Below are 576,716 nucleotides of genomic sequence, written 5' to 3' on the forward strand. Positions count from 1 at the left end.
CCAAACAGAGTGAAGATACTGCGTAGTGCCTTAATCACTGTGGCCGAGGTAATATCCGGACAGGGAATGGCAAAAGGGAACCGGGAGTATTCATCTCCTTTAGGAAATAAATATTCCTGTTCAACAAGGGAAGGGGGCCCTTGATAGCGACACTCAGCCTTCAAATGGGTGAGTGGCCTGAATGAGGTGTGCCTTGTCAGGTCTGTAGAACTGCAGCTTGCATTCTGCACAGACCCGACAGCATCTGGTCATGGACCTGACATCCTCGACGGAGTACAGGAGGTTCCGAGTTATGATAAAGTGGAACAGTCTTGTAACTCCAGGGTGGCAGAGGGAATCGTGTAGGGCTTGGAGACATCGAGATGCGCGCTGGCACATGTCCCCTGGTATAGAGCATCAGGTGGATCCTTGTGTTCACCTGGTTGGTACAGGATATCTCAATTATAGGTGGAGAGCTCAATTCTCCACCTGAGGATCTTGTCATTCCTGATTTTACCCTGCTACTGCATGTTGAACATGAAGGCAATGGCCCGTTGGTCCTTCAGCAGGATAAATAGTTTCCCAGCCAGGTAGTGGCATACCGCCTCAAAAATTGCCTGTGCCTCCTTCTTGACCGAGGAGTGCCGTGTCTCATGGCAGTGGAGGGTACGAGAAGGCTACTGGCCTGCCTGCCTGCCTGGTTTAGTGTGGCAGCCAGCGCGAAGTCGGAAGCATCGCTCTCCACCTGAAAAGGGATGGATTCGCCCACGACATACATCGTGGCCTTAGCGATGTCCTCTCAGATCTGTTGAAAAGCAGCCTGGGACTCCCAATAATGGGAACGTTGTGGATCTAATGAGGGAGTGGGCCTTATTGGCAGAGTTGGGCACCCATTGTGCATAATAGGAGAACAGCCCCAGGCACCTCTTCAGTGCTTTCAGGGTGTTTGGGACTGGGAGCTCCATTAGGGACCACATGCTGTCAGGGGTCTGGGGCAATGATACTATGTTTCATGATGTATCCTAGGAGAGACAGGCAATTGGTATTAAAGACACACTTGTGGCGGTGCACATCCTCATGGCGAACCGGCCCCGCTTGTATCACCACGTGGCAGGGCAGCCATGGGGAAATGGCGTTGTCAGAGGTTTCTCTCTGACTCCAGCATCCCTTCCAGTGCGCACCCTGGGCAGCGATTATGATGTCACAATGCACCAGATGACTGAGCTCCTGCTGCCCTTAAAGGGGAATGCTGAATTGGAATAAAAACAGTCGTTAATGATCTTCGGTGTGGCAGCAGTGATTTCCTTCAGCTCCTGGAAGCGCCGCAGTGGTGACCCCGACGGGCCCAGACGTCTATCTCGACCCAGTGAACGATGGATGCAGCCAAGGTGAATGCTGTAGCCCTCAAACTCCCCCACTTCTGGCCCCATCACCCACGGACATGGTTCGAGCAGGCGGAGGCACAATTCCACCCTGCAACATCTCAGCCGACAGCACAAAATTTTATCACGATGTGGACGTGCTGGACCAGGACACGGCGACGAGGGTGAACAACATTCACCGGCCACCAGCAGTGGGCAAGTATACCGCCCTCAAAAATCTACTCCTGGGGAAGTTTGGCCTCACTCCCCAGCAGCATGCTTCCAGGCTCTTACACCTGGATGGTTTGGGGGATTGTAGCCCCTTAGCCCTCATGGACGAAATACTGGCCCTGGCGGAGGATCATGAACCATGTTTCCTCTTCCGCCAGATATTCCTTGAACAGATGCCAAAAGATATCTGGCTCCATTTGTCCGAAGAGGACTTTTCCGACCCCCGCACAGCCGCAGCCCAAGCAGATGCCCTCTGGCGCGCAAAACAGGAGAACGAGGCAGCCCTCAGCCAAGTCTTCAAATCAGGGTCCCACCGTCCGCAGGATAACCCTAAGCACAAGTCGGAGGGAACCCAGTCAACATAGTGCCTTTATCACCAGCGCTGGGGAGTGAAAGCCTGAAAGTGCCACCAACCCTGTGACTTTCAGGGTTACGGCCAGGCAAACCGCCATTAATGGCTGCCACAGTTGGCCCCGTGAACAGCCTCCTTTACATCACTGACAAGTCCATGGGCCACCGGTTCCTGGTGGCCAAGCTGAGCGCCCTCCCCCCTACAGTGCTGAAAACACTAACCCGGACCAACACTGCGGGCTGCCAATGGGCAGCCTATGGCACCCGAAGGACACAGATACAGATCGGGGATGAAAAGTTCACTTGGAGATTCGTCCTGGTCTCGGTGGGCACCGCGCTGTTAAGGGCTGACTTCCTAAGGGCTCACGGTCTGCTGGTGGACGTGAGGGGCAGGAGGCTGCTCAACGCCCGCACCTTTCGCTCAGTGCGCCTGGGCACGGCGGACGACGACAGACCCAAAATTGCCACGGTAGCCACAGCCACAGATGAGTTCACCAAGATCCTCAGTGAGTTCCCTGCCATTCTGGAGCCACGCTTTGACATCACCTCCCCCCGCCATGGAGTTTTCCATCACATCTCCACAAAAGGCCCCCCGCTGCATGCCAGAGCTAGATGGCTTCCACCGGAGAAGCTAAAATAGGCAAAGGAGGAATTCTCCAGGCTCCAGGAATTGTGGATCGTTCGACGGTCAAACAGCGCTTGGGCGGTGCCACTGCACATGGTTCCGAAGCCATCATGGGGGTGGGGGGTATTGGAGGCCACAGATGGCTAAATGATGCCACGACTCCAGACAGGTACCTGATATCCCATATCCAGGACTTCGCAACCAACCTCCGTGGCGCGCGGTTCTTTTCAAAAGTTGATCTGGTGCACAGATACCATCAGATCCCAGTCCACCCTGATGACGTTGGAAAGACCGCCATTATCACCCCTTTCGGCTTGTCCGAATTCCTCCGGATGCCATTCAGGTTGAAGAATATGGTCCAGATGTTCCAGTGGGGATTTGGACTTTGTCTTTATCTACCTAGATGACATCCTGGTAGCCAGCCGCAGCCGTGAAGAGCACAAGGTCCACCTCCTTACCCTATTCGCTCGGGTGGCAGAATTTGGCCTCACGGTCAACAAGGCCAAGTACCAGTTTGGGAAACAGACATTGCAGTTCCTGGGGCATCTCAGTGTCTGGGGCAGCCCCGACACCGGAGAAAGTGGCAGCCATCCAGTGTTTTCCCAAACCCTCCTCCCTCAAGGGCCTGCAGGAATTCGAGGGAATGGTAAATTTTTACCATAGATTCATCCCCAACGCTGCCCGCATCATACGCCCTCTTTTCGCGCAGATCGCAATGAAAGAGAAGACCCTGGCCTGGTCGGAGGAGGCAGACGAGGCCTTCACTGCAACAAAACGCCCTCGCAGAGGTGACTTTGTTGGTGCACCTGTGCCCGGAAACACACATGGCACTCTTGGTTGACAATTCCACCACAGCGGTCAGGGGAGTACTGGAACAGTGGCTGGACGGGTAGTGGCGCCCACTGGCCATTTTCAGTAAGGAGTTGCAGCAACCGGTACTTAAAAACAGTGCGTTCGACCGGGAGCTCCCGACACTGTACTTGTCCATCTGCCACTTCTGATACTTCTTGGAGGGCAGAACTTTCACCATTTTTACTGATCACAAGCCCCTCACCCAAGCACTGGCTATGGTCAAGGACACTGGTCAGCCAGACAACAGCGCCACCTGTCCTACGTGTCCGAATTCACTACAGACATCTTGCACCAGGCGGGCAAGGACAATGTATTCACGGATGCGCTCTTCCGCTCGGCCATCAGCATGCTAGCTCCCGGCCTCGATTATGTGCAAATAGTGCAGGCTCAGCAGCACGATGCTGAAACTCAAGCTCTCCGGACCACCATCTCAGGTCTCCAGCTCGAGGATATCCAGCTTCCTGACTCCACCCAGCCACTGCTCTGCGACACCTCCACTGGATCACCATGCCTGGTAGTCCCACAGGAGTGGAGGGCTAGAGTCATCAGCTCTATCCACGATCTCGCCCATCTTCAGTAAAGACTACCATGCGGTGATTAATCTGGCATGGCCTCAAGAAGGAGGTGGCAGTGCTAACCCGCAACTGCATCAGGTGCCAGACGTCTAAGGTCCACAGGCACATGCAGGCCCCTGTTCAACATTTTGACCCGGCAACGCGGAGGTTCCAGCACATCCACGTGGATGTCGTGGGCCCCTTGCCGGTGTCTAGGGAGTAGTCGTACCTGTTTATCATAGTGGACAGAGAAACTAGGTGGCCAGAAGCCATCCCAGTCCATGAGGCGTCAGCGGAGAAATGTGCTAGAACCCTGGTCAGCCAGTGGATCGCTCGTTTTAGTGTGCCGGCGCACATCACGAGCGACAGAAGTGCCCCAATTTACCTCCGCACTATGGTCGCAGCTGGCAAGGCTTTTAGAGATAACACTGCACCACACCACGGCCTACCACCCACAGTCTAACGGATTGGTAGAGAGGTTCCACCAACACCTAAAGTGCGCTCTGATGGCAAGACTTTCCAGCCCCTGACTGGGTGGATGAGTTGCCCTGGGTTCTCCTTGGGATTAGGGCGGCGTCCAAGGAGGACCTGCAAGCCTCATCAGCAGAAATGGTTTATGGCACGCCACTCTCCCAGCCAGGCGAATGCTTTAGCCCGGAGGCCAAGATAACGCACGATGAAGGTGAGCGGCTCGCGGACCTCCGTAAATGACTAGGCAACCTAACCCCTGCCAACCTTCCCATCGACCAAAAGAACTGGATGTGGCACAATCGTGTTCAACTGAAGAGGACCACAGAGGGCCCCACTGCAGCGTCCATATGAAGGGCTATACAAGGTTCTCCAGCGGTTGGTTGGAACTTTCACTTTAGATGTTGGGGGCAGGGAAGAACGGTTTACTGTGGACCGCTTAAAAGCCACTCATTTGGACTTGTCACAGCTGGTGCAGATGGCCATGCCCAAGTGCCAGGGCTGGCCGCCAAAGCGACAGGATACATAGCCAGTTCTGGGGGGGATTGAGTGGCAGCGCACATCCTCATGGCGAGCCGGCCCTACTTGTATCGCCACGTGGCGAGGCAGCCATGGGGAAATGGTGTCATCAGAGGTTTCTCTCTGACTCCAGCATCCCTTCCAGCTCGTGCCCTGATTATGAAGTCATAATGCACCAGGTGACTGAGCTCCTGCTGCCCTTAAAGGGGCGTCTGAATTTGAATAAAAACAGTTGTTAATGACCTTGGGTGTGGTAGCATTTCCTTCAGCTCCTGCAAGCGCCACACACTTGTCTTTATTGCATGTAAGATTGAGGGACCTTGCAGTCTGTAGAAATTTAGTTAGGTTAGCGTTATGGTCCTGCTGATCATGGCTGCCGATGGTAACATTATCGAGGTAGGGAAAGGTTACTGCCAGATTGTGCTCCTCCACCATCCTGTCCATCACCTTCTGGAACATGGAGATGCCATTGGTGACCCCCAAAGGGAAACTGGAGAAAATGAAAAGGTTTCCCATCAGCCTCAAAACCTGTATAAATTCGGTCACTGGGGCAGAGGGGAACCATATAACCATATAACCACTTACAGCACAGAACAGGCCAGTTCAGCCCTACTAGTCCATGCCGTAGCAAATCCCCACCCTCCTAGTCCCACTGACCAGCACCCAGTCCATACCCCTCTAGTCCCCTCCCATCCATGTAACGATCCAGTCTTAAACCGACTTAAGGTCAATGGTCAAGAATATACGATACTGCGCGACCTTATTAACCATGTCAGGTATCTGGTGAAATGATTGATAGTTTGATTGTAGTCAATGACCATGCATGGCTTGCTCCCACCCATGACCACCAGAACCTGGGCTCTCCAGAGGCTGGTACTCAGGGTGATGATCCCCTCCGCCAGGAATGACTGAACCTCAGCCCGGATAAATAACATTTCCTCGGCGCTGAGGCACCTGCTCTTGGTAGCGATGAGTCAACAATCCAGGGTGAGGTTCATGAATAGCGATGGAAGGGATACCCGAAAGGTGGAGAGGCCGCAGGCCAGAGCGGAGTACTTAGGGCGGTGGGAGGGTATCGCGAGCTGTAGGTTGCTCACTGTGAGGGGTGGCTGGGGGCCTCTGAACGCCATCATCACACTCTTGAACAATCCAAGAGGATTGACGCACAGAGTTGAGGCATAACAAGTAGCGAGAAATTATCATAACGCTCATCCCCCACCATCAGAGATGTAACACAATACCCCCCCAATGTCAGTTTAGTGGTCTTTGGCTGCCAGCAATATCAAGCTGCTCATTGGCCAGACTGGGAGCGAGAGTTTGCGGGCAACATCCGGGTGAATAAAACTCTCCGTGCTGCCGCTATCAAATATGCAGTTCATTTTATGTCCATTCACCTCAATCTGCAACATTGAGTGGGCGATCAGATGAGGGCTGGACTGATTCAGCATTACAGATGCCAGGATCGGTGCGTCATCTTTGTCGTCAGCATGGAGGCCCAATGCACAAGATGGCGGCCTCCATGTTGACCACGCAGTCATGGCTGCCAAGGTCGAGGAAGGTGGCGGAAGTGGTGTTGGCAGAGCTGGCTGCACCTGCGCAGACCATGCAGAAGGCAGGAGCGGTGGCAGGTAAGATGGTGCCCCTCTCTGCAGGCACGTGACCTGTATCGGAACTAGGGTCGGCCATACACACCGCACTGCTTTGAGTAGAGGTCTTAGCTTGACATACCCACAGATAGTGTCCCCTCTTTCCACAGCCTGAGCAACTTGCGCCCCTCGCGGGATGTAATGGAAGATTTGTGTGTCTATTTTCTTTCGGTAGCTCAAACACTGGACAAAGTCGCCTGCCCGCAGAAAAAGTACTTTGTGTGTTTGGTTACCACTGCTGCTGTCATTGGGTCGCCGGTCCCAATGCCATCTCCCAAGATGGAGGCATTTTTGGCGTGCAAATGGAGGGCCCACTTTTGCCAGCAATCAATTCTGTGTTGCGTTGGTCCAAGTCTAGAGTACTGATAAACTGTATGGCTCACTTCAGTGGCAACAGATCTTCTTCGAGGAGGCGCTGCCGAATGTAATCGAACTTCAATCCCAACACACAGGCGTCCCGGACTAGGTCTTCGACGCACTGGGCCACCTATACAGGAGCCATTGCACTATCCCCAGAGTCTTTCCCCAGCAAGAACAGGGCACAATGAATTCTTTGGCCGACTCACCAGATTGTTGCTTCCGGGAAGCCAGGAGGTAACGTGAATAGATGTCTTTGATCCTCGGTTTATTGAGGGCCCGGAGCTCAGCCATCGTCTCTGCATAGGTGGCACAGCCGCTGATTGCCTGGAACGCTCGCTGGTTGACTCTTGCTTGCAGTACCTTGAACTTCTTTTTGTCAGAGTCCACCAGGTCGGCAGTGGCCTCGGTGAAATTACCAAAGCAGCTTATCCACTGCTCATAGATTCAGACGCTCCTGGGAATTGGGTGTCCACTTCCAGTCAATCGAGGCGCAGCAGTTTCTCCATTACCGGAGAGGTCATTTCTGTTTATTGTAACCACAGAGACAAGCTGAGGAAACGATAGGCTTTAATATACAGATGAACCTTGCTGGTCCGGATCCCAGGGTAGGAATGGCAGCAAGGGAAAGGTGGCTCAACCTTTATGGCCCAGAACCACAGGGGTGGAGTCAAAGAGTACGAGTCATCCATGGGCGGACCAGCTCCATATATACAACTGACAATGATAACTATCACCACAGGAATAGAAGTAGGGCATTCAGTCCATCGAGTCTTCTCTGCCTCTCTACCGTGAGCGAAACCAATCTCATATCTGCTTCATCTTTCATTCAAATGTGTGAGTTCTTAGACAACACATGGATGAAGGAAAAGGTTCTTTACTTTAAAGTTGATGTAAACAGCACATGAGGCTACAAGCCTCCATTACAGATCTTGTTTGCTGTGTGTCAGCCCCCTGCTGGCAGCCAAGTCTAATCAAACAGTAAGGCATTGCAACCATCATTATCTCATTGTAACTATCATTACATCTCCCTTTCTTAAAACAAAAGTAGCTTACTTTTAACTAACATGTTTTCTTTGTATAACTGCAATTTTAACTTTAACACCAAGAACTTACATTTTCATTATTATCAACATTGTTAACATTTTTTAAACTAGTTTTGTGTGTTCACATTTACATAAACTAAAACTTGAAGAGTGAATAAGATAGTACTACTTCATTCTATAACAGGAGTCTTTAAATTTGCTCAAGGAGTCTCTTGGGAGGATTCACGTGTCTTGACGATCTCCTGATTGATTGTCCTTGAATCTGAGTTGTTACCTCAGACGATGTCTTCTCAGATGCGCATTCAGGTTATTCAAATGTATCAGTCTTTCCATCTACTGTGGTTGGTCCCATTTGAAGATCTCGACAATTTCTTCACAGGACAGCACCTTCATCTGTCTGAAAGGTGTATGATCTTGGTTGAACTTCACTAAGGACAGTTCCCTTCTGAGTCCATAAGTTTGTTTTGTCTGTTAGCCTTACTTGGTCACCAGTGTAGGGTTCTGGTAGTTTTTTTGTTCCTCTTTCAAAGTGATACTTTTGCTTTTCTTTGTTGTTCTTTGAACTTCCTCACTTTCTCCCCCTCTTGTTTTTAGGAGGTTCTCCTGAATGGGTAGGTTTGATCTTGGCCTACATCCCATAAGGAATTGTGCTGGTGACATACCACACTCAAGCGGCATTGTCCTGTGTACTAGCATGCTCTGGTAGAAGTCTGTTCCACTGTCTTTTGCCTTGTACATCAGTCTTTTCATTGTCTGTCCCAATTTTTCCACTAGACCATTGGAGTATGAAAAATGAGGACTTGACATGGTGTGTACAAAGTCCCAGTCTTTGGCAAACTGTTGAAACTTTAAATTGCAAAACTGGGATCCCTTGTCTGTGAACACCTCGCTTGCTATGCCATGTCTGGAGAATATAGCTTTCATACCTGTTATTACAGGTACACGATCCTTTATCCGGAACCCTTGGGGGACAGTGTGTTCTGAATTTTGGATTTTTCAGGATTTTGGAAAGCCCACCCGAATTGTGCTGTCGTATCCACCTCCATCCCCTTCCAGTCGCCTGGCTGCCTCCCCCAAACACCGGTCCCTCAGTCTCCTGGCCACCTCCCCCGAGTGCCGGATGCCTCCCCCGAGTGCCGGTCCCTCAGCTGCCTTTCTCCCCACTTACTGGATTTTGGAACTTTCTGGGTTTTAGATGTCCGGATAAATGATCGTGTACCTGTACAGCATCTGCAATGGTGATGTTCAGTTTACACACCTCTGGATACAAGGAGTAATAGTCTGTGACTACAAGATAGTGTTACAAGATCAAACCAGCAACCACAAAGAAGGCATATCACACAGGAGTAAATATGAACAATTACTTTATTAACAAAAATTCACCTTCAAATTTTAATTCAAAATCCCCTCTTTTATAACAATGCCCACTGGTTACTATGCAAACTTCTATAACAGTGTAAAACTAATAAATTCCCCAGCCTAAATATAACATATGTAATTAAAGTCCAAATTATATTTCCAACCCGCCCACAGAAAAATTAGACACAAATAAAAACACAAAACACACAAGACTCACAAAATTTCGATCTCAACAGAAAGAAAGATCATAAAGAAAATTCAGTTTGTTTGGTAAACTGAAGCCAAAAGATCTTTGAGAGAGAGAGAGAGAGAGAGAGAGAGCACAAAATTCGAAGTTGTCTTCTTGTGTTGCTTTCAGAGAGAGGAACAATGGCTTGGTCCAGATCCTTCTGGCTGCCTTCAGAATGTTCATCCCTTTTAAAATACCCAACATTCGAAACCATCTTCCAGACAATGACTCTGCTTGGGCCTTCTTCCATCCAACAGCACCCCCAGTGGTGGTTTGTCTTCCAAGTCCAGAAATTTTTAGATCATTTTCTGCACATACCCAGTCTGTCTCCCACTCTCTCAGCAGTCCACCTTCACCTTGGTTCTTAAAGGCAAACTGTCACTTTCCAACACAAAACCACACAACACATAGGCCAATACACAACACAGAACTCTAACAATAGTCCTTCCCTTGATATTCGATTAGGACAGCACCTACCTTCTGGTAAGGTCTGTGTAGTGCTGAGTGTGGCTTTAGTGGTTCTGCAGGATTGCTTGCTTGTTATTTCTAGTCTATTGTACATTTTGACACTTCAATTGTTATAATCTTTTTTTAAATTCTTGGTCAGGGTCTAATCTAATCCTTTTTTCTTACACTTTTTAATTCTGAGATGTCCTCCATGGATCCCTTTTAGCATCTCTTTTCTCAGTCTCTTTGGGATAAGATTTGACTTTCTTTGTAGATAATGTCTTCAACCACTGATAGTTCTGCCCTGCATTTCCATACTTTGAAACATCAGGTGAGCAGTCCTCCTTCATGTTGGGCCATCCATCCAAGATGATTTTTTTTCTCAGTTGTCTCAATGTTTCATTTTGTTTGTCTCTGACTTTATGAGCTCCATTTTTGCATCTGATATGGGCAGTGCACTTGTGATCATGTCCACGAAGACATTCATGTCTTCATCCATTTTGGTGTTTGCGGGCTCTCTCATGTCAACAACTTTAGACAACATGTCTGCTGTGTGCATTAGCTTACCTTGAGTGTACGCCACATTCAGTGTGTTTAGCATTGCAGCCTAATCATCATTCTTTGTATTCGAAGTGGACATTCATTTAATGGCTTTTGGAACAATGCAGTCAAAGGCTTATGGTCAGTCTCTACACTGATTGATTGTCCTGACACAAACTGATGAAATCTTTCACTGGCGTATGTGATGCCGAGCAGCTCCTTTTCAATTTGAGTGGATCAGGTCTCCACATCTGTCATTGAGTGTGATGCATATGCATTGGGTTCCCAGTCATAATATTTTTGCAGAAGAACTGCACCGAGCCCACTATGTGATGCATCTGAAGATATCTACATCTTAAAAACCTCAGAACTGGTTCCTCTGTGAGCAGTTTCTTTAGTTTACTCCATGACTTTTCGTGCTCATGATTCCTCTCCCATTCAATGTTCTTTTCTGTTCGTCTTCTCAATGGAGCCAACATTTCTGAGAAGTTGGATACGAATTTACCCCTATAGTTGGCCATTCCATTGAACCTCTGTTCGTCCTTCTTGTATTGTGGCCTTGGCATGTTCCCAATGGCGGACACCTTCTGGGATCTGGTCTGATGTCCTCACTGCCAATAATATCTCCTACAAATGTTAGTTCTGTCACCCCGAGCTGGCATTTCTCTCTATTCAGCTTCAGGTTTGCTTTCCTTGTTGCTTCCAGTACTTTCCTTAGTCTCTCATCATGCTCCATTCTCGTGGTTCCTGTACTACAATGTCATCCATTGAGGTATTGACTCCATCCAGATGCTCATAGACCATGTGGATAGTTTTGAGATACACTTCAGGAGCTGAGGCAATTCCAAGTGGTCACCTTAGGAATCAGTATCTGCCAAATGGACTATCGAATGCGCACAGTCTTGAACTTAATTCATCCAATTTTAACTGCCAAAATCCTCATGATGCATCTAACTTGCTGAAAAACTTTGCATTCGCAAACTGTGACATGATTTCTTCACGCGTCGGAAGCTTAAAGTGTTCTCTCTCTATCGCTCTGTCTAGATCTCTTGGATTTGGGCAAATTCTAAGCTTTCCATTCTTTTTGTCCACGACAAGTGAACTCACCCACTCCATTGGCTCATCTATCTTCTGAATCACGTTCAGGCTTTCCATCCTGTCCTACTCTGCCTTTAGATGCTTCAGAAGCACAAATTGAACTTCTCTGCATGAATGTATTATGGGTGACACACATTTATCCATTCTGATCGTGTTCTCCTGGAAGGCAGCCTAGACCCTAAAATAGGTCATTGTACACTTTCATGAGTCCATCGTAGACTGTCTTTCCTTTGCTGTCCACAACGAGGCTCTTTTTACCAGGTTCAGTTTCTCACAGGCTGTTAAACCTAGTATGGCCTATACATCCTTTGGTACCACGATGAATGTTAGCATGTGCTCTTTGTCCTTGTGTTTCACTTTGACATGCATTCTCCTTGCACTGGTATATCAGTACCGGAATATCCTGTCACCTTCACTTTTGTTCCAAACGTCTTTGGTCTGGGTCTAATCCTCTTAAAATCACTATCTGATATTAGATTAATTCGTACTCCAGTATCCAATTTAACTGAAATGTATATGTCATTCACTTTTAATCCCAACATCCAGTCTCTGTTTTCTTTCTTGTTTTCAATCACATCTACATAGAATTCCTCTATCTCCCTTTCATCTGCTGCATGAACCTTGCTTTGTTGCACGTGATTCCTACAACAACGGGCATAATGGTTGCTTTTGTTGCACTGTATAGCATGTTTTACCATATGCTGGACCCTTTTTGGTAGGTGTGTACCACATCGACAACGGTTTTCGATTGTCTCTTTCATTTTTGTTCGCTGGCCACGCCTCTCCACTTTGGTGCACTTTTTGTTAAACGGTTTATGTCTGTTCTTGCTCACTGCATCCAGGTTGCAGCTGGATTGTTTCACTGAACAGCACTTTTGCCTAAAATTTTACAGTTTCTGTAACTCTACAGAGTGCTATGGCTTTTTCCAGGTCTAGATTTTGCTCTCTTAGCTGTCTTTCCCTTAGACTATTATCTGAAATACCACACACAAGTCTGTATTTTAACAGTGAGTCGGTAAGTCCACGTTTTGCTTCTGTTTCTCAATTCAGTCACATACTGATCACTACTTTCTTCCATTTTCTGTACACATGAAAAATCTATGCTTCTCAAACATCACATAATGTTTAGGCATGCAGTATGCCTTAAACTGTTCTATTATTTTTTCCAGTTTCATTTTGTCTCCTTTAGCACCAAATGTGAAGTTATTATACACCTCCAGGGCTTCATCGTCCACAACATGTAAGAAAACTGATGCTTTTCTCGTCAGCTCCGACTGCCACTAAATACAATCCAAAATGCTGTTTAAATCTGTTCCAATTTTCAGCCACGTTACCTGTCAGCTGAAGTTTCGGTGGTAATTTCTCTTTGTTTGCTTCTCTTCTCTGATCAGTTGCTGACTTTAGATTTTACCTTTTAAAGTATTTCCTTCATCTCACTTCTGACACCATGTTTAATCTTGTATTCGTATGTGTGAGTTCTTAGACAACACATGGATGAAGGAAATTGCTATTTACTTTAAAGTTGTTGTAAACAGCATGAGGCAGGCCATGAGACTGCAAGTCTCCATTACAGCTCTTGCATTCTGTGTGTCAACCCCCTGCTGGCAGCCAAGTCATATCAAACAGTAAGGCATTGCAACGCAACCATGATCTCTATCATTAAAATATCTAGTTTCAATTTCTGACCCTTTTTTCCATTATCCCTTGTTACTCTGACTAGATACCGATCAATCTCCTCTTTAAAACTCCCCCAATGATCAGGTCTCCACTGTTGTATGTTGCAACGAATTCCACAAATTCACGACCCTCTGGCTAAAGAAATTTCTCCTAATCTCTGTTTTAAACAGGTACCCTCCAATTCTAAGACGGTGCCCTCTTGTCCTGGATTCACCCACGAAGAGAAACCTCATTTCCATCTACTCTGTCCAATCCTTTCAGCATTTGAAATGTTTCAGAGATTCCCTCTTATTCTTCAATACTCCAATGAATAGAGGCCAAGAGCCAATAAATGTTCATCATGTTAGCCCTTGCATTCCAGGAATCATCCTCGTAAATCTCTAAACTCTCTCCAACATCAGTACATCACTTCTAAGATAAGGGGCCCAAAACTGCACACAGTCCTCCATGCAAGGTCTCACAATTCCCCAGAGAGCCTCATTACTCTGATACATTATTCCTTTTGAAATGAATGCCAATGTAGCATTTGTTTGCTTTACTGCCGATCCAACCTGGTGGTGTGAGAGATGGGAAAATTGATCTAAAATTATGAACATGGAAGAAACTAAAGTTCATCAGTAAAATGGCTGAAACCAGTTCAAACAGGATAAGTTTGGGGCTTAGGATGCAGGAAAGCAGAGTCAGCACGATTAACATAAGAATCTTCTATCCTTTGTGACAAGACCATAGGACTAAGATAAGGAATGGTAAGGTACAATAGAATGTAGGAAGTTGAGGTAGTCTGGATCAGATAAGGGTCTCCTAGCCCTGGACAGAAGTACCAAGTCATACATTTCTAATTAGCTAACCATACACAGATTTATACATATGAAATTAGCCAACCCTAGATAGAATGAGTCAACTCTGCATATTAAGAGACTGTAGCCCAGAGAATCAGGAAGGTGTGAATAAGGACAATGACATGATGGGGCACCCACAGGATACCCCCTGGTCCTCCAAGTGTACTGAAACTGCACGTAGGCAGGAAGAATTACCTATGCCAAACCCATCCAGGGGGCAGAAGAATGTAAGGGGGAGGGCATTCTGATACTGAAATTGACTGTATAAAAGTTGGGTGAGCCCCAGTATGTGTGTGTATTCCCAGGGTAAGGGGAAGCACCCAACTTTGCATTGTTGTAGTAATAAATGTTCTTTGTTCTCAATTTTTGTCTCGAGCAATTTCTTTAAAGGTACTTTAATTCCTAACAAATGGGGGCTCGTCCGGGATCACACTCCCTCCACTGACAGAGTGCCCCGACGACGAGAGTAGGTGCACCCCGGCTGATTCAGCTGGACTCACGGGCGACGGGTGGCTGGTCAGTGGAAGAAGCGAGTGATATCCGAGAAGAGGCATTGAGAACAAACGGCGGAAGGACGCGCGCTAGAGCAGTACTGCCAGAACTCGGTAAGAGTATTTTACTTGTTCCTAAGTATGGGAATAGCGGGCAGTAGAGATGAGAGTCCTGACACAGGACGTGACCACCAGATAGCTACGTACAGCCCGCTTGGGATGATGTTATCTGAGTGGGGCACAGGAAAGACCCGCGGTAAAGACAAACTGACGACGGTCAGGTATTGTTGTAATGAATGGGTGGGATACCCGGTTAAAGGGAGCTCCGTGTACTGGCCAAAATTCGGATCCGAGGATGAATGGATGTGTGAAGCTTTGAACTTATGGCTCTATCAAAACCAGAAAGACAATGTTGAGAGCAGGGAATATGCAGCCTGCTGGCTCAAGGGATCCATTGAACAGCTGGTTTTGAATGAGAAAGAATCCAGGGATAAGAGAGAGGAGGAACCTCTTGTCCCTGAATCACAGGGTTGGGATGTGTTACATTCCCTCCCTCCACCCTATGTTCCTCCTATGCCGGCTCCTATCTTTCCTTCCCCTCCTATGACCTACCCTTCTGCACCTTCCCCACCTCCCCCACCACTAGAGAAGAGAGAAGAGAGCAGGAGTGGTATGATAACTTGCTCACAAAGCACTCGATTACCACCTCTGTTGGCAGGAGAGAGAGGTAACTTTAATTCAGAACAGCGTGAGACTCTTCAGGAAGAAAGGGCAGAACCCTTTGATTCATTTCCCAGGGAGCAGGAACCCAGACCTAATAAGCCAGAAACCAATTGGATGAGACCACTGCGGGAAGTTCCCATGAGAGAGGGTCTCGGTTTCGTAAATGTGCCCCTGACCAGTACTGAAGTGTGTAACTTTAAGAAAGAACTGACCTCCCTGATAGAAGATCCCCAGGGATGTGCCGAACAGTTAGACCAATTTTTGGGACCAAATATATATACAATATGGGGGTCTCGACATAGAATCCCCAGCAGGGGAACAATTGGTACTAACAGGTTTTGTTACCAACTCAGCCCCAGACATTAAGAGAAAATTACAAAAGACAGAAAATTGGCATGAGCAGGGAATAACCCAGCTTCTACAGATCACACAAAAAGCATTTGTCCAGACATCTGAGGATAAGCAGAAAGCAAAGGCTAACATTTTGATGCAAGCAGTTAAAGGAATAGTAGATGAGTAACATGAAAAAAAAAGGCAGGGACTGTGTGCCAGCTCCTGAATGTTGGGAGAAGTGCAGGGAGTGGGAGAGTAGAGACCAGAGATAATTTCATAAATCACGACTTCCCACTTCAGTCACTGACCAATATTGATTAAAATTCATGCTAAAAATTAAATGTCATAAATGATCGTTTTTCAATACTGTAGAATTAGCGAATTTAACTACCAGTTAATTCCAATTTATGAAATAAATTGTATTTAAAAGTGATTTTGCACAGGGAGTACCTGAGAGTTGAGTGATGTTATAACATTTGCAGGGAGAAATGTTTGCGCAAATAGGGTGAGTTCTATACATCTTAACTTTAAGTGTATGTGAGATAAAGAAAGGATCTGATGTGTAAAGTGGCTGGATCAGCCAGTTGAAGGGGGAGTGTGCATGTCCCTTTAAGTGCACTGTGGCACTTGAAATTGAGGCTTCAGGCTCTTGTCTTGCAGTTAGAGGTATGGAGCCCTATCAACACATTTAATACATTTCTTCTACACATTCAGCAATCAAGGTCCGTGAGTTTAAAGATCACCCACCTCTGGAGAATAAAGATACCTCTGGGGATTCCTATGGGGATTCCTATAAGTTTAATCATTCATTTCTCTGGTGCATTTTCCTCTGGAGTGAAATTAATGCCTCAGCACAATTTCTCTGTATTGCCGCTGTTATTTAATTCATGATAACTTTCCCCCATTCATCAGGTTTATATTTAAATCCGGTAGTGCGGAAGTTACATTGTAAATAATCACGGAGGTAAATCCTGCGCAACTGGATTCAGCTTAATGGAGAAATAAACCTGCGAACTGGTCTATGGTGGTGTGTGAGTACTGCAATAGGTGGAATATGATTTAAATTGGTGGCATTGTTCAGAACAATTGGGTGCATAAGAATAATAATATCATTAAGAACTCACAGATCTTGTACCAGATGCTATTCAGTACATCTTGACTTAAGGACTGGAGAAATTGGCATGTTAGAATGAGATTGGCATGGTACCAATATTTCTTGATTCAATAATGACTCCACAAGCTCCAGGATTCATGCAGCAGAACTTTTAAGTGGAATATAATAGAAACTAGCCTGTACTTAAATTATTGTGTGTGCAATCTTCATAAGAACATCTTTTAACTTTTTTTTGGTGCCTGTTTTACAGACTGTTTTAAATAAGGCCAGCTCCTGTGAGCTGTGGCACAAGGCATTTTACTTAAGGCAGAACTAAAGGTTGAATATGTTTCAAGTTCTCTTGCAGGGGCTCTTGTGCTGCAATGTCTGTTATGTACTCACTCTAACAAATTGGAGGGTTGTACCCCATACAGACAAGCAGCTCCAACTGCATTTTAATAAGGTCTAACATATTCAAAACCCATGCAAATATGGTTTGTGTTTCATTTTACAATTTTTACACTAACACAAAGGAAAGTCAGATTGTTACAAAGTGCCGTAATTTAACATTTTTTTTCGTTTCTTTAATGGTTTATTCAGTTATTGTTGTATTTTACTTGTCTTTTGATTATTCAGTTATTGTTGTATTTTATTGCAGTTTTCAATGAGCTTGACATTTATTGTGGTTTTATTCAGTTCTTATTGTATTTTATTGCAGTTTTCAATGAGCTTTACATTTATTGTGTTTTATTCAGTTCTTATTGTATTTTATTGCAGTTTTCAATGAGCTTTACATTTATTGTGTTTTATTCAGTTCTTATTGTATTTTATTGCAGTTTTCAATGAGCTTTACATTTATTGTGCTTTATTCAGTTCTTATTGTATTTTAATGCTGTTTTTAATGAGCTTTACATGTATTGTTCATTGTTGTTTACTAATTTCTTTGGAATATTGTTCGTTAATGTTTTAAGTCCCCCTGGAATAGGGGCAGCAGAGGTTACAATTGTGCTCCTTTAGAATGTAGACAGGGCATAGATTTAATGTATAGTCATAATGGGATATAAGGGATCCCAATACGGACCAGGGGAATTAAACAGCTTTAGTGGAGTACATCTAATTTGTATCATAGCCTACACAGGTATTAAAGACAGGAGTTTTGAAGCGATAGCACAAAGGACATGGTGGGACAAAGACAGACAGAATGGTAGTCAGGATTGTACATGTAACAGAGAGAGAGAGTTAATACATATGCTAATGTACACAGACAGGCTGCAACTCACAAGTTCAATGATACATATGCTAATGTTAGCAGACAAGCTGCAACACACAGTTAAATCACAAGAAACAATCCCCCCCCAGCTTGGTCACTTTTCATCACCCCATGAAAGGGAGCACCAGTTTCCAACAACGTGAGCTGCTTGACACTTTAATATCAGGCTCCAAACAGCCTTCGGAGATCGGTGGCCCTAGGGTTCGGGGCTGAAGAGGACATCAGATACGAGCCACAATCAAACGGAACCGCCTGACTACTGCTACTCGTTCGCTGCTGAAGGCAGCGCTTCTCATAGACTGCTACTCGTTCGCTGCTGAAGGCAGCGCTTCTCATAGACTGCTACTTGTTCGCTGCTGAAGGCAGCGCCTCTCACAGACTTCGTCGGGACAACACTTACAAAGGTCGTGTGCTTCAAAGACACTGCTTCAATATTTCAACGTATGGGATGGACTAGACTCTTTACTGAGAACTGGAGCCTGATACTCCAAACCCTAATAAGCAGCTGGACTCACTCCCCTGACCTTCATGGTGCTCCCCTACCTAAAGACTTTACACAGACATTACAATTCGGTTATTGACCAGCTGGGTAAAACTACACCTTACACTTGAAAGATCAGTGTTACTGATCTAAAAGAAAAGTGAGGAGAGGGGGGTGGGGGGGGATCAGTCACACTGACACTAGTAACCAAAGATCAGTAACACTGATCATGGTGAAAGATCAGTATTACTGATCTAAAAGAAAAGTGAGGATTGTGAGAGATGGGAAAATTGATCTAAAATTATGAACATGGAAGAAACTAAAGTTCATCAGTAAAATGGCTGAAACCAGTTCAAACAGGATAAGTTTGGGGCTTAGGATGCAGGAAAGCAGAGTCAGCACGATTAACATAAGAATCTTCTATCCTTTGTGACAAGACCATAGGACTAAGATAAGGAATGGTAAGGTACAATAGAATGTAGGAAGTTGAGGTAGTCTGGATCAGATAAGGGTCTCCTAGCCCTGGACAGAAGTACCAAGTCATACATTTCTAATTAGCTAACCATACACAGATTTATACATATGAAATTAGCCAACCCTAGATAGAATGAGTCAACTCTGCATATTAAGAGACTGTAGCCCAGAGAATCAGGAAGGTGTGAATAAGGACAATGACATGATGGGGCACCCACAGGATACCCCCTGGTCCTCCAAGTGTACTGAAACTGCACGTAGGCAGGAAGAATTACCTATGCCAAACCCATCCAGGGGGCAGAAGAATGTAAGGGGGAGGGCATTCTGATACTGAAATTGACTGTATAAAAGTTGGGTGAGCCCCAGTATGTGTGTGTATTCCCAGGGTAAGGGGAAGCACCCAACTTTGCATTGTTGTAGTAATAAATGTTCTTTGTTCTCAATTTTTGTCTCGAGCAATTTCTTTAAAGGTACTTTAATTCCTAACAGTGGTTAACCTTTAGGATATCCTGCACAAGGACCCCCAAGTCTCTATGCACTTCCAAATTTTGAATTATCTCCCTATCCAAATAATAATCCATCTGTTTATTTCCTCTTCCAAAATGGACAACCATGCATTTCTCAACATTGTATCTCATCTGCCATTTCTTCGCCCACTCTCCTAAGCTGTCCCAAGTCCTTCTGCAACCTTTTGGTTTCAACACTTCCTGGTCCTCCACCTACCTTGGTGTCTGATGCACCACCAATAACTTCAAAGACTAAAAGTGGTAGAGAAACTGATAGGTTTTTATTCACATCCATGTCCATCCATGCTGCTCGACTGTCCTGGACTGAGTGGGTGGTGTGTGGGTGGGGGGGTGTCTTGGGTAAACTTATACCTCTCATTTTGTTCATTTTAGATTGGTCACAGTGTTTGAGCTACCGAAAGAAAATAGACACACACACCGAGAGCAGTTCAGTTTATACAAATGTTTATTACTAATTCAAAAGCTGATTTCACACTACAATATGCAAGCCCTTCCCAACTATACTTATCAACGCTTGGACTGGTCCCAACTGCCGAAGCGAGGCAACAACTGCACACTTGTAGTAGGTTGTCAGGGCGCTGGTAGCAGCTTCTCCACCTCCCCCGACCGGGACGTTGCTCGGACTCTGGCTGTTCTTCCTTCTTGACAAGGGGTGTTCCCACCCCTCGGAGAGTCTAAACTTCAGCAGCAGGACCACAGACTTTTATACCCCAAAAACAATTAATCATGCACCCACTCCCTCTAACATTTGTCAGTCAAAATCAAAGCTGAGCATACTATTCTACAATTTAGAAGATTAATTATTATGGAGCAGGATGCTATGATATCCTGGTTTATCTCGTAGATACAAGGACTCATTAAAACTTCTTGAGCAAGACAGGTTGTGACCAATACGTCAATTTCAGAGTGTCGTATTTGACAACTGCTTTCCCTGGGCCTCACGGTGGAATTCCATTTCAAAGTGTATCTTCAGATAAGTCCCCATGGCTGAGTTTAATTACATCTGCTAGTTCTGAAAGTAAGGTGACCTGTGTGTGGACCCAGTGTCGTCAGTTCCACATAAGCAAAAAGCATCTGAGTACATGGTTTTAATCCTCCATTACAGGGGGGGGGGGGGGGTGCTGTCACCTTTATTCAGGGGCCAGTGGGAAGAGTCTCTGGCACATTCAGCAAGGGGCGTGTCCTAGCACATCTAAACACATATACAGTGGTTTTACCACAGTATTATCTGCAAATTTAAACACAAAATAATTTAATCCATAATCTAAATCAAGGTAAACAGAAGCAGCCCCAACACTGACCCCTGCAGACCACCACTAGTAACAAGCAACCAACTAGAACACAATCCCTTTATTCCCACCTTCTGCTTCCTGCCTATCAGCCAATGCTCCAACCAATCTAATACCTTGCCTGTAAGTCCATGGGATCTCATTAAGCAGCCTCTTATCGAAGGCCTTTTGAAAATCCGAATACACAACATCCACAGCCTCTCCTACTTGAGATTAACCTCAAAAAATTCCAATTGGTTGGTCAGGCAGGATCTCCCCTTCATGAAACCTATCATGGAACTATCACGTCACGCACCTTGAGGATCGACTCTAATAACTCCTATCATGGAACTATCACGTCACGCATCTTGAGGATCGACTCTAATAACTCCTATCATGGAACTATCACGTCACGCTCCTTGAGGATCGACTCTAATAACTCTTATCCTGGAACTATCACGTCACGCACCTTGAGGATCGACTCTAATAACTTTCCAATTACTAATGACAGACTGATAGACCTGTAATTTTCTTTTTTCTGGCTCTCTCCTTTCTTAAACACCAGAACTATATTTGCAACCTTTCAATCCTCCTGAACCATGCCGTTAATTCCTGGAAAATCATTTCAAATGCCTCCACAATCTCTCAAGCCACCTCCTTCTGGGAGACTTATTTATCTTTAGTTCATTTAGCTTACCAAGCACTTTATAGTAATCTTGACTGTACTTAATTCTATTTCCTCAGACCGATGACTATCAGGTATATTGCTAATGCCTTCCACAGTGAAGACTGATGCAAAATACTCATTTAGTTCTCTGCCATCTCTTTGTTACCCATGATAATTTCCTGGAAATAAAACATGTCATTCAGCTTGCAAAAAGAGAAGGTTGAACTATTTTAGTCCTAAATGCCATGCAACCACTTTTAAAAATAGAAGGAAGATACAAAGGTGCATCATGATCAGATTGATCCACCCAAAGCACAAGGATAATCCAATGATGACCTCTTCAGGCACCTGCCTACATTTTGATAAAGGGCTCAAGCCCAAAACATTAGTTATGTATTAGTTATCTTTGCTATTGTTACGGGTTATATTATATAATCTATATATAAAAAATGTTTTAAAAAGAGATAGATTGTGGACAATGTAGGACACTTCACATCTCATTTAAAGTGCAAGAGCTTTGCTGAAGCCAGACATTCAGGCACCAGTGGCTTTGCAAAAGGCAATGGAACTGCTTTGAAAAGAACTTCAAAAGAAGGTGCAAATGGTTAATGTCCACGCTCAGAGGCTGATAAAGATCTTTCAAGGATTGGGTTTGGATCCTTGGGAGGTTAGTTTTTACAAGCAGAAAGAGATGAAAGGAAAAAAAGACAGGATTTCTCTTAGATGGAGAAACAATTCAGTTCTGCAGTAGCTTTTGAGGCTGCAACATGACAAACTGGCAGGTTTGTTGAAAACCATATTTTGAAGACGGGTTGAGTTCTGAGTTCAGCCTGTTAAAACCTATTGTAGTCCTTACAAGAGGAAATGACTGGCTAGAGTGTTTCTCCTGTAATAAGGGAAACAAGAGGAACTCTGTGGTGACCTGGAAGAAGAGTTTATCATTTGGAAAACCCATGATGGGGCAAGTTTCTTCAACAAAACACTGAAGTGACTGATCGGAGAAAATCAGTTTGTGTGTGTCCAATGAGCAACAAATCTCTCTCTGAAACCAACAAGATCCTTCCTGATCAGTAACCATTTACCTTTAAGCATCGGAGCCTGGTGAAGAATCATACATGTTAAATTCGGTGCACAGTATAAGAATTGCCTGATAAAATCAAAATCAAATTGATTTGATTTGATTTGATTTGATACATGTTAAATTCGGTGCACAGTATAAGAATTGCCTGATACTAGTGAACTTAGGGAAGTGAGGTGAATGATTGGACTATTAAAGCAAAGAACTTTCCTGAACACATACACATTACATACACGTGCGCATAGGATTAGAAGGGGGTTAAGATAATAGTAATAAGTTAAAGTTTGATCCTGTTTTTATGTTTAATGAAAATTAAAAGCAACTTTTGTTTAAGTAACCATTGATTTCGTGAATTTCTATTGCTGCTGTGTTTTGGGGTCCTCTGGACTCTTACTCTTTGACTTGCTGAGTTTCTCCAGCAGTATGTTCTAACTAACTTTGCATGGAGGTTAGTCAAGAAGGTTCCATCACTTGGCATCCAGGATGAGGGAGAAAATTGGATTGGACTTGGGCTTGGGCTTTGCGGGAGAAGCCAGAGTGTGGTGGAGTTCTGGCTCTCTGACTGGAGCCTGGGACTAGTGGTGTGGCTATGGGATCGGTGCTGGGTTGATTGTTGTTTGTTATTTGTATCAACAGTGTGGAATGATAACGTGGTAAACTTGTGGAAGTGAGGAAGGCTTTCAAAATTTGCAGCTGGATTTGGACCAAATGGAAAAATGGGCTGTAACATGTCAGACACCATTTAATGAGGACAAAATGAAATAGTGCAATTTGGAAGGACATACTTGCACGGTAAGCATTAGGACACTGCAAGTGCAGTAGAAAATCCTGGGAATAGAGAGATATAATTCTTTGAAAGAGTTATCATCAATAGATAGGATTTGAAAGAAAGCTTTTGGCACATAGGCCTTCATAAATCAAACTATTGAGTACAGGAGCTGGGATGTTATGTTGAAGTCATACAATACTCTGCTGAAGCCAAATTTGGAGTATAGTGCACAGCTTTGGTCATCTACTTGTAGGAAAGATATGAACAAGATTGAAAGGATATTGCCAGGAATTGAAGAGCTGAATTAGAGGGAAAGGTTGAATAGATTAGGACTTTATTTTCTAAGGCATTAGCAAATGAAAGAAGATTTGATTGTGTATAAAATTATGAGGGATAAAGGAGTAAAAGGCTTTTTCCACTGAGCTTGGATGAGCAAGAATGAGAAGACATGGGTTAAGTGTGCAAGGTGAAATATTTAAGGGGATTATTAGGGGGTACATCTTAAGTCAAAGGGTAATGAGAATGTGGAATGAATCATCAGCCGATGTGGTGAATGCAGGCTCAATTTTGACATTTAATGTTGGATAGTTGCTTCGATGGGATGTGTATAGACGTTGCTCGGACTCTGGCTGTTCTTCCTTCTTGACAAGGGGTGTTCCCACCCCTCGGAGAGTCTAAACTTCAGCAGCAGGACCACAGACTTTTATACCCCAAAAACAATTAATCATGCGCCTACTCCTTCTAATATTTGTCAGTCAAAATCAAAATTGAACATTATATTCTACAATTTAGAAGATTAATTATTATGGAGCAGGATGCTATGATATCCTGGTTTATCTCGTAGATACAAGGACTCATTAAAACTTCTTGAGCAAGACAGGTTGTGACCAATACGTCAATTTCAGAGTGTCGTATTTGACAGCTGCTTTCCCTGGGCCTCACGGTGGAATTCCATTTCAAAGTGTATCTTCAGATAAGTCCCCATGGCTGAGTTTAATTACATCTGCTAGTTCTGAAAGTTAGGTGACCTGCGTGTGGACCCAGTGTCGTCAGTTCCACATAAGCAAAAAGCATCTGAGTACATGGTTTTAATCCTCCATTACATTCCACCCCTTGGTCACAATCTGTCATTTGCGAGGCCTAACCAGTATTTGAGTACAGAGGGAGCGAAAAAAGAGAAATCAAAACAACAATTACAAAGATAAGCAATGACGCGAGCAACCAACGGAGGATAGTGTGGCCCACTCCCCCAAATGTAGCAGTTAGCCATGAGAAAGGATTCCAACCAAGGCTCAAATTATCCTTGTTGGCCACAATACCCAGATACTGGAGCTCACGAACAGATTTTGAAACATGCTGAACAATAACATATTTATATAAGCTGCACTTGAGGCTGGTGACCGAGGACTTCCTTGGTGTAATGCATCGGACCGTGTTTCCCACGGGGAACTCCCTTGGAACGTCCTCGACATTACAAATCCAATTGCTGGCATCAAAGCAGCTGTTAAGCCAGATCACCAGGAGTGTAAAATGGAGAACCTGGAACAAAGAAGCCTGACACATGTCACTCACGATACCATAAGCGTTCAGTGTTTAAACAGACTAAATCATCCTGTCCCTCAATAGCTACCCACCGAGTGTTACCCTGGGCAGGTGTCACTATTTCCCCTTTTACAGGAGGGCCACTACCTGGTGGTGCCACCCATACCTTTTGTCCAACATTCTCTAGTTCGGGGATGGGGGGCAATGACTGTTATTCCTCTGGAATAGGCTGTAATTCAGGAGCGTGAAGAAGTCGGTGGAAAGGTGTACCTCCTTTTAAAGGGCGATGATTCAAATTGTCGACTGCCTGCTGCAGCACATGGCACCATCCCTTCTGGGTCCCCAGTGATGTTAACAAATGAATTTGTTCCTTCAGTAAGCCGTTCATTTGTTCAACTAACCCGGCAGCCTGCGGGTAATAAGGAATATGGTGGACCCATAAAATACCGTTGTCATTTGCCCAATCACAGATTGCTTTCCCGGAGAAGTGCGAGCCATTATCAGAGTGAATCTCCTCTGGAACATCATAACGATAAATCAAATGGTTTTGTCCTTGGATAGTGCTAGCTTGGTCAGCCGTCTTGGTGGGAAAAGTAAAAACCAGGCCCGAAAAGGTGTCAACCATTACTAGGACGTAATATTTACCCATGCAGTCTAGCATGGGGCCTATGTAATCAATTTGCCAGACCGCAGCTGAGTGAGCACCCCGTTTTATTCGGCCATGCGGACCAGGTGGAACGGTATGGAACTTCACAAGCTGACATTCTGGGCATGTACATATGACCATGCGGACATCATCCTTATGGATGGATAAAGCATGTGTACGGGACCACATAGCTGATCCCTTCTCCCCCAAATTACCACTCTGTTCATGTGCCCATCGAGCCAGGGGGACGGTATCAGCACAGCTGATAGTGGCAAGCTGATCTGCTACTGCATTATGTTGAGCCATGTTAGTCGCCATATTGGTATGGGCATCAACGTGATAAACGGTTATCTCACGATGGTGGGAAGCATCCCACAACAGCTGCCACAACTCTTTGCCCCATACTGGGCGATCATGTATCATCCAGTTGTTCTTTTGCAAATCAGGCATCCATACCACAAGTCCATTAGCCAAAGCCCAGGAATCAGTAAACAGGCGAAGAGGGTGATCATGGGGATCTAGTGGTAAAGTGACTGCCTTCAACTCAGCATACTGACTGGAGCCACCATCCCCCTCCTCCGATAACTGAGTTCCTGACCTAGGATGGTAAGCCACCTGTTCGTGTATGTGGCCCACCCCTTCAGGCCCTCTGGTCGCACGACTCTGAATATACCACTTCCATTTAACAATAGAAGACTGCTGAGCCCGCCCGATCTTTAGATTAGCATCATTAGCCAGGACCCAATTCATTATAGGAAGTGCAGGTCGCAATTGAACATCTGCATCACCTGTCATTCTTTCAGTCTCTAGCAGGGCCCAGTAACAGGCTAGTAACTGTTGTTCAAAAACAGAATAACGAGTGGCAGCCTCAGGCATGGTACGTGACCAGAATCCTAGTGGGACTCGGCGACCCTCTTGTTTCTGCCAGAGGCTCCAGGAGGCCACATCATCAATATAATGGTGAATTGAGAGGGAAGGCGATACTGGAAGATGGGTGAAGGTATACTGGCGCCCCTTCCAGGTAAAGGCGAACTGATCCTGTGAGTCCTCAGCTATAAGAATACTGAAGAAGGCGTTAGCGAGATCAATAACAGCATACCATGTTCCTGAGTTCCCAGTAGCAATGTTTTCAGTAAGGGTGACAATGTCCGGAACTGCTGAAGCAAGTGGTGGGGCATGTTTGTTCAAAAAACGATAATCAACTGTCATTCTCCAGGAGCCGTCCGGCTTCTGGATAGGCCAAACAGGGCTATTGAAGGGCGACGTTGCAGGCCTCACTACCCCTTCTTCTTTCAAAGCATCAATGGTGGCGGAAATCTCCTCCTGCCCTCCAGGGAGGCGATATTGCGGAATGCATACAGGTTTTGAGGGGGGTGGCACCACCACGGGATCCCACTTGGCCTGACCCACCACTAATCTTTTTGTAATAGTCCGAATTCCGAATGCAAACCCCCCTTGGCTAGTATTAAGGGCTGTACCGGCCAACATATTAATACCCAGAATACACTCGTCAGTGGCAGCTACCAACGCATGTAACCATATGGGGGAAGGGCCATCACCCACCGTGGCACGGACTTTTATTTCCTTTGCCAGGGTGATTGCCCCTCCCATTCCTTCTATTCGAAATGTGGGTCCGTTCCAGAGGTCGGGGTTACCAGGAATCACCGAGTGCTCTGCACCGGTGTCAACCAAAGCCAAGTATTGGCGATCATTACCCCCACCCCAGTGAATTGTTAATGGTATGTAGGGCCGCGGATCCCCGTGTGTGCGCCGTGTCTCGATGGAATAGACACGGGAATCCTGCCCACACCTTCAGGCTTCAGAAGGGTTCGGGGGCTTCCAGGACCACATGCTATTGTTATCTTTAAGAGCCTGTTTAACCCATTGTTTTACCTCATCATGAGTAACTGGAGCAGGAGAAGCCAGCTCGATAGAAGCAGCAGTGGGAGCAGAAAGCACAGCTGGGCCAGGAGGACTCAGCAGCTGGGGATGATGTTCCCCTGCTTTTTGCCTAAATCGATCTCCAATGGCAGCCAGTTCTTTTACAGAGAAATCACGGATCATTGACTCCTTCCGACCCCTGTTCCCACTTTGGCTCACAGGGTCCTCCACCCAGTCTAGGGGAGGAGGTGGAGGCCATCCAACAGAGGGAGTAGGCCATAGAGCATAAGCAGGGGTTTGGGTATTTTCCCCTGGGTCCACATGGGAAACCGGGGTATCTATCCCTTCCATCTCTACCCTTACATCATCCCCCCTTCTGTCTGTTTGGGAAATCTGCTGCCTTATAGGGCGGGCATGAACAGCAGATGGAGAGGGTAGTATGTTAGACACATGCTGAGGAGTATCTGCATTATTACCATTGTCATTCCAGATATTCCCATCCCAATCCTCAATTACATCAGGATCGTCACCATTCCTTATCATGGCATGAATACGATATGGATCGGGTTCTACTCCATGCCTTTCCTTATCTGCACAGAGCTGCTGCCGGAGTTTAATATTACGGCAAATCATTTGGACATGCTTATCTTCCCATTCTTTGGCTCTGTCCTGACTGGTACGAACAATCTCGCTCATCATGGAACAGCATTGTCGCAGGACTTCCAGCTCCTCCTCTAATTGCTTTCTTTTGCACTGAGATTCTACTTCTCTTTGAATTAATTCTGCTTCACGCTGAACGGAGTGGCGTAATGCTGTGGCCAGCAACCAAAAACCATTCGTCAGCATTCCCTTTTTATCAGGAAATTTACTTTCTCGAAGGAGAGTGGCAACCCGCTCTCCCAGAGGTGCACTTGATGAGTCTAACTTCTCATCCCAACTAATGGGTGGTCCCAACAAAGACAGGGTATTGGCCAACATGCCAAACCCATCGTCTTTGGAAGTCCATCCAGGAATCAAGAACTGCTCAGGGCTCACCTCTTTCTTTCGGCGAAACATCCTGAGACCAATCCTGCTCGCAGCGCCAATTGTCTTGGGTAAACTTATACCTCTCATTTTGTTCATTTTAGATTGGTCACAGTGTTTTAGCTACCGAAAGAAAATAGACACACACACCGAGAGCAGTTCAGTTTATACAAATGTTTATTACTAATTCAAAAGCTGATTTCACACTACAATATGCAAGCCCTTCCCAACTATACTTATCAACGCTTGGACTGGTCCCAACTGCCGAAGCGAGGCAACAACTGCACACTTGTAGTAGGTTGTCAGGGCGCTGGTAGCAGCTTCTCCACCTCCCCCGACCGGGACGTTGCTCGGACTCTGGCTGTTCTTCCTTCTTGACAAGGGGTGTTCCCACCCCTCGGAGAGTCTAAACTTCAGCAGCAGGACCACAGACTTTTATACCCCAAAAACAATTAATCATGCACCCACTCCCTCTAACATTTGTCAGTCAAAATCAAAGCTGAGCATACTATTCTACAATTTAGAAGATTAATTATTATGGAGCAGGATGCTATGATATCCTGGTTTATCTCGTAGATACAAGGACTCATTAAAACTTCTTGAGCAAGACAGGTTGTGACCAATACGTCAATTTCAGAGTGTCGTATTTGACAGCTGCTTTCCCTGGGCCTCACGGTGGAATTCCATTTCAAAGTGTATCTTCAGATAAGTCCCCATGGCTGAGTTTAATTACATCTGCTAGTTCTGAAAGTTAGGTGACCTGCGTGTGGACCCAGTGTCGTCAGTTCCACATAAGCAAAAAGCATCTGAGTACATGGTTTTAATCCTCCATTACAGATGAGCAAGAATGAGAAGACATGGGTTAAGTGTGCAAGGTGAAATATTTAAGGGGATTATTAGGGGGTACATCTTAAGTCAAAGGGTAATGAGAATGTGGAATGAATCATCAGCCGATGTGGTGAATGCAGGCTCAATTTTGACATTTAATGTTGGATAGTTGCTTCGATGGGATGTGTATAGTTTGGTACAGAGCAGATGGGCCAAATGGTCTGTTTCAGCAGTGTTTTGTGGTTTGAGAGAGAATTCATGCTTGAATTTATTGAATTTTCCTGACATTGATAAATCACCTGGATTGGAGATGGTGGAATGCATTTGCCTCAATTTCATGAAACCATTTGACACTATGCCCTAATGAGATGGATGCATTCATGCATGCAAATAAATATACAGAACAAGTAATAACATTGAAAAAATACCAGTGGAACAAACTGCTTTGGGGGGTGAGGGGTAGCATATAAGACAGTTATGTGAAAGAGGCTTTTAGTCAGGCACATCAAACAGATAGGATTGGTTTATTTTGACATCATGGGCAGCGCAGACATAGTTACAGCACAGGAATTTGGTGCACAATTCTATGTTCTGTGGTGATCAACTTACCGGCAAGTGAACCGGCTCCCAAGATGGTGGACGTGCTGTGGAAAACGCAGGAAATTGACCTAAATAAAATAGGTTTGTATCTGAGCTGATGACATCACTTCCTGTCCATGTGCCTGGAGGTCTCAGTCTTGCACTAGACTCCACAGCATGTTCATCGACTTCCCCACATCTACATCATCTCTACATATACAGTGATTCCACAATGTGTTCTATCGAATACTTTGCTACAGTTCTATTTGGGTTGTTAATTAATTTAGTTGTTTCTGACATTGCTCAGATAAGCAATTGATTACATTTTCAATGATATTCTCAATTTCACAATTAGAACCCATTAGTGAGCAACGCTCAAATTGGCACTGAACCTGCAACAGTTAGATTGCTTGCGATTTAACTAAATCTGTCAGATACACTAACCCTTTATTGAAGCCTGCTCAACCACTATACTGTATAACGTAGAGTTTGGGGAAAAAATTCCAAATTTGCTCAGAAGCTTAAGGAACGGGAGCAGAAGTAGGCTAAATGTAAACATGAAACTCAGCTCGTTGATCAGCACAAGTGGGAGGAAAAATAATAGTTGAAGTAAAACACGAGACTGGAGAAACTCAGCAGGTCAAAGAGTGTCCTTTGTATAGCAAGGATAAAGATGCAGAACCAACATTTCTGGCTTGAGCCCTTCATCAAAGTTTGACAACATGTAGACAGGGGCCCTAACAAAATGGTGGAGGGAGGGACAGGGGAGGAGCACAGTCCCACAGACAGGAGGTAATAGGTGCATAAGGGAATCAGGGTATACCAGCAAGCAGGGGTAAGGGGATTTGCTCTGTGAATGGAAAGGGGGGTGTTGAGCTAGAGGAAAGACAGAGGGAATGGGAAGGGTGGGAGAACAATCGGAGAGGTCGATGTAAATGCCATCTGGTTGGAGAGTGCCCATATTGAAAATTAAGTCTTGTGCCCCCCTCCCCTTGAAATCATTCTTCTAAGCTGCAAAGAGAACAAGCCAAAACTGCCCAACCCATGGTTACATCAATCTTTTCATCCCACTAATTAAATCTGTTACGAGCCCAGAGGACCCCAAAACCCAACAGCAATAGATATTCACCAGGTCAATTGGTTACTTTTATTTATCTTTATACATGAAAATAGGATCAAACTTTATCTTATCACTATTAACTAACCAAACTTAACCCCCTTCTAATTCTTAGTAAACATGTATGTAATGTGTGTATAGGTTCAGAAAAGTTCTTTGATTCACATCCAAGCTCACTTCTCATTCCTCCAAGTTCACTAGGCTTTGGTGATTGAAAGATAAATGATTACTGCTCAGGAAGGTTCTTGTCCGTTTTCAGAGAGATTTGTTGTTCGCTGGACACCCACAACTGATTCCTTGTAACCAGCCACTTCAGTGTCTTGCCAAAGAAACTTGCCCCATCAGGGTTCTCCAGATGATAACCTCTTTCTTTCAGGTCACCAGAGTGCCTTTTTGTTTCTCTTATTTCAAGTGAAACATTAGACAGCCAGTCCTCTCCCTCTTGCATGAACCACAAGGGCATTGACCAGGCTGAACTAAGCAGTCACAACTCGTCTTCCAAAATGGAGGTTTTCCAGCTTGTCCTGTTCCAGTCCCATCTGCTGCTGCTGACTGTAACACTGCAGAGCTGAATTCCCTCTCTCCCTCTCACACACACAGAGTCTGTTTGACTCTCTCTGCTTGGAAAACCACATGATCCTCTTAGAACAGCAAGTTCCACTCCAGACAGCCTGCAGCTCCGACCAGTTCTTTCATCTGTTGCCTTTGTGTAAACAACAATCCATTAGTGGAGTCTCTTGGGCATTCTCCAAAGCTTTTGCAAAGGCTCTTGGTGCCGGCCTGTCTAGCCTGAGCAGAGCTCCAGTATTTTAAATAAGATCTGTTTTAAAGTGTTTGTATGTGACTGCACTAAAAAAACCTCCCCAATTAATTCCCCCAAAACAAATCTATATACAATACAAACACAACATAATCTATCACAAACTGAATGAACTGCAGGTGTGGTCCCACCAGCCCTCTCTCATGGCATCAAAATCAATCTGATAGGTTGAGCCACAATGAAGTAATGTGGCACTAAAGATCTACTAGGGATGAACCTTTTTTGTGTTGTGTGAAAGGCAGAACTATGGAACGTGCTCAGCAGGTCAGATTATAGAAACAAAAAGAGGAGAAAGTGTGGTTCAAAGGATGGTCAGGAAAAATGGCCAGAGAAAGAGTGAGTGAGAAAATGTTATCTAAACTTGGAGAATTTAATATTTCTTCCTGCAGGCTGTTTTATTCTGATCAAGGGTCTCAGACCTGAATTATTAGTGTTTCTTTCCACAGATGCTGACTTACCACTTACTGGCATTTAAAAAAAATTTTCACCAGATTTGCAACATTATTGCAATATTACATCTGTATAACAACATCTGCAATTTTTTGATTCATTAAAATAATCTTCCTTTTTGAACTAATTTTCCCACATTTTCTTTTGCTCAATGATTTGCTCATTCACTAAGCCAATCCACAACCATTCTCCAACTCCCTATACCTATCATTAAACCCGGTTACGTAACACTTAGTTTCTTCATCCATATTAATAATATCCTTAACTGAGACAAACCACTTGGAAACTAATTTTGTTGAATGAATCATCTGACTGACCTGAAGCCATGACATCTTTTTCCCTCAATGCTTATATCTAAAGGCTATGCTTTGGAGATGTCTGCTTTCAGGATAATCTTGCATGAGGGTCACACTTTGAATTGGGAACTTTCAAACAATTAAAAACATGTGATCAATAGCAAAGTTGGATCTGCAACACATTTAAACTATCAAATAAAACTTGATAATAACGTAATGAAATGAACAGTCATTACTTCATGGATCAATATTCAAATATGTTTAGAGAAGATACTTGAATTTTTCCATTCACCATATATAATTTATTTGCAGGAGAACTTTGCATTTCATGATGGTGGACATTATGAAGGAAATGTTCAAAAATTAGAAGAGGAAAATCCAAAATTTCAGAGTGAATAGAACTTTGTCTCAACATAATGTTGTATAGACAGGCAAATGGATGAAAAAAGAGTTGCGGGGTAGTAAGGGTTTCGTGGCTTTGATTTAAGGAATATATTGGTCGGCACAACATCAATGGCCAAAGGGCCTGTACTATGCTGTAGTGTTCTATGTTTTAAACAGAAAAAATACCTTAATTATCCTGCAGAGAAAATAAATTCTTTCTTCTCAATGATAGGAGTGGTGGAGTTGGGAAGAACTTTGTGAAGAGATGACCAAAGTTTGTACATCTTTAGGTTAAACTACATGTGCAGTTCGATCTTTTCCAAGGAAAGCCTTCTTTTGCAGGAGCACTTTAAGTCTTACATTTATTTGGAAAGAGTTGCATCAACCTTGAAGAATTATTTCTGCTTTAAAAGGAGGTAGGGTAAGGATGGGGGAGTACTGAAAAAGCCCAATGATTTTGCTCTTGATCCCAAAAGATTGTTTTGAAAAAGGGAAATGCCAAGGCAAATGGGGATAATACCACTGAACAGTCACTTTTTTTTAATGCTGGAGGCAGAGCAAGAAAGACCAGCATTCAATTCGATATGACTGTTTGAAAGAAAATGATCAGGTAAGTGCAGGCAAACACCATGGTGGCTTTGAAAACAAAGATATTAAGCAGATAAACGGAGGTCGAAACTAGAAATGGGATTTGATTCAATACTTGGCATATAAACTAACAGGGAAACATTGTTAAATACAATCCAAATTTGATAAACACCGACAATATTCTTGATTCTAAACTAATTAAACTAATCAAAACTGGTAGCATTGTATTAAACCAAGATTATTTCAAAAACTGCAGCACTAAATTTAGTTAAACCGAAGTGCTCAGAAAAAAAATCAATGAGCATAAGAATGTGTGAATTTCTTTGATCCGATACCATTTTTTGAGGCTTTTGGTTTTATGTTGGGCTTTCCATCAATATTGCATTAAATTGTTATAATTAAACCACAAAAAAGCAAGGTAATCTTTCATGAGAGCAAACAAAATCAATTTTACTCTTTGGATAAGTGAAATACATTTAACTTAATACAATAAAATCAGTGCAAAATATATCAACTCCAATGCAATGGTCTTAAAAACATTTCTGATTTTGGTTACAATCATAAAATTGACATCTTCTGAGGTATCATACATTACAACTGTAGTTACCAATGGTTGACCTCCTGAGTTCCTCTAGCAGAATGTTTAAAGTCCTGGGAATCAACATCTCGGAGGATCTTTCCTGTACCCGACACACTAAAGCAGGTAAATGCCTGTTCTTCCTCAGAAGTTTGCAGAGGTTTGGTATGATATCATAAAACCTGACAAATTTCCACAGATGTGTGGTGGAAAGTCTGCTGACCGGCTGCATCATGGTCTGATATGGGTCACCAATAACTCTGAGCATAAGGCCCTACAAAAGGTAATGATGTACAGGTAGTCCAGGACATCACAGGCAAAACCATCGAGAACATCTACAGGGAACTGTGCCTTTGGAGAGCAGTAGCAATCATCAAGGATCCACACCACCCAGCACATGCTCTGTTCTCGCTGTTACCATCAGGAAAGAGGTATTGGTGCCACAAAACCTGCACCACCAGGTTCAGGATCAGAGCCACGATCAGACTCCTCAACAACAAACTCAATCAGGGACTCATTTAAGGACTCTTACTTTTGCACTTTATTATTTTATTCTCTGTATTGCAAGTTTGTATACATTTCATTATCTGTTCACAGTTCTTTATTTGTTTATACGTGTAATGTTACGAGCCCAAAGGACTCAAAAACCAGTAGCAACAGAAATTCACCGTCAATGGCTATTTCAACAAAACTGGTTTTATTTTCTTCATACATAATAATACTTACCTTATTACAATTAACTTAAACCCCCCCCCCCTTCTAATTCTAAGCACACGTGTATGCAATGTTTGTGTGTTCAGAAAAGTTCTTTTTTACTTTCCAATCATTCACTTTTCACTTCTCCAAGTTCACTGGTATCAGGCAATCTTCCATACCATGCACAGAATTAAACAGTTAGTATATTCACCAGGCTCTGGTGCTTTAAGTTGTTACCAGTCGGGAAGGTTTTGGTTTCGGAGAGATGCTCGTTGAACACACAAACTAATCTTCAATGAGTAACTGGTGTCTTACCAAAGAAACTTGCCCTCTCTTAGGTTTTTCCAAAAGATAACCTCTTCTTCCAGGTTACCACAAGGAGTTATTTTTTCCCTATTTCAGGAGAAATACATTAATCAGCCACAATCTCTGCAATTGACTACAGAAATTTAGAATAGGCTGAACTCAGAACTTAAAACTAGTCTTGAAATGGGGTCGTGCAGTAGGTTTGCCAACTTGCTGCTTTCACCACAAACTGTTGCAGAGTACTTTGACAAACAATAGATGTTTTTTTCTGTTTGCAAAACCACATGACTCCTCCAAGGACAACACACTTCAACCAGAAATTTAAAACTCTTGCACCAGTCCAGCAGCAAAAGATTTCTCAATTCTTGAGCCTGGATGCTGTTCAAACATGCTGGTCCATTAACACCTACTTGTGAAACTCTCCCAAGTGCTCCCCATTGTCTCTGCAAAGCCAACTGCAGACATGAAGTCTACTCTTACATAGATCTTGCAAGGCAAATAACTAAACCTCACAATCTTACCCTTTTAAGATAATATTTTATCATCATTTTATTCACTTATCCCATAACAGTACATTGTGTACAGTTTTTTTTTTGCACTCTCAATAAGTAAGTGGTAATTCTGCCTTGCCTGTGGAGAAAAAGAATCTCAAGGTTGTATGTTATATCATGTACGTCCTCTGACAATAAATCTGAATCTGAACTTCTATCACCATATGCCGATTCACAAGTTACCACACTCCCTTTGAATAGGATCAAAGGTTAACAGGTTGTGAAATTAAAACTGGATTTGATGGGCCAAATGCCCTACTTCTGCTCCTATATCCTATTTTAACAATATAAAAAAACAAAGCAGCTCTAAAATGGTTAATTATGTCTATGAAGCTTTACATGTATATCTTTGCCAAAGCCTGGATATATTCCCAATCATTGTCTTCAAGATGGTGAGGCACAAAGGAATCACATGATGGAGTAATGGCCGGTAGGAGAATACCAGCCCTCTCCAGAAAACAAGGTAAAAAGTAAAGAAAAAGCAAAGCCACAGACACACAAACCACAACAAATAAAAAATAAAGGTGTGGAGGAAATGGCACCAAAGAAAGAAAAGCCAAAACAAATGGGAAGAAAAGAAGAAGGAAAGATGCTGGAAGAGAAAGGTGAAGGCCTTACCTGTACGAAGAAGCAGGGACCCACCGTGGAAAGAGGAGACCACTCCCTGAGGTCAGTGGAAACCCCGAAGGGTCGCGACCCACTGAACGCAGAACTACAAGGATGGCTCACGGAGCCAGAGGTGCGGAACCATGCATGATGCGCACGACAACGGGAGGAGGGACCAGCTGTGGAGTGGAACTCCACAGCTTGAACAGCTGAGAAAGACCTGACAGCAGGGCTCCCAGCGGGAAGATATAGAAAATAACAGGAACGGGAGGGAGGAGAATGAAAAAAGGAAATCAGAGACACAGCAGATGACAGCACAGCCCAGAGGAAGAGGACCAACATCAAGATACCATTAATTTAAAAAAAAACAGCAAACTGAGATAAATAGCCCAACAAAAAGTCAGAAGAGACACAGATACAAGGAAGAGAGGTAGAGGACACAGGCCCTGGAATGGACACAGGGGAAGAAGAGGGAGAACATCCAGCTCTGCACAAAGAAATAGAAGATAAAGGGAAAATTTTTGAAGAATATATGGAAGCAGTAAAAGAATGGCAGACACGAGAATTTAATGAAATAAAAAGAAGAATAAAAGGTACAGAAGAAAAAGTGAGTAATTAGAGATGGTCATGACAAAAATAGGGAAAAGAGTAGACAAGGTGGAAGAATGAGAAACAGCCATAGAAATGGAAGTGGACGAGTTAAAAAGGAAATTGGAAGAATCTGATAAAAAAGTTAAAGAAACACAGGAGTTGTTAGCTCAGAAGATGGATATAATGGAAAACTATAATAGGAGAAACAATATAAAGATAGTGGGCCTTAAGGAAGATGAAGAAGGCAAAGATATGAAATAATTTATAAAAGAATGGATCCCAAAAGTCCTGGGAATGCCAGAAATACAGGAAAGAATGGAAATAGAAAGGGCACACAGAACATTAGCCCCAAAACCACAGCCACAACAAAAACCAAGATCCATTCTAGTAAAATTCCTGAGATATACGACAAGAGAAAATATATTGGAGAAGGCAATGAAAAAAATGAGAGAAGACAAAAAGCCACTGGAATACAAAGGTCAAAAAAATTTTTCTACCCAGACATAAGTTTTGAGCTCCCGAAGAGGAGGAAGGAGTTTAACGCAGCAAAATCGATCCTATGGAAGAAAGGCTATAAATTTATGTTAAGATATCCAGCGGTGCTTAAAATAGTTATCCCAGGGCAGCAAAGCAGATGGTTTTCGGATCCGGAGAAAGCACGAGAATTTTCAGAATGCCCGCAAAACAGACAGAGAAATGAAGAGATGTAACAAGAACAAGAATGACGATAAACTTCATATAAAGAAGAAAAATAATGTATAAGTAAGAACTAAGAAGGAGAAGAAAGGGAAGAAAGGAAGCAAGGGGGGTATTAAGAGGGTGAGCTTTGTTATATGTGAAGATAAAAGTCTTTTCTGGAGGGGGCTGGGAGGGAGAGAATAACAGTCACTGCGAAATCAGTTAACGCTTGCGAGCAGGTTCGCAATCCAAATGGAGAGGGGAGATGTGGTTGCCCGGCAAGGGACAAGGGCAACTCAGAGAGAGGGGGGAACATTTGGGGTTAAGGGAATTTTAGATGTGGGAATGTAGAAGAAAGAAAAAATTGATATAGCATTCGTGCAGGAAACACAGCTAACTGAAGTGGAACATAATAAATTAAGGAGAGACTGGGTAGGGCACGTAACGGCAGCATCATATAATTCAAAAGCCAGAGGAGTAGCTATATTAATCAATAAAAATGTACCAATCAAAATAGAGGAGGAAATAATATATCCAGCAGGGAGGTATGTAATGATAAAGTGTCCGATATATTCAGAATTTTGGAATTTGCTCAATGTATATGCACCTAGTGAAGAGGATCAAAAATTTATGCAAGATGTCTTTTTGAAGATTGCAGATATGCAGGGGAATATACTGATAGGAGGGGACTTTAACCTTAATTTGGACTCAAAGATGGATAAAACTGGGAAAAAGACTAGCAGAAAGAACAAAGTCACCAAATTTATGGTTAAATCGATGTAGGAAATGCAACTTTTGGATATATGGAGGAGACAACACCCAAAGGAGAAGGAATACTCATATTATTCGGGTAGACATAAAACATACTCAAGGATATACCTGTTCCTGTTGTCAGCCCACATCCAAGGGAGAGTTAGGCAAACAGAATATAAAACTGGATTGTTATCGGATCACTCACCCGTTATTAGCAATAGAGCTGTTGGACATCCCACCGAGAAACAGATTAAACTCCATGCTGCTTAAAAGACAGGATTTTAGAGAATTCATTGAGCGACAAATTAAAATGTACTTTGAAATAAACACGGAATCAGTGAAAGATAAGTTTATACTATGGGATGCAATGAAAGCATTCATCAGAGGGCAGATCATAAGTTATGTAACTAAGATGAAGAAGGACTACAAATCGGGAAATAGAACACCTGGAAAGAGAAATAGCAAGTACAGAAAAAGAATTAGCAATAAGGGAAGATACAACAAAAAGAAGAGAATTGGCAGACAAAAAAATAAAATATGAAACACTACAAACATACAAAGTAGAGAAGAACATAATGAAGACAAAACAGAAGTATTATGAGCAAGGAGAAAAAGCACACAAAATACTAGCTTGGCAGCTTAAGACAGAACAAACTAAAAAAACAGTATTGGCATCAAGGAAAAAGGACAAACAAATTACATATAACCCAATGGAGATCAATGAAAACTTCAAGGAATTCTACGAGCAACTATATTGAACTGAGAATGAAGGGAAACAAGACAAAATAGATGAGTTTCTAGCTAAAATTGAACTACCGAAATTGCAAGGAGCAAAATAAATTAATAAAATCATTTGAAATAGAGGAAATACAGAATATATTAAAAAAACTACCGAACAATAAAACACCGGGAGAGGGTGGACTCCCAATAGAATTCTATAAAACATTTAAAGACATATTAATTCCTCCTCTCCTGGAAGTAATGAACCAGATTGAAGAAACACAAAACGTGCCAGATTCATGCAAAATAGCAATAATTACAGTAATACTAAAGATGGGGAAAGATCCACTAACACCATCGTCGTATAGACCAATATCTCTACTTAACACAGATTATAAGATAATAGCTAAAGTATTAGCAAACTGATTGGCCAACTGTGTACCAAAAATAGTAAAACTAGATCAAAATGGATTTATTAAGAAAAGACGAACAACGGACAATATCTGTAAGTTCATTAACTTAATCCATGCATTACAAGGAAACAAGACGCCAACAGTGGCGGTTGCCTTAGATGCAGAGAAAGCCTTTGATAGAGTAGAATGGAATTATTTATTCAAAGTACTACAGATGTTCAACCTACCAGAGAAATATATTAATTGGATTAAAGCATTATATAAGGGACCATTGGTGAAGGTTTAACAGCCTCCAAAACTTTGTTTATTTCTTTCTTTACATCTGACAGTAATTCAATATTACATATGTCTTTGACCTTAGTTTTAGTTCTACTTTTTATAGTTTTAGCTTCTTTTCACTTTACCTTTTCTTTCTGCTGCTGCTCTTTTTGGTCTTCATCCTCTTCTCTGCTAGATGCCTGTGAGCCCGTGTCTTCTTCCTCCAACGCCATCACTGAGGATCCCCTGCTTCTGACTAGTGGTAAGCCTCAAGTCTTCTCATCACGTTGGGCTCCAGGCAAGGCTGCAGCAGATTTCTTTTTGGAGACATGTTTAAAAGTGTTGCAGATGTATTTAAATGTATTTCAATAACTTTTAATTGGTCAAAACATGGCTTATCTTAACTTTTTTAGTTTTCCCAAGAGGATTAGGTTCCACAAGAAGTCCCCCTATTTACACAGGCCATCTTCACTACACTATCTTGATGTAGTCACAACCCAAAATGACCATCTCTTTGTCTCCAGATGTTGTTTGACACTCCAGTCATTTGTTTGATTTTTAAAAATTTAGACATACAGCATAGTAACAGGCCTTTTGACCCATGAGCCAATTAACCTACAACCCCTGGTGTGTTTTATTTTGAATGGTAGAAGGAAACCCACACAGACATGGGGAGAAGGTACAAACTCCTTACAGACAGCACAGGACTCAAACCCCAGTCCCAATCGTTGGCACTGTAACAGTGTTATACTAAATGCTACACTAACCGTGCTGCCCAGATTCTCCCTGCTCTTGCTCCAGATTTTGGCATCTATTGTCTCGTCTCTCCAACAAGATATTTGAAATCAAATGAATCATGGACATTTCAAAATAATCTTCATACATTTACTTCAGACAGTTCACATGGAAATAGCTCAGTGAATAATACAGCATTGAAGTAATTCATGTAGCAAAATAAAGCACAAAATGTAGTCAAATTAAGTGATTCAATTTTTTTAATAAACCACAAAAGGAACATAAAGAAGCTATATGCACTTTTGTAAAGTGGATTTACAAATTATTTTCATGTCAGTGGGACGCACAACAATTTTGACCAATTTAAGATTTCATATACAACAAACTGCCTTGCTTACAAACTAAAATTGTACAAAGTAAATAAGATTGTGAAGAGCATTCGTTGATCATAATTATTGTAGATTATGTTAGAAACCATCCAGTTATATACAAAATGTGGAATGTTGAACGAATGTAGCTCTTTTCAAACATCACAGACTTGCTCAAAATAAAGGCAATGGTTGAAAATGTTTCAGGAATACAGCATTACTATGGAAACCAAGTATCATGGCTACTTTTGGTTCATTTTATATTTGTTCTAATCAAGGATGTGTTCAACTATATACAAACTTTAGAAAAATCCAGCCCACAAGAAACCATCAGAATAAATAAATTACATAATAAATACATGGGAATGTTTAAGATTTTTCAATTTATTTGTGGTTTACTTATACTGCTCAATTACACCTTTCATGAGTCAGCCATCAACAGTGATTCAGCCAACTGGCCATGGCACAAAAAGTACTTTTCAACCACAACATGAAACAAAGTGAGTAAGAAAGAAACTGATCTCTTTGACATAAATATTCTCCACCACGCACCCACCCCCCCTCCCAAGTCAATGATATCGGAGGATATGGCTTATCAGAATATGCAATGCTTGATGTTTAAATGATTAAACAGTTCAAAATTGGTTTGAAAATTCTCCAGCTTATGCAAAAATCTGTCAAATCTAGATGCCTTATTTATATCTGAAAATTAAAGATGTGATATGGGCAAGATCTTTTCACACAAAATTTAATTTGAAAGTGCATCAATAATACAAAGCTCTTTAATGATCACCAGGTTCATGAAAGGCAATTCTAGCTTGAAAGAAAATGTATGAATAACTTCAATGCTTAGCAATAGGCTATTTCATTGAAATACAAATGTACACTTGTGTATATTCTGTTAAAATACTACCAAGCAGCTGAATGGTATTATTCCCGTCATGGAAAATCAATAAAACCTGTTTCTACACTTTTAAAAACCATGCCTGGGTTAAACAAAGAGACAATTAAAATAGAATTTTTATTCAGGAATCAATGCAGCTTGTGACCTTGCATCCAACAGTTCGAAAAACTTTGATGTTCTGAACATCCACAACAAACTTTGCATACAATTCATCTTAATGGGAATGCTACTGCAGGATGCCTGCCTTCAAGAACATGAAGCCATTAAGATTTGCTGCAACATACTGCAACTACCCAAGCAGGGGTTTGTTTTCAATTATGTATACAAGTGTTTATGCTGAACCCTTAGAGCTACTTTATTGGACTATTTGACTTCACAGGTGTGGTAAATACCCTTCAGAACGGGAGTAATCAAAGGGATCAGTCTTGATCACAGTTAAAATGGGCAAAGAGATAAATCAACATTCAATGCCTACAGATGCTGCTTGTCCCTCCAAGTTCCTCCAGCAGTTTTTTTTTTGCTCATTTAATGCTCGTATTTGAATAGAAATTTTACAGGTACTTCAGCTCTTTAAAAATCACATAACCAAATTTATATCAGATCTACACTCCTTCCACTAATAGACTTACAGTATTGCTTCTTAGCAGTTTTTAAGCTGCATTTAAAGATATTTCTTGATCTCATACGGCACTTTTACTGTGATACACAAAGCTGATCAATATGCATCAGTATTGTTAACAATATCCATTTTTTTTAGTAAAGATAGAAATGTTTTATTTAAAATGTTGGCCAAATGCTCTAGAAATGATAAGCGTAATAAAATAACTTCTCAGAGAAGAAGGCAACATAACCACAATCGCCTCTCATTGCAAAAGGTCCAAGAAACCCCTAGTATCTGTTCTTAAAGAATCTGATTTACAATTCAGAACATTCTTACACACAGGTTTAATTTGCTGTTTCCTTCCCTGGTCCAACTTTCAATAACTTCTCCATCATCAAACCATTCTTATGAAACGCTTACTTTGGTAACCTAGCCCCATATTCAGTTCTTTCAGATACGCCCAGCAAGGTCCCTTAATTGTATATGCTCCAACCCTACATCGACCCATTCGTCGAAACAATGTGCACACATCCATTTTACAGCTCCCGTACATCTTAACCAGTGGTTTCAGCGTTTAACAATTATATAAAGATGATTAAAAATAAAAGGCTTAAATCTATGGAACAGATAGCCCTGCCACCTGTTCCCGAGCTAAAATCAGGCTAACTACTTAAGCCTTGTACAGTTTCTTTAGTAATATACAAGATTATCCAAAAATAAAACCTAAAATCTGTACAGAAAAGCACACAGGTTTGTTCGTATCAAGAGTGATTTTGATGTTTACTAAGTTAATCCTGCAATATTTGCTTCTATTAACTATTTCAGTCCCTGCATCTGCACCCCTATCAATGTACAGTGGTTGTGTCCCTCATACCAAAGATCTACATTGCCAATACATTATGATACAGCCTAAATTAATTTTTATGTGAACCGTCCTTTGATCCTCCCTTGTCTCCAAGTCAAAAAGTGGTATCAGCTGCAATTTTTCTGCTACAGAATTACTTGTAAAAACTGATCACATTGTTTCGTTTCTTCGTATTGTTCATTAATTAGCCATTAGGATGCAACTTCCCTCAGAATAATTAAGTCCACTGCATTCTGGAAGGTCTTTAGTAGTGACACTGCTTGTCCATGTTCAATATTCACAAAATTGTACCCATTAGCCTGTAAAAGAGATACATTAATTAATTGTATTTTAAATACAGACAGACAATTGTATCAAAATAGGATTTGATGTATTAACATTCCATTCTAATGAACAGAAATTAAATGGCATCTTTGTAGATTGGTTTAAAAAAAAGTCAATTACAAGTGCTTGTATAAACTATTTGTCTTCATAGTTTCTTTACATGCGCTAGGTGAAGCCAGACGAGCATATTGGCAAACAAAACTAAGCCAGGCAGAGGAAGTAACAGAAAGACAAGTCAAAAGCACCTGCTGCAATAAGAAGTATCGGCACAGAATAGAAGGGCCTTTTTTCTGTGCAGTTCTATGGTCACTTGGGTGGCACGAGGCTGCTTGACCCTCTCCACATTTGACTGGAGCAATGGTCTCGCCGGATTCCCATCGGGAAGATGGTCATCTTTGATTTAAATTGGATTTGTCTGTCAGGTTAAAGTTAAATACTACCATTGTCAGATCCAAAATAACACCAAACACAGCAACTTTTGGCGAGCTGCTTGTAAGGCACTCAAAACTGAGCTGTTCACTGTACAGTATCTCCCTACACACAACAATGAATATTCAATAATACCAAAAGCGAGGCATTTTCTGTCGGCAGATACAATGGACAATGCTGCCGGAAAGGGAAAGGGAAATCAGGAAGAATTCCTCGCAGAATTGATGAGAATAAAGGACAAAACATGAAAAATAGGAATGACAGCAATGGTGGTTGAGAGGACATCGTGGGGAAGTGCAACCTACAAAGTGAGGGCGAACACTATATATATTAACCCAATGAGCTGAAAACAGTCTATGCCTGTTTTGAGAAGAACCAACCAGTGCCTACTAGAATCCATGAAAAGGCTGTGATATGTCTCTGAGGGAGAGGTCAGAACATCATTCAAGAGGGTGAACTCTCACAAGGCGTCAGTCCCTGATGGCGTACCTGGTAGCCAAGCGTTCACAGACATTTTCAACCTCTCATTGTTGCAGTCAAAGGTTCCCACCCGCTTCAAAAGGGCATCAAGCATCTCGGTATCCAGGAAGAGTAGTGTGAGCTGCCTCAATGACTATCACCTGATAGCACTAAATTCCACTGTGATTAAATGCTTTGAACCTGGTCTTGGCCAGAATTAACACGCACCTAAGCAAAGATCTGGACCCACAGCAATTTGCCCATCATCACAATTGTTCCACAGCAGCTGGCTCTCCACTCAACTCTGGATGACCTCAAACAGCAATTCATACATTCAGCTGCTCTTCATTGACTACAGCTTAGCCTTCAATACCATTATTCCCTCAGTTGTAGTCAAGAAGGCCTCTGTACTCCACTCCGCAACTGAATCCTTGACTTTCTCATCGGAAGACCACAGTCAGAACGAATTGGAAGTAACATCTCTTCCTCAATGTTTACCAATGTGTGGTTAGCCCACTGCTCGACTCATTATACAACCATGACTGTGGGGCCAGGCTCAATTCTAATACTATCTGAAGTTTTCCAATGACACCACAGTTGTCAGCAGAATTACAAATGGCAATGAGGAAGCGTACAGGAGGGAGATAGTTCAGCTCGTTGGATAGTGTAACGACAACAATCTTGCGCTCTATATCAGCAAAACTAAGGAGATGATTGTGGACTCCAGGAAGAAGTCAGGGAACACAACCCAGCCCTCATCAAGTGCTCAGTAGTGGAGAGGGTCAAGAACTTCAAATTCCTGGGTGTCAACATCTCTGTGGATCTGTCCGGGAGCCTCCACATTGACACAATCACAAAGAAGGCTTGCCAGTGGCTATACTATATGAGGTGTCTGAAGAGAATCGGCATGTCACTGAAGACTCCTATAAACTTCTGCAGGTGTACCATGAAGAGTATTCTGGCTGATTGCATCACTGCCTGGTGTGGAGGCACCAACTCTCAGGACAAGAAAAAACTCCAGAAGATTGTTAGCTCGACATGCGACATTACAGGCACCAGACTTCACTTCATTGAGGATATCTGTCTTAAAAAGAGCAGCCTCATCCTCAAAGACCCCCACCACCCAGGCTATGCCCTCTTCACTCTGCTACTCTCAGGAAAAAAGTACAGGAGCCTAAAGACAAGCACTCAGCGGCACAAGGACAGCTTCTTCCCCATTGCCATCAGATTCCTGAATAATTAATGAACCAAAGACATTGCCTTACTTTTTGTGCACTTATTTTTTTATATATATAGTAATGTTTTAAGATGGTTATAATAGGAACATTTGCTCTATGAAGCTGCCACAAAACACAGAATTTCATGACTTGTTCATGACAAATTCTAATTCTGAAAGCTTGGCAGCAGCGCTGAAGGAGAAAGCAAAGAAATAATATATATTAAAAAAGTTCTTTGATCCCAGATGGGTGGAAGAATGTCAGAATGTTCAATTTAGTTGTTGCCTAGAGGGTAAATTGATGGTGCTCTTTGAAGGTGACAGATATTAGTAGGCATTGGAATGGCTCATCAGAGGCTTAATCCAACCGGCTCGGGAGGTTCCGAGTGATGTCATGACATCACAATGCGATGAAGTTGTTTGGAACGCGTGGAGTTTTAAAAAGCTGCGTGTGACTGAGTAAACGACTTTTACCAAACTTTGACCTGTCTATGTCTGATCATTTTCTCATTCCTTCATTTCGCACTGCAACACAGTTGCTACAGCGCCAACATTCTCATATTTTAAGTTACAACAAGGCAGACCAAATCTGCCATTGGTACCAGACTATGATTTTGTCAAGAAATTTGAAGAATATTTTGCTCTTTCACCCCGATAGGCAGCTCCCATCAATCTCTCCAGAAGGGCCCAGGCCTGAATCACAGACAAAACTGTGTTTGCTATGGATGCTGTGACCTGCTGAGTCCCTCCAGCACCTTTGTGTACTGCAGCCCAGTTCAATGGGTGCCATACAAAGAGAAAAAAGCTGGACAAAGTCAGGTCAGGCAGCATCTGCAAAGTGAAAAATAAAGTTAATGCTTCAGGTTGATTGATCTTTTATCAGAATACTCAGTTTTTCTGGAAGAAATGGAAAGTCGGAATACAGAATCTGGCTGGGTGGTGCCAGAATCACCATCTTTTTCTCAACGTCACCAATACCAGGGACCAAGGGGAGTCCAATGAACCTTGCACCTGTCCGCATTGATGGGGTGGAGGAGGAGAGGTTTAGTATCTTCAAGTTCCTGGGAGGGTATATTTTAGAAGATAGCAACAGGAAAAGATGCACACCAGTGTGCCTATTTACTAAGGAGTATAAGGAAATGAGGTAGGTTGTTGAATGCTTTATTAATCTTCTACAGGTGCACTGTAAAAACTATACAGAATGGTTGCATCGCATCCTGCTTTGGGAATTCAAATGCCCAGGAATGCAGAGGCTCCAGATGTTACAATGTCCACCACAGGTTCTGACCTCCTAGCCTTTGAATAGATCTATATGTGTCTCGATTCCTCTCTTTTTCCCTTTCCATCTCCTTTCCTCCAGTTCTACATTCACAGAGCTGCCACCCCCCCCCCCCGCCCGATCAATTCCTACCTTTCTTCTCCTGTCCTCCCAGCCATGTCCAATTATGGCCTGTTGGCTTGTACTCCTCCCCCTGCCCTTTCTTTCCTCCTCCCTAACCTGCCTTTCTTTTTCCTCACATCTTGAAGGGCTCAGAGTCTAAACCTTTGTTATATATCTTTACCTCCTAAGGACTGCTGAGTTCCTCCAGCGTTTTAGGGTTTGATCGCGAATACCATAGCAGTTTTTTTTTAAAAAAATCATCTCTTTGGGTGCAGCAAGTACTTTGGTGCCAAGTACATTGTACAATATACAGATGCAATAAACTCATCATCATTTCAACAGGAGATTCATCAAGCAGGCTGAACTTTAAACATTTCTACAACTTTATTTCATGAGAACATCCTTCACTGTTCTGACAGATCTCCTGGCTAATAAATTTGAAGCCAGATGGTAATAATTTTCCTTGCCAATTGACTTCATCGTAGATGTTGAACAGAATGTATTGAAGCTCAGTATTGATCTATCAGAACAGAACAAATAAATGTTGTAGAAACACTGAAAGCTCAGCCTGCTTGATAAATCTGCTGAAATGATGACTACATTTTTTGCACATGAACATTATTCAATGTATTTGACGCTGAAATTCTTGCAGCCAAACAGATACTTCAATTGCCTTGAAAAATAAAATCTTTAGCTCAGCCATTCTGAACCTTTTTTGGCCATCCCCCAACCCTTAACCTTCCTTAGGGCTCTGCTCAAAGTTTATTGGCCCCCTTTGCCTGTGAAGCAGTCAAGTTTTGGTTTCTTCTGTATTTCTCTTCTATCAACAATATTAAAAAAAACCTCAAAAATATCTGTGTTACGTGAGGTTAAAAGAAGAATTTTACTTGAATGTGTTGTGGCCTCTGGGGGTGAGAGTGGGAGGTCTATAGCTCCTCCAGTGGTAGTAGCACATTATCTCATATGTTTCACTTCAATCCAGTGAGTGGCAAAACCAATGGCATTAAACTGTCTTTTCCTAAGTTGATGGAAGGAGAAGGAAAGAAAAGAATGGACTCAGTAGAATATCTGGTGTATTTTTGTTGAATGACAACATTGTCTGACTGGCTTAATGCAACCTAGATTGTATACCTAAAATGGATGAGAGGGGGGGGGGTGGGGGGGTGGCTTGGGAGGAGGGGGGGGGGGAGAAAAAGTCACTGTATATGTGTGAAAAAGAAATAGTGTATATCATGGCTAATGTGATTTATGGTGTGAAAAATAAAAAAATTTAAAAAAACCTGTCTTTTCCTTATTTTGTGAAAATCTTCATACATTCTTTGAAAATGTCTAAGTATATCATGTCCACAATCAGCCAATTTTGCTGTACATCAAATATATAGAGGTAAAAACGAAAGAGGATGCAATACTTGATCTCCTATTAGGGACCCAGGCAAGTCAAATGGCAGAAGTATGTGTAGATGAGCATTTTTAGTCCAGTGTAATGTTAATTATGGATAATGATAGGTCAGGTCCTCGAGTTCATGTTCTACATTGTAGAAAAGCCAATTTTGTGGAAATGAGAAAGGATCTCGGAAGAATCAATTGAATAAGCCATTTTCTGGCAAGGATGTGTCAGGCAAGTGGAAGGCATTCAAAGGTGAAATTTCGAGGGTGCAGAGTTTGCATGTTCCTAACAGGCAATAGGGAACCTTGGTTTTCAAGTGATATTGGTGATATGATTAAGAAGAGAGGTGTATAACCAGTATAGGCAACAAGGAGCAAATTAGGTATTTGCAGAGTATGAAAAATGTAAGAGAATAATAAAGAAGGAAATCAGGAAGGCAAAAAGAAGACATGAGGGTGCTTTGGCAGATGTGATGGTAAATCCAAAGGGGTTCTACAAGTATACTAAGAGTAAGAGGATAACAAGGGACAAAATTGGTCCCTTAGAGGATCAGAATGTGTGGAGCCTCACAAAATGGAGGAGATCTTAAACAGTTTTTCTGTATCAGTAATTACTCAGGAAACTGCCATAGTGCATGCAGATGGAAGGGAAACCAATAGAAGTGTTATGAAACATATGGAGATTAAGGAGGAGGAGATGATTGCTGCCTTACAGCGCATAAAGGTAGACAAATCCCCTGGACCGGATATGATATTTCCTCGGAACTTAAGGGAGACGTGTTGAAATTGCTGGGGACCTTAGCCATGGGAGAGGTGTCGAGAAGATTGGAGAGTAGCTCATGTCCTCCTGCTGTTTAAGAAAGGCTCCAAAAGTAAACCAGGTAACTAAAGGCCAGTGAGCCTGATGTCAGTACTAGGTAAATTATTGGAAGGAGTTCTGAGAGATACGATATATATGTATTTGGACAACCGTGGGCTTATTAAAGACAGTCAGCATGGCTTTGTGCATGTAGGTCATGTTTAACAAATCTTGTAGAATGTTTCGAGGGAGTTACTAAGAAAAGGCTGTGGATGTTGTCTACATGAACTTTAGTAAGGCCTTTGACAAGGTCCCGTATAGGAGGTTATTTCAGTCGGTTAAAGCATGAGATATACATAGAGGGGTTGTAAACTGGATTCAAAATTTGCTGTAAGAGAAATAAGAGTGGTAGAGGATGGTTGCTTCTCAGACTGGAGGCCTATGACAAGAGCTGTGCCTCAGGGATTTGTGTTTGGACCATTGTGGTTTGTTGCCTATATCAATAATCTGGATGATAATGTGGTAAAATGGACCAGTAAGTTTGCTGATGACACTAAGATTGGAGCCATTGTGGACAGCGAGGAAAATTTTCAAAGCTTGCAGAGGGATCTGGACCAACTGGGAGAATGGACCAATAAATGGATGATGGCGTTTAATATAGACAATGTGAGGTATTGCATTTTGGAAGAGCAAATCACAGAAGGATGTACACTGTAAATGGTAGAGCATTGAGGAGTGTGGAGGAGCAAAGAGACCTGGGGATACAAGTACATTGTCCCCTGAAGGTGGCGTCGGAGATAGACAGGGTTGTAAAGAAGGCTTTTGGCATCTATAAATCAAAGTACTGAGTATAGGAGTTGGGATGAAATGTTGAAGTTATCTAAATTTGGAATATTTTGTGCAGTTCTGGTTGCCTAGCTACAGGAAGGCTATCAATTAGATTGAAAGAATTCTGAGAAGATTTACTAGGATGTTGCTGGGTCTTCAGGAGCTGAGTTACAGGGAAAGATTAAACAAGTTAGGACTTTTTTTTCTGTGGAATAAGAGGAGATTTAATAGAGGGGTATAGGCAGAGTAAATGTCTATAAGAGAGATAAATATGAGAGGACATGGCATTAGGGTGAAAGGGAAAAAGTTTATGGGGAACATTAGAGGAATGTTTTCACTCAGAGTGGTGGGAGTTTGGAATGAGCTGCCATTTGATGTGATAGGTGCTGTATTGAGTTTTAAGAATAGATTGAATAGATTGAATAGATACATGGATGGAAGAGGCCTGAAGAGTTATGGAATGGGAACAGGTTGGGACAACAGTCAGCACAGACCAGAAGGGCTGAATGGTCTGTTTTCTGTGCTGTAGCATCTATGGTTCTACACAAGCAAAGCTTCTTGCATTTTCTTTCATTTCAATTATTCCTGTGTTGATTGTAATATTTAGCTGAGATCTGAAAGAATATCACCTCACTTGATCCAGGACTCTCTTCACGTTAACAGATTTTGATTACTGTATACAAATTTCAATTCCTCTTCTGTATACTGGACAAATATAGCCTATTTTTTCAATGTCAATTCTTTTCTTTCCCACACCAGGCTTTCAAGACATTGTGTTCAGTTTCGATCAGAATTACTGCAAAGAACTCATCAACTTCATTTAATACTTAAGATGACTCCAACGTCCATGTTCTCGGGTAGTAACTGTGACAGGGCATATTCAATATAACATTCTGTTCAGAAATCCTGTAGTCAACTTTATGTTCATACTGCAATATCTTCACATCCTTCCTACTGCCTTGATAGTCAATGCTAGTGGTGTCTTTTCTCCATTACTGGAATACACAAATTGTCTTGTTAAAGTGATGAATTTCTCAGCTCCAGGTATTTCACTGGCTTGTGCATTAGCGCACATGAACCTTGTGATGTGCAAGAACTGAAGGGACAGGTTTGTCTTGCCCATTAACCACCTCTGAAACTATTTACACCTACACACATTAACTAGGAACAGGTGTAGATAACTCCCCATATACCTTGTGCTTGCTCAGGTTGATTTGACTATATTCCTGTAATCCCATCTATCAACAGTAATCTTTCAATTACTTGTTTATCAATGGAAAGGGGATTTCAAAAAAACTGCAACCAGGATTTTAATCTAACCTCAGCTGCTCTGCAAAATGGAGTGCAAATTGTCTGTAAGATCCAGTCTAAACTCCAGGTTGCAGGGCACTTCATACCACCCCTCCCACACCTCTACTTGTCTATCCACTGCCACGATTACTACCTTGTATTCTACTTGGGTAGACTACAACCCAATGCTATTAACATGGAATTATCTAATCTTATGCCTTCTGCACTCCTTTTTCCACTCCCATCTATTAAAGCCAGGCTCTCTCTCAGCGGGTTCATCTTTTCAATTCCTGACCCCATCTGGTTCCTTTTGCTTCTCCCCATATATCCATCTCCCTTGGTTCACCTTTCCTATTCCCTCTGCCACCTAGTTCTATCTTCCTTTCATCACTCCCTTATCCAGTTATTTAAACCTTCTTCCTCATCTGTTTCCTCCAAAGGCATCAGGTTCAACACTCCTTTCACCCCCCCCCCCAACTTCGTCCTTATTGTTCATCTCTTCTAATTCCATCCATGTATCCACTCTATCACCACACCCTTTCACCTCTTTATACAGATTATCTTCCATCTGCACTATCTAAATATCCCTCTGCCTCCACAAATGCTGCTTGACCAGAGTTCCTCCAGCAATTTGATTTTTCCTTCAGATTCCAGTATCTGCAGTCTCTTGCCTCTCCAATCACCTGATCATTTTCACACGTCCTACAACTTGCAAGATTTTTTTCTTCTGTGGCATGGAGAATTCTAGATGAAAAATTTACTTCCCGCTCGAGTTTGCTGGGGAAGAGCATTGATCATTTTGTTGAATTTCAATCATATCTTCAATCTGCTAATTCAGTGAACATCTTCAATCTGCTAATTCAGTGAACATCTTCAATCTGCTAATTCAGTGTACATCTTCAATCTGCTAATTCAGTGAACATCTTCAATCTGCTAATTCAGTGTACATCTTCAATCTGCTAATTCAGTGTACATCTTCAATCTGCTAATTCAGTGTACATCTTCAATCTGCTAATTCAGTGTACATCTTCAATCTGCTAATTCAGTGAACATCTTCAATCTGCTAATTCAGTGTACATCTTCAATCTGCTAATTCAGTGTACATCTTCAATCTGCTAATTCAGTGTACATCTTCAATCTGCTAATTCATTGTACATCTTCAATCTGCTAATTCAGTGAACATCTTCAATCTGCTAATTCAGTGAACATCTTCAATCTGCTAATTCAGTGAACATCTTCAATCTGCTAATTCAGTGTACATCTTCAATCTGCTAATTCAGTGAACATCTTCAATCTGCTAATTCAGTGTACATCTTCAATCTGCTAATTCAGTGTACATCTTCAATCTGCTAATTCAGTGAACATCTTCAATCTGCTAATTCAGTGTACATCTTCAATCTGCTAATTCAGTGTACATCTTCAATCTGCTAATTCAGTGTACATCTTCAATCTGCTAATTCAGTGTTCATCTTCAATCTGCTAATTCAGTGTACATCTTCAATCTGCTAATTCAGTGTACATCTTCAATCTGCTAATTCAGTGTTCATCTTCAATCTGCTAATTCAGTGTACATCTTCAATCTGCTAATTCAGTGAACATCTTCAATCTGCTAATTCAGTGTTCATCTTCAATCTGCTAATTCAGTATACATTTTCAATCTGCTGATTCAGTGTATATTTCTTGAAAAGAGAACGGGCACAGTTCAACATCCAGATTTATTGTGATTTTTATCCTCTTCACATTTGCTCTTGGTTTTGTCTGGCTCATGGTTCAATCATTTGGTCAGTTTACATCAACCTTTGCAATTACTTTTCAACATGACTGAGCACAGGATGGCTCAGTGAGGTGATATTCTTTCACATCTCAGCTAAATATTACAATCAACACAGGAATAATTGAAATGAAAGAAATCTGGACATCTAAAATCTGGAAAGCTCCAAAATCTGGTAAGTGGGGAGAGAGGCGGCCAGTGCTTGGGGGAGGCGGCCGGCGCTTGGGGGAAGGGGCTGAGGGACTGGTGCTTGGGGGAGATGGCCAGGCAGCTGGAAGGGGTTGGGGGTGAATACGGCAGCACAATTTGGGTGGGCTTTCCGAAATCTGGAAAAATCCAAAATTCAGAACACACTGTCCCCCAAGGGTTCCGGATAAAGGATTGTGTACCTGTAATAGATCAGCTTCACATCTGTATTGTATCAGTTACTTACTGGTTATTTGGTAAGGCTATCTCCACATATATATCATATTTTAAACAATATATTAAGATTTGATTTTGACATGTCAATGCAAAAAATGACTCTAATCCAGAACAAGTTAATTCCATATTAAAGGAGGCCTGTTTCCAATTATGACAATGCAAGTAATTGTATTCTGTCATTTGTATTGTATCATGCACTCTAGTTGCTGTAATGTAAAACTTAACTAAAGCATACTTTTAGCAAGACAGTGTCTGACTGAATTTGCTACAGGCTCGATTCACATTGAATAAGAAGTGGTTGTTAAAACATCTTTCCTTGCTTTTACCACCATGTCACTGAATGCTGCAAAACAACTGCTCTTACTCGTCTGAATAAACTACCAAGTATGGTTATGGAGGCATTTGACAAATTAGATTTAGTGAAAAATCAGTTTTAGTGCTACAAACTCATGTGTAATTTCCCAACTAACATGAACAATCCAGAAGAAAATTGCCACCCTTATCAATAATTTGTAAATTCCTCACAAACATATCAAAAACTCATTCCTTATAAATTTTGCAAAACACCATGATTCATATATTGAGACAAGTTGCTGGTGCAAATGGACTGCAAATATTACATTGTAGTATAGCAGATATTCCACAACACTTTAATATGCATTCACGATCACAATATAAACATGATGAAAGAAATGAAGGTGCATGTTAAAGATACACCTCACTATGACTAAAGGTTATGGCAAAGGAGAGAAACATGCTGAAAGTTCACAGTTAAGAAATAGTGAGATATCGGGATAAACCTAGTTCCATTAGGTGGAGACAGCGTGGTTTCAGGAAGGGTAGTTCCTCTTTGACAAATTTACTGGAGTTCTTTGAGTATTATTTCCAGAAGGCATTTGACAAGGTGCTGCATAACATATTTATCCATAAATTAAGGATTCATGGAGTTGGCAGCAAAGTTTTTTTGATAATATTGACTTAAAAGTTTCTTCCTTTATTTGGATGAACAAAAATTCTAGAATAAGTAAATCTCATTCACCAAAATTGAAGAAAAGATGGAGGTATGGCCCTACCTAATTTTTGATTTTATTACTGGGCTGTTAATATTCATTATCTAGCTTTTTGGATTTTTTTTTCTGACAAATTGGATTGTCCATTATGGACAGATTTAGAATTCAAATCTATACAGTAGGATTCAGTGGCCTCTTTGTTAGGTTCCTCTCTTCCATATAGTTTTTCCAAGATCAATAAGAATACATCTAATCCAATACTCAAATATATATTGCAAATCTGGTCCCAATTTTTAAAAAAAATTTTAAAACCTGTTTTATCTAGTCTTGTCTCTCATAATTACTTTTTTCGACCATCAATAATTGATCAATCCTGCTCCATATGGAAAATTAAAGATATTATTTCTTTTGCATATTTATTTAAGGAAGGTTGTTTAATGTTTTTGAACAGCTGGCAGGTAAATATGACTTGCCAAATATTCAATTTTTAAAGATATTTACAGATTTGAAGTTTTTTAAATACCATATTACCAGACTTTCCACCAGATCTAGTTGATAATATTTTTCAATGGAATCCTTCTCAGAAAGGATTAATATGAATTATATATGATAGATTATTGAAATTACATCCAGTACTTCATGAGAAAATTAAAAAAGCTTGGGAATTGGAACATTCAAGACCCTTAACAGAGGATCTATGGGACAAGGATCTTAAACTGATTAATACATCTTCAATATGTGCCCAACATTCATTAATCTAATTCAAAATGGCTTGTATCTTCTCAAAAATAAACCCTACTTGTGATAGATGCAAATATGATATTTTGCTACATTGTCCATCCTTAGAAATCTATTGAAAGGAAATTTTTTAACATCTTTTCAATTGTATTTCAGGTAGAGCTACAATCCAATCCAATAACTGCTCTTTTTGGGTTATTGAACCAGACATAGGGAGTTTTTTTCTGTACCTGTTCAATGAGATGTGGCCTTCTCTACAATGTTGGCTTGAGGAGGCATCTTATTCAAATAGAAAGACTCTAGACCTCCAACAGTTTCAATGGTTTTCTCATATTATGTCCTGTTTACGTTTACAAATAAATTAGATATCATGTATTTAATTCATTGGTGAAATTTGAAGATACATGGCGACCTTTTATGTCACGAGAATGTTGACAGGATTTCAAGGTTTGAGTTACAGGGAAAGGTTGTGCAGACTAGGGCTTTTTTCTCTGGAGCGTAGAAGATTGAGGGGGGACTTGATAGAGGTGTTTAAGATTTTAAAAGGGACAGACAGAGTAAATGTGGATAGGCTTTTTCAATTAAGAGTGGGGGAGATTCAAACTAGAGGGCATGGTTTAAGACTGAAGGGGGAAAATTATAAGGGGAACATGAGGGGAAATTTCTTTACGCAAAGGGTGGTAGGGATGTGGAATGAGCTTCCGGCAGATGTGGTCGAGGCGGGATCATTGGTTACATTTAAGGAAAGACTGGATAGTTACATGGAGAGGAGAGGACTGGAGGGGTATGGACCGGGTGCTGGTCAGTGGGACTAGGAGGGTCGGGATTTGTTACGGCATGGACAGTGCTGTAAGTGGTTATATGGTCTTATTTTCATTTTATGTAAATGTTCTTAATATAATTAGATGTACTCACTCTTCCAGATGAGATGTAGTCTTACCTTGGTATGAATCAAAAGCTACAAAATATATGTAATTCTTAGGATAAACTGCTCAGATTTCTTTTTGTTAGAGTAGGTTAATTTTCACCCAGTGTAGTGGAGGGGAGGGGTAACTGAGTTTATTCTGTTTGAAGTTTTATCTTGAGAGAGAGAGAGAAAAAGAGAGATAAAACCAATAAAAAAAGATTGGTTAACCAATAAAAGGCAGAGTTGGGATAAATGGATGTTTATCTGTCTGGCAATCAGTGGTGAGAAGAGTGCTGCACGAGATGGTTCTGGGCCTATAAAATGGGATCAAGTGTAGCATTTTGAAATTTACTGATGACACTGAGTAGAAAAGCAAATTATTCAGGAGAATCTGTAGAGAAATATTAGATAGGTTAAATGAGTGTGCAAGGTCTGGCAGATGGAATATAATGTTTGGAAGGAAAATATAAAATCAGTTTATTGATTAAATAGTGAAAAATTGCAGCTTGCTATTACGCAGAAAGACTTGGGAGTGCTTCCGCATGAATTGCAAATGTTGGTTTGCAGATGCAACAGGTAATCAAGAAGGCTTATGGAATGTTAGCCTTCATTACTAGAGGGATTGAATTTAACAGCAGTGTGTAGCTGTGTAATGTATTGTTGAGGCCACACCTGGAGTACAGCATGCAGTTCTGGTTTCCTTGAGAAAAGATAGGCTTTGGAGAAAGTACAGAAGAGATTCACCAAGTTGATTCCTGAGCCGAGGAGAGGGGGGATAGCCTGTGAGGAATCACTTGGAACTGAGTCACTTGCTGGAATTCAGAAAAATTAGAGGGAATCTAACAGAAACAACAACATTAAAGGGGTAGATAAGATATCACAAGGAAGTTCTTTTTCTACTGGCAAGTGGGACGAGGGGGGACATAACTTCAAAACTCAGGATAGTAGACCAGACAGATGAGGAGGAACTGCTTTTCCAAGGGAGTAGTGAGTCTATGGAATTCTCTGCCCAAGGAAGCAGTAGAGGCTGCCTCATTAAATGGAAAAACAGAATTTTAATTCAATTTTAATTAAAGACAGATTTTTGCAATGGAGGGGAATTGAGAGTTGTGGAGAAAAGGCAGATAGGTGGAATTGCAAGATCAGGAATGATCTTATTGAACAGTGCAACAGACTTGACAGGCCAGGTGGATTATTCCTGCTCCTATTGACCATGTTATGCAGGAAACAGGAACGTATAACCAGGATAACACCATTACTTAAGGACAAACCCTTCACCTCTAGTTGAAACATAATTAAGGTCATTTTAATATTAAGGTCATTTTAGTTATCACAACTAATGTTAAATTTTGCAAAAGTACTTTTAAATGTGCATGACAAAACTAAGTTGAAGACAAAAGTAGCTATTTAAAGTAAGAAGTCGATCATGCATAAAAATGATTCTGTTTTAAGAAATGTTAATGGAAAAATAAATTAGTATATCAAGCGCATACATGAGAATGTTTACAGGTACTAAGTGGAGAAAGAAGATAATCTGTGAGGTTTTTTTTATTTTTAAAAAGAGGAACCACTGTAGGTTTATAATTACCTGAACTATTTTATCTCCAGGCTGAAGCAGTTTTGAAGCTGGACCTTCAGGCTGAACTCTAGTTACAAATATACCCTGAGTAAAGAATAAATATTTCATGCATTAACTTTACAATTTCATTTTCAATAATGTTTACATGACAAACTTACCTTAATTCTGTATCTTTAAGATATGAGCAATTTTCTTTTAAATTTCTAATCTATACAAAACCGAATTTTTGAAAATTTTTCATAATTACTTCAATTATGAGTTAACTGACATGCACCTCAAGATTCACACTGTTCCAAAATAGTTAAATTCTAGACCCATCTCCATTCCTCTTGTTTTCATTTGGTCACCTGTCTCCATTTGCGCACAGTTTGCAACATCATTGAGGACCCCTTCCACCCCACACACAGCATCTTTCCTGTCAGGGAAGAGATACAGGAGTATCCGAGCATGGCACCACCAGGCTGAGGAACAGCTTCTTCCATAGGCAGTGAGAATGTTGAACGAACAAAGCAACTGTTTCCACTCATCATCCAAGACTCACATTTACAAAACAATATTTATTTATTTGTATAAATACTTGCCCTGCATATGTATTGCTTGTCTGAATTGCATGTTACATCTGGTTGTGTGACTGTGTGTTTTGCATTGAGGACCAGAGAACACTTTTTTGTCAGGTGATACTGTGGAATTGGATGATCATAAACTTGATATGATTTGGTTTGTTTTGCTGCTGGATTATGGTCTGCAAGATTCTAAAGCGAGAGTTATTAACATTCCAGCCTTGATTAAAGTTTGCTTCTTTTAAAAAAAATCTCAATAGCTCAAACAGGAAGTGGCTCCAGCACTGAAATTGGTCCACCTCAGAGCATCCAAAGGGCCATTATCTGTTAGTCTTAAATTGGACTATTTAAAAGAAAATCCTGTCCTTTCCTGATGGAGACATATTGTGGTTTCAAATAGGTCTCAGGATACTTGAGATAAATGGCTAATGGAAAGGAGTACTGGTTATGCAGTAAAGGAGGCAGCCATGGGTAGGTAGAGTAAAAACAATGATGTTTATCTTTAAACATTACAAAAAATATCATTGTTTGGTTATATAATGTTAATAAAAAGGCAGGTTTCTTGCAAAAATCCAGCAGTCTGCCACAGAAATTGGTGCTGGGAGACTTGCTGTTAATTATGTAAATGAATGACTCAGATGAGTGGGCAAGAGTCTGGCAAATGGAGCAAGTACAATGTTGGTAAATATGAGGTTATTTACTTTTGAAGGAAAAATGAATGATGAGATTATTACTTTAAGGGTAAGCAATTATTAACACAGAGGACTTGGGAGTGCTTGTGCACGAGTTGCATGTTTGCAGGTGCAACAGGCAGTCAAGAAGGCAAATGCCCTTCATTACAAGAGGGAATTTAGGAGCAGGGAGGTTATGCTGCAACTGTACAGGGTAGTGAGGCTACATTTGGAGTACTGCGTGTAGTTCTGGTCTCCTTACTTGAGGAAGGATGTTCTGTGCAGAGGAATCTAGAGGGGGTTAGCTTATGAGGAGAGATTGAATTGTCTGGGACTGTACTTGCTGGAATTCTGAAGAATCAGAGTGGATCTTATGCAAAAGTATAAAATTCTGAAAGAATAGATAAAATAAAGGTAGGTACCATATATTTTGGTGTAAATATCAAGTCCTGAAATCCTCAAAAAATCAGGGGTCGGCCTATACGGCAGATACAAAAATGAGACCTTAAATTCAACTCAAAAAATACTGCTCCACATAGATTCGGTGTACAAGACAACCCCGGAAGCACTCCCTCACCACCGGCGTTGCCACTCCCCAACACCTCCCCACCATTGGACACCACTATAACCCACCTAGACATTTTACAATTGTAGGGCCTTAGGTCCCCTCTCCTGCCCAGGAGCCCAAGGTCCCTGGTTCTGCCTGGTATCTGACACATAGTCGTGGTTCCTGCACCAAGCACGCTTAGGCAGAGAAGCGATTTCTTTGATGCTGACGGCTCCGTACCCGATGTTGAGAATGGAGTTACCGACTCCAGTTGCAGCTGATGCTGAAGACTTGGACTGTTTGGCATCTTCCCGGCAATTGGGGTGTTGTAACAAAGTTTGGGTTGTTGCTGGGAGGCCCAGACACAGAAAATGGGGATGGGGGTCGACTTATACACCCGACATATGATAAAAACATAAAATTGTGGCTGAAAGTGGGGACCTAACTTATCTGAAGGTCGACTTATATGCCAAAATATTCAGTGTTTTTTTTCCCACTTTTAGGTGCAGAGCCTCATGATTCAGCATAGGAAATTTAGAACAGAGATGAGGAGTAACTGTGCTTCCCAGAGTGTATGGAATTCTCTGCCTATGGAAGAAGTGGAGGCTACATCAGTAAACATATTTAAGACAAGATTGGATAGATTTTTTTGCATAGTAGGGGAATTAAAAGATACGGGGAAAAGACAGGTAGCTGGAAATAAGCCTATCATCAGATCATTCATGATCTTATTGATTGGCAGAGCAGGCTTGAAGGGACGAACAGCCTACTCCTCACTGGCATGATGAGTATGTTTGCAGATGACAAGAAAATTGCTCATGTTGATACTGAGGAGGAAACCAAGGCTACAAAATGATACTGATCAGCTGATAAATTGGGCAGGCAATTTAATCTTGGTAAATACGGATTGATGAATTTTGCAGGTTGAAAAAGGATAGGACAATTAATGAAAGTAGTGCCAAGCACTGAGGAAAAAAAGGGACCTTGATGTTCAAGTCCAAAGACCCCTGAAGTGGAGTCACAGGTGGTAATAATGTATACACAATGCTTGCCTTTTTGAGCCAGGGCAGAGACTACAGGTGCAGGGAGGAAAGGAGCACTGGATATACAGTGAAGGGGACAGTCATGGATGGGAAAGGTAGAGTAAAAACAATGATGTTTGTCTTTAAACATTACAAAAATATTAGTTATATAATGTTAATAAAAATTTTCTTGAAAAAAATCAATCTGCCCTTCCTTGCAAAACTGACTGCAAGCCTGGAGAGAGTGCAATACTGTATCTCCTTTTATGGAACAGACAAGACAGGTGACAGAAGTATGTGTAGGGGAACATTTTGGGTCCAGTGGTCATAATGCCATTAGTTTTAAGTTAATTATTCAGGAGGATAGTCTGGTCCTCAGGTTGAGATTCTAAATCGGAGAAAGGCTAATTTTGAGGAAATGAGAAAGGATCTAGAATGAGTGGTTTGGGATAAGTTGTTTTCAGCCAAGGATGTTCAAGGTAAGTGGAGAAATGTCAAAGGTGAAATTTTGAGAGTACAGAGTTTGTATGTTCCTGTCAGGATTAACGGTAAGATTGACAGGCATAGGGAACCTTGGTTTTTGAGGAAATATTGGGGATCTGGTTTGGAGGAAGAGAGAGGTGTGTAACAGGTAAAGGCAATGTGGAGCAAATTAGGTACTTGAGGGGTTTAAAAATGCAAGAAAAAACTAAAAAAAAATAAACTAGGAAGGCAAAAAAAAAGACATTAGGTTGCTTTGGCAGACAACATGAAGAAAAATCCTAAGGGTTTCTAAAGGTGCATTAAGAGCAAAAGGATAGTAAGGGACAATATTGGTCCCCTTGAAGATCATAGTGGTCAGGTTTGTATGTTGCCAAAAGAGATGGGGGAAGATCTTAAACTTTATTTTTCCACTCAGGAAATAGGCCCAGAGTTGTGGGAAGTAGGGAGAACAAGCAGTGAGGACATTGAAACTATACAGATGAAAGAGGAGGAAATGCTTGCTGTCTTAAAGCAAATAAGGGTGGACAAATCCCCAGGGCCCAACAAGATATTCCCTTGGATCTTGATGGAGGCTCGTGTAGAAATTGCAGGGGCTCTGGTAGAAATATTTATAATGTCCTTAGCCATGGGTGTGGTATCAGAGAGTAACTCGCATTGTTCTGTTGTTTAAAATAGGCTCCAAAAGTAACTCTGGAAATAATAGGCCACCGAGCCTGATGTTAGTATTAGGTAAATTATTGGAATGTGTTTTAAGAGGTTGGATATACAATTATTTGGATAGCCATAAACGGATTAGGGATAGTCAACATGGCTTTGTGCACGGTAGGTCATGTTTAATCAATCTTATAGAGTTTTTCAAGGAGGTTACCAGGAAAGTTGACAAAGGAAAGGCTGTGGATGTTGTCCACATGGACTTAACTAAGGCCTTTAACAAGATCCCGCACTGGAAGTTAGTCAAAAAAATTCAGATGCTAGGTATTCATGATAAAGTAGTGATCTGTGTTCAACAATGGCTGGACGGGAGAGACCAGAGAGTAGTGGTGGACGATTGCTTCTCAAATTGGAGGCCTGCGACGAGTGGTGTGCTTCAGTGGAGAAAGTGTTCAAAGCTTGCAGATGGATATGGACAAGCAGGAAAAAAAGGGCTGAAAAATGGAAGATGCAATTTAATGCAGACAAATGTGAGGTGTTGCATTTTGGAAGGGCAAACCAAGAAAGGACATACATGGTGAATGTAAGGGCGCTGAGGAGTGTGGTGGAACAGAGGGACCTGGGAATACAGTTGCAAAATTCCCTGCAAGTGGTATCACAGGTAGATAGGGTTTTAAAGAGAGCTTTTGCCATATTGGCCTTCATAAAGTTGGGATGGCATAGTAAAGTTGTATAAGACATTGGTGAGGCCAAATTTGGAGTATTGTTTGCAGTTTTGGTCACATAACTACAAGAAATATATCAGTAAGATAGAAAGATTAACTAGGATGTTGCCTGGACTTCATGAACTGAGTTACAGGGAAAAATTAAACAGGTTAAGACTTTATTACCTGGAACATGGAAGAATGAGGGGAGATTTGATAGAGGTATTTAAAATTATGAGGGGGATCGACAGAGTAAATGTAGATAGGCTTTTCCCACTGAGGGTAGGTGAGATACAAACCAGCAGTCATGAGTTAAGAGTGGAAGTTTAGGGGGAATGACTTCACACAGAGAGTGGTGGGAGTATGGGACGAGCTTCCAGCTGAGGTGGTGAATGAGGGGTCAATTTTAATATTTAAGAAGATTTGGACATGTACATGGATGGGAGAGGTATGGAGGGCTTTGGACTGGGTGCAGGTCAGTGGGATCAGGCAAAAGGTGGTTTGGCACAGACTAGAAGGGCCGAAGGGGCCTGTTTCTATGCTGTTGTGTTCCACGGTTCTAGGTCTGCAACTTTGTATAATTTTGGTTATCTGAAAGCTGGAACATTCCATGCAGTTCTGATCATGGAAGGATGCAAATACATTGGAGAAAGTGCAGAAAAGAACCACAAGCACATTGCCTGTGCTACGATCTTTCTGTTATGAGGGGAGGCAGAATTTTTTCCTTGCTACCGAGATTGTAGGATGGGACCTGATTGAGACTGACAAAATTAAGAGTAGCATAGATAGATAGGGTAGATAGTTGGAAATATCTTCCCACAGTGGAGGTGGCTAACACAAGAGGGTTAAACAAGAAAATCTGCAGATTCTGGGGTCGAGTGCAATACACAAATGTGCTGGAGAAAATCAGCAGGTCACTCAACATCCATGGGAAGCAAAAGGTAACCAATGTTTTTGGCGACAAGAAGATACAGGTCAAGGAGAGGATCAAGAGGCTTAGAAGGAATCAGAGGAAAATCTCACACAATCCCCCCCCCCAAAAAAAAGGTGATTGGAATCTGGAAGATGGTCATGGGGAGCAAATGAAACTTAAGCAGCATCCAGATGAGCACTTGAATTGTCAAGGAACCGTAAGCTATAGACCACGTGAATAGTGGTGTTCTGCAGAAAACCCTATTCTTTACAATTTTTTAAAATAAATGTCTTGGATAATGAGGACAGTAAATCTGCAAATAACAGAAAGGTTGGAGATGCTGTGGATATTGTAGGAATTTGTCGTGGATTACAACAGGATATAGACAGGATGCAGAGTTGGATGGAAAAATCATAGATGAAGCTCGGTCCAAAAAAGAGCATGAAGTGATACATTTGGAAGATCGAGTTTGATGGCTGAATACAGTAAAATACATATTATCCAGCAACCAAACAACTCGCAAAAAAAATGGTGAAGTAAATAAACAATAATAGAAGTTTAAATAAAGCTTAAATTGTAAAAGTTCTCTGAAGCCACACACAACCCCTTGGGAGCAAACATTCAGCAAACAGAGCACCATGCCCTCGGCAGCTCTTTGAATAAAGTTATCTTTGAATATAACGGCGGTGCCCAGAATGAAGAGCCGGCCAATGGCACTCGCCGCTGGGGTAACTCACCCAAATTGTCTCCCTATCCCTGTCTGTTAAGAGTCTTAATCTTTATTAGCATTAGGTATATTAGAAAGGCTTTATCTATAAATTTAGGGGAGGGGCCTGTTACTGCGCCAGTGACCAGGGTTCGAATTTAAAGGAAGGTGCATCGGGAGTCTGACCGGGACACTTGCATGGAGGTGATCAGGTTGCCAGCGTGGGAGGAGGAGGTTAGCGTAGTGGCAAGCGAACACTGTTATAATGCCAGCAACCGGGCTTCGAATTTCAATTTTGAAAGTTATGGGAAATATCTGATTAATTACAAACTACAAGACTGAATTTTTTTCAAATTACATTTTTTCACTGTCTTTTAACCTGTGTGTTCTTAAATCAGGTGCATTAGTTAGGCATTTTAAGAGCGAGTCTCAGTCAACCAAAAAATTTGTATCAGCCATCCCCGTAGGTGCCGGATAACGGGGACTTTATTGTATCTGTTTAATTCTATAATGCTGAGCAGTATGGAGGAACAGAAGGATCTTGGGGTGGGGGCTCCATAGATCAGGGCCATAGCAGGTTTTATAGTTGGGGGGTGGGGGTGGTGAGCACACAAAAAAAATTGCCTCGACACATACCAGATGCTGAGTCAATGATGGAATGACTGGCCGCACTGATTTTTTCAGCGTCGTCAGAGCGTGCCGGAGGGAGTGGGAGGGGAACCGCGCCACTTTTCAAAAATGCGGTCACTCCCTACAGCGACGCCACTGCCACAGATCCTTCAAGGTTGCGGTGCAAGTTGTTAGGGTAGTTGAGAAGGTGTATGCTGTGCTGTCCTCCTTCAGGCAGGGGATTGAGTTCAAGAGCTACAATGTAATGTTGCAGCTTTATAAAATTCTAGTTTGACAACACGGAGTAAGGCATTCAGTTCTGGTTGCCTCATTATTGGAGAGTTGTGGAATCTTTAGAGATGGTGCAGGATCCTGCCTGGATTGGAGAACATGTCTTAAGAGGAGAGGTTTAGCAAACGGGCTTTTCTCTTTGGAGCAATGGAAGTACATCAGGCATCCAGCACATTTTTCTCAGGGCAGCAATAGCCAATACCAGAGGACATTGTTTTCTGGTTAGTGAAAGGTGGTTTATGGGAGATATCAGGGGTAAGATCTATTTATCAACAGAGTAGTGGAATGCATTGCTGGGTTGGAATAATAGGGACATTTAAAAGAGATAGGCAGTAGATGCAAGAAAAATGAAAAGTTAAGGACTGTGAGGAAAGAAGGGTTGGATTGATTTATATAGGTCGGTACAACACCGGGGGGCCGAAGAAGTGCCCACGCTGTATTGCACTGTGCTCCAGGTGCTGATGAACAAGTTTAGAATAGATGGTCAGCCTCAGAGCCCATTTCTGTGCTGTTTAATTGTATGACACTCAGCCACCAAACCATTATACAAGTGTAACAAACTATAAAAGACTCACAGTATCATCTGGTCTGAAGGGGTTCCCTCTGCCTCCAACACCTCCAGATATGCTGAAACCCAACTCGGGATTTTTATCAATTTTAATGTGCATCTGAAAAGAATGAAAAATTTCCTTTACTCAAATGGCAGCATAGTTAAAGTGGTTAATGTTACACTGTTCCAGAGCCAGTGACCTGGGTTCGAATCCGGCACTGTCTGTAAGGAGTTTGTACGTTCTTCCCTGTGTCTCCTTGAGTTTCCTCCCACCCTTCAAAGCGTACCGGGATTGTAGGTCAATTGGGTGTATTTAGGAGAAAGGGCCTGTTACTGTGCTGCATGTCTAAATTTAAAGAACAAAAACTTCCATCATTTTAACTTGACTAAACCAGTCTGTGCACAAGGGCAGATGGGGGCTGTAAATGGGTACGTGGGCAATGGACCGGCGGGGGGGGGGGGGGTGGGGTGGGGGGGGAAAGTCTAATTCTTCACTATTCAAGTTCGGTACAAATTTCATCGCATGTTAAGAAATAAAGTTTGCATTCAATGATTACATTGAACAAAAAGTATCTGCAACTACAGCAACATTACCCAATTATAATCAACAATTCAAATTATGCTTATTGTTCAAATTAACAGTCGAGTGTAAACTTTCTGCTCAACCTAAATGCTATCCCTATTTTACTCTTAAATTGGCAAGATATGGGCACAAGATTACAGAAAGAATATAGCAATGAACTTGGGGTGACAAATAACACAGTTTAACTCAAGGCCACTTGGGAGCTAGGTACTGAATGCCAGATTGCAAGGCATCCTGGGTAAACTAGCCAATTGCATACAGAATTAGTTTGATAGTAGGAGACAGAGGATGATGACACATTGGTTATAATATATGGTAAATATATGATTACAACAGGATCTGAGATAATGGGCCAAGGAATGTCTGTTGGAATTTAACTCAGTCAAGCGTGAAGTGTTGCATTTTGCCAAATTAAACCAGGCAGGACTTGCACAGTGAATCATAGCATTCTGGTTGTATTGTAGACATAGGGGTACAGGTACATTGATGCATGAAATTGGCATTGCAGGTAGAGAAGGGGTGATGAAGGCATTTGGCACACTTGCCTTCATTGGTCAGGGAATAAGTGCAGGAGCAGGAATGTCATGATACGACTGTACAAGACATTGGTTAGACCGGCCATTCTCAATGGGGCCATATGCCACCCCCTCCTCACTCAGGTGCTGCAGCACATTTATTTAGGGGCCTCAGACTGAAATCATAATTTTTTTTAATGTAGTTGGTTGGAGAGAAGTATGAAAGAAACCAACTAAACTTGATTTTGAGAAGAGGCCTAATGGGTTATCGGTTTTCATGCTGTAAAATTCTATGACTCAACAAGCTGAATAATTCGCCAATTTAGAAGAGACATTAAACCAAGGATCTTCTGTTGCTGGTAGTTCAGGTGAACTATATCCTAAGCACAAATATTTCCTGATTTCTGAAGCAAAATTTGTTATACAGTGCCCTCCATATTGTTCGGGACAAATACACTTTTTCTTTCCTTTATTTCCCTGTGCTCCATATTTTCAAAATTGTAATTAAAAAATTAGTATGTGATTCAAGTACACATTCCAGATATTATTAAAGGACATTTATGTACATTTTGGTTTGACCATGTTGAAATTACAACACTTTTTATACATAGTCCCCTCAATTCAGGGCACCATAATATTTCGGACACAGCAATGGTATGTGATTTAATGTAGTCATGTTTAGTACTTTGTTACATATCACTAACATGCAATGACTGCTTGAAGTCTGTGATTCATAGACAGCACCAGGTGCTGAGTATCTTCTCTGGTGAAGCTCTGGCAGGCCTCTACTTCAGTTATCTTCAGCTCCTGCTTATTTCGGGGGCTTGTCCCGTTAAGTTTCTCTTCAGCAAATGGAAGCCATATTCAATTGGATTTAGATCTAGTGACTGACTTGGCCATTCAAGAATTTTCTGGATCTTAGCTTTGAAAAACTTCTTTGTTGCTTAAGTAGTATGATTGGAATCATCGTCTAGCTGTAGGAAGAAGTGCCATCCAATGAGTTTGGAGGCATTTGCTCAAACTTGAGCAGATAAGATGTTTCTCTGCAACCCAGAATTTATTTTGCTACTGCCATCAGCAATTACATCATCAATGAAGATAAGTGTATCAGTACTTATGGCAGTCATACATGCACAGGACAAAACACCCCCACCACCACGCTTCACAGATTAGGTGGTTTGCTTTACGCCTCCACTCTTTGCTCTTGCTATCACTCTGACACTCTCATCTGTCTACAAGACATTTTCCAGTATTCTGCAGGCTCTTTTAAATATTTCTTGTTAAACTGTAATCTGGCCATCCTGCTTCTGTGGCTAACTACCAGTCTTCATTTTGCAGTGCAGCCTATGTATTTCCGTTCATGAAATCTTCTGTCCAATAGTGAAATAGGCCCAGAGGATCCCAAAATCCAGCAGCAATAGAAATTCATCAAGACAAATGGTTATTTAAACAAAAGTTGCTTTTAATTATCTTTAAACATGAAAACAGGATCACACTTTAAATTACTATCAACTTAACCCCCTTCTAATTCTAAGCGCACGTGTATGTAATATGCATATAAGTTTAGAAAAGTTCTTTGATTCACAATCCAATCTGACTTCTCACTCCTCCAAGTTCACTGGTATCAGGAAATTCTTATACTGTGCACAGAATTTAACATTTATGAATTTCACCAGGCTTTGGTGCTTGAAAGGTAAATGGTTACCACTCAGGAAGGTTCTTGTTGGTTTTCAGAGAGATATTTGTTGCTCGTTGGACACAAACTAATTCCTTCCGATCAGCCACTTCAGTGTCTTGCTGAAGAAACTTGCCCCATCAAGGTTTTCCAGATGATAACCTCTTTCTTTCAGGTCACCACAGAGTTCCTTTTTGTTTCCCTTATTTCAAGTGAAACATTATGCAGCCAGTCCTTTCCTCTTGTATGGACCACAAGGGCTTTGAACTAAGAACTCACAATCCATCTTCAAAATGGCGTTTTTCCACAAGTTTGCCAGCTTGTCACGTTCCAATCCCAGCTGTTGCTGCTAAACTGTAGAACTGAATCCTCTCTCTCTCTCTCTCTGAGAAAACCACATGACCCTCTTAGTAGAGCAAACTCAGACAGACCGCGGCACTGGAACCAATTTTCTGATTCCATTCATCTGTTGCTTTCCAAAACAATAATCCATTACTCCACAGCATGTCTAATTAACACCTGCTTGTGAAGTCCTTCAGCAAAGCAGTTTCCATTGTCTTTACAAAGGCACTGGGAGCCTGGACTGTCTGGCTTGAGCAGAGCTCTGGCATTTTAAATGAGATCTGTGTCGTGAAGCGTTTATGTTTGTTTGTGACCTACACTAAAAAACCCCACAATTTATCTCCCTTAAAACATATCTACATACAATAAAAAAAAATAATCTGTCACGATAGTCATCGACGCATCCACCTCTGCCTCCTGATGAGTGTCACTGATCTGTTGGACAGCCATTTGGAGATTTTTCTCAATTATGATGAGAATTCTTCTGTCATCAACAGTGGAGGTCTTCCTTGGCCCACCAGTCCCTTTGCAATTACTGAGCTCACCAGATCACTTCTTTTTAATGATGTTCCAAGCAGTTGATTTTGGACATCCTAAGGTTTGAGTGATGTCTCTTACTGTTTTATTCTTGTTTTTCAGCCTCTTAATGACCTCTATAGCCCCTTTCACACTTGCATCCCACTAAATGAGCTGTTCCATGTCCCGGGATAGGGATGGGGGTTTGGCTTTTCACATTTGACCATTCCTAACTGGGACAGTGAACACTTTCACACTTGCAAGGAGCCATCCCTGGGGTTAGGACTGTTCTACCTTCTACTAGTGATGTCATTACACATCGAGGGATGGTGGACCTGCCCTAAATCCTGATCAATGTATTATGATCTTATATTTGAACAAAATTAATCATGCCTAATTATGACATAATTAAGCATCATATCAGCACAGTATGAGCCCTTCAGCCCCCTGTTGTTGTGTCGACCTATATAAACCTTTATAAGGGACCATGGGAAAGTGCTAGTAATAAACAGCAATAGCAGACAATTTTTAAAGTTTATAGCGCTATAGCGCACAACTTATATAGCATGGGAAAGTTGGTAGCACTATCACGTACAATTTATAAATATTGGGGGAAAAGCAATGGCGGACATTCCCTCCCAGAATTCCATGTGGCAGAGAAAGGGCTGCATGCCCAGTTGCAGACACAGGACATTCATGGAGCATTTTCTCTGCTGCACTACATTTTGGGAAGTCCGCCATTGCTTTATCCCATGGTCTTTATAAATGATGCGCTATAGCGCTACTAATTTTCTCATGCTGTTTAAAAATTGTCTGCTATTGCTATTTCCTCTCTCTCGCTGTGACTTTCCAACGGCAAAGCTTATAACTTCATTTTTAATCTTTACATCCTTCACGTTCCTACAGTCATGCAAAAACTTGGGTCATTTCAATCCCACAATGCAATTACCCGTTTCACACTTGCCTGATTGCAATGCCAATGTCTGCAGATCCCGGGGATTGTACTCGGGGTCGAGCCCATCAATCCCCGGCATGAGATGATATTATCTGACACTGGCATTGAGCCGATTTTGCTTTCACTCTAGACACTTTAAAAACTGATTGGCAGTTAATACCTGCGATCACTTGCAAGTATGAAAGTGGCTTTTGACTTTCCTTGGCACAACTCTGATCCTTGTTGAAAAATGGCAGACTCCAAAGGTGATCAAAAGCTTAGAAGCAAGCGTAGCTCTCTTATACCTGCTCTAATGAATCAATTAAACATACCTGAGTAATCACAAGCACCTCTGAAGCCAAATGTCCTAAACATTTTGGTGCCCTGAAATGAGGGACTATGCATAAAAAGTGCTGTAATTTCTCAATGATCAAACCAAAATCTATACCATTTATCAAAATCTGGAACGTGCACTTTAATCACATGTGAATTTAAATCACATGTAAATGATTACATGGTATTAAACCTCCCCTCCCCCCTCTTACTTCCACTATAAAAAAATAGATATAAAATAGTTTTGAAAAAATACAAAAAAGAGCAGAAATGTAGAAAGAATATTATTATTCTGGATTACACAGAGGATTACCTCACATCTTACAATATTTATATGTATAGCGATTTTTAGGGAAGAAGGTCGGAAGTACATTTTTTAGATTTTTAGGGAAGAAGGTCGGAAGTACATTTTTTAGATTTTTAGGGAAGAAGGTCGGAAGTACATTTTTTAGATTTTTAGGGAAGAAGGTCGGAAGTACATTTTTTAGATTTTTAGGGAAGAAGGTCGGAAGTACATTTTTTAGATTTTTAGGGAAGAAGGTCGGAAGTACATTTTTTAGATTTTTAGGGAAGAAGGTCGGAAGTACATTTTTTAGATATTTATCCCTAACCTTTGCATATACAAGCTCCAAATATGTACAAAAAGTGGATATTTATTTAGAAGTGATTTTTTCCAAAAGGATACAGCTCTGAATTTCTGAATGCCATCATTCCATACCTAAATACATATCTGAATTCCATTGTCACTGTTATATACTTTCTTGCCACCACTAAGGTAAATTTAGTAAATTTCACTTGATGGAATAATAGCTTTAATTTAGGTCTTGTTCCTTCTATATTCCCCAACCAAAATAAATCTGGATTCTGTGTAAAAACAGTGCTAATAATCTGTCCCAGAAACTTTCCCAAATACTCCCAAAAAGTTCTAACTTTGGAATGTGACTAAGTCGAATGTAAGAAGGTTCCTATTTCATCACCACATCTAAAAAATTTATCTGATCAATCCAATTTCATTTTATGCAGAGTTTGAAGTTTTAAATATAATTAATGTAAATAATTATATTGAACTAATCTATAACTAACAATTATAATATGTAAAATGGTCATGACAAAGTTCTGCCCATCTTTTCTCATCAATCGTAATATTCAAGTTAACCTCCATTTCTGTCTTGGTTTATGAACTACCTTTTTTATAGTACCTGCTTGTAGTAAAAGATACATTGAAGAAATAAATTTCTTAGTATAATCTTTCCTAATAAGCATTCAAATTGTTTAATTACAAATTTAAAACTGTGGAGCACAGGGGCAAATAAAGAAAAAAGTGTGTTTGTCCCAAACATTATGGAGGGCACTTTATGTGATATCACAAACTAAGAATAAATGAACTAGTGTGAAATCATTCATTTTGCAAATTTCTGGTGTTTACACAATTGCCAGGTCTTTAAGCACTCAAAATAAATTATAATTACTCCAACTGAGATGCTATTGAGAAAAGATGAGATTGTTTGTGCAAAAAAGACCTGAATATCCTTCTGTTTCACTGATATTCACAATGAAATGAGCTCTAAATTTGGCTTATGTTGCATAGTCAGTGCAAGTAAGACAACATTTTGGATCAAACACCTTCTCAAATGAGCCAAACATATTTTCTTGAACCGTCTTTTCCTCATAATTGGTGAGAATTGATTCCTAAACTGTAACAATGAAGTAGTAAAGAAGGTCCTTCAATTTTATTCAATTATTAGATGATAAAACAGTACAGTTCATCAAGATCCCAATTCTGTTTTAATAGATTTCAGCACATGATACAGACAATCAGCCATAAAACACCTGGACAATCATTCAAGTCCAAGACTCCTAATGCTGTTAAATTGCTTAACTAAGCTGGAAATCTAACTCAACATCCAATGCTACATGACTTGGGTCCTAGAACCTGGGCAAAGTAAATCTTCTCGTAGCCCATGTAAAAATTGATGTTTGAACTATTTTTGGTTCTTACCTCTTGCTGTACAATATCACGACACTGTCTCATTAGATGATTTGTGGATGGACCTTGTGTTGGAGTATATGGCGTTTGATGAGATACTTTTAGCATTAGGTAATCGATCAGCTGCTCCCGAGAAGGATGCCTCCCAACAGTTCCCTGGGACATTGTGTGGTAGGACTGGTTGCAGTTCAATGCAACTCTTGAAGGTGGGTACATTTGGCCATTTGTCAAAGGCACCTAGGGATGAAAAATAATAATGAACTTCAACTTACATTTCATGAATTTGCCATGCACTCAAATTTCTGAAAGTATGAGAATTGCCCACGGTCTTAGACCAGGTGGAAAAGCAGATCCAATTGATTTTCAGGATTTTTTCCTCTCAATCCTGAATTTTTGTTTGTGGAGAACTGATCATACTTTCTATTAGTTATATACAGCATCATATGGACATTTTAAAGTTAACTGCCCAACAGAAGACGAGATTAAATATATTAAACTGGTGAGGTTGCACTTGGAATAGTGTGTGCAATTCTGGTTGCTACATTACAGGAAGGGTGTGGAGGTTTTGGAAAGGATGCAGAAGAGATTTACCAGGATGTTACCCATTTTAGAAGGCAAGAATAACAGGGAAGGATGGAGAAACTTGGGTGCTTTTGTTTTCTCTGGAGCACAGGAGGCTGAGAGATGACCTGATGGAAACCTACAAAATCAGAGTATTTTCCCCAGGATAAACATCACATACTAAAGGACATACGTTTACATTTGGGTTGGGTGTGGGGGTTGCAGTTTAAAGAAGAGGTGTGGACCAAATACATAGTTTTAAAAAAGTGTGGTGGGCCCTTGACATGGCCTGCCAGGAGAAGTGTTAGAAGCAATACAACAGTAGCCTTTGAGAGACTTACAAATAGACATGTGAATCTAAAGAAAATGGAAGGTGACTTTAACTTTGAAATGGACATCAGCTCAGCCGCCTTGGGCCAAATGACCTGTTCCTGCGCTGTTTTTCCCCCCATGTTCTATACAAAGCAACATGATTTTTGTGGAAATGCTGAACCAATTATTAGAATGATACCATGAAAGCCTCGAACTTTGCTGAAAAAAATTCCACCACCATTACTCTCATGAAGATAACGTAGCTAGTTAAAAACTCAAACAAAGTTGCAGGTTGTAGACATACATATCTGATTGGCAATGCACATGGGTACACATTAGATTAATTTGTCCCACAAAGAGTAATTAAATATTTTGATTGCTGAGCACTGTATTCTATTTCATGTTATCATAATTCCCCAAACCCAGAAATAAGATCATAGACATTTAATTTCAGCCTAGATCACACAAGTATATTTAATAATGGGTGCCAAACAGAATATTTTTTCTAGAATCACCCTCCACTATATGAATAATTCAAATACTGAATGAATTCCAAGAGCATACTTAAAAGAGAACAATGTGATTGAGCTGCCCAGACCAGGTGGTCAAAGGACCATGGCTCCATCTTCATTGGTGGAATGGCAATGTCGAGGGATTAGCATGTTCAAGTGCCAGGGCATCCATATATTTGAGGACTTCTCCTGGTGCGGCTTTCAAACATCTATATGTGCACCAATTATTCTGTGTGGTGGCTTCACACCCTGGCTTGGAAGCCCCCCCCAACGTCCAGGAATGCAGAACATTGTTGATTCTACTCGACATTACTTTTTCTCTAATTGATGTCACATAGATTCCTGGACCCTTTCAACCATGTCATCATTTGCAGAGTGCAGATGAGCTGCATTTTTAATCAGGATGCATAATGTTAAATAAAGTTTCAAATCTCTCATGAAACTTTGAAGATAAATAGTAATTAATGTCTTGCCTGAATCACAGCCTCGACAAAATATATGCAGTCTGAAATTAATTTTCAATAACTTTATTGAAATAGGAGGATTCATTTATTTTTTAAAGAAAGGAATTTTGATCAAGACTATTTTAAGAGATTTTTTTAGACATACAACACTGTAACAGGCCATTTTTTTCCCACAAGCCCATGCTGCCCAATTTACACCCAATTAACCTACACCACCCCCCCCCAGAGAAATCCCACACAGACATGGGGAGACCCCATGGGATTCAAACCCCCCATCATGATCACTGGCGCTGTAAAGACGTTGCACTAACCGCTATGCCAACCAGGCCGGCCAAGGAAGTTGGCTAAATTGCATGACTTGCTGAGTTTCTCCAGCAATTTTGTGTCTCTACAATCACAGCATCAGCTGATTTACTTGTTTGCCTTCAGAGGCCCTGCTGCACCATAACAATTATGGACAATCTTCTCCTTCTCGGCTCCATTTCTTTAGAACCTTATTTAATATCCAAAACCTTTTTTTTTAATATATATACTCCTCAAATGCCCATTGTTGCACAGTGGTGGAAATTCCAAAGATTTATAACTCAGTGTAAAAAATTTAATCTGTCTTTAACTGCTAATCTGCTACCATTTAAACCATGTTTTCTAGTTTCAAGGCAGAAGAAAAAATCCTGTGAATTCCTCTTGAATCTTTTGTCCGTCATTAAGATCACCCATAACTATGCTGAATTCCAGGGAGCTTCATTCACTCTTCATTGGACAACATGTTATGCCAATCTATGCTGTACTCTTTTCAAAAAGGATATCCAAGCTCCAGTGTAGCCTTCAAACTTCACCACGTACACCAGTTATTGCCTCACCACAATCTTGTACAATTGGAGAACATTTGTTCTCCAGTCCCCTTACAACCAAATCCATTAACCTGGATCAACAAAAAAATAAGCATTGCATCATTGTGGTTTTTGCCTTATGCTTTTCAATTTATTTAATATTGAAGCACATTTTCTCAATTTTGGCAAGGGGTGAAAAAAAATACCAGGCATAATAAAAACCTTAAAAAAAGGTTAGCAAATTACAATCGAAAAGCTTAATAACTCATTCTTTTGGCAAAATGACATGGAAAATACTTACTTTCCTTATATTGTCTGGAGGTACATCCTTCATACCAATTGTACATGGTGAATAATTCTGCTGCCCAATACTGAAGACATCATCTTGACTTGGGTCCCCGATACTATTCCCTTGTGATGGATACTACAAAGCGTGAAAACAATACCACACAAGAAGATATTTTTTAAAGAGCCAATAAAATAATTGGGCTTAAATTTTAAAAAGTCACAAAATCCTAAAATAATGATTGAATATTAAAAATAAAGAAAAAATTGAAACCAACTCCATTTCCCTTCACAGATGCTGTCTGACACGAGGTTTTAAAATGAGTAACTTGTTGTGTTGGGACCTTTTCCAATTTTCCTATTCCCTAGAATGATTTACCATTATGCACGTTAAATAAGAATGACTTCAGGTCCGTTGAAAGATCATGGCCATTGATTGAATCCCTCTCCACAGAAGTTGTCTGAACGGTTAAGGGTTTCCAGCATTCTGATTTAAATTTGGGTGTGCAGCATCTGCAACATTTTGCTTTAAAAGAAAAATAAAATCACTTTGTTGCAAGTTCTAGACACTTTGTGCCAATGTTTATAAATTTGGACTTGCACAAATTTCATTCGCCAAAGCTAATCATACAACAAAGGCTCAAGTTTTTTTTAAAATGCAATTTTGAGTGAACCATAGGATTCACAAGCATTTGATAAATAGGTCAGGAATATAATATAAAAAGCAAAATCATTACACAAAGTTTAGGTTATGATCTGATGAGAAAGAACCATAACTATTGCCAATAATGAACAATTTAATTAGCATAATACTTTAAGTTTAGAATATAAAAATCCATGTAAGTGTAGAGAAATCCAAGATGACATCATATTTCAGTTATTTTTTTGACAATTATTTAAACCAAGAACTTACCTAATTAATCTTGTATTACTTTAAGCATTTTGAAAAAATTGTTATATTTATGACTACACTGTAATAACTTACAAGATGTTCAAAATGTGTATTGCCAATGCAGTTAATACCCAACATTGAAGCCGTCATTAAAGATGAAATAGTGAAACTTTTGGAATGTAAGGGTTCAATCAGGCAGATGCAGCATGGTTTTAGAAAGGGAAGATCTTGTTTGACAAACTTGTTAGGATTCTTTGAGAATATAATCGGTGCGGTGGATAGAGGGCAACAGGTTGATGTTGTATATTTGGATTTCCAGAAAGCGTTTGATAAGGTGCCGCACAAGAGACTTATAAGTAAGTTACAGGAAAGTGGAGTCCGGTGAAGTATATTGGCCTGGATTGAAAATTGGTTGTCTGACAGGAGGCAGAGAGTCGGAATAAATGGGAGTTTTTCAGGTTGGCAGAGAGTGGTAAGTGGGGTGCCGCAGGGGTCAGTGTTAGGCCCACAAGTGTTCATCATTTACATTGATGACTTGGAGGAGGGGACAAAATGTGGTGTAGCCAAGTTTGCGGATGACACCAAATTGAGTGGAAGAGCAAATTGTAATGAGGATGTGGAGAGTCTGCAGAGGGATATAGTTAAGCTGGATGAGTGGGCAAAGGTCTGGCAGATGGAGTACAATGTTAGTAAGTGTGAGGTTATCCACTTTGGCAAGAAAAATAAAAGAGCTGAATATTATTTAAAGGGTGAAAAACTACAGCATGCTGTTGTGCAGAGGGACTTGGGAGTCCTTGTGCATGAATCACAAAACGTTAGGTTGCAGGTGCAGCAGGTTATTAAGAAGGCAAATGGAATGTTGGCCTTCATCGCTAGAGGAATTGAATTCAGGAGTAGGGAGGCAATGTTGCAACTGTATAAGGTACTGGTGAGACTGCACCTGGAGTACTGTGTCCACTTCTGGTCTCCATATTTGAGGAAAGATATACTGGCTTTGGAAACAGTCCAGAGGAGGTTTACTAGGTTGATCCCTGGGATGAAGGGGTTGACTTATGATGAAAGATTAAATTGTCGTATTCTCTCGAGTTCAGAAGAATGAGAGGAGATTTTATAGAAACATATAAGATTATGAAGGGTATGGATAGGATAGATGTAGGAAGGTTTTTTGAGCTGGCCCGGGAAACTAAAATGAGAGGACACAGTCTCAAGGTTCGGGGAGTAGATTTAGGACAGAGATGAGGAAAAATAGTTTTTCCCAGAGAGTAGTGAATGTTTGGAATTCTCTATCCAGGGAAGTGGTTGAGGCTGCCTCATTAAACATATTTAAAATTCGGTTAGATAAATTTTTACATGATAGAGGAATTAGGGGATATGGGGAGAAGGCAGGTAGGTGGAGTTAGGTCATAAATTAGATCAGACATGATTGTACTGAATGGCGGAGCAGGCTCGATGGGCCATTTTTGGCCTACTCCTGTTCCTACTTCCTATGTTCCTATGTAACAGCTAGTGTGTTAATACAAACTGTAACATAATATTACAATGACTATTGATGCGACTTTGCAAAGTACATTTGCAGAGGATTAATTCTGAAATGGGCATCTCATTGATTTGGTTAATTTAAATTTAATTTGGACATATAGCACAGTAACAGGCCCTTCCGCTCTACGAGACTGTGCCGCCCAAATACCTCCGGTATGTTTTGAAGGGTGGAAAGAGACCGGAGCACCCAGAGGAAACCTAGACAGACACTGGGAGAAGGTACAAACACCTTATAGACAGCATCGGATTCGAACCCGGGTAATAATATTCACTAATCACAATTCTAACTGTGCAGCCCGATACATAACTGTTTTTTTTTCAAAATGAAGCACAATTTTGTAGAATGCTGCAAGCAGTGGCTTAACTAAGTGGGGTGGGCGTGTGTGCAGGGGGTCGGTGAGCAGCGAGCGCCCACCGACCACCCTCTACAGAAGTGGCAGCTTTTTCAACTGTGTTTTCACTGTTCAGTCTTCTGTAATACCCTGGTGGTCCACCAGCACATCACATTCGCGGTGGAATTGATCTCTGCTCCGGGGCGTTCCATCAGTGGGAGACATTGGCATTACACATGCAGCCAGTTTGTCTGCGTTTCCTGGGGAAAGCACCCAGTCAAAAGCCAAAAACCTCGCCTCTTTTCAGCATTTTGCATTTTATTTGTGCAAAAAAAACTGCACTTGAAAAATGGAGCATGTGTAATATTCGCTGTTAAAAGTGCCTCATGCTCCTGCACTCACTAGAAAGCAACTTCATTTCTTAAAAGCTCCTTCCATTGCATTAATACAAGAACCATTGCTCACTGACCGTTCCCGACAGAAGACTGAGACCTGTTGGTCTTGAAATTTGTAGTAGCCTGCAATTACTTGGAAGCCGCATGGGCTGGACTGTATTGCAATGCTTTTCGTGTTGATTGATCGTGTGAGGTAGTTTCCAGTAAATGCTTTATTGTCTCCTGATCAGTCCATGGGCATAATTGTTTGCATCCTTCATTTTCCCCTACCCCTTAGCCACCCATGTAACCTGTTTGTAAAAAAGCTATCACTAACTCCAAGTAAACAAGAAAAAGCACATCTGTTGGGGTCTAGTGTAGTACACAAAAGTGTTGGAGAAACTCAGCGGGCCACTCAGCAATGATAAAAGTAAACCACTTGTGCAAATTTTTATCCTATGTGACAGATTATGTTATATTTTATGTTGTATATAGATAGGTTTTAAAGGCGATAAATGTGGCAGGTTTTTTTCAGTGTAGGGCACATACAAACACTTCAAAACAGATCTAATTTAAAATGCCAGAGCTCTGCACAAGCCAGACAGTCCAGGCGGTGGGGGCCTTTGCAAAAACTTTGAAGAATGCCTATAGAGACAAGTAGGTGTTAATTGGACATGTTGTGGAGTAATGGATTATTGTTTTGGAAAGCAACAGATGAACAAACTCAGAAGTTTAGGTCCGGAGCCACAGTCTGTTTGAGTGCCATTGGCTGTTCTAAGAGGGCCATGTGGTTTTCTCAGAGAGCGAGAGCAAGAGAGAATTCAGTTCTACATTTCAGCAGCTGGGTCTGGAACATGACAAGCTGGGAAGCTTGTGGAAAAACCCCATTTTGAAGATGGGTGTGAGTTCTTAGTTCAGCATAGTCAAAGCCCTTGTGGTCCAGACAAGAGGAGAGGATTGACTAATGTTTCACTTGAAATAAGGGAAATAAAAAGGAATTCTGTGGTGACCTGAAAGAAAGAGGTTGTCATCTGGAAAACCCTGGTGGGGCAAGTTTCTTCGGCAAGACAATGAAATGGCTGATCTGAAGGAATCAGTTGTGGGTGTCCAATGAGCAACAAATCTCTCTCTGAAAACCAACAAGAACCTTCCTGAGAAGTAACCATTTACCTTTCAAGCACCAAAGCCTGGTGAAATTCATAAATGTTAAATTCTGTGCACAGTTTAAGAATTGCCTGCAACCAGTGATCTTGGAGGAGTGAGGAGTGAGATTGGGCTGTGAATTAAAGAACTTCTCTGAACTTAAATACACATTACAAACATATGCACTTAGAATTAGAAGGGGATTAAGTTAGGTTAAGTTAATAGTAATAAGTTAAAGTTTGATCCTGTTTTCATGCTTAAATATAATTAAAAGTAATTTTTGTTTAGGTAGCCATGTCTTGGTGAAACTCTATTGCTGCTGGGTTTTGGGGTCCTCTAGGCTCATAACACCTGTAACAAAAGCATGTACACAGTGAATACTTGTGCAAATGTAAACTTGAATTTGTTTCAAGGTAATTTTGGCACAGCCTACCTCACATGGCTAATAAAACTGTATTGGTATGTTTTAATAGAATAATGAGATAACACATTCAGTTAAGATTTTATTCTTTGAACTACATTATTTAAGATAACTAATCTTGTGCACACATTCATTTCCTTTGTGCGCTGGTTGTAAAGCACGTGTGCACATGCACAGCTTTGAGGAAACCAAGGTCATGGCGCCATTTTTATGTGCTCGCTCGCCCTAATGTTAGAACTTGGCTATGCTCTGGTTGCCAGTGCACTCTGAGCTACAAAAATTACAGCCAGATATTTAGGTTCTTCGTTCTTGTTTTCAGTATTCAAACCTAAGTGACTGGACAATACTCTTTTCATGTATCTTGAAATTGTATTGAAAAATGTTTGAGGAGTTAAATATAATTGATGCAAAAAATTATGATTAACTTCGTAACACTATCAAGACACATATCAAACTACTCCTCTACGGATATAGGAATAGATAAATCCTTCTCCCATTTATCTTTTATTTTAAGTACATCCACCTTTTTCATCTTTTCCTGTAATAACACATTAAATTTTCCAAAAAAAGTTTGAGAAAAAAGTGATTCAAAATCAGATTTTAATGTATCATAAGAGTGGAACCTTTTGTTCAAAATTAAGCCATTGTTAGCTGTGATTTCAGATAATTACCTTATATTTCAGCGTACAAGTTGACAGGCAGGTAAGTCAAACCCACCCCCTTTTTCAGCCTCATTTTCAGGGTTTTATCATATATCGGGTGTACAAGTCTACCCCTCACAATTGCAATGACTGAGATGTTAGGTGTTTGTCTGCAAATAAGTTGACCCCCAAAAATCACAATGACTGAACTGTTGGATGTTGGCTGAAGGTGGTTGTTATCAAGAAGATTCCATCAAAACGACAAAAGTTTGAAGCGAGTTTTAAAAAAAGTGATAGAAATGGCCAAGAAAACCAGCAAACCGAACAGCTGCGAGAAAACTGATGTTTACAAGTTGTTGGTAAGAGACTGGAGGAAGAAAGAAGAGACTTTAAAAAAAAAACAAAAAAAGCAATGTTCAATGGGAAGAGGAATCACTTGTTGGCCAGAATTGGAAAATCACGTCGCAGAATGGGTATGTGAACAAAAGCAAGATTGCAACACAGTCACCTAAAATAAAATAAGAACATTTGCACTGCAGTGGGCAAAGTCACACCCAGACCTCAATAAAGATTTTGAGGCTACAGTAGACTGGAGCAACAGTTTCATAAACAGGAAAAATCTGGTATTTCAACAAAAAACAAAAATTGCTCAGATATTACCAAAAGATCTTGATCATAAAGTCAAAAGTTTTCACCAATTTATTATACATAACCGGCAGAAACACCAATTTGCATATTGGCAAATATTGGAAACATGGACAAAACCCCCATGAATTTCAACATGATAGGCAACAGGTGGAAAGGTGTGAAAACTGTGCCAACCAGAAGTACAAGCCATGAAAGGACCAGGTTTCCCGTGGTGTTATTGTGCATGGTCAACGGGACAAAGTTAAGACCCATGGTAATCTTCAAGTTTAAAATTAAACCTAAAATATAATTCCCTGCGGAATTTTATGAAAATTAATGAAAAATGATGGACGTATGAAAATGGGGTAAAACTATGAATGGACAACGTGTGGAACAGGCAGCCAGATGGTTTACGGAAGGAACGGAGTTTGTTGGTCTGGGATATTTTGTAGCCTCTTAACTGAGAAAACTAAAAGTAGATTTGCTCTAAATAATACTTACATGCTGGTTATCCCGGGTGATTTGACTTCTATATTGTAACATCTCAATGTTTGCTGAACAAGGCATTCAAAGACCACGTGCGTGAGGAATGGAATATGTGAATGTTGAGTGAGGGAAATGTGTGCTGCTTCACTAGATATGCTGTGTGACTTCATGCTCAAAGCATGGGACAAAGTGAAAGTAGAGGCCATATTAAAATCTTTTAAAAAGTGTGGTACCTCTTGTGCAATTGACGGCACGGAAGATGATTTATCATGGGACACTCAAGATGAAGCTCAAGCCACCTCATCAGATGCACACTAGAACCTAAATGTGGATTGTTTAAAAAGTGAATGTATGGATGTGTTTGCCACCATCTTTGCCTCAGACAATGACAGGGATAGTGATTTTGAAAGGTTATAAATGTGCTGTTTTCAAAGAAATTTCAATGAAAATCATTTTTGTTTCGGTTTTTCAAGGGTCAACATACACCGAATCGGCATGAAGTGGTTGTTGAGCTAATTTTAAGATTTCAAAAGTATATCTGGCGTACAAGTCGACGCCTCATTTTTGAGAGAATTTTTAGGTTTCTCAACTCGTCTTATACACTGAAATATATTGTATATCTGTCAACAGAGCAGCAAGGATCCAGCTTTTGGATGATTTGGAGGAGGAGATCCCCTCTCCTCCTGTCAGCACTTTTTCCTGATTGCCACTCAGGGATTCTCACAGAGAAATTGACTACATTTCAAATATGATTTTAGCACAGCCAAAGTTGTTCCACCCTAGTTAAAGGTCTCATCCTGCTTGATTCACCAAACAGAAGAATATGTAATTACATTGGAAAGTGGTGACAAATGGGTTTTTGAATTTTCTGCCAAGCAATTCTGAAACTTGCAGGTCTTAATGTGAAAATCAAGAAAGTATTGAAGTTTGAGTAACTCATTGAATACATGACATAATCAGAAGGGGGAGGAGGAAAAGAACTCAATCTTTTCTTTAAACCAGTGGATAGTCATCAAAAATTACTTTACGGATACTTCAATTACCTGCTACAATAGTCATTCATGCTAACTGGCCCAATGTTGGTACTCACACGGAATATGGGCACTCCGGAATTCCTTCTGTCTGCAACACTCAAGGCAAGGTTGCCCTGGCTGTCGTGCAGTTCCCTACAGCTTCCAGAGTGCATGCTGCTAAAAGCAGCATAATTGAAATTAAACGACCTAGACAGCATGCTCTGAATAAAGAGGAAGAAAATTCCACAGCTTTAACACAGAGATTAGTGCAGCATGCATTAATACAGGACAAATTGCGAGAGAGAAAAAATTCTCCAAGGGCTCACTGCATCATGCAAACTGAAATAGCATGCAAAACACAAAGCAGATACTCTGACCCAACAACTGGGTAATTTACTCATGCCCTTGTGGATTCAGTGCAGCCTTTTAGCCCAGCAAAGATGCAAGTGAAGTTCACCTAGCATTAAAAATTCTGAAAATGGTCAAAACAATTTTGAAAAATGGTGATTAGCCAAAATAGTTAACACACTCCCAGCTGTCCTCAACTGGATACACAACAGGCAGTTTAGGAAAAATCATTTCTGGCGATACTCAACAAGGAAACAAATATGGATTTCTCTTTGAAGAATAGAGAAATATTTAGGAGGAAAAATTGAAGCCTACATAGGCTTAATTTTTCAAATAAAGCAGCAATGCAACTTGACAGGGATAGCACCTAGATTCAGAGGAGCATCTAAATTAGGTGTCTTTCAGTTTTAATCATATTTGCTGAGAAGAAAATTTCTTGATGGCAAGCAGTTGAAGAATCTCAGTTCTGAGATTTTCATTGGGCTGTCACTTAAATGCATCAACTTCAAATTGACAACTTTTCTTCCAATCTTAATAATTAATGACAGGAATGAATACTACGCAATTACGGAAACTTGCTCAACAAGGTTCTCTCACTTTAACTTCAGCATTGAAGAAAGCAAGGAGACCTCATAACTGTGCTATCACCCCAACATTTTATAACACTGAAAGAAAGAAGTTAAGCCAAATATGAGTGCACATGCTAAAACAATGGAATTAGTCATGCAGTATTATGGAGAAAGATGCAATCAGTGATGTGATATTGAAATTGCAGTATACCTTTCCATAACCTGTTAAAAGTGGTGAAAGCAATACTACTGCTTGAACAATGGCTTGCCATTTTTAAAAATGTTGGCAGTTTGACAGATTTTTGTCCATTCCAAAAAAAAAAATCACACATGTCACATTGTCAATCTAGAAAGTCAGGAACAGGACCACTCTAACAGAGTTGATTAAACAAAAAATGGATTAATAAATAATTCCAAATACAATCCCATTTTTAAAACGGCACCAGAATACAAATGCTACAATGAATATTCTCCAATGAATATCAGCTTCATCAAGAGCCCATGGGACATTCCAACCCAGCCAATATATAGCAAAGAATTTTCCTTGTCAGTTTATAGCTGTGATTATGAATTATATGCACAGGATGGGAACAAGATACTGAATTCAGACAATTACTGAATATTCAATCTTGAAAATAGTCAAAAAATTACAATGATCAATTTGGCTTTGAACCAAGCAATGGTATTCAGTACACCTATTACTCCTTTAGCAGAGTTCAGTCCTATCCATTAAATGTTACATTAACAGGAACTGTTTCCAATAAGCACACTTAGAAATGCTATTCTGATTGAGCAGCACAGTGACAGGTCCATCAGCCCAGCTTGACCATGCCAAACAAACATGCCCTCCTGCTTTAGTCCAACCTCCCTGCATTTGGCCCATACCCATCCATTTCCCTCCCATTCCTGAATTTATTAAGGTGTTTCTTGAAGGAAGACAATATTCTTTGTCAGGCAGCTCAGTCCATATGCCCACCCTCCTTTGAAGAACTGTCCCCTCATGTCCCTTTCTAAATTCCAAACCCAACATCTTGTAGTTATTGCCGCTCATCTTAAGATCCTCTTACTCTAGAAAACAGACCGACACTATTCACTTTATCTATGCCCTCATGACCTCCTCTCAACTTTCTACTCTTTAAGGAAAGCAGAACATCGACTTCCCTAATCCTGGTAATAACTTTGAAACCCTCTTCTATACCTTTTCCAACTTTATAATATCCTTCCTAAACCAAGTGACCAAAATAGCACACAATATTCCAAGTGTAGCCTCACCAATATCTTGCATTCAACAACTTAACACTTGCCCAACCAAGAAAGACAAGCATCCAAAAAGCTCTCTTCCCTACTCTACCGATGCCACCTTCTTTAAAAAATTATGCACCTGCACCCCAAGATCCTTCTGTTCCATAACACTCTTTCTGACATTGCTGTTAATAAAGCACTAACCTAGCTTGATTTATCCAAATGCAACACCATGCTCCTCTCAGAGCTGAACTGCACCTGCCATTTCTTAGCCCAGTTTTCCATCTTGTTGCAAACCCTTGACCTTTTCCTCTGTTCACCATAATATGGTGTAATCAGCAAACTTATTTACATTGCCACAAACATTCTTGCCTAAATCACTTATGTATATTACAAAAAACAGTGATCCTAGTAACAAACCCTGAGACTTTCAACTGGTCACAGTCCATCAGTCTGGAAAACTGCCATCCCCCAACCACTATCAGACTCCTATTCCGAAGCAATTTTATTTATATTAAAAAAAAGAGTTGCTCCTAACCTGCATGTTCGAATCTTCCATACCAACCTACCATATGGAACTTTATCAAATTGTTTACTAAAATCCATACATATCAACAACTGTCTTGCCCATATCTACCCTCTTTGTCACCTCTTTAAAAAAAATTATATCAAGCTAAGCAAGCAAATCTATGCCGGCTCTAATTTTCCCCTGACCATCAAAATATTGATACATTTCATCTCTCTAAACCCTCTCCAGCAGTTTCCCTGTCACCAGGCTTACAGGTCTGTAGTTATTTGGATTTTATCCTTACAGCCTTTCTTTTTACATAGTAGATCCACATTTGCTATCCTCCAGTCACCAAACAGGTCCTGTCCTCAAACAGGAGATAAAAATGTCCACCAAGGCCCCCTTTTCCTTCCTGCCTTCCCACAATGTCATGGCTTGGACCTGGCCTGGATTCAGACATTTAGCCACTTTAATGCAATTTAAGACTGCCAACACCTCTCCCCTACTTATACACATGCCTAAGGCCATTTATTTCTCTATCTATTCACTTATTAAATAAAAAAATAGATCTTTAGTTGGCTATCTTTAGAAGTATCCCCCGTCCCTCAAAACATACATTTAAAATCTTCCCCATCACCTAGCTCTACACATAGATATTCCTGCTGATCCTAAACGAGATCTATTCTTTCCATTGTGAGTCTTTGTTCTTGATTCAATTATCTTCTTGGATTCTCCCTTATACTGTCTGCCAAAGTTATCTCAAAGCTTCTTTGAGCTCTCTTCATTTCCCTTTTCACTTTGCTCCTACATTCCTTATATTTCTCATGGGATCCCTTGACCATGTCTGCCTGTATCTGATCATATGGCCTCCTTTTTCTTTTTGGCCTGCATCTCCACATCTCTTGTTAACCAAGATTCCTTTCCCTAGCTATTCCTGCCTGGCCCACCTTTATCACACTTAGTCTCCTCTCATTTGGCAGTCATGTTAGTTTACTCTAACATTTCCATCCAGTCAACTATTGCTAATCATGCCGAAATTTTGCAATATCTGCAATTACAGAATGACGACGAGCCATTCCTGTAGGTTGCAAACAAATGAAGACACAACTTTATCCCAGCCCACAAAACTGAAAGAAAAAGTAATCAAAACGTCTTCAATTTTTGGAGCCCATGACAGACTCACCAATGTATAAATCATTTGTAACAGTAAATGGTCTTGTATCAAAGGTGATATTTTAGTAAAATGCCTTTACTGGAATAGAGTTGCATTATATACAATTGAGGCTGATACTGCCTTGAAGTGGGCATAAATTAACTAATGTATGCTATGGAAGACTGATTCATCCTTGTTTATTTCTACATTGAAGTTAGAATTGTTTTTTCCTCAAACAACACAGCTGTGATAATCGCTTTAAATATTATCACCACACTTCTTTATCTGCCCTCATAAACAGAAAGTTGTTCCAAAACTACTCATAAGCACGACAAATTATTTTGTCCCTATTCTGAATCCTCATTAAAAAATAGGGACAAGTATCTATCTACCCACATTAATTGTACACTGTGAGTGTTAAAACTGTCAGGATCACAATGAATTTGCAGCAAGAACAACATCCAATCAACAGACACTTGCTTTAAAGTACTTAAAAGGCAATTACATGCTGAAAATAGACTCACATGAAAAGGCATTCAATCTCAAAATGTTTATTAAGCTACAGAAAATAAGTCAACTTTCTTTTATAACCAAGTTTTACATAATTTTGCATTTTTATTTCAGCAAAATTTATACTTCAGTGTTGAATTAACATCATGACTTTTTTTTTTAAACAAAGCAAATGATGTGAATTGATGAACTCACGGCAACTAATGTAATTGCCTTGAAATTTTATTGGCCTGCACACTTCACCACATAATCAAGCCACAATCTGAACAAAGTCTTGCAAAATTTTGCAAGTGCAGACTAACAAAATACTGAGACAATTAATGACTTTGAGGGCTTATAATTTCAGACATTTTGTTCTGTATTACAAATCAACAGATGATTTGAAAAAGAACTCAAAAATAAACTTCAAGTTGGTCTATTTTAAAAGGAATATTGCAATTTCAAGAATGTTTTTGAAAATTTCAACTTAAATTGAATAAACTACTGATGATATTAAGCTGATATGAATCCATTTTTACGACCCAGTTCGCAAATATGACAAGATAGTAGAAAAAGATGGAAATGTAAAGGGCAATCTCAGATTGCCCGATGAGGATGGAAACACAGTTCTATGTTTCTCTAATTGTTTCAAAGTATAACATCTATTAGGCAATGATATTTACGATGTACTCACTAAATCTCCTAAGATTTTCACCTTCAGTAAAATAAAAAATAATTACATACCTTTTCTAACTTTTTGGCTTCAATGTGCCGCAACACCTGCTCCCTCCAATCAGGTGGAACCTTACTGGTCCCCTGCACATCCAAAAGTGAATGTTCAGATTTCACTCTCACATTTGGTCTTTTAGTCGGACTAGTCCGTGAATAATTGAAATCGCTGATGGACATTGTTCTCTCTGGAGCATCAGTTACGTGTTGCCGAGCACTCTGAGGCCTCGATGCAGCTGGACCATCAACACTGTAAGTCCTTGCAGACAATGGCCTTTGCAAACCCTGAGCTGGCTGAGGGCCTCTTCCAAGTGTATGTAAATCCCTGTAAGTCATGTAATCCGCCTCAGGAACTGGAACCCACCTGCAGTGAAGGGCTTCTGGAAGCATGGCAGAAGAATTGGATGAGACACTGCTCTGTCTCTGCAAAGTGGCCCTCTGACTGGCTTGAATCAACCTCTCATTTGGTGGACAACCCCACATCTCCATCTGTCGAGGTCCTATCCTCTGCTGCATGCTGTAAGACATGTTGGATTGGGAATTATTGCGATTGGAGAAGTTCATGTTTGCAGGATGCTTTATATAATTGGCATTGTCAAGTGTCTCTGATCTCAGGTGATGTTGGGAAGTTATATTAGATTGCTCTGTGTGAAATGCTGGTCTCTGTGGCCACATATTCTCTTTAGGTATTGCACTACTGCTGTACTGGATGTTGTACTGAGGTACTGAAGGCATCTGTGCAACTATAGGTCCTCTCTTTAAACTGATGCCTTGAGGGTTGAAGTTTTGATCAAATGTATACACTGCTTTTGTGCATGACATAATATCTGATGACGATGCAGAATTTCCGGTGAATGGTTGCAGTGACTGTTCACTCAGAAGACTGGCAGACTTACTGCGGGTTATATTTTGTCCCTGGCCTGCTCCAGATTGCACCTTTCCCATTAAACCTTGCTCATGCGGTCCATTGTCATTGATAATATCATAAATCTTTAACCCTCCTGATTCAATGTGCGTGATGCTATGAGATTTGACAACAGGCCCCCGTGGACATTCTCTCTGTGGGGACAACTCCTCTGTGCTCCGAGATATTGCTACATCAGCACTTGAATATAGGCCAGGTGAGTACTGTTTTCCTGCTTCAACATAGGGTTGGGGCTTTCTAATTTCTTCTGAGCAACCATTCATTTGAATTTGAGGGCAAGTAGTTGGAATCTCATTTCCATTCTTTAAGTGCTCTGTTATTTTTGTATAATCTTCCAAAGCATTTCCCGATGGCTCTGCAATAATCAGTCCATCAACGCTACTTTTAGCTTCATCTAAACCTGGAATCATATCCTCAGCAGCAAGCTCATTCATGCCAATCTTGAGCAAATTCTGGTATCGCCGTGTGCCATCATTCAGATCAATGCCCCTCTCCAGAAGAGCTACTTTCTCCTCAGTATCTAATTCAAATTCAGACAACTTAATGGCTTCCTTGTTCCCTGCAGGAGAATCAATCTCGTCATGGCTTTTTGTGCAGTTTTGAAATGATGAGCTTGACTTTGCTCCATTTTGTAGCAGTGATATTTCTGGAAGATCATATCGACTGTTCCTGCAAACAACATTAAAAGTTGGAAACAATATCCAAACACAAAAATTGGAAGTCACCAATTCAATCGTCCCTTTATTATGATACACACATCACAATGGCAATCAGCAAAAATAATTCATCTATCCGTGACCTTGTAATTAAAGAAGGCTCACTAGAGGAACAGAAGCCTGTGAGAATAAAAGTACCAATTTTTGATTTTAAGATTGCTTTATTGCCATGTAATAAATACACAAATATATAAACCAGCAAATCTCAGACTCGAGATGGCAAATTAAGGATATTATTGAAAAATGGCAATGGTTTGCCTATTGTGTAAAAATAGCTTCCATAAGCAACAAATTTCGGTGAGATGTGGGGTTTGGTGTGGGGATGGGGGTGGAGAAACTGCCAGTACGTCGACTCTTTCTGTTATTTTCATTTACTTCAAATTTAAATGTGTCCTCTCCATCGATTAGCTTCCCTGCTGATCATTTCCTGAGGTCTGCCTTTATGTCCACTCACATTTTATCCATCTTGAAATTGTACCTTTTGCAGAGAATTCACCATTCCTGAATCGTCACAAGTCATATGGAAGAGTAACAAGCCATTTGGTCTGATATGCGCGTCAATATCAATTCTACCTTTCAGCACTGGCCCATATCTTTCATTGCCAAGGTGATTCTGGTACTCATCTTAAAGTCAGCAATATAGTTTCTAACAATTTATTCCAGGTACTCGTCATCTTTGGCTGTAGAAAGATCCCCATCAGATCCACTCTAAACCTCTTGCCTGTTAATTTATATCCTCCAGACTTATCTATCTCTGATAAGGGGAAGAAAGATTACTGCAGTCACCATCTTACATCCCTCAATCATGTTCCCTTTCCACCACTTGCACAATGTTTTTCCAAGCAACATTTGGGTGAATTGCCTCTGCACCTTCTTTAGTGCTACACATCATTCCTAGTGTCAATCTGCATGGAAACAGGCTCTGCATCCAGACTCATCAAAGCCAACCAAGTTCACCTGACCTTGTACCATTTCCCGGAGTTCAGCCCACATCCTTCCAAAGCTTCCCAATCCATGTACCTGGTTGTAATCCACCACTGCATCTGGTAGCTCATCCCAGATACACATCACTTTGTGTGAGGAACAATTTGCCCCTCCGGGCCCTTTCAAATCCTTCCCCTTTCATGTCCCCCTATTTTAGGCTTCCGTACTCTGGGAAAATGATTGCAATTATTCACCATACCTCTCATGACTTTATACAGGTTATGGTCCGAGGAAAAAAAAGTTCCAGCCTATGCAGCCTCTCTTTATAATTCAATCCAGGAAGCAATGGTTCTAGAACAGCAGAGTACTCCAGTTGAAGTTTAACCTATGTTTTATAAAGATGTACCATTACCTGCCTGCTCTTGTACTCGGTCATTTTACAAAGTGAAGGCCTTCTGAACCACATTAATCAGCTGTGCTTGCACCCTCGAGGAATCTTTGGACTTGCATACCAAGGTCCCCTCATTACTCCCAGTTTTGGGTTGTTTCTACATGGTATGCACGCACACAATGAACTCACATCATAGCTCAAACTTCAGTTCTTCAATCTTTAACTTCTAAGTGCAAAATACATTTATCTTACAAGTTTGAGGGAGGGGAACTTACTGTTTGAGAGCTATATTGGTAATCTTAGCATCTCTGTCAGGCGTAGACTGCAAGGTCTCCTGGCTGCTTCCTGTGTTGAAAGAGACAGTATCTGATATCCTGGATGGTGTTGAACAATTACTGTTATTCTGATTACTATTTGGAATTATCTCTTCGAGGAAAGAATCAACATCATCTATAAAATAAAGCATTTGAATATATTTCAGAAAAATCTCTTTCATTCTCACCCACATAAATCCACTTCTGGACTTTACCCCAATACCAAATTGCTATTATAACTAAACAATAGCACCGTTTTTAGTACAAATTGGGCATCATGTTCAGTGCAGATGTGTTGGATGAAGGAAGGGCTTGTTCCTGTGCTGATCTATTTACCTTAAAAATTAATACCCACATTTCTCTAGAAAATAGCTTGAACTCTTCACCATGTTCAGTATGAAGACCATAAGACATTGGATCAGTTATGTTCGAGTCTGCCCTACCATTCAATCATGAGCGGATCCATTTCCCATTCATCCCCCTTACCCAGTTTTCTCCTCCTAACCTTCGTGGCCTTGCTAAACAAGAAGCAACCAATCTTTCCCTGAAATACACCCAATGACCCGGCCTCCACTGGCACCTGTGGCAACAAGGCCCACAGATTTACTACCCTCTGGCTGAAGAAATACCTCTGCATCTCTGTTCTTAACCAGATGTCCTTTAATCCTGAAGTTGTGCCCTCTTGTCCTAGACTCTCCCACTACGGGAAACAACTTTTCTACATCTACTCCATGCCTTTTAACATTTGAAATGTTTAGACACCCCCTGCAGCGCACCCCCAACAATTCTCCTAAATTCAAACAAATACAGGCGGCTGTCAAATGATCCTTGTATAACCCTTTCATTCCTGGAAATATCCTAGTGAACCTCCTGCTCACAATACTCCAAGTGAGGTTTCACCAGTGCCTTATAGAGCCTTAACATCACATCCCTTCTCTTACATTCCTCTTGAAATGAAGGCCAGCATTACATTTGCCTTCTTCACCGCCGTTTCAACCTGCAAGTTTACCTTCAGGCTATTCTGCACGAGGACTCCCAGGTCTCTTTGCCTCTGGGTGTTTTCAATTTTCTCCCCATTTAACGAATAGTCTGCTCAGTTATTTTTTCTACCAAAATGCATTACTGCACACTTTCTGACCTTTTATTCTATTTTTCACTTCTCTGCCCATTCTTCTAACCTGTCCAAGTCCTTCTGCAGCTTTCATGTTTCCTCTACGTGACCTGTTCCTCCACTTACCTTTGTATCATCTGCAAACTTGGCCACAAAGCCATTCATTCCATAATCTAAATCATTAATATACAACATGATAAAAGTAGTCCCAACACCAACTAGCAACTGGTATTCAGTTCAGTTCAGAATTGCAACACATTCTGTTATAATAATTTGGTATTTGGGGCATAAATTAATTGGCACAAGGATCCCTAAAAAAATCCATGAAAATAGAACATATGGCCAACCACCAATTTCACACCCCTTTGCCACACTGACATGTCAGTACATGGCCTTGTGCACTGGCAGGTTGAGGAGAAACAACACCTTGTATTCTATCTTGGCAGTCTCTAATCAAATGGCATCAATACTGACTTCCCTAATTTCCATCAACTCCCTCCCCTTCTCTAGCTTTCCCTCATCCCTCTGACTCCCTTCCTCTAGCTCCTAACCCCTTCCCTCTCCTATTAGAGAACAATCTTTCTTGGCTATCTGCCCCATTTCCCATAATTTTCATTCTCTTTTTCCTCCCTCCCACTTATATCCACCTATCACCAAACTCCTCCTCCAGAGTAGGTCCTTTGCAGTCGGAATCAGGGGAATATATAATGGGGAATAAGGAAATGGCAGACCAATTAAATTTTTACTTTAGTTCTGTTTTTACAAGAGAGGATACAAATAACCTCCCAAGGATGTTGAGAAACATAGAGACTAATGCAAGGGAGGAACTGAAAGAAATCAGTATCTCTAAGGACATGGTCTTGGGGAAATTGATGGGATTGAAGGCAGATAAATCCCAAGGGCCTGATAATCTACATCCTAGGGTACTCAAGGATGTGGCCATTCAGATAGCAGATGCTTTAAGAATTATTTTCCAGAACTCGATAGACTCAGGATCAGTACCCATGGATTGGAGGGTAGCTAATGTTACCCCACTATTTAAAAAGGGGGGTAGAGAAAAAGCGGGGAATTATAGGCTGGTGAGCCTGGAAGTGGGCAAAATGATGGAATCCATTATTAAGGATGTAATAGCGGAGCATATGACTAGCAGAGAAGGGATCGGACAGAGTCAACATAGATTTACAAAAGGTAAATCATGCTTGACAAATCTATTGGAATTCTTTGAGATGGTGGCAGGTAAAATAGATGGGGGAGAGCCAGTGGATGTGGTGTACCTAGACTTCCAAAAGGCCTTCAATAAGGTCCCGCATAAACGACTGGCTTCCAAAATCAAGGCTCATGGGATTGGGGGCAAAGTATTGATGTGGATTGAGAACTGGCTGGCAGGTAGAAGACAGAGAGTTGGGATAAATGGCTCGTTTTCTGAGTGGCAGGCGGTGACCAGTGGGGTGCCACAGGGATCTGTACTGGGACCCCAGCTGTTCACAATTTACATTTATGATCTGGATGAGGGGATTGGATGTAATATCTCCAAATTTGCAGATGACACTAAGCTAGGAGGGGTTGTGTGCACGGAAGAGGGGGTCAGGAAGCTCCAGTGTGATTGGATAAATTGAGGGACTGGGCAGATACATGGCAAATGCACTACAATGTGGATAAATGTGAGGTTATCCACTTTGGTAATACAAATCGGAGGGCAGATTACTATTTGAATGGCAATAGATTAAGAGATGGGGAAGTGCAGAGAGACCTAGGGATACTTGTACACCAGTCTCTGAAGGCGAGCATGCTGGAACAGCAGGCGGTTAAAAAGGCAAATGGTATGTTGGCCTTCATATCAAGAGGGTTTGAATATAGGAACAAGGATACCTTACTGCAGCTGTACAGGGCCTTGGTGAGACCACACCTGGAGTATTGTGTGCAGTTTTGGTCACCTTATCTAAGGAAGGATGTTCTTGCAATGGAGGGAGTGCAGAGGCGATTCACCAGGCTGATACCTGGAATGGCAGGAATGACTTATGAGGAAAGATTGCACAAATTGGGATTGTACTCGCTGGAGTTTAGAAGATTGAGAGGGGATCTCATAGAGACGTATAAAATTCTGGCAGGACTGGACAGAATGGATGCAGATGGGACGTTTCCAATGATGGGAAAATCCAGAACCCGGGGCCATGGTTTGAGGATAATAGGACCGAGATGAGGAGGAATTTCTTTACCCAGAGGGTGGTGAATCTGTGGAATTCATTGCCACAGAGGGCAGTAGAGGCAGGTTCATTAAATATATTTAAGAGGGAATTAGATCTATTTCTTCAGTATAAGGGTATTTAAGGTTACAGAGAGAAGGCGGGGACAGGGTACTGAACTTTAAGATCAGCCATGATCTCATTGAATGGCGGAGCAGGCTCGAAGGGTCGAATGACCTACTCCTGCTCCTATCTTCTATGTTCTATGTTGCTGATTAGAGTGTCTGCCTGATTTTCAGTGTATCTGAATAAAGGGCTCTGACACAAAACATTGTCTATCTCTTGCTTTCTGTGGAGTCAAGGACCTCAATAATAGAGTTTAGCTCAGAGGAGGGCATTTTAGGTGCACGTAGTAATCCCAAGGCAAATCAAAGCAGATCTGGGCACGAAAACAATTGAACTACATTTCAAAAGTACATTGGTAGAGTATTTTGTGATTCAATAAATTGGGAAAAGATGCTAAATACACACCAGATATTGGCATTCTGCAAAGTATGTATGCATGTCCACTTTCATTTGTTTCAATCTTCATTCTTTTGTGGCATAAGGATTGCTTTGTTGTTAGGATTCTCTCACAATTGTTTAAGATCTTTAGAACAAATCAAGTGGAGGCATGTGACCTTTTCTGTCAGCTCTGATATTCCATATTGTGGTTGATCGTTTACTCCACTTTCCTGTACTGATCCCATACCTCTTGTTTACCTTTACATTAAAAAAGACTTCTGCCTTGAATATACTCAAAATGAGCCTCCGTAGCTCCATTGGTTAATGAATTCCAAAAATTTACACTAGGTGAAATAATTTCTTACTCCCAAACTGAATGGCCAACAACTTACTTTGAGAGTACAGCCTCTGGCTCCACACACTCCAGCCATTCCTATGTTTATCCTGTTAATCCCTATTAGAATTTTGTGTTTCAATGAAATTATGTCTTTTTCTTCAAACATTCCAAAACTTCTGCCTTAAATGCCAAACTTATCATGGGAATCATCCTAATGAATCTTCACTGGATTATTTCCATTGCAAGTACAGTGAAATCCCCATTATCTGCAATTCAAGTAACTGGCAGCCTCAAGCAACAGTCAAAAAACAGTGGAAAATGAATAGGTTAAAAATATGAAAGTTTAAAATTGGTGCTCTCTAGTGTTTAGTTTGCCAATCCATGCAACACACAATCTCAAGCAACTGGAAAATTCATTGATCCAGCATCTACCAATCCCCATAGGTGCAGGTACTGGGGATTTTTACTACATATTGCTTACATTTTAAATTTTTTCACAGCATGGTTACAGGCCCTTTCAGCCACCCAATTACACCCAACTGGCCTACAACCCCCAGCACATTTTGAAGGGTGGGAGGAAGGAGGAGCACCTAGGGAAAACCCATGCAAACACGGGGAGAACATACAAACTCCTTACAGACAGCGTGGGATTCGAGCCCTGGTCCCAATCGCTGGAGCTATAATGACGTTGTGCTAACGGCTATGCTAATCTTGCCGTCCCCAAGAAGACTGTACCCATACTTAATATCCCAGGGAAAATATCACAATGGTCCCATATACAGTGAAACCTCGTTAGAACACGATTTGTTAATCCGCGGAGTCGCTTATAGTGCGGGTATCTGTGGACCCCAAACTGCTAAGGGGCAGACTAAGACAATCAGCCGGTGACCCAACTCCCCGCACCTGACAGCTAAGGCAGGAGCTGTGCAGAAAGGAAACCTGAATCACATCAGAACAAGGTCAAGATTTAAAAAGGAAAAACTCTGAGACACATTTCCAGCACTGGAAGTTTTTTGTTTGCTTTGCAGTTCCAAACGAGTTCCACACCACCCAGGCCACACCCTCTTCACTCCCCTACCATCAGGAAAAAGGTACAGGAGCCCTGAAGACAACCACTCAGCGGCACAAGAACAACTTCTTCCCCACTTCTGTCAGATTCCTGAATGATCAATGAACCAAAGACACTGCCTTACTTTGACTTTTCGTGCACTATTTTTAATTTATTTTTGAATGGTGGTTTATATGAATGTTTGCACTTTGATGCTGCCACAAAAAACAACAAATTTCATGACTTGCTCATGACAATAAATTCTGATTCAGATGCTGCCTGACGTGCTATGTCTCAGGATTCTAGCAGCTGCTGCGTCTGTAATAAAATGGTTTCTTGTGGCTTCCCTTTACCCATATCGTACCCACATAGAGTTTATAATTGCCATTAAAAATAACCCGTTGTCCACACTCACTCAACAACAGTAATTCATTTCCATTTCTCTCTATTGCTCCATAGTTTGCTGCCTGACCTGCTGAGTACTGCCAGTATTTTCTGCCATTTGCTTTTCAATTATTATGCAAGAATGTGTCTGAGAGCAGAAAGTTTTCTTTTGCAAGAAACATCATTTTCTAAGACATTTGTATTTCAGTACCTCAGAACAGAGCAGGGATACTGGGTAAAGCAGCACAATGGAGGAATATCTTGCTTTTAGAGAGAATGCATGAGGTAAACTAGTTTACAATTAATAGAGTTGATTGCTGTGAATGGAAGACCAAGGGAAAATGGCATGTGCTTGACAGTTTAAGTCCCACACTGATTCTGTTTATTCAGCTTAATAACTGTTGATACACTTCTGTTTATTAAATCACAAGCCACGATTTTCCCAAATTCTTTAAAAAACTGTTTGAAAACAATGCTCTGTCGATGAGGACAGAGAAATGGGCTCCTTCTAAATCAAATGAATACAACTATCGCTTCAACAACAGATTTTCCAGGTTCCTGTGTATGCAGGAAGCCTATGAAAGACTGATTAGCAGGTGCCAGTCACTGGTTATTAAATTAAATCATTAAATTTAGACATACAGCATGGTAACAGGCCATTTTGGCCTACAAGCCCATGTCGCCCAACTACACCCAATTAACCTACTTCCTTCGGCATATTTCGAACAATGGGAAGAAACCGGAGCACCTGGAGGAAACTCATGCAGACACGGGGAGAACATACAAACTCCTTACAGACAACGTGGGATTTGAACCTAGGTCCCAATCATGGGTGCTGTAACAGAGTTGCAATAATTCCTAAGCTAACCGTGCCATGCTTGAGTTTACATGATACATCTTGAAAGTGGGTACATGTATCACTTGCAGCAGGTGTCTTTCCAAAATATCAAGGCCAGTTTTGTCATGCCTGATGCACAATCTAGAGATTCGGCGAGTTCGTTAATACTTAATTGGGATCGTGAGTGCATCATAACCAACCTCTTTTCTCTTTACTCAGTGCAACTACTTTTGGTTGAGTAACTGGTATTTCAATCAGGGGTGGCCTTAGTTCTGCCATCTTCATCTCTTCATCAGAAGTGGTATTTTCAGAATCCTGAAAAGGGTGACCGAATGAGGCATAATTCATAATTATTTATAAGGTGCATACAATAAATTGCATTTTACAGTAGTTATAAAAACACTGAAAGTTTTCCTCTCAACTTTTGCTATGGATACAAACTAAACTGGGAAGTTAACCAACCCATACAAACGATAAATATGGTGCATTTTGCATTCTCAATGATATGGGAAAAGCTCATCTAAATATCAAATCACTGCAAAGTTGCTCCTGGCAAGCTTTCCTATTGAGTGGAAGATTTTTCAAAGTTATACAGAGCACAAACAGACGCCATAGCATTTCAAAGAGGGGAGGGGGGGAAAAAACCCAAAGTGCCCCAATGCATATCAAATGTTCCTTGAGAACATCAAACAGTATTGATGGGGCAACAGTTAACATTTCACATCAAGGACCTTTCATCAGATGGACTCAGTGGAATTTCTGGTGTATTTTTATTGAATGACAACATTGTCTGACTGGTTTAATGTATCCTAGATTTTATACCTTAAATGGATGGGAGGGGGGAGGTCGGGAAGGTGGGATGGGAGGAGGGAGGGGCGGGGAGAAAATGGCACTGTATATGTGTGAAAAGGAAAAAGTGTGTATCATGGTTAATGTGATTTATGGTGTGAAAAATAAAAAAATTTTAAAAAAAGAAAAAAAAAGGACCTTTCATCAGGAGCACATTCTACAGATATAGACTGTTCAGGTCATTTGCAGTAATTGATTTTTATTTAATATTTACAGCCTCTATTGTGTTTTTTTAAAAAGCCATAGCAAGATCATGACTTTATACCGACAGGAACAATTATTTTTGTTCAAAAGCACAGCAATAAATTCAAAGAAAAAAAAAGTAAAACTGAATCACAGCTAAAAAACAATTCAGGAAGGGACATTGCAACCAACAGAACACTGGTATTTGATACACAAAAGAAAAAAAAATCACTAAGTGCTCAGTAATGAACTGATACCAACTGAGTTTTAAAATTTATACATCCCATTTTAGTCAAAGGGCCAGAAAATAAATGATGCGCAACACTGTGAACATTTATTCCAATTACCAACATACCTCAAGGACATCATCATCAAGAGATTTATTCACATCCTCTGCATCATCCACAACAGTGTTTACTTGTGTATCTTCTACACTGCTACTCAGATCCTCTTCAGTGATTTCGTTTATGCAATTTTCCACCATATTCAGTTCCACATTTTCTGACGATTTGATGCATTCGCTAGCATTTTCCTTTACCTGATAATATAATCACCAATTTTAATTTGAGAAGATGCGCTTCCCTATTTTATACTGTTTCTTAAATTTAACATGCAGTGGAACTCCAATAATCCAGCACCCTCAGGACTTTGGACAACAGGAATATTACCCTCAATTATTTCATTGCAGGGTAACAAATTTTCTTCAGGATCCGAATGAATTTAAAGAGGAAAGAGCTCTGGCTATGCACCCAGTAACATGCAGTCACTTTAGAGTATCTGGATTTGTGATAAGAAAGTAGCCAGTGCCGAATAGTCAGGATTACAGAACAACTGGATACCTGATGACCAGAGTTTTACTGTTTCATGCAATGGAGCAAAGTAGTTTGATGGAACAATGGCAGCGACACAGGTACGAATCTAAGGAGTTTGTATGTACTCCGTGTCCTCTAATTGCTCAAAAAATGTACGGGGATTGTAGGTTCATTGGAGTACTTGTGTGTGTGTGTGTGTGTGTGTGTGTGTGTGTGTGTGTGTGGGTGGGGGGGTGTGTGTGTGGGGATGGGTGTGTGTGTGTGTGTGTGTGTGTGTGGGTGTGTGTGTGTGCGGGTGGGGGGGTGTGTGTGTGTGGGGGTGGGTGTGTGTGTGTGTGTGTGTGGGTGTGTGTGTGTGTGTGTGTGGGTGGGTGGGTGGGTGTGTGTGTGTGGGTGTGGGTGGGTGGGTGGGTGGGTGTGTGTGTGGGTGGGTGTGCGTGAGCGTGTGTGTGTGTGTGTGTGTGTGTGTGTGTGTGTGTGGATGGGTGGGGGGGGGTGGGAGAAGGGGGGCTTGTGCTCCAAAAGGGCCTGTTTCCATGCTGTATGACTAAATGTTAACAAATTTAAATATGCAGTCAGACTTGTATCTATTGCAGAGCTATATGAATTTGTGAAACATTAGTCACAATGACTGCTAAAAAAAATAATCCAGTTAGCAAAAATATTCTACATCTGCTCATTTTTTTCCCTGAAATTTGAAGGAAGCTATTAAATGCACATTCTCCTAAAAAAAATTGTGAATCTTTACGAGTCCAGGACCACGAGTGCAGACGAATCCAGGACCATGCCTGCATATTGCAGAAGAGTCCAGGACTATGCATGTATATTGCAGAAGAGATGTCCAAGTGCACCAAATGTTTGTTTATTTGTCATTCAATTGTACCAGTACAATCCGACAAAATAGCATTCTCCAGTCCACAGTGCAAATGCAGACATATATAACACACAAATAATGCATATACACAGTATATACATACATATATTAAAATAAACATTATTAATAGAGTCATGGAGAGTTGTTTTAGCAGTTCAACAGTCATTCAGTAATCTCACTGCCCGTGGGAAGAAGCTGTTCCTCAGCTTGATATTTCTGGCTCTATCTTTTTATTGACAGAAGTATCTTTGCGTGGCCATTTCCAAATATCCAAAATGGAAGGCATGCAGGCAAAGGTCCCTCGAAGCTGTGCGCATGCACACAAAGAAAATCATCCACGTACACGCACGTGCACACCTTCGAGGGACCAAAAACGTCCAAAAACTCTCTCAGTACGGGGGAGGGTGCTTATATCGCGAGCTTCCACTTGTGATGTTATTTTTAGGGCGGGGGGGGGGGGGGGGCAATGCCCGCTAATGCCTCCCCTTCTCGCCGGCACTGGTCATTGATTTCTATATCCATACACACACATATTCATTGATAGATAGATATTACACACACATAAACATACATACAGTGTTTCAAAAAAATTATAATTTTAAAATAAAATTTAAGCTCTATTGAGAAAACAAATTATCACCTTAGTTATTTAATTAAATAAAAATTCTAAAATTACTTTTTTTTGCCTATATAAATCCAGCCAACCTATCTCTCTTCTCTTTGGCTTGGCTTCGCGGACGAAGATTTATGGAGGGGTAATGTCCACGTCAGCTGCAGGCTCGTTTGTGGCTGATAAGTCCGATGCGGGACAGGCAGACACGGTTTCAGCGGTTGCAGGGGAAAATTGGTTGGTCGGGGTTGGGTGTTGGGTTTTTCCTCCTTTGCCTTTTGTCAGTGAGGTGGGCTCTGCGGTCTTCTTCAAAGGAGGTTGCTGCCCGCCGAACTGTGAGGCGCCAAGATGCACGGTTGGAGGCGAGATCAGCCCACTGGCGGTGGTCAATGTGGCAGGTACCGAGATTTATTTAGGCAGTCCTTGTACCTCTTCTTTGGTGCACCTCTGTCACGGTGGCCAGTGGAGAGCTCGCCCTATAACATGATCTTGGGAAGGCGATGGTCCTCCATTCTGGAGACGTGACCCACCCAGCGCAGCTGGATCTTCAACAGCGTGGACTCGATGCTGTCGGCCTCTGCCATCTCAAGTACTTTGACGTTAGGGAAGAAGTCGCTCCTATACTTCAACATAAATCAGCGATTATCTGCAAGAGCTCTTTTTCCCAGTCAATGATTTATCTTTCTGCATATTACATACAATGCATTTATACAGTAAAAAGCCAACCACTGGCTCCAACTCTCCACACTTCCACAACCATCAACAAAATAAACGGCGCCTCACTCATCCTCTTTCAAAGATCAAAGCCCACCACATGCCACTACTCCACTTGACATTGACTGAAGCGGTGCTACCCAAGATCGCCCCAGAACTACATTCCTGCCCCCTATGTTCCTGAATCTCCCGTCTGTGGGCCCACTATGCACGGGCCAACCAGCCTCAGTAACTACCCACCGAGCATGCGTCAGCTGGCCCCCGTACTCAAATCCATCACGCATGCGTGCAGGAAGGAACATGGCCATTGTTGCCTCATTTGATATGCAAGTTTCCCCCTCCTTTGCTTTTCATTTGGAGGTGTAGGGCCTATACCCCAAAGGGAGGACATATCAACGTGCGGCTCAAGGTGGCACTGGACAGAGGACAGAGTCCTCAGAAACCAGACTGTCCACCTAGAGTAGCTGGAAGATGCTGCATGTGGCTTGGTAAGGTTTCTCCCTCTTTACACAATGATTCCAGTAAATCACATTGACGAGAGGGAGATACCAGTGATTCTCTCTTCCACTTTTATGGTCCTGTGGATTGACCTCTGATCCCATGCTCCACGGTAATTGTAAATACTGTGATGTGGCTGGAAAAGAGCTCCTTTAGGACATTGAAAAATGGTAGCCAGTAGCCTTGCCTGCCTCAGCCTTAAAAGGAAGTGCAATCACCTTTGTGCCTTCCTGACGAGTGAAGAAGAGATGTTGTCTGTCCAGGATAGGTCACTTCTTAAGTGGACTTTGAAGAAGCTGATGCTCTCCACTACCTAATGATTAATGTGTAACGAAGGGTGGTCATCCCTAGCCCTCCTGAAATTCACAATCATCTCCTTTTTTTTGTCCACATTGAGACTCAGGTTCTCCTATCATTTTACTAGATGGTGCCACCTCCTCTCTGATTTATGACTCAATCCTCATGTCATTTCCAAACAATGACTCTGTTGGATCTGGCTTCGCAGTCGTGGATCAGTAGAGTGAACAGGCATGGACTGAGCAGACGGCCCTGAGGGACTCTAGAGCTTAGCATGACAGAGCTCGATGTTCTGCTGCCAACCCAGACAGACTGTGGTCCAGAAATCAGTTATGGAAAGGGATGTTGAATCCCAGCGAGAGCAGCTTCTCCAACAACCTCTGGGATATGATCGTATTAAATGCTGAGCTGAAGTAAATGAACAGCAGTCTTGTGTATGAGGCATTGTTCTTCAAGTGGGTCAGGATGGAGTGGAGGGACAAGGCTATAGAATCGTCAGTGAAATGGTTCCGTTGAAATGAAATGGGTTAATTGTCTCTGGCAACTGTGCTTTGATGCGTTCCATTAATAGACACTCAAGGTATGTCTTAATGGTGGAGGTCAGTGCCATGGGAGTTAGTCATTGAGGCATGTTACTGTCACCCACTTTGGTACTGGGATGATGGTGGCTGTTCTTCAGGGGGAGGCAGAGCTTTCTTTGGTCAAACCATGCGCAGAAGATGTTCAGTCTGTCTGGAAGGATGTCATTTACTCGTAAGGTTGTCTTGTGATTGGTTATTGTTTTGACACTTTGCCACATGCGCCTTGTGCTCTTGCCACCTTGCCCCATGCGCCTTGTGCTCTTGCCACCTTGCCCCATGCGCCTTGTGCTCTTGCCACCTTGCCCCATGCGCCTTGTGCTCTTGCCACCTTGCCCCATGCGCCTTGTGCTCTTGCCACCTTGCCCCATGCGCCTTGTGCTCTTGCCACCTTGCCCCATGCGCCTTGTGCTCTTGCCACCTTGCCCCATGCGCCTTGTGCTCTTGCCACCTTGCCCCATGCGCCTTGTGCTCTTGCCACCTTGCCCCATGCGCCTTGTGCTCTTGCCACCTTGCCCCATGCGCCTTGTGCTCTTGCCACCTTGCCCCATGCGCCTTGTGCTCTTGCCACCTTCGCCTTGTGCTCTTGCCACCTTCGCCTTGTGCTCTTGCCACCTTGCCCCATGCGCCTTGTGCTCTTGCCACCTTGCCCCATGCGCCTTGTGCTCTTGCCACCTTGCCCCATGCGCCTTGTGCTCTTGCCACCTTGCCCCATGCGCCTTGTGCTCTTGCCACCTTGCCCCATGCGCCTTGTGCTCTTGCCACCTTGCCCCATGCGCCTTGTGCTCTTGCCACCTTGCCCCATGCGCCTTGTGCTCTTGCCACCTTGCCCCATGCGCCTTGTGCTCTTGCCACCTTGCCCCATGCGCCTTGTGCTCTTGCCACCTTGCCCCATGCGCCTTGTGCTCTTGCCACCTTGCCCCATGCGCCTTGTGCTCTTGCCACCTTGCCCCATGCGCCTTGTGCTCTTGCCACCTTGCCCCATGCGCCTTGTGCTCTTGCCACCTTGCCCCATGCGCCTTGTGCTCTTGCCACCTTGCCCCATGCGCCTTGTGCTCTTGCCACCTTGCCCCATGCGCCTTGTGCTCTTGCCACCTTGCCCCATGCGCCTTGTGCTCTTGCCACCTTGCCCCATGCGCCTTGTGCTCTTGCCACCTTGCCCCATGCGCCTTGTGCTCTTGCCACCTTGCCCCATGCGCCTTGTGCTCTTGCCACCTTGCCCCATGCGCCTTGTGCTCTTGCCACCTTGCCCCATGCGCCTTGTGCTTTTGCCACCTTGCCCCATGCGCCTTGTGCTGTTGGTGTCACACAATTAACTATGGATCCTCTAAGTGTACCCAAGTTTTGCCTTCCAGATTGCTTGGGAGAGCTCAGCCCTGGCTGATCTTAATACCAATTTGACTTCTGCCCTCAAGGCTACATCTTGAGCTCTGATAAGTGCATGGACTTCTACATCCAATCATCCTCTTTAGCCCTGGTCATATAGCATTTGATCTCCATGACATCCTCAATGCACTTGCTATTGTAGCCAGTCACTGAGCTCTTGTACTTGTTAATGTTTACGTAGCCGTTGTAGGTGGCCTGAAGCAGCTCCAATCCAAGTTCTCAAAGCAGTCTCGTAGTGCAGCCGTGTCCCTCCCCCCCAATACCCAGGCACGTCTTGATCTCTCTGAACAGACAGTTTGTTTTATCATGGGTTAGCAGGATCCTGCTTTTTAGAAAAATGTTTCTGTCCTTGTAAATACTCAGCTAAATTGTGACACTTCTGCCCCAGGTTTCCAAAGATGTAGGATTATGTGTAGCTATTTTTAATCAAAATCATTCCTTTCAACTACCAAAAAAATGTATCCAATCTTTGAGAGGAAAGAATGCATTTTTCTAAGTGTAGCTCACCAGCTGATTATAATTGGCAAATAATTAACTTTTTCTAATTTATCTGTTTCAAGCAAAAATTGTACTTTCACTTGCCCATCTACTGATCATGGACTCAATAAGAAAGGCATCCCATGGCAATTATTAGTACTTTGCTGTATTAGCCCCATTCACACCGGTACTTTAACCCAGTAATTAACCGCAAATCTACCGGTTAACGTGCCAATTAGCACGCAGGCGTCAGATCGCCCTGGGGGTGAACCACCTAGGAGGGCGCATCATTACCGATTTGTTTTGAATCAGTGTACAGGTTAGCCCAGTGTGAAAGGGGCAGCGGGTATACAGGATGTCTTCGCTGGAGGATAGGTGACCCTTTGCTCTGGGATGCCGGGTGGTGAGTATGAAAGGGCGCAGAGAACTGGTTAACATTGGTACAGCGTGAACAGAAAAATCGCTATTTTGAGCCGGTTCACTGAACCGCCAACTTACCAGTTAGCCAATGTGAAAAGGACTAGTTGCTCACCTCTACATAATTTTTTGTCATCACTCGATCATCATTTTGCTTCATTTCATTTCCAGAGTCATTTGAATTCCCATCATCCTTTAATCTGTGGACCACACTCTGTGCAGTTTTAACCATGTTTTTGAGTTCATCAGGATATGGTGTTGGATACCTTTTCAAATTACCTTCCTACAGGTGAACAGATTTCAGTTAATTCATTACCTCTAACAGGAGTGGCAAATTGAATATTTATTTGCCCAGTTCAATACATTTCAACTGGAGGAAAATATAGTTGGAATAGTTGTACGCTACTTCTACATACTCAGTGAAATGTTAGTCAAATCTTGATCAAATTTCAGCTTAAATTTTCAGCCATTCTATACAACCCTGCAGCATTGGCAAATATATAGATAGAAGTCATCATAATCCAATACATCGAAATCTTGGAATATTTCATTTTAATTCCTAATGATTTTTATGCCATTGTGGATAATCAGATTAGAAGGTGCAATTAACTACAAGCTTTATTTAATGTCCTGATATATGAGTATTCACATGGACTCTCTGCCAGGATTTAATTGTACTAAACTTGTGTATTAAAATTAGTTTCAAATAGCGGGCACTTGTGTGAGGCCGTCACCTGGGTCTCCTACCATTTCATCGCAGAAAATAGAGACACTTAAAAATATTTTTTGCTGCTTTCCTAGCAGATTCATTCTAAGTTACAAGGGCATTGCCTTGGAGGCTTACCTAAAACATTCTGCTCCTCTTTGTAGATCTTGCAGCAATGTTACCCACAACAGAGATTTAGCTCAGGACATACAAAACTAGGATCTCTTCTCATCCTAGTCTGTACAACAAAGTACAAGAAATAGCTGCAGAATTGCTTGAAGAGAATGCTCTGGGATATTTTATTTTCCCTTACTGTGATTTTACTCAACTGAATCCTTACAGCAGTCTTAACTTTCTGTACAATGCTTCAAAAACCTTGCTGCAACAGTTCCAAGCAAAACCATTTGAATTAAACAACACTAGCCAGGTTATCTATTGTACTGTTCACTTCTTCCCCCGCTCTCTGCCAAACCATATTGCACCCCTGCAAAATAAACTGGAAACCACTTTGCTAGCATTGGCTCTTCCCACCCCCCACCCCCACAAAAAAACCTTTCAGCTGAAAGTCTATGTGACATCACAATTAGAGCTCCAGCAAATGTCATCCTATCAGTCAAAGCATTTAAAATATGTTGATGGTCGCACTTTTTTCAATGTACTTGGTACAGTGTTTGATGTTGCGAAACATGCTCCCATCTTCAATTTTTTTTGAAAAGATAGCAAGTCATTTTCCTTACCAGTAAATTGTAAACTAATTTAGTCTGTGTTTACTCAGTTACTGATAATTGCTTGGAGTGAAGTGCAAGCTTGCACATTATTCACACTGTATTTACAATCCACAATTCAGCTAAACTATTCTCACTTAAAGTGAACAGGATGAGATGGCCTCTGGAAATACTTCACGCAATTAATCATTTGTCAACGATGATATATTTAGATGGCTGCGGCAGAGATTTTGTATAACCCAGAAAGTAGGGGTGGGCCAGGTGATCTGCGGAGATTTCCCATTTTATGAACACGCTTCACTTAACATCATCACACCAATGTGGCAGAGATGAGCTGTTTTAACTTCTCATGCATGGCAACCTTTCGCCTCCTTGCGCTGCAATGGAATTTAGCGTACATATTCACACCTTGCTTCGTTCACAAGGGTGCAACCAATAATAGCCAATTAACCTTGGTTAAAACAAAATCTTTTAAAGGTGATGGAAAGCAGTGCAACTTAAGTGAATTAGATTGACTAGTTCCTTATCTCACCCGTGGCGGTGCCACTCTTTCATCCTCGTCTTCGTCACACTCAAAGGCTACTTGAGCCCGCTGCTTCCTCTGCTCCTCCCACAGCGAAGGATTGAAACTTTCATTATCTGAGATAAACAACACTGCAACAGTAAAAGAATATGACTTTCTGTTAGAAATCCCCTATAGAAAACAGGAACAAATAATCCATCGTCTTCAAGCTGAGCATACCTCAAAGGCTTCAACTAAAATATTACAAATTACAGCAGATATATACTTATCAAACTGAAGTTAAATTACATTTATTGGGGGCATTTGACACATACAATCTACAACAGAATTTTACAACAAGCGCTCAAAAGCAAGCAAAAAGAATAGTAGATTATTCAAGTGCACTGAAATCAAAACTAATAGGCTGCCATCCAAATTCTGCTGCAACAAATGATGTGATGGTTCCACGCCTCATTTATACAGCCTTCAAATTATTTTTTTGGAGGTACATACAGACAAATACAAGTCAAGTTCAAGTGGTTAGGAGGAGGCAGGGAAAGAAGTTCTATGCAATGCCATCCATTTTAAATGCAGTACACATTCCTTTCTGTAATGGTATTGGATGGTGCTGCTAGCAGATTTCCATGAAATAGGTTTCATCAACAGGGTTTTGTATTTAATGATTGAGGGCTCTTAGTGGCGCTTCTTTCTCACTAGGTGCTCTTGCCTCGTTTATTATTGTCATTCACCAGTTCCAGGGGACAGATGAATTTCAGAAACCGGCATTGTCATGGAGTGATACAGCACAGAAATGGGACCTTTAGCCCAGAATCTATACTGACCACTTATTTATCCTACTCTAACCCATTTTCTTCTTCCCATTCCATCCCTCAACTCTGTCCTAGTCTGAATAGCAAATCATATTGAAGAATTCTTGACAGCCGGAACGTAAAAACCAAAAATCTTTTTAAAGTGTTTCACAGAACACGAGACAAATGGAACAATAGAATAAATTTTTAAAATGAAGACAACCATCACTTAAAATTCAGGTAGTGTTTCATGAGGGATTTTCATCCCATTTCTTTGGTCCAAATTGGTGGACAACTCACCCTAAGCATCAAGTTTCACCATCCAAAGTGTCAATTTCAATTTGACTTAGAAACACTAAGTATATGGCATGACTAATGCAAACATCAAACCACTAGATTTATTCTTCTTCAGTCAAATCCAATTCTCGAAGACAAATTTTAGGATTCAAAAATATTATTAGTCCTAGTATGGGGGTTCTACTGAATTTAGGAGGGATGTGATTACTGATTTGAGTCTTCTATTCACAAATCCTGTAACTTTGACACTATGAATCGAGGTGTATGGTGGATCGTACAGGGAAGAAAATGTTATAACAGTGTATATGAGAGATAATTGCCATTACATTTATTTTTACCCTGTTGATCAAGTTATTAATTTAAGTGGATGAATAACAGTAAATCATTTGAAATTTCTCCTCAATCTCCACCAATTTACAAAGATCATTAAAGACAACTGAAATAGAGTTCTAGAAGGATGCATATTAACACCCCATACTTTAAGAATATCAACTCCACAGCATCCCTCTTCTGGTGTTGCGTTGCACGTAGAGAATGGAGAACCTGGAGTTAATCTATTCTATGCTGTGGAATGAAGCATTCAAAATCACAAATGGTTTTGGAAAATTTCTAATGACAAAGGGTTAATATTTAAAAGACAAAGATTTTAGTTGATTGGAAAAGGAACTGCCAGGTTCCTTTACCAGGTTAGGGACTGATTTAAGTGTGGATTTCAGTGGCAACTGATTTGGTCAAGTTTTTTTTTAAAAAAGGGCTCAATTATCAGCAAAGAGCATCTCATATACCAATACAAAGGAATATTATGCATGGACACAATCAATTTAATATTATAATCCTGCACTCCACCAAAACATGATACAAAGAAAGGCACTGACACAGGACAGACTTGTGTGTAATCCATTTCAACTCACTTTGAAAGAAAATATAACTGGATATTTTTGGACAAGCACTTGTGGAATCATATCTCATCTTAATGTTGTGCAGGGGAGAAAACTTGGTTCCAACTTTGTGAGATATCAGGACTCAAAGGAATTGAAAGAGTGAGATAGAAAAAGAATTGCTTTAAATTTGACTGAAACCTACCATCTTCTGTTCTGGGCTGCTGAGGGAACATATAGTTTGTTAGTACTTGCTTCTGTGTATCTGGATCCACCTCTTTCTGAAGGGGAATAAGTGGTTTGGACTGCAAAAGGAAAAGTTCATGTTACTGCTTTAAGGCAGATCCCAATATAACCATATAACATATAACAGTTTATGGCATGGAAACAGGCCATTTCGACCCTTCAAGTCCACGCCTTCTCTCAAACAACTCCGCTAGATCCCCCACCTATTCTCCGCCCATAACCCTCCAACCCCCTCCTATCCATGTATATATCCACCCTCCTCTTAAATGAAAGAATTGACTCTGCCTCAATTATTTCCTCTGGAAGATTATTCCATTCAGCCGCCACTCTCTGAGTGAAGAATCATCCTCTAATGTTTCTCCTAAAATTTTGCCCCCTTACCCTCAACTTGTGTCCTCTTGTTTCAACCTCCCCTGCTCCCCTACTTGCATCTATATCTATTCCCTTCATAATTTTAAACACTTCTATCATATCCCCTCTCACTCATCTATGTTCCAATGAATAAAGTCCTAACCTCTTCAATCTTCCTCTGTATGCATGTTTTTTTTTTGGAAAAACAATAATACACATGGAAACATTTCAGAGGTAACAGCTTTGCATTTGGCCAGTAAACTATAGGAATAATGTTGCATCTGGAACAAAACCAAATCTGCTGGAGGAACTCAGAGGGTGAAACAGCATCAGTGGGAGAAAAAGAATTGTCGACATTTCCAGTTGAAAACATATTCAGTCTTGATGAAAGGTTGTGAGCACATCTCGGCAGCTCATCCTTGAAACAGATCGTCGTAATTATACTCATATCTCTCCTGATTGCCGAGTACTTAATGCCAGAAGTGTAATCAGAAAAGAAAATGTTCGTGCAAAGCTTCTGCCACAAGCAATAACATACAAGGGCTCATGCACCAAAAGTGGTGCATTGGATGATTAGAAGTGGCACAGGTACGTGCCGCTTTAACGTCCATGATACGTTCTGTGAAATTGAGCCTTATGCGATGTGGATGTTGTGTAAACACCATATAATATACTTCGCAAAGCTATATGGAATACTGTAGTGTACCTGTAAACTTTCTATTTGTAAGAAGGGATCAGTGTGGGAACCAACAAGAGGCTGTGCGCAGAGAGCCGGGCAGCGTGATCAGTATGGGGCTGCGGGGACTGACATGGGGCTGTGGGGAGAGAGTGGGGCAGTCAGATCATTTTGGGTATACCATTTCCTATAGCTAGCGACCATGGATGTATCTGTGGTTGGACATGGCCCGAACAGACATTAAGTGGCCCATACCTATAATAGAAAGTAAGCCTATTCAAGCAAAAAGTATTAACCAAAAAGAGATATGTAGAAAAAAAATCTATAACAGGAATTCAAGCAGTTTAGAGCTAGAAATAGGTTTTACTAAGGATCTAAAACAGCAATTATTTTTAGCGAAATCAAGACTCAAAAGTCTCCTATTAAGTAATATTCATCTTGTATTTATATTAAATCAATATATCATGTAAAAATGCTAAATATGTCTATATTAACATATTTTTAGATGAATTGTTATATGGCACATCTGAACGCGTGAAAAAATTGACCCATGGCATGTAAAAGGTTAGCCATCCCGGGTCTAGACTTTTACAAGAACTCTCAACTGCTACCTTTTGAATACTCAGTGACCATTGATTTTGCTTATGAATACAACTTAGATCAAAAAGTTAAAAATGTAGCTGCTAAAAGTCTTAAATACAAACAGAAAATGATGAAAATGCTCAACAGGCCAGGCAACACCCAAGGAGAGATAAATACTTAAGTTCCCTTAAAGAGGCATCCAAGCAAAATTATTGAACTGGTTAAGAGATTGATTAGTGGAAGATTCAGACTACGGAGAATAAAACTGTTCTCAAATTGAACAGATGCAACTAGTTGGTGGTCTCCCACATGCTAGGGCTTCAACCCCTCACAACATTCATGACAACGGTAACACAAGAGGGAGCTATATCTTCAGGTTTGTTGCTGAAGCAGCTTGATGGTGCAAGTAGGCAGTGTAGATGGGATGATGAAACGACAAAAGAAGAGGACCTTCCCCCACCCCCAATGGATATGGGCACGATCACCATTTATTACCGAAACCCATCAGGTTAAAATGAGTAAAATTACACCAAGCAGGTTTTTTTTTTAATCTCAGCCCGTGTGCAGCTGCCCATGCCTGATCCAAAACAAACTACCATTCCCATCATAATGCAAATGATGAAAACCAAGTACCAAAGTGAAAAATGGACCACGTGCAAGGATCACTAAAATTTAATGATCAGCAACAAAAAAAAGAAATGAAGATCTAATGGAATTGTATGTTTTTTTAAAAAAAATCTAGAATGCAAAGTGGACAACATTCAGCTTCATTTTACAAAATGATTGCTACAGCATCTGGAGAATTGTGCATTGCATGAGGCGCAGCAATTTAGAAAGGATATATTTATCTAAAAGGGTATCACAGATGCATCGCATTACCAGCAGGCAAACAATTAAATAAGAAAAATTACAGAAACATAGATGCATTGGAAGACAGGGAAAGGAACTATTTGATTATTTTTAGAATTTGGCAAGCAGTTGTTAAAGAAGCATCTTTCTCAATTGAAAGAACCTACCTAGAACAAGGCCAAAATTTCTCAAGCACAAAATCAATTTATGACTGAAGAATTTCCAACTGTGACAAATCTCCATGCCCAATTCACCCAGCCTCACACTGATGCACCCGCCAAATTCACCCAGCCTCACACTGATGCACCCGCCCAATTCACCCAGCCTCACACTGATGCAACCAACATTTTGGTCAGTCTGCACAAAAACAGTTCAATACACAAAAGTGCTGGAGAAACAGCGGGTCATGCATAGAAAGCAAAGATATATAAACAACATTTCAGGCCAGAACTACCTTTACGAAGGGCTTAGGCCCAAAACATTAGTTAATCAGTAATTATATCTTTGCTTCCTATGGATGCTGTACGATCTCGAGTTTCTCCTGCATTTGTGTATTGAACTACAATGACTGCGGACTTCACTTAATGTCATGCATGGATTAGGCTAGCCTTCCCGACTCCTGCCAAAGGTCAGGAACTCTCAGTGCCAAAGCTGTAGAGCACATCACTTGGGCAAAATATATGGATCACAGGCATCAAGATGGAAAGGTTAGGACTTGGGGATGAGAAAAACTGACTAAAAAATCCTGCTGCTCTAGAAGTAAAAATAAAGATCAGTAATAAAAGTCAAGACTAATGAATTGATTTGAGAGGGAGGTTAAATAAGGAGTGAATGTGCACCTTATGGAACCATGCGCTGAAATCAAAGGGAATAGAACAGGGAAGGAACTTTAATGTGGAAAATTAGTCTCAAAAATTACAAATTTCACCTTTAACATAATGTTGGATTAAAATTAAAAATTATTGGAAAAAATCCTGAAGTTTTCAAATGAACATTAAAAAACACTTCTCCTGCCACTAGCAACATGCATTAGAAAATTAAAACCCAGCAAGGGAGCAAAACACAAAGAGAATAATAAAATTGCCTCATGGCAATTTAGAACAAATATTAATAATCAGTGCTGCCCTTTCATGTTCTGTTGCACTATTGACTAAAAGGAAACAAAAAAAAATCTGCAAAACTCCCAACATGAAGAGCAGCTCAAGTGCAGAGTTAAATCAAAGCTACAGTGGCATCATATTGCGGAGCACTAAGAAACAGATATAGAACACCTGTTATCTGGAATTCAAGCAACCGCCATAAAAACATCAAGGGAAATAAATAGGTAAAGATATGGGATTAAAATTGGCATACCTTGCTGCTAGTTCGCCAATCCATGCAACACGCAATCTCAAGCAACTGGACAATTCACTTATTCGGCATCTACCAATCCCCACAGATACCAGATACCAGATACCAGGGGTTTTACTGTCTAACCTTTTAGGTAAAATGTGTAAAGGGGATGCAAACAGGTTTTATTTTTTAAATAAGTGGTTAAAATCTGAAATTCACTGCCTGAGGGCTGGCATTAATAGGGAATTAAATTAGTATCTGAAAGAATAATATCCAGCGCTATGATGGGAAAATGTACAGTAAAATTCCTGTCATCCTGAATTCAAGCAACAGGCAACCTCAAGCAATGGGGGGAAAAAATTACGTAAACTAAATGGGTATAAAAATACAGAAGTTTAATGTTGTCACCCCTCGCCATTAGATCTCCATTCATGCAACATGGAGTCTCAAGCAAGTGGAAAACTCACTTGACCAGTATCTACCAATCCCCATAGGTGCCGGATACCAAGGGTTATACTGCACCTGAAAGCTGCTTTAACACAATGGACAAATGTTTGCTTCTGAGCTGTAACAGTTTTAAAATTAAGGTGTTGAACTGTGGGCAAACTGCAACATGACAGGTCAAGCTTTGTGCACAACGTCACATATACTTAGAGCAGAGGCAATGATACCAGCTTGCGTCACTCACTCACCTGATTTTCAGACAGCCACATTGCTGTTAGCTCGTGCAGTTTTGTGAAACTAAATGGGAGATTCTTTAATCTAAGGAAACACAATCAAAGTCCAAAAGTAAACAAGAAAACACCTAATGTACAATTAATATGCTAATTAGAATTTGAGAATCTACTACTCTGGATGTTCAAGGCATCAATGTTTAGGTATATGGCACATAAAACCAAGCAGCTATCAACAAGACAGTCATATAGCAGAGAACAAGTAACAGCAAAAAATCTTTCCATTGTAATTCAGACCTCTATATTCAGAATGTAAATAATTAACAGACAAATCATATTTGTGCATATGAAAAAGAGTTGAAGTTTGGGTAAATGACCTTTCAGCAAGACTGGGAGCGTAGTATAGAGTCAATGCAGCAGTTCTCACATCTTCGTTTCATTCCACCCCCCACAGAAATCTGAATATTCTTCCCTTTCCAATGTTTATCCACCTCCCTTTTGAACAATGCAATGGAACTGCCTCTACCACGATCTTGGGAAATGCTTTTCAAAACCCAACCACCAGACACACAAAACAATTCTTGTTAATTGTGGTACTTTTCCCCGATCATCTTCATTGAAACTCTTGAGATTTTATCCTCCTACCAATAGGAATAGACTCTCCACAACAACTCTATTCAGTCTCTTCATGATTTTAAATATTCTGTCTGATTCCCTCATCCTCTGTTCTAAAACCATTTCAATCCACTATCTGAAATCCCTCAGTACATCTCAAGACCCCGCCAAAACCTTCACATTATGGAGATGAACAAAAACAGAAAAAAGAAACAAAATGCCGAATAAGTTTCTTTTCTTCCTCCCCCCTCCTCAGCTTTTATTCATCTTCTATCTATATTACTCGGAGAGATTATCTGCAATTACCAAGCTTTTACCCATCATCTTGGGAGCTAACATCACCACCATTCATGCCATTCAGGTTCTCTTGATCGGAACCCTATCACAAACATTTGTTTGTTCTCTCTAATCTATCCCCCATCTCACTAGCTGATTCCCAAATTTCCTCAATTCTCGTGAAAGATCATGAACCCAAACCTCTAACTCAGCAAAAGGAACCTCCAAAAAAACAGCAGGACGGGTGATATCTGTGTTAAAAGAAACAGTTAATGTTTTCAATTTGAAGGCCCTTTTACCAAATTAGCAAAGAAAAAAATAATTTATCGTCTCCAAATGGATGATCTGTGCATCTTATCCCCAATGCAATCCTAACCAATAAGAGATATTTCCTTTATCTGCTCCTCATCACAGCGTGATATTACTTTTCTCCTCCCCAGCCCTAATGAAGGAGAAATGGTAATCTCTTTCTTTTCACATTTCCAGCATCTTGCTGTTCTTTTAATTTTCTTCCTCTGGAGATTTTCACTGACATGCTAATAACCTTTATCTTTCTCCATTTGAGAAGTAAAATTTGAATGGCATCCAAAGTTTAGAAATCCAACTGACATAAATATTATTGTAAGACTTACTTTCATCTCTGAAATTTTGTCCTTTAAGGTTGCAAACATGGCAGAGGACTCACAGAAGTAGTTTTCTCCCTCAATTTATGCCAAGATTCAATTATCTTAAAAATCCTTTAATACTTCCTTGACAAAAGAATTCTGAGCTTTGGGTGGAATTTGAGCTTACTATTTCCCCTCATGTCTCAACATTACTCCCAACTGCATTTTAATTCACACTTCCACGGGATTACTGAGAATCCAAGTAGCACGCATCATTCCTTGTCAAACTAACTTGCAAATTTCCTTCCAGTAACCCTTGCTCACGTGGATCATTTCTGCTATGCTTCATCTTTTTTTTAAAAAATAGCTTCTCAGATTTTGCCCCATTCGACTAACTTGTCTGTAAATTTTCGTGTTTCTTTTTTTTAAAAAGTCGGTAAATGTCTCTCCCAAGTTAACATTAGAAAGCTTTTCCATTTCAAATTCAGTATCATTCATTAATCTGATTGTTATTCATCAAATCCTCCGAAAATCTAGATAATGACATTTTAATAAAATACGGTAACCATCTGTATTTTGGTACAGTGCTCGATTCTGAAATACTAACCGGTTGTCACTGAGATTAATAACTTTCAGTTTTTGCATCTCTCCCATTTCCTCAGGCAGGCATTCCAATTTGTTGGAATGAAGAAACAGGACGGTCACATTCTTGCAATTTCCAATCTGAGTCAAAACAATTTGACACAAAGTTTATTTACAGTAAATCAGCGTAAACCAACACAGAAAAATTACATCACCACCGTAATACAGATTGGAATGAAATATCTTACAAGTCACAGTATATAAACCTTCTCAATTTGCGTAGCAGAGTATTACAGCAGCAAGGTTAAAAGATAAGAAGTGTTTCAAGGAAAGAAGTCATAGAGCAAGCTTATCTCTGGCAGCACAAAGCCAGAGCTCCATTTAGCATCACATAACACAGCACTGAGCTGTTTGGATAAGGGGGCAGGGGGTGGGGGGGGGGGGGGGGCGGTAGAATTAATTCCATATCACTGACTAAGCTTATCACATTTGTATTTATTTAATCTCCAAGAAATTAAATCTTGACCAACTTAGGGTACAGACCATCATCTTTCATTAGCTCTGATTAATCTGCTTTGATGAGATTTGCATTCTGGTACAAGGACAGGCTGCTCATATTTCCTTCAAGGCATGACAGCCCCATTATAACAAAAACCTTTCAAACACATTGAATTAGACTTCCACATTTTGACATTAAATAAAAAAAACTACTATCTGCCCTGATAAACTGAAAAGCCCAGCTCCATTTCACCCTTGAAATTCTTGAATTCCATTTGTCAAATAAATAGTTTTAGGATCAGCTTTGAAATTCTCTCTTGGAAATGCAAAAGCCTCAATAACAACTGCCATAAATTAATTCCAGGGAATCATAAACATATAACCTAACCAAGAAAAGAAGCAGAAGCTATTTTAGTTTGGGTCACAAGCAAATTTTGGACAGGAAGGGTTTATAGAAATCTATAAAATGAGAAACGAAGAGAAAGTAGCTAGCCTTTTTCTCATGGTGGAAATATTAGAGGGCATATGTCAGAGGAGTTAAGTTTAAAGGAGGGAATGTGTATCTATTTATATAAATTTTACACACACACACAGGTAGGTGACTGGAACACACTGACAGAGAAGGGAGAGCAGATACAAAAAAATGTTTAAACAGGCATTGTGACAGGCATGACCAGGCATGGAATGAATGGATACGGTCCATGTGCAGGCAGATGCAATTGCAGTAGCTAAGTTGGCTTTGTGGGTGGAATAGACGTCATGGCTCGAAAGGCCTGTCCTGTTCTCTACTTAAAAGCAATTAAGGATGTAAAGCAAACTAGGGTGCGACCTGACGCTGGGGCTGGGCTGATAAAAACAGTTCTCGTCTCCTCTTTGAACTTTTATTGCCCAGGTAACATACCAACACAAAATTTTTCGAACCAATCAATTTGCTTCCAATGCACAACAGATACTGGGCTGTGGTTTATGTTTCTAAACCTCAGTTTGCAATGACGTACATTAGTAGAGATAAAAATCGATTTACATACAGATGCCTGTTTAAAATGGTCTTGGGATTTTCTTACAAAAAAAAACTGAAGATAGTCTTGTTAAGAAGCCAAAGCAGTTAAACCCCTTTTAAACTTGCAAAGTAGAGAGGATTAAATAGCACAAATCTGAAGCTCAAACTTGTATTTCAAACAAAGGCATATTCTACAGAGCTAAAATTCAAGAATATGGAATGCAGTATCAAACTTGCATCAATTTTGGGCAACACTTGGAAGAAAGGCAACGTTCCAAGGGTACAGAATAAATATCCTCATTGTGCATCACTATGTGTGCCTGCTAGCAGTGACCATGCTGGGTGAGCCTCAAAGAATGCTGCTGCTAAACAGGAATTGGAGCAGGTAAAGGGTGTACAACACAAAGGATAAGCCACATGATCTCATCCCCACTAATCACCTTGTGGCAAATGCATTTGTTGATAATAACATTGCTATAACTACCAACTTGATAACCCTGCCCCCCCTCTCAAGGACTCTCCTTCAGTTTACTATGTGGCACTATATTCAAACTTCATGGGATAAATGTAAAAGTGATTTGGCAGTTCAAAACTAGACATCCAAGAGGCATGTGGACTGACACCATCAGCATTGTACATTATCACACTCTTCAACTGCACGGTTAGGCATATAGCTCATTCTGCCATTTATATCTGACTCTGAGATCAACTGTGGTTCAATGAGGAATGCAAAAGGGCATACTGGGAAAAGGCACACCTGATAACAATAGCCTCTTTTAAACTGCAGCACCTGGGTAGCCCTCCTGGGACCCAGGTACGATTACTGGGGCAAAGGCGCTGGAAGCACCATTTAAGTTGCAGGGGAATTTACCTATTAAATCACCAACCTGGCAATTTAAAGGGGATGCCGCCCCTGCAATGAAGCATCACTAACTCACCGGAAGTACTGCTGGATGTTTAGATGCTGGCTGCCCGGTGACAAATGCACACAAGCGCTAATGTCCTCCGGAATAAGTAGGTCAGCCACTTTTGTTTTCATATCGCCTGTGGGCGCGACCTAGCTAAGTTTAACTGGGTCCTCGGACTACTTCTGATGTATGTCTGGGACCCGGTTAGATTCCGACAGGGTTGACTGGGTCAGACCCTTTCTAAACTGCCACGTAACTGGGTAGCTAACCAGGTGAATTTCCCAGTTAACACCATTTTACACAGCAGTTTGAAAGGGCCTAATGAGATGCCTATCTCATGACACTACAACAGGGTTTCCTGAATACGTGACTGCAAACCAAAATGAACAGTGATCATATTCAGAGGTATGAATGGCAACGTGCATTTAAATAGCTAATGGGAGAAGGGTGCATTTGTAACTATGCCCAGCCAAACATTTCCTCCTGTAATCTCCACCGTCACAGAAATCGGTTTTCAATCAATTCATTTCACATGATACCAAGAAGTGCTGAGAGACTTTGGGACCAGACAAGGTCACAACATTTTCTCTGCAGCCGATCTCTTTAGGTATGTTACAACTCAAGAGATCCACTCTCATTACAAACCAGTATAGACAAGATTGATCCAATTTCTTCTCATGCACCAGTCCTGCTATCCAGAATTGCATTTTGTCTACAGCAAGAGCATTCTACAAGACTACAAAACACAAAAACAGAATTAGGCTATTCAGCCATTGATTCGTCACCACCATTTAATCATCAGCTGATCCATTTTCTGGACTCAGCCCCACTGGTTGGCCTTATGCCCATAACCTTTGATGTTCTGGCTAATAAAGAACCTATCAGTCTCTATCTAAAATACACCCACTGACCTGGTCTCCACATCATCTATGACAATAAATGCCACAGATTCATTACCCTCCAGCTAAAGAAATTCCCCGCATCTCTAAGAATACACTCAGAAAAGTCCGAGGCTCTGCACAGATGCAACAAAAGATCTTGCTTCTCTATTCACATCTTTAAGCATACTATTTGCTTGCCACTGGTCATCTTGTGGCTTGTCAAGGGAAATGATGCTGTGCGTGCTTTCAACGATGTGAAGACTGTGCTTACAAATGCCACTATGCAATGCCTTGCTCTCTCTTACCACAGATGTACATCAGTGCTGTGAGAAAGAGTTGGAACAAGTCCGTGGGCAAATTGGCTCAGGCAAAGTATAGTACATTTGGTTGAGAACTCTTGGCCATCCACCTCACAGAGAAACATTCTGGCTTTCTATTGGAAGCTCATATTTTCTCCATTTGTACAGACCACAGGCCTCTTACATATACTGCGAGTATAAGCACACATCTCTACTCGCCAAGATTCAGCATTTGGACCATCCTACAATTTTCATTTGACATATGGCACATCCGAGGAAAAGTGAATGTCGTGGCCGACACCCTGTCCAGGCGTGATAATGAAGCCCTACATACCATGTGCCATGACTTGCTCTGATAGCCGAATAAACTCTGGTCTCCATCTTCAAGATGTGACCCTGGATGAATCGGGTAAAAGGTTAATCTGCGATTTTTCCACAGGAAGGCCTAGGCCTTTTGTGCTGGCGGCTATGAGGTGGGAGATTTTTGAGTCTCTTCGTAATTTTTTGCATCCTGGTAGATGAGCATGAATCAAACTAGTTACAGAAAGTTTTACCTGGCCTCATGTTAAATGGATGCTAGATTATGGTCAAGGATCTACTTGCACTGTCAATGCTCTAACACACAAAATCCAAGCTGGAGGATTTTGTTATTCCAGATTCCTGTTTCCAGCACCTGGACTTGGTAGGCCCACTTCCACCATCTCAAGGGATATATTTATCTGCTCGCGTGTGAAGACCACACTATCTGGTGGCAGGAGGTTATTGGTTTCACTGACATCACTGCGGAGATGGTCTCTAGGGCTTTTGTGGATTGTTGGATTTCGGTCTTCCAGTCACTATTAATACAGATTGATCTTCTGGCACTACTTATATTCACACTACAGCTTACCATCTGCAGAACAACGACCTTGATGAGCGTTACCATCGACCATTGAAAGCAGCATTAACAGCAGGTGAGGATGCATCTATGTGGAGCGAATGTTTGCCCATGGAGTGCATAGTATTAAGGAAAATCTTGGATGTTCAGCGGCAGAGCTAGTGCATGGCACTACTTTAACCTTGCCAGGCAAGTTTGTGAATCCAAGTCCAAGCACAGCACTCTATGATCTGGCTAGTTATGGTGATTGTCTTCGGGTAAACATGAGAGTACTCCAACCTACTCTTACGTGTCAGGTAGCACCTGCAGTGTATATGCCGAATGATTTGCAACACTGTACTCATGTGCTCCTCTGGCATGATGCAGTCCACAAACCACTTCAGCCTGTTTACAATGGTCCTTTTCAGGTCTTGCAATGCCACAAGAAGACTTTTGTGATCAGCGGGAATGAAAAAGCTGACACAGTTTCCATCGACAGGTTGAAGATGGCATATGTTGTTGGTCCATGTTCTGCATCGGTGCCAAAGTCGGATCATTCGGACTACGCATCGCCTGTCTTATACTATTGTATGAAGTGGGGCGTGATAGTTCCCATCTTTTAAACATTTAGAATACAATTGGGGAAACCATGTTTAAATATATATAATAGTTATATTTATAGTCCTTTTTTTCTATTTTAATACTATATTTGGGCTCCAATGTCATCTCTAAGTGATATGTGATTTTTTTTCCATAGGAATATAGCTGTTCATTTCTGCAGTCCATCGTGCTACAAGTAAAGGGGATCAGACTTCCAAGTGATCGCAATACTTTTTTTTTTGCTACCGCCAGTACTATTTTTTATAAATGAGATTTGATATTTATTCAATTTGTTGCTTATTTCCATAAAATTACCTAATAGATATAGCTCCGGGTTACTCGTGAAGCCCACTCCTGTTATCCTGGTTAATTTTTCTGTGATATCTTGCACATATGACCACGTGGCATGTATAAAAAGTTCCTCTGAACCAGTTCATATCTTGCATTTATAATTGGTGTCATGCTGTCCTTACACCAATCTGACCAGCTTCTTTCTGAAAACACCACACCCTGTCTAACTCATCTTTTTTTTGACCTCTGTAACCCTCTGTAATGCACTTTTGCTCTGGAGAGAATAGTACATTTTTGTTATAAATTTGGGTATATTCCCCATCCAGACCATTCATTCAGTTTCATTAATTTCAGGTGGGGTCAACATTGGTCCCCATCTTTCTCTTAAGAGCGATCTAAGCTGGAGAAAACAGAAGGTAGTCCCATTGGCCACTTTGTGTTTTAGTTATTCGAAGAACATAAGAGTTCCTTCCATGTAGCAGTCTTCAATACGTCTTATACATTTGTCATACCACAAATTTAATATTCTATTGCCCATGTTTATAGGCAATAACACATTTTTAATAACACAATGGTGCTTTTATTGATATCCCAACTTTTTTTTCCTATACATTAATTTCTTGCCACGTTCTTATCATATGTATTAGAATGGGATTTATCTATCTTTTTTTCAGTGATTTGACACTCCATTTATAGATAAAATCCTTTGCTCCCCACTTTTCCATCGAGTACATTCCCATCTGAATCCAAGGGCGGGGGGGGGGGGTGAGTTTATCTTCAATGAAGAAGGCTGCGAGAAATTTAGCCTGTGCAACGAAGTAGTTTTTTTTTTAAATTCAGAAGTCTAAGCCCTCCCAGCCTGTAGTCTCCTGTCAGTTTTTCTTGGTACATTGTTTAGTAGTTTAAATAACGTTTTGGGTAACTGAATAGGTAGCGATTGAAAGCGATACTGGTATCACTTTCATTTTGAAGCAATTACTGTAACCCTTCCCACCTTCTCTCCATTTCTGCAAGTCCCTTTCTATCTTCCTAAGTAGAGAAACATAATTTAGTTTATACAGATTTTCTAAATTGTTGTCATTCACTATTCCAAGATATTTTATTCCATCCGTCTTCCATTTAAATTTACTTCCTTTTTGGTATCTTTCATATTTGAAGTTTGTTAATGGCATTATCTCGCTTTTGTCCATATTTTTCTAGTGTTCCTTGTAATTTTTCCAAAGATTTAGCTGGGTCTGATAGGTACAGTAGCACGTCGTCAGCAAATAGACTAATTTTATGTTCTACTTGTCCAACTTTAAAGTCCTTTATATCCAGATTCCCTCTTATTATCTCTGCTAGTGGTTTAATCGCTAAAATAAAAAGCACTGGGGAGAAGGGCCATCCTGGTCTACTCAATCCACTGAAGGGGTAGACTGCTGACATCTGATTATTGATTATAATTTTAGCTTATGGTTTATGCTATAATGTTTTTATCCAGTTTATAAATGTTCTGCTTATACCAATTTTTTTCCAGTGTTTTAAACAGAAGGGGCCAAACAGTCGAATACTTTTTCTGTGTCAAGGGAGACTATAATACTTGGATTCAGTTCAAATTTTGCCATGTGTATTAGATTAAATAATCTTCTTAGACCATTTGAGAACGTCTTCCTTTAACAATTCCTGCTTGATCTGTATGTATCAATTTTTGTAAATATTGTCTCAACCTATTAGCCAACACTTTTGCTAATATTTTGTAATCAGCATTTAACAGGGATATTGGTATATGTGAAGTTTATAGTGGGTCCTTTTTTTTGTAACACTAATAATCGCGGTTGAGGATGATTCCTGGAGGGTCTATGTTTCTACTGTTTGGTCCAGTACAACCATTAACAGGGGCATTAAATAGTTCGAATTGTTTATAAAACTCAGGTTAGAATCCATCTTCCCCCAGTGATTTATTAGCCTGTAGGGTACCCAGGACCTTTTCAATTTCTTCCCTTGTAGTGTCTAGTTCTATCCTTTCTCTCTCTTCTCATTTTGGAAGTTCAACATTTGACAAAAATTCTTCCATTTCATTCTCGTTTCCTAGTAATTCTTATTTGTATAATTTTGTGTAATATTGTTTAAAAATGTCATTGATTTTCTTTTGTTTATTATATGCTCGAGTGCCTGTTTCTGTTGCTATAGCATTTATCATTCTTGATGATTCCTCTGTTTTAATCTGCCAAGATAAAACTTTGTGTGCCCGTTCACCTAACTGTTGCATTGTTGTTTAGCTTTTAATGTTCTATATCTTTGTAATGCATCTCAACTTTTTATTCTCAAGTAATCTGTATTCTTCTTGTGGTCCTGTTTGTTGATTTTTTTTTTCTAATTCTATAATATCTTTCTCCAGACCATTTATTTCTGTCATATATTAAGATTCTTTATATAGGATCTAATTTGCCCCAAAATATGCTTTGAGCATGCCCCATATAAAAAAAAGCTATTGTTAGTAGACAGCTAATTTGTTTCACAAAATATTTCTATCTGTTTCTTTATAAATTCACATAAGTCTGTTCTTTTAAGTAGTGTGGTTATTAAGAACCCATCTGTATACATTTTCTTGCTTTTCCATTACTGCAATAGTTAATTTTAGTGGTGAATGGTGTGATGGAAGCCTTGCTAGGTATTCGGTTTTTCATCACTCTAATTTTTAACTGGGCAGACATTAAAAATAAATAAATCTTTCTTTGTAAATCATGCACCTCCATCTCCCTATCCTTTTAATTCAGGTTCCTGTCTGCTATTTATTCATACCTTGAAAAAGTACTCAGGCATGAAATGCTGGTTAGAACCAGAGTGCTACAGTACAGAAAACAGGCAATTTGGCCCCTCTAGTCTGTGCTGACCATCATCTCCCTAATCCCACTGACATGCTCCCATTCCATAACCCTCCATGTCTCTCCCATGCATGTACCAAGCCAATTAATTCTAAAACACACTATCTAACCTGTATTCACTACATCAGATGACAGCTCATTCCATACTCTCACCACACTCTCCCTGAACCTTTCCCCTTTCAGCTCATTCCATACTCTCACCACACTCTCCCTGAACCTTTCCCCTTTCAGCTCATTCCATACTCTCACCACACTCTCCCTGAACCTTTCCCCTTTCAGCTCATTCCATACTCTCACCACACTCTCCCTGAACCTTTCCCCTTTCAGCTCATTCCATACTCTCACCACACTCTCCCTGAACCTTTCCCCTTTCAGCTCATTCCATACTCTCACCACACTCTCCCTGAACCTTTCCCCTTTCAGCTCATTCCATACTCTCACCACACTCTCCCTGAACCTTTCCCCTTTCAGCTTAAAACTATGACCTCTCGTATTTATCTCCCCCAATCTAAGTGGAAAAAGCCTATTCACATCCACTCTGTCTATACCTCTCATAATCTTGAAAACCTCTATCAAGTCCCCCTTCATTCATCTTTGCTCCAAGAAAAAGCCCTAACCTATTTAATCTTTCCATGTAAGTCAACTCCTGAAGACCCAGCAACATTCAAGTAAATCTTCTCTGCACTCTTTCAATTTTTTGATATCCTTCCTGTAGTTAGGCGCACAGAACTGTACACAATATTCCAGTTTGGCCTCACTAATGTCTTAAACAACTTCAGCATAACATCCCAACTCCTAGACTCTGATTTATAAAGCCTAAGATACCAAAAGCTTTCTTTAAAACCCTGTGCACATGTGACTCCACTTTCAGGGAATTATGTATCTGTATTCCCACATCTCTCTGTTCCTCCACTCTCCTCAGTTCCCTATCATTTACTCTATATTCTCCTACCTTGGTTTGCCCTTCCAAAATGCATCACCTCACACTTGTCTGTATTAAACTCTATCTGCCATTTTTTTGGCCCGTTCTCCTAGCTGGTCAAGATCTCTCTGCAAGCTTTGAAATCTTCCTTGCTGTGTACAACGCCTCCAATCTTAGTGTCATCTGCAAACTTGCTGATCTAATTTACCACATTATTATCCAGATCATTGATATATACAACAAAGGCCCCAACACGGTTCCCTGAGGCCACACCACTAGTCACAGGACTCCAATCTGAGAAGCAACCATCCACTACCATCCTGTTTTCTCCCAATTTCAAATCCAATTTACAACCTCTCCTTGAATACCTAGTGTCATAACCTTCTGAACTAACCTCCCATGAGTGACCTTGTCAAAGGCTTTACTAAAGTCCATGTAGACAATATCCACAGCCTTTGTTTCATCCACCTTCTTGGTAACCTCTTCGAAAAATTCTACAAGGTTCGTTAAACATGACCTACCACCATTGCTGACTTTCCTTAATCTGCCAATGGCTGTCCAAATGCCCATTTAGCCCGTCTTTCAGAACTCCTTCCAATAACTTATCCACTACTGACAACAGGCCTATAATTACCCGATTTATTTTTGGAGCCTTTTTTAAACAACAGGACAACATGAGCTACTTTCCAATCCTCTGGTACCTCACCTGTGACTAAAGACATTTTGTATATATCTGCCAAGGCCCCTGCAATTTCTACACTAGTCTCTCTCAATGTCTAAGGGAATATCATATCTAGCCCAGGTGATTTATCTACCTTTATTCGCTGAAAGGCAGCAAGCACCTCCTCTTCCTTAATCTCCATCTGTTTCACGACTTTTCGTTACACATTATGCCAGTTTCCCGAGTAAATAAAGATGCAAAAAAAACTTTTTAAGATCACTCCCAATACTTGAGGCTCCTCACTTAATTGACTATTCTGATCACGCAAAGGTCTCACCACCTTCTCAGGGGTCGTTGGGGAAGAGCAACAATTGTTAGTTTGAAGATCCCAAAAAATTGAATTTAAAAGTGCAAGTTGGTGTAATAAACCACATATTGTTACACATAGAGGCTCCATTTCGAGAATTACTAGCGATGGTGACACAAGAAACGATTTCATTGCTCACGTCAACAATTCACAAGTACAAAACTAACTCCACATCGGAAATCTGAACCTAATACTTTTCTCAAGTGGGCTATTTCAGTTAACAATAGGCTCTAGCAAACACAAAATATTAAAATGTTGGCATTTCCCATTTCAGAATCCAATCTAAAAGGTTCACAGCAGAACAGTTGAGCAATGAACAGTGGACCTAATTATAAATCAATATTTTCAATAACAGAACATTTCAAAACAATTGCCCAAAGAACTATCCCTCAATTGGAAAGTGTCAAAAAAGATGACCACTCTTAAAAGATGACCAGTTACCTCTGAAGGAAGATCTGTAATGAAATTATGATCAGCTGCAAGTGTTCTTTGATTCTGTAACTGCCCAATTGTAGGAGGCAGAGCTTCAATTTCATTAAAACTGAAATCAAATTCTTCTAAGCACGAAAGCCTGTAAAGACAATAAATGGTTGTTTCTTATGCTAACAAAAATTTCGTAATTAACAAAAACGCAGAAAAGCTAAATACTGAAAAATATTCTTCTGGCCACAAGTTGACCACAAGTTTAAGGAGTTTGCAAATTCATTTTCCGATATAACAATTCAAATTTAGCATTTTCAAAGATCTATCCAAAATACTTACCCTCCAATTGAGTCTGGTAAGCTTATTAATTGATTTTCATCCACTTTAAGTGCAGTTAATTTTTTCAGAGAACCTGAAAATGGTAATGAACATGTAAAATCATGTCATTTATTGGTGCTCAAAAATACTACATCAATTGACAGAAGATCATAGAAAATCGACAGATTGACAGACCCTCAAATCCAACTTTCCAACTCAGCAAGGTAACATCGATATGATTCTGATAATGAGAAATTTACTGTCACGTACACAAGTACTGCACACAGATGTAATTAAATTCTTGGTTCAATTTAACATAAAAAATAGAAGGGGTAGACCATTTAGCCCATCAAGCTTGCCCTGCCATTCAACAAGATCGTGAATGAACTGGCCATGGACTTAGCTCCATCTACCTGCCTCCTCCCCGCCCCCACCCCACCTTTGCAAAAAAATTTGTTTTAAATATATTTAACAAAGCAGGCTCCACTTCATACTTGGAAAAACAACTCCATAGATTCACCACTTTCGAGGAAAAGCAGTTCCTCTTCACCTCTGCCCCAAACATATCCCTCAAATCCTATTTCTAGTCTCATCAAAAAGTGGAAACAAATTTTCTGCCTCTGTTTCATCTCTCCTTTTCACAATTTTATGTTTCTACAAGATCTCCTCTCATTCCAGCAGGTACAGTTCCAGGCGACATAGGCTCTCCTCACCCCTTTGCCGTCAGAATTAACCTCCTCTGCACCTCCAAAGCCCATCTCCTCTCAGGTAAGGAGACCAGGACTGAATGGAGTAATCCATAACAATTCAGTTGCAGCAGAACCACTCTGTTTTAAAATTCAATCCCTCCAACATTCCATTTGCCTTCCTGATTATCTATTGCATGTGTGTTTACAGTCTGCATAACAGCATGTTGCAATGTTTCACCATTAAGGCAATAAGCTGATCTTCTATTTTTCCTTCCAAAGTGGATGACCTTGCATTTTACAAACATTATGCCCCATCTGCCAGATTCTCATCTGCTCACTTAAATCTATATTTCTTCCTTATTTTCGTGTAATCAGCACTCGGTCACATTTTGCAATCCATCAATGTAAGTAGCGAATATCTCTGAGAAAAACATGGACTCCTGTGGCACTCTGCTCAGCATTGATCAGCAACCATAAAATAACCAAGTATCTCAACTCTTTGCATTCTGTCAGTTAACCAATCTTTCATCTATACTAATACATTACACACAAGTCAATGCAGCCTGACCTTATGGATTTTTTTTGTGCAGCACCTTATTGAACACTTGGAAATCCAAGTTTATAACATTAACTTGTTCCCCTCTAGCTGCTGCACTCTTCGTGTCCTCAAAAGAACTCGAGCAAGTTTGTCAAACATGATCTGCATTTTCTGAATCCATGCTGATGGAACCACGTCTATCCACATGTTCTACTATTTCTTCCTTGATGCGAGCTTTGAGCATTTTTACAAGTACAGAATGTTAAGCTAACCTGCATTTTGCTACTGACTACTTTTGTCCAATCTGCTGTGGCCTTCCCTGGGATCAGAGAATTTTGGAAGATTACCACCAACCCCTCTCCTTTAACTTCTCCCATTTCTTTTAGTACCCTGGGATGCATTCCATGAGGACCAGGGGACTTGTCTCTACCTTTAGGTGAACTAGTTTACTCAGCTCTACCTCTTCAGCAATAGCAATGATGTCGAGGCCCTCACCGCCAACATGTTTGGCATGTTAGATGCATTCTCCACCATGAAGACCAACACAAATTAGTCGTTGAATATTTCAGCGAATATCTCCACATTACCAATATTAATTCCCCTTCTCATTTTCCAAGGGACCTATGTTCACTCTGGCCACCCTTTTCCTTTTTATATGAATAGAAAAACTTACTAATTGTTTTTATATTTTGTGTTAGTTTACTTTCATTATCTGTCTTCCCTTTCTTTATTGCTTTCTTCAGGGGATTCTCTATTGCTTATTAAACTTTTGCCAATCTTCTAGTTTCCCACTAATTTGGTGACTTTGTACACATGAACTTTTAATTTAATGCATTCCCTTACTTCATTAGTTATCCAAGGCTGGCTGTCCCCTCCCTTACCATTTAACTTAACTGGAAGATACTTTTGTTGAGTAATGTGAAAAATCCCTTTGAAAATCTTCCACTGTCCCACCATATAGCCTGGGTTCCCAGTCTATCTGCACTCGCTAACTCCTCCCTCATCCTTTGTAGTCTCCCTTGTTTAGTCATAATACATTGGTTTTCAATTAAGCTAATTATCCCTTCATGTGCATGATAAATTCAATCATATTGTAATCATTCTTTCTGAGATGATCCCTAACTAGATGCTCAGTAATTTTACCAGTCACATGCTCAGGTCCACATCTAAGATGGCATGTTCCTTTGTAGGTCCAGTAGCATGCTCTTCCTCTTCAAAACTGCACCAGCCAACTTAATAACATAATAACATAACATAACAATTACAGCATGGAAACAGGCCATTAGGCCCTTCTAGTCCGCACCGAACCAAACACCCCTTTCTAGTCCCACCTCCCTGCACAATGCCCATAACCCTCCATCTTCTTTTCATCCATACACCTGTCCAACCTTTTCTTAAATAATACAATTGACTCCGCCGCCACTATTTCTCCCGGAAGATCATTCCACACAGCTACCACTCTCTGAGTAAAGAAGTTCCCCCTCATGTTACCTCTAAACCTCTGCCCCTTAATTCTTAACTCATGTCCTCTTGTTTTAAACTTTCCTCCTCTTAACGGAAATAGTCTATCCACATCCATTCTGTCTATCCCTTTCATAATCTTAAATACTTCTATCAAATGCCCTCTCAACCTTCTACGCTCCAAAGAATAAAGACCCAATCTGTCCAATCTCTCCCCATACTCCAGATGCTTAAACCCAGGCAACATTCTGGTAAACCTTCTCTGCACTCTCTCCACTCTGTTTATATCCTTCCTAAAATTAGGCGACCAGAACTGCACACAGAACTCCAAATTAGGCCGCACCAACGTCTTATACAATCTCAACATCACCTCCCAACTCCTATATTCCATGCAATGATTGATAAAGGCCAGCATACTAAAAGCCTTCTTCACCACCCTATTCACGTGAGTTTCTACCTTCAGGGAACGATGTACCGTTACTCCTAAATCTTTCTGCTCTTCTGTATTCCTCAATGCTCTCCCATTCACCACATATGTCCTATTCTGATTCTTCTTACCAAAATGAAGCACCTCACACTTATCAGCTTTAAATTCCATCTGCCATTTTTCAGCCCACTTTTCTAAGCAGCCCAAATCCCTCTGCAATCCTTGAAAACCTTCTTCATTATCCACTATTCCACCTATCTTAGTATCGTCTGCATATTTACTAATCCAATTCACCACCCCATCATCTAGATCATTAATGTATATAACGAACAACAATGGGCCCAATACAGATCCTTGAGGCACACCACTGGTCACCGGCCTCCAACCTGACAGACAATTATCCACTACCACTCTCTGGCCTCTCCCTTTCAGCCAATGTTCAATCCATTTGACTATCTCAAAATTTATACCTAAAGACTGCACCTTCCTAACTAACCTTCCATGTGATACCTTATCGAAGGCCTTACTGAAGTCCATATAGACAACATCCACTGCGCTACCCTCATCCACATTCCTAGTCACCTCTTCAAAAAATTCAATCAGATTGGTCAAACATGACCTTCCTCCCACAAATCCATGTTGAGTGCTCCTGATCAGACCCTGTCTATCCAGATGTTTATAAGTACTATCTCTAAGAATTTTCTCCATTAATTTACCTACCACAGACGTCAAACTTACAGGCCGATAGTTGCCAGGCTTCCTCCTTGAACCCTTTTTAAATAACGGAACCACATGCGCAATGCGCCAATCCTCCGGCACTATCCCCATATCTAATGACATTTGAAAAATTACCGCCAGAGCCTCTGCTATTTCCTCCTTCACTTCTCTCAATGTCCTGGGGAAGATCCCGTCTGGTCCCGGAGACTTATCCACCTTTATATTCTTCAAAAGCCTTAAAACTACACCTTTTGTAATCTCTATATTCCCCATATTTACCCAATTTGCTTTTTTTATCCCACATCTCCCAATATCCTTCTCCTTAGTGAATATGCCCAATTCACAGGCATGTTGAAGTTCCCATGACAACTACTATCCCATTCCTACATGCACACATATTTCTTGGTTTATTACCTGTGCCACTGCAATATTAGTTGGGGTCAGATAGATAACTCCCACTGATGATTCCCCCCACCCACTTTTGCTGTTCCTAATCGCTATCCAAATGGATTCAACATTCTGTTCCTTCTTGTCTGAACCTTATGATCCTCTTGTTCAAAAAATCTCTGATAGCTTTGAACATAGACAAAGATTCAGGTTCTATGTTCTCACGGGTCAAAAATTCTGTAGATCTGCAATCCACAGAAACAGATGATCTTTGATTCTGAAACTATTCCACTTAGACCTAGATTTCCCCACCAGGGCAAACATCCTCTCAGCCTTTCCTTTGTTACATTCCCTCAGAATCTCATGTTTCGTATGATCATTCCAAATTCTTCTGAACTCCAGGCTCAACATGTTCAATTGTTCCACAGAAAACAATACTTAATATAATTAGGGCAGTCCACGAAAATGTTGGAAAAACTCAGCAGGTCACGTAGCATCCACAGGAAGCCAAGGGATATAACTAACATTTTAGGTCCAAGCTCTTTGTTAATGTACGAGCAAAAAAAAAAACAGGCCTGCTGAACTTCTCCAGCACTTTCTCATTGTACTACAATCTGCAGACTTTCTTGTTTAACTTAATATAATTACTTGGCATTCCACTTTAATACAAATAGTTGACCGTAAAAATATAACATTTCGACTTTAAAACAATAGTAAATGATCAATATCAAAATACAAAGCAACTTTTATTTCATTCATAACTAGTTTTTAAGTTTGTAATTGACCAGATTTTATTATGATAAGGCTTTCAGTTCTTAACATTATGGCCAAAATTGAAGAGGAACATCTTTCATTTGCATATGTAAGATGGAAAGCAGAAATCACTGTTGTTTCCAGATTTGCCCTATTTCTCTGCAAGTTTCGGTACCTCATTTCTTTGCTGAGACGGGGAATTAAAAACAAGAAGAGCAGAAAGAAGTTGTGTACTAAGTGCATTACCCACTAATTCAACAAGCTGAAACTTGTTCATTCAGTTGAAAAAACATTGCTAAGTCAAAAATGCAATAACAAATCTCTTCAATGTTGAAATTGTTATGATTAGGTATCTGAATTTTCACCATTTACAAATTTTAATTAGATTTGAGAAAATATTTTTCAATAAAAAAGGAGGCACAAATAGGACAATGCGATTACAGCACCAGCTGTTAACTCTTTTCACCCCACTTATATTTCTTTATTCTGCTCTCTGCATACAAGTTTATATAGCATGAAATACTTTCTCTTGAGTTCCAGGTATCCTGTTGGTGAACCAGATAAATGTCTTTCAGGCAAAGGACTGCAAAAAAAGCTTTGGACTAGAACAAGCATAATTAATGTTGAGCAACATTTCACTCGCCACTTAAATTACTTTACTCCAACTCCAGATTTTTTTTTTGGATTCTGGTTAAATCACTTCTGCTGCATAATCAAAATGAACCCATTCTCCTGCCTATTAGCATCTTTACCTCAATATTCATTCTTCACTTATTCAATTTATAGTGCCTGTAATTTACACCACCTGCAAAGTCATCAATTACTTTAAGCTTTCAAGGGTTTCTTCAATCAGTCATGAAGGTTTAACTTCATACATTCATCTAGTGATTGGTCTTCCCTGCAGTCTTTAAGTGCTAAAGTCACTTGAAAAAAGTTACATCATGCAAAAGTGATGTGTGAATGAAGCAAAATATATTCTTCAATTTCCACACAATTTACACATTACTTCAGTATGTGACCACTGCAAAAAAAACACTTCTTACTATGGAGTTTATGGCTCAAGGCTGGAGCGACTTGAAAGTGAATGGAAATGAAATTAAAAGGCAAGGAGAGAGTCAAAATTTCAACGACTTCATTAACTATTTTGAAGGTTTTTCCATTTCTGTGATCAAATAATATTTTGCTTCACAAAGTTCTAATTGAGGGACTTTACATTCTAAAGTTTTTTACCTTGCAAATGAACAAGTTATTCAACCAAATTGGTGCAGTTCCCTCACTGAGTTTCTTTGCTGCCTTTTGCTTTCTCATCACATTTAGTGTTGCAAAAACCACCACCTCCCCCCCAACCAAAATCCGCACAGGAATGGCTGAATTCGTCTATTGCTCATTGTTGCCAAAAATGATAAAGCTCCCCCCTACAACGCTCCAGCTCAGCCAGAAAGCATCCAGAACAGCTGTGTCGCAAACAGTTGGTGGAGGAGCTCTGTAGATTTTGTAGGAAGAGTGTCTGAAATTGGCAATAGCAAATTAATAAAATACAGTATCCACAGGCCTCACAGAAGTCAGGTATGCAATGTCGGACTGAGACTCACTCTTACAATACCTAATACACCATTTAAAATGTAAAATACAGTGCAAAATGTAAAGTAATTGTAGTCTTTAATTATGTAATGTTCACTTTATTCAAGTAATTCCCGTAACCTACGAAATTTAAATTCAAACCCCAGTCACTGGCACTGTTACAGTGTTGTGCCAGCTGCTACGCTAACCTTGTTGCCATCATAATTACCACCTCTCCCAAATTTACAGATAAAGCCTTACTAATATACAATATTAATAAAGATCAAGACTCTTACCAGGCAGGGATAGGGAGACTCTTTGGGAGAGTTGCCCCAGCCACAATCGGCATCGACCGAATCTTCATCTTGGTGTCCTGGTTATACCCTCGGCGCAACCTGACTCATCCCCATGCAAGTATCCCAGTCAGACCCATGGCACAACCTAGCTCATCTCGACGCAAGCGTTCCGGTCAGGCCTCGCCATGACTTTCTCATACTGGCATCCCAGCTCACCTCCACACAAGTGTCCCAGTCAGGCCCTTGGCACACTTTCCCCATGATGGCAAACCGGCTTACCTCCACATAAGTGTTCCAGTCAGGCCCTATGTGCACCTTCCTCATGATGACAGCTGATTCACCTCCATGTAAGTGTCCCAGTCAGGTCTTCAGTGCAACTTCCTCGAGCTGACAACCCAACTCACCTCCACACAAGTGTCCTGGTCAGACCCTCGCCATACTTTCCTTGCACTGACAACCTGACTCACATCCACGCAAGTGTCCTGGACAGGCCCTTGGTGCATCTTCCTCACATTGCCAACCTGACTCACCTCCACACAAGTGTCCCGGTCAGGTCTTCGGCGCACCTTTCCCACTCTGACAACCTGACTCACCTCCACGCAAGTGGCGACATAGAAAAGGCCCATTCAGCAGTGCAAACCTGCACACACGCAACAAATTCTCAGCGCTTCCCCTGCCGGGACCATCCACCCAGTCTTATTCATCTGAAACTCTATCTATCTATTTATTTATTTATTTATTTCCTCTTGTTTTGCTGGTGGTTTGAGTTTCTGGTTGATTGAATGCTGGATAATGCGGATTTACTGTACTAAAAACCTGTCAGCAATTGGACTGACGTATTAGTACAAAGCAGTATTAGTCAGAATGTTGACAAAGCAAAGAGCAGAGAGAAAAAAAAAAATCACACAAGCCTTTATTTTTTTTTTTTTTTCTTTGGCTTGGCTTCGCGGACGAAGATTTATGGAGGGGGTAAAAAGTCCACGTCAGCTGCAGGCTCGTTTGTGGCTGACCAGTCCGATGCGGGACAGGCAGACACGATTGCAGCGGTTGCAAGGGAAAATTGGTTGGTTGGGGTTGGGTGTTGGGTTTTTCCTCCTTTGCCTTTTGTCAGTGAGGTGGGCTCTGCGGTCTTCTTCAAAGGAGGCTGCTGCCCGCCAAACTGTGAGGCGCCAAGATGCACGGTTTGAGGCGTTATCAGCCCACTGGCGGTGGTCAATGTGGCAGGCACCAAGAGATTTCTTTAGGCAGTCCTTGTACCTTTTCTTTGGTGCACCTCTGTCACGGTGGCCAGTGGAGAGCTCGCCATATAATACGATCTTGGGAAGGCGATGGTCCTCCATTCTGGAGACGTGACCCATCCAGCGCAGCTGGATCTTCAGCAGCGTGGACTCGATGCTGTCGACCTCTGCCATCTCGAGTACCTCGACGTTAGGGGTGTGAGCGCTCCAATGGATGTTGAGGATGGAGCGGAGACAACGCTGGTGGAAGCGTTCTAGGAGCCGTAGGTGGTGCCGGTAGAGGACCCATGATTCGGAGCCGAACAGGAGTGTGGGTATGACAACGGCTCTGTATACGCTTATCTTTATAAAAAGCCTTTATAAAACAGCTTGAAATAGCAAAGTGTTACTATAATTTACAGGTTGATACCACCATTTGAATGAAGAGGAGTTTATAATCTACATGAACGCTGCTATCAGAGAGCAGCAGTGATCATCAACAATCCACACCACCCAGTACAGCTACTGCCAACAGGAAAGAATAGGTGCCTCAAGACTCATACCACCAAGTTCAGGAACAGTTGCTATCCCTCCACCATCTGACTCCAAAACCACAAACTCAGAGATTCCTACTTTACACATTATTTATTTTTGAATATTTATTTTCTTCATTGCACAGTTTGTTTGCGCTTCCTTCTTGTTTACATTTTTTTCTTTTGTCTGTACATCTTTGAGTACAGATTTTTCTTTCACCACCGATAAGTAGAAATTCTGCCCGACCCGCAGGAAAAAAAAATCTGAGTTGTATGTGATGTCAAGACGTACTCCGACAACAAACTTGAACTTTGAAAATTAACTTTGCTATCGCTAAAATGTAGAGCATCACCACAAATATTCAAACATGTAGACGTAGAAACTAACATACCAATGGATTCAGGTAACTGTTGGAGCACATTGCTGGAGAGTAGGAGGTCCTGGAGATTTTCACACCCACATATGGCATCGTCAACCATTTCCACATTGTTCTTGGAAATATCCAAGTAGGTCAGCTGCTTTAATTTGCCAATGAACTACAAGGACAAAAGGAGAAATTAGTGTTGATATGTAATACTCAAGTTTCATCAATATAGGTTAAGGCCCTTCCTTGATGTTTGAGCAGAAGAGACAAACACATTTAAGGACATGAATTCGACAAACAATTAGTAATGAGCAGCCAAGTCAGCATGGTCTAATCAGGACAATAATACAGGACAAAAACTAACCTTAAATCCCCTAGGTTTGGGGTAATTGTAGTTTTGGGATGTGGGTGGGAGGTGGCGTGGGAAGAGGGAGTGCACTTTGAAAAATGCAATTAACTTTACAAATCAAATATAATGTATCTCTCAGTTGCGGCAGCCTCGAAAATTATTTGCATTCTGATACTTGACCTCAAAGCTAAAACACAAGTGTACTACAGGGCAAATGAGTGCAGAAAAATGGAATGAAAACAAGTTCAACAACAACCAAGACTCATCAAATTAGCAAAAGACCAAGGTTGCTGATGTGCCACATGACCTCAAACCCTAATTTCCAGGAGACCTTCTATCATTCCCTCATCCATTATCAGTTCCAAAAAATAATCCAAATGCATGGTTTTAAGTTGCTCATTTCTTAATTTCTTCCTTATTGGCAAGTCATTTTCAAAGCCTTTTAACAAGCACGGTTGGCATAGCCGTTAGCGCTACGTCTTTACAATGCCAGCAATCGGGGCCGGATTGGGGTTCAAATTCCGTGCTATCTGTAAGGAATTTGTACATTCTCCTCATGACTGCATGGGTTTTTTTTTTAAATGGAGCTCTGGTTTCCTCCCACTGTTCAAAATGTAATGAAAGAATATTACATATTACATAGGTTAATGAGATACAAATTGAGCAACATACCATGCTGTATGTCTAAATTAAAAAGTTAAAAGAAAATTAAGTACAAATTTCAACAGCGCTATTGAATAAAGAAATTCCTTAATGAATAACAGTTACAATGCAATTGCAATGAATTCCACCAGCTGATAAACAAGTCTTAGTTCACTTCAGACTTGATGTCATTTGACTGCATGGGACTTTGCTTTAAAAAAAACCTGCTGTTCAAAACGTTTGAGAATTGTGTGCAATTTTGGTTGGCATAGCTAACTAACACGCAGTAAATAACTTGAGTCTGAGACTTAGTCACTGATTTACAGGCTTTTATTTACAATGGACGGGAACCTCGTCCTGTGCCATGACCCGGGCTTTCTTGGGAAGGGTTAAGGTGTTAGAGGCTTTATACAAGGTCAAAGAGGGAGGAACCACAGGTACTGTCAGAGAATGGGGAAGAGCCAGGTAATGAGGAATACAGCGGTTCACCACGCTAAAAAAAGGTGCAGAAAAGATTCACAAGGACACTAATCAAAAGACAATCTGCTGGAGGAACTGAGTTGAGCAACATTAATGGGGAAAAAAGTTTGACATTTAACTTCAGAACCCTTTGTCAAATCTTGTATTTTAGTTGCCTGGCCTGGAGGACACAAGTTACAGGGAGAGGCTCCAGAGGAGAGGATAGAGGGTGACCTGATGGGAGGTTGAAAAATTCAGACAAGTACTTGTGTAGAGAGGGCAATGGTCTAAACCCAAGCAAATGAAATTAGTGTAGATAGACATCTTAGTCAGCATGGACAAGTTGTGCCAAAGATGCCTGTTCCCATGCTATACAACTTTACGAATGTATGAACCTGTGAATAAACAAGGGATGAACAAATATACAGAATACAGTATGGGTTTTAGACTGCAATGTTGGGAAAATCATGGGAAAAAAAAAATCGTGGATAAATCGCGGGGCAGGAGTTGACTTAAAATTCAACTGGCGAGTGAAGGTTTACATATGAATAACGAAAAGATTGCTGAATCATTTTAATATATATATATATAAAAAACCATATAACAATTACAGCACGGAAACAGGCCTATTTGGCCCTTCTCGTCTGCACTGATCCAAGTACCCTCATCTAATCCCACTTACCAGCACTCTGCCAATATCCTTCTATCCCCCTCCCATCCATATACTTATCCAACTCTTTCTTAAATGACAAAATTGAACCTGCCTTCACCACCTTTCCCAGAAGCCCATTCCACACAGTATCCACTCTCTGAGTAAAAAAGTTCCCCCTCATGTTACTCCTAAACCTTTGCCCGTCAACTCTCAACCCATGACCTTTTGTATCCATCTCTCCTACTCTCAATGGGAAAAGCCTTTCCACATCAACTCTATCTATCCCTCTCATTATTTTAAACACCTCTGTTCTAAAAGGGCATCCTTTATCTTGAGGTTGTACTCTCTTGTCCTAGACTTTCCCACAACTGAAAACATCTTCTCCGCATCCTCTACATCCTAAACACCTCTATCAAATCCCCTCTCAGCCTTCTACGTTCCAAGGAATAAAGACCTAATTTGCTCAATCTTTCCTTGTATTCCAGATGCTGAAACCCAGGCAACATTTTTGTAAATCTTCTCTGCACTCTCTCTATCTTGTTAATATCCTTCTCATAAATCGGTGACCAGAACTGCACACAGTACTCTAAATTTGGTCTCACCAATGCCTTGTACAGTTTCATCATTACTTCCCAACTCCTACATTATATGCACTGATTTATATAAGCAAGCATACTAAAGGCCTTCTCCACCACCCTATCCACATGCGTTCCTACCTTCAGGGAACAATACACCATTATTCCTAGATCCTTCTGCTCCAATGCATTCTTCAATGCCCTCCCATTTACCACATATGCCTTGCTTTGATTATTCTTTCCAAAATGAAGCACCTCACACTTATCAGCTTTAAACTCCATCTGCCATCTTTCTGCCCACTCCGCTAAGCAGTTTAAATCCCTCTGCAATCTTTGAAAACCCTCTTCATCATCCACAATTCCCCCTATTTTAGTATCATCTGCATATTTACTAATCCAATTTACTGCCCCTTCCTCCAGATCATTAACATATATATGACAAACATCAACAGTACCAATACTGAACCCTGAGATACACCGCTTGTCACCGGCCTCCATCCTGACAAACAATTATTTTCTACTGCTCTCTGGCATCTTCCTTCCAGCCACTGTTGAATCCATTTGACTGTCTATAAATTAATACCCAAGGACTTAGCCTTCCTAACTAACCTCCCATGCGGAACCTTATCGAAAGCCTTACTGAAGTCCTATATAGACAACATCCACTGCTCTACCCTCATCAACATTCCTAGTTACCTCTTCAAAAAATTCAACAAGATTGGTCAAACACGACCTTCCATGCACAAATCCGTGTTGAGTGTCCCTGATCAGACCCTGTCCCTCCATATACTTATATATACACCATCTCGAAGAACGCTTTCCATCAATTTACCTACCACAGATGTCAAACTTACAGGCCGATAATTGCTAGGCTTGCACCTCGAACCCTTTTTAAACAAAGGAACCAATGCACAACATGCCAATCCTCTGGCACTATACCCATCTCTAATGACATTTGAAAAATCACTGACAGAGCCTCCGCTATTTCCTCACTAACTTCTCTCAAGGTCCTGGGGAAAATCCTGTCAGGACCTGGAGACTTATATGTTTCAAAAGCTCCAGTACTACCTCTTTCTGAATCACTATACTCTCCATATATACCCCACTTTGTTTCCTTTACCCTGCACAGTTAGTTCAATATTCTTCTCCTCACTAAATACTGAGGAAAAGAAATTGTTCAAGATCTCCCCCATCTCTTTTGGCTTCACACACATTTGTCCTTTCTGATTCTCTATTGAACCAATTTTATCTCTCACTTTCCTTTTGCTATTTACATATTTGTAGAAACCCTTTGGATTTATTTTCACCCTGCTTGCTATAGCCACCTCATACCTTCTTTTAGCTTTTCTAATTTCTTTCTTAAGATTCTTTTTACATTCCGTATAGTACCCAAACATCTCCGTTTTCCCCTGTTTCTTATATTTATTGTAGTACTCCCTCTTTTTTCGAACCAAGTTTCCAATATCCCTTGAGAACCATGGCTCTCTCAAACTTTTGACCTGACCTTTCAACCTAACAGGTTTATAAAGATTTTATACTCTTAAAATCTCTCCTTTAAAAGACCCTCCATTTCTCTATTACATCCTTCCCAGAAAACAAAATGTCCCAATCCACCCCTTGTAAATCCTTTCGCATCTCCTCAAACCTAGCTTTTCCCCACTCAAAAACCTCAACTCTGGGCCCAGATCTATCCTTTTCCATAATTACCTTGAAGCTAATGGCACCATGATCACTGGACCCAAAGTGCTCCTCTCCACACATACCTCTGTCACCTGACCCATCTCATTCCCCAACAGTAAATCCAACACAGCTCCCTCTCTAGTTGGTACCTCCACATATTGATGTAAAAAGCTATCCTGCACACATTTTACAAACTCCAACACATCCAGCCCTTTCATGGAATGGGTTTCTGAATCAATATACGGAAAATTAAAATCCCCCACAATCACTACCCTGTACTTATCACAAATATCTGCTATCTCCCTACTAATTTGTTCCTCTAATTTGCGTTTCCCATTCCGTAGTCTATAATACACCCCTATAATTGTAACTTCCCCTTCCCCATTCCCCAATTCCACCCAAATAACCTCCCTGGACGAAATTAGAATCAGAATTAAGACTGGAAAAATTCTCATTGGAATTACTGCAACTAATGTGTTTCCTTCAGCTAGTTAATTTTAGTTCATTAATATGCAGCCAAAACCTAGAACACAAATCCTCAATCTCTACAACAATATAGCACTTTCTTAAAATACAGCTCTCTAAAGGCACTGTAACCTTCATCACCTGATTGTTAATAAACAGTTGAAAAATAACTAAGTATATCTTGTAACTGAGTAAATACTGTAATCCCAAAATATATGCATATTGTATATTATATATTTTTAAAAAATGATCTTTTTGCATATATTTTATGTGTCGTGTGCATATGCTTGCACGCACCATGGTCCAGAGAAATGTTATTTTGTTTCATTGCACATGTACAGTTATTTAACAAACTTAACTATACATCCCATTGAAGGACAAATGGCCCATCAGACTGGTGTTATGCATGTTGTTGTTCAGTGAATAATTTTCTTTGTATGGATTTCACTGTAGCCGTGCCCTGCTGCCATTTCTTGAGTGCAGACCAAAGTCAGAAATCAAGGGGGAAAGCATTTTTTCTCTTTCTACCGCACGCCCCCCCCCCCCACCCCCACCCCTCTGTACAATGCCTTGGGCTGCATTAAACGGCACGTCATTGTTGTTACTCTGTTCAGTCCCAGCAACACCACAGCACTGTAGCTCAAGAATTTTAACAAATACAAAAGCAGACAAGATTTATTCTTCAACTGCAATTAACAGAAATCTGGTTCCTTAAAATTTCTGAAAGAGAAAAATATCAATCTGTACTTAACCACTCATTAATTTTTACTCACTGCAGGAGAACCAAGTGTAGTTAAAGCATTATTCTTCAGAATGGATCAGATATTTGAGGTCCAAACCAAAATGCTTTAATGTGATGCCAAATGAAGCTTGTATAAATAGATTGATACATCTTAAACATTAAGTTGTTAGATTCATGTAAATCATTGAGTGCTACATACATACCCCAGGGAGCACTGCAAGTCTATTGCCATCCATCCACAACTCCTTTAGTCCAGTCAGTTGTTCTAACACTTCAGGCTTGAAGGAAACACATTAAAAGTGACATTTTAGAAAATTCCACATGCACACGCTGATTTATTTTTTTTTAAAAACAGTTCAATCTTTCTAAATGTTTAACCACAGAAACTAAATCTGCTTGCTTAGGGAAGATATTTTGATTTGAAAAATAGTTGGAGAATACCAAATGACAAATAAAATTAATCTATTTACACTAAACATAAAGCCAACTGTACACAGCAAAATATAATTTTATGCGCTAGCCTTTAAATTAAGGTAATTCAATTTAAAAATATACTCCTGCATAACTTTCAGGGGAATTTTCAAATTAGTTCAATGGAACAGAACGTTATCAACTGCACTCATCCCAAACAATTTGCCTGCCCAAGTGTATCTTTCTTAGTTTTGTAAATGCTTCTCATTTCCTTTTCCAAACAGCCAAATGCTCAACTTTCTTGTAAAAATACACAACCTTGATTACTTGATTAATTTTTCTACATCTCAAATGAATCTGGATGCAATGATTTGGAAACATTCCTCTGGATTACAAAATGCAAAAGCTCACTGATGTTCACACAGTTACATTAAAAAGAAAAGTGCACTGAGATTTCCTTTGAACTGCTTGATCATTTGAACTGCTTACCACATCTGTGAAGTCATTACTTCCCAAATCTAACCTCTCCAGCTGGGTCAGTCTGCTCATGGTTCTAGGAAGATCAACAAGATAATTAGAAATAATGTACCAGATGCAAAACAAATTATTGAACATTCATAAAGGGTCTTGAAAAAGGGTTTTTGCTCAAAACATTGACCATTCTTTTTTTTTCCTCTGACGTTGCTTGACCTGCTGAGATCCTTCCGCAGATGGTGTCACTTCAGATTTCAGCATCTGCAGTTTCCTGTGCCTCTTCTATTGATCATTGATCTTTCTTCTGGATACAGTAAAACCTTTGTAATCCAGAATTCAAGCAACCAACAAAAAAAATGTGGAAAATAAATAGGTAAAAAGTACGAAAGTTAAAATTAGTGCCCCTATCGGTTATTTCGCCAATCACGCAACACTCAATTTCAAGTAACCAGAAAACTGACTCATCTGGTATCTACGAATCCCCATGGGTGCCGGAGACTGGGCTGTATTTTTTTTTACTGTATTTAGATTCCAAGCTACTGTTTAAGTTCTCCATTCTGAAATTTAAAAAAAATTAAACTCCACCATATTGCAATTACAAACTTTCCCAAGACCTTGGACCAAAGGGAAATTCAGTTTTAAGTCCCAACCATCATACAAAATGTTATTATTGAAATATTTATTGATTTAAGAAGTTTGAAATTCAATGCCACTTCACATACCCAAACCAGACTGGCAGCATCTTCTTTTAATTCATCAGTGGTCATTTTACTCTGATGTTACCGTTAAGTTGATATTTGAAACAGATGGCAAGTTTCAACTATCACAGTAGCATTAAGCTACACTTTGGTAGCTTACACCAGGAATGAAATGCTTTCATGCACTATGGTGAAACCTGCTGAAAGGAGGTCACCAACATACTTGACTATCTAGATCAGTGGTTTTCAAATATTTTCTTTTCACTCACATACCACCCTAAGTAATCCCTATGCATAGGTGCTCCGTGATTAGAAAGGGATTGCTTAAGGTGGTATGTGGGTAGAAAGAAAATGTTTGAAAACCACTGTCTTAATTATACCTCATTGACTCTTTATGTGGATGGTTTCATAACTCCGAAGGAAATGGGCCAATGACAATTTTTCTCAAGCAAAATATTTCATGAACAATTGGGTCCAGGACAGTGGTTCTCAACCTTTTTTCCCCCACTCAAGTATTACCTAAAGTAATCTCTTAGCAATCACAGAGCACCTATGGCAGAGGCATGACTTAATGTGGTATGTGAGTGAAAACATTTGAAAAATCACAGATCTAGAGGGAAAGATTATTTCTTTTTCAAATCAACAACAGTGTTTATTAATTATGTCACAAGGTGTTTAAATTAAATCTTAAATTAGTATTAGCTGATTTATTAATAAAATAGGCTAGAATTCATTGCCAAAATGTAAGGCTAATGGTGCCCACCTTCAAGTGCAAACCATACCACAATGCCAGGCAAGAAAATGGTTACTCATTAAAAATTGTTCCCTATCTATCGTAAGCCTTCTGCTTTGCTGCTCCATACATCATGATGGGCAGTTCTGGCATTTGATTAAAACCCCTGGAATCCAGCACCTATGGGGATTTGCAGATGCTGGATAAGTGAAATTTCTCATTGCTAGAGAATGTATTCTGCGTGATGGCAAACCAACGGTGAGGCATGCCAATATTAAACTTGTCATTTTTACCTATTTATTTTTCACAAATTTTTTGTCGGTTGTTTGAATTCCAGATAACAGGTTTTTACAGTCGTTGCAAACTAAAGTCATGACAGAGAGGTAGAGCTCATCTATTTTGGTCGGTGTTTTTTTTTAAAAAATGTCCAGTAGGCCCGAGTTACTGTCAGCCACCCTTCCTGGCATTCAAAACTGACAGGTGTGTCAGCCACCCTTCCTGGCATTCAAAACTGACAGGTGTGTCAGCTCAATCCCACGAGTGCTACACATTTAGAAATTTGTTATTGGGCACTGAAACATTGTCAGATTAAGTGAACTAATCAAGAAAGAAAACAAAGGTATATTACTGCAGAACAGATTATACAGAAAAAAATCAGTACACATCTTACATTAGAGTTGTTCATTTGATTTTCATGAGTTTGTGCACAAGATGTTATAAATGGGAACCTGGCATTTGAAAGCAAGCAGCGGTGCATTAGACCAAAATAGATCATTTCACATCACAAAATTCGCCCTCTCCCTTATTTCAATACAATTTTTTATTCCTTTATTTCACTTTCAACTCATTATTTGACTCCAAATCTAAGCCTCCATCTGTTTGTTGCAGATTTTCCCAATTCAACCCTCAATTCTTTACTGAATGATCAAAGGACACAATTGAGAGAAACACGAGAGGGCTGCAGATGCTGTGATTGTAGTAAAATTACTGAAATACTGAAGGAACTCAGCTGGTCTATTCAGCATCTACAGGAGACGTAGATATATTGTCAGGAAAGGCAGAAGCATATATCAGAAAGTCTCAGAATTCAAACAATCATGGAGGAATCCAGACCAACAATAGGGTATTAATTGGATATAAGGGACTAGGTAGAATTTATCATGTCTGTGCAAAAAGAGACAGGGAATGGAGACAATGAGGGAAGCAAGGGGACGGATGTTTAACGAAAGCCAGAGAAGTCGATATTAATGCAATCTGGATGGAGGGTGCCCAGTAAGAAGATGAGGTGTTGTTCCTCCAATTAACTGAGGTCTCAGAGGTAGATCCGTAGGGGACAATTAGTAGGGATGGAGGAGTGAACAAGGAAGTCAAGGAGGGAGAGATCCCTGTGGAAGGTGGAGAGGGGAAATGTGTGTTTAGTGGTGGGATCATGTAGTAGGTGGCAGAAATGAATGTGTTGGATACAGAGCCTGGTAATACACAGTTGCCAGTCCACACCCCAGATGCTCCCTTACAACAATTTACAAAAGACACATGGCAGAAACACATCTGCTCCACTCTTCCTGGAGTTACTGACTACTGTTATGAGCCCAGAGGACCCCAAAACCCAGCAGCAACAGATATTCACCAAGACAAATGGTTACTTAAACAAAAGTTGCATTTAATTATTGTTAACTATGAAAATAGAATCAAATTTAAACCATTCACTAACTTAATTAACTCCCTTGTAATTCTAAGCACACGTGTATGTAATATATGTGTAAGTTTAGAAAAGTTCTTTGGTTCACAGTCCAATCTCATTTCTCATTCCTCCAAGTTCATTGGTTGCAGGCAATTCTTATACTGTGCAAAGAATTTAACATTTATAAAGTTCACTAAGCTTTGGTGCTTGAAAGGTAAATGGTTACCACTCGAAGGTTCTTGTCGGTTTTCAGAGAGAGGTTTATTTTGTTCCAGGACATCCACAACTGATTCTTTTTTAATCAGCCATTCCAGTGTCTTGCTGACAAAACATGCCCCCTCAGGGTTCTCCAGATGATAACCTCTTTCAGGTCACCACAGAGTTCCTTTTTGTTTCTCTTATTCCATTTGAAACATCAGACAGCCAGTCCTCTCCTCTTGCATGAACCACAAGGGCTTTGACCAGGCTGAACAAAGCACTTACAACCCCTTCTTCCAAAATGGGCACTTCCACAAGCTCGCCAGCTTGTCCGGTTCCAATCCCAGCTGCTGTTACTGTCTATAACTCTGTAGAAGATCTGTGTGTGTGTGTGTGTGTGTGTGTGTGTGTGTGTGTGTGTCTTTCTCTCACACAGAGAAAAAGCCTGTTTAACTTTCTCTATTTTCCAAACCACCTGACCCTTCTAGAACACCTCCAGACAAGCTCTTTCATCTGTTGCCTTTTTGTAAACAACAATCCATTTGTGAAGTCTCTTGGGCACTCTCCAAAGCTCGTGCAAAAGCTGTTGAGCGGATATGTCTAGCATTAGCAGAGCTCCAGTATTTTAAACAAGATCTGTTTAAAAGTGTTTGTATATGACCTACTCTAACAAACCTTTCCCAATTTATCTCCCAAAAACATATCTATATACTCTGTCACACTACCTTGCTCACTGGCTTTGCTCCATTCTCCTGCCAGATAGCTATAAACACTAAAATTTTCCCAGAAATACTTCTCAACTTTGGGGGGGTGGGGGGGGGAAGTTTGCGACAGACGTCACAATAATTATTAAGAGGAAGAAAATTGCTGGCTGGTTTTATTTTATGTTCAACTTCTCTCATTCATGCTTCAGTTCCCCAAGAACAACAATAATTTGACTTTATCTGTTCACTTTTATCAGTGTTAAATCTGGTTGCATCTCACAGATTGTTGAGAATCCAATCTTGCAAAATTGGAAGATTGACAAAGATGAACAAGGAAAGGATGCTGGCTATTTATAAGCAGAAGAAAAAAGTTGCTTTCAGGACATATCCACCAAAACTTCATGTACGTGCAGCCTGAAAAATTAAATCTCGATACTGCCTCTATTTAATCCAAATAGAAACAATTGTTCAACCACAGTGTCTACAGACTTTCATGTTTTACAAGAGGTCAATAACAAGGGGACATGGATTCAAACTAATTGGTGAAAAGATTAGTGAGGTTCTTTTATTGGATCAGTATGGGTTTGAAATTCTTTACCGCAAAGACAGTGGAGGCAGAAAATCGCATTATCTTTTGATAAGTATCATAATGAGCATTTAATGTCTCAATTGACTACAGTCCGAGTGAAAGGAAGTGAGAGGAACCAAAAAGATCCTTTTTTGGTTAATTTTCACCAAAGACTCTTCACCTTAAATTTTCTAGATTATTTCTCTGATCATCTTAAAACCTTGAAAACGAAATGGTGGTTAAACAGCATAATGCACCTTTTCTCATTCACATTCAGTATGAAGTAGCCACTCTACATTCATGGAATTTGCTTGAAACAGGTTTCAAAATCCATAAAAACTCATAGCTGAAGAAACTCAGCAGATCAAGCAGTGTCCATTATACAGCAAAGGTAAAAATACATAACCAACGTTTCAGGCTTCAGCCCTCTATCAAGGTATGTTAAAATGTAGGCAGGCAACCGGACCAAAGAGTTTGGAGGAAAAGGCAGGAGGTGATAAGTGGAAGAGGAAGGGAAGGGACAGCAGCGATCAAGGGGAGGAAGGATGGCTAGATGAAGGGAGGAGAAAGGGGAAGGGAAGGGGAAGAGGAAGCAGGTTAATAGAAATCAGAAAAGTCAATGTTAATGCCATCTGGCTGAAGAGTGCCCGGACAGAAAATCAGGTGTTGTTCCTCCCAAGTTAGTCTTGGTGGGACAGCGCATGAGGCCATGGATAGACATGTGAGTGTGAAGAAGAACTGAAATGGTTGGCTACTAGGAGGTCTCTATTACTGGTGCAGTTAGAGCGAAGGTGCTCAGCGAAGCGATCTCCCAATCTGCTCCTGGACTCTCCGACGTAGAGAAGGCCACCGGATGCAGTAATTCAGTCCTGCAGATGCACAAGTGAAATGTTTCTTCACTTGAAAGGTCTGGTTGAGGCCTGGGCCTGTGGCGAAGGAGGAGGTGTGGGCGCAAATGTGGCACCTCCTTTAGCCACGGAAAGCTGCGGGGGCAGGGGGTGATTGGTGGGGAGGGCACAAGGGATTCATGGAGGGAGCGGTCCCTAAGGAAGGCAGAGAGGGGAGAAGAGGAGAAGAAAGGTCTGGATCCTGTTGTAAGCACCCAAAATTCCGGAGGATAATATGCAACATATTATCCTCGGGAATTTTCAGCACTTAATAGGATTCCACTACCACACACATCTTCCCCTCTCTGCCTACTGTAGGAACTATTCCCTCTATGACTCCCTCGTGCACACATCCCTCCCCACCCAGTCACCTTCTTCAAAGGTTAAAATCTTGTTTTTACTTCTCAGTTAATTTTATGACTATCTCTTTAATAAAGTTTGTTGTTTGAGGTGTTACCTATGATGTCTCATGTGGGCATTGGGGAGCTTTCTTTCATTCTTCGAAGAACCATGGAGAAGGCGTTAAGCATTGAAACACTTTTCTTTGAATTCGTCTTATTTCATCTTAATTTATCTTAATCATTTATTAAATATAGCCGAATGTTTTGTTTATCCATCGTTATGAAAATCTCTATGCGAAGTTATGCAAAATATTTAATAGTTATCCACCAATTAAAGTTACTTACTGCTAAAAATACGATTTGGTTTATTTGGATAAATAAGATAGTAATTTGGAATATCGTTCGTCACTTTCGTTTCTGTGAAGATGACATGTTTTGAAATTGGGAAATACAAGAGATTGAAAAGTGTCATCTACACCTTCCCCTGAGTCCGAAAGAGGTGCCACACTTGACCCCATGCCTCTTTCCTCACTACAGTCCAGGGCCTCAAACGGGCCTTTCAAGTGAAGCAACACTTCACTTGTGTATCTGCAGGACTGATTTACTGCATCCAGTGGCCTTCTCTACACTGAGAGACTGGGTGCAGATTGGGAGCTTGCTTCACTTCGCACCTTCGCTCCATCCACACCAATGACAGAGACCTCCCAGGAGCCAACCATTTCAGTTCTGTGTCACACTTCCACATTTGCTCATGGTGTTATGTACTATCCCACCAAGACCGCCCTCAATTTGGAAGAACACCACCTGATTTTCCGTCTGGGCACTCTCCAGCCGGATGGCTTTAATGTCAACTTTTCTGCTAACCTTTTTTCCTTCCTCCCCTCTCCCTTCACCTAGTCATCCTTCCTCCCCTTGATCGCTGCTGCCCCTCCCTCCCTTCTCCACCTATCATTTCCTGTCTTGCAACCACACTTCCCCACCCCTATTCATTTTTTCATACCTTGATGAAGGGCTCAAACTTGAAACGTTGCTTATGTGTTTTTACCTTTGCTACATAAAGGGCACTGCTTTACCTGCTGAGTTTCTCCTGCATTTTGTGTTTTTTCTTCATTCCATCATAGTGTCTACAGACTTTTGTGTTTTATTTCAAATTATAAATTAACTTCGTCATAATTGTGATAAGAACTGGATTACAAATCACAGTCAGCATCAAGTCATTAGAATATTAAACAATGGCTTAATTACAAATCTTTGAAAGATGCACAATGAAGAAAAGTGATATATATGTATATATATATATATATATATATATATATATAGTGAGAGTTATACGAGAAGTAAATGTAAAGTAAATGCAAATAAGTTTTTTCCACTGAGGGTAGTGGAGGCAAGAATGAGAGGACATGGGTTAAGTGTGAAAGGTGAAATGTTAAAGGGAACATGAAGGGGAACTTCTTCATGTGAGAGTGTGAAACATGCTGTCAGCTGAAGTGGTGAATGCAGACTCGATATTGGCATTTAAGAAAAATTTATAAGGGGTATGTCTCAAATACAGGCCAGTGGGACAAAGCACAATATTCATTTGGCACAGGCTAGATGGGCCAAAGGGCCTGTTTCTGTGTTCTATATGCTCTTTGGTTCTAGTTACAAAACAGCAGTATTTGAATCTACTACATAACAACATTCAACCTCAGCACTTCCTTGCAATGAAATCTCCCAACTACTGATCAAGTGTTAATTTTGGGGGGAAATAAACCAGCAAATTCAGGAGTTGAAATGTTACCAGGGGCCATGGATTCAACTGAATTAAGGTTTCATTCATGTGAACATTATATGTTCAATTGCAAAATATTTACCCAAAGTTTCAAGTTTCTCAGGTCAAAGTCATCCTTCTGCTCACATATTCAAAAATCACATGGTGACCAGCACTTATTCCAAGTTTAAAAAAAAACACATCAAGGAGATCAGCACTTTCTGCGATCCTCATGGTAATAACAGAATTAGGGGTCAATCACAAGAGCACTGTGCTTATTGCTGTCAAATTTTCTGACTGAACCCATTAAAAAAAAATCAACCCTGTGCTCGTCTCATTGTTGTTTATTATCCACATTGATAATTTGAATAACAACGTAGTTTCACATGATTAGTAAGTTCATAGGTGATGCCAAAATTAGAGGGATGGTAAATAGTGAAAATTACAACAGAATCCAGATCAAATGAGCCAAGAAATGGCAGATGGGGTTTAACTCTGACAAGTGTGAGGTGTTGCATTTTGGTTGGTTAAACCAGGGAAAGACTGGCATCACGAGTCCTCGAAAGTGTTGTAGAACCTGGCATGGTGGCATAGGGGTTAGTGCAATGCCTTTACAACTCCAGCAACTGGGATCAGAGTTCGTATCCCGCGCTGACTATAAGGAGTTTGTACATTTTCCAAGTATTTATGTGGGTTTTTCTTTGTGGGCTCTGGTTTCCTCCCACCGTTCAAAATGTACCAAGGTGTAGGATAATTGGGTGTCAATTGGACAGCACTAACTCTTGGGCCAAAATGGCCTGTTACCATGCTGTAGGTCTAAATAAAAATAAAACATCTGGAACACAGAGACTAAAATACAATTTTCACACTTGTTTTCACGTCAACATTCAGCACTGACGGAGGAGTCACATGATGGAGTAGTGGCCGGACGGAGAACTCCAGCCCTCTCCAGAAAAGTCGGGAAAAACAAGAGAAAATACAAAGGCACAGAAATAAAAGTTAAAGAAAAGTGAGTATAAAGGTGGAAAGAAGATGGAGACAAAAGAAGAAAAATCAAAATCAACGGTAAGAAGAGAGGAAGAGAAGACAATGGAGGAAAAAGGTGAAGGCCTTACCTGTCCGAAGAGGCCCGCTGTGGAGAGAGGAGCCCGCTCCCTCAGGTCGGTAGAAAAAGAACTACAACAATGGCTCGCAGAGCCGAGTAAAAGTGCGCAACCGCGCATGCACGAGCGCGATGCGCATGAAAAAAAACACACCGACGGGAGGGGGGACCAGCTGGGGAGTCGATCTCCACAGCCGGCAACGACAGCTGCAGAATACCTGCAGCAAGAAGAGACCACAGAAGACAATAGAAACAAGAAAGAAGAGAAGGAAAGGGCAACAAAGAAACAACAGATGGCCAACCCAGAGGAAGAAGAAGAGGAAGAATACAGTGAAATAGATGAAGGGAAAGGCAAGGTAAAGGATATACTTTCTCTTGTTAGAGGATACATGGAGTCATTTAAAGAATGGCAAACACAGGAATTCAATGATTTAAGAAGAAGAATAAACAACACAGAAGAGAAAGTGAATAAAATAGATATGACCTTAACAGAAATGGGGAAAAAAATGGACAAGATGGAAGAACGGGCAGTAGCAGCAGAAATGGAGGTAGAAGACTTAAAAAAGAAATTGGAGGAATCTAATAAAAAAAACTAAAGAGACACAAGAACTACTAGCTCAAAAAATAGATATAATGGAAAATTATAACAGAAGAAATAACATAAAGATAGTGGGCCTTAAGGAAGATGAAGAAGGCAAGAATATAAGGGAGTTTATAAAAGAGTGGATCCCTAAGACCCTAGGATGTCCAGAACTACAGCAAGAAATGGAAATAGAAAGGGCACATAGAGCATTGGCCTCTAAACCACAACCACAACAAAAAGCAAGATCTATTGTAGTAAAATTCCTAAGATATACTACAAGAGAAAAGGTACTGGAGAAGACAATGGAAAAAGTAAGAGAGGGCAACAAACCACTGGTGTATAAAGGGCAAAAAATCTTCATTTATCCAGATATAAGTTTTGAACTCCTAAAGAAGAGAAAAGAGTTCAATACAGCAAAGGCGATTTTATGGAAGAAAGGGTATAAATTTATACTGAAGCATCCTGCGGTATTGAAAATATTTATTCCAGGACAACAAAACAGACTATTCTCGGATCCAGAAGAAGCACGAAAATTTGCAGAACAATTACAAAAATAGACTGAGGGATGAAGACGTGTAATGAGAATAAAAATGATCACGATTGATATGTATGTGGGTAAAGACAAAAATAGACTGAGGGATGAAGATGGGTAATGAGGGTAAAAATGACCACGATTGATATTTATGCGGGTAAAGAGGTATAAGAGTGAATAGAGACAATGTGCATACGTGAAAGTATCTGTAATTAGAGGAAAATATAGATAGTATAGACAAGAATTAATAAGGGAAGGTAATGGAATAGAGAGAATAAGGAGGGAATTAAAAGAGTGACCTTTGTGACATATGAAAAGTGAAATCTTTTCTGGGGGGGGCTGGGTGGGGGAAAAGAGCGGTCACTGCAAAATCAGTTGACGCTTGCGAGTGGATTCGCAAATCCAAATGGAGAGGGGAGATGTGGTTGTCCGACAAGGGATAAAGGACAACTCAGGAGGGGAAGGGGAGATTGGGGATAAAGAAGATAGAAATAGGAGAATAAGGAAAATGTTGGATGTTGTAGGAATGTTGTCTTGTAAAGAGTTGAAAATAAGAAAACAGAAATGGAAAAGGAGGAAAGGTAATGATGGAAAAACGGAAAGAGAAGATAAACAAAATATAAAATGGCTACGCTGAACTATATGACTTTAAATATTAATGGAATACATAACCAAATTAAAAGGAAGAAACTACAAAATTTACTGAAAAAGGAAAAAATAGATATAGCATTTGTCCAAGAAACACACTTAACTGAATTGGAGCACAAGAAATTAAAGAGAGATTGGGTAGGACATGTAACAGCAGCATCGTATAATTCAAAAGCAAGAGGAGTGGCTATATTAATTAGCAAAAATGTGCCATTTAAAATAGAAGAGGAAATAATAGATCCAGCAGGGAGATATGTTATGATAAAATGTCAGATATATTCGGAGCTTTGGAATCTACTTAATATATATTCACCTAACGAAGAAGATCAAAAGTTTATGCAAGATATCTTTTTGAAGGTAGCTAATACGCAAGGGAACATACTAATAGGAGGGGATTTCAATCTGAATTTGGATCCAAATATGGATAAAACGGGGAAAAAAATTAACAGGAAGAACAAAGTAACCAAATTTATAATTAAATCAATGCAAGAAATGAAACTTGTGGACATATGGAGGAAACAAAACCCAAAAGAAAAGGAATACTCATACTACTCGACTAGACATAAAACATACTCAAGAATAGACCTATTTTTGTTATCAGCTAGTATGCAGGATAGAGTAAGAAAAACAGAATATAAAGCGAGAATGCTATTGGACCATTCACCCTTAATACTGACAGTAAAGCTAGAGGACATCCCTCCAAGAATGTATAGATGGAGATTAAACCCCATGCTACTTAAAAGACAGGATTTTAGAGAATTTATTGAAAAACAATTAAAAATGTATTTTGAAGTAAATACGGAATCAGTGGAAGATAAGTTTATACTATGGGACGCAATGAAAGCATTCATTAGAGGGCAAATAATAAGTTATGTAACCAAGATGAAGAAGGACTATAATCAGGAAACAGAGCAGTTGGAAAGGGAAATAGTAAACATAGAAAAAAAATTAGCAATAAAGGAAGATACAACCAAAAGAAGAGAATTGGTGGATAAAAAAATAAAATATGAAACATTACAAACATATAAGGTGGAGAAGAATATAATGAAGACAAAACAGAAATATTATGAACTAGGTGAAAAAACACACAAAATCTTAGCATGGCAGCTTAAGACAGAGCAAACTAAGAAAATGGTATTGGCAACAAGGAAAAAAGACAAACAAATTACATATAATCCAAAAGAAATTAAGGAAAACTTCAGAGAATTCTATGAACAATTATACCGAACTGAAAACGAAGGGAAAGAAGGGAAAATAGATGAATTTTTGACTAAAATTGAACTACCAAAACTACAAATAGAGGAACAAAATAAATTAACAGAACCATTTGGAACAGTAGAAATACAAGAGATAATAAAAAAATTACCAAATAATAAGACACCAGGAGAGGATGGACTCCCAATAGAATTCTACAAAACATTTAAAGACCTATTAATACCGCCCCTCCTGGATGTAATCAACCAGATTGATGAGACACAAAACTTACCAGATTCATGTAAAACAGCAATAATTACAGTGATACTAAAACAAGGGAAAGATCCACTCTCACCAGCGTCATATAGACCAATATCTTTGCTAAACACAGATTATAAGATAATAGTTAAACTATTAGCAAACAGATTAGCAGAACAGGTACCGAAAATGGTAAATTTAGATCAAACTGGATTTATCAAAAAAAGACGCACAACAGACAATAATTGTAAATTTATTAACTTAATTCATGCAGTAGAAGGAAATAAAGCACCTGCAGTAGCAGTTGCTTTAGACGCAGAGAAGGCCTTCGACAGAGTAGAATGGAATTATTTGTTCAAAGTATTGCAAAAATTCAGTTTACCGGAGAAGTATATTAATTGGATTAAAGCATTATATAAGGGACCGTTAGCGAAAGTGACATTAAATGGACATGTATCAAAGCAATTTAACTTAAGCAGGTCAACGCGGCAGGGATGCCCACTATCACCATTATTGTTTGCGCTAGCTATAGAACCACTAGCAGAATCGATAAGAATAGATAATAATATAAAAGGAATAAAAATAAAAGACAGGGAATATAAAATCAGTCTATTTGCGGATGATGTGATAGTGTACTTAACAGAACCAGAACTATCAATAAAAGAACTATATAAGAAATTGAAGGAATATGGAGAAGTGTCGGGATACAAGATAAACGTAAATAAAAGTGAAGGAATGCCTATGAATAACGCGGATTTCTCAAAATTTAAGAAGGAATCCCCATTCAGATGGCAAATGCAGGCAATAAGATACCTAGGTGTACAAATAAACAAAAATCTAGGCCAATTATATAAACTCAATTACAATCCACTAATGAAAAAATTACAGGACGATTTAGAGCATTGGAAAGAGCTACCACTAACACTGATAGGAAGGATAAACTGTATTAAAATGAACATTTTTCCAAGGATACTATACTTATTTCAGGCATTGCCAATACAACTGACAGAAAAATTCTTCAAAGAGTTAAAGAAAATAATAAGGAAATTTTTATGGAGAGGGGGGAAACCGACGATAGCACTAGATAAATTAACAGAATGGTATAAACAAGGAGGCTTACAATTGCCAAACTTCAAAAATTATTATAGAGCCGCACGATTAAGGTACCTATCAGATTTTTATCAAACAAGGGAAAAACCAGACTGGACGAGATTAGAATTAGATAAAATAGGGGAAAAGATACCTGAACACATATTATATAAATGGGACGAAAAATTGGTACAACATAGAACTTCTCCAGTATTACACCATCTCCTCAATATATGGAAGAAGATTCATGTAGAAAGAAATAAAACAAATTATCAATTACCAAAACTAATATTGACGCAAAATAAGCTACTCCCTTTTACAATAGACAACCTTTCCTTTAGAAAATGGGAAAAAAAAGGGATTAAAAGAATAGAAAATTGTTTTTCAGGAAGTAGATTCTTATCCTTTGAACAAATGAGAGATAAGTACAATATAACTGGAGATACAGCGCTGGCATATTACCAACTGAGATCCTACTTGAAAGGTAAATTAGGAAGCAATTTGAGTTTACCAGAGGGAAGTAACCTTGAATATGTGATTACAGATACAATGTTAATCAAAAGATTTATAACAAATATGTATATTAAACTGCAAGAAAAGGAGAATGAGGAAACAAATGGTAAAACTAAACAAAAATGGGAACAAGATTTAAATATAAAGATAAAAAAGGAAACATGGGAGAAATTATGTTCTGGAACGATGAGAAATACAATAAATACGAGGCTGCGTATGATACAATATAATTGGTTACACAGACTATACATTACACCGCAAAAGTTAAATAAATGGGACCCAACAGTATCTGATAGATGTTTTCGATGTAAAAAAGAAAGGGGAACAACAATTCATGCAATCTGGACATGTGAGAGAGTAGAAAAATTTTGGGATGATCTCAATCAGATATTAAATAAAATAACAGAAAACAATATACCAAAGAATCCAGAGATCTTTCTCCTAAGTAACATAAAAAATAAAGAATTTTGAATTGACTTGGAAGATGCACAAAAAAGATTTGTTAAGATAGCCCTAGCCGTAGCAAAAAAATGTATTTTGTCAACCTGGAAATTGGAAGATAATTTGAAAATACAACAATGGTATATAGAAATGAATAAATGTATTCCATTAGAAAAAATAACATATAGTTTAAGAAATAATATTGAAATATTTGAACAAGTATGGGAGCCTTACATTAAATACAATAGCGAAAACCTACCGGGAACAAACATTACCTAAGTTGATGGAAGGAGAAGAAAAGAAAAGAATGGACTCAGTAGAATTTCTGGTGTATTTTTGTTGAATGACAACATTGTCTGACTGGCTTAATGCAACCTAGATTGTATACCTAAAATGGATGAGGGGGGGGGTGGGGGGGTGGCTTGGGAGGAGGGGGGGGGGGGAGAAAAAGTCACTGTATATGTGTGAAAAAGAAAAAGTGTATATCATGGCTAACGTGATTTATGGTGTGAAAAATAAAAAATTTAAAAAAAAGAAAAAAAAAACATTTAGCACTGACATCTTTAATTTTACCAGCATATATAGTTTATTCACTATGGGAGTGAATTTCCAAACTGATGTACTCATAACCTTGTATTAAGTCCTTATTTGCATTCTTACAATCACTAAATTGAAAGCAGCAACAAGAAAAAAATTGAGCACAGCAATATTCGTTCCAGATAAATATTCCACGAGTCCAGAGCGGGTGGCTCTGGGGATAGTTTTCCCCAAAGGAAAAGGAGAAAATTAGAAGATGCATTAATCTGTAAAATCTGAGCAGAGAGTAGCAATGGGATACTCTAGAACAGTTTGGAGAGGCATAAAAAAGACAGTAAAATTCTAAAAATCCAGATACCGGAAATCAAGGCCACCTGACTTCTCAAAAACTCTCAAACTTTTAAATTTACCAAGCTTTTGTGTGCGTGCATACAAAATCGCCACAGATGCTCAGATGTCACAGAAATGAACAAATAAATATGTTTTTTTGGTACTTTGTATTTTATATGAAAAACGCTTTGTTAATAAACTATCAAAATTTACCTGTTCATCTCTCCTTCATTTTTCCTTCAATTTGAAATTTAAAAGTACTGCCTGAGAATCCAGAAATCTGGACTGACCCAATTCCTGAACAGTCCAGATTTTAGGACTCTTATTGTAAACTAATAATAATCTGAACTACAAACAGAAAGTGATCAACACCCTGGAGCCTTTGTTCTTTTGGTATTTTATTTCCCTGATTAAATTTCATCTTAATCATTTCAGTAAGATAAACAGAAACTTGAAACATATCTTTGAAATAGGTAAATTAAGACATGGTATCTTTCGACTTCTAAGCACACCACCTGCAGAACCAGCTTCTATGGTGGTGAAAGACCAACAGCCACATGGGAATTTAATTGCCAAATATTCCCTCCCCCTCAGATGCCACGTCATCTTAGAAATACATCACAATTCCATCATTGTCAAGATGTTGTAAACATGGAAACTTCACACAGGACCCTCCTGAAGATTTTGTTCACCTCTACTCAGAAACTGGGAACATAGTTGTCGGGGACTGTGGGGGTTCATAAGGGTTCCTTTTCGAAACGAGCCAAGAAGGCATTGTGCTCACCTGTCCTCATCCTGAAAACCAGCATCTCTAGGTTCAAGAACAGTTAATTGCCAACAGCTATCAGGCTCTTGACCCTTCCTTTGTTACACTAATCATTCATTGCTCCAAAAGAACTAATGCATCATTGCAAAGTCACTTTATTTACACGAGGTTAAGTGTGAATATTTATTCATCATTTTTGTATTTATTGACTTTTAATCTGATGAAGTTTTTTTTTAATATATAGTTTTGTTTAAAGTACCTATTCTGCTACAAAAATTTCATTGTATAATATAAATGAAAATAAACTCAACGGTTCAAGGCATTAACCCACCATGTCCTCAAGAGCAATTAGAGTCAGGAAATGATAAAAACAGAATAGCTCATGGACTTGCAGCTCTGGGTCATACATGTGGATGTAACAGAAATGCAAACAATTCAATTGGGGCAAAAGGCAACTAATCACAATTTCTTTGTTGGTCAGAGACTTTCCTCTCACCACCAGTTATCATCCACTGCCCCTCTTCCTTATTTAAAATCTTTACCAGTTTTTATAACTGACACTCTCTCCAGGTTCTGTATGATTTCGAACTATTTGATGTTTAAATGCACTCAAGAAATGAAATACAAATCAAATCAAAATATTTATTGATTAACAAAACAACCAGTTGAATATCCTCATTTCAAAATGAGGATGGAGGGGGAAGGGGGTTACTTTCACAGAAATCAGTCCAGAACGCATAACCAACCCATGCCACCCACACAGAAATTTCACAAGAGTGAATGCTAATCTGTATATCAAAGTTTTGGGTAGTGATTTGTGAATTCTGCAAAGACAAACTTCTATAACCTGAACAGCTGTAATATTTGGGGGTGGGAGGGGGGGGGAGGGGGGGTGGTGCAGGGGCAGTACATGTTTTTGCTGTGTCACCACTTTTCTAAATGTGGTGTCAACGAAGTTCTTGGCATCACAGGTAATGCAAAAACTCAAGTTGCCACTCCAGTTCAAAAGCTCAGCAGCACAAGTTATTGCATACTGGAAAAATGTACAACTTCCCTCAACCACTCCTTGCACATTCCACTCAGCTGAGCTGTTTTGCCGTATCTCAATTTTCCCGCACAACTTCCTTCAGAAAATACACAGTAGGTTCCACACACTGATGTCATACTCTGATGCTGGGTGTCGAGTTGCTGCAGCTCTAATCCTCACCAACCTCACTGTTCTTGGAGGCCACAGTTTTTAATATCCAAGTGTCTATATTTGGGCCACTTGACTTCACTTAACTAGTACCTGATAGTGAAAGGATTTCCCAGTAGATATTGTGAACAGAATTCAAGTGGTGGTGGAGTTAGCAGTGGGAAAAGAAAGAAATCACAAAAACAAAATCAAATTTCAGGTTAAAACTTTGTGATGTGATCTGGAAGCACTGATGAGAAATCCAATTCTTTATAAATCAATGAAATTGATTGTTGGAAAAATGCTCATTTTGTTCATGCCTCTGGTTAACCACTAAAAGTAGATTTTTTGTTCTGTTTTTATGTAATACAAGGGAGAACACATTTGTAACTATTTAGAAGAGATACAGTAAGTTTCCATTTATTCAAAGTTCTGTTAACCTAAATGATCCATTAAATGAACTAATTGTGGAGCTGACATGACATCACAAGTTGAAAAAGATTTATCACCCGACTTGCCCTATGTGGGGCTCGGGCGCTCTGTTGGCACCATTTTGATAACAACGGAGATTTTGTGTACTGCACAAAGATACTGATGGTGAAATAGCCAAAATTGTTCTGCATCAAGGTGATTACGATGAAGGTGATTTAGTTAACGCTACAGATAAAGCGCGTATAGATGGAATGCAAAAATGTGTGATGGACTTATTGAACAACTAGAGCAGCGTGCATTCATAACAGAACAAGAAACCATGTCAGTTTATAAAATCAAAGAGATTTCTCATACAAAAAACATTGCTAATGAGGCAAATGACTTTGGAGGAAACATTTGAAAAAAGCCATCGAGGAGAATTTCTAGTGTTTGATGCTGCATTTATCTTATTTTATAAGCAGAGATCAAGTTGTTCTTTGGTACGTATTAAACATTATTTCATGCTCAAAAAGTCTCCTGTTGTTTATTTTTGTTGTTCTTTGACCACTGATACAAATATTCTGTTGATGCTACTGAGCTACTTAAAGCCATTGCTCCATTAACTGAAAAAAAACCCAATAACCAAAAACCTTCTTGTTCCAAGCTATTCAGATATGGGGAAACGTACTGTATTTAAATGGTTAACTGATTACTCAGACTTGCTATCCAAAGTACAAAACAGTTCATGCACTTTGTCTACACTTGCTATGCAACACTACAGCACAGAAGAAGGCCGTTCAGCCCATCTAGTCTCTGCTGAACTATTATTCTGCCTGCACCATAGACCTCCACATCCCTCCCATCCATGTTCCTATCCAAACCTATCTTAAATCTCAAAATTGACCCCACATTCACTTCAGCTGGCAGCTTGTTCCACATTCACATCACTATTTGAAGAAGTTTACCTTTAATGTTCCCTTTGGACATTTTCCTTTTCACCCTTAACCTATGGCCTCCAGGTTATTATATATTTTAATTGTATAGAAACTTAAGTAGGATATATTTATGTCTCTTATTATCTCTAAAGACCAAACGGTTTATGAAGGGTTGATCGTCACAATTTAATATCCATCATTTATTAAATACCCTTTACTCTTCCACTATTTCACATTCTGAATGTATTATTTCCTTAAATGCTGAGAAAGCTTTTGATAGTTCCATTCTGCTCTATTTATTTAATGCATTAGAGAATTTTAATTTTGGCCCTAAATTTAATAATTAGATTAAATTAATATATTTGGTAAAGGTTCTATTGTCATGTAATACTACATTTAGAATGCAACATACATGAAATTCTTTAACTTTTTTCTCCTTAAGGCAGAGAGTCGCCCCTCACAGAAACCTACACCACCTGGTCTTCTTAGGCAGACTCCCCTCCAAGTTCTGACCAGTCCAGTGCCTGCTTACCTTCTGAGATCAGACAATCCCAGGTGTATTCAAGTTATTTAGTGTTGTTGTCGCCAATGCTTCAATTTTTACCAACTCAATGAAATCCAAACCATTTAAACTCTATCATGGAACTAGACAAGGTTGTCCTTCAAGTCCATTATTGGTAAATTTAGTATTAGAAACATTAGTAATCTGATGACATTTCTGATATTACAAGGGGTGGAACTGTACACAAGGTCTCACTTTATTCAGATGTATATATATCTGACCCTGGTCGTTCAATTCCAACTATTTTATCACTCCTTCATCAATTTGGTCAATTTTCTGGATATAAATGAAATCTCCAAAAAAAATTATTGGTCTTAAACTCCTCTAGTGCTCTAGATTTTACCGTTCCTTTTAAAATTGTTAAGAATCGATTATTTAGGAGTTAGTATTACTAAGAATTTCAACTATTTATTTAAGGAGAACTTTCTTACTTAAAGAAATTCTTAGTTCAGTGTTCTCTTTCTAGCTCCCAAACTGGGTGTATTAATGGAATTTTATTTTTAAAATTTAGGTACAAGCCTAAACTATCTTTAGAAGGTATTAAAGGAATTCAATTTGGACACAAGATAATTTGTGCAAAGAAAAATATCACTGGGCAAATGATCATTGAACCTATTGATAAAAAAGTCCAATTACAGTAGCATGGGGAAATCAGATTTTGTGCTATAAGTATGAATCATTGCGTCAAATGGAGGTCCAAATGAGAATTGTATATTAGAACGTGATCTTTGAGATTAGAGGAATAAAAAGGATTGAAACGGCTAAAGCTTCAGATCATAGAAAATACACAATATGCTTTTACTTTATGAAAAAGCCAATAGCTGCTGTCCATAATTCTTCAATGACATCAATGCTCAAAGTAGGTGCACCAAGCTCCAGAGGGATGATCTGATCATTTTTAAATATACAATATGAATGAAGCACAATGAACAGCTGTTCTGAGCAAAATCATCCTCAAATAGATACATCAGTGGAGAAAATTAGACTTGGTTTTAAATAGATGGAGGGAGAAAACGCAAGTCGGCTTGGTGGGCAAATTCTTACACATTGATCTAAACAGCCAAGATATAGTCACTATAATAAAAGAAATGACGACACTGCTGGCCCGGAACTGTTGTCATGGCAGCTCTGCCATTGGTGCAGATCCACAGAGAGCAGGGAAAGGAGACACAGTACTCATCCGCAGGTTGTATTGCCCAGTCCGACTGCCAGCAGCTCCATACAGGCTTTAAACAGCCTATTGAAGGAGCCAACAATGTTTTACTCTAGAATCCTGTGACATGGAGTCTGGATGCCTGTGCTGGCTGAGGCCTCAAGGGGCTGTAGACTCTGGGGAAGCAGAGGACTGGGGCATGGCACCAGAACACAAGGAGAACACACCCCCCCCCCACCACTCCCCCCATTTGAGAAGGAGAAGCAGAGGCAATGACTCAATGGGATGATAACCACGATGGCGGAAAGTGAAGGACTCTGAGGCTGAAGAACACACAGGCAGCAGGCTGTTGGCGACTTGAAGAGAGGAACTCACATCAAGCTGCTGCACCGGCTCGAGACTTGCTAGGAGTACTAGGTATCAGAAACAGGATGCAAGAGGGTGCCATGGGTGAGAGGGACTCCCAAGGGGCCTTGGACACTGAAGGCTTCCTTATCCTGTCAGATGTTTGGATCTGGAGGTTGGATTGCTGATGGTTTGGTCGGGAGTCTGTGTGGCAGCAGAGCTGCGGGAGCACTGGAGCCAATCCACGGACTCTCAGTGAATCTGAAGGGAATGTCTTGCTTCTCTTTCCCCGACTCTGACTGTAAGGGGCCAGGGCAATTTCTGCCGATGGCTAATCTTTGCCTTATGGCAGACTAAATACAGTTTTATGTAATATTATATGTTTTATTACATGACAATAAAACAATCTTGAAATCAGAGTGAAAAGTGAAAGAATGGCTGCATAAATGCCAAGCAGCTTTGTGCCATAGTGTAGGTGGGAGGAGGGGGGATGCAGTGGTGGTGGCATTGGACATGTACCTTCTTCTCCACTCCATCAGTCCTTCACTCTATTAAAAGGTCGAAGCAAAATACAACATGGCGGCCACCAAGTTGTGGATTTGCCACATTTGTGCTTTACTGGCTGGGCCATCCTTTTTCCATGCTGAACAGTGATCAAGAATTTCCCATATTTATTGTGCCTTTAAGCCTCTGGAGATCATTTAACATATCAATCAGTGTCAAGCAATCATGACACCACTTTGCAGGTCAGGAGGGGGGCAGGGAAGAGATTGGACGGACACACCTTGGCAGTTCTTTCCACCCTAATCTTCTCTGTATTTTAGTAATCTTTCCAAAAGAGCCAATCACTCAGTAAAACACAAAAACAAATGAATGATAAACAATTGTAGGATAGTGCACAAAGACACAACCACCAAAAGGAAAATTAATGATAGGATGTCGAATGAGTTTTAATATGATCATTATTTGGAACTCAAAAAATTTGCACCCAAAATGTTAAAGGCTACGTACTTCCAACAATATATCCATTCATAAAAAGAAAACAGTAAACTCCAGGGGACCAACTGTTCGATATAAAGGTTACTGTCAAATATTACAAGTCTTCCACTTAGACTATCGACCCTTTCATGGAATTCTTGATCCCTCACAGACCCCAAGGCATGGAATCCTTGATCCCTCACAGACCCCAAGGCATGGAACCCTTGAGGTGGTGGTGACGCTGGGCAAGGTGGGGGGAAGGGGGATGCGGTGGTGGTGGCATTGGACATGTACCTTCTTCTCCTCTTCATCAGTCCTTCACTCTATTTATTAAGAGGTTGAAGCAAAATACACCAAGGCCAGCTCTCACAAGAAGTTGGCCACCCCTGCCATAGACGCTATCTCTGTAGAGATGCCCCTGATTTCAACCTCAAAAGTTCAATCCCCTTCCTTTCCTCTCCCCCCCCACCCGCCGCCATTTATCAACCTTCAGGGGTCAACATGGACTACTTTGGAGACTCTGACTTAGGGAAAGAAAGTATTTCCACCAATGCTTCTTCTAGAAGTAACCAAATCAATAGCAAGCTTTAGCTGGCCTTCAGAGTTCTGACCCAAAATCCACCACTTTCCAGTAGGGGTGATGAGAGACAAGTCCACAGGATAAAAGTTGCTGATTTTTAAAAAAAAAATTCAATTCAAGAGAGTGAAATCTTATTTTTGCCTTCCTGCTAAGATCAGCAGCCCTCAGACCCTATCTAATTTAGTTACACAGGGCTGCTTTCTGAGGGACTGCTGGCAACTGCGGCCACTTTCACACATTTCCACCAGTGGGACAGTATCACACAAGGAGACATAGCTGGGAAAAAAGGTCATTAAGTTAAAAACATGGTTTGCAGAATTTTTTTTTCTAAACCCAGTGAAACTCTGGTATTTTCTGCTACTGAAGTTGGTGTCGGCCAGATCATTGGAGATAATTATGAATTTAGTTCAAATTAAAAATGATCAGAAAATGCAGGCGATTGTCAGCAGGTCAAGAAGGCCTCTGTGGAGAGAGAATGTTTCAGGTTGACGAGTTTGTATCAGTGTTCAAGCAGTGAAAGCAATTTTTTTTGGTAAATGCTTTACCACAAACAAGGCTCACAGAAATAACAATGAACAAAGGAGAGGCAGAAATCCTGGTGCTGGATCATACCTGGAAGTGGAGTTAATGGACTGAATTCTGATGAAAAGTTTACTGACCCAAAAATATGAAATCAGTTTCTCCCACACAGATTCTTCCTAACTTACTCAATACTGAGCCTTCAGCTTCTATTTCAGATTCTGAGCATCTCCAGCCACATCTCAACAGCTTGTCCAAAACACCTCACTTTAAAACAGTGGTGTTTCATCATCAGGTGGAATTGAGGGCATGGCTTTCATAGCCTTCACGTCACTTGAGAAGTCTGACTCTGAATACTTTTCCAAAGCAGTAGAGTCCAGTCCTGTTCTCACAACTCACATCCTGAGGTAGCAACATGAAATTCTAATTACCCTCAGGCAAGTGTCAGATGTCACAATGCTGGAGCCCCAAATACCTGCTCCTGATGCATCAGGGGCAATGTAAATGGTGCAATGCTGGCCTTAAATTTGGATCAGCATCAGTGCTGAAGTGTTCATTCTCCAGGTGTTTCATGCTTTGGCTCATTTTCTGCCCTTGGCTGTCCTTTGAAATATACCAAACTGAAGATGCTGATCATATTTCTTTAAGAGAGCACTTAAAACATTCCTCATCTGATTCATATTTCCATGGCTACTTATCAAATGTTGAAAGAATGTGATCAGCATGTAAGAAGGCTGTTTGTGTGGTCTCCAGAGTGCGCTTAAGTCAATAGTGTTGGCCTTTGTTCAACAAGCAACCAAGCTTCACTGAGAGTTCAGAGAGGATGCAATGCAAGGACATGATATATGTGATGATGATGAACACATTGTTAAAGTTAACAAAAATGAGGTCAACAGAAGATTTGGCCAAGATCCTTGACATTTTTTCTGCAATCCATGCACAAATCTGATTTAGAAATAAAAGCCAAATCATCCAAAAGCTTAAAACAGTAACAACAGGGCGCGGGGTTTATTAACAGGAAAAGAACAACTTGTAAAAGAGCATGTTTCTGCAATTCCAAGTTGAAACATTGATCAAAGGTATATCCATTAACAACTGAATGAAACAAATATTTAATAAGCAGGATTGTTCATAAATTCAAACTTTTATAATAGTCTGTAAACATGTACAGTTTTGGTGTTATAAATTTCAGTCACAAAGTAATTTTAGCTGATTGTCTATCAGCTACTTTTTTTTAAAGTTTTTTATTTTCACACTATAAATCACATTAACCATGGTACACACTTTTTCCTTTTCACACATATACAGTGCCATTTTCTCCCCGCCCCCTCCCTCCTCCCATCCCACCCTCCCTACCTCCCGTCTATTTAAGGTATACAATCTAGGATACATTAAACCAGTCAGACAATGTTGTCATTCAATAAAAATACACCAGAAATTCTACTGAGTCCATTCTTTTCACTTCCTTTTCCTTCCGTTAACTTAGGTAATGATTGTCCCCGGTAGGTTTTCGCTATTGTATTTAATGTAAGGCTCCCTTACATTAAATATTTGTTTGAATATTTCAATATTATTTCTTAAACTATATGTTATTTTTTCTAATGGAATACATTTATTCATTTCTATATACCATTGTTGTATTTTCAAATTATCTTCCAATTTCCAGGTTGACATAATACATTTTTTTGCTACGGCTAGAGCTATCTTAACAAATCTTTTTTGTGCATCCTCCAAATCAATTCCAAATTCTTTGTTTTTTATGTTACTTAGGAGGAAGATCTCTGGATTCTTTGGTATATTGTTTTCTGTTATTTTATTTAATATCTGATTTAGATCTTCCCAAAATTTTTTTACTTTCTCACATGTCCAGATTGCATGAATTGTTGTTCCCATTTCTTTTTTACATCGAAAACATCTATCAGATACTGTTGGGTCCCATTTATTTAACTTTTAAGGTGTAATGTATAGCCTGTGTATCCAGTTATAATGTATCATACGTAACCTCGTATTTATTGTATTTTTGTCTATCAGCTACTTTACACATGAGCAAACTATAGCTTGCGGGCAGGCAAAAAGAAAACTTCCTTGATTGAGTATTGGTCCACGTTTTAAGGTTACAATGATGTTAACAATGTTAGCATTCCCTATCACAAAAAAAAACCCACACGGACCGCTGTCAAAGGACTCACACCAGGCTGTGGACTGTTGGGAGACTGGCTGAAGGGATACCAAGTATCAGGACCAGAGTGCTGAAGGCTTCCTGATTGCATCGGAGGTTCGAATCTGGAGCTCGGACTGCTGATAGTTTGGACTGAAGGCTGAGCATCTGTGAGAATGATGGAGGCGAATCTACAAACAATAAATCTTGGGGGGGAGGGGGGGGTGGGGAGACACTCTTTTTTCTTCTCTTTCTCTGACTATAAGAGGCACCCGGCAAATTCTGATAGCGAATTGGTCTGAGCAGACAAATGCAAATTTCATGTGACATTAAACCCACTTTATAACATGATCTTGAATCCTTAGAGTGAAACTGATAAGGATCCTAGGACATCTATATATTCAAAATTTGATCATTATCCTGTTGTTCTTCAGAGGTTGTGCTCTTTTATGTTCTTCCACAGAGTAAAATTCCTCAAAAGTCAGTTAACTTCATGTGGCTTGCTAAGAATTCTTCAATGTGATTGATTGATATTATGGCTATTAGAGGGACTGGAATCCACCAAAAATAACACCTGACAGCAATAAATACCCAGAGACTATGGGATTTGTGAGTGAACTTCATTAACAATCCGCAGCAGATTGTGCCCGTGGGTTTTTTCATCATGAATGAACAATAGTTGGTCTGCACCAACTGCAGTATCAAGCACCTATTATATAACTACAAATTTTACCCACTCACATCAACTCCCCAGACTCAATTACGTATGTACACATTTGGAGCAATTTATGGTGCCCAATTAACCCACAAATCTTACAGATGTGAGAGGACTCTGGGTGGGGGGGTCATCAAGGAAACCTATACACCCACAGGGAGAGCGCGCAAACTCCCCAATCAATGCCTAATAGCAGGTTTGAAACCAGGTTTCAGTACTATGAAACAGCATTCCAACAGGTTTCAAATAATAATAGTCTATGATTAGGCAAAATCAAGGAGTGGCCAATTTTCCTGGTAAATTTAGAACAAGAATAGGAAATTAACATGATGAATATTTGTTTTTGCTGGGTTAAGCAGAAGAATTCTCAGTCTTTTCAAAACAAACACAGAATCTTTAAAATCTACCTTAAAAAGGTTGCAGCTTGATATTTGGAAAGCAAATGTCCAATCTTTCCTTGACATATTATTGCATTAGACTGGCAACCTTAATTACGAGTCTAGAATTGGAATGAGACGTGAACCCCAGGCTTCAGGCTTATTAGGCAAGAGAACACCCATGCAAACCCCATGGAGTGAAACACAAAACACCTTGAGCTGTGCCGTGTGCAGTCTAGTCACAAAGAATGCTCACCTCTGAACAGAGGATGAAAAATCAAGGAAAACCTGTTGTGGCACATGAGAAAAATGATGAGAACTTCAATGGTGCCTTCAGCAACTGGAGTAGAATACAACAAGATGTACCCCGCAAAAGCCAAGTTGCACATCACATAGGAGGGAGTGATGATTGCATCTTATTCAAGGAATGGAAAAGTCATCAATTTTCACACAAATTTCCAACACTTCATTTAAAATGCAAATTGCACTTGCTGTGTGAAACCTTATGCTGCTCATAACACCACAAAAAGCATTATTGAAATATAGAAATATTCGTGCTTTGCTAACAAAACTGATTTAAAAATGCAATAGAAAGTGGTTAAAAATATGACTAAACTATTTAGTACTACATAAGTAGATTTACAGAACCATCAAGGGCAAATCACAGTTCAATAATTACACATTATTTTTCTAGCATTCAGAACTACATAAATTACCACCTGACTGGGTTTCCTGATTTCAGTGACAGTAAAAGATTCTGTACAAAGATTTAATATATATAAACATTTTAATCACTTAATCTATTCAGAGCCTTGCCAATTATCCAATGCCAAATTGAATCAGTCTTCCCCACAAACCAAATTGTAACTTCCACTACAGCAGCAATCTTTCCCTTTTAAAAAATGTCAGCTGTCCAATTTCTGTCATGATCATTTAGACTTCAGTTCTTTAAAATTAGTCCATTGAAACTGGGCTGCTTTATTAAGTAAATAATCATTTGTTAATAAAGCTACCAAGACCAGCCTAACACAGAGAAAACAATTCACAGTTATTATGAAGCTGCTCTTATGATTAAAGACAGAATTATTCTTACTTTGGCAACATCTTCAGCTGATTTTCCCGCAGTTCCAAGATCTGGAGTTTAGTTAATCTGAAAAGAAAATGGTAAATAATTAAACCTTCTAGTTTAAACTACACAAGACACTGAACAAATTATGGCAATTATTAATATTTACTAATGTAGAATCTTGAACATGAAAAACACACGGAGAAAAAAAAATGAAAACTGTGTAAGTTAATGAGAGTAGAGAAAGGTTAAAATCTCCAGATAAAACATTGAGCACAGAACTTATCATAGTACGGGCCCTTCAATCCACAATGTTGTGCCAAGTTATGTAAACTTACTCCACCCCATCAAATCCTTCCTTAACTCACACCAATAACCAACCAACCCCCCAATTCTTTTTACACCTATGTGTCTACTAAAGAGTCTTTACACAACACAAAGTCATCCTGACTATCCCCAAGAAGACTGGATCTCTAAATGCTCACAAATCCTGTCCCCATCGAACCTGTAATATAGTGATCATGTTTGCATGGCCACCAGCAAGGCCTTGATTATAGTTACTGTTTGATTCGACTTGGCTGCCAGCAGGGGGGGCTGACACACAGTATGTGAGATCTTGCAGCCTCATGGTGCTGTTTACATCAACTTTAAAGTAAAGAACCTTTTCCTTCATCCACGTGTTGCCTAAGAACTCACACGTTTGAATACAAGATGAAATTGTGTCAGAAATGAGATGAAGGAAATTAACAGGAAATATTTAAAAGGAAAATCTAAAAACAGCAACTGGTCAGTGAAGAGAAGCTATCACAGTGAAAAATAGAAGGATTACATCCACCAGCGAAACTTCAGCTGACAGGTAATGTGCCTGAAAATTGGAACAGATTTAAACAGCATTTTGGACGGTATTTAGTGACAGTCGGAGCTGACAAAGAAAGTGATAAAGTGAAAGCATCAGTTTTATTACATGACATGGAAAAGTGAAAGCATCAGTTTTATTACATGTCATGGGAGATGAAGCCCTGGAGGTGTAAAATAACTTCACGTTTGCTGAAGGAGACAAAATGAAACTGGAAAAAATAATGGAACAGTTTGAGGCATACTGCATACCTAAACGTAACGTGACTTTTGAGAGGCACAGATTTTTCACATGTATACAGAAAACAGAGAAAATATTGATCAATATATGACTAAATTGAGAAAATGAAGCAAAATGTGTGAATTTGATGGATTGACCGACTTGCTGATAAAAGACAGACATGTGTATGGTATTCCAGATAATAGTCCAAATCTAGACCTGGAAAAAGCCAGAGCACTCTGTAGGGTTGCAGAAACTGTAAAACTGGAGACAAAAGAGCTGTAGAGTGAAACTAGCTGCAACATGGATGCAGTGAGCAAGAACAGACATAAACCGTTTAATAAAAAGCACACCAAAGGTTGAAAGAGAGGCGTGGCCAGCGAACAAAAATGAAAGGGACAATATAAAGCCATGTCGTCGATGTGGTAGACAACACCTACCAAAAAGGGCCCAGCTTATGGTAAAACATTCCATATGTGCAGCAAAAGTAACCATTATGCCCGTTGCTGTAGGAACCAAGTGCAACAAAGCAAGGTTCATGCAGTAGGTGAAAGGGAGATAGAGGAATTCTGTGCGGATGTTGTGAGTGAAAACAAGAAAGAAAACAGAGACTAGATGTTGAGATTACAAGTGAATGGCATATACCTTTCAGTTACATTGGATACTGGAACACAAATTAATGTAATATCAGAGAGTGATTTTAAGAAGATTAGATCCAGACCAAAGATGCATACAACAGGTGAAGGTAACAGGATATTCAGGTACTGATAGACCAGTGCAAGGAGAATGCATGGACAAAGTGAAACACAACGACAGAGAGCATATGCTAACATTCATCGTGGTACCAAAGGACGTACAGGCCATACTAGGTTTAACATCCTGTGAGAAACTGAACCTGGTAAAAAAGATTCCTTGTTGTGGAAAGCGAAGGGGAGACAGTCTATGATGTACTCATGAAAGAGTACAATGACCTATTTCAGGGTCTAGGCTGCCTTCCAGGAGAACACACGATCAGAGTGGATAAACGTGTGCCACCGATAATACAACCATGCAGAAAAGTTCAATTTGTGCTTCAAAAGCAACTAAAAGCAGAGGAGGACAGGATGTTAAGTCTGAACATGATTCAGAAGATAGATGAGCCAATGGAGTGGGTGAGTTCACTCGTTGTTGTGGACAAAAAGAATGGAAAGCTTAGAATTTGCCTGGATCCAAGAGATCTAAACTGAGCAATAAAGAGAAAACACTTTAAGCTTCCAACGCGTGAAGAAATCCTGTCACAATTTGCAAATGCAAAGTTTTTCAGCAAGTTAGATGCATCATCAGGATTTTCGCAGTTAAAATTGGATGAAGCAAGTTCAAGACTGTGCACATTCAATAGTCCATTTGGCAGATACAGATTAGGAACATAGGAACATAGGAAGTAGGAGCAGGAGTAGGCCAAAAATGGCCCATCGAGCCTGCTCCGCCATTCAATAATTTATGACCTAACTCCACCTACCTGCCTTCTCCCCATATCCCCTAATTCCTCTATCATGTAAAAATTTATAACATAACATAACAATTACAGCACGGAAACAGGTCATTAGGCCCTTCTAGTCCCACCTCCCTGCACAATGCCCATAACCCTCCATCTTCTTCTCATCCATATACCTGTCCAACCTTTTCTTAAATAATACAATTGACTCCACCGCCACTATTTCTCCCGGAAGCTCATTCCACACAGCTACCACTCTCTGAGTAAAGAAGTTCCCCCTCATGTTACCTCTAAACCTCTGCCCCTTAATTCTTAACTCATGTCCTCTTGTTTTAATCTTTCCTCCTCTTAACGGAAATAGTCTATCCACATCCACTCTGTCTATCCCTTTCATAATCTTAAATACTTCTATCAAATCCCCTCTCAACCTTCTATGCTCCAAAGAATAAAGACCTAATCTGTCCAATCTCTCCCTATACTCTAGATGCTTAAACCCAGGTAACATTCTGGTAAACCTTCTCTGCACTCTCTCCACTTTGTTTATATCCTTCCTATAATTAGGCGACCAGAACTGCACACAGAACTCCAAATTAGGCCGCACCAACGTCTTATACAATCTCAACATCACTTCCCAACTCCTATATTCCATGCAATGATTGATAAAGGCCAGCATACTAAAAGCCTTCTTCACCACCCTATTCACGTGAGTTTCTACCTTCAGGGAACGATGTACCGTTACTCCTAAATCTTTCTGCTCTTCTGTATTCCTCAATGCTCTCCCATTTACCACATATGTCCTGTTCTGATTCTTCTTACCAAAATGAAGCACCTCACACTTATCAGCATTAAATTCCATCTGCCATTTTTCAGCCCACTTTTCTAAGCAGCCCAAATCCCTCTGCAATCCTTGAAAACCTTCTTCATTATCCACTATTCCACCTATCTTAGTATCTTATATCTAACCGAATTTTAAATATATTTAATGAGGCAGCCTCAACCACTTCCCTGGTTAGAGAATTCCAAACATTCCTAAGGTTACTACCATTCAGAATTGCTTCAGCTCCTGAAGTGTATCACAAAACTATCCATATGGTCTATGAGCCCCTGGACAAGGTTGATACCTCAATAGATGACATCATAGTATGGGGAACCACGAAAATTGAGCATGATGAGAGACTAAGGAAAGGGTCTTAAGCAACAAGGAAAGCAAACCTGAAGCTGAATAGAGAGAAATGCCAGCTCAGAGTAACAGAACTAACATTAACAGGCGATATTATTGGCAGTGAGGGCATCAGATCAGATCCCAGAAAGTGTTCGCTATTGGGAACATGCCAAGGCCACAAGGCAAAAAAGGAAGTACAGAGGTTTAATGGAATGGTCAACTATAGGGCTAAATTCATATCCAGCCTCTCAGAAAAATTAGCTCCATTGAGAAGACGAACAGAAAACATTCAATGGGAGTGGAGTCATGAGCATGAAAAGTCACGGAGGGAACTAAAGAAACTGCTCACAGAGGAACCAGTTCTGAGGTTTTACGACCAAGCGAGACCCATCAAGATATCATCAGATGCATCACATAATGGGCTCAGAGCAGTTCTTCTGCAAAAATATTATGACTGGGAACCCAATGCATATCCATCAAGCTCAATGACAGACGCAGAGACGTGATCCACTCAAATTGAAAAGGAGCTGCTCAGCATCATATACACCTGTTAAAGATTTCATCAGTTTGTGTAAGGACAAGCAATCAGTGTAGAGACTGACCACAAGCCCTTGATTGCATTGTTCCAAAAGCCATTAAATGAATGTCCACTGAGAACACAAAGAATGATGATTAGGCTGCCATCCTATACACACTGAATGTGGCGTACACTCTGGGTAAGCTAATGCACACAGCAGACATGTTGTCTAAAGTTGTTGACATGAGAGAGCCCACAAACTCCAAAATGGATGAAGACATGAATGCCTTTGTGGACATGATCACAAGTGCACTGCCCATATCAGATGCAAAAATGGAGCTCATAAAGTCAGAGACAAACAAAGATGAAACACTGAGACAACTGAGAAAAAACATCTTGGATGGATGGCCCAACATGAAGGAGGACTGCTCACCTGATGTTTCGGAATACTGGAACTGCAGGACAGAACTATCAGTGGTTGAAGGCATCATCTACAAAGGAAGTAAAATCCTTATCCCAAAGAGTGTAAGAAAAGAGATGCTAAAAATAATCCATGGAGGACATCTCGGAATCGAAAAATGTAAGAAAAGAGCATGAGAGGTGATGTACTGGCCAAGAATCAACAATGATATAACAAATGAAGTGTCAAACTGTACAATATACCAGAAATATCAAGCAAGCAATCCTGCAGAACCACTAAAGCCACACGCAGCACCATACAGACCTTACCAGAAGGTAGGCACTGATCTATTTGAATGTCAAGGGAAGGACTATCTTGTAGTCGCAGACTATTACTCCCGGATTCCAGAGGTGTGTAAACTGAACACCACCACTGCAGATGCTGTTATAACAGGTATGAAAGCCATATACTCAAGACATGGACCCCAGTTTTGAAATTTAAAGTTCCAACAGTTTGCCAAAGAGTGGGACTTTGTACACACCATGTTATGTCCTCATTTTTCACAGTCCAATGGTCTTGTGGAAAATTCAGTACAGACAGTGAAACGATTGATGGACAAGGAAAAAGACAGTGGAACAGACTTCTACCGGAGCATGCTAGTACACCACATAACGCCACTCAAGCGTGGTATGTCCCCAGCACAACTCCTTATGGGACGTAGGCTAAGATCAAACCTACCCATTCAGGAGAACCTCCTAAAAACAAATGAGGGGGAGAAAGTGAGGAAGTTCAAAGAACAACAGAAAGAAAAACGAAGTATCACTTTGACAGAGGAACAAAAAAAAACTGACCAGAACTCTACACTGGTGACCAAGTAAGGCTAAAAGACAACACAAACTTATAGACTCAGAAGCAAACTGTCCTTAGTGAAGTCCAACCTAGATCATACACCATTCAGACAGATGAAGGTGCTGTTCTGCAAATAAATCATTGAGATCTTCAAATGGGACCAGCCATAATAGAGGGAAAGATGGATAATGTTGAACAACTTGAATGCACATCTGAGAAGACCTCGTCTGAGGCATCAACTCAGATTCAAGGACAATTAATCAGGAGATCATCAAGACACATGAATCCTCCCAAGAGACTCATCGAGCAAATTTAAAGACTCCTGTTATAGAATGAAATAGTACCATCTTATATGCTCCAAGTTTTAGTGTATGTAAATGTGAACACACAAAACAAGTTTTATAAATGTTAACAAGGTTTTTTAAAATTTTTTTTATTTTTCACACTGTGAACCATATCAATCAAAATACATACAAATATACACAGTGGCATTTTCTCTCCTCCACCCCCCCCCCACCTTCCCTCCCACCCCCCTTCCCACCCCCATCCAAATCCATTAAACGTTCAACATATACAATACAATAAAACCATTAAACAATGTCATAACACAATAAAAATAAACAAGAAAATTGTGTCATCTACTTTTACACACTGGGTCAAGTCATTTTGTCTTCTTATCATTTTAGGGGGTGGAGGTTCGAGGCAAGCCCTCTCTGTTATGTTCCATGTACAGTTCCCAAATTTGTTATAATAATGTGACTTTATTTTTTAAATTATATGTTATTTTTTTACAATGGGATACATTTATTCATTTCCATGTACCATTGCTGTATTCTCAGGCTCTCTTCCATTTTCAAAGTTGAGATTATACGTTTTTTTGCTACCGCTAAGGCTATCATAATAAATCTTTTTTTGCGCTTCATCCAGTTCGAGGCCTAATTCTTTACTTCTTATATTACTTAGAAGAAAGATCTCTCTGGATTTTTTGGTATATTGCTTTTTGTGATTTTATTTAATACCTGATTTAGATCTTCCGAAAACTTTTCCACTTTCTCACGTGCCCAAATTGCATGTACTGTTGTTCCCATTTCCTTCTTTCAGCGAAAACATCTATCTGATAATGTTGGATCCGATTTTTATACTTTTGGGGTGTGATATATAACCCGTGTAACCAATTATACTGTGTCATACATCTTCTCTTTGGCTTGGCTTCGCGGACGAAGATTTATGGAGGGGTAAATGTCCACGTCAGCTGCAGGTTCATTTGTGGCTGACAAGTCTGATGCGGGACAGGCAGACACGGTTGCAGCGGTTGCAAGGGAAAATTTGTTGGTTGGGGTTGGGTGTTGGGTTTTTCCTCCTTTGTCTTTTGTCAGTGAGGTGGGCTCTGCGGTCTTCTTCAAAGGAGGTTGCTGCCCGCCGAACTGTGAGGCGCCAAGATGCACGGTTTGAGGAGAGATCAGCCCACTGGCGGAGGTCAATGTGGCAGGCACCAAGAGATTTCTTTAGGCAGTCCTTGTACCTCTTCTTTGGTGCACCTCTGACACGATGGCCAGTGGAGAGCTTGCCATATAACACGATCTTGGGAAGGCGATGATCGTCCATTCTGGAGACGTGACCTACCCAGTGCAGTTGGATCTTCAACAGCGTGGATTCGATGCTGTCAGCCTCTGCCATCTCGAGTACTTCGATGTTGGTGATGAAGTCGCTCCAATGAATGTTGAGGATGGAGCGGAGACAGCGCTGGTGGAAGCGTTCTAGGAGCCGTAGGTGATGCCGGTAGAGGACCCATGATTCGGAGCCGAACAGGAGTGTGGGTATGAGAATGGCTCTGTATACGCTTATCTTTGTGAGGTTTTTCAGTTGATTGTTTTTCCAGACTCTGTGTAGTCTTCCAAAGCCACTATTTGCCTTGGCGAGTCTGTTTTCTATCTCGTTGTCGATCCTTGCATCCGATGAAATGGTGCAGCCGAGATAGGTAAACTGGTTGACCGTTTTGATTTTGTGTGCCCGATGAAGATGTGGGGTGGGACTGGTAGTCATGGTGGGGAGCTGGCTGATGGAGGACCTCAGTTTTCTTCAGGCTGACTTCCAGGCCAAACATTTTGGCAGTTTCCGCAAAACAGGACGTCAAGCGCTGAAGAGCTGGCTCTGAATGGGCAACTAAAGCGGCATCGTCTGCAAAGAGTACTTCACGGACAAGTTGCTCTTGTATCTTGGTATGAGCTTGCAGGCGCCTCAGATCGAAGATACTGCCATCCGTGCGGTACCGGATATAAACAGCGTCTTCATTGTTGAGGTCTTTCATGGCTTGTTTCAGCATCATGCTGAAGAAGATTGAAAAGAGGGTTGGTGCGAGAACGCAGCCTTGCTTCACGCCATTGCTAATGGAGAAGGGTTCAGAGAGCTCATTGCTGTATCTGACCCGACCTTGTTGGTTTTCCTGCAGTTGGATAACCATGTTGAGGAACTTTGGGGGGCATCCGAGGCGCTCTAGTATTTGCCAAAGCCCTTTCCTGCTCACAGTATCGAAGGCTTTGGTGAGGTCAACAAAGGTGATGTAGAGTCCTTTGTTTTGCTCTCTGCACTTTTCTTGGAGCTGTCTGAGGGCAAAGACCATGTCAGTAGTTCCTCTGTTTGCGCGAAAGCCGCACTGTGATTCTGGGAGAACATTCTCGGCGACACTAGGTATTATTCTATTTAGGAGAATCCGAGCGAAGATTTTGCCTGCAATGGAGAGCAGCGTGATTCCCCTGTAGTTTGAGCAGTCTGATTCCTCGCCTTTGTTTTTGTACAGGGTGATGATGATGGCATCACGAAGGTCCTGAGGCAGTTTACCTTGGTCCCAGCAAAGCTTGAAAAACTCATGCAGTTTGGCATGCAGAGTTTTGCCGCCAGCCTTCCAGACCTCTGGGGGGGGGGGGCGGGGGGGGGGATTCCATCCATACCTGCTGCTTTGCCACTTTTCAGTTGTTTAATTGCCTTATATGTCTCTTCCCGGTTGAGGACCTCATCCAGCTCTAGCCTTAGGGGCTGTTGAGGGAGCAGGACGGAATCTTGGACTGAGCGGTTGGCACTGAAAAGAAATTGGAAGTGTTCTGACCATCGGTTGAGAATGGAGATCTTGTCGCTGAGGAGGACTTTGCCGTCTGAACTGCGCAGCGGGCTTTGGACTTGGGGTGAGGGGCCGTACACAGCCTTTAGAGCCTCGTAAAAACCCCTGAAGTCACCAATGTCCGCGCTGAGCTGGGTTCGTTTGGCGAGGCTAGTCCACCACTCATTTTGGATCTCCCGGAGTTTGCGCTGAAGATGGCTGCATGCGCGACGGAAGGCTTGTTTCTTCTCTGGCCAGGATGGCTTTGTAAGGTGAGCCTGGTGGGCAGCTCGCTTCTTTGCCAGCAGCTCCTGGATTTCCTGGTTGTTTTCATCGAACCAGTCCTTGTTTTTCCTGGAGGAGAAGCCCAGTACCTCTTCAGTGGTTTGCAGTATGGTAGTCTTCAGCTGATCCCAGAGGGTTTCAGGGGACGAGTTCGTGAGGCGGATTGCATCCTCGAGCTTTGTTTGAGGTTTGCCTGGAAGTTTCCTCTCATTTCGTCTGACTGCAGGTTTCCAACATTGAACCTCTTTCTGGGGGCTTTACTGTTCCTGGGCTTTGGCTTGAAGTGAAGGTTGAGCTTGCAGCGAACCAGCCGGTGGTCAGTGTGGCATTCCGCGCTGGGCATGACCCTGGTGTGGAGCACATCTCGTTTGTCTCTTTCTCGCTCCAGGACGTAGGTGCCAGTGTTTGGATCGGGGATGCATCCAGGTAGTCATCAGGCTGTCGCTCTGCTGAAAAAGGGTGTTTGTAATGACAAGCCGCTGTTCTGCGCAGAGCTCCATCAGTAGGCGTCCATTGTCGTTGCACTTGCCGACACCATGCTTGCCCAGGATTCCTGGCCAGGTTTCTGAGTCTTTGCCGACACGAGCGTTGAAGTCGCCAAGGATGACGACCTTGTCGGCTGTAGGGGTGCGTTGAATGAGGTTGTGCAGGTCAGTGTAGAACTTGTCCTTTTCTGCTGGTTCCGCCTGGAGGGCTGGAGCATAGACACTGAGGGTGATGCGACGCTTGTTTTGAAGGGGGAGTCGCATGGACATGATCCGGTCTGAGTGGCCTGTCGGGAGGTTTTCAAGTTTGGAGGCAATGGAGTTCTTGACCATGAAGCCTACACCAGATAGGCGTCGTTCATCCATTGGCTTGCCAGACCAGTAGAGTGTGTAGCCCGCGCCGCGTTCTTGGAGGCTGCCTACATCTGCAAGGCAGACTTCACTGAGAGCGGCTATGTCGATGTCAAGTCTGAGGAGTTCATGTGCGATGAGGGCAGACCGCCGTTCAGGTCTGTCGGCCTTGTCTAGCATGGTTCTGATGTTCCAGCATGCTAGCATAACCTTGTGTTTATTATATTCTTCATATCTAGAACATAACTTTTCCCATGTTTCATTTTTTATCTTTATGTTTAAATATATTTCCTACTTTTGTTTGGGTTTATAGCTTATTTCTTCATTTTCCTTCTCTTGCAGCTTGATGTACATGTTCGTTATAAATCTTTTTATTATCATTGTTTCTGTAATCACATATTCAAAGCTGCTTCCTTCTGGTAATCTCATTCTGTTTCTCAATTTATCCTTTAAGTAGGCTTTCAGTTGATGGTATGCAAACATTATACCATGAGTTATTCCATATTTGTACTTAATTTGTTCAAATGTTAATAAATTATTTCCCAAAAAACAATTTTCTATTCTTTTAATTTCTTTTCTCTCCCATTCTCTAAAGGAAAGGTTATCTATTGTAAAAGGGATTAGCTGATTTTGCGTCAATAATAATTTTAGTAGTTGGTAATTCGTTTTTTACCTTTCTAAGTGAATCTTCTTCCATATATTGAGTAAATGATGCAATACTGGTGAGCTTTTATATCGCATCAGCTTTTGATCCCTCTTATAAAGTATATGTTCCGGTACCTTCTCCCCTATTTTATCTAACTCTATCTTAGTCTAATCTGGATTTTCCCTTGTCTGATAAAAATATGATAAATACCTTAATTGTGCTGCTCTATAATAATTTTTAAAGTTTCATAACTGCAAACCACCTTGGTTGTACCTCTCTGTTACTTTATCTAACGCTATCCTCAGTTTCCCCACTTTCCATAAAAATATCCTTATTATTCTCTTTACTTCATTAAATAATTTCTCTGTTAAGGGAATTGGTAATAATTGAAATAAGTATTGTATCCTTGGGAAGACTTTCGTTTTAATGCAATTTACCCTTCCTATCAGCATTAGTGGTAATTCTTTCCAATGTTCTAAGTCTTCCTGCAATTTCTTTATTTGTAGCTGATAATTTAATTTGTACAGGTGGCTTAAATTATTATCTAATCTAATGCCTAGGCATCGGATTGCTTGTGTTTGCCATTTAAATGGTGATTCTTTTTTAAATTCTGTATAATCCGCATTACTCATTGGCATCGCTTCACTTTTATTTGCGTTGATCTTTCTCCAAATTCCTTCAGTACTTCTGGTTTTGTTAAGTATACTATGATGTCATCCGCAAATAAACTGATTTTATACTCCTTCTCCTTTATTTTTATCCCTTTTATTTTATTTTCTGTTCTTATCAGTTCTCCCAATGGTTCTATTGCTAAAGCGAACAGTGAGAGAGATAGTGGACATCCCTGCCTAGTTGACTTAGTTAATTTAAATTGATTCGATACATATCCATTTACTGTTACCTTCGCCAATGGTCCATTATATAATGCTTTAATCTAATCAATATATTTCTCTGGTAGATTGAACCTCTGTAATACTTTGAATAAATAATTCCATTCTACCCTGTCAAAGGCTTTTTCTGCATCTAAAGCTACAGCCACTGTTGGCATCTTATTTCCTTGAACTGCATGAATTAAATTAATAAATGTACAGACATTATCCACTGTTCATCTTTTCTTGATAAATCGAGTTTGATCTTGTTTTACTATTTTTGGTACACAGTTGGCCAATCTGTTTGCTAATAATTTTACTATTATCTTATAATCTGAATTAAGTAGAGATATTGGTCTATATGATGCTGGTGTTAGTGGATCCTTCCCTGTCTTTGGTATTAATGTAATTATTGCTGTCTTATATGAATCTGGCAAGTTTTGTGTTTCTTCTATCTGGTTCATTACTTCCAGGAGAGGAGGAATTAATAACTCTTTAAATGTTTTATAGAATTCTATTGGGAATCCATCCTCTCCAGGCATTTTATTGCTCGGCAGCTTTTTTAATATATCCTGTACTTCCCCTATTTCAAATGGTTTTATCAACTTGTTTTGCTCTTCTTTTGGCAATTTCTGCAGTACAATTTTAGCAAAAAACTCTTCTATTTTATCATCTTTCCCCTCGTTCTCAGTTTGGTATAATTGTTCACAAAATTCCTTAAAGTTCTCATTAATCTCCATTGGAGTATATAAAATTTGTTTGTCTTTTTCCTTGATGCCAATACAATTCTTTTAGCTTGTTTTTATTAAAACATAAAATACTTCAACAACTCCCACATCTAAAATTCCCTTATCCCCAAATGTCCTCCCCACTCTGAGTTGCCCCTTGTCCCTTGCCGGGCAACCACAACTCCCCTTTCCATTTGGATTGCGAACCCGCTCGTAAAGCGTCAACTGATTTCGCAGTGAAAGTTATTCTCTCCCACCCAACCCCCTCCAGAAAGGACTTTTATCTTCACATATAACAATCTTTTATCCCCCCTTACTTTCTTTCTTCCCTTTTCTTTCCCTTCTTTAGTTCTTACTTATACATTATTTTTACATCTTTATATGTATTTTATCGTCGTTCTTGTTACATCTCTTCATCTTTCTGTTTTGCAGGCATTCTGCAAATTCTCGTGCTTTCTCCGAATCCGAGAACAGTCTGCTTTGCCTCCCCTGGGCTAAATATTTTATGCACTGCTGGATATCTTAACATAAATTTATAACCTTTTTTCCATAGGATCGATTTTGCTCTTCTTCAAGCATTATTGTGTTTGCCATTTAAATGGTGATTCAAAAATATTTTTGCCCCTTGTAATCCAATGGTTTTTTTGTCTTCTCTAATTTTACATCGACATAGCCGCTCTCAGTATATTTTCTCTTGTCGTATATCTCAGAAATTTTACTAAAACGGATCTTGGTTTTTGTTGACTGTGGTTTTGGGGCTAATGTTCTGTGTGCCCTTTCTATTTCCATTCTTTCCTGTATTTCTGTCATTCCCTGGACCTTTGGGATCCATTCTTTTATAAATTCTTTCATATTTGTGCCTTTTTCACCCTCCTTTAGGCCCACTATCTTTATGTTGTTTCGCCTACTATAGTTTTCCATTATATCCATCTTCTGAGCTAACAACTCTTGTGACTCTAATTTTTTTGTTACTTTCTTCCAATTTTCTTCTTAAGTCATTCACTTCCATTTCTACAGCCATTTCTCGTTCTTCAACATTTTCTACTCTTTCCCTATTTCTGTCATGACCAGCTCTAATCTATTCACTTCATCTTTTGTATTTTTCATTTTTCTTTTCATTTCACTAAATTCTAATGTCAACCATTCTTTTAATGCTCTGATTGGTTCTTGAAATTTTTTTTTAATCTATATTCTGTCCATCTATTTTACCTTCTATTTCTCTGTGCAGATCTTGGTCTTCTTCTTCCTCTTCTTCTGTGTCTGCACCTGTGTTTGTGTCTTCTACTTCTCTCCCTTGTATCTGTGTCTCTTCTGCCTTTCCTGTTCAGTTGCTTGCCTCACTTTGCTGGGCTTTTTCTTGCTTGGCTTCTTGCTGTTGGTCCTTTTCTTCTGGACTAGTCATCGGTTGGGCCTCCTGTTGCTGTTCTTCTTTCCTATCACTCCCTTTCCTGTCACTTTCCTCTTCTTCCAGCTGAGAGCCCTGGTGTTGGGCATCCCTCAACTGGTCTCGTTGTGTTTCCTCGCTCCTCAGCTGGGCCCCCCTCCCGTCAGTGTTCTCTTTTTCCTTAGTGAGCGCACTGCGCACTTTTGTTTGGCTCAGAGAGTCATTTTTGCAGTCCAGCAGTCGGGAGGTCGCGACTCTGCGGTGGGAGTGGGCTCTTTTCTCCACGACGGCTCCCTGTTTCTTCATGCAGGCAAGTCCTTCTCCTTTCTCTTCCGGCGTCTTTTCTTCCTGTTGTTTTTACATTTTCCTTCTTGGGTGCCATTTTCTTTCTTTTCTCTACAACTTTATCTTTTATTTGTTATGTTTTGTGTTTCTTGAACTTTGTATTTTCTTCACTTTATTTCTTCTTTTCTGGAGAAGGCTGGTATTCTCCTACCGGCCACTACTCCATCACATGTCTCCTCCAAAAATGTTAACAATGTTGATAATAATGAAAATGTAAGTTCTTGGTGTTAAAGTTAAAATTGCAGAGCTATACAAAGAAAACATGTTAGTTAAAAGTTAGCTACTGTTCTTTTAAGAAAGGGAGATGTAATGATAGTGATCATGTTTGCATTGCCACTAGCAAGGCCTTGATTACAGTTATGATTGATTAGATTTGGCTGCCAGCAGGGGCTGACACACAGTATGTGTGAGCTGTAATGGAGGCTTTAAGCCTCATGGCATGCCTCATGGTACCGTTTACATCAACTTTAAAGTAAATAACTTTTTCATTCATCCATGTGTTTCCCAAGAATTCACAAATACAAATACAAGATGAAACAGTACCAACTATCACCCCTTCAATGTCTTCTAGCCCATCCTCTGTCTTTAAAAAAAAGCCTTTGTAATTTCCCCCAAAATTTCTGCAAATCACCTTATTGGATATCCTCTGGTATTTGTTGTTGCCGCCCTGTGAAAAAAAGTGTTGGCTATCCATCCTAATGAAGTCCCACAATCTTACTAAGTCACCTCTTATCCTTCATTGCTCCAATGAGAGAAGTCTCAGTCAACCTTGTTTCATAAGGCACCTTTTTCAATCCAGGCAACATCCTGGCAAATTTCCTCTGCACTCTCTCAAGCATCTACATTGTTCCTGAAATGAACTGACCAAAATTGAGCGCAATAGTCCAAGTGGGGTCTAACCAGAGTTTTACAGAGCTGCAACACTACTTCATGACTCTTGAATTTAATCCCCCAAGGAATGAAGGCAAGCACAGCATACACCTTCTTAACCATCCTATCAACTTGTGCAGCAACCTTGTGGGATCTATGGATTTGGACTCCAATATTCCTCTATTCTCACAATTCTGTTAAGAATTCCATCATTAACCACAAACTCAGCCTTTAAGTTTGACCTTCCAAATTTCATCAATTCATACTTATCTGAATTGAACTCTTATCTGTCACATCTCCACCCAATTCTATTTCCTGTCTACATCCTGTTGTGACCTACAACAACTTTCCACCTACCAAACACAAAGTAATCCTGACTATCCCCAAAAAGACTAGATCTCTAACTATGCACAAATCCTGACCCCAGGAATCCTTTCCAATGGTTTGCAAACCACAGACGCAAGACTCAACAGTCCAGAATTCTCAGGATTCTCCCTCTCATCTTAAGGAAACAAGGGAACTACATTTGCCATACTCCAATCCTTTGGTTCCCCTCTTGTGGCCAGGCAAGATGCAAAGATTATTGTCAAAGCCCCTCTGTTCCTGTAGTTACCTGGTATCAGGGACTTAGATTTTTTTTTGAGATCCAGCATTTCCTCCCTCTTTACTTTGACAAGCTCCAGCAATTAGCCTTTTCTACACCAACCTCACATTCACCAAAGTCCCTCTCACTAGCAAAGTATTCATTTAGGTCCTTCCTATTTCCTTTGCCTTCAGGCACATGTTCACCCTTTATTCCTAATCGATTCTACTCTCACTCTAGTCAGCCTTCTGTCTTCACACATGTGTAGAATGCTGTAAGAGCTTTCATTAATCCTGCATGCTAAGATCTTCTCATGCTCCCTTCTATCTCTCCCAAGTCCTTTTTTTTTTAAAAAGTTCCTTCCCGTTTACCATACAATTCTCCTGAGCCCTTCTGACTTTCACTTCATGAACATTATGAACATTTCCTGCCTCTTGTCAACCATGGTTCCAACCATCTTTTCCTTTTTCAGTGGGACAAACATATCCAGGACCCTTAAACATCCTCCACTTTTCTGCTGTGCATTTCCCCGAGAACATCTTTCCCCAATTTATTCCCAAATCCCATCATAATTAGCCCTTCCCCAATTAAACACTATCAATTTGTCCACTCCAGTCCTCATCCATTGCTATGCTCCCCCACCTGACTAAGTTCATTATCACGTACTAGATCAAGTATGGTCTCTCGTCTAGTTGGCTGGTCCATATTATATGTCAAGATTCCTTCTTGGACACACCTAACACATTCTGTCCTATCTGAACTTTTTGCCCTAAAGAGGTGCCAGTCAATAGAGTGGTCTTTCCCTTTGCTATCAACTTGGGTCAGGAGTATTTCAGAATTAAGTGGTGTTTTTCTTTGGCTTGGCTTCGTGAACGAAGATTTATGGAGGGGGTAAAAAGTCCACGTCAGCTGCAGGCTCGTTTGTGGCTGACAAGTCCGATGCGGGACAGGCAGACACGGTTGCAGGGGAAAATTGGTTGGTTGGGGTTGGGTTTTTCCTCCTTTGCCTTTTGTCAGTGAGGTGGGTTCTGCGGTCTTCTTCAAAGGAGGTTGCTGCCCGCCAAACTGTGAGGCGCCAAGATGCACGGTTTGAGGCGATATCAGCCCTCTGGCGGTGGTCAATGTGGCAGGCACCAAGAGATTTCTTTAGGCAGTCCTTGTACCTTTTCTTTGGTGCACCTCTGTCACGGTGGCCAGTGGAGAGCTCGCCATATAACACAATCTTGGGAAGGTGATGGTCCTCCATTCTGGACACGTGACCCACCCAGCGCAGCTGGATCTTCAGCAGCGTGGACTCGATGCTGTCGACCTCTGCCATCTCGAGTACTTCGACGTTAGGGATGAAAGCGCTCCAATGAATGTTGAGGATGGAGCAGAGACAACGCTGGTGGAAGCGTTCTAGGAGCCGTAGGTGATGTTACAGAAAACTGAACAGATATATGCAGCAGAGTTTTGGACAAATGAAATGAGGAGAGAATTCAGAAAGCACAGGCCCAAAAGGACTTAGGAATCCTAGTGAAGGAAGAGCAGCATGGTTAATGTAGCTGTTTGCACCAGTGACTGGGGTACAAAATCTGGTGCTGTCAGTCAGGAACTGGTATGTTCTCCCCGTGCCTGCAGAACTGGTATGTTCTCCCCGTGCCTGCAGAACTGGTATGTTCTCCCCGTGCCTGCAGAACTTGTATGTTCTCCCCGTGCCTGCAGAACTTGTATGTTCTCCCCATGCCTGCAGAACTGGTATGTTCTCCCCGTGCCTGCAGAACTGGTATGTTCTCCCCGTGCCTGCAGAACTGGTATGTTCTCCCCGTGCCTGCAGAACTGGTATGTTCTCCCCGTGCCTGCAGAACTGGTATGTTCTCCCCGTGCCTGCAGAACTGGTATGTTCTCCCCGTGCCTGCAGAACTGGTATGTTCTCCCCGTGCCTGCAGAACTGGTATGTTCTCCCCGTGCCTGCAGAACTGGTATGTTCTCCCCGTGCCTGCAGAACTGGTATGTTCTCCCCGTGCCTGCAGAACTGGTATGTTCTCCCCGTGCCTGCAGAACTGGTATGTTCTCCCCGTGCCTGCAGAACTGGTATGTTCTCCCCGTGCCTGCAGAACTGGTATGTTCTCCCCGTGCCTGCAGAACTGGTATGTTCTCCCCGTGCCTGCAGAACTGGTATGTTCTCCCCGTGCCTGCAGAACTGGTATGTTCTCCCCGTGCCTGCAGAACTGGTATGTTCTCCCCGTGCCTGCAGAACTGGTATGTTCTCCCCGTGCCTGCAGAACTGGTATGTTCTCCCCGTGCCTGCAGAACTGGTATGTTCTCCCCCTGCCTGCAGAACTGGTATGTTCTCCCCCTGCCTGCAGAACTTGTATGTTCTCCCCGTGCCTGCAGAACTTGTATGTTCTCCCCGTGCCTGCAGAACTTGTATGTTCTCCCCGTGCCTGCAGAACTGGTATGTTCTCCCCGTGCCTGCAGAACTGGTATGTTCTCCCCATGCCTGCAGAACTGGTATGTTCTCCCCGTGCCTGCAGAACTTGTATGTTCTCCCCGTGCCTGCAGAACTGGTATGTTCTCCCCGTGCCTGCAGAACTGGTATGTTCTCCCCGTGCCTGCAGAATTTGTATGTTCTCCCCGTGCCTGCAGAATTTGTATGCTCTCCCCGTGCCTGCATGGGTTTCCTCCCCACCATTCAAAACATACCAGTAGAATAGGTCATTTGGGTGCAATTGGGCAGCTCGAGCTCATGGGCCAAAAGGCCCCATTACCACACTGTATGTCAAAGAAAAAAATCTCCAAAGGTTAACTGGTAGGTTGAATCAGTAGCAAGGAAGACAAAATGCAATGTTAGCGTTCATTGAGATGAATCGAATATAAATGTAAAGATGTAGTGCTGAGGCTCTACAAAGAATTGGTTAGACCATATATGGAAGATTGTGAGCAGTTTTGGGCCCCCTGGGAAAGATGGATTGGAGAGGGTCCAAACCAATTCAAAAGAATTACCCCAAGGGATGAGAGAATTAGCATACAGGGAGCTATTAATGACTTTGCATCTGTATTTGCTTGAATTTAGAATGGAAACTCTTCGAAACATATCATATATTGCAATGGATGGATGTAGAGAAGATTGTGGAGAGTAGGTCAATTGGGTGCAGTTGTGGGAGAGTCTAGGACAAGAGAGCACAGCCTCAAGATAAAAGATGCCCTTTTAGAACAGAGGTGTTTAAGATAATGAGAGGGATAGATAGAGTTGATGTGGAAAGGCTTTTCCCATTGAGAGTAGGAGACTTGGATACAAGAGGTCATGGGTTGAGAGTTGATGAGCAAAGGTTTAGGAGTAACATGAGGGGGAACTTCTTGAGAGTGGGGAACTTCTTTACTCAGAGAGTGGTGCTACAATTTGAATGGCACAGCAGACTTGATGGGGTGAATGGCCTAATTCTGCTTCCAAGTCTTACAAAGCAATAAAAAGGTGAACAGGTATTGGAAAGTTAATATAGGTGTCCTTTGCAACAGGTGGCATCTGCCATTTGTGGTGATCCAAGCCCAAATAAGCAAATATATCCTGAACTACAACTTCTGAAATTCATCTATTTTTAGGACATTTATTATAGGAAGTAACTACCACAGCTGTGTCTATAAGTGGTCTCCAGTCTAAACCTTATGAACGACACTCAGAATTATGACTGCAACATTATTTATATTGCATCATTATCAACTACATACAGCAGGTTTCAACTGAGCCCATTTTACCTGCTGTGTATGGTGTATGTCATTGATTTGCATTGTATCAGAGGTAGGTTATTCTGGATCCCAAACCTGATAGTGTTACTAAGAGTGAGGAAGAGAATTGAAGACCACCATATGATATTTGTGGACTGGTTTGATTGGAGAAAATGATGAGCAAAAAGAATTCAATCCAGAAAGTGTGAGGCAATATATTAGGAATGTCAAACAAGACAAGAAAATGCATAATAAATTTTTGGTTGTTAAGTGTAATTGATTTTAGAGAGCATGTTCCAAATGCCTCAGGGACCAGATAAGCAATACAATTATTAAAGGGACAGATGCAATACTTGTTATTGGCAGAGACAAGGAATGCCAGAGCAGGGAGCAGGAGAATAGCTGGTTAGGGACACAGAGAGATGCAGCACGGAAAGAAGCCCTTCAGCCCACCAAGTCTGTGCCAACCATCAACCATGCATTTACACTAACACCACATTCCCTTTGTTTCCCCCACCTTTCTCCCCACATACTCTTTAACTCCTCCAAAATTCTGCCTCTCACTGGCATACTGAGGCAATTTATAATGCCCAATCAACCCCTTTGCTCATGCATCTTTGGGACATGGGAGGAAACTGGAGCTCCCATGGGAAAGCTGCAAAATCACAAAGAAGGTCCAAATGCACACAGACAGCACTAGAGGTCAGGAGTGAATCAGCCCCGATGATGTCATACTCAACTTGTTTCACCACCCTGACAGGATTGACTATTTGGACAGTACTTTGGAACAAACCAGACTTAATTGATGTATACAAAATTATGTGTTCTTGGTAAAGTCAGTAGGGAGGATCCATTTTGAAGGGGTCAGTAACAGGTCATTGCGAACAACAGGTTGCATTCAAACATGGAGGAGCCTGGAATGCTCTATATTGAACAAGTTTCTGGATAAACACACGGATGCCTCGACACAATGTTTCTGGACTGAGAGCTGGAAATATGCGAGCCCCAAGTTATTTTTCTCCATTGTGAATAAGGGCCCGATGACAACCCTCTGGATTCCTACAATTCTATTCAGGGAAAGCACTCAGTGATGTGTTTTGTATGTCATCCAAATACGAATCAAGGCCAGCTTCACTACAACTAATTAATTGTACAACAGTTGATGAAAGAACCAGTACTGACCTGATCCTCAGCAAACAACTAGACACACGTATCCACTCATGAGGTAGGTTACTCTGGAGCCCAAACCTGATAGTGTTACTGAGAGTGAGGAAGAGAATTGAAGACCACCATATGATATTTGTGGATTGGCTTGATTGGAGAAAATAATGAGCAAAAAGAATTCAATCCAGAAAGTGCGAGGCAATATATTTAGAATGTCAAACAAGACAAGATCATATACCAAGATCTTGAGGCTATACTGAGAAATGTCAGCTATTTAAATTATGTGGATGAGTAATACATATAAAATGGATTTGGAATGCAAGCTTGCCATTGTGTATTTCCAGACACTTGGATGCACTCAATGGAATTTAGGAAATAGTCTAAAGTGCTACTTTAAGCATGCTACTTTATCATTCCATCCACTTCTAAATTTGGCCCATCATATTGAAATTTAACTCAATTCTCGGAATTCATTGTTTACTCATTGGAATTGTCAAAGTTAAATGTAATATTTTTAATCCAAATCATTGATACAAATTATAGACAGCCAGTCCCGGAAGTATCCTTCCACAGCCTCACCGACTCCTCCGAGACAAATTTACACAGCTGCTACAATTACTACCATTTCCTCCCATCATGAATTCCTCATGTACTCCTCAGCAAATATTAATTTAGCATTCAATGTGCAGTAAAAGGCTTCAACATTAATTGCTTTAACAGGAGCACACTGATGCAGCAAAACTATCATCCACAAATTAAGCAACCAACTGTTCCACATATGGGAAAACACATCTACAACTTCCCTGCAAATTACAGGTCATGAAAATATCAGGGATTTGTGGGCTTTTTTCAACATGTAAGAGATCTGTTCTCGTTGCTGCCATCAGGAAAGAGGTATAGGTGCCTCTTTCCATCATGTTCAGATTCCTAAACCACAGGATCCTCCATTTATCAGAATCCTAAACAAAAGACTTAACCAGACTAATTTAAAGACTCTTATTTTGAATTTTGACTAATTTAAAGACTCTTACAGAATACTTTTTTTCCCGTGTTGCACAATTTGCTTATATTTATGTCCTGGTTTATTTTTATTTTTCTGGTATGCATACATAGCTTTCCTGAGTAGAGTTTACAGCTGTTGATAAGTAGAAATTTCCTGCATGGCCTGCAGGAAAAACATCTCAGGGTTGTGTGTGATGTCACTCTTGACAATAAATTTAAACTTTGAGATCTGAAAATGACAATTGAAGGAAAATGAAATGCTCATTTTATTAGAATTGACTTGTTTGCAGAAACAATACCCAGCATAAACTTGTCCAAAAAGCACTGAGACAATGAACAGTCATACACTTATCATAATAAATTGTCACTCATGCATAGCTGATCTCCATTGATCGATGGGTTGGAACAGCTTGCAAACATGGTGCCATGTACAATGTGGGTAACTGCCTCCCCCTTGATCTCCTAACTGCAGTTCTGTTGCAGTTTCACAGACAAATTCAGAGGATGTGCTTGTCAAAAGAAAAAAGAATTTTATTCTACTCGTGAGTAAATTTACAAAGCAGAGAGAAAAAAAAATTGGTTGCCATAATGCTGAAAATAGGCAATAAAAAGCAACTTGCTCTCCAGTTGCAAATCATAATCCATTCCTCAAAATTTATCCTCCACCCACCCTCATCATACCCTCTTAAAAAATATTTTCCTTCAAGTGCAGCCAAAGCAGCATCTGTCATTTTACCCTTTTCATTTATGTCATGCACGATCACAAATACATCTTAGGCAAAAACAATTTACTAGCTTTTCTAATTTACTGTCTTATTGCACACATTGTGGTTTCATCAATAATCCAGTCCAAATGTATAATGGCTATTTGCTTTGTAAAACCTTTCAAAGGTATTACAAACTTCCAACTGCTGATACTTGAATTTTTTGGTTCTCTTCACAATTTTAGCATTGCATCAAGCCTCCAAACATATCTAATGAAGGCCAAGCTTGAGAAACAGTAAAGTTTTGATTTGAACTATTTCAAACATGCAAACCGTTTTTGTTGCTGTTCTAAAACACAAATTCTTCCCCTCTTTCCATGATATAGTCTATGCAGCCAAATGTTTCCAGAACCTTATTTTGATTTCCTACTACACTTGTAGTCATGCGCTACACAACGGTTCTGTTCCTGAGAACTGTTCACAAGTTGATTTCTCCAAAGTCAGAAATGTCTGTTTTCCGTATTATATCACCCAACATACAATTTCACTTCATTGCACATTCACCATAACATTACATTCCTGATACAGGGTCCCAATCTGAAATGTCAACAATTTATTTTCCCCTTCACAGAAGCTGCCCAGCCTGTTGAATTTCTCTAGCAGATTCTGTCTTACACAAGATTCCAGCATTTCATTGAAAATATTATTATTACTGATTTGGAAAAAGGTGTGAAAATTTGGATTTATACATGTCAGGTTGTCTGTAATATAGATGTGGTGGGACTGATATACGGCAACTGGGAAATCTTTTCTCTAAAACACATAACCACAACTCCGCAGGTGCTGATATCAATGTACTTGAAACTTCAAGAATATGCTGAGAGGGGAGATCAATTTCAGTGCACCTCAACTAATGGGTAAACATTGTAATACAGTCCATACTTTGAAGTATTACATAAATTGAACAATTCACCAGCTTCCAAATTATATTGATTAGCTTGATGCAAAAGTGTAATGAAACATTTTTACACAGGGGAAATACTCCAAATTATTAACTTGCAAAGTTGTATGTACATTTCTTGATTCTTTAGGCATCTGAAGTACATGTACTCTGTTTAGAAATTAATTCTCCAAGACAGTTTTACTTATGCACAACATCATAGTCAGTAATCTAGTGAAAATGAGAAACTGAATTGCATTGTAGTACTGGTATAGTTTTGATCAAAATCAAATACTGTATTTCTTCCACACCTTCACGGCCATTATATGAACTCTTTAAATAAGAATAGCACATTACAAAACACAGTACACAAAGCCTACTCAGAGACTTGAGATATACAGAACGCCAAAACGATTTGCACTCCAAAGTGATTCCCATTCTTCCTAGCAACGCAATTTTCATACCAGTCTGCACAGTTCGACACCATCAAGTGGGTTCAAAGCAACCATATGCATTATGAAGACAACTTAAATCCTAGGGTCTACATGTGAATTTAAAAAAAAATGTTAACAATAAAGAACACAAGGTGCCCCTTCCGGTCGGTCTATGAAACCTTCACAGATATCTTCCACACTTCACTGCAGCAGACCATCATCCCCGCAGATTTCAAGATAGCCACCATCATCCACCGGTACTAAAGAGGGTGTCAGTTACAGGCCTTTATGACTACCCCCCTGTGGCACTAATCTCCAGCATTACAGAATGCTTTGAACACCTGGTGATGGAAAGCATCAAAGCACACCTCCCAGAGATGCTGGGACCATTTCAATTCATCTATGAAGAAACCATTCCACTGATGATCTAATAACCTAGTCCTTTAATTTCCTCCTTACCCACCTAGAGATCAATGCCTCATATGCCAGGTTGCTGTTCATGGATTTCAGATCAGCATTTAACATGATCATTCCCCAGAGGCTGGTGGAGAAGCTGTCCTCGCTGGGACTCAACACCCCTCTCTGGACTTCCTAATGAAAGGACACAGTCCACCCGGGCTGGTAGCAGAATGTCAAGTACGGTCACACCCCAGGGTTGTATGCTGAGCCCGCTCCTATTCACGCTAGTGACCCATGACTGCATTGCCCGATCCAGCTCAACAGTGTGATTGTTTGCAGATGAAACGACAGTAGTTTATTGAGAGATATATGAATACTGCATATGTATTGTTTGTCTGTATGTGTGATGTCCGGATGTGTGTCTGTGTGTTATATACCGATGACCAGAGAACACTGTTTCATGGGGATGTACATGTGCAATCAGATGATTTGAAGCCTGTGCTGCCCAATTACGCCTAATTAATGTACGAACTCCATATGTTTGAGAGTGAGGAGTACCTGGAGAAAACTCACTTCGGTCACAGGGAGAACATACAAACTCCTCACAGAGAGCACTGGTTTCGAACTCTGTTTGCTGGTGTTCTAATAATGTTGCACTAACCTTGCCACCAGTTTATTTAAAAAGCAAGGCAGACATTTGTGATTCATACATGTAGCCAAGGAGCTTTTGAAATAAATTGGTGCCAAATGTGACATTTTTACTGTTTTTAGCCAGTGACCCAAAAATCCTCATGCCATTCAGCACTTTAAAAAAAAACTTATCTGGACAACATGACATCAACATAAAATGTATGGGCTAGGTCCAGGGTTAAACATAGGATTTCTAACGCAAGATTGATGCTCCAGAACAAAATATTTAAATTCTTCTGCAATTCTACACATTTGTAACAAGTAACAGAAGATCAGCATGTCATCGATAGAAGACCGTCTTTTCCGAGAGAGCACAAGATAAACTCCAGGACTCAGATACCCCCACAAGCCACCCACAGGATTAAAATAATATTCTGTGTTCAGGACATCCTGGATTGTCAGTGTAATGACGAAAAAGGCAAGTGGGCAAGAAGACAACAACTTAAATGAACATCCCTATTCAGCTACAAGATATGCTTTAATGGGTTCAAAATAACCTGCCGCGCTCCATCCTCAACATTCATTGGAGCGCCTTCATCCCTAACATCGAGGTACTCGAGATGCCAGAGGCCGACAGCATCGAGTCCACGCTGCTGAAGATCCAGCTGCGCTGGGTGGGTCACGTCTCCAGAATGGAGGACCATTGCCTTCCCAAGATAGAGTTATATGGCGAGCTCTCCACTGGCCACCGTGACAGAGGTGCACCAAAGAAGAGGTACAAGGACTGCCTAAAGAAATCTCTTGGTGCCTGCCACATTGACCACCGCCAGTGGGCTGATATCGCCTCAAACCGTGCATCTTGGCGCCTCAAGGAGCAGCAACCTCCTTTCAAGAAAACCGCAGAGCCCACCTCACTGACAAAAGACAAAGGAGGAAAAACCCAACACCCAACCCCAACCAACCAATTTTCCCCTGCAACCGCTGCAACCGTGTCTGCCTGTCCCGCATCGGACTTGTCAGCCACAATCGAGCCTGCAGCTGACGTGGACATTACCCCTCCATTAATCTTCGTCCGCGAAGCCAAGCCAAAGGAAGGAAAGGAATTACAATAAGACATGATACTGAAAACCAGTCATTGAATCAATTTACTGATAGAGATAGATAAATACTTAAGTTTTGGGGATGATCAAACAAGCCAACCTACACTTGACTTCCAAATGTAAAGCACGAAAATCTGTAGACATTGTGGTTGAAGTAAAAACACACAATGCTGGAAAAACTCAGCAGATCAAACTGATTTCCAACAAGTAATGCAAAATAAGACAAAATAACAAAATATAGTGCTGCAAAGAAAAGTTGTTTAAACAGCAACATGGCATCATTTTAAACAATGAGAGGTCCACTCAATAATTTGTTAACAGCTGGAAAATAACAGTCCTTGAATCTGGTGGTGCGCTTTTTCAAATTGTGTATTCTATGCCCAATGGAAGGGAGTGTGGCCAGGGTAGAATGTGTGCTTTAATATTTTGGGGGCCTTATTGAGGCCGTGGGAAATGCAGATGGGGTTGTTGGGAAGGGGTGGTGGGTTTGCTTTGTGTGATAGCATGAACCACATTCACAACTCCCTCCATTATGCAGCCTTGGCACAGCAGCTTCCATACCAGGCTGTAATCCTAAACATTGGGGACATGCCAAATCTCCTCACACTATGAGAAAGTAGAGCTGTTAGTGCACTTTCTTGGCCATGGTATCAATGTGGATGGTCCAGGACAGATTGTCGATGATGTATGCACCAAGGACACAAAGCGTGCCACCTCAGCTCTCCTGATACAGATATAAAATTGTAGCAACAGAAAGAGAAAATGCTGGAAACACTCAGGGGATCAAACAGCATTTGTGGGGGAAAAAAAAAAACGTAAATATTTTCACTTTCCTCAGATGATGCCACACTTGCTGATCGTTTCTTGTACTTTGTGTTAGTTTCAGAATTCTAGCATCAGGAGTCTTTTGATTGCAATTTATTGCTGATTTTGCTCCTACCTTACTTCCAGGAATCTCAGCTTTGGTTCTTTGGCAGGATTTACTACTTTGCCTTGTTCCCACTCAGTGGTTTTCATTTTCCTTCTTTTACTGCTGCAATTTATCCTCAGGCCTCTGTGGCCTCAGCCAGTCACAGATATTCCTCATTTTATCCAGCCCTTGCTCCACCTGCTTGAAGTTAACCTCTCTGACACCCTCCTAGCCACCACCCACCCCATCCTTCCCTGGCCACATAAGAGCATCAAACCAAAAATGTAAACTTTTTGTGTTCCCCCAGACGCTGACTTGGAGGAGTTCCAGCATTTCCTGAATTTATTCAGGATTTTATGCCAGCGGCTTTGTGAACAAAAGAAATTGCTTACCTTCCAAAGTTTGCTGGCAAAAATTCCAAAAAAGCATCATTTAGATAAAGTTGAGTCAGACTCAGTAACTGTGTGAAGCCATCAGGAAGCCTAAAAAAGAAAACTCAAAACTTTAATTTTCTTCGTGACGACTGAGGGCAAATTTCAATGCAAGATATAGGAACAGGAGTAGGCCAAAAATGGCCCATCGAGCCTGCTCCGCCATTCAATACGATCATGGCTGATCTAATTTATGACCTAACTCCACCTACCTGCCTTCTCCCCATATCCCCTAATTCCTCTATCATGTAAAAATTTATCTAACCAAATTTGAAATATGCTTAATGAAGCAGCCTCAACCACTTCCCTGGTTAGAGAATTCCAAACATTCACTACTCTCTGGGAAAAACTATTTTTCCTCATCTCTATCCTAAATCTACTCCCCCGAATCTTGAGACTGTGTCCTTTCATTTTAGTTTCCCCGGCCAGCTCAAAAAACCTTTCTACATCTATCCTATCCATACCCTTCATAATCCTATATGTTTCTATAAGATCTCCTCTCATTCTTCTGAACTCGAGCGAATACAATCCTAGACGATTTAATCTTTCATCATAAGTCATCCCCTTCATCCCAGGGATCAACCTAGTAAACCTCCTCTGGACCGTCTCCAAAGCCAGTATATCCTTCCTCAAATATGGAGACCAGAACTGGACACAGTACTCCAGGTGCGGTCTCACCAGTACCTTATACAGTTGCAACATTACCTCCCTATTCCTGAATTCAATTCCTCTAGCGATGAAGGCCAACATTCCATTTGCCTTCTTAATAACCTGCTGTACCTGCAACCTAACTTTTTGCGATTCATGCGCAAACACTTCCAAGTCCTTCTGCACAACAGCATGCTGTAGTTTTTCACCTTTAAATAATATTCAGCTCTTTTATTTTTCTTGCCAAAGTGGATAACCTCACACTTAAAGATATTGCAAAAATGAACATTCAACAATCTGCCATTATAAAGTCTTAACGGCCTTTTCTCCATCTCAATTGTATAATCTTTAGTCAATGGATAAATATTTGAATTTTACTTTGCTCAGTTGGAGAATTAAGGGTCAATGGGGAAAAAAAAAGCAGGTAAGTGGAGTTAAGTCCGTGGCTAGATCAGCCTAGATCTTACTGAATGGCAGACCAGGCTTAAGTGGGCCAGATCGTCTATTCCTGCTCTTATTTCTTATGGCTACATGTATATGCCCTATTTCATGTTTGAAATTCCAACAAAAATTTATGCAGAACAGTCCTTCTAACTCAAGTACTTGGAAATTGTACACTCTTCTAAAAATTGCATTTAAAATACACTTTTATTCAAGTAGAATTGTATTTTTATATATACATAACCTCAAATTCACTTTTAATATTTTGAATTTTTTAAAAAACTAACTGCAACACAGAATTAATCAACTTTGCCGTGATCTATTTGTCTATGAAAGTATAATTTGAATTTTTATTTCAATACATATCACAATTGCTTGTCAACTTCTCTCCAGACTGAGAAGTTGAGCCTACTTATTAACAAGAGCCTATGGTATAACAGGAAGCATATTTGTGATGGTAGATTAGCAGAGAACTGGAATACAAGGATCATATTCCGAGTGGCACCCAGCTGCTTTACAGGGTATTGGCACCGCTTCTTTTTATTTTTACATTAATGATTTGGATTATGCAAAGAATGGCTTTGAGGCCAAGTTTGCAGATGATACGAGGGTAAATGGAGGAGTCAGTAGTGGAGAGCAAATATGGAGGCTGCAGAAGACTTGGACAGATTAGGAGAATGGGTAAATGAAATACATTGTCAGAAAGTGTATGGTCATGCACTTTGGTAGAGAAAAAAAATTAAACAGGCAGACTATTTTTTTTTAATTGAAAATATCCAGATGCAAAGAGACCTGGGAATCCTCATGCAGCACAGCCTGAAGAAGGTAAATTTGAATATTGAGCTGGTGGTGAAGGAGGCAAATGCAATGCTGCAATTCATTTCAAGAGGAATGGAATATCAGAGCTGGGATGTGATGTTGAAGCTTTATAAGGCACTGGTGAGACCTCACTTGGAGTATTGAGAGCAGTTTTGGGCTCCTCATTTAAGAATTGATGAGCCGACAATGGAGAGAGTTTAAAAGAGGTTCAATGGGATGATTCTTGGAATTAAAGTGTTATAAGAGGAGAATATGACACCTCAGCCAGTATTTAAGGGTGTAAAGATTCCATTATTGTCACACAATACTACATTAAGAATGTAACATGCATGAAATTCTTTAACTTCTGTCCACCGTAAGGCAGACAGAGACTCATCACTTTGTCCAGCACCACTTCATTCTCCAAATTGTTAGAATATAGGGGAACGAGGGGTGAAATCTCATTAAAATGTTTTGTATGTTGAAAGGTGTGGACAGTGTAGATGGAGAAAGGTTGTTTCCCATAATAGTCTTGGACAAGAGGCACAACTTCAGGATTGAAGGGCAACCACTGAGAATAGAGATGCGTTGGAATTTCTCCAGCCAGAGCGTGGTAAATCTGTGGGATTTGTTGCCACAGGCGGGTGTGGAGGCCAGGTCATTGGGCGCATACAAGGCAGAGATTGATAGGCTCCTGATTAGCCACCACATCAAAGGATATGGGAAATGGGGCTGAGAAAATGAATCAACGCATGATAAATGGCAGGACAGACTCAATGGGTTAAATAGCTTATTTCTGCTCCCATGTCTTATAGCTTACATTCCTTAAATTAAGTTGTTATCAATCATTCAAGAACTTTAGGCTTGAACTCCTCATTATCCTTTTCCAACTCTCTTTAGAAAAAAAAATAAATTCAAATAGATTGCTTTATTATTTGGAGTTGGATGTAACAAGTTACTACTTTGTCTGTGGCTGCATTATCTCAGCTCTGAAATTTCAATTCAGCATTACAGTTTCAGGAACAAAGATCATTTGAAAGGGAATTCCGCAGATGATGAAACCAATTTTCCACAGTGTTCATTTCTCCATTTTCACATCATGTCCCACCATTCAACTTTAATGCCAAGAATAGCAGCCTATTAAATAGGTGCCAAGTAAATGAAGCAGGGTCCATGGAACTAAAATCATGAAGCAAATTCAGCAGCTTTGGCAAATTCCATGTCAGCATCAAACAAAATGCCAACACGCATGGAAAATACTGCCAAATGCCAAGAGGAAACCCCAAATGAGAACTTACTTTGAAATAGGATTTACACTAGCTTCAACAACAGAAAGAACCTTGCAGTTTTTGATGTTTTCTGGAAATTCTTGAATTCCTGAAAAAGACAAAAGATGCATTTGTGTTTTGTTTTTACAATCAATATTTTATCTTTAAAATGTATGATTAAAGGCAGATTTATTGAAGTAAAATGTGGGGTTCTCATCGTCAAATAAAGAGGATTTTTCAGACCACACACAATTTGCTGGTGGAAATTAGCACATTGATTAGAATCAGTGCCAGGGAAAAAAAAGACGTCAACATTACAGGCTGGAATCCATCGCCAGCCCTGAAAAAGGGTTCTGGTCCAAAATGTTGACAATGCCTCATTTCTCTCAGTGATGCTCCTTGACCCTCTGAATTCTGCATCTTGCTCCAGATTCTGGCATCTGCAGTGTCCATGATATTTTAGAATCCTTTCTGCACCTTCTACGTTTAGTCTAAAATACGCTGTCACTGTTTTACAAATTGGAGTCACGTCTGTGTATTAATAAATACCCTGAGGTTACTAAATTGCAAATACAATTAAGCAGTTGTCACATTGCTTTTAAAATCATATAAACTAAATTAGTTCTTCTGGCCAAAAGTATAAAAGGACTGAACATTATTAGGCAGAGACACAAGCATGCTGGTAATGAAACTCAATATAGAGATTCAGATGAACCAACAACTCTGTACAGCCCAAGTGTTCCAATTGACCATGTCATTTCAGGTTTATTGTCGGAGTACATACAGGACATCACATAACCACTTTGTATTTCACACAAATTCATGTCTTGATTTATCTTCCATGGTTGAACACAACTAATTTTTCCATTCCTCACCTTGTTTGAAAATAAAGATAGATTTAAAAAAACACACACGAAATGGGAAGACAAACAATAACTTATCAGGAAGGTGCCACAGTAATTGCACTTCCTGAGAAGACTGAGGCAGGCAAGGCTACCAGCAACCATCTTGTCAACTTTCTATGGGAACTCGGTCGAGAGCATCTTGGCCGGCTGCATCACAGTGTCGCGCAGTTGCTGCAGAGCATTGGATCGGAGGTCAATGCACAGGACCGTCAGAGCAACAGAGAGGATCACTGGGATCTCCCTTCCCCACTCCCCCCCCCCCCCCCCCCCCATTGACGTGATCTATCAAGAGCACTGTTTGAAGAGGTGTGCAAAATTGTTGAGGACCCCTACCACCCCACAAACTTTCAGCTACTCTCATCAGGAAGGAGATGCAGTCGTCAGAACCTCCAGGCTGAGAAACAGACTCTTCACAGGGGCAGTGAGAATGCTGAATGACTCAATGAACTGCTCATACGAACCCTCCTAAATTCTATACATTTGCTCGTACCGACCCTCCAAGGCTCTGCTACTTATTTACATATACAAAGATAAATATTATTTAATATGTACTGTTCTTTATTTGGCTTGGCTTCGCAGATGAAGATTTATGGAGGGGGTAAAAGTCCACGTCAGCTGCAGGCTCGTTTGTGGCTGACAAGTCCGATGCGGGACTGTAATCGCATGGTTTGTCCATATGCGTGTTTTGAATGATTGTGTGTTTGCATGTTTTTGAACCAAGAACTGGAGAACAGCATTTCATCAGGTTGCACTTGCACAATATGATAATAAACAAACTTGAACCTTCTGACTCAGAAGGATTTAATGTTTATCCATTAAAATATCGGTCCGCATGCACCATTGAAACATCGTGGTGACCCAACTATTTTTTAATGCATGAAACTTGAAGATTCTGCAAGTACATTAAAAGAAAAAGGGTAACTGGGGAGTGAATGAGTCCTCTTAAGGATCAAAGTAATTATCCATCTGTGGATCCACAGGAGATGGGCAAGGTCTTGAGTGAATTATTAGCACCTGTATTTACTTTGGAGAAAATCTTGGTAACTAAGGAATTGTGAGAAATGAAGAGAGAAGTCTTGGAACACATTCACATTACAAGAGATGGTACGAGAAATCTTAAAACGAGGAAAAATTCCGGGGGCCTGATTAAGCGAATCCTAGAACATTGAGAGGAAAGAAATTGCAGGGCCCCTGGCTCGGATAAATGCATCATTATCAATCATAAGGATTGGCAGAAAGGTACGGTCTGATTAGGGGCAAGTCAGCATAGCTTTGTGCATGAGAAATAGTGTCAATACCAGAGAGGTGACCATATAGAGGTACATATGTGTGCAGATGATCACAGACATTTTTTCAGGGTAAGAGGGTCTAAACCTGCAGGACATCAATTTAAGCGGGGGTGGGGGGGGGGGAGGAAGAAGATTAAAAAGGGACACAAAGACCCCCTCCCCCGAGGATGCCAAAGACTACTACAAACACGATATTTAAAAGACATTTGGACAGCTGTATAAATGTTAAAGGTTGAGAGAACTGTGGGCCAAATGAGACAAGCTCAGATGAACAATTTGGTCAGTGTGGACCCATGTCCAAAATGTAAAACTGTGACCCAAGGAAGCCTCATTCCACAGACCATGCACAATTCATTTCAATTCTCCTTTCATTAAATCAGATTTTGTTTTAAAAAAATCATAAAAGAAATTAGAATTTGAGCTAGCTCATCAGAACATACAATAATAATTTAGAGCCTTGCCCCAATTGACAGCATTGTTCTTAATGCTGGACTGCCACAAACTCAGTGAAGGAAGTGCAGGCAATTGAATGACACCATGCTCTCACATCACCACTGTTACAGAGGATCCCAAAACCCAGCAGCAATAGATTTTTCACCAAGACAAATGGTTACTTAAACAAAAGTTGTTTTCAATTATCTTTAAACATAAAAATAGAATCAAACTTTAACTTATCACCATTGACTTAATTAACCTAATTTAACCCCCTTCTAATTCTAAGGGCACTTGTGTGTAATTTCAGAAAAGTTCTTGGGTTCGCAGTCAAATCTCACTTCTCATTTCTCTAAGGTCACTGGCTGCAGGCAATTCTTATACTGTGCAGAATTTAACATTTATAAAGTTTATCAGGCTTTGGTGCTTGAAAGGTAAATGGTTGCCACTCAGGAAGGTTCCTATCGTTTCTCAGAGAGAAATTGGTTGTTCCAGGACATCCACAACTGATGTACTTCCATAAGCCACCTCAGTGTCTTGCTGATGAAACTTGCCCTCTTCCGGGTTCTCCAGTCAATAACCTCTTTCTTTCAGGTCACCACAGAGTTCCTCTTTGTTTCTCTTATTCCAAGTGAAACATTAGACAGCCAGTCCTCTCCTCTTGCATGAACCACAAGGCTTTGACCAGGCCATCTTTCAAATGGGGCTTTCCACAAGCTTACCAGCTTGTCCTGTTCCAGTCCCAGCTGCTTCTGCTGGCTGTAACACTGTGGAAATTCTCTGTGTCTCCCTCTCCTCTGTGAGAAAAAGCCTGCTTGATTCTCCCTCCTTGCAAAACTATATGACCCATTTAGAAAAACAAGTTCTCTTTCGGACAATCTGCGACTCCAACAAGATTTTTCATCTGTTGCCTTTTGTAAACAACAATCCATTAATGAAGTCTCTTGAGGGCTCTTCAAAGTTCTTGCAAAAGTTGTGGAGCCGATATGTCTAGCATGGGGCAGAGCTTGAGTATTTTAAATAAGATCTGTTTTCAAGTGTTTGTATATGACCTACTATAATAAACCTTTCCCAATTTATCTCCCAAAAACATATCTATACACTCTGTCATACCACCCATTTACCAACCATGGAATGCAATCTCAAAGAAGATGCAAGCTCGTATGTCTTAAGCTTGAAAGATTAGCCACAGGTATAAAAGTGACTGTGCACAACCAGATTATTTTAATAGCTCCATTTTCCAGGTGAAATAATTAACTGACACCAATCGATCAATGAAAAGATTGGTAGAGTATGGCAAATGGAATTTTAAACTTATACAAGATGATGCACTTGGGGATGATTAATAAAGGCAAGGCAACACCGAATGGATTAGCACTGGATAAAAGAAGGGTGTTTGGTTACAGGTCCAACAATTACTGAAAGTAGCAGGGAAGATAGAAGAATTGTTTAAAAAAGGCATATGGATATATTTTTATTAGCTGTGGCACAGAACACAAAAACATGGAAATTATGATACAACTTTAAAACATTGGACAGGCCACAGCTGATTATTGTGTAGAGTTCAGATCACCACAAAATAGAAAGCTCATTATTACACTGAGGGTGCTTGAAATGAAGTGTTTTAATTCTGACCAGAAGCTGGATTTTATGTTGTCCAGAGGAACAACCTGATTGAAGTGATGAGTGGGGTAATTAGTAGGAAACATTTTTCCATTTCTAAGGTGTCCAACTCTGGAAAGCACAAGCTGACTTAAATGGGCAATTAACATTTAAGGAAGTTTTTTTTTCCTCCCAACAAGGGACAATAGATATTTGCACCACATTGCCTGATGGAGTGATGGAAGTAGAGGTTCTCACAACATACAGAAAACATCGACATGGACATTGGAGTTGCCAAGCTAGAGAAGGTTTTGGACCAAATGGCAGTAAGTAGGACTAGTACAGAGGGTACTCAGTGATCATAAAATATTGCAGCACAGTTCTGTCCCTTCAGCCCACAATGTTGTGCCGACCTATGTAAACCTACTCCACAAAAATCTTTTGTAATATTTTACTTAACTTTTTAAATATATTTAGCAATCATACCAAATACAAAACATCAAGAGAACCCCTCCCTCCACCCCTCCTATTAAACAGAGAAAGAATGAAGAAGAAAACATCCTAATGTCTGCGTGTAGAGTGAAACATATGGAGACATAATAATACCAGTGTTAAGACATTTATTGGCCCCAGTGTGGTACCTATATGCTAAATAAGATTTTTAGGAAGGTATTATATCCCTTCCTGAAATTGTATGTGACCCGTTCAAATGGGATGCAGCTATTCATCTCTGATGACCACTATCCATGAGTAGATGGGAGTCAGACTTCCATGTTACTGCTATGCAATTCCTGGCCACACAAGGCAATTCCTGTGAATTTAATTTGAAAATTAGTTAGCAATCTACCAACCATGGTAAAGTTCCCCAGAAGACAAAGCTCTGGGTCTACTGGGAAGGTGACTCCTGTGATCTTTGTGAGGGTGTTACAGAGGTCATACCAGAAGGGCCTCTCCACAACAATCTTATCCTTCTTTCACACTTTTAACTCTATTTTTCTGTGCCTATCTAAGAATCCTTTTAATGTTCCTATTGTAATACCACCCCCGGCAATGCATTCCAGACACCCACCACTGTGTCAAAGCTAACCTCTAACAACTCCCTTAAACTTTCTTCCATTAATTATAAACAGGAATTTGTCTTTTATCTACCTCTATTAAGTCACCTCTCATTCTTTGTTGGTCCAGAGAATAGCCACCTCTGCCAACTCTGTCAATAAACATGACTGCAAACCATCCTTTTCTCTGCTAAGACAGTGTAAATTAAGGAGCTCAAAATCTTCAGATCAGATTTTTAGGTATTGCATTTTCCAGTAAGAATGTAGCATGTGTTCATTGTGCAACCTAGAATGAAACTCAACCAAAACTGACCAAAAATATAAATTCCAGTACAATATGATTACATTTCAGCTCCTTGAATAAAGGATTGTATATTTATGGGAAAGTACATAACAAGCCCATTTGGCTCTTTAAATCTGAACCAGAAGCTCATAAATAGAAATAACCAGTTTTTCTACAGCAACCATTTCCTTCAACCAAATTAATAAAGGGGCCAAATTACAGAGTTCAATATAAAATTATGAACACACTTTGAAATTGCCAAACTGACACGTTTCCAACAAAAAAATACACAAACTCTGAAGCGCATTGATCATGCGGTACCTTTCTTAAATGGGATGTTATGCTCGCTGAAGAGATACTGGGCTTCTCCTCCAGGAAAAACAAGGACTGGTTCGACGAAAACAACCAGGAAATCCAGGAGCTGCTGGCAAAGAAGCGAGCTGCCCACCAGGCTCACCTTGCAAAGCCGTCCTGGCCAGAGAAGAAACGAGCCTTCCGTCGTGCATGCAGCCATCTTCAGCGCAAACTCTGGGAGATCCAAAATGAGTGGTGGACTAGCCTCGCCAAACGAACCCAGCTCAGCGCGGACATTGGCAACTTCAGGGGTTTTTACGAGGCTCTAAAGGCTGTGTACGGCCCCTCACCCCAAGTCCAAAGCCCGCTGCGCAGCTCAGACGGCAAAGTCCTCCTCAGCGACAAGATCTCCATCCTCAACCGATGGTCAGAACACTTCCAATCTCTTTTCAGTGCCAACCACTCAGTCCAAGAATCCGCCCTGCTCCAGCTCCCTCAACAGCCCCTAAGGCTAGAGCTGGATGAGGTCTTCACCCGGAAGGGGTGAATGTGGTAAAGTCCCGCCGGACAATCCAATTAAGAGCTAAATAAACATGCTAAACTATTGCTGAGGTCAGTCTGTAATATAACAAAGAACCTGGATATCTTTTCACATTTTAATGTTTCATGAAGTACCCTCGGAAATGTGAATAGATGTTCATAATTAAAGGACCTCTGTTTATACATCTCAAAAGCTTCAGTTCTTTAAATGAGTGCCAATTAGCCATATTGCATTATTCAGAGATTTATTGAAAACATTTCAATTCCCCACCCCACCCCCCCACTTCTCAGGAAACAAGTCCTTCCTTTATTCTGCGGCAAAAGCTGTCAAAATATTACAGTGCAGCAGCACAAGTTTAAAAAAGTAAATATCTCCAAATTAGAAAACATAGATAACTGTGGTATTCCAGAATAAATTTCTCCTCAATTTGGGTTTCAAAACAAATTAGGAAAGATGAAGAGAATTTGGAAGGGAAGTGCAGAAGTAATCAAGCAAATTAAATGCAAATTTTAAATCATAATTAGGTTATACTTGAAATAATGCATAAATGTTTACATACTTTTTCTAAATTAATCCATTAAATTACTCAAGATCAGTTTGTGAATTACCTCGATTTTCCCCCAAATTATTTACAAAAGAGATCCTAAGCTCAGTCATCACTTGAACACCACCCACAACAGATTCATAAACCTGACTAAACAGTAGCTTATTTTAACCTTAACTGCTACAAGTACTAGACCAACAATTTTTACATCTCCACCTCCCTGGCATCTCAAAATAAAACTCAAATGCATATTCATTTTCCACTTTTGCCCTCAGCTACTTTTCTTCCACTTCTGACCCCACACCCAGTCCTGTCTCTCTCTCCCTTCATTAAGCTGCTACCCTTAATCGCCAACCACTATTTCAAATCTATTCCCGCAAAATCAGCTTGCCAATACTCAATCCCTTTCTGCCACTATTCCCCAAATTTAACGTAATGTTTTCCGGAGGGAAAGAAAAATGGAATGAATAGAGGATAATGATAAGAGGCAGCCAATTTGGGGGGAGGCAGGTGGGGAGGAATGGGCTAGTAAAGAAAAGGGGTGAGTGAAAGCCAATCACTAGATCAGTGGCTCTCAACCTTTTTCTTTCCACTCAAATACCATTTTAAGTAATCCCTATGCTATAAGTGCTCTGTGATTAGTAAGGGATTGCTTAAGGTGGTATGTGAGTGGGAAGGGAAGGTTGAGAACCACTGCTCTCGACCCAATTGTTACGGAAATATTTTGCTTGAGAAAAATTGTCATTGGCCCATTTCCTTTGGAGTTATGAAACTGTGCACATAACGAGTCAATTAGGGACAATTGAAACAGTGGTTTTCAAACTTTTTCTTTCCTCCCACATACCACCATAAGCAATTCCTTACTAATCACAGAGCACCGATGGCATAGGAATTACTTAAAAATGATATGTGAGTGGAAAGAAAATGGTTGAGAACCACTGCACTAGATGGTGATAGTCTCCACGACTTCAGATAGGCTGCTAGAGACCTGGGTAGTCTCAAGATCAAGCATTCAACCTTGAAGACCAAATAGTGACAAGTAAATTCTGGCCAAGTGCACAAACAAAAAAAAACTTGAATTTTAACAAGAAACATATATAGGAAATGCAGAGTTGAAACATTCAATTGACAAAGCTGTTTAGTTTTCAAGCCAATTAATAGTTAATTTAGTGAGATTGCTGCTTTGACAACATTTGAACAATGCAATACAATGAAATCTGATTACACAATGCAGGGTTGTGACATCCAGTATTCAACAACCAACTTCCATGAGTGCTACACAGTTAAGATGTTCTAGTTCACTGGAAATAAACTAAATTCGCTTCGGCATGGTACATGATCAGTGTGCGTTTTGCATGCAGATATAACCAAAAAATCAATTAGGCTTATATGATAGAGTAGACAGAAAGCAACCTGTATAGGAAAGGACAATATTTGTAACAGCTGATGTGAATATTTTCAAAATGTTGTCTATTTGATGTTTGAACACTGTTGGAAAAAAACTATGCACACAAGATTTTAGTTAAATCATGGAACACAGGCAATGCTACTATTTGGAATGCAGGAAGATCAGGTAATCTCAGAGTTCTTTTCCCAGAGTAGGAGAACAGAGAACCAAAGGACATAGGTTTAAGGTGAGGAGATAAACAGGACCCAGAGGAGTAACTTTTTTTTTTACAAAATAGGTGGTGGTTTTTGGAATGGGTTGCCAGAGGAAGAGGTTGAGGCAGGTATTACTACATAATTTAAGAAAGAATTAGATGGGTTTAGAGGTATATTACTGGAATGCAGGAAGAGGGAGGGGAATTTTAGTCAGCATGGGCAACTTGGACAGGAGAGTCTGTTACCACGCTGTTCGATTATGTTAGAAATTGAAAGGAAGCTACAGTTGAATATTAAACCATAGCTTAATTTAGAAAAAAAGGCCTGTTACCATGCTGTATCTCCAAATTAGAAGGGTTAATGAAAGAACCAAATGTCCATACTCTGTACATAAAAATCAAACTGGAGATTGATGGGATGCTTGGAAACCCACACTTAGTGACAGAATCCTAACACAGAAAGAAGCTGGTGTCTTTCTTATGACCCCAATGCCAGCTTTTCGAAAAGAGCAGTCTAATTAGCCCAACAATACTCTCTTCGTCCTTAGATCTAGAAATAATTCTTTGAATTCATATTTGGAAGTTACTATTCAGTTATTTTCAGTGATATTCTAGACAGCACATTCCAGATCATAACAAATCACCACATACGAGGTGGATTTGTATCTCTTCCAGTAGCTATGCAACTTATCTTAAATTAATTTTTTTTTACTTTATCAAATCCCCTTGGCGTTTGAACTTTCCATTATAGAATTTCTTTTTGTAACGCAACTAAAACTTCTCTGGCATGAAAGAGCACAAGTTTCCCATAGCCTCGTGATCAGAACAGGAAGCAAAGTTAAATAAATGCCAGTTAACTAAACAATACCTTCTCACATGGAGGAGTACCCTTGCTTTTTGAACCAAGTGTAAAGTATTCAAAGCCATACAAAGCTCAACTTCGTATCAATGCAGAGAAAGTAAATTTAAGTTAGTCATTGAGTTTTGCAGCACGCTGATAAGTTGCACATGCATTTGGCCCACCTCACACTATCCCACTCCTGTCTATGGCAATTGTATCCACCTCACTTACCAGCAGCTTGTTCTATGTTTTCCCCATCGGGTCTCTTCTCCCACTCACCTTAAACCTATGGTTTCTTGTTTTAGACGCTCCCATACACCCTGCATGTTTTTCTATCAAGAAAATTCCTCATTGGCCAACCTCCAAATTAAAGATGTTTAATAGGGGATTCAAGGTTAAATTGGAACCGAGACCACAGCCAGTTCAGCCATGATCTAATTGAATGGCAGAGCAGGCTTAACAAGCCAAGTGGCCTACTCCTGCTCCAACTAATGTTGTTGAGGGTCAAAATTGGCAAGATCCCAGATTTAGAGCACTTTGACACCAAGTGTCAAAGTTCAGTAAAATAGGAAAACACACTGTCTAGCATCAATGATATAGCCAAATAATCAACAAGGGAGTCAAGTGGAAAGAGGGAAAAAAAATTGAAGAGGAGGTTTTTTTTGAAGGAAGTAATAAGATTGAACCTCGGCATTGTAGAAGGAAGAATAACTAGAAACTGATTTTTGTAAATTATTCCAGGAGCCAACAGCCAAGCTCTAGACTAAACAAACAATAAATTACATATAACGTGGTGCCAGAAATAGTGAAGGATAACATTTTCTGATACATTTAAACTTTTAAGGCCAACATCAACATGTAGGTCAGAACAGGACCTTAAGGACAATGTGGTATGCAGATCAGCCGAATCTGTATTCTTTTGGGCAGACTTGAGCAATTCTCCTTTAATAAATGCAATTGCTGCTTATCTAAAGACGATGAACTGGAATCGTGGATTAAAAAGGGGATTGCAAGTGGAGAGGAAGATGTGAAGGTTCTTGAAGGAAATGTGGATATGATGAGTGGGTTAATAAGAACATGGCAAATGGTATACAAAGTTTAAAAATGTGTGATCATCCACTTCAGAGAACAATACAGAAAATGCATATTAAATGGATGGTGTTCAAAAATACAAAAGTATGCATGAAAACTGATACACAAGTTTGATGAGAAAAATATTTTATTGCAATGGAATAGGGCCTTGATGAGACTGAACCTGGAATATTGGGCTCAGTTTTAGTCTCCTACCCTAGAGATGTACTTAAATGGAGAGAGCGTGTATATCAATTATTCATAACATTGTTTCTAGGACGTTGGGTTTGCCAAACAAGGGGGTGAGATGTGTAAATCGAAAATGCATCTTCTAGATTACTGAAAATAAATATCAAAATATAAATTTTTCCAAAAGGTTTGATGGAGTAGATGCAGATTTATTTTTCTTTTCTCCGAGCAGAGGCTTGGGACACAGTTTGACAACAAGAGGTAGATCCATGGAAGAATAACAGAATTTTCTTCTCAATGATGAATGTTTGAAATTCCCTATTGCAATTGGCTGGGGAAATTGTTGTGGCTTTCTTTTGAAAAAGTGACCAATACATTTGGACAACGGTAATCAAGAGATTGAGTTAAAACAAAAATTTCGGACATAAACGTTACACCTCATGTTACTGGATAGATTGTAAAAACTGAGGTTTAATATTTCAGGCACACAAGAACATTTAACCAACAAGATAGTCTACCTTAAGCAGCAATTCCAAATAACTCTCACCGACTTTTATACGATTTCAGCTGAAATTCTTTTATTCAACCTCTGCTTTCCATGTACTTTCGAATTGGAATGAACTTTTTTTGACTTGTCCAAAATTTTACTAATTACTGCAAAAATATCAGGTTTTGTCTTAAAATAAACTGTTCACATTGTGGTAGGACAGACCTTAAGCTGTTGCATGTAATTCACCAACAACTTGCTGATTTTTTTTGGTGACTCTTGTAACCATATAAAACATCCAAGTTTAATCTGGATTTAATCATGCACAACTGAACATGAAAGTTAAAAATGGATAGCTTTTGAGCAATGCTCTAACTTCATAGAAAGAAAAGGATTTGAAAAAAAAAATTATTTCAATCCATGTTTTTAAATACAGTTTCAGTCAACCAAATGTGCAATTTCCATTCAGGCCAATGTCATGCAAAATGTTGCATTCCAAATACTAAATCTGAGCTTTTCTGTATCATCAATGAGAAGGTCTGTTACATCCTAAATGTAGCCCCATTCTTGCATGTGCAATCTTGTACTGTCCCATTACAGGATTCCCTCCTGAGATGTCCATTTTATGCTTTCTGACCAATGTCTCATGGTTTTGTCCCAGAGGACCCCAAAACCCAGCAGCAACAGAAATTCACCAAGACAAATGGTTACATAAACAAAAGTTGCTTTTAATTATCTTTAAACATGAAAACAGGATCAAACTTTAACTTATTACTATTAAGTTAACCCCCTTCTAATTCTAAACGCACACATATGTACTATGTGTACAAGTTCAGAAAAGTTCTTTGATTCACAGTCCTATCTCACTTCTCATTCCTCCAAGTTCATTGGTTACAGGCAATTCTTATACTGTGCACAGAATTTAACATTTATGAATTTCACCAGGCTTTGGTGCTTGAAAGGTAAATGGTTACCACTCAGGTAGGTTCTTGTTGGTTTTCAGAGAGAGATTTCTTGCACTTTGGACATCCACAACTGATTCCTGCTGATCAGCCACTTCCGTGTCTTGCCGAAGAAAGTTGTCCCATCAGGGATTTCCAGATGATAACCTCTTTCTTTCAAGTCACCACAGAGTTCCTTTTTGTTTCCCTTATTTCAAATGAAACATTATGCAGCCAGTCCTCTCCTCTTGTATGGACCACAAGGGCTTTGACTAGGCTGAACTAAGAACTCACAACTCACAACCAGTCTTAAAAGGTGGGGTTTTTCACAAGCTTGCCAGCTTGTCCTGTTCCAGTCCCAGCTGCTGCTGCCGAACTGTAGAACGGAATTATCTCTCTCTCTCTCTCTCTCTCACACACACACACACACACACACACACACACAAAACCACATGACCTAGAACAGCCAACTGCACTCAGACAGACTGCGGCACTGGACCTAATCTTTTGAATTCATTCATCTGTTTCTTTCCAAAACAATAATCCATTACTCCACAGCATGTCCAATTAGCAACTACTTGTGAAATCCTTATGGGCATACTTCAAAGTTTTTGCAGAGGCCTGGACTGTCTGGCTTGAGCAGAGCTCTGGCATTTTAAATGAGATCTGTTTTGAAGTGTTTATATGTGACCTCTTTGGCTTGGCTTCGCGGACGAAGATTTATGGAGGGGGTAAAAGTCCACGTCAGCTGCAGGCTCATTTGTGGCTGACCAGTCCGATGCAGGACAGGCAGACACGGTTGCAGCGGCTGCAGGGGAAAATTGGTTGGTTGGGGTTGGGTGTTGGGTTTTTCCTCCTTTGCCTTTTGTCAGTGAGGTGGGCTCTGCGGTCTTCTTCAAAGGAGGTTGCTGCCCGCCAAATTGTGAGGCGCCAAGATGCACGGTTTGAGGCGATATCAGCCCACTGGCGGTGGTCAATGTGGCAGGCACCAAGAGATTTCTTTAGGCAGTCCTTGTACCTTTTCTTTGGTGCACCTCTGTCACGGTGGCCAGTGGAGAGCTCGCCATATAACACGATCTTGGGAAGGCGATGGTCCTCCATTCTGGAGACGTGACCCACCCAGCGCAGCTGGATCTTCAGCAGCGTGGACTCGATGCTGTCGACCTCTGCCATCTCGAGTACTTCGACGTTAGGGATGAAAGCGCTCCAATGGATGTTGAGGATGGAGCGGAGACAACGCTGGTGGAAGCGTTCTAGGAGCCGTAGGTGCTGCCGGTAGAGGACCCATGATTCGGAGCCGAACAGGAGTGTGGGTATGACAACGGCTCTGTATTTGCTTATCTTTGTGAGGTTTTTCAGTTGGGTGTTTTTCCAGCCTCTTTTGTGTAGTCTTCCAAAGGCGCTATTTGCCTTGGCGAGTCTGTTGTCTATCTCATTGTCGATCCTTGCATCTGATGAAATGGTGCAGCCGAGATAGGTAAACTGGTTGACCGTTTTGAGTTTTGTGTGCCCGATGGAAATGTGGGGGGGCTGGTAGTCATGGTGGGGAGCTGGCTGATGGAGCACCTCAGTTTTCTTCAGGCTGACTTTAAAACCTGCCACAATTGATCACCTTTAAAACATATCTAAATACGATATAAAATAGAAAATAATCTGTCACACTATATAGTAACCTTTTCACCCTTCTGCTCTACATGTTGCAGCTATCTATGTACATTCTAACATTAGCCGGAGATACAATTGGGCTCTTTAAACAGGAAGTGTGGTTTTACAAGGAAATGCACCCTTTTGTGGTCTTTAACTTGTATCAAATAACAAAATTACTTGATCATGATTTTAATCAGACACTTAGCTACCTGCAAACACATTCAAGACTCTTCATTAATTTGAATATTGCAGACTAAATTTTCTGCTTCAGGCACCCTTTGAATAAGAGATTTCCATTCACTGTAAATATGCAGAATTGTCTGTATATTAAAAATTGAGCAACAGCTTCAAAGAGCATCAATCATCCCAGTTCCCAAGAGCAGAGTGAGCTCCCTCAATGACTATTGCCCATGCCACTCAGATCTACTGTGATGAAATGCTTAGAGAGGTTGGTCATGACCAGAAATAACATGCACCCAAGGAGTGGATCTAATGCAATCCAACTACCGTCGCAATCGCTCCACAGGAAATGCATCATCACTGGCTCTCCACTCAGCTCTCAATCACCAGACAACAGCAACTCATACATACAGCTGCTCTTCATCAACTAAAGTTCACCCCATTATTCCTTTAGTCCTGGTCAACGAGCTCCAAACCTTGGGCATCTGAACACCTCTCAGCAACTGGATCCTTACCTTCCTCATCAGAAGACCAGTCAGTAGGAATTGGAAACCACATCTCCTCCTCACTAACAATCAACACAAGCACACCTCAAGGGTACGGGCTTAGGCCACTGTTCTACTCACTCTACACCCATGACTGTGTGGCCAGGCACAATTCAAATGCTATCTACAACACCACAATTGTTGGCAAAAAGCACAGACAGCAATGAGGAAGCAAACAGGAGGGAAATAATCAGCTAGTTGAGTGGTGTCACAACAACCTTTCACTCAACGTTAGCTTCATCTTCAGAAGAGGGTCAAGAACTTCAAATATCTGGATGCCAACATATGAGGATCTGTCCTCATGTTGTTATAATCACTGGGGAGTTTGAGAAGATTTGGTATGCTGTGGAGAGCATTCTTGCTGATTGCATCACTGCCTCTTAGGTAGGTGCCTACGCTAACGGCAAGAAAAAAACTCTGCCTGCGACCTCATGGACATCTACAAGAAGCAGTGTATTAAGAAAGCAGCCTCTCTCCGCAAGAATCCCATCCACTCTGGCCGTCCCTCCTTCAGTCTGCCACAATCAAGAAAAAGGTTCAGGAGCGTGAAAACTAGAACTCAGCGGCACAAGGACAACTCCTTCTCCTCTGCCATCAGATTCCATAGCACTTGGTCTTTTCCTTGCACTATTTTTATTTATTTTGTAATGTGGTCACTGTGACGCTGCCTCAAAACAACAAATTTTATGACTTGCTCATGGCAATAAATTCTGATTCTGATAGTAGTCATCTGGATTCAGAATGCTAGAGATTGGCCATCCAGCTTCAAACTTCAATCAAATAAGAAAGGAGAAAATGCCACAGCAACTGCAGAGCAGATGCCCACAGCATATTAAGGACAATATAGCTGTTTCATCTAAAGCAGGGATAAATATTGGTCATGATTAAATTTCCTTGGAGCAGTTGAATGGCAGGGAAAAATAGGTTAAAGAAAGTTGGACTGAGGGGGATTGCTCCAAGAGTTGGCACAGAAATGATATGCCAATTGAAATTCTCCTATATCATACAAGGGTAAGCAATATACAAAATATTATTATGCTATTCTAACATGCCTAGTGGTTGATGAAGAATGTTAGGACTGAGTGTGTCAACTTGCAGCCAAGCACAGAGATCACAATTGTTTTTAACTTACTCAAGGAACTAAATCAGAAGATACTCATGGCAATGTATTTGGAAGATTAATCCAAAAGAATCTGTTGCATTCTAGATTTCAGACTATGACCTAGATCTGAAACAGGTATTTTGTTATGGCGGAAAGATTTGGTTTTTAAACTGGATAGTATTCATCTGCAATAGAGAAGTCAGAAATTATTAAAGTGCTGGATATTTTTAAAAAAGCCAATCACCAATCTACATTTGTTTGTATTAAGGGGACACCAGAAGCAAAAGAAAAGTCAGCAAAGCTTCAGAACTTGGGCCTCCAACTCCCTCTGCAACCAGATTCTTGACTTTCTCACCAGGACACTACACTCACGCGGATCTCCTCCTCACTGACAATCAACATAGGTATGCTTAGCCCACTGCTCTACACCCATGACTGCTTGGCCAGGCACAATTCAAATTGCATCTACAAATTTGCCGATGACACCATGGCTGTCAGCAGAATCAGATGACAATGAGGAAATGCACAGGACTGAAAAAGATCAGCTGGTGAGTGGAGTCACAACAACAACCTGTAACCAACATTAGCAAAACCAAGGAACTGATTGTAAACTTCAGAAAGGAGAAATCAAGTGAATATAAACTAGTCCTCATCAAGGGGTCAGCAATGGAAAGGGTCAAGAACTTCAAGTTCCTGGAGTCAACATCTCTGAAGGTCTATCCCGTAGCCTTGTCGATGCAATCATGAAGGAAGCTCACCAGCGGTGATATTTCATTAGGAGTTTTAGAAAATTTGGTACATCACCAACAACATTTGCAAATTTCTACAGGTGTATTGTGGAGAGCATTCTGAATAGTTACATTACTGCCTGATCTCGAGGTGCCAATGCACAGGTCAGGAAAAGGCTACAGAGCACTGTGTACTCAGCCAGTGCCATCATGACCCTTAATCTTCACTTAATTAAGAACATTTAAAGAGGTGGTGTCTGAAGAAAGCAGCCTTTATCATCAAGGACCCTCACCACCCAGGTCATCCCCTCTTCTCACTGCTACTATCAGGAAGGAGGTACAGGATCCTGAAGATGAACACCCAACATTACAAAAACAGTTTCTTCCCTTCTGCTGTCACATTTCTGAATGGACAATGAATCACAGAAACTTTTTTCCCTCTACTTTTGTACCTTTTTTAAGAAAAAATAGGGTATTTATTGAAATGTAATATATAGCAACTTTGCACAATAATACTGCTGCAAAACAATGAATTTCGTGACACATGTCCATGTCAATAAATCCTGGTTCTCAAAAGTTTTTGTTACAGGGTCAATAATATAAAAAGGGACCCTCCAGAAACCAACCCAATTAAGGGCAGAAGAGGCAATACTTGGACAGCAGCAAGGAAACTGAAAGGTTTGAGAAAACTGAAAAGTTCCAAAGAATTCTCTTGCTTCATCGAATATCGCTGATAGAAGAGCGTAATGAAGAGGAGAAAGTGAGAGAAGCAGTTCTTTGAGGAACATAAAAATGAAGAAACTCCGACAATTGGACAATAAAGGGAAGCTAGATACCAAATTTTGAGTTTGAAACTTCACGCACCAAATTAATGGAAGACTGGAACTCAGTGGAATAGAGATCAGGCTATGATAGTATGCAACGACTCTGCTAAAATATAAGAATCAAGCCAGGCATTGAAAAGAAAATGAATGAAGTTTTTAGCAATAACAGACTAAGGCAGAGGGCTGAAATTAGAGCTGCAGCTTGTCATGTTTCATGAAAAAAATAAGTACGAGAAATGTATTAAGTAAATAAATTGGATGTTGAATCAAGGACATGGAAGTGAAAATAATAGAGAAGGTGACTTTATGGCCAGCATGGAAGGTAATATTTTTTTTGTTTTCCCAGTGTTGCAATTTAAGACTGGATGTCAAACAAAGCTGGCCACTGAGTCAAGGATCAGGATGGATGGTGCTGAAGGGACACCTGTGTATTGTCAGCATAAACTCAGAATCTCATCTGGTCTTTGATCAAGCTGCCAAAGTTCAGCAGACAGAGGAGAAAAGGGGAGCAAACCAAAATAGACCCTTCTAGAGCATTCTCATTAAAACAAATCAATCAGCTGTTTTTTCAGAACATCTTTCATGGTTTAAGAAATAACAGTTTACATGCACAACAGAACTACAGAGTAGTCACAGCATAAAACAAATCAACATTTCAGGTCATCAAGACGAGCAGGAATGGGGTGAAATTATATAATTGTTGGAATTACTCCAGCAATTCTTTGCTCAAGATTCCAGCACATGTACCCTCTGTGTTCTTCTGTAAAACAGACATTTGGTTCGAGCTTATACCAGGTCAAAAGTAAAATCTAGTTATACCACCGTGCTCATAAAACAAACCTGCAAATTTTTTTTACTGTCAATTACTTGGTCAAAACTCTGACTTTGGTCAAAGATTCCTTGGTGTTCACATAAAAGATGACCTATTCTGGACTCAAAGCAATGCCTACACTTCCTCAAGAAGGTTGAGGAGGGCAAGGCTACCGGCCCCCATCTTTATACAGGAACACATCTGAGAGTGTCCTGTTAATTCAGCCCCTTCCCGCAGAAGCATCAAGTTTAGTTGGCTTCTTCCATACTTCACTCCTACCAACTACATAAAAAATATTTTATGATATCAGTCCTTGCCCCTCCAACCCTTTAATGTGCTGTGGTCCCCACTGAGAATGGCTGATCAAAAGTACTGTAATTATTGCATTCTGTATTGTGACCATGATCTGAAATACACATTTTGTTGTGGTAAACAATAATTGGTTTCTGAACGGGAGACATACAGTTGCAAACAACTTTCAGCTCATTCTCAAGTTGGACTTGCAAGGCTAATGAAGACCTCAGCTGTGTGGAGAAGAATAACCCCCATGTAATTGACAAGTTGGAGAAGAGGGTTGGAAATGGTTCTTCATGTTTAGTACAAACCTCCAACTGCTCTCCTTTATTCACCAAGTCACAACAAAATTCAAAAAGTATCCATACCTGAGCTTGGAAACTATTCAGAATTTAAATTACCCAATAGTCATTTTTTTTTTCAAATATCTACAAGTCAGACATTTTGTTCAATCCACGCTTTCTGATTTTTCCATGGATTTCTGAAACAAATTTTCTTGATTTACTTTTTGACTTTCAATTTTCTCATAGAGGCTTAATATTAATTATCTACAGTAATTTGATGGATTTCAGAACAATTTCTCTAGTTAAGCTCAAGAGTGATTGGGGCCATGACTTGGATTTGTCTCATCCAGATGAGGATTGGGGTATTGTTGGAAATATGATTAATGAATCACAGTTTGTGCGCAACATTGTTCGTGCAATTTAAGGTTGTACACAGAACACATATTTGAAAAGTTATCTTGGTTCTTTTCTGATATTGATCCATTCTGTGACAAATGTAAAATTCTTTGGGCCTCACTGATACATATGTTTAGGAAGTTTTTGGAAGAATTACTTTCAAACTTTATCATTCATTTTTAAGGTCAAATTAGAACCATGTCCCTTTCTGTTTGGTTTTTCTCCATCTCAAAAGTGAATTTTAGCTTTTACCTCATTGATAGCTGGACAGACATTTCTGATGAAATTGAAAGTATTCCACCTATGCATATTCAATGGGTACAGGAGGGCATGACCTAAGTTTAGAAAAAAAATCGAATTTAAAAGATGTGAAGATGAATTTTTATTAAAGAAGTGGAGCCCAATCATGGAGTACTACCATAATTTAACTAATTAGGATGTTTGAATGCTCCTGAACAGCGCCATCTACTTTCCGAGTGCTGCCGTTCATTTAGAGGGAAGGGTTTGATTATTGTGTGGGGGGGGGGGGGTCTTTTTTTTGTTTTATTTTCTTCAATATTTTTGATATAGTGGGTTTGATCTGGAAGGGTGCACACAATTTATATTATGTATAATAAAGGTTTTATTTGAAATGTTTTTCTCATACTCAATAAAAGATATTATAAAAAGAAAGGAAGCTATTCATGTTGCATTACAATAAACATCTACTTTCTGACATTAAAACTTTTTAAACAACAAAAATCCTTACCATTCTTGCTGACATCTAGTTCCCTGAGATTGATGAGATTTGAAATGGACGCTGGCAACACAGTGAGATCATTGTCAGGCATGCTCAGCTTGTGCAGTGACTGGCAATTGAATAGTTGCTATTTATTAGGGACAAAAATAAAATTGAAACAAGATTAGAAACATTGAACACTACATCAAAGTACAAGCCCTTCAGCCCTCAATGTTGTGCTAACCCATATATTCCTTTAAAAGTACTAAACACACTCTACCCTGTTACCCTCGATTTTTCTTTCATCCACGTGCCTGTCTAAGAGTTTCTTAATGCTCATAATGTTTCAGCCTCCACCAAGGCTTTCCAGGAACCCACAACTCTCCGTAAAGGAAAAAAAAACTTACCTCTGATGTCTCCCCTGAATTTCCCATCCTTAACTTTGCACATATTTCCTCTGGTGTGTGCTATTCCTGCCTGGGGAAACAGGTGCTGGATCTCCAACCTATTCATGCCTCCCATAATCTTGTAGACCTCTATCAAGCCTCCCCTCATCCTTCTATGCTCCAAAGAGAAAATACATTATACAAATATAAATCAAAGACCTTTTATTAAAGATTATATATTAAACTGAGTGTTCTTTATCCTTTGAAGCATTAAAGGGAACAAACAAGTCCACCAAGAAAGCCCTTCTTTTATTTTTAATGTTCTTGTGTAATGTTGAGTAATCAGCTGCAATTATATTTCCCCTTCTTTGGATCCTTAAAATAAAAGCAGAGCAATGACTTGGAACAGTTGACCTTGTCCCTGGTTTGAAATTCTCAAGAGTACTTTTATTATTTCAGAGCAAGGTTATGTCACATTTTATTTTCTTCATCTGAAGTAACTACATTGAAACAATAATTATTCTTTCCCTCTCATTCTACTTCCTAAATTAAGCTAATTTTTCCAATATCCTGGTCCATTTGTTGCACAATATGGACATTTCTGTCCATCTTATGGTTGCCCAGGTATTGAACAAGCAACCATTCAGCTAAAAATTACTGAAAAGGAAGAAATCAAAGACACAACCTCCTGCAAAAATTTAAAATGTGATCTTGCATCCCAGCACTGTTCCACATACTCTTCAAAAATGGACAATACCGGGCTTCTTCGATGTTCCTTTGATGCACACATTCATGCAAGTGAAGGACATTCCATCATGAGCTCGACCCAGTAATTTTAGCAGATGGAAAGATTTCAATGATCCAGGAAGTGATTCATTCATAACATAACAATTACAGCACGGAAACAGGCCATTAGGCCCTTCTAGTCCGCACCGAACCAAACACTCCTTTCTAGTCCCACCTCCCTGCACAATGCCCATAACCCTCCATCTTCTTCTCATCCATATACCTGTCCAACCTTTTCTTAAATAATACAATTGACTCCGCCGCCACTATTTCTCCCGGAAGCTCGTTCCACACGGCTACCACTCTCTGAGTAAAGAAGTTCCCCCTCATGTTACCTCTAAACCTCTGCCCCTTAATTCTTAACTCATGTCCTCCTGTTTTAATCTTTCCTCCTCTTAACGGAAATAGTCTATCCACATCCACTCTGTCTATCCCTTTCATAATCTTAAATACTTCTATCAAATCCCCTCTCAACCTTCCACGCTCCAAAGAATAAAGACCTAATCTGTCCAATCTCTCCCTATACTCTAGATGCTTAAACCCAGGTAACATTCTGGTAAACCTTCTCTGCACTCTCTCCACTCTGTTTATATCCTTCCTATAATTAGGCGACCAGAACTGCACACAGAACTCCAAATGAGGCCGCACCAACGTCTTATACAATCTCAACATCACCTCCCAACTCCTATATTCCATGCAATGATTGATAAAGGCCAGCATACTAAAAGCCTTCTTTACCACCCTATTCAATGAGAATTATAGCTTGCAATTTGTTGTAATCACATTATTGAGGTGATTATTTTGGAAAGTTTCTGGCCAAAGGAAACTCAATCATTTACAGTGACAGACATGGGAACAGCAGTGCTGGTTAATTTCAAGGGAAGCTCTTTGGGCTCCATTACAGAAAACTCATTCTTGGTTCTCTAGTGGTAAATGTCATCTCAACCAAAGCTTATGAGCGATGGCCAGACTTTGTTCCACGCACTAACAGTTGTGAAGACAGATAATGCTATCTAATCAATCAGCACTATTTCACCCCTCCTTGGAGCCTAACTTAAAAGGACATTGATGAAACAGCTAGCAGTGTAGAGCCTTGGACACTGCCCATTGACATTCTCCATCTGAGATGATTAATTTTTAACAACCACTGCCTCATTGTTCTGGCTCCCGCAATTTCCCCATTATTTCAATTTTATACTGTGCTCAAGTCATTCCCACTGCCCCTCAATGCCTCTAGCCTCCACAAATTTGGCTATTGACCTGAAATCATTAACTCTTACTCACTCCAAATCCAAGTTAACTTGTTTTTGCATCTATATTTATCCCACATTTCTAACGTGCTGCCTTTTCTTCTGTTATGGAAATTTATTTGAATGTGCTTAAGATTTTTGGTACAGTTTATTTACACACCAATTAGGTAACATCGATACATTTGACAAAAATACCAATAAAAATGAAAAACAATTCACCCTCTGGATAGGGCAAAATGCACAAACAAAAATAAACCAATTTCATAAATGGTTTGGGAGAAATTTGTTGAATAAGAATGTTAGTCCAAACACAGTAACTACAGCTTTCCTGAAGAGAAAGTCTCACCTTTGGAAGCTCTTCAATTTGGTTAGCATCTAAATAAAGTTCTTCCAAAGTCTTATCAAAAGGAAAGATTTCTTTGGGCACTTGCTCCAAACTGCAGTGGGAATAGTCCAACACAGTGACTGCTTCCTCTTCACCCCGGAGACAGCGACAAGGCACCAGCCGTCCAAATAAATTACGTTTCGTCGTCATGATCAAGCACTGTAAAACAAAACAGACTTCTTCTCTATCTAGAAATGATCCGTGTTCACTCCATTTCACAACAAAAATTAGGAAGTAGCGCAAAAACAGGCAGGAGAATTAATGGTTCAGGTTGGTAGACAAGTTTACAAGGTCCTGACTTAGCTAGCTATTGTTTTGACATAACTGGAATGGAAAAAAAGTATCAGAAAAATACATCACAAAACCCCTATAGTTTGTTTTAATGCAAATTTAATAACAAGCATTGTTGTAAACCAGTTAACCTGGTTCAAATCAATAATGAAAAACAAAAAGGTATTATATTTTTGATTCAGTGTTCTTCCAAGTTCTATTTTTGTTTTTAAAAATATGTTCATGGGACAAGACTGGGAAGTTGAAAAAATATTTCACATTCCACTGACATCACTCACTACAGATATGCATGTTGGGTAGATCTCCATCAACCTTCTCATCTGCACCCTTACAGATCAGTACAAGTGTAATTTTATTCAATCCACCACAAAAACTATGGCTTGAAAGATGTGGACACGGTCCGTCATGAAAGCGAGACAATTTCTAAGAACAAATTTCCTTTAAGATGTTTCTTGAAAGGAATACATTTCAACTCATCTTTCAATGCTTAGTCTGTCTCAAGTATTCACTCCTGTCAGCACCACTCGATATCTTTTAAAATTTACATTCATGTGCTGATAAATTCTAATGCCCTTCTGATCATGCCTTGGCCAAAGATCTGCTTGGATCCACATCAAAGGATCATTTCACATTGATGCTCTGTCTTAAAAGATTATAGACCATTTCCCAAAGGAGAAGCTTCTCAATCTCTAGCTTTGTTTATTTCTACAATTCATCTTCAGACATCAGGGCATGAACATTGAGGGATCAGTTGGATGGTTAGTTTCTGTACCAGCAAAACAACTATCAATTGTAGGGCCACGTGGTGTACAATTTCCGCAAAGAATCGCTCCAACTGTAGAAGCCAATGCTATCTTGCTATCTATCACTTTTTCTGAAGCACTTACCCAAGTTTAGAAAAAATCAATCTATATTTATAAGTATAGTACAATCCCCGCTGTCCAGAATTCAAGCAACCAGCAGCCTCAGGCAACTGGCAAAAAAGAGGAAATAAATAAATTTTCAGAAAATAAATTAATTAAATACAAGTTTGAAATTGTAAATGTTCTCCAAAGTAACACACAAGCCCTTGAAGATGGGAGCAAACCTTTAGTCAGCAGAGTGCGCCCCCACCGTCCCCCGCAGCAGCTGTTTGAGTTTGAATAAAGTTGTGTTTGAATAAAATAGCGTTGCCCTGGAATGAAGAGGCAGCTGATGCTGCTAGCCATTGGGGTGATTCTCCCAAAAGGTCTCCCTATCCCTGCCTAGTAAGAGAGTATTTTTATCATTATTAATACAAGTAAAGTATACTATAATGTCATCTGCAAATAAACTGATTTTATACTCCTTCTCCTTTATTTTTTATCCTTTATTTTATTTTCTGTTCTTATCAGTTCTGCCAATGGTTCTATTGCTAAAGCGAACAGTGAGGGGGATAATGGACATCCCTGCCTAGTTGACCTACTTAATTTAAATTGGTTCGATACGTATCCATTTACTGTTACCTTCCTCGATGATCCATTATATAATGCTTTAATCCAAATAATATATTTTTCTGGTAGATTGAACCTCTGTAATACTTTGAATAAATAATTCCATTCTATTCTGTCAGAGGAAGTGAACCGGTACGGACTTGAAGGGCCGACATGGCCTGTTTCCATGCTGTAAATGGTTATATGGTTAAATTAGTATGGCTTTATCTTTAAACTTTTTTCTGGGGGGGGGGGGGTAATTTTGATGGCAGCACAGTTAGCTTAAGAATTCTCAACTTTTTCCCCCACCTACCTAGTGCCTTAATCTCTTACTAACCACACTGCATCTTACGTGAGTGAGAAAAGGTTGAGTGAGAAAAGGTTCGTGTAACACTGTTTCAGCGCCAGCAAACAGGGCTCAGATTTAAATTTTGAAAGTTAGAGGAATTACCTGATTAAAGTGAACTTTACACAATTAAGGACAACAACAGTGATTTTTTCCCCCAAATTACTTTACGTTTTGCATGGTCTTTTGTCTTTAAAAGTACTTATTCTTATTGCAGGTGTATTAGACATTTTAAGAGCAAGTATCAAGCAACCGGAAAATTCGTATATTCAGCATCAACAATCCACATAGATGCTGGATTACGGAGGTTTTTACTGTATTTGCATTGTGTTCTCTGGGAATAGAAATGCACTTTTAATTTTTATCAATGCCCTCTTTCAAATTGCCACAACAGATCTAGGTGAAAAAGATTTGCATCAAAACCCCCTTTGTTTACCCAAATAATACACCCCACCATATGTTACATACAAAAACTTTGCTGTTGCATTTTAAGCAAGTTACTTTTAAATGTTAGAGGTTTTGGATCAGTAGCAACCGAATTCCTTCCTAATACTTTGAACTCAAGTCCTCAAGCAAAAAAACAATTGCCTGTTACTGATGCAATTGAGTAAGGAACTCATTTAAAGTTCATTGCCAAATTAGTTATAATTAAATGAAGACTAAGAGACTGCAGATTGGAGTGAAAAAAAATGGTGGAACAACTCAATGTGCCCAGCAGCATCTGTGGAGGGAAATAATGCAAGTCAATATTTTGAGGCAAGATCCTGAATCAGGACTGTATCACATGCTGCTTGACCAATGGTTAATATTTATATAGTCACAACTATTCCCTGTCCCCAAATTCATGGCTTCCTTTGCTATTTCAGAGTCTCATAAAACAATTTAAATAGTTTAATTACAGTAATCAACAGTAAAAAAAAACTATGCCAGGCGCTTTCTTCAAACAAAGTGGAAAGCTCTACTTTTCACCTGCAATATCAATAGATGAAACTCCAATCAGAGCACATTACACACAATCTGTGCATAAATTCGAGCCCTTACTCCTGTCACATGACAAAAGTGAAGAAAACTAGATGCACTGTTTTGTACTTTCTATTAACCAATGAGTTTTCCACAAATTCTTGTCCATGTACCAAACCAGGTCAAAAAAAAGGGAGAGAGCAGTCTGTTGAAAAATCAATTTTAGCTCCTTTGTCTCCAAAATTAAAAAAACAATGGCAGTAAGTCACACAATTTTATCTGATTCTCCAGCACTAACTGGAATATGAAAGGACAACTTTGCCGAAATGGACAGGAAATAATAACATCAAAAATTAAATGGCTACTTAATCTTACTTTAATTAAAATGGCACATTCCATTGGTAACATTACACCATGACAGCTCAGCTGTACCTTAGATTTTTCAGCTAATCTATTAAGTGAGATCTCAAATTGCAATTGAATGCCATTCAAACACAATGGCCCAATCTCTACTTGGATTTCAGTGACAAGCCTGTGGCTCTGCACAACGACTTCATTACAAATAAAGAAGTTAGATATTATAAGAATAAATTTAGACAAATCTCTAAAGCAGCTCTTCATTTTGGCAAATACTGTAAAAGCTGCTGATATCACTAACAATATATGCACTGAAAGGAAGCTGCCCATATTCTGTAATTCAGCATACATTTCTTGTCAACTTGATGGAAGAGAATATTAGAATGAACACTATTGAACACCTGAATCAATGAGAGGGAAAACTGCTTTTGAAATCAAGACCTGACGTTAATTGTGAAAAATTAAAGTTTGAACAGACCACGAAGCTACTGTTACCCCGCAGCAAATTATATAAAATTATTTGTTGGGTGAAAAAGTGTCCATCAAGCAGAATGGTTTTCAGACAGAGTCGATGGCTAGATATCAGTAACTTTACCTGCGAGCACAGTGTAGCATTACATACTTCATTTTGCGCGACTCAACAATTTATAATGCTAGGCAGCCTTTTCTATTCCGCTTCTCAAATCGCGAATGAACAGGTTAGAAAAATGTTTGATCCCAATGAAGCATCGTCACAGGCCAATCAAGGTTTCAAAATGTCATTCTTCAAGAAACAATTTTTGGATGTAAAGATGCAAATGAATTTTATTTAACTCAAGCTGCTTGTATCCAAGTAAATACAAAACATACTTTAAGCTGTTGCAGAATATCACCAGGCAATCCACTCTTCCCTCCCCCACCACCACCTTAGGCATTTCCTACTGAAGCTGCTCAAGGAACAAAACTTGGCCCTAAAAATCTCCCTCTCACCTCCATCCTGGGCCATAAAACAGTGGTTACCATTCACCTTCCAGGTAAGGCAGAGCCTCATATTCATCTTTGCTTGAAGCACCCAAAACGACATCCTCTGCATTGACAAGACCAGGTGATAACTAGGTGACCACTTCGATGAACGTCATTTTCTGTCCTTGGGTCCAATTGGAACTCCCAGTTTTAATTCCCCTAACCTTTCCCATATCTGTTGTCTGTTTTCTTCATCGTCAGGGCAAGGGTTAATGTGCAGTTGGCAAACAATACATCATATTCCTCCTGGGAAGCCTAGATCCCAATCACATGATGCTTGGGTTTTACAATTTGAGTTAGCACCTTTACCTGAACAAGTTCCACTGTTTCCGTCCTTCACTTGCTCCCGTTCTCACTTTCCCTCATACAATCCTTCCTCGTCTCCCCACCTCTCACCTCCCCCATTGTTTAATGTCATATCATCTCGGCCCCTCCTCAGCCCCCTGACCCCCTTTCCACCCATGGATGCTGAATGTCCTGCTGAGTGCCTCCAGCAACTCTTTGTTTGCTCAACATCATGGTAAGCCTCCACAACCATCCTGCGACGGGATGACACAATTTGCACACGTTATTTCAAGAACAACCTAACCAAAGTTTTATACAACTTCAATTACTTCCTTACTTTTGGCCTCAGTAATGCACCAAACAATGAAGTATACCACATGACTCCATCATCAGATCCACTTGCTTGGCCACTTTCAAAGAACTCCAGATCACTCTGCACATCATCTATTTAAGAATCCTGCCATGAATTATAAACATTCTCCCTATATTTGACTTTCATTTAGATTAAACTCCATCTGCCATTTCTCTGTCCATATCTGTAACTGATTATATCCTATTGTATTCTTTGGTGGCCCTTGACACCCTCAATCTCTCCACTAATTACTAATGCACCCATCCTCTTTTTCATCCAGTTAATTTATGTACATCACATCCGGGTCCCAATACTTATTTCTGCAGAAGATCCCTTGTCATGAGCTTCCAGTCAGAGTAGCATCAATCCACCACTACTCTCTTTTCTGGGCCAGCTCAAATCACTGGAAATCGCATGCATTTTTACTTTCTGGGTCAGTCTACCCTGAGAGAACTTGTCAAATTCCTTACTAAAATCCACGTAGTCAACATAACATCCTCTGCCCTACCCTGATTAACCAACTTTGTCATTGATGCAAAGAATGCATTTAATATTTTTCCCATTTCCTCTAAAGACTTCAAGCATAAATTCCTTCCTTTGTCTTGAAATGGTTCTATTCTCTCCTTAATCATCCTTTCGTTTTTTTTTAGTATAAAATGCCTTGTTCACCAAGGATATTTCATGGCCAGTTCTGGCCTTCCTAATACCCTACTTGATCTCTTCCCTGCTGTCTTTCCTCTGTGGATCACTCTAATTGTAGCTTCCTATCCTGTTTCTTTTTGACTAAATTCAGCACTTTCCTCAACATTTGAGGTTCTCTCACCTTGCCATCACTGTCTTTCCTCCTCACTGGAACTTGGCAGTCCTGGAGTCAAGTTTTACCATGTTATACCAAAATCAACTGTTGAACTCACACATCACCACAACCAGTTGATCCAATAAACTCAAGAATAAAACTTAGAAATTATTTGGGTGCAGGGATTGTTCACTGGATACATGAATGTTGGAATTCTTCATGCCGTTTTATCAGAAGTAAAACAAACAATTCTAATTCAGCTTAGAAACTTCAAATGCCCAAATGGAATTCACATTGATGACGACAGCCAAATTAAATGAACAATAATGGAATAATTTAATTCATTAATTACATAATGGCTACTTTGCTCATCAATAAGCCTTTATCAAACCATTTCTATTTTTTTCCCTGCCTGTGTTTCCTTGTTTGATGTACATCTCTTTGTAGCACTTATGCTCTCTTTGCATGGTTTCTTGCCTAGGCTATGGTCTTACTGGATTGTCTAGTTAATTTTTTTATAAATGCTCTAAGGGGCAGCCTGGACTAATCCCCTGCACATTGAGGCCACCTGGAAATTGGAGGAACAACTCAACCGACTTCAACTAGACAATTGGAAAATTGCCAATGTCAAATTTCCATGAACCCTCTTCACCTGGTTTTTTCTTTCCTGGCCTCGTCTTGTCCAGTTCCCAACCCCCTTCCCTTCCTTCCATCAGAGATCTATCCTTCTTACCACTCTGCCTCCTGACCGGACAACATCGTGGGCCAACATCTTGTTCTGTGATACAATGTTCTATATCTTAATAACCATCAACATCCCACTTCCACGTTTGTCAGAGCAGAGAAGGTGGCAATAAACATGCCTCCTGTTGCAAATCTACTGATGCAAAGTCCAGGTTATTATTAATTTGCATATAATTGTGCTGTGAAATTTCAGGTTCTTGGGAGCTTCTAAGCAGCTCTGCAGAGCAGATTATTATTTTTTTCTATAATTTAAAACTCAAAATGCTTTCAACTCAAAGCAGACTATCTAAGAGACTTTGACCTTCTTCCAACATTCATTTCAGGTCTCTATAACCGAAGGGAAAAATACAAAATGTCAGTCATCAACATGCCATAATATTGAGCAAACAATCAGAAGCTGGAGGAACGAAGCAGGTCAGACAGGATCCATGGAAAGAAATAGACAGCTGGCATTTCAAGTGCAGGTGAAGGTGGGAAGAGAAGAAAAAAGGGTGGGTCAAAGAGTTGGGAAGAGGCTAAGAGTGTTCCCAACCAAAAAATGTGGACAGTTCATTTCTCTCCATGCAAATAGTCTGATATGCATTCCCTCCAACTTCTCATTATTGTCAAAATATCTCCATAATCAACATGAATTGATACACATTGTAACATCAATCCAAAATGCACTTTAGAACTGTAGATAGAACACCAGCACAGAAATAGGCCTTCTAGTCTGAGCCAAACTATCATTCTACTTAGTCTCACTGACTTGCACCCAAACCATACCTCTCCATACGTGTCCCATTCATGCATTTGTCCAAATTTTTGTTAAATATCAAAATTGAACTTGCATTCACCAGTTCAGCTGACAGCTTATTCTACACACCCATCACTCTGTAGGCCTTTTGAGGTGCATTCTACGCTAAGAATGTGCCTGAAGAAGCAGAAGCGGCCCTTTAAATTGCCGTTCAGGTGGCAGCGTTTAAAGTGCAATGCTGGCCACCTGAAGGACGCGGCTGCATAGGATGCGGCTCTGAGCACACTCCGCCTCCTGCCCAGTGTCAGCTGTGATCAGCAGCCTGACCCTTTAACATCCGCTTTCAGCCAGCTGCATTCAGGTGGCATGGGGAACCACTGAGCTGAGCTGATTATCCTACTCGGAGGAAGGTTACATAGCTCGCCTTAAGAGCGCCTCCTGCACATTCAGGTGGCCTCAAAACAGCTGCATATTGCCTAAACATGTGGCTTTACATGCGGGGCAATTGGCCACCTGAAAGGGCCTTGTGTGAAGCTCCCTCTAATACTGCCTTTAAACCTTTCCTCTTTCACCCTTAACCCATGTCCTCTAGTTTTTATCTCGCCAAACCTCAGTGGCTTGCTTTTACCCCATCATAATTTTGCATGCCTCCAGTCAAATCTCCCTTCATTCTTCAATGCACCATGGAATAAAGTCCTAACCTGTTTAATTTTTCCTTGAGTAAATCACAAAATTTCACCTTTCCCTGAAACTCAGTTCTTCAAGTCTTGTCAACACCCGAGAAAATCTTCTCTGCACTCTTAATCTTATTGCCATCTTTCCTGTAGTTAGGTGGCCTAAACTACAAACAATTCTCCAAATTTGGCCTCGCTAATGTCTTACACAATTTCACCTTAACATCTCAACTCAGCGTCGGCGCCAGAATGAATGTTAGAGGGAGGTATTAGTGCGTGGGAAGGAGGGCACCAGTGCGTGGGAAGGAGGGCACCAGTGCGTGGGAAGGAGGGCACCAGTGCGTGGGAAGGAGGGCACCAGTGCGTGGGAAGGAGGGCACCAGTGCGTGGGAAGGAGGGCACCAGTGCGTGGGAAGGAGGGCACCAGTGCGTGGGAAGGAGGGCACCAGTGCGTGGGAAGGAGGGCACCAGTGCGTGGGAAGGAGGGCACCAGTGCGTGGGAAGGAGGGCACCAGTGCGTGGGAAGGAGGGCACCAGTGCGTGGGAAGGAGGGCACCAGTGCGTGGGAAGGAGGGCACCAGTGCGTGGGAAGGAGGGCACCAGTGCGTGGGAAGGAGGGCACCAGTGCGTGGGAAGGAGGGCACCAGTGCGTGGGAAGGAGGGCACCAGTGCGTGGGAAGGAGGGCGCTAGTGCGATGGAAGGCGGGCACTAGTGCATTACAGGGGGCACGATGCAGCACTAAAAATTTGCTCGCGGGGGATGCTGTTACCTTCCAATGTGATGGGGCACAGTACCTCGCTTGCAGGTCGCTTGCAGATGCCCCCATTGACAAATGTAAGGGTCCCATCATTATCACATAATACTACATTTAGAATGTAATATGAAATTCTTTAACTGTCTACTGTAAGGAAAACAAAGAGCACCACTTTGTCTAGTGCCCCTCACAGAAATGAGGCCCCAGCAAGGAACAAACTCACAACCCCTGGTTTTTAAGACCAGTGCTCTAAACACTGAGCTATAGGAGCCTCTCTTTTATTCCACCACTCAATAATTTATGAAGCCTTATGTGCCAAAACCTCTCATAAAACCCTATCTACTTGTAATGCCACTTTCAGGGAATTATGTACCTGTATTCCCAGATCCCTCTGTTCTACCACACTCCTCAATGCCCTATTTACCATGTCCTTTCTTGGTTTGTCATAGGAACATAGGAGCATCGGAAGTAGGAACAGTAGTAGGCCAAAAATGGCCCATCGAGCCTGCTCCACCATTCAATACTCGTCTGCATTAATTTCAATCTGACAATTTGCACTTTTTTTTTGAAAAAAAAGGTGGTCCAGATCCTACTGCAAGCTTTGAAATTCTTCCTCACAGTCCACTACTCCGATTTTTGTGTAATCCAGGGTTGGCACCCGAGGTGGGACATCCAAGGTTGGCACCTGGGGTGGGGACATCCACAGTCATAGCCCTCCCAAGTGAGGTGCAGTGCCCCCCTCCCCACACGGTCATGGCCATTGCTTGCTGTCAGACCCGCCCCACCCCCTCCGGCATCACTAACGTCTAGCTTGACGCATGCTAGCGACTCTCCACCCACCCAAGGCCACGTCACTAGCATGCGTCAAGTCTCATTCGTGTCTAGTGATGCTTGATGCATTAAAAGCAGTGCTCTCATTACCTAATTCAGAGTGGTGGATGACGTTAACAGCATTCCTTCCCCCGCTAACCCGCTGTGTGAGTTTATGAGTGTTGCACTGTGCCCCCTCCCTCAACATTCATTCTAGCCCTGAACCTGGTGTCATCTGAAAACTTATCAATCCAATTTACCACATTGTCATCTCGATTAACAATCTGGATGATAAACAGTGGACCCAGCATCAATTCTTGAGGCACACCACTAATTACAAGCCTCATGTCAGAGAGGCAATCATCCACTACCACTCTCTGGCTTCTCTTGTAAAATCAATGTCCAATCCAATTTACTACCTCACCACGAACACAGAGCGACCAAAACTTCTTGACTACCCTCCCATCCGGGCTTTGTCAAAGGCCTTAAAGTCCATGTCAACCAATGTTTCAGAATGCAAGAAACACCAAAAGGAGAAACAATAATAGAGTAAAAACACAATGCTTGAGAAATTCAGCTGGTCAAACAGTGTTCTTTAAATAGCAAAGATAGATGCACTTGAGCCCTTTACCAAGGTATTAAAAAAAACAATCGAGGTTGCTCAGTGTTGGAGGCTATCTTTTCTTTTTTTTCTTTGGCTTGGCTTCGCGGACGAAGATTAATGGAGGGGTAATGTCCACGTCAGCTGCAGGCTCATTTGTGGCTGACAAGTCCGATGCGGGACAGGCAGACACGGTTGCAAGGGAAAATTGGTTGGTTGGGGTTGGGTGTTGGGGTTTTCCTCCTTTGTCTTTTGTCAGTGAGGTGGTCTCTGTGGTCTTCTTCAAAGGAGGTTGCTGCCCGCCGAACTGTGAGGCACCAAGATGCACAATTTGAGGTGATATCAGTCCACTGGCGGTGGTCAATGTGGCAGGCACCAAGAAATTTCTTTAGGCAGTCCTTGTACCTCTTCTTTGGTGCACCTCTGTCTCGGTGGCCAGTGGAGAGATCGCCATATAACACGATCTTGGGAAGGCAATGGTCCTCCATTCTGGAGACGTGACCTACCCAGCGCAGTTGGATCTTCAGCAGCGTGGATTCGATGCTGTCAGCCTCTGCCATCTCGAGTACTTCGATGTTGGTGATGAAGTCGCTCCAATGAATGTTGTGGATGGAGCGGAGACAACGCTGGTGGAAGCATTCTAGGAGCCATAGGTGATGCCGGTAGAGGACCCATGATTTGGAGCCAAACAAGAGTGTGGGTATGACAACGGCTCTGTATATGCTAATCTTTGTGAGGTTTTTCAGTTGGTTGTTTTTCCAGACTCTTTTGTGTCTTCCAAAGGCGCTATTTGCCTTGGCGAGTCTGTTGCCCAGCTCGTTGTCAATCCTTGAATCCGATGAAATGGTGCAGCCGAGATAGGTAAACTGGTTGACCGTTTTGAGTTTTGTGTGCCCGATGGAGATGTGGGGGGGCTGGTAGTCATGGTGGGGAGCTGGCTGATGGAGAACCTCAGTTTTCTTCAGGCTGACTTCCAGGCCAAACATTTTGGCAGTTTCCGCAAAACAGGATGTCAAGCGCTGAAGAGCTGGCTCTGAATGGGCAACTAAAGCGGCATCGTCTGCAAAGAGTAGTTCATGGACAAGTTGCTCTTGTGTCTTGGTGTGAGCTTGCAGGCGCCTCAGATTGAAGAGACTGCCATCCGTGCGGTACCGGATGTAAACAGTGTCTTCATTGTTGAGGTCTTTCATGGCTTGTTTCAGCATCATGCTGAAGAAGATTGAAAAGAGGGTTGGTGCGAGAACGCAGCCTTGCTTCATGCCATTGTTAATGGAGAAGGGTTCAGAGAGCTCATTGCTGTATCTGACCCGACCTTGTTGGTTTTCGTGCAGTTGGATAACATGGGAAGGATCAAGGGAGGAGCCACGGTAGGGAGACCCCGGAGGGCAGGCCAGCCAGTACAAACAGTACCACACTCAGAACTCCCACAATCTTGAGTGAAGTTCATATGGGAACAGAAACACGAGAAGGGCAAAGTATTTCTGAAAGCAATTGCCAGCTTCAGGGTTAATTATAAATCTCTTACCAGGAAGCAATTTTAATTCACAATGGTAAACAGAAGAAATCCAGAATGAAATCACCTTACAATCGACAACCAAAAGCTGTACATTGCATAGCCAAACACCAAAGCAACCCTTCAACAATCCAATAAACTACACATTTTCACATTTATGTTGGACAAGCAATTAATAATTTACTGTTCAGACAGCTAATGATTCATAAAAAATGAATAAAGTATCTGTTAAAAAATTACAAACCAAAATAAAGAGCTCAGACAGCACTACAAAAAAAAACTAATTTAAACTTTAGGTCCAAAAAGCAATTCAGGTAAAGGTATGAAGCAAGTGGATCAACGATCCACAAAATACAAACATATCACTGGATAAAGGAGAATTAAGCTTTTCAAGCAAACACAATGTTGGCACAGAAATTAGTTCTGTTACATCATAGCTACTGTGAATCAGATTCAAGAGTGATCTTTTTGGGATTTATGAAAATCCATGGAGAAACCAAGAATTCTAGTTCTTTTCTCTACCCCCCCCCCCACCCAACCAACCAAGGTGATTAATTAATTGGCTTCTACAAGTTTCCTTAATGCAGGTTAGTGCAAGGAGAATCAGTCAAAAGAGAATATAGTTTACAGGAAAATAAATGGGAGATTGCTGGAGTGGTTCAGAACCAGTGTAGACTCATTGAGCTAAATGACCTTCTATAAGGGGCTGGCATGGTTGGCCCAGCGGTTAGCACAATGCCAGCGCTTGGGACTAAGATTCGAATCCCGCACTGTCAATAAGGAGTTCGTATGTTCTCCCCACGTCAGTGTGGGTTTTCCCCGGAGACTCGGATTTCCTCCCACCATTTGAAACATACCGGGGATCTAGGTTAATTAGGTGTAAATTGGGCGGCACGGACTCATGGGCCGATATGGCCTGTTACTGTGTTGTATGTCTAAAAAAAACTAATTCGAAGAAATATGAAATAAAATGATCCCCACTCCTGAAAGATGATTGCAATACATCATTACTTCAATACTAAAAGAGTTAGATTGCATGTTAGAAAAGCTCCAAAATAAAACCCAAACGGCAGCATGGCCAACGTTGTGTCAAGTGCAATGCAATTACAGTGTCAACAACCTGGGTTCAAATCTGGCACCGTAAGGAGTTTGTACGCTCTCCCTCTATCTGCATGGGTTTCCTCCAACCCTTCTAAATGCAACAGGGTCGTAGGTTAATTGGAGTATTTGGGCAGCAAGGACTCGTGGAATAGAAGAGCCTGTTACCATGATGTACATATAAATTAAAAGAATTAAATAAATCAAGTTGACAATACCAAAACTGTATGAAAGACAGTTACCCATATTTTCAAAAGCTGGGACAAAGGTTCCCTTGAAAAGCCTCACTTCATCCAGGAGTAACAAGTACTGTGCAAGGAGCAATTTTGGTTTCTCTTGTTCCAAGTGGTCACTTTCTCTATTGGGAGTGACTGCTGGAATAAGAGGAAACAGGATTTCATTTCAAAGAAAACCCTGACAAAGATGACAAATTTTTCACTCAGTGCAAAGAAAAAAGGGGTGCTACAACATGAGGAAAGTAGAATGACTTCTGGTTTCCATTTCTCTCCAATCATTTATGGCAAGAAAACTAGGACTTAAAAATACACAAAATACTCAACTCATTCAAACAAAGTGACATGACAAAAACTCCCCAAAAGCATTTTACTGAACATAAAAGAAAAATGAACATGGATATGGAAGTATGATGGTGATGTTGTGTGGATTTGGCCAGCAGTTAACTGCTGTGACAATCCTGGAAATGGGAAGATTTCACAGCTTCTGATGTAATTGGTGTCCACCTAGCAAGCTCGGTTTTGAATTAGCCAAACTTAAGAGAAAAAAAGGATCAATGGTAAAATTCTGTTTGAGTAGCAAGATATGACATCACAAAACAAAAGATTAGACCAAATAACTCTATTGAGTTTTAGTTGAAACAGTTTTGCTGTTTCTTGGGCAGGATTGAAGATTACGTGCAGAGCCAGAGATGAGATGATCCAAATTAAATTCACGGACTTGAAGACGAGTAAAAAAGATGGCAACTGCTGTGTGGAGTTTAACTGTTTTCCCTCCCCCCCATCTCCAAACACCGTGTTTCCTCCAGGTGCTCATTTCCTTCCTCATGCAAAGACACACTAGAAGACAGATTAATGTTACAGTAAATTGTTCCTATTGCGGGAGGTGCTCAGGGGGACAGCTAGTTGATACATCGCTTCACACTCCAGTGAATGTGGAATCAGTGACTCAGGAGAACACAAACCAGTCAGCAGTGGAAAGGGTGAAGAATTTATCCTGGGGCTTTCATATTAATTCAATCATGAAGAAGGCTCGCCAGCAGCTATACATTGCTTGGAGTTTGAGGAGATTTGGCATGTCACCAAAGACTCCTGCAAATTTCTACAGGCGTACAGTGGAGTGCATTTTGACTGGTCGCATCACTGTCTGGTTTGGAGGTGGCACCAATGCACAGGACAAGAGGCTAGAGAGTTGTGAACTTGGAGAGCACCGTCATGTGCATTAGTCTTCTCTCCTTTAAGGATGTGAACAAGGTGCAGTGTCTCAAGAAAGCATCTCCCATCATCAAGGACCCCCACTACCCAGGCCATGCCGCTCTTCTTTATGCTACTATCAGGAAGGAGGTACAGGAGCCTGAAGACAAACACCCAACAGTACAAAAACAGCCTCTTTCTCTCTGCCATCAGATTTCTGAATGGACAAGAAACCCCACAGACACTCCCTCATATTTTCTCTTATGCTTGACTAATTTATTTATTTTTATTTTTAAATGTGATTTTATGCTGCCGCAAAAATAAACAAATTTCATGACATTTTAATTTTTTAAAATTTAAATATTTTTTTAGATTTAGACATACAGCATGATAACATTTTGGCCCACAAGCCCATGCTGCTCAATTACACCTAATTAACATACACCCCCACTATGTTTCAAATGGTGGAAGGAAACCTGAGCACTCGGGAAAACTCAAGTAGACATGGGGAGAAGTCACAAACTCCTTACAGACAGCACAAAATTCAAACCCTGGTCCTGATCACTGGCACTGTAACAGCGTTGCACTATCTGCTACACCAACCATACCATGACAATAAATTCTGGTTCTGAATTTTTGCACCAGTAATCCTGCTGCAAATCAATGGATTTTGTGACACAGAGGAGCCCAAAACCCAGCAGCAATAGATATTCACCAAGACAAATGGTTACTTAAACAAAAGTTGCTTTTAATTATCTTTAAACATGAAAACAGGATCAAACTTTAACTTATTACTATTAACTTAACCCCCTTCTAATTCTAAGTGCACGTGTATGTAATGTGTGTGTAAGTTCAGAAAAGTTATTTGATTCACAGTCCAATCTCACTTCTTACTCCTCCAAGTTCACTGGTATCAGGCAATTCTAAAACCCTGCACAGAATTTAACATTTATGAATCTTCACCAGGTGTTGGTGCTTGACAATTAAACGGTTACCACCCAGGAAGGTTCTTGACGGTTTTCAGAGAGAGATTTGATGCTTGTTGGACACCCACAACTGATTCCTTTCCGATCAGCCACTTCAGTGTCTTGCCGAAGAAACTTGCCCCATCAAGGTTTTCCAGGTAACCTCTTCTTTTTCTGTTTCCCTTATTTCAAGCCATCTCCTCTTGTATGGACCACGAGGGCTTTGACCAGGTTGAACTAAGAACTCTAAGTCTGTCTTCAAAATGGGGTTTTTCCACAAGCTTGCCAGCTTGTCCTGTTCCAGTCCCAGCTGCTGCTGAACTCTAGCACTGCAGAACTGAATTCTCTCTCTCTCTCTCACTCAGAGAAAAACCACACACACTGTATTAGGTTATATGAATCCATTAGCAGCGTGTTTGGATAAATTTCACATTGCATTTATATGACTGAGTTTAGCAGTGGCTAGAAAATGCATAGCAGTAACTTGGAAAAATGATGTGGAGTTAAATATGCAAAGATGGCATCGTGAAATTCAATCATGTTTACGTTTAGAAAAAGTTACACATAATTTGCAAAATATTTTTTTTTAGAAAATGTGGACTCCATATTTAGACTATTTGAATTTGGATGTTAAGTAATTTTTTATTCTTGTTTGGATTGGTGAATTGATATATTGCAACCTAACCCACTTTGTTTGTTTATACTTTTCTTTGTGTATATTAAACTCCGAGGGGGGGGTGGGTTGGGGGAGGGATAGTAAGGGGGTTTCAGTTTGATGGCTTTTTTTGTGTATTTTATATTTGTCACTTGCTCTACCATAGTCGAATTTTGTGGACCAATTCTTAGGGTAAAATTTAGGGGGTTGACTATTACACGCACACTACTTTTGATCACAATATGGCCCTATGTCGCTCGGATAGGTGGGCGGCTGGGACTGGGTGGCAAGTCTGCATTTGGTGATCAGGAGCATGGCTGGGGCCTAGCTAAGAGTCAGCAGTTGAGACTTTTGGAGCCCCAGTGGACGGGCAGCTGGGGAAAAAAATTGAATTTTACATTGTATTGACTATTACAAATGTATATGCAGTATTAATTCACTGTGTCATTCAGTCTATACATTTAGGTTCAATACATCAGCATCTGGAATACAAGGAAAGATTGAGCAAATTAGGTATTTATTCCTTGGAACGTAGAAGGATGAGAGGGGATTTGATAGAGGTGTTTAAGATTATGAGAGGGATAGATAGAGTTGATGTGGAAAGGCTTTTCCCATTGAGAGTAGGAGAGATGGATACAAGAGGTCATGGGTTGAGAGTTGACGGGCAAAGGTTTAGGAATAACATGAGGGGGATCTTCTTTACTCAGAGAGTGATTACTGTGTGGAATGGGCTTCTGGGAAAGGTGGTGGAGGCAGGGTCAATTTTGTCATTTAAGAAAGAGTTGGATAAGTTTATGGATGGGAGGGGGATGGAGGGATATGGGCAGAGTGCTGGTAAGTGGGATTAGAGGAGAGTACTTGGATCAGTACGGACTAGAAGGGCCAAATTGGCCTGTTTCCATCCTGTAATTGTTATATGGTTATATGTTATATGGTTATACATCAAAAAAATGTAAGAACAGCCACTGCACTCAGACTGCGGCTCCAAACCTAATCTGCTGAGTTCATTCATCTGTTACTTTCCAAACAATAACCCATTACTCCACAGTACGTCCAATTAACACCTACTTGTGAAGTCCTTATAGGCATTCTTCAAAGCTTTTGCAAATGCACTTGGAGCCTAAATTCTGGCATTTTAAATAAGGTATGTTTTGAAGTGTTTTTATGTTACCTACACTAAAAACCCTGCTACAATTTATCTCCTTTAAAACATATCTATATACAAAATATAACAAACTGCCACACACATTTAAGACAAATTCAGATTCTGAACCTGTTTCAATCTTGTCCTTGCTGGCTATTGCTGTGGAGTTAGCATGCACTGACTTCAGGTTCCCATCAGACACCCCCCCCCTCCCCAAAACCCTGACAGATGTGTATCTTGAAAGATTAATATTATTGAAAATTGCCTTCAGTGTGTTGGTAAAAGGTAGAACCTGACAGGTTGGCAGGAGGTGGGGGTGGAACTGACAGAAGGGGGGTATGCCATACCACAATGACATCTGCCTTTTGTCTGGACAACCAGCAGCTTCATTCTATTAGTTTCATCTTTCACCAGCCAAGGAGGAATGCCAGAACCAGAACATTGATCAATCAATAAAAAGACCCAGTGTGTCAGGCTGAAACAAATGAAAAGGTTTGCCTTTTGCACAACTGATCTAGTAAATGTAAAGTTCTGCTACTGCAACTTTGGGCATTTATAAATAACCACATGAAACCAATAAAGCATCCCAGTTATCAGTTTCAAAAACTCAAGAGAATTCCACATTTAAATCTGCATTTAAAACAATCTACTCAGACATGCGCCGAAGTATTTAAAAATACGTGTATAATGAATGGAACACAAACCACATTTTAAAAATTTTCTACAGCACTTTTTGAACAGTTGAGCAATGCAGTCGAGACCTTGTGGTATTCGAAACCCCAGCTGATAGCTTCAAAACTTAAGTTTGCACTTATCCACCTCACAAGGGACCAGTGCCTGACTGCTTGCACTTTATAGACTAAAATTCAATCAAAACCTACATCATTCACTGCATTCTGATGAGTCTTGGCTTGCTTTATTTTACCAGGCTTTGTGTGCATCCAGTGTTCCCCATTCGAACAACAGGCACTGATATACAAAAAGCACTACAGGGATGTAAAACAATACATAAAGCAATGCACAACAGGATGCAATGGTTTGTGGTAAACTGCTCATGAGACAGACTAATTTGTGCTACAACATAAATTGTGCAATTCAAGCTATTTACTTTCTGGATACAATATTGAAACACACTCTCTACCTGAAGAAATGGCTCCAGCAAACAGCAATGTTCAATACCATATAGCCTGGTACATTTATTGTAAATCAAACACATGGTGGTAAATTGACAAAGAAAATTACTGTGGGAGAATTCCAACACATTTAAAATTACATTTTTATGTAATTGCCATTGATCAAATTTTATAAACCTTAAAAAAACTGGAACCAGTAGGAAAAAGACAATATTCTAATGATGCAAGTAAATTCAAAGTTGGAGGTTGAAGAAGCAGTTCCTTTTACTCAACAGAAGCGGTGAAATGGATATTCAAATCACCTACACTTCCGCTTCATTTGCCATTCAAACTCCCCCAACCATTCCTACAGATAAGCATGTCAAGTCAATCACTCAGAAGGCTCAGCAGCAGCTGTACTTAACTTAATGAAGAGTTTGAAGAGATTTGGTAAGTCACTGATGACTCTGGAAAACTTCTACAGCTGTTCCGTGGAGAGCATTCTGGCTGGTTGCATCACTCTCTGGTACAAAGGAACCAATGCACAGAACAAAAAAAAAATCCAGAGGGTTGTAAACTCGGCCTGCGATATCGCAAGCAACAGATTTCACTGCATCAAGGACATCAACAAGAGGTGGTTGTAATGATGGTGATCATGTTTTCATGGCCACTATCAAGGCCTTGATAATAGTTACTGTTTGTTTAGACTTGGCTGCCAGCAAGGGCTGACACACAGTATGCAAGATCTGTAATGGAGGCTTGCAGCCTCATGGCATGCCTAATGTGCTGTTTACATCAACTTTAAAGTAAAGAACCTTTTACTTCACCCATGTATTGTCTAAGAACTCACACATTCAAAAAGATGAAACATGGTGTCAGAAGTGGGATGAGGGAAATTAGAGGGAAATACTTTAAAAGGTAAAATCTAAAGTCAGCAACTGATCAGTGAAGAGAAGCTGTCACAATGGAAAAATGGAAGGATTGCATCCACCAGCGAAACTTCAATTGACTGGTAATGTGGCTGAAAATTGGGACAGATTTAAACATCAATTTGGGATGTATTTAGTGGCAGTCAAAGCTGATGAGAAAAGTGATGAAGTGAAAGCATCAGTTTTCTTACATGTAGTGGGTGATGAAGCCCTGAAGGTGCATAATAACTTCACATTTGCTGCTGAAGGAGACAAAATGAAACTGGAAAAAAATAATAGAACAGTTTGAGGCATACTGTATACCTAAACGTAACGTAACATTTGAGAGGCACAGATTTTTCAAATGTATACAGAAAATGAAAGAAAGTATTGATCAGTTTGTGACTGAATTTAGAAACAGAAGCAAAACGTGAATTTGGTGGACTGACCGACTCACTGATAAAAGACAGACTTGTGTCTGGTATTCCAGATAACAGTCTAAGGGAAAGACTGCTAAGAGAGCAAAAGCCATAGCACTCTAGGGCTACATAAACTGTAGAAAAGAAGGCAAAAGAGCTGTTCAGTGAAACTAGCTGCAACGTGGATGCAGTGAGCAAGAAAAGGCATAAACCGTTTAACAAAAAGTGCTCCAAAGTGGAAAGAGAGAGGCATGGCCAGCGAATAAAAATGAAAAGGACAATCGAAAACCGTTGTCGATGCGGTACACACATACCAAAAAGGGTCCAGCATATGGTAAAACATGCTATACGGTGCAACAAAAGCAACCATTATGTTCGTTGCTGTAGGAACCAAGTGCAACAAAACAAGGTTCATGCAGCAGATGAAAGGGAGATAGAGCTATGTAGATGTTGTTACTGAAAACTGTATGTTGAAATTAAAAGTGAATGACATATAATTTCAGTCAAATTAATGTAATATCAGAGAGTGACTTTAAAAAGATTAGACCCAGACCAAAGATGTATGGAACAAAAGTGAAGGTGACAGGTTGTTCAGGTAATGATAGACCAGTGCAAGGAGAATGCACGGTCAAAGTGAAACACAAGGACAAAGAGTACATGCTAGCATTCAGCGTGGTACCAAAGGATATACAGGTACACGATCCTTTAACTGGACATCTAAAATCCGGAAAGCTCCAAAATCTAGCAAGTAGGGACCACGGTTGGAGGTGACGGCCGGGCAACTGGAAGAGGGTGGGGGTGGGTTCAGCAGCACAATTTGGGTGGGCTTTCCAAAATCCAGAAAAATCCAAAATTTGGAACACATTGTCCCCCAAGGGTTCTGGATAAAGGATCATGTACCTGTACAGGCCATACTAGGTTTAACAGCCTGTGAGAAACTGAACCTGGTAAAGAGTCCTCATTGTGGAAAGAAAAGGAGAGACAGTCTATGTACTCTTTCATGAATTCATCAATGACCTATTTCAGGCTACCTTCCAGGAGAACACACAATCATAATGGATAAACATGTACCACCGATAATACATCCATGCAGAAATGTTCCATTTGCGCTTCAAAAGCAACGAAAAGCAGAGTTGGACAGGATGGAAAGCCTGAACATGAATCAGAAGATATGAGCCAATGGAGTGGGTGAGTTCATATGCTGATGTGGACAAAAAGAATGGAAACCTTAGAATTTGCCTGGATCCAAGAGATCTAAACAGAGCAATAAAGAGAGATCACTTTAAGCTTCCGATACATGAAGAAATCATGTCACAGTTTGCAAATACAAAGTTTTTCAGCAAGTTAGATGCATCCTCAGGATTTTGGCAGTTAAAATTGGATGAAGCAAGTTCAAGACTATGCACGTTCAATAGTCCATTTGGCAGATACAGATTCCTAAGGTTACCATTTGGAATTGCCTCAGCTCCTGAAGTGTATCACAAAACTATCATTTATGGTCTATGAGCACCTGGACGGAGTTGATACCTCAATGGATGACATCATAATTTGGGGAACCATGAGAATGGAGCATGATGAGAGACTAAGGAAAGTGCTGAAAGCAACGAGGAAGGCATACCTAAAGTTCTATAGAGAGAAATGCCAGCTCAGGTTGACAGAACTAACATTTGTCAGAGATATTATTGGTAGTGAGGGCATCAGACCAGATTCAAGAAAGGTGTCTGCCGTTGGGAACATGCCACAGCCACAAGGCAAAAAGAAAGTACAGAGGTTTAATAGAATGGCCAACTATATGGGTAAATTCATATCCAACCTCTCAGAAATGATGGATGCATTGGGAAGACTAACAGAAAAGAACATTGAATTGGAATGGAATAATGAGCATGAAAAGTCAAGGAGGGAACTAAAGAAACTGCTCACTGAGGAACCAGTTCTGAGGTTTTATGACCCAGCAAGACACATCAAGATATCATCAGATGCATCACATAGTGGGCTCGGTGCAGTTCGTCTGCAAAAAAAATAACTGGCATCCCATTGCGTATGCATCACATTCAATGACAGACGCGGAAATGCGATACGCTTAACTTGAAAGGACCAACACGAAGCAGGACTGCTCACTGATGTTTCAGAGTACTGGAACTGTAGGGTGGAACTATCAGTGGTTGAAGACATCATCTACAAAGGCAGTAAAATCCTTATCCCAAAGAGACTGAGAAAAGAGATGCGAAAAGGGATCCATGGAGGACATCTTGGAATCGAAACGAGCACAAGAGGTGATGTACTGGCCAAGAATCAACAATGATATAACAAATGATGAGTCAAACTGTACAATATGCCAGAAATATCAAGCAAGCAATCCTGCAAAACCACTAAAGCCACACCCAGCACCATACAGACCTTATCATAAGGTAGGTGCTGACCTATTCAAATGTCAAGGGAAGGATCATCTTGAAGTCACAGACTATTGCTCCCTGTATTCAGGGGTGTGTAAACTGAACAGCACCACTGCAGATATTGTAATAACAGGCATGAAACCCATATTCTCCAGACATAGAGTGGCAAGCAAGGTCTTCACAAACAATGGGCCCCATTTTTCCAATTTAAAGTTCTGACTGTTTGCCAAAGAGTGGGACTTTGTACACACCATGTCAAGTCCTCATTTTCCACAGTCCAATGGTCTAGTGGAAAAATCAGTACAGATAGTGAAAAGACTGATGAACAAGGCAAAAGACAGTGAAACAGACTTCTACCAAAGCATGCTATTAATTTCGTGAAACACTGCTCAAGTATGGTAGATCACCAGAACAACTCCTTGTGGGATGTAGGCTAAGATCAAACCTATCCTTTCAGGAAAACCTCCTAAAAAAAAGAGGGGGAGAAAGTAAGGAAGTTCAAAGAACAACAGAAAGCAAAAGTATTACTTTGACAGAGGAACTAAAAAACCTACCAGAATCCTACACTGGTGACCAAGTAAGGCTAAAAGACAAAGCAAATTTATGGACTCAGAAGCAAACTGTCCTTAGTGAAGTCCAACCAAGATCATAAACCATTCAGGCAGATGAAGATGCTGTTCTGCAAAGCAATCATCGAGATCTTCAAATGGGACCAGCCACAGTAGATGGAACAACCTGAATGCACATCTGAGAAGACATCATCTGAGGCAACAACTCAGATTCAGGGACAATCAATCAGGAGATCGTCAAGACATGTGAATCCTCCCAAGAGACTCATTAAGCAAATTTAAAGACTCCTGTTATAGAATGAAGTAGTGCTGTCTTGTTCGCTCTTCAAGTTTTAGTTGTTGTAAATGTGAACACAAAAAACTAGTTTAAAACATGTTAACAATGTTGATAGTAATGAAAGTGTAAGTTCTTGGTGTTAAAGTTAAAATTGCAGTTATACAAAGAAAACATGTTAGTTAAAAGTAAGCTACTTTTGTTTTAAGAAAGGGAGATGTAATGATAGAGATCATTGCCACCAGAAGGCCTTGATTATAGTTACTTTTTGATTAGACTTGGCTGCCAGCAAGGGCTGACACACAGCATGCAAGATCTGTAATGGAGGCTTGCAGCCTCATGGCATGCCTCATGATGCTGTTTATATCAACTTTAAAGTAAAGGTACAAGGACTGCCTAAAGAAATCTCTTGGTGCCTGCCACATTGACCACCGCCAGTGGGCTGATAACGCCTCAAACCGTGCATCTTGGCGCCTCACAGTTTGGCGGGCAGCAGCCTCCTTTGAAGAAGACCGCAGAGCCCACCTCACTGACAAAAGGCAAAGGAGGAAAAACCCAACACCCAACCCCAACCAACCAATTTTCCCTTGCAACCGCTGCAATCGTGTCTGCCTGTCCCGCATCGGACTGGTCAGCCACAAACGAGCCTGCAGCTGACGTGGACTTTTTTTACCCCCTCCATAAATCTTCGTCCGCGAAGCCAAGCCAAAGAAGAAAGTAAAGAACCTTTACCTTCATCCATACAAACTCACACATACAAATACAAGATGAAACAATGGTATCTTAAGAAAACAGCCTCGATCCTCAAAGACCCCCACCACCCAGGTCATACCCTCTTCACTCTGCTCCCATTGGGGGAAAAGGTACAGGAGCATGAAGACAAGCACTCAGTGGCCCAAGGGCAGCTTCTTCCCCTCTGCCATCAGATTCCTGAACAAACTTCACAAACCACTGACTCTGCTTTACTTTGGCTTTTTTTTTTAAAAACACTATTGTTATTTAATTTTTACGGTGGTGTATATAAATGTTTGCATCTAATGCTGCTGCAAAACAACAATTTTTGTGACGTTAATGACAAGAAATTCTGAAGCTTTCCCTCATCCAGATAACGTTAACTTAAACGCAACATCAACTTGAACAACACCTTCATTCTCAACGGTCTTAAACCTCTCCTGAACTTCAATTTTTTCCAACATTTAGGTAACCCCACCCAATCTGATTCCACTGTTTTATCCCTTGATCTATACCTGTACTTCCCCACCCTTTCCTCCAAGTCTCAAATCTTCTGTCCTATACCATAATCACCTTCTTCCCCCCCCCCACCCATAAATGTAATTTCACCCATTTATCTTAGCTTGAAAGGTTTTTGACTTGAAACGTTTGCTCATTATTTTTACAATTGGATGCCATCTGATCTGCTGAGTTCTTCCAACAATTCTTTATCCAATAAGTCACCATGTGCTGGAATTAAGTCATAAATCCTACTGTAGATAGAACAGCAATAGGTCCAAGATGTTACCAAATCATTCAACTACACAGGTTCACAGCCCAAGGACTAAATTTAAATTGTTTACCAAAGGTTGGCTGAAGAAGTAGATTTAACTTCACATACAAAAGCAAATTACATTTTCTGAACTACCTGACTAAACATTAGATTTTTAAAATGAATAATTGAACTATAATTTTTAATTAAATTTACGCCAAGTGCTAAAGCTAACATTCAGATCTATTTAGATGCATTTGCTGCCAGATATCAATTTTCAACTGGCCACTTTCCAACATAACTGCCAAATGGTTATTGGCTCAGTTTCGTGGTCAGCTGCAACTTGTATAGAAATTATACTCTCCATTTCCAATTTAAGCTGCTTTGGGAAGCTTCCTTTCATGAAGTCACAAAGTACTGGTAAAGGGTGAAGAACCCTCAATGTCAAGGGGCAAGAAGGATTAGATAAATAGAAGGTAAATTATGACGTTTTTAAAAATAAAAACCGAACGCTCTCCAGTAGCATAGTTTTTAAAGATAATTTTATTGTCATGAAAAAAAAAGAAAATGTGATATTACATGAAATTTCCTTTCGTCTACCTTAAAGCAAACGAAGAATAGTCATCAGCAGGAATTGCCCAGTGTCCATTTCAGTCAAAGAGTCCCCTCCAGAGTCACTGAGTGTCCATGGCTTCTCCTCCAGCACCTCCCACAGCCTCTATAGCCACACAGACTCCAATTTAAACTCAAGCAAAACCTCTGGTAGGTCAGGAAACCTTCAGCACCCTCCCGTGCCCTAATTTCAATACCTGGTATCCCTTCAGCCAGTCTTGATCCAGTCTGCAGCCTGGGTTACATTAGTTGAGGCAGAGAACACATGAGTAGAGATAACCTGTGTGCCTCTCCATGCCAATACGTACTCCTTTAGTTTTGACCACCACTGACTGCATTCTTACACCAAATCCAATTTACTCATCGCCATGTGCTCACAGATTTATGTTCTCGGCCCATTCAATAAAGCGCAACTTCAAATATCCCCTCCAACCTCATCTCAGTACAATCCCCTCCAGCCCCATGATTCATGTTCCTCCAACCGAGAGCTTGACCATCCCCCAATTTAATGGCCTCATCAGTTGCGGCCACACCTTCAACAGCCAAGGCCCCAAATTCTGACAATCTCTCACCAACCATTCAGCTTCTCCACCTCTCAGTTTAACTTTTAAAACGTTCATCATCTACTAATCAAATTTTGCAATTGCACCACTCTCCATGAACTTTATATATAATAATGCCTGTGACTGAATTTAAGTAGCACACAGTGATGATGAAATTGTAGTTAAGCATACTTCAACTTTGGCTTCGTAGTTCAGCATTCTTGATGTCTTTGAAAAATCCTGCATTGCTTTACAGAAGATGAAGCCAATTTTTAAAAAAATGATCATTCTTAATAAACTATCTGGCTCTAATAAACTTGTACACTCATTACCCAAAATAATTTTTTCAAAGTGATTTTAAAAACAGGCCTCAAGAATATCATTAAATTCTGAAAGTTTGAGACAGATTTAAATTGCTCTTTTAGGCTGGAAGTTACAGACCCCCCCCCCCCCCCCACCTCCCCCTCAGTTCGTTTGAAACCTAATGATCATTGCAGACCCTTGGAATCTCAATGAAGGTCACTTGAAGTTTCAGAAGCACATATTTCAACTTCTTCTGTCTGACTCACCCTTGACAGCCTCAATTGTGTACACCTTATGATGGGTTCACAGTTAAAGAAACTGTGATCTTAAGACACCAGTCATCTTAATATCAGTATATAAATTATCTTCACATGCTGGTGATTACTTTATGGAATTATACAGCACACAGATATTTGGACAAATAAATGTGTGGTGATATTTGATGAAAGATATCACATTAGGATGGTACTGCTGGCATAGCAGTTAGTGAAATACTTTTACAGCAACTGAGACTGTGCTTCGAATCCCATATTGTCTGAAAGAAGTTTGTATGTTCTCCCTGTGCCTGTGTGGGTTTTTCCTGCAGGCTCTGGTCGGTTTCCTCCCCACATTTGAAACATACTAGGGGTGAAGGTTAATTGGGCAGCAAAGACTCGTGAACCAAAATAGCCCATTACTGTGCTGTATGTCTATATTAAAATTAAATTTAAAATATCAAAATTAGATCTTATTCTCCAAAATTTTATAATTAATTTCCTGTTTCCTGATCCACTTTGACACCCTGATAAACAATACAACTGACATTAATGTGCAGAGGCCTTCTGGGTAATTAAGGTGAACCTTGAACAAGAGGAACACTCTCCATTTTTTAACTCTACATTCCATGCAGGTGTGGCAGTGAGTCAGCTCCACTCAGGGCTGCTTTCAAACATCCAATCAGGGCAACTGCTCGAGCTACACAACCAAGAGAGGGCGAAAAAGGGGGCATCCATCACATCCAACAGAAGTTTGGTGCAACTCGGAGTCTTTGTTGGTGCTGGGAGACTGGCCAGTCACTCAACACCATCCCTTTCACACAGCCACTTGAGATTCAGGCCAATTATTTGTCTGCATGGTTAGCGACCCAGTTACATGGCAATTTGAAAGGGTCCAACCGGGTCAACTGGTCAAAACACAACTGGGTCCCTGACCTAACTCATAGGTGGTCAGGGAACCTAGTAAAACTTAGCAGGGCATCCTGCTCCAGCCGTTTGATAGGAAAAATAGCCAACCTGGTTTCTCTGATGACATCAACACTTGCATCCCAGGAAAACCCCTGGCTGAGGTGCTGCTGCCCCGATCGGTTGGGGGACAAGGGGGCAAGAGTGGATGCTGGCGCGCAGGGTGGGGGAAGAGAGAAGTTGCTGCTGCAATGTTCCACTCTGATTCACGGTGACGGCTCAATGCAGAAGCAATGACCATCTTCCTTGCCCATAATCCTCCACGACGCTGGAACCTGGGACTGGCAGAGCTTTCCAGCAGCGAGTAAGATTATGCATAAGGAAGATGGCCATTGCTCCTTCAGTGAGCCGTCACTGCAAACCAGAGCAGCAGGTTGCAGCAGAAACCACACCCCCACCCCTCCCCGGTTCATGACAGTAGCAAGTCATTGGGGTGGGGTGGTTGTGACTGACAGCTGAGTTTCCATGAGTGTGTGACGCATCACTCACCTAGTCATCGTGGCATCAAGTTGGCAATTTAACAAGTAGGTCTGTCTGCAATTTGAAATCCTGCACCCATGATCCAGTAATTGCAACCGATTCCAAGAGGGACACATTTGTTTTCATAAACTTAGCCATACAAAGATCAATCACAGTTTAAACTTTCAATTTTGGTTAAATTTAAAAAATATTTTTACTGACCAAAATCTTGCTTATTTTGAACAATTATCCACCAAATTTAAAATACCTTGACGTCATTTTTTTTCCCACTATTTGCAGGTTATGAGGTTTATAAGTTCTTTAATTTTGAAGCTCCCCAAAGACCTAGAACCTAATATGATAGCGATGATTTATAATTTTTCAACCTAATTATAATGGGGTGGTATCTGGTCTTTATGAATTACTTTTTAATTCCTGGACAGAATTTTAAAAAAACTATGGGATCAAGATTTTCAACAGCCATTTTCTGAAACTACATGGAATTCTATTCTAAAATGTGTGCATTTATCCCCTCTTTAATACTAAACATTCATTTTTACAATTTAATGTAGTACACTATTCCAAAGTCCAATTGGTTAAATTCTATTCTAATCTCTCTTCTAAATGTGATAAATGTATAACTGAAGAAGGTGCACTGAATCATATGTTCTGGTTATGTCTTTCCCTTTCCAATTTTTTGGAAGGATTATTTTATATCTTGTATTTAGTTCTTATTAATTTGACTCCAAATCCTTTTATTGCTCTTTTTGCTCTCCCTTGTTGCAAGAAGGGTCATTTTAATGACATGGAAAGATGCTATCCCTCCCACTTATAATCAAAGGTTGTCTGATGTGAAGGCACGTATGACTTTGGAATAAATTAGATGTTCCACAACTGAAATGAATCTCAACTTTGTTTCTTTATGGGGTTCCTTTAATTACTTTCAAAATTTGTAAGATTAGCTAGTTTTTCAACCCAATGATTACTTACCTTCCTTTTTTTAAAATTATTAGTAGTGGACTGTTTATGATAGTAGCCTCCGAAGGGAGGGGATTGAATTAGATTTTTTGTATCATGCTTTTCTTTTTAATGTAGCGCCTGCAAGCTCACACCAAGACACAAGAGAAACTTGTCCGTGAACTACTCTTTGCAGATGATGCCGCTTTAGTTGCCCATTCAGAGCCAGCTCTTCAGCGCTTGACGTCCTGCTTTGCGGAAACTGCCAAAATGTTTGGCCTGGAAGTCAGCCTGAAGAAAACTGAGGTCCTCCATCAGCCAGCTCCCCACCATGACTACCAGCCCCCCCACATCTCCATCGGGCACACAAAACTCAAAACGGTCAACCAGTTTACCTATCTCGGCTGCACCATTTCATCAGATGCAAGGATCGACAATGAGATAGACAACAGACTCGCCAAGGCAAATAGCGCCTTTGGAAGACTACACAAAAGAGTCTGGAAAAACAACCAACTGAAAAACCTCACAAAGATAAGCGTATACAGAGCCGTTGTCATACCCACACTCCTGTTCGGCTCCGAATCATGGGTCCTCTACCGGCACCACCTACGGCTCCTAGAACGCTTCCACCAGCGTTGTCTCCGCTCCATCCTCAACATCTATTGGAGCGCTCACACCCCTAACGTCGAGGTACTCGAGATGGCAGAGGTCGACAGCATCGAGTCCACGCTGCTGAAGATCCAGCTGCGCTGGATGGGTCACGTCTCCAGAATGGAGGACCATCGCCTTCCCAAGATCGTATTATATGGCAGGCTCTCCACTGGCCACCGTGACAGAGGTGCACCAAAGAAAAGGTACAAGGACTGCCTAAAGAAATCTCTTGGTGCCTGCCACATTGACCACCGCCAGTGGGCTGATAACGCCTCAAACCGTGCATCTTGGCGCCTCACAGTTTGGCGGGCAGCAGCCTCCTTTGAAGAAGACAGCAGAGCCTACCTCACTGACAAAAGGCAAAGGAGGAAAAACCCAACACCCAACCCCAACCAACCAATTTTCCCTTGCAACCGCTGCAATCGTGTCTGCCTGTCCCGCATCGGACTGGTCAGCCACAAACGAGCCTGCAGCTGACGTGGACTTTTTACCCCCTCCATAAATCTTCGTCCGCGAAGCCAAGCCAAAGAAGAAGAAAGAAGAACAGTCTCAGTAATATTTGTGTTGCTATACAACATTTGTTAATACTTTATTTTATTGTTATGTACCTATGAAACATTTATTTGATAAAACCAATAAAAATATTGAAAAAGAAAAAAGTAAACTTTCAAATAAAAATGTTGTCTTGAAGTAAAATGAACCATTGAGAACATGGTGCGTGTTGAGTTGATTTCCTCTGTCAATTTGTTAGGTATTTTAATGTTCCATAAAAAGACTGCAACTGAGAAAATACTTCCTGTCAGTACAATTCTACGCTGGTTTAATAACTAGTTGTTTACTCACCTGATGCAGATTTAATCTCCATCTCCCCATCTTCTGATTAATAATAAAATTTAGTCAATCTTTTTGATAGCCATCCTAGTGCATACAACGTACACATCTTTTAAAGAGGCCAATTTCATAAACACATTGGAGTCTTCTGCAACGCATCAAAACTTTAGCTTTACATGATCAAAGAGCTCAAGTGAAAAGTATAAACTTTGTTGACAACATCTGTGCATTGTTTCACTTCAACATTTAGAGGATGCTTGAACGTTGAAATATTAAGCAGTAATTTATTGCAATCAAAATGTGCACACTGGATACAATCAAATTCTAAAATTGTTTATTATAAGTTTGTTGGTAGCAGCATTTCCTTTAATCTGAAGACAGTACAGTGTAAAACATTCCATGTCAGAAGTCTGCTTGATTCCTCCCTCTTGCTTGTCACATTTAATACTTTGTAGGTCTGGCAGCCCATTTTTTAAAAAAATCCTCATTTTTAAACAACTCTTGGTCAAGTTCCTCATCAGAATAACTTTAAAGTTTTTCATTTAAAACCTAGTTACTTTATAACCTGAAAATAAAGGTTTAACCTTGCGTGACAGTGGAATGGAAAATAAAAGGAAAGCACAAGGCTGTCAACCCAAGGATTACCTCATAAAAGTACGGCTATAAACATACATCTGTGTTAGAAACAACCACTATTCTGGGTTAGTGTACCACTGAAGTGCACAGGCTGAAACTTTACCCCTTTTGTCCCAGAAATTAATGGTGAATTAGCCGGTTATGGGTCCAATGGAAAAGGAAAACAAGCACGCTGGAATCAAATGATGTCAAATCATCCTGAGGATTGATGACCTCCACCATTCTCATATCCCCAGCGTCAGCTGATGCCAGCGTGCTGATTAAGCCAATGCAAAAGGACAACTTGCATCCATTCCATTCGTAGATTCTCCGATCCCCAGGGATGAATGTGTTCAGTGGAAAAGCAGCCAGTATCAGAAATAGCACCAATAGTTTCCTATTCTAGGACACTACATGGCCAATTAACTGGGACGCCAGTGGAAAAAGGGGTTTTGATGCCTTTACTCTTCATAGACACTGCAGGGGCCAAGTGAAATCCAACTTATTGGAGATGCTCATGCAATCCATTCCATAGCAAGGACAAAAACAAGAAATGGATCATCACAATGTGCAAGTTGGACATGTGCATTTTTTAAACAAATACAGGAAAAGCCGTGTTTGATATATTTTGCTGGGGAGAAAATACAAGGGTGCAATTTTAATGCAGATGCAGGAACTAAAAGATTATGTCCAGGATGCCAATGTTAAAATGGCTGTGATGTGGTTAAAAAAGCTCAGCTAGTTTTATTTTATAGAGAAAGTTAATATGAGCCTAAATGAAGTAGTGTTGAAACACAATTACTGATAATTTAGGGCACCATACTTAACCACAGAGAAACAAAACAGTTTTCTGAAGTGGCCTTGAGATAAAAGATTTCAAATAATGACAGTTTGTAAAAACTGGAGTTGCTGTTCTTAATTCAGAGGTTGAGGGGGAAAAAAATCATGAAGTGTCCAAAAACAAAGCTTCTGGTCTAGGTAAATAAAGAAGTTATTTCTATTGGTTAAAGTGTTACAAACTTTAAAAGATTTTTTTTAAAAAGACATTCACAAAAACTTTAATGCAATAGTAGATTACAATATTCATGATGAAAAAGAACAATAGATTTAGATTTAATTGTTAATCAGGAGGGGAAAAAACAGGAAATGATGCAACAAGGCTTATCTCATAGAAATCAGGATGCTTCCATGGTCAAATGCACAACCCTGTACAGCCCCTCGTACGGTCACTGCAGCGGTGCTGCGATCGGGCCCCGCCAAACGAAAATTTACTCCACGGAAAGCAGTTCGCCGGGAACGTGAGATGGGCGGGTGCCATGCCTGGGCAGCGGTGCGGTTTCAAACAACTCCAAGCGTGCCCTGAGGTGAGGAAGTAGTTCGTGTGGCAACCACTGGGGATTGTGAGGTGCATTGACAAACTCACCAGGTAGTGCCAGCGGTGCACCATAGACCAGCTCAGCTGATGACACCTGCAGATCCTCCTTGGTAGTGGAGCAGATGCCCAGGAGCACCCAAGGCAGTTTGTCCGCCCAGTCTGGGCCGGTGAGGCAGGCCATGAGCGCCGACTTAAGGTGGCGGTGAAGATGTTCGACCAGTCCATTGGCCTGTGGTGGTAGGCCGTGGTGCAGTGTAGCTGTATCCCCAACCTGTTGGCGAGCTGTGCCCAGAGTGCAGATGTGAACTGGGTGCCCTGATCGCTGGTGAGGTGACCCGGGACGCCGAACCGGGCAACCCAACCATGCAACAGTGCTCGGGAGCAGGAGTCAATGGAGGCATCTGGCATCAGGATCACCTCAGGCCAGCGAGTGGTGCGATCCACCACCGTAAACAGGTAATGGTTGCCCAGGGAAATGGGTAAGGGCCCGACGATGTCCATGTGAATGTGGCTGAACAGTTCCTGGACGTACTCGAACTCCTGTATGGGCGCCCTGGTGTGCCTGTGCACCTTGGACGTCTGGCAATGGGTGCATGTTCTGGCCCAGCCCGCGATCTGCTTCTGCAGCCCTTGCTGTACAAACCGTTCTGCCACCATCCAGACCGTGGACCTGATGGACGGATGTGAAAGGTCGTGGATGTGACGGAAGACCTGCCTGTGCTACTGCTGGGGAACCACTGGCCGCGGGGTGCCCAGGGAGATATCGCACAGGATGGTGCCTTCGCCACTCAAAGTTGGGAGGTCTCGGAACAGTAGGCCCGTGATGGCGGTCTTGAAGGCTCTCATCTTCTCATCAGATTCCTGGTCCCGGGTGAGCTGGTCGAAGTCGAGCCGGACGTCAGCGCGCAAGTGGCCAGTCGCGAGAGTGCATCGGCAACCACATTGTCCTTCCCCAACTTGTGCCGAATGTCGGTGGTAAACTCCGACATGAAGGAGAGGTGATGGTGCAGGTGGGCCGACCAGGGATCCTTTGCCATCACGAGCGCCTGGGTGAGGGGTTTATGGTTGGTGAAATTGGTAAAAGTCCTCCCCTCCAAAAAATAGCGGAAATGCCACACTGCCAGGTACATGCCCAGTAACTCGTGGTCGAAGGTACTATACTTGCGTTCCAGCGGGTAGAGCAGGCGGCTGAAGAATGCCAGCGGATTCCAATGTCTATTTACCTGTTGCTCCAGGATGGCACCGACACCATCGACAGAGAGTGCCATATGCAGGTTGGTGTGCAGGTGGGCAAGCATGGCGGCCTTCGCGAGGACATCCTTGGTGGCCTCGAATGCAATGCAGGCTTCTGGGTTCCAAGCGAGTGTCTTGTGGTTGGCTGCGATGAGGGCAAACAGCGGCTGCATGGTGCGTGCAGCTCCCGGGATGAAGTGGTTGTAAAAGTTGACCATACCCGCAAACTCCTGCAGCCCCTTGAGGCTGCTCAGACGTGGGAACTCCCTGATAGTGGCGATCTTCGCAGCAGTGGGCATGGCTCCTTCAGCTGAGATGATATGGCCCAGGAACTGCATGGACTCTTTCCCGAACTGGCACTTGGCTGTGTTGATGATAAGGCCGTAATCGGCCAGCCGGGAGAAAAGGGCATGTAGGTGGGCCTTGTGTTGCGCCCAGTCCTTGCTGGGGACAAGAATGTCGTCTAAATAAATAAAGACGAAATCCAAGTCCCTGCCCACCTGGAAGGTCTGAGCAGCGTTCTTGAGCCCAAACAGCATGCGCAGGAAATTTGAACAAGCCAAAGGGGGTGATGATGGCAGTCTTAGGTATGTCCTCATGGTGCACCGCGATCCGGTGATATCTGCGCACCAGGTCAACCTTGGAGAAGATCCTCACGCCGTGCAGGTTGACCGTAAAGTCTTGGATGTGAGGGATTGGGTAACAGTCAGGAATGGTTGCCTCGTTGAGCCATTGATGGTCTCCGCAGGGACCCCAGCCGTCGGAGGCTTTCGGGACCAGGTGGAGCGGCGAGGCCCAAGGGCTGTCGGACCGCTGAATGATCTCCAGCTCCAGCAGGTATGAAAACTCCTCCTTCGCGACCTGGAGCTTGTCAGGCGGGAGCCGGTGTGCCTTGTCATGAACGGTGGGCTCTGGGTGGGGATGTGGTGGAACACCCCGTGGCGCGGCAGCGGGGAACTGTGGCTTGAGGAGTGTCAGGAACTTGTTTCTGGGTGTGCTGATCGTGGCCATCTGCAGTTGCTCTAAGCAGGAGGCGTTGAGGCGAACGGCCTGGAAGGTACGGGCGTCCACCAGGCGACTACCTTGAATGTCCACCAGAAGCTCGTGTGCGAGGAGGAAGTCTGCACCCAAGATGGCAGTCGGGAGGGACGAGACGGTGAACCTCCACGCGAAATTCCATTGGCTGATCTGAAAGTGGACTGTCTTGTCTCTATACGTCCGGATTGCCATTGCGTTGGCTGCACGGAGGGGAGGTCCACTGAGCCCTCCGGGAATCGTGCGAGTCATAACTCTTGGGCCTTCTGGGCGACCTTCCTCGGGTCGGTGAAGCTCTCCTAGACCAACAGTGGCCAGATGTTCCCAGGCATATGGTCGAGGAAGAAGCGCTTGAAGTGTGGGCAGTTGGTGTGCATCTCGTCCATCAGCTTCATCGGGGACCTGTCCCCTAGGGCTTCAGGATGCAGCATCCGAGCGGCACGCTGGTGTTTGGATAGTCCGAGGGACCCGGTAAGCACTTGCTTGATGGTCTCTTTTTTGTCCTCGGTGGGTGGGTGCTGAACAAGGTGCAGCACGCATCTGGCGGTGGCCTGGTCCAGGGCAACGACCACATGGTAGAATTTTGTCGTGTCGGACGAAATCTGGCGGAGGTGAAATTGAGCCTCCACGTGGCCGAACCAGGTCTCTGGCTCCTGAACCAAGAATTCAGGCAGTTTTATGGCTATAGCACTGATCCCAGGCTCACTCATGAAGGGTTCAAAGATGTTTGAACCAGTTGGGGTCACCAATTGTAGCGGCAGCTACACTGCTCCTGCAATAACACACACAACCAGACGGGTTGAGCTCAGTGAGCAAACTAATTTATTGCAGGCTGCTGGGCTGCACTTATACTCCCAGCCCGGACTTGGCTGAGGACCGCGCTGGATGGCGCTGATGTCTCCCGGGCATCACGTGGTCCCCCAGCATGGGTTTCTGAGCCCCGTGCTGGAAGAAAGATAAACCCCCCACCCCCCCGACAGCACCATTTTGGCCGGCTGCCTCGGTGCGTGGCTTACAAGCGGGGCCAGTTCACCTGCCTTGTGGTGAGCCACCACAGACTAACATTTAAGACAACATCATTCTTTTGTCCTCTTCAGCACTCTGCCTACATTTTCATCAGGAATAAAAGACAAGCTTGGTCGCAAACATACTTTTAAATATGTACATTTCATTTATTGATTTTATTATTGATTCACATTTAGATTTGATGAATATTAGCCCTGCTTTTCCTGTTAGCGTCTGAATTTCCACCCAGGCCTCGATCTGATGGTGGGCAAGTTTAAAAACCACTAAAGGACCCTTTAAAAGACCATGTTTTAAAAAAAATGAAATAACAATTAAGCCATCCAATCACAAATGAAAAGGACACTGCAAGAGACTTCATGTCACAACTGTGATGTGGCAACAATTTACTGTCCCTTGGGAAATGCAGCAATAAGATGGAAAGATTGATTGAAAAACCCCTGTAGGCATTTACTAATAAAGAACATCTTTGCATTAAGTTCAATTACAATTTTGAATCGAGAAATCTATTTTGTGTATTTGTGTGTGGTGCTATTTTTGTAACTATGGAGTTAAAAGAAAGATGTCATTGATTGGATATAGAATCTTTGTCAACTCCCAAACTGACTCGAATGATATCATCTCATCTGCTGGAGCACAAAATGCTGGAGGATTTCAGTGGGTCAAGCAAGAGCCATGGACATTTCTGGCCAAAGACATAGTCAGGAGTTTTTAAACTGGAACAGAGAAAGCGGATTTTTATTTTGCATTGAAAATATTCCTGAATGAAAGAGATTGAAACCATCTTTTCCATTTCAAAAGGTACCACGTCAACAGCATTATTAACTTTATTCAGGAAGAATTCATAATTACCTGCCTCATTCTGCATCCAGCCTATTGACTAACTATGAAAAAGAAATTTTATTACCTCAAGAATAACTTGTACAAGCATGAAGCAACCAGTCACATTTTGTAATATTGCTTCCTCCAAACCCATAATTAAATTCACATCAAGCTCCATACAAAAAAATATTGGTGGCACTGAAAGGACCAAGTTTTTAAATGTTTGAATTGAAATTGGTAAAGTTAGCATACAAAATGAAGTGCCAATATCAGGACATACAACAGCACAAATTTTCACAGAATATATTTCAATCTCTTTAGCAATGAGCCACTCAAAAATTAGTTTGCCTGTAAATTCAATTGCAAATGTCACTCAAATGGACCCCTTTTGCAAATTCAGAATCATTGAATTCTAAATCGTGAGAGTGCCATCAGCCAGTGGTTTTCCACCAAATATTATTTCTGCCAATTTTTCCAATTTGCAGCATTTTGAAAATCCAACTGACAAAAAGCATTCTGTAATTACTGTTGGAAAATTCAAAGAACAAGAAGCAATTAAAATGAACCTATTCAGACCACACAGAAACAGAATGTGGGTAGCGCCTGTCAGGATTTCTCAGTGGCTTCAGTGAAATTAGTTCAAGCACTTTATACTTAATTGGTGACTGGCAAAAATCCATTGGCTAAAGCCGTCTCTAATTTGCTACTTTAAACAATTCCTTTATGATAACTGCAAATAAATGATGCTACAAAGAGCAATCAGCTTTGTTTGATTATGGATTAGGGCAATTCTAAACACCATATTAAAGTTATCGTTAAAAAGTTAAATGACTAAAATGTCAATTTTCAAACAACTGAATGCCACCATTTGTTCAAGTTATGGATTTTCAAACTACACATTTTCCAAGATGGAAAAGTTTAAACTTTAAGATGAGCAAATTGCAAAATAACATTTCTCAGCCACTTTACAAAACACAACCCGACAACAGGTGACGACAACCCATCTTGGATGGTTTACTTTACCAATGATCTCACAGCACTCAGTAGAAACTGCCCAAAAACACTTCAGCAATGCCATTTCTAAAAACCATCTGAATAGTTTAAAAATAACAATTCTCAACATAATATCATTATTTAAAATGGCAACTCTTTCTTTTGCCATACAAACTTGCCACGTTTTCAGTAATTTCACATTTTCATTGTTTTATATTAAACAATTCAAAATTAAATGAATCATTAGGAGTTAATTAGGTCAGTTGGTACATTTTCATTTTAATCTTCAAATTGAAAGCCAAAAGTATTTTCTTTTAAATGGTAACAATCAGTAATTGTAGTCGATGTCTTTAATAAGACACAAAGATCTGGTCCACAGGCGATTCTTTCAGCCTTGACCCTCTGGTCTGTCCTGACCCACCTAGAGAGCAATGCCTCAAACACGAGGCTGTTGTTCATTAATTTTAGCTTGGCATTCTATAACATCATGTCTCAGAGGCTGGTGGATAAACTGTTCCTCAACATCCCTCTCTGCCACTGGATTCTGAACTTCTTGACCAAAAGACCATAGTCATTCCAGGTTAGCAGCAAAATCTCAAGTCCCATCATGGTGCATCTCTGGGCTGTGTGCTCAGCCTGATAATGATCAGGCTGCTACTGAACTGCCGGATTCAGTTCAAAGAGAAGAATCAAATTTGCAGAAGATACAACACGAGTTAATGGTGCAAGATACAACCCAAGCCTCAACGAGGTCAAGACAAAGGAAATGATTGTGACTTTAGAAGGATGAAGGTTGACCATTCATCATTACATGTCATAGAGAGAGTGGAGAACACATTGCTTCTTAACCGATGACCTATCCTGGACCTATTATACCTCATTAGGCACTACTGTGCCTTTCTGATTGCACTTCTACCAGCCCCCATCTTGACAACATTTTACAGGAGCACCAATGAGGGTATCCTGTCTGGCTGCGTTATTGGGTGGGACGGTAGCTGCAAACCATCAGACCAGAAGTCAATACAGAGGATCATCAAAATGGCCAAGGAGATCAGTGAGGTCTCCACTTCCTCTACCGAGAACATTTACTAGGAGCATTGTTTAAAGAGGGCTCAGAGAATCAAAGAAGACCTTTTCCATCCAGCACGCAAGATATTTGACCCACTACAGGTACCATCAAGGAGGTGGAACAAATGCATCAAAATGAGAACTCCCAGGCTGGGACTATAACATTTTGCATTAGGCAGTAAGATTTATGAACAGTATACTGTAACTGAGTAAATCACCTCAAAATATTAGATATTTATTTTAAATTCAATCTTTATGTAATCATAATCTAGAAAAATGGCTGTTTAACTTGAACTTTGGGTATGTTTTCCCTTGCAGGATATTGAACAATTACTTCCATGATAATCTCACTGGCATTTTTCTGATGCCATGCCTCATTTAGTTTGTTAATATTCATGTAAAATTTGTTCTCCAATTAGTTTACATCAAGAAACAGAGGTTAGAAGAACACATTGATGACAGCTGTGTGTAATGGACATTCAGCCTTAACCAAGGACCTTGCATGCTACTTAAAGCCACTCTGAATAATCACCAGACCAACTATTCCAATGCTTTGAAAACTACTCTTATCACTGTCAGTTCTAGATTCTATTTGTGGAATTCTACCATTGCCAAAATTTTTTAAAGTGTTTAATAAATAGAGCAAACATTGCGCTTATTAAATGTTGGTAGGTCAACATTCACAGCATTGAGACCCTAATTGTACTCGGTCAGCACCAGGTCTATTATGCACATGTCCAATATAAGACTAGCAAAGCAGCAATCAAGTTGCAAAAATAACAAGAGATTACCAGGTGGACAGAGAAAATGACTCAAGAATGCTTTCAAATTCTCCTGTGGAAGGTATCACCATGCAAATCCCGAGTCAATAACCAGTGAAAATGAAGAATTCAGAATGGCATTGAGAACCTGTGGCATTTGCCTCAACCGCAAATTAGCCCAATTGACTGAGCAAGTGACTGCAGTTCCTGCATTCATGTCATCAGCTACTTCAGAAACTATAGAACAAAGTGGAAACAAAGCAATAATAAAGACTTCACTAAATGAATAAGCAAATCTTAACTGTCAAATGCATTTGGTCTAAATTAGCTATTAGGCTCCAATTTCATCTTGAAGCCTCCTTTAAAGTACCAAAATAAATCATGGGAAGAATAGCATTTTCCCACATTAAAAAAATAGACAAAAGGAAAGCAGTGATATTCTCACAGAGCAGAATCAGACATAGTTGAAGATGCCCAAAATCAATGAAAGGAGAAATTCTGCCTCATCAACTTTCCAAAAAAAATCAATTTGAAATCCTGGCAAAAATCAAAACACTGCAAACACTAAATTTTGTATAAAACAATAATGATTTGCTTGGTCTTGAGTGAGAAAGTTAAAACCTCTTACTTAACTAACAATTTGATCTGCTCTCATGACTAGGCTTTCCATCCCAAGACACCTCAAATGTCCCCAACATGAAGATGGGTTTCTCGTCTCCTATGGATGAGAACCCCCTTTCATATTTCCTTAATTTCTCCTCTCACCCCCACCCCACTACCCTCTAAAAGAAGAAAGAGCTCCCCAAATCTTCATCTTCCACAAAATTAGACTCCACATCCTTTGTTACTTTTGCCATGATCCCACACCTTTCCACCTTGCACAGGGACTATTCCTCCATAAATCCCTGTTCTGCTTATCCAGATACTTTGCTCTGAAACAAGAGGTGAAAGACTATTCTTTAATGTTCTCCCTCACCATTAACGAAGGACCCATTAGTACCACATGAGCCAATCTTCCTGATGTGGCTTCTTTTCGATCGGTAAACCAAAGTGCAGATTGGTGACCCAGTTTGCAGACCACCTGTATTCCGTTTGAAATGTCCATCCAGAGTTTCCAGTAGCATACCATTTTAAATCCTCTTCCGCAGGAGAGGAGGCAACCCACAGGACGGAGACATGCTTGTGGAAAAATAGAGAAGGCGGGCTATTGGCAACTCGAGGCAAAGAATCCACGCAGGGTGAAGGCAACTGTGGTCAAAGGACTCACACCAGTCTGTGCACTGTTGGGAGACTGGCTGAAGGGGTACCAGGATGCGAGAAGGTACTTAAGGCTTCCTGATTAAGTCAGAGGTTCGATCAAGAGGTCAGTTTGCCAATGGTTTCTATTGGAGTCTGTGTGGCTGCAGAAGCTACGGGAATGCTGGAGGTGAATCCATTGACACTCAATGACTCTGGGGGGGAGCGGAACAACCTTTTGCTTCTCTTTCTGACTGAATGGGGCACTGGGCAATTTCTGCTGATGGAAAATCTTTGTCTCCTTATGCCACACTAAGGTCAATTTAGTGTAATATTACACCTGTTTTATTACATGACAGTAATCTTGAATTTGCAAGTCAACCTGTCGATCTGCCCTTTGCCTTCACTGCCAGGGTGAGGCCCAACATCTTTCATTTCTCATGGATAGTCGACAATCCAATGGTATGAACACTGAATTTTCCAATTTTGTCATGCATTCCCTTCTCCTTTGCTCCTTCTAATGCATCAATGGTCCTCCCATTTTTGTCCAGCACCCTGTCCAAACCATCACCTATTTTGATTTCCCCTCCTGGTTCCATTCATCCACCACCCACTCATTTTACCCACTGAATCCCCTCCTCCATCTGGTTCCATTTGCCCTTCACCCCTCCCCACATGGTTCTATACCTTATAATTTCCAGCATGAGTACATTTTGTAGTTAAAGTCATGCAGCATGAAAACAGCCCCATCAACTCAACTCAGCTGAGAGAGCCTATTTCTTGTTGTTTGGCCCTCTAAACCTTTCCAATCCATGTAATTATCTAAATGCCCTCAAACTGCACACATCTCCACCATCTACTCTGGTGACTCATTCCATATACCCACACCCACTGTGGAAGTGTTATCCCTCAGATCCTTTACAAACCTTTTCAATCACTGCCCCTCATCAAAACACTCAAACTGGTTAAAAGTGTAACCATTCTCCAGATATACGCCAATGCCACAATGCTTCACATTTCAAATATTACATGTACCAAGATGCAGTGATATTGTTTATTTTGTGAGCAGTCCAGTTAGATGCATCCAACATAGTACAGCAAGTTAATCCAGAAATGCAGAGTTACAAGAGAACGAATAGTTGGTAGAGAGCAAAGGCAACATCATTTTTCTATTGCAAGTTTAATCAGGAGTCTGATAATAGCAGGAAAGAAAGTCTTTTAATCTGGTGGGCCATGACCTGTCACCTCCAGGTCATGTCTTCAGCCTCCAATGCTGCAGGGGAGAAAACTCCAGTCTCTCTTGTTTCTTTGTAGTTCGAGATTTTCAGTCTCAGTAACATCCATGTGATAATTTTTCCATCTCCCTTTCCACTTTAAATGACACGCCTCCTCTCACCAATAATGTGTACAGTTGTAATGTACCAGTGTCTGTACTCAATGTCCCAGAAAATGATGGCAAGTATGCCAAACATCTTTACTACCTTGGCTACTTGCATCACCATTTTAATTATGCACCTACAACACTCACCGAAGCCCTGTCATTTACTGCACAAGTCTTGCGCTGGTATAACTTAAAATGCAATTCCTTGCACTTGGCCAAGTGGACTAGGCTTCGATAAATGACATCCACCACTGGTCACCTTATCTGTCCATTCTAGCCCCACAAATTTTCTAACTATAGCATCTACAATTTCATCCAAATCACTAATTTACATATTAACAAGGCATCCAGCACCAATATCTGCACACCAATTGGTCATTGGTTTCCAACCTGAGAAACACGTCTCCACTACCACCTCTGACTTCTATCGCCAAGATAATTTTATATTCAATTGGCTAGCTCACACTGGATCCCATATGATTTAATTTGGCAGATCAGTCCATCAAGCAGGAACTTGCCCAAGGCCCAGCTAAAATCCACATCCCTCTCAAACCTGTCACTTCTTCAAAAATAAAATTTGAATTCGCAGAGCACAATTTCAAACAAAGACCTGCTGATTCATCCTAGTCAGCCCTTGGCTTTCCAAATGAAGGTGCATCCTGTCTCTCATAATCTCCTCCAGTAACCTTCCCACCGCTGCCATTAGTCCCACCAATGTATAGTTCCTTGGCTTGCCCTTGCAGTTCTTAAATAGAAGCATGACATTATCCACCCTCCACCCATGGCTAACCATGATAAAAATAACTATCACGGTCTCAGCAATTTTTTTTTTTAGTAGCTTCCAACAAGGTCTTAAGATGTATTTGAGGAGGTGCTGGAGATTTATCCTCCTTTATGCACTGCAAGACCACGAGCACCACCTTACTTTGGAATGTGGATAGACCATTCTGAATTCCCCAGATCCTTCAACCACCAGGCACCTTTTTTTCTCCTGAATTTCCATCCTTGGTCTTGCCCAAAGCTTTCATGTTTTCTTTTTGCCCTCCTTATGCCCCTCTTAAATGTACTCCTACATCTTTCAAACTCAAGGATTAGCTTGACCCTAGCTCTTTATAAACAAAATATTCCTTTTTCTTGACTATAGCCTCAATACCCCTCAACAATCAAGGTCCTCTTGTTCCGTTAGCCTCATCCTTCACTCTTATAGTTACATGCTGTCCCCAAACCCACCCTATTTTTAAAAGCTTTTCATTTCTGAGATATCCCTTGACCTGCAAACAGCCTCTCATACCATCAAAATTAGCCTTGGCCAAATTTAGGACTTTTTATATATTAGGACAAAAATCATCTCGTGGACCAGTCCTAATTTTTTTCTGTAATGCTAATAATAACGGTTAGAGGTGCTGAAGTGCTCCCCAACTAACACTTCACCCATGTGCCCTGCATCATTTCCCAGTAGGAGGTCCAGTGCTGTAATATTTCTCAGAAGGTTATCTACATTTTGCTTGAGGAAATGTTCTTGGACCTTCTTGTATTCAGTCCTATCTTAGCCAAGGCTGTTCCGCTGAATATACAGATACTTAAAGTCACCTATTAGAATATGCTTACATTATTCTTCTAACAGTTCAAGTGTTCCTGCTTATCACTCTTCAAAAATTGTCTGCACTTTTACCCTCCCCTTCCTCGTCTGTTTCCACCTCATCATCCTCTTGCCTCCATCTCACAATTGCACCAGTTCACCAGATGGCTCCATCTGCCAGATACCCTTCATTCACCCATAGGCACCTATCACCGACTGCCCCTTCTAATCCCCCCCCCATCTCATTATATATCTTCCCTCCCCACCTTGTAGGTTCTCAACACAAAAAGTTGACAATTTCTCCTCCCCACCCCCAGAAGGGCAGTTCAACCTGCTGTTTCTCCAACAGTTTGATTTCTGTTCCAGGCTTAAGCATTTGTTTTGTGTCCCTTATAATGCTGTCACCAGACCATAAACTGATGAAGATTGATCATCCAATAATTCCTCGACACCAAGTAAGTTGAAATAGTTGGCTCAAACTGTCATCCTGACAAAAGGTTGATTGTGTTTTTTTACATTGTGAGGAGCAATAAATTCAATGTGAATAGCCTTCAGAAAATTTCTAATTTGAAAATTGATCAGATGTTATTAGGTCTGTGAAATTAGATCTCAGATTGTGACACCACTCAACACAAAGATGTCCTTGCTTCTCTTTTCAATACATGCAAGCACACGCAAAATATTTATGAAGTCACCATGAAAAACTTGTTGCACATACAAACTTCAATGTACTTTTTAAAAAAAATACAGTACAACTCCCATTATCCAAAAATCGGATTCTACAAAATCCTCATTTATCTGAATTTTTAAAAAAATTTCAGATAAATCAGGATATTTGAAACAAATCAGAAATCCTCATTTATCCAAAATTTATTTTTGGAGCCGAACTGACCTCACAGCTTGAAATAAAATTCACTTGACGTGAAATTAGAACAACGATTGTCCTCGTTTCAGGTAACTCCCTCCAGTCTCTCTTTCCATTTTTTCTTTTCCTTCCCTTGTCAACTTCTCTCCAACTCTCCCTCTCAAACTGCATGCTGCTGTCTCCCAGCTGCAAGTGGTCGGAAGAATCCATTGTCCCGGTGTCATCAAGGAGAGCGGCCTCCCTATAGGAGCAGGACCTTAGGCTCACAGCAGCAGCGGGGACGTCAGGCTCCCAGCAGCAGCAGGGCCTCGGTGGGGAGGTGTTGGTGATCGGCAATGGCCAGCATTTTTTTGGTGAGAATTAAACATTATTTTAATGCTTAAAAATCCTTCCCTTGTTGTTTAAACACTTGTTACAAGTGATTTGCTGTTGCTACTGGTCTATTTTTAAAAAGTGATCAGTTCTCTGAAAAAAACATCTGACATAGGCACAGTCCCGACAATTTCAGATAATCAGTCGTACTGCATCTTGGCGCCTCACAGTTTGGCGGGCAGCAACCTCCTTTGAAGAAGACCGCAGAGCCCACCTCACTGACAAAAGACAAAGGAGGAAAAACCCAACACCCAACCCCAACCCACCAATTTTCCCTTGCAACCGCTGCAACCGCGCCTGCCTGTCCCGCATCGGACTTGTCAGTCACCAACGAGCCTGCAGCAGACGTGGACATACCCCTCCATAAATCTTCGTCCGCGAAGCCAAGCCAAGGAGAAAGAATTTGTTGTATACAATGATTACAAACATTTGAGCCATAAGCAATTGGCATAATAATTGTGCCAAGCTAATTGAAGTTTTACCAAACAAATGGGGGCACGAAAAGTTATTGTGTGCTCACTGCTCCACAGACCCAGATTTGATGTCAACCTCTGATGCAGTCTTTGTGGCGTTTGTATGTTCTTCCCTAACCATGTAGATTTCCACTGGATACTTCCATTTCTTTTCCTATCCTAAAGGTATTTTTGCTACTGCAAGTCACACTTTAGTGCAGCTAAGTGGCAAAGTAATCAATGAGGAGTCAACCTGAAGGGCATAAGAAAAGCGGAAATGAGTGGAGGAACAGGAGTAATGGGATAGCTCAGATGGAACCAGTACAGACTGGATGCCTTCCTTCCCTTTGTGTCAAAACAAGCAAATTAACTTCAAGATCTAACTGGCTGGTCTGGACATAGAACTCTTCTCACACGACTTGGTATAATGTGACAAATGAACCTCAAACTTTCTAAAAGGGTGGAAGGTTGAACGACGTAGAGGGAAATTGAGGCTTACATTAACAAAAGGCACAGGTTTGGCAAGGGAGGAGTAAATAGCTGGTGAAAAAGGTAGAGACAGTAGTGGTCTAATCAGAGCTTGGTTTTATTATACACCAATGGAAAATTATTAGCATAGACATCGCTTAATGTGTCTGAACCCTCCAGATAGGACCAGGACCAATGCCTAAAAATAAAACAAAAGATCTGAGAAGTGACAGAGTTTAGTTTATCAAAATGAAAATATAATAATTTCATTCAAATTAGTGAAACAATTAAAACTAGACTTTTTCAAATTGTTTACATTTTGATGGAAATATTCCACCAATTTTAAATTTAGACATCCAGCACAGTAACAGACCCATCCAGCCCATGAGCCTGTTCTGCCAAATTACACCCCATTAACTTACAAACCCCATTAGTTTTGGAAGTGGTTGGGTGGGGAAGAACCGGAGCACCCAGAGGAAATCCACACTGGTTTGGGGAGAACATACAAATTCCTTTACAGACAGCACCGGTTTCGAACCAGAGTCGCTGATGCTGTAACATCATTGAGCTAACCGTGCCACCCAATTTTGGGTCAGCTTCAGAATCCAAAATAAAAACCGTGGATCAGATCACATGGAAACAATATCGTTGATAACCTACAATTAGCCAGTGGTTATTTGAGTGATAGCGATAGGTATTTCCCTTTTTATTTAAAATTCATGCTTTGTTCCATGTTTGACATTAGATTTGCAGACATGGAGCCCATGCAAAATGCTGTACTTCCAGATTTAAAAAAAAATACAAAGCAAAATAGAACTGAAGGACAAGATGGAAACTATAACTTTCACTATTTCCAATGCATTTATACTAAACATTTTGCATTTATACAAATTATTTTGGAAACCAAAATGTCATCATTCTCTCTTGCGGATTCTTGAGAGAAACCTAATCAACAGTCAAATGATGCTATGGCTGTCAAATCAGTGTGTTAGAAACATTGCTTAGCAACAGGCAGCATCCACCCCAATAAAACATCATACTTCCACCAATTCTAATGGAAACACTTGCCTTTTTTTCAGAAATGAAAGCAAAAACTTATTGAAACACAAGAATCAGAGATCGGAGTGGCTGCTGCTTCCTGAACCTGGAAACACTACACCCACAGGATAGCTCAAGAGAAGGAGCCATCCCCGACAGGTGTCTTTACACAGTATGGCTACGAATCTTTGGCATTCACACATCTCCAAGATGGATTCAAAACCAACGTTCAAAAAAAAAAGTCCATTCCAAGTGCAGAATCAGACATTCTCTTGCCTTCATGGAGCTATCTGCCTCCACCTCAGGAGAAACTAACCATGGACATTGGTTACAAAGCCACCAACCGCCTAGATTAGATTTTTTTCTACCCCATCTCTTGTAATCCCTTCCTCACATCTTCCACCTCTGGCATGTGTTTCCAGGATGAGGTCTTCCTCTCCAGGACTGCTGAATTGTCCTCTGTATTAAATTTAGACATACAGCAAGGTAAAAGGCTACAACCCCTGTTCTTTTCTTTTGAAGGGTGAGAGGAAACCAGACACACGGGGAGAATGTACAAATTCCTTTCAGACAGGACCAGATTCGAACCCTGATCGCTGGCGCTGTAACAGCGTTGTGCTAGGCACTACACTAACCATGATGCCCCCTTTCATAAATGATTTCTCCCATACTGCCACTGATAAACACTGTATCTGATTCACCAATATTTGTCTTACTTCAACCTCATCCCACCACCCCTCACTTTTCACCCCATCAGCCTTGGCATCCAACACATAATCCTCCAACACTTCTGCCAACCTTAGTGCAATTCCATTACCAGTCACATCTTTCCCTCCCCACTTCTTCCTGCTTTTGGCAGGTGTCAGTCTACCTGGTCTGCTCATTAGCCCCCAACCACAATCCCACCCTCACCTTGGAATGTTTGTGCTGTATTCGTAGGAAGTATAGGAAGGTAGCAACCAACGGAGAGTTTCAGTCCAAAGGGCATAGTCTAAAACCACGTCCGTAAAGAGTGAAATTAGGAAGCACTTCTACAAGTACTCTGGTCATTTGAAACTCGTTAATAAATGGTAGCCAGTGTCAGGTCAATCGCTACTCGTTAGTATCAACCAATCTCAGATTTCTATGTCACAGAACAAAGGAATTATCTGGAATTAGATCACTGATCAGCCACAATCTTAGTGAATAATGGAAGCCATCCAAAGAGAGAACCCAGATAATCCAGTTCTAACGTTCCTGTATTCAATTACCAGTTCCAGGCTGACAATGTGACCTGATGTCATGGAGAGGTTACATTTCTTGAAAAACATCTACCTCTATTTTCCACAATATGAACCTTGCCAAATTTGACTCCTGATTCTTTCACATTGTGTTCATTTAGTTTTATTTTCCTCACTGATTCTGTAGGAGTGAATTTTTACTGCACATCTCAAATACTGAGTGGTGATTTGTTAATTCTACAAGGACAAATTTTACTTGAACTGCCAGAACACAGCGGCAGCTGTATTTATGTCCTTTAGTACAAGAAATTTTACACATCATAAACCTAAAAAAAATGGCTTCAATTTGTTCTCTAATACAGACTTCAAAACAAAACCTTCATACTTTAGAATCTGGTTCTGAGCATGTGCATTTTATCTGGAACCTTTGGTTAGGAAGGATGGTAGAGAATTCAGCATAGTCTGTAACTGGGTCCATTAAATAAAGTAGACATCTTTTTGACTTGACAACAATTTAGATATATAGGAGACGGCAGATACTGGAATCTGAAGTCAAATACAATCTGATGGAACATCAGTGAGATTAAAAGAATGGTCAACATTTCAAGCCTGAACTCTACCGGGACTAATGATATGCTGAGTTCCTCCAGCATAGTGTGTCTAACAAGTTAGAGGTCTGGTACGAAGTTCCTAGAATGTGTTCCATCAACATCAGCACAGAGGTTAAGATGGTTCATGTACTTGTCTTGTAAACAGAAGATCCTGAGTTGAAATCTCAGTGAGAATTATTTGGGCGACACAGTGACCCCAATTCAAATCCAGTACATTCTGTTCTGAGTTTGTATGTTCTCCCTGTGTTTCCAGGGGCTCTGGTTTCCTTCCATCCTCTTAAAAATGTATGGAGCTTATGGGTTAATTGGTGTATTTGGGCAGGTTCACAGGCCAGAAGAGCCTGTGACCGTGCTGCTTCTCTAAATTTAGAAAAAAACAAGTAATTGGTTTCAAACTGAATCCACCTAAACTTAGGATGCAGCAAGAAAATGCCAAAAACTCTCTCTCCAAGCCTAGCTTGCACATCAGAAATGGCAAGTACAAAAGAAACCCACAATTATCTTTTATTTAAATGAAAATTTCAAGGGTTTTCACACAAAATCATTTAGTCTTCCCCAGAGCTGCTCCAGCCAGCTTCGCCAACAATGGACAGGGACTGTGAAACATCCTTCTCATATTGGTTGTCGTGGAAATTAGTTTCCACCTTGTATCTGTTACATGAAAGTATGCAAGCCAAGATTTCAACCAAGTCTACAACAGACCCATTCCCAATGTAGACTGAAGCGAGGCAAGACTGTACCACTCCAACGCCAGTGGCAAATATTCTCCCCATCCAACATCCTGCAGTAAATGGGGCGAATCTACTGGACAAATGAGCAACTATTCAACCTTGACTCCTGGACTAATTTTAGTCATTGCCTGCAATGCATTGACAAATGCGCTCTTCTGCACTACAGAGGCCCAGTTCCAAGTCAATGTCAACTCATTCACTGAAACACATAGGAAGGTGGCTGGCAACCAGTTCCATTGTACAAGACTAGACATAGATAATAAACTAACAAGTTACAAGAAAGCATGGACTACTTCCATTACCAGACTTCTCTGTGCAAACAGACTTCAGCAATGAATTCTACCTGCACTCTCTGCGCATAAATACTGCCTTTGTTCATTTGAGAAAGAATGTGACAAGGCTGTAGTCCTTTGTCTTAAATTCCACAGCTGGGGATAGTAACCTCCCTGCATCCAGTCTGTTGAGCCCTACCAGAATTTTTAAAGTTTCAGCGAAATCTCACTCAATTCAGTAAACTCCATTCAATACAGTCTTGGTAGGCCCAACATCTCTTCATACATTTGTCTCACCATCTCAAGAATCAGTTTAGTGAATCTATATATGGCAGAGGTCGACAGCATCGAGTCCACGCTGCTGAAGATCCAGCTGCGCTGGATGGGTCACGTCTCCAGAATGGAGGACCATCGCCTTCCCAAGATCGTATTATATGGCGAGCTCTCCACTGGCCACCGTGACAGAGGTGCACCAAAGAAAAGGTACAAGGACTGCCTAAAGAAATCTCTTGGTGCCTGCCACATTGACCACCGCCAGTGGGCTGATAACGCCTCAAACTGTGCATCTTGGCGCCTCACAGTTTGGCGGGCAGCAGCCTCCTTTGAAGAAGACCGCAGAGCCCACCTCACTGACAAAAGGCAAAGGAGGAAAAACCCAACACCCAACCCCAACCAACCAATTTTCCCTTGCAACCGCTGCAATCGTGTCTGCCCGTCCCGCATCAGACTGGTCAGCCACAAACGAGCCTGCAGCTGACGTGGACTTTTTACCCCCTCCATAAATCTTCGTCCGCGAAGCCAAGCCAAAGAAGAAAAAGATTTCCTTTGGTAACAAAACCAAACTGCACACATTCCTTTAGGTGTGATTTCACCAGCACCCATGTAATTACCACAAGGCATCCCTCCTCATGTATTCAAAGCTTCTTGCAATGTAGGCCAACATACCATCTGACTTCCTAATCGTTTGTGACATATGCGTGTTGGCTTTCAGTCACTGATATACAAGGACATATTGACATTTCCCCATTTATCTCAATTTAAATATGGTTTTGCCAACTCCAGCAGATAATTTCACATTTATCAAAGATATGTTGCAAATGCCATACATTTTCACACTGTCCATCATATAACACAGTAACAGGCTGCCCAACACACCAATTAACCTAAAATCCCTATACATTTTAAATATGTGGGAGGATACCCGTACAGACAGAGAAAAAAATACAAACTCCTTCCAAACAGTGCTGGATTCGAACTTGGGTCTCTGGCACTATACATTTTGGTCTCTCATCCAAACAATGAACACATTTAGGAAAGCCAAGACCCAAGCATCAATCTTTTCTTATCTCCAACCGGATACCATAAAAAGGACCATTTATTCCTGTTTCATCTTGTATTCATTTGTGTGAATTTTTAAAACACATGGATGAAGGAAAAGATTCTTTAAAGTTGATGTAAACAGGACATGAGGCAAGCAATGAGGCTGCAAGTCTCCATTACAGCCCTGTATAATGTGCGTCAGACCTTGCTGGCAGTCAAGTCTAATCAAACAGCAATGCAATACTAATTGCTATCATTACATCTCCTTTTCTGAGAACAAAAGTAGCTACTTTTAACTAACATTTTTTGCCTTGTTCATCAGTCTCTTCACTGTACTGATTTTTCTACTAGACTATTGGACTATGGAAAATGAGGACTTGACATGGTGTGTACAAAGTCCCACTCTTTGGCAAACTGTCAGAACTTTAAATTGCAAAACTGGGGCCCATTGTCTGTAAAGACATCGCTTGTCATGCCATGTCTGGAGAATATGGCTTTCATACCTATTATTATAGCATCTGCAGTGATGGTGTTCAGCTTACACACCCCTGAATACAGGGAGTAATAGTCTGTGACTACAAGATAGCCCTTCCCTGACATTCAAATATGTCAGTGCCTACCTTCTGGTAAGGTCTGTGTGGTGCTGGGTGTGGCTTTAATGGTTCTGCAGGATGGCCTGATTGATATTTCTGACATATTGTACAGTTTGACACCATTTGTTATATCATTATTGATTCTTGGCCAGTACATCAACTCTCATGCTCTTTTCAATTCCAAGATGTCCTCCATGGATCCTTTTTAGCATCTCTTTTCTCATACTCTTTGGGATAAGGATTTAACTTTCTTTGTAGATTATGTCTTCAACCACTGATAGTTCCACCCTGCAGTTCCAGTACTCTGAAATGTCATCTGAGCAGTCCTGCTTCACGTTGAGCCATCCATCCAAGATGTTTTTTCTCAGTTGTTTTGGTGTTTCTTTGCTTGTCTCTGACATTATGAACTCCATTTTTGCATCTGATATGGGCAGTGCACTTGTGATCATGTCCACGAAGGCATTCACGTTTTCATCCATTTTGGTGGTTGTGGGATCTCTTGTGTCGACATCTCTAGACAATGCTGTGTACATTAGTTTACCTGGAATGTGCGCCACATTCAGTGTATGGCGTTGCAGCCTAATCATCATTCTTTGTATTCTAAGTGGACATTCATTTAATGGCTTTTGGAACAATGCAATCAAGGGCTTATGGTGAGTCTCTACACTGATTGCTTGTCCTGACACAAACTGATGAAATCTTTCACAAGCGTATGTGATGCTGAGCAGCTCCTTTTCAATTTGAGTGTATCGCGTCTCCGCTTCTGTCATTGAGCATGATGCACGTGCAATGGGTTGCCTGTCATCATATTTTTGCAGAAGAACTGCACCGAGCCCACTATGTGGTGCGTGAACCTACTGCATTAACCTTGTTTTGTTGCACTTGGTTCCAACAGCAAATGGCATAATGGTTGCTTTTGTTGAACATATAGCATGTTTTACTATATGCTGGACACTTTTTTGGTAAGTGTTGTGTACCACATCGACTACATGGCTTTTAATTCTCCTTTTCATTTTTGTTCGCTGGCCATGCCTCTCTTTCCACTTTGGTACATTTTTTGTTAAATGGTTTATGTCTGTTTTTTCTCACTGCATTCATTTTGCAGCTGAACAGTTCTTTTGCTTGCATCTTTACACTTTCTGCTGCTCTACAGTGCACTATGGCTTTTTCCCGGTCTAGATTTTGCTCTCTTAGCAGTCTTTCCCTTAGACTATTATTTGAAATATCTCACACAAGTCTGTCTTTTATCATTAAGTTGGTCTGTCCACCAAATTCACAAGTTTTGCTTCTGTTTCTCAATTCAGTCACATATTGATCAATACTTTCTTCCATTTTCTGTACACATGAAAAATCTGGGCCTCTCAAATGTCATGTCACATTTAGATATGCAGTATGCCTCACACTCTTCCATTATGTTTTCTAGTTTCATTTTGTCTCCTTCAGCAGCAAATGTGAAGATATTATACACCTCCAGGGCTTCATCACCCATGACATGCAAGAAAACTGATGCTTTCACTTTATCACTTTTCTCGTCAGCTCCAACTGCCACTAAATACAATCCAAATGCTGTTTAAATTTGTTCCAATTTTCAACCACATTACCTATTAGCTGAAGTTTCGCTGGTGGATGCAATCCTTCCATTTTTCGTTGTGATAGCTTCTCTTCACTGATCAGTTGCTGACTTTAGATTTTCCTTTTAAATATTTCCTGTTAATTTCCTTCATCTCCCATCTGACACAGTTTCATCTTGTATTCGTATGTGTAAGTTCTTAGGCAACACGTGGATGAAGGAAAAGGTTCTTTACTTTAAAGTTGATCTAAACAGCACGAGCCATGCCATGAGGCTGCAAGCCTCCATTACCAATCCTGCATGCTTTGTTTTAGCCCCCTGCTGGCAGCCAAGTCTAATCAAACAGTAAGGCATTGGTAGTTGCATTGACACATTATAATTCCCATTTTGAATCCTGTGAATAAACCAATTCTCAATCCACACCAGTATATTACCCACTTCTGCTTCAAAGTTTCACACCAACTACTTGCTCATGCTTTCATCAAAACTTTCTGAAAATCCAAACACACGGCCAGTCATTCTTGAGTAAGGTTTAGATTGGTCAATAGGATTTTCAAAAATCCTTGTTGGCTTTGATCAATTTCAATTAATATTTTGGGGGATTTTTTGTGTTTTTTTCATTACATTTCTAATAAACTCCTGCACTTTCTCCACTACTGACATCAGGGAAAGTTAATCTTGACAGCAAATCATCTTCAATTCTGCAAGACTGCTTAAAATGAGTGTTCAGCAAATAGCTTTGAAGGAACTCTTCAGTTCTACAGCATTTTCAGATTTGTTTAAGCTCCTTAATATTGTTCAAACTATGATATTTAAGTGGAATACAATGAAAAAAATTCCTTTAAAAAAATATCTTATTTGTATAAAAGTTACTTCAAATGTGTTCTGACCGAAGGTTTCCAAGTTGAAAAGTTGACCACTTCTCTTCCCGCTAATGCAGTGTGTCCTGTTGAGTATTTCCTGCATTTTGTATTTTTATTTTATTTTAGATTTCCAGCAGCTGCAGCTTTTCTCTCTTTCTCTCCCCCCCTCCTCCCCCCCCCCTCTTTGTTATCCTCACAACTTGAGTTCTACATTAAACACAGCAAAAGCGCATCGTTTCTTGTAAACAGTAGTTGCTAATTTGGTTAATTCAGGTTTGGCATATCTCAAAGGGTCATGGCAACAAGCAGTTAAGCCATCCAATTTGAACATGCGTGCCCTTAGTGCCTTTGCACATTTCACAGTACAACTATGAATGCTTCCAGATCAAAACTTAACCCTGATTCAGCACTGAACAGTTGACCTGGATCACCATCATGTTTTGTTTATGGAAACTTGTGACGTGCAAACTATCTGCATTTCCTTCAACAATTATGCTTTAGAGGTTCTTCAGTTGCAGCAAACTGTCTTGGCCCATCAAATCAAGATCATAGAAAGGCAGTACAGAGAGGTATTTGATTCATATTAGAAAAGCAGATTCAGCACCAAAGCTTCACAATATTTACTTAACAACTGCTTTAATTTTTCCTTTCCGTTTATGCCTCACACCCAACAGATTTTAAAGATCAAACCATAGGAATTTTTAAAGACACTATTCAGTTATTATAATAAAAAAATAGATTCTGAACTAAGCAAAATTGTATGCTTTTAAGGGCTTTGAAAAAAATTGATGTGGAGGCATTACAGGATACTCAAGTTTTGCATTGGAGATAGAGACAAACCTCAGTATATTTCAAGCTGTATTATCACACCATCTGTGAGAAAGTCATTCTCAATAACTTTAGCCTTTTGCAGTCTGCTGTATCAGCCCGAATTCTTCAGATTTAAAAAAAAATGTCAATCAATTTATAAAAAAAAAATGTCAATCAATTTATGAGTTAGGCTTTGGCAAAATTTCTCCCACATTATACACAAGATATAGTTGGAAAACATGTTTTTGGGAAGCCCATTACAGAACATTAATTAAAAAGAAAAAAAAAAGCAATTTTATCCCTGCCCCCTCCTCCTTCCCCAAAAAATCAGTATTAAAATCTGGCCAAATAATATTACTGGATACAAGACACTATTTTTTTTTTAAAATATAAAATCAGATTTTTTTCCCCCCCCCAAATGTTTATTTTCAGAATCTGGGTGATCTCAGCATTGCCAGTATTTATTGTCATCCCTAATGACAAGAGAAATGTGAATAAGCCATCTTCTTGAAGTTCTGCACTCCCAGTAAATTCCACACTTCCAGGATGTAGACCTCATGACAATGAATGACCAGTGATTCATTTCCATGTCAACAAATGGGAGAAGAACCTGCAGATGAGGCGGCAGCCATGAAACAGATGCTCATTAAGTGTTTTTAAAAGTCAATATGGTCAGTATTGCCAACATGGTTGCCATTGTAAAAAAGCTATGCATACTATGGAAGGAATAATAAATTGTTTAACTTCACTGCAATGATGTCATAAACTGCACCAAACAATTGACATCATCAGGAACCTCGGGTATACATTTCTCTTGCATTTTTAATTAATGTATTACCATTTCATCTTGAATATATAATAATTTTATTCAACTTCCTACCCTGATCATAATAGAATTTAAATAATGACCAATTCAAGTCAAATGGATATTGAGAGTTGAATCAGATGTTATAATACATTACAGAAATCCTGCCTTATGATGCATATGGTACAAATACAGGTCCCAACCTACCTTTCATCTGGGATCATCAGGACTGCGGTTGTTCAGAATCTTATGGATATCAGAATCATTGATTTCTGTCCCTTTAAACAAATGCCTCACTCCCAGTCCATAATGTCCATCTGTCACCACCTCCTTCCCCCCCACCAGCCGTCCATCCATCACGTACCCCCCCCCCCACCAAGGGTTGGTGCCGGACTATTTTGTGGGCTAGGCCAGACTGAGCGGTGGTTTGATATGCACCATACAGGAGGCTCTGAACCAGCACATCGGTTGGGTGAAGGATAGGGTGGCCCAGGAGCTTGGCCAAAAAGGTGGCCGGTGGCGTATGCTCAGAGCCGGTAATCAACCAAGGCAGAAGGCTGGACACAAGGTGTAGAGCTGCAGGAGGAGAGGGTCATCTGAGGCAATGGAGCAGAGCGCTGGCAGCTTTCATGCACGCCACCAGCTCGTCGGCCAGCCCTCAGGCACATCCTGGCAGCACAGTCTGTAGCCCTCCCATCTAACTGCCAACGCAGAAGCGGGGATGCAGTGCTACTGAGCCCAGAGTTAACAATGCGTCACACCAGATCACCATGAGAGCTCACTATGGGAGTAATGGCAGTTTTCATTACCCATAATCCCCCATGCAGCTGGAACCGCTTTGCCAATGCCAGAGTGGTTCCAGCTGCATAGAGGATTATGGATAAGGATGTCAGCCATTGGTCCTGCATTGAGCCATCACCGCCTGCTTCTCTCCCACCGGGTGCTGGGGGCCAAGAGTCACCTTTCTATCGAAGGTAAGAAGGGGCATCCACAGGGACGGGGACCTCCCTCTGAAAACTGAGAATTTATCACGGGAAATTACTATTACTAATGTAATGTCATCTACCAAAAAAAGTGCTGGTTTTTGGAAGTTGCCAGTGTTCAGAATCCCAGATAAAAGATTAGGCACCTGTATATCACTAAAATGTATCAGTGCGTACTGTTACGCACTAACAACACTTTTAAAGGGTTTTTGTTAGCACTAACACAGGAACAGCAATGGAAAATTTACCAATGATAAATTCAAAATAATAGTTTTTATTGAACTATTAATAGCATAACTTTCTTACTTAACCCCAGTATGCACAAATATATATATGTGTATGTGTGTATAACTCAAAGTCCCATTCTGATATCAATCTTTCAAAGTTTGGCATTATTTTAATCTTGCTTGATAGTCTTAAATTCTCAGTTCAGACATAATTATAAAGCACTTTTAAACTTTATATCTTCAGGCCCTTTTTTTTTACTCACAAATATGTTTTCCACATGAATAATCTGCCCTCTTCTCAAAGACAGCGAATGTGGCCATCCCCCCGCCCACAAAAATTCAAACCTAGAAAAGGGTTAAATGAAGTGGCCAAACATAAAAATAGACCCAGTAGAATTCTATCCTCTTTTCCAAAGAGACAGCAAAGTGGTCTTCATTAATTCAAAAGGCATGGATTCTGTGTTCCCCTTCTTCTAGGAACACAACAACTGGCATCAATTCTGGTTACTGTAATTCAACCTTGTCTTTCACAAGGTTTCCACCTGTGTGTGTCACAGGTTTGACTTCCATAAACTAACTCCAAGCTGAACTGTTCCAAAACTGAAAATAAAATGTCTGAATTTGGTAATATATTTTTCCAAATCATGTGGCAGTTACATCATGGGTGAGGTTAGTCCTAATTCTTGGAAACCATCTGACCATCAGTTTCATTTCTACTAAAATTCTGTTCATTTTGAACTCATCTCTTTTCAAGAGGCTTAAGTGGCTTTGATCAATAGTTCTTGAATAATTAAGATCCACTTGAAATCCATTAGCTCTGTCCGTCCAAGACACGTCAACTCCGAAAATGAACAGGCTTCTCTGCGAACAATAGTTCTCAATAAATGTGCTGTGACCTGTATGACCCACAGCTAACTTACTAAGATTACAGATACAACATTTTAACTATAATTTACTTTACTAAGACATTTTTATAAAATAAATAGTTTAACACTAAATGTTAACACATCTGTTACTGTACAAACTTCAGTTTGAAACAATCCACTCTATAGATTTGCAACTGCTGAGAATGGAATATTTTTCAATGCGAGTATTGCACAGTTGCCAGACCTCTTGGTCAAGCACAGCTTGAAGTCCATTCTTCCCAGAGATCACAAATGTGTGGAACTGCCATGGGCCTCAGTGAATGAATTCTCCAGAGTTTGTTTCTGGAGTCTGGGAGCCGGCATGCAAGTAAAATTGCATGCCGAGAAGAGCCACACAAGTGCAACTAGGGCCACTGGCCTGGGTGAGGACACTCTTGTTGGTTTGCATACCATTCAGTGAATTTGCAGAAGTTTGACATAATATCTATGTTTTTCATATGCCTTGAGGTTGGCCTGCTGCATAGTCTGGTTCCAGAGAATGGAATGATGCTACCAAGTGGACTGTCATTTTTCTGCCAGCTCTAAAATCTCAAATCCCCTTGGTCTTAGTCATTGAAAGATTGAACTGCTAAAAGGGCCTTCACAAGGATGTTGCTTTTAAGATGTTATCAGGTGAACAGGGTGGGGGGGGGGGGGGGGAGAGGGTGGGAGGAATAACAAGTTTTCTCAAAGCTTTTTGAGATACAATGCCTATCAATTCCATGGAATCCACAGACCATGGTTATTCCAAATGGAGTAGCAGTGTTTGGGATAGTATTGAGGAGCTACATCTATTTACAGGGGCACAGTTAAGCCCTGCATAATATGGAGAAAGAGTACACTGCCTCAATCCAACCTCCCACCTCATTAGGCAACTTGTTCCCCATTGTTGGGAGAGTCCATGTTAGCTACCTCAGAAATCACAAAACTGGAATGGAAGAAAGTCATTTTCAAACCTAAAAGGCTGTCTCAGCAGAAGGATTCAGAGCTTTGGATTAATGATCCAGATACACACATTACACTTCAAAGCAGGGCAGCTGTGAAATTAAAATTGCTGATTAAATAAATCTTTAAATGGGACAGGAGGTACAATTGCAGAGTTGTTAAACTGCTAGTTTAGAAAATCAGGGACCTGTAATAATGAGCCCAACAAGATAAAATCCCAGCACAGGAGGAAAGCAATTTAAAATTCTCCTAGATTCTTTCAAAAACTTCAGATTCAATTAAGTAACGGGGAAAAATAACCATTAAAAGCCACCTAACTATTGTGAAAACACATCAGGTTTACTAATGCTCATCAAAGAAGGAAATCTGGCACTCTTGCCCTATCCAGGTGATGACAATTCTTAATTACTCCCCAAAATGGCTCATCAAGATAGTTTTTCCAGAAACACATCTGGGATGGGTAACAGATACTGGCCTTGCAGGGAACGATGACAGTCGATGGATTGGAGGAAGAAATAGATTTTTAAGAAAATACCAAAAAGGCAAGGCTCTTTAGAAAAGGAATCACTCATTGGCCAGAGTTGGAAAATCACATTGCAGAATGGGTACGTGATCAGAAAAAAGATCAACATAGTCACCCAAAATAAATTAAGAATATTTGCACTTCAGTGGGCCAAAGTCACACCCAGTCCTTAGTAGGCTGGTGCAATTGTTTCACGAACAGGAAAAATCTGGTATTACACCAAAAAACAATAATTGCACAGAAACTACCAAAATATCTTGATCATAAAGTTATAAATTTTCACCAGTTTATTATACGGAACCTGCAGAAACACCGGTTTATACTGGCAAATATTGGAAACCTGGACAAAACCCCCATGAGTTTTGACATGATGGGTAATAGAACAGTGGAATAGAAAGGTGTTAAAACTGTGCAAACCATTAACAATGGCGTGAAGCAAGGCTGCATTCTCGCACCAACCCTCTTTTCAATCTTCTTCAGCATGATCCAGAAACAAGCCATGAAAGACCTCAACAATGAAGACGCTGTTTACATCCGGTACCGCACGAATGGCAGTATCCTCAATCTGAGGCACCTGCAAGCTCACACCAAGACACAAGAGCAACTTGTCCATGAACTACTCTTTGCAGACGATGCCGCTTTAGTTGCCCATTCAGAGCCAGCTCTTCAGCGCTTGACGTCCTGTTTTGCAAAAACTGCCAAAATGTTTGGCCTGGAAGTCAGCCTGAAGAAAACTGAGGTCCTCCATCAGCCAGCTCCCCACCATGACTACCAGTCCCCCCCCACATCTCCATCGGGCACACAAAACTCAAAACGGTCAACCAGTTTACCTATCTCGGCTGCACCATTTCATCTGATGCAAGGATCGACAACGAGATAGACAACAGACTCGCCAAGGCAAATAGCGCCTTTGGAAGACTAAACAAAAGAGTCTGGAAAAACAACCAACTGAAAAACATCACAAAGATTAGCGTATACAGAGCCATTGTCATACCCACACTCCTGTTCGGCTCCGAATCATGGGTCCTCTACCGGCATCACCTACGGCTCCTAGAATGCTTCCACCAGCGTTGTCTCTGCTCCATCCTCAACATTCATTGGAGCGACTTCATCCCTAACATCGAAGTACTCGAGATGGCAGAGGCCGACAGCATAGAATCCGCGCTGCTGAAGATCCAACTGCGCTGGGTAGGTCACGTCTCCAGTATGGAGGACCATCACCTTCCCAAGATTGTATTATATGGCAAGCTCTCCACTGGCCACTGAGACAAAGGTGCACCAAAGAAGAGGTACCAGGACTGCCTAAAGAAAGCTCTTGGTGCCTGCCACATTGACCATCGCCAGTGGGCTGATATCGCCTCAAACTGTGCATCTTGGCGCCTCACAGTTCGGCAGGCAGCAACCTCCTTTGAAGAAGACCGCAGAGCCCACCTCACTGTCAAAAGACAAAGGAGGAAAAACCCAACACCCAACCCCAACCAACCAATTTTCCCTTGCAACCGCTGCAACCGTGTTTGCCTGTCCCGCATCGGACTTGTCAGCCACAAACGAGCCTGCAGCGGACGTGGATTTTACCCCTCCATAAATCTTCGTCCGCGAAGCCAAGCCAAAGAAAGAAAACTGTGCAAACCTGAAGTACAGGCCATAAAAGGACCAGGTTTACCGTGATGTTATCGTGCATGATCGACAGGACAAAGTTAAGACCCGTGGTAATCTTCAAACGCAAAATTAAAAATAATTGATGGAGATTTTAATTGTTGTTTAGATCCAATTTTAGATAAATCTACAAAATCTTTAGTCAAAACAGAAATGGCTAAAAGATTATTGATAGTAATGGAAGAGTTAAATTTGGTGGATATTTGGAGAAAATTGAATCCTAGAGAGATTATTCATTTTATTCTTATCGGTTTGATTCTTATTCTAGAATTGATTTTGTTTTTTTCTAATTTCAGCTCATTTACAAGGAAGATTGAATATGCACAATATAAACCTAGCGTTGAATCAGACAGTTTACCATTATTGATGCCATGTTTAAATTCTGATAGAAATGAAACAGTTTATAGATGGAGATTTAATTCACCATTATTAAGAAATGTAAAGTTTTGTGATTTTATAAGAAAAAAAAATTATTAGATATAGATATATATAAATATGCATACATAGATACAAATGTTCATTCAGTTGATAATAAATTTGTTTTATGGAAAAAAGGGAAAAATGCAAAATTAAACCGCAAATGAAATTCCCTGCAGGTATATTTGTACATTTTCGTGAAAAATGATGGATGGATGAAAATAGTGCAAAACTAAGAATAGACAATGTGTAGAACAAGCTGCCAGGCGGTTTACTCAAAGAATGGAGTTGCTGGTCTGGGATATGTTTCATAGCCACTTAAATAAGAAAACAAAAAGTAGATTAGCACTACATAATACTTACATGGTGGTTATCCCAGGTGGTTTAACGTCTATATTGCAACCTCTCGATATCTGCTTGAGCAAGCCATTCCAAGACCATGTGCGTGAGGAATGGAATACATGGATGTTGAGTGCAGACAAGTATTTAACGAAAAGCGGGACAATGCATGCTATTACTTGATGTGCTATGCAACTTAGTGTTCAAGGCATGGGACAAAGTTAAAGTAATAAAATTGTTTAAAAAGTGCATTATCTCTTGTTAAGTTGATGGCACGGAAGATGATTTATTGTGGGACACTGATGACGAAGCTGAAACTGCTTCATCGGATACAGACCGGGACCCGTATGATTGTTAAACAGTGAGAGTATGGATGTGCTTGCTACCATCATTGGTTCAGACGATAACGAGAATGATTTTGCAGGGTTCTAAATGTCTTGTCACTTTCAGACAATGACAGCGATTTTGAAGGGTGCTAAATGTGTTGTTGTTTTCAATAAAAATCTCAATTAAAATCTGTCACAGTCAGGGTTCTTTTGGTTTTTCAAGGGTTGATTTATACGCTGAATTAGTATTAAGAGTTGACTTATACGCTGGATCAGCACGGATTGGATTTTAAACTGAATTTAAGGTCTCAAAAGTGCTTTCAACATACAAGTCAAGCTCCATTTTTTTTTAAAGTTTTTTTTAGACTTCACAACTCAATTTTTATGCTAAAATAGAATATGCTGTTCTTTCCATCCATAAAATACTCATGACGATGCATTTTTAGGAACTGAAAATTTTAGACAAGCTATGTATAATCCAAAATAAACGGAGCATTGCACATCTTTGGTTTAATGCAAACCAAAACCATCACCCTCAGATGGCAACTTGTAGAGAAATGTACACCAAATGGTTGAGTCACTACCTCACTGGCAGATACCCAGGTTCAATCCTATCCTCAGGTGTTGCCTGTGTAGAATTTGTACTTTTCACTCATGTCCCAATAATGTGGTTTGGTTGGTCAATTGGCCAATGTAAATTGTCCCAGACCATAGGTGAATGCAAAATGTAGGGAGAGTTGATGAAAACGTGGAAAATAAAAAGGCATTTGCATGGTATTTGCATAAATGGTGAATGATGGTGAGTGGGCTGAATGACCTGTTTCTATGCTGTCTTTCTCCTCATCTCTAAACAAACATCTCTAAACAAACGAGAATGTTGACAGGATTTCAGGGTCTGAGTTACAGGGAAAGGTTGTGCAGACTGGGGCTTTTTTCTCTGGAGCATAGAAGATTGAGAGTGGACTTGATAGAGGTGTTTAAGATTTTAAAAGGGACAGAGAGTAAATGTGGATAGGCTTTTTCAATTAAGAAAGGGGGAGATTCAAACTAGAGGACATGGTTTAAGATTGAAGGGGGAAAATTATAAGGGGAACATGAGGGGAAATTTCTTTACGCAGAGGGTAGTGGGGATGTGGAATGAGCTTCCGGCAGACGTGGTCGAGGCGGGATCATTGGTTACATTTAAGGAAAAACTGGATCGTTACATGGATAGGAGGGGACTAGAGGAGTATGGACCGGGTGCTGGTCAGTGGGACTAGGAGGGTGGGGATTTGCTACAGCATGGACTAGTAGGGCCGAACTGGCCTGTTCAGTGCTGTAAGTGGTTATATGGTTATATGTCAATTGCACCTCCTCTCCATTCATAAAATCAGCCATGGATATGTATCAATTTCTAAATGCTGAACTGTTACATCAACAGATTGAAAAGACAAATAGTGACAGCATGGTGAGTGTTGCATTCAGCGTGGCAGTAACCTGGATTTGAATCCAACGCTGTAAGAATTTGTAGCTTCTGCCCACGCCCCCATAGGTCCCCTCTGGGTGTTCCAGTGCTCACCCACCCTCCAAAAAAAAACCCACACGATTTTTGGTTAATTTGTGTATTTGGGCTGGTGGACCACAAGGTCCATTTCCAAATTTAATTTTTTTTTAGAAAAAATATGCAAGACCATCCTTGTTCTTCACACAAGATAAAACTAGTGCCTAGTTTAGAATAGACAAAAATATGCCACATTACCTCAAAGACCATCATTCAGATTTAATAATAACCAGTCCTGGATATGCAACAAATTGGCTGAAGTACAAAAAATAACTTCCCATTAAAAATGATGTATGTAATCCCTCTGGGTTCTGTGCCGAAGTTTCGGCAGCTTCTTGTTTCCAAGTGAGCCAAATTTAAGGCTCTTAACACAGGACTGGGGCATTAAGTGGTGCAATAGAGTCAGCCGTCCATAATAATTTGGGGAAAACGTGCAGAAAAAATTTAATCCAGGAACATTCAAGGGCTAAAGGTAAGTGAACTCATCAGCATATGTACACCATGAATGGCTTTGAAGAGAGTGGATGAAGACTAAACCAAAATTTTGATCTGCCAAATCAGCAGAAACAACCAATCAGATGTCAAAATTGAACCATTTACCATCTTGGTTTGACTTTATTTGTATGCCACAACCAATTCTGATTGGAAAAAGAGCCATAAAGAATAATGACTGAAGAATCCTGAATCCTAATTAAGAAAGGAGATATCCAAGAAATGATTTTATACCATGCCACACAGCATTTGCCATATTGTTGAATAAGCCACAGTCGGATATTGGAAAAGGTAAATTTAGAACAGATTTGAGTTGACCACAGCGAAAATTGATTTATTCCTTCCTATTATTCAGAGTTTATTCTCATGCTATTGGTTAAACTACAGTACAACTCAGATTCTCCAAAATCTTCATATCCGAAACAAATCAGAAATCCTCATTTATCCAAAAAATTTTTCTGAACCGAACTGACCAGAGAGAATTAAACATTTTTATAATGTTTAAAAAGCCTGACATTGATGTTTAAACACAGTTACAAGTGATTTGCTGTTGCTATTGGGCTATTTTTTTTTTAATGACCAGTTCTCTAAAATAAAAAGGTTTATCTGACATAGGCCTGGTTTTAACCATTTCAGATAATTGAAGTTGTAATGAAGCATTACAACTTTTGGAAATTAACTGGATGTTTATGCTGTTGCTTTTCTTGATCTAAATGAAGAATTCATATTAATAATACTAAATTTGCATTTCTTTTTGTTTAAATCCCCTTTCAAAATTAGACTGATGTAATTCCTTAACCAGGACCTTCTCAGATCAAGATTTAGATTTCAGAAATAGAAATTAGTTATGCAACACAAGAATTCAATTGCTTAAATCCAATTTAAAAGGAAAACATCATGATACTGAGACACATGAAAAATTAAAATCACATTTCTTTTTTTCCCAATAAAATCCAGAGGCCATTGAACCTGTAATCCCCTCACAGCTTTCCCCATTTCTAAACAAATACAGTAAATCAGATTTCTGTACTTGTCAAATTAAAAGCTTGATGGCGTTAGTTTACAAAGCTTCACGCTAGCTGCTTAACTTCTCTCAGTTGAATTATTGATGCGGACAACCTCTCTGACCACATTAATGGGATTCTGTACACCAATTTTAGGAAGTTCTACCTCATTACCACAAACACAAATGACTGGCACTCTGGCAGCCTCTGCATGAGCATTCAGTGTTGCATGCAACATATTCATTTTCACATGCTGAAATAAATTTGACCAATAGCATTACCACTTATGATTAATATCACAACCTGATACATTTTAGTATAGTTAAAATTCTAAATTCATGTCACACATTTTAAGCACGATTGATAAAATTCAATTCCAGAGGTAGAGACCTGACCCAACAGTGCAAGGTAATCGCAGAAGAAATATTCAAGCAGAAGTAGTTTTCTTTCTTCAAGTTTGCATTCTTACACAATTCTGTCACTATCTATCTGTAGTTTTTGAGAACTTTAAATTGCAACATACTTTTAAAAAAAAAACAAATGTTTCACCCAGGGGTTTTCGTAAAGAATTAGGAGTCCAAATTAGCCAATAATTGCTCGGTGGGGGTGGGGAGAGAAGAGTATAATTTGATATAATCTGACAAAGGATATTGGACCCAAAACATTAACTTTTCCCACTTTCACAGATGCTACCTGACCTGAGTATTTCAATGCTTTGTTTATATAACTGAAAGTACACATGCCCCTCAAAAACCTGTTGAAATTAAACACCAAAGCATATTCCAAGAGTCACTACATTTAAGTGAATTCACACAATTTGAGACCCTTACATGAAACACTACTGTGGTTGTCTCAAAGTTGTTATAGAATCTCAAGGTTTTTTTTAAAACCTAATAACATTGAGATATTTAGGGTTTTACTTAAGCAACCTTTCAATTTGAATTAATTTACACAAGCTATTATGCTGGAATTACCTTTGAATGAATTACTTTGAGAAATACCATTTTATGTATAGCTTTTTTTTTGTTTGTGGTGATGAGCTGTTTATGTACAAAAGATGATGAAACCCCCTTAAAAAGGATCTGCTGTAATTTTAAAATGAAAAACTGCTTTGTAAACGGTTAACCAATATACACCCTATTTAGTTCAAAACAGGCATGAAGTACATTTTACAGTAATTGAAGTATTTACATAATAACATGAAATTGAAGGAGTAGGCCTTCCCTGCCTTATCTTCGTCTTATTGAATAAGATCACAGCAGATCTGGCCGTGGACTCAGCTACGCATGCCTGCTTTTCACCATAATCATTAATTTCCTTACATGCAAAAATAGAGCATAAATATATTTAATGAGGCTGCCTCTACTACTTCCTTACAAAGAGAATTCCAGATTCTCTACACACTGGGAAAAGTAGTTCCTCCTCATATCTGTCTTAATTTGATTGTTATTGACTGGATGCAAACATTCACCTTAATTTTCAATTTTACTCATGCCTCAGTTTAATGTTCATCACAACGAGAGTTATTGCAGCTCTAGTTAAGTTCATTGGCCAATCTCTTGTGGCAGCTGAAGGAAGATGTAGTTTATAAAGACAAGAGCACAGTAGCACAGTATAATATAACCACAAAAGCACAGTATAATGTAACCACAAAAGGTACAATTGTTCTGCCTCTCAAGATTGGTGGCCACACATGGTAATACTTGTCTGAAATAGATTCTTTATGAAGTCTTCATAAATTACATTGAAAACGTGCTTCATTCGCTGGCTCTTGCAGGAGAAATATTCTTGCTGCATTTGGTATGGAAATTTTGGACACAAATTTGAATATTCACATACAGCCCTGCCTCTTGGGCAGCATCCACTGAGTTTACTATTAGCTGCAAAAGGAAGAGACCTAGCAAACAAAAAATAAAGCAGCAACAATGCCCAAGGGGGAAAATTTCCAGCAGTTGAAACATTTCACAGTTGATTGATGACTAGTAATGATATCAAAGATAAACCACTTTTGAAGCTACCGGTAAATCAATGCAAGCAAATTTAACAAAGAAATGCCTTTTGTCCGACGCATGGAATTCCACTTAGCTATCCCAAAGGTTAAGAAGGTGGTTTACTTTGACTTCTGTGCATTAAGGGTACTTAATTTGGAACCTCAAATGCACTCAGTGTAGTCATTATTTATTAAATGTTTTTGGAATACTAACACTTGATAGTGACCTGAAATTCCTCTGAATAATTTTATTTGGCCATTCAGTCACAGTCTTTTTTTAAAATTTATTTTGTCACAACCTTTCGACACCATTAAAAAATAGATGCAGCCTTAGAAAGTTACTTAGAAAATTACCTTGGAAATCCATACCACACACACCCAAAATGTCCCTGCAGGGTCAAAGCAGGAGGGGGAAGGATGGGGGACAAAAACTGCATTATCAATTTTGTAATGCTACATTGGAATGGAATAAATTTAAAGCATGCAATTGTCACCCACCCCCTGGTCATTATCAATAAGAAGCCAGCTGACACCACAAGGAAGGTCTGCCAGAAACCTGCAGCTGCAGGTGTCAGAACAGCTTCAATCCTGATGTGGATGCACAAGTACAAATCAAAGCAACAGCCAGAGTAGCTCTAACCTAAGCGCAACAAGCAACCCTGACAGAACAGGGGACAGCTGGAACTAACAGGAATGCATCTGCAGTGGCTCAAATAAATTGTGACAGAAGGTGACACGGTCATGGTTGGATGTCAATCATTTTAGTGCAGGACTGGAAAAGATTCTCAGGGAAGGTGGGGGGTGGTTCTACAGTTAGTTCGATGTGCTTCTTTAGACGAAGTGTGGCATCAATGTGACCATTTATTCGTGGCCAGATCCACAACAGTTTCAATTATAAATCAAATAGAGAGAGTGCAGAGAATGTTCACGAGAATGTTGACAGGATTTCAGGGTCTGAGTTACAGGGAAAGGTTGTGCAGACTGGGGCTTTTTTCTCTGGAGCGTAGAAGATTGAGAGGGGACTTGATAGAGGTGTTTAAGATTTTAAAAGGGACAGAGTAAATGTGGATAGGCTTTTCAATTAAGAAAGGGGGAGATTCAAACTAGAGGACATGGTTTAAGATTGAAGGGGGAAAATTATAAGGGGAACATGAGGGGAAATTTCTTTACGCAGAGGGTGGTGGGGATGTGGAATGAGCTTCCGGCAGACGTGGTCAAGGCGGGATCATTGGTTACATTTAAGGAAAGACTGGATCGTTACATGGATAGGAGGGGACTAGAGGGGTATGGACCGTGTGCAGGTCAGTGGGACTAGGAGGGTGGGGATTTGCTACGGCATGGACTAGTAGGGTCAAACTGGCCTGTTCTGTGCTGTAAATGGTTATATGGTTATGGTTAAGTCTGTAGCAGGACATTGAGAACACTCAGAAATTATTCAACTCCAACACAAGCTCAATCACTGAAATCACTGACCAGAATTGCAAGCTAACCCCTAATAGAGATTAATGCCTGCAAGAGCAGGGCCAAAGCTTTGTACTCACAAAAGCAGCTCAAGCAAGGGCACCATCCAGGTGGCTCATTGTATTCAGATTAGTTCTCTCAAAGTCACCGTGCAGATTGAAAGGACAGTTAAGGTGGCCTATGGTAGGCTGAGCATCATTAACTGGGGGATTGAGTTCAAGAGTCATGAGGTACTGTTGCAGGTTCTATAAATGTCTGGTGAGACCACACTTAGAATATTGTGTTCAACCCTAGTAACCTCATTACAGGAAGGATGTGGAAGATATGGAGAGGGTGCAGAGGAGATTTACCAGGAAAGTATGTCTTATGAGCCAGGTTAGCAGAACTCATGTTTTTCCTCTTTGGAGTGAAGGAGGATGGATTAATAGAGCTCTTCAAGTTTTTTCTTAAAAAGTGTAGTGGGTGCCTGAAATGCATGGTAGGGATGGTGCTGGTGGAGACTGGAAAATATTGGCATTAAAGAAACTTTTAGGCACAGGGATGAAAGAAAAATAAAGAATTATGAGGTAGGGAGGGTTATGATTTATTTTTTGGTCGGCATACATGGGTTGGCTGAAGGGCTTGCACTGTGCTGTAAAGTTCGACATTTCTCATCATGTATACATTTTTCCTGATAGTATCTTCCTCCCTCACTCCCTGTGCTGCTGCTCTCCCTGTGCCCGGACTGGGGCCGCCGCCTCCCACTCCCTCAAACTACAGGGGAATCACGTTGCTCTCCATTGCAGGCAAAATCTTTGCTAGGATTCTACTAAATAGAATAATACCTAGTGTCGCCGAGAATATTCTCCCAGAATCACAGTGCGGCTTTCGCGCAAACAGAGCAACCACTGACATGGTCTTTGCCCTCAGACAGCTCCAAGAAAAGTGCAGAGAACAAAACAAAGGACTCTAGATCACCTTTGTTGACCTCACCAAAGCCTTCGACACTGTGAGCAGGAAAGGGCTTTGGCAAATACTAGAGCGCATCGGATGTCCCCCAAAGTTCCTCAACATGATTATCCAACTGCACGAAAACCAACAAGGTCGGGTCAGATACAGCAATGAGCTCTCTGAACCCTTCTCCATTAACAATGGCGTGAAGCAAGGCTGTGTTCTCGCACCAACCCTCTTTTCAATCTTCTTCAGCATGATGCTGAACCAAGCCATGAAAGACCCCAACAATGAAGACGCTGTTTACATCCGGTACCGCACAGATGGCAGTCTCTTCAATCTGAGGCACCTGCAAGCTCACACCAAGACACAAGAGAAACTTGTCCGTGAACTACTCTTTGCAGACGATGCCGCTTTAGTTGCCCATTCAGAGCCAGCTCTTCAGCGCTTGACGTCCTGCTTTGCGGAAACTGCCAAAATGTTTGGCCTGGAAGTCAGCCTGAAGAAAACTGAGGTCCTCCATCAGCCAGCTCCCCACCATGACTACCAGCCCCCCCACATCTCCATCGGGCACACAAAACTCAAAACGGTCAACCAGTTTACCTATCTCGGCTGCACCATTTCATCAGATGCAAGGATCGACAATGAGATAGACAACAGACTCGCCAAGGCAAATAGCGCCTTTGGAAGACTACACAAAAGAGTCTGGAAAAACAACCAACTGAAAAACCTCACAAAGATAAGCGTATACAGAGCTGTTGTCATACCCACACTCCTGTTCGGCTCCGAATCATGGGTCCTCTACCGGCATCACCTACGGCTCCTTGAACGCTTCCACCAGCGTTGTCTCCGCTCCATCCTCAACATCCATTCGAGCGCTTTCATCCCTAACGTCGAAGTACTCGAGATGGCAGAGGTCGACAGCATCGAGTCCACGCTGCTGAAGATCCAGCTGCGCTGGATGGGTCACGTCTCCAGAATGGAGGACCATCGCCTTCCCAAGATCGTGTTATATGGCGAGCTCTCCACTGGCCACCGTGACAGAGGTGCACCAAAGAAAAGGTACAAGGACTGCCTAAAGAAATCTCTTGGTGCCTGCCACATTGACCACCGCCAGTGGGCTGATAACGCCTCAAACCGTGCATCTTGGCGCCTCACAGTTTGGCGGGCAGCAACCTCCTTTGAAGAAGACCGCAGAGCCCACCTCACTGACAAAAGGCAAAGGAGGAAAAACCCAACACCCAACCCCAACCAACCAATTTTCCCTTGCAACCGCTGCAATCGTGTCTGCCTGTCCCGCATCGGACTTGTCAGCCACAAACGAGCCTGCAGCTGACGTGGACTTTTTACCCCCTCCATAAATCTTCGTCCGCGAAGCCAAGCCAAAGATCTTCCTCCCTCATGGCAGATCAATGACAAAACTCAGCAATATTAATAACACGAATAAACTATAACCACCAAGTTAAGCTACATCTAGATGCATTGGATTTTGTTTACTGTTGCTCAGTGCCCTTTATAACTATATCCATGTCCTGAAACTAATACAACTAAGCATCACTGTGGCAGCAAGGGACTGAAGATTCAATGTTGACCAAAGGCAGGGCTACACAACGTGTTATTAAAGATCCTCCACACTAAACACTTCATCTCAAACCCGAGGAAAAATTAACAGTCAAAGTAATACAAAGACCCTTGAACTTCCAAGTAACTGCAAGACCACTGCTCCTGTAGTGTTACTGTCAATGAATCTTCAGTGTAGCATTAATGAGGAAAATGCAGAATGCATGACAGCTGACTCACGTTACCATTTAATGTGGAGTACCACAGGCAGAGGCATTAACAATTGTCCTGGACTCACCAAATGACAAACCATCTCAGGAATGACAAAGTTGAATTTTGTTTACACAACTCGGGAATAAAAAGGCAATGATAGCAATCTTGCTTCTGTTCTCATTAAATGCAAATATGCCTGTTAGAAGAGTAAAAATATTCTCTCGTGTCCTTCAATTTAGTGCCCAACTCCCTGAATTCTTGGCAGTATCTCATCACCCTTCCTCCCCATGTCCCTACATGCATGAAATTTTAGGAAAAATTAGTTTTAGTGTATTTACAGATAAAACTTGGACAGAACATGCAACTAGGACATTAGTAAAATTGGTTTTAATAATACTGAAGTAATTAACAAGAGAATATTAAAACAAGCCACTATATAAAAAACCAATAAAACATCAATATTCTGTAACAAAGACTTTAATCATCCTCACTGCCTGAACGTTTAACAGCTAAGAACTGTCAAAACCCAAAAACTCAGCAACAGTGTCTTCAAATAATCCACTGTCCTCAGTGCCATCAAGGGCATAACTAATATCACACTTCTTAAAAGCCTTAACAATTCCAGCTCTTAGTGCCCCAAGAAGTCTTCACCCACTCACACACCTGTGTAATGGTGGGATGTTTCACTCTTCCTGCTCATGTTAATGCATGGTCCTTTTCTCCCATCCATTTGCTCTGACATTCTCTCATGCTATTTTTAAATGGCTCGTTTATACACACTAAAGGCTGCAATTGCTTCATCAGACCACCAGGAATAACAACCAGGGTTTTCAATTCATGATTTTTAAAAAATATACAAGGTTTTCAGTTCTGTGAGCCCTGAACTGATCCCAGACTGGGTTCCCCCCCACTATTAAGAGTCCACCTTTGCCATATTTTCTACAACCCTAATTTGATTCCAGCTTCATCCATCCAGCCTTTTGGATGAACATTAACCAACATGCTGTGGGCTTTTTTTTCTTTGGGGTGAGTCTTATAAATATTACAAATGGTAGCAGTTTTATGCCATCAGCATAACAGGCCAGAACTACTGTCGGGTGTCTTTTCAAGACCAGTGGATTTTACTATGATGGTTTTAACTCCTTTAACATTCTGCTTTGTTGGATGGTACATCAAATTTTACTGGAACTTCATCCACGCTCTGTATTCAGCTCAGTTCAAAACAAGTTCTTTTTCATGCATTTATTACCAATTTATGAAATTCTAATATTTTGTCTTCATAATCTGCTAGCATTTTCTATGTAATCAATGTTTTTGTACACATTGATAAACCATGCTGTTTCATGAAAGGGTAACACAAACATGGGTGAGGACCTCATCCAGCTCTAGCCTTGGGGGCTGTTGAGGGAGCTGGAGCAGGGCGGAATCTTGGACTGAGCGGTTGGCACTGAAAAGAGATGGGAAGTGTTCTGACCATCGGTTGAGGATGGAGATCTTGTCGCTGAGGAGGACTTTGCCGTCTGAGCTGCGCAGCGGGCTTTGGACTTGGGGTGAGGGGCCGAGATGAGACATATAAGGCAATCGAACAACTGAAAAGTGGCAAAGCAGCAGGTATGGATGGAATCCCCCCAGAGGTCTGGAAGGCTGGCGGCAAAACTCTGCACGCCAAACTGCACGAGTTTTTCAAGCTTTGTTGGGACCAAGGAAAACTGCCTCAGGATCTTCGTGATGCCACCATCATCACCCTGTACAAAAACAAAGGCGAGAAATCAGACTGCTCAAACTACAGGGGAATCACGTTGCTCTCCATTGCAGGCAAAATCTTCGCTAGGATCCTACTAAATAGAATAATACCTAGTGTCGCCGAGAATATTCTCCCAGAATCACAGTGCGGCTTTCGCGCAAACAGAGGAACTACTGACATGGTCTTTGCCCTCAGACAGCTCCAAGAAAAGTGCAGAGAACAAAACAAAGGACTCTAGATCACCTTTGTTGACCTCACCAAAGCCTTCGACACCGTGAGCAGGAAAGGGCTTTGGCAAATATTAGAGCGCATCGGATGTCCCCCAAAGTTCCTCAACATGATTATCCAACTGCACGAAAACCAACAAGGTCGGGTCAGATACAGCAATGAGCTCTCTGAACCCTTCTCCATTAACAATGGCGTGAAGCAAGGCTGTGTTCTCGCACCAACCCTCTTTTCAATCTTCTTCAGCATGATGCTGAACCAAGCCATGAAAGACCCCAACAATGAAGACGCTGTTTACATCCGGTACCGCACAGATGGCAGTCTCTTCAATCTGAGGCGCCTGCAAGCTCACACCAAGACACAAGAGAAACTTGTCCGTGAACTACTCTTTGCAGACGATGCCGCTTTAGTTGCCCATTCAGAGCCAGCTCTTCAGCGCTTGACGTCCTGCTTTGCGGAAACTGCCAAAATGTTTGGCCTGGAAGTCAGCCTGAAGAAAACTGAGGTCCTCCATCAGCCAGCTCCCCACCATGACTACCAGCCCCCCCACATCTCCATCGGGCACACAAAACTCAAAACGGTCAACCAGTTTACCTATCTCGGCTGCACCATTTCATCAGATGCAAGGATCGACAATGAGATAGACAACAGACTCGCCAAGGCAAATAGCGCCTTTGGAAGACTACACAAAAGAGTCTGGAAAAACAACCAACTGAAAAACCTCACAAAGATAAGGGTATACAGAGCCGTTGTCATACCCACACTCCTGTTCGGCTCCGAATCATGGGTCCTCTACCGGCATCACCTACGGCTCCTTGAACGCTTCCACCAGCGTTGTCTCCGCTCCATCCTCAACATCCATTCGAGCGCTTTCATCCCTAACGTCGAAGTACTCGAGATGGCAGAGGTCGACAGCATCGAGTCCACGCTGCTGAAGATCCAGCTGCGCTGGATGGGTCACGTCTCCAGAATGGAGGACCATCGCCTTCCCAAGATCGTGTTATATGGCGAGCTCTCCACTGGCCACCGTGACAGAGGTGCACCAAAGAAAAGGTACAAGGACTGCCTAAAGAAATCTCTTGGTGCCTGCCACATTGACCACCACCAGTGGGCTGATATCGCCTCAAACCGTGCATCTTGGCGCCTCACAGTTTGGTGGGCAGCAACCTCCTTTGAAGAAGACCGCAGAGCCCACCTCACTGACAAAAGGCAAAGGAGGAAAAACCCAACACCCAACCCCAACCAACCAATTTTCCCCTGCAGCCGCTGCAACCGTGTCTGCCTGTCCCGCATCGGACTTGTCAGCCACAAACGAGCCTGCAGCTGACGTGGACTTTTACCCCCTCCATAAATCTTCGTCCGCGAAGCCAAGCCAAAGAAAAAAAGAACACAAACATTCACTGATCCAGTTAAAATCCTTATGCTTTTGTTTTTCTTCTAAACTCCTGGTCTTGTACATTATCATATTGGTAGAAAGGCATTTCCCTTCTCTTTCATTTATTCCGTTTTTTTTTAAATCCTCAAGTTGTGGCCAACATGAGCTGGACAACAAAGGTTACGTTTACCCTTTTTAGCAGCCTCCAGCTGTTTTTCTCGCTTTCCCCAAGCCCGTACTATTTTTTGGTGTAGACGGTACTCCAAAGATTTTAGCCACCACTCTATTACCATGCTCCTTAGCATAACATTTCAATTTTTAGCTTGTATGCAATAGTGTCTCTTGAGCACTTTCCTCCTGTTGTCATCTTACAGATAAAAATTTCCATTGCAGTGCCCAAAATGGCAGCTCCAAAATGTCACCTTCGCTTATAAGACCTAGGGTGGTTTTTGAGATGATTATTTGGAGAAAAGTAGGTCCCATGTAACCATTTACAGCACGGAAACAGGCCATGTCGGTCCTTCAAGTCCGTACCGGTTCACTTGAACAACTCCACTAGCTCATCCGCAAACTCCTGAGGAAGTAAAGGCTTTCTCCATCATCCCATTGGTGTGTTGGTTCCAGGAAAGATCTTCCGAGATAGTGACTCCCAAGAACCTCATCCTCTCAGACAATTAAAATTTGACTTTAACAGTATATGTCGTCAAATACAGCATCTCCATTGCAGTACAAGGCTCACACAAATGGTGCAAATTTGAAGGATGTAATGCAGTGGTTCTCAACCTTTTTTCTTTCCACTTGCACACCACTTTAAGTAATCCTTATGCTATTGGTGCTGTGATTAGTAAGGGATTGCTTAAGATGGTATGAGAGTGGGAAAGCCAGGTTGAGAATCACTGTTCTAGACCTAATTGTTACTGAAATATTTTGCTTGAGAATAATTGTCATTGGCCCATTTCCTTTGGAGTTATGAAACCATGCACATAACGAGTCAATTAGGTACAATTAAAACCATGGTTTTCAAACTTTTTCTTTCTACCCACATACCACCTTAAGCAATCCCTTGTCACAGAGCACCTATGGCATAGGGAATACTTAAAATGATATGTGAGTGGTAAGAAAAAGGTTGAGAATCATTGATGTATTGTCATTAACACAATTTTAATCACTTGATTTTTACAGATTTATTAAACATACAAATGGATTAATTTATTCAAATATATTAAAGCTCGAATATTTGGATTCCAGAAGCCATTTGATAAGGTGCCACACAAGAGATTTATCAATAGGATACAGATGAATGGAGTCGGGGGAAGTAATTGGCATGGAGTGAGGATTGGTTAACAGACAGAAGGCAGAGAGTTGGGAAAAATGGGTGTTTTTCTGATTAGAAAACCATGGCAAGTGGGGTGCTGCAGGGGTCGGTACTGGGCCCGCAGCTGTTCATTTATATTGATGATTTGTAAGAGAGGACAGAGTGTAGTGTAGCCAAGTTTGCAGATAATATTGAGTGGAAAAGCAAATTGTACAGAGGATGTGGAGAGGTTGCAGAAGGATATAGTTAAGTTAGGTGAGTGGGCAAAGGCCTGGCAGATGGAGTACAATGTTAGTAAATATGAGCTCATTCACTTTGGTAGGAAAAATAGAAGAGCAGATTTCTATTTAAATGGTGAAAAAAAACTGCAGCATGTTGTAGTGCAGAAGGACTTAGGAGTGCTTGTGCATGAATCAGAAAAGGTTGGGTTGCAGGTACAACAGGTTATAAGAAGGCAAATGGAATGTTGGCCTTCATTGCTAGAGGAATTGAATTCGAGAGGGAGGTCATGCTGCAACTGTACAAGGTATTGGTGAGGCTGCACCTGGAGTACTGTGTGCAGTTCTGGACTCCATACTTGGAGGCTGTCCAGAGGAGATTCACCAGTTGATCCTGGAGATGAGGGGGTTGACCTACGAGGAGAAGCTAAATTGCCTGGGATTATACTCAAATTCAGAAGAATGAGAGGAGATTTTATAGAAGCATAAAAAACAGTGGTTCTCAACCTTTTTCTTTCCACTCACATACCACTTTAACTATTCCCTATGCCATAGGTACTCTGTGATTAGTAAGGGATGGCTTAAAGTGGTATGTGAGTGGAAAGAAAATGTTCGAAAAACCACTTTTAATCGTACCTAACTGACTCGTTAGGTGCATGGTTTCATAACTCCAAAGGAAATGGGCCAATGACAATTTTTCTCAAGCAAATATTTCAGTAACAATTGGGTGTAGAGCAGTGATTCTCAAACTTCCATTCCCACTCACATATCACCTTAAGGAATCCCTTACTAATCACAGAGTGCCTATGGCATAGGGATTACTTAGTGGTATGTGAGTGGAAAAGGTTGAGAACAACTGATAAAATTTTGAAAGTGATAGATAAGAGGTAGGAAAATTTTTTTCCACTGGTAGGCAAGACCAGAACTAGGGGACACAACCTCAAGATTCTGGGGAGTAGAATTAAGACAGATGAGGAAAAACACCCCCACCCCCCAAGAGTAGTGAATTTATGGATTTCTCTACCCAGGGAAGGTGTTGAGGCGATTTCATTAAACATATTTAAGGTTCAATTAGATAATTGCTTTTTTAATGTAAAAAAGCTAAGAGATGGGGGGGGAGGGGGGGAAGGCAGGTAGGTGGAGTTGAGTCAATGAACAGATCAGCCAGCCATGATCATACTGAAAGGCGGAGTAGGCTCAACGAGCCGGATGGCCTATTCCTAGTTCTTATTACATTGAGCAACATCAAAATACAGCAACAGGAAGTTAGTCCTGATTTTCATTAAGCATAGTGTTGAAGAAACAGAAACCTTCAAATTTATTTTGCAGGAGATAGATGTCACAAGCAATGCAAATATTTATTATCAAATTCCCAAATCATTATCCAAAAAGGAGGCGGCAATTGTCATTTTCAATCACTGAATTCCATCTGGTGAAGGTCTCCCAAAGTGCTGTTAGGTAGTAGGGTGTTCTGGATTATTGACCCAACACTGAAAAAGAGTACACAAAGAATTTGTAATCCTGGGCAGGATTCTGCAGTTAAAGGTGTTTCCATTTCCCTTCCAGGAGGAAGAGAATGCAATTTTAAGGGGGGGGGGGGGGTGAAGAAATACTGTGAACAATATCTTGGCGGATTGATTTTTTTATATTTTAAAACCATAATACATTCTGTTAATAAAATACATATTATATAATGTTAGTAAATGTACATGGTATATAACCCAAAATCCCACATTTTATCACTGTATCCCGCCCCTCGCATAACCCTTACCTAATTCAACCCCTAAACTACCAACTACTATTCCCCTCAAAAAAAGAAAATGTAAACTACAACATAGACAATTACCATGGACTGAGGTGCTTCCACCACAACAAGGCTGAAGTATTCAAAATTTTAAACCAATAAAATCCAAGGGTTCCAAACTTTTCGGTAAAAGATAATTATCTCGTAAATTAATGTTATTTTTTTCCAATAGTATACAAAATCTTAATTCTGTATGCCATCAATGTCAAGGTACGAGGAAACTATGGCAAGCAGGGTGAAAACTAATCCAAAAGAGTTCTACAAATATGTTAATGGTAAGAGGAAAGCTAGAGACAAAATTGGTCCCTTAGAAAATCAGAGCGGAAAACTGTGTGTGGAGCCTAGAGAAATGGGGGAGATATTGAACAGTTTCTTTTCTTAGGTATTCACTAAGGTGAAGGATATTGGGAGATGTGAGATAAAAAAAAAAGCAAATTGGGTAAATATGGGGAATATAGAGATTACAAAAGGTGTAGTTTTAAGGCTTTTGAAGAATATAAAGGTGGATAAGTCTCCGGGACCAGACGGGATCTTCCCCAGGACATTGAGAGAAGTGAGGGAGGAAATAGCAGAGGCTCTGGCGGTAATTTTCCAAATGTCATTAGATATGGGGATAGTGCCGGATGATTGGCGCATTGCGCATGTGGTTCCGTTATTTAAAAAGGGTTCAAGGAGGAAGCCTGGCAACTATCGGCCTGTAAGTTTGACTTCTGTGGTAGGTAAATTAATGGAGAAAATTCTTAGAGATAGTACTTATAAACATCTGGATAGACAGGGTCTGATCAGGAGCACTCAACATGGATTTGTGGGAGGAAGGTCATGTTTGACCAATCTGATTGAATTTTTTGAAGAGGTGACTAGGAATGTGGATGAGGGTAGCGCAGTGGATGTTGTCTATATGGACTTCAGTAAGGCCTTCGATAAGGTACCACATGGAAGGTTAGTTAGGAAGGTGCAGTCTTTAGGTATAAATTTTGAGATAGTCAAATGGATTGAACATTGGCTGAAAGGGAGAGGCCAGAGAGTGGTAGTGGATAATTGTCTGTCAGGTTGGAGGCCGGTGACCAGTGGTGTGCCTCAAGGATCTGTATTGGGCCCATTGTTGTTCGTTATATACATTAATGATCTAGATGATGGGGTGGGGAATTGGATTAGTAAATATGCAGACGATACAAAGATAGGTGGAATAGTGGATAATGAAGAAGGTTTTCAAGGATTGCAGAGGGATTTGGGCTGCTTAGAAAAGTGGGCTGAAAAATGGCAGATGGAATTTAATGCTGATAAGTGTGAGGTGCTTCATTTTGGTAAGAAGAATCAGAATAGGACATACGTGGTAAATGGGAGAGCATTGATGAATACAGAAGAGCAGAAAGATTTAGGAGTAACGGTACATCGTTCCCTGAAGGTAGAACTCACGTGAATAGGGTGGTGAAGAAGGCTTTTAGTACGCTGGCCTTTATCAATCATTGCATGGAATATAGGAGTTGGGAGGTGATGTTGAGATTGTATAAGACGTTGGTGCGGCCTAATTTGGAGTTCTGTGTGCAGTTCTGGTCGCCTAATTATAGGAAGGATATAAACAGAGTGGAGAGAGTGCAGAGAAGGTTTACCAGAATGTTACCTGGGTTTAAGCATCTAGAGTATAGGGAGAGATTGGACAGATTAGGTCTTTATTCTTTGGAGCGTAGAAGGTTGAGAGGGGATTTGATAGAAGTATTTAAGATTATGAAAGGGATAGACAGAGTGGATGTGGATAGACTATTTCCGTTAAGAGGAGGAAAGATTAAAACAAGAGGACATGAGTTAAGAATTAAGGGGCAGAGGTTTAGAGGTAACATGAGGGGGAACTTCTTTACTCAGAGAGTGGTAGCCGTGTGGAATGATCTTCCGGGAGAAATAGTGGCGGCGGAGCCAATTGTATTATTTAAGAAAAGGTTGGACAGGTATATGGATGAGAAGAAGATGGAGGGTTATGGGCATTGTGCAGGGAGGTGGGACTAGAAAGGGGTGTTTGGTTCGGTGCAGACTAGAAGGGCCTAATGGTCTGTTTCCGTGCTGTAATTGTTATGTTATGTTATAATTTTTCCAAGTAACCCCAATACAGTTGCTACTAATGCTCATCTCAAAAATGCTATTTGAAATTTATCTAATCTTAATTACAAACAAATCTTTTTGATATTTCAAAATATTGATGGGTACAATGGAAGTTCAACTTTGAGAACATCTTGTGGTTCCTTAAATCATGTCCACAAAGTTTTTTACCTTATCATAAAGCCATGTAGAATCTAAAAAAAGTTTCTATTTATTTCTGACATCAAAAACATAAATCTGAGGGGAGTCACGTGATGGAGTAGTGGCCGGACGGTGAACTCCAGCCCTCTCCAGAAAAGTCGGGAAAAACAAGAGAAAATACAAAGGCACAGAAATACAAGTTAAAGAAAAGTGAGTATAAAGGTGGAAAGAAGATGGAGACAAAAGGAGAAAAATCAAAATCAACGGAAAGAAGAGAGGAAGAGAAGACAACGGAGGAAAAAGGTGAAGGCCTTACCTGTCCGAAGAGGCCCGCTGTGGAGAGAAGACCCCACTACCTCAGGTCGGTAGAAAGAGAACTACAACAATGGCTCACAGAGCCGAGTAAAAGTGCGCAACTGCGCATGCGCGACTCCTCGCGCATGCGCGATGCGCATGAAAAAAAACACACCGACGGGAGGGGGGACCAGCTGGGGAGTCGATCTCCACAGCCGGCAACGACAGCTGCAGAACACCTGCAGCAAGAAGAGACCACAGAAGACAATGGAAACAAGAAAGAAGAGGAGGAAAGGGCAGCAAAGAAACAACAGATGGTCAACCTAGAGGAAGAAGAAGAGGAAGAGGAAGAGTACAGGGAAATAGAAGAAGAAAAGAAAGGCAAGGTAAAGGAGGTACTTGCTCTTGTTAGAGGATACATGGAGTCATTTAAAGAATGGCAAACACAGGAATTCAATGATTTAAGAAGAAGAATAAACAACACAGAAAAGAAAATAAATAAAATGGATATGACCTTAACAGAAATGGGGAAAAAAATGGACAAGATGGAAGAACGGGCAATAGCAGCAGAAATGGAGGTAGAAGACTTAAAAAAGAAATTGGAGGAATCTAATAAAAAAACTAAAGAGACACAAGAATTACTAGCCCAAAAAATAGATATAATGGAAAATTATAACAGAAGAAATAACATAAAGATAGTGGGCCTTAAGGAAGATGTAGAAGGCAAGAATATGAGGGAGTTTATAAAAGAATGGATCCCTAAGGCCCTAGGATGTCCAGAACTACAGCAAGAAATGGAAATAGAAAGGGCACATAGAGCATTGGCCCCTAAACCACAACCACAACAAAAACCAAGATCTATTGTAGTAAAATTCCTAAGATATACTACAAGAGAAAAGGTACTGGAGAAGACAATGGAAAAAGTAAGAGAGGGCAACAAACCACTGGAGTATAAAGGGCAAAAAATCTTCATTTATCCAGATATAAGCTTTGAACTCCTAAAGAAGAGAAAAGAGTTCAATGCAGCAAAAGCGATTTTATGGAAGAAAGGATATAAATTTACACTGAAGCATCCTGCGGTATTGAAAATATTTATTCCAGGACAACAAAACAGACTATTCTCGGATCCAGAAGAAGCACGAAAATTTGCAGAACAATTACAAAAATAGACTGAGGGATGAAGACGGGTAATGAGAGCAAAAATTATCACGATTGATATGTATGTGGGTAAAGACAAAAATAGACTGAGGGATGAAGACGGGTAAGGAGGGTAAAAATGACCACGATTGATATGTATGCGGGTAAAGAGGTATAAGAGTGAATAGAGACAATGGGCATATGTGAAAGTATCTGTAATTAGAGGAAAACATAGAGAGTATAGACAAAAATTAATAAGGGAAGGTAATGGAATAGAGAGAATAAGGAGGGAACTAAAAGAGTGACCTTTGTGACATATAAAAAACGAAATCTTTTCTGGGGGGGGCTGGGTGGGGGAAAAGAGCGGTCACTGCAAAATCAGTTGACGCTTGCGAGTGGATTCGCAAATCCAAATGGAGAGGGGAGATGTGGTTGTCCGACAAGGGATAAAGGGCAACTCAGGAGGGGAAGGGGAGATTGGGGATAAAGAAGATAGAAATAGGAGAATAAGGAAAATGTTGGATGTTGTAGGAATGTTGTCTGGTAAAAAGTTGAAAATAAGAAAACAGAAATGGAAAAAGAGGAAAGGTAATGATGGAAAAACGGAAAGAGAAGATAAACAAAATATAAAATGGCTACGCTGAACTATATGACTCTAAATATTAATGGAATACATAACCAAATTAAAAGGAAGAAACTACTAAATTTACTGAAAAAGGAAAAAATAGATATAGCATTTGTCCAAGAAACACACTTAACTGAATTGGAGCACAAGAAATTAAAGAGAGATTGGGTAGGACATGTAACAGCAGCATTGTATAATTCAAAAGCAAGAGGAGTGGCTATATTAATTAGCAAAAATGTGCCATTTAAAATAGAAGAGGAAATAATAGATCCAGCAGGGAGATATGTTATGATAAAATGTCAGATATATTCAGAGCTTTGGAATCTACTTAATATATATTCACCTAACGAAGAAGATCAAAAGTTTATGCAAGATATCTTTTTGAAGGTAGCTAATACGCAAGGGAACATACTAATAGGAGGGGATTTCAATCTGAATTTAGATCCAAATATGGATAAAACGGGGAAAAAAATTAACAGGAAGAACAAAGTAACCAAATTTATAATTAAATCAATGCAAGAAATGAAACTTGTGGACATATGGAGGAAACAAAACCCAAAAGAAAAGGAATACTCATACTACTCGACTAGACATAAAACATACTCAAGGATAGACCTATTCCTGTTATCAGCCCACATACAAGGGAGAGTTAAGAAAACGGAATATAAAGCTAGACTATTATCGGACCACTCACCCCTGTTATTGGCAATAGAGCTAGAAGACATCCCTCCAAGAATGTATAGATGGAGATTAAACCAAATGCTACTTAAAAGACAGGATTTTAGAGAATTTATTGAAAAACAATTAAAAATGTACTTTGAAGTAAATACGGAATCAGTGGAAGATAAGTTTATACTATGGGACGCAATGAAAGCATTCATTAGAGGGCAAATAATAAGTTATGCAACCAAGATGAAGAAGGACTATAATCAGGAAACAGAGCAGTTGGAAAGGGAAATAATAAACATAGAAAAAAAATTAGCAATAAAGGAAGATACAACCAAAAGAAGAGAATTGGCGGATAAAAAAATAAAATATGAAACACTACAAACATATAAGGTGGAGAAGAATATAATGAAGACAAAACAGAAATATTATGAACTAGGGGAAAAAACACACAAAATCCTAGCATGGCAGCTTAAGACAGAGCAAACTAAGAAAATGGTATTGGCAACAAGGAAAAAAGACAAACAAATTACATATAATCCAAAAGAAATAAAGGAAAACTTCAGAGAATTCTATGAACAATTATACCGAACCGAAAACGAAGGGAAAGAAGGGAAAATAGATGAATTTTTGACTAAAATTGAACTACCAAAACTACAAATAGAGGAACAAAATAAATTAACAGAACCATTTGGAACAGTAGAAATACAAGAGATAATAAAAAATTTACCAAATAATAAGACACCAGGAGAGGATGGACTCCCAATAGAATTCTACAAAACATTTAAAGACCTAATAATACCGCCCCTCCTGGATGTAATCAACCAGATTGATGAGACACAAAACTTACCAGATTCATGTAAAACAGCAATAATTACAGTGATACTAAAACAAGGGAAAGATCCACTCTCACCAGCGTCATATAGACCAATATCTCTGCTAAACACAGATTATAAGATAATAGCTAAACTATTAGCGAACAGATTAGCAGAACAGGTACCGAAAATGGTAAATTTAGACCAAACTGGATTTATCAAAAAAAGACGCACAACAGACAATATTTGTAAATTTATTAACTTAATTCATGCAGTAGAAGGAAATAAAGCACCGGCAGTAGCAGTTGCTTTAGACGCAGAGAAGGCCTTCGACAGAGTAGAATGGAATTACTTGTTCAAAGTATTGCAAAAATTCAGTTTACCGGAGAAGTTTATTAATTGGATTAAAGCATTATATAAGGGACCGTTAGCGAAAGTGACAGTAAATGGACATGTATCAAAGCAATTTAACTTAAGCAGGTCAACGCGGCAGGGATGCCCACTATCACCATTATTGTTTGCGCTAGCTATAGAACCACTAGCAGAATCGATAAGAAGAGATAATAATATAAAAGGAATAAAAATAAAAGACAGGGAATATAAAATCAGTCTGTTTGCGGATGATGTGATAGTGTACTTAACAGAACCAGAACTATCAATAAAAGAACTATATAAGAAATTGAAGGAATATGGAGAAGTGTCGGGATACAAGATAAACGTAAATAAAAGTGAAGCAATGCCTATGAATAACGCGGATTTCTCAAAATTTAAGGAGGAATCCCCATTCAGATGGCAAACGCAGGCAATAAGATACCTAGGTGTGCAAATAAACAAAAATCTAGGCCAATTATATAAACTCAATTACAATCCACTAATGAAAAAATTACAGGACGATTTAGAGCATTGGAAAGAGCTACCACTAACACTGATAGGAAGGATAAACTGTATTAAAATGAACATTTTTCCAAGGATACTATACTTATTTCAGGCATTGCCAATACAACTGACAGAAAAATTCTTCAAAGAGTTAAAGAAAATAATAAGGAGATTTTTATGGAGAGGGGGGAAACCGAGGGTAGCACTAGACAAATTAACAGAATGGTATAAACAAGGAGGCTTACAATTGCCAAACTTCAAAAATTATTATAGAGCCGCACAATTAAGGTACCTATCAGATTTTTATCAAACAAGGGAAAAACCAGACTGGACGAGACTAGAATTAGATAAAATAGGGGAAAAGATACCTGAACACATATTATATAAATGGGACGAAAAATTGGTACAACATAGAACTTCTCCAGTATTACACCATCTCCTCAATATATGGAAGAAGATTCATGTAGAAAGAAATAAAATAAATTACCAAATACCAAAACTAATATTGACGCAAAATAAGCTACTCCCTTTTACAATAGACAACCTTGCCTTTAGAAAATGGGAAAAAAAAGGGATTAAAAGAATAGAAAATTGTTTTTCAGGAAGTAGATTCTTATCCTTTGAACAAATGAGAGATAAGTACAATATAACGGGAGATACAGCGCTGGCATATTACCAACTGAGATCCTACGTGAAAGATAAATTAGGAAGCAACTTGAGTTTACCAGAGGGAAGTAACCTTGAATATGTGATTACAGATACAATGTTAATCAAAAGATTTATAAAAAATATGTATATTAAACTGCAAGAAAAGGAAAATGAGGAAACAAATGGTAAAACTAAACAAAAATGGGAACAAGATTTAAATATAAAGATAAAAAAGGAAACATGGGAGAAGTTATGCTCTGGAACGATGAGAAATACAATAAATATGAGGCTGCGTATGATACAATATAATTGGTTACACAGACTATACATTACACCGCAAAAATTAAATAAATGGGACCCAACAGTATCTGATAGATGTTTTCGATGTAAAAAAGAAAGGGGAACAACAATTCATGCAATCTGGACATGTGAGAGAGTAGAAAAATTTTGGGATGATCTCAATCAGATATTAAATAAAATAACAGAAAACAATATACCAAAGAATCCAGAGATCTTTCTCCTAAGTAACATAAAAAATAAAGAATTTGGAATTGACTTGGAGGATGCACAAAAAAGATTTGTTAAGATAGCCCTAGCTGTAGCAAAAAAATGTATTATGTCAACCTGGAAATTGGAAGATAATTTGAAAATACAACAATGGTATATAGAAATGAATAAATGTATTCCATTAGAAAAAATAACATATAGTTTAAGAAATAATATTGAAATATTCGAACAAGTATGGGAGCCTTACATTAAATACAATAGCGAAAACCTACCGGGAACAAACATTACCTAAGTTGATGGAAGGAGAAGAAAAGAAAAGAATGGACTCAGTAGAATTTCTGGTGTATTTTTGTTGAATGACAACATTGTCTAACTGAATTAATGCAACCTAGATTGTATAACTAAAATGGATGAGAGGGGGGGGGATGGGGGGGTGGCTTGGGAGGAGGGAGGGGGGAGGGAGAAAAAGTCACTGTAAATGTGTGGAAAAGAAAAAGTGTATATCATGGCTATTGTGATTTATGGTGTGAAAAAAAAAAAAATAAAAAAAAAAAAAAAAAATCTGTGGAAAGTAAATTATATCTTTTTAATTTCTTGGGAATCAAATATAATTGATGTATATAAAATTATAATGCACTAATATATTGGGGCCGCCGCCGTTTACCCTTCGCCCGGACCGGGGCCGGGGCCGCTGCTGCTCTCCCTGTGCCCGGACTGGGGCCGCCGTCTCCCCCTTGCTCCTGCCCGTATCGGGGCCGCCGCCGTCTACCCTTCGCCCGGGCCGGGGCCGCTGCTGCTCTCCCTGTGCCTGGACTGGGGCCGCCGCCTCCCACTCCCTGTCCGGACCGGGGCCTCCGCCTGCCTCACTCGACCGAGGCCGGGGCCTCCGTCTCCCCCTTGCTCCTGCCCGTATCGGGGCCGCCGCCGTTTACCCTTCGCCCGGACCGGGGCCGGGGCCGCTGCTGCTCTCCCTGTGCCTGGACTGGGGCCACCGCCTCCCACTCCCTGCCCGGACCGGGGCCTCCGCCTGCCTCACTCGACCGAGGCCGGGGCCGCCGTCTCCCCCTTGCTCCTGCCCGTATCGGGGCCGCCGCCGTCTACCCTTCGCCCGGACCGGGGCCGCTGCTGCTCTCCCTGTGCCCGGACTGGGGCCGCCGTCTCCCCCTTGCTCCTGCCCGTATCGGGGCCGCCGCCGTCTACCCTTCGCCCTGGCCGGGGCCGCTGCTGCTCTCCCTGTGCCCGGACTGGGGTCGCCGTCTCCCCCTTGCTCCTGCCCGTATCGGGGCCGCCGCCGTTTACCCTTCGCCCGGACCGGGGCCGGGGCCGCTGCTGCTCTCCCTGTGCCCGGACTGGGGCCGCCGTCTCCCTTACTGTCACGTAATACTACATGTATTACGGGCAGGAGCAAGGGGGAGACGGAGGCCCCGGCCTCGGTCGAGTGAGGCAGGCGGAGGCCCCGGTCCGGACAGGGAGTGGGAGGCGGCGGCCCCAGTCCAGGCACAGGGAGAGCAGCAGCGGCCCCGGCCCGGGCGAAGGGTAGACGGCGGCGGCCCCGATACGGGCAGGAGCAAGGGGGAGATGGCGGCCCCAGTCCGGGCACAGGGAGAGCAGCAGCGGCCCCGGTCCGGGCGAAGGGTAGACGGCGGCGGCCCCGATACGGGAAGGAGCAAGGGGGAGACGGCGGCCCCGGCCTCGCTCGAGTGAGGCAGGCGGAGGCCCCGGTCCGGGCAGGGAGTGGGAGGCGGTGGCCCCAGTCCAGGCACAGGGTGAACTGCGGCGGCCTCGGCCCCGGTCCGGGCAGTATGGACCGACCTAGGAGGGGAGGCAGGCCCCTCCAGCCCGGGTAAGAAACCTGCATAGGAGAAGGCCACTCCGATATAAAACCTACGACCCAAGGACCTCGCTGCCACGTCCCAGCTTGCTTGGCCACGGCACACGAACCATGGGTGTAAAGGGTGGGGCCAGTACTGCGCGCACTGCACTCCACCTAAAAGCTCCTTTGCGCAGGCCCGAGGACAGGTCCACGTCCTCCCCCTCAACGTCCTCCCCCTCCACGTCCTCCCCCTCCACGTCCTCCCCCTCCACGTCCTCCCCCTCAAAAGATGCTCACAAACTCAAGCTAGCATGCTGGAACATCAGAACCATGCTAGACAAGACTGACAGCCACCGACCTGAACGTCGGTCTGCCCTCATTGCACATGAACTCCTCAGACTTGACATCGACATAGCCGCTCTCAGTGAAGTCCGCCTGGCAGATGTAGGCAGCCTCCAAGAACGCGGCGCGGGCTACACACTCTACTGGTCTGGCAAGCCTTCGGATGAACGACGCCTATCTGGTGTAGGCTTCATGGTCAAGAGCTTCATTGCCTCCAAACTCGAAAACCTTCCGACAGGCCTCTCGGACCGAATCATGTCCATGCGACTCCCACTTCAAAACAAGCGTCACATCACCCTCATCAGTGTCTATGCTCCAACCCTCCAGGCGGAACCAGCAGAAAAGAACAAGTTCTACACCGACCTGCGCAACCTCATCCAACGTACCCCTACAGCCGACAAGGTTGTCATCCTGGGCGACTTCAACGCTCGTGTCGGCAAAGACTCAGAAACCTGGCCAGGAATCCTGGGCAAGCATGGCGTCGGCAAGTGCAACGACAATGGGCGCCTCCTGTTGGAGCTCTGCGCAGAACAGCGGCTTGTCATTACAAACACCCTTTTTCAGCAGAGGGACAGCCTTAAGACCACCTGGATGCATCCCCGATCCAAACACTGGCACCTCCTGGACTACATCCTGGTGCGAGAAAGTGACAAACAAGATGTGCTCCACACCAGGGTCATGCCTAGCGCGGAATGCCACACTGACCACCGGCTGGTTCGCTGCAAGCTCAACCTTCACTTCAAGCCAAAGCCCAGGAACAATAAAGCCCCCAGAAAGAGGTTCAATGTTGGAAAACTGCAGTCAGACGAAGCGAGAGGAAACTTCCAGGCAAACCTCAAAGCAAAGCTCGACGTTGCAACCCGCCTCACGGACCCGTCCCCTGAAACCCTCTGGGATCAGTTGAAGGCTACCATACTGCAATCCACTGAAGAGGTACTGGGCTTCTCCTCCAGGAAAAACAAGGACTGGTTTGACGAAAACAGCCAGGAAATCCAGGAGCTGCTGGCAAAGAAGCGAGCTGCCCACCAGGCTCACCTTACAAAGCCGTCCTGTCCAGAGAAGAAACAAGCCTTCCGTCGCGCATGCAGCCATCTTCAGCGCAAACTCCGGGAGATCCAAAATGAGTGGTGGACTAGCCTCGCCAAACGAACACAGCTCAGCGCGGACATTGGCGGCTTCAGGGGTTTCTACGAGGCTCTAAAGGCTGTGTACGGCCCCTCACCCCAAGTCCAAAGCCCGCTGCGCAGCTCAGACGGCAAAGTCCTCCTCAGCGACAAGATCTCCATCCTCAACCGATGGTCAGAACACTTCCAATCTCTTTTCAGTACCAACCGCTCAGTCCAAGATTCCGCCCTGCTCCAGCTCCCTCAACAGCCCCTAAGGCTAGAGCTGGATGAGGTTCCCACCCTGGATGAGACATATAAGGCAATCGAACAACTGAAAAGTGGCAAAGCAGCAGGTATGGATGGAATCCCCCCAGAAGTCTGGAAGGCTGGCGGCAAAACTCTGCATGCCAAACTGCATGAGTTTTTCAAGCTTTGTTGGGACCAAGGTAAACTGCCTCAGGATCTTCGTGATGCCACCATCATCACCCTGTACAAAAACAAAGGCGAGAAATCAGACTGCTCAAACTACAGGGGAATCACGTTGCTCTCCATTGCAGGCAAAATCTTCGCTAGGATTCTACTAAATAGAATAATACCTAGTGTCGCTGAGAATATTCTCCCAGAATCACAGTGCGGCTTTCGTGCAAACAGAGGAACCACTGACATGGTCTTTGCCCTCAGACAGCTCCAAGAAAAGTGCAGAGAACAAAACAAAGGACTCTACATCACCTTTGTTGACCTCACCAAAGCCTTCGACACCGTGAGCAGGAAAGGGCTTTGGCAAATACTAGAGCGCATCGGATGTCCCCCAAAGTTCCTCAACATGATTATCCAACTGCACGAAAACCAACAAGGTCGGGTCAGATACAGCAATGAGCTCTCTGAACCCTTCTCCATTAACAATGGCGTGAAGCAAGGCTGTGTTCTCGCACCAACCCTCTTTTCAATCTTCTTCAGCATGATGCTGAACCAAGCCATGAAAGACCCCAACAATGAAGACGCTGTTTACATCCGGTACCGCACGGATGGCAGTCTCTTCAATCTGAGGCGCCTGCAAGCTCACACCAAGACACAAGAGAAACTTGTCCGTGAACTACTCTTTGCAGATGATGCCGCTTTAGTTGCCCATTCAGAGCCAGCTCTTCAGCGCTTGACGTCCTGCTTTGCGGAAACTGCCAAAATGTTTGGCCTGGAAGTCAGCCTGAAGAAAACTGAGGTCCTCCATCAGCCAGCTCCCCACCATGACTACCAGCCCCCCCACATCTCCATCGGGCACACAAAACTCAAAACGGTCAACCAGTTTACCTATCTCGGCTGCACCATTTCATCAGATGCAAGGATCGACAATGAGATAGACAACAGACTCGCCAAGGCAAATAGCGCCTTTGGAAGACTACACAAAAGAGTCTGGAAAAACAACCAACTGAAAAACCTCACAAAGATAAGCGTATACAGAGCCGTTGTCATACCCACACTCCTGTTCGGCTCCGAATCATGGGTCCTCTACCGGCACCACCTACGGCTCCTAGAACGCTTCCACCAGCGTTGTCTCCGCTCCATCCTCAACATCCATTGGAGCGCTCACACCCCTAACGTCGAGGTACTCGAGATGGCAGAGGTCGACAGCATCGAGTCCACGCTGCTGAAGATCCAGCTGCGCTGGATGGGTCACGTCTCCAGAATGGAGGACCATCGCCTTCCCAAGATCGTATTATATGGCGAGCTCTCCACTGGCCACCGTGACAGAGGTGCACCAAAGAAAAGGTACAAGGACTGCCTAAAGAAATCTCTTGGTGCCTGCCACATTGACCACCGCCAGTGGGCTGATAACGCCTCAAACCGTGCATCTTGGCGCCTCACAGTTTGGCGGGCAGCAGCCTCCTTTGAAGAAGACCGCAGAGCCCACCTCACTGACAAAAGGCAAAGGAGGAAAAACCCAACACCCAACCCCAACCAACCAATTTTCCCTTGCAACCGCTGCAATCGTGTCTGCCTGTCCCGCATCGGACTGGTCAGCCACAAACGAGCCTGCAGCTGACGTGGACTTTTTACCCCCTCCATAAATCTTCGTCCGCGAAGCCAAGCCAAAGAAGAAAAACTAATATATTACAGTTACAATTTTTGTCATACTGTTTTTGTTCAAATTTCTCCAATCCTATTGAGTAATTTTATTCCTAAATCATCTTCCCATTTTAACCTAGATTTTTGTAAATCTAGTTTAGGCATTTTATTCTGTAATAGTGCATACATTTCTGATACACATCTTTTTTTCTTACCTTCCATGATTAAAATTTCAAATTTAGTCTGTATAGGTAACCTCAAAGTGTTCTCAAAATGATCCAATAACAGAGCTCTAACTTGATAATAACAGAAGAGTATTTGATTGTATTTCATATTTCACCTTTATTCTTTGAATAAATAACCTGCTTCATAACAATCCTGTACAGTTTTAATTCCTTTTTGATCCCATGTTTTCAAATGTTGATTATTAACTACAAAAATAAAAAGTTTATACTGATACAAAAGATGTCTTCCTAGAAACTTTAACACATGTACCTATTTCTTCATTTATCCTATTCCGAATTTCCATAAAATGTATCAAAATCAGTGAGTATACTTACGCAACAGTTTCAAATTCCATTTATATACAAATTGATTTCTTATTCTCATTAATTCAATTTAATTCAATATCTGCCAAAAAAGACTTCCCAAATCAAACATTTATTAATAAACTAATTGAGCTGCATAACAATTTTGAAAATTCAGAAGTTGTGAAACTCCCAAATCATATTTCCACATTAATTTTTGTAAACACACTCTTACCATTTTAATCTTTCCATAAAAAGCTTCCTAATTATAAAATACAAATCTTTTTAAAAATTGAGGAAATTTACAATAGACTGAAAAATGTATTGTAATCTCGGAAAATATTCATTTTAATGCAATTTAACTCTATTAATATTGGTAAATCTTTTCATTGATTTAAATCATTAATTTTATTAAATAAAGGTAAATAATTTAATTCATATAAATGGTTTTGTCAACTTTAATACCTAAATATTTATTTTGATCTGACCATTTAAATTGAACAATATTCTTACAAGTATAATCAGCATCTATTAATGGCATAATTTCACTTTTTTCCCCAATTAATTTTATAACCAGATATTTCTCCATATTGTTCCAATCTATCATACAAAAATCTCAAGGATTCTTTTGATTCTGTTAAATAAATCAAAACATCATCTGCAAATAATTTTAAATTTTTCAGATTTCCCTTTGATATTATGATCTTGTCTTATTAACTGAGCCAAAGGTTCAATAGTGAATGCAAACAATGCTGGTGACAAAGGACAACCTTGTCTAGTAGACCTCTCCAATATAAACAGCAATGATATCTGTCCATTTGTCACAACTCTAGCCATATGATTTTTATATATTGCCTTAATCCACTAATAAATATTGGTCCAAATTTAAATTTTTACAATACTTTAAAAATCCCCATTCTACTCTATCAAAAGCCTTTTTAGCATCTAATGATAAGACCAATGGTAAATTGGATTCCTGCTGTGAAATATTTATCAGACTAATTAGCTTTGTAATATTATCTGCAGAATAACAATCTTTAATAAATCCAGCTTGATCTACATGAATCAACGATGTTAAATATTTTCCAATTAGTTACAATTTTATAATCAACATTTAACAAAGATATAGAACTTATAAGAACTTGCCTTCAAAGGGTCTATCTTTCTTAAGTATTATAACCATAATTGCTTGAGAGAAAGAATCCAGTAAAGAATGAAGATGCTTTTCAAAGCTTGGTCAAGAACCTCAATCAATAAAGGTATTAATAAATCTTGTAATTTCTTGTAAAATTCAGCTGAGAACCCTTCTTCTCCTGGAGACTTTCCATTAGGTATTGATTTAAGTGCTTCTATAATTTCCTTGAGTGAAAGAGTTCTCTAATTCTTTACATTCCTATTAAAGGCAATTGAAGATCAGATTTAAAAAATTATCCCTCTAAAGTCTTTTACTGCCTCAGAAGTATGTATTTTTTTATAAAATTCCTTAAATACATCATTTATCACTTGATGTTTATACATAATACTCAAGTCTTTTCTAATAGCATTTATTGTTCTTGAAACTTGTTTCGGCTTCAATTGCCAAACTAAAGCTTTGAGCTCCTTCTCCTAATTCATAACACATTTGTTTAATCCTTGCAATAATTTTTCAAATTTAAAAGTCTGCAATGAATTATAATATATAATTTTCTATTAATCAATTGTATCTTTAACTTCTGTAGAAATCTGGTGTAAATATTTCTAAAAGTTCCATTTCCCTTTCTAATTTATTTACCTAAATATTGCTTCTTGATTTTAGATATAAAACTAAAAATTTGTCCTCTTAAATATGCTTTCAGAGCATCCCAAAATAAGAACATACTTTTGACAGAATATTTTTAGTTTCAAAAACTGTTGTATTTGATCTCAAATTACAAAACTCAACATTTTTTTTAAACAAGAGTTAAATCTCCACTATACAGTATCCATTTTATCCTGAATGTGTATATTATTAATAAAAGAGAATGATCTGATAAAATTCTAGTTCATATTCACTTGGCAGATTGTTACCATGCGAGTCATTCAGCTCAGGGAAACCAGCTGCTAGTGTACACTTGAAGTAACCATATTTATAACTGAAATAAAACAAAAATGCTGTTATTACTCAACAGGTTATCTACAATGCATAAAAAGGGGGTAAATATTGAAAAAGTTCATTAAGTTTTTACTAATACATACATAAAAAGATTAATGCAGCTGTAACAAAGTAAGCAAACTATTTAGTTGATATATTCTTGAACTAATGTCGTATAGCATATAAAAATTAAATTTTTTTAAATATAACTATATAATTCAAGGCCTAAACCATTCCCAAGTTGCATGCCAATATAAAGTACATTACTAATAAAAATAATTTTAAAAACCGCAAATCCATGAGAATCACGTTATGTAATTATCATTCCCAATAAAGGTTACGACTTCCCCGTGGATTGTCACCTTGTTGTGGTGGAGAAGCTTGTATGGTCCTGAGATCCGGAGAGTGATGGGATCTAGAGCTATGCTTCTGATAGAGCCACCCACAGCAGTAAGGTCAAGGGTGAGATCCCTGACAAAACAATCCAACCAAGGCCTCAATGGTGGAACAGGTGGTCAAAGTTACTTCGAACTCAACAGCTAAGTAGGTGGATGAAGGCTGCAACAAATCCATCAGCTCCAATCGTTATGGTTTCCATGCCATTGGAATTAGTTGATTGATTAGTGAGGTATCACGTGCTTCATGGAGTGCAACATTAAGCACACGTTAAACAAATACACGCACTGGCATCTTCACTCTGTGGATCAATGGATCAACTAAGAGGGATATCCACGAAAGGTTATGAATTTTTTTTAATCCCCAAAGCTTACATCCAGAAAATTTACCAAATTGACGGAGTAATGTTAATAATGCTGGAATTGAAAATTTAGGGTCAGATTTTAAAAAAAACAAAAGGTCATCAGCATCAAGAGAAACTTTGTGGACCAATCCTCCCCGAATAATTCCAGAAATATCCTGAGATTCTCTGAAGGCAATAGCCAAGAATACTAAAAATAAATTAAACAACAAAGGCCTAAGAGGGCAACCCTGTCTGGTCTCTCAATTATGTTTAAAAGGTTTACATATCAAGGAGTTAATAAGAATAGAAGCAACTATAGTAATAAATATAGAAATAAATATGGGACCAAAATTAAACCTTTTTAATATTGCAAATAAATATTCCCATTCAATTCTATCAAAGGCCTTTTCAGCATCCAAAGATAACACATTCCAAGGAAGAGACTGAGGGGGAATATATAACATTCAATAACCAGCATATTAAAATGTGAATAACAGCTTTTAATAAAACTCATCTGGTCCTCTGAAATAACAAAAGCCAAAATATCTTTCAATCTACTGGCCAAGATTTTAGATTTTAAAATTTTAAATCTCGAAGAAAAATTGGTCAGTAGGAAGCATAAACTGATAGATATTTATTCTGTTTGAGAAGAGGGAAATCATTCCATCAAAGTGGTTGGCAAGTTCCTGGATTTAAGAGTCAGAAAATACAGAACATAAATAGGGCACCAGCAGGTGGGAAAAAGTTTTATAAAACTAAACAGGAAAGCAGTAGGGCCTGGTCCTTTGCCAAATTGCAATGATTTAATAATCATTATTAACTCTCCCTGTGAAATAGGTTTTTCTAACTGCGATTATGCTTCTGAAGAAAGAGTAGGTATTGTCTAACGGTCCTGAAATTTTAAAATTAATTAACCTTTCAAATGATGAAAAGTCAACCACCTGAAAACTCCTGCACACATGCTCCCTAGCCCAGTTTCCATGTTTTGTTTTGCAACATCTGCAGTAGTATTTTGCTTTGGATTCACAAGACTGATCGAGTTAAATTCTGGATGACAGATGATTCAGCATCAGGAATACCAAAGTTATATGTTATCTTCTCCAACAGAAAACCTATTTCTCTATGCCATCTCCGAATATTCAAATCAGTCTCATTCTTCCAATTGCCAGACATTTTTTTAGCTACAGCAGATCCCAATCTCAAAAATGCAATTTGAAATCTATTTAATCTTAATTCTAAACTCAACTTCTTCATATTAACCAACAAAAATAAAGGATCTAGTGAAATAGCTTCTAAACATTTCTTACATCTATCCCAAAAAGGTTTTACTGTTTCATGTAGCTTCTTCTCTTCTTTGGCTTGGCTTCGCGGACGAAGATTTATGGAGGGGGTAAATGTCCACGTCAGCTGCAGGCTCATTTGTGGCTGACAAGTCCGATGCGGGACAGACAGACACGGTTGCAGGGGAAAATTGGTTGGTTGGGGTTGGGTTTTTCCTCCTTTGCCTTTTGTCAGTGAGGTGGGCTCTGCGGTCTTCTTCAAAGGAGGTTGCTACCCGCCAAACTGTGAGGCGCCAAGATGCACGGTTTGAGGCGATATCAGCCCACTGGCGGTGGTCAATGTGGCAGGCACCAAGAGATTTCTTTAGGCAGTCCTTGTACCTTTTCTTTGGTGCACCTCTGTCACAGTGGCCAGTGGAGAGCTCGCCATATAACACGATCTTGGGAAGGCGATGGTCCTCCATTCTGGACACGTGACCCACCCAGCGCAGCTGGATCTTCAGCAGCGTGGACTCGATGCTGTCGACCTCTGCCATCTCGAGTACTTCGACGTTAGGGATGAAAGCGCTCCAATGGATGTTGAGGATGGAGCGGAGACAACGCTGGTGGAAGCGTTCTAGGAGCCGTAGGTGATGCCGGTAGAGGACCCATGATTCGGAGCCGAACAGGAGTGTGGGTATGACAACGGCTCTGTATATGCTTATCTTTGTGAGGTTTTTCAGTTGGTTGTTTTTCCAGACTCTTTTGTGTAGTCTTCCAAAGGCGCTATTTGCTTGGCGAGTCTGTTGTCTATCTCGTTGTCGATCCTTGCATCAGATGAAATGGTGCAGCCGAGATAGATAAACTGGTTGACCGTTTTGAGTTTTGTGTGCCCGATGGAGATGTGGGGGGGCTGGTAGTCATGGTGGGGAGCTGGCTGATGGAGGACCTCTGTTTTCTTCAGGCTGACTTCCAGGCCAAACATTTTGGCAGTTTCCTCCATCAGCCAGCTCCCCACCATATAGCTAGACAGAATGTAAAAGACCCTACTTCCTTGTGACATCTAAAACACAAGACTGAAGGAATTAAATTGTATCGCCTTAACTTTTCTGGAGTTAAAAATAATTGATGAATCAAATTATAATGAACTAATCAATACTTTACATTTATAATTTTAGTCATACTATCCCTACATAAACTCATCCAATCATCCTGAGAAGTAAATATTCCTAAATCTTTCTCCCATTTCAATCAAGATTTTTGAATTTGAAAATTTGTCCCTTATTTGGATTATATGGGTTGGAGTTTTTGAACCCCCTGCCTGGAGAGTAGTGGTGTTATTCTAATCCATGGCAATTAATTGATGAATTTTATTGTTATGGTTAATCTCCTCATTTCTTTTTTTCTGTTTTTGGGGTAGGTTAGTGGGGGGTGGGGTTAGGTGGGTAGAGTTTTTTTTAAAATAACATGTATGTAATTTTTAAAGTTTCATTAATTGTATGTTTCAATATATACATCATGATTTAAATAAATAAAATATTCAAAAAAAGGAATACCAAAGTTCTGCTCATGTTTATCATGAGGGCAAAATACTCATCTAGATCTCATTAATATTCACATTGCTCTTAGGGTCTTTCACTGAAATAACTGAACTCAAGGCTAATTCAGCATTCAAAGACTGAGGATACTTCTACCTACCAGTGTGCACAGTTTTCAATCTTTCCACTGGTTTACACCATCAGTGAAACTCAAGTATTTAGAAGAACTGGAAAAACTAGATTGTTTAATCCAGCATACACGTGAAACCTCAATCTCCAGATGTTTTTCATTTGCTATTCCACACCTCCAGTGGGAATTTCTCTTCACAGTTCTTTAGTGTTATTGACTATTTCACAATAGCAGCCAACCCAACATCTAACCACATCAGAAGATATTGGAGCTAAAATCCTTCATATTCTGAAAATAAGATTCTTTAATTATTTTCACATCATCAGAATATCAAGAGTGTTTCAATTCCACTCCACCAAAATCAATGACAATAAAATCAGGTAATGCTTCTTTTATATTGTGTACTCTGCATGGATTACATTTCAATTTATCTGCAGTACAGATAATTAGTGAATATTTCTGTAAACCCAAATCTTTCAAGTGGGTGAAAATTACAATTTAAGCATACTGGCACCTTTACATTTATTCTGTATCATTCATTTTGTATCTTAATTACATTTAGCAATGGTAGCATTTACTGCAACATTGACAAGGTTATAATGAGTCATAATTATGAAGTGCTTCAAGAGGTTGGTCATGGCACATATTAACTGCAGTCTACCAGCCACCCTCAACACATTTCAATTTACCCATCATAACAGGTGGATGCCATCTCGCTGGCCTTGCACACAGCTCTTGAACAGCAGGACAACATAGACTGCGACATCAGATCATTATTCATTGACTATAGCTCTGCCGCCAACACAATTGTCCCAGACAAATTCAGCCCCAAACTCCACAACCTTGGTCTCAGCTTCCATCTGTAATTAGAAGCACGATTTCTTATCCCTCAGGTTACAAACAGTGAAATTTATTGCAGAGATTTGGTATGTACGCGCAGCCTGTTGTAGCTATACTTTCAAGGTTGTGGGGAGGATGAGCGAAATGAAGGGAGATGATGCTCAAATCCAAGGCAGAAAGTATATACAAAACCAAATCAGACCAGAAACAACTTTATGCTTATATTGGCACAATACAATAAGCATTTTTATTTGATGCATTCATATTGTTACCAAGACTCTAAAACTAGGCTTCCGACTGTACTTCAGTAGATCAACTACTGTATGCATGTCTCAAGGTCATTGCCTGCATCTGCCATTTCCTTTGTCCTGAGTATTGTCACATTTCAAAAAAAATCACCCAACTTCATGATCCTTATTTCTGTCATGATTAAAAATTATACTGATATTCTAAATTGAGTTATAGATTTACAATGTTTATCCATTGTTCTTTTGATAACCCATCACATAGATTGACCTTTTTTTTTAAAAAGCCTTGTTCTCAGGCAGATAGTTGGGTAAAAGTCTTGCTCTTACTCCTCTTCTATAGATTAAGACTTAAGAATGGAACAGGTTGAATTTAAAGTGGGTTACTGCATGGTTAGCAAGGTAGTCCTGTTGCTCACGTGTGTTCTATTGTGGAAACAGTGTTCAGTCTTCTCCTGGATCCTCCTCCTGAAACTTGAGCTGTTTTAGTGCAAGATTCCACAAGTCAGTAGTGACCGTGCATTCTTTCATCTCTCCCAGAAATCTGTTGCATGATGAATCTTCGAGTACACACCCGCTTTGGAATTCTCGTGTCAAGCATGTGGACTATACAGTTTGGCTGCAAGAACTACTTAAGCAAAAGTTATGTCTTCCCTTTGACTGACCGATTCACCCTCTCTGCTAAAAGATTTTCAAGATTCTGCTGAGAGGGTTGGTATACTTCCCCAGAGCTTTGAGCTGCTTGTTGTATGTAATCCCCAATGTGAAAGCATACAGGACAGGAATTATAACTGTCCAGTCATGATTGCCATTTGGAGATCCCCATAAACTTGCTGCCCAAACAGAAATTGTGCTTTACAAAATATTAATCACCATCGCACGCACCCAAATGAAGTATCAGTCATATCTGAAAAAGAATGCAAGTCAAAATTTTGCCCACGCGTGTGGACTACCGAAGTATTAAAGCAAAATTTTAATCAAATGTTGTATTTGACAAATAATAGGGATACAGAGCATGTAAAAGCCAAAACATGTGTGGGTACTTGGTTAGTCGGCGTCTCAGGGTCCATAGGCTGGGCGGGGCCATCTTGATTCTTGTGCGCATGGGTTCATGTATTGGAATTCGGTTGGCACATGCAAGAGTTACGTTGGCACAAGAGTTACTTGTCCACGATAATTAATTTGCACCCTTAACTCTCACGTATGCGCCTACTGAATTCCAATACACAAAATCACCGCACATGTGCCAACCAAAGACTCACACATGCGCACAGGAATCAAGATGGCAACGCCCAGCCGAAGGACCCTGGGACACTGACCAACAAAGTACACACGCATATTTTTGCATGCCCTGTATACCTGTTATAATTTGACAAATACAGCATAAACATTGTATTTTTAAAGTTTTTTTTTTAATTTGGTTGTACGTGCAGATGGACGTAAGTCGTATAAGTTGCAAATTTCGGGGTACCTGTACTGAATGATTAGAGGCAGCAGTAAATTTCAGTAGCGGTCTGTCACCTCTAAAGCAGTTCCACAGATATGCAAAGTAATCCATGTTGACCAAGATACTTCCAAGAATCCTGAATGGTGCGCTTGAACATATTGCTCAAGTTTAACATAGACGACCAGACGCAACAGCTTTTATCTAATATAATAACACAAAAATAAAATAAATATGTATAAATATATCAATGACATGTGGAAGGCCCTCATTTTCCATGTTTCTAGAGTAAACCCCATTCCCTCACACACTCCAGTGGAAAAATAAAAAAAAACTATATAGTGCATCCTGTGCAGGAGGTTTATCCTCCTTAAATTCCTCATCTCACACTGATTAGTTTTGCTACTTTTTCCAAGACAAGGTTCACATGAGCATCCACTAGATGCCAAGAGAATTCAAACAGCCCATGGGTAATCTCTGCATAACATTAATCTTTACAAAATTGTTAAATTATCCAAAAATTTGAGTTCTGAAATAAAATGGACTTGCATGGAATTTATGGGGAGGGTTTAAAAATTAAACTTTTTTTCCACCTTACCTTCCTTGATGGACATGCAGATGACACAGATTCACATTACAGTACCATTTTAATTCAGCCCATTTTGTAAAATGGGACTACCATGGAACTTCAAAGCAAGAGAAAGTTATTTTTCCATTTTTGAAGCATTCCATGCATTATTTGAAATGCATTTTAACTGCTAAATAGCCAGTATCAACCTGCTTATTCTGAACAAAGTTTCTAACTCCACTGCAACTTCTAAATTGTTTTAACAAAGAGTGTCAAAATTTATAACCACCTCCACACCCTGATAAGAAAATCAACATGAGAAACACAAAAGGTGAAATCTTGAGCAAACAATAGGTGTTTTTATGGTGTAACACCACCTTGAAGGTGGCTCAACTAAAATCTCCACCTTTACATTTGCTTCCCCCACTTTAAAAAGGTCTATTGAGAAGCTAAAGGAATTCAGGTCAGACACCATCCATGAGTAAAAAATCTCAATAAAGGTCTTTATCTGAAACACTAGGCGCTTTCAGGTAAAGCCACGTTTAGGCAATATGGGGCTGTTTTCAGGCCACCTGAATGTGCAGGAGGCACTCTTGTGGTGAGCTACATAACCCTCCTCTGAGAGGTATCATCAGCTCAGCTCAGTGGCTCCCCAAGCCACCTGAATGCAGCTGGCTGAAAGCAGATGTTAAAGGGTCAGGCTGCTGACGTGGCAGTGACGTTGTCAGCCTGAGACACCTGGCGCGAATCTTGAAGCACTTTGTGCAGGCAGGCTAGTGCAGATACAGTAGTTTTGTTTTAGCAGAGCAGGAAAACAGTGCATTTGAACAATGGCTCCAAGAAAGGCTTGTAACTGGTCTGAAGAAGAGGTAACACTATTTCTAGACCATATTAGACTCCGGAATCGCAGGAAAAGGAGCTCACTAGGACTGTTAGGGATGGTCCCACTTTTGAGCAGTTGTCCGGAGTGCTTGCAGCACAAGGGCACAAGCGCAGTAAAAATCAGGTGGTCACAAAGCTGAAGAGCATGAGGAAAGATTTCCACGGAGTCCTGGACCACAACAGGAGGAGTGGCAATGGGCGCAAGGAGTGGCAGTACTTTGACCAGTGCCACACTCTCTGGGGGGGGCTAGCTGCTCAGCTACTCCCTTGAATGTAGCCAGCGCTCTGGAGACCCCTGAATCCCCAGAGCTCATCCCTGAGGGATCTCAGGGTTCACACAGCGGCAATGGAGGAGACATGCCGGTCAGTCCAGGAGGAGGCGGCCACTGCCGAAGATCCGGCAGCCACAGATTTGGATGCCTCAGAGAGAGGAAGCACAGAGGTCACTGTTCCTGTAAGTGGCGAGAAGGCACTCTCAACAGAGAACACAGGTACAGTAGATTGAGGTTGTGTTTATGGAGAAGCACTTAAGTCCAATGCTGATGCACTTTTCCTGCTTCCACCCACAGCCTCTGGTCCCAGACACAAGTGCAAACGACTGACGAAGGGGCAGGTTCTCGCGAAGGAGCTGCAAGCGATGATGTTGGCACTTGACAGAGAGGACAGTGAGAGAGACCGCCAGGGTGCAGAGGAGGCGCTGGATTATGAGTCACGCTCGCCGACCAGAGGGAGAACGAGGAAGCAACGCACCGCTCCAAAGTGGAGAAGCATGCCCAGTCGATGTCTGAGTTTGCACCTTCCCTGCGGGGACTGAGTGCCGCAATGGATAGGCAGTCAGTCATCTTCAACAGATCAGTCACGCGATTGGAGGCCCACCCATCCCCATAGTCATATGGTCAGCCTCATCCCATGTACCTGGCCCCTCCATCCAGCATGCAATTTCATTCCACACCAGTGCATCACAGTAGAGGATGCTTTGGCATGACTGAGATGCTGGAGTCTGGAACCAGTTCCTCATCATCCCCCCTCCAACTTGTTCCTCTCATTGCTGGAATGAGATTTGTGTCAGAATATACATCCTTAATGCTGCCAACTCACTGTTCACTTTTGTTTTTCATGAAGTCCCTCATAAGTGCAATGTTACGTGCGACACTTTAAGGATGGAAACATTCAGCAGTGAGATGCTCTGGTGCCGGGTGGTGGTGTTTACTGTTTTAGTGTTTGATCTGCTGTGTTCAAGTGTGGAGTGGATTTGCACCGTTATTTGTCCATTCCATGGTTTCCTTCGTTTAAGAAGGTTGTGAAATGTTTACGTTGCGATATCTACCTCAGATATTTATGAAGCATTGTGATTTCTCAAAGAACGTCTTTTATAAAATTTTATTAAATTTTTGACAAGCACACGAGTCACAAGTTTCATTTATATGCACCCGTTCATTTGCGAGAGCACATAACATGCCAGGGGGCGGGCTCATGTCACCACATTGAGTGGGGAGGGTGGAGGGGGGTACAAGTCGTGGAAAATGGGGAGCTGGGTAGCAGGGACATACCCTTACAGGATGGTCATGATGGCAGAACGGATGGCCTGGTACCCATGGCCCTGCTGATCAGCACAATCTGTGCTATTGGGTGCAGGACCATCTGCTTCAACCAATGTCCATTCTGAAGGGAGGTCTTCCTTGTTAATCTCACATATATTGTGCAGTCTTCTTCTTTGGCTTGGCTTCGCGGACGAAGATTTATGGAGGGGGTAAAAGTCCACGTCAGCTGCAGGCTCGTTTGTGGCTGACAAGTCCGATGCGGGACAGGCAGACACGGTTGCAGCGGCTGCAGGGGAAAATTGGTTGGTTGGGGTTGGGTGTTGGGTTTTTCCTCCTTTGCCTTTTGTCAGTGAGGTGGGCTCTGCGGTCTTCTTCAAAGGAGGTTGCTGCCCGCCAAACTGTGAGGCGCCAAGATGCACGGTTTGAGGCGATATCAGCCCACTGGCGGTGGTCAATGTGGCAGGCACCAAGAGATTTCTTTAGGCAGTCCTTGTACCTTTTCTTTGGTGCACCTCTGTCACAGTGGCCAGTGGAGAGCTCGTCATATAACACGATCTTGGGAAGGCGATGGTCCTCCATTCTGGACACGTGACCCACCCAGCGCAGCTGGATCTTCAGCAGCGTGGACTCGATGCTGTCGACCTCTGCCATCTCGAGTACTTCGACGTTAGGGATGAAAGCGCTCCAATGGATGTTGAGGATGGAGCGGAGACAACGCTGGTGGAAGCGTTCTAGGAGCCGTAGGTGATGCCGGTAGAGGACCCATGATTCGGAGCCGAACAGGAGTGTGGGTATGACAACGGCTCTGTATATGCTTATCTTTGTGAGGTTTTTCAGTTGGTTGTTTTTCCAGACTCTTTTGTGTAGTCTTCCAAAGGCGCTATTTGCTTGGCGAGTCTGTTGTCTATCTCATTGTCGATCCTTGCATCTGATGAAATGGTGCAGCCGAGATAGGTAAACTGGTTGACCGTTTTGAGTTTTGCGTGCCCGATGGAGATGTGGGGGGGCTGGTAGTCATGGTGGGGAGCTGGCTGACTCAGGCAGTGGTGTGTTGGCTTGTGAATGCAGAGCTGAGGGAAAGGAGACAGAGGGACAAGGAAGATACACAGCTGCTGCATTCCAGAAAATTATTCTCAGGCCGTGTAAAAGGATCGAAACAGAAATGAATGACTCACTCCCATTCTGACATTTTACCTCCTCGACCTCTAGTAAATTTCCCAGAAAACCTGTGGTCTCAGGTTGACTGCAGGCATTACGTGAACAACAGATGACACGAGATTCACATCACACTCGACGTCATCGCAGTAGCGCTGTATGTCCCATGTACATCAGACAAAAGTTGATGTCACCACAACAGCGTTGCAAGTTCCGCCTCCTCACTTACCACACTTCCAGCATTCTGTCTAAGCATGCAGTATGATATGAACACGGAGTTTTAGGCGTTTCTGTGTGAATGGCCACACTGAAAGTTAAGCGTGACAATTACTGACAGGAAAAAAAAGTTAGTTATATGTAAAAAAAATGAGACAGCTGCAGGAAAGGAGACATGGTGACTACAGAAACGGGAGAAATCAATGTCATCTGGTTGAAGGATGCCCAGACAGGAAGAGGTGCCATTCCTCCCTGCTCCATTTCCTTGCCCACATGTCTGCCCATTGTCTCATGCACCACAAGACAGACCACCAGCTAATTGGAGGAACAACACCTCTTATTCTGTCTGGTACCCTCCAACTGGATGGCATCAACAGACTTCTCCAGTTTCCGTAACACCCCACCCCCCCCCCAACGCCTTCTTTCCTATAGGTCGCTCTCTCTTTTCCCCCCGGTCTCCTTCACAGCATTAAGAGCTCACGATACAAGATTCAATTTATTGTCAAGTTACAAAGATGGTGCATAAGGCCATCTGCTGAAATTGCCTAAGTATCTCTTACAGTCAGAAAGAGAAGCAAAAGATGGTTCCCGCTGAGTCCGTGTCCATGCATTTCCCGCAGTCACCGTCTCCATGCATTTGTTCCCAGCACTCCTGCAGCCACACAAAGTCCAGTCCAAACCATCAACAGCCCGAGCTCCAGATATGAACCTCCCACATGATCAGGAACCCTTCAGCTCCCTTGGCACTCTCTCACATCCCAGTTCTAAGACCTGGTACCTCTTCAGCCAGTCTTGAGCCAGTCTCCAGAATTCTACCATCCAGTGGGAATCCCTTGACTGCAGTCGCCAGCAGCCAGTCACCTGTGTTCTTCAGCCTCAGAGCCACCACGATCACCATCCCGTGGACAGTGTCCTCTGCTTCTCTTTATCAAATTATAGTTGCAGTACTTTTAAATAAAACCACTGTCAGCGCCATTTGAAGCCTGTACAGAGCTTACAGCTGTAGAACTGCGATGGTTGGATCCCACGTGACATCCTATAGACACTACAAGTCCTGGTGAGTTCTTCCAGCATTTGTATTTTAATAAATCTACTCAACACCCTGAAGAGAACCAAAGTCATGAACATCTATTTTCAAACCTTCAAAAGCAGTGCATATAGAAATATGCTTATTACAGACCAAAAAACAATTTAAAATGCAAGTACATACAACCACAGCTTCATTTCACAAGTGGTAAAAACAGACTTGATGCACACTCTTTCAGTCAGCCATTAAGAGTAAAAAAAATATATGGAAAAATCTTGACCTAATTATATAGAACCAGGCAGACATCATCTGAAATATTGTGAACAGGTCTAGACTCTATACCCAACAAAAGACATAGAGGGAGTTCAAGTCTCATTAGATTACAATTCCTGGAACAGTAGGTTTATTGTACAAGCAGATAGGCCATATTATACTCCTGACTTTAGAAGACTGAGAGGTGACCACATTGAAATGTAAAAAGCTCCTAAATGCAGCTGGATGGAATAGATGTGGAGTTAAACTTTTCCCTGGTTAGGGAGTCCTGAACCAAGGTCCCAAAATAAGGAGATAAAATTTCAGAGCAGATAAAATCTCTTCCCCCAGAAGGCAGCAAATCATTGGAAAAGTTGTGGACACTAATTTGCACAATATATTCAAGAGAGATCAACTTTAAAAAAAAATAGAGAATTTAGATTTACTAGACAAGTGGGGAAGGAATGGCAGAGAATTTAACTCAGACAATAAGGCGATAAGGTTATTGTCATATGCATTGTACAATGTAGATAGGCACCAAATTTTCTTGGAGTCAGTTCTGCAGTGCAGAAATAGGCCATTCAGCCCAACTAATTCATTCAGCCCATATACCTCAAAACCTTTCCTATCCTTGACTAAATATCTTTTCAGTGTTACAATTGTCCCCATCTCTCCCACTTCCTCTAAAAGCTTACATTTCTTGCAATATTACTGCAGCTGAACTTTTACCTTGCAAAATAAACTATAATACTAGATAACTGAATAACTAGAACTATACAACTACTGAATTGAATTATAAAGACAATAAATACAAAGAAGAATATTAAGTTATCCCATGGGTTTTTTTTAAACTTATTAGTGCAGACAGTCCTTTTGTGGTATTAGAGCAGTCCCTGATTAATGTAACAAGGGAGGTTCAAAATCCCAACAGCCCATAAAAAGGAAAGATTCTTTAACCTAGATGTGCCGGTTTTCAGGCTTCTGTTTCTTCAACCCAAAGGGTAGTAGTGAAAAGAGATTGTAACCAGGGTGCTGGGGGTCCTTGATGATGTTGGCCGACTTCTTGTCACAGATGTATTCAGTGGATCATTGTCTATGATGGACCTGGCTACATTTGCTCTCTTCCGGAGCCTCCTGAATTAATGGGCAGTTGAATTCCAAAAACCATGCTGTAATGAACAGTCATCTTATTTTCCATAGTGCCCCTGTAGAAGTTTGATAGAGTATTCAGTGATGTGCCAAATTTCCTCATTCCTTGGAAATTAGAGATCTTGGTATGCATTCTTCAGTCATTGTGTTGACTTGAGGAAAGGTTTTCTGAAATATGGGCTCTCAGGAACTTGAAGGTTCTAAATCCACTCCACCTCTGTCACATCAATGTGAATAAATGTTGCAGTTTGATGGAATAGACAAGGTTAACAATCTTTTTCCTCAGGATAGACACCTTCAAACAGAAGGTGGTGGGTATAATTAAGTGAGAGAGGCAGGGACAACTCTAACATTCAAAAGCCATTCAGATAGGTACGTGGATAAGAAAGTTTTTTTTTACAGGGACAGCATCCAAATACAGGTAAATGTGACTAGCTTTGTCAGCATAGACAAATTGGGCTGTAGACTCTATAGAAGAGTTAGTGCAAAAAAAAGCTGCTGAGGTACAAGACCACCTGCGACTATTTTTCAATGGCAAGTTCAGAATATCCTATTCCTGTTCAAACATCTGATCACCTACAAGGATCCGGTCACCAAAACAATCAAAACTAAAATAATCTTCACAGATTTATAAAGAATGGGTGCCATTTTACCAGCTCATTTGGTTAAGCATGTAAAAAGAGGCTGCATTTTCATTAATTAAAATAGCAGACATGTGGTGAAGGATAATGAAACCTGTTTATGCAAGTCTTTCAATAACTTAGATTCATTAAGAACATTTACTGCTTGAATTTGGAAAATACTCAATCCAGAAGGCCTAATATAACTATTTTCATTTTAATCAAAATTCATAATGCAACCAATTAGCTTCAAAACATATTAAATATAATTTCAAAAATGATACTCCTGTGAGAGAAACAATCAAATGTTGCGACTAATAAGGGCTTATTACTTAATAATTCTCACGCATAGATGGCACCGACACAAGGTTTATAGGTATACTGTAGTTATGGCAGCAGTTTTGATTGGCAGACAGCAACACTTAATTTGATTTGCCAGTTAGAAATGAATGATACCTATTGCATATTTAATATCCAAGCCATTCAAGAAGCAAAATAAATGGGAATTAGTGACAAAGTTAACTACATGGTCAAAGATTTTAAGGAAATTTTGAGATAGAAGAGGCAGATTGGGGATACAGTAAGGAAGATAGTATAAAAGGCCAAGGTGGTCGAAGACAAAGGAGTGACATACATGGGTGGACGAAAGCAACCAATTCACAGGCTAAAGGCAGCTGCTAACGGGAGGTACAACGGGAGGTACAACGGGAGGTACAACGGGAGGTACAACGGGAGGTACAACGGGAGGTACAACGGGAGGTACAACGGGAGGTACAACGGGAGGTACAACGGGAGGTACAACGGGAGGTACAACGGGAGGTACAACGGGAGGTACAACGGGAGGTACAACGGGAGGTACAACGGGAGGTACAACGGGAGGTACAACGGGAGGTACAACGGGAGGTACAACGGGAGGTACAACGGGAGGTACAACGGGAGGTACAACGGGAGGTACAACGGGAGGTACAACGGGAGGTACAACGGGAGGTACAACGGGAGGTGCTAGAAATGCTCAAATTTTTAAGTGTAACATTTAATTTTGCATAGGAAGAGGTGAAAGTTGAAGAAAAAAACTTCCAGCTGGGCAAAGAGCAGACGACCGAGAGAGTGAGTGCTGATCAAGGTGAATGACTTACAAAAGCTTCATCTAGAAGTGTAAGCAGATGAGGAATTAAATCAAAAGAAACAGAATGTTGGTGACAAGAGATGGAAAACTGGCTAATTATCTGAAAATTCATCACAAGATCCTAAAAGTAGAAATGGGTTAAATTGGAAAGAGATGCTATTTGGTGGGCTCCACTACAACTTGGCATGAGAGCAAAGGCCAGACGAAAATATGACCAGTAGAAACTCAAGGTAACCCACACACTAAATAAAGATGTTCCTCAGAGTAAATACTCAATCTGTGCTTGGTTTTCCTGATACAGAACAATAAACTAGTAGTAAAGCTGTAATAGTTTCACCAGGGAACGTTTAGATCTCAGGACAATAACAAAAGGGAGAAAAGTAGGTAGGTCTATGCATCTCTTGTTGGCTGCACCTGGCTTTTCTTTCTTTATTCACATTTCAAAATCTGGACATCCAGGCAAAGCTAGAATTCATCACCATCCCAAATACCCCCAAAGGAGATGGTTAAAAAAGATAAAGGTTCCATTATTGTCAAGTAATACTATATTTAGAATGTAACATGCACAAAATTCTTTAACTTTGTCTATCATAAGGAAAACAGAGTTGGCACTTCTCAAGTGCCTTCTCACAGAAATGAGGCCCCAGCAAGGAATAAACTTGTGACCCCTGATTTACAAGACCAGGGCTCTAACCACTGAGCTATCAGGAGCCTCTAGTGAGCTCACTTCTTGATTCACAACAGTCCCAACACATTGATGGGTATGTAATTGCAGGATTAGACCCAGCAATGAAGGAATGACAATTTCCTGGATGGTGTGCAACCTGGACAGGAACCTGCAAATGCTGTGCCTGCTGCCTGGTTCCTGGAAGTAGAAATCATAGCTTTGGATTATGTTATTGGAATAACTTAGGTGAGCACCTCTTGTGCATTGAGTACATGGTATAAAATTAAGCATTGGTAGAGACAGAATAAATGTATAGGGTAGTTGATGAGGTGCTGAACAAGAAGGCTTGTGTTCCAAATGGAGAATTGTTGGAGAATTGTTGCAGCAACAGGTAACCATAAAAGTGGAGCATTCAGTCATCCTATTTGTGGGAGGTGGTGTGTGGGCATTGGTGAAAATGGAAGATGCCCGAATACAACAGAAGAAATAAAGGAGAGAAAGGAAGATTTTCTCTGGGTGGCATCAGACTGAAGAGGTCAAAGATTATAAAATGGACAGTGAAGGTTAAAATAGCAAAAAGAAACCATCTTGTTCTTTGTTCAGGGAAATGGTACAACAAATGGATAACATAAATAGAGTCAATACGATCTTGGGTGGAAGGATACTATAGTTGAAAAATAAACAGCCCTGACAGGTTGGAAGAACAGACTAGCGATATGCCTTTCAAGGTTAACTAAAGTAGAGATGGATAAGGCCATGGAAATCTATTTAAATGACAGTACACTGATTTTACTCAGATTAGAGTTCAGCTCTATCATTAAGCAGACAGTTTTGAACAGCTGTTTTTCATTCCTTTCTAATGTACATGCAACTATTACAGCATTCACAGGATATTTTAATAAACCAGATTAAAGTCAAAAAGCTTAATATTGAATTCATCAAGGGTCAAATTCCTCAGATTGACAATATTGGCAGCATTCGATAATCACAATATCGCATTCAATCCACTATCAACAACTCAATGTTCTTGGGCATTCTATTCTAGAAAAATAGAGAAGCTTTTATACAATCTGCTGAGTAACAATCCATTCCGCTGGATCATTTCAATCTGTGGAGACAGAAAAAAGGCACAAGATGCCAGATTCTTGGCACCACCTGTTATCCAACACCAACAGAGTCAGAAATTGTTTAAGACAGGATGAAAATCACACGCTGCTGGAATTGGCAAAGACTGTTGGAGAAGCAAAGAAGAAATTATATCATGCATTGTTTCAAACAAACTTACAAAGGCAAGATTAAAGGTTTGTTCTGACTACGGTGCACCTCGAAAAGAGAAAGACACTATGAAATTTCAAAATAGGGTAAAAGAGGGAATTAGGAACACAAGATTGCCCAAAGTGTATCTAGGCTAAGAAGCCACAAAGAACTCTTGCCCTTATTGGCTACAGCACAAGTTACAAGAGGAGGGAGATTGTGTTACAATTACCCAAAAATGACAATTGAGTCAGTAATGGAACTACATAGGATCTACTCAAACACCAAAGAACACCATATCCTGGAAATTATACGAAAGCAGAAAATGTTGGAAGTACTCAGATGAGGCAGCGTCTGTGACAGAGTGGTCAATTCTGGTGAAAAGTCATCAACATGAAACTTTTCACACTTGTCCATCTGGGCATTTTTCTGGCTTTTTAAAATCATTTCAGTCCAAGAAAATTACATGAACAATTTAATTTCAGTGGAGAATACACAGAGGATGTTTTAGTGGACATTACCAAGATTGGAAGATTTTTTAGCTAGGAGAAAAGATTGGATTGTCTTGGCCTGTTCCCATCATTAAGAGTAAGGGAACTTTTAATGAAACGAGGGCTGTATAAAATGAAGAGTCTGGGTAGGAAGGAGTAGTTTCCCTCAAATTGATGGAAAGCAGTATCTATGCAAGGTATTTAGTAGAAGGATTCAAGGGGAGTGGAGAGTATTCAGCTGAAGATATTATGACTGCAGCAAAAATCCTTATTTAAATAGTACTTATGCTCTTGAACTGATTAAAAACTACAAGGTTATTGATAAGATCTAAAAAGTGGAAGATAGCAATGCTTCTGTCACACTAAAAAAGATAAATGGTTTTGAGTTCCATAAATTACATTAAACTGATCGTTGAATACTATACATACAGAATCCTGTATCGAAGTACGTTTCCCCATAGATGACAAGCTTGTGACTGGACAGTTTTCAGTTATAGGTTTTTTCCAATTAATGGAAAAATGGCTTTAAGCAGGCTCAGTAGAGCATCAACAGAATTGCATCAGTTGTTAAACAACAAAAAAAAATGGCAGGCTTTGAGCATGAAATAAAGTTTAACACATACCCAAAAAAACATGATCTCTGCTTACAAAATAAGAAAAATGCAGTACTAAATACTAGAAATTCTCCTCCACGGCTTCGTACCGTACACAAGAGCTCTGCTGCCATCAAAATGGTGCCAACAGAGTGCCAGAGCCCCACATGGCAAGTCAGGTGATACTTTTTTCAACTTGTGATGTCATTTCAGGCCACAAAAAAAGTTTGTTTGAGGGATCATTTTGGTTAACGGAACTTCAGATAAGGGGAAATGCACTGTATTAACAATAAACACAAATTTTAACAAAATAGTGCTTTCTGCATTACTCGCTTTTATACTGCCCTACAGATACTAAAATTTCAAGTGCGTAATCACACAGAATAAGCTACATCAATTCAATTTCAAATGGGACAGTCAGCTTACCGAGTTCACAAAAGCCAAACACAGCAGGATGCATATGGAACAGAGATCAGGCAATGAGTATGCACCGATACTTTATTACAAGCATAATAATCTAGATGAATTTAATCAAGTTTAATATGTAAAGTAAATCAATGATCTTGATACCAGAAAAATTAAATTCATAAAATCTTCAAAAATGAAAATGTAGTGATAGAAATATTGATCTTCAATAATGATATTTTGAAACATTTGCAGAAAATATACATTTATTAACTTTTATATTTGAATTGTTTAGCTTTCGTCATTCTTTCACAAAAGGAAATGAAATTCAAATGCATCAGACTGATGAGATTAAAGCATGAATCTCCATTATTTGCCAACATTCTTACAAATTCAATTCACAATAGAATTTTGTTTAAATTAGTTTGGAGATACAGTATAGAAACAAGACCTTCAGACCACCTGCCCAGATACATCAATTGATCTTTTGGGGGGGGGGGTGGGGGGAGAAGAGAGAAGGACCAGGAAGAAAGAAAAAAGTTTCATATTAATACATCTATATCCTTATCCATTCATATTCATTCATGCAATCTTCCCAATCAGCTTCAGCCAACAACCAAGGATTTCATCAAAAGTTCAAACTTAGCACAGACTCTTAATTTGAAATTTTTTGTGCTTAATCCTCATCCTTTTTCATCTTTGCCTCTCAACTACTGGAACCCCTGCTTCAGTTTTTTTTAAATAAAATTTCCAATAAATCTGCAGAGCACCCTCTCAGAATCTTCAATGGCTTCCTATTTTGAGATATAATATGGCATCTAATTTTAACATTTGTGCTTTTTGGATGTAATATTTCACACCTATTTTTAGACTTGTCATTGGGTGATAGCGACCCTCAATCCCATTTCTCAGAAGACCAGTAAGCTTCTATTCAGGATATGGATTTGAAAAGTTGTCTACAACTTTACGCTCAAATTTTTGACAAGGACTGTCAAAGCTGTTTCAGGACTGAATCCTTCATCCATTTGGGAAAAAGTTACTTTCAACTCCATTCAACTCCCAATTCCAAACTGCCACCATCTCCGTCAAGCTTTGAAAGCAATGCACTAATCACAGAATTCTGTTTTTTTAATTTTCCCAAGAATCCATAAATTAAAAAGTGAGTTGGCCAAATGACTTTCTGAATCTGCTGCACTTTTCAAAATCACAAGTGATTTAAATCAGGATCAGCAAATTGCTTTACCTACCTCTTCCCAAAAACTTTGCCTCTATCGTAGATTGGATGGATGCCAAACTCCAATCAGAATCTATTCATTGACTCTGTAATTGAAAATTCCCAAGAGTCAGGACCCTCAGAAGAAATTTCTCTAATGACCATTTCAAGTGGTTCATTCCACAGATCTCATTGGAGAAAACATGCTCCAAATCTTGTTTCAGAAATTTTTTTTCTCACATTCTTCTGTACTTCAAAAGTTAATAGTCGATCTACAATCTATCCCTGAATGCATTTCTTAAATGCAACAACCAAAATTGTATTCAGTACATAGTATGTGGCTTCACCTACGCTCTGAAATGGTTCCACACGCATTGCGATAGAAACCAATGTTCCATTATCTTGCTAACCGTTTGCGGAACCTGCACGTCAACCTTACATCAAGAACACCCAGATCTTTTATGGATTACAGGTTTATACAACTGATAATATTCAAAGAACCAGTTTTGAGGTACAAGAGCTGATTCAGTGTCATGAAACAAAGGGGAGGACAAACTATTTTACTAAATAGCAATTCTCCAAAGCACTTGATCAGACATGAAAACATTAAATGACGTTTCCATAGATATCAGATCAATATGCTGGATTTTTAAAAATAAACCTGGGACAGTTTGTGTATTTTTTTTAAATTGGAATAGAGAGGAAATTAATTATATTCAGAAGAAACTGGTGAACAAATCTAGACTTAAAAAGTATACGTTTGCTGTAGCAGAAAAGTGCAAAATGTGTTGTATATGAAGATTTGTAGTTGTAACAAAAAGAATAGCATGCTGAATAGTAATTGGCTCCTGGTTTTCTTGGGGGGGGGGGAATAATCTGCTTGCAAACCCTCTCCCCACCATTGAATATATAACAATTTTTAAAATATTTTCAATAATGCCCCATGGTGCTTTATAACCAAGATTCAATTAGAATTGAAGGGCACAAAAGCTAACAATTCCATGACTAAGGTTTTTAAATTTAGGAGTAAGTATTAGCCAGGACACCAGAGAGCTCAAAGCTAATTTTTAAACAGTGCCATGAGACCTTTTAGAACTAAAGAATCGTTAATGGATAGGACTTCAATATCTCATCCAAAAGATCACATCAGTAAGACAGCACTCTCTCATACTTCAGTGTCAGCACGGATTATATACATATAAATGACAGTTACTGAAGAGTCCTTTAAAGCAACAATATACTACTGAAATACACAGGATCAGTTCCCTCTAATGGGCCTAACAGCACACACAGGACCAAACTAAAATGGGGTTCAAATTTGCTGCAATAGCTCACTATTATCCAAGTAGCCAGCCACCAACCCATCTTCAACTGTGATGTGATTTTGCCAGAAGAAACAATTTGCTTCCTGAACTCAGAACTTCTTTTCCTTTCTAATATTCCACTTAAAAATCAGAACTACAAGATACAAATTTAAAGTTACTATGTAGATCAGTGATGCAGTTACTTTTTCCAAAGGCCAAACCAGACTAACATTACTGCAGCATTAGCAAACATTACTGGAGAGTTAGTCATATTTCCACCAGACTATTGTCTGAAATCATCCTACCTCCCACAAAAACCTGACACAGCAGAGAAGATAATATAACTAACAATAGCTGCAAAGTGAATACAATTTGAAGGCTTGAATCAAAAGATAAATGCAAGACGTATTATTAGAATCTCTAGAGATTATGTTTGTACTTTATAAACTACAATATTGAAATGAAAATTCAAACCAGTCCATAATCACAAGATAAATAATTTTCTTTATTTCACAAAACCTACACACTAGGCCTTTTCACACCGCGGGTGAGCGGTGACCCTATTTGGACTCAGATGAAATTCCCAGGAAGGCAGGAGCTCCCGGGCCTTTCATACCCGCGGTCTAACTTCCCTGTAATTGGTCATCTCCAGCAATTTCAGGGGGCCCCGTCCCCAGGAATTATGTGTTACTTACTCACAGGAGTGAGAGACTACTCTAACCAAATTTTCAGGACCTTTGAATTGGACCTTTATGTCACTCCCCATAGATCATTCAAACCAACCTTCACTGATATGTGAACTGGATACGGGGTGTTGGTTTCATCATCACACAAATACGTCTTTAAAGCATTTCTTTACCCAGTTTTCCCCATCAGCATTGAATGAGATTCAGATTTAGTGATATGGTCCAAACGTTTAATGAGTCCCTCACCCCCCATTTCGTGGACTTCAGCAAATCACAGCAGCACAATGCAGGATCAATGGCCAGCTTTGTTACCCATAATCCCTCATGCAGCTGGAAAGCCTCTGGGAAATGGAGATGTTAAAAAATGTTAAAGCATTCACTTGCCTGCTAAAAGTTCCTGACCATCATGGATCCATCCTTGGAAATCCTCCACACCTCATCACTTCATTCTACAGGGACTAACTCCAAATTGCACCATGACAATATTCTCAATTCATGAAAAATAAATGATCACTCAGGCCAACAATTATTGTGCAATTTCAAAGGAATTAACTATTTCCTGGATTAAGCCAATGTATACAACCAATAAGATGATACTGCCCAAGACATATCCATTATTCATCTGCGTTAAACTAATACTAAAAAAGAACAAATCTCAAATTTTACAAAACATACTTTAATATAACATATCAAAGCAAGCATAGCAGTTTTAGATCTCAAGGAATACACAAGAGAAAATGCTTGTTTAAATGTGGAAGGATAGCAACCCGACTGGATTTGTCAAAAGGTACAGATTAATTTGTTAAATACCTTGGATACAAAGCCAACACCCAAGATTCCCATTTCCATTAGCACCAGACAAACTACATTGATTAGAAGGAATTTTGGAATAATCCAAGATCCTTCTTGAGGTCAGACAAGCCCTTTGGCTCAACTAGCCCATGACAATCAATTTGGTATTCTGGGTTAACCCTATTTGCCTATATTTGGTTCATCTCCTACCAAGTCTGTCTGAACCATAAATCTGTCCAAATTTCTTTTCAATCTTATTGTGCCTGTGTCTTCCAGCAGCTCAAGTGAAAAGAAAATTGCCTCTCTGGTCCCTCCAAAACCTTTCCCCTCTCACTTTAAACCTATGCCCTCTTGTTCTAGTAGCATTTACCCTGTGATTTTTTTTAAATGAGCCTTCATTTTATCCTTTCATGATGCTGTGAGCCTCTACAAGATCACCCATCTGCCTCCTTCACTCCAGCGAATAAAGACCCAACTTATCCAATGTCTCCTGACAACTCAACCATTCCAGTCTCAGCAACATCCTGGTGAATCTCCTCTGCACCCCTTCCAATTTCTTGTTGTCCTTCTTAAAGCTGGATGGCCAGAACTGCCAACAGTTTCACCAACAACATGTACGGAAGAATCACGAGTTCCCAACTTTTGGACTCTTATACTCTATCCAATGAAGGCCAGCAACCCAAACACCTTCTTGTTAAGTGATCCACTGGAGTTATTAATTTTCAAGGAACTGGGCACCACAACATTAGCCACCCTCCAGTCTTCCTTCACTGCACTACAGGTTGAAGATGAGACAATTATCTTACAAGGATCCTCTGCTCTTTCTTCCCTAGGTTCCCACAAGTTGAGGATACTCTTCATCAGGTCCTGGGGATTTGTTCACTTTAGTACACTGCAAGGCCATTGAATCCTTTCCCTGGTAGTTCTAATATAGTTCAGCACCTCACCACTTGTTTCCTTAATTCCTTGGCTTCCATGATCTCTTTCACAGCAAAGTATTTATTCAAAATCTCACCCATCACACACAAGGCCTTGTTGATCTTTATTGGAATCTACTCTTGTCCTCGTCACACTTTTATTCTTAATGTACCTGTAGAATCACTTGGGATTTTCCTTTATCTTGCCCACCGATTCCATCTCATTTTGCCCTTTGGATATCCCTCTGAAGCATACTCCTGCACTTCCTGTAATCATCAAGGAATTTGATCTACACTTCTTAAATCTAACCCATGCTCCCTTTTTCTTGAGCAAGTCTTCATACCTCCCTCATCAACTTGGGTTCCTTAAACTTGCCAGCCTAGCCCTTCATCCAAACAGGAACATGAAGTGCCTGAATTCTTTCTCTCACTTGTAAAAATGCATCATTTTCCAGCTATCTCCTTACTTGCAAACATCCACTCCCAACCACATCTGCAAGTTCCAGAATAAATGCTCTGAAGTCACTTTTGTCTCAATTAAGGACTTTAACTTGCAGACCAGAACCATTTTTCTCCATGTGTCCAGTGATCACAACTCCACAGAGCTCCTCCACTGTCACATCAGTCATTTACCCCATCTCCTTCCCCAAGAGGAAGTCCAGTGCTGTGTCCTCTCCAGTAAGATCAAAATATATTGATCGAGGAAGCTCTCATGGACACAAATTCCACTGTGTCCAAATACTTGGTGTCTTAAATCAATATTTAGCAAGTCTCCCAGTAATTCTACCCTATTACAACTATCAGTTGTTTCCCAATACTGCTACTCTTCCTACAGTTGACTATTTGAGAACCTATAACACCCAAGTCATTCCCTTGTTTCCAGGTTCTACCCATCGAGCTTCACTAGATGATCTCCTAAGAATATCATCTGAGCCCTGTTGTTGTCTTCCCTTATCAAAAAGGCAACCACTCCCTCTTCTCTTACCTGCCACTCTAAATCACACTTGTACCATCTGCATTGAGGAGCTGCAGTCTTGCCCTTCCCAGCCATATTTGTCAAGGCTAAAATAACCAAGTCTCCCAAGCCAGTCCACACCCTGAATTCATCTGACTTACCAGTTTCTCATCGAGATAAATAAATTCACTTCTGCTTCTTAAATAAATGTTGCTTTTGTAGCGGCGTCTACTCTGCTCCTGCAATAACACACACAACCAGATGGGTTGAGCTCAGTGAGCAGACTAGTTTATTGCAGGCTGCTGGGCTGTACTTGGACTCCCAGCCCAGACCTGGCTGAGAACCACGCTGGAGGATGCTGACGTCATCCGGGCGTCACGTGGTCCCTCAGCGCAGACTTCTGAGCCCCATGCTTGGAGGAAGGGAACACCCCCGATAGCGCCATTACAAGCGGGGCCGGTTCGCCTGCCTAGTGGTGAGCCGCCGCACTTTCTCCATTCCAAATAATCCATGTTCCTGAATGCTTAACATATGATATGAATGACAAATGAAATGGAGATTCCTGTGGAGGCACAAATGCAAAGAACTTTCTTCCAATAGAAAGCCAACAAACCAATGACAGACTAAATAACTGCCAGGTGTATTACAGTTATCCCCTCCGAAAGATTTCAACACGTCAAATCAAGATGGGACATTCATGTTGCAGCACCACAAAACTGGGTTTGGCCACACTTTGAATATTCGGTGCAATTCTCATTGCCCCATTACAGGAAAGCTTTGGAAAGGGCTCAGAAGAGATAGACCAAGATGTTCGAGAGGTTGGAAAAACTTGGGTTGTTTTCTCTGGAGCATCAGAGGCAGAGTGGCAACGTGATAGAAGTGCAGAAAAATCATGAGGCGTACTAATAGGACGGACAGACGGAATCATAATCCAGGGATGAAAGTGTCACACAATAGAGAATGTACAGTCAGGTAGAATCAGGTTGGGGGCAGGGGAAAGAGTTTAAAGAAAGTTTGCAGAATTTTTTTTTTAAGCATCAAAATCTACTGCATCCCTTGCCCTACAGTTTTGCTCAAACTCAACACCTGATTCTGACAAGAGCTTTGAATTTCCCTGCTACACAACCCTCCTTTTTTTTCTTTCAGGACCCATCTGGGACCATCTCAAAAAATCCTACTGCACTCCCTCCACCACCTGCCGGCAGTGAATTCCATGCACCCACCACTGTATGGGAAAATCACCTATTACATCCCCTCCATACTTACTCCCAAGCACCTTGTTGGCCATTTCAGACTTGGGAGAAAAGCCTCTGGCCATCCACATGATCAATGCCTCTTACCATCTACACCACCTCAAGGAATAAAGGCCAAGTTCATTCAATCTATCCTTTCCAGGCCACATCCTTATTAAGCTCTTCTGCACCGTTATAGCATCCACATCCTTCCTGTAGCGAGAAGACCAGAACTGAACACAATATTTCAAGTGGGGTCTAACCAAGGTCCTTTTCCGCTACAACATTACCTCACTGCTCTTGACTTGATCCTATGCTTAACGAAGGCCAACACCACCTTCATTAAAATCTACTGCATCAGCCTTGAGGGCCCCATGGACAAACCCCAAGATATCTCAGTTTGCCAACACTGCACGGAGTCCTCAGATTAACATTGTATTCAGTCTTCAAGTTTGACCTACCAAAGTGAAGTACAGTACTTCACACTTAGCTGGGTTAAACTCTATCTGCCACTTCTCATCCTTGCTCTGCATCCTAACAATGTCCCGTTGTAACCTCTGGCAGCCCTCCAAACTATACACAACACGACCAACCTTTGTGTCATTCACAAACTTGATAACCCATTTCCAAATCCAGATAATATTTATTTTTAAATCACGAAGAGGAGGGGGTCCAAGAACAGATCCTTGTGGAGCACCTCTGGTCATCAGCCTCCATGCAGAATATGAACCATCTCTAAGCAAGTCTATCCTGTATCCACAAAGAAAAACCTTCTTGGATTCCATGCCCCCTTACTTTCTGAATGAGCCTTGCATGGCAAACCTTATCAACTGCCTACTGAAATCTATAAACACTATATCCACTGTTCTACCTTCATCAATGTCCTTTGTTACCATATAACCATGTAACAGTTTATGGCATGGAAACAGGCTATTTCATCCCTTCAAGTCCATGGCGGTTCACTCAACAACTCCACTAGATCCCCCACCTATTCTCCACCCATAACCCTCTAACCCCCTCCTATCCATGTATATATCCAGCCCCCTCTTAAATGAAAGAATTAACTCTGCCTCAACTATTTCCTCTGGAAGATTATTCCATTCAGCCGCCACTCTCTGAGTGAAGAAGCATCCTCTAATGTTTCTCCTAAAATTTTGCCCCCCTTACCCTCAACTTGTGTCCTCTTGTTTCACCCTCCCCTGTTCTCAGGGGGAAAGAGTCTACTTGTATCTAGTCTATCTATTCCATTCATAATTTTAAACACCTCTATCAAATCCTCTCTCAACCATCTAGGTTCCAATAAATAAAGTCCTAACCTCTTCAATCTTTCTCTGTACTCTAGGTATTTTAAGCCAGGCAAAGAATTCAATCAGGCTCATGAGTCTCAACCTTCCTCTGTTGAGAATACACAATCAGATGGTACCACTCTGAATGCTTGCAAATCCCATCTCTCAGGATCTTTACCAATAGCTTGCCCATCCCTGAAGTTCAACTAACTGGTCTATAATTTCCTGGGTTAGTCTACTTCCTTTCTTGAATAAGAGAACATTTACAACCCTCCAATACCTCTCCTTCCCATAGTGATGATACAAACATAATTGGCAGTGACTCAGTCGTCTCCTCCCTCACTTCCCACAGTAGCCTTTTGTAAACTTCATCTGGTCCTGGCAACTTATCTAACTTTTGAGAAGTTCCACGCATCCTCTTTCTTAATGTCAATATGTTCAACCGTTTCATCTACTTTAAGACATCCTCACAATTATCAAGGTCCTTTTCGCTGGTGATTACAGAAGCAAAGTATTAATTGAGCAACTCCACTGTCACCCCTGATGGATCCTATCCTTTCTCCTCTCATCCTCATGTTTTTCCCATGTCTTGAGGTTTTCCTGAAACCTGTTCACCAAGGCCTTCTCATGGACACAGAGCTCTTCCAAGTCCTTTCCTGGCAATTTTGAAATTCTCTACAGCTCTATCAGTTCCCGTCTTAAAACGTGCAAAATTTTTCTTCTTAATGAGATTTCTAAATCGCTTACACACTAGGTTCTTTCACCATTCCAATACTTCACTACCTCAATGGAATATACTTGTGCAGATTGGCATGCAAATGCTCCCTGATCATTTGTCAGATTTTTCCTATACATTTCCCAGAGTGCATCTGATCCCAATTTATGCTCCCAATTTCCTGCCTCACATCACATTTTCCCCCTTCCCCGATCATCAATTCCTGTCCTTTACCAGCACTATGGTGAAGGATTGTGATTTAGCTTGTCCAAAATGTTTCCCCACAGAGATCTTACACCTGATCAGGTTCATTTCCCAATACCAGGTCAAGTATAGGCTCTCCTCTGGTTGCCTTATCCACATATTGTGCCTGGAAGCCTTCCAGAAAACATCTCCATCTGACCCTTCACTCTATAAAATGATGCCAATATTTGGAAAGTTAAAATCACCCATAGCAACCACCTTATTATGTTTGCTCCTTTCTATAATCTGCCTTCCTATCTACTGAACATCCCTGTAAATATTGGGGCATCAATAATATACACCCTGTGTAGTTCTCTTCCGGACTTGCTCACAGATTCAGTAGACAAACCCTCCACTACCTCACCCCTGTCCTTTTGCAGCTGTGATAGCATCCCTGATCAGCAAAGCCACTCCCCACCGCTTCTCACCACCCCACCCCCCCATCCTTTTTGAAATATCCAGAGCCCAGCACATTCCTGCTCCTTATACTTGGAAAAGGTGATCAGGGTTGGTGGTGGAAGTGGATAAGATAGTTGCATTTAAAAGGCTTCTAAACAGATGTTAATGTGAAGGGAATGGAGAGAGAACCATTACATGCCAGCCGCAGTTTTAATTTAATTTGGACATCATGTTTGTCACAGACACGTGGGCCAAAGGGCTGTTCTATGTTCATTTTTGAGCATGGAAGAATTTCACTTGTTTGGAAGGATCACATTTCGTTATACAAAAAAAACTGCTTCAAAAGCAATCCTGAAGCCATAAATCATATGTACACCCACAATGCCATTTCTGCTTTCAGCCACCTTTAAATTGATTACTTTGTACAACATTCCAACCTTCCTTTGTTTTCCATTCACGCAGAGACCCAGTTCATCAATTTTCTTCATTTATCAGCAATGAAAATTCCACAGCAATACTTTAAGTTAGCCTTGGTCTGAAATTCTAATATTACTACATTCACTTCAGCAATTGTAACTACAGTGATTTGACATGCAAAAAAAATGCTAAGATGACACATCCATTTCAAAATCTCTCATTACCCACCATTACAAATATAGTTCCTCCATTTTGTTACTTCCAGTGTGCAGCATTCACATTATTTCATCCAAAATCTCTTTGCAAGACTGCACTCTGGACTGAGTATGGGTTGATGAGCTGGACCAAACCCTCTCACTGGTACATGTGACAATAAACTTGATTAAATGTAAATTCAGGCAGTTCACTTTGTCTGTAAATGAGGCAACAGCAATTTAATATTGCTAAGGACAAGGAGGAACACAAAAGTCTACAAACTTTGTGATGTAGTAGAGAAAAAAAAGATGCCTGAAGAACTCAACAGGTCCTACAGCTTGAAGAAGGGGTTCAGGCCCGAAACGGTGGTCATACCTCCTTACCTCCAATGGATGCTGCGAGACCAGCTGAGTTCCTCTAGCATTTCTCCAAATAACGCGTTCAGTTCGATTCCACTTGTTTGCTACTAGAGGTCAATTGGGCTTAATAATGGAAGGAATCCCAGGCCTGAAACATTAATTTTTCTTTGCACATATTTTGCCTAACCTGCTGAGTGTTGACAAAATTTTTTTTGCCTGGAACCATCTTCCACTTCATTACTTTAAAAAGCATAACCATTTTCAATTAAAATGTAATATTACCACTGATTATATCAAACAGGTATTTTGGATATTTTCCTTATTAAAGCCATGGAATACTAAAAGCAATCATGGGCATGCATAAATATTTATCCTTTGGAATAAAACAACTCCTGTCTTGCTGAAGATCCACAACTTGTCTTTCAACTGGCATTTAGAACAAGGTCCTTCACAGCTCATACAAGGGAGCCAAGATGGAATATTGCAGAACGCCAGGTCAATTAAATGGTCAACTATTTCCAATTTTGAAACTTGATATTGGCAGTTCCGATTTAATATATGGCAGTATAGAAGAATGGAGTTACAGTATTTAATTTGTAACATTATTTTATTTGTTTTCATGTTAGGGAAATAATGTTGATTTTATTTTCCTAGTGTTTTACAATATATAATTATTAGCAAGTTAACAAAATGCTGACAAAATAAAGTTTTGCTTGTCAAGTGACAACTTCAATCAAAATATAAAACTGTTGCAAATTACAGTTGGTCCAATTATAAATACAATTCCATTCTTTGTACAAACACTGTGGCATTAAAGGTCTTAATAGGAAACTGTTTGCAGCCTGCACAAGACCCAGTTTAAACAATAAGCTTGTCAAGTACATTAACAAAATTTTCCATCAAAAACATCAACTATGCTAAAATGAAAAATTAACTTGAAACAATTTGTTTGAAAATATTAATATCTTTCCTCTGCCACCTTCCTCCCATTTGGAACACAGTCTCAATATGCAAGGTCAAAAACTCCTTCCACTTTATCCAGCAATACAAAGTAACAAACTATTTCCTTTGCAGAATTAAGTCACTTCCACAACAGTAGGAATACCTGTTCGCAACAAAGCTTACAATTTGAAAGCATACTTTTCTAAAAACGTAACTTATGGCTTGAGGAAATTAGTAATTGCTACAAGTTTCCATTAAACCTTCATCCCTGCTCAAAATATAAGTTGGCTGATCTTTAGCACCACTTTCTTTACCAACTTAAGTTTATCATCACCTGACTGAAAATATACAGCCAGATGAAACAGTGTTTCTCCAGACCATGGTGCATGGTCCAACTTCAGGTTCAATCCTCTTGGACAGAGAATTCCAAAGATTTACTACATGCTTGGTGAAGGGGTTTCTAAACTATTCTGTACTGATTGGCTGGCCTTTTTAAGACTGTGCCACCAGATTTTCAACATCAGCCAGGGGAAATATCATTCCCGCACTGACCCAAATAAGGATTTTCTGTATTACAATGAGATCACCTCCAAATGTTTTAAACTTCACAAGTTTAGTCCCAGTCTGGTTACCCTCTCCTCCAAGGATAAATCCTCACTTCATCCTAGGAATTAAGCGGGTGAACATTTGCTGCCCTCCCTCCATATTTTCATAGCCAAGAACCGAGACTTTTAGTTGTGGCTCTCACTAGCTGCCCTTAAAGTAGTTTACCATTATAATTCTTCTTTAAAAGTATATTTTTGGCTGCAGCAAGAATGTACATGTACAATCTCATTATTATAACTGCAGCAGGAGCCTTTAATATTGTACTCAAATATTCTTACAAAGGCTACAAACCATTTATCTACTTAAATGCTTTTGTTCTACAAGTTTAACCTCTTCATGTTGTCAAACTGAAAAGATAGTCATTCATGCCAGAAAGTCAATGCCAGCTCTCAGAGATTATTAGTCCCACCCATCTCTTCTCCACAATCTCTCCCTCCACCCCCCACCCCCCCAACCTATTCATTTTCACATGCATTGATTTCATCAGGGGAAATTTACAGTAGCTGATTGATGTGCCAGCTGCCTTCGGGATGCAGGGAGGAAATCATAGCATCTGGGAGGAAACTCAGTCACAAGGGGAAAATATACAAACTCCACACAAGCACCCCGAGATCAGCATCAAACCTGGGTTGAAAACCTGTGAAGCAGCAGTGATAATTACTTTATCACTGCACCATCCTCAACAAAAGATGGTCAAGGCCACCTTTTAGTCCCCACCATTTTAAAGTAATTTTGTGGCAAGATGCTGCTGGAAGGGGAAAACATACAATTGCGATGCTTAACAGGCACTTAGTCAAACACTGAAGATCTAAAAGGAGTGATGCGGACAGCGTACAGGTAGATGGGATTAGTTTAATTTGGCATCCGATTCAGCATGGACAATGTGGGCCGAAGAACCAGTTCCAGTGCTGTGTTGTTCAATTACATTCCATCCACCAAGTGTCATTTTTGATCTATGTTTGTCCTGGAGCCTTTTGCTTCATTTTCAGAATTTACAACTTTCTGCAGATTTTGAAAAATCAGCTGCAAACTTAAACATATTGCATTTGATCTCCTCACCCAAATCATTGATACACATGGTGAACAATAGAGACGGCAGCATCAAACTTGTCAGTTTCCAATACACATTGACTAACGTCTTGTGAGGCAGCTTATTCAAGCCATCTGAAGTCACTGAACACACCAGTTCCTCTCATCAATTCTGCTCTCTACATCCTCAAAACTGTCAAAGAAGTTGTCAAATATTACTTTAGGAGTCCATGTTGACTCCACCCAAGAATATTTTTTTAAGTGCCCTGTTACCACTTCCTACTTAAATTCCAAGCAATCACATTCCAAGAGGTTAGCTGGTCTGTAGTTTCCTTTACACGCTGTCACTTCTTATTTCAATAAGCAGGCTGCAGCAGAAGCTAAACAATTCAAGTTAGAGAAGGATATAACTAGCCAGTGTCCTGAAGGGTGCAAGCAGATACCTTCCTGCTCTTTGTTCACCTTGTAATAAACTGAGCAATGAATTACAGCAGTGGCTTTAATCACATACTGCTTGTTGTTTTGCAAAGAAATAAAAAACATGCCCCTCCCACTGGTAAATATAGGTGACTCAACTGCCAATCTTAAATAGCACTATTGTTAGTCCGCCAGTATCACACTGCAAATATTCAGATTCATTTAACTTCAATGTTTATAATAATAGGCTTGGAATTTATATTTGTATGGACTACTTATCCAGAACATTATTCATTCAGATATTATAACTTACTGGGATCATTTGCTTCTTAGGAGATTGACTGATGAGTCACGTGACAACAAATTAAGAAAATTATAGGTTATAGTGCCCCCTCCTTAACCCCTCCAGGTAGACCAAAGAGGCCAGTCTTCCTGGTCAATCATTAATGGTCTCAAGTATCAATACCTGGCTGGCTATCAAATTAAATTGGACATGGCTCCAAGCTTTCATTGGTATGAAAGATTCAGCCAGTTATTACTCCCAGAGACAATTTGATAGTTTACAAATTAACAAACCACATAATAAACACAATACCCAAGTATGGTGATACAAGAAGATGAAGTTGCCTAGCTGGATTGGTTTGCATCAAGATAGACACTGTACATGGTTAGAACCTCCAATTAGTCAATAACTTAAGAGTTTATATAACATGGAAACTCATCCACACCATCTAAAGTACTGGCATAAGCTGGTCCCATTTGCCTTTTTTTCCCCCCTATATGTATTTCTCTTTCCTAGCCATGCACCAGTCTAGACATCATTTACATTGTGATTGTACTCACTTCTACCATTTCCTCTGCCTGCTCATTCCAGATACCAACCACTCTACCTGAAGGTGGTTACCCTCAGCTTCCTTTCTAATCTTTCCCCTCAAATCTAGGATTTTTAAATTCTCTGACTGTGGACCACCCACTTTAGCTACATCCTCTGCTTTTTATAAAGCACTGCAAGGTCACTCCTCAGCCTCCTACCTGGAGTGAAAACAGCCTCTCTTTACAACTTAAGTTACAAATGTCTTCTGCACCCTTTGCAACTCAACAACAACCTGCTGAAGGATAGAGGACACAGCACTTCAAGTGCAGTCTCACTGGCATGTTGAACAACTGTAACGTAACACCCCAACTCTTGTACTCTATTCTTTGTGCATAGAAGGCAAGCAAAAACTTACTTTCACCACCCTGAGTTACCACTTTCAAGGAACTTTGCATTTGTATTCCAAGGTTTGTGTTCTACAACAGTCCTCGGGGCCATGCCAATTTACTGGAAATGTTCTGAAAACTACCAAAATGCAACATCTCACATTTATCCAAGGTAATTTTCTTCTTCAATTCCTTGGTTCACTTTCCCATCCATCTCAATCTTTAGGTAGCCTTTACTGTCCATTACATCACCAATGTTGGTGTCATCCACAAAATGACTAACCATGCTACTTATATTCTCATCTAAAAGCACTAATTTAGAAGAAAGGCAACACAGCACCCAGCTTCGATCCCTGTGGCACACCACAGGCTTCAAATGTGGAAAGCATCCTGTCACTACCAAGTTTGTATCCAATTGGCGAGATCAACCTAGATCCCAAGTGATCTAATGTCCCAGACCAACTAACCATTCAGAATCTTGTCAAAAGTCTTGAATTTCATGAAAACAATGTCTACACCCTGATCTCATTAATCCACTTGGATTACTTATCAATATTAAGTCATTGTCATTCACTTGTCACCTCTTCAGCTTGGCTATGCAGTTACTTCAACAGCCATTTAAAAAAAACAAATTAAATGAACTACCAAGGTTACTCTCTGAACCAAAGTTAAATGCAACATTAAAGGTCCCATTATTGTCATGTATGTTACATTCTAAATGTAGAATTACATGATATTCTACTTTGTCTACCGCAAGGTGGACAGAGTCGCTATTTTGTCCAGCGCCCCTCACAGAAATTAGGCCCCAGTAAGGAATGAACTCACAACCCCCTGGTTTACGAGCTCACAGTTACTGGTACCATTGCACAAAATGATTGCTCACTTCACCATACTTTATTTTTTGGAAAGATCGATCGGTACCCCTTCCATGTTCTTTCTCCTTTTCAAATATGGATCCAATTTCTTTAACGTGTTGCTATTCTATTTGATTTGCTCTAAAGCATGTAAAAATTGAGCCATGTGAAAAAATCTTTCCCATCTGCTCTCCTAAAGTCAGTTTCTTCGAGATCAGCTTCTGGATTCAATATCACATCCTGGTGGCAACTTAGGTGGCAGGTGAATTAAGAGAAGAGCTGCGAGTGATTGGGATACAATCTTCAGAAATAATTTAGAACTTCATGTAACTACTCAAGTCATGAACATACTATTTCTCCAAGGAGGAATAAGGTTCAACAAGGCTCTTGTTCACTTTTATTTGGATTAGTTAAAAAAATCCAAATCTTTTAATGTTGTGAATCCTAGGTCAAATGCTAACTTTTGCAGGATACAAGATACAGTACAAGCAATTGCACCCCTGAAATCAGGATGCTTTGGTTAAAAGTTTTGCTCTTCACATGAACACGGAAGGACAGTGATATTTCAACTGCCAAAGTCGCTGTGCATTTTCAATGCCCTGCAACCTCTCATCCCCACCTCTCTCTCCATCCACCCACTCACTAATAATACAAGTACTCGACAATTCCAAAGGTAAGTGGATTTGCAGGGACTCTCTAATGATGCGTTGTCTCAAGCACAAATTATAGAGTGTACACAACACACAGCTCTGGAATTCTATCCAAAGCAACAACAACAAAAAAGCAGCATCATAGAAACGACGAAACCATCAAATTTCGGAGAAATGTAATACATCTGGACATAACAGGAGGTTCTCAGCGATTACATCTTGTGACCTTACATTAGCTGGAAGTACATTCAGGACAAACTTCACCTGAGAGTCGAAGTGCAGGCATAACCTTGAAATGGTCTCCCCCATTTCTCCAACCAAACTTCCTCCTCTGCTGAAGCAGATGCAATCTGCAACTTCATTTGAATATTTCAACCATTAGATATCTAGGGTGGGCAAACGGCGTAGAAAATTAGGTCAAGGCTCTGTATGGGAAAGACGAGCTCTATTGGGAGGGGGGAGGTTGTTAAATCACGTTAACATTTTGAGGCTAAACTAATTATCCAAATAAGTAAATAAAGCAGCACTAATCTTTCAACCCCGTTGCTGTGAACACAGCAGCGCCGACTCACAAGGGCCTGAGTTAAACAAAGGGATCTCTGCAAGATGTGTTTAGACCTTGAGCAGTTTCAACTCCTAGATATTTAATTTTTTTTTTTAAAACACTCAACTTCCTTCTCGACTTTCGAAATTAAAAACCCATAGGCATTTTCTCTAGCAGAGGGTGATGTTTTAAATCCTTTCAAACCCCAAGTTTCCCTCATCACAGGGGCCAGGCCTCTTGCACAAAACACGTCTCCAAACCAGGTTCTCTCTCACTCTCTCACCTTTCTTCACTCACTCTCTCACCTTTCTTCACTCACTCTCTCACCTTTCTTCACTCACTCTCTCACCTTTCTTCACTCACTCTCTCACCTTTCTTCACTCACTCTCTCACCTTTCTTCACTCACTCTCTCACCTTTCTTCACTCACTCTCTCACCTTTCTTCACTCACTCTCTCACCTTTCTTCACTCACTCTCTCACCTTTCTTCACTCACTCTCTCACCTTTCTTCACTCACTCTCTCACCTTTCTTCACTCACTCTCTCACCTTTCTTCACTCACTCTCTCACCTTTCTTCACTCACTCTCTCACCTTTCTTCACTCACTCTCTCACCTTTCTTCACTCACTCTCTCACCTTTCTTCACTCACTCTCTCACCTTTCTTCACTCACTCTCTCACCTTTCTTCACTCACTCTCTCACCTTTCTTCACTCACTCTCTCACCTTTCTTCACTCACTCTCTCACCTTTCTTCACTCACTCTCTCACCTTTCTTCACTCACTCTCTCACCTTTCTTCACTCACTCTCTCACCTTTCTTCACTCACTCTCTCACCTTTCTTCACTCACTCTCTCACCTTTCTTCACTCACTCTCTCACCTTTCTTCACTCACTCTCTCACCTTTCTTCACTCACTCTCTCACCTTTCTTCACTCACTCTCTCACCTTTCTTCACTCACTCTCTCACCTTTCTTCACTCACTCTCTCACCTTTCTTCACTCACTCTCTCACCTTTCTTCACTCACTCTCTCACCTTTCTTCACTCACTCTCTCACCTTTCTTCACTCACTCTCTCACCTTTCTTCACTCACTCTCTCACCTTTCTTCACTCACTCTCTCACCTTTCTTCACTCACTCTCTCACCTTTCTTCACTCACTCTCTCACCTTTCTTCACTCACTCTCTCACCTTTCTTCACTCACTCTCTCACCTTTCTTCACTCACTCTCTCACCTTTCTTCACTCACTCTCTCACCTTTCTTCACTCACTCTCTCACCTTTCTTCACTCACTCTCTCACCTTTCTTCACTCACTCTCTCACCTTTCTTCACTCACTCTCTCACCTTTCTTCACTCACTCTCTCACCTTTCTTCACTCACTCTCTCACCTTTCTTCACTCACTCTCTCACCTTTCTTCACTCACTCTCTCACCTTTCTTCACTCACTCTCTCACCTTTCTTCACTCACTCTCTCACCTTTCTTCACTCACTCTCTCACCTTTCTTCACTCACTCTCTCACCTTTCTTCACTCACTCTCTCACCTTTCTTCACTCACTCTCTCACCTTTCTTCACTCACTCTCTCACCTTTCTTCACTCACTCTCTCACCTTTCTTCACTCACTCTCTCACCTTTCTTCACTCACTCTCTCACCTTTCTTCACTCACTCTCTCACCTTTCTTCACTCACTCTCTCACCTTTCTTCACTCACTCTCTCACCTTTCTTCACTCACTCTCTCACCTTTCTTCACTCACTCTCTCACCTTTCTTCACTCACTCTCTCACCTTTCTTCACTCACTCTCTCACCTTTCTTCACTCACTCTCTCACCTTTCTTCACTCACTCTCTCACCTTTCTTCACTCACTCTCTCACCTTTCTTCACTCACTCTCTCACCTTTCTTCACTCACTCTCTCACCTTTCTTCACTCACTCTCTCACCTTTCTTCACTCACTCTCTCACCTTTCTTCACTCACTCTCTCACCTTTCTTCACTCACTCTCTCACCTTTCTTCACTCACTCTCTCACCTTTCTTCACTCACTCTCTCACCTTTCTTCACTCACTCTCTCACCTTTCTTCACTCACTCTCTCACCTTTCTTCACTCACTCTCTCACCTTTCTTCACTCACTCTCTCACCTTTCTTCACTCACTCTCTCACCTTTCTTCACTCACTCTCTCACCTTTCTTCACTCACTCTCTCACCTTTCTTCACTCACTCTCTCACCTTTCTTCACTCACTCTCTCACCTTTCTTCACTCACTCTCTCACCTTTCTTCACTCACTCTCTCACCTTTCTTCACTCACTCTCTCACCTTTCTTCACTCACTCTCTCTCTCTCTCACCTTTCTTCACTCACTCTCTCTCTCTCTCACCTTTCTTCACTCACTCTCTCTCTACCTTTCTTCACTCACTCTCTACCTTTCTTCACTCACTCTCTACCTTTCTTCACTCACTCTCTACCTTTCTTCACTCACTCTCTACCTTTCTTCACTCACTCTCTACCTTTCTTCATTCACTCTACCTTTCTTCATTCACCCTCTACCTTTCTTCATTCACCCTCTACCTTTCTTCATTCACCCTCTACCTTTCTTCATTCACCCTCTACCTTTCTTCATTCACCCTCTACCTTTCTTCATTCACCCTCTACCTTTCTTCATTCACCCTCTACCTTTCTTCATTCACCCTCTACCTTTCTTCATTCACCCTCTACCTTTCTTCATTCACCCTCTACCTTTCTTCATTCACCCTCTACCTTTCTTCATTCACCCTCTACCTTTCTTCATTCACCCTCTACCTTTCTTCATTCACCCTCTACCTTTCTTCATTCACCCTCTACCTTTCTTCATTCACCCTCTACCTTTCTTCATTCACCCTCTACCTTTCTTCATTCACCCTCTACCTTTCTTCATTCACCCTCTACCTTTCTTCATTCACCCTCTACCTTTCTTCATTCACCCTCTACCTTTCTTCATTCACCCTCTACCTTTCTTCATTCACCCTCTACCTTTCTTCATTCACCCTCTACCTTTCTTCATTCACCCTCTACCTTTCTTCATTCACCCTCTACCTTTCTTCATTCACCCTCTACCTTTCTTCATTCACCCTCTACCTTTCTTCATTCACTCTCTACCTTTCTTCATTCACTCTCTACCTTTCTTCATTCACTCTCTACCTTTCTTCATTCACTCTCTACCTTTCTTCATTCACTCTCTACCTTTCTTCATTCACTCTCTACCTTTCTTCATTCACTCTCTACCTTTCTTCACTCTCTCTCTTTTACCTTTCTTCACTCACTCTCTCTCTTACCTTTCTTCACTCACTCTCTCTCTTACCTTTCTTCACTCACTCTCTCTCTTACCTTTCTTCACTCACTCTCTCTCTTACCTTTCTTCACTCACTCTCTCTCTTACCTTTCTTCACTCACTCTCTCTCTTACCTTTCTTCACTCACTCTCTCTCTTATCTTTCTTCACTCACTCTCTCTCTTACCTTTCTTCACTCACTCTCTCTTTAACCTTTCTTCACTCACTCTCTCTTTTACCTTTCTTCACTCACTCTCTCTTTTACCTTTCTTCACTCACTCTCTCTCTTACCTTTCTTCACTCACTCTCTCTTTTACCTTTCTTCACTCACTCTCTCTCTTACCTTTCTTCACTCACTCTCTCTTTTACCTTTCTTCACTCACTCTCTCTACCTTTCTTCACTCACTCTCTCTACCTTTCTTCACTCACTCTCTCTACCTTTCTTCACTCACTCTCTCTACCTTTCTTCACTCACTCTCTCTACCTTTCTTCACTCACTCTCTCTACCTTTCTTCACTCACTCTCTCTACCTTTCTTCACTCACTCTCTCTACCTTTCTTCACTCACTCTCTCTACCTTTCTTCACTCTCTCTCTCTTTTACCTTTCTTCACTCTCTCTCTCTCTTTTACCTTTCTTCACTCTCTCTCTCTACCTTTCTTCACTCTCTCTCTCTACCTTTCTTCACTCTCTCTCTCTACCTTTCTTCACTCTCTCTCTCTACCTTTCTTCACTCTCTCTCTTTTACCTTTCTTCACTCTCTCTCTTTTACCTTTCTTCACTCTCTCTCTTTTACCTTTCTTCACTCACTCTCTCTCTTACCTTTCTTCACTCACTCTCTCTCTTACCTTTCTTCACTCTCTCTTTGACCTTTCTTCACTCTCTCTTTTACCTTTCTTCACTCTCTCTTTTACCTTTCTTCACTCTCTCTCTTTTACCTTTCTTCACTCTCTCTTTTACCTTTCTTCACTCTCTCTCTCTTACCTTTCTTCACTCACACTCTCTCTCTCTTTTACCTTTCTTCACCACTGTTCCAGGAAGCCTCGTCCTTCATCGGCTTTCAACTTTAACCGGCAGTCGACAACAAGTCGCAGTCACCCGCTCGGGGTGGGGTTAATGATGATGGGAGGGAGGGGGGGGGGTGAAACAATAAAGGAAGGGGAAACTATTTCAATGAGGAAGGGTGGTGGTGAAGAGCAAGGCAGAAAACCCCGCGCTGAGGAACTCCAACTCCATGGCTTTGTGGGCAGAAGTTGCCAAGGGTTTTTTTTAATTAAAATTGTGAGACAACCAAATCCTCCCCTTCCCCCTCCCCACTTTTTTTTCTGGTCAGTTTAGAGACGCCGGGGAGGAGGAGGAGGTGGAGAAGAGGAGGAGGAGGAGGAGAAGGAGGGGGGGGGGTGACACGACTTTCAGAGAAGGAAACCGCGGCCAATCCAGAGTATTCCCAACGCGCAAGTAGTAAAAGACTGCAATAAGGAGGAGGAGGAGGGGGAGGGGGGATGTCCCTTCCCCTGTGGTCTGCAATAAGGAGGAGGAGGAGGGGGAGGGGGGATGTCCCTTCCCCTGTGGTCTGAGAAAGGACTGCTCCCCTTCTCCCCCCCCCCCCCCCCCCCACTTCCCAGGCCACTGTTATTTTAAGTAAATTCTCCTTTCTTACAGTAACAGAGGAACGGTCGCCGCACCCAAATCCATCCGAAATGAAGTCGCTCGCTCTCTCTCTCTCTCTCCGCTAACGATGCAGACAATGTCAGCTCGCCGCTCCAAGCCGATCTGCGTGCACCAAACTCTCCAGAGCCCTGAAAAATAATTCCGCTTTGGGAAGGGAGGTGGGGAATGCAGACACTACCAATGGCTGCGTCCTCTCCAGACAGCCAGCAGACAGAGCACGCTGACCGGAGAGATTGGGGGGGGGGGGGGGGGGGGTGCACAGTGAGAGCGAGAGGGATGCACAGAGAGAGGAGCAGCGCCAGCTCGGTCCAGTGGCCGCACTTCACCCGCGGCAGCGCCCTGATTGACAGCTCCGGCAGCCAGCCAGCAGCGCGCGCACCTCGCCGTCCATCCACTGCCAACCCAATCCAGCAGCGGCTGCGGGGGAACGGGCCCCTCCTTCCACCTCCAGCTCGCAAAGTTTCATTTTCGTGCGTGTTTACTTTTCACTGTCTCGGCTGCGTGGAAGGAACGTGAGGTGGGCCCACTCGCTTAAGGGTGTCACCGTGGTGTCGGCTGGAGAGTGTCGTCAAAGTGCCCGGGGAGGGGGGGAAAAGTTTGTTGCAAGACTGAATATGCACTTCAAACCAGACTCTTTGATTTACCTTGAGGCCCAGTTAGATTCCGTTTGCTTTTGTTCTGACCTCTGTTGCTGCCAGATCACGTTGCAAAGTGTCACCCCCCAAAATGTTGCAAGAGACACAAGGTTTTGTTTGATTGCAGATTTTCAGCAACTGCAATTTTTTTCTCTCTCTCCCTCTCTCTATTTGGTGCTGAAGAGCAACTGGGACGTTGGTTTCCAAAATTGTATTATGGAGATTGAACGTGATGCATAGCTCGCAAATATATGTACATATCAAACAAAAGGTCAGTGGAGTTGAGCAGAATTAACCTGAAATGTAGCTTCTGGCTGATCAGGTGCAAAAAAAAAGCTCAAGGAAATCGCATTCGTGACTGGCATTTGTAAATTTGATTAATTGCCCCTTTTCCGATCACAGCGACACAAAGGAACCGTGCAGAAATACAAGAAGAATCGCTTGGATGCTGTAAAGGTGAGGCAGCATCTGTGGAAGGAGAAAGAAAACTAATGCTTCATCCAGATCTGCTGAGGAGGGGAGGGGAGGGGGGTCACTGACCTGAAATGTTGACTCTGTTTCCCTTCCAGTCAATGTTATCGGCCTCGCTGAGTATTTCCTGCGTTTTCGGTCATCAAAGAGTTGCATGGAATTCGTTTTGTTTTTAACCTTTATTCTTCCTTGTCTACACTGGTTGGGTGATTCCCTGCAGAACTATTATCTCGCGATGGGAATATTCTGTCTAATGCAAAAAAAAATCAATTCAGCATTTTATGATTTGAAACAAAGTTATTCTCATTTCTTCATCTCTCATTTCCTAATATCAAAACCTATCTTCACGACAGAGAGATTGGTGCAACCCTTCCTTCCTGAATATGGTCCTGTCTGTACGCGAAGACGTGGACATTGCAGACCGACAAACAATTATGTACGGTCCTGTATCAATTATAGCGATAGGAGGGGCTCTTTTTTTCTTGATTAGACGTTTTGTAAATCAGAATATGTGTGGAGACCCTGCATTTGAAAAATATTTGTTGTGCTTCTCGCTGTAGAAAACTGAATTCAAAATTGGGATTCTTGGAGATGGTTAAATAAATAAACAGTACATTTGGCTTGACCGAAATTTATTCCGTGGGTGTGGAACATCAACATCCTGCTATGGACATCCCAATGACATTTAAGAGGACCTGAACAGGAATTCTCTGTTCAAAATAGAAATCATTTGGCTTTTAAATTGCCACATCTTATCTGCTGTGTGTCCACCCAAGGGAGAAGAAAATACATTCCTCATTCACCATCTCCTCCTTCATCCCGGCAATTGCTTGAGCTCAAACGTGACATATGAATTCATGGTGGTATGGACTCATGGAGTTTTACAGCATACCATCAGTTGACCAAGCCAACTGCCAAAGCTATCCGGTGTTTGGCCCATAATTCTTTCCAAACCATGTAATTGTCTAAATTTCCTTTGAATATTCCAATTGTACCTGCCTCTGCCCCTTCCCCAGGCAGCTTATTTGACATCTGTGTGAAAAAGGTGCACCCTTAATCCACATGGGGTTTCACATGCACCACCACTGCCACTAATTCCACATTTCAAAGTTAAGATTTATTCTCAGAGTACATAAAACCCTGAGATTCTTTTTCCTCTGGGCCAGGCAGAATTTCTACTTATCTGCTGCTGAGTTCCTCCAGCTTTTTGTGTGTGGCTGCAGGTGCAGAAGTAAGGCCTCTGGCCCATCGAGCCGACTCCACCTTTCAAAATCATGGCTGATCTGGACATGGTCTCAGTTCCACCTGCCTGCCTTTTCCCCTAATCCTTAATCCCCCAACTCTGCAAAATTCTATCTAACTGTGTGTTAAATATATTTAATGAGGAAGCTTCAACTGATTCCTTGGGCAGAGAATTCTACCGAGTCACATCTCTCTGGGAAAAGCAGTTCCTCCTCATCTCTCTCCTAAATCTCCTCCCTTGAATCTTAAGGCTATGCCTCCTCTTGCTTCAAGTGTGTCACTGAAGTGTACCACTGTATCCCCAGTGTCCTAACTTAAAATTATAAATTAAACCTACAAGGAGCATAAGAAATAGGAGATGGAATAGGCCATTCGGCCTGTCAAGCCTCCTCCGCAATTCAATGAGAATATGGCTCATCTGGTGATAGACTCATCTCCGCCTAACTGCCTTTTCCCCACATCTCTTAATTCTTCTACTATGTAAAATTCTATCCAATCTTGTCTAAATAAGGATGCTTCCACTGCTTCAATGAGCAATGAATTTCACAGATTCATCACCCTCAGGGAAAGGCAGTTCCTCCTCATTTCTGCCCTAAATCTACTACCCTGAATCCTGAGGCTATGTCCCTTGTTCTAGTCTCCCCCATCAATGGAAACAACTTACCTAACCCTTCTCATCTATGCCTTTCATAATTTTACACGTTTCTAAAAGATCCTCTTTCATTTTTCCAAATTCCAACAAGTACAGTCCCAGACAATTCATTCACTTCTTATCAGCTAGCCTTCTCATCTCTGGAATTAACCAGATGAACCTCCTCTGCACTGCCTCCAAAGCCAGAACATGCTTCCTCAAGTATAGGCTTAAAAGATGAGTTGGAGATTTAGATTATTTAAGGAAGAATTCTCATGCAGAGAATGATTGGAATCTGGAATTCTTGAGGGAGTGGAAGTAAGATATTCTCATGTTCTTTAATTACTTTCTTTTAAAGTTATTTTTATTGTTTAGTCAGAAAATAAAATAAATATATAATAAATCCATTGCATTTGAGACTACTACACATTTAAGACAATAACATGTATTATAGTGACAACAGTTACTTGGTCCTTAAATCCCAATCAAATACCTGTATATATTAATACATGGAGTTGTATAAGGAATAAGCCCAATGCCCAGTAACAGCCATCCTCGCACCGAAATAGTCCATTTGTGAAAGTAAGCCACGAATGGACCCCAGGTCCTATCAAAGAAAATTTTGGTTTTATGCCTAATTTTCTCCCAAGTTTAAAAGGGACATAAGGTCTAATAGCCATTGCTGTGACTGAGTAGGAACTTGTCTTTCCATTTTAACAATATTGCTCTTCTTGCTAGTAAAGTGGAGAAGGCTAAAACCTGTCTTTGATTAGAGGATAGTTTTATATTTGTGTCTCTGGAAAAGCCAAACCATGCAATTACCGGACAGGGATCCAAAACAATCGCAAAAATGATCGATAAAGTTCTAAAAATATTAATCTGTAGCGGCAGCTATGATGAAAGAGACTAACGACCATTATGTTGGAGGTTCTCAATGACCGTTTTATTCAAATCCCGCACGCACCCCTTTAAGGGCAGCGTGAGCTCCACCCCCGTGTAGGCGGTGACATCATCATGGCTGCCTGAGGCGTGTGCTGGGCTAAAGCCACGAGGCAAGAAGGTCCCCCAACGGTGCCATCTTCTCATGGCTGCCCCGCCACACGGCGGTACAAGCGGGGCCAGTTCGCCACGAGTATGTGCGGCACCACAAATCCAATATTTTTGCAATTTACGGCATGACCAAAACATATTTTACATTAATCACAGAGTGAGTAGATATTTGGATAAATTCAAACAATTTTAACTTTGGAAAAATGTATACGATGTACTACTTTCTCATTCACCATCTTGTCACCAATATGGTGTTCAATCGCCACTGAATCAGACTGTGCCAGGTGCACAATGATGAGTTGTAAATCAAGCCCAAAATTAACATCCAATCTTCATCTAAAAAGAGATATTAAGATCATTCTTCCATTCAGTTTTAATCCCAATTAGCTAAATTGTTTTCATATTCAATAATTTATAATATAAGGCAGATATTATACATTTATGAGCGAATTATAATTCAAAAAGTTCATCAATAAAATTTGGGTCTGGAAGAAAGGGATAAAAGGGATAAAATGTTGAATTTGATAATACCTAAAAAAAATTGTCTATTTGATAGATTAAATTTGATCATCAATTGTTGTAGACATATGAAATTTTGTTGTATAAAAAGATCCTTAAAACTTTTAATTGCTGAAATATTCCATTCTTGAAAATGTGCCGGTTGAAGTAAATTATTCGATAGAGTAGGTAGGACTTGGGCTTAAAAATCCTGTCATTCCAAAATATTTTCTAATTTGACTCCAAATCTTCAGTCTATGTATCATTATTAACTTCTTTGTCAGTCTTCAAACAGAGAGAGGTATAGGTGAACCTAATACCACCCATAAATAACTGTTTTTAAAGAGATTTTAATTCTGTCTCAATCCAGATAGGGCAGTCATCTGTCTTTTCACATTGTAATAACAATAACATATTCCTTATGTCACATTGTAATAACAATAACATATTCCTTATGTTCATATCCCAGGAGTAAAATCTAAAATTGGGTAGCACCATCCTCCCATTATTTCTTGTATTCTGGAGATACCTTTTAGTCAGCCTGGGTTTCTTTTTTTTTTGCCATATATATGACATAATGATTGAGTTTAATGTGTCAAAAAAGGACTTGGGAATAAATATCAGTAGTGATTGTGATAAATATAAACATTTTGGTAAAATATTCATTTTAACCAAATGAATGTGATCAATCCTAGTCAAAGAAAGTAGTGACCATCCGGAAAAAGTTAATTTAGTTTGATTGACTAAGACTGTAAAATTTTCTTTGAAAAGATTTTTTAAGTTCTTGATTATCATAATACCTAAATATTTAAATTGTTCATTCACTATTTTGAATGGACAGTTAGAATAGAAAACCAATGGGCCTTTCACTGGTAGTAGTTCACTCTTATGTAGGTTAATTTATAACCTCCAAACCTGCTAAAATGCAAAAGTGACAACAATATGCTTGGTATAGATATCTTGGGGGGTAGAATCAAAAAGTAGAAGTTATCTGCATATAGGGATAATCTATGTTTAATTAGTCCTCTAAGCAAACCCATAAAATCTTGATTTGCTCTCAAGGCAATAGCTAGTGGTTCCAGCACCAAGTCAAAAACCTATGGGCTAAGGTGACAACCCTGTCTCATGCCTCATTGTAATTTTAAAAATTTGGATTGTTGGGAATTAGTGCGAATTGAAGCCATTGGAGATGCATGTAAAAGTTTTATCGAATGGATAAAACATGGACCAAAATTAAATTTTACTAAGGAGGCCTTTTCACCATCTAAATATAAAATTCATTCATAATTATGAGTAGAGGGTGAATATATAATTTTCAATAATCTATGAATATTATGGTAGGAATATCTGTTTTTAATAAAGCCTGTCTAGTCCAATTTAATTATTACTGGTAAGATATTCTCTAACCAATAGGCAAAACTTTTGATATTATCATAATGTCCACATTAAGTAAAGAGATCAGTCAGAAGGTACACATTCTTCTGGAACTTTCCCTTTTTTTTTAAATCACAGAAATAGCTGCCTCACTAAAAGAAGGAGGCAGTTTCTCTTCTCGAAAAGAGTAATTCAATTCCAAGCTTAGATGTGGAACAGGTTGTTTGGAAAATGTTTTGTAAAACTTTGCTGGATATCCATCTGGGCCTGGGTCTTTACCTGGCAGTAATGAAGATATTGCCTTTTTCAATTCTTCTTGTGATATTGGAGCATCCAAGCATTCTTTGTTTACATGAGATATTGTTGGTATATTTAAATGATCTAAAAACAAATCAGTCATCACATCATATTCGTTATTGAAAATTCAGGAGTAAGGTTTAGAGTAGAAATCTCTAAAAACCTTGTTTATTTCAGAATGATAGGTAGTTGTACCATCAGGAAGTCATATCTTGTTAATTTGCTTGTTAGCTGACATGGCTTTCAATAGGTTAGCCAGCATTTACTGGACTTCTCTTCATGGATATAAAATTGACTTTTGGTTCTTGATATCTGTTGTTTGATTGGGTGTGTGGAAACTAAATCAAATTTAGTTTTTAGTTCAGTTGCGGATCTCTATTTGGGCAAATTGTAGGTCTATCTGTGTGATCTGATTGATCAAGTCCATTCTTTCTTCCCTGGCCTTTTTATTTTTATTGGCTGTATAGGCAATAATTTGGCCTTCTAAATAGGCTTTGATAGTATCCCAAATCATCAAATTAGCAACATCTGGGGTTGAATTATCAGCTAAAGAAGAATTGAATCTGGTTTTCTAAAAAAAGTCAAATGCTCTTTTCTTTACAATAATCGCCACTGTTTTTTGGCACTCAGAATATCTGGAAATTCCAAACTTAAAGACACAGAAGCATGATCTGAACTGACTATATTTTGATATTCACACACTTTAACCAAATTAATTTAAAAATTATCTATCCTCTATGGATAGTTGAAGAAAAAGAGTGGTCCCTTCTAGTCGGGTTCAAAAATCTCCATAGATCTGGCACTCCCATATTAGATAAGAAAGATTGTATTGCTAAAGCCGATTTTGAAAGATTTACTTTCCTATTAGAAGAACGGTCTAAGATTGTGTTCAAATAACAAATAAAATCTCCACCTAAAATTAGTGAGTATAGGGATCTTTAATTACTTAGATGATCACTTGAAATTCTAGGGTTTGGAAAGGTCTTGAAGATGGGATTAGTAGAGACGGGCATCTGATAATTGGCATGTACTTAGTAAGACATATGGCTTGATTCCATGCTTATCATTCTGTGACTCTCATTTCCATCTAATTCTCTGGAATTCCTGTGCTTACCTGATTCCAACTTCTCCATCATCCCTGACTCTACTTGCACCATGACCCAAACTCTAAAACTCTCTTCCTAAACCTCTTCTCCTCCATCCATCTCTTTGTGCTTTTAAGATTTTCTTAAAAACCTACCTTTTAGACAGTTTTTGGTTACCTGGTTGACATCTGCCCCTGTAGTTCAGCATTAAATTTTAATTGATAATTCTCTGTGATTTTTTTTCATATGTAGCTATATTAAAGGTACTATATACATGTTGATGAGGGTGATTTTCTGAGGAAGCCTTGCAATGATACCCTGACATTGTGTTGATGTCTCTTTGATCACCAAACTGTCTTCTTGTGTGACATATAACTCTGACTCAAGTATCTCTTTTGATCCCCACTGAAACAGTGCAATTTTGGCAGCAGTTACTCAGCTGGTAGCTAACTCTCTGGCCTCTAGGCCAGAAGATCATAGGTTCAACTCCTACACCAGAGACAAACACAAAATTTGACACTGGAACTCCTGTATAATATCAATATTGAGGTATAGAATCTTCTGTATTCTCATTTGTTATTGAGGAAATGTGAGATATTGGACTTTATATTAAATTACACTATTCTAAATTCACACAATCTATTCCCAGCATATAATAAACTTTAAGATGGGCCATTTTTGCTCTAATTTCATGGTGTGTGGGCTGTTTGGTTACATGTAATGCAGAGTTAGGGAAAAAAGGTATGGGCTGAAAATGACTGCTTAAATCTCACAGTAGGCAGAATTACATGAGATGACTTTTAATTGAGCACTCGAAGGCAACAGGATAACTGTAGTAATGTAATGAGCAGTAGAGATCCAATACTTCTGAATAAGTGTAGTTTGCTTGCAGCTTATTTTACATCTGCTGTAGTAGATACAACCTCTCTGTACTGCACTCCCCTACCATAATGAGCACAGAAGGATGGAGTCGAGTTATGTAATAGTACTCTTCATATATTGATAATTGATTAACTGCTCCCAGCAGGATTGAATTTTAAGTTTTGTATTTGATTATGCACCATCACACCGTATGGCCCTTTTGATGATAAATGTGGAGTCCAATTTCTCATTTTCTCCAATTCAAATCTGACAGTACAAAGGATTCCATACAGAATTTCTTGCCACCTACATTTAACCCTAAAAACATATCCTCACTCCTCGTATTTTGGTGTATAATGTTAACCTCAAATCTCCTGCCAAAAGAGAGCTGATAAATCTCACCCAAATTAAAACTTCAAAACTAGATTATTTGTCATTGCACCTAGTACAGTGAAGTTTCTTCCACAAACAAAACCCACAGGTTATCTATTGCATGAGATTGGTAGAATTTTGTTAGTCGAAGGCATTAATGATAATACAACCAGTGAGGGTAGTTCAAGTTATGATGGTTATTTATAAGAATGGTAATGCCATCTGGAAGAGCAGAATGGCCCTCATTTCCCCTTAATACATCCTCGTTATTAGCTTCCACTTCTCTGTTTATGACACATTCCTCCAATGCTAATTCAAATGAGTTATTGAACAGAAAACCATGAAAATAATGTGTTGGGTGAGAAAGAAAGAAATTTAATTTGAAAAGTACTTTTCATGCCCTAAGATGTTTTCACCCTCTTCATAATGAAGGAATTACTTTGGATTCTTTGCCTTGAGACCCTACAAACTAAAAATACAGCATCCGGCAACCTCAAGCAACTGGCAATAAAAAAAAATCATGGAAAATAAATAGATAAAAAATATGGAAGTTTAAAATTGGCATGCCTCACCATTAGATCACCAATCATGCAACTTGCAATCTCAAGCAACTGGAAAATTCATTTATTTGGCATCTACCAATCCCCATAGAGGCCAGATACCAGGGGTTTTACTGTAAATTGAATTGCAGTGATCGACTGACGTGTAAATATTGGTCTAGTCAGTAGCATCATTCATTTCCTATTCAGAAATATCAGAGGTTTTAAATGATTTAAACCCTTTATGCACAACATATTGTTCCAGGTCACAAACAGAGCACAAGATGTTTTGCATCCCTACCAGAGCTCACAAGAAGTCTGTGAAGACCACTATTGTGTGAGCTAAATGAGTTGCTGTTTTGAAAGCAGTGGGAATATTTCAAGCTTTGCTTTGATTCAACAGGTGAGACAATGTCTGCAAGTTCAAGTTCAAGTTATTTGTGATCCGATTGTACCAGTGCAACCCAACGAAACAGCGTTCTTCGGTCTGCAGTGCAGAACAGTGCCAAACATGCACACAGACATAACACACATACATTTACACAGTGCATATGTACATATATTAAAATAAATGTTATTAATAAATAGTAGATTCAAGAGAGTTGTTATGGCAGTCATTCAGCATTCTTACTGCCTGTGAGAAGAAGCTGTTTCTCAGGCTGGTGGTTCTGGCTCCGATACTTCTGTGTCATTTTCCCAACGAGAGAAGCTGGAAGATGCTGCATACGGGGTGGTAGGGTTCTTCTCTGATTTTGCAATCCCTCTTTAAACAATGATTCTAATGTCTCATCGATGAGGGGAGGGGGAATTAGGAGAACGAGACCCACTGATCTGCACTGATGCTTTTATGGTCCTGTGGATTGGCCTCCGATCAGATGCTCTAGTTTTCAGCAACTGTACAGAATGAGAAACTATTAACATTTCTGGTGAAAGACCCTTCACCAGGGTGCTGCTTATATTTCCAGCATTTTCTGTTTTTTTATTCAGTTTTCCAGTGTCTGCAGTCTTTAATTTGCTATACTCTTGGGTTCTTTATCTTATTTAAAAGGCTTCCCACGACTGCTCATCTCCTTGCACATCAGGGTCAGTTGATACATCACTGACAAAAGGCAAAGGAGGAAAAACCCAACACCCAACCCCAACCCACCAATTTTCCCCTGCAGCCGCTGCAACCGTGTCTGCCTGTCCCGCATCGGACTTGTCAGCCACAAACGAGCCTGCAGCTGACATGGACTTTTACCCCCTCCATAAATCTTCGTCCGCGAAGCCAAGCCAAAGAAGAAGATACATAGAGCAGGAAAGATAAAACAATTCACATTAGGGAGGGAATTATGATTGAACAGCTGCCAGCGGTTATGTCAGAAACCTTGGTAGTATGGGATTTTGAGTGTTTCCTTGGTGCTCAAGGAAGAGGGAAAGAGTCTAGACTAAAACTCTGGACAAGAGAGTTTTTGGCCACAGATAGTAGTACATAGAACCGTTTAGCACAGGAACAGGTGCTTCGGCCCATGATGAACATGATGCCAATTAAAACTGCACATCTGCCTGAACATGATCCCTATCCCTGTTTATGTGTCTGTCGAAATGTGTCTAAAATGCTGGAGCTGCACAGTAGACAGAAGATGCTGGTGCCTAAAGACAAATACAATCCACTGGTCACACACAGGAGAATGCAGGTGTTAAACACTGAAGACACAGAGGGGACTGAAGTTGTTAAACACTGGAGACACACATGAGACCACAGATACTGGAATCTCAAGACAGATACATTCTGCTGGGCACACACAGGAGACTGTAAAAACACAGGAATGCTGTAAGAACTCAAGCAGGTCTAACAGCATCCACAGGAGGTAAATGTGTATTATCAACGTTTCGGGCCTCAGCTCTTCTCCAAGACAAACAAAATCTACTGGACATGCACAGGAGTCTGCAGATGTTAAACTCTGGACACACAGGAGACTGCAAATATTAAATGCAGGACATACACAGGAGACTGAAGATGTTAAAAGCTGGACACGAAGAAGACTGCAGGTTAAGCACTGCCGTCTTATTTTATCACTTCTCAAGTAGCGTGTTACAGACATTTACCACTCTGTGTAAAAAAACTTGCTTCTTAATTTTCCTTTAAACTTCCTCCCCCCCCCCCCCCCAACACTTTAAAGGTATGCCCTCTAGTATGTTACATTTTTCACCCTGGGGAAAAATCTCTACCTACCCTTTCTATGCCTCTCATAATTTTACACACTGTTATCATCTCCAATGCTCCAAAGAAAGGAATCCAAGTTTGCCCAAGCTCTCCTTGTAGCTGATGCTAATCAAGACAACATGCTGATGAACAGCTTTTGCATCCTCTACAAAGCCTCCATATCCTTCCTGTCTTTTGATACCAAATTTGGACACAATACTGGCCTAACCCATAGATTCTTAAGATAGGGTGTGGGAATATTTTGGTGGGGCATAGGGCTTAAGACTATTTTAGTGGGATGTAGGAATATTTTGGTAAATAATTTAAAAGTTGGTTTGAAAAAATAAACTTGTTATGTTGGTGTGAAAGATGTGACTTGGCAACAGTGTCAGTACAACATAATTGTGATGACTTCCAAGTAAAATCACTTTGTTCTTTTTATAATGTGTTTTTGCTCTTCCTATGTTTCTCCATTGTTTCTCTTATTTTAACTGTTGTTATCCTTGGTTAACATTATAATTATATTTTTTCTGACCGGTCTGATTATTCATTCCAAATTATCTCATTGGCGATGAGGATTCCAAATTACCTGAACAGTCATGTCTCTGTCCCTTTATTTTTCATTTCAGTAGTGAATGAAACCTGCATGTGTATGTATCTTTGGTGGACTAGCGTATTGATACAGGGGTGGGTCTACCCAGTAGATGACACTCCTTATTCTAATATCCTCATTTCAAACTATCATCTTCCAAAGCTGCGATATCCCAAATTTAGATCTCATTAATCCAATAAATCAAACTCTGTGGCTGTTACATTATGTAGTTTTAAATCATTGATAAAACAGATAAACATTTTGCATTGCTTCAACACAAGACTTTCATAACGGTGAATAACAAAGCATTTACTGTATGAAGATAGTCCTTTAGACTCCAATTACTCACAAGTTGTCATAACAAAAGCAATAGCTAAGACTACTAAAAAAAATGATATACAGAGATACAAAAAAATTTCTCATGCTCATGCTTCCTTCACATCTTGTAGAATGAGAGCAAGAGATTAGTCAGGGTGGATATTACAAAATATTACATCATAGTCACTATGGTAACACTATAAACAATAGTCCTTTTAAAGAGAAAGACACAAAATTAACTAAGGTTTTAACCTTTACACACTCCAGGCGCCATCCTGAGGGGACACCAAAATTGGAAAAAAAAATAATGACCCCAGAAAGTAAAGCACGAGGCTAGTGCAGTTTTGCTGCATGCTCTGCGAGAAAAAAAATGTCAGAAACTGCGCTAGTGTTTTTTTTTCACTTTGTTTTAGAGTCAGTATTCTTTTTTTGATTCGATCATTACTTTTATTACATTTTTCAATTCTAAGACATAAAAAAATATTGATTAATCTGTTTCAGGGAGCTTGCCCTGTTGTATTAATCTGTTTCAGGGAGCTCAAGCTGTTATATATTCAAAATGAACAAATCAAGCAAGCAAGAGCTTCATCAATATTGAGTGGGGCTCAATATTGAGCTACTTTCAGTGTTTATTTTTTTCAAACCAACTTTTTAATTATTTACCAAAATATTCCTACATCCCACTAAAATAGTCTTAAGCCCTATGCCCCACCAAAATATGCCCACACTCTACCTTGAGAATCTATGGGTTAGGCCAGTATTGTGTCCAAATTTGGTATCAAAAATTATTTGGATGAAAATGAAATATCAAAAGGAAACATTGTATCTTGTGCTACAGATGGTGCACCTGCTATGATGGGTAAAAAAAAAACCCCAGGGTGTTTAAAATTAATGAAGAATGAAAATCCAAACATGTTGGTTGTGCACTGAGAAAACTTAGTTGCCAAGAAATTTTCCCCTGTTCTATACGAGATACTGCATTCTGTGATCGTATTTCAATGCCATCAAAGCTAATGCCATATGTGAATGTCTATTTAAGCAGTTTTGTGTTGATAAAAATGCAGAACATGTGAGATTATTGCTTCACACTGAAGTAAGGTAGTTGTGAAAGGGAAACTGCTTCAAAAGGTTTTATGGAATTGTTTGATCTCCTCAGCAAGTTTTTGAAGGACAAACCTCAAATGAAGCTCTTGCTAACAACAGATGGCAAAGCTTCTGTGAGTTACTTGATGAACATTTTTGAGAAATTAAGAATATTGAACAAGCAATTCCAAATAGCATATATGATGCTCGTTGATGCAAAAACAAAGATATTTGGATTCATGACACTTCTAGAATTATGCCAAAGGAATATTTCTGCAAGAAATTTCAGTCAATTTTCTATTTGAAAATGTTGGTTACCGACTTCAATGGTAGATTTTGTGATTTAAAGGCAATGGATTTTCCCTCTTGGTTAACTCAGCCATTACTCGTGGACTTATCTGAAGTTCCAGTCAATACCAAGAGGAGTTATCTGAGTTGCAACATGATGAATCTGTGAAAACTCTGTTTCAAATTGAAAGGAATCATGATGTGACTGTCTAACGAGATCAAAAAGAAATACCCAAATTCGACTTCTTTAGCAAGGGAACTATTGACTTTCCATCATCTTATTTAGTAGAATATGGTTTCAGTGCTTTTAGTGATTTGCTGCAAGCTAAGAGAAACTGATAGAAACTCATAAAACATGGAGATTTAAGGTTGAAACGACAAAATTAGTCCCTTGAATCAAAAAAAAATTGCAGCCATCATCAGGGACAAGGTTCCCACTGAAATGACAACAATTGTTGAATGTGTGTTTGAGATGGTTGACATATTGAAGTAGTAGTTGAATATGAAAAGTGTTCCAGTGTATTCCCGACCTTAATTGCATCGAAATACACTTGTGGAAGGTCATGTATGACCAATCTTATTGATTTTTTTAAAGAAGTGATAAGGAATGTTGCTGAGGGTAGAGGAGTGGATGTTGTTTATATGGACTTCAGTAAGGCCTTCATTAAGGTTCCACATGGGTTAGTTAGAAAGTTTCAGTCGTTAGGTATTAATTTTGAAATAGGCAAATGGATTCAACAGTGGCTGGAAGAGAGATGCCAGAGAGTCGTAGTGGATAACTGTTTGTCAGGCTGGAGGCCGGTGACAAGTGGTGTGCCTCAGGGATTTGTATTGGGTCCTTTGCTGTTTGTCATACATTAATGATCTGGATGATGGGGTGGTCTGTTGGATTAGTAAATAAGCAGGTGATACTAAAATAGGTGGAATTGTGGGTAATGAAGAATATTTTCAAAGATTGTAGAGGGATTTGGACTGCTTAGAAGAGTGGGTTGAAAGATGGTGGATGGAGTTTAATGCTGATAAGTGTGGGGTGCTTCATTTTGGTAGGAATAATCAAAACAGGACATACAAAGCAAATTGGAGGGCATTGAGGAATCCAGTGGAGCAGAAAGATCTAGGAATAACAGTGCATCTTTCCCTGAAGGTAGAATCTCATGTGGATGGGGTGGTGAAGAAGGCTTTTGGTATGCTGGCCTTTATAAATCAAAGCATAGAATACAGGAGTTGGGAGATGATGTTGAGACTGTTCAAGGCATTGGTGAGGCCAAATTTAGAATACTGTGTGCAGCCTGGCCACCAAATTATAGGAGGGATATCAACAAGGTAGAGAGAGTGCGGAGAAGATTTATGAAAATGTTACCTGGGTTTCAGAATCTATATTACAAAGAAAGATTGAGCAAATTAGGTCTTTATTCTGGAGTGCAGAAGGTTGAGAGGGGATTTGATAGAAGTATTTAAGATTATGAGAGGGATAGGGTTGACGTGGTTAGGCTTTTTCCATTGAAAGTAGGTGAGATTGAATCAAGAGGTCATAAGTTAAGAGTTAAGGGGCAAAAGTTTAGAAGTAACATGAGGGGGAATTTCTTTACTCAAAGAGTGGTGGCTGTATGGAATAAGCTTTTTGTAATTTAAGGAAAAATTGAATAGGGGAGGAGAATGGAGGGTTATGGGCAAGGTGCAGATAGGTGGGACTAGAGGAGTGTACTTAGTTCGGTGAGGACTAGAAGGGCCAAAATGGCCTGTTTCCGTGCTGTAATTGTTATATAGTTATAATAAATAACTTTTTTTCCACTAATGGTTGGGCGTATGTTTTTTTGAAAAATTAAAGTGGGGCCTAGAGCAAAAAAGTTTGAGAACCACTGGCCTAACCAAATGTTTATTCAACTGCAGTGCAACTTCCTGACTTTCATAATCAATGCTCCAATCGATTCTAATTGATTAAAGCAAGTATGCCATCTGCTTTCTTAACCACCCTATTCATATGTGTCACTACTTTCAGGGAGCTATGGACTTGCACCCCAAGATCCTTTTGTACATCAATTCATCTCAGGGTGCTGTCATTCACTCTATACTTTATCCAAAGTGCCCCGTCTCACACGGAACAGATTCGATGGGCCCAATGGCCTGCTTCTGCTCCTTTAACTTGTGAACTTGTCTGGATAAAATTCTATACTGGAGTCAGGACAGAGACTTTTAGACATTAAGGGAATCAAGGGATATGAGGTCAGTGCAAGGAAGTGGCATTGAGCTAAAATATATAATCATTTATTTAATGGTAAGCAGGCACAAGGGACTGAATGATATTCTCTTGTTTCCATTTCCAACATTTATGTGAAGCAAATATTAGTGATTGAAACACAGTTTCTGCAGTAATAAAAATTGGGTAAATTTGCATTGCTTAAATAATTAAAATTTAATTGAAATTTTGTAGAGAATATTTTAAAATCTTTTTGTTTCCAAAATCTAAACCATTACTGTGTCTCTAAGACTGATGAGAGCAGTAATACTAAATTTGAAAGCAGATTCATAATTTCCTGTATTTTGAATAAGGTAATTATTATGGTGTGGTGGCTCACCACAAGGCACGCAAACCGGCCCCACTTGTAAGCCACGCGGCGGGTCAGCCGGCTAAAATGGCGCCGTCGGGGGGTTTCCCTTCTTTCCAGCTCGGGGCTCAGAAACCCACGCTTGGGGACCACGTGATACCCGGGTGACATCAGCGCCCTCCAGCGTGGTTCTCAGCCAAGACCGGGCAGGGAGTATAAGTGCAGCCCAGCAGCCTGCAATAAACTAGTCTGCTCACTGAGCTCAACCAGTCTGATTGCGTGTGTTATTGCAGAAGCAGTGTAGTCGCCGCTACATTTGGTGACCCTGACTGGTTCAAACGTCTTTGAGCCCATCATGAGCGAGCCTGGGATCAGCTTTATAGCTGTGAAACTGCCTGAATTCTGGGTTCAGGAGCCGGAGACTTGGTTCAGTTTCACCTCCCCCAGATTTCGTCCGACACGACCAAATTCTACCATGTGGTCACTGCCCTGGACCAGGTCACCGCCAGACGCATGCTACACCTTGTTCAGCACCCACCCGCCGAAGACAAGTACGAGACCATCAAGCGAGTGCTTACCGGGTCCCTCGGACTATCCAGACACCAGCGTGCTGCTTGGGTGCTGCACCTCGATGGCCTGGGGGACAGGTCCCCGATGGAACTGATGGACGAGATGCTCACGCTCATGCTTTTCGAGCGTATCTTCCTCGGACATATGCCTGGGGATATCCGCTCACTGCTGGTTCAGGAGAGCTTCACTGACCTGAGGAAGGTTGCCCAAAAGGCCCAAGAGCTATGGCTCGCACGATTCTTGGAAGGCTCAGAGGTCCAGCAGGTCACGAGGCACGAGCACGGCCACACCAAGCCCGCCCCTAACACTGCGGTAGAGAACCCGGCCCCTGCAGGAGCCCCCAAGAGCATAACCAAGGCCACAGCATCTGCTTCAGCTCTCTGTTTCTACCACCAGCGCTGGGGAGCCAAGGCTTGGAAGTATCGTCAACCCTACTCGTTCCAGGGAAATGACCAGGCTGGCCGCTGTTAATGGCTGCGGCAGCTGGCCAAGGACACAGCCTTCTCTACCTGCGGGACTCAGTCAGCGGCCGGTGGTTCCTCATTGACACTGGAGCCCAGATCAGCGTTATACCGGCCATGGCCATCGAATCCAGGAATCAACCTCATGGACCTCCCCTCCGTGCAGCCAACGCAATGGCAATCCAGACATATGGAGACAAGACAGTCCATTTCCAGATCGGCCAACAGAATTTTGCGTGGAGGTTCACCATCTCGTCCCTCCCGACTGCAATCCTGGGTGCAGACTTCCTCCTCGCACACGGGCTTCTGGTGGACATTCGAGGAAGGTGCCTGGTGGACGCCCATACCTTCCAGGCCGTTCACTTGACGCCTCCCGCTTGGAGCAACTGCAGATGGCCACAATCAGCACGCCCAGAGATGAGTTCCAGCAGATCCTGGATGAGTTCCCGACACTCCTCAAGCCACAGTTCTCTGCTGCTTCGCCGCGCCATGGGGTGTTCCACCACATCCCCACCCAGGGCCCGCCGGTTTAAGCCAAGGCCCGCCGGCTCCCGCCTGACAAGCTCCAGGTAGCGAAGGAGGGGTTTTCACACCTGTTGGAGCTGGGGATCATTCCGCGGTCCAACAGCCCGTTGGCCTCACCGCTCCACCTGGTCCCGAAAGCCTCTGATGGCTGGCGTCCCTGTGGAGACTATAGACGGCTCAACGAGGCAGCTTTTGCTGACCGTTACCCCATTCCTCACGTCCAGGACTTTACAGCGAACCTGCACGGCGTGAGGGTCTTCTCCAAGGTTGACCTGGTGCGCAGATATCACCAGATCGCGGTGCACCCTGAGGACATACCCAAGATGGCCATCATCACCCCCTTTGGCCTGTTCGAATTCCTGCGCATGCCGTTCGGGCTCAAGAATGCCGCTCAGACCTTCCAGCGCCTCATGGACTCCGTCGGTAGGGACATGGATTTCATATTTATTTATTTGGATGACATCCTTGTTGCCAGCAAGGACCGGGCACAACACAAGGCCCACCTACGTGCCCTTTTCTCCTGGCTGGCCAACTTCAGCCTTATCATCAACCCGGCGAAGTGCCAGTTCGGGAAAGAGTCCATGCAGTTCCTGGGCCATAATATCACAGCCGAAGGAGACATGCCCGCTGCTGCAAATGTCGCCGCTATAAGGGAGTTCCCATGCCCGGACAGCCTCAAGGGGCTGCAGGAGTTCGTGGATATGATCAACTTTTACAACCGCTTCATCCCAGGAGCTGCGTGCATCATGCAGCCACTGTTTGCCCTCATCGCAGCCAAGCACAAGACGCTCACTTGGAACCCAGAAGCCTGCACCGTATTCAAGGCCACCAAGGATGCCCTGGCGAAGGCCGCCATGCTCGCCCACCCACATACCGACCTGCATATGGCACTCTCTGTCAATGCCTCTGCCACAGCCATCGGTACCATCCTGGAGCAGCAGGTGAATGGGCATTGGAAGCCGCTGGCATTCTACAGCCATCTGTTCCGCCCACCGGAACGCAAGTATAATGCCTTCGACCGTGAGTTACTGGGCATGTACCTGGTGGTGTGCCATTTCTGCTATTTTTTGGAGGGGAGGACTTCTACCACCTTCACCGACCACAAACCCCTCACCCAGGCACTCGCGATGGAAAAGGATCCCTGGTCAGCCCACCAGCAGCGTCACCTCTCCTTCATGTCGGAGTTTACCACCGACATTCAGCACAAGGCGGGCAAGGACAATGTGGTTGCCGATGCACTCTTGCGACTGGCCATCTGCGTGCTGATGCCCGACCTCGACTTCGACCAGCTTGCCCGGGACAAGGAAGCTGATGAGGAGACGAGGGCCTTCAAGACCGTCATCACTGGCCTGCGGTTCAAGTCCTCCCAACTCTGAGCAGCGAAGGGACCATCCTGTGCGATATTTCCTTGGGCACCCTGCGGCCAGTGGTTCCCCAGCAGTGGTGCAGGCAGGTCTTCCGTCATATCCACAACCTTTCACATCCGTCCATCAGGTCCACGTTCTGGATGGTGGCAGAACGGTTCGTATGGCATGGGCTGTGCAAGCAGATCGCGGGCTGGATCAGAACATGCACCCATTGCCAGACGTCCAGGGTGCACACCAGGGCGCCCATACAGGAGTTCGAGTACGTCCGGGAACGGTTCAGCCACATTCATGTGGACATTGTCGGGCCCTTACCCGTTTCCCGGAGCAACCGTTACCTGTTTACGGTGGTGGACCACACCACTCGCTGGCCCGAGGTGATCCTGATGCCAAACACCCCTTCCGACTCCTGCTCCCGAGCCCTGTTGCAAGGTTGGGTCGCCTGGTTTGGCGTCCCGGCTCACCTCACCAGCAATCGGTGTGTCCAGTTCACATCTGTGCTCTGGGCACAGCTCGCCAACTGGTTGGGGATACAGCTACACCGCACCACGGCCTACCACCCGCAGGCCAATGGACTGGTCGAACATCTGGACCGCCACCTTAAGTCAGCGCTCATGGCCCGCCTCACTGGTCCCGACTGGATGGACGAACTGCCTTGGGTGCTCCTGGGCACCTGCTCCACTCCCAAGGAAGATCTGCAGGCATCATCAGCTGAGCTGGTCTACGGTGCGCCGCTGGCACTACCTGATGAGTTTGTCAACGCACCTCACAATCCTCAGTGGTCGCCACATGAACTACTTCCTCACCTCAGGGCACACTTGGACTCCTTCGAACCCCCACCACCACCCAGGCATGGCACCCACCCGATTCATGTTCATAGCGAGCAGCTTTCCACAGAGTTCGTTTACGTTTGGCGGGGCCCGACCGCAGCACTTCTGCAGCGAACGAACGAGGGGCCAAACAGGGTTATACAGTGTTCCGGCTCAATGTTCACGCTGGACTTGAGCTGTTTACCATGGACAGTCTGAAGCCAGTGCAACTTGATCCCACTGAGCCCGTTGTCATTGCCCAGCCCAAGAAGCGAGGCCACCTGGCAAAAAAGGACATTGGCGCCAGTTCTGCGGGGGGGGGGGGTGGGGGGGGGCTGTATGGCGACTCACCACAAGGCAGGCGAACCAGCCCCGCTTGTAAGCCACGTGGCGGGGCACCCGGCCAAAAGATCGCCGTCAGGGAGTTTCCCTTTCTTCCAGCTCTGGGCTCAGAGACCCGCGTTTGGGGACCACGTGATGCCCGGGTGACGTCAGCGCCCTCCAGTGCGATTCTCAGACAGGTCCGGGCTGGGAGTATAAGTGCAGCTCAGCAGCCTGCAATAAACTAGTCTGCTCACTGAGCTCAACCCATCTGGTTGTGTGTGTTATTGCAGGAGCAGAGTAGACGCCGCTACAATGGCTTGTTATTCAGTTCCAATCTGAACAAAAACCAGCTTGTTAATAAACAAAGTATTTGTGGTTTTTTTTCATGACTATAAATACCAATATCAGGTGATGAGTCAGATGAGTGTTTCAGATTTGGTGTATCAATCTGGTGTTTCAATGCACCACTCGACTTATCCATTAATAATATCATGGATTTTATTATGTTCATCTGAACAAACTCATGAGGCACTTGGTTAATATCAAATGATGACATCTCCAACAAAGCAACAATCCTTCTGAACTGCAATAAATTGCCTACATAAAATGCCTCGAAGTGGAGCCTGTAGCTTTCTAACTTGGAGTTAAGCATTTAACAATTTTCCACGAAGTCTTGTAATATTAAGTGTAAATGCCTGGAAAAATGGCCTCCTGTTTTGATTAGCCCGAATCCAATGTATAACACTATTTCCCTACGTTATTACTCAATTCACAGCAAAAGATAGTTATCAAAAGCCAATTGTGAAAATGGCACAATTAAGTATGTAATTGTACACAATAGACTAACTATAACCCTTTTACACAATACATCACACCAGAGCTTGTGGAAGTTTTGCACATTTTCCACAGCAACTGCCTACATACATCCAATTGTGTTTCTGTAAATTGTTCACTGAAGCCAATTACCATCAGTCCAATGAAACTCCTTGAATATTCAACACGAAGATCTCTTGCAGTATATATTCCCTATTCAATAGGTCTGAGGCAAAAAGGATGAAACAATTAAATTTAAAGCCACAACAGTGGAAGGAGCTACGTTCCACGTTGATAAGTTATATGACACACTGCAGACTTGACAAAGATTCAATTATCAACCTGATTTCTGTTTGCAGCATTACAGGAAATGGATTTGTCTTTCAGCTTTTTTGTAATTTTACCATTACTAGAAATTATCTGTGCACACCTAAGGACATATGTAGGACATGAATTGAATGCTTACAGGTCAAGAATAAATCTGACAGAGTGTGATCTGAACACCTTTTCACCTTGTTGTAAAGTGATTCTTGATCACCCCTATTCCACAAAACATTAAACTGTTTATGATTCAGATTCATTGTCAGTGGACAGATAATTGGTCATTACCCCAAACCTGCTGTTTTTATTGGCTTCCCATTAAGATTGACTCAATTTTAAATTATAACCATATATAACCATATAACAATTGCAGTACAGAAACAGGACATCTCGCCCCCTCTAGCCTGCTTTGATTTGAGAGAACTCCACTAGTTCCACCTATCTGCTCCCTGTCCATAACCCTCCAATCCCCTCACGTCCATGCATGCATCCAACTTTCTCTTAAATGAAAAAATTGACCCTACTGGAACTGGAACCACCTCTTCCAGAAGGTCATTCCACTCAACCAGCACTCTCTGAGTGAAGAGATTTCCCCTCATGTTACTTCTAAAATTTTGCCCCCTAACCCTTAACTTATAACCCCTCGTTCCAATCTCACCTACCCTCAAGGGAAAGAGCCTATTCACATCTATTCTGTCTATCTCCCTTCATAATTTTATATACCTTTATCAAATCCCCCCTCAACCTTCTACGCTCCAATGAATAAAGACCCAGTCTACTCAATCTTTCATCCAGGCAATCCAGGCAACATTTTAGTAAATCTTCTCTGCACCCTTTCCACTTGATTGATATCCTTCCTATAATTTGGAGACCAGAACTGCCCACAGTATTCCAAATTTGGTCTCACTAATGCCATGAACAGTCTCAACATCACCTCCCAGCTCCTATATTCTATGCTTTGATTTATAAAGGCCAGCATACCAAAAGCCTTCTTTACCACCTTTTCTACATGAGAATCCACTTTCAAAGAATGATGAACTTTTATTCCAAGATCCCTCTGTTCCTCTGCATTCCTCAATGTCCTCCCCTTTACTGTATATGTCCTGTTTTGATTATTCTTCCCAAAATGAAGCACCTCACACTTATCAGTATTAAACTCCATCTGCCATCTCTCAGCCCACTCACCTAAGCAGTCCAAATCCTTCTGCAATCCTCGAAAACCATCCTCACTATCCACAACTCCCCCTATTTTTTTGTATCATCCGCATATTTACTAACCCATCGTCATCCAAATCATTAATGTAAATGACAAACAACAAGGGACCCAACACCGATCCCTGAGGCATACCGCTTGTCACTGGCCTCCATCCTGACAGACAGTTTGTGGTGCGATGTTAGACAGAATCAGACACACACAAGGTAAAGACTGAACAACAGGCTTTAATTCACAAAGACCTCCACAGAGCCAGGCTGGCTGTGGCTGCAGCAACTCAGTGTGAGGACTCGGGAGGCCAGTGCAGGCTTATATCCCAGAGGGTGATTGACAACTGACCGGGTGGAGCTTGATCCATTCAGGCTGACTGGCAGCCAGCCAGGTGTTGTCCTGTCGCCTTACACTCCTGCAGGTACAGAGGTTTCCCCCTGCAGTAGGCCAGTGGTATACCTCCACACAGTTATTCACCATGACTCTCTGGCATCTACACTCTAGCCACCGTTGAACTCATTTGACTATCTCAAAATAAATGCCCAGTGTCTGAACCTTCCTTATTAACCTTCCATGTGGAACCTTATTTTATTTATACATTATTTTTACATCATTATATGTAGTTTATTGTTGTTCTTCGTTCTTGTTACATCTTTTTCTGTCCTGCAGGCGTTCTGCAAATTCTCGTCCTTTCTCTGGATCCGAGAACAGTTTGTTTTGTTCCCCCGGGATAACTATTTTAAGCACCGTTGGATATCTTAACATAAATTTATAGCCTTTTTTTCCATAGGATTGATTTTGCAGTGTTAAACTCCTTTCTCTTCTTTAGGAGTTCAAAACTTATGTCTGGGTAAAAAAAAAATTGACCCTTGTTCTCCAATGGTTTTTTGTCTTCTCTAATTTTATTCCTTGCTTTCTCCAATACATTTTCTCTTGTTGTGTGTCTCAGAAATTTTACTAAAACGGATCTTGGTTTTTGTTGAGACTGTGGTTTCAGGGTTAGTGTTCTGTGTGCCCTTTCTATTTCCATTTCTTCCTGTATTTCTGTTATTCCCAGGACTTTTGGGATCCATTCTTTTATAAATTCTTTCATATTTTTGCCTTCTTCATCTTCCTTTAGGCCCACTATCTTTATATTGTTTCGCCTTTTATAGTTTTCCTTATATCCATCTTCTGAGCTAACAACTCTTGTAACTCTTTAATTTTTTTGTCACTTCCAATTTTCTTCTTAAGTCGTTCACTTCCATTTGTACAACCATTTCTCGTTCTTCCACATTTTCTAATCTTTTCCCTACTTCTGTTATGACCAGCTCTATTCTACTCACTTTTTCTTCTGTACTTTTCATTTCACTAAATTCTAGTGTCAACCATTCTTTTAATGCTTTCATTTGTTCTTGAAATTTTTTTATCGATGTACTGTCCATTCATTTTACCTTCTATTCCTTTGTGCAGAGCTTGGTGTTCTTCTTCTTCTTCTTCTGTGTCTGCTCTTGGGTTTGTGCCTTTTACTTCTCTTCCTTGTATCTGTATTTCTTCTGACTTTCTTGTTGAGCTGCTTGTCTCAGTTTGTTGGATGTTTTTTTTCATGGCTTCTTGATGTTGGTCCTCTTCTTCTGGGCTAGTTATCTGTTTGGCTTCCTGTTTTTCTTTCTTATCACTCCCTTTCCCGTTGCTTTCCTCTTCTTCCAGCTGAGAGCCCTCTCAGCTGGATGCGGTGTGTAAGTTCACTCCACAGCTGGGTCCCCCTCCCGTCGGTGTTTTTCTTTTCCTTGTTGTGCGTATTGCGCACCTCTGTTTGGCTCAGTGAGCTATTTTTGCAGTCCCGCAGTCGGGAGGTCACGACCCTGCGGTGACACCACTAACCTCGGGGATTGGGCTCCTCTGTCCACGGTGGGTCCCTGCTTCTTCATGCAGGTAAGGCCTTTTTCTTCCGGCATTTTTCCTTCTTTTTTTCCCGTTGTGTTTGGTTTTTCCTTCTTAGGTGCCATTTTCTTTCTTTTCTCCACACCTTATTTGTTGTGTTTTGTGTTTCTTGAGCTTTGCGTTTTCTTCACTTTTTTTCTTCTTTTCTGAAGAGGGCTGGTATTCTCCTACCGGCCTCTACTCCATCACATGACTCCTCCCCCATGTGGAACCTTATCGAAGGCCTTACTAAAATCCATATATACTACATCTACTGCTCTACCCTCATCGACCTCTATAGTCACCTCCTCACATAATTCAACAAGATTTGTCAAACATGACCTTCCCCTCACAAACCCATGTTGTGTGTCCAGAATCAGTCCCTGCCCCTCTAGATATTTATACACATTATCTCTAAGAATAATTTCCATTAGTTTACCCACCATCGAGGTCAAACTTACTGACCAATAATTGCTGGGTTTTCACCCAGAGCCATTTTTAAACAGATGAACCATGTTTGTGATATGCCAATCCCATGGCACCATGCCCCCTCCCCCCAGTGACTGTTGAAAAATCACTGTCAGAGCCTCTGCTATTTCCTCCCTGACTTCCCTCAAGGTCCTGGGGAAAATCCCATTGGGATCCGGAGACATATCCACCTTTATATTGCCTCAAAAGTTCCAACACCCCCTCTTTCCTAATCGTTATGTTTTCCATAATCACCCCTTTTGCCCTACACGATTCCACGTCCATTTCCCTAGTGAATAACGACAAGAAGAACTCATCTAATATCTTCCCCCATCTCATTCGGCTCCGCACGCATTTCTCCACTCTGATTCTCTAATGGACCAATTTTATCCTTCACCCTCCTTTTGCTATTCGCATATTTGTAAAAACTCTTTGGATTTATGACTGTCATTTTCAAATCCTTCCACAGTCTTGATTGCTTCTGTCGTGTAATCTTCTCTCTCTCTACAATACATCTTCCAACATATGTGCGTACTCTATGCAGGGAACGATGATCCTTGAATAGGACTGGAAGTTATGCTTGCAAGATCCTAATTGTTAGAATTCTCTCCTTAATGTTCTCTGCATATCTACCTCAAATTCTTTCAAACACTTCTTGAACCTTGCTTCTTTGACCTGGCTAATATATATCTGTCCTATTATTCCCTTATGGAACTTATCATTTTTGTTAACACTCCTGTCTGAGGATATTTTGGATATTAAAGGCTCAATGTAGATACCTACAGATAGTTAAAGAAAAAACAAAGACTCAAATGCTGGGGAGAAAATGATGAATTATTTCTGTTTACAGAAGATTTTTTGTCTGCTTTACAAATGCTACTAATGTTGAAATAGTGCTGAGGTGAAGCCGAGGGAAATACAGGAAAATACAGTGCAAACTTTATCTAAAACTCAAATATCATGCAATTGGTTGCACTCAATTGAAGGCAATGGCAGGAAAACCATCCAAGATTCAGCAAGAGTATATACAGCAGACCATTTAACACTAAGATGAGAAAATATATCTTTGGAATTTCTTCTTTCAGCTATCTGAGGAGACTAAATCCTAGAATATATTCAAAGCTAAGAGTGATTGATGTGTAATCAGCAAGGGGATCATAGGGTTATGGAGAGACAACAGAAAGTAGTTTGAGAAAAATTGGATGTCAGATCAGGCTCCAGTGGTTAAATTGCCCACTGCTACCCCTATTTTTCATATGTTTGTTTTGCATTCCTCCAATCTTGCAGATGACAGCATCTTAGAAATGCTTTTGCAGTGCCAGTGTGTCACATTAGTATGAGGGTCTTTTCTAGAGTTTATTGAATTGCTTTTACAATCAGCAAAGAAAAATTCCATGGAGCTTCCTATGCTTTGTAATCTCACATACTTCCCCTTACTACTGAGCCGTGCCTTCAGCCATCCAGGCCAAATAGAATCGTAGCACTATAGAATTATACATGTCAAAAAATCTCCGGAATTGAAACCATATACGTAGTGTATGTTTAGCCATTGGATTATCAATTTGTTTATATAATTTAGTAAGAGTAAAAGGGAGAGCAGCTCCCAAAATAGAGCTAATTGAAAAATTTTGTATCGGTTTAATTTCTAAATTTACCCAATGGGGATTTAGAGATAATTCTGAATAATTCAACCAATACCTTAAGTAACTAATATTAATTGCCCAGTAATAAATTCTAAAGTTGGGTAATGCCAACCCTCCCTCTAGTTTAGATTTCTGTAAATATTTTTTCCCCAATCTAGGATTCTTGTTTTGCCAGATATACGAGGACAATTTGGCCTAAGTCATTTTATCTTGGAAACTCCTATTGTACTAAATTTCCTTTTTCATCCCTCTCTAATTGATCAAGCTTATTTACTCTGGAAAGTTAAAGGTATAACATGCTTTTCGGATTTATTCTTGGATAACTCTTTCATGTCATTTGAACAATTATCCATGAAATATGATTTACCTCGATCTCATTTCTTTCGATATTTGCAGATTAGGAGTTTCTTAGTTTCGACTTTACCCTCTTTTCCCAATCGGGAGACTACGACTGTTTTAGAGGATATACTATATTCAAAATTCCCTCCAAAAGGTGTGATATCTAAATTAAATTTCAAAAATAAATTCTGGGACTTTTGAAAAGTTTAAAAATGATTGGGAAAGAGAACTCAACCTTCATATTTCCAATGAAAATTGGAATAAAATTCTGCGACTGGTAAACTCTTCTTCTCTATGTGCAAAACATTCACTAATACAGTTTAAAGTTGTTCATAGAGCTCATATGTCTAAAGATAAACTCCATCGCTTTTATTCTCATATCGATCCTATATGTGATAAATGTCAATTGGAAATAGCTTCCCTTACACATATGTTTTGGTCCTGTCCCTCTTTACAGAATTATTGGAAGGAAATTTTTTCCATTATATCTACTGTTTTGAATATTGATTTACAACCACATCCCATTACTGCAATTTTTGGATTACCTATGATAGATTTGACTTATTTATCTTTTCCTGCGGATCGTATGATTGCTTTTCTTACACTAATGGCTAGAAGATCTATAATATTGAATTGGAAAGAGGTTAATCCTCCCACTGTTTTCCAATGGTTTACCCAAACTATACTATGTTTAAATTTAGAGAAAATTAGAAACTCTGTCTATGAATCCCCTTCTAAGTTTGAGTTAACCTGGCGACCATTTATTCAATATTTTCATTTGTGGTGAGTTGATCTGGCTCTGTTTTCTTTCTATGATTATGTATGATAATTGGGCTGTAAGATGAGATCGGAGTGGTTTAGCTATATCTGTAGGTTTGGTTTTTTTTAAAGTTTTTTTTAAAGTTTTTTTTAATTCAGATTTGTTTTTTCTTCTTTTTTGGGGTTTTTTTTTCTCTTTTTTCATATATTGTTATTAATTATATCTTTTTTTTTAGAGATAGTTCACACCCTAAACTGATCTAAAAATTTTTTTATGATATATTTTTATTCTGTAATATTATTGTTTAATATCTCTGTATTAATTCATTACTTACTATGTATTTTTTATATCTCTTTGAACTGTATGTGTTTATAAATTATAATAATAATAAAAAGATTGAAAAAGAAAAGAATTATACATGTCGTCAATATCATTCAAAATGCCCATGGAAACAGGTCATCTATGACAATCAAGGAGCTCATCTGAGCTTGTCCCATTTGCCTACATATTGCTTATATTCCTCTAAACCTTTCCTATCCAAAGGTCTTTTACACATTGTAATTGCACTCACCTCGACCAATTCCCCTGGCAGCTCATAAAATTTCCCCTCTCACCTTTAACCTATGCTCTCTAGTTTTAAATTCCTGTTTGTCTCTTGGAGGAAAAGACTGTGACTATTGGATTTTAATTTTAGAGATACTACCTGCATTGTTCTCCATGAATCAAATGAGGCATTTCCATAATTGTGGGTTTTTGAAACAAATAGCATTGACTTATAAAATGGAAGAGCACAGGTCCAAGCTCTTCAGCCCACTAATCTGTGCCAGACATGGTGTCCAAATCAAACTATTAATATGCTGCTTGGAGCTGATAGACATCCCTCTATCTCCCTCACATTCACGTTCAGATTTGTGATGGGTGAGCATCTAACTAATCTTCAAATGGAGCTCTCACGGTTTATTGTGAGAACACAAGGCATTTCATTTAAAATAAATTATTCAAAGATTCGGCACCACGTGAATTGTCGATAATGGGATATTGCACAAACATTTCCCTTTGTGATCACCTTTCCTCACATCTGTCAAGGGCTGCCGAGGATACTGAAAAATCCAATCCTGAAACTGGCTGTGTTTGCTAAATGTAAAAGGTTCCTCCTTTTTCCGCTAATTACATCCACTTTTCTGACTGATTGATGATTCCAGCAGCCGAGTTTTCTGTGTTGCAGTGTTAAGTCGCAGTGTTAATGTAAATAAGCTAGTGGGGAGACTTTGTTCTTTGAAACATGACTATGAAACTCATTCTCAGCCTGAAGTCAAACTGTACAGGAAAAGAAAAGCCAGATATTGCCTTTTGTGTTAACATTGAGGCAGCTCTCCGTAATTTGAAATTTTGTCACACAAATAACAGCTGTTGCTTTGACTGGCAATGTTTGTAACATCTGCAAGTTGATCCAAATCACAAGAAAATAGAAACTCTTTTATTTCCTTTCCCTTTGTAAATCGTAATGTGTTTCAAGACATTATGTAAGGTAAGTTTGACATTATACCTGGCTTAATCTCTCTTTTCCTTGATCTGTAGTATAAATAAACTGCCTTTAATAATTAATCATAAGGCACTTCAAATATTTTTCTTTCATAGTTTTGTTTATGTTAAAAAATTCAACACAATCTATTAAAAATTAGATAAAATATCACTATCCCTGTAGGAAAGGAAAAAAATCTATAATTCATCAGTACTCTCTAGAGCAGTGGTTTTCAAACTTTTTCTTTTCACTCACATACCACTTTAAGCATTCCCTGTGCCATCGGTACTTTGTGATTAGTAAGGGATTGTTTAAAGTGAGGAGAAAGAAAATAATTTTGAAAACCACTCTTTTAATCATACCTAATTGACTCATTATGTTGAGGTCTTCACTGGCCACCGAGACAGAGGTGCACCAAAGAAGAGGTACAAGGACTGCATAAAGAAATCTCTTGGTGCCTGCCACATTGACCACCGCCAGTGGGCTGATCTCGCCTCCAACCGTGCATCTTGGTGCCTCACAGTTCGGCGGGCAGCAACCTCCTTTGAAGAAGACTGTAGAGTCCACCTCACTGACAAAAGACAGGAAAACTCAACACCCAACCCCAACCAACCAATTTTCCCTTGCAACCGCTGCAACCGTGCCTGCCTGTCCCGCATCGGACTTGTCAGTCACAAACAAGCCTGCAGCAGACGTGGACATACCCCTCCATAAATCTTCGACGGCGAAGCCAAGCCAAAGAATTGACTCATTATGTTCACTGTTTCATCAATTCATGGGCCAATTACATTTTTTCTCAAGCAAACTATTTCAGTAACAACTGGGTCTGGAGCAGTGATTCTCATCCTTCCCTTCCCACTCACATATCACCTTAAGTAATCGCTTACTAATCACAGAGCACCGATGGCATAGGGATTACTTAAGGTAGTATGTGAGTAGAAAGAAAAAGTTTGAAAACCACTGCTCTAGGGTCTAGATAATAGTAAAACATTGAAGTAGGTATGTTCCAAATTGTATATGTTCTTTAAAATGTTTTAAAAAAAAGAACAACTCCCTGAAACCTGGATATTTAGTCCCCACCTACCAGAAAATAAATGTATTTGACTTGTTCTTGATGGAAAGGATTTTCCCTGGGGATTTTCTACAAATTAAAGAATTATTCAAAAATATTCGGCGGAGATTTGGAGCTCTATCCAGTAACAACTTAAAAGACAGGATTACAAAAGCTCTGTTATCATAAAGGTGCAGAATATTGGAGTCTGACCTAAGGCCGTACACTCTGAAATTCTTCACTCTGTGGAGATGTTATGCTGACCATTTCAGTCGAATACAGTTGTCCTTTTTAACATTTCTCATTGAGGTTAAGCAGGAAATTAATACATTATTGATTCAATTCAGTGAGATAGATCTGGACTTCAAGAGTAAGAGCCTTTCGCTGAGTTCCAGAAGCAATGTACTGCGGCCATATTAGCTTCAGAGGATTTGTTTGCAGGAATTCAGAGCAGGAAGAGGCCATAAGGTCTTAGCTGATCTGACCTTAACTTCACATTCCTGTCTACTCAAGTTTAGCTTTCACCCCCTTACATTTTAATCCACCTCTGCTTAGAATTTCTTAAGGATTTTGATTTCACTGTTCTTTGTTGAAAGGCTTCAAAAGATTCTGGAAAAAAAATTACAATTACATCTCTGTTTTAAATGGGCAATCCCAAAGACAGTAACTTCCAGATCCAGATTCTCCCACAGAAGAAGCATTTCTTGGACATCTCTCCTATCAAGGTGCCCCAGGTTCTTATATCCTTCAATCAAAAAACCAATCAAGACACCTCTCATTCTTCAAAACTCTACTGGATCATCATGTGACACAGTTACATACATTTCAAGAGAGAGATTTTCTTTCACACTTCTCTGCAACTGGCTTCGAGTCATGTTCCTTCATCAAACCTGCACTCGCTGATCTATTACACCTCAGTTTTAAAATCCTTATCTTTGTTCTGAAGTCTCTTCCTGATTTCAACTCTTCTTTTTCAGCCATACAATCCTTCAATTACATTGTTCTTTTGATTCTCGTTGAATACACTCTACTGCTTGATGGCTCTTTTTATTATTGATATTTGACTCGGTCCTAGCTCTGGGATTCTTTCTCTTAATCCTCGATGTCTCTTTTTAAAGTCGCCTCTTAAACTGTGATTAAACCTTTCATGATTTATCATAATATCACTGAAAAATTTGGTGCGGTTGTGGATATTGAGAAAAATGGCCAAAGGATACAGGAGGATGTAGATCAGTTGGAAAAATAGGCAGAGAAATGGCAGATCGAGTTTCATTCAGATACTTATAAAGTGTTGCACTTTTGGAGGTCCAAATTAAGTGGACATTATACAGTGAATGGCATGACCCTCAGGAGCAATGACATTCAGATTAATCTTGGAATGCAAGTCTGTAGCTCCTCTATAGTGCTGAGTAAGGTCTATGGCATCAGTCAGGACATTGAGTATAAAAGTCAGGAATCCCATGCAAGGAACAGTACATCTAATTGACTTCCAAATGAAAAAAAAATCAGAAAATGCTGTAAATACTCAGCAAGTTCAGCAACTTCTGAGGGAAAAGGCACAGGATTAATATCCTGATCTACTCAATATGAAATATTAACTTTGTTTCTTTCTCCATAGACACGACCTGACCGGCATTTTATTGTTTTTATGTTCGAGATCGGTTAGTACAAGATGTGTGTTAACCACCTAATTAGTTTGAATTAAATTGAATTGTTTATTGAATGTGTACTAAGATTCAGTGTAAAACTTTGTTTATTGTTATCCAGGCAAATCTGCTCATACTTATGTAGTATAAAACAAAATACAGGACATAGTGTTACTTAAGTCAAATGTGCAGAGTCTAGTGTTACTGGGATAAAAGTGCAGGATATAGAGGATAGTACAATTAAAAACAGTGCAAGGGTATCATCTTTTACTAATGAGAGGTTCAGTCAAAGATCTAATAATAGCAGGAAAGAAAAAGTCCTTGAATCTATTTGACATTTTAAGCTCATGGATTTTCTATCTGAATTGGGGTGAAGATTTTGTAACTGGGTGAGATGCGTTCTTAATATATTGGTCCACGGCAGGTAAAAATATATTACTGATGTTTCAGGTCTGAGCCCTTCTTCAAGGAAAAAGCAATATAGCTTGTAACTTGAAAAAGAGCTCTGGCCTGAAATGTCGGTGATACATCTTTACCTCCTATGGACACTGTGTTAGGTCTGCTTTGTTCATGAATGAGTGAGACAAACACCAGACTGAGTCGAAATCAGGGTTCTTTGTTCTTTATTACCGGATTGTAACACTTGCAACTAACAATGTTAGTCGGAGAATGCATTCTGCCGTTATCAGCAAAATGGTGATTTTTTATACCCTTGGATACGTGCTTAGAACATCATCATATCATTACTTGTCCAATGACTAAAACTGTTGCTATCCTTTCCCTGCTAGCTTCCTGCCTCTCAATCCATCAATGTCTCTCTTATCTTGTAAGTACAAGGATGCATTCACATCTTGTTACAGCCCTGCACAGGGTAACTCCTTACACATTCCCATCTCATGATGTTTTACCTTACAACTGCAAGGCCTACTGAGTTCCTCCAAGCATTTCTGTGTTTTTAAACTACCACTCCTGTGTCTGCAACCTTTCGTGTTTCACTCCTCTTTAATATATTTCTCAAGGCATAGACAGAATCAATGGTTTGTTTGCACAATGCCCCAGGGTTTGTTTACAGTTCTCTGCAGTTTCTTGTGTTCTTAGGCAGAGCAATTTCTATACTAAGCCATGATGCAGCTAGATAGAATATTCTTGGCATAGTACATTACAAAAATTGGTAAGAGAGATTGGGATTTGCTGAATTTCTAAGGAAGTAGAGCTATTAATGTGCTTTCTCTGAGCAGCAGCATGGTCAAAGAAGTGAACCAGTTTGCTGTCACTTCACAGTTCAGCAGAATATCGTTGTGTACTGTCCACAGCCCTACCTCATTGCTTAATGGATTGCCTTTTAACTAAAGTTGTAAATGGACATTTATCAGTAATTCCATTGAGATGTGAATTGTCCCTTGTCTCCATAAACATCTCACATGAGCTGAAATATTAAATGAAAATAAAATTAGTTTACAATATGATTTGGGCAAGCTAGCCAGCTAAAATAATTGCATCACTATTGGATGACTCATATTGAGATCTTGACAGATAAACCTACAAACATCTCCCTCATGCGGATGAAGATAGAATGGTATTGTTCATTTCAATGAATGCTTTCATCACTTGACCTGGGTCACAGATGGAGCATTCACAACATGGCCCTGGAAGATTTCGGTTTCCGATCTTGTTATGCCCATTCACAGAATAAATGATTGCCATTGTATCTGCCAAAGGAAGAATCCATAAACATAGATCTTAGAGTACTACAACACATGAACAAGCCCTTCAACCCATGTGTCTGCCCAAATTAAACTATAGCTCCTCTGCTTGCACATGATACATATTGATGAGTATATTTCTCATATATATAGTACAATGGATGTTGAGGATGGAGCGGAGACAATGCTGGTAGAAGCGTTCTAGGAGCCGTAGGTGATGCCGGTAGAGGACCCATGATTCGGAGCCGAACAGGAGTGTGGGTATGACAACGGCTCTGTATACGCTTATCTTTGTGAGGTTTTTCAGTTGGTTGTTATTCCAGACTCTTTTGTGTAGTCTTCCAAAGGCGCTATTTGCCTTGGCGAGTCTGTTGTCTATCTCGTTGTCAATCCTTGCATCTGATGAAATGGTGCAGCCGAGATAGGTAAACTGGTTGACTGTTTTGAGTTTTGTGTGCCCGATGGAGATGTGGGGGGGCTGGTAGTCATGGTGGGGAGCTGGCTGATGGAGGACCTCAGTTTTCTTCAGGCTGACTTCCAGGCCAAACATTTTGGCAGTGTCCGCAAAACAGGACGTCAAGCGCTGAAGAGCTGGCTCTGAATGGGCAACTAAAGCGGCATCGTCTGCAAAGAATGGAGGACCATCGCCTTCCCAAGATCGTGTTATATAGCGAGCTCTCCACTGGCCACCGAGACAGAGGTGCACCAAAGAAGAGGTACAAGGACTGCCTAGAGAAATCTCTTGGTGCCTGCCACATTGACCACCGCCAGTGGGCTGATATCGCCTCAAACCATGCATCTTGGTACCTCACAGTCCGGCGGGCAGCAACCTCCTTTGAAGAAGACCATAGAGCCCATCTCACTGACAAAAGACAAAGGAGGAAAAACCCAACCCCAACCAACCAATTTTCCCTTGCAACTGCTGCAACCGTGTCTGCCTGTCCCGCATCGGACTTGTCAGCCACAAACGAGCCTGCAGCTGACGTGGACATTACCCCTCCATAAATCTTCGTCCGCGAAGCCAAGCCAAAGAAAAGTACAATGTATTCTTACAAATATTCTTGCTTGCTGCAGCTGAACAGGTACTTGTAAAAAAAACTGCAACAGTGAACTTAGTTAAAGTCAAAAAGACAATGAATATATAAGGTAGATAATAAATATTCACAGTAATTATTGTGCAAAAAAAAGGTGACGCAATAGTGCAGACAGTCCTTTTGTTTACCAAGGGGAGGTTCAAGAGTCTGACAGCTGTTTGAAAGAAACTGTTCTTGAATATAGAGGTGATGGTTTTCAGATACTGTACCTTCTGCTCACAGGTAGCAGCGAGAAGAGATTGTGGCGAGTGTGGGAATGACCCTTTATGATGTTGGCTTCCTTCTTGAGGCAGTGCCTCACATAAACATCTGCAATGGATGGGAGGTCAGATGCTGTGGTGGACTGGCTACGTTTGTGATGCCCTATCCAGGCATCTACCATGCGCTGTGTAAAAAAAAATGCCATGAACATCTCATTTAAACTCCACCCACTCCCTCACCTTAAACATATGTCCTCTAGTATTTGACATTTTTACCCTTGGTGCCAAGTTCAGCTCCATCATAAACTATAAATTTGCTGACCACACTACTATTTTTGGCTGAATAATTAGAAAAGGATGAATCAGTTTATAAGATGAAGATCGAGAAACCATTTGGGTGTTGCCAGAACAACAATCCTGCTCTCTGCATCAACAAGACCAAGGTGCTTATTGGGTTTTAGGAAGGGGAAGTACAATCTCTCCTTGTTGCTACCTTCAGGAGGAAAATGCAGAAGCCTGAAGACCAGTACCTCTGGGTTCAAGAACAGTTTTTAATCCAATGATCTCAAAGTCTTGAACCTTCCCCTACTACCTAACCATAAACCAACCAAGATCACATCATGACCTGTCTGCACTGTTAAAATGCCACGTCTATTTTCTTGTAACTGTGAATACTTACTGTGGTGAGATGTCATTACACCACTAGGTCACCGGGGTCATCCTGGTGACCTTGTATATAAAGCAGTCCAGAGCTACAGTCTAGCCTTCCAGGTTTGTCTTGCGGAGAGACAAGACCTCTTAGTGTACATATTAGTTTATTAAAGCTGTTTTATACTCGCACTGCTGGTCTGGTTATAGTCAGTACACTTATTATCTATCTATCCATGATATTTAAAATCTCTTACTGTACTGGAGTCATTTTAATATATTCTGTTAAATTTCATGGTAGTCTGCAGGTGTGGTAATTGTGGTAAAAACACATAAATGTTGGAGGAACTCAGTCCATAGGAGGTAAGATATTTAAATGATGTTTCAGCCCTGAGCCCTTCCTCAAGGATGAGTAAAAAACAGACAAACGCTTGAACCAAAAGGCTGGGGGTGGGGGGGAAGCAGGGAAGTACATACCAACAGATAAAAGAGATAAAAGGTGTTAATTGGATATGGATTGAAAACAGGAGAGAGGAAAGGTGAGAATTAATTCGGGTTACCTTATGTACCTGTTTGGGCACAGCAAACAAGAAGTTTGGTGGATGTGTACATTAATGTGAACTTAATGTAGCAAGTGGTTCTCAACTTTTTTTTTCCCACTCATGGACCACTTTAAGTATTCCCTATGCCATTGGTGCTCTGTGATTAGTAAGGGATTGCTTAAGGTGGTATGTGGGTGGAAAGAAAAAGTTTGAACACCACTGTTTTAATCCTAAAACCATGCATCTTGGCACCTCACAGTCCGGCGGGCAGCAACCTCCTTTGAAGAAGACCATAGAGCCCATCTCACTGACAAAAGACAAAGGAGGAAAAACCCAACCCCAACCAACCAAACTGACTCGCTATGTGCACAGTTTCGTAACTCCAAAGGAAATGGGGCAATGACAATTTTTCTCCAGCAAAATATTTCAGTAACAATTGGGTGGAGAGCAGTGATTCTCCAACTTCCTTTCCCACTCACATACCACCTAAAGCAATCCCTTGGCACTGATGGCATAAGGATTACTTAGAGTGGCATGTGAGCGGAAAGAAAAAGGTTGAGAACCACTGGTGTAGGGTAATAAATTCATTCTCATCATGAACAACCTTGATGAAATTATTATGTGAAGTTATGCTTGAGGAATTTGACAGAGTGTAAAGAACTTGCAAGGAGAGTTGATGAAGAAAGTTCATGTAAATTTATGCTTAACAGGAAGACATTAAAAAAAACCCTTAGAAATAGATCCGTTGGTTCCTCACACCTGCTCCATTATTCCATAAGATTTATTGCACTAACTCCATTTCCTACATGACTGGCTGATCAAAAAGTGAAAATCTCATGGGATCTTGGGGAGTATGGTAAATTAGATCCAAACCTAGCCGAATGACAGGAAGCACAGTATCTTTGGAAATTGGAAAGAAACCAACGGAGTTTCAGCGTATTGTCCCTTCAATGGCTCCAGTCTATGTCAACGAAGTTGATTTAACTTTTGAGATAAATAAGGGTGAAGGTGATACAAGACTGGCTGCGCAGTTCACTGGAAATCTCTTCAACTTCAGAAGGATATGGGATAGTCTGATCAATTGGGAAGTGACAAATGGAATTTATTCCAGAGAAATGTGAGGTCATGCAGTTGAGGAGGTGGAACATGGCATGAGAATTATGCAATAAATAGAATGATATGGAGAGGTCAGGATAAACAGGGGGACCTTGGTTTACTGATTGTTGAAGGTAGAAGGACAGGATGAAAAGGTTAAAAGGCATGAGGTATACTTTTTAAAAAATTATTCGTGATATAGAATATAAGAACAGAAAGGTTATTCTTGAACTATATGCAACTCCAGTTCAAGCACAACAGGATAAATACTAATAGCTTTAGAATTATGAAGATGTTGCCAGGACTGAAAAATCATAGTATTATAATGTGGGAACATTAGACAGGCTGAAATTACTTGCTTTGGAAGAGAGGAGGTGGAGGGGAGTTCCAATGATCATGTAAAAACATTGTGAAATATCTTGACAATTTAATAAGAAGGGCTTAATTTCCTCAATGGTGGGGGGGGGGGGGGATGGGATGGGGAGGGTCATCAAATACTAAGGAGTAGAGTTTTAAAGTAAGTAGTAGAAAAATTAGAGGGGAAACAGTGCAAGAATTGTTAACCTAGACAGTGGTAGGTGTCTTGAATTCACTGCCTGAGAAAGGCCGAAACCCTTATCACATTTAAAAGGTACTTGTGCTCTTAAAAAGTTGTAGCCTGCAGAATGTGGTAACCTACCTAAATGACTATATACCAGTGGCACTCACATCAACAGTGATGTTGTATAAATAAAGTATTTTAAAAAACAGAGAAAAAGTGTTTTGAAAGGTTTGTGTTGAAGCTTATCAGCTCCTGTCTGAGCAGTGACATGTACCCGTTCCAGTTCACCTATTGTAGTACAGGTGTAGAGCAGATGTTATCTCACTGGCTTTACACTTGGATAGCAAAGAGGCATACATTAGGATGCTTTTTTATCAACTACAGTTCGGCATTTAACACCATCGTCCCCTCATAATTGATCAGCAAACTCCAAAACGTGGGACTCAACACCCCACTGTGTAATTGGATCCTGGATTTCCTCACCTCCAGACCACAATCAGTGAGGATTGGTAAGAGCATCTCCTCTACAATCTCTGTCAGTACCAGAGCACCACAGGGAAGTATATTCTTAGCCCCCTGCTCTGCTCGCTATACACCTATGTCTATGTGGCTTTGTATGAAAACAATATCATCTTCACTGATTATACCATGGTAGTGGGTGGTATATAAAGAGCCCTTTTTTTAAAAATATTTTTTTTATTTTTCACTCTGTGAACCATATCAACCAAAATATATACAAATGTTTCTCATTAAATATACACAGTGGCATTTACTCCCTTTTTCCCCCTACCTTCCCTACCCCCTTCCCACCCCCCTCCAAAACCAATAAATATACAATACAATAAAAGCATTAAACAATGTCATCACACAATGAAAAAAAAAACAAGAAAAATGTGTCATCTACTTTTACACACTGGATCAAGTCATTTTGTCTTCTTATCATTTTAGGAGGTGGAGGTTCGAGGCAAGCCCTCTCTGTTATGTTTCATGTACGGTTCCCAAATTTGTTCAAATAATGTGAATTTATTTTTTAAATTATATGTTATTTTTTCCAATGGAATACATTTATTCATTTCCATGTACCATTGCTGTACTCTCAAGCTCTCTTCTGATTTCCAAGTTGACATTATACATTTTTTTGCTACAGCTAAGGCTATCATAATAAATCTTTTTTGTGCTTCATTCAGTTTGAGGCCTAATTGTTTACTTCTTGTATTACTTAGAAGAAAGATCTCTGGATTTTTTGGTATGTTGCTTTTTGTGATTTTATTTAATACCTGATTTCGATCTTCCCAAAACTTTTCCACTTTCTCACATGCCCAAATTGCATATACTGTTGTTCCCATTTCCTTCTTACAGCGAAAAGATCTATCTAATAATATTGGATCCCATTTTTTAAACTTTTGGGGTGTGATATATAACCTGTGTAACCAATTATACTGCATCATGCGTAACCTTGTGTTTATTATATTCTTCATAGTTCTAGAACATAATTTTTACCATGTTTCATTTTTTTATCTTTATGTTTAAATCCTTTTCCCACTTTTGTTTGGGTTTATAGCTTATTTCATCATTTTCCTTTTCTTGCATTATAAATCTTTTAATTATCATTGTGTCTGTAATCACATATTCAAAGCTGCTTCCTTCAGGTAATCTCAGTCTGCTTCCCAATTTATCCTTTAAATAAGCTTTCAGTTGATAATATGCAAACATTGTACCATGAGTTATTCCATATTTGAACTTCAACTGTTCAAATGTTAATAAATTATTTCCCAAAAAAACAATTTTCTATTCTTTTGATTCCTTTTCTCTCCCATTCTCTGAAGGAAAGGTTATCTATTGTAAAGGGGATTAGTGGGTTTTGTGTCAATAACAATTTTGGTATTTGGTAATTTGTTTTTTTCCTTTCTAAGTGGATCTTCTTCCATATATTAAGTAAATGATGCAATACTGGTGAGCTTTTATATTGCACCAGTTTTTTATCCCACTTATAAAGTATATGTTTTGATATCTTCTCCCTTATTTTATCTAGTTCTATCTTAGTCCAGTCTGGCTTTTCCCTTGTCTGGTAAAAATATGATAAATACCTTAATTGTGCTGCTCTATAATAATTTTTAAAGTTTGGTAACTGCAAACCACCTTGGTTGTACCTCTCTGTTAATTTATCTAATGCTATCCTTGGTTTCCCCCTTTCCACAAGAATTTCCTTATTATTCTCTTTAGTTCATTAAAGAATTTCTCTGTTAAGAGAATTGGCAACGATTGAAATAAGTATTGTATCCTTGGGAAGACATTCATTTTTTTAAATTTAATTTTTTTATTTTTCACACAAACTGACCAAAATACATGCAGACATTTTTCTCTTGAATATATAGTGTCATTTTCTCCCCTTTTCCCCCTCCCTTCCCTCCCTCCCTCTCTCCCTTCCCATTTATTCAAAGTTCAATCTATAAGATACATTAAATCCGTTAAACAATGTCGTCACTTAATAAAATAAACAAGAAATTTTTATCTTTTACTTTTATATACTGAGTCAATTCATTTCGTTGTCTTCTCCTTCTGTCATTTTAAGTGGTGGAGGTTCATGGTAGGATTTCTCTATTGTATTTCATGTATGGTTCCCATATTTGTTTGAATATTGTGATGTTATTTCTTAAATTATATGTTATTTTTTCTAATGGAATACATTTATTCATTTCTATATACCATTGTTGTATTCTCAAGTTGTCTTCTAATTTCCAGGTTGACATAATACATTTTTTTGCTACAGCTAGGGCTATCATAATAAATCTTTTTTGTGCTCCATCCAAATCGAGTCCAAATTCTTTATTTCTTATATTACTTAGAAGGAAGATCTCTGGGTTTTTTGGTATATTGCTTTTTGTGATTTTATTTAATATCTGGTTTAGATCTTCCCAAAATGTTTCCACTTTCTCACATGTCCAAATTGCATGTATTTTTATTCCCGTTTCTTTTTTACAGTGAAAACACCTGTCTGATACTGTTGGGTCCCATTTATTTAACTTTTGGGGTGTGATGTATACCCTGTGTAACCAATTATATAGTATCATGCGTAACCTTGTGTTTATTGTATTTCTCATAGTTCCGGAGCATAGCATTTCCCATGTTTCATTCTTTATCTTTATGTTTAGATCTTGTTCCCATTTTTGTTTAGGTTTACAGTTTGTTTCCTCGTTCTCCTTTTCTTGCAGTTTGATGTACATGTTTGTAATAAATTTTTAAATTATCATTGTGTCTGTAATCACATATTAATAAGTTATGTAACTAAGATAAAAAGGACTGCAGTCAGGAAATAGAGCAGTTGGAAAGGAACTAGTAAAAAGGGATGATATAACGAAAAGGAGAGAATTATCAGACAAAAAAATAAAACGCGAAACATTACAAAAAAACGTACAAGGTGGAGAAGAACATAATGAAAATAAAGCAGAAGTATTATGAACTGGGAGAAAAAACACAAAAAATATTAGCCTGGCAACTTAGAACAGAACAAGCTAAAAGAACTATATTGGCATCAAGGAAAAAGGACAAACAAATTACATATAAGCCAATAGAGATTAATGAGAACTTTAAGGAATTTTATGAACAATTATATCAAACTGAGAACGAGGGGAAAGATGATAAAATACAAGAGTTTTAGCCTTTTTTGTTTAATTTGGATATGTATTCCATTAATATTTATAGTTATATTGTTCAACACTTCATTTCCGCTTCCTCACCACCACCATCCCCCTTTTCCCCATTTTCATCTCTCAGTTTTCCCTTTTTAAACTCAATGTATGATAACAACACATACATAAAATACTCGAACAACTTCCACATCCAATATTCCCTAAACCCCAAATATCCCCCCACCTCTCTGAGTTGCCCCTTATCCCTTGCCGGGCAACCACAACTCCCCTTTCCATTTGGATTGCAAACCTGTTCGTCATTTAATTGCACTAAATTCTAATGACAACCATTCTTTTAATGCTCTCATTTGTTCTTCAAAAAAAGCTTTATCTATATTCTGACAATCTGTTTTACCTTCTATCTCTCTGTGAAGATCTTGGTCTTCTTCATCCTCTTCTTCTGTGTCTGTACCTGTGTTTGTGTTTTCTTCTTTTCTTCTTTGTATCTGTGTCTCTTCTGATTTTTCTGATGAGTAGCTTGCCTCACTTTGTCGGGTCTCTTCTTGCTTGGCCTCTTGCTGCTGGTCCTCTTCTTCTGAGCTGCTTATCTGTCAAGCCTCCTGCTGCTGCTCCTCTTTCCATTCACCCCGTTGACTTTCTTTCTCACCTGGTACTTTACTCCCTCTCCTGCCGCTTTCCTCATCTTCTAGCTGAGAGCCCTGGTGTTGGGCATCCCTCAGCTGGTCACGCCATGGTTGTCCCCTCCTCGCCTGAGCCCCCCTCCCGTCGGTGTTTTCCTTTACCTTAGATTCCACACTTTTGTTTGGCTCAGAGAGCCATTTTTGCAGTCCATCGGTCAGGGGGTTGCAACTCCGCAGGGCCGACAACAACCTCGGAGATCAGGCGCTCTTCTCCACCACAGTTCCCTGTTCCTTCGTGCAGGTAAGGCCTTCTCCTTTCTTTTCTGGTGTCTTTTCTTCTTTTTTTCCCGTTGTTTTTACTTTTTCCTTCTTAGATGCCATTTTCTTTCTCTTCTCTGCAACTTTATCTTTCATTTCTTATATTTTGTATTTATTGAATTTTGTCTTTTCTTAACTTTTTTTCTTCTTTTCTGGAGAGGGCTGGTTTTACCCTACCGGCCACTACTCCATCACGTGACTCCTCCCTATAAAGACCCCTTGAGTCAGCATATAGGAGGGAGATTGGCTGAATGTTTCACTAACAACAACCGTGGCTCAATATTACTAAAAACAAGGAGCTGATTGTTGATTTCAGGAAGGGGAAACCAGAGGTGCATGATGATTGGGGGATCAGAAGGAGGAGAGGATGAGCAAATTTAAGTTCTTGGGAGTTACTATCTTGGAGCCCTACACACTAATGGCATTGTGAAGAAAGCACATCAGTGCCTCTATTTCCTCAGGAGTTTGCAGAGATTTGATATGATATCAGAAACCCTGACAAATTTCTACAGATGTGCTGACTGGCTGCATCCCGGTCTGGTATAGGGACACCAATACCCCTAATGCTAAAGCCCTGCAAAAGGCAATGGACACAACTCAGTATATCACAGACAAAACTCTCCCCACCACTTAGAAAATATAAATGGAATGATAGCGTTATAGAGCAGTAGCAATCATCAAGGATCCAGACCACCCAGCACATAGTCTGTTCTCACTGCTACCATCAGGAAAGAGGTCTAGGTGCCACAAGACTCGCACCACCAGGTTCAGGAACAGCTGCTACCCCTCACCATCAGACTCAACAACAAACTCAATCAGGGACTTATTTAAGGACTCTTACTTTTGCAGTTAATTGATTTTTTAGAATCTTATCTCTGTATTGCATAGTCAGTTTGTTTACATTTTATAATTTGTTTGTATGTGTACTTGAATCTGTTTTACTTTGCAAATCTGAAATCTGCACACCAGATCGGGAAGCTTTCCTGAGCTGCACGGCCTCTTCCATTGTCTTGAATTTTTTTTTGTGGCAGTTTGATTCTAAAAATAATTGAGCAGGATCTTATCTTTAGATTGCAAGTGGATGTATTTATGGGGTAGATGGTAAATGTACTTATGGGATAGATAGATGGAATGTAATGTCTCCAAGGGATACTCTGGATTTATTCATTGGCCAGAAAGAATTCCAGAGGATTTTGAAGCTTTATTCATATTTATAGACATCTTTTCAAACTTTGCCTGGGGAAAAAAAAAGAGTAATGATTATCTAACTGGAATTGTGATTCTAAATGTTTTTAGAAAGAGGGTTCATTTCTTTAAGTGGAGAGCTAACCAGGTTGAGTCCCTTCCGAGACTCCAGTGGGAGTTTTAGTGGAAACAAATATGATAATTTTGGAGTGAAACACAAAAGTTTGCAGATCCTGTGATTGTAGTAAAAATACAGAAATGATAAAGGAAATAACACATGAAAATCTGCAGACACTGTGGTTGAAGTAAAAACACAAAGCTAGAGAAACTCAGCAGGTCAATTAGAGTATATAGGAAAGGTAAAAATACATAACTGACGTTTCAGGCTAGAGCCCTTGGCAACGTGGCTGTGAAATCGAGTCTGGGTGAGTAGAGCTTGAGAGCAGCAGGGATTACAGATGGGGAGCAGTGAGAGAGAATCCCACAGAACTCTCTTTGAAGAGCAAAGAAGAACTTCTTCAGGGTAGGCATCCTTTGAAGAGATTTCACAGTAGCAGTGAGAAGTAGTCAGAAGTAAAACATGAAAACCTGCAGACACCGTGATTGAAGTAAAAACACAATGCTGAAGAAATTCAGCAGGTCCTTTATATAGCAAAGGTAAAAATACATAACCGACATTTTGGGCTAGAGCCCTTATGATGGAGGGCTCAGCAGGTCTCACAATGTCCATCAGAGGGAACATTTCAGGGCCAACATATCATCCTCCACCATTTCTGCCACCTGCTCTGTGATCCAAGCACTATACACATCTTCCCTTCTCCTCCCCACTCCACCTTCCACTGGGGGCACTCTCTCCATTACTCCCTTGTCCACTCCTCCCTTCCAACCAATTGCTCCCTTGGTGCCAACCCCTGTGACCACAGGAAAATACTACACTTGTATCCACACCTCCTCCCTCACCACCATTTGGGGCCCCAAGTAGTCTTTCCCAGTGAAGCAATGTGAATCTGCAGGGGTCACCCACAGCATTCGATGCTCCTGTTGTGGAGAGACTGGGAGATCTTTTCGCTGAGCACCTTCACTCTATCTTCTACAGTGGGGATCTTCCAATGGGTCCTCATTTTAATCTGTTGCCCCATTCCCATGGCCTCATGCACTGCCAGTCTGATACCACCTGCAAATTGTATTCTGTCTGGGCACTATCCAACCAGACAGTATTAACATCAACTTTTCTGGTTTCTGTTAGCAGCCCCCTCTATCTCTCTCTTTCTCTATCCCTATATCTTCTTTGCTCCCTCTCTCTCTCTTTTCTTTCCTCCAGCTCTGCATTCACAGAACCACTCCCCTCCCCAACCTATCCTCACATTTCCTTCCCTGTCCTCCTGTCCATGACCAATTATGGCTAGTTAGCCTGGGCTCCTCCTTCCCCAGCCTTTTTAATTCATGCTGCCTGCTTTTTTCTCATTCCTTGATGAAAAGCTCAGGTTCAGAATGTTGCTTATATATCTTTACCTCCTATGGACACTGCAAGACATGCAGAGTTCCTCCAGTATTTCTGTGCTTTTATGATAATTTTCTTTTCTTTCAACAAAATTTACAACAGTGTTTAATCAATAACATTTGCCATCACTATGGACCATCTCTCACAAACCCACGGACCACAGGTTGAGGAATACTGATCTATAGGAATGGTATTAATAATTGGGTAGATCATCAAATCAGACTTGATTATTGCGCTTCATCTAAATTTTATTCAAGAACCATAATGAAAAATGTTCAACCATCTGAAATTAAATTATAGGACTCCACCCATCACCAAACTTATGGACAACCTGCAAAGGAGATTGGGGATGGATGTGCCAGCTGCTGCAGGGCTGCATTCCCTCATTTGCTGAGTGTGATTGAGTCATTTCCACATGCCTTCTTTAACCTGTATATGGACGATGTCACTGTCTTCTGTTCGGATACACAATTGGTCCAGAGACTGACCAGCATAAACGGGCAATTTGAGTCTGCAACAGGCACCAGGGTAAACCAGAAGAAATATGAGGCAATGCTCTTTGGTAACTGGCCCAACCCGGTCTACCAACTCTTTCACGGTCAGATCTGACTACCTGAAGGTGCTGAGGATCTGGTTTGAAACAAGAATTGGTCTGAGTGGATCACAAAAGTCTACCAAAAATTGGGGGCTGTGGGTGCCGCACTCCCTCTCGATAATGGGGAAGAGCCTAGTCATCAGGTGTGAGGTGTTCTCAGTGCTGCACGTGTGTAACATCCCCCGTACTTCTGTCTGAGCAGTCACCATCACAGTTTTCAGATTAATTTGGGGGTCCAAAATGGATAGGGTCTGAGGGAGTGCCATGTACAAGTCACCAGAAAATGAAGACAAGGGCATTCCCAATGTGGCTCTCTTCCTGATGACTACTTTCATGTGTGGCTGCATCAGGCTGTGTAAGAGGGCAACAAGTTCCGCTATGTGTTGAGGTTCTACCTGTCCTAGGTTTTGTGAAGGATAGGCCCAACCCCATTGCTGCTCACTATCCCAAATAGCTGGATCACCTATCCTTCATGGAAAAGTTTTTCCAGAACAACACCACAGAACATCATGTGGAAACTAAGAGATGAGGACTCTATGAATCCAGTGGGATGGTTCCTTGAGCAGACCGTCCAGATCATCTAGCAGAATGCCTCATATCACTAGAGCTCACTCACAAGCACCAGGACTTGACCTGGCTGGCGGTGAGAGGAGCCTTCACAGTGAGATCCTTCTTGTACAGTTGGAATATCACCCTCCACTCACATTGTCCTCGGGAGGCTGCAGTGGAGTGGAGACTGTCGCCTACCTCTTTGCTGAGGGTAGATACACAAAGAGTGTATGGAGAAGGATGAAGGGGCTTTGTCACAGTTCATCTCCCTGATCTACGGACTGTTCCCGGGGACACACTCTGAATCCGACATCCAGAACTGCTGGAAGACCATAAACTCGATGAAGGATGCTCTTTTATCTGCCTGAAACCTAATGGCCTTTCAGCATACTGAGATGTCAGTCCAGCAATGCTGCTGACTGGCACATTCCAGGCTGCAGAAGGATGTGCTGATGGATGTATTGAAGCTTGGTGCAGCCAATGTGAGGGTGCTGTGGGAAAGGATGACAGTCTAGAGTCCCTCCCATTACCAGGCACTGAGGGGCTGACACTGAGGGGAAGTGCCTTAACCAACAGAGCAGGGAGAAATGACAAGGTGCCACAGTGATGGTAATGGAGCATTAAAAGAAGAATGTAAAATGTACAATGATGAGAATATATCGATATGATTTTAAAAATATTTTATTTATCAGAAAACAAAGTAATAACCACAGTTACATAGTTGAAATATTAACAATTTGTCAAAATTAAACATGGTTACAGAAAAATAAACTGAGTTACTACAGAAAATCCTAAAAGAAAACCCCAATCCCCCCTCCCACCTGAACATTACCCCTCCCTCTATCCTTACTCTAAATCCCCTACCCCCCCAAGTAAAAAGAATAGCTGAAGAGAAGAAATAACTAAGGAGAATACCTATCCCTTGTGATAGTACAGATTCTATCACCAATGTGTATTTGTATAGATTGTAATGTAGGATGATTGTGATTGGCTGAGAGTGTAGCCACGCCTACTGGCAGGTCTTAAAGGGTTGCTCCTAGCCAGACTGGGTCATTCTGGACTGGTCGACCTAAATGTGATACGCTCCAGTCTTCTAGCTAATAAAAGCCTTGGTTTGGATCAACAAGCCTTTGATTCTTTCGACACGCTCTACATCTCTTAAATTATAAGAAGTTTTCTTCTCCATTGGTAAACATTTCCAAATGCCATCTTTGTAAATTAAGCTCCATTTGATCTTTCCATGAAATAGCTATACATTTCCTTGCTTCTGCTAAATTTCAAACGCCATTTGAAATTTATCTAATTTATATACCAAGGCCATTTTACTAACATTTCCAATTAGAAAGATCTTTGGATCTAAAGAAAATTTTACTTTCAAAATATCTTGCAAACAATCTCTTAATCTAGACCAAAAACCCCTAACTTTATCACAAGACCATACTAAATGCAAAAATGTGCCTTTTTGCTCATTACACTGAAAACACAGATCCAAAGCACTCAGCTTGTATCTTTTCAAATATTTTGGAGTTAATTTAATTGATGTATAAAATTATAAGTCACCAGTCTATACCTAACATTTACAAACTTTGTCATAGTATATCTATTAATATTCCTCCAACGATCAATGTCAAATTGAACTCCCAAATCCTTCTCGATTTATGTAGCTCAATTTTAGACATTTTCTGTTGCAACAATTTAAACATTTCTGAAATAAAACCCTTCTTTCCTCCATCCCGGACCAACATTATGAATTTATATTCCTTAGATAAATATGAATATCTCCCAAAATAATCATGCAACATTGATTTAAGTTGATAGTAGCAAACGAGCATGTGATTAGGGATTTGATATTTTTCCTTCAACCTTTCAAATGATAAAAAACAACTGAACTCAAAATAGTCATTTATCATCCTAATTTCTTTTTGATTCCAAATTTTAAGAAGGTTATTATCAACCGTGAAGAGTAAATCTTTATTCTGAAAAAAGGTGTGTATCTAGTCAATTCACCTGGAATCCCAATAGTTTTACTGATCTCTTCCCAAATTCTTACCAAATGAAATAAAACTGGAGATTTATGACCACTAATAACTTTACTATTCCATTTATAAATAAAATAATCTCTTCTGTCCTTTCCAATTCTCTTCGATTCTATATCTAATCAGACCACAGGTCTATCTAAATCAAACATTCTATTAATAATTTTCTATGTGCAGTATTGTAATAGTTTAAAAAATTTGGAAGTTGCGAACCACCTATCTCATATTTCCAAGTTAATTTGTGCATAGACAGTTTTCCCTTTCATAAAAATTTCCTAACCAGCACAATTCACTCTACCCACTAAAGTTAACTGAATATCTTTCCATTTATGCAAATCTACTTTTATTACAGACATTAATGGTAGATAATTTAAATCAGATAATTGATTTATATCTTTATTCACTTTTAATACCTAAATACTTAATACAATTTGACCATTTAAAACCTATCCCACCCTAACAGCCAGAATAATCAACCTCTGACAGCAGCATACATTCACTCTTATTCCAATTCACTTTATCACCACATAATTCAACAACAGTTGTTCCTGTAATACCTTCAAAGACTCTTTTGGGTCAGTCCAATATACCAATACATCATCTGCAAATAAACTAATCTTATGTTCCATCAATCCTGATTTAATCCCCTTTATCTTCTTTTCTTGTAATGTATCGATATGATTAACACTATGACACTTTTCTTGTATTATAAATAATTTATTGTGAATATAGTACATTTTTTGAAAAAAAAATTCCACATGCCTTCTCTACCCCCCACGCCCTGAACCGCAACATTCGGAGCTGGGTGTGCTGAGCAGACGCTCTCTCCAAGTCAGTGAGGCTGGCTAGCGGCCGCTTGTCCTGAACCAGCTCGCTCCGTGATCCTCTCCCTCATGGTTTTCGTTCATTACTGAAATACAAATGGATTCTCAGGAACAGAGCTTGCTGTAACCTGCTTGTAATGATAATTTTTACAAATATTTCATTTTTAAAACTATGGTTTGCTCTTTTGCAACACATGTTTGCTATATGGCAATATTACCATTATTAAATGTCATACGTAATTCAGCAATGATTAAAACAAATTCCAGTAAGTATGTTCATTTCCCTTCAACAAAGCACAGCTCTCCTCCTTTTCTGGAACAGGCATGTGTCAATTTGAATTTTTGGGCATTATGTTTTGAGGTAATTTTTAAGATATACAGTATTTAACAGAAGCTTTCGATTCTTGCCATCAATTCTTCTTCTTTGATCGATAAAGAATGCCAGGTTGCTGCCAAGTTGTTATCTTCTTCCACAATTAAAATACATGATTGAGGTCTATTTATCATTATTCTTTTAGGTATTTGCCTCATCCTTTTTATATAATTATATTTTAAAACTCTCAACTCCTGAAGCCAGAAAATGCCATCAGCTGCATGCACCAGCAGATCTTGGATAATTTCCAAAGAACCTATTCATTATGAAAACTGACACTGAGTGATGGCAGGTTGTTCAATCATAAGTAACATGATAGACCAAGTAAACCCTGATCTCTGCCACTGATATTAATTCAGAGTTTTCTATAGAACTAACTCAACATGCCAGCACCTCTACTTCCTCAGAAGTTTGTGGAGGTTTGGTATGATACCAGAAATCCTGGCAAATTTCTACAGTTGCGTGGTGGAAAATGTGCTGACTGGCTGCATTAGGTCTGGTATGGGGACACCAATACCCTTGAGCAGTAAGCCCAATGGACACAGCCCAGGACATCACAGGTAAAGCGCTACCATTGGAGAGCAACAGCAATCATCCAGGACATGTTCTTTTGTCACTTCTACCATCAGGAAAGAGGTCTAGGTGCCACAAGACTCGCAGGTCCAGGTTCAGGAACAGCTGGTACTCCTCCTCTATCAGACTTCAACAACAAACTCAATCAGGGACTCATTTAAGGTCTCTTATTCTTGAACCTTATTGATTTTTAAAAATTCTCTCTGTATTGCATAGTTTGCTTACATTCGTTACCTGTTTATAGTTTTGTTTGTTTACATGGATATCTTGTGTACAGTTTTTTTTGTATAATTCTGCCTCGCCCGCAGGAAAAAGAATCTCAGAGTTATATATGATGTCATTTATGTACTCTGACAATAAATCTGAAATCTAAATCCAACTTTCATCCCACTCTCAAATTTACTTGGACCATTACTGAGCTTTTCTCCCTTTGTCGATCCTGCTGTCTTCCTCTCAGGAGATTCACTGACATTTACTAAAAACCCACATACTCCCTCTTCCCATCCTGCCTCTTGTTAGGATGCCATTCCTTTCTTCCAGTTTTTCCTCCACAACCTTTGCTCTCAAGATGAGGTCTTCCATTCCAGGATGTCAGAAATGTCCTCCTTTTTCAGAGAATGTGACTTCTCTGAACTGTGGTTGATGGGGCCTTTTCCTTCACTTCCTCACAGTTCTGCTCTTACTCTCCCCCCTTCCCTCCACACTGGTCAGGAAGGGCATTGCCATTTCACCCTGCGAGCCTTTGTATTCATCATTTCCACCAGCTGCACCAAGATCCCACCACCAATTCCTCTCACCTTTTACACCTACCACAGGGACTATTCCATCCATGACTCCCTTCCTCCATTCATTCCTTCCTTCCCACCTTTCCTTGAAACCTGGCATCTTCACTGCAACTACAGGAAGTGGAATACTTGCTCTTACACCTCCTCCCTCACCACCATCCAGGGACTGAATCAACCATTCCAGTTGAGGCAAGATTCATGCACATGTCTTCCAACCTCATCTATAGCATTCAGTTCTCCTGATGTGGTGCCCTCAACATGAGATCAAGCGCAGACTAAGTGACTGTTTAGCAAAGCACCTACACTCTGTTTGCATGGCTATCCTGAGCTCCCATTTGCATGCCATTTCGAGCTCCCTTCCCACTCTCGCACTGATCTGTCTATTCGTGATCTTCTCCACTGCCAGGGTAAGGCCCAATTCAACCTAGAGGAACAACACTTCATGTTCTGCTTGGGTAGTCTACAACCCAATGGTATGAACTATTTCAGGTAGCTCTCGCTACCTGTGCTTCACTGTCCTCTTCCAACCCACCTCCACCACCTTTTATGGCACTTTTCCCAAACCCATCACCTTCACCTTTCTTGACTCATCACTTTCCACCAGCTCTCTCCAACGTCACCCTCCCCACTCATCTTCCTCCAACCGCCTTCTCCCTCTCTCTCACCTAACAATCACCTGCCTCTGTCTCCCACCTCGACACCTCATCTCCCCATATGTCAATCACCCTCCATTTCTTCATCATCCTTCATCTCACCCCTCCCATGCTCTCCTCCTTATTACTGGTTATTTTCCCTTTCCACAGTCAATTTTGATGAAGGGTTTTGACCTGAAAGTCAACAATCCTTTTCCCTCCATTGCTGCTCGATTAACTAAGCAAGTCAAGCTGCTCCAGATCCCAACATCTGCAATCTTTGTGCCTCCTGTTTTCAGTAGACCGTTGTCTAGCCTCTCCTGCTTGGGATTCTGAAAGCAACTCTTTGCACAGCTCTTCTTAAAACTGACAAAATAGCAATACTTGCACTTATGATAAGTGGACTTAGTTGAAATATTTTCCTCAAATTGCAACAATACTTCATATACTTTGCATTACAGCACACTCCATTGGAATTTTTTTTTCCCATTGAGTCTGTGCAGCTCTTTGCTAAAACTATCCAATTCCCCATAATGATCCCAGAGTTCTTTTCAAGTATTTAATCATTCCCCTCCCCAACTTGATTTTATTTGATGATTTCTTTAATTTTAGTGAATAGGTTTTCAAACTATATTTACTCAAATTCACTTTGTTTAAAATACAATTATATTTCATACTAAAGTGTGAAAACTAGTCATGTCATTGTTTTCAATCAGCCTCAGAAATAACCCCCAAATCAAATGATTACAAACAATAAACGACAGAGGATGGTTATCTTGCCAGGGGCTCGCACTTTAATGAGATCAGTTTTCTAATGCTCATCAACTATTCCTAAAATGACAAATTATTGTAATTACTGATATTAAATCTTTAACCCCAATTTGAGAGCAGCCCAATTTGTAGAGCTGTTACTGTACAGGTCCAGTGACCAGGGTTTAGTCCTTACCTCCAGTGTCACCTGTGTGGAATTTGCCTCCTTGCATTCTACTGATCTTCCAATTTCTTCCCATGCTCCAAAGATGGGCAGGTTGGTACTTTAACTGACCACTGCAAATGATCTTTAGAAGTGAGGCAGTCTGATGGCAGGGAGAAAATACAACATTAGTGTAAATGGGTAGTTGGCCTCATCTTCAACAATGAGGAGCTACACTACAGAGAAAAGGTGGAAAATCTCATGATAGGGTGTGAGAGTAAAAATCTGAATCTCAATATGGACAAGACGATGGAGATGATCATGGACTTCAGGCGGACCAGGAATGACCACACTGTACTACACATCAATAACTCTGTAGTGGAAAAAGTAGAGAACATTAATTTCTTTGGAGTCCACTTAACTAGTGACCTATTGTGGACACACAACATTTTCTCACTTGTCAGGACTACTCTTCCTGAGAAGACTGAAGACTGAAGCAGGCAAGGTTACCGGCCACTATTATGTCAACCTTCACAGGAGCTCTATTGAGAGCATCCTGGGCAGCTGCATTACGAGTGGCAAAGAGGATCACTGGAGTCCCCCTCACACCCCTCGATGTGATTCTACTGGGATCATTGTCTGAAGAGGGCACGCAAAATCATTGAGAACCCCTTCAACCCCACACACAGCATCTTTCAGCTGCTCCCGTCGGGAAAGAGATACAGGAGTATCAGAGCAAGTACCATCAGGTTGAGGAACAGGTTCTTCCCACGGGCAGTGAGAACGCTGAACCACCAAAAAGAACTGCTTACACTAACCATCCGAGTTTCTCATATTTACAAAATTGATTTAGATGAATATTTGACCTGAATGTGTATTATTTGTCTGTATGTGTGTTATATCTGGTTGTGTATCTGCATGTTTTGGACCGAGGACCTGAGAACGCTGTTTCATCAGATTGAACTTGATAATAAACTTGACCACTTGGTAGTCAGCATAGATTTAATGCTACAAATTAAAAAAAAATTATTTATTTTAATGATATAGCATGGGAGAATGCCTTCCCCCACCATGCCAACCCCGTATTTTTGGAGGGTGGGAGGAAACAGGAGCTCCTGGAGAAAACCCAGGCACGACATGCGGGGAACTTACAAACCCTTTGCAGACAGTGCTGGATTTGAACTGGAGTCACTGGCACTGTATTAGTTGCAGTGCGGTAGAACAGAAGGACCTGTGAATACAGATACATCATTCCCTGAAAGTAGTGTCACAGGTGGTTAGGTTGTAAAGAGAGCTTTTCACATATTAGCCTTCATAAATTAAAGTATATAGAGTAAAGAAATTGGGATGTAATGTTAAAGTTGTCTAAGACATTGATGAGGCCAAATTTACAGTGTTGTGTGCAGTTTTGGACACCTAACTACAGGAAAGATATCACTAAGATAGAAAGAGTGCAGAGAAGATTTACCAGGATGTTGCCCGGAATCCAGGAACTGAGTTACAGGTAAGGTTAAACAGGTTAGGACTTTAATTCCCTGGAGCGTAGAAGAATGAGGTGAGATTTGACTGAGATATTTAAAATGATGAGGGGGACATAGAGAGTAAATGTAGAAAGGCTTTTTCCACAGAGGGTAGATGAGAGGACATGGGTTAAGAGTGAAAGGGGAAAAGTTTAGGGGAAACATGAGGGGGAACTTCTTCACACAGAGAGTAGTGGGAGTGTGGAACGTGCGGCCAGCTGAGGTGGTGAATGGAAGCTCAATTTTAACATTTAAGAATTTGGACAGGTACATGGATGGGAAAGGTATAGAGAGCAGGTCAGTGGGACTAGACCAAAAAAATGGTTCAGCACAGAATAGAAGGGCTGAAGGGGCCAGTTTCTGTGCTGTAGTGTTCTACGATTCCAACTGTGGCAACCAACAAGGAGTGCTTATGACTCAATGTTTTTTCTCTGCTTACATTTCATCTGAAGGTTTAAAATTTCACAGATTCACACGTTTAATGTTTAAGTCTTCCAAACCACAGAGCTTTTTTGATAATCTTGGTAGTTTGATTCACAGCTGATTAAAACCCAAATGTCTCCACTGTTTGCTAGTCTTCTGTTATGTCCATTGTGTTCAAATTGCTGAAAATAATAACCTTATCCTGGCTTCAGTTTCTCAGAACGAGATTTCTTCTAATGTTTGATTAATGTTCAAAGTGTCCATTAAAAGAAAATATCCATACGCTCTGATCCATATGAAGCTCAATGCAAATATTATCATGTATTGGTATGAACATTGAACTTTCCAATTTCAGTTAATTCATACCCCCGGCGTTCTCCTCCCACACACACTCACCTTTCCACTCAGTTTTGTCCACCTTTCCCATCTCATCACCCTCCACTGGGGCCCACCTGCCAATCATTACACCTCCATCTGGCTCCACCTATCACCTTCCAGCCTTCACCATGTCCCTCCCTTGCATCGCTAGTATACTGGATAATTTCCTTCTCAGTCCTGATTCAGGATCTCAGCCCAAAATGAGGACTTAAACTTTTTGCCTGCGCAGTTGCGGCCTGAACCTCTGTGCTCTTCCAGCCTTCAGCTTTTTTGTTCCAGATTTCAGCATCTGTCATCTCTTTTATATTTATCTCTGACTTGTTTTATTCAACAATCATTATCCACGTGGGAAGAACAGATGTTCACTTTTATGTGTGTGTTCTTCTGATCATTGTAAACTGCTGATCATAACGATCACCCACATCTTATGACCCAGATTTTAGTTTATATATATATCTTTGGCTTGGCTTCGCGGACGAAGATTTATGGAGGGGGTAAAAAGTCCACGTCAGCTGCAGGCTCGTTTGTGGCTGACAAGTCCGATGCGGGACAGGCAGACACGGTTGCAGCAGTTGCAGGGGAAAATTGGTTGGTTGGGGTTGGGTGTTGGGTTTTTCCTCCTTTGCCTTTTGTCAGTGAGGTGGGCTCTGCGGTCTTCTTCAAAGGAGGTTGCTGCCCGCCAAACTGTGAGGCGCCAAGATGCACGGTTTGAGGCGTTATCAGCCCACTGGCGGTGGTCAATGTGGCAGGCACCAAGAGATTTCTTTAGGCAGTCCTTGTACCTTTTCTTTGGTGCACCTCTGTCACGGTGGCCAGTGGAGAGCTCGCCATATAACAGGATCTTGGGAAGGCGATGGTCCTCCATTCTGGAGACGTGACCCATCCAGCGCAGCTGGATATATATATATATGTAAGCATTTTCAGATTTGCTGTTAGTTTATTGAATCCACTGCAAGGTAAAAGTTATTTTACAGAAAATTGAGCACATGATCTGGAGACATGTCTTCCAATAACACATGAAAGTGAGCAGCCTTAAATTCAGTAAACTGAAGGATTCTGCAGTGAAAGCTGCAATGAATAATGATTGCAATGAAACCACAGGGTTGATGAAAATAGCATCTGCTTCGCTTTACTGAAGCATTTCTTTACCTTTTCTGACCTACATGACTGAAGCATATCTGTTTTCTGAGCCAGTCACACGAGACCACTCTGTAGAGTGCTACAAGGACAAAACCTGATATACTTAATCTCCCCTCACCATTAGATTTGGCAAAGACTCCGCCAGCCCATTCATAGAGTCATACTATCCACGGTGATTCTTTGTCAAAGATCTCCAATTAATTTCCATAGCTTTCCTTCCCATACCTTTTGCAATATTTTAATCTAAGGTATTATCATGTCCAAATTTTCCACCTTCAACATTTTAGTTGGCTTGGTGAGGGTCGGCAGACGTCACTGTGCCCAAGACCACCATTACTCACTCTAATTAGTAGCCATGGATGACTGTGGAGGTGCGTGTGCTGTTCAGGAACCGTAATGCTGCCTTCAGAGCGGACAGCAAGGTAGCCTAAGCTATTGCAAGAGTCAAGCTGTCGAAGGCCATCAGGGAAGCAAAGGGTGTGTGCATGCCCAGCACATTTACAGTCACTTCCTGGTCAACAAGGACATGCGATGCATGTGGAAGAGCCTCCAAGATATCGCCAAGCACAAGACTACACCAACTGCCTGTGCTGGTGATGCCTCTCTCCCAGATGCACTGAACAACTTCTACACATGTTTTGATGAAAAAAAAATGATGTGATGGCGAAGAAGGCCACCTCTCCTCCAAATGACCAGGTGCTCTGGCTTGCAGTGGCTGATGTGAGGAGTGTGTTAGGCAAGGTCAACCCACAGAAAGCTGCTGGACTGGATATTTCCCGGCAGAGTGCTCAGGGGATGTGCGGCTCAGCTGGCAGATGTTCTCACCGACCTTTTTAACATCTCTCTGAGAAGCCCCGTGGTCCTAAAGTGCTTCAAAGCCGCCACTATTGTCCCCGTGCCGAAAAAGTCCTTTGTGTCCTGCCTCAATGACTACACTGTGTCCCACTCATGTCCATCGTCATGAAATGCTTTGAGAAGTCTGTCATGGGGCACATGCTGCTCCCGTCACTAGTCCCCCTGCAATTCACATACAGATTCAGTCGCTCTACGGACAATGCCATCGTCACCACTCTCATCTAGCCCTCACCCACCTGGAAAATAAGGACTCGTATGTTCAAATGCTGTTTATTGTCTTCATTTCGACATTGAACATAATCATATCTCAGGACCTGATAAGAAAGTTGAGCTTGCAGGGTCTAAACACCTCCCTCTGCAATTGGATTCTTGACTTCCTGTCGGGAAGATCTCAAGCAGTCTAAATCGGTAACAGCACTTCCGAGACCATCACTGAGCACGGGGCCCCACCAGGGCCGTGTGCTTTGTCCACTGCTGTTCACTCTGCTGACCGACGACTGTGCAGCTAAATACAGCTTGAACCACATCATCAGGTTCGCTGGCGACACGACCATGGTAGCGAAAGGCAATAAACATTGTGAAGGACTCCACATACCCCTCATGTAAACTGTTCTCCCTTCTGCCATCTGGTAAGAGGTACTGTAGAACTCAGGTCCTTACATCCAGATTGGGGAACAGTTAATTTTTCCCCTAAGCCATCAGACTCCTGAATTCCCAGAACATACGTGGATAGTTACCATGGACATTTACTGTATATATCTTAATATTTCAATATGTTTAACTTCTATTCGAGCTTATATTTATGTAAATATGCTCTGTGTTCTTGGAGAAACGCTATCTTGTCAGAGATTGGGGTACTCTGCAGCAAGTGACTTGCCTCTTGATTGGAATCTTTCCTGCTTGCACTCGATAAGAATATGACCTAAACCATAAACGCCTCTGCCAATTGGAACAAGGATTAGCTGACTCATGGGAATCTGTGTGCAACTATAACATAACATAACATGACAATTACAGCACGGAAACAGGCCATTAGGCCCTTCCAGTCCGCACCGAACCAAACACCCCTTTCTAGTCCCACCTCCCTGCACAATGCCCATAACCCTCCATCTTCTTCTCATCCATATACCTGTCCAACCTTTTCTTAAATAATACAATTGACTCCGCCTCCACTACTTCTCCCGGAAGCTCATTCCACACGGCTACCACTCTCTGAGTAAAGAAGTTCCCCCTCATGTTACCCCTAAACCTCTGCCCCTTAATTCTTTACTCATGTCCTCTTGTTTTAATCTTTCCTCCTCTTAACGGAAATAGTCTATCCACATCCACTCTGTTTATCCCTTTCATAATCTTAAATACTTCTATCAAATCCTCTCTCAACCTTCTACGCTCCAAAGAATAAAGACCTAATCTGTCCAATCTCTCCCTATACTCTAGATGCTTAAACCCAGGTAACATTCTGATAAACCTTCTCTGCACTCTCTCCACTCTGTTTATATCCTTCCTATAATTAGGCGACCAGAACTGCACACAGAACTCCAAATTAGACCGCACCAACGCCTTATACAATCTCAACATCACCTCCCAACTCCTATATTCCATGCAATGATTGATAAAGGCCAGCATACTAAAAGCCTTCTTCACCACCCTATTCACGTGAGTTTCTACCTTCAGGGAACGATGTACCGTTACTCCTAAATCTTTCTGCTCTTCTGTATTCATCAATGCTCTCCCATTTACCACGTATGTCCTATTCTGATTCTTCTTACCAAAATGAAGCACCTCACACTTATCAGCATTAAATTCCATCTGCAATTTTTCAGCCCACTTTTCTAAGCAGCCCAAATCCCTCTGCAATCCTTGAAAACCTTCTTCATTATCCACTATTCCACCTATCTTAGTATCGTCTATATATACCCTGACATGGTGTAAATCTCAAGGCAACCTTGTGAGAGTGCTTTCATTAGGGACACTCCAAATGGGAATGGTGGTTCATAATCACTTTTGCAAGGGAAATTAGGAATGGATGATAAATGTCCATCTCGCCAGCAATGCCTGAACTACAAAATACCAATAATCCACTCTCTCAGACAACTCAGCAGAAGTATCTCAACCTGAAGTTGGAATAGCTGCTCAAAATTTACAAATACCGGGAGAGTTAAAACACATCCAAACCTTCCTCTCTTACATCTATTTTACAATGAAAATATAAAATCAATGTATTTATTTTGCCAGTGTGGACCAGTGTGTATTGTCATGACCTTGAATACATTCCCTCCTGAGTAGGTCCTCTTTCATTATATAACTATAAAATGACGTGGACATTACCCCTCCATAAATCTTTGTCCGTGAAGCCAAGCCAAAGAAGATAAGATGACATTGTCTTCAATACAATATTTGAAAACTTAACTGAACAAAGTTCCAAGAAAAATTTTTATGTATCCTGGCCTTTGCGCGGTAGATCTTGAACAAAATAATTAGGCTTATTTTAAATCTTTTTTTGTGTAAACCCTTTGGAAAGATTACAACTGATGTATATACATATTTGCCCCACTAATTAAATTGTTACTACAATTTCACTTTGCATGAAACATAAAAGTTATCCTTGAAGATGGATTATGAAACATATCCAGCTTTTAAGATTAAAAATGTTTAGGCTTTTTTTTTTGCTGGCGAGACATCAGTTACCTACTTTCTTTAATTTGCTCAACTCTGATGCAGACAGGTGAATGAATCCCAGCCCTCTGCTTATACCATTGGTCATCTGGACAAGTACAAGGCAAAGACATGGACTGGCTCAGTTTCCTATTTTCTTCTCTTAGGATTTATAATGATGTAGTTGAACGTCACCACATTAATGCTGTAACGCAATTTGCCACCAGGCTATTTTCAAGCTGGATAATGTTGTGATACTGTTGTCATTGAGATACTGGGCTGCTTTAGATCAGAAGGTTCAGGGGAGAAAGGAACTTCTATTGCTTGTGTTTAGTTTGTCTGCATCACAGATGTTTAAGCATTACATCACAAAAGAACAGATTCTTTTGACAAAAAATTTGTGGAAAAATGATAAATTTTCCATTTGCTGCTTTTATTCAAAGATCCTGTTTATTTAAATTAGTGAAGTCTGCAAAAATTTAGATAGCAGTAAATTGTCTGTTTTCCCACACATTTGGCCTGCTGTTTCTCAATATGACACTTTTACAAACATTGGTGAAACATGTAACATTTACAGGACTCGTTGCCAAAAATTTCAGAGCTTAAAAAGCATGTTTAACTTTGAAAACCATTTCAAAATTAACATTGTTAGAGAAAGATTCTGCAGATATTGAAAATCTGAAAGTATAATTTTGCAGATGATGCAAAAAATTGGTGGATGGTGAGGAAGTTTGTTGAAGAATACAGCAGGATATAGATTAGTTGGAGATATAGTGGTAAGGTTAGTGTAGTGGCTAGTGGAAAGCTATTACAGCGCCAACAACCCAGATTAGAATCTGACACCATCTGTGTGGGGCTCTCCCTGTGACCTGTGTGGGTTTTGTCTGGATGCTCCGTTTTTTTCCCTACCCTCCAAAACATATTAGGTTGGTTGGTTATTGGATGTAATTGGGTGGTGCAGTTTTCACGGGCTGGAAGGGCCTTCTCTCGTGCTGTGTCATTAAAAAATATATTGGCAGAGAAATAGCAGGTGGCGTTTAATCTAAACAATGTGAGAGGTCAAATGTGAAATAAAGCAAAAGTAAATGACACGATCTTGAGGAAAATTGACATACAGGGGGATCTTGCTAGTTCCCTGAAAATGGAAGCACAAGTAGATAGGGTGGGAAAGAAGGGATATGGTATATTTGCATTTAATATTTGGGCATTGAGTATAAAAGTTGGGAAGTCATGATGAAACTGTGTAAAACATTGGTTGAATCACATTTGGAGCGTTATGTGCATTTCTAGTCTCTCTATTACAGGAAGAATGCGGTGCAGTGGCCCGCTACCCAGGAGGCAGACCGAATCACAAAATGGCAGACAAACTTGGCAATCTCACAAGGCCCGCGCAGGCTAACGGCCTTTCTCCCCGGCCAACTTCCCGTGCGGTGGGAACACCAACCAATAAGTGCTAATCAATGTTGTTGATGTCACTGCCGCCAACAATAGCAGAAAAATCAGGCCCACAGTGGCAGGAAACTGGGCCTACATAGGTAGGAGAAGAGAATTCAATAAAGCAGTCTTGACTATAACTGTAATGAGTGTGGGTCATTCTTCCACCCTGTTCCACCCACTACATTGGTGACCCCGACCAGTCCAAATGGCATTTGGATCCAAAGATGACCACCAGCCAGTCAACCCTACATGCAGTTTCCTTGAAGCTGACAATGTTCTGGACAGTGCAGCCACTGGTGTGGTTCGAGCAGCCTGAAGCCCAATTCCAGCTCTGACAGATCTCTGGTGATGCCATGAAGCTTGCTCAACCAGGATACAGCAGCACGAGTCATCGATTTCCTGTGGCAGCCTTCAGACCGAGGCAAATATGATGCCCTGAAAGAGGTTTTAACCTGAACTTTTGTGCTCTCACAGCACAAGCATGCCACCTGACTGTTGCACATGGAAGGCCTGGGGGACAGGGACCTATCTGTCCTCATGAGTGACATGCTGGCTTTGACTGAGGGGCACAAGCCTTGCCTGCTTTTTGAGTAGGTTTTTCTGGAACAGCTGCCTGAGGATATCTGACTGCTGCTCGCCGATGAGGACTTAAGTGACCCCAGGAAAGTTGTCACTCGGCAGATGTGCTCTGGAGAGTGAAAAGGGACAGCAGCGCCGTGGTCGCGAGGCCACGCACACAGCAAATGCCAAGTCCACAACAATCGATGGAAAGGCCAGTGGACTCCCCCACCAATCAGTCCTATTTCTACCATCAGAGATGGGGTACAGAGGCCCACTGGTGCCACCCCTGCCCCAGTGCATTTCACGGAAATGCTGTGGCCAACCGTCACAAGAGGCTACGGTGGTTAGCCAATGAGGCAGCCTTCTCCACATCTGGATCTCCCTCTCAGGATGGTGTTTCCTGATCAACAAGGATGCCAAGATCAGCATCCTTCCCCCCTCAGACTACAACACTCGGAACGGGAAACAGGCCCGGCCCTGAGGGCAGTGAACAGTAGCAGTACAAGGACCTTTGGCACCTATACCATCCCCTCTGCTTTGGTAACAGCCAGTTCATATGGACTTTTACACTGGTGGCAGTGGCACAACCGCTCCTGGGGGCAGACTTTCTCCATGCCAACTGCTTGCTAGTGGAGCACAAATGGCGGCATTTTGTATACTCCAGGAATTTTCAGACTTTCTCCCTGGGTGAAGCCAAATTACTGGCCCCCACCTTGACTCTGTCATGGTGTCCGGCAATGAGTTCACGTGGATCCTGGCCTAATTCACTTCCATCGTGACTCCCCAGTTTACCTCAGCTGAGCCTAAGCATGGGATACAGAGCCACATCCTAATAGACGGCCCCTCGTGAAAAAGAAATTTAAGAAGATGGAGGAATTGGGGATAGTGAGGTGTTTCAACAGCCCCTAGACCCCCCCCCCCCCTGCTCATGGTAGCAAATGCAACGGGAGGGTAGAGACTATGCAGAGACTACTGCTACCTAAATGAAGCCACCACACCGGACAGATATCCTATACCACATATACAAGATTTCACCGTGAACCTACAGGGGGCAAGAATATTTTCGAAGGTCGACTTCATTCAAAGCTATCATCAAATACTGATCCACTCCAATGACATCCCTAAAACAGTGATCATCACCCCCTTTGGACAGATTAAATTTGTAAAAATGCTTTTCGGGCTCAAGAATGTATCTCAGACCTTCCAGAGACTAATGGACATAGTAGGCCGGGACATCAGGTTCACCCTCATTTATCTAAATGAAGTCCTGATAGCCAGCTGCAATCGCAAAGAACACATGGCCCACCTAAGACAACTGTGCATCTGCCTGAGCGACTTTGGCCTCACAATCAACCTGACCAAATGTCAGTTCCGGCTAGAGACAATCGACTTCCTGGGCCACAGAATCAACAAGCACGGGGCGACACCCCTGCTCAAAAAGGTAGAGGCCATAAGACATTTCACAAAACTCGACACGGCGAAGGGCCTCCAGGAATTCAATTTTTACCACCGTTTCATATCGGTAGCAGCGCTCATCATGTTCCCTCTGTTCACACTCTTGGTGTGGAAAAAAGAAGAGGTAACCTGGAATAGAGAAGCCAAAAAAATGCACTTGTCAATGCTATGCTTCTGGTGCACCCTTGGACAGATGACCTGACCAGTAGATGCCTCCAACATGGTGGTCAAGGGCATGCTCGACTGTTGATCGAGGGACAATGACAGCCCCTGGTGTTCTTTAGCAGACATCTCTGGCCACCTGAACTTAAATACAGTACCTTCAATCATTAACTCTTGGCACTGTTCCTGATGGTTTGGCACTTCAGATACATTTTGGAGGGAGGCAATTTAAGGTTTTCACAGACCACAAACCATTAACCTTTTGCCTTCAATAAGTATCGGACCCGTGGTCAGCCAGGCAGCAAAGACACCTGTCCTACATATCTGAGTTTACCATGGACATTGAACACATCACTGGTAAAACAATCATACTGGCAGATGCACTGTCACGACTGGCAATTCAGGCCATCCAGACCCTGTCCCAGGGGATAGACTGCCTGGCCCTGGCCAAAGCACAACAGACAGACTCTGAGATTCCCGCGTACAAGACGGTGGTCTCAGGGCTCAGGCTAGAGAACATCACCATTGACCCGGATACCCACAGACACTCCTGCGCGATGTATCCACAGGCAAACACTGCCCCATCATACCAGCATCTTGGAGATGGCAGGTTTTCGATGAGGTGCACAACCTGGCGCATCCATCCATCAGAATCACCATCAAGATGGTAGCCAGCAGGTTCGTCTGGCATGGCCTCCGTAAGCAGGTCGGTCAATGGGCCAAGACCTGCACACTCTGTCAGTCGTCAAAGGTGCAAACATACATCAAGGTGACACCCCCACCCCAAACCTTTGAGCAAGTACTCTGAAGGTTCAGTCACATCCACACTGACATTGTAGGACCGCTGGCAGTCTCCCAGGGGGCAAGGTACCTTTTGACCATGGTCAACTGCTCCATGAGATGGTCAGAAGTGGTTCCGTTGGCAGAAACAACAGCTGAGTCCTGCATCAGAGCCTTGATCAATACCTGTGTGTCAAGGTTTGGTGTCCCAGAATATATGACTTCAGATAGGGGTGTACAATTCATCTCGGGGCTCTGGGTAGCACTGGCCAACCTTCAGGGAACTCAACTCCACCACACAATGGCATATCACCCTCAGGCCAACAGGTTGGTGGAACAGACCACAGACACCTGAAGGCAGCTCTGATGGCTCGACTCAAGGGACCACATTGGACAGATGAGCTACCATGGGTCCTCCTGGACATCTGTACAGCACCAAAGGAGGATTTCAACACTTTGGCAGTATAAATGGTGCACAGTACACCTTTGGTTATCCCAGGAGAGTTCTTGGCCACTGCAAGGACCCAAAAGATTCACCAATGCCAAAACTGGAAAGTTCAGGGAATGATTAGGCACCTTAGCCCCCACACAGCCTTTGCTGCATGGCCAACACAAGACATTTATCCCCAGGGACCTCAAGACATACAAGTACATTTTTGTGCAGTGGGGAGCACACCTCTTGCATCTGCAATGACCATTTGAAGGGCTCTATCAAGTGACCAAACACAATGGATCCATGGGTGTGCTGGATATCAGTGGTAAAGAAGAGATTTCACTACTGACCACCTCAAACCAACACACATGAACACCAGCCAGCCAGTCACTATGCAAACCCCGCGACGCAGGGGCAGACTGCCAAAATCAAAGAACAACACTCGGATCGCCGGTACTGGGGTGGGGCCATGTAGTGGCCTGATACCCAGGAGGCTGCCTGATGCACAAAATGGTGGACGAACGCGACGATCTCACAAGGCCTGTGCAGGCTAATGGCCTTTATCCCCAGATGACTGCTTGCACAGGGGGAACGCCGACCAATCAGTGGATGGAATGGCATTGACATCACTTCTGCCGACAACGTAGGGAAAATCGAGCCCTGCAGCAGGAAACTGGGCCTATATAAGCAGGAGTAGAGAGTTCAATAAAGCAGACTTGACTAAAACCGCTTCGAGTGCTGGTCGTTCTTCCACTCTCTGCTGTTCCACCCGATACAGTGGTGACTTTTGAGAGAGTGCAAAAAGGTTCACTGGGATTTTACCTGGACTAGAGTGTCCATGCTGTTAAGGAGACGTTGAACAAACCGGGATTGTTTTCCCTAGAGCATCAGAGGCTGAGGAGTGACCTAATAGTTGTGTATAAAATCATGAGAGGCATAGAAAGGATAGATGGTCAGAATCTTGTACCCAGGGTGGAGTGTCAAATATTGGAGGACTTAACTTTAAGGTGAGTGGGGAGAAGTTAAAGGGAGAAATGCCAGATAAGTTTTAAATACAGGAAATGTTAGGTGCCTGGAACACGATACATTCTACAGGTACACTGTGGAATGTATACTGACAGGTTTGATTTAAAAACTCAAACGCAGAAGGCTGCAAAAAAAATGACAAACCTTGTCAAGTCCATCACGGGCATTGGCTTCCCATCCATTGAAGTCATCTACATGAAGGGCAGCCTCAAAAATGTAATGAACAACTTGAAGGACCATCATCACCCTGGTCTCAACCTTTATTCACTGCTACCTTAGGCAGAAGATGCCAAAGCCTGAATTCTGACCTGTGTAGTTTCAAGAATAGTTTTTAAAAAAATCCAACTGCTATAAGGTTCTTGAACCTCCTTCAGGGAACTCAACTCCACCACACAATGGCATATCACCCTCAGGCCAACAGGTTGGTGGAACAGACCACAGACACCTGAAGGCAGCTCTTAATTATAACATATTCCAGGCTCACCAATGATCTGTCTGCCTACTGAAACTGCACATTTTCTTTGCACCTTCTCAACGGCAAATATTTGCCTTTCTATCTATTTATATTTATTATTTTTATTTTCTCTCTGAATACATTGTGTTAATTTAACTTGCATTTATTTATTTTGTCAATATGCCTTATGTAGCTGTCGCAAGAATATCATTGCATCTGTACATCTGGTCTATTCCTCTCATGTTTTTGGACATATCTATGAGATCAACCCTCATCTCCCAAGGAATAAAGTCCTGACCTGCTCAACCTTTGCCTATAGCTCAGGTCCTCGAATCTGGGCAACATCATCATAAATCTTTTCTCCAGCTTGACAAAATTTTTCCTGCAGCCCAATGACCAAAACTGAACATAATACTCCAAATGGGCCTCACTAATGTCCTATGCAATATGACCTTGCAACTTCTATACTCAGAACTCAACTGCAGAAGATCAATGCACTGAAAGACTTTTTGACCATCCTATTTACAGCTGACTCCACTTTCAAAGTATGTACTCTGTACCTGTGCTGGATCCCTCTGCTATCCGCCACTTGAGAGATCCTTACCATTCACTATACAAGAGGAAAGAGTTATTTATACAGGCAGCAACTAAAATCTGGAATGCAATGTCAGGTGCAGTAATAGAGGCAAGATGGAGATTAAAACTTTTCTGAAAGGAAGGAATTTGAGAAGTTCTGGTGAGAACACATTTGATATCTCGAGCAGGTTCAGATACAAAGGGATAAATGGATTAGCCACCGTGAGAGTCCCTGCAAAAAGCAATTTCACAAGAGAGTCAACTGGGCGGTGCAGTTGGCATAGCGGTTAGCACAATGCTTTTATGGTGCCAGAGATCAGGACTGGGGTTTGAATCCAGCGCTGTCTGGAAGGAGTTTTTCCCATGTCTACGTGGGTTTTCCCTGGGGGATCTGGTTTCCTCCCAGCCTTCAAAGCGTACCTGGGACGTAGGATGTACCTGGGACGTAGGATGTACCTGGGACGTAGGATGTACCTGGGACGTAGGATGTACCTGGGACGTAGGATGTACCTGGGACGTAGGATGTACCTGGGACGTAGGATGTACCTGGGACGTAGGATGTACCTGGGACGTAGGATGTACCTGGGACGTAGGATGTACCTGGGACGTAGGATGTACCTGGGACGTAGGATGTACCTGGGACGTAGGATGTACCTGGGACGTAGGATGTACCTGGGACGTAGGATGTACCTGGGACGTAGGATGTACCTGGGACGTAGGATGTACCTGGGACGTAGGATGTACCTGGGACGTAGGATGTACCTGGGACGTAGGATGTACCTGGGACGTAGGATGTACCTGGGACGTAGGATGTACCTGGGACGTAGGATGTACCTGGGACGTAGGATGTACCTGGGACGTAGGATGTACCTGGGACGTAGGATGTACCTGGGACGTAGGATGTACCTGGGACGTAGGATGTACCTGGGACGTAGGATGTACCTGGGACGTAGGATGTACCTGGGACGTAGGATGTACCTGGGACGTAGGATGTACCTGGGACGTAGGATGTACCTGGGACGTAGGATGTACCTGGGACGTAGGATGTACCTGGGACGTAGGATGTACCTGGGACGTAGGATGTACCTGGGACGTAGGATGTACCTGGGACGTAGGATGTACCTGGGACGTAGGATGTACCTGGGACGTAGGATGTACCTGGGGTGTAAATTGGGTGGCGTGGGCTGAAATGGCCTGTTACTGTGCTGTGTGTCTAAATTTAAAAAATGAAAAGTTGACAAATTAAAAGAAAAGAGAAAAATAGGGATCCTACAAGCTAATTTTCTTTGTATTTACACATTTCTACTTTGATCAGGAGAGCAAATTTAGTTTTTATTGGTTCAACAACAAATATTTAATAATATAGAGTGCTTTGCAGCATTGCAACAATTATAAGAAAATCAACCTTTTTTGCCTTCAATTTAGTGTGTATAAATTATTTAAACATATAAAAAATGAATATGTCAATTAATTTTAGTCAAACCTGCAATGCAATCTTGCGTACCTTACTTTTTCCATAATCCTTTAAATCAAAGAAATGTAAAGCAATGGAGAAAAGTTCAGCTCAGTACCTGCTACCAACCACAAGCCACCCAAAGTGGCCTCATATGAAGTTTTACTGGCTGTGACCTAAATGGTAACAGAAAGATTTGGAAACAGAAACATTTAAAAACAATTAAAATATTGACTGCAGCTGTATGAATTCAAATGACTCAACGATTACCTGGGTCTGTTGAATTCATTAAAATGAATTTAATCAGTCGCCTTTTTTAAACTGCAGCACCTGGGTAGCCCTCCTGGGACCCAGGTGTGATTACTGAGGCAAAGGTACTTGCACCTTTTAAATTGCAAAGGAATCTACCCATTAAGTTAGCAACCTGACGATTTAAGGGGGATCTTTCCCCCACAATGACGTGTCACATACTCACCAGAAGTACCGCCAGATGTTGGATGCTGGCTGCCCGGTGACGCACGCACACCAGCGCTGACGTTACCGAAATAAGTGGGACGGCCATTTTCATTTCCAAATTGCCTGTGGATGTGGCCTAGGTCAGTTTAACTGGGTTCCCTAACTACCTCTGAAGTAGGTCATGGACCCAGTTGGATTCTGATGGGGTAGACCTGGTCAGATCCTTTCTAACTGCCACGTAACTGGGGTGCTAATTGCCCGATTATCCCCATTTTACATGACATTTTGAAAGGGCCTACTGTTCCTGTTTGCAGGTTTAGTGTGATTATTCCTCAGTAAGGGGGAGGGGTGGGGGGGGGGGAACTTTGGAAACAGAGACACAGTTACAGAGCTGTGCAGCACAGAAACAGGCCCTATGGCCCAAGTTGTCCATGGTGATCAAGTTGCTCAACTGAATTTGTCCCGCTTTCCTATACTTGGCCCATATCCCTCTAACCCATTTCTATCCAAGTACCTCTCCGAATATCTTTTAAATACAGTCATGCACCATATGACATCCGTTCAGGCAACACCAGACTGCATAAATTACCGTACACAATAGAGTTCAGAAATCCCAATCTGAGAATGGGACATAGTGGACATAACCAAACATAGTGAACATTACAGCTTCTCGCACGAAACATGTGGATTTCATGTTTCTTGTATATAGAAGTGTATATAGAAGTGCTTCGAGGTGTATAATGGTACAGTACATATAACTTATAATACATATGTCTTGTAGTCATAATAAACGCCTATGTTACTGTACTGTACTTTCTATTGTTTTTTTTAATGTGAACTGTCCATACTTACAAATAAAAAGTTTACCATTTAACAATGCATGCTTCGACTCATGTATAGCACGTCTCTTAAGTGTTGTAGCTTTGCTAAGAATATAATATGGTGTTCGCTCAACATTCAAATCGCATGTCGTCCTGTTTCACAGAATGTATCGTGGATGTTAAGCGATGCATGACTGTATTGTAATTGTACTCTCTTCTATCACTTCCTCTAGCAACTCGATCCATATACCCCCACCTTCTGTATCAGAAGGTTTCTTAGATCTTTTCTCCTCACCTCACACTTATTCCTTTACTGTAGAAAATGGTGACAATTCACCTCATCTATGCTTCCCATGATTTTATATACTTTGTATGATTTTCTATACCTCTATAAGCTCATTCCTCAGTCTTCTATGCTCCAAAGAACAAAGTCCTAGCCCATTGTGCTTCTTATAATTCGATCCCTCTTCCCCCAGTAAGATTTTGTGAATTTTTTTTGCATCATTTCCAGTTTAATGACATCTTTCCTTTCATTAGGTAATCAGAAGTCTACACAATACTTCAAAACTGCCCTCACTAGCACCTTGTACAACATAGTTGGAAGTCCCAAATGCCGTACTCTACCCCCGGCTCATGAAAGCAAGCACGCCATGGTAATCAGCCATGATCACTTATAGGAACATAGGGACATAGGAAGTAGGAACAGGAGTAAGCCAAAAATGGCCCATCGAGCCTGCTCCGCCATTCAATACGATCGTGGCTGATCTAATTTATGACCTAACTCCACCTACCTGCCTTCTCTCCATATCCCCTAATTCCTCTATCATTTGAAGGGAGGAGCAAACTCAAACAGCCGGATAGGCTACCCCTGCTCCTACTTATGTCCTATCTGTGTTGTCACCTTCAGGGATCAATGTACCTATATCCTGAGGTCACTGTGTCCAATCACATTCTCCAGAGCCCAACCGTTTATTCTGTATGGGCTGTTTAACTTACCAAATGTACTTATCAGAATTAAACTCCATTTGCCATACCTCAGCCAACTAAATCATTTGACCAAGAACCCGTTGCAATCCAAGATAACCTTCCTCTTTGTTCATTATACCACCAATTTTCGCGATGTCTGCAAACCTACTAAATGATGTCTCCTCCCTTCTCATCCATATCATTCATATAAATGACGAACAAGAGTGGACCCAGCACTGATCCCTGCATGTCAAGGTTCAAGATTCCTTTATTGTCATGTAATAAAACAGGTGTAATATTATACAAAATTGGCTTTAGTTTGCTGTAAGGCAGACAGATTCACTATTAGCAGAAATTTCCTGGTGCCCCATAGAGTCAGAGAAAGAGAAACAAAAGAGAGTCACTGAGTGTCCATGGCTTCGCCTCCAGCGCTCCCACAGCCTCCGTAGCCACATAGCCTTCAGTCCAAACCATTGGCAACTCAAGCTCCAGATCCAAACCTCCGACACAATCAGGAAGCCTTCAATGCCCTTGGCACCCTCTTGCATCCCTGTTCTGATACCTGGTACCCTGGCTTCAGCCAGACTTGAACTAGTCTTCAGCAGACTGCTGCCTGGTGTGAGCCATTTGACCACTGTCGCCAACAGTCCACAGCCTATGTGGGTTCCTTGCTTTGAGTCACGAACAGCCTGCCGCCTTTGTGTTCTTCAGCCACAGGGACCTTCGCTGGTCCACCGCCGTGGTCACCAGCCCGTGCGTCGTCTCCTCTGTTTCTCCTTCTCAAATGTTGGGGTGTCCCCATTTCCTGGTGCCCTGTACTCGTCCTCTTCTTCCTTGGAGTCTGCAACCCTTTGAGGCTGACACCATCTTGGGCCCAGACCCTGCGGTCACAGGATTTTAAAATAAAGCACCATCAGCTCCTTTAATAGGCATTTTAAAGCCTATACAGAACCATTGGGAGTTGGACTGGGCAATTGAATCCTGCTGAGGAGTGCTGTGTTTCCTCTCCTTTGCTTTCCACAGGTCAGTACCAATGGTAGCACCTCCTCCTGTCTCTCAGAATCCCCTCCAATAAAGTAGCCAGGACTAATATTGGGCCCACTGGTATCCTTTTCTTCACAGCCTTTCTTAAATAAAGCCACAACAATAGCCATCCTCCAGTCATCTCGCATCCCACCCTTGACTAACGAAATATCTCTGGCAGGTCTCCCATGATTTCTTCCCTGGCTCTCTGCAATGGTCCAGGAACATTGATCAGGTTCTGGCAATTTATCTACCTTGATGTGTTTTATGTCCAGAACCTCCTCTTCTGTAAAATACACTCTCTTTAAGACTTTACTACTAACTTTCTTGAGTTCTCAAGCTTGCAGGTCTTCCTCCACAGACGAGAAATACACAATTAGGGCCACTCGCAGCTCCTGTGCTTCCACACATGGACAACTTCATTGATATAAAGGATGTTAGCTCTCTTTTGTCTTTAACATACTTGTACAACCTTTATGGATTCTCCTTTACCTTATCTCCCAGAGCTATCTCTTTTCCTTCTTGATTTCCCTCTTGAACCCACTGTCCCACAGGATTGAGGTTTGCACACCAGTTTCAGTCTCGGCCCTGGCGACCTACAGGCTCGAGCTTCTAACATGAACTTTCACCCTGAACCCCTCTGGCCCACAAGACTGGGCTTCATATGCGGGTCTCCGTCTAGGCCATGGCGACTTATAGGCGCTGACGTGAACTTTCACCCTAAACTCAGCCACCTACAGAACCAAACTTTGGTTCCTGTGATCTACAGGACCGAGCCATTGTTGCAAATACCCACCCATGCAGGAGAGCATGGGCCTCTCTTTCCCAACCCTCCCCACCCTCCCTCAGAATCTTCCTACACTCCACCTCCTGATCCACCCCATCCTCGCCCCTAACTGCCGACACCACCCTCTACCCCAATGAACCTCCCCCCAACCCCTGCCTGGTCTTCACCATCCCCTGACCTTCCCCTCCCAGAGGCTGAACGCTCTGTCATCAGTAGAGGCCTCACCTCTGTCCCCCTTTGCCCACACCTTAACGAGTTCCGTAAACTCCATGATTCTGAACTCTTCTTCCATGCCTACTTCCACAACCATGATTCTCCACCCCCCATTACAGATCTCTTATCCAGCTTTAAAGCTTCTTCATCCTCCTGTCCTCCTGGACACCTCATTTTGGTCTTCTGTCTGCTCTGGACCTTTATATTTCCAACTGCCACTGTGACAACAACTGTATCAACTTCACTACTCCCCTCACTCATTCCAATCTTACTCTCTTGGAATGTCTGACCCTCCACTCTCTCTGCACCAATCTGAACCTCTCCATCAAACTTGTTGTGGCTGGCGCTCTGACCTCTATCTGGCTGAAGCCACACAATACCTCTTCTTAATTACCTACATTAGGACCCCACCAAAACTCATCAACCTCACCTGTGGGCAGGTCTAACCATTGATTAGCAGGTGAGGTGACTTCTGACAAGAAGTCACATGACTCTCTGTAATCCATGTTCCCAGCAGATTCCAGACATTATCCTCACAAACCACACTCCCAGCAGGTTCCAGATGGAGAGGCCACATGATCCCCCACAATTCACACGACACCTGCTTCTGGCTTATTCTGCTTAATCCTTGAAGGAGGGCTCAGACCCAACATGTCAGCAATATAACTTTGACTCCGAAGATGCTGAAAAGACCAGCTGAGTTCCTCCAGCATTTCGGTGTGTTTTTACTTGATTTCGCTCATGTCAGGTTCAATTTTGTTACATCTGACTGTTCATATACGATCAGGCCAAAAAGCATATTCTGTACCATGATGTACTCACACACACATAAAACACAGCACATAATAAACACACATATATACATAAAAATATAATATAAAATAAATATGTATAAATATTTTAGAATAATTTATTCATTTCATTTATAAGAGACCCAAAATTACAGGATACTGTTATCTATCAATCTTACAACCTGCAGGAAGAAGCTATTTCCCAGCCTTCCAGTCCTGATTTTTATTTGATCTAAATCACCAATACTCCTCAAGTGATTCACTTGATGCCTTCTTTTTCTTGACCAGAAGCTCAATATCTTTTGTCATCCAGGGTTCTGTAACCTTGCCACCCTTGACCAACTAGGAAAATGCAGTTTTTGAACTCTCCCTTTCTCTATTTTAAAAGCCCCTCCCATTTGCCAGATGTTCCTTTATCTACGAACAGCATCTTCTGAAATGCTACGTCACCTTTGTAAGCTAGATGCCGTGAGGAGTCCAATGTCAGAGTGTAATTAGCAAATTGCCAACTTAAAGCAGCAAATTGCTGATTTCCCAGAACATCCTAGCAAATCAGTGGTGAGTGTCATCAGTTTTATTCAATGTTTTACAACTAAATTTGACAACATCTGTAAAGATAGCTCAAAGTACTAAACCGAATACCTTTTAATACAAATTAGTAAAGTAGACCAAATATGAAGAAAGTTCCAGTACAGGTCTTCACTAATGGAATAAAATAAGTCATTCACAATTGTCAATCAATTATTTCACTTGATGACATCAATGCATTTAAATTACACGATTACCTATGAGTAGAAAACAGCGCAAAGACGGAGTGTTCAACAGATTAAAGTAGACAACGTATGAAAGCATTCACCTCAAAATAATAGTTCTGGCAATATCCTTCTATGGGTTTAAAAATAAACTGTATCAATGTCCAAAGTGAGAATTCTGAATTCAGGAAATATTGTTTTTCTTATAAGAACTATCACATGGTAAAGATATGTTTCTCCTTCAATTTTCAATTATGGTTTAAAACTACCAGTAACTAACTGCAGAAAATTTGCTTGCCAAATATAGGACTTTACAACTGACAAAGTCATATTTTGCAGGTATTACCAGAAATGTGACATTCACAAATGAATGTTGAAATTTTCTGAAATGCATCATTCAGAACTTTTTATTTTTGCTTTACATAATCAAATAATTTGTAAAATAATGACGTATATTTGTGTGAGAATGTTTTACTTTCATGTCAGCTTTATTCCCTGGGTTTCGTTGTTTTAGTTGTGATAGAGTCGGAGGGGCAAGAGGAGGTGGGGTTGTCAGGGAGAATATTACAGCGGTGCCTAGGAAGGATAGATTAGAGGGCACATCCACGGAGGCTATTTGGGTGGAACTGAGGAGTAGGAAAGGAGAGGTTACACTTGTAGGGGTGTATTATAGACCACCCAGAGGAGACCGAGACCAAGAGGAGCAAATCTGTAGGGAGATAGTAGATATTTGTGATAAGCACAGGGTTGTAATTATGGGAGATTTTAATTTTCCACATATAGATTGGGAAACACATTCTGTGAAAGGACTGGATGGGTTAGAGTTTGTGAAATGTGTGCAAGATAGTTTTTTACAACAATATGTAGAGGTGCCAAACAGAGAAGGAGCAGTGTTAGATCTACTGTTGGCAAATGGGATGGGTCAAGTGACGGAGGTTAGTGTTGGCGAGCACTTCGGGTCCAATGATCATAATGCCATCAGCTTCAATGTCATTATGGAAAGAGAGAAGTCAGGGCCAAGGGTTGAGGTTTTTGATGGGGAAAAGCTAGATTTGAGGAGATGCGAAAGGACTTGCAGGGTGTGGATTGGGACAATTTGTTTTATGGGCAGGATGTAGTAGAGAGATGGAAGTCTTTTAAAGATCAGATTTTGAGAGTGCAAAAGCTTTATGTTCCTGTTAGGTTAAAAGGAGGGGCAAAAGGTTTGAGAGAGCCGTGGTTTTCAAGGAATATTGGAAACTTGGTTCGAAGAAAAAGGGAGGCATACATTAGATATAAGAAGCATGGAGTTAAGGGGATGTTTGAAAGATACATTGAATGTAAGAGGAATCTTAAGGGAGGAATTAGGAAAGCTAAAAGAAGGTACGAGGAAACTATGGCAAGCAGGGTGAAAACTAATCCAAAAGAGTTCTACAAATATGTTAATGGTAAAAGGAAAGCTAGAGACAAAATTGGTCCCTTAGAGAATCAGAGCGGAAAACTGTGTGTGGAGCCTAGAGAAATGGGGGAGATATTGAACAGTTTCTTTTCTTCGGTATTCACTAAGGAGAAGGATATTGGGAGATGTGAGATAAAAAAAAGCAAATTGGGTAAATATGGGGAATATAGAGATTACAAAAGATGTAGTTTTAGGGCTTTTGAAGAATATAAAGGTGGATAAGTCTCCGGGACCAGACGGGATCTTCCCCAGGACATTGAGAGAAGTGAAGGAGGAAATAGCAGAGGCTCTGGCAGTAATTTTCCAAATGTCATTAGATATGGGGATAGTGCCGGAGGATTGGCACATTGCGCATGTGGTTCCGTTATTTAAAAAGGGTTCAAGGAGGAAGCCTGGCAACTATCGGCCTGTAAGTTTGATGTCTGTGGTAGGTAAATTAATGGAGAAAATTCTTAGAGATAGTACTTATAAACATCTGGATAGACAGGGTCTGATCAGGAGCACTCAACATGGATTTGTGGGAGGAAGGTCATGTTTGACCAATCTGATTGAATTTTTTGAAGAGGTGACTAGGAATGTGGATGAGGGTAGCGCAGTGGATGTTGTCTATATGGACTTCGGTAAGGCCTTCGATAAGGTACCACATGGAAGGTTAGTTAAGAAGGTGCAGTCTTTAGGTATAAATTTTGAGATAGTCAAATGGATTGAACATTGGCTGAAAGGGAGAGGCCAGAGAGTGGTAGTGGATAATTGTCTGTCAGGTTGGAGGCCGGTGACCAGTGGTGTGCCTCAAGGATCTGTATTGGGCCCATTGTTGTTCGTTATATACATTAATGATCTAGATGATGGGGTGGTAAATTGGTTAGTAAATATGCAGATGATACTAAGATAGGTGGAATAGTGGATAATGAAGAAAGTTTTCAAGGATTGCAGAGGGATTTGGGCTGCTTAGAAAAGTGGGCTGAAAAATGGCAGATGGAATTTAATGCTGATAAGTGTGAGGTGCTTCATTTTGGTAAGAAGAATCAGAACAGGACATACGTGGTAAATGGGAGAGCATTGAGGAATACAGAAGAGCAGAAAGATTTAGGAGTAACGGTACATCATTCCCTGAAGGTAGAAACTCATGTGAATAGGGTGGTGAAGAAGGCTTTTAGTATGCTGGCCTTTATCAATCATTGCATGGAATATAGGAGTTGGGAGGTGATGTTGAGATTGTATAAGACGTTGGTGCGGCCTAATTTGGAGTTCTGTGTGCAGTTCTGGTCGCCTAATTATAGGAAGAGAGTGCAGAGAAGGTTTACCAGAATGTTACCTGGGTTTAAGCATCTAGAGTATAGGGAGAGATTGGACAGATTAGGTCTTTATTCTTTGGAGCGTAGAAGGTTGAGAGGGGATTTGATAGAAGTATTTAAGATTATGAAAGGGATAGACAGAGTGGATGTGGATAGACTATTTCCGTTAAGAGGAGAAAAGATTAAAACAAGAGGACATGAGTTAAGAATTAAGGGGCAGAGGTTTAGAGGTAACATGAGGGGGAACTTCTTTACTCAGAGAGTGGTAGCCGTGTGGAATGATCTTCCGGGAGAAATAGTGGCGGCGGAGCCAATTGTATTATTTAAGAAAAGGTTGGACAGGTATATGGATGAGAAGAAGATGGAGGGTTATGGGCATTGTGCAGGGAGGTGGGACTAGAGAGGGGTGTTTGGTTCGGTGCGGACTAGAAGGGCCTAATGGCCTGTTTCCATGCTGTAAATTGTTATGTTATGTTATGTTATGAAGACCTTTGAGAGTTTTGGGATACATTAAATGCAAAATAATTCTTGTAAATCCCAGAATCACTCATGCACTGGTTGAAAGAGACCATTTTTTCCCCCATTGCCAATAAACCGAACCAGTGCTGGCCAACATTTCTTTCTTTCACTATAAAATATTTTTTATTGTATTTAACATATAAGCATAAATACATATTTGACAATTACATAATAATTCATTTGTGTACAAATAACCATGCACAAAAAATGCCAATAAACATATATATTTCTTTTTTTCCTTTATTTTATACGTTATTTCAACAAACGAGTTTAACATGGTTGCATAGATCATTTCAACATTTCTTGACCATCACTAATTGCCCAATATTAAGATGTCTTCTTGAACTGTTGCGTCCTTCTGCTGAAGGCCCTCTCAGTTGGGCGAGGAGTTGTAAGTTTTGAACCCAGTGACGATGAACTGTTACGGAGTCCAGAGGACCCCAAAAACCAGCTGCAATAGATATGCACCACAGCACAGGGTTACTTAAACAAAAATTGCTTTTAATTATATTTGAACAAAAAAACAGAATTAAACTTTAACTTATTACTTAACCTACTTACTTAACCTACTTAACCTACCTAACCTACTTAATTCCTCCTCTAATACTAAGCACAGGTGTGTGTAATGTAAATTTAAGATTAGAAAATTTCTTTGGATCACAGTCTCATTGGTTGCAGGCAATTCTTGTACTGGGCACAGAAGTTAGCATTAACAAAGTTCACCAGGGTTTGGTGCTTTACAGGCAAATGGTTACCACTCAGGAAGGTTCTTGCTGGTTTTCAGAGAGAGATTCCTTTTCCAAGACATGTACAACTGATTCGTTCTCAATCAGTCTTGCTGACGAAACTTGCCCCCTTCAGGGTTCTCCAGATGATCCTCTTTCTTTCAGGTCATCTTTCAGATCGCCAGTCTTCTCCTTTGACCAGACAGATTTCCAAAGTTTGCCAGCTTTGTCCTTCTGGAACTGATTTCTGTCTCCACTCTCTCTGTTTCACAGCCTCCCTCTCAGAACAAAACTCTTCTCCTCTGCCTCCAAGGATCACATGCTCTCCCAGGCAAGCTGCTGTCGATACTTTGTTGCCACCTACAAAAGTTCTGCAGAAATTCTGTGTTTTAAAATGTGTGTGTGCAAGCTGCTCTAACAATTCCTCCCAAACCACCTCTAAATACTCTGTCACAGAAGGCCCAGTGATGAATTTTCACATCAGGATAATGTGGTGTACACAATAATTTCATCGACATGGTGGAGTGATTAAATGGCTTTAATTACCAAAAACTTGAGCATTACTGATACACTATTTGGCTAGATTCCAGGTACAGGAGCAAGATGGGGAAGTCCGGCACAGAAAGCTCTATTGGGAAATCCGGGGAGGAGCTAAGGGAGGGGTTTGGGAAGGCCAGGGAAGGTCAGGTAGGTTTGGACTGGCCAGTCCATACATCTATGCAAATGCCTTCCACCACAGATAATGTGTAAGGGAATCTGTTCCATGCATGCATTCCCTTTATTCTTGGTGGTTGAATCATGTTTTTGGAGGTGCCTGTTAAATAATTGCAGTGTATTTTGATTATGTTACACACTGAAGCCACTGTGTGTTGGTGGTGAAGGGAATAAATTTTTACCTTAGCAACTAATTTATTCTGGATGATACTGAGCATCAGAATTGTTCCTTCTTCTACAGTTTCAGCTGGCAGCTTGTACTGGATACAGACCACCTCTGAGTGAAAAACTTGCCTCCCTTTTAAATCTCTCCCCTTAAACCTATGCTCTCTTCTAGAATCATCTATCCTGGGAGAAAGAATGTGAGCATTCATCTTATCCACACCTCCTTAGCCTTTTACGCTCTATGGAATAAAGACCCAGCCTATCTAATGTCTCATATAACTCAACTCCTCTGGTCCCGACCACAACTTGGTGAATCTCCTCTTCACCCCTTTCATTTTATTGATATACTTCCTATAGATGGGCTACAAGAACAATATTCTAAGTATGGTTTCACCAACTCCTTGAATAGCCAGTTGTTATGGTACCGAAGACATAGAAAAAAGGCAGGATGAGGTCATGCAAGCCGAATTTAGGGAGATAGGAAATAATTTCAGGATTAATACCTGTGCCACGTGCCAGTCAGACTTGGAATAGCAGAATAACAAGGATGAATATGTGGCTTGACCAGTGATGCAGGAAGGAGAATTTCAGATTCGTGGGGCTATTGGAATGAGTTTTGGGAGAAGTGGGACCAGTATAGTCAGGATGGTCTACTCCTGACCAGGACCAGGATCAATGCCGAGGAGGATTGTTTGTGAGTGCTGTTGGGGATAATTGAAACCAATATGTCAGGGTGATGCAAATCCATACAGAACGACTGAGGGAACCAGTGAAGATTGCAAAACAAAAGTTAGAAAAGCATAAAGTAAGAGTGAAATACAAAAAATTCAAATGGTGAAGACATAAAGATGATGCAGTTCTGAAAGGCCCATGAATACGAGAACTTTAGCTGAATACTGTAGTATGTGAAACAAGGTCAGTGAATCTGTAGCACAAATTAATACAAAGGGGCAAGATTTAGTGGCCATTCCAGAAATATGGTAACAGGGTGGAGATGATCAGGGATCAAATATCCAAGGGAATCAAGCACGAAAGGTTAAGCAGTTAAGAGAGATGGTTTAGTGTGCAAAAGTAAGAATGAGATCAGGGCAATGGTGAGAGATGATGTAAGATCTAAGGAGGAGCAGAATTTAGGAATAATAGAGGGAATAGCATCACTGGAGGAAGCTGACAATAGGCTACTAAATAATAATATTACAGGATTACAGGCAATGACAGATCCTGGTGGCACAGTTAGTGTAGCAGTTAGCGCCAGTCATTGGGTCCTGGGTTCGAATCCAATACTGCCTGTAAGGAGTTTGCATATTCTCCCTGTGTCTGTATGGGTTTTTTTACTCGTTTTCTCCCACCCTCCACGATGTACTGGGTTGTAGCTTAATTGGGTGTGTTACAGAGTTCTGTGTTGTGTATTGGCCTATGTGTTGTGTGGTTTTGTGTTGAAAAGTGACAGTTTGCCTTAGAAAGCCAAGGTGAAGGTGGACTGATGAGAGAGTGGGAGATGGACTGAGCATGTGCAGAAAATTATCTAAAAATTTCTGGACTTGGTTTAGAATGTTGGGATTTCAAAAAGGATGAACATTCCAAAGGCAGCCAGAAGGATCTGGACCAATCCTTTGTTCCTCTCCCTGCAAGCAACACAAAAAGACAACTTCAAATTTTGTGCTCTCTCTCTCTCTCTCTCTCTCTCTCTCTCTCTCTCTCTCTCTCTCTCTCTCTCTCTCAAAGATCTTTTGGCTTCAGTTTACCAAACAAACTGAATTTTGTTTATGATCTTTGCTTCGGTTGAGATCGAAGTTTTGTGAGTCTTGTGTGTTTTGTGTGTGTTTAAGTTTTTCTGTGGGCTGGTTGGAAATATAACTGAGACTTTAATTACATATGTTATATTTAGGCTGGGGAATTTATTAGTTTTACACTGTTATAGAAATTTGCCTAGTAACCAGTGAGCATTGTTATAAAAGGGGAGATTTTGAATTAAAGTTTAAAGGTGAATTTTTGTTCATAAAGTAATTGTTCATCTTTACCCCTGTATGATATGCCTTCTTTGTGGTTGCTGGTTTGATCTTGTAACAGGTGTAATTGGGTGGCAAAAGCTTGTGGGCTCCATTTCTCTGCATTCTGGTAACCGCATAGTCATTCTTAATTCTTCACTGAGAAAAGCTATTAATTGAAAGTAACAGAAGATTGTATTATTATAAATATGGTATTTATTTTTTAATTGTTCGAATGACATTAATTGCCCTTGTACACAATAATCTTCTACATATCTGATCCCTTTATGGAACCAGGCATGTAGAATTAAGTTGCCCATAGTTAAAGGAATTAGTCTGTTCTGAAACAAGGGCATTTTGTTTTTTCCCCCTTGGTGCCAATTAAAATTATTCATTTCATACCAAATATCCAAAATATGTTTTACAGCCCATTTATGTATAAATTCTTCTGCCACTTTCTCCCCCTGACTTTGTGCAGTTCAATTTCTACCCATGAAGGCTTGTCACTTCCATCAAAGAGGAAAGTGACAAACTTTATCTGGGCTGCCTAATAATAGTATTTAAAGTTGGGAAGCTGTTATTCTCCCATGTCATATTTCCAAGTTAATTTTTCCATGGAAATTCTAGCTAACTTATCTTTCCATAAAAAATCCTAATTAATTTATTCAAATTTTAAAAGAATTTATTAGTTTTACACTGTTATAGAAATTTGCACACTACCACTGTGGTAGTGGTGTCAGAGAACCTGGAAGAGGTACTTTAGATAAGGAAATATGTTCGTTTTAATTAATTCACCATACCAGCCAACAATATCAGGAGAGTGACCCATTTATTTAAATCTCCTTCAACTTTCCTAACAAGGGGAGATAATTTAACTTATATAAACTTTTTAAGACTTTATTTACTTTAATCCCCATATATATGATCCCATTTGCCGGCAGTCTGAATTGTATGTTTCTTTTACAATCTGTATTTCTTTTTTTTTCATTCTATTAACAAACTTCAATTGTGCAGCTTCATAATTGAATTCCTCCTAAAGTGTATTTCCACGTCAACTTCTGTAATGTACTCTTGCTAACTTTCCCTTCCATAAAAATTTCCTCACCACCATATTCAAATCTTGAAAGAACCCCTTTGGAAGCGAACATAGAATTGACTGAAATAAATACTGAATACATTGAAAAATATTCATCTTGATACAATTTATTCAACCTATCAATGTTAATGAAAGATCTTTCTATTTAATCAAATCCATTTTAATCTTTTTCAGTAACAGTACATAATTTATTTGTATAAAGATTGATAATTCGTATCCACAATTACTCCTAAATATTTAATTTTATCAGACCATCTTAATTTTATAATCTGTTTACATTAATCATAATTCCCATCCAAGATTGGCAATAGTTCACTTTTATCCCAATTTTCTTTATACCCAGTTAACACACCAAATTGGGCCAAACATTCTTGTAAATACTTCAAAGATTGTCTGGATGTGTCATATAAATCAATAGGTCATCAGCAAATAAATTAATCTTATATTATTCATTTGCAATTTTTATCCCTTTAATATTATCATTCTGTCTAATTGCCTGAGCCAACGGTTCAATGACCAATGCAAACAAGGCTGGTGACAATGGAGAACCTTGATGTGTTGATAGCGTTAAATTAAATGGCAAAGAAAGTTGACCATTTGTCACCACCCTAGCAACTGGGTTTTTATATAATGCCTTAACCCAACCTATAAAAAAAGGGCCAAAATTAAATTTCTCCAACGCCTTAAATAAAAAATTCCACTCAACCCAATCAAATGCTTTTTCTGCATCACGCGCAACAACCATTGGTTGATTGGGTTGCTGTCTTGATGCATTGATCAATGTAATCAGTCTAAGTATATTATCAGAAGCATACCTATCCTTAATAAAACCTGCTTGGTCAACATGTACTAACTGAGGCAAATATTTAGCAAGTCTATTTCAAAGATCTAAGCAGTGTTATTATGAACTGGGTGATAGGGCTCATAAGGTATTAGCTTGGCAATTAAAAACAGAACAGATGTCGAGAACTATTAATGCTGTAAAAAAATTCAATAGTTACTTATAAACCTCAGGAAATTAATGACCAATTTTATCCATTTTATCAGAAATTATATAATTCTGAGGGAATTCAGGATGATGGTTCTATTGAATCTTTTTTTATCTGATTTACATTTGCCAGTATCAGGAGTGGAGGAAGTGAAAGAATTGGAATCTCCATTTACAGATTTTGAGATTAAGGAAGATATACAGGAGATGCCAAATGGAAAGTCACCAGGAGATGATGGATTCTCAGTAGAGAATAAGGTGATAAGGTGTTTTATGAAGACTTGTCCCCTATATTTATAGATGTGCTTCAGCAAATAACAGATAAACAATCAGTCTTTTTCGAATGCGATAATTACAGTAATTCCAAAGAAAGACCGAGATCCATTGAATGTGGCTTCATATCAATCAATTTCTTTATTAAATGTGGATTACAAAATAAAATAGCTACAATCTGTATTTTCTTACATTCTCCCTGATCATGTTCCAAATTGAAACCCTTTTGGGAAAATGTAAGTTTTACTCGACCAAATTATTGGGAAACAATTGTCTCTAAGTCCAGAATTGTTTATCTTAGGAAATATTGTGGACGTAAGACCTAAAATTAGGCTGTCTAAGTACTAGTTAAGAGTTTCTTAAAATTGCACTGGCAATGGCCAGGAAATGTATTGCAGTTACCTGGAAGTCTGATTCTCTCTTGGAACGAGCCCGTTGGAATACTGAATTGCATAGTTGTGTTTCCCTAGAGAAAATCACTTACAATTTAAGGAATAAGTACAACACATTTTTGCAGGTATGGGAACCTTACCCACAAAGGGTAGGGTTGAATACTTAATAAATAAGATATTTATTCGATTTATTTTTCTTCCTTTTATTGAGATTTAGACAAAAATAATTGCCCCCCCCCCTAACATGCACAATAATATTTTATTGACATTTAGGTGATGTGCCTCACGCAGAATGGTCAATAATAACCTCAAGTAAAGCCAGGTGACCCCAGCCTCTAAGGAAATCTTTCTGGCAGAGGGAGATACGATTCAACAGTCTTTCACTCTTCTCTATTAATCTCCAAAATGTTATGCAGGCAACAACAACCTCTGACATGAAGGCTATATTGATGGCCATTCTTTTAGATAGGCATCTTCAGTGGCCTTTGAGACGTCCAAATGCATTTTTTGCAACCATCCACGTGGAGCTCAGCTCATAGTTTAATTTTTGCTTACAGCAATCAATGACATAATGCTGCGTGAACCCCTCTTAAGCCTTTTTTTAGTGGGTAGGCTGGGTTTCCGATCAAATCTTCAGGGACTACCTCTCCACCAACATCTTTGGAAACCTATGAGCAGAGGAATGATGTGTCATGGGGCACTCATAGTACCAGGAGCATAAAAAAAGAATTTGAGGCCTTTACCTGACACTAGATGATTAACTGTGCATGTCAAAATCTTTGTCTTACATTGTGATATTCATTTACATCATGGGGGAAATAGATAACTGCCTGCATCCTAGCCATTCTGTAAAGGGGAGAGTTGATAAGAACTCAACCATCATTGGTGCGACTGGGCCAACCTACATACATATCTGTGAAACTGGAAACACAAAAGGAAAATGCATGGAGTGACATAAGGCCTGATCTCTTCAGTGACAAAGACTGATATTAGAAAACTTCAACCTTACTGGTAGTTGTGGTAGACAACAGCTTGCAGAATAATTGAGTGCCAACCTTCACAATTATAGTAAGATGATGGATCTTCCTGTGGGGAAATGAGGAGATATGTGTGCCATCGATGACACCAACACACACTGTTGGCAGCTCAATGAAATGATTCATGTTGAACTTCTTCACAGCGCTTGTCACTTGCCTCACCACCTTGAATATAGTGGCTATATCCACACTGAACAGACCACTAATGGAATGATCTCACAAAGCGTGACATACCACCTCAGGGCTATTGCAAGTCTTATACGAGGCTCCAGAGGCTTCTGGCAGTTGATGATCTTACTCTTCAACTGTGGCTTGAGGATCGCCACATTCTAAGATTCTCACGCCACTACTCATCATCGTATTTTTCCATGACTTCATTCCAGAACATGAGTCCTTGAGGTCTCTCCCTCTTCCACATTCTTCTGCTACTATGCTCCTTTTCAAAATATCGCATTTTAATCAGGCATTTTCTTCACCGGCTTGTCAACACAGCTTGACTTTCCTCCACAAATCCCTCCCAGGTTAACTACATTATATCAATAAAATTCTTCGCCCTAAGAGCAAGTACATGGGTTTGATTAGGCTCCCCCATTGCTTGTATCAATTTGCAGATAAGCAGACTGATAAGATCTGTCTGTCTGGTGTCAGATCCACACAATTTCAGGACATCCAAAGCAACCTGTATGATGTCCTCCATTGTTCTGAAGAATGATGGCATCACTTCCTGCTATTGCGTGTGATGTCACACGGGACGTTTCCAGTCGAGGATAGGACATTCCGATCCCTGGGGATGAGTTGTGTTCAATGGAAAAGCAGTCAGTGTCCCGGTTCAAGGTGGCCCAGTGGAAACAGTACAAATGGCTTCCTATCCCGGGACACCGCACAGCCAATTAACTGGGATGCCAGTGAAAAAGGGGTTAAAGATGCCAAAAATCTATGTTAAGGATACAATGGGAGGTGAGGATCTCTATGCAATCACTATTAATATTGAGGTAGTGCTGGCCAACTAATGGGCTTAAGGGTAGATAAGTCCCATGGTTCTGATGGAATGCATCCCAGGGTACCCAAAGAAATGGTGTAAGTTATAGTAGACACACTTCTGATAATTCACCAAAATTCTCTGAAACAGTGAATTGGAAGACAATGAGTGTCATGCCACTTTTTAAAGAAGGATGCAGGCAAAAGGGAAGAAACTATCAGCCAGTTAGTTTAATGTCAGTAGTCAGCAAAATGCTCAAAGCCATCATAAAGAAATAGTGAGACATCTGGATAGAATTTATTCCATTGAACGCACACTGTATGGTTAACCAATAGAAAGCAGAGAGTTAGTATATATGGTTATTTCTCTGGTTGGTAACCAGTGGTGAGCAGAGTGATGCAGGGATCAGTGTGATGCCTGAAACTGTTAGAACCATAGAACACTATAACAGGCCTTTTGGCCTATTATGTCCCAAATATATATCTTGACAATTTGGAAATAAGGGACTGAGTGATGGCACTAAATTGAGTGGAAAAGCAAATTGTGCAGAAGAAATTGAGAGTTGGCAGAAAGGTTAAATGAGTGGTCAAGAGTCTGGCAAATGGAGTACAATGTTGGAAAATGTGAGGTCATCCACTTTGGAAGGATAAATAGAAGATCAGATTATTATTTAACTGGGTGAAAGAGTGCAATATGTTGTCGTGCAGAAGGACTCGGAAATGCTTGTGCATGAATCGCAAAAGGTTGGTTTGCAGGCACAGCAGGTAATCACAAAGCCAATTCAATATTGACCTTCCTTGTTGGAGGGATTGAATTTAAGAGCAGGGAGGTTCTGCTGCTACAGGATACTAGTGAGGCCACACCTGGAGCACTGCATACATTTATGGTCTCTTTGCCTGAGAAAAGATATACTACATCGTTTTAGAAATAGTGCAGAAAAGGTTCACTAGGTTGATTCTAGAGATGAGTGAGTTAAGCTCATGAGGACAATACTCACAAGAATTCAGAAGAATGAGAGGGGATCTTATAGAAATTGCAACCTCAGGACTGATGTGGCAAGAGGAGGAGTGAAGGGCTCGGGAGCGCGGTGTGTGCAGGGAACCAGTTGAGGTGAGTGTGTTAAAAAAAGAGTGTGGAGGGCAACTGAAGTATGAGATAATTAGCAGGGACAAATAAAAGGAGAGGAAGCTAAAGAGGAACGGCCAGTGAGTGAGTGGCTCAGAGAAGGATGAAGAGACTTTGGCTCACGAGGCTTTGCAGAACAGAGGCTAAGGACGAGCTTGATTCCAAGAAGATAAGGTCTTTGATTTTAAGGTGGGAAGGGTTAATGGAGAGTGGAATGCACCAAGTGCAGCATGTGGGAAATCTGGGACAGCACAATTGTCCATGATCACTACATCTGCATGAAGTGCATCCAATTACACCTGCAGGGAGACCATGTTAGGAAGCTGGAGCTGGATGAACTCTGGATCATTCAGGAGGCAGAGATAGTTGTAGAGAGGGGATTCAGGGAGACAGTCATCTCTAAAAGGCAGGAGACAGGTAACTGGATGACTGTTAGGAGAGGGAAGGGGGAGAGGCAGACTGTGCAGAGCACCTCAGGCCATTCCCCTCAACCACAAATGCAGTACAACTCCAATTATCCAAAACGGTCGGGACCGGACTTATTTCAGATGACTGAATTTTTCAGATAACTGGCTATTTTTAAAAAACAACCCAGAAGCAACAGCAAATCACTCGTATCAATTTTTAACAACAACAAACAATAAGGGAAGCCTTTTAAGCATTAAAATAATGTTTCCCCGTGGGCTTGTTCCTGGAGGGGCTGTTTCAGCTTCACATCCTGGATCTCGATGTTGGAGCCCAACACAGACCCAGTCTTCACCTGTGCACACTCTCCTTCCCAAATACTGCTGCCGATCACCGACACCTCCTCACCGAGGCCCCGCTTCTGCCTGGGAGCCCAGGATCCATGTTCCTGCCTGGGAGCCTGAGGTCTGCACTCTTGCCCAGGAGGCCGCTCTCCTTCATGATGTCAGGATGAATATTAGAGGGAGGGATTAGCATCTTAGGGGGGGGCACAGGGGAAAGCTCATAAACTTGCTCAATTGGGGGGGTGGGATGCTATTACCATCATCCACCCCTCTCCGATATACGTGCCGAGAGCACTGCGTTTATGGCATCAAGTGTCATTAGCCACTAGGGATGTTTGACACACAATAGTGATGTGAGTAGGGGTGGGTCTGATGGCAAGTGATAGCTGTGACAGTATGGGGGGATGTACAGCACCTCGCTTGAGAGGCAATGCCCCCCTTGGTGCTGACCCTGCGCCAGCACAAGGGATTCTTTTGACCGTTTGTGGCTGGGAGACAGTGGCATGCAGTTTGAGTGGGTGAGTTGGAGAGAAAAGTCAATAGAGGAAGGTAAAGAAGAAATGGAAAGAGAGGGGGGAGGGAGTTCCTGAAACGAGGACAATCGTCATTTGAATTTCATGTTGGGTGAATTTTTTTTTCAACCTGTGAGGTCAGTTTGGGTCTGAAATAATTTCAAATAACTGAGGATTTCTGATTGTTTCAGATATTCTTATTTATGCAAAATTTTTCGGAAGCAAGCAGACGTCACTTCCAGGTCCAAAATAATTCTGGATAAATGAGAATTTCTGATCATCTGATTTTGAATAATTAGAGTTGTACTATGTACTCTTTTAAATACTGTTGGGGAGAAATAATCTATCAGGGACAAGAGGAGGCAGTCACGTCTCTGTCACAGAGGCTGGTCCCTGACTTAGAGGGGAAAATAGTCAAAATTTAATTAAAAGTAATTGGTTAGGAGAGCAGATAGGAGGTTCTATGAACAAGATTGAGGTTCCCGTATGGTATATTGCCTCCCAGGTGCCAGGGTCAGGGATGTCTCTGATCAAGTTCGTAGCATTCTGAAGGGGGGAGGGTGGGCAGCCAGATGTCATAGATAGGAGAAGGGATGAGGTTCCAAAGAGGGAATATAGGGAGTGAGGAAAGAAGGATCTCAAGGGTGGTAATCTCAGGATTTCTGCCTGTGCCATGCACCAGAGAAGGTAGGAACAAGAAGTTCTGGCCGATGAATGCGTGTCAAAAGAGTTGGTGCAGGGGGAAGGGGTTAAGATTTCTGGATCATTGGGATCTCTTCTGTGGAAGGTCTGACCTCTATAAAAAAGATTGGCTGCACCTGAACAGGAGGGGGAACCAATATCCTGGTGGGCAGGTTTGCTAGAGTTGTTGGGGAGGGTTTAAACTAGTTTGTCAGGGAAGTTGGAATCAGAATGTGAGTGCAGAGATTAGGGAAGAAGGACAAAAACATGATGTTATGTGCTCTGAGTTGGTGAGGAAGGTCAAGCAGGGGACAAAACATAAAGGTAGCCTGTTAGAGCAGTTGAAATGTGTCTATTTCAATGCTGGGTGTATTAGGAATAAAGGGGATGAACTTGGAGCATGGATCAACTCATGGAACTACAATGTTGTGGCTGCTACTGAAACTTGGGTTTCAGGTGCTTTAAAAAGAATAGAATAGGAGGTAGAAAGGGGGGAGGAGTAGACTTAGTGATCAGGGATAGAATCATGGCAACAGAAAGGGAGGATGCTGCAGGGGGAGTGGGGGTGGAAGACAGAAATAGGGACACCGAAGAGCAGATAAGCAGACCGATTTTGGATTGGTGCAGGCAATACAGGGTTGTTGTTAAGGGTGATTTCAACTTCCTTAATATTGGCTGGCACCGACTGACTGCAAGTGGGATAGATAGGGCTGAATTTGTCAGGTGTGTTTCAAGAAGGATTCCTGACACTGTATGTAGACTGGCCGACAAAAGGAGAGGCCAGACTGAATCTGGTTCTGGGGAATAAACCTGGTCAGGTGGTGGACCTCTCAGTGGGGGAGCATTTTGGTGTGAGTTACCACAACACCCTTTGCTTCCACATATCTATGGAAAAGGATAAAAACAGTCAAGATAGGAAAGTGCTTAACTGGGGAAGGGCTAATTATGGAGGCATGAGAGGAAATTTGAAACAGATGATTAAGGGTGAAAGCACAGAACTAATGAGAAGAAAAATTAGAGACCACTTGTGTTGGGTTCAGGATAGGTTTGTCCCTCTGGGACAAGGAAAAAATTGTAGGAAAAGAGAACCATGGTTGATGAAACAGGTGAGGCAACTAGTCAGGAGGAAGAAGGAAGCATAGGTTAGATATAGGAAACAGGAAAGGCTCATGAAAAGTATATGGTAGGCAGGAAGGAGCTTAAGAAATTACTTAGAAGACTTGAAGGAGGCATGAGAAGCCCTTGGCATGTAGAATTAAGGAGAACGCCATATGTTTTATGCATATGTGAAGAACAGAAGGATGATGGGAATGAAGGTGGGGCCACAAGGATAAAGGAGGCAACGAGTGAATGGAGGCAGAGGAGGTTGGGGAGGTCCTAAATGAATAATTTGCTTCAGTATTCACAAGAGAAAAGGACCTCAATCAGGATGAGGTCAGAGTAGAACAGGCTTGTGAGCTGGACATTGTGGAGATTAAGGAAGAGGAAGTGTTGGATCTTCTTAAAAACATCAAGATTGATAAGTCCCCAGGGCCGGATAAAATATACCCCAGGGTGCTGTGGGGAGTGAGAGAAGAGATAGCTGGGGCAGTAGCCATGATCTTTGAATCCTCTTTGGCTACATTGGAGGTGCCGGAAGATTGGAGAATGGCAAATATAGTCTCCTTGTTTATAAAAAAAGTAATAGAGAGAATCCTGGGAATTATAGACCAGCGAGTCTTACGTCAGTGGTGTGCAAACTAATGGAGAGGATTCTTAAGGATAGGATCTATGAGCATTTGGAGAAGTACAGACTACTCAAGGATAGTCGGCATGGCTTTGTGAATGGAAGGTCATGCCTTATGAGTCTTATTGAGTTTTTTGAGGAGGTAACAAAAGAAATTGATAAGGATAGGATAGTAGATGTGATCTTCATGGACTTTAGCAAGGCATTTGACAAGGTCTCCCATGAGAGACTCATCCAGAAAGTTATGAAGAATGGGATCAGTGGAACCTTAGCTGTGAGGATAAAAATATTGGCTTGTAGGAAGAAAGCAGAGAGTACTAGTGGAAGGAAAGTATTCTGCCGGAAGGTCAGTGACTAGTGGAGTCCCACAAGGATCTGTTCTGGGACCCCTGCTCTTTGTGATTTTTGTAAATGACCTGGATGAAGAGGCAGAAGGATGGTTCAATAAGTTTGCAGATGATAAAAGTTGGAGAAGTTGTGGATGGAGCTGAAGGTTGAAGATGATATAGACAGGATGGAGAGTTCAGCAGGAAAGTGGCAGGTGGATTTCAATCTGGATAAATGTGAGGTGATGTATTTTGGAAGGATTAACCAGAAATCTGAGTACAGGGTTAATAGTCGGTTATTTAAAAGTGTTGATGAACGGAGGGACCTTGGGGCTCAAATCCATACATCACTCAAGGTCGTCACACAGGTTGATAGGATAGTTAGAAGGCCTATGGGATGCTGGGCTTCATTAATAGGAGGATTGAATTCCGGAGTAGAGAGGTCATATTGCAACTCTTCAAATCTTTGGTAAGACCACACAGATTATTGTGTTCAGTTCTGGTCACATTACAAGAAGGATGTGGAAGCTATGGAGAGGGTGCAGAGGAGATTTATCAAGATGTTGCTTGTATTGGGAAACAATTCTATGAGGCAAGGTTAGCAGAGCTGGTACCTTTTTCTTTGGAGCGTGGCAGGATGAGAGTGTGGTGAATGTCTGCCAAGCTGCCTGTCTCCTCTCTGGCGAGCCTTGCTGTACTAACATTGGCTGTGTATTATCTCTGCTGTTAAGGACACTCCCCTTGGGTATAACTGTGTATGCACCTATTGTCTTTCATTACTGTACCATGAGTTTCTGTTAATAAAAGCCATGATTATTGTTTGACCACATCGTCTTTGTCTACTTCATCAACTGGCACTTCAGAGAGGAAAGTTGATAGAGGCATAGATAGGGTGGACAGTCAGTGTCTGTTTCCCAAGACAAGAATAGCAAACACCAAAGGACATGTATACAAAGTGAAGGGAGGGAAGTTTAGGGGAGACATCAGGGGTAAGTTTTTTTTTGCACAGAAAGTTGTGGGTGCCTGGAATGCCTTGCCAGGGATGGTGGTGGAGGATGAAACATTGGGAGCATTTAAGAGACTCATAGACAGACACATGGATGAAAGAAAAATAGAGGGTTATGGGATAGGGATAGTCTAGTATTTTTTTTAAGGAGGGAATATATGAGTCGGCAAAACATCAAGGGCCGAAAGTCCTGTACTGTGCTGTATCATTCTATGTTCTAAATGAGATAGAGGCAAAATAGTTGCTTGAACAGGTTGGTAACACTAGGACAAAATCTCAAACTTCAGAGGAGTAGATTTAGGTTGGAGATGACGAGGAACTGCTTTCCCAGATAGTAGTGAATCTGTGGAATTCTCTGCACAAGTCAACAATAGAGTCTGCCTCATTAAATTTACTTAAGACAGAATTGTACAGGAGGGGAATTAACATTTATGAAGAAGAGGTAGGTTAGTCGAGTCGATCCGTTAAATGGCTCACAGGCCAGATGGCCTACTCCAGCTCTATTTTTTAATATGTTCGCCATCTTGTCCACCCGAGTAGCCACTTGCAAAGAACTATGCAGCTGCAGGCCAGTGTATCTTTGTTCTACAACACTCTCCAGGGCATTACCATTCACCATGCAAGTCCTGCCCTGCTTTGACTGAACAAAATGCAACACAGCAAACTCGTCAGAGTTAAATTGCATTTGCTACTTCTTGGCCCATTTTTCAATTAATTAAAATCCTGTTGTAAATTTATATATCCTTCCTCAATTTTGGAGTTATCTGTAAATGTAATTATGATGTTGACCAGATCGTTAAAATAGATAACAAATGACAGTGGACCCAGTAGTACACCATACTACTACACCCTGACTCCTTCCACAAAGCCTATTTTGAATCAAATGCATCAGTCCCCCTTGGATTCCCAGTGATCTAACCTTCCAGATGAACCTGTTGTGTGGGACCTTGCTAAAGTTTATACTTAAAACTTACATTTCTGTTTCCTCATCAATCCACTTCATCACCTCTTCAAAAAAAACTATCAGATTCTTGAGACATGACCTTCCATGCATAAAGCCGTGCTGATTATTATCACTAATCAGTCCTACCTATCCAAATGCTCATAAATCTACTGAGAAGCTAGAAGATCAAACCCCATAACTGCCTTGTGCATGCAACATGTGGAGAGGACTTATGGAAAGTTTAAAGCCATCAATATTTACATGCAAGGGTATCATCAGACTTATTCAAACTTACTAATTTTTCTGTTTCATGGTTAAATAAGCACAGACCAGAAAGATTGTGTCGGAGTATTTGTCAAGATACCCTCCTTTTGAAGCTTGTCTTTCTCAAATATCACTGTTATAAAATGAAATATTTATCCATTGTGGATTTGTGAAATAGTTGTTGAATATATTAACTGGGCCTGTGATCAATTATTAATTGCATAATAAATGTACAGCCATGGAAGGCACGATTACAAACTTTTCCATCTGGCATTTCTTATCGTAGATTATTTACAACTACTCTACATATTTGCTTCACTTGTTTCAAGACATTAGAGCATTAACATCATTTGCATTCACTTCACATTCTATGGATTTAATTACATGGCTTTTACAAAAGTTCTTTTTTCAGGTGAAAATTTGATCTGAATTCTGACGGTTAATGCTCATTTTATTTTTTCCCTCCCCAATATGAACAGATATTCACTCAGTCTTCTAACACAGAAACAGGCACTTTGGTCCACAAAGTCTCTGTGACCATCAACCACTCATTTACATTAATCCTATGTTGATCCCATATTTTACATTCTCCCTCATTATCACCAACTCCCACCAGATTATACCACTCACCTACAGCTACAAGCAATTTATGAAGCCAATTAACCTACTAATCTGCACATCTTTGGGAGCAAAATGGATCATTCAGAGAACTCTATGGCTGTAGGGAGAACATGAAAACTTCATGTGGCCATTGTTCAAACTCAAGATATTGCAGACATTCAGTTTGGTTTCTAGGAATTCACTGTAAAGTGCATATTAAAAACCAGAAGCATAAACAAGGTAGAACAGTTTATTCCATGCCTTCTTTCAAAGTCTCACTGTGGCAGAAACGGGTCAGATGCCAGTGTTGTCAGTGTGAAACCATCAAGATAATTACATAAATACTGTGGGGGAAAAAAATTAAAGGTCTATTTTTGCACACAAAATATCAGCATTGGAGCACTGCTATTTGACTGGTCTGTTTATGTTTACCGTAATCTTGGTACAAACAATTAATCCTTAAGAGTAAGACTCCATTAATGCTTGATGACTTTTGTTCGGAAGGATAGCTTTTTGGTGGAGTTCTGGTCCAAGGAAGTTTTTGAGCATGACTGTACCATATAAAGTTCCAGCATATTTGAAAGAACAATTTCAATACACCAAACAACTAATTTTTTCAAAAGATTTGCTTCCTGAACACAAAGATAATTTCGGATTTGCTGATCACGTAGGGAATTGGAGAAACATTAAATGAACTTTTATTGAATTTAACATGTTTAATTGCATAACGATGCTGAGTCGAACTTTCAGGTTGTGTAACAAATGCGAGGAGCCCAGGATTTGTCTTGGTCACCAATTTTACAACCTAAGTAAAGGTCATAGGCCTTCTTAATAAGTGCATTCATGCTGCATCTTTGAGCCTTAAGCGAATACTCACCACAAATGTAACAGAATATATCACAGCTGGTTTTTAAAAAAAATTTTAGACTTTCAGCAAGGCAACAGGCCTTTTCAGTCCACGATCTCATGCCACCCAATCACACCCAATTGACCTACAACCCCAAGTACGTTTTGGAGCATGGCAGGAAACTATAGCCCCCGGGAAAACCCATGCAGATATGGGAAGAATTTTCAGTCAGTGCAGGACTCGAACCCTGGTCCCAATCACTGTAGCAGCATTTTGCTAACTGCTATGCTAAACATGCCTCCCCGTAATATTGACCAGATATTTCTGCTGTAATGAATTTTCATGAAAACAATAAATGCTATTATTAAGTACACTCACTACGCTATTGGTTGAAAAACATGGGAATCAACATGTGCTCAATCTATAATCAATGTAATGCACATCATCTGTATATGTGAGGTGCTTTTATAGCCTCTCTGCATCTATCCTGACTAAGCAAAGTCAAGTCACCTTTATTTATCGGCCATACCATACTAGCACGGTAAAGATGAGATAACGTTTCGCCAGGATCATGGAGCAGATTTACATAAATATAAGTTAGAGTAGAAGTTAAGCTTGTTAAAATATTAAGACGTATAGAGTAAAAGTCCACAGTACACTATCCACATATGTACTGGGAATTCAGGAGCTTGATGGCTTGGGGGAAAACTTGTCCAATCTGGACATAAGGAGTGTTATGGTACCTCCTATCAGATGGCAGAAGGGAAAATAGTTTACATGAGGGGTGTGTGGAGTCCTTCACAATGTTTATTGCCTTTTTCCTGCATAAAGTGTTGTAAATGTTCTTCATGGTAGGAACAGAGCCCCCAATGATATTTTCCATGGACTTCACTATCTTCAGCTTTGTCTTGCAGTCAGGCAAATCAGGCATTGATGCAGTGGCACAGGATGCTCTCAATACATCCTCTGTAGAATGTAGTGAGGATGGAGGGTGGGAAATGAACTTTCCTCAGCCTTTGCAAGAAGTAGAGGTCTGCTGGGCTTTCTTGGCTATGGAGCTGGTGTTAAGGGACCAGGTGAGATTCTTCACCAAGTGCTTTCCAAGGAACTCGATACTCTTGATGACATCAACGGTGGAGCCATCAATGGTCAGTGGAGCGTGATCCCCCCAGGTCCTCCTGAAGTCAACAACCATTTGTTTTATTAATGTTCAGATACAGGTTTTTGGCTCTGCACCAGTCATTAGCGACTGCACCTCATCTCTGTACGCTGACTCATCATTCTTACTAATAAGGTCCACCATGGTTGTATCGTCAGTGAACTTTATGATGTGGTTCAAGCTGTGTTTAACTGCACAGTCGTAGGTCAACAGAGTGAACAGCAGTGGACTAAGCACGCAGCTCTGGTGGGACCCAGTGCTCAGTGAAATGGTCTTGGAAGTACTATTACTGATTCGGACTGCCTGAGCTCTCCATGACAGTAAGTCAAGAATCCATTTGCAGAGTTTGGTGTTTAGACCCAGCAGGCTCAACTTCCTTATCAGGTACTGAGGAATGATTGTGTTCAATGCTGAACTGAAATCAATAGACAGCATTCAAACATACAAGCCCTTATTTTCCAGGTGGGTGAGGGCTAGATGGAGGGTGGTGGCGTAGAGAGTTTGGATCTGTATGCAAACTGCAGGGGGTCCAGTGATGGGGGCAGCAGGAGCTTGATGTGCCCCATGTCAAACCTCTCAAAGCTCTTCAAGACGATAGATGTGAGTGTGACAGGGCGGTAGTCATTGAGGCAGGACCCAGACTACTTTTTTGGCATGGGTCAATAGTGGTGGCTTTGAAGCACATTGGGACCACAGCACTTCTCTGGGAGATGTTAAAGATGTTGGTGAGAACATCTGCTATTTGAGCCACACATCCCCTGAGCACTCTGCTGGGAATATTATCCGGTTCAGCAGTTTTCCATGGGTTGACCTTATCTAACTCTCCTCACCTTGGAGGAGAAGTGGTCTTCTTTGCCATATGCCCAGACCTAAAATAACATTTGCATAGCACCTGTACTGTGTACATGCTCAGGTATGCTTGGATTGACCAAAACAGTTTTTTTTGTGGGCAATATACGAGTAGATTTAAAACATAACTGGAAATCACAAAAATAGGTTATATCTAAAAATAATGGTATATGATAAGAACATTTAAAGGTGATTTTCATAATCAGGAACCAAAAATACATAAAATAAACCAAAAGGTTTTCAGGAAGCAAACACTTCGTTGCCCAGTGTTTTTGGAGGGAAATGGAAAGTCTTGTTTAATAATTCAATGTTCTTTACTATTCAATGAGTAATGATTTACTATTGTCAAGCAGCCTTTTAGCAACTCTCATTAACTCTTTGAATTAAAGGGCAGAACATGACTGCCAAGAATTTATGTTGGGACCCTCATTCAAAATAAATGCACCTAGAAATATAAAGTGCAGCCTCATTCAATAGTCCACCATCTTCTTGTTGCAAGGGAGTATGTGCTGTGTAATCATCAATGAAGCAGATGGCTCTCTTCCCATCCAATGGTGACTATTGATTAACTCAACTAGTCGTCAAACTGTGAGGTGGGTGTTGCTGAAGGGTAAGTAACTTGTAAGGTATTGTAGCATTTATGTTGCAATTAGTGTATCAGAGCCACAATTCCTTAGCTCAATTGCTACATTTTAAATCCAATTTTATGGTGTTGACCTGATAAAGATGATTGCAGAATTGTTTTTACAAATAATCCTTGTGAATGTGAAAGAAGAGCATTGTCTATAATTGACAAAGTAAAGCTGCTTCAAATAAAATGTAATTCATTCACTCCCCATATAAGTATGGTTGAATTGAATCATCATGTGTCACGATGAAGCTCACGGTGTGACTGAGAATACACCGTATAAAAGAAGGGCAAAATGTGATGTGGCATGATATTCCAGCACTCACTGTACAGAAACTGGCCCTTTGACCCTTCCAGTCTGAGTCAAGTTATTATTTGGCCAACTCCCACTGACCTGAATCCAGACCATATCCCTCTGTTCTGCTCCCATCCATGTACCAGCAACTTTTCCTTACATTTTAAAATTGAACCCAAATTCACCAGTTCAACTGGCAGCTCATTTAACACTCCACCACACTCTGTGTGAAGTAGTTTCCCCTGATGTTTGTCTTTAAACTTTTCCCCTTTCACCCCTTAACCCATGGCCTCCAGTTTTTATCTCACCAAACTTCAGTGGAAAAAGCCTGCTTGCAATTACTTTAACTATATCCATCATAATTTTGCATACGTCTATCAAATCTCCCTTCATTCTTTTATGCTCCAGAGAATAAAATCCTAAAGTGTCCAGCCTTTCCCTTTAACTCAGTTCTTTATGTCCTGGCAATATGCTTGTAAATCTCCTCTGCACTCTTATTGATATTCTTCTGTTACGAGCCCAAAGGACCCCAGCAGCAATAGACATTCACCAAGACAAGCAGTTACTTAAACAAAAGTTGCTTTTGATTATCTTTAAACATGAAAACAGAATCAAACTTTAACTTATCTCTATTCACTTAACTAACCCAACTTAACCCTCTTCTAATTTTAAGCGCACGTGTTTGTAATCTGTGTGTAAATTTAAGAAAAGTTCTTTGGTTCACAGTTCAATCTCACTTCTTCTTCCAAGTTCTCTGGTTGCAGGCAATTCTTATACTGTGTACAGTATTTAACATGTATAAAGTTCACCAGGCTTTGGTGCTCGAAAGGTAAATGTTTACTGCTCAGGAAGGTTCTTGTAGGGTTTACAGAGAGAGATTTGTTGTTCCAGGATTTCCACAACTGAGGTACCACCATTAGTGACCTCAATGTCTTGCTGATGAAACTTGCCCCATCAGGGTTCTCCAGATGATAACCTCTTTCTTTCAGGCTAGCACAGAGTTATTTTCTGTTCCCCTTATTCCAAGAGAAACATCAGACAGATAGCACTTCCAGCCATCTGCCACTCTGGAGTTTCTGTTTCAGTTCCAACCAGCTTCTCCTGCTTGTTTCAGCTGTGACTCTCTTTCTTTCTCTCTCTCTTGCCAAAGCCCCCTCCTTCTCCAGCAAACAATAGGAGTTAGTCATCTGCTCCCATCTGTTGTTTTTAGATAAACAAGAAGTCAGGGGTGACCTTTGAGTGAGCACTTTACAGAAAGATCAGAAGTCTGGTAAAAATGTTCAACACAGATGACCTGTCTCCAGTCCATTCATTTCATGACATCATTTCAATTAGTACATACTTGTGAAATGTGCATAACATTCTCCATAGTTTCTAGGTGAGGATGGTGGAGAATTGTATCTTCCCATGAATCTACCCATGAATCTACCCATGAATCTACCCATGTATCTTCCCATATATCTGCTGCCCTTGTCTTTCACCATCATGATCATAATGTGGTGAGAAATACTAAAGATCTCCGGATTAGTCGGCTTCTTCCCTGTTTCCCAAAACGATTTGCACATCATGAAAAACACTTTAAACCATGGGCCTGATTTCTTTCTTATTCCAGGATATATGCAAAGGCTGAAAAAACATATTTAAATTTTACATCTGCTTGCTGTCACTCCAAGAATGTCTGCACACATTTGGCCATTGTCTTCAGCTGTGGCAGAAGATGACTTTTTATGGAGTGGCAGGTCAAGCTTAGTTAAAACAATCTGATGTAATTTTATATGAGCAGTTGGGAAGAAAATAATTTAGTCTTCTTTAAAACTTTAGGTGATTGGGGAGGGAGGAATCATGCAAAAGATGTGCTTTATTTCTTCATTATCTGTGTGGTATTTGTCTAATACTGATTATAAATGTTTAATTTATACCCAAAAGAAATGAGCAGGAGTAGAACAGTACATAGAACACTACAGCACAGTACAGGCCCTTCAGCCCTCGATGTTGTGCCAACTCATATATTCCTTAGAAAATACTAAACCCTCCCTACCCCGTAACCCACTATTTTTCTTCCATCCATGTGCCTGTATAGGAGTCTCTTAAATACTTCTGAGATTTCTGCCTCTCTGGCAAGTCATTCCTGTGACCCACAACAGTCTGCATTAAAAAAAAACCTACCTCTGATATCTCCCCTAAATGTCTATCCCTTCAATTTGTACACATGCCCTCTGGTGTTTGCTGATCCTGGCCTGAGAAACAGCTGCTGGCTGTCTACCCTATTTATGCCTCTTATAATCTTGAGGACTTCCATCAAGTCTCCTCTCATCCTTCCACATTCCAAAGGGAAAAGTTCCAGCTCTGCTAACCTTGCCTTATAAGACTTGTTTTTCAATCAAGGCAACATCCTGGTAAATCTTCTCTGCACCGTCTCCATAGCTTCCATATCCTTCCTATAAACATGCGACCAGACTGAACACAATATTCTAATTGTGGTCTTACCAGAGAATTGTAGAGTTGCAATATGATCTTTCTGCTCTTGAACTCAATCACCCTATTAATGAAGTCCAGCATCCCATAAGCCTTCTTAACTATCCTATCAACCTCTCCGGTGACCTTGAGGGATGTATGGATTTGGACCCTAAGGTCCCTCTGGTCAACTACATTCTTAAGTAACCAAGCATTAACCCTGTACTCAGCCTTTCGGTTAGTCCTTCCAAAATGCATTACCTCACACTTATCTGGATTGAACTCCTTCTGACATTTTTCCACCCAACTCCGCATCCTGTCTATATCCTCTCGTAACTTTCGACAAGCCACAGCTCCATCCAAACTCCTCCAGCCTTCATGATATCCACAAACTTACTGAACCATCCTTCTGCCTCTTCATCCAGGTCATGTATAAAAATCACAAAGAGCAGGGGTCCCAGAACAGATCCTTGCAGCACTCCACTAATCATTTACCTCCAGCCAGAATGTTTTCCTTCCATTACTACTCTCTGCTTTCTACCTGCAAGACAATTCTTTTATCCACACAGCCAAAGTTCCATGGTTCCCATGCCTCATGACTTTCTGAACAAGTCTCTCATGGAGGACATGAAATCCATCTAGACCACATCTACTGCCCTACCCTCATCAGTTTATTTGGTTACATTTTCAAAAAACTCAATTAGGCTCACGAGGCATGATTTTCCCTTCCAAAGCCATGGAGACCATCCTTGAGTAGACTGCACTTCTCCAAATGCTCATAGATACTATCCTTAAGAATCCACTATTTTTCTTTACTTCAACTGGTTCAATATTTTTTCCCTAGTGAATACTGAGGCAAAGAAATCATTCAAAATTTCCCCCATTTCCTCAGACTTCTCACTCAGCCTACCCTCGCTATCTACAAGGGGTCCAATTTTATCCCTCACTAATCTTTTACTTTTAATGTACCTTTGGATTTATTTTTATTCTGTCTGCCAAAGTCTCTTCGTGCCTTTTTTTGGCCTTTCTAATTTCTTTCTTAAGATTCCTTCTACACTCCTTGTAGTCCTCCTTCAAATTCTCAGCTCCTTGCTCTTTATACCTCTTGTACACCTCCCTTTTTCTCCTAACCAAATTTCCAATATTCCTTGAAAACCAAGCCTCCCTATGACTTCCAGTCACTGGGACATATCTACTCTGTACCCTCAAAATTTCATTTTTGAATATCCTCCATTTTTCATTTACATCCTTACCTGAAAATGTCCTGTCCCACTCAATACTCCCCAAATCCCATCTTATTCCTTTGGAATTTGCTCTTCTCCAATCCAGAACCTCAACTTTAGGCCCCTCCTTGCTCTTCCCTAAAACTACCCTAAAACTAACAGAGTTGTGATCACTAGACCCAATTTGTTCTCCAACAATAATGTCCGATACCTGGCCTAGCTCGTTCCCTATCAGGAGATCTAGTATTACACCGTTCCGAGTCGGTTCTTCTACTAATTGATTTAGAAAACAATCTTGAACACATTTAACGAACTCTAGCCCATCCAGCCCTCTAACTGTATGGGTATCCCAATCAATGTGAGGGAAGTTAAAATCTCCCATGATCACTACCTTATGATTCTCATACATATATGTTATCTCCCTACAAATTTGTTCCTCTAATTTTCTTGGCCCATTTGGTGGTCTACAATACACCCCTATTAGCACCCTCATGCCTCCTTCACCCCTCAATTCCACCCAAACAGCCTCACTGGACAATCCCTCCAGACCATCCTGCCACCTCACGGCAGTAATGTCCTCCTTAACAAGTCGAGTAACTCCTCCCCCTTTTTTACCCCCTGATCTATCACATCTAAAACAAATGTATCCTGGAATATTAAGTTGCCAATCCTGCCCCTCCTGTAGCCAGGTCTCACTAATTGCCACAATATCATGACCCCAAGTATCTGTCCATGCTCTAAGCTCATCTACCTTGTTCACTATGCTTCTTGTATTAAAATATATGCATTTCAGAGAGTGACCCTCACTTATATTCTCTTCTCTACCTTTTACCCTAATCTCCATCCTACCTTTGTTATCGTTATTATTTCTATCTAGGTGGCCATGCTCCCTTGACACTACTCTCACACTCTGTTCCCCACCCCCCTGCCAAACTAGTTTAAACCTTTCCCCACAGCTCTAGAAAATCTGCTTGCCAGCACATTGGTCCCCCTCCAGTTCAAGTGGAGTCCGTCCCTTTTGTACACGTCCGACCTTCCCCAGAAGAGATCCCAATGATCCAGAAATCTTATTCCTTGCCTCTGCACCATCTCTTTAGCCACGCATTCATCCTCCACATCCTCCTATTTCTACCCTCACTAGCACATGGCACTGGCAGCAATCCAGAGATTACTACCTTGGAGGTCCTGTTTTTTAACTTCCTACCTAATTCCACATAATCCTGTTTCAGGACCTCATCCCCACTTCTAACTAAGTCATTGGTCCCCAGATGGACCACGACTTCTGGCTGTTCTCCTTCCCCTTGCAGAATGCTATAGACTCGATCAGAGATATCCCTGACCCTGGCACCAGGGAGGCAACAGACCAACCTGGATCCCTGATCTCATCCCACAAACCTTCTATCTGTCCCTCTGACTAATGAGTCCCCAACTACAAGTATCCTGTTCTTATCCCTCCTTCCCTTCTGAACCTCAGGGGCAGCCCCTGTGCCAGAGACCTGACCCCTACGACTCGTCCCTGATAGGCTGTTCCCCCCAACAGTATCCAAAGCCGAATACATGTTGCTGAGTGACACTTCCACAGGGGTACTCTGCACAGGCACTCTCCCTCCTTTCCTCACAGTCACCCAATTCCCTGTCTCCCCTTCTAGGGGTAATTGTCTCCCTGTAACTCTTCTCTATCACTGCCTCTGCTTCCCTTATGATCCTCAGTTCATCCAACTGCAGCTCAAGCTCTCTAACACGGACAGTCATTATATGCAATTGGATGGACCTTTTGCAGGTGTAGTCATCAGGAACAGCTGTGCTGTCTCTGATTTCCCACATCCCACAATTAGAGCACTTAACTACCCCAACTGACTCCATTTCCTCCTTTCTTACTATAAATATACTATTTCAAAGATACCTTTCCACACAAGGAGCTCCTTCTCACCGAAGAAGTCCCTCGAGCCAAAGTCCCCTCTCTATCACTAGGCCGCTCCTCGCTGGCCACTCCCTCCCTTTCTACTCCTTTTATTTGCCCTTACCAATTAACCCCAATTAACTCCTGGCTCCTCCTCCTCTCACCTGACACCAGGCACTGACTCACTGCCTCCTCTGACCCCGAGTCCGACCTTTCTAAGTCCGAGCCCCAGTAAGCCAAGCTATTTATTCTACTCACCTCTCTGATACTGTCTCCTGGCTTCTCCTCCTCTCACAATATATATATACATATATATTTTTTAGATCTTCAAACCAAAGCAAAATGAACTATGGGATTTTAATTTACAGTCTGCACCAACTTTATCTGTGGCATTTTGTTAACTCTCTTTGGGAAATCTAATTACACTGCACCTACAGGTTCTACTCTTTCAACTCTTCCTGTTACGTTCTCAATTAATTTGAGAAACATTTTCAATAAAATTTACCTTTCATAACACCATGTTGACTGGGTTTAATTATATTCAGCTTTCCTAAGTGATTAGCTATCTCATCTTTGATTATCTACTTCAGTATCTTGCCAACTAACCTGCAGTTCTCTGCCTTCTGAACAAAGGAATCAATTGGGCTGTTTTCCAATCTTCGATTTATGAAAAATTTAGCGATTTATAAAAAAATTTCCACCCATGGTATTATTGTGGCCATTTCCTTTAAATCTCTATCATGTACCCAATGGTGGTCAGTTCAGATTTCTCCAATATTTCATCTCTTGTAATGGGATTTTTGTATATTCTAACATACTATTTGAAATTAACCTGTCTGGTATCTTGGGAATTGATGCAATATGTCTGATGATGAAGATTGATGCAACAAAAAAAAACACATATCGTTGTTTCTTTGCTTTCTGTGATGGGTAAATTAATGGAAAGTGTTCTTGGAGATGGTATATACAACTATTTGGAAAGACAGGGTTTGATTTGGATTAGTCAGCATGGTTTTGTACATGGTAGATCATGTTTAACAAATCTTAGTTTTTCAAGGAGGTTTCTAAAAAGGTTGATGAGCGGAAGACTGTGGATGTTGTCTATTTGGACTTATGTAAGCCTCACAGTTTGGCGGGCAGCAGCCTCCTTTGAAGAAGACCGCAGAGCCCACCTCACTGACAAAAGGCAAAGGAGGAAAAACCCAACACCCAACCCCAACCAACCAATTTTCCCTTGCAACCGCTGCAATCGTGTCTGCCTGTCCCGCATCGGACTGGTCAGCCACAAACGAGCCTGCAGCTGACGTGGACTTTTTTACCCCCTCCATAAATCTTCGTCCGCGAAGCCAAGCCAAAGAAAAAAAAAAGGCTTTTGACAAGGTTCCCCATAAGAGGTTAGTAAGGAAGGTGGAAGTATTAGGTATTAATGATGAAATAGTGAAATGGATTCAACAATAGTTGGATGGGAGATGCCATAGTGGAAAATTGTTTGTCAAACTGGAGGCTGGTGTTGAGTGGAGTGCCTCAGGGATCAGTACTGGGTCCACTGCTGTGTGTCATATATATTAATGATCTAGATGATAGGGTGCAAATTGGATTAGTAAATTTGCAGATGATACAAAGGTTGGTGGTATTTTGGACAGCAAGGGAGATTATCCCAAGCTTACAGGGTGATATAGGACAGTTAGAAGAGTAGGCTGAAAGATGGCAGATGGAGTTTAAAACTGATAAATGTGAGGTGCTACATTTTGGTAGGACTAATCAAAATAGGTCATATACGTTTAATGGTAGACAATTGAGGAGTGCAGTGGAACAAAGGGATTTAGGTGTCATGGTACATAATTCCCTGAAAGTTGAATCATATGTGGATAGGGTGGTGAAGAAGGCATTTAGTATATTGGCTTTCATAAATCAGAGTATTGAATACAGGAGTTGCGATGTTATGTTGAAATTGTATAAGGCATTGGTGAGGCTAAATTTGGAATATTATGTGCAGTTTTGGTCGCCAAATTACAGGAAGGATATAAAGAGTAAAGATAGAGTGCAGAGGAGGTTTACGAGAATGTGGCCGGAGTTTCACACTTTGAGTTTCAGGGAAAGGTTGAGCAGGCTGGGACTTCATTCTCTGGAGTGTCGACGACTGAGCAGTGATTTAATAGAAATATTCAAAACTATAAGGGGGAAAGATAGAGTCAATGTGGAGAGGCTTTTTTCACTGAGAGTGGAAGAGATTCAAACAAGAGGGCATGGATCGAGAGTAAAAGGGGAAAGGTTTAGGGGAAACATAAGGTGGAATTTCTTCACGCAGAGGGTGGTGTGGGGTTGGGAATGGACTTATGGCAGAGGTGGTAGAAGTGAGATTCATGTTAATATTTAAGGAAAAGTTGGATAGGTATATGGACGAGAGAGGTATGGAGGGTTATGGGCCGCATGCGGGTCAGTGGGACTAGGTGGCAGAAGATGTTTGACAAACTGGCCTGCTTCTATGCTGTAAATGGTTATATTGTGACAGATTATGTTATATTTTATATTATGTATAGATATGTTTTTGAAGAAGTTAGATTGTGGGGGTTTAATGTAAGTCACAGACAAACACAAACACTTCACAAAACAGATCTCATTTAAAATCCTCAAACCAGAGACTCCGGGCCCAGTGGCTTTTGTAAAGATGGTCAAAACTGTTTTGTGAAAGGTTTTCATAAGGAGGTGCAAATAGAAGAACCTGAGATCAAGAGACTTCACAAGTAGGTGTTAATTGGACATGCTGTGGAGTAATGGGTTATTGTTTTGAAAGCAGCAACAAATGAACGGGCTCAGAAGTTTGGGTCCGGTTCCGCAATCTGCCTTGTTGCAGTTTGTTGTTCTAAGAAGGTCATGTGGTTTTGCAAGGAGAGTGAGAGAGAGAGAGAGAGAGAGAGAGAGAGAGAGAGAGAGAGAGAGCCTGTTGAAAACCCTTGTGGTCCATACAAGAGGAAATGGCTGGCTAGAGTGTTTCACCTGAAATAAGGGAACCAAGAGGAACTCTGTGGTGACCTGGAAGAAGAGATTATCATTTGGAAAACTCTAATGGGGCAAGTTTCTTCATCAAGACACTGAAGTGGCTGTTTGGAGGGAATCAGTTTGTGTGTGTTCAACAAGCAACAAATTTCTCTCTGAAACCAACAAGAACCTTCCTGAGTGGTAACCAATTACTTGAAAGCACCAGAGCTTGGTGAAAATTCATAAATGTTAAATTCTGTGTACAGTATTAGAATTACCTGATACGGTTGAACTTCGAGGAGTGAGAAGTGAGATTGGACTGTGAATCAAATAACTTTTCTGAACTTATACACATTACATGCATGTGTGCTTAGAATTAGAAAGGGGTTATGTTAGGTGAAGTTAAGTTAATAGTAATGTTTAATCCTGTTTTTCTGTTTAAAGAAAATTAAAAATGACTTTTGTTTAAGTAACCATTTGTCTTAATGAATTTCTATTGCTGGTGGGTTTTGGGGACCTCTGGGCCTATAACATGATGGTTATATGCCTCATTTTCAAGAAGCCCCACATTTACTTTAGCCATCCTCTTTTTGTATATCCACAGAAATGTCTATGGTTTAATTTTTTACTACATGCATGCATGTTTTCTCATAATATTCATTTTCTCCCCATGAGCTTTTTTGTCTTTTCCTGCTGAATCCAAAACATTCTCAGTCATCCAATAGTAATAGTTCTCGAAGGGCTAATGGTGGACTATTACATTTCACTCCATTTAACATTTTTCTTTTATTTTCTTTATTAACCATGGTTTGCGTCTCTTTCTCATGGAATTGCTCTTGGGATCTGATTGGGATAAACTCTTGTTGAATATTATAGACCAGCTGTTTGTACATCTGCCATTGTTTCTCCAGTGATTTGTTTGTGAGCATTCCTCCCAGACTACCTGAGACAACTCACAGAGCCAAAACCATTTCTCATCTTTCTTCTTATTATATCCACTTAACACCTTTTGGTTATTGGTCTGGACTCCTCCCCCACCCATTCTTCCCACTTTCTCTCTCCCGACACATTCCTGTTTTTGGCTTATACCTTGAGGAAGAGCTCAGCTCAAAATGTCAGTAATATATTGGCGCTGTGATTCTGACTGAGTTCCTCTAGCATTTCTGTGTTTTTACTACAATCACAGCGTCTGCATACTTTCTTGTTTCACTCAACTCCTCCCTTACCATTTTAATTGCCCTTATATAAACTGAAGATACTGCTTGTGGATCTATGCTGTTTATTTTAACATAACATAAATAACAATTTACAGCACGGAAACAGGCCATTAGGCCCTTCTAGTCTGCACCGAACCAAACACCCCTCTCTAGTCCCACCTCCCTGCACAATGCCCATAACCCTCCATCTTCTTCTCATCCATATACCTGTCCAACCTTTTCTTAAATAATACAATTGGCTCCGCTGCCACTATTTCTCCCGGAAGCTCATTCCACACGTCTATCACTCTCTGAGTAAAGAAGTTCCCCCTCATGTTACCTCTAAACCTCCGCCCTTTAATTCTTAACTCATGTCCTCTTGTTTTAATCTTTCCTCCTCTTAACGGAAATAGTCTATCCACATCCACTCTGTCTATCCCTTTCATAATCTTAAATACTTCTATCAAATCCCCTCTCAACCTTCTACGCTCCAAAGAATAAAGACCTAATCTGTTCAATCTCTCCCTATACTCTAGATGCTTAAACCCAGGTAACATTCTGGTAAACCTTCTCTGCACTCTCTCCACTCTGTTTATATCCTTCCTATAATTAGGCGACCAGAACTGCACACAGAACTCCAAATTAGGCCGCACCAACGTCTTATACAGTCTCAACATCACCTCCCAACTCCTATATTCCATGCAATGATTGATAAAGGCCAGCATACTAAAAGCCTTCTTCACCACCCTATTCACGTGAGTTTCTACCTTCAGGGAACGATGTACCGTTACTCCTAAATCTTTCTGCTCTTCTGTATTCATCAATGCTCTCCCATTTACCACGTATGTCCTATTCTGATTCTTCTTACCAAAATGAAGCACCTCACACTTATCGGCATTAAATTCCATCTGCCATTTTTCAGCCCACTTTTCTAAGCAGCCCAAATCCCTCTGCAATCCTTGAAAACCTTCTTCATTATCGACTATTCCACCTATCTTAGTATCGTCTGCATATTTACTAATCCAATTTACCACCCCATCATCTAGATCATTAATGTATATAACGAACAACAATGGGCCCAAAACTGCATTTGCAATTTTATCATATTATGGTCTTTACTGCCAAAGATTTCTTTAATCACAAGATCCCCTTTTAATCCTTCCTTATTACAGCAGACCAAATCTAAAAACAATCTGTTCCCAGGCTAGCTCAGCAATGTACTGATGCAAAAAGCAATTCCTGATGCATTCCATAAATTCTCCTCTGAAAAAATTCCTGTCATTTTGGTTCATCCAATCAATATGTACAATATGTACATTAATGTCTTCAATGGTAAGTGCAGTTCCTTTCAAATGTGCCCCAGATATTTCCTCATTTATGTTCTGGCCAATCCAGAAGCCACATTATGAAGGTGAAGACCCACTCGTATTTCTCCTTGATGATTCCAACCCAAACCAATTTCACATCACGTTGATACGACAGTCGAGAAAGAGCAACACTACCTCCACTTCCTTAGAAAATTACAAAAGCTCACTCAACACCTTCTATTGATGCACCATTGAAAGGACACTTGCTGGATGCATCACCGTGTGGTATGGGAGCAGCTCGGCTCAAGATAGAAGTTACAGTAGGTAATGAATGCAGCACAGAATATACCAGAAACTTTCCTCCCCTCTATGGACTCACCCTACATTTCCTGCTGCCTAGGAAAGGCAATCATCCCACTGAAGCACACATCACACCCCATAGACACTCTTCTTCCCTCCTCCCATCAGCGAGAAGCCTCAAGAGTGTGAATGACCTCACCAACTTTCTTAAATATAGTTGTTTTCCCTGCAGACATCAGTCTCCTGAATGAACCCAATAAAAGTAGTGATATCATCGGACAGAGTCAGCATGGTTTTATGAAGGGAAAATCATGTCTGACGAATCTTATAGAATTTTTTGAGGATGTAACTAGTAGAGTGGATAAGGGAGAACCGGTGGATGTGGTATATCTGGACTTTCAGAAGGCTTTTGATAAGGTCCTGCACAGGAGATTAGTGTACAAACTTAAAGCACACAGAATAAGAGGTATGGTACTGAGGTGGATAGAGAATTGTTTGACCGACAGGAAGCAGAGTAGGAATAAACAGGTTCTTTTCAGAATAGCAGGCAGTGACTAGTGGGGTACCGCAAGGCTCATTGCTAGGACCACAGTTATTTACAATATATATCAATGACTTTAATGAGGGAATAGAAAGCAGTATCACCAAGTTTGCCATTAGCTGGGTGGCAGGGTTAGCTGTGTAAAGGATGCGAAGAAGATCTAGGGTGACTTGGACAAGTTAGGTGAGTGGGCCAATGCATGGCAGATGCAGTATAATGTGAATAAATGTGAGATTATTCACTTTGAAGGCAAGAACAGGAGAGAAGATTATTGCTTAAATGGTGTTCGATTACGAAAAGGAGAGATGCAACAAGACCTGGGTGTCGCTGTGCACCAGTCATTGAAAGTGGGCATACAGGTACAGCAGGCAGTGTGGAAAGCGAATGGTATGTTGGCATTCATAGCAAGAGGATTCAGGTACAGGAGCAGAGAGGTTCTACTGCAGCTGTACAGGGCCTTGGTGAGACCACACCTAGAGTATTGTGCAGAGTTTTGGCCTCCTTATCTGAGGAAAGACATCCTTGCCATTGAGGTAGTGCAAAGAAGGGTTACTAGATTGATCCCAGGGATGGCAGGACTTGCATATGAAGAAAGGTTGGATGGACTAGGCTTGTACTCACTGGAATTTAGAAGATTGAGGGGGGATCTTATAGAAACGTATAAAATTCTTAAGGGATTGGACAGGCTAGATGCAGGAAGGTTGTTCCTGATGTTGGGGAAACCAGAACCAAGGGTCACAGTTTAAGGATGGGGGTGGGGGTGGGAAAGTCATTCTTTGCCACAGGAAATGGTTGAACCTGGTTCCTTATCTATATTTAAGAAGGAGTTAGATTTGGCAGGTATTGGGTACTGAGTAGATGATCAGCCATGATCAAAATGAATGCCGATCTTGGCTTGAAGGGCCAAATGGCCTACTCCTACACCTATTTTCTATGTTTCTAACAGTGTTGCCCTTGCTTGATGCAAATTGATCTTTGTTTTCATTGTAATCCTGTACCCTGTAAAATGTTCTCTACTTGGCTCTATGAATGTTAGAGATAACCTGTTAGTTTGTTGGTAGAAGAAAGCTTCTCACTGTACAGATATATTGAGACAAATAAACTTGACTTAAACTTAACTATTCACTGCTTTTACACAACTCCTCTGAACTTCTCTAGTACTTTCCTTGATGATGCTATTCAGAAATATCTCGGGTAACTGAAACAACCTACCAGCCTATGGTTTCCCATGATTCCAAGGCTATTCGTCAAGTGCATTTGAAATATTGTAGGTTGCAAAAGCAGAAGAAAATCATTGGAGATTAAAAACAGGTGAAAAAGATTAAATAAGGAGGGATGAAACCAAAATGGAAACATTGTTATATCCCTCTCTTTAGTTTTTAGACATTTTACTTAGGAAAAAAAGAGCAGGAGTAGGTATCTAGTCCATAGAGTCTGCTCCACCTTTCAATTAGATCATGGCTGATCAGATGATAGGCTCATCTCCACCTACCTGCCTTTTCCCCATATCCCTTACTATGTAGAAACATATTCAACCTTATCTTAAATATATTTACTGAGGTCACTTCCACTGCTTCAACGGGCAATGAATTCCACAGATTCCTCTGGGAAAAGCAGTTCCTCCTCAACTCTGTCCTAAATTTACTACCCTGAATCTTGAGGTCACGTCCCCTAGTTGTGGTCTCCCCTACCAATGCAAACAACTTACCTATCTCAATCTTATCTATGCATTTCATAATATGTTTCTATAAGATCTACTCTCATTCTAAATTCCAGTGAGTAGAGTCTCAGCTCCTTATAGGCCAATCCCTTCATCCCTGGAATCAACCTGCTGAACCTCCTCTGCATGGCCTAAGGCACCGGTGCACTGGTGAGACCTCACTTGGGTTGTGGTGAGCAGTTTTTGGCTCCTCATTTAAGATGACGTTGGAATGTTTCAGAGAACATTCACAATGATGATTCTGGGAATGAAGGGGTTATCATATGAGAAGTATTTGACAGCTCTTGGCTTGTATTCATTAGAATTTAGGAGAACGAGTGGGAATCTCATTGAAACATTTCAAATGTTGAAAGGCGTTGACAGAGTAGATGTAGAAAGGATGTTTCCCATGGCGGGAGAGTCTAGGACAAGTGGTCATAACTTCAGGATTGAAGGGTGTCAACTTAGAACAGAGATGTCTAGGAATTTCACCAGCCAGAGGAAGATAAACTGTGCAATTTGTTGTCACAGGTGATTGTGGAGGCCAGGCCATTGGGTGCATTTAAGGCAGAGATTGATAGTTTCTTGATTAGCTAGGGCATCAGAGGTTAAGGGGAGAAGGCCAGGCAGTGGAGCTGAGTGGGGAAATGCATCAGCTCATTATTAAATGGCGGGGCAAACTCGATGGTCTGAATGCTCCAATGTCTTATAAAGTATGAAACTGAAGTGGTGCTGAACAAGAGCAGAGTGGGTAGTGTGTGGTAGAATATTGCCACAACTCTGAGTGGCAATGAATTAAATATAGGTTAATCAGGAAAAATAAATGAAATAGTAAATAAGAACAACCATCCTTACAAGGAATGTGCAATCCCCTGTGACAACATCGATTCAGATAGAATTAAGAAAACAGAAGTTTGAAAGGTGAGGATGAATGTTGGATTGAACCAACTAATACCTGGGCAGAAACATCATAGACTGAATGATCGGGAAAATTTGACATTTTTATGTGATCCAAAGGAAAAGTAAAAGGAACGAAAAGGGCTGAGTTGATTCAATTCAAGTTAATTATTAAGCAGATATTTGTATTATGGTAAATCAACAACAAACTGGTAGCATTACATAACATTTCTCTCTGATCAATAACTATGGCATAACAATTTCAACTTTCAGATAGGTGAAAGGAAAAGCTCAGAAAGACTTTATCTCAAAATAATACTAGCGGGAAGTACACAATGTCATGCAAATTTAGTTTGCCGCATCAAATAATTGACATGAAACTCTGAAGGTTACGGAAACTCGGAGGTTCGGATCTGGTTCGCTAATGGTTTGGACAGAACTCGTGTGGCTACAGGGGCAGCAGAAGCACTGGAGGCAAATCTACAGACTCTGGGGGGACACTCTTTTATGTCTCTCTTTCTCTCTGACTGTAAGAGGCGCTTGGGCGATTCCTGCCAGTGGTGAATCTGTCTGCCTTGCAGCAGGCAAAAATAAATTTCATGTAATATGAAACTGTTTTATTATGATGATAATAAATTGATTCTTGAAGTACAATGCCACAAATGCACTGTTTAATCCTACCAATCAAAATGATGTACATTTATGTTAATTTAAAGAAAATCATTCTCTTTAACTTTAGAATTAAAATATCAATGATAATTTTTAACCACAGTTTCAGCCTAGCTCTTTGTTGCTAATTAGAATTTAATGCAGAGCTATTGATATTTCTCCCTTTGAGTGACTTGTTGTTGAGTGCTAATGCCACAGATCCATTTGATTCCTTTGGTCAGTCTATCCATCTATTATAATGTTCATCTATTTATCTACAAATAGAAGGGTGCACGAATATGGAGAATGGTATGAAAGAAGATCTAATACTCTCTCTGCTATTTTTTTCTTGGGTTTTCCTTCCCATTAAAGTTGTAATCAGGACCTGCTTATGTGTAACTTCTCTGACAAGTATCAGTTGCCATTTTAGGGCATGATTCTGAATTTAACGCGTTGCTCACTGTTTTTGTGAGCAGGCTTTACAGCAAACCAACCAACCAACCAATTTGTCAATTTGGGTCATGGATTGCGAACAGTTGTCTTTTTATTGATTTTGATTTTAGTTCCAATGCCAGGAGCTAACCGTGTCTTCCTGGGAAGGTGAAAAGATTGCCATAACTTAGCAAATCATCAATAATGTTCTTGCAGTTTCCAGCTGTGGCTATGGGACAGCAGCAGGGATCTGGAATCATGACTGATTATAACTCAGCTCTGGGTATGTAGGGATGGAAATTTGTCCATGAAGCTGACATGCACTTCCGGATAACTGATACTACAAATGATGATCCCAGTCATTTAAATGTAGGCTGCTGACCCTCGAGATTAGCCATTCGCAATGGGTGCCATACACCCTCCCTGGGGGCCAAAGCACATTCAAATGGGTGCCATACACCCTCCCTGGGGGCCAAAGCATATTCAAATGGGTGCCATACACCCTCCCTGGGGGCCAAAGCACATTCAAATGGGGCCATGGTCTGAAACCATAAAATATTTTAATGTAACCGTTACGGATGAAATCAACTAGACTGCTTCTCAAGGAAGAGAGCCCATAAACTTAGAGTGGAGTCCTAAGGGAGCCATAGCAAGAAATGAGGTTGAGAATGGCTGATCTTGATGAAGGTAAGTACTTTCTATATTTTTACTTTATTTTATGTTTTTAATTTGCATGTATATTAATCTTTCAATTACACATTTACTTTACTGTCATTGTTAAATATAGATTTTATTTATTTAAATCTAATTTAGGTTTTTAAAGGGCATTTAAAATTTTTGATGATGGTGAGTTATGAAGAGGTGTTCGCGGGAAGCGGCTTCACTCTGCTTGACACTGTCTCCCTCAAAAGTGGACAGGGACCCTTGGTGGCCAGACCAAGATACTGGTCAGGTTCAGTTAGAGAAAAATGAAATGAGACTCCCTGATTTTTATATATTTATACATATTCTAGACCCACTCCTTTCTGCTTCCACCTCTACCAGGGCAGAAAGCAAGATAAGAAAAGATCTACAAAACTTATGGGGGAAAAATAGATTTTACAGTAAAATCCCAGGTATCTGGTACCTATGGGGATTAGTACATGCTGGATAAGTGAATATCCCAGTTGCTTGAGACTGAATATTCCATAAATGGAGAACTAACAGCAAGGCGTGCAAATTATAAACTTTCTACGCATTTATTTTCCGCTTTTCTTTTGCCAGTTGCTTGAGGCTGCCGGTTGCTTGAATTCCGGATAACAGGAATTTTACTCTATTTTCAAGGAAGGGAAAACCCCAGATAACATTCAATTTTAAAATATCTAGCAGAATTTCCCAAGACCAGAATAATCTCAAGACTGAAACTTCAATAATTCTGAGGAAGGATGTTCTTGCAAAACTGAGGAAGAATGAAATGGCTGTTTTCATTTCACAAAAGGTCACAAACTGGCTTAATCACGGGTTTTCAGTGCTCTCTTCCAACATGCCGCTTGTCTCATTGCTCACAGGCAACACACTCAAGGAAAGATTTTCAGAATTCCTTACTGAAGGCTGAATTCTAATTTATTCAGTTAAACAATTGTTGTACGAGGTTAAAGAAAGGTTGACATCAAATCAACTGATCTGGTGTCACTGACTGCTTCTTGTTATTCCCAAAGGCTCTGCATTCCTCTTGCAAAAATATTTAATGAGGCTGTTAATGGATTTATTCAAGCCAGTTTCACAATGTTTCCGACTTTGGGAATTCTAGATAATGAAAATGGCACCTCAAAAATAATTTTAAAAATGAACCATCGAAATGTTGTAGATTCCAGTTAATTGTATTATCCGTATCTTAAGTCCTGCTGGGGGTTTGGCATTATATTTTCTGTAGGATCTAGTTTATTGTGTGTTCTTGCTGTGTGCAGGGGAGTGTACATCATTATCCAATATTGTCTCGATGGTCGTGCCAATGCCTCAGAGCTGGAAGGTGTGGATTGCTTTAGAGATCAGTCTGTATTATCAAGGATTCAGATTTATTGTCAGAGTACATGCATGAAATAACATACAACACTGAGATTCTTTCTCCTGTGGCAAGGCAGAATTACCAAAAGGTCGTGAAAAATAAATTGTATTCAACGTACTAATGTAAACAAATAAAGAAATGTAAACCAATCCCGATACAGAGAGAAAAAAAATCAATGAAGTACAAAAGTTAGAGTCCTTAAATGAGTCCCTGAATGAGCATATAACTTTAACTGGCGTCACTGACAAAAGGAAGAGCGGAAAAGTTATTGTTTGCTTAAATTTAATATTGCATCTAAAGATGCTACTTGTATTACAAATCAAAAAGTAGAAAATAACAAGCCAAAAATACTCCCACCTCCCAAACAACACTGTCAACAACTCATCAATTATTCATTCGTGGCATATACATGACATTCTTGATGTACAGTCACCAATACATTTGTAATTTTATTGTTATTGCAGATCATAAACAATTTACAAATTAATTTTGTCATTATATTGAGTAAAAGGCAGGTCAGCATCATGAACTTCAAAATTAGTTGGAAAAGAAAGCACTTGCTATCACGAGGAGAGGCTGAATCTGAGTCCCATTTCATATCTGTTCTAATATTTTTTCTTATCAATCTGCCAAAAAATGGCAGATGGAATTCAATGGAGACAAGTGTGAGGTATTACATTTTGCAAGGACAAACCAAGAAATGGTGAATGGTAGGGCACAGAGGAGTGTGGTAGAACTGAGGGACCTGGGAATACAGATACATAATTCACTGGAAGTGGCATCACAGGGTTGTAAAAAGAGCTTTTGGCATATTGGCCTTCATAAATCAAAGTATTGAGTCAGGGAGTTGGGATATTATGATAAAATTGTATAAGTCATTGGTGAGGCCATATTTGGAGTATTGTGTGCAGTTTTTGGTCACCTAATTACAGAATAGATATCAATAAGATAGAAAGAGTGCAGAGAAGATTTTCTAGGATGTTACCTGGACTTCAGGAACTGAGTTACAGGGAAAGTTTAAATTTGTTAAGAGTTTTTTTTCCCCTGGAGTGGGGAGATTTGATAGATGTATTTCAAATTATGAGGGGTAACAACAGAGTAAATGTAGAAAGGCTTTTTCCACTGAGGGTTGGTGAGGGCATGGATTAAGGGTGAAAATGAAAAAGTGTAGGGGGAAAATTAGAGGGAACTTCTTCACACAGAGAGTGGCAGAAGTGTGGAACCAGCTACCAACTGAAGTAGTGAATGTGGGCTAAATTTTAACATTTCTGAAGAATTTGAGCAGGTACATGGATGGATGGATGAGGGGCGATAGTCTGGGTGCAGGTCAGTGGGACTAGGCAGAAAAATAATTTGCATAGACTAGAAAAACCAAAGGGCCTGTTTTTGTGCTGTAATCTTCCCTGGTTCTATTTTCCTTACTGCCCTTGTCTGATTGGGGGTAGGGGAGGGGGAACTCCTCACTGCAGGCATTGATCACTTCCTCCCCACCCAGTAAAGTGTCCAGTTTTTCAGAATTCACTCTTGATCCTGCTCTACTACAAATCTATATTCCCAAAGAATGACATCAGCAACAAACAAGATGGCCAGCATTGTAATGTGATGAACTGACTGGTGATAAACTCACTTGTAATGTTATTTCTTCTACCTTTTGTATCAGTCAGATCAACTCCCATTCAAGGTCAAATCCAAGACTCCTCATACTTGCAGCACTCCTGGGGTCATCAGCATCCCTTCATCAATTTGATAAAAGGTCATCGCACTTCCAGGGCTAAGTGTTGTTTTCCCATAGTCTCTTCTCTACAGAGTGAAGAAATTGGTTATTTTACTTCCCCACTCTCAATTGCTAGTTCCTGGTTTCAGAAAGGCATGACCTCTTCCATTACTGTCCAATCTTGCATACCGAAAGAGTGGAAAATGCAAATCTAATCTTGCCCAGGTTGCTTGTGTTATGAGCCCAGAGGACCCCAAAACCCAGCAGCAATAGATATTCACCAAGACAAATGGTTACTTAAACAAAAGTTGCTTTTAATTATCTTTAAACATGAAAACAGAATCACATTTTAACTTATCACTATTGACTTAACTAATCTAAATTAACCCCCTTCTAATTCTAAGCGCATGTGTATATAATGTGTGTGTGAGTTCAGAAAAGTTCTTTGCTTTACAGTCCAATCTCACTCTTCATTCCTCCAAGTTCACCGGTATCAAGCAATTCTTATACTGTGCACAGAATTTAACATTTATGAAGTTCACCAGGCTTTGGTACTTAAAGTTAAATGGTTACCGCTCAGGAAGGTTCTTATCAGTTCTCTGAGAGAGATCTGTTTTTCCATGACCCCCTCAACTGATTCCTTTTTAATCAGCCACTTCAGTGTCTTGATGATGAAACTTGTCCCCTCAGGGTTTTCCAAAGGATAACCTCTTTTCATCACAGAATTCCTTTTTTGTTCTCTTATTTCAAGTGAAACATTAGACCTCTCCTCTTGCATGAACCACAAAGGCTTTGAACAGGCTGAACTAAGCACTCACAACCCATCTTCCAAATGGGGTTTTCCACAAGCTTGCCAGCTTGTCCTGTTCCAGTCCCAGTTGCTGCTGCTGACTGTAAAACTGTAGAACTGATCTCTCTCTCTCTCTCTCTCTCTCTTTCTCTCAGAGAGAAATAAAGCCTGTTTGACTCTCTCTGCTTGCAAAACTACATGACCCAGCTGGAATAGCAAGTTCCACTCCAGACAGAATGCAGCTCTGACAAGTTCTTTCATCTGTTGCCTTTTTGTAAACAACAATTCATTAGTGAAGTCTCTTGGGCACTCTCCAAAGCTTTTGCAAAGGTTCTGGAGCCGATATGCCTAGCATTAGCAGAGCTCCAGTATATTGAATAAGATCTGTTTTAAAGTGTTTGTAGGTGATCTAAACTAACAATACCTGCTCCAATTTATCTCCCAAAAACATATCTATATTCTGTCACACTTGAAACGATCCTTGTAAATTTTATCAGCCTATCCTAGGGACACACAGTCAAGTAACTGATCTTTTCCATGTCTAAAATTACTTAAATGACTTCTGATAAAGGCTGAATTTGAGACTCCAAGCTCTGCAAAGATTGGAACAAAAGCATCAGGTATACAAAATCATTGAGACAAAAATGTCCCTGGGAATGAACTTCACTCACTTTAAAATTCCAAGATAAAGCCCTCACCAGCTATTGAAAACATAATTTGCCCAAGTACAATTTCACAAATACTGAAACATTTAATGTTGTCTGATTATTTCACAGTTCATAGGGCACAGGAAGATTAGTCTGGATAATAGATTATAAACTATGAAAATCAGTGGTGATAACTAATTGTTTGCAAGATTTTTAAAAAGCTGCTGGATTTCACAAACGTTTCTCAATTGCTTCTCACTAATACTTTCCAAACTCATGGGACACTTTACTTCAGATGTCTACAGCTGCAGTCCAGATCCCGACTGCATGGTGGAAAATAAATGCAACCATGCTACAAGCCTACACAGGCAAGGCCCTTCAACCCTTCTTCTGCTACATCGATAACTACTTTGGTGCTTCCTCATGTACCCATCTTGAGTTCATTGACTTTATCCACTTTGCTGCCAACTTCCATCCCAACCTCAAATTCACTTGGTTCATCTCTAGCAACACTCTCCCATTCCTCGATCTCTCTGTTTCCCTCTCAGGTGACAAACTCTCGACAGATATCTTCTACAAACCCACCAACTCCCACAGCTACCTCAACTACACCTTTTCTCACCCTGTCCCTTGTAAGGATTCCATTCCATTCTCTCAATTTCTCCATCTCCAACGCATCTGCACCTAGGATGAGGACTTCTAGCCAGATCATCAGAGATGTCCTCCTTCTTCCAAAAATGTGGTTTTCCCTCTACCACAAACAACTCAGCCCTCACATACATATCTTCCATTGCCCGCACATCTGCCCTGGCCCCCTCCTCCCTCACATGCAACAAGATTCCTCTTGCTCTCACCTACCATCCCACCAGCCTCTGCATCCAACACATCCTCATCTGCCATTTCCACCACCTACTACGTGATCCCACCACATATTCCCCTCTCCTCTCCTCTCCGCCTTCCTCAGGGACCACACCCTCCATGACTCCCTTGCTCCCCACCGATCATCCCCTTGGGACCTACCCCGGTGACTGCAGAAGTTGCTCCACTGGCACCCATAACTTCTTCCCAGCACCATTCAGGGACCCAAACAGTCCTTGCAAGTGAAGCAACATTTCATTTGTGAATCTGGAGGGATCACCCACTGCATCTGGTGCTCCCGTTGTCATTTCCTCTACATCAGAGAGATTGGGAGATTATTTAGTTGAGCACCTCAGCTCTGTCCACCACAATAGCCATTTCAATTCTCCATTCCATTCCATGCCGATATGTCTGTCCATGGTCTCGTGTACTGCCAGACTGAGACCACCTGTAAATTCGAGGAACAACATATCATCTTCCGAATGGGCACTCTCCATTAATACAAACTTCTCTGGCTTTTGTTAAATGCTCCCCCCCCCCACTCCCTTTCTTCCCTCATTGTCTCTCCATTCTCTGTCTCCTTTCGCACAGACAAGATAATTTCAACCTAGTCCCTTTTCATATCCAATTAACACCTGTTGTTATTCCTCCCTGTTTTTTGAAATCTGAGACTTTTCAGGTCTGCAGAGAAAAATTTTAACTTACTTCTTTATAGAGTACACCTAAATGGCTGCTTCAGCATCATTTTTATCCGGAGCGGCACCTCGGTGCGTCCTCCAGTGCTGCAGTAGGCCGGGTGACTGTTGCCATGACGCTGGCTGTCATGAATACGCAGCGAGAAATGGTCGACTTGTTTACCCATAATCCCCCATGCAGCTGGAACCTCTCTGGGAAAGGCAGAGCGGTTTCAGCTGGGTGGGGGATTAAGGGTAAAGGAGCCAGCTATTGATCATTTTCACTGTTTATATTTCACTCTCACTCACCTGTGAATTCTTGGTTCCGGATACTGCAAATCATCAGTGAAAATAGTCATCATCGGTGTGGCTGTTGCCGCACCTTCAGGGCCCCGGGCTTGCTGCTCTGCTCCCTCGTCCTTCTCAAACTCTTGGCCCCAGCGGGTCAGGATCGCGAAGCCAATGACGATCATTCCACTGCAGATCAACAGGAGCAGACAACCCCTGCCTGACTGCGTCTTCCTCCGCATGCGCCCGGGCACCTTCACCTTCAAGGTAGATTTCACCGCCTTCGGTTGCTCCTTGGCACCCATTGCTGTGGCTTCATCCTCTCCTGATGGTGGTAGCCTGAAGCCCCAGTGTTTGGCTCCAGCGCCCATGGCCTGTAGGACTGGATCCATCCCCAGAGATGCTATAAGTGGACAATGATGCTGGGCTGACTGCGGCGGGGGTCAGACTGCTTTTGCTGATCTGCTGCGGAATGATCGTCGTGGGCTTCATGATCCTGACCTGCTGCAACCATGAGATTGAGAAGATCAAGGGAGTGGAGCGGCCCTGAAGGTGTGGCAGTGGGTGGTGGCGACAGCCACACTGACGATGACTATTCTGCGGTTCTCTACCATAATATGTTCACAAAACAGTCTTGGGTCACGAGCCGACAGCATCATCAGCCACTTGTAGTGGCTGGACATTTATGGAGTGAGGTGGAGTGCTCTGCTCCACCTCTGACACAAGCCTACAGAAGGAGCACCTTGGAGCTGCTCATGGACCATTTGAGAAGGTAAGGTTTGCAATGTGAAGTCTCTGCCTTTCCATTTGAATTTTTTTTGCTTTATAAAAGGGCCTTCTGATATATCCTGCTTCAGTCTTGTCTGATCTTTCTTTGAAGAAGGGCTCAGACCTGAAACATCGGCAATGTATCTTTGACTCCTATAGATGCCCAAAAGACCAGCTGAGTTCCTCCAGTATTTCAGTGTGTTTACCAAAGTTGATAGAGGCCAGAGATTGGGAATAAAGGTAGGCTGTTGTGTTTGGCTTTCAATGACTTCTGGTGTCGCACAGGAGTTGGTGTTAGGTCAACTGCTTTTCACATTGTATGTAAATTATTTAGGTGATGGAATTGCTGGCTTTATTATCAGGTTTGTGGATGATATGAAGAAAAGAAATCTCAGAGTTGTAAGTGATTTAATTAACTTTAAATGTTTTTAAATTTAGACATTTAGGATAGTAATAGAGGCCCTTTCAGCCCACAAGACTTTGCTGCCCAATTACACCCAATTGACCCACAACCCTCGCTACACTTTTGTACAGTGGGAGGAAACCGGAGCCCTCCCGGGGAAAACTCATGCAGATGCAGCGAGAATGTACAAACTCCTTACAGACAGTGCGAGATTCGAATCCTGGCCCTGATCGCTGGCGCTGTCACAACATTGCACTAACCACTATGCCAAACGTGCTGCCTGTGTATGTATTTACTCTGACAATAAATCTGAACTTTGAACATTGAGGTGGAGGGGCAGGTAGCATTGAGAAGGCATGAAATGTGCAGAAGGACTTGGACAAGTTGAAAAAAATAAGCAAAGAAGTGGCAGATGGAATATAGCGTAGGGAAGTATATGGTTATGCAGTGTGGTGGAAGGAGTAAATATTCATGAATTGCTTTGTTTGATTTTTCATGTGTGCCACATATACCTCTTTTTGCAACTCAGGAGAAAGTTTTAGCCTTTACCGCAATGAGAGCCCAACAAGCAATTTTTTTGAAATGGAAATATAGCTCTTCTCTGACCCATACACAATGGTTACATGATGCAAGGTCCTATTTAAGCTTGGAGAAAATTAGATATGACATTAAAGATAGAAAGTTTCAATTTGAAAAGATGTGGGGCCCATTCATAGAATACTATAATAATTGGAAGAATTAAAAGTTTTGAATGTTCTGGAGGTTCTCTGTCCGACGTCTGGAGGTCACTATCCAATCCACAATTTCCCTTTTCTTTTACAAAGGTTACCTCGATTAGAGAGAGGGGGTAGATTGGAATTAGTTTTTAGTTTTATTTGGTTTGTTTTCTTTTTTTCTTTCTTTTTATCAATTTTTATTTGGATTAATTTGGCAAACATGGTTATCATAGGTTAATTCAATAACTTGTTTCTCATGTGGATCAAGGAACTGCCTAATGTAGTTCCATCCATTTTTGTACTTGTATGTATCTGACATGACTTCGGTGTTTTCTTTAAAATGTTGAATGTAAGTTTATATGTTAAACTCAATAAAAATATTTTGAAAATAAAGAAGAAAGGTGTAAACTATTTTCTATATACCACAGAAAACAGGCCCTTTAGCCCTTCTAATCTGTGACAAACTATTATTCTGTCTTGACCTACTGATCTGGATCCAGCCCATATTCCCCCATGTACCTTCCATCTGTGTACATGTCCAAATTTTTCTTAAATATTAAAATTGAGCCCACATTCAGCACTTGAGCTGGCAGCTCGTTCCACATTCCCACCACTCTCTGGGAGAACAAATTCCCCCTAATGTTCCCTCTAAACTTGTCTCCTTTCACCCTAATTTTGTATACCTCTATCAAGACTTCCTTCATTTTTCTATGCTCCTGGGAATAAAGTCCAAACCTGCTTAACCTTTACTTGTATCCCAGTTTCTGAAGTCCCGGGCAACTCCTCGTACATTTTCTCTGTTCATTTTTTTAAAATTTCTTTTAGATCTTTTGTGTAATTAGATAACCAAAACTGCACACAATAGTGTGCAGATGTGCCCTCACCAGTATCTTTTTTTTGAAAATTTGATTTAAAAATTTTACAAAACTAAAAAATATACAAATAATAATCTAAAACTACCCTCCTCCTCTCCCCTCCCCCCTATCCCACCCCCTACAACCCTCCCCCACTTCAGAGCTTATTTTAAAAAAAACACAATAATTCTTCGGTTGAGATAGAAAATTTGTGAGTCTTCTTCTGTACTCTTAAAAGGTTGAATGTGCCCAGAATTATTGAACTGCAAGTTTCACAAACATTTCTTCGACTGATTCCACCTGCATTGAATTCGCCCATCGTTATTGAATGAAGATCTACCGGGACCAATGCCTGAAGAGAGCGCACAAAATCAGTGAACCAGTGCGGACTCGAAAGGCCAACATGGCCTGTTTCCGCTCCGTAAATGGTTATGGTTATATCAGGTTATAACGGGTGGCTGTACGGTGTGCCATCCTTTTACATCTTTCATCACAAATAAAATTATTACTTAACATCTAAACCCATACATTCCAAATACGAACTCCACATTTTAACAAAAAAAGAATAATTATTCCGCAAATTATGTTATCTTCTCCAAATACATATATGATTGAATTCTGTTGTGCCATCTTTGTCTGCTCAGTTCAACATCATTTTTCTAGCTACTGCCAATCCTAGACATATAAATGCAATTTGAGGTTTCTCCAATCGTAGACCTGTCATAATTGTATCCATATATCCCAATAAACATACCCATGGATCAACATATAGATCTATTTTGAATAAATCTTGCAAAAATTTAATTACTTTTTCCCAAAAGGGTTTAACCCTTGTACATTCCCATACTGAATGTAAGAAAGTACCTGTCAGTTCACCACACAGAAAACACAAATCTGACAGACTAAATCCATATTTTTTCAATTTTTCAGGAGTTAAATATAACTGATGCAAAAAATTATAAATAAGCAAACTATATTGTACATTAACTAACTTCGTAACACTGTCAAGATACTTATCAGACCACTCCTCTACGGATATAAGAATAGATAAATCCTTCTCCCATTTATCTTTTGTTTTAAATATATCCACCTTCTTCATCTTTTCCTGTAGTAACATATACATTTCTGAGACAAATTCCTTTTTCCCCTTATCAACAATTAATCTCTCAAATTTCATTTGACTAGATAATACTAACTCTACCAAAACATTCTAACAATAAATCTTGTACTTGATAATAAACAAATAAAGTATTTTGTGATATACCAAACTTCTCTCTAAGTCTATTAAAAGAAAGAAAGAAACCTACTTCAAAACAATCCTCCGCTAATATCACACCTTTTGATTCCCAATCTTTTAAATAAGGATTATTCATAGAAAATGGAATTATCTGATTCTGATATAGTGGTGTCTTAACTGAAATTTTACCTTTTGATCCTATAATTTGATTCCATTTATACCATACTCCCATCAAATGTTTCAATACTAGCAGTTTATACTGCTGTAGAAGCAATGGGTTCCATTTGTATATAAAGTTATGTATATTTCTTGCCTGAATTTGGTCTAATCCCACCTTTGCCCATGCCAGAGGTTGATCAGTATCAAACAATCTATTAATAAACTTTAATTATACTGCTTCATAATAATTCTGAAAATGTGGTAGTTGAAGATCTTCTAAATCATACCTCCATGTCAACTTTTGCATGGAAACTCTAGACAACTTACCATTCCATAAAAACAAATGAACTGCTTTATTTAATTCCTTAAAGAATTTTCCCGGTACAACACTTGGAATAGATTGAAATAAGTACTGAATATGAGGATATATATTCATTTTAATACAATTTACTCGTCCGATCAGTGTTGATGGTAACTCCTTCCATCTATTTAAATCAAATTTAATAAGGGCATATAATTTAAGCTATATACATTTTGATATTCTTTATCCACTATTACACCTAAGTACTTAATTTTATTAGACCATTTAAAATTTGTAAGCTGTCTACAATCTGAATAGTTTTCACCCAATATTGGTAATATCTCACATTTATCCCAATTTACTTTATAGCTCACAATTACAACTAATTTTGTAATGATTTTAATGAACTTTTAGGATAAGACAAATATATCAACACATCATCTGCAAACAGATTAATTTTTATACTCTTGCCCACCAATTGTAATTCCCTTAATATTAGTTTCTTGCATAATTGCTTGGGCAAAAGGTTCTATAACTAATGAAAATAAGGCTGGTGACAGCGGACGCCTGTCTAGTTGATCTGAACAAATTAAATACTGGCGAAATCTGTCCATTCGTCACCACCCGAACAGAAGCATTAGTATATAATGCCTTAACCCAATTTGTAAAGAGTGGTCCAAATATAAATCTTTCTAATACCTTAAATAAAAAATTTCACTCCACACGATCGAAGGCCTTTTCCACGTCTAGCACTAGTATCATTGGTTGGTTGAGTTGCTGTCTTGAAGCATTAATTATTGTAATTAATTTAGTAATATTATCAGTTGAGTACCTATTCTTGATAAATCCTGCTTGATCTACATGTACTAATTTCAGTAAGAAATTAGCCAATCTGTTTGCTAATACCTTTGCTACAATCTTATAATCTACATTCAATAAATATATTGGTCTATATGAAGCTACTTTTAATGGGTCTCTGTCTTTCTTTGGTATAACTGTTATTAATGCCCTTGAAAATGACTCTGGAAATAAACCTGTATCAGTGGCTTGATAAAGTACATCTGTATATACAGGAAATAACAAGCCATAAAATTCTTTATAAAATTTCCATTGTAAATCTGTCTTCTCCAGGCAATTTGCCACTTGGCATAGATTGTAATGACTCCTTAAGTTCAAAATTGGTAAATGGACCATCCAATACCTTAATATACTCTTCCTCTAATAAAGGTAAATTTAAATTAGCCAAAAAAGATTCAATCTGCTCCATATCTGAAGTCCCTTCAGATGTATATTAAAATGTACAAAATTCATCATTAATATCCTGTAGTTTGTAAGTTATCTCTGAATTTCTCCTAACTGCATTAATCGTTCTAGAAGCTTGCTCAGTTTTCAACTGCCAAGCTAAAACCTTGTGAGCTCTTTCACCCATCTCAAAATAATGCTGTTTCGATCGTTGAAATATTTTTTCGTAAGTATAAGTTTGCATAGTATTATATCGAACCTTCAATTTAGACAACTGTATTTTATGGCCCTCAGTTGAATTTTCCTGAAATTTCTTCTCTAGTATTGCAATTTCTTTTTCTAAATGCTGACTTTCTGCCATCTATTGGTTCTTCACTTTTGCTGTATAACTGAAAATTTGGCCCCGCAGATATGCTTTTAAAGTATATAAGTAAAGTAAGCTTACCTTCATTCGTTTCTAAAAAGAAACTAATTTGATCTCTTACAAACTTAATAAATTCAGGTTTTTTTTAAACATTTCATTAAATCTCCAATGATAATTAATTTCTGCCACCTCAGCGGCACCACATGAAATTAACAATAATGAATGATCATACAAATCCTATTCAGCCTGTCCAATTCTATCCTGCAAATGTGCTGATACCAAAAAAAAAATCTGTTCTTGAAAACGAATCATGACAAACAGAATAAAATGAAAAATGGAAAATCTTTTTCGGTCGGTTTCATCCGTCTCCATATTTCCACTAAATTTAAATCGTCAACGCAGTTATTCTTTTTGCCATTTTAGTTTTCTTCACAATTTTTGGAGATTTATCCAACAATGGATCCAAGCAACAGTTAAAGTCCCCTCCTACTATAATATTCTCATTTGACTGATTCAAATACAAAAATGTATCAGTAACAAATTCCACATCATCTTCATTCGGTGCATATAGATTCATCAAAGTTCAAGCTTCTGAACATATTTTACAATTAACCTTCAAGACTCAGGCTGCATTAGCAGAAAAAGACTCCAAAACAAAATTGCTACTCCTCGAGCTTTAGAGTTAAAGGAAGATGCTATCACATGCCCAACCCAATCCTGTTTCAACTTCAAATGTTCTTTCTCAGTCAGATGTGTCTCTTGTAGAAATGCAACGTCCACCTTCATCTTCTTGATGTAATCCAACACACGTTTCCTTTTTATCAGATGATTAAGCCCTTTAACATTAAATGCCACGAAATTCATTTTACTCATTATTCCCTTCCAAATGGCACACAACAGAACAAACCCTTATACAAAATATAAGCTCCTTTAAAAAGAACCCTAAAACTATATGAAAAAATCAAATTAAAAAAAACCCTATATATGAAAAATAAAAATAAAAGAACCCCCTAACAAAAAAAAACACTGAAGTGGTTACCCCCTCTATTAACTGGGTGTGGTCAGAACCACTAGTGCCAGACGTCTTCAGAAGATTCAGAGTCCCCCCCCCCCACCCCCGCACCACCTGAGCTGATAGTCCAATAACAAAGAAAAACTTTTCCATATTCAGACATTCATCCCACAGCCTCCATGGCACCAGTAACTTAATCATCATCTCCAATCTCAATCAATTTCTCGCTCGTCCAAATTCTTCCTTCTGTTTCCAATTTCCATTCTTCTTTGAAGATCCCTACGATTTTGGCTGTTTATGTAACTCAGAACTATTTGGATTATTTGGTAAAGAGTTAGCAAATGTTAAAGCACCACTCTCATCCTCAATAAACTGAGCCTGAAAATGACCATAAAACACTTTCAGTACAGCTGGGTATCTAAAAGCAAAACTATAACCCTTCTTCCATAACACTGCCTTTGCTAGATTAAATTCCTTATGTCTCCTTATAACAGCCTGACTCAAATCGGCATAAAAAAACACTCTGTTACCCATGACCACCAAAGTTCCCTGATTTTGGCAAGCTTTCTGCACCACCAGATGTAAAATCATATCATGGTCTTGATACAGCAAACATTGGATAAGAACCGCTCGTGGAGATTGGTCTGGGAAAGATTTTCACCTTATCACCCTATCCAGCTCCAGCCCTTTCGGAAACGCGTCCTCTCCCAACATTTCAGGTATCCATTTCTGAAAAAACTTCACTAGATCTGTTCCTTCTATGTCCTCTGGCAATCCTATTATCTTAACATTGTTACGCTGAATCTGATTCACCAATAAATCAATTTTCTTTAAAAATTCTCACTTTTGCACATCCCAGCCCATAATGCAAGGTTCCACATAATCCAGCCTTTCCATATATCTTTTCACTTTGTCATTGCAATCACGAAATGCCCGCTTAATTTCTTTAAATTCATCTTGCACCGTGTCTACCGCTCTTAGACATTTATTTACATCTTTTTTAATTGTAGACACTTCTTCATAAATATTGGCCATTTTCCCTCTCAATTCAGTCAGTTGAGACTTATTGTCCATAAATCTCTGCATAACTTGTATTGCCATATTATCCATTCTACGCATGAAATCTTCCAATAAAGATGCAGTAGAATCCCCTTCAACGGTTAAGGCTTTAAAAGTTTGTAAAGGTTGGGATTTAAATCTCTGAGGCCTACCTTCAATAATTCTTGCAGCTTGCAATATTGCTTCCTCTTCTTCCTCCATCGTTGTCAGCGTTTCTTCTTCCTCTTCTTGTTCCATGTTGACCACCTCCGCCCGTGCCACTTGGCTGCGGGTCTGAACCCCCCCCCCCAGATGTCGGCCAGGTGGAGGCTGGCCATTCCCGCAGCCTGGCCTGGTCAGGAGTAGTGCGCATTCGCAGCTCACTGCTCACACCCAGTACAGTCAGGCTGTTATAAGGAGGCATAGTTTCTCCGTCTCTGCACCAGCAGTTATCATGCTGCTGGTCACACCAATGCGCTCATGGTTGCATTCTCAGACGGAGCGCTCTCCCCCACGCTCCCCAACCTCCTCGGGCATCGTCCTATGTGATGTTCATGCCCCCCCCCCCCCCCACTCTGAAGCAGGACTCACCGTGCTGGCGCCATCTTGCATTTCCTGGCCTTGGTGATCCTCTGTGTCTTTGGGGCTTCAGCATTCGAGACTCGTGGATACTTCTGAAAGGTAGGCCTCAGTTCTGCACTTTCAGCCCTTTTAAAATGTAGTTTCTTCCCAGGTTGGGCTTTTAATTTCTTCATTATTGCTGTGCTTAACTCTTGAACTTTCTCAGAAAAAATTTTAGATATTTTAAATGTCTCTATTTTTTGGGCATTAATTATTCAGTTAGGGAGAGGTGGTTTCACACGTCTTCTTCCTACGCCATCTTGCCATCTCCCCCTTATACAACTTCACCATAGCATTCCAATTCCTACACAATATTTTGATTTATGAAGGTCAATGCGCCAAAATTTCTCTATATTTCCCTATCCACATGTGATGCCACTTTCAGGGAATTATATACAGTATCTGTATTTCCAGATCTTTCTGTTCCACCGCCCTCCTCAGTGCCCTACCATTTACAGTGTATTTCTTACCTTGGTTTGTCCTTCCAAAGTGCAATTTCTCACACTTGCCTGCATTAAATTCTATATGCTAATTTGCAACCCATTTATCCAGCTGGTCCAGATCCCTATGCCAGCTTTGAAAGCTTTCCTTACTGTTAACTATTACCTCTGATCTTTGTGTCCTCTGTAAACTTGCTGATCCAATTTTCCACATTATCATTCAGATAACAAACAACAATGGATCCAGCACTGATTCCTGAGGCACACCAGTAGTCACGGGCCTCCATTCAGAGAGGCAATCCTCTACTACCACTCTCTGGCTTCTCCCATAATTCCAATGACAAATCCAGTTTACTACCTCACCATTAACACTGAATGACTGAACATTTCTGTCTAATGTCTGATCACAACACAGGAATCAAAGCACAGAAATGCTGGAGGAACTCAGTCGGACTTGAAGCATCCACAGGGTTAACAATATATTACCAATGTTTTGGGCCTGAGTATGAGTGAAAAAAGCATGTTCCAACCTCCCATGTGGGACATGGCCAAAGGCCTTACTAAAATCCATGTTGCCTTTCTATTATCAACTTTCCTGGTAATCTCCTCAAAAAAACTGAATAAGGTTTGTTAAACACAACCTACCACACGCAAAGCCATGTTGAGTATCCCTAAATTTGCAGACGACACAAAGTTGGGTAGTGGGGTTGGCTGTGTTGAGGATGCTAGGAGGGTGCAGAGTGGTTTGGACAAGTTAGGCGAGTGGGCCAAGACGTGGAAGATGCAATATAATGTGGATAAATGTGAGGTTATCCACTTTGGAGGTAAGAACAGGAAAGAGGATTATTATCTAAATGATATCTGTTTTGGAAAAGGGGAGATGCAGTGAGACTTGGGTGTTGCTGTGCATCAGTCGTTGAAAGTGGGCATGCAGATGCAGCAGGTGGTGAGGAGGGCAAATGGTATGTTGGTGTTCATAGCAAGAGGATTTGAGTACAGGAGTACAGAGATCCTGCTACAGCTGTACAGGGCCTTGGTGAGACCACATCTGGAGTACTGTGTGCAGTTTTGGTCTCCTTATCTGAGGAAGGAGATCCTCGCCATGGAGGGGGTGCAGAGAAGGCTTACTAGACTGATACCAGGGATGGAAGGACTTGCTTTTGAAGAAAGGTTGGATAGACTAGGCTTGTATTGTCTGGAATTTAGAAGTCTGAGGGGGGATCTTATTGAAACATATAAAATTCTTAAGGGTTTAAACAGACTAGATGCAGGTAAGTTGTTTATAAATGCTGGGAAAAACCAAAACCAGGGGTCACAGTTTAAGGATAAGGAGGAAGTTTTTTAGGACTGAGATGAGGAAAAATTTCTTCTCTCAGAGGGTGGTAGATAGGTTCCTTGTCAATATTTAAGAATAGGTTAGATTTGGCCTTTGTGGCTAAGGGGATGAAGGGGCATGGGGAAAAGGCAGGAACCGGATACTGATCAGCCATGTTCATATTGAACAGTGGTGTTGGCTTGAAGGGCCAAAAGGCCTACTCCTGCACCTATTTTTCTATGTTTCTAATTAGTCCCTGACTATCCAAATACTTGTATATTCGATCTCTTAGGACACCTTCCAATAATATACTCTTTACTGATGTCAGGATCAGTGGTCTAAAATTTCCTAGGTTATCTTTAGAGCCTTTTTTTAAACAACTGAATGATATGATCTACCCTCCAGTCCTCTTGTGACTAAAGAATTTTAAATGTACCTGCCAGGGCTCCTGCAATTTCTGCACTAGAGTCCTTCAAGGTACGAGGAAATATTTTGTTAGGCCCTGGGGATTTAACCACCTTTATTTGCTTTAAGACAGAAAACTTAAAGCAAAACTTCCATGTCCTCACTTGTTTCCCTCTCTTCCCTGGACTCTTTGCCAATTTCCTGAGTAAATACAGATGCAAAAACCCCCATTGGTGAGAAAATTCAGAAAGCCCCAAAGGGAGTTAGGAGACCAAATGCAGGATTCCTAAAGGCTAACCTGCAGATTGAGTTGGCTGTCAAGAAAGCAAATGCAATGCTAGCATTCATTTTGAGAAGATGTGAATACAAAGCTGAGGCCTTATAACATGTTGGTCAGACCACATTTGGAGAATTTCGAGCAGTTCTCGGCCTCGTCTAAGGAATGATATGCTGACATTGGAAAGGCTCCAGAGGAGGTTTTCTGAAATGATCTCAGGAGGAGAGGATTAATGTCTGAAGAGCTTTTGATGGATCTAGGTCAGTACTCATTGGAGTTTAGAAGGGTGATGGCGGGGAATCTCATTGACACCTACCGTAATGTTGAAAGGGCTGGAGAGAATGGATGAGGAGAAGATGTTTCCAGTCGTGGGAGTGTCTAGGACCAGAGGATATAGCCTTAAAACAAAGGATAGAACAGAAATTAGGAAAAATTTCTTCAGCCAGTAGGTGGTGGAGTTCATTGCCACAGACGACTGTGGAGGCCAAGTCACTGGGAAGATTTAAAAGGCTCTTGATTAGCAAGGGTGTTAAAGGTTATAGGGAAAAGTCAGAAAAATGGGATCAAAACAAAGAATCTATCAGGTATGATTAGAATAGCAGAGCAGACTTGATGGGCCAAATGGCCTAATTTGCTCCTATCTCTTTTGGTCTCAATTGAAAACATTTTTTCAGGTCAATCATCTGGAAGGGGACTGCCATTTTTATAGACATTCTCTTGAGCAGCTGCTTCTCACAAATCCAGTTTTCCAACAAAACCTTTCTCCAGATCACTTCCATTGGACATGGCCAAAGCAGCCTGCAAAATAAACTGAATTATCACTCTATATATGTTAACTACACACAAGGCTAAATTATACCTGAAGTGATATAGAACACAAAATTCGGAAGATGCTCAGTGGGTGAGCAGAATCTTGAGTTAAAAGGCTTCAAAATCTGTTTCTCTTTCCACAGATCCCACCAGAACTCAACATTTGCTGTTTTAAATGCATTGGCATTTTTGCTTTTTGATTAAGTTAAAAATGACACGTGTTTTAATACAGATAAAGCCACCAGACAAGCTTTGGAACAATGATCCCAGAAACCCAAGGGATAACACTGCAGTTTACGCTTCAACTGAACTTTTGTTCAAAACAATGATGACTTTATTTGCTCAATTTATTTTACTGCAGTATGTAAATTTCATAGTTTTGTACTCTCTGATAATCCACTTTGAATTCTTCCTTTTATATTCTGTTCCCATTTTGTAGGAATAAGAATAATGTTGAAACATTGAGTTTTTAAAAGAAAACATGTCTTCAAGTAGAGGACATGGGGCATTGCCATCTAGGCCACCATTCACTGCTCATTTCTAATTGCAAATTCGGAGATTGGTTACAAATTGACCATATTAGTGGGTGTGGAACCACAGGTGGGATATGCTAGATAAAAGCTATAACATGGGTACCTGGACACAGATCAGATGCTTCACTTGACTATAATCCTGGAAGTTGGTCTCAACCTCCTTGCTTTGGAGGAGTGAGAGAGTTTGTTTTGTCCGTATGTGTGTCTGCATGTTTCTGCACAGAGGACTGGAGTTTCCTGTTTTGTTGGGTTGTACTTGTACAATCAGATGATAATAAACTTGAACTATGGTAGATTACAGAAGTGTAATCGTCTTCATTGTACATGGCAATCATATTTGATGACATTGCAATCTAGAGTCATCTTGCAAAACTCTTCCATTTTTTAAATTGCAACAAGACGTTGATTATTTACACCCTGCGAGTCCTTTGATTGTCCTTGCCAGTGGTAGCGTAGTCCTGATCTGCCTCGACATTAACATTAACAAGCGAGCCTAGGGTGGTGTCATGAGGAATGCTTCTTAAGTTCAATGGGCTGAGGAAGGTGCCTGTCTTCTCTCTGAGGGACTTCTCCATTAGCTACTTGGCACTTCTCACTGCTCTTTCAGCCAGCCCATTTGATTGTTGGACCTCTGGGCTGCCATTGTCCTAGAGAAGTGTACGAATGCCCCATTTTCCGAAAAGTGCCATTTTAGTTTGGTAATGACAGCCGCAGAGGTTGCGTCCTGGAGCAAGCCTATCTCAAACCAGCCTGTGTTTGAGTCTATTAGTACTAGGTACTGCTGGCTCCACTATTCAAAGATGTTGGTAGCCACAGTCAACCAGGGTAGGTGGGGTATCGGGTGCAGTTGCAGTGGCTCTTTTTGCTGGCACCATTTTTACTGTTGGACACTAGGCAGGACTGTACCACTTCATCTATGTTTTCTGTCATACCTGGCCAGAAGACAATGTCCCACTCTCTATGTTTTGTTGTTTCTGCGCCAGGGTGCCCTCTGTACAGGATCTCCACTTACATATTCTGCAGTGTGCTAGGGATGACAGCTCTTAGGCCCTTCATGATTAGCCCTTCATCAATAAACAGTTTGTCGTGGTAAGGAAAGAAGGGTTGCACCACAGGTGGCAGGCTCCTCTGCTTGGCCAGCCAGCCGCCCTTAATGAAGGTGCCCAGGGTGTTTAGGGTGGGTTCTTCTGCCATGTGCTTTCTTCGTTCATCCAGCCAGGCTGAGAATATAGGGGTTACTGTCTTCACATTGAAAGTGTCCTCTTCTTCAACTTGCTGGACCGTGCACTTTCTGGGACCCCGTGATAAGGCATCGGCTAAACACACTTCCTTGCCGCATTTATGTACAGGGGTAATGTTGTATTTCTGGAGCCTCAGCATCGCATGGTGCAGTCTCGCTGGGGCATCATAAATTGGCTTGTTTATTATGGTCACCAGAGATAAATGGTTGGTTTCTATGGTGTCCAGACTGCCATAGACGTAATTGTTGAATTTCGAGCAGGCGAAAATCACCACCAGTAGCTCTTTTTCAATCTGAGCAAACTGAGTTTCCTTGTCTGTAAGTGACCTGGAAACGTACACCACTGGTCTTTCATCATGCAGGCATGCTGCCCCTAGGCCATACTGTGTGGCATCACAGGTTGGCATGACTGGTCTACCTATGTTGTAATAGGTGAGGACTAGGGGGCAAGACGTGCTTCTTTAGGGCATTTAAGGCATTTTGTTGTTGTTTGTGCCAGGTCTAGTCGACATCTCTATGGGTCAACTGTTTGAATGGGTCCATCATTTCACTGGAGTTGGGAATGAACTTGCCCAAGTATTTCACTATGCCTAGGAACCATTGCAGGGCAACTACACCTGCTGGGACCGGCATTTGGCTGGTGGCCCTCATTTTGGAGGGGTCTGCCTCCAGGCCGTTGCTGAGTCCTACATAACTCATGTGGTTCCATTGTTGAAAAAAAGGCTCCAAAAGTAACCCTGGAAATTATAGGCCGGTGAGCCTGACATCAGTAGCAGGTAAATTATTGGAAGGTGTTCTAAGAGATCGGATATACAATTATTTGGATAGTTATGGGATGATTGCTTCTTAGCTTGAGGCCTGTGACTCGTGGTGTGCCTTAGGGATTGGTGATGGGACCATTGTTATTTGTCATCTACATCAATGATCTGAATGATAATGTGGTCAATTGGATCAGCAAGTTTTCAGATGACACTAAGATCTATTTTGTGGACAGTGAAGAAGGTTTTCAAAGCTTGCAGAGGTATCTGGACCAGCTGGCAAAATGGGCTGAAAAATGGCAGATGGAATTTAATGCAGACGAGTGTGAGGTGTTGCATTTTGGAAGGACAAACCAAGAAAGGACATACATGGTAAATGGTAGGGCACTGAGGAGTGCGGTAGAATGGAGATATCTGGGAATACAGGTAAATAATTATCTGAAAAGGCCATCACAGGCAGATAAGGCTATAAAGAGAGTATTTTTACATATTGGCCTTCATAAACAAGCTCCTGTTCGACAATTCACTTAGCCGGAGGTGGGGGGGGGGGAGTGGCGGAGGGAAGGGGAGCAGGTGCCATACCTGCCATGGACCTTCTCCATTTGCCACGTCATCACACTTCCCCCTCCTTCTGCCACTTCAGACAGACAAACACGTGTGCTTATAGCACACAGAGACCAAACCATATGATTCATTTTGGTGACACCCTCTTTGATGGCATCATCCAGTGCTGTTTGCAACTCCCAGTGACACTAGTGCTGTGGATGTGTGGGGGGGGCACAATAATTTTGGGGGGAAGGCATGGTCTGCAAATGGCCCCTCCATGACCCTGAGCCTGGATATCAATAAGATAGAAAGAGAGCAGAGAGGTTTTACTAGGATGTTGCTCAGATTTCAGGATCTGAGTTTCAGGTAAAGGTTAAACAGGTTACAATCTTATTCCCTGGAGCATAGAAGAATGAGGGGAGATTTGATCAAGGTATTTAAAATTATGAGGGGGATAGACAGAATAAATGTAGATAGGCTTTTACCACTGAGGGTAGGTGACATGGGTTAAGAGTGAAAGGGGAAAAGTTTAGGAGGAACTTCTTCAAGCAGAGAGTGGTGGGGTTGTGGAATGAGCTGCCAGTTGAAGTGGTGAATGCGGTGTCAATTTTAACATTAAGAAGAATTTGGACATGTACATGGATGGGAGAGGTATGGAGAGCTATAGACTTGGTGCAGGTCAATGGGACTCAGCACAGACTAGAAGGGCTGAAGAGGACTGGTTCTGTGCTGAAATGTTCTATGATTCGATGTTTCTATTTCTATAGTTATACAGCATGAAAACAAGCCCTTTGGCCCAACTTGTTCATGCTAGCTAAAATGTGTCTCTACATTAATCCCATTTACCTGCTTCAGGCCCATCGTCCCTCTGAAACTTAACCCTTTGCTCTTGATTTCAGGGACTACCAACAAGCGCCTATACTCCATGTCCATGTTTTTCAGGACTGGTTTTATACCCAACTACCAACTGGTTTATACTAGTGTTTGTACTGTAGTTTATTCATTGACCCAGTCCAGAGTTTATTATTAAAGGTTTAAAATGACCAGAGTCTGAAGGGTTAACTATCCATGTACATGTAGAAATGTGTTTTAAGCTAATCCAATCCTTCATCATAGTCACAATTTTCCCACTCCCAGCGACATATTTATAAATCTCCATTGCATTCTCACATCTTTCAAGTAATATGATGAGAACAAAATGCTGTTTTCAATCCATGCACTAACTTTTGTTCTATTCAGTTCTGGCCTAAGCTCCTAACAATTATATTGGCTAATAAAGGACAGCCCCAAGTATTCACAGTATGTGTAACCAACTTATTGGCCTTTCCTGTTACATTTAAGATCTGTATACTTGTGTTCCAAGAATCTTTTTTAATCCACACCATTTGTGTACCCTCTCATTTACTGTGTAACCTGATATGCCTTCCCAAATCCATTCTTGCATACTTTTGTGGACTAAATTCCATGTGCAAGAACATTCCTCTGTATTAAATATAATGTTTCAAAAGAAGACTAATATTGCGCACAATATTCCACATTTGATCTCGGAAATACCCTCTATAAATGAAGCATAACTTCCCTACTTTTAAATTCAATTCCCCTTTTAATAAAAAAAAGTCTTTCAAAATTCCTAGTCATGCAGCATTGAAACAGATCTGTTGGTTTATCATGTCGGTGCTGATACATCCAACCGATTAGAGGTGACTCCCACATTACATGGGGGACGGTTTTGGGGGAGGGAGGGGCAGTTTGGTTGCAATTGTAGAAAATTGTCTGTATCATGATTTTTCAAAACACAAAACTGCTTCATTTGACCATACATCAAGAAATGCAAATAATTATGTTCTTCCCAAAGTGTGGTGACCAGAAATGCACATTGTGCTCCAGCCTTGGCCAAGGCAATAGTTTTCAAATTTCTACCATGACCTTTCTAATTTGCCAGTTGTTACGAGCTCAGAGGACCCCAAAACCCAGCAGCAATAGACATTCACCAAGACAAGTAGTTACTTAAACAAAAGTTGCTTTTAATTATCTTTAAACATGAAAACAGAATCACACTTTAACTTATCACTATTGACTTAACTAACCTAACTTAACCCCCTTCGAATTCTAAGTGCACGTGTATTTAATGTGTGTGTAAGTTCAGAAAACAGTTCAGATGGCAGTCTCTTCAATCTGAGGCGCCTGCAAGCTCACACCAAGACACAAGAGAAACTTGTCCGTGAACTACTCTTTGCAGACGATGCCGCTTTAGTTGCCCATTCAGAGCCAGCTCTTCAGCGCTTGACGTCCTGCTTTGCGGAAACTGCCAAAATGTTTGGCCTGGAAGTCAGCCTGAAGAAAACTGAGGTCCTCCATCAGCCAGCTCCCCACCATGATTACCAGCCCCCCCACATCTCCATCGGGCACACAAAACTCAAAACGGTCAACCAGTTTACCTATCTCGGCTGCACCATTTCATCAGATGCAAGGATCGACAATGAGATAGACAACAGACTCGCCAAGGCAAATAGCGCCTTTGGAAGACTACACAAAAGAGTCTGGAAAAACAACCAACTGAAAAACCTCACAAAGATAAGCGTATACAGAGCCGTTGTCATACCCACACTCCTGTTCGGCTCCGAATCATGGGTCCTCTACCGGCACCACCTACGGCTCCTAGAACGCTTCCACCAGCGTTGTCTCCGCTCCATCCTCAACATCCATTGGAGCGCTTACATCCCTAACGTCGAAGTACTCGAGATGGCAGAGGTCGACAGCATCGAGTCCACGCTGCTGAAGATCCAGCTGCGCTGGGTGGGTCACGTCTCCAGAATGGAGGACCATCGCCTTCCCAAGATCATGTTATATGGCGAGCTCTCCACTGGCCACCGTGACAGAGGTGCACCAAAGAAAAGGTACAAGGACTGCCTAAAGAAATCTCTTGGTGCCTGCCACATTGACCACCGCCAGTGGGCTGATAACGCCTCAAACCGTGCATCTTGGCGCCTCACAGTTTGGCGGGCAGCAACCTCCTTTGAAGAAGACCGCAGAGCCCACCTCACTGACAAAAGGCAAAGGAGGAAAAACCCAACACCCAACCCCAACCAACCAATTTTCCCCTGCAACCGCTGCAATCGTGTCTGCCTGTCCCGCATCGGACTTGTCAGCCACAAACGAGCCTGCAGCTGACGTGGACTTTTTACCCCCTCCATAAATCTTCGTCCGCGAAGCCAAGCCAAAGAAAAGTTCAGAAAAGTTCTTTGGTTCTCTGTCCAATCTGACTTCTCATTTCTCACTGGTTGCAGGTAATTCTTATACTGTGCACAGAATTTAACATTTATAAAGTTCACCAGGCTTTGGTACTTGAAAGGTAAATGGTTACCACTCAGGAAGGTTCTTGTTGGTTCTCTGAGAGAGATTTGTTGTTCCAGGACATCCACCACAGATTTACTTCCATCAGCCACTTCAATTCTTGTTGACGAAACTTGCCCCCTCAGGGTTCTCCAGATGATAACCTCTTTCTTTCAGGTCACCACAGAGTTCCTTTTTATTTCTCTTATTTCAAGTGAACCATTAGACAGTCAGTCCTCTCCTCTTGCATGAACCACAAGGGCTTTGACCAGGCTGAACTAAGCACAAACAACAATCGAATAGTGAAGACTCTTTGGCACTCTCTGAAGCTTTTGTAAAGGCTCTGGGACCGATATTTAACATGAGCAGAGCTTCAGTATTTTAAATAAGATCTCTTTCTGTGTTTGCATGTGACCCACTCCAAAAAAGCTGCCCTAATCTATCTCCCAAAAACATATCTATATTCTGTCACACCAGAATGACCTGAACCGTCAGCTTCTGTGTTGTATCACATTTGAGGTCCTGCTTCTTAATTTCTTTCCTCATTTGGTAAAAGGGCCAGGAGATTACCGGCCCATATAAAGACTCATGCCTGCCCCTTCAGGGACAGTCAGACACGTAGAGCCAGCAAAGGACAGTCAGACACACGTGGAGCCAGCTAAGATACTAAGACTGGTGTACAAGTTTAAGCTAATTAAAGCCTGTTGAACAGTCTGTAGACTTTGCATCAGAATTATTCGCACACCAGTGCTCATAATTTAATTAGCTTAAAATGAAAAGGACCATGGAAAAGTTCCTCACCGTCGAGAGGCTGGATATCGACCCTTCACACCTGGACACTCCAGCCTACTTTGAGATCTGGAAGCATGTGATCGAGGTAACCATCCACACAAAGGCTGAGGTCATCAACACTAACCAGAAGAAACTCATGGTACTACACATCAAGCTGGGCCTGTGCACTTTCCAGGCTATCTAAGACTGCACGGATTTTAAACCAGCAATGACTGTCCTGGAAGGCATGTATCAGCCCCCGAAAAACCATTACCTGCTCAGCATCAGCTAGGTGAGACGGCATATTGAAGCTGGGTTGACTGCTGCTGGGAAGGTGGAGCGACTTGTCCGATTTGCCTGAGTGCGAGGGTTGCAGCGAGGGTAACTCGACAGAGACAGTTAGAGGAGAATAATGCCTCCCTTACAAGGATCATGGAGGTGGTCCGCCTCCTAGAAGCTGCAGCTCACCATGTAGAGGCCTTCGATGCTCGCCTCCCCCACCCTCCAGCCTGTCCAACGCTGATGGCAGCAGTCACTGAGGGAGATGTTATGGAAGAGACGATCACTTCTGCTGATGCAGTCTGCCACTGTAAGTTCTGTGGGTCCCGGTGTGGGTTGGACAGATGCTCCTTAAAGAACTGCCCTGTGAGGAACTCGCATTGTTCCCAATGCAGCAAGAAAGGCCACTTTGCTAAAGTGGGAACGCTGTGGCCCTCCGCGACCAACCGAGAGCGCCTTCTGACTCTCTGGATCCCTCCACGTGCGAATGCTGGGCAGTGCCATTACTCCGCCCGCCACTTCGACCTGTCCTGACAATGTCGCTTCCAACCCAGTCATCCAACCACTCCGCTGCCATGTGCTCACCACAGACGCCGCCATCTTTCATCATCCAACTTCCACCACACTGATGAGGTAACTTTTTCCTGCACTGATGGCATCACTTCCAGCCGAGTTGCCTGACTGCGCCGTTGCCATGTGCATCTCCTGGGTGCTGCCATCATGGGCCAGCTGTCCCCCAGCCACCCCAACTCGCCCGACTCACTGACCAGATTACGTGGTCAACACATGTGCATACTAAACTATGCACTCGCTGCACCCCACACTCCGAAGGCCAGCCACTGGCCCCTACACACCACAACCATCGAGGAGCAGCGATGCTGACCCTGAGGCGGTCCTAGCATTCTCCACGCTAATGGAGGACATTCCCCACGGACTTGGGTACTCGATGAAATGCCTGTATGATAGTGGTCGTACTGAGGGCTTTGTGCACCCAAATCTGGTCCATTTGCTGAAACTCAAAGTATACCCAGCGAACTTCACTATAGCTTTCTTGGCCCAGGACCACACTATCATGGCACGAGGGTGCTGTTCAGTGAACTTGACAGTGGTGAGGGGGGGGGGGAGCATATTAAGGGTTCAGGGTCCTAGCCATGCCCAAGCTCTGTGCCCTAGTTATCCTGGGACATGACTTACAGTGTCACTTCCACAGCCCCCCCCTTACATTCTTCAGTGGTCCACTCCACCCACTGACCATCCACGGCACAAAGCCCAGTGATCGCCCCCAGTCCACCTGTGGGATCTCTTCCCTAAGGGTGCCTCCTCCATCCCTCTTCAACTGCCTGATGCCAGACTGTAAGCCTATAGCTGCCAAACAGGCACTACTGGGCACCTGACAGGACCTTTATCAAGGCAGAGGTGTAATGGCTTCCGGTGGAAGGAGTTATAGAGTCCAGCACCAGCCGCTGGAGATCCCAGGTCGTAAAAGGGGGCAGCAACTGATACATCCAGCTGGATGCCTACCCACTACCCTTTATTGCTGACCTGGTCAACGAGATAGCCCAGTACAGGGTTTTCTCCATGGTTGACCTGAAGTCAGCCTACTATCAGTTCCCCATCCATGCCCGGGATAAACCTTATATCGCGTTTGAGGCAGACGAATGCCTCTACCAGTTCTGCTGGGTCCCGTTTGGGGTCACAAATGGAGTATCCGTGTTTCAGCAGGAGATGGACCTTGTGGTAGACCGGCACAATTTAAAAGCCATACCTGGACGAGGCCACCATCTGTGGCCAGGATCAGCAGGATCATGATGCCAACCTGGAGAGATTTCTCTGGATGGCTGAGACACTGAACCTCACCTACAAGGAGAAGTGCGTGTTCAGCACCACCTGCCTCGCCATCCTAGGGTACATCGTGGAACATGGTATCATTGGTCCTGAGTCCGCATGCACCTCTTAATGGAACTACCCCACCCCAACAAGGCCCTCTGCAGGTGCCTTCTGCTCTTCTCTACTACTCCCAGTGGGACCACTGCTTCTCAGACAAGGTTCACCCACTGGCCCAAGCCACCACATTTCCCCTCTCCACAGAAGGCGCAAGTTGCCTTTGCCCGCATCAGTCAGGACATCGCCAATGCCACGATGCATGCCATGGACGAGACCACCCATTCCTGGTGGAGTGCGATACCTCTGATGATGCCCCTCATAGCCATCCTCAATAAAGTGGGCTTTCTCCAGGACCCTCTACGGTTCAGAGCTCGGAAACTCTGCCATCAAAAGGAGGCCCAGGTGATCATGGAAGCAGTCCACCACTGGCGCCACTAACTGGCAGGCGGAGGCTTCACCTTCACGTTCAGCACCACCCATAGTGGCAAGATCAAGAAAAATAAGATCTTGCGCTGGGGAGTTCAGCTGGCCTCTTTCAGCATCAACATCCAGTAGAGGCTGGGGAAGCTCCCCTGATGCCCTGTCCTGGACCTGCACCAGTGCACAGACCCAAACAACTTCAGGAGCTGCACAACACCCTTTGCCACCCAGGTACCACTTCATTAAGTCCTGGAGCCTCCCCTTCACCGTCCTAGAAGTCCGGACCATGACTGAGTTCTGCAGGGTCGATGCAGAGTGCAAATCACGCTTCTTCCACCCGCCACAGGCCCACGTAGCGAAGGGCACTCGACCCGTTGAGCGACACTGCCTTCCACAAATAGAATGACTATTTCCTTTCAGTCATAGACGAATATGCCCGTTTTCCCTTTGCCATCCCTTGCCCTGACACCTCCACCATCTACGATATCAAGGCGCTGGTGCAGATTGTCACCACGTTCGGATACCAGGCATTCATCCACAGCAAACAGGGGTCCAGCTTTATGAGTGAGAAGCTGCACCCAGGACCTGGCGGTACGAGGCATCACCGCTAGTCGCACAACCCCAAGGGCAACGGGCAGGTGGAATGTGAAAACTGGGTAGTCTGGAAGGCAGTCCTCCTGGCCCTGAGGTTGAAAGGCTGGTCCATCAACTATTGGCAAGAGGCCCTCCCCAAAGCACTCCACACCATATAGCTCTTGTACACAGCTACCAATCAGACCCCTCACAAACACCTTTTTTCCCTTCCTTGGAAATCAGTGACTGGTGTCTCCCTGCCAGCATGGCTAATGTCTCTGGGACCAGTACTCCTCCATAAACACATGAGGACCCACAAATCCGACCCCCTGGTCGAGCAGATGCTCCTTCTCCATTCAAACCTAAATTATGCCTAAGTCAGGTAACCCAGTGGTTGTGAGGACCAGGGAACTGGCACCAGCAGGGACCCAGCCCTCTCACCCTGGGCACCCCTGGCCCATGCAGGATCCCCCGGAAGCCAACACCCTCTCTCTGCCTCTCCAAAGAGCCCCACTCCCTGTGGACCCGCCCCACACCTAGATCCCCATCTGCCAGACGCCATCCTGCATGCACCACCAGCTGCCCCGGCCACTCCAGATCCATCTGACCCTCAGGTGGGCCTGCCCCTACCGACCATTGACTAGGAGCATGTCCTGCAACAGTCCCAGAGGCACAGACAACCGCTGGACTGCCTGAACTTGTAAATACTATCCCCCACCCCGAGGACTCATTTTCAGAAGGGGGTGAACATGGTGATACAACCACATCACTGGCCGCAACCACTGTATGGCAGGTAGGCAATCATCAGCCTGTATAAAGACTCGAGTCGATCCCTTCAGGAGACAGTCAGACACACGTGGACCCAGCAAAGATACTGAGACTGGAGTACAAGTTTAAGATAATTAAAGCCTGTTGTACAGTCTGTGGACTTCGCATCAGAATCATTCACACAGCGGCAACTCACACTGTCACAAGCACCTCCTCCAGCAGCCAATCCATGCATCTCCCACTCCTTGGGTAAAAATTCCTTAGATTCCTGTTAAATTTCTTCCCCCTCCACCCCACCCCTCCACCCCACCCCCCACCCCCCCCCCCACCCCACCCCAACCTATGCTCTCTGATTACTGATTCTGTTACTCTAGGCAAAAACACTGTCTGCGTTCACCCGATCTATTCCCCTCATGATTTTATTCACCTCAAAAGATCACCCCCCCCATTCTCCTGTTTCTTTCTTCTTCTTTTTCTTTGGCTTGGCTTCGCGGACGAAGATTTATGGAGGAGGTAAATGTCCATGTCAGCTGCAGGCTCGTTTGTGGCTGACAAGTCCGATGCGGGACAGGCAGACACGGTTGCAGCGGTTGCAGGGGAAAATTGGTTGGTTGGGGTTGAGTGTTGGGTTTTTCCTCCTTTGCCTTTTGTCAGTGAGGTGGGCTCTGCGGTCTTCTTCAAAGGAGGTTGCTGCCCGCCAAACTGTGAGGCGCTAAGATGCACGGTTTGAGGTGATATCAGCTCACTGGCGGTGGTCAATGTGGCAGGCACCAAGAGATTTCTTTAGGCAGTCCTTGTACCTTTTCTTTGGTGCACCTCTGTCACGGTGGCCAGTGGAGAGCTTGCCATATAACACGATCTTGGGAAGGCAATGGTCCTCCATTCTGGAGACGTGACCTGCCCAGCACAGCTGGATCTTCAGCAGCGTGGACTCGATGCTGTCGACCTCTGCCATCTCGAGTACTTCGACGTTAGGGATGAAAGCTGAAAGCGCTCCAATAAATGAACCCTTTTCCATTAACAATGGCGTGAAGCAAGGCTGTGTTCTCGCACCAACCCTCTTTTCAATCTTCTTCAGCATGATGCTGAACCAAGCCATGAAAGACCTCAACAATGAAGACGCTGTTTACATCCGGTACCGCACGGATGGCAGTCTCTTCAATCTGAGGCGCCTGCAAGCTCACACCAAGACACAAGAGAAACTTGTCTGTGAACTACTCTTTGCAGACGATGCCGCTTTAGTTGCCCATTCAGAGCCAGCTCTTCAGCGCTTGACGTCCTGTTTTGCGGAAACTGCCAAAATGTTTGGCCTGGAAGTCAGCCTGAAGAAAACTGAGGTCCTCCATCAGCCAGCTCCCCATCATGACTACCAGCCCCCCCACATCTCCATCGGGCACACAAAACTCAAAACGGTCAACCAGTTTACCTATCTCGGCTGCACCATTTCATCAGATGCAAGGATCGACAACGAGATAGACAACAGACTCACCAAGGCAAATAGCACCTTTGGAAGACTACACAAAAGAGTCTGGAAAAACAACCAACTGAAAAACCTCACAAAGATAAGCGTATACAGAGCCGTTGTCATACCCACACTCCTGTTCGGCTCCGAATCATGGGTCCTCTACCGGCATCACCTACGGCTCCTAGAACGCTTCCACCAGCGTTGTCTCCGCTCCATCCTCAACATTCATTGGAGCGCTTTCATCCCATTCTCCTGTGCGCCAAGGAATAAAGCCCTAACCTGTCCACCTTTCCCTAAAGCTCAGGCCCCCAAGTCCTGGCAACATCCTCAAATCTTCAGTGCAATTTCTCCAGGTTGACGTTATTCCTGTAGCGTGGTGACCAAAAATGAACACTATACTCTTCACCAACATTTCATACAACTGCAACATGCCCCCACCCCCCCCCACCCCCCCACAACTTCTAATCTCAGTACTTTGACTGTTCAAGTCCAATGTGCCGAAAGTTTAAATCTAAAAAGGAACCTTTTCTCCTTTTCACCTGAAAGTTTCAATTTCTGGCATAATTCATCTGAAGAGCAAGGTGTTGATTCACAGGTTTGATTTCAGTTCACATATCATGCTCCATTTCAACCATTTTTCACCAAGAATAAATTCCACAGCTTGATTCCATGAGACAGAAGCATTGTGTGATGGAGTATTTATCAAAGATTCTGTGAAAAATCAGTGGGCTGAGTTCATGACTGATGCCATTTCTTCCCTGTTAATAATCAATGAATGAAAGTTGCCTACACTGTAAACAGATAGCAGCATCTGGGCTGCCAGGACAAGTTTCTGGTGTGCAAAAATTCTCTAGAGCAGGACAAATGCTGCACATTCCAGTGCCTGAAACTCCCAAGAATGTACAAAATAGCCCACAGTAGTCTCAGTGTCTCGGAAATATTATATCCTGCAAAACCTTTCGCCCTGCTTTGAACTTCCACAATCCCTTCCCTCCCCCTCTCCACCCCTCCCCCCCTCCTGCCCAGTGCTCTCATATATCTCATATTCTCTGATGTACAACCGTTTTACAAAACATTCAGAAACCCCATAGTCTCATCTCATCTTTCTTTTCCCATTCGTCTATGTCAAATTTGCAGTTTGGTATGTGTACTGACAGTTCACCCAACGTCTCAAATTTCAATCAAGCCTAGATCGGTTCACTGTTCCATCTATTCTGGTGTCCTTTCAGACACTCTTCCTTTCAGACAATATTTGCTGGGAATTACACACACTTTGCTCGACCCCTTTGTAAGACATGATGAGAGACACAAAAGCTTCAGATGCTGGAATCTTGAGCAAAGAATTACTGGAGGAACACTGAAGGCCTGATTGCATCCATGGGTAGAAATAGTCAAACAACATTTCGGGTCCGAACCCTTTATCAAGACTGAGATAGAAATTGTGAGATGACATGCATTAAGGGGGAAAGAAGTTGGGGGAGGGGCCCAGTAGTGACGTTGTATAGAGCAGCATTTGTGAGAAATGGAGAGAGGGTAGAGGGAAATCATGAGGAGTGGTGGGGGGGGAGGGGTGTCAGGGTGATGGGAAAAGAAAAGTTAGAGAGAGAAAAATGTCTAGGAGAAGAGATTGGAACATGGTAATGTGTTCTTTAAGGTTATGTTTGGCCTTGCCCTGACAATTAAAAAAAAATGTAGACATACAGCACAGTAACAGGCCATTTCAGCCCACGAGTCCGTACTGCCCAATTTACACCCCCATTAACCTATACCCTGGTACATTTTTGAAGGGTGGGAGGAAACCCATGAGTGATAACCCATGCAGACACAGAGAGAAGGAACAAACTCCTTACAGACAAAGCGAGATTCGAACCCAAGTCTGGCCCCGAGCACTGGCACTGTAAAGGCATTGTGCTAACTACTGCGCCCACCATGCGCATGGATGAGGCTAAGGACAGACATGTTCCTGTAGGAATGGTTGAGGGAATTAAAATAGTTTCCTACAGGAAACTCGTTTAGACCCACAAACACTGTTCAGTGAAGTGGTCACCCATACCCTTGGATAGAATATCTGATTTTTCTGCTGAATTATTCTCCTTGTACAAGATCCTTTCTAAAAAAATGTTGATGGCATTTCTATTATCTCTTTTACTGTGAATTTGATGTATCGGGGGAATTTTCCCACAGTACTGCACTTTCTTTATATGTGGTCATTCCAGCTGAACACTTTGGAGTGGGGGAAAATCTTTACACCGCAGAGTTGCAGAAACTACATCAGTAAGACACATTAACTGACATTCTCAGGACATTGGTGGTGCTTGATAGGCTTTGTAGGCTTTATTATACTTTAGACTGGCCTGATTCCAAGTGCTCGACTGAAGACAGGGAGAGGGAGGTCGACCTTTATTCCAGGGTCACAAGGGGAGGAGTTACCAGGGAGTGAGTCACCAATGGGGGATGGGGCAGCTATCCATAGGCAGTTACATATTCATATCGCCACATTCACCCCCTCTTTTAAAATGAAAACCCCACCAGGTTAAAAGCTCTAGAGCACACATGTCAAACTCTGGCCCGCGGGCCAAATTTGGCCCGCGATATAATTATATTTGGCCCGCAAGATCATTTCAAAAATGTATTAGAGGTGGCCCGCTGGCCGCCGCAGCAGTATAGCGCATGCACAGTAATACAACAAATCCCAGAATGCATTGGCGTCAGCCTGCTAATCGCCCCCACCTCCTCTGTTTACGTTGCAGGGTCTCACCGTGGACTCTGGTTTTGGGGCCTGGCCGGTGTCAGGGGAAGCAAAGGCCGCTTCCCAGTGCCCGGAACCGGAGGCTTCGGGCTTGACCTCGCCAGGACCGTTGCCCATTCCCCCTCCCTGCCGTAGGCCGAACCGCGACTCACGGTGACAGGGCCGCTGATCCCCCGAGATGCCGCCCTGCAGCGAGAGCCGATGCCCCCGCACTGTCGTGTCCCCCCGCCCGCCCCCCCACCGCAGCACGGCCTGGCCGGTGTCAGGGGAAGCCAAGACCACTTCCCAGCGCCCGAAACCGGAGGCCTCGGGCCTGACCTCGCCAGGACCGTTGCCCACTCCCCCTCCCTGCCGCAGGCCGACCCGCGAATCACGGTGACGGGGCCGCTGATCCGCCGAGATGCCGCCCTGCAGCGAGAGCCGATGCCCCCGCACTGTCGTTGTCCAACCCAATCGCCCGCAAACCCCGCCCTCCCGCACACAGGCCTGAGTATGGATTATGAACTTTAATCTCCGGATAAAACGATCTTCCAATAGTTTCATGTCACAGTGATAAATATATTCCTGGTAGAAAATGGTCCTGCACCTGGATACAAGCTCATTAGGCATAAAACTTGAAAAGTGAGTCAATCAAAGGATATCTGTACCAATGGAAAAAGGGCATGGCAAATAACCCTGCTAGAGTTCATGCCCACAATCAGTCACCCATTTGATTGTTTCAGGAATCATGTTATTCTCCCACATTCTCAATAGCCCTCAGATTTTACTATTCCACAGCACACTAGCAACATTTGACAAATCGTCTATAGAGAAATATTATTTATTGAATATTTTATTTCTCATTTGTTAATGCTTCTGGAAAGAGTTTATCCAAAACTATTATTAAACATTTATTTTAATAAGAAAAAGTTTAACATTACATATGTTGAAAGAAGAGAAAACATGCAGATGTTGTTGAAAATTTTCAATAAATATTTAGTTTGGCCCTCGACTTAGTCCAAATTTTTAATTTTGGCCCTCCGTGAATTTGAGTTTGACACCCCTGGTCTAGAGGCTCAGCCAGTCTCTCCTTTGCCTCTGTGACTAGTGCAGTTCCGCCGGTGGTATAATAGTCAGCTCCATTGCTGGTCATGTGTCCTGAGGCTGGGGAGGGAGGGCTGGCTCTGTTGGAGGTGGGGCTTGGTGGTAAGTGGGGGCAGTCGTGGTGGTTGGAGCAGCTGAAGCAGGATCCAGGGTGTATGGTGGGTGGGGATGGATGGCTGGCATGCACTGAGTCCCTGACAAGTATGGAATGGGTTGAAGTACGGAGTAGGCAGGGGTCTCTGGTACGTGCCAGATCCTGGATGGGGTCTGTGTCCTCGTGGCCATCCAGGCACACCACGCAGGCATACTGAGGGTTGGCATGCAGGAGTTGCACCTCTTCGACCAACGGATTGGACTTATGACCTGTTGCATGTTTCCGCAGGGCAGGTCCCAGGGATGAGAGCCAGTGCGGCAGTGTGGTCTGGTTGCCGACTGCCTGGGGAAGGAAAACATGCATTCATGTCGGGTTGCGTTGTTAGTGGTGCATAACAGAGATCAGATGGCATGGAGTGCATCTGCCAGGACTTCCTGCCAATGGAATACCGCCAGGCCTTTGGATTTAAGAGCCAGGAGGAGAGCTTTCCAAACTCCAAACTGGCGTTTTCTCTCTCTACCTGGCTGTTCCCATGGGGGTTGTAACCGGTCTTCCTATTAGTGGCAATGCCTCTAGCCAACAGGTACTCTTGGAGCTTTATCTCTCTTAAAAGAGGACCCCAATCACTGTGGATGTAATTCGAGTACCCGAAGAGGGTAAATATGCTGCAGAGTCCTTTTATGACAGTGGCTGAGGTCATATCTGGACGGGGGATGGCAAAGGGAACCTGGAGTACTCATCAATGATGTTCAGGAACATCCCTGTTGGACGAGGGTAGGGGCCGTTGAAATCGATACTGAGGGGTATGTGGCATGTAGCCTTTATGCGGTATGACTTGCTGGGCCAGAAGAACTGTGGTTTGTACTCCACGCAGACCCCACATCCTCAATGGAGTAGGGAAGGTTCTGGGCTTTTAAGAAGTGGAACAATCTCGTGACTCCGGGGTGGAAAAGGTCATTGTGGAGGAACTGGAGGTGGCTGAGATGCGTGTTGGCGCATGTCCACATAGGGTGTCTGGGGGGGTCGTTGAGCTTGCCCGGCCAGTTTGGGATGTTGTAGTCGTAGATGGAGAGCTGGATTCTCCACCTCAGGATTTTGTCATTTTTGATCTTACCCCTCAATTTGGTATTGTACATGAATGCAATGGCTCATTGGTCTCTTAGCAGGATAAACCTCTTCACGACCAGTGATGAACCGCCTCAAAGATGGCCTGTGCTTCCTTCTCGACAGAGGAGTGCCGTATCTCAGCACCCCCATTAAGGGTATGGGAATAAAAGCTACTGGCCTGCCTGTCTGGTTGAGAGTAGCAGCCAGCGCGAAGTCGGAGGCATCGCTTTCCACCTGAAACGGGATGGATTCATCCACGCACGGCATGCATCTTGGCTTTGGCAATGTCTCCCTTGATCTTGGTGAAGGTTGTCTGGCTTCTGCCAATAAGGGGAAGGTTGTGGATCTTAACAGAGGGTAGGGTTCATTGGCATAGTTGGGAACCCATTGAGCATAATAGGAAAAGAACCCCAGGCACCTTTTTAGCGCTTTGATGTTGTACAGGATCAGGAGTTCTTTCAGGGGATGCATGCAATGACACCATGTGCCACAATACATCCGAGGAGGGCCAGGCGAGTTGTGCTAAACACTCACATATCCTCATTGTAGATCAAATTAAGGGACTTAGTAGTGTGGAGGAATTTGGCAAGGTTCGTGTTATGGTCCTTCTGGTCATGACAGGGGAATGTGACTCCAAAGCGTACCCAGAGGAAGTGGTAGAGCCTACCATCCGCATCGAATGCAGTATACTGGCGGTCTCCTGGGCGTAGGGGGAGTTGGTGGTATGCCAACTTTAGATCAGTGGTGGAGAAAACCCTGTACTGGCCGATCTTGTTGACCATGTCAGCGATCCGGAGAAGGGGGTATGCGTCCTGCTGTGTGAAGCAGTTGATCATTTGGCTAGAGTCAATCACCATATGGGATTTACTTCCGCCCATGACCACCGTGAATTGGGCTCTCCTCAGGCTGGAGCTGGGCACTATGACCCCCTCTGCCAGGTTTCGCTGCACCTCAGACTTTATGAATGCCCTATCCTCAGTGCTGTAGCGTCTGCTCTTAGTCGCTATGGGCTTACAGTCCGGGGTCAGGTTTTCAAACAATGATGTTTGGGGAATGCAGAGGGTAGAGAGACAGCAGGCAGGGTGGGGGGCAGGGGGTGGGTCCATGAGCTGGGGGTTGCATACAGTGATGGGTGGTTTGGGCTCCCCAAACACCATGGTGACACTCCTAAACTGGCTTTGGAAGTCCTGCCCCAGAAGGATCGGTGCACAGATTTGAGGCATTAACAGTAAATGGAAATTGTCATAACATTTACCTTGCACCATTAATGATGCAAAGCAATACCCACGGAGCTTGGCTAATTGGTCGGTCCTTTGCGGCCAGTGATATCATGCTGCTCGTCGGTCTGACGGGGAGAGAGAGTTTGTGAGCAGTGTCCTGGTGGATGAAGCTTTCAGTGCTTCCACTAACAGGCAGTTAGTTCGTTTCCCAATTACTTTGATTTCCATCATCGAGTGGGTGATCAGGTGAGGACTGCCTTGATCTAAGAAGATGGGTGCCAGTACCGGGTCACATTTGCTGTTGGAGGGGTAATCAGTTCAGTAAGATGGCAGCCCCCACGTTGACTATGCAGTCACATCGGGAGAGGTGGATGAAGAAAGCGGAAGTGACGTTGTCTGTGATGGCGGAAGTGGAGCCGGGTAAGATGGTGACCCCCACATCACACATGCGGTCGTGCCGTTTGAGGCCAGATGTGACATAGTTGCTCCAGGAGGAAGTGAAGTTGGCTTCGATGGCCAACCCCAGGGGGTGCACGTGGTGCTGCTCGGTAGGGAATGCTTCGATTTACATGCTCTCTTGTAGTGTCCTTTCTTCCGGCATCCGGAGCAGGTGGCTTCTCTCGCCGGGCAGCATCACTGGGCAGCTTCTGATGGCCGCAGAAGTACCACTTAGGGTACTCGGCTGTGGTGGTGGCAGTGGCGGTGGGATCATGGCTTCCCTGTATGGAGGCGGTCTGTGGCGTTGTGTCCCAACATAGCTGTGCCCGCGGTCCACATGTGGAAGGCCCATTGTCGGCAACGATTGATTCAACATGGCAGCTGGAGTGCCCTCTGCAATGGCAGCCTGTCTTCCTCTAGCAGTCGATGGTGGATGTAATTGGACATTGGACCTCACCCCAGCCAGGCAGGCATCCCGGATCAGGTCTTCCACATACTGGTTCGCCAAAACTGGGGCAGGAATATTGGCCCTGCTTTCTTGTCCCAGATCGCATGGTCCAAAAAATAATCATTCAAGAGACTCACCAGGTTGTTGTTTTCTTGAGGCCAGGAGGTACCACCAGTAGACTTTGCTTAGCTGCGGCCTGTAGAGGTTGCGGAGCTCATCATGGCTGCAGAGTAAGTCATGCAGCCCCTGATCGCCAAGTACACATGGTGGCCGACCCTCACTCGCAGTAACTTGAGTTTCTTCTTATCAGAGTCCACGAGGTTCTTAAAAGCTTCCAGGAAGTCTGTGAAGCACTTGATCCACTGCTCGTACAGCTCTGGGACTCCGGGTGTCTGTGGTTCGAGGTCTAGTCTGTCAGGTTGCAACAGTTTGTCCATCCCGTGTGGAAAATTTAAAGTATAATAAATTGATAGGCTCTATCAATGACTCCAAAGCCATAGAGTGAGGAACGATAGGCTTTATTATACTTTAGACTTGTAGCTGGCTTGATTCCAAATGCTCAACTGAGGACAGGGAAAGGGAGGGTAACAAGGGGAGGAGTTACCAGGGAGCGAGTCACCAGTGAGGGATGGGCCAGCTATCCATCAGCAGTTACATATACATTTAACCACAGTGCTTGACCAGGGGACTATTATATATCATTCCTACAAAAGCCCAAACACACTTTTGATTAATTTTTTTAAATGATGTAACAAAGAAGGAAGGGAACCTTAAAAATAGCGATCCAGTGAATATAAAGGGAGAGGGAGTGTTGGAACGGAAATCAAATGAATTTAAAGTGAAAACACAATTCTGGAGAAACTCAGTAGGTCAAACTGAGTATTTATGTAGCAAAGTTAATGATACAAAACCCAGTAATTCTTGTTTCTGGAGCATGGGTCCAGTGGGAGATCCTTATAGAAGTTTATAAAAGTGTGAGGGGTGTGGATATGGTCTTTGTCTTTCTCCCAGGGAAGGGAATCTAAAGTTAAAGTGCAAGAAGCCTGATGGAGAAAGCGGACAAGCTTTGGGCTTGGATAGGTTTAGAACAATAGGATATTGTGACCTTAGCCAAGGTATGATTGAAGGTCTGGCAGCTCAATGTTCTAGGATTAATTCAGTTATAGGGAGTAATAGGAGCAGTGGGAAGGGAAGAAGGCGGATCGTAATTGTCTTTAGAGAGAATATTGCTGGGAAATCAGGAAATCTTGCTGGCTGCCTACTATCAAATAGGTAGAGAGATTGCTTATGTCTGTTCAAATAGCAAAGTTATTTTTGTAGGTAATTTCAACTTCTCTACGAACACCAGTGTTAGGGGATTGAATAAGGTGAACTTTAAGTGTAAAAATACAGAGATGCCGGAGGAACTCAGCCGGTCTTGCAGCGTCCATTGGAGGTAAAGATATATTATGTATCTGTACTCCCAGATTCCTCTGTTCTACCTCACTCCTCTGTGCCCGAACATTTGATGTGCATGTCCTTTCTTGGTTTGTCCTTCAAGATAGAGCACCTCACATTTGTCTGCATTAAATGCTATCTGCCATTTTCTGCCCATTTTTCCTGCTTGTCCAGATTCCTCTGCAAACTTTGAAAACCTTCCTCTCTGTCCACAATGTCTTTATGTCATTTACAAACTTGCTGATCCAATTTAACACAATATCACTCAGATCATTGGTATAGATGACAAACAACAATGGCCCCAATAATGATCCCTGAGGCACACCACTAGTCACAGGCCTTCAGTCTGAGAAGCAATTATCCATCACTACTCTCTGGCATCTTCTGGCATAGTCAATGTCGAATCCAGTTTAGAACCTCATCATGAATACCAAATATCGGAACCTTCCTGACCTTGTTAAAGGCCTGACTAAAGTCCATATAGACAATATCCACAGCCTTTCCTTCATCAAATTTCCTTGTATCCTCCTCAAAAAACTCTATCAGATTGGTTAAACCATGCACAAAGCCACGTTGACTACCTAATCAGTCCTTGGCTATCCAAATACTTGTATATCCGATCTCTTAGAACACCTTCCAATAATTTACTGACAGCCGGCACATCATCCTATAATTTCCAGGGCTGCGTTTGATGCCTTTTCTAAACAATGGAACAATCTTCCAATCCTCTGGTACCACACCCATGGCTAAAGAATTTTAAGTATTTCTGCCAGAGCCTCTGCAATCAACCAACGGTTTGGGCTACAGCCCTTTATCAAGGTGTGAGCAAAATGTTGGCATGCGCTTGAATAAATGGTGTGGGATAAATGGAGAGAGAGGGAGGGTGAGGGAGGGAGGGAAAGAGGGGGAGAGAAAGAAAGAGAGAGAGAGAGGGGAAGAGCAAGAGAGAGAGAGGGTACTTTTATCAATTTCATGAAAGTCAACAAAAAATGAGCTTCCAACAGCTGAGTAGACGGCAGGTGTCTGCCACCCTATTCTAGGTCCAATGTGCAGACACAGCTGTGCGTTTCATCTACTTCTGTTGACCTGTCACCCTGACTTACAATAATTAATAGGCTTTTATTTTAAGTATTGTAAATCTTCCCCATAGACCATTAGGGCAAGTAAAATTACCACACATCAAATTGATCTTACCAGCTGTTAAGCTGGTAATAGTCATAAATAGATTTTGGCCACGTATGAAATCTGTCAGATAAAATCTCATGCTATGAACTGGAAGAACTGTGACATTTACATGCTGTAAAGACAGATGTTTTAAAATTTATAATTAGCTCTGTTGGTCATAAACAGCACCTGGTCACACCCCTCTGTGAAAATTTGAAACTTTCTGAAGGCTCCTCCGTTTCTGGGTTAAAGAAAATCCTTTTCTAAGGTCTGAATCCTTTATCATTTTGTGTCACCTTCAAACATTCGACCATCAAAATCATCCTCTTTAAGCACGTGAACAATGGCTGAAATATTGATGCTTTTGATTCTTTTAGATCCACATGGGATTGGTGGGGTGGGGTCTGCAGGAATAAATGAATACATTTCTGTATATTAGTACCAATTAGTACTATTTGTAATATGGTAATCCCTTTTTAAAAAAATCTTTTTACTATGAGAGTTAAAAGCTGCCTCCATTTCCTTTCAATTTCTGGAATCTAGCATTCTTCAACCATTGGCAAACGCCAGGTACTTCAAATGTCACCATATGTTGGTCATCATCTGGTTTTTCCAAATCATCAAGGAAGTCCTCAGGGAGGCCACTGAAAGAAATTTTACTACTGCACATAACTAAAGGTAATGAGAAATAACACATCATTGAATACATAGTTAAACTAAATTTAATAATGTGTGTTCATCTGTATAATTAGCAACATTACTAACCTTGGGTCAAAGGATTTCTTCGTGGCACAACTGGTAGAACTGCTGCTCCAACTGCTCCAGTGAGCAGGGCTCAGTCCTGACCTCTGGAGCTGTCTGCGTGTAACTTGCATGTTCTCCCTGTGGTTGCATGGGTTTCCTTGAGGTGCTCCAATTTCCTTCCATGTACCAATGATATGCAGGTTTGCATATTAACCGGTCCCTGTAAACTCCTCCCGATGTGTCGGGGGTGATTGCATCTGGATGAGGGAGGGGAAGTTGGATGGGAACGTGGAACAATGAAAAGGGTAAGGTTAGTGCGAACAGTTGCTTAATGATCTGCGCAGATTTGATGGCTTGATGGAACTGCATCCATGCTCTAAGGCTCCACAAGATTTAATTTATATCTTTTAAGTATTAACATATAAAAATCATAAGAAAAACAAATGCTTGCATCTTTTATTCTCCTACTTCCTGATTGGGTTACCTCAAGCTCATTCATTATATTGCACTTCTCCAAAGCAACCATTCTATGTATAAGCTTTAATGAGTGACAGTCGACCATTCAGATATGAGGGGGACATATTTGCATACCTCCTCAGCACTGACAACAAACATCATTTTTATTTGCTATTGGGAAAACCCATGGCTGCCTTGCTCTTTCTTGCACGTGCCATGACGAATTTGGGCAGCATGGTTGGTGTAGCTGTTAGCACAACGCCTTGAGAGCGCCAGTGATCGGGACTGGACTTGGGTCGAAGCCTGCACTGTCTGAAAGGAGTTTGTACATTCTCTCCGTGTCTGTGTGGCTTTTCTCTGGGGCTCTGATTTTCTCTCACCCTTCAAAAATGCACCGGAGTGTAGGTTAATGGGGTGTGAGTTGGGCAGTACGGACTCAGAGCCTGTTACAATGCTGTACTTCTAAATTTAAAAAAAAATTCTCCTCCATTTAAGGGCACTTAAAGATTCCATGATTTATGTCATTGGTTCATCATTTAAAGAATACATATAATCTCATCAAAATTAAATTCTCATTGAAGCTTGGCGTAACCAATAGAAGGGTGATGTGGAAAAGGACACAGTCTAGAGGCCTTCCGTTACCAGGTATCGAGGGGCTGAGACCAAGGGGAAGCCCTTCAAACAAAAGTAACAACGAGGTGCCACAATGGTGGCAATGCTACTAAATAGAAAATGAATGTAGCAACATACAATGATGAAGATGTATGGGTACGACAATAAGGGTACGAGTAGGCCTGGAATGGTTTTCTTTTTCTAAACAATTTATTGTGAATAAAGCTTATTTTTCTTTTTAAAAATTCCATTCTGCACATTGCTAAATCTTATGCCCTGTAGTTTCATTGGACAGTTTTTTTTCACTCTTTAATTATATTTGTTTTTCCTCAGTTAAACACTTCATGACCTTTGCAGTTTTTTTCCCAAAAGTAGCTCACGTGGGTTATTCGAATAGTTCACCTGCATAAAACTAACATTAACTTTTATACAGTATTTTAAGACATACTTTTCTTAAAATATTAACTTAAGTTTAAATCTTAAATAGAAGTTTTAAATACTGGCAAATGTGCATGATCAGCACATGAGGTAAACTTGTGACATTTAGTGGAATAAAATTTCTCATCACAAAAAAGCATATGCTTGAACTTTACTGACCCATGACTCATCGCTGGTTAATAGAAGGGGGTCCTCATTAAAATTTTGTTGAATTTAATAGAGAGTTCACTCATTTGCTTTGTGACACCTTTGAGTTCCTTCACAATGAAATCAAAATGTATTAATTGTGTTTTCAAAATTTGAACTTGGTAAAACAATATGGGTGTTCAAATTAAATTGATATTCCACATCTACCAAGTTTGCCTTTATATAAATCTGTACCACACGATTCCAGATGAATCTGGTGATCTGTTATTTAAATTATTGTAATTCTTCTTGTCTATGAGCAGCAAAGTGTAGGTTGCTTACCATCTGCATTTTTAAACTTAGTGATTGCATTTCATTTAGGAGGTATAATCCATTTCTTTGTCCCAACTTCAGCAGTCTCTTCCAGCAATCAGCAAATAAAGTTCCTCACTCAACAAGAATAGTGTTGGTCGATGGGTAAATATTGAGCAGGACACAGGACTGAATTTCTCTGTACTGATTAAATTGTATATTCTTTAGTGTTCATCCAATAGAGTAGACAGGGCCTTTGTTTAGAGCCTCACCCAACATCTGGGGTACTGCAGTGAAGTGCCAAACTAGATTTTGGCAATTATTTTTTTTATTTTTAAATATTTAAACATTCAGCACAGTAACAGGCTATTTTGGCCCGTGAGTCCGTGCCGCCCAACTTACACACACTTAACCTACAAGCCCCGGTACGTTTCGACTGGTGGGAGGAAACCAGAACCTCCAGGGAAAACCCATGCAGACACGGGGAGAATGTACACACTCCTTACAGAGAGCACAGGATTCGAACCCAGGTCTGGTCCCGATTGCTGGCGCTGAAAAGGCTTTGCACTAACTGCTACGCCAACTGTGCCGCCCTGGATGAGAATTGTGTTTCATATCAGAGCAAACGTTAGTACCATTTCTCTCTCTCTCTCTCTCTCTCTCTCTCTCTCTCTCTCTCTCTTACCCTCTCCAAAGCCTCCAACCCCTTCCTGTGGTGAATTGTGGCCTAACAAATTTAACAATCTTCTACTCAATGTACTAAGTGATGAACGGTAGCATGCCATCTGTCTTATTTATTACCCTGTGTTACCACTTTTATGGAGTTAACGACTCGCACCTCAAATTTCCTCTGTAGATCAAAATTCCTAAAGTTCCTGTCATTTACTGTCTATCTTCTTCTTACATTTGATCTCCTAAAGTCCAACATCTCAATTAAATTCTATTGTCCATTCTCTGCTATAAGTCGTGCCTAATTTAATTGAAAATTTTAACTATATCCTTCTAGATCACACATGTCAAACTCTGGCCAATTTGGCCCGCGGTTTAATTATATTTGGCCCACAAGATCATATTAAATATATATTAGAGTTGGCCCGCTGGCCGCCGCGCCAGTATAGCGCATGCACACTGAAGGTGAAAATGAAGATGCCGGAGGTGTGGAAGGATCTCAGAGTCCCAAATCCCAGGGATCGGAGCACCGCACTCAGCCCGCCCGGTTCCCGGACACACAGACGCGGCTGGAGTTGGGGACCATCCTCGCTGGGTCTGCGCTTCAGCGGCGACGCCTGACCGAACGTCTCGTTGGCGATGCCTTCCCCCTTGCTCCGTGCGCGGCAGACCCTGCCTCCCACTCCTTTTGTTGGAGATGAGCCCGACGCCGTGAGATCGCAGTTTAATCCCTCTCCCTCTGGGAGGGGGTGGGAGCAACGCGCTCTTCTCAGCCAATTCCTCCACCACCCCGGACGCCGGCGTTTCAACGGGGGGTTCGGGTGCCTTCATCAGGCGACCGACCTGTTGGTCCAAGACAAGGGGAGAGCGTACAAACTCCACACAGACAGCACCTGAACTCGGGTGAACGTGGAGCTGCAACCCCACATTCCACATCAGGACTGTGTGTAAGATTGGGAGCAGTGAGACGGAAGCTTATTTTGTTCCTGTCATTTAAGCCTTTCTTGGGGTGGGGGGGGTTCCTTCTCTGACCACTTGCCTAACAATGAACCTAATCAGATGTGGAGTTACCACAATACAACAGTTCTCAACCTTTTTCTTTCCACTCGCGTCCCTGTGCCATTGGTGCTCTGTGATTAGTAAGGGATGCTTAAGGTGGTCTGTGGGTGGGAAGAAAATGTTTGAAGACCACTGCTTTAATCATCCCTCATTGACTCGTCGTGTGCACGGTTTCAGAACGCTAAAGGAAATGGGCCAATGACAATTTTTCTCAAGCAAAATATTTCAGTAACAATTGGGTCTAGAGCAGTGATTCTCACCCTTTCCTTCCCACTCACATCCCACCTTAAGCAATCCCTTACTAATTACAGAGTTCCGATGGCATAGGGCACACATGTCAAATTCTGGCCCGCGGGCCAAATTTGGCCTGCGATATAATTATATTTGGCCCGCAAGATCATTTCAAAAATGTATTAGAGGTGGCCCGCTGGTCGCCGTGCCAGTATAGCGCATGCACAGTAATACAACAAATCCCAGAATGCATTGGCGTCAGCCTGCTAAATGCCCCCACATCCTCTGTTTACGTTGCAGGATCTGGCTGGTGTCAGGGGAAGCCAAGGCCACTTCCCAGCGCCCGGAACCGGAGGCCTCGGGCCTGACCTCGCCAGGACCGTTGCCCACTCCCCCTCCCTGCCGCAGGCCGATCCGCGACTCACGGTGACAGGGCCGCTGATCCGCCGAGATGCCGCCCTGCAGCGAGAGCCGATGCCCCCGCACTGTCGTTGTCCAACCCGATCGCCCGCAAACCCCGCCCTCCCGCATGCAGGCCTAAGTAAGGATTATGAACTTTAATCTCAGGATAAAACGATCTTCCAATAGTTTCATGTCACAGTGATAAATATATTCCTGGTTAAAAATTGTCCTGCACCTGGATACAAGCTCATTAGGCATAAAACTTGAAAAGTGTGTCAATCAAAGGATATCTGTACCAATGGAAAAAGGGCATGGCAAATAACCCTGCTAGAGTTCATGCCCACAATCAGTCACCCATTTGATTGTTTCAGGAATCATGTTATTCTCCCACATTCTCAATAGCCCTCAGATTTTACTATTCCACAGCACACTAGCAACATTTGACAAATCGTCTATAGAGAAATATTATTTATTGAATATTTTATTTCTCATTTGTTAATGCTTCTGGAAAAAGTTTATCCAAAACTATTATTAAACATTTATTTTAATAAGAAAAAGTTTAACATTACATATGTTGAAAGAAGAGAAAACATGCAGATGTTGTTGAAAATTTTCAATAAATATTTAGTTTGGCCCTCGACTTAGTCCAAATTTTTAATTTTGGCCCTCCGTGAATTTGAGTTTGACACCCCTGTTCTAGATCCTGTATCCTCCATTTACTGAGCTGCTGCTCTGTTTCCCCTCCCCATGCTCACTCCCCATTGAGGAAATTAATGATTTCCTTGAAGCTGGCATCTAAAAAACATTCAAGTCATGGTGATTGGTAAAGATTGGGCATGGATTCCAACTGGATATTTCAAGCCTGTGTTTCCAAGTTGGAATCAGGTACACCATCCTTCTCTGTGTACATGTCATGTTACTTTGAGTAAAAAATATAAATCATTTCTCATGGTTAATAGGAGAACAATTACCAAGGTCCAGTTGGGGATTGTAATTCTGCCTCTTTACACAAAGGTATAGCTGCCTAAAGATTGGTCAAAGTCATCACTAGTAGAAGCCACAATCTGTTGAAACACATTATCTTTCTCACTATCTGTCTCTCCACCTCCCACACATTCTGTCCTGTACCCCATCACCCATCTTCTTTTCCCCTTTATACTTACTTATTTCATCTTAGTCCATACCTGAAATGTTGATTGTCCATTTATACCCATGAATGCTGTCAGACTGTGGAAGAAATTTTATGCATAAAGGATTGAATGGGAGAAAGTTTTTGTAGAAAGCTTTGATACTGACATTAATATAATTGGGAAACATCTCTTTTTAATACAGTGCCTGAACTTGGCTAGTTTTGTTCAGTGAGAGATATTATTTTGAAGCTAAATTGTCGCCTTAACCATAGTCAAGGACACGAACAGTGGTTACAGATACATTTTCTTTCAAATTAGATAAAATTAAGGTTTTAATTTACAAAAGAAATTGCATTAAAGGTCTATAACCATATAACATATAACCATATAACAATTACAGTACGGAAACAGGCCATCTCGACCCCTCTAGTCCGCACCGATTTAAGTGAACTCCACTAATCTCACATACCTGCTCCCTGCTCATAACCCTCCAATCCCCTCACATCCATGTACTCATCCAACCTTCTCTTAAATGACAAAATTGTCCCAGTTGCAACCACCTCTTCTGGAAGGTTATTCCACTCAGCCACCACTCTCTTTGAGTGAAGAAGCTCCCTCTTATATTACCTCTAAAGTTTTGCCACCTCACTATTAACTTATGACCCCTCGTTCCAATCTCACCTACCCTCAAGGGGAAGAGCCTATTCACATCTACTCTATCTATCCCCCTCATAATTTTAAATACCTCTATCAGATTCCCCCCCTCAACCTTCTACGCTCCAATGAATAAAGACCCAGTCTACTCAATCTTTCTTTGTATTCTAGATACTGCAATCCAGGCAACATTTTCTGCATCCTCTCTACCTTATTGATATCCTTCCTATAATTTGGGGAGCAGAACTGCACACAATATTCCAAACTTGGCCTCATCAATGTCTTGAACAATCTCAACATCACCTCCCAGCTCCTACATTCTATGCTTTGATTTATAAGGCCAGCATACCAAAAGCCTTCTTCACCACCTGAGAACCCACTTTCAGAGAACGATGAACCATTATTCCAAGATCCCTCTGTTCCTCTGCATTCTTCAATGTCCTCCCTTCACTGCATACATCCTGTTTTGGTTATTCTTCCCAAAATGAAGCATTTCACACTTATCTACATTAAACTCCCATCTGCCATCTTTCAGCCCACTCTTCGAAGCAGTCCAAATCCTCTGCAGTCCCCGAAAACCATCCTCACTCTCCACAACTCCCCCTATTTTTGTATCAACCGCTGGCTGTTCCACTTATGACTTCAGAAGAAGTAGAAGGGGAAGGGGAGAAGAGCTAGATGATCATTGGCTTTCCAGGTCGACAGAGCAGTGTTGTGGCGGCCCCCCTGCTTAGTCATAGTAGTATTTGAGCGCTCAGCAGTGGATCGTCGCTGCAGGTGGGTCTTGGGGGTGCCACTTCAGCACCTCTCTCTTTCTCAAGGGCTTTGGCACTTTGAAGTACAGACTTAAGGATCTTAGCTTGTTGTAGAGCAACATTAAAGGTCAGGCCCGTAGTCTCCAGTAAACATTGCCTGATGTACCCCAACTCCAATCCACTTATGAATGCATCCAGCATCAAGGATTCTCGGTGGGCTTCGGCCATGACAGCAACGCAAGCACAGGCTCTGGATAGCCCTTTCAGTGCGAGCGCAAAAGCATCTTCGCTCTCTCCAGCTTGTTATTTTCGAGTGTGAAGCTGATGTCTTGTGAACAAAGTGTTTTGTGGCCTATCATAATAGGTTCTGTGGAGATTCAGGGCATTCTGGTAGACAGCTGTCTCTCTAACCATGGAGGAGGGTACTTCTCTGAGGAGGCCCACAAGATGGTCCATTTTTGCTGCATCTTGCGCAACATTGTTCACTTACATGTATGCTTCAAAACACTGGAGCCAGTGGTAAAACATTTCTCCAGCTCAGGTTTCAGGGAAGTATCCATGATTGAGAGTCTGTTAATAAAAGTGATGTGCCATAGACCTGGACCAGACAAGTGTTATGATGGCAATGACTTTAATAACAATTGGTTTAGAATGCTGCCAGTGAAATCTCCAAACAAAAGATATTGAACTTCCTGGAGAGATGCAGTCTTAAAGGTGGAATCCCCTAGTAGTAAAATGAAGAAAGATGAAGGAAATTAAGTCCAGGAATTTTCAGATGGACAATCGCACAAGTAGGCATAATTAAAAAGACAATGTTTGACATAGAATCTGAGATTTTTACAACTTTTCCAATGCTGACCAGTTTGTGTACCCACTTCTCTGACAACTTCTGCCATATACTGTATATGCGCATGTAAAAGTCAAATTTTATGGACCAGTTTTTAGTGTAAAATTTAGGGGGTCGTCTATTACATGCACACTACTTTTGACTGAGTGAAGTACCTGTGTTGTTTGGGGTGTCGGAAACTCTGATGGGTGGGCAGCCGGTGCCTGGGCAAGAGACGATAGTCGGGACGTCGGGAGCTACGACGGGTGGGCGATTGGGGCATCGGGAGCTCAGGAGGGTGGTTGGCCATCACAAACATGTGAGGGTTGACCTTTACATGAGATATATGGAAAATAACAGATTTTTGGACCTATCACCAATGTACATATTTACAGTATCTAGAGTGTAATGTCTGTGCTTACAGCGATTGACTGAGAGCTTTACCACGCCTACTGTCTGGGCCTTAAAGGGTTGTGTCCCTAGCCAGGTTGGATCATTCCGGACTGGTCGGCCACCTGTGAAGAGCTCTTGTCTTTTGCTAATAAAAGCCTTGGTTTGGATCAACAAGTCTTTGGTTCTTTCGACGAGCTCCACAATTTTATTAGCAAAAAGAATTTTTTTAAAAAGGGACGGAGCGTCTGATTCGGCCAGAAAAACTTGACATCGACCCACAGTCAGCTACAGCCTTCAAAGCCTTTAAGTTCTGGCTGATGAACTTTGAAAACTTCCTAAGGGTCATTGAGGTGGAGGAGGATAACAGCATTGCTGTCTATGGTGTCCTTGAGAGTCTACGAGAACATCCAGGATGAGACCACTTACACCGCAGCCATAAAGGTACTGAATGAACTGCACGATCAACTAATGAACAGAGTTCATGCCCGGCTCGTGCTTGCATCGAGGAAGCAACAGCCCGGCGAGTCCAGCAGGGCACATTTACAAGTAGTAAAGGCGTTGGGCAAGGACTGTAACTGTGTGGACAAAACTGCTGCCGAGATCACAAATGATCTCATCCAGGATGCCTATGTGGCCGGGCTCCGATCGAACAAAGCGCTTGCTCGAACAAGGAGTATAAAAACTAGAGGACGTGGCCCGGATTGCAATCACAATGGAGGATGCAGCCTTAAAGTCAAACGAGCTCTCTAGGGACTGGACCCCACATTCTGATGTGAGTAGAGTGCCCTTCTATCCTACCACCCCATGAGATACTGATGTCCTGTCGGCTGGTGCTACACTGCCCCCTGTGAACCCAAAATGTTATTTCTGCAGGAGGGGCAAGCACAGCAGGTCCCAGTGTCCAGAAAGAAAAGCCAAGTGCCGGAAGTGCCTTAAAAATGGCCACTTTGTTGCAGTCTGTAGGTCTAAAATGGCCGCCGGCAAACACAGTGCCTCGTGTGAAGCCCAACAACCACTATCCCATTCAAACTCTTCTTTCCCAGAGCTCTCGTCCAATGAAAGTGAGGGCAACCCGCCCCCATGCCCCGGGGCCACACCTGCGGCCTTTCCATACTCCGGATTGCCCCGCCAGCACTCTTCGCAAACCTCATCCCTGGCTGGAAGCCTGTTGCCACCAAAAGTTGGCAATGTAGTTACGATAACAGGCAATTCATTAGGAGTGAGGTGCATAGATTGCTGGATGAGGGCATCATCAAACCTAGTTCAAGTCCCTGGAGAGCCAGGTGGTGGTTGTCAAAAAGGGGAAAATCTACGGATGGTGGTCGACTATAGCCAGACCATTAACCATTTCACACTCCTGGATGCGTACCCCCTGCCACGCATCACGGATGTGGTGAACCAGATCGCCCAATACCGCATATGCTCCACCATTGACCTCCGTTCGGCCTACCACCAGCTCCCGATCCGCTGTGAGGACCGACCATTCATGGCCTTCGAAGCAAATGGGCGGCTGTATCAATTTCTCAGGGTACCATTCGGGGTCACGAATGGTGTCGCAGTCTTCCACCGGGAAATGGACCGGATGGTGGACCAGAACGGGCTAACCGCTACCTTCCCGTATCTGAAGGAGGAGGACAGTAAAAGGTCAGCTGAGACATTGGCATGGTGTGCCCTACCCTCTCTTCTTTCCAATTAATCTGCAGTGCTTTAACAGAAAGATATTCAGTGTTGTGGCCACTTGCTGATAGAATCCAGAGGTTGACCAACCACACGTGGCATCTGCAGTGTCTTGTTGACTAACCTTAACATTAGCCTTAGACCTAACCCTCGTCCAATGGGTGCAAAATGTGGACGTTCATATGTTCTGGAGCATTTTGTCATGGGGAACCATTCAAGTGAGGGAGAGAAAAAGAAAACTGTAGCATTCAGAGGGGGTAACATTGTTAAGAAAGCAGCCTATTCACTGGAAGCAAGGCAGAGAGTCCTGAAAGCGGCCTTGCCTGTTTGGTGCTAAGTTAAGGATATCCCTTCTAGGCTTGAAAAGAATATGGAAAGGGCAGGGAGGTTACAGTAGTTCTGGTCCATATAAGCACTGACAATAGGAGTAGGATTTGTATGGAGCTCTTCCTGAAGAATACAGTAATTTGGAGCATAGGGCAAAACTGAAATTCAGAATATAAGGCTGATAATCTCTAGATCAGCCATTCTCAATGGGGGCCATATACATCCCCCCCCCCCCCCACCCCCAACCCCACCCTGGAAGTCACAGCACATTTAATGGGGACCACAGACTGAAAAGATAAAATATTTTTTAAAAAGTAATCAGTAGGAGAGAAGTGTGGAAAAAACTCTATAGACTCTTTAACAGGGCAGGAGGTCCACGAACTTTGAACAGAGTCCTCAGGGGGGACCTAGGCAACAAAAAAAATGGTTGAGAATGGCTGGTCTAGATTATTGCCTAAATGTTTGACTCAAACCTTGGTGTGATAGAAATGGGTTCCAATTTATCTGACACTGGCACCCTTACTGAGAATGGAGAAAGCTTTTCCACTGGAATGGCTTCCACCTCAATCACGCAGGGACCAATGTCTTGGCGAATTGCATGAATAAGTTTGTTGGCAGAACTACATACTAAATTGGATGGGCTAAGCTCTGAGACAGGATGCGTAGTGAATAAGGAGGAAATGAGAAAGCAGTGGCAAGGGTCAGTGTGGGAGATGTCGACAAGCAAAGTGTGGCAAGCTTGGGCAGAAAATGTAAATAGAATGCAGAACAGGGAAAACCCAGAATAAGTTAAACTAACAATAAAACTAAAATTGAATGTTCTTTATTTCTGCATTTGTTGATGACACATGAGTAGGCAATAATTATTACAAAGACCAGGGTGACCATTCAGAAATCTGATGGCAGAGGGGAAGAAGCTGGTTTTGTACTGTTGGGTGTTCATTTTCAGGCTCTTGTACCATCTCCCTGATGGTAGTAGTGTGAAGAGGGCATGGCCTGGGTGGTGGTGGGTCCTTGAGAGGTTAGAAGCTGCTTTCTTAAGACACCGCTTCTTGTAAATGTCCTTGATGGAATGGAGACTAATGCCTACGATGGTGCTGGCCAAGTTTGCAACTCTCTAGTCTTTTCCTGACCTGTTCATTAACATCTCCAGACTAGACAGTGATGCAACCAGTCAGAATGGTCTCTATATGCACTTTCAGGTAGCCAAAATACCCTGATGTAAAGCTACATATTCTACCCCTATGCGGCTGTCAGGACGCCACTTGAAAGTGGAGAACCGGTCCAGGAGCTCCTCCTGTAGATAAAATCTCCGGCTCCAAGAATCCTCCGCTGCACCTGAAAGCAGCAGTGGGACTACGGCCACAGTCCACAGGAGCCGGCGTTCGCTCGGACGCGGCTCTCCTTCAGCTGGCACATTCAGGTGACAGAAATTCTCCACAGCCACCTGAACGTCCCAGCTGCACTCCCCCAGTTGCGTCTGCTGGCGCCTTATCTGAATCCGAGCACCTGAAAGTGGCTAGTGATACATCTGTATGAGGATATAATGGGTGCGGTGGATAGAGGAGAACAGGTTGATGTTGTGCATTTGGATTTCCAGAAAGCATTTGATAAGGTGTCGCACAAGAGACTTCTCAGTAAGTTACAGGAAAGTGGAGTCCGGGGAAGTATATTGGCCTGGATTGAAAATTGGTTGTCTGACAGGAGGCAGAGAGTCGGGATAAATGGGAGTTTTTCAGGTTGGCAGAGAGTGGTAAGTGGGGTGCCGCAGGGGTCAGTGTTAGGCTCACAACTGTTCATCATTTACATTGATGACTTGGAGGAGGGGACAAAATGTGGTGTAGCCAAGTTTGCAGATGACACCAAATTGAGTGGAAGAGCAAATTGTCATGAGGATGTGGAGAGTCTGCAGAGGGATATAGTTAAGCTGGATGAGTGGGCAAAGGTCTGGCAGATGGAGTACAATGTTAGTAAGTGTGAGGTTATCCACTTTGGCAAGAAAAATAAAAGAGCTGAATATTATTTAAAGGGTGAAAAACTACAGCATGCTGTTGTGCAGAGGGACATGGGAGTGCTTGTGCATGAATCGCAAAAAGTTAGGTTGCAGGTGCAGCAGGTTATTAAGAAGGCAAATGTAATGTTGGCCTTCATCGCTAGAGGAATTGAATTCAGGAGTAGGGAGGTAATGTTGCAACTGTATAAGGTACTGGTGAGACCGCACCTGGAGTACTGTGTCCAGTTCTGGTCTCCATATTTGAGGAAGGATATACTGGCTTTGGAGACGGTCCAGAGGAGGTTTACTAGGTTGATCCCTGGGATGAAGGGGTTGACTTATGATGAAAGATTAAATCGTCTAGGATTGTATTCGCTCAAGTTCAGAAGAATGAGAGGAGATCTTAGAAACATATAGGATTATGAAGGGTATGGATAGGATAGATGTAGGAAGGTTTTTTGAGCTGCCCGGGGAAACTAAAACGAGAGGACACAGTCTCAAGATTCGGGGGAGTAGATTTAGGACAGAGATGAGGAAAAATAGTTTTTCCCAGAGAGTAGTGAATGTTTGTAATTCTCTAACCAGGGAAGTGATTGAGGCTGCCTCATTAAACATATTTAAAATTCGGTTAGATAAATTTTTACATGATAGAGGAATTAGGGGATATGGGGAGAAGGCAGGTAGGTGGAGTTAGGCCATAAATTAGATCAGCCATGATCGTATTGAATGGCGGAGTAGGCTCGATGGGCCATTTTTGGCCTACTCCTGTTCCTACTTCCTATGTTCCTATGTTCCTATCTGTAGAAACTTGCAAGATTCTTTTGTGACATACAAAAGCACCTCAATTACCTCATGAAGTACAGCCGCTGGCAAGTCTTCTTCATGATTGCATCGACATGGAAGGCCCCAGGATAGATCTTTAGAGATATTGACACACAAGAATTTGAGATTCTTAACCTTTTCCATTGCTGACCCCTTGATGAGGACAGGTTTATGTTCTCCTGATTCCCCCCCTCCTGAAGTCCACAATCAGCTCCTCAGTTTTACTAATGTTGAGTACAAGGTTTTGGTTATGACTCCTCACTCCTGTACATTTCTGCATTACCGTCTGCGATTCTGCCAATGAACTTGGCATCGTTGGCAAATTTGTAGATGGCATTTGAATTATGCCTAGCCTCACAGTCATGGGTGTAGAGAAGAGGGATAGCCTCTCGATAGGCCGTGTATAATAGGGAATATGCAGTGGTATAGCTGGGGGGAGGGGGTCCAGGAGAAGCAACTGTTGCCCCTGAGCACATTTTTCAAAAGTGGTGCTGTTCCTCCCACCCTGGTCTGATGCTGCCGCCAACCCCCTCCCCCCACTCCAATGCAGCCCCCCCCCCACTCCAGCCTAACACTTCTCCCCCCCCACTCCAGTCAGACACTTCCCCCCCCCACTGCTCCAGTCCAACATGGTCCCACACTCCGATGCGACACACCTTCACCCCCCTTTCTGGTCCGACGTCGCTGAAAAATCAGTGCGGTACGCCATTCAACCACTCACTCACCATCTGGTGTCTTTTTTTATGTTCTCACTCTCTCTAACTTTGGAACCTGGCTCTGCCCCTGGGGACATATCAAGGGTTTGTTTGAAAGGAACTGCAAATGCCATTGGGAGACTTTAATCTACATACTGACTGTACAGGTACTAACCAAACTGGGAAGTGTTAAAGAATAATTTGTAGAGTGCATCAAGAATTGCTTCTGAGGACAGTACATTATGGAACTTTCCTGGAAACAGGTTATTCAAGATAGGGTCATATGCAGTGAGGAAAGTTTAAAAAGGCTTAGTTGTTCCCTCGGAAATAGTAACCAAACTATCACAGAATTTCAGATGCAGTTTCAGGTGAACACTACAGGATCAAAACCACCATCTTTAACTTAAATAAGGGAAATTATAATGGTATGAAAGTTATCCAAGGTGGCTAGGAAAATAGCTAAGAGATTGGTAGCATATCCAAAAAGTTGATTGCCTTTATCTTTTTCTGGAAAATGCGTGACCTGCTGAGTTTGTCCAGTACGTTTGTGTACTGCACCAGAACCCTGAGTCTGCAAACACAGCACTCAGCAGATTCTGCTATCCTGCTATCAGATTCCTGAATGATAAATGACCCAAAGGCGCTGCCTTAGTTTGATTTTTCGTGCAGTTTTTATTTATTTTTGTGAAGTTGTTTATATGAATGTTTGCACTGTGACGCTGCCACAAAACAAGGAATTTTGTGACTTGTTCATGACAATAAATTCTGATTCCATAAGGGAGGGATTCAGTGAGAAAGGCAACATTTGTGATTAACAAAGGTGAATGATTGTGGTTTGTTCATCTGAGTACTGGGATTTATTCAGCACCTTTCAGGCTGTTAGATTGTTGAAATAATTTTAGATCATTGTTGTCAAGCTGGAACTCTAATTTTTAATCATTGTTTTGCAAACCTCAACAGATCCTGCTTCTGACGTTTTTTTCTGCCCACCAGTCAACGTGAATAAAATGTTGCATTTTTTGGATCAAGAAACACTCGGGTCATTGTAAGGCTGGTGTTCAGCAGAAATTCCCTGGGCATGCTTACCCTCTCCAACACTACAGCAATGAAGCACAAGAGAATGTGGTAACACCTGCACTGAGCGCTCTCCCCGGTTACAAGGCAACCACAACCTCCCACCAGCAGGTGGTGGCAGTGTGCTCATGTCAGGGAAACGTGACGTGGCACTCTCCCAGTCTGGCCAACAAGCACAGCAACAAGGAAGCATTGACTTCAAACAGAGAAAAATTCCAAGCCTCCATGACTGGAGGAGGAGGGAGAGGGAAGGGAAGTGTTTCTTCATAGTCACCGTGCAGACAGAGGAAAGCACTATTTTTTTTTAAAATAAGGAAGTCTGCAGATGCTGGGGTTGAGTGCAATAGACAAGTGGGCTGGAGAAACTCAGCAGGTCAAAGTTCAGATTTATTGTCAGAATTCATGCATAAACTCAAATAAAACCCAAAGATTCTTTTTCCTGCAAGCCAGGCAGTTTCTACTTATCGGTAGTGCAAAAATCTTTACTCAAGCAAATATATGTATGCAAAAGAGAAAAATCTGAACAAAATGTAAACAAGCTGACTGCAATACAGAAAAAAATAAATACAGTATTCAATAATAAATAATGTTCAAAGTAAGAGTCCGTCAATGAGCCTGATGGTGGAGAGGTAGCAGCTGTTCCTGAACCTGGTGGTGCGAGTCTTGTGGCACCTGTACCTTTCCTGATGGCAGCAGGGAGAACAGATTGTGTGGTGGATGGTGAGGATTCTTGATGATTGCTGCTGCTCTCCGATGACAGCGTCCCCTCTAGATGTTCTCGATAGTGGGGAGGGTTTTGCCTGTGATGTTCTGGGCTGCGCCCACCATCTTTTGCAGGGCTTTCTGCTCAGAAGCATTGGTGCCCCCCCCCCATACCATACCAGCGGGTCAGCACACACTCCACCACACAAGTGTGGAAGTTTGCCAAGGTTTCTGATGCCATACCAAACCTCTGCAAACTCCTGAGGAAGTAGATGTCCTGACGTGCTTTCTTCCCAATGATCTTGGTATGTTGGCTCCAGGAAAGTTCCTCCGAGTGATAGTGACTCCCAAGAATTTAAATTTGCTCTACCTCTCCACTTCTGATTTGGCAATGATCACTGAATCACACACCTCTGGTTTTCCCTTCCTAAAGTCCACAATCAGCTCCTCGGTTTTGTTGGGATTGTACTGACAATAACCACACCAGCAGTGCAAGTATAAGACAGCTTTAATAAACTAATACATACACTAAGAGGTCTTGTCTCTCTGCAAGACAAACCTGGAAGGCTAGACTGTAGCTCTGGACTGCTTTATATACAAGGTCGTGTAATTGCATATCACCACATTCACCCCCACTTAAAAAATTGTTATCCACCCCCCCCCCCCCCACCCCCGACCTCCTTCCCTTGTTTGTAAGTTCATAAGTCCAAATTTCTTTGTGGCTTCCGTTGCCTTCTGGACCTCCTCGGTAGTGGTATAGGGGTGGGGAGTGCGGTCTGCCTTTCGGCCTTTCTTGGTGCAGGTGTGGGAGTGGGAAGTACTGGTTGGTCATGTGGCCGTGTGGGCTGGGGATCCTCTTGTATGGGATTAGGTCCTGCCATCAAGTCTAGGGTGGTGATATTTTGTGGGGTGGGCGTTCCCAGGGTCCTGATTTCCGAGGTGGGTGGTCTAGTCCTCTGGGGTGACTCGATGGACGACTGTTCTAGTGACTGCTGCTGCGCTCCTTGTTGATCTGTAGACATCTGTGTTTCCTCCGCGTTGTTCACACATCCGGCCGGCGCGAGATCCCTGGTGGCCACCGAGTCTTCTCTTCCATCTGGGAATGTGACAAAGGCGTACTGAAGGTTTGCATGCCTCAACTCCACTTGATCCACTAGTGGGTCCGCTTTGTGGGGTAGGCAGTGCTTCTGGAGGAGAACAGGTCCCGGTGTCATCATCCATTTAGGCAGCACTGTGCCCGTCGTGGCTTTCCTTGTGAAAGAAAAGATATGTTCATGTGGGGTCATGTTAGTGGCAGTACACAACAAAGAACGTATAGAGTGTAGGGCTTCTGGCAACACTTCTTACCATCTAGTAACAGGCAAGTCTTTTGCTTTGAAGGTCAAGAGGACCGTTTTCCAGATAGTGGCATTTTCCCTTTCGACTTGTCCATTCCCCCTGGGATTGTAACTTGTAGTGCGGCTGGTAGCAATCCCTCTCTTGTGCAGGTACTGCTGTACTTCTGTGCTCATGAATGCAGCTCCCCTGTCTGTGTGTATGTAGTTCGGGTACCCAAATATGCTGAAGATGGGTTGGAGGCATTTTAGAACAATGGCTGCTAATACATCAGAACACGGGATTGCGAAGGGGAAACGGGAATATTCATCTATTACGTTTAGGAAATAGACATTTCTATTATTGGATGGGAGCGGGCCTTTAAAATCAAGGCTGAGGTGCTCAAAAGGTTTGGTAGCTTTTATCACGGTGGCTTTGTCTGGCCGGTTAAATTGGAGTTTGCATTCCGCACTGACTTCACTTCTTCCACTGAAACAGTCTAGCAACCCCCAACTCATTGTGCAAGTTCTGCAACTGGGACGTGTGGTTAAAGATGGCACAAGTGCCTCTGGACAGCGCGTCCAGGGGCTCGTTGAGTCTCCCGGGGTGGTAAAGAATGTTGTAGTTAAATGTAGACAATTCTATCTGCCAGCGCAGGATTTTGTCATTCTTAATTCTCCCCCCGTTTTGGTTATTGAACATAAAAGCCACAGACCGTTGGTCCGTGACTTTAGTGAAGTGTTTGCATGCCAGATAATGTCGCCAGTGCCTTACTGCTTCCACAATGGCTAGGGCCTCCTTCTCTACTGCTGAGTGTCTTATTTCTGACCCCTGTAGGGTTCACGAGAAAAAGGCCACCGGTTGTCCGTCTTGGTTTAGGGAGGCTGCCACAGCCACATCGGATTGATCCATTTCTACTTGAAACGGGATCGACTCATCTATGGATCGCATGGTAGCTTTAGCGATATGGTCCCTAATATCCCTGAATGCTCTGGTGGCTGCTGGGCACAGTGGGAAAACTGAGGCTTTTATAAGTGGGCGGGCCTAGTTGACATAGTTACATAGTAAGTGAACAGCCCCAAACACCTTTATAGTGCTTTCAGCGTGTGTGGCACTGGGAGGTCTAGGAGAGGGCGCATACAGGCTGGGTCTGGGCTGATTTCCCCATTCTGCACTATACAGCATTGGCAACTTCCTGGTGCTAAAGATGCATATGTCCCTGTTGTATGTTAGGTTCCTTTCCTCAGGTGCCTGGAAGAAGCGTTTTAAATTCGTGTCATGATCCTCCTGAGTGTGGCCACAGATTGTCACGTTGTCTAAGTAGGGGAACACTGCTTTCAGTTGGAACTCATCTACTATTCGGTCAATTTCTCTCTGAAACAGGGACACTCCATTGGTGACACCGAAGGGAAGTCACAGAAATTGATACAGCCTGCCGTCTGCCTCAAATGCTGTGTAAATGCGATTGCTGTTTCTAATGGGCAGTTGGTGGTATGCTGTCTTAAGGTCTATGGTGGAGAACACCTTATACTGCGCAATGTTGTTGACCATGTCTGCTATGTGTGGCAGGGGGTAGGCATCTAAGTTATGTAAATTTGTTGATTGTCTGGCTGTAATCCACTACCTTGCACAGTTTTTCTCCTGATTTTACTACAAGCACCTGGGCTCTCCAGGGGCTGGTGCTCTGCTCTATGATGCCCTCCTGTAGTAGCCTGCGGACCTCTGTCCTAATGAAGGCTCTGTCCCTCAGGCTGTACCTCCTGCTCTTTGTGGCTATTGGTGTGCATTCTGGGGTCAGATGTGTGAACAGCGGAAGGGGTTCTATGTTCAGGACAGACAGGCTGCAGTGTTGTTTCTTTGTAAGGCGTAGTGGGAGGTCAGGCCCATTGTACACTATTGTAATGCTTTCTAACTGGCACTGAAAATCTAACCCCAATAGTACCGGGGCGCAGAGGTGAGGGAGTACTAGTAATTTGAACCCTTCGTATTTTGTGTCCTGGATTTCTAGAGTAACCCTGCAAAACTGTTTTACCTCAGCCGCAAGGCTGCTGGCTGCTAACAGGATCCGGTGCTCACTCGGGCGTGTGGGGAGGGCAAGGCGGTTGACTAACCCCTGGTCAATAAAACTTTCAGTGCTTCCACTGTCTATTAAGTAATTTACCCTCACATCATTCATTTTGATGCACACAGAGGCGTCAGATAAATTGTGTGGACTCGCCTGATTCATGCGTAGGGAAGCAAGTCTGGCGTGTCCTTCGTGTCCTTCCATCCGATAGTACTCAGTGTCATATTCGTCTCCTAAAGACTGTGTCCTCTGCTCTGTAGCATTTGTCCAAGATGGCCGGCTTCACATGGCATTCTTCTTATTCTGTTTGTCTGTGGAGAAAGAGCTTTCCCGCCTCTCATTAGCATGAGAATGGGCCTTGGCTGTGGGCTTGGGGCTTCTGCAGACTTTTGCATAATGCCCACGTTTTCCACAGTTGGAACAGACATTTTCTCTGGCAGGGTAGAGGGCTCTGGGGTGCTTTCTTTGTCCACAGAAAAAGCACTTGGGACCCTCAAGGTGCTGCTGCTGTGAATTTCTGTGAGGCAGCATACTTTTCTTTTCGTGGGGCTAGAGAGTCCAGAAGTGTGACGTTTTCCCCAGCCCCAGGGTCCTGTGAGTACTCCTCCAATTCTTTCCTGGTGCTTTCTAAATCTTCTGCAATAGTCTCTGCCTCATCTAGCCCCACCATTCCTTTCTCCAGCAATCGATGTCTCGTCTCAGTGGATCGTAAGCCCGCAACAATTCTGTCCCTAATAAGGTCCTCTGCATACTCCTGGGCTGATTCTGCTTTAAAGTTGCAGCCTCTCACCAGATCTTTCAGAGAGAGTATAGAGTCTCTGGAAGACTCCCCTACTTGTTGTGACCTGGTCATGAGCCTGTACTGGGAGTGGAGATCACTATGCCCCTTACTGTAATGCCTCTGTAAAGTGCTCATTGCCTCTTGGTAGGACCTGGCATCCTGCATAAGGGAGTAAGGGTGGTCTCCCACCTGGGCTAACAGCAGCATTAACAGTTCTTTATCCAATGCCTCAGCACCCTCCACGTAATTCAGAAGGCATCTCTACCAGCAGCCGATGTGCGTGCCGGCTCCGGGATTTCTGGGGTCGAGCTTCAGCCTGTCTGGTCGCAGCACATGGCTAAGCCGCAGTCTCTGGTCCCTTAGGTGTAGCAAGGGTGGACCCTGGGGTACCGGGAGCTGCTGGTAGAGCCTCTGTGGGGCTTGTGTCTGCTGCAGGAGTAACCTGGGTGCTTGGGGCTGTTGACGGAGTCTTTGGCTTTGGGACATTTGCAGCGGGCTTGGGGGGGGGGATCCCAGCAGTAGTGTCAGGTCTCCGTGGTACTGGGGAAACTGCTGCTGGGGGATTGACGGTAGTGGTGTCTGTTTTCCCTGGCTCTGGAGTGGTTGGGAATTCTGCACATATGTGGCAATCGGGAGCACGACTTGTGGAGATCCTTCCACCCGCACTTGTAGTGGCCCCTTTCTGATCAGACCGGGGTTTAGGGTTGGCGGCACCTGTACCACCGGCAAACCCACGAGCAGGCAGGGCTCTTAGCCATTTCTTACCTGCTCTATTGTACTTCTGTGGTCTTCCCTGCATTCCACTATGTGGTTCCTCACCGTCTCTGTCCTCGGATGCACGTGTGTGCTCGTCGTCCCCGGATTCCATCCCTCAGGAAGAGTCTCCAGGTGGTCGGGAATGCGCGTTGGAGCAGAAGCAGCTTCCATCCTAGTACTATCATATTAGTTTATTAAATTATACTAACAATAACCACACCAGCAGTGTGAGTATAAGACAGCTTTAATAAACTAATATGTACACTAAGAGGTCTTGTCTCTGCAAGACAAACCTGGAAGGCTAGACTGTAGCTCTGGACTATTTTATATTCAAGGTCACCGGGATGACCCCTGGTGACCTAGTGGTGTAATTACATATGACCACAAGGATTGAGTGTGAGGCTGTTAGTACACCATTCAGCCAAGTTTTCAATCTCCTTCCACTGTGCTAACTCATCACCCCTTTTTATACAGAAAACGACTGTGGTATCATCAGTAAGTTTGCAGATGGTGTTATTGTACCAAGCCACAGTAATATATGTATATCGAGTAGAGCAGGGGCTAAGAACACAGCTCTGTGGTGCTCTAATACTGATGGTGATTGTGGAGGTCAGGCAGCATCCAGAGGAAAATAAAAGGTGATCGATGTTTCAGGCCTGCACTCTTCATCAGGTGTAAGCAAAATCAGGGATGTTCCCCCAGCCTCAGACTGAACCATTTGAGCTGCAAGGCAATAGCAATATTATTGTTAATCAAAGTAAACAAGCAATCTGCAGTATGCAGAGAAACGCAAAAGGGAGTGGACAACAATAATTAATAGCAACCATACTCATAGCCACAACAGCAGACAAATAATGATCACAGAGTTCAGGTGCTCCAGGTAGTTATGAAATGCTGTTTCATGGGCAGTGGGCAGTGACTCACCAGCATCATTAGCTCTGGATCTTTAATTGAAAAGGTCTCCCCCTTTTTTAAACTATTGGTACTCCCTATTTATCTTATAATCCCCATTCCTCTGACCACTCGTACACCCATGGTGTGCACTCCCTCTAATTTTCAGAAATTTTGACCAATTTTTACTCTCGTAATATTTGGAGCAATCAATGAATGTCGATTAAGCTCACCATTCTCCACACTTGTCATGCCTTCTCTGCTAATTGCAGCACAGAGGAACCCATCTTATGCTGCATCACAGCAGAATGCCCATCTGTCTCATTTTCCTGTTATTTTTCTTTCAATGCATTTTCCTATGCCCATCAGCTCCCCTTTTGCCACTTCCCCTTCATGAAGAGGTACTTTACAAAGGCCAGTTAGCTCCCAGCGTGTCTTTAGGATGTTTTAGGAAAACTGGAGCACCCAGTGAAAACCCACGTGGAGCATCTGCAAACTTTCTGAAGGAGGACGTGATTGGATTCACTTCCTATAGCCCTGAAGCAGCGACACGAACTGTTGCACAATAATGCCACCTACAGTGTGATTCCCTTGCATGATTTCCTCCATCAAGAGTGCCCTTAGCTGTGGTACAACATCTCAACAAATTCAAAACCCCAAAAGTTGTGTGACAAAGTTGCCATTCAGGGCCCTTTTAAATCTTTCTCCTGTCGTTTGAAAATGATGCCCCCCTCCCCCCCCCCCAGTTTTAGATTCCCCTACACTGGGAATAAGATTGTGACGACTTACCTTATCTGAGCCCCTCATGATATGATACACCTCAATAAGGTCATTCATCAACCTCCTCCGCTACAGGGAAAAAAAGTTCCTGCCTCCCAACTCAACCCCTTCACTCATGGTAAAATCCCTGTGAATCTTTTCTTCACCCTTTCTTGATCAAGGAATTCTTCTTATAGCTTAGTGACCAGAAATGCCCAGAATACCGCAAATGTGGCCTCACCAAAGTACGGTATGGTTGTACCATGGTATCCTAGCTATTGTACTCAACATCCTGACCGATGAAGGCAAAGGTGCCGAACGTCTTCTTCACTGCCCATCATAAACATTCATTTGAAGATTCAAGTTATTGTTATGTATGCAAGGTAACACAAAAATCTTTCATTTGTTTGCCCAAAAGCAAACAAAGAGCATTTTGTAGACAGTGATCATAACTCCTTGACATTTAGCATAGCTATAGACAAGGACAGAAGCAGACAATATGGGAAATATTTAATTGGGGAAGGGCTAATTATGATGATAGCAGGAACTTGGGAAGATTAATTGGGTACAGATATTCTCAGGTAAATGGCCAACAGAAGTGTGAAGTTTGTTTTGAGACCACTGGTGTGGGGTTCAGGATAGATTTGTCACAGTGAGGCAAAGAGAGGACAGTAGGGTAAAGGAACCATGGTTGATTAGGGAAGTAGACCATTTAGTCAAGAGGAACAGGAAAGCATGTTTAAGGCTTAAGAAGCAAAAATCAGCAAGGCTCTTGAAAATTTTAGGATAGCCAGGAAGAAATTTAACATTGGACTTATGGTGAACTAGAGAGGGACATGAAAAGATCTTGGCAGGTTGGTTTAAAGAAAACACCAAGGCTTTTGGCATATATGTGAAGAAAGAGATGTCCAGAGTGAGGGTCGGACTGCTCAGGAATAAAGGGGGATTGCAGAGGAGAGAGGGTTGGTCCTTAATGAATACTTTGCTTAAGAGTTCATGAATGAGAGGGACCTTGTTGAATGTGAGATCAAAATGGAACAGAATAATGTGCTGGAATATGTTGAGCTAGAGCTGGAGCTTCTGAAAAATATTAGTCAAGACAAGTCACCTTTATTTGTTGTTCATACCATCCATTGCATGGTAAAGACAAGATAGCATTTCTCCAGGACCACAGAGCAGATTTACATAAATATAAGTTGAAATAGGAGTTAAAATATTAATACATGTACAATAAAAGTCTATGGTACATTATCCACATATGTTCTGGGAATTCAGGAGTCTGATGGCTTGGAGAAAAAAACTGTTCCTCAATCTGGACATAAGGGCCCAAGTGCTACAGTACCTCCTACCAGATGGCACAAGGGAGAACAGTTTACATGAGGGGTGTGTGGAGTCCTTCACAATGTTTGTTGTTTTCTACGTGCATCGTGTGTTGTAGATGGCCATCATAGTAGGAAGAGAGACCCCAATGATCTTTACTATTAACTTCACTATCTTCTGCAGGGTCTTTCAGTCCGAGGTGGTACAGCTTCCAACAATCTCTGTAGAATGCAGGAAGTAGAGGCGCTGCTGGGCTTCCTTGGCTCTGGAGCTGGTGTTAAGGGACCAGGTGAGATTCTCCACCAAGTGCACTCCAAGGAACTTGATATTCTTAATGACCTCAACAATAGAGCTGTCATTGGTGAGTGGAAAGTGATTTCCCCCACCCCCACCCCAAGGTTTCCTGAAGTTGACAACCATATCCTTTGTTTTATTAACATTCAGATGCAGGTTGCTGGCTCAGCACCAGTCTGTTAGTGACTGCACCTCATCTCTGATGGCTGACTCATCATTCTTACTAATAAGGCCCGCCATGGTCACAGCCACAATTTGATGATGTGGTTCGAGCTGTGCTTTGCTGTACAGTCATGAATCTGCAGATTGGACAGCAGTGGACTAAGCACACAGCCCTTGGTGGGGAGGGGGCTGCTCATTGTGATGGTCTTGGAAGTATTGTTTCCGATCTGGCCAGGCTGAGGTCTCCCCATCAGGAAGCCAAGAATCCAATTGCAGAAGGAGGTGTTTGACACAGCAGGCTCAACTTCCCTATCAGGTAATGAGATATGATTGTGTTCAATGCTGAACTGAAATCAATAAACAGCATTCAAACATATGAATCCTTGTTTTCCAGGTGGGTGAGGGCTAGATGGAGGGTGGTGGCGATGGCATCATCCACAGAGTGGTGGGATCTATAAGCGAACTGCAGGAGGATCAATGTCAGGGGCAGCAGGAGCTTGATGTGCCCCATGACCAGTATCTCGAAGCACTTCACGATGGTAGACAGAGCAGTAAAGTCATTAAGGCAGGACACAGATGACTTCTTCAGCACGGGGACAATGGTGGTGACTTTGAAGCACGCCAGGACTATGGTGCTTCTTGGTGAGATGTTAAAGATGTTGATGAGAACATCTACCAACTGAGCTGCACATCCCCTGAGCACTCTGCTGGGAATGTTATCCGGTCCAGCAGCTTTCTGTGGGTTGACCTTGTCTAACACACTCCTCACATCAGCCATTGCAAGCCAGAGCACCTGTTCATTTGGAGGAGAGGTGGTCATCTTCGCCACCACATCATTTTTCACCTCAAAATACACATAGACGTGGTTCAGTGGGTCTAGGAGGGAGGCATCAGCAGCACAGGGAGATGGTGAGGTACCAGAGGAGGGCAAATGTTCACGAAAGGTAATGGGGAGAGTTTCAGCAGTTATAGTTGGCCAACTATTGGAGAAGATTCTTAAGGACACGATTTATGAGCATTTGAAGAAGCAGAATTTTTTAAGGAACATGAAGGGCAGGTTGTACGTCAACAGCCCAAAATAATTTTTTGAGGAGGTGATTGAAAAAAAAAGTTATGAAGGTAAGACAATGGAAATGGATTTTAGTCAGGCGTTTGACTGGGTCATCCATGGTAGGCTCATCTAGAACATCATGAGGCAGGAAAACCAAGGAATCAGCTGCATGGATTTGGAATTGGCTTAGCCACAGAAGGAAGAGGGTGATAGTGGATGGAACATATTCTACCTGGAGGTCACTGACTAGTGGCATTATATAGGAATCCTGGTATCCCTGCTCTTTGTAATTTTTACAAATGACTTTGATGAAGAAGTGGGGGGGGGGGGGGGGGGGAGGGGGTGGGGTGGGGGTGGGAGTGAGGTGTCTTTAAGTTTGCAGATGACATGGAGGTATTGTGGATAGAAGATTGTCATAGAGATAAGTGAGATGGAGGTAAGATTGACGGAAAGGATCTGGGTGGGTGGGTATTGTTAGGTCTGCTTTGTTCATGAATGAGTGAGTCAAACACCAGACTGAGTCAAAATCAAGGTTCTTTGTTCTTTATTACCAGATTGTAACACTTGCAACTAACAGTGTTAGTTGGAGAAGGCGCATTCTGCCGTTATCAGCAAGTGGTGTTTTTTCATACCTCAGGATACGTACTTAGTAAATTATCATACCATGACATTGTCCAATGAATAAACTGTTGCTACCCTTCTCTGTTAGTCTGCTGCACATCATTCTTGTTAGTGCAAAGCTTATCTTGAGTGTACAAGGTCACATTTGCATTCTGTTACTCCTTAGTACTGGGTGACTCCTTCTCCGGTCCCATCTCATGATGTTTCTACTTTACAATCCCTCCTTTGTCCTCTTTAGAGGACAATCCTGCCCTGACTACGCTACCACCACGTTACATTAGTTCGCCTACTATTGCCAAGCTCTATACGGGCTCTGTTCACGGGGATGTCCGGCTGGCGGGCGAGGGCTCCCCCCAACCCTCCTTTGCGTATACCCCCCATCCGTTTCCCCGATCCCATTGCCCGTTTACAAGTTTCATTCCCATTTGCCCCCAAGCAAATAACTAGCTAACCCCCCAAATATTAGTAATTACCCAGGTTAACATATAGTCTACAATCTATTTCATAATGTTTGTTCTACAATCTATTTAATAAACCCTCCTCCCCGTCAGGTTCTGATGTCTCAGAGTCAAAGGTATATCGTTCACGCTCGTCTCTAAGATAGTTTTTTTGGTTAGAGTCTAGTGGTTTCACGTCTTTCTCTTTCGTCCTAACTATGTCCAGGCGGGCATGTCTACTCTTCTCCCTCCCGAGTTCTTTTATGCTACTTCCCTCCCATGGTGGGCCGTATCTCGTTTCCTCATCTGTACTACACTTTTCGTCCTTTGCTCCTATTACTGTTCCTCCAGCTTGGAGTTTCTGCTGACAGTGTTGGAGTTATCTTTTCCATTTCTCTCAATACATCTACCATTAATTCTTTTTGTTCCTTGCTGGTCTGCCCCAGCACATTCACATCTTTGTTTAAGTTTTCAATGTTATCCTGAACCTTTTTCATGTTCCTTTTCTGCGTCTCTAAGTCTTTTTCTATTTTCTTGGATCCCGCGGGGGTCTCGACATCTATTACTCCCCCTTCTATTTTTAGTAAAGGGGCCTGTACCTTGTCTGACGTGTCCCTATTCCCGATGTTCCTGTCACGTCCCAGTGTTTCAATATCTGGATATAAGGGACGTGACTCCTGGGTCCCGTCTGGGGTGTCAGGGGTACCTTGTGACTCCACATATGCATATGGTGGGGGTCTACAAGCTATTTCTACAGGGGCCATAATAGGTGGGTTATCAGGGAGACCAAATTCTTCGAATATAGCTAGGACATTGCGGTACTGCATCTCCTTGTCTCTCATCTTTTTTTTTGTGCAGACTCTCGATTAAAGATTTTCCTTTCTATGTCCCGTTTGTATAATTGTATAAGACTCACTTATAAATGATTTATTGTCAGAGTACATACATGACATCACATACATCCAGAGACTATGAGAGAGAGAGAGAGAGAGAGAGAGAAAGAGAGAGAGAGAGAGCATAGCGAGAGAAAGAGATAGAGAGGCAGATTCACAGAGCACGAGAGATAGAGAGAGAAAATGCCTTGCACTGGCCCCACTGGGAGAAAAGTCTTCAGATTAACACTTTCGTTTCATGGTTACACCTTTAAAAGGTTCTCATCCTGTGATCACTGGTCTGGATCAGATTGGGTCTCCCACCACTGGGAACCATCACTCCTTCCTTCCCTCCCACCTCGAGTGAGCTACACGTCAGCCCACAATGTCTGCCCTGGTCCCACAATGGTGGGGGTGCGGGAAAGAGGGAGGGAGAGAGGATAAAACAGGATCCTATTTGATGCGGAGCTGGAATTGTGGGCACAAAATTAAAACCAAATTGTATTTCTCTGCCCTGCCCCACCTGAGGATTTCAGGGCAGCACCGCCACAGATTGGGATTGGGAGGGGGAGTGGGTGAGAGAGGAGGGGGGGGAGAAGAGAGAGAGGGGGAGAGAAGAGAGAGGGGGGAGGGTGGAAGGAGGGAGGGAGAGAGCAAACCCGGACACTTCATGGCTGGAAACTGGAAACAGGCACTTTTCCTTTCCCTTCTGTGTTTTGTTTCTTCCAGCTTATCTAAGACCCTACGCTTTAGAATTTTGTTTCCCTCACCTGTCAGGAACATCTCAGCGCTCCCGGGTAACCACCCCATCTTCCTCCAGCGATCTACACATTTTCGGAGAATTTTTTGTTTCTCCAATGCCACATTACTGGTATTTCGCTTCCCTAACTCCTGATTAATTTCCCTAATAACTTGGTTAAACGTCTTAGCAGACAATTGTGCAGCCATTGCTGCGGGGTCGCTTCCTAATGCCTCTTTTAATTTAGGTTCTTGTCTGTTTAGGGGATCTATGTTAACGAAAATTGCTTTTAAAAATGTCTCTTTGCAGGCCGGATGAAAAAAATTTTTTTAGTGAAACAGTCTCTAAGTCTGGTCCTCCGGTGGACCTCAGACTGTCCTGTATACTCTGATTGCTCGTCTTCCACTCTCTGTTTTCCCAAAGAGGTCTGAAAGTTAAATTACAACTAGGAAACCAAATTTTTGGGCTATATTTTTGTCCAGTTTCCTTGTACCAATCTATGAATTTACGTAACTTTATCTCCTTGGTGATACTGGGAATACCCTCATTTAACTTATCAAAAATACTTCGAATAAACCGGGTGTCTCTTAAGATTCTGTCAACTTTTTCATTGATATCTCCTACCTGATCCGGACACAGCTTTTGCAGCCTTTCGTCGTCGTCCTTGTTCACCAGGCAGGCGTCCCTGAGTACTTTTTTTGTCGTCTCAAGGTCTCTAATGTCCGCTGTGGTATTCCACCACAACGAATTGGGGAAATAAATTCTTAAGTTTTCAAGTGTACAGACATTATCATACCTACCGGACATTTATAAGTCAGTCTTTTTATACAATTGAGACCAATAAGCCTGAACCTTCGTTTTCTTTCAAAGCCCAACCTTCACGTGGGAGATTTCTCCTCTTAATAACCAGTTTAGGGCAGAAAACTCAGGTCCCCAATTGTTCATAGACCACCTTCTCACTCTATTGGACTTTGCAACGACACAATAAAGACTTTTTAAACTCTAGTAGTTTGTTGGCGAAGCACTTATCAAATGTCATTCAACCACCTTAAGGACTTTTCTTCTCTCTTTAACCACTTACGTGTTACAATCCCGGCAGGTGACAACCTTCAATTAGGGTCGTCTAATTTGTCCGATCTCCAGTTCTTACTGACAATCATAAAGATTTTAAAAGAGAGAATTTTGTTAAAACAGGCTTCTCTGGACCTTTTTATCAGCCGGCTGAGATGATTGTCAAGAAAAACAGAAACCGTCGTCCAGTGTCCACTCACCCATCACGTCGGGGTCACCAAATTGTTAGGTCTGCTTTGTTCATGAATGAGTGAGTCAGACACCAGACTGAGTCGAAATCAAGGTTCTTTGTTCTTTATTGCCGGATTGTAACACTTGCAACTAACAGTGTTAGTTGGAGAAGGCGCATTCTGCCGTTATCAGCAAGTGGTGTTTTTTTATACCTCAGGATACGTATTTAGTAAATTATCATATCATGACATTGTCCAATGAATAAACTGTTGCTACCCTTCTCTGTTAGTCTGCTGCACATCATTCTTGTTAGTGCCAAGCTTATCTTGAGTGGACAAGGTCACATCTGCATTCTGTTATTCCTTAGTACTGGGTGACTCCTTCTCCGGTCCCATCTCATGATGTTTTTACCTTACAGTATGCAGGGAAAGGGCTGAGCAAAAGTTTGCCACTGTGTCTGTGCACAAGTATGTAAAGTCGAAGTGGCACAGCTCCAATCGTTTTGCTGTCACAGGGACAAGACCCCACTCTGTCAAGACCATGTGGTAGTGGGTGTCCAACAGCTACCCCATGTGAAAATAATTCACATATGAGCATCTTCCCAGAACTGGAACAGAAGCAATCCCTACTGAGTCCCAAACAAGTAGAACTTTTTTTTTAATGACAATGTAAACTTATGGAATCCGATTTAGGACCAATTGCCCAAGTGAACTCAAGCAATTATTATCAATATTGATATTGAATGCAGATCAAATTTTATAGTGTTTGTCAGAGTAAATGTGGGAGGATGTTTCCTTATGGATGAAGTGTCTTTGGGAAGACTATACGTTTGAAGATCATTTTTTTCCACTCCAAAGGATTTGAAAAATTGGATTACTCCACACCAGAGAAACTTAGATATCTAAATATTAAAATAAAAATGGGATTTGTGGAGAGTGCAGGAAAATGGTTGGAAGATCAGCCCAGATCTTGTTGAATAGCCTGAGAAACTGAATGCCTTTTTCTGCTCCTATTTCTTGTATACTCAAGCACCAAATAATGACTCCAATTTGAAGACTCATTCTGCTTCAAGTAATTAATTTGAGACAACATATTTGTTTTGCTTAAAAATACTGCACAACTTTAATGAACCCATACATAACTTTAACAGAGCAGTGAAGTCCAGTCAACTATCAGTCTGATCTTTGTTGTTTACCATTTATGGTATGGCATAAAAAGCTGACTTTACAATTGAGAAAACCGCCTACACAAATGTTAGGGCACAAAACAATGGATTGACTGAGGTTATTCCGATTGCTCTTAACTGATTTTGAAAAATATTGAAATAAGCAATGATCCATTTCTTAATAATATCTGTGGCAAGTATGAGGTTTAGTCTTGGACAGGTGCAAGATGTTGCATTTCAGAAGGTTAAACCGGAGCAAGAATCACCCAGAGGCTGATAAGTCCCTGGAAGTGGTGCAGAACAAAGAGTATGAACTCTATAGTTCCATGAAAGTGGTGATGGAGTCAGACAGAATGGTGAAGGAGGCATATAGCATGCTTACCTTCCCTGGTCAAATCACTGAGTACAGATACACGGACATCATGTCCATGCCTTAGATAATTATGAGAGGCTGGATAGCTTGGAATTTTTATCCCTGGAGCATAGGGGGGTACCTTACAGAGCTTTACAAGATCATGAAGGATAGAGATGAGGTAAATAGTCATTATCACTTTTGCAGGAATGTAAAACCTGAGGACATAGATTTAAGGTGAGATGGGAAAGGTTTAAAAGTGACCAAGAGGCACCTTTCTTCACACAGTTGATGGATATATGGAATGAGCAACCAGAGGAAAATTGTTCCATTTAAAGGACATTGAGACAGTTGCCTGGATGGGAAAGGTTTAGAGCAGTGGTTTTCACACTTTCTTTCCATCCACATTCTTTCTTTCTTTTCCTTGGCTTGGCTTCGCGGATGAAGATTTATGGAGGGGTATGTCCACATCTGCTACAGGCTCGTTGGTGACTGACAAGTCCGATGTGGGACAGGCAGGCACGGTTGCAGCAGTTGCAAGGGTAAATTGGTTGGTTGGGGTTGGGTGTTAGGTTTTTCCTCCTTTGTCTTTTGTCAAGGAGGTGGGCTCTGTGGTCTTCTTCAAAGGAGGTTGCTCCCCGCTGCACCAAGATGCACGGTTGGAGGCGAGATCAGCCCACTGGAGGTGGTCAATGGGGCAGGCACCAAGAGATTTCATAAAGCAGTCCTTGTACCTCTTCTTTGGTGCACCTCTGTCTCGGTGGCCAGTGGAGAGCTCACCATAGAACATGATCTTGGGAAGGCAATGGTCCTCCATTCTGGAGACGTAACCCACCCAGCGCAGTTGGGTCTTCAGCAGCACGGATTCGATGCTTGCGGACTCTGCCAGCTCGAGTACTTCGATGTTGGTGATGAAGTCATTCCAATGAATGTTGAGGATGGAGCAGAGACAGCGCTGAAGGAAGCGTTCTAGGAGCCGTAGGTGATGCCAGTAGAGGACCCATGATTTGGAGCCGAACAGGAGCATGGGTATGACAATGGCTCTGTACACGCTGATCTTTGTGTGTTTCTTCAGGTGATTGTTTTTCCAGACTCTTTTGTGTAGTACCACCTTAAGTAATCCCTATGCCATAAATGCTTTGTGATTAGTCAGGGATTACTTAGGTGGTATGTGGGTGGAAAGAAAAAGTGTGAAAACCACCGTTTTAATCGTACCCAAATGACTCGTTATGTGCCCAGTTTCATAACTCCAAAAGGAAATGGGCCAATGACAATTTTTCTCAAGCAAAATACAGTATTTCAGTAACAACTGGATCTGGAGCAGTGGTTGTCAACCTTTCTCCCTTCCCACTCATATAGCACCTTAAGTAATTCCTTACTCATCACAGAGCATTGAACGCATAGGGATTGCTTAAGGTGGTATGTGAGTGGAAAGAAGAAGTGAAAACTACTGGTTTAGAGGAATATGGCTGAAACAGAGACAAATGGTATCAGTTTGGTTAGCATATGAGCAAGTGGGTTGCATGCTGTAAAACTTTATGATGCTATGACAGATGGAAAATTTATCCCATCAGGTTTATTTCTTGAACAGTCCCAAAACCTTGAACATAATTTATGAATTTTTGAGAATCTGCTACTTCAAACATGCAGCACTTAGAAACAAAAGGTCTAGACTCTAGATATTAGCCCAAGCTTCATTAGAACAGATGTCCTAACCATTATTTAAACTAAAGCACAACAGAGTACAGATGCTTTTAACCCGCTTTAACAAGATTAATCTTCAACAAGCTCACCTTTTTCTGACATTCATTGACATTATCATTTTCGTATCCCAAACCATCAATATCCTAGCAAACGTCATCCACTGAAAGCCATTGCAGTACCATATATCCAACAACGAATGATTCCCTGCATCCCTCAAAGACCTTCTGTGCCGTTTTGATGGCACAAATTCGGGATTGTAAAGGAAAACTCTTAAATGTGGCTGGATGGGTGTAACTTCACTAATACAAGTTTGACAGCATTAGGGCCAGTAACCCACTTCATTACCACCCACCCCATACTTCACCTGACCACTCACTTTCTCTCCTATCAATGTATCTGGGCTAGAGAGTACACCATCCATACAAGGCACTGCAGAAATATGCTAGGCCTCCTTTTGACAGCATCTCTCAAGAGAGCAAATTTGACAATCAGGTGGCCTTGGTTGGGGCATTATGGGAATACCACTGTCTGTAGATTCCATTCCACAGTACACTATATCACTGTTCCATTCCCCATCATACGTCAAAACCTTAGAACTTTTTTTTAAACCAAACAGCACTGTTGGAGGGCCTTCACTATATAAATGCAGCAGTTCAACAGACATCTTATTGCCTGCTTCTTAGAGGCAATTAGACATGGACAGTACTTATTGGCCTTATCTTCTGTCCATATCCCAGATCACGAACAAATTAACACTCACCACCCCCCCACCCCCCCGAGGTAGTCCTTCTGTCTTATTTTCAGAATGCTAAATCTTGCTTTCATCACACAATTAAAGTTTAACTTGTTTCTCTGCATCATTCCAAAAGCCATTTATAAGCATCAGGGTGGTATATAAGTGGTCGAAACTAATCATTTGGCAAGTTCACCTTGAACAGAGATAGCTGTGTCTTGAGAGGACCACAGAATGTTTTGGTGGTGATCCTCCTCCATTAACCTCCCGTGCAGTTGTGTACCAAAACAAATTTTTGTGCACCGTTTCAGCAGGTACAATACAACTAGAAATTAAACTTGATCACCAATTTGGAAAATATTCCCGTATTTTCTAATATCTGGTGATAATCTTGCCTCACAAATGGTCTTTTTAAATTTTTAAGCCATATGGTAGACCCATCATCGGTGTTTCATACATTTTTTAAATTACTGTACTCGATTGGTTGAGCCAAGTGCAACCTTAAACTTCTGGAAGAAGGCTGATACCCGATCGTTTTGAGCAGGCCAGTTAAGAATGCAGTGTGATTTAAACATTCCTCTTCGGAGGCAAAGCATCTGGTTCAATTTATAATCAGGGATGTCGTGTAAAAAGATCAAAACAATGGCATCTCGACTTTGCTGAATCACTTGCTGCATTGCATGGTGGACCTTGAACCTGCAATCAGTAAAGATAATTAATTAGTTAATTATTTGAAAATAAACTTCAGTGTTTTTTTCAGACTGTATTGAATAAAACTATTTTCTGATCAGGCCAAAATATGCACAAATGGTTAATTTTCACATTCAAATTAAAGATCAATTTCGGGGAGTTATTGTCAATATGACAAATTCACAAGTTTTGCACAACTAATCTTATACCAAACCTCTTCTTGCCTTTGTTTCTGTGATGTGCCTTGGCAGTAGCAGAAAAACATGGTAAAACAGAAGGTTTATCATTTGTTTTTCTTACGCCAACACTCCTGAATGCTCATTCCATTTTACCCATAAAGGGGGTAAATGAGTTTGCTCCATAATAAACTAGAACTGCTACTAATTATGAAAGATTTTAAGGAATCTCACGAGAAACTGAGTTAATCCAAGTGTGTTTCATACCTGAGTCAATATTGTGAAGACTGGCATAAAATAGTCAAGCAAGGCCTTGGCCATTTTCTCCTTCTCATCTTTCAACAGACCCACATACACTTTTGCCAATGTATCCACTTTATATTGCTTTTATATTTTGTGGTAGATTATTTTTATAATCTTTCTCTTCTTTATTGGTACTGGATTAAAAGATTCTTGTTACTTTTTAAAACTTTTGCTAATCTTCCAGTTTTCCCACAACTCTTGGCCACTTTGTATGCATGAGCTTTTCTTTTGATGCCTTCCTATACTTTCTAATTATCCTTGGCTGGCTCTCTCTACTGTCATCGTATTTAACTGGAATATACTTTTGTTGAGCACTGAAAATATCTCTGGAAGTCTTCCACTGTTCCTTAATTGCCCCACCACATAGTCTGTCTATGTGAGGCAACCCCCCCCCCCACCCCTCCACAATCCCATTGTTGCCTACCTTGGATATACATAATATATTGCTTTTAGATCTTAAAGGTAAAAGGTAAACGTTCCATTATTGTCACGTAATACTACATTTAGAATGTAAACATACATGAAATCCTTTGACTTTGGTCTACCATAGTGCAGACATTGAGTCACCACTTTGTCCAGTGCCCTTCACAGAAACCTACAGCACCTGGTGTCCCTAGGCAGTCTCCCCTCCAAGTCCTGACCCTGCCTAGCTTCTGAAATCATTTGAACATTGAGAATGAACATTGAATTTTCCAATTTCAGGTAACCCTCCAACCCTAATCTTGTTCCAAAAATTCCAACACTCCTTTATATGCTCCTTTTTTCTTTCTTAAATTTTCTATCCCACTGGTCTCTCCATGTTTTTCATCTAGTAGTTTGACTTAGCATCTCCCCAGTCCCTCACCCTCCCCTTCCGCCTTTATTTTCAAGAAAGGGTCCCAATCCAAAACATTGACTATCCATTTCTCTCTATGGATCATCTGTAAACCATCTTATTCTTTGTTCAAGTTTCCAGCGCCTGCTTGTGTTCTTGTGTTTTTCTGCAATTAAACTTCTGCTTGACAAGGATGAAAGCATTAGAGACATCCAGGTAGTCTATGCCATTTCCTTGCTGGTGTCTGTGTCTTTTATTTTCTATTCCAAAGAGAAATGTTCAGTACCTTCTCACCATCCATTCCCACACCACTATCAACTGAGATATTACATTCAACACCACACAAAGTGGAACATACCAGCACAGAAAAAAGTCCAAAACAGCCTTACTAGAATTGTATCAGATTGATAGGCTTATACCATTCAGATTTAACATGTTGAGACTTTCCTGATAAAAGGCAAGACAAAGTAGTTACCTGATAAATGTATTCTACATTTGCAAAATATTTGAGAAGGTCAACTTCAAAAACAAAATCTTTATCACACAAATGCAAGAGCAATATGATTAACAGATAATTCCAGGGAAATTTCCACACCCAAAGAGTAGTTAAAATATGGAATATATTACTCAAGGAAGCTTTTTTTTTTTAAGATATTTACAAGTTAGACATTTTGTTCAATCTCAGATCCCTGACTTTTCGCAAATTCCCAAGCCAAATATTCTTGATTTACAACTTTCTCATAAAGGTTCAATATCTCTTATGTATAACAATTTGCTTGATTTAAGAGTGGCCTCATAAGTTAAGATCAAGAAAGACTGGGAGTAGGATTTGAATCTTTCATTCTCTGATGAGGTTTGGGACCCCATTTGTAATTTGATTAATATGACCTCCCTTTATGCATGACATTGCTTATTGCAATTTAAAGTGGTCCACAGAGTATATGTGTCTAAAGTTCAATTATCTCATTTTTACTCTGATACAAATCCTCTAGGAGAGGAGTGTAAAATTGCTGAGGTTACTTTGATTCACATGTTTTGGATTTGCTGTAGTTCAGAAAAAAATTTGAAAGAAAATTTTAAAACATTAGCAGCGATTCTTAAGGTTAAATTGGAACCTTGCCCTTTAATTGCTCTTTTTGGACCATTTCAAGATGATGACATTTTATTGACATCAACTCAAAACCAAATCTTATCTTTCACTTCATCGATAGCCAGACGTGCAATTTTAATTAAATTGAAAGATAACACTCCACCTACCCATACACAATGGTTAAATTATATTGTTTTGTTTAAGTTTAGAAAAAAAAACTAGATATGCCATTAAAGATTCAAATACTAATTTCCTTTTATGGACCATGACCATAATCTAAAGTTTTAGGATTTGATTTACCCCCTCCATAAATCTTCGTCCGCGAAGCCAAGCCAAAGAGAAGAAAAGGATTTGATGCTGTCTATTTCCAGGTTGTCACCACTTGATATCCATACGTTAGTTTTTTTTTCCCAACCTTGTATTGAATTAATGAGAGTGCTTTTTTTCTTGTAATTTGTATTTCAATATATAATTGTATTGTTTAATTTCTGCATTATTGGAAACCAATAAAAATATCTTAAAAGAAAGGAAGGAGTTGAAAGGATTAACAAGGATTTATACAAGCAGAAGCTTAAACATAGGGTAGAAAGCAAGATGCAGATGGTGTTAATTGAAGAAGATTGCATAGACATTGCTATGGCCTGATTGCTTCAGTAAATCCTGTAATTTGTAATTAAATTAAGCATACCTTCTGCACCAGGAATCCTTTAAGAGCTCCACAGTCATGACAAAAATTATTTTTCTACTCTGGCTTATATTGTTCACAATGGATTCCAGTTCAGAAATTCCGACTTCAGAGTCCCTTTCTTCCAAGCAAAATTTGAACTCAAATTGCTCACATTTTTCCAGAGGCATCAAGTAATTATTGACCCACTCACTGTCATTTTTGGCATGGATAATGTAAGCATCATACATAAAGTGAGCTTCCAGGTGATCGATCTCCTTAAATCCAAACATTTGATTGACAGAAACATTCCAATAGAATTCCAGCCTCCAGCCTTGAAAGTGAACCATGAGCACAGCAAATACGAATACACATATCATACTGCAGCTAATTATGAAAGCGTTTTTAAAGGGTACAACATCTTTGCAGGGAGATATATCAAAAACTGCAACACTAGTGTTGTAGTAACTCAGAGGGGTGTTGCAAATATATTGATTAGTTAAGCCCGGAACACTGCTATTAGTGTCCTTAAGCCAAGTAACAAACCAGGAAATACTTTCACATGTACAATCAAAAGGATTAAATTCCATATGGAGAGCTGTTAAATTGCTAAACACTTTGCTGAAAACATCTTTTGCGACTGAGGTTACAAGATTTTTTTGCAAATGCAGGAATTTAAGAGAGTCTAAATCATCAAACACGTGATCTGGAAGAAAGTTTATGTTGTTCAAACTTAAATCTAATGTATCTAGTTTGTGCAACCCTTGGAAAGCTTTTTCTGGAATCTCATCCAATCCACTGGATTGCAGGTCAAGTATCTGAAGCTCCTTCAGACCACGTAGGTAAAGAACTGGACCACCGGGATTAATACTCTTCCAGAGACGTGCCAAGTTATTGTGCTGCAACTTTAAAACCCGAAGCTGCAAGAGCTCGCTGAAAACATCTTCATCCAAATTAGCCAAGTTATTGTTGCTAAGATCAAGGAAGGTGAGATTTCGGAGAGGATGAAATGGTGAGGGTTGGAAGTTCAATGTGGAAATCTTTGACTTACTGAGCATTAAGGCTTTAATGGAAGGAACATGAATAAAGGATGACGATGTTAAAGTCAGCTTGAGGTTATATGATAAGTATATCTCCTCTACTGCACTCAGCCCAAGGAATTCCTCTCCAGTGAGGGTCTGAGAAATTAAATTGAGACCCAGGTCCAGTTTCTTCAGCTTACTGAAGCTAGAAAACGCAGCATCCTCCAATCTTGAAATCCTTGTTTTTGTCAGGTTTAAATTGACGAGGGGAGATTCAGCAAGAGACACAAATGTTTCATTATTTATCGTCTTAAAATCCACAAAACAGTTATACATACTGAGGTATTTCAGGCTCATTAAGCCAGAGAAAGTATGGCCCTTTATACCTTTAATAGTATTGTATTCTAAATTGAGATAGACCAAGTTTTTTAACCCTTGAAAGGAATAGTCATCAATGCTGCATTGTTCTATATCCAAGCTGTCCTGCGCTTTGAGGCTATTCTTAAGGTTCATGGTCTTTAAATTATCTAACCCATTAAAAGTTCCTTTGGTAATATGTCTGATAGTGTTGTCTTCAAGATAGAGGTTCTCCAATTGAGGCAGCGAATGAAACAAGTTGCCTTGCAGGGTAGCTATCTTATTGCTAGACAAGTCAAGAGATATTAATTTTGTGTTAGCTAATCCAGCAAAAGTATTCTGCTCTAATTTCAAGTACGTATTCCTCAGAGAAAGTGTGGCAATGTCCGTTCCCGACAATTCTTCACACAGTTGCTTGGTGATATTCTGCTGCAGAATGACGTTGTTTAAAAACAGATTGCGTAAACTCCCAATTATGCTGAAACATTTATGTTCAAACTGCAAATTGAAAAGAAGGTGGTTTAACTCTTTGTAGTAGGTATCGGTTATTCTGACATTGACAAAGCCACCTCCTCACAATATCTCAGATGTAGTTTTCCATTGTGGCACAAGTTCTACTATTATATGGTAAAATTCTCAACACAAATATATCCTGTACACAGAAATATACAGTATGCACATTTCTGTAAAAATGTCATTACACTGCAGCACAAAACAACATACAAAATAAAGTTATTCCTTGTCTTTAGCATGTGCGCATACATGCACACATTCCTTATATTACATGTTTGGATATCATTTATATTGAATTCAATCACACACTTAAACAGAATTAAATATTCATTGCAAATGTCTGGCCTCCATGCCACATTCATAACTCCAAAGGAAATGGGCCAATGACAATTTTTCTCAACCAAAATATTTCACTAGACTGAGTTTAGTGCATGGAACTGCAAGACTCATATAAAGTTACGAACCAAGTCCATGGCTACAGGTCTTCTTGGGCCATCCAAAACCCAATTACAATTCCAGACTTCCCACCATTAGATCCCCTGCTCAAACCTATCTCATGATTCAAATGACTATCCCCATTCCCAATTTGTGATCCTTCTCCAAACTCCTTAACCACTCCACAGCTTCTCTCAACAGCTATTTCTCACAACTTTAATGCAAAATAGAAAAGAAAAAAAAAAAAAAATCACAAAACAAATTTAGGCCTGCAATTCAAAGCAGGCTTCTTCCGCCTTTTTTCCTGATGCTGAAGGGTTTTTAGAAATAGAATCAGGAGTAGAGTATTCATCTGGAGGTATACATGAAATATGCGGGGGTTTAGTGCAAAGCACAGAAGTGCTGGAGATATTCAGCAGGTCCTATAGTATCCATAGAAAGGGTAGAGGCAGTCGACATTTTGGGCATGATCCTGAAATTTTGGGGTCTTGAAAATCAGGAAAATAAAAATAGGGGGAGTGGGGGGGGGGGGAGAGAAAGGGCACAGACTTGCAGATGGATCTAGGTGGGATGGGGAAGGGGCGAAAGGAGCTGAGATGTGATGGGGAGGGGGGGACAGAGGGCGGTGAATATTCCTCTGAAAGATGAAATGAAGGGAAGTGGATGGAGATTTGGAGGAAGGGAGTAAGAGGGATGAGGAAAAGCGAGTGAAATAGTGGGGAGGGGTTATCAGAATTAGAAGTTGATATTGATGCCGCCTGGCTGGAGACTGCCAAGATGGAATACAAGGTGTGATTCTCCAATTTGCAGGTGGCCTTGATTTGAGGCACACGAGGTCATGGGGAGAGATATCACTGTGGTAATAAGCATGGAATTGAAGTGATTGGTGACAGGGAGGTCCTTGCTGTGACAGCAGGATGAAGCACATCCCCCAATCTGCATCTAGTCTCCCCAACACAGAGTAAGCCTCATCAGGAACACCGGATGCAGTAAATGACCCATATAGATCACAACTGTTGCTTAACTTAGAAGGAATTTTGGGGCCCTTACTGGTGGTGACAGATGAGGTGTAAGTACAGCATTTCTTACAGAAACAGGGGTAGGTACTGAGGTGGGGGGGGGAGGGGAATGAGAAGGGTGGAGTTGACAAAAGAGTGTAGAAAGCAAAGAGTGGAGGGGAAGATGGGTTTGATGGTGTGATCCCATTTCAGGTGGTGGAAAATGATACATGGGATGTGGAGGCTGGTGGGGTGATAGACAAAGAAAACTCTGTCCTTGTTATGGATGTGCAGAATATAGAGATGCGGGTAAGGGCCAAGTTAATGGCAGGAGAGTGGAAGTTTTCTGAAGGAGAAGAACATCTCAGATGTCCTGGAATGGAAAGCCTCAACCTGGCAGAGATGGAAGTATTGAGAGAATGAAATAGAATCCCTACAGGAGATACAGTGAGAAGGGCATCATTAAGGTAACTGTTGGAGTCAGTGGGTTCATAGAAGAATGTCTGTAGATAGTTTGTCTTGTGAAATGGAGTCAGAGAGAAAGAGAGAGAGAGAGAGAGAGAGAGAGAGAGGGAGGGAGAGCATTGTCAGAGATGGTCCAAGTAAAGTTGAGGTCAGGGTGGAAGTTGATAGCAAAGTTGATCAAGTTGACGAGCTCATCAGGGTGCCGGTGCCAGCACCAATATATTTGTCAATGTAACGGAGAAAGGATTGAGGGGCCTTGCCTATGTCAGCTTGCGGCACCAATTGCTCCCACATTTCCCACAAAGACAGGCAAAACCAGGACCAATGCAAGTACCCATGGCAATATGTTTGATTTGGGGGAGAAAGTGAGATCAGCCAATGGAGAAATTATTGAGGGGGAAGTACACATTCTGCCAGGTGGAGGAGGGTGGTGGCGGCAGAGGGGGAAACTAGTTAGTTCTGTTTTTCAGAGACTTTTATATTGGTATGGAAATGTATAGGCACTGGACGTCCATGGTGAAAATGAAGCAGGGAGCTCGTCAGCTTCTCATTCTTGCCTCATCATGAACAACAAGATGCACCTGGACCATCTCTGACTGATTTGTTACCCAAGCGATAAGAGATTTGTACATCTACCTTCCTGTACCAACTCCATGTCCGACTCTTCTATCAATCTCCATCTTGAATAATGAGAGATGATCACATTGAAACACGCAGAATTCTTAGGAGCTAGACAGGATAGACTCAGAGATATTTTCCTTGGCTGGGGCAGCTAGCACCACAGCATCAAAACAAGGATAAGCTCTTCAGGGCCAAGATGAATTGAAACATTTTTCCACAGGTGGGTACTGAATCTTTAAGGGAACTCAAGGGAACTGTGGAGAGCTGACTGCTGAGTATCCACCTGGAAGAATGTGTTCTAAACTTGTCAGAGTATAGGCCCAGCTAGTTGCACCTCTCCTCACAGGACAAATAACCCACGCAGGAATCAATCTGATGAATTTTAGTTGCATTTGTTCTATCCCAAATAGGATTGGTTCTCAGCAGGGAGACAAGAACTGTGCATAATATTCCAGATGTGGTGCCTCAGGAACTTGAGTAACTGGAGTCCTCAATTTCTATTGCAGCAGGGCCCAACGCACAGCTCGCCCTCATAGATCACGATTTTCTCAATTTTTAACATGCTTGTGATTTTGAAACTATACATTTTCCTTGTACCATCACTAACACATCTTAAAGGCAGACAATACAACAACTGTCAACACAAATTACTCCACCTGAGTTAGCTTATTGAAGGACAGGTCCAACTGGTACAATGTGGCATTGCTAAAGATGGCAAAATCATTTGTTTTTAACTGCTCGATTTTGTTTGCAGACAACATCAGTCTTTGCAGCTTTGGTAATTTCTGATGAATTCCCAGTCTGGCAGAACCCAATTTATTGTGCGACAAGTCCAGGATTCTCAGTTCCTGACAAGAGAAACAAAATCTGGTTATAACTGAATAGATTTCACTTCATGACAATTCAAGCACCTTTGGACACCAATTACATTCATGTCACAACCTGGAAGAAGATCCTTCTGACCTTTGCCTAAAGGGAAGAGGGCAAGAAGACAACACGGTGAGCCAAGTTGCTGGCCCTTTCCTGGATTCCCAGGCTTTCCCTAATGGTTGCAGGTCAGACAGAAATGTTACCAATGAGCTGGAATGGAACAATCACAAACCTCCTCCTCCTCCTCATGTACCCTCCACCCCCTTCCCACTCATGGCTCAGTGAATAGCATTCCCTCCAGAAGACTGCACCTTCAAAATTTGATTTGCCTGTTATGTCAAAATGCAAAAATCCTAGTTGGACTATCATCTCGATTAATCGTGTTACTTTGATTTTTAATGTGATTTTCTGTCAACTTTTAAATCCAAAATGGGACCAGGGTGTACTGAAATAAATAATAAATATACAGAGGTAGCCAGTAGTGCAAAGAAAATTGTCTCTCTTTAAACAATTTTTGAAAATATTGAAGTTATGGTTCGGTAGATATAGGGAAGTTCAAGGGCCATTTTACACACATTTATAATATCAGATAGGGGACCTGGTCAATTGAAAGAACAATGAACTATCTGCATTGAATGTAAGCATGAGAACCAAGCCTTTGGCAAGTTGAAAGGAAGCACAGGAGTCAGGGATTTGGCAATGGAAATCTAGGAACCAGGGCTCCAGCAAGTTAGATGAGAGTTTGGGAAGCTGGACCCTGGCAAGTTGGGAGGAAGCATGATAAAAATCACCTGGTGAACAAGGTGCTGAAACGTCATGGTTCTTGAATGGCCAGACAGCAGATTTGAATAGTCAGAAAGGAGGGAAATAGATCAGCTCGTTGAGTGCTATCACCCCAACAACCTTGTGCTCAATGTTAGAAAAACTAAGGCGATGATTGTGGAAGTCAGGAGAGCACAATTAAGTCCTCACTGAGGGCTCAGTAGAGGAGAGGGTCAAGAACTTCAAATTACTGGGTGTCAACATCTCCAAGGATCTGTCCTGGAGCCTCTGTGTTGAGGCAATCACAAAAAAGGCTCGCCAGTGGCTATAGTTGGTGAGGTGTTTGAGGAGATTCGGTAGGTCACTGAAGACTCTCGTAAACCTCTACAGGTGTACCGTGGAGAGGATTCTGGCTGGTTGCATCCCTGTCTGGTTGCATCCCAGTCTGGTACAGAGTGGCCAAAGCTCAGACATGAAAAATCTCCAAGGTTGTTAACTCGGCCTGCGATATCACAGCACCAGACTTCACTCCATCAAGGACTCTACAAGAAGCGGTGTCTCAAGGACTCCAACTACCCAGGCCATGCCCACTTCACTCTGCTACCATCAGGGAAAAGGTACAGGACCCCAAAGACGAGCCCTCAGCAGCACAAGGACAGCTTCTTCCCCGCTGTCATCAGATTCCTGAATGATCAATGGACTCAAGGCACTGTCTGACTTTTCGTGCAGTATTTTTATTTATTGTTGGAATGTGGTTTATATGAATGTTGGCACTGTGATTCGGTTGCAAAACACTGCATTTCATGACTTGTTCATGACAATAAATTCTGATTGTCTGAATTTAACTGCAACAAATAGCTCTTGCATCTCTAATTGGTGTACAGCAGGGAGCAACTGCAACAATCTCCCTGCAATGTCAACTTGTAGCCACTAGATAGAACAAGACTTAAAACAGCATGAGCAAGATGCTCTGTGGGATAAAAATACTGTCTGAAATTTCACGTGGCCAATGGTTTTTGAAAAAAGCCACCATCAATTAGCATTTGGGATAATAGACAAAAGTATGGTACAAAATATGTCTGCACTTTAGTTAGAAGGTTAACTGCTGCTATAAATTACACCTAGTGCATAGGTCAAAGGTGGAATCTGGAGGAGTTGATGGGAATGTAGGAAGAATAGATTAATGGGAAGATGAGTGGAAGAATGTGATTGTTCTGTGAAATTAAATTGATTGATAGGCTTTATAGTCTCTTATCTTAGAAGGAAATATCGAACATATGGTACCCTCCTACCTGAAGGCTTTCAAAACTTTCGTCTGCGATCTGCTTGATTCTATTGAATTGCAAATATAATTCGGTCAGCTTTCTACAGTATGAGAAATAGTGTGTAGACACCACAGATAACTGATTGTGCTCCAGTGCTAACACAGACAGGAATGGCAGAACTTTGCACAAGCTCCCATCGATTTTTGGAATGATATTGTATCCAGCATGCAAAGTTTGCAGTTTATTGTATCTAGATAGTGCAGAGCCCAGCAAATGCTTCAGCTGGTTATGGGAGAGATTGATTTCTGTTACGTTGATGGGTAAATCCAGAGGGATATCCGAGAGCTTCAAGTGACTGCAGTCTGCAACCAGATCCTTTATTCTACATTGGTTTTCAGAGGATATTGTACCAAAAGATGATAAAGTGAACCCAAGCCACAAGGGAAAGGCCTGGAAATACATTTTCAACTGCACGATGGGGAATCTTCTGCAAAATAAAAATGGACAATTAGGAGTCCTGCTTAAATACTGCCAATGGTGAATAATCAAAATTCAATGTTACAGCAGAAGTTTCCTGAAAGAAAACATCTTCAGGCAAAGTACAAGTTCAGAAATAACACGGAAACACGGAAGTCTGCAGACACAATGATTGTAGTAAAAACACACAGAAATGCTGAAGGAACTCAGCCGGTCTCGCACCGTCCATAGGAGGTAAAGATGTATTACCAACGTTTTGGGCCTGAACCCTTCTTCAAGGTATAAGCAAAAAGCAGGTAGGCATCTGAATAAAAACTGGAGAGAGAAAGGGGCAAGAATGGGAGGGGGAGGATGGCTCTGTCAAAGGAGACAGAAGGAAAAGGGAAGAGAGAGAGAGAGAGAGAACTAGAGGAAAGGAGACAGAGGGACAAAGATGATTTTGAGGGGGGTGTTGAACAGATACCAGAGAAGTTAATGCAAATGCAATCCAGTTGGAGGGTGCCCAGACAGAAGATGCATTGTTCCTCCAAATAGCTGGTGGTCATCTAGCAGCACAGTGGTGTCATTAGCTGCCTCACAGCTCCAGCAACCCAGCTTCGATCCTGACCCCAGTTTGCTTATTCTTCCTATAACCACATGGGTTTCCTCTCGATGCTCTGAATTTCCCTACCCCCATAACATTTCATAGTGGGTGGGATGGCAGATCAAGTGGCCACTGTAAATTACCATATGCAGGCTGATGGAAATGTGTGGGGAATAAAATAGGGATTCATGTAAGATGGAGTAAATGGGTGCTTGACCGCTGTCAAATTTTTAGCAGACCAAAGAGCCGGTTTCCTTGCTGTATGAAAAACCCGCATTTATAATAAATTAGTTTCAAATCAGAAAAAAGTTTTGCTTCTTTTTTGCCCAGTTAAAAAGTCATTTGACAGTCATACAACCGGAACATTAAAACCAATCAATGGTGTAATTTATTAGGGCATTAATAGAATTAATGGGTAGTGTATAAAGTAATACATAGGAAACATGGTTGGCATAGTGGTTAGTGTAATGCCATTACAGGACTGGGATTCGAATCCCATGCTGCCTGTAAGGAGTTGGTACGTTTTCCCCGTGTCTGTGTAGAATTTCCCTGGAGACTCCGGTTTCCTCCCACTGTTTGAAACGTACTGGGGTTGTAGGTTAATCAGCTGTAATTGGGTGGCATGGGCTCGTGGGCTGTTACCGTGCTGTAGATCTAGGAGAGCAGGAACAATGATGCTGTTCGACTAAAGCAGTGTTGCAGCCAAACACCACTTGCATGCAAAGCAAACGACCAGCAACTTGAGAAAGGGGTCAGGCCTGAAGCGTTGGTAATATATATTTATCTCCTATGGACACTATGAAACCAGCTGAGTTCCTCCATTACTTCGGTGTTTTGACTCCTGTCAGCAGTCACAAGGCTTTAAAAGATCCCCAGTTTATTGGACTAGATTAACAAAAGATACAGCAACCACAATTCTGGACACTGCAGATCAAGAATAAAATAGAAATCGCCTGAATTATTTCCATTTTTTGAGACTGTGGAACTAGTGTGCATGAAACAATCAACAGACCATCTCAATTCTTGCTCCTTCACAGGCCTACCTTCACCCACTTGACTAGCACAAGCCCAACAAGTAGTCCTGGACAGTTCATTAAGCGGATTATGAATGGTAGCCATCATGAAACTGGTGGCTTTTGTCCACTTGTTTAAAATTTAATAACCAGTCACAAGGTTACTTGAATTTAACTTCATTAACCATAAAAATAATGGTGATTCCCTTCCATTTTCCTTGATTTATAACCCGGACATGCACAAATCAAATATTTAAATGTAGTTCAGATGTGGAGAAGCTAAAGATGGCTTTGCGAAGATTAGCTCCAAGTCCCATTTCTGGAACAGGTTCTCTACATGTATCAGATCCTTCATTTACAAATTCAAGACGACTCATGACATTTGCCTGACATGCCAAGATTGCATCATCTCATTTTGACTGATACTGAACTCCATCCTCTATCCTTTTGCCTCCCCCATCCCATTTTATTGCTATCCATCCCCGGCTTTTCCTCATTCTCAAATAATTTACTGTGTTTCACATTTTAGTATATTCTGCGAAGTGGTCTTCTAGTCTGCTATCCGCATATTGAAATGTTTTAAGAAGTGGACGTGTAACAGATAAATTGGTAACAGAACACACACTAGCCCATTTCAACTATTCAAGCACCTTGAACTTTATACATTTCTCAACTTACTTAGCTTTCTATTAACCACTTTTTAATCCATTTCCTTCCTCCAATTTTTCATCCAATAATCAATGTGCGTACAAGAGAATGGGATAGACCAGACGGGGCTGTCCTGGGTAAACTTGTACCTCTCACTTTGTTCGTTTTAGATTGGTCACAGTGTTTGTGCTACCGAAAGAAAACAGAGACACACATTGAGAGCACTTCAGTTTATACAAATATTTATTGCTAAATCTAAAGCTGATTTCAAACTACAATATGCAAGCCCTTCCCAATTATACTTATCAATGCCTGGAATGGTCCCAACTGCCGAAGCGAGGCAACGACCGCATACTTGTAGTAGGTTGTCGGGGCGCCGGTAGCAGCTTCTCCACCTCCCCCGACCGGGGCGTTGGTTGGACTCTAGAAGTTCTTCTCGCTGAGAGATGTTGCCACCCCTCAGGGAGTCTCATACTTCAGCAGCGGGACCACGGCTTATATTACCCATTCTAGCTTATCACTTTGAATACAATGGTTTACTTAGCTTCAAGGCCTCGCCTGACAGCCTGCGGCCAACAATCCCATAAATCTCAAACAGCAACTGGCTAACAAGCAGGAAGGTTAAACATTCTTGGTACCAGATGTCTTTTTGTCAGATAACTGCATCTCTGGGCCCCATGGTGGAATTTAGCTTATGTCTGTTGATTCTTACATTATTCTCAAAGTAGGTTACTGATACTCAGCCTTGCATAAGCAAAAGCATGGTCTAAATCCTCCATTACAAGGGCCAATGAGAATCAAAGAGTTATACAACATGGAAACAGGCCATTCACTCCACCAAATATCCACCCCTACTGATAGTGAGCCACAACAAGAGCTCTGGGAAATGTGGTGCTTTCCTGTATCCCAGCAGCCCTTGCCCAATGAAAACAGATATTGATGAGAAAATCTATCACGATTTCTAATGCACCAGTGCAGCCTTTGGCACTCTGAGGAAAATAGTGCCTGATGATCAAGACATCAAACCCAGAACCAGGCTCATAATCTATCAGGCTGCAGTGATCCACATCTTTGTTTATGTTTTTGATAATATGGACTACCTACAGGCAGATGCCTCTAAGCACTGGAACAGTACCACCAGTCTATGGAAAATCATCCAAATAATTGATCCAGATCAAGATCTATGGTGCCAGGTTTGAAACCACTGCTGTCTGGAAGGATTTTGTATGTGCTCCCCTTGATTGCATGGATTTCCTCCAGGTGCTACCATATTCCAAAGGCATAACGGTTAGTGCAGGCTTGAGGTCTCTAAATTAAATGTTATGAATTAAAAAAATCTAACTCCACATGCAATGATCTGGCTGCCACCACTCTTGAGAGCAGAGAATTGTGGAGATTTGCATCCCAGGAGAATAAATTTCATTATATCTCAGGTTTAATGTCTCTAATTTTGCATCTCTTTCCTGTTGTTAGTGACTCTTCCACTAACAAAAGCAACACAATATAAACCCTGCCAAGTACCCCCTGGATCTTGTCCCAAGATCACTCTTCATTCTTTCAAACTCCGAGGAATACAGGTCCAAACTTACTAGCACAACACTCTCATCTCAGGAATTAGCCCTGTGAATCTCCTTTGTACTGCTTCCAATGCCATTATATCCTTTTCTCAGGCAAGGGAACCAGACTAGACAGCATTCCAGGTATGACTTTACCAACGCCCTGCACAACTGTGATCAGGCCTGCCTCTTTTTAAACACCAAACCCTTTGCGGTAAATGCCAACGGGCCATTGCCTTTAACTACTTGTTGAACTCTAGAAGCTAACTTTTTGTTATTCATGCATGTTATTCACCTGGATCACTCCAAACACTTCACTAGTCTGTAATCTTTCTCCACATGGAATAACAATCTGCCTGTTGATTTCCCCTTAGCGAAGGGCACATTGTACTGACAATAACCACACCAGCAGTGCGAGTATAAGACAGCTTTAATAAACTAATATGTACACTAAGAGGTGTTGTCTCTCTGCAAGACGAACGTGGAAGGCTAGACTGTAGCTCTGGACTGCTTTATATACAAGGTCACTGGGATGATCCCTGGTGACCTAGTGGTGTAATTACATATCACCACACATTTGCCAACACTGGAATGACAGACGCTGTAAATCTGAAACTTAATCAGCGCAGGCAACACGCAGCAGAATAGGCCACATTTTTGGAACATGGTGCATCACAGTCCAGGCCTTCCAGCCAAGCAATGTCGTTCCAACCTAATCTAAAGCTACTCCACAACAATCTAATTTTCCCCCTTCTCACACCCATTCACCTCTCTCTCATACATCCACATTCCTCACCAAGAGTTTATTGAATGTCCCAATTGCCCCAGCCTCCACCACTACAGTACATTTCTGGCACCCACCAGAGTAAAACAAATTACCCCGCCCCGGCATCTCCCCTAAACTTTCCTCCACTCACCTTAAACAGGAGTGAAAGGGTTAACGTGTCAGATTTTCTCCCCCCAACACAATCCACCTGAACCAGTTGAGTGTTTTCAGCTTTGTTTTGGTTTAGCTTCATATTTGCAGTACATTTTTAAAAAAAAGTTTTCATACAGGTTTAAAATATAAGAATGTGTCACAACTCACACTGAGTCTCTTGCGTTCAACTAATGGACATAAAATAAGTATTGAATTAATAATTAATTGATAACCTTGAAGCGCTTTCCTCTTTGTAGTTCCCACCGCCCTATGAGGATTAAAAAAAAAATAAGAAAATTCCTAAAGGACTAAAACTAAACTAATCCCCTCCCTCGAGTCAAAGTTACCTTTTTTTGTGGAAGAAAAAGAAATCATCAATAATGATGTGGAATCACTGGTGACCCCCAGAGAACAGACAAAGAATTGCTGGAAAGTATAATAATTATTGATTATAATTATTATACAAATAAGTATTAATAATTATTAATTATTAATAATTATAAAAAATCTAAGAATGGGCCCATAATTTCACAAGTTGAAACTTTCTACCTTTAATATCATATCTGTTTTTCTCTAAACGTAAATAGGACATTACATCATAGAGCCTGGAAATTAATTGGCAGGAGTTGGCCAGTTGCTACATCGTCCCGGGATCGTTCAGCTTTCAGCCCACTCCATTGACCCACATAATATTGCGGGATGTCCAATAAGGCGGCATCTGGGATAAGAGGGCATTTACTTACAGGGCAGCTCGAGTTCGCTCCCATCAATCCAGGGCAACCTCTTTGGATGTCAGATAGGCGAGGGAACTCCTGAGGCTCACTCCCGAGTGTTGGCGGACCCACTGTCGCTCAACTCATTTAAGTATCAGGAAGCCAGAGGGCGCAATCAATGAGCGTTGGTAGCTCGAATAATAAAGGAGCAAAGTAAATCTCGGGAACTCCCCAGCACCAGATCTTTATAGTGAAGAGGTCGCCTCGGGAGCTGAAGGCAATTGCAGTAAAGACAGCCACACACGTTCGTCTGGATGTGAATTCTGCTTTGGAGCCTTCAAGAAATGGAGTGAAACACCTCCTAATTAAAACACGAGATGGTAAATGAAGGCTTTCAACCTCAAGTGTCCAACCGGTTTCTCTTCTCCGCAGTTCAGTTCACTATTTTTTAAAATTAAATCCCCAGTTTCTGCATTTAAAGGAAAAACCACTCGAGGTTAACAGGTGTGACTGCATGGTGGAAGTCGTGCTAAATTTTGGTGCACCTTGGGAGAAGGGGATTAGCCATAGGAGCCTGCTCTGCAGGTGAAGGGTAGGATTAAATGTTTCTTTTGGGGTTACCAGATTTGCCAAATGGAAATACAGGGCATTCTGTTCAAATTTAAATTCAAATGATTTCTAATTTGCATATGCATAGAAATAAAATAATATTATTCCATGGGAAAAACTTATACTGAAAATGTTGGTAACACGATCATCTGGATTAAATAAAAATGTAATCAGTTTAACTTTATGCATTATTCATTATTAATTTCGTATCCAATTAAAATATAAGTATTTACAGGATTTAAGTTCAGTCCTAAAGGCTGGGATCAAAAGAGATTGGGAAAGAGACGAACATAACGTTTTCAGATGAAGATTGGCTCTCTGCTCTCAGCTTGATTAATGATTCCTCATTTTGTGCAAGACACTGCTTATTACAATTTAAGGTGGTGCATAGAATATATATGCCTAAACTTAAACTATCCTGTTCTTATGGAGACATTGATCCTTTTTGTGAGAAATGCAAAGTATTTGAAACCTCTCTGATTCGTATGTTCTGGGAATGCTCAATTTTAGGGAGATTTTTCAAACTACCAACAATTTTTAAGATTAATTTGGAACCCTGTCCGTTAATTACTCTGTTTGGGTTTTCACGACTCAGATGAGCCTCTATTGGCATGTCAGGGAAAAAGTCTTAGCTTTTACCACATTGATAGCCAGGCGAGCTATTTTATTGAATTGGAAAGGAGACTCATCCCCTACTCGTATGCAGTGGCTCTATGACATAATGTCCGATTTAAGTTTAGAGAAAAACAGATATGATATTAAAGGTAGAAAGTTTCAACGTGAAATTATGGGCCCATTCTTAGAATTTTTATAATTGAAAGAGTCAATAATTATTATACTTCCCACCAATTCTTTGTCTGTTTTCCGGGGGTCACCAGTGATTCCACATCATTATTGATTTTTTTTTCTTCCACAAAAAAAGGTAACTTTGATTAGAGAGAGGGGATTAGTTTAGTTTTAGTCCTTTAGGAATTTTCTTATTTTCTTTTTTTATCCTTATTATTTTAATGGGGCTGACATGGTTGCATTCATTATGTTTACTACTAGATGAAGTTATTACAAGTAATGTAGACATGCACATTTTATTACTTACTCACTTTTCTTTCCCTTTGTTATGTATTTGCTTGTATACAATCGATTCATTATGTAATCAGGATTTATTATGTATGCTTATTATGTTAAACTCAATAAAAGTATATTAAAAAGAAAATAAAATATGTGTTTAAATTACATCCCTTAATTATTTTATCTTCTTCTGTATTTCTCTTAATCAAGAAATTTGTTATTTTATAATTTTTTTTGTAGTCGAGGGAAGCACACATCTCGTGCTTCTTTGTGGCTGCTTTATAGAGTATCCGATTTCCCACCATTTTGGATACTCCACAAAGAGCTTCCAAACAACTTTTCCCTTGTTTAATAAATGTCCATTCTTCAGAGAATTCATCATGAAATTTACATTTCCATTTTGGCATGCTGGCGTTAAATTACAAGACATAAATGAAAAAAATTTTGCGAGCTTACTAACGCAAGAATTGGAAGAAAATCAAGCCTGATTATTTCACTGATCTGTCATTAACAACTGCAAATGCATAACTAAAGGGCTGGCTTCAGCCAACGAATGAACAGGTGAACCATTTCAACGAAATGTGCATTCATTGGTTGCGGTTTCAAACACAAAGTTCATTACCTATCCCAAATACTTGCTGTTCTCAGGTGACTTCCTTTAATGTAATAGTGGAGCTATTTAACATTTTAGTTTAATGAAGTAAAATTCAAGTAGTACAAATAAAAATATTGAAAATTCCAAATCATACAAATTTAAACTGCTAAATTTTGCAATTAAAACAAAACTCTTAATACAGAACATTTAAGGCATTCTGATAAAGTCAATACAGGACACAGGGCAAAATCATTAAATACAGGGCATATACATCACGCCTGGCAATCCTAGTTTCTATCAACCCCTCTTTCCTGCCATTTACCTAGTTATATTACTGATATCACTTATATTACTGAGCACTTTGACCCATGCTGGTACGTGTTAAAATCTGTAATTTTCTAAAAGCAAGAATGTTGGGACAGAATTTTTGCAAAAAATAAAAACAAGAAGTGAATAAATATTTGAGAAGGAAAACTCAGAGTTCAGGAAATAGGATTTGGATCAAGCACCTTTTTGTTACAAATTTGTACATGGATGTTTGCCAAAACCCCAATGTCCTCTGAGATTGTTTTTAAACCCTTTCATCAGGAAGTTTTACTGTTATGAAAGAAAGCTCTACTATGGCCTAGGTACACAGAGTTCATGATATAAATGTGAAATTAAAGCGTCTGATTTCAGGCAAGGATGCTTGCAATAAAATGAAAATATAACAGAACAGGCAGGAAGCCAAAGAATGTATTTATACTCTTTCAACATTGCAGACTGTTCTGAAGTTCTTCACTACTCGTGAATATCTTGCAATGTAGTCACTGATATAATGCTAGAAAACTGGTTAAATTGTACACAACAAAATCAGAGACAAAAGTGTGATCTTAGCTGACAATAGATCGTAGTGATTTCCCTTGAGGAGGAGGGTCACCCAGTACAAAGTTTCCCCCGCCATATATTTATCCATTTCCACCATTGCCTCCACCACTTTGGCAGGTAATGCATTCCAGATTTCACCCACACATTATATAATTTTATTTTTCTTTAAGTTACTCTCAATTTTATTCCCTCTTATTTGAGTCCTGGGATCTCTGGTTCTTGATCCCGACCATGTACTCTGCTCATCATTTTATTTACTTCTGTAGTGGCCCATACCTCGGGCCGACACAGGAAATGGCTGTCGAACGCAAAGCATTCTGTGGTCTGAAACACCTATTTCCATAGAGCGCCGGCAGAGCAATGAAACTGGCCAATCAGCGCTGGTGAATCACAGGGGGCCCAATTTGGGGTCTAAGCATCTGAGGTAACAAATCGGCAGCCGGCCCACTCAAGCCACGGCCCCAGTGGTGACACAACTGAGCTGACTATAAAAGGCGAGCTGTCTCTGAAAAACTCAGTGTCAAATACACTCTACTGGTGTATGTCTTTCATCTCCCACGGGTTCAAGCTACAGCCTTAGGGCTATAACCAAGAACTATAACCTAGCTGTAGCTGTAGCAACCTTGCTACAGTGGTGACCCCAACCGGTCCAAATGGTGCTTTGGACTCAAAAGTGGAAGAGCAACCTGTGACAACGCCATGGCGTTGAAGCTACCTGGCTTCTGGACGTCACAACCACGGGTGTGGTTCCCGCAAGCTGAGGCGCAATTTGCCATTCAATGGATCTCCATTGACAACAAGTGTTACTACTACATGGTCAGCATCCTTGATCAGGACACTGCACCCCGCATCATTGATGTCCTCCAGCAGCCCCTGAAACAAGGAAGTTATGTGGCCATCAAGGAGCTGTTAACCTGCACTTTCAGGCTTTCAAAGTGCGAGCATGCTGCCCAACTGTTGCATATCAACAGAGTCCCATCTGCCCTCATGAGTGACATGCTCACTCTCAACGATGGCCACACCTCCTGCCCACTGTTCCAGCAGATTTCTTGGAGAGACTGCCTGAGGACATCTGCTCATTGTGGAGGAAGACTTCAATGACCCCAGGAAGGTGGCTGCCCAAGCAGACCTGCTATGGGCAGCGAAGAGGGATGCCTGCGCTTTGCTCAAACAGGTGACAGCACCATGTCATCAGCACCTGGCCAGGAAGACCACCGACCATCCATCCAACCGACTGTCTGACTGACCGACCACTTGAACGCCTCGCTCCCACTGGTGAGCAGTAATGTTTCTATCACTTATAGTGAGGTTCTGAAGCCCATCGATGCAGCTCCTCCAGGGAAATTCCAGGGAAACGCCCAGGCCGCACATCGTTAATGGCTCCGACAACTGGCCAACTGCATAGCCTGCTTCACATTCAAGACTCCCTGTCAGTCCGATGTTCCTTCTTGGAGACTGGGGCACAATACAGCGTCATTCCCCCGACCAGCCTGGAGGCCCGCTGCAGCAAAGTGGGCTGGGAGTTCTGAATGGCAAATGGCTCCAACATCCGAACATTCAGTACCTGCACCATTTACTACACTTCGGGTAAGTTATGGTGGCGACTGTGCAACAATCATTACTGGGTGCAGATTTCCTGTGGGCCAACTCACTCCTGGTGGATATCAAAGGGTCCCAGCTGGTGTAAGCCCGGACATTTCAGTCACTCTCACTCAAGGGCACTGAACTCACCAGACCCCAGCTGCACTTGGTGAGTACTGCCAACAACGAATTCGCTCAGGTCCAAGCAGAATTCCCCTCCATCACCACACCTCTCTTCCATTTGGCAGAACCCAAACGTGGGATGAAGCATCAAATTATTACAGAGCGCCTTCCCCTTTATGCCAGGGCGCAGTGTTTCCCTCCCCAAGAAACTCAACCTAGCCTGGGACGAGTTCAAAAAGATGGAGGAACTCTGCATTGTGCAGCACTCCGTTAGTTCTTGGGCCTCTCCTCTCCACATGGTCCTCAAGGCAGCGGCTGGTTAGAGGCCATGCAGAGACGACCGTTGCCTCAATGAGGCCACTGCACCAGTCAGCCTGGGGAGGGAGGGCTGGCTCCATAGGAAGTGGGGCTTTACTGTAAAAGATGAAATAAGATGAATTAAGATAAATTCAAAGAAAAGTATCTCGAGAGCATACATCTCTGCCATGAGTCTTCGAAGAATGAAAGCAAGCTCCCCTTTTGCCCGGATATTACAACGTATGATGTCATAGTAACTATGGTAACACTACAAACAACAATCTTTATTAAAGGGATAGTCATAAAATTAACTACAAATCAAAAACACAAGGTTTTAACCTTTACAGTGCATAGCAAAGATCGGATGGCATGGAGTGCTTCCAGCAGGACTTCCTGCCAATGGGACACCACCAAGACAGCTTTCCAAACAGTGGTGTTTTCTCTCTCTACATGGCCATTCCCCATGAGTTGTATCTGGTCATCCTAGTGGCAATGCCTCTAGCCAACAGGTACTGCCATAGTTCATCATTCATAAAAGAGGATCCCCTCCCCCCCCATCACTGTGGATGTAATTCGGGTACCCAAAGAGGGTAAATATGCTGTGGAGCTCCTTTATGACGGTGGCTGAGGTCATGGCGAGACAAGGGATGGCAAAAGGGAACCTGGAGTACTCGTCAATGATGTTAAGGAAATATACATTCCTTTGGACGAGATCAGGGGCCCTTTGAAATCGATACAAAGTAATTCAAAGGAGCATGTGGCCTTTATGAGGTGCGACTTGTCGGGCCTGAAGAACTGGGGTTTTTACTCCACGCAGACCCGACAGTGTCTGATCAATGACCTGACATCCTCAATGGAGTAGGGAAGGTTCCATGCTTTCACAAAGTGGAACAATCTTGTGACTCAAGGGTAGCGAAGGTTGTCGTGGAGGGACTGGAGGTGGCCAAGATGCATGCTGGCATACATACCCGGGATAGGGCATCTGGGAGTTCGTTGAGCTTGCCCGGCCGGTATAGGGTGTCTTCGTTGTAGATAGAGAGCTGGATTTTCCAACTCAGGATTTTGCCATTTTTGATCTTACCCCGCAATTCGGTATTGAACATGAACGCAATGGCTGGTTGGTCTGTTAGCAGGGTAGACACCTTCATGGTCAGGTAATGATGCCAGTGGCATACCGCCTCAAAGATGGCCTGCGCCACCTTCTCGATAGAGGAATGTCATGTCTCAAGACTGTGAAGGGTACGGGAAAAAATTGCTACTGGCCTGCCTGCCTGGTTGAGAGTGGCAGCCAGTGCAAAGTCAGAGGCATTGTTTTCCACTTGGAATGTGACGGATTCATCCACGGCATGCATCATGGCTTTGGCAATGTCTCCCTTGATCTGGGTGAAGGCAGCCCAGCTTCTGCCAATAAGGGGAAGGTTGTGGATCATACCGGAGGTAGGCTTTATTGGCATAGTTGGGCACCCATTGGGCATAATAGGAGAAAAACCCCAGGCACCTTTTTGGCACCTTGAGGTTGTGCGGGATCGGGAATTCCATAAGGGGATGCATGCGGTCAGGGTCGGGGGCAATGACACCATGTGCCACGAAAGGGCCAGGCGAGTTGTGTTAAACACATACTTGTCCTCATTGTAGGTCAAAGTGAAGGACTTGGCAGTATGGAGGAATTTTCCAAGGTTCGCGTCATGGTCTTGCTGGTCAAGACTGCAGATGGTGACATTATCTAGGTAGGGGAACGTGGCCATCAGTTTGTGCCTGTCCACCATCTCATCTATTTCTCTCTGAAATATGGAGACTCCATTGGTGACTCTGAAGAGTACCTGGAGGAAGTGATAGAGCCTGCCATCTGCTTCAAATGTGCTATACTGGTGGTCTCCTGGGCAAAGGGGGAGGTGGTGGTATGCCGACTTTAGGTCAATGGTAGAGATCACCCTATACTGGGCGATCTTGTTGACCAGGTCAGTGATCTGGAGAAGGGGGTATGGATCCAGCTGTGTGAAGCGATTAATCATTTGGCTAGAGTTGATCACCATACTGGGTTTACTTAAGCCCTGACCACCATGAGTGGGCTCTCCTTGGGCTGGAGCTGGGCGCTATGACCCCCTCTACCAGGAGTCACTGCACCTTGGACTTTATGAATGCCCTGTCCTCAGTGCTGTAGTGTCTGCTCTTCATCGCTATGGGCTTACAGTCTGGGGTCAGGTTCTCAAACAATGATGGTTGGGGTATGCGAAGGGTAGAGAGACTGCAGGCAGGGGCTGGCTCAGTTGGGGGCGGGGTTCCTGAGCTGGGGGTTGTATATAGTGATGGGTGGTTGGGTTCCCCCGAATGCCATTGTGACACTCCTGAACTGGCTTTGGAAGTCCAGCTCCAGAAGGATCGGTGCACAGAGCTGAGGCATTAACAGTAAATGGAAATTGTGATAATGTTCAACCCGCACTGTTAACGATGCAATACAATACCCACTGATCTTTGCAGATTGGTCCTTTGTGGTCATTGATATCGTGTTGCTCGTTGGGCTGACAGGGAGAGAGAGTTTGTGACCAGTGTCTGGGTGGATGAAGCTTTCAGTGCTTCCACTGACAGGCAATTAGTTCATTTCCCATTTACCTCGATTTCCATCATCGAGTGGGTCATCGGGTGAGGGCTAGCCTGATCCAAGATGATGGACGCCAGTACCAGGTCACTGTCACTATCGGAGGGGGAGCCAGTTCAGTAAGACTGCTGCCCCCATGTTGACCATGCGGTGCACCAGGAGAGGTGGATGAAGACGGCAGAAGTGACATTGTCTGTGATGGCAGAAGTGGAGGCCAAAAGTGACATCGCCGGTCCAGGAGGAAATAGAGTCAGGTTCGATGGCCAACCCCTGGGGTGCATGTGCCACTGCTCGGCAGGGAAGGTTTTGACTTACATACTCTCTCGTAGTGTCCTTTCTTCCCGCATCCGGAGCAGGTGGCTTCTCTTGCTGGGCAGCGTCACCGGGACCTTCTGCTGGCTGCAGAAGTAGGGTGCTCAGATGTCATGGCGGTGGCGGTGGGGTCAGGGCTTCCCTGTATGGAGGTGGTCTGTGACGTCATGTCCGAAAATGGCTGCACCCGTAGTCCACACATGGGGGGCCTGTTGCCGGCCGCGATGGATTTAACGTTGCGGTGGGCTGAATCTAGAGTCTTAGCGAGCGAGAGGGCTCTCTGCAACAGCAGCTTGTCTTTCTCTAGCAGTCACTGGTGGATGTAATCGGACCTCACGCCAGCCACGGAGGTGTCCCAGATCAGCTCTTCCACATACTGGTCTGCCGAAACTGGGGCAGGAATATTGCTCCTGCATTCTTGCCCCAGATTGTGCAGGGCCGTAAAGAAATCATCCAGAGACTCACCAGATTGCTGTTTCCTTGAGGCCAGGAGGTACTGTGAGTAACCTTTGTTTACCTGTGGTCTGTGGAGGTTGCAGAGGTCGGTCGTGGCAGTGGAGTAAGTTATGCAGGCCCCAATCGCCAAGTATACACCGCAGCCGACCCTCACTCGCAGTAGCTTGAGTTTCTTCTCATCATGAGGTCTTCAGAAACTTCCAGGAAGTCTGTGAAGCACTCGATCCACTGCTCATATTAGCTCTGGATCTCCAGATGTCTGTGGGTCGAGGTCTGGTCTGTTGGGATGTAGCAGTTTGTCAATCCCGTGTGGAAGATTTAAAGTGTAATAAACTGATAGGCTCTATAAATAACTCCAAAGTCATAGAGTGAGGAACGATAAGATTTATTACACTTTAGACTTGAAGCTGCCCTGATTCCAAGTGTTCGACTGAGGACAGGGAGAGGGAGGTCGACCTTTATTCCAGAGTCACAAGGGGAGGAGTTACCAGCAAGCGAGTCACCAGTGGGGGTCGGGCCAGCATCCATTGACAGTATTATATACACATGCTTGCATCACCACAGTACCATTAATGATGTGATTGCGTCAGTCTGGGCAGTTATATTTCACAGTGCGGCCAGCCACACTGTGATAGCCTGCGTGGCCATGCTCTGACAGCCCTCCGCCCCACCACCTGAACTCCACTGACTGAACCCCACTGCCTGACAGCATCCCCCCCACCCCCACACTGCTGTCTGAGCCCTGCTGCCTGAGTCCCGCTACCTGACAGCCTCTTACCCTGCTGCCTGGCAGTGCCCCGCTCCACTGCCTGAGCCCTGCTGCTTGACATCCACACCATCCCACTCCCTTCCTCCTCTATTCCCCTCACTCCCCATCCTCTCCCACTCCACCTTCCTCTTGCCCTATGTCCCCCTATCAGCCCCACACCAATTCCACTGCCCCGCACCATCCTGACAGCCCTGTCACCCCGCTTCACAGTTCTTCACCAAAATACTCTGCAATCTGAACAACAGCTTCAACAGATGTCGTTCCATTATAAATCCAATTAATTATACTCAATGGTCTAATCGCAGCCATGGAGATCGACTCAGTCGCATTCTCTCCAATGGTTATCACTTCCTGGAAAAAAAAACACAATAGGTATTGGAGATCAGTCTGTTTTTTTTCCTGGAGGCCAGCATGTTTTAACACAGTTCCTTAACAAATACATACTTCATTTAAATAATTTGGGGAGTTTCTTTCTGTGGCCGTGCCGGTGACAACATTTTATTTGTAATCCAATAAATGTATCTATTTTATTAAAATATTCCAATTACTGTTCCACTCATTTTGTGAAAGAAGGAAAGCATTAAATAGTATTTCTACATGGGATATTGCCTGTTTACCAGTCAGAAGCTCCAAAAGGAAAGGGAGGAAGGATTATGAAGATAAATCAGCACAAAATATAAAAACAGATAGCAAAACATTTTATAAATATATAAAACGGAAGAGGGTGGCGAGAGTCAGCATAGGTTCCTTAGAAGATGAGAAAGGGAAATTGAAATTGAGTAATGAGGAAATGTCTGAGGTATTGAACAGATATTTTGTGCCAGTCTTCATAATGGAAGACATGTCCAGCATGCCCAAGAGTGGTGATAGGGATGTGAAGGGAGGTGAGGGCCTCAATGAAATAATTGTTACAAAAGAGATAGTGATGAGCAAACTAATGGGACTGAAAGTGGACAAATCCTCTGGTCCTGATGGGATGTATCCCAGGGTACTGAGGGAAATGGCGTGAGTTATAGTCGATGCGTTGGTAGTCATTTACCAAAATTCTCTGGATCCTGGGCAGGTCCTGGCAGATTGGAAGACAGCAAATGCCACTTTTTAAAGAAGGGATGTATGAAGAAGATGGGTAACTATCAACCAGTTAGCTTAACATCTTTACTCAGGAAAATGCTTGAAGCTGTCATTAAGGATGAAATAGTGAGACATTTAGAATGAATGCAGATGCATCATGGATTCAGAAAGGGCAGGTCTTGTTTGACAAACTTGCTGGAGTTCTTTGAGGATTATAAGGGGTGTGGTAGAGAAAGGGGAACAGGTTGATGTTGTATATTTGGATTTCCAGAAGGCGTTTGTCCTGGGTAAACTTGTACCTCTCACTTTGTTCGTTTTAGATTGGTCACAGTGTTTGAGCTACCAAAAGAAAATAGACACACACGTCGAGAGCACTTCAGTTTATACAAATCTTTATTACAAATTCTAAAGCTGATTTCAAACTACAATATGCAAGCCCTTCCCAATTATACTTATCAACGCCTGGACTGGTCCCAACTGCCGAAGCGGGGCAACCACCGCACACTTGTAGTAGGTTGTCGGGGCGCCGGTAGCAGCTTCTCCACCTCCCCCGACCGGGACGTTGGCTGGACTCTAGAAGTTCTTCTTGCTGAGAGATGTTGCCACCTCTCGGAGAGTCTCCAACTTCAGCAGCGGGACCATGACTTATATTACCCAAAAACTGCTTACCCAAGCACCTATTCCCAGCACAGTAAGAAAGACAAGCGAGTAAGCTAGCATGCCTAGGCTTCTATCGAATAACACAACTTTCAGCTTATCACTTTGAATACAATGGTTTATTTTGCATCAAGGCTAGGCCTCTGACAGTCTGTGACCAAAACAGGCAGGAAGATTAAATGTCCTTTTGTCAGATAACTGCATCTCTGGCCCCTCGGTAGAATTTAGCTTATGTCTGCTGGTTCTCAGCCCTGCAGAAGCAAAGGCTGCAAAAGTGAAAAACACGGTTTAAAGCTGAAGCAAAAAAGCATGGTTTAAATCCTCCAATACAGCATTTGATAAGGTGCCGCACAAAAGATTTATCAATAAGGTACAGATGAATGGAGTTGGGTGAAGTATATTGGCATGGACTGATGATTGATTAACTGACAGAAGGCAGAGAGTCAGGATAAATGGGTGTTTTTTTGATTGGCGAACAGTGGTTAGTGGGGTGCTGCAGGGGTCGGTGCTGGGCCCACAGCTGTTTACCATTTACATTGATGGTTTGGAGGAGGGGACAGAGTGTAGTGCAACCAAATTTGCAAAAGATACTAAATTGAGTGGAAAAGCAAATTGTACAGAGGTTTTAGAAAGGCTGCAGATGGATATAGTTAAGTTAGGTGAGTGGGAAAAGGTCTGGCAGATGGAGTAAAACATTAGTAAATGCAAGGTCATCCACTTTGCTAGGAAAAATAGAAGAGCAGATTATTATTTAAATGGTGAAAGATTGCAGGATGCGGTAGTGCAGAAGGAATTGGGAGTGCTTGAACATGAATTACAAAAAGTTGGGTTGCAGGTACAACAGATTATTAAGAAAGAAAATGAAATGTTGGCCTTCATCGCTAGAGGAATTGAATTGAAGAGCAGGGAGGTCATGCTGCAACTATACAAGGTACTGGTGAGGCCACACCTGGAGTACTGTGTGCAGTCTAGAGGAGGTTCACCAGGTTGATCCTGGAGATGAGGGGGTTGACCTGCAAGGAAAGACTAAATCGCCTGGGATTATACTCACTTGTATTCAGAAGAAAGAGGAAATTTTATGGAAACATATAAAATTATGAATAGGATAGATAAAATAGAGGCAGGAATATTGTTTTCACAGGTAGGTGAGACCAGAACTCACCAGTATTCCCAAAATACTCAGTCAAAACTTTCACCAGGAAAAAAAATGCATGTTGAGTGCAGATGGGCATTATTTTTAATCACATCACATCTGTTTATTATAAGGTTTTGGAAGTCATTTGCAACATTACGTCTCTCATTTCTAGGCAGGACACGCACATCATTTTCAGAATTGATGCTAAAGAATTGGAACAAGGAAATGCACAGCTGCGTTCCCCTGGAGATAATAACTTATAACCTGAGAAACAAATACAGCACCTTTTGTAAGATCTGGCAGCCATATATGCGCTATATAGGCGCATGGCAGTGATTGGTGTCCCAGTTCCTTGCTGCGGCCTCCTCTCACTCGTACTGATCCCAATCAAGGAAAGCCAGGATTGAATATTGGCCCAGAGGCCGCCCTCTGAGCTGCGAGCGAGGGGGTTGGTAGAGACCTGATCTTGTATATATAGTCATAAAGAAAATGAATATATGTACATTTGAATTTGAACTGCCTTTGTTGGCATGACACTGTATATGACTGTACAAGCATGTGTGAAAATATAAATAAAATATTCAAAAAAAGAATTGTCATCTTTTATGGATTTTAAAATGTTATCATGAAAGCAGTCTGTGTGGCTCAGTTACATCTTCCTGCACATAGTTTAATGTATATCCTGTCCTCCTTGAGGATAAATAGACATAACTATATAGGAAACTGAAAGGTGACCATCTCGATCAGGTTTTATGATGAACTGGTAATTGAAGTGAAACTGTATATTAGAAATTTTTCTGAATAGACACACATAGGCAACACAGATTTAATTTTTTCCTACTGTTCTAAATGTGAACGTTCTCACTGGAGAGGGAATAGTAGAAGGGGTGCTTATCGTTTTATACCAGGGAAGAGAATTTTCACTTGCTGCTGCACACCGGTGTGTGTGAAAAAAATTATTGGCCTTGAATCAGTTGGTGGGGCTGTGAGACCGTGGATGGCTGTGGTCTGACAGCTGTGAAATGTAACTGCGCAGTCAGATGGGCTCTCAGAGCGCTGTACGCAACACGTCACTTGTGATATCACCGCTGGAGGCGGGTCCCCCCTTAAAATCCCGAGTTGCCGAATTACCTACAAACATTGGTGCAGTGTGAAAGGCTCCCGGGCTCAGCTTGCCCTGAAATTCTTTCCGTTTCTTAGAAAGGTTGGCAGTGTGAAAGGCACTAAAGATCTCCCCAAAGCTGCTGAAAAGGGTAGTCAGTGGCTCTGGATGAGGAGAAAGGATTCCATCTGGACCCCGTGAGTGAATGGCATCCAGGGGGGTGAGCCTGGAGTGCCGGGATTCACTGCTGAACCCTCCAGAGGTGTTGTGGGACTATCAGCGAAACTTTGAGGAAGGAGGGGTCCCACTTGATAAACCCAGAAGATGCCGCCACTCACTTGGCTACCCCGCAGAGTCAAGGCAGCAAGTCTCAGGAGTGCAATGAGCACTAGTCTAGTCCTACATAACATACCTTAATTAATCCAAGCAGTGGAAAAATATGGTTTAAATAAGACTAACAATGGCAAAAAATTAAAGATCCAATCAGATAGTGAAGACTAATGTATATTTTTAACCTGAAAAATTAAAGTATTCTCATTTATGAATAATTAATAATCTGCCTCCTATTTGTTCAGTGTGAAAATATACATTTCAAGCAAACATAAAATATATGAAAAATTTTCATTTCTGTAATCCTCCTGAACAAATAAGCATTTATTTGTTGATTTTCTCCAGCACCTTTGTGTATTGCACTACAACCCAGCCCTTTCAGACTTTCCTGTTTAAGCATTTATTTTATATTGTGTTTCATTATGTTTCTCAGTAGCAGCAAGCAAATTGTTGCATTTGCATGCTTATTGCAGCACCAAATCTTGTTTTGTTGACAGTTGATGGAATTATATTGTCTTGGAACTGGCATACCATTCACAGTTCTAATACAATTGTATCTTAAACACGCACCAAAATATACAGAGAGCTTCAGGGCAGAACCTACATCTTGCTGCTACACTACAGTCATTTGTTTGCCATAGGATCAGTTAGGGAACTGTTTGCCTTATGATTGCATTGTGTTGATAACCAATTTCAATTGCTCAGAGAATGAAGCAATTCATTGTCAACACAGTGACAGCACATCTGTCTTTCTTTTGCTTCTGTTTCCCTCTGTTCTGTATTTTTCTTCCTTTCTGTGTCCCCTTCATGTTTTTGATTCTCTTCCCCCACTTCCTTCAATAGAACTGCTGCCATTTACATCCCATCATTTGGGACTCTCGTGTAGACGCTGACGTCCTGAGCATCTCGATCAACAAATATTTTCTGATTGCAGTCCTAGTGTGAACCTCTCATGAGTCCGCTGGTGAATGCAACCTTCCACAGTTTCCAAGCACTTCCATTGGAAAACCTGTCCACTGACCCTGCATCAGGTTACTTTGAAAACAAAGTTATCAATATGTTTGAACTTACTTGATGTAATAATTGGCGAGAATTGAATTGGTGTCTGCACTAATCTGATACAGAGCATTAGATTCAAAGTTCAAGATTCCTTTTATTGTCATGTAATAATACATTAAAAATGTTTTTTTCCGTATGCTGTAAAGGAGACAGAGCACAAGAGAAAGAGAAGTAACAGACAGTCCCTTCAGAGTGACTTGAGTGTCCGTGGATTCACCTCCAGCATTCCCATAGCTTCTAAACCTCTAACACAATCAGGAAACCTTCAGTGGTCGAGGACTTTCTTGGCCTGGGCACTCTCTCAAATCCCAGCAATAATATGTGGTTCCCATGAGCCAGTGTCCAGCAGCCCCTGTGGATCCCTTGACCATGTCGGCCACAGCCTATGTGGGACCTTCAGCCGCTGAGCACCTCACTGGTTTGCTGCCATGGTTGCTGTCCTTTCGAATCCTTCAGGTGCAGAACCCCTTGCTAGTCCACCCCTGTGGCCACTATCCTGTAGGATCATCTCCTCTTCTTCTTCTCAATGTTGGGGGGGGGGGGGTTGGTGGGTGCTATTCCTGTTTCTAGTACCCTGCACTTGTCCGCTGCTCCCCTGGAGTCTGCAACCCCTCATTGTTGCTGCTGAACACAGGCACCGCCATCTTGGGCTCAGACCCTGTGATTGCAGGTGTAAAATAAAACACTGTCGGCTCCTTTAACGGGGCATTTAAAACCAGTATGGAGCCATCAGCAGCAGGACTGGGCAGTAGACCACAGTAGCATTGACAACAGTTTCAGCCGTGGATCCATTTTTGTTTCACTTTAACCTTCATGATCTAGATAGATTGATTGGTTGAAAAGTAAATTCCTCAACTAGGTTACCAGATAGAGGATAACACAAGAAAATAGGAGTGGGAGTAGGTCCATCAACCTGTTCCTCTATTCATCATTTTAAAAAATTCATTATGGTCATGGAGTATCTATCCCAGCCTCAAATCTTCTGTGCCATTTCCCTCAGTTGACCATCAATTTCCAACATTTTTTCCATCTCCACTCTAAATATGTACAATGATCTCGCTGCCACCACTCTTGGGAGCAGAGAATTGTTGCGATTCACTGCCCTCTTAGTCTTGAGGCCCACTTAGGATTTGATGATTGAATAATCATCCTCATTCATCTGAACTCGAAGGAATACAGGTCCAAACTGTTCAGCCTCTCTTAATAGGAAAACACTCTCATCTCAGGATTTAACCTTGTGAAATGAATCTGGAGTGCTTTCAATACCACTGAATTCTTTTTTAGGCAAGGGAACCTAGGTGTAGTCTAGAATAACACCCTAGTGCAACTGTAATCAAATCTCCCTCTTCTTAAACATTAAACCCTTTGCAATAAAGGCCAAAGTACCATTCTCTTTAACTATTTGTTGGATCTGTCTTCTAGCTTTTTGTGATTCATGTGCTACGAGCCCAAAAGATCCAAAACCCAGCAGCAATAGAAATTCACCAAATCAATGGTACTTAAACAAAAGTTGCTTTTAATTTTCTTTAACATAAAAAAGATCAAACTTTAACTTATTACCATTAACTTAACCCCCTTCTAATTCTAAGCGCATGTGTATGTAATGTGCATATGTTCAGGAAAGTTCTTTGTTTCACAGTCCAATCATTCACTTCTCACTCCTCCAAATTCTCCGGTAACAGGCAATTCTTATACTGTGCACAGAATTTAACATTTATAAATGTTCACCAGGCTCTGGTGCTTAAAGGTAAATGGTTACCGCTCAGGAAGGTTCTTCTTGGTTTCAGAGAGATATTTGTTACTCATTGGACATACAAACTGATTTCCTCTGATCAGTCACTTCAGTGTCTTGCCGAAGAAACTTCCCCCATCATGGGTTTTCAAAATGATACCCTCTTCTTCCAGATCACCACAGAGTTCCTCTAGTTTCCCTTATTTCAGGAGAAACACTCTAGCCAGACATTTCCTCTTGTAAGGAGTTCAAGGATTTTGAACAGGCAAAACTCAGAACTCACAAGCTATCTTCAAAATGGGGTTTTCAACAAGTCTGCCAGCTTCCCAAGTTGCAAAACTGACTTCTCTCTCTCTCTCTCTCTCTCTCTCTCTCTCTCTCTCTCTCTCTCTCTCTCGCTATATATATGCTTGTAAAAACCAAACCTCCTCCCAACACTTCAAACCCAATCATTGAAAGATCTTTATCAGCATTTGAGTCTGGACTTTTCATTTGTACTTGCTCTTGACATTCTATCCATAGCTGTTCCATTATCTTTGCAAAAATCACTGGTGCCTGAATGTCTGGCTTCAGCAAAGCTTTTGCATCTTAAATGACTTCTGTTTGTTAAGTGACCTACAATGAACCCCCACAATCTATCTCTTTTAAAGACATATTTATATATAATATAAAATATAATATAACCTGTAACACATGCATTAGAACTCTAAGATCCCTCTGAAATCCCCTGAGTATAAAGCCCTCCAAAAGGTGGTGAACACAGCCCAGGATATCACAGGCAAAACCCTCTCCCCTATTGAGTACATCTACAGAGAACATTGCCGTCGGAGGGTGGCAACAATCATCAAAGACCCACACCACCCAGCACACACTATGATCTTGCTCCTGCCATCAGGAATGAGATAGAGGGGGCCACAAGACTTGAACCACCAGGTTCAGGAACAGCTGCTACCTCTCCACCTCAATGACAAACTCAATCAGAGACTTATTTAAGGACTTTTTCTTGTAAACTTCATTGATTTTCTTTTTTATTCTCTTTGCATTGCACAGTCAGTTTGTTTACTTTCGTTAACTGTCTGCAATACTTTATTTGTTTACACGTATGCACTGTGTACAGTTTTTTTTGGACTACCAATTAGTGGTAATTCTGCAGGTAAAAGAATCTCAGGGATGTATATAATGTCATGTGTGTACTCTGACAATAAATCTGAAATCTTCATTCATCTGTGGTCTTTCCACACATGTGGTCTTTCCCCACATAGATGAATGGCACACTTCCCTTCAACACTGCAAATCTGTATACAAAATTAGTTTTATATAAAGTTTCACTATGACTTCCTTGTTCTTGTATTTCTGCCTCTATTTATAAACCCTAAATCTGTTATGCTTTTGTTTATCACCGTTTTCAACCAGCTGTACCACTCACACTGAACTATACACAAAGGATTCTGCATGTCTGGAGCATAATGTAGAGGCGGCTACAGTTGCAACATTTAAAAGACAGTTGTACAGGTCCATGGATAGGGAAGGTTCAAATTTATTGTCATGTGTATTAAGATACAGTAAGAATGTTCATTTTGCAAGCAGTTGTGGATGGCCACTCTTTGACCTCCCCCCCCCCCCCCCCCCCTTCCAGGGTAATGTTCTATTCTTCAGTAAATCTCTCTTTTTTTGAATATTTTAGTTTTTTTAAAATGTTTTACATAGTGACATTTTAAATATAAAATATATTAAACTTTTTCTCAGAAACACAACAAACAAAAATAAAAACAAAACAGTCCATCCCTCCCTCCCTCCCTCCTCCCTCCATACATACAGATCTGTTCACCATCAGAGCTCATGTATATTTTAAGTATATAGATTACAGATGGAGAAACTATGTTTTTATAATATATAATAGTTACTTTTATACCCTTTATTGTTCCTGTTTATTACTGTATCTGAGTCCCAATATTGTCCAGGAATGGCTGCCATGACCTTTACAAAATGCCATATTTATTCTTTAAGTTATATGTAATTTTTTTCCCATAGGTATGCAGCTGTTCATTTTCGCAATCCATCATGCAATAAGTCGAGGGGAGTCGGACTTCCAAGTGATCACGATACAATTTTTTACTTCCCCCAGTGCTATTTTTATAAATGAGATTTGATATTTGATCAATTTGTTGCTCACTTCCATGAAATTACCTAGTAGATAAAGCTCCAGGTCACCCATGAAGGCCACTCCTGTTTTCCTGGGTAATTTTTCTGCAGATTCTTGCCAAAATGGCCTCACTTTCATCCACGACCCCACGGCATGTAGAAAAGTTCTTGTCTCAGTCCTACATCTGAAACACTTCTCTGAAATTTCCACTTGTAGTCTTAATATTAATTGGATAAATGGGATGTTGAAGAGGAAGAAGGTCTTGGCATATTTAAAGAAATTAAAAGTGGATGCAATCTTTTTGCAGGAAATATATCTTAACAAATTAGAACATGATAAATTAAAAGGAGGATGGGTGGGACAAATAATATCATCTTCCTTTGGTTCAAAGGCAAGAGGAGTGGTTATTCTAATTAATAAAAATACACCAGTGTTAATAGAAAATGCCTTGATTGATCAAGCCAGAAGGTATGTAATGGCACATTGTAAAATTTATGGGAAAACATGGACATTTATGAATATCTATGCCCCGAATTATGATGATGAAGCTTTTATGAAGGACATCTTCTTAAAAACAGCAGAGGGAAGACAAAATGTATTAGTTGGATAAGACTTTAATTTCTGCTTTGACTCATGCAGTGAACTGGGATTCACTGATAGGGTGTGGTGCTGATAGCTGGCCCCACCTCCCGGCTCCACCCCCATCTGCTCACATATAACCCTGGTTTCCCGCCTAAACCCAAAACCATTCTGAAGACCACTGAGAAACCCTACCCATAGTTATAAGCTAATAAAAGCATTTGTTCTCCCTCCAGACAAGAGAGCTTTTATTCACGCTACAATTTTATTAGCTTATTCCCTAACGAAGGAAGCGCTACTCAAACCAGGGATGCTACTGATAGACCCTCT

At 41.4% G+C, this 576,716-nt stretch overlaps 2 protein-coding genes and 1 long non-coding RNA gene across 8 annotated transcripts; all 3 read right to left on the reverse strand.

Moving 5' to 3' along the window:
• Positions 1 to 40,632: 40,632 nt before the first annotated feature.
• Positions 40,633 to 353,757, reverse strand: erbin (erbb2 interacting protein). 6 transcript variants are annotated; one of them, XM_069939193.1, is made up of 27 exons: positions 353,524 to 353,757; positions 332,862 to 332,934; positions 220,678 to 220,875; positions 217,940 to 218,057; positions 198,336 to 198,414; positions 195,112 to 195,201; positions 168,642 to 168,698; positions 142,101 to 142,164; positions 141,404 to 141,478; positions 135,664 to 135,808; positions 126,715 to 126,787; positions 126,394 to 126,523; positions 115,831 to 115,946; positions 113,746 to 113,815; positions 109,223 to 109,322; positions 107,064 to 107,185; positions 105,216 to 105,383; positions 98,793 to 98,975; positions 97,606 to 97,720; positions 90,962 to 91,136; positions 87,746 to 89,324; positions 82,770 to 82,913; positions 75,241 to 75,363; positions 72,273 to 72,497; positions 65,401 to 65,493; positions 57,678 to 57,752; positions 40,633 to 43,427 (listed from the first exon to the last, which is right to left on the reverse strand). In XM_069939193.1, the coding sequence occupies exons 3-27, from the start codon at positions 220,864 to 220,866 to the stop codon at positions 43,320 to 43,322; spliced, it is 4,416 nt and encodes a 1,471-aa protein (XP_069795294.1). In that variant the 5' UTR covers positions 220,867 to 220,875; positions 332,862 to 332,934; positions 353,524 to 353,757; the 3' UTR covers positions 40,633 to 43,319. The 6 variants fall into 6 exon arrangements, with proteins under 6 accessions (XP_069795294.1, XP_069795284.1, XP_069795302.1 ...); XM_069939183.1 differs by lacking the exon at positions 332,862 to 332,934; XM_069939201.1 differs by lacking the exons at positions 332,862 to 332,934; positions 353,524 to 353,757 and adding an exon at positions 352,880 to 353,179.
• Positions 353,758 to 402,296: 48,539 nt separating this feature from the next.
• On the reverse strand, positions 402,297 to 412,969 carry LOC138744232 (uncharacterized). Its single transcript, XR_011345405.1, has 3 exons — positions 412,709 to 412,969; positions 405,734 to 405,863; positions 402,297 to 402,510 (listed from the first exon to the last, which is right to left on the reverse strand). It is a non-coding gene; the product is annotated as an uncharacterized lncRNA (long non-coding RNA).
• A 124,549-nt stretch (positions 412,970 to 537,518) lies between these two features.
• Positions 537,519 to 557,441, reverse strand: tlr3 (toll-like receptor 3). Its single transcript, XM_069939237.1, has 6 exons — positions 557,339 to 557,441; positions 554,151 to 554,309; positions 551,427 to 551,886; positions 549,159 to 549,350; positions 544,116 to 545,968; positions 537,519 to 541,050 (listed from the first exon to the last, which is right to left on the reverse strand). Exons 3-6 carry the CDS (start codon positions 551,859 to 551,861, stop codon positions 540,822 to 540,824), a joined length of 2,709 nt encoding a protein of 902 aa, XP_069795338.1. The 5' UTR covers positions 551,862 to 551,886; positions 554,151 to 554,309; positions 557,339 to 557,441; the 3' UTR covers positions 537,519 to 540,821.
• Positions 557,442 to 576,716: the final 19,275 nt, after the last annotated feature.

The sequence above is a fragment of the Narcine bancroftii genome, chromosome 1 (genome assembly GCF_036971445.1).
Source record: "Narcine bancroftii isolate sNarBan1 chromosome 1, sNarBan1.hap1, whole genome shotgun sequence".
NCBI lineage: Eukaryota > Metazoa > Chordata > Chondrichthyes > Torpediniformes > Narcinidae > Narcine > Narcine bancroftii.

What these genes read in the sequence shown, in the direction of transcription:
- erbin (XM_069939171.1), bottom strand. An exon ending in TGTGGCTGTCTGAAAATCAG is followed by an intron (nt 109,323 to 113,745) that starts GTGAGTGAGTGA and finishes TTCCTTTTGCAG; the next exon opens with TCCAAACCACTTATTCCCCT. An exon ending in TGACAAAAAATTATGTAGAG is followed by an intron (nt 98,976 to 105,215) that starts GTGAGCAACTAG and finishes TTATATTATCAG; the next exon opens with GTAAAGGAAAATGCTAGCGA.
- tlr3 (XM_069939237.1), bottom strand. Translation starts at nt 551,861, where the DNA reads ATGTATTTCCAGGCCTTTCCCTTGTGGCTTGGGTTCACTTTATCATCT. An exon ending in AAAGTTTTGAAAGCCTTCAG is followed by an intron (nt 549,351 to 551,426) that starts GTAGGAGGGTAC and finishes TTCTCTTGTCAG; the next exon opens with GAACTGAGAATCCTGGACTT. An exon ending in CCTTCAATAAGCTAACTCAG is followed by an intron (nt 545,969 to 549,158) that starts GTGGAGTAATTT and finishes TTCAATTTGCAG; the next exon opens with TTTGAACATAAATGTTTCAG.